The sequence below is a fragment of the Pristiophorus japonicus genome, chromosome 18, assembly GCF_044704955.1.
Source record: "Pristiophorus japonicus isolate sPriJap1 chromosome 18, sPriJap1.hap1, whole genome shotgun sequence".
In the NCBI taxonomy this organism is placed as follows: Eukaryota; Metazoa; Chordata; class Chondrichthyes; family Pristiophoridae; genus Pristiophorus; species Pristiophorus japonicus.
The window spans coordinates 65,077,185-65,653,900 of NC_091994.1; positions in this window are offsets into that span (position 1 = coordinate 65,077,185).

Below are 576,716 nucleotides of genomic sequence, written 5' to 3' on the forward strand. Positions count from 1 at the left end.
AATGTGTGCTTCTGTGAATCTATTACAGGCGGCACTTAGGCGACAAGCACCTCTGCCGCTGAGAATGAGATTTCACGCCCGCTGCTGCCCAGATTGGTGGCGTACGTCGTTGGTTTGCCGTCCGCTGACCTTCAAGGAATCTCGGCGATGAAAGCCCTGCCCAAAGTACCGGCCGGTACCTCGGTGGCCATCGGCGGCACTTTGGGCGCCACTTGGGCGTGTGGGGGCCTTCATCAAATTCGGCCCCTCTGTGTCTGGCTCCTTCCAAGCTGCTGCTGGTGATATGAGCAACGTCTCAGTTTGCATAAGGGGGGTCAATGAGCCTCACTATTGAAAGAGAGATAACTTCATTTCATTGCCTCTTGCCAGAGAGCATCAGGCGGAGCGAGCACGATGGTCTGCTAGCACTGCAGGCTTTCCCATGGTGTAGGGTGCCTGCACATTGCTTTGTGTGCACCTCATGTACTGCCGTGTACCTGAAATGAAAGGGATTCCACTCCCTCAATGTGCAGCTGGTGTGTGACCACAGGCAGTGCACCGTACAGGTCAACAACCGGTATCCTGGCAGCACTCGTGGTGCATTCATTCTACTGCAGTCCTCTGTGCCAGCTGTATTTCAACCATCACGGCAAACCAAAGTGTGGCTACTGGGCGACAAGGGCTGATGACATTTCTCATACTCCGGTACACAGCCCACCTATGCATGCACAGCAGCAGGCATACAATGAGAGTGATGCTGGCAATAGAAATCTGACAGAGCAAAACATTGGCGCCCTGGACCTGCAGGACTCGGCTGAGCAAGACCTGCAGGTCTCAAGATTTGTCGTGGGATGCGGCACGCTGCACAACCTTGCCATCATGAGGGAACAGCACTTGCCACCAACTATCAGGTGAGGAGCTGAGGAGCAGGAGCACGAGCAGAAGGAGCCGGAGGAGGAGGAGGAGTAGGCTGCAACCTCGACAGCTCCTTTCTGCCCAGGCTCTATGTGCACAAATAATGAATCAGCGATACCAATAACCTCAACCCCAATTGCCCGCTCATCAACAGTCACACACTCTGTACCTTCCCTCTGTCACTGACGATCACATCGCCCTCTTTCCCACATTGCAAAAGTAAAAGCCAACACAAAATAGTGCAGTTAAAAATGAACAAATCACACTCATGTATTCCCTTAGTGCCTCTACCGTTTGCCTTTGCTTGTCCTCATGCTCCTACAAGCTGCTTCCCCAGTGGCTGCAGCACGACTGGTGGGTGGCTGCCGACGTTCAGTGGAGAGGGCTGCAGTTGACCTCTCAGACTCGACTGCCCAGCTGACAGGCAACAGCAAGGGCACTGGTGGAGTGGCAGGGGTGGGAGTGGCAGGGGTGGGAGCTTCAGGGGTGGGAGCACGAATGCTGTGGTCCGGAGAAAGGGCAGTATGTTTGTGCCCCATGGAGCCACTGCCCCTCTCCCGGGTGACCTCTGCAATTCTCGTACTCTGATCCAGAGCAGATTGCTAGAGTGCTGTGATGCCCTGGAAGCCCCTTTGAACAGTGGTTTCCAGAGCCACCATGGCACCAGTCTGAGCTTCACGACAGCAACTGAGATTGCATGACAGCCGTCTGAGCTTTCACTGCAGCACTGCGACATTGGATAGCTGCTGCTTGTGCTGCAATGGAAGCTGAGACATTGGCCATCAGACACTGCATCATGGTGGGTTCCACAGGTGTGCTGATGGAGGTGACCGCCCCTTCCTTGTTGGAGAGGATGGGCTCCAAGCTCTTCGCAAAGCATGCGTCAAGTTGGCTCCTTGACATTGAATGCAGCCAGCATTTGGCTGTGTACACCGATCAGCGTTCTTCTGTAGCCTGGCCTATCAAAGTCCTCATCTGAATCCTCTGCTGCAGAACCCGTGTGTGATCCCGCTCTCCGGTGAACTGGCACCTGCTCTACCCTTACCCCCTGCCCCGGCTGCAGCACACTTATGCCTGGTGTCTCACCACATGCAGATCCCGCCTGTGTGCTATCCTCTAAATTACAGTGTCAGTATCTGAGCTGGTGGCTGTGAGTGTGAAATCGAGTGATGGTGTGTCTTCACCTTCTCCGTCTTCTTGCTCTTCCATCACTGCCTGGGCAGGTTGCAGTTTTTGGGTATTTGAAAGGCAATAGGAACAAGGGTTGGGTTGTGTTGCGGGGAGAGGAGAAACTAAGAAGTGTGTGCTTACACCATCTGCATCTTCTCAGTCAGAAGAAATTGTGTGATGAGGGAGAAGTGGAATGAGAATTAGGATTAGGTATGAGGATACCCAGATCTTCATCGGTGGCCATGGCCTTAGTAATGGCTCTTCCCATAATGGCCAGCACCATCTCCTCCATGAGGGTTAGAACATGTGCCTCTCTCCCTCTCATTAGTTCCTGCTGCCTCTGGCAGTGTGCGACCTTGTCCTGTAAGGCAGAGGAAAGTGTGTCAGTGAGTGTGCTGCAATATCTTTGGGTGATGTGACTGTCATGGTTGAATAGCTGCCAGTCTGTGCAAGCTGTGAGATGTGGGTGTGGGGCTTGCAGCAGTGCTAAGTGTGTGAGGGTGAGGTGAAGCTATGAATGTTAGGATTGAGTCCTAATTGTTATGTATGTAAACATTGTAACTGTGTAAGACTTGCCACCAGAGGGCGTAACTGTTGAAGGCCCAAGGGTCACCTGCACACCTCGTGCAAAGAAGTATAACAGGTTGTCTGCCATGCGGCTTAGGCACTCTGGAGTTGTATTAAAGAGACTAAGGTCACATCAGTTTTAGTTCACAGTACTCAGTCTTGTGGAGTTCTTCCATACTTAACAATTGGCGACGAGTAACAGATTATGAACTTTCACGCGGTCATGGCTGCCGTTAGTATTTTAGAGAGATTTGTAGAGGGTGATAATTGGGAAGCCGTTGTTGAGCATCTCGACCAGTACTTCGTGGCCAACGAGCTGGATGAGAACGATAAAGTGATCAAGCGCAGGGCAATTCTCCTCACCGTGTGTGAGTCCACAATATATGGCCTCATCAAGAATCTGCTAGCACCGGAGAAACCAGTGGAGAAGACATATACAGAGTTGTATATGCTGGTTGTGGAACACCTTAGGCCGTAGGAGAGCATCTTAATGGTCAGATATCGCTTCTACACGCACCACCGCTCCGAGGGCCAGGACGTGGCGAGTTATGTTGCCAACCTGAGACGCCTTGCAGGAACTTGCAAATTTGCTGGATTTTTGGGGGAAATGCTGCGGGACCTTTTTGTGCTTGGCATCAGCAACGAGGTCATTCTTCGCAAACTGCTGTCCGCCGAATCCCTAGACCTAAGCAAGGCCACCATGATAGCCCAGGCATTCATATCCACGAGCGATAACACCAGACAGATATCTTTCCAGCATCGAAGCTCACTGGCAAGTACTGTGCATAAAGTAACGTCGCTAGCAGGCAGAACTGTGTATGGCAGGGCCTCAAAACATTTGCAGCTGCAAGACCTAGGACGACTCAGAGTCCGCCATTGGGCGTGAATGCAAATCCATTAGCACCCTGTTAGCGCTGCGGGGGTAATCATCGAGCCCATCAATGTTGATTCAAGCACGACGTGTGCAAAGGCTGCGAAACAATGGGGCACCTCCAGCGAATGTGCAAGAGTGCTGCGACTCACCATGTAGCAGTCGGCAGAGGATGATCGATCCGCCGAGGATCACGCAGAACAAACAAGAGAGACAACTCAACCCGAGGAAGAAGTGTATGGGGTACACACCTTCACCACCAGAGCCCTCCTATTATGCTGAAAGTCAAATTGAACGGTATTCCGGTATCAATGGAGTTGGACACGGGGGCGAGTCAATCAATTATGAGCCAGAAGGCTTTTGAGAAACTGGGGCAACAAGGCACAAAGACCCAAACAGAACCCGATTCAGGCAAAGCTGTGCACCAACACCAAAGAGCCCATACCAGTCATTGGCAGTGCAACAGTTACGGTATCGTACGATGAAGCTGTGCATGATTTATCACTGTGGATTGTACCAGGCGATGGCCCAATGCTATTCGGCAGAAGCTGGCTGGGGAAGATTCGATGGAACTGGGACAACATCAAAGCACTATCTTCAGTGGATGATGCCTTGTGCCCCCAAGTGCTGAGCAAGTTTCCATCGCTATTTGAACCAGGCATCGGCAACTTCACAGGCACCAAGGTGCAGATCCACCTAGTCCCCGATGCAAGGCCCGTTTATCACACGGCTCGAGCGGTTCCATATATAATGAGGGAAAAAGTCGCGATCGAACTTCAATGTGAAGGAATCATATCGCCAGTCGAGTTCAACGAGTGAGCCAGTCCAATTGTTCTGGTGTTGAAAAGCGATGGCACGGTCATAATCTGTGAGACTACAAGGTAACGATCAACAGAGTCTCGTTACAGGACCAGTACCCGATACCCAAGGCGATTGACCTGTTCGCAATGTTTGGAGGGAGGAAGTCGTTCACCAAGTTGGACCTAACCCCTGCCTACATGACACAGGAGCTGGCTGAATCTTCGAAAAGACTGACGTGCATCAACACACACAAAGGACTGCTCATATACCACAGGTGCCCTTTTGGGATTCACTCAGCTGCTGCCATCTTCCAGAGGAACATGGAGAGTCTGCTGAAATCGGTTCCGCGCATTGTTGTGTTTCAAGACGACATCCTGATCATCGGTCGTAACACCACCGAACACCTGCACAACCTAGAAGAGGTTCTACAAGTGATTGGACTCAGGCTGAAATGCTCCAAGTGTGTTTTCCTGGCGCCAGAAGTCGAATTTTTGGGGAGAAAGATTGCGGCAGACGGCATCAGACCCATGGACTCAAATACAGAGGCCATCAAGAATGCACCCAGACCACAGAATGTGACGGAGCTGCGTTCGTTCCTGGGAATCCTCAATTATTTTGGTAACTTTCTACCTGGGTTAAGCACTTTGCTGGAACCGTTGCACTTGTTGCTACGTAAGCGTGATGACTGGGTTTGGGGTAAATCTCAAGAGACAGCCTTTGAGAAGGCCAGAAACCAATTTGTTCGAAGAAGTTACTTGTACTGTACGACCCATGTAAATGATTAGTGCTAGCTTGTGATTCATCTTCATACGGGGTTGGCTGTGTGAACATAAGAACATAAGAATTAGGAACAGGAGCAGGCCATCTAGCCCCTCGAGCCTGATCTGCCATTCAACAAGATCATGGCTGATCTGGCCGTGGACTCAGCTCCACTTACCCGCCCGCTCCCCATAACCCTTAATTCCCTTATTGGTTAAAAATCTATCTATCTGTGATTTGAATACATTCAATGAGCTAGCCTCAACTGCTTCCTTGGGCAGAGAATTCCACAGATTCACAACCCTCTGGGAGAAGAAGTTCCTTCTCAACTCGGTTTTAAATTGGCTCCCCCATATTTTGAGGCTGTGCCCCCTAGTTCTAGTCTCCCCGACCATTGGAAACAACCTCTCTGCCTCGATCTTGTCTATCCCTTTCATTATTTTAAATGTTCCTGTAAGATCACCCCTCATCCTTCTGAACTCCAACGAATAAAGACCCAGTCTACTCAATCTATCATCATAAGGTAACCCCCTCATCTCCGGATTCAACCTAATGAATCGTCTCTGTATCCCCTCCAAAGCTAGTATATCCTTACTTAAGTAAGGTGACCAAAACTGCACGCAGTACTCCAGGTGCGGCCACACTATAAAGTTGCAGCAGGACCTCCCTGCTTTTGTACTCCATCTCTCTTGCAATGAAGGCCAACATTCCATTTGCCTTCCTGATTACCTGCTGCACCTGCACACTAACTTTTTGGGATTCATGCACAAGGACCCCCAGGACCCTCTGCACCACAGCATGTTGTAATTTCCCCCATTCAAATAATATTCCATTTTACTGGTTTTTTTTCCCCAAGGTGGATGACCTCACATTTTCCGACATTGTATTCCATCTGCCAAACCTTAGCCCATTCGCTTAACCTATCTAAATCTCTTCGCAGCCTCTCTATGTCCTCTACATAACCCGCTTTCCCACTAATCTTTGTGTCATCTGCAAATTTTGTTACACTACACTCTGTCCCCTCTTCCAGGTCACCTATGTATATTGTAAACAGTTGTGGTCCCAGCATCGATCCCTGTGGCATACCACTAACCACCGATTTCCAACCCGAAAAGAACCCATTTATCCCGACTCTCTGCTTTCTGTTAGCCAGCCAATTCTCGATCCATGCTAATACATTTCCTTTGACTCCGCGTACCTTTATCTTCTGCAGTAACCTTTTGTGTGGCACCTTATCGAATGCCTTTTGGAAATCTAAATACACCACATCCATCGGTACACCTCTATCCACCATGCTCGTTATATCCTCAAAGAATTCCAGTAAATTTGTTAAACATGATTTCCCCTTCATGAATCCATGTTGTGTCTGCTTGAATGCACTATTCCTATCTAGATATCCCGCTATTTCTTCCTTAATGATAGCTTCAAGCATTTTCCCCACTACAGATGTTAAACTAACTGGCCTATAGTCTGCCCCCTTTTTTAAACAGAGGCATCACATTAGCTGCTTTCCAATCTGCTGGTACCTCCCCAGAGTCCAGAGAATTTTGGTAGATTATAACGAATGCATCTGCTATAACTTCCGCCATCTCTTTTAATACCCTGGGATGCATTTCATCCGGACCAGGGGACTTGTCTACCTTGAGTCCCATTAGCCTATCCAGCACTACCCCCCTAGTGATAGTGATTATCTCAAGGTCCTCCCTTCCCACATTCCCGTGACCAGCAATTTTTGGCATGGTTGTTGTATCTTCCACTGTGAAGACCGAAGCAAAATAATTGTTTAAGGTCTCAGCCATTTCCACATTTCCCATTATTAAATCCCCCTTCTCATCTTCTAAGGGACCAACATTTACTTTAGTCACTCTTTTCCGTTTTATATATCGGTAAAAGCTTTTACTATCTGTTTTTATGTTTTGCGCAAGTTTACTTTCGTAATCTATCTTTCCTTTCTTTATTGCTTTCTTAGTTATTTTTTGCTGTCGTTTAAAATTTTCCCAATCTTCTAGTTTCCCACTAACCTTGGCCACCTTATACGCATTGGTTTTTAATTTGATACTCTCCTTTATTTCCTTGGTTATCCACGGCTGGTTATCCCTTCTCTTATCGCTCTTCTTTTTCACTGGAATATATTTTTGTTGAGCACTATGAAAGAGCTCCTTAAAAGTCCTCCACTGTTCCTCAATTGTGCCACCGTTTAGTCTGTGTTTCCAGTCTACTTCAGCCAACTCTGCCCTCATCCCACTGTAGTCCCCTTTGTTTAAGCATAGTACACTCGTTTGAGACACTACTTCCTCACCCTCAATCTGTATTACAAATTCAACCATACTGTGATCACTCATTCCGAAAGGATCTTTTACTAGGAGATCGTTTATTATTCCTGTCTTATTACAGAGGACCAGATCTAAGATAGCTTGCTCCCTTGTAGGTTCTGTCACATACTGTTCTAAGAAACAATCCCGTATGCATTCTATGAATTCCTCCTCCAGGCTACCCCGTGCGATTTGATTTGACCAATCGATATGTAGGTTAAAATCCTCCATGATTACTGCCGTTCCTTTTTCACATGCTTCTATTATTCCCTTGATTATTGCCCGCCCCACCATGAAGTTATTATTTGGGGGCCTATAAACTACGCCCAGTAGTGACTTTTTCCCCTTACTATCTCTAATCTCCACCCACAATGATTCAATATTTTGTTCATTAGAGCCAATATCGTCTCTCACAACTGCCCTGATATCATCCTTGTGTTACAGCAAACCAATGTATCTGGCAAACTTCAACCGGTTGCATATGCGTCTAGAAGTCTGTCTAAGGCTTGAAGAACCTCCAGTATGGTCACGAAAGAGGCATTAGCATGTGTATATGGGCTTAAGAAAATGCACCAATACCTATTTGGACTTCGGTTTGAGCTTGAAACCGACCACAAACCGCTCATTTCGCTGCTTTCAGAAAGCAAAGGTATAAACACGAATGCTTTGGCCCGCATCCAAAGATGGGCAGTAACATTGTCTGCCTATGACTATGTTATTCGCCACAGACCAGGCACGGTGAATTGTGCTGATGCCCTCAGTCGGCTACCATTGTCCACTACCGAGGTAGAAATGGCGCAGCCCGCAGACTTGCCTCTGGTCATAGATACTTTTGAGAGCGAGGGGTCACCCGTCACTGCTCGCCAGATCAGGACCTGGACCAGCCAGGATCCTGTGCTATCACTTGTAAAAAGTTGCATCCTCAATGGGAGCTGGTCGGCCGTTCCTGGGGAAATGCAAGATGAAATTAATCCGTTTCACCGACGCAAAGATGAAATGTCCATCCAGTCGGATTGTCTCTTATGAGGTAATCGCATGGTTTTGCCAAAAATAGGCAGGGAAACGTTTATACGTGACCTACACAATACCCACCTAGGCATAGTCATGATGAAAGCTATAGCCAGGTCGCATGTTTGGTGGCTCGGCATTGACTCGGACTTAGAGTCATGCGTACACCAGTGCAACACTTGCTCGCAACTGAGCAATGCACCAAGGGAGGCTCCATTGAGTCTGTGGTCATGGCCCGCCAAACCGTGGTCCAGGATCCACGTAGATTTTGCTGGCCCCTTTCTCAGAAAGATGTTTTTAGTTGTAGTGGACGCTTACTCTAAATGGATTGAATGCGTAATCATGTCGTCCAGCAAATCCACTGCCACCATTGAAAGCCTCCGGGCTATGTTCGCCACACATGGCTTGCCCGATGTCCTTGTCAGTGACAATGGGCCGTGTTTCACCAGCTTGGAATTCAATGAGTTTATGACCCGCAATGGCATCAAGCATGTTAGGTCTGCCCCGTTTAAGCATGCATCCAACGGTCAAGCAGAACGGGCAGTCCAAACTATCAAGCAGAGCTTGAAACGCGTGATGGAAGGCTCCTTGCAGAACCGCTTATCTCGGGTTCTGCTCAGCTACCGGACGTGACCCCACTTGCTCACTGGGGATCTGCCTGCAGAATTGTTAATGAAAAGAGCACTCAAAACTAGGCTCTCTCTAATCCACCCGGATCTAAATGATCATGTGGATACCCGGCGTCTCCGGCATGACATGTACCATGATCGTGCGGCAGTATCGCGTGACATTGATGTTAACGACCCTGTGTTTATCCTTAATTACGGTCATGGTCCTAAATGGGTCATTGGCACTGTCTTGGCCAAGGAGAGGAATAGAGTGTTTATAGTCAAACTATCGAATGGACAAACGTGCAGAAAACATTTGGATCAGACCAAACTGCGGTTCACCGATAACCAGGAACAACCTGAAGAGGACTTCACCATCGTCGATCCACCAACACACACCCAACCAGCAATCGACCTCGCTGTCAATCAAGAGGATGAACCCACCATTCCCAACAGTCCTGTCAGACCAGCCGCGCCACAGTGCAGCAATGGTCCGACCAACTCACCCATGCCAGAGTTTGATCTCAGACGATCAATCAGGGAGCGTAGGGCCCCGGATCATCTCAACTTGTAAATAATTTGTATCAAAGATTTTGGAGGAGAGTGATGTTATGTATGTAAACATTGTAACTGTGTAGGACTCGCCACCAGATGGCGCAACTGTTGGAGGCCCAAGGGTCACCTGCACACCTCATGTAAGGGAGTATAAAATGTTGTCTGCCATGCTGTTTAGGCACTCTGGAGTTGTATTAAACAGACTAAGGTCACATTAGTTTTAGCTCACAGTACTCAGTCTTGTGGAGTTCTTCCATACTTAACACTAATTGATACAGATTGTTGGTAAGTGAGTGATGGGAATGTGGTGATTTGAGCAGTACTGAGGCTGTGGTCTAGTTGGTAGGTAGGATATGGTATCTGAAGATGCATTCACTGACCCTGGCCTTGTGTGAGAACATTAAACTTCTTCCTACACGGCATCCATGTTTTTGGAGCTGTACTCCTGGCATTGACTCACTGCGATTTGTTCTCACTGCCTTCTGAGCAAATGTCTGGAGGGACTCAGGCCTCCTGTGTTTACAGGGCATCTCTCATTCCGTTCCACCTCTTTAAACAGCCCTCCAGTGCAGCGACTGAACCTGGGTGTACACTCTCTCCCATGGTCAGCCATTCTTCACGCTTTCCCAGGTCAGACTCACTTGTAGAACAACTCCCAGCACCTGTTCCAGCCACAATGTACCTCCCATTTAAGCAGTGCAGGCTAGCTTAAGCCACTCACGATATTGGGCCCACTGCTGATGCCTGCAGCCAATAAATAGTATGGGGAGCTCTGGCTGCACGCAGAAATCATGATAATGGAAAGACAGCACAAAGATGGCGTGCTGCCTACATTACACTGAGCGGGCATGGGCTTTGAACTAAATAGTGAGGGGGAGGGGTCAGGTGAGCAGAGATTTAAAAAGTCAAAGAATAAGGAGAAGGCAATAGAACAGGGTAGCATTGGGGGGAATTAAAACCAGAGCTGTTTTGGTCACCTTACTTAAGGAAGGATATACTAGCTTTGGAAGGGGTACAGAGACGATTCACTAGGCTGATTCCGGAGATGAGGGGGTTACCTTATGATGATAGATTGAGTAGACTGGGTCTTTACTCTTTGGAGTTCAGAAGGATGAGGGGTGATCTTATAGAAACATTTAAAATAATGAAGGGGATAGACAGGATAGAGGCAGAGAGGTTGTTTGCACTGGTCGGGGAGACTAGAACTAGGGGGCACAGCCTCAAAATACGGGGGAGCCCATTTAAAACCAAGTTGAGAAGGAATTTATTCTCCCAGAGGGTTGTGAATCTGTGGAATTCTCTGCCCAAGGAAGCAGTTGAGGCTAGCTCATTGAATATATTCAAATCACAGATAGATAGATTTTTAATCAATAAGGGAATTAAGGGTTATGGGGAGCGGGCGGGTAAGTGGAGCTGAGTCCACGGCCAGATCAGCCGTGATCTTGTTGGGTGGCGGAGCAGGCTCGAGGGGCGAAATGGCCTACTCCTGTTCCTAATTCTTATGTTCTTATGTTCTTATTAATGTTGGGGAAGTCCAGAACCAGGGGTCACAGTCTAAGGATAAGGGGTAAACCACTTAGGACCGAGATGAGGAGAAACTTCTTCACCCAGAGTGATTAATCTGTGGAATTCTCTACCACAGAAAGTTGTTGAGGCCAATTCACTAAATATATTCAAAAAGGAGTTAGATGTAGTCCTTACTACTAGGGGGATCAAGGGGTATGGCGAGAAAGCAGGAATGGGGTACTGAAGTTGCATGTTCAGCCATGAACTCATTGAATGGCGGTGCAGGCTCGCAGGGCCGAATGGCCTACTCCTGCACCTATTTTCTATGTTTCTATGTTTCTATGAGCGTGACAGGAAGGGGCAGAATGTATAAAAATAAGAATGCGTCAGAAAGTGGGGTCAAAGCAGCGTAAAATGGTAAAAAGCCAAAATTAAAAGCTTTTTATCTGAATGCACATAGCATTCATAACAAAATCGATGAGTTGACGGCTCAAATAGATACAAATGGATATGATCTTATAGCCATTACAGAGACGTAGTTGCAAGGTGACCAAGGATGGGAACTGAATATTCAGGGGTATTTGACAATTCGGAAGGATAGACAGAAAGGAAAAGGAGGTGGGGTAGCTCTCTTAATAAAGAATGAGATCAGGGCAGGAGTCGGAAATGATACTGGCTCAGAAGGTCAAGATGTAAAATCAATTTGGGTGGAGATGAGAAATAATAAGGGAAATAAGTCAGTGGTGGGAGTAGTCTATAGCCCCCCCCCCCCCCCCCCCCCCCCAACAGTAGCTACACTGTAGGGCAGAGTATAAATCAAGAAATAATGGAGGCTTGCAAGAAAGGTACGGCAATAATCATGGGCCATTTTAATCTTCATATTGTATGGACAAATCAAATTGGCCAAGGTAGCACTGAGGAAGAGTTCAAAGAAGAGTGTATCCGGGATAGCTTCCATGAACAGTACATTGTGGAATCAACCAGGGAGCAGGCTATCTTAGATCTGGTACTATGTAATGAGACAGGGATCGGTGCTGGGCCCTCAACTATTTACAATCTATATTAATGACTTGGATGAAGGGACCAAGTATAATGTAGCAAGTTTGCTGATGATACAAAAATGGGTGGGAAAGCAAATTGTGAGGAGGACACAAGAAATCTGCAAAGGGATTGTTGCATATGCATGCCTGCTCACTGTGTGATGTTTGTAACACTGTTGTGCAACACTGAATGTACCGTTACACTGTACACATCTTACCTGTACACCAGAGGGTGCTGCTGTTGGAGACCTAAGGGTTACCTGCACACTGCAGGTAACCCAGTATTTAAAGGAGCTCACAGCTTGGTGTCCTCACTCGAGGAGCTGCAAATAAAGGACTACAGGTCTACACAGTTTAAGTATCATACCCTGTCTCGTGTAGTCATTACTAAAGGTGCCTACATACACTACAGGGATATAGACAGGCTAAGTGAGTGGGCAAAAATTTAGCAGATGGAGTACAATGTAGGAAAATGTGAGGTTATCCACTTTGGTAGGAAAAATAGAAAAGCAAATTATAATTTAAATGGAGAGAGATTACAACATGCAGTACAGCAGGACCTGGGGGTCTTTGTGCATGAAACACAAAAAGTTAGCATGCAGGTATAGCAAATAATCAGGAAAGCAAATGGAATGTTGGCTTTATTGTAAGGGGGATGGAGTATAAAAGCAGAGAAGTCCTGCTACAACTGTACAGGGTATTGGTGAGACCACACCTGGAGTACTGCGTACAGTTTTGGTCTCCTTATTTAAGAAAGGATATACTTGCCTTGGAGGCAGTTCAGAGAAGGTTCACTCGGTTGATTCCTGTGATGAAGATAGGTTGAGCAAGTTGGGCCTATTCTCATTGGAGTTGAGAAGAATGAGATTTGATCTGATCGAAACATATAAGATACTGAGGGGGCTCGACAAGGTGGATGCAGAGAGGATGGAGCAAAAATTCAGGTGCCCAAGAAAGCTGGTGTACCTATGAGTTTTTCATTGTACTTACCGCTGGGATCCTTGATGCGGTCGGAAAAGGCATTTTCAGGACTTTGACATTTTTTCTAAGTCCCAGAGGAAATGAGTCATAATGGGGGCGGGCCACAGATTGAAAGCAGACTGAGTGGCTGAATATAGGTCGGACAGAGACTTTGCCGCTGTCAATCAACATGGTGATGTCACAGTGCGTGTGCGTCACCATGCTCTCTCTCCTCCGTTAAAGGGGAGAGGTTCTGTCATTTTTAATCTTCAGCCACTGGGTCACCAAGGAGGGTTTAGGCCGGGCCAGTGGCCTGGCACCCAACAGGGAGTGTCAGGATGCCTGTTGGCGGCCCGGCCGAACATGGGGGTAGTATTTTGCCGGCCGATCGTGAAGTCGGCCGGCAAAGATTTTTGCATGGCAGCCGTGGCAGTGGGCCCTCCCCTTTAAGGGCAGCCGCGCTTCCGGGCCGCACTCATTCTTCAGAGCGTGCACCGACAGAAAAATTAAAGGAGGTAAGTATTTTTCTTTATTAAAACTGGCGGTGCACTAACCGATGACTCGCTTTCGGCGGTTATCAGAATCGGGCGGGATGGGGTCCAGGCGGAAAAATCCCCGACCTGAATTTAGGTTGGGTCGGCCAGTTGACCCCAAGGTGGCGGCCATTCGATTTTGACGACTGGCCGTCGCAAACGGGCATTAACGAGACCCTGAATTTCGGCCCCGATGTTTCCACTCGTGGGGGAATCTAGAACCAGGGGGCATAGTTTCAGAATAAGGGGTCGCCCATTTAAAATTGAGATGAGGAGGAATTTCTTCTCTCAGAGGGTCATAAATCTGTGAAATTTTCTGCCCCAGAGAGCTGTGGGGGCTGGGTCATTGAATATATTTAAGGCGGAGATGGGCAGATTTTTGAGCGAAAAGGGACTGAAGGGTGATGGGGAGCGGGCAGGGAAGTGGAGCTGAGCCCAAGATCAGATCAGCCATGATCTTATTAAATGGTGGAGCAGGCTCGAGGGGCCAAATTGCTGACTCCTGCTCCTATTTTTTACGTTCTTATGTTCTTAATCACGCATTGAAATCCCCACGTCCATTTTTGGAGGCTAACCAATTTAACCCCCCTCAGATTTATAATTAGCTACCTCCAGCTCCTAGAAGGACAAGAGCAACATATGTTTGGGAACACCATGACCTCTAAGTTCCCCTCCAAGTCACATACTATCTTGATTTGGAGATTACAGCATAGATTCATTTAAGGGGAAGATAGATAATTACATGAGGGAGAAAGCAAAAGAAGGTTATGCTGATAGGGTTATATGAAGTAAGGTGGGAGGAGTCTCATGAGTATAAACACTGACATAGACCAGTTCCTGCTCCAAAAATTTTATGTAGTGTAATCTTGTCATTTATTTCAGCATCGCTGGGTCTATATCCTGGAATTCCCTGCCCAACAGCATTGTAGGAGCACCTTCACCACAAGCGGTTCAAGAAGAAGACTCATCACCATGGCAACTAGCGATGGGCAATAAATGTGGCTCTTCCAGTGATGCCCACATCCCAAGATCAATTGTTCAAAGTCTGCCTGGCAGCAGTGAGAGGAGAATTCGAGCCCTTCCTTTGATGAGGAAGTTGTGGAGATGTTTGTGGAAGTGGAGGGGGATCAGTTAGTCCCGTTACCATGGATGGAAGGTCTACAAATTGTGGTCCAAAGAACTTGGCAGAGTGTGGGGGCAACACCCTCCCTTATTTGTGCTCTGTTCCATCTGGTACTCGCACAATCTCTTACCCCTTGTCTATCCCTCCCTTCGCTCTCTTCATCTTCACATGCACGCTGTTGTAAGATGGCTGCTGCAATTGTTAAATTGTAAGATGGCTGCTGTAAACAAAAGTGCTTAGAAAAGCAAAAGATAAGAGGCTTGCAAAAACAAAGTCGTAAACCCTAAATGAGATAATGCAAGGTTATAACATCCCTGCGGCGTGCTCAATCAGTTCCGCTGGACTGGCCACATCGTCCGCATGCCTGACACAAGACTCCCAAAACAAGCAAGCCCCAGGTGGGCAGAGAAAACGCTTCAAGGATACCCTTAAAGCCTCCTTGAAGAAATGTAACATCCTCACCAACACCTGGAAGTCCCTTGCCCAAAGACCGCCCAAAGTGGAGGAAGAGCATCCGGGAGGGCGCTGAGCACCTTGAGTCTTGTCGCCGAGTGCAAGCAGAAAACAAGTGCAGACAGCGGAAGAGCGTGCAGCAAACCAGTCCCACCCACCCTTTCCTTCAACCACTGTCTGTCCCACCTGTGACAGAGACTGTAATTCCCGAATTGGACTGTACAGCCACCTGAGAACTCACTTTTAGAGTGGAAGCAAGTCTTCCTCGATTCCGAGGAACTGCCTATGATGATGATGATGATGACAACATCCCTGACAACTGCTGTGTGGGGCAGGCTGATTAATGCCTTGAGAGCTCTGTAAAACAAACAAGCAGAATTCAGCCGAGGGGCCACTGGTCAAGCGAGATTAGATCATTTAGTTGCAGCCACGGTAATTCAGGACATAAAAATGAGGGTAGGAAGAGATCATTTTTACTGCAGTCAGGAACGCATCCTTAGTTTGGTCACTAAGTTTGAGGCACTCAGAACAAGGTAAGTCTGACCAGCATCTGGGTCTAGGTCGCATAAAAAGGGAGCCTTTGAGGAGTTTACTTTGTATAATGTTGTGCTGAGTATAATCATTGCCTCGGTGTGAGATTTAACTTTGGTCTTCATGGTCAATGCGACATTGTGTGTCTGTAACTCCTGGAGTCACGAGCACTGTAACACAGGGAAAAGGCACATTCCTATTTACCCACGCTGTGAAGCGGGGTCAAAATCCTGGAACGCCCTTCCCAGCAACCCTGGGAGCACCTTGACCACACGGACTGCAGCGCTTCAAGAAGAGGACCCACCAGCATCTTCTCAAGGGTAACTCGGGATGGGCAATAAATGCCGGCCTTGCCAACAAGACACACATCCTAAGAATAAATGAATAATAGTCACACTGTACACAGAGCTGATAGTACCAGAGATGTTCGGAGTGAGATGAACGATCTCAGAATGGGACTGACTGGAAACCCATCTAAACAAACAATTCTCGGCAATCAAGTTGTTCACTAATAAGCGGTGGGCCCTGTCTCAGAGAATAATTTCCTGTGGGAACACAGAATCTGTTTCAGAGACTGATATTGATAAAAACACTGCAACTTTGTGCAAAAGAATCATTCCCTGCGTGCCAAAATAACAATTTTCGAAATCCCATAACATGTTGTGGGAAATGAACCGAAACTGTTTAGCAAAGCTAATTACTTCATCGGCGGGGGTTCTCCGTGAGGAGATGGGGGAAACCACCAGAGAAATAGTGTAAACACTCACTGAATGTTTAGTGAGGAGGCACAGTTAGTGGCTGCACGGTGTGGTCAGGATGGGCACGGTGTGAAGGATGCGAGTGAGCACATAGTATGGTCAGGATGGGCACGGTGTGAAGGGTGCGAGTGGGCACACAGTGTGGTCAGGATGGGCACAGTGTGGAGGGACAGATAGTGAGTGGGCACACAGTGTGGTCAGGATCTACATGGGCATGGTGCGATCCAAACTGTACCTGAGGCCTGTTCTCTACAGACAATGTAACAAAGCCTTGTGCTGGAGTTTATTGAAATGGCATTGGGTGAACTGGGGCTGAAATTGCCCTCAGCGGGAAAGTGGGGAGAGCACTTCGATTGATCTGCAAATTTACCGCCCAGCAGGAGTCAGAGGGAAGGACCAGAAAATTTGGCATCTTATCTCTGACCCCGCCTCCCTGCGCCTTGTGGCACTGTTCGAGGCAATGTCGGGAGCAGGTTCGGGTTGGGAGCGGGGCGGTGTCCATCACCGCTGCACTGACCATATCCCCACTGTACTGACCATATCACCGCTGCACTGACCATATCACCGCTGCACTGACCATATTACCACTGTACTGACCATATCACCTCTGCATTGACCATATCCCCACTGTACTGACCATATCACCGCTGCACTGACCATATCACCTCTGCACTGACCATATCCCCACTGTACTGACCATATCACCGCTGCACTGACCATATCACCTCTGTACTGACCATATCCCCACTGTACTGACCATATCACCGCTGCACTGACCATATCCCCACTGTACTGACCATATCACCGCTGCACTGACCATATCACCTCTGTACTGACCATATCCCCACTGTACTGACCATATCACCGCTGCACTGACCATATCACCTCTGCACTGACCATATCCCCACTGTACTGACCATATCACCGCTGCACTGACCATATCACCACTACTGACCATATCACCGGTGCACTGACCATAGCCCCACTGTACTGACCATATCACCACTGCACTGACCATTTCACTGCTGCACTGACCATAGCCCCACGGTACAGACCATATCACCGCTGTACTGACCATATCCCCGCTGCACTGACCATATCACCGCTGCACTGACCATATCACCGCGGCACTGACCATATCCCCGCTGCACTGACCATATCACCACTGCACTGACCATATCCCCGTTGCACTGACCATATCACCGCTGCACTGGCCATATCACCACTACTGACCATATCACCGGTGCACTGACCATATCCCCAGTGTACTGACCATATCACCACTGCGCTGACCATATCACTGCTGCACTGACCATAGCCCCACGGTACAGACCATATCACCTCTGTACTGACCATATCCCTACTGTACTGACCATATCCCCACTGTACTGACCATATCCCCACTGTACTGACCATATCACCGCTGCACTGACCATATCACCTCTGCACTGACCATATCACCACGGCACTGACCATATCACCGCTGCACTGACCATATCACCGCGGCACTGACCATATCCCCACTGATGTGAAATCTATATGGGTAGAGCTGCAGAACACCAAAGGGCAAAAAACGTTAGTGGGAGTTGTGTACAGACCTCCAAACAGTAGTAGTGATGTTGGGGAGGGCATCAAACAGTAAATTAGGGGTACATGCAATAAAGGTGCAGCAGTTATAATGGGTGACTTTAATATGCACATAGATTGGGCTAACCAAACTGGAAGCAATACGGTGGAGGAGGATTTCCTGGAGTGCATAAGGGATGGTTTTCTCGACCAATATGTCGAGGAACCAACTAGGGGGGAGGCCATCTTAGACTGGGTGTTGTGTAATGAGAGAGGATTAATTAGCAATCTCGTTGTGCGAGGCCCCTTGGGGAAGAGTGATCATAATATGGTGGAATTCTGCATTAGGATGGAGAATTAAACAGTTAATTCAGAGACCATGGTCCAGAACTTAAAGAAGGGTAACTTTGAAGGTATGCGGCGTGAATTGGCTAGGATAGATTGGCGAATGATACTTAAGGGGTTGACTGTGGATGGGCAATGGGAGACATTTAGAGACCGCATGGATGAACTACAACAATTGTACATTCCTGTCTGGCGTAAAAATAAAAAAGGGAAGGTGGCTCAACCGTGGCTATCAAGGGAAATCAGGGATGGTATTAAAGCCAAGGAAGTGGCATACAAATTGGCCAGAAATAGCAGCGAACCCGGGGACTGGGAGAAATTTAGAACTCAGCAGAGGAGGACAAAGGGTTTGATTAGGGCAGGGAAAATGGAGTACGAGAAGAAGCTTGCAGGGAACATTAAGACGGATTGCAAAAGTTTCTATAGATATGTAAAAAGAAAAAGGTTAGTAAAGACAAACGTAGGTCCCCTGCAGTCAGAATCAGGGGAAGTCATAACGGGGAACAAAGAAATGGCAGACAAATTGAACAAGTACTTTGGTTCGGTATTCACTGAGGAGGACACAAACAACCTTCCGGATATAAAAGGGGTCGGAGGGTCTAGTAAGGAGGAGGAACTGAGGGAAATCCTTATTAGTCGGGAAATTGTGTTGGGGAAATTGATGGGATTGAATGCCGATAAATCCCCAGGGCCTGATGGACTGCATCCCAGAGTACTTAAGGAGGTGGCCTTGGAAATAGCGGATGCATTGACAGTCATTTTCCAACATACCATTGACTCTGGATCAGTTCCTATGGAGTAGAGGGTAGCCAATGTAACCCCACTTTTTAAAAAAGGAGGGAGAGAGAAAACAGGGAATTATAGACCGGTCAGCCTGACCTCAGTAGTGGGTAAAATGATGGAATCAATTATTAAGGATGTCATAGCAGCGCATTTGGAAAGAGGTTACATGATAGGTCCAAGTCAGCATGGATTTGTGAAAGGGAAATCATGCTTGACAAATCTTCTGGAATTTTTTGAGGATGTTTCCAGTCGAGTGGACAAGGGGGAACCAGTTGATGTGGTATATTTGGACTTTCAGAAGGCTTTCGACAAGGTCCCACACAAGAGATTAATGTGCAAAGTTAAAGCACATAGGAATGGGGGTAGTGTGCTGACATGGATTGAGAACTGGTTGTCAGACAGAAAGCAAAGAGTAGAAGTAAATGGGTACTTTTCAGAATGGCAGGCAGTGACTAGTGGGGTACCGCAAGGTTCTGTGCTGGGGCCCCAGCTGTTTACATTGTACATTAATGATTTAGACGAGGGGATTGAATGTAGTATTTCCAAATTTGTGGATGACACTAAGTCGGGTGGCAGTGTGAGCTGCGAGGAGGATGCTATGAGGCTGCAGAGTGACTTGGATAGGTTAGGTGAGTGGGCAAATGCATGGCAGATGAAGTATAATGTGGATAAATGTGAGGTTATCCACTTTGGTGGTAAAAACAGAGAGACAGACTATTATCTGAATGGTGACAGATTAGGAAAAGGGGAGGTGCAACGAGACCTGGGTGTCATGGTACATCAGTCATTGAAGGTTGGCATGCAGGTACAGTAGGCGGTTAAAAAAGCAAATGGCATGTTGGCCTTCATAGCGAGGGGATTTGAGTACAGGGGCAGTGAGGTGTTACTACAGTTGTACAGGGCCTTGGTGAGGCCACACCTGTAGTATTGTGTACAGTTTTGGTCTCCTAACTTGAGGAAGGACATTCTTGCTATTGAGGGAGTGCAGCGAAGGTTCACCAGACTGATTCCCGGGATGGCGGGACTGACCTATCAAGAAAGACTGGATCAACTGGGCTTGTATTCACTGGAGTTCAGAAGAATGAGAGGGGACCTCATAGAAACGTTTAACGTTCTGATAGGTTCAGACAGGTTAGATGCAGGAAGAATGTTCCCAATATTGGGGAAGTCCAAAACCAGAGGTCACAGTCTAATGATAAGGGGTAAGCCATTTAGAGCCGAGATGAGGAGAAACTTCTTCACCCAGAGAATGATGAACCTGTGGAATTCTCTACCACAGAAAGTTGTTGAGGCCAATTCACTAAATATATTCAAAAAGGAGTTAGATGAAGTCCTTACTACTAGGGGGATCAAGGGGTATGGCGAGAAAGCAGGAATAGGGTACTGAAGTTGCATGTTCAGCCATGAACACATTGAATGGTGGTGCAGGCTAGAAGGGCCGAATGGCCTACTCCTGCACCTATTTTCTATGTATCTATGTTTCTATGTACTGACCATATCACCTCTGCACTGACCATATCACCACTGCACTGACCATATCCCCACTGCACTGACCTTATCCCCGCTGCACTGACCATATCACCTCTGCACTGACCATATCACTGCTGCACTGACCATATCACCGCTACACTGACCATATCACTGCTGCACTGACTATATCACCGCTACACTGACCATATCACTGCTGTGCTGACCATATCACCGTGGCACTGACCATATAACTGCTGTGCTGACCATATCACCACTGCACTGACCATATCACCACTGCGCTGACCATATCACCTCTGCACTGACCATATCACCGCTGCACTGACCATATTACCGCTGCGCTGACCATATCACCTCTGTGCTGACCATATAACCGCTGCACCGACTATATCATCGCTGCACTGACCATATCACCTCTGCACTGACCATATCACCTCTGCGCTGACCATATAACCGCTGCACCGACTATATCATCGCTGCACTGACCATATCACCTCTGCACTGACCATATCACCGCTGTGCTGACCATATCACTTCTGCGCTGACCACATCACCGCTGTACTGACCATATCACCTCTGCGCTGACCATATCACCGCTGCACTGACTATATCACCGCTGCACTGACCATATCACCTCTGCGCTGACCATATCACCTCTGTACTGACTATATCACCGCTGCACTGACCATATCACCTCTGCACTGACCACATCACCGGTGTGCTGACCACATCACCGCTGCACTGACCATATCAGTGCGGCGGTGATGACATCAGCGCGATGTGGACGTGATGCGCCACGCTCACGCATCACAATGTCCCTCCCCCTCTCTTAAAGGGGAGGGATGCTGCGAGGCCAGCATGGAGCCCTCCCCTTTAAGGGCGGCCGCACCGCCCAGCCTCTGGCGCGAAGCTGTCGGGAGCACCTACCGGCAGCGGCTCCGCTCCTGTGTGCCAATTTCCCCCGCAGGGCAGAAAAGGGATCGGCGTGCCGAGCGGGGTGGGAACACCAGGCGTGGTGGAACCCATTCCCGCTGCCCCCGGCCCGGGGCAATTGTGGAGGGGTTGGTCCTGCCACCTGCCCCCAGGCAGAAAGGCCTTACTGCCCCGTTACCGCCTCTTTTCTTTTCTCCCTTTTATTCCTGAGGGCAGACTTTGTTCTACCAGGGCATCACCTCATCACCGTGACTGATGAATTCGGAGAGCACTTATTACACCGATTAACATTATTTTATTCCACCAATGGACTTATAAAGCAGAGGATAGCAGTAGAAGGTTGTCACAAGCTGTTCGGACCAATCATTATTTGGTTTAATTACAATCAGCATTGCAGAGGGTTGTAGACTTTCTTTTCCAGCTTAGAACATAGAAACTGGCTGTAGATAAAAGCTACAAGTGGATTATAAACCTACCTGGGCGAGAATATCGATGGTAGTATGCCCTTTTTCAGGCGTAAAGCAGTGCCAAAGTATCCAATATGGCAGACAGGGTGGCGCTGATTATGAGATGGATGTGTGGCACCCATAGGCATCCAGGGCGCATGCCTGAACTATTTAAATCAATTCATAAAATATTCAAATTAGGGACCTAAGCTTGTGATAGGACCCTTTTGTGATATTAGACTACCCCAGCGCCTGACTCACCAGGGGATAAATTCACACAGCAACTCGTGGCGCTAACAAGCAGCAAGGACCTCTCAGCAGCTATGTAAAGGGCTTGTCCATTCCGTACAAGTTAGTTGCTGCTTTGTTATTTGAGGCTGCTGTAAAAACTCTGAGTGTTTTTCAGTCTGTTTTCGGGTTGTGAATACGCAATTCTGAGTGATGAGGGGGAGATTTTGCTGGTGCTGCACTGGTTCTGGCTGCTGTCATGCGTGCTCAGGTAGGACAAGGGGGAGCACACTGAGCAGGAGGCGGTGTCCACAGCGGGTCTTGAAGGAGCACTTCACCAACATGAACCTCTTGGAGCACTGATGTCTCAGGCACCTTCGCTTCACCAAGTTGGCTGTCACCGAGATATGTCACCTGTTGCATCCACAACTCGAGCCTCACACCAAGGCTTGGACAGCACTGCCTGCAGCTGACAAGGTCACCGTGGCCTTCAACTTCGACACAATGCTCTCCTTCCAGGCTGCAGCACAGCTCACAGTTTTCAGTTCACTGTTGTATCAGGGAGGTCACCAAGGCTCTCTACACCAGGAGGAACTCCTACATCTCCTTCCCCATGGACAGAGCGAAGCAGGACGAGAGAACACTAGGCTTCACCTGCAGTGCAGGCTTCCCCAGAGCGCAAGGTGTCATTGAGTACACACCCATTGTCTTGCGTGATCCCTATCACCAGCCTGGCACCTTGAGCAATCGTAAGGGATTCCGATCCCTCAATGTCCAGCTGGTTTGCGACCACAGGCATTGTATCATGTGGGGTGATGTGCAGTATAGAAACATAGAAAATAGGTGCAGGAGTAGGCCATTCGGCCCTTCGAGCCTGCACCGCCATTCAATGAGTTCATGGCTGAACATGCAACTTCAGTACCCTATTCCTGCTTTCTCGCCATACCCCTTGATCCCCCTAATAGTAAGGACTACATCTAACTCCTTTTTGAACATACTTAGTAAATTGGCCTCAACAGCTTTCTGTGGTAGAGAATTCCACAGGTTCACCACTCTCTGGGTGAAGAAGTTTCTCCTCATCTCGGTCCTAAATGGCTTACCCCTTATCCTTAGACTGTGACCTCTGGTTCTGGACTTCCCCAACATTGGGAACATTCTTCCTGCATGTAACCTGTCTAAACCCGTCAGAATTTTAAACCTTTCTATGAGATTCCCTCTCATTCTTCTGAACTCCAGTGAATACAATCCCAGTTGATCCAGTCTTTCTTGATATGTCAGTCCTGCCATCCCGGGAATCAGTTTGGTGAACCTTCGCTGCACTCCCTCAATAGCAAGAATGTCCTTCCTCAAGTTAGGAGACCAAAACTGTACACAATACTCCAGGTGTGGCCCTGTACAACTGTAGTAACACCTCACTGCCCCTGTACTCAAATCCCCTCGCTATGAAGGACAACATGCCATTTGCTTTCTTAACCGCCTGCTGTACCTGCATGCCAACCTTCAATGACTGATGTACCATGACACCCAGGTCTCGTTGCACCTCCCCTTTTCCTAATCTGTCACCATTCAGATAATAGTCTGTCTCTCTGTTTTTACCACCAAAGTGGATAACCTCAGATTTATCCACATTATATTTCATCTGTCATGCATTTGCCCACTCAGCTAACCTATCCAAGTCACTCTGAAGCCTCATAGCATCCTTCTCGCAGCTCACACTGCCACCCAACTTAGTGTCATCCGCAAATTTGGAGATACTACATTTAATCCCCTCGTCTAAATCATTAATGTGCAATGTAAACAGCTGGGGCCCCAGCACAGAACCTTGCGGTACCCCACTAGTCACTGCCTGCCATTCTGAAAACTACCCATTTACTCCTACTCTTTGTTTCCTGTCTGACAACCAGTTCTCAATCCATGTCAGCACACTACCCCCATTCCTATGTGCTTTAACTTTGCACATTAATCTCTTGTGTGGGACCTTGTCGAAAGCCTTCTGAAAGTCCAAATACACCACATCAACTGGTTCTCCCTTGTCCACTCTACTGGAAACATCTTCAAAAAATTCCAGAAGATTTGTCAAGCATGATTTCCCTTTCACAAATCCATGCTGACTTGGACCTATCATGTCACCTCTTTCCAAATGCGCTGCTATGACATCCTTAATAATTGATTCCATCATTTTACCCACTACCGATGTCAGGCTGACCGGTCTATAATTCCCTGTTTTCTCTCTCCCTCCTTTTTTAAAAAGTGGGGTTACATTGGCTACCCTCCACTCCATAGGAACTGATCCAGAGTCTATGGAATGTTGGAAAATGACTGTCAATGCATCCGCTATTTCCAAGGCCACCTCCTTAAGTACTCTGGGATGCAGACCATCAGGCCCTGGGAATTTATCGGCCTTCAATCCCATCAATTTCCCCAACATAATTTCCCGACTAATCAGGATTTCCGTCAGTTCCTTCTTCTTACTAGACCCTCTGACCCCTTTTATATCCAGAAGGTTATTTGTGTCCTCTTTAGTGAATACCGAACCAAAGTACTTGTTCAATTGGTCTGCCATTTCTTTGTTCCCTGTTATGACTTCCCCTGATTCTGACTGCAGGGGACCTACGTTTGTCTTTACTAACCTTTTTCTCTTTACATATCTATAGAAGCTTTTGCAGTCCATTTTAATGTTCCCTGCAAGCTTCCTCTCGTACTCTATTTTCCCTGCCCTAATCAAACCCTTTGTCCTCCTCTGCTGAGTTCTAAATTTCTCCCAGTCCCCGGGTTCGCAGCAGGTGTGACTCTTTCATCCTGTGCCAGTCCTCTGTGCCGCCTTTATTCGAACTAAACTTATTAATCTACAGGCTGGCCACTGGGCGAGGGCTATGCCCTCCAGACATGGCTTGGGTCTGCTGTTCGGGACCTAGGCACAGCTGCAGACTTGGCCTACAATGAAAGCCATGCTGCCAAAAGGAACGTTGTGGCGCTAACCATCGGCACGCTCAAGCAACGCGTCAGCAGCCCGGACCGTTCCAGAGGAACTTTGCAGGACGACCCCTGATCGGGTATCCATTGTCGTCGTCTGCTGCATGCTCCCCAACCTCACCATCATGACGGACCGCACCCTGCCATCACCTGGGCAACAAGTGCAGGAGGAGGAGCTGTATCAATCGTCAGAGCCCCGAGCCGCTGGAGGTCAAAGAGCAGCTCATCCAGGAGCACATCACCCAAACCATCCCTCCCATCCCCAACGCACCAACAGTCCCACAATCCTATCACTGCCATCCTTGCTACCACCATCCGATTACCTTCCTTCAGTCCAACCTCATGGTCTTGCCTCCCTTCACTACAAATATAAACAACAACACCAAATCCAGAACAAAACACAAATTCATCAAACAACTCAATTCCATCTCTATCTAATAGATAACGGAGATAATCATGAAACACTCTAGTACAAGCCTGCCTTGTGTGCTCAGCTCCCTATCCGAGTCGTGCTGTGAAATGTTTCCACAGCGGTTACAGCTTCGGAGGTGGAAAGAAATAAAGACTTGCATTTCTATAGTGCCTTTCACGGCCTCAGGGTGTCCCAAAGCACTTTACAGCCAATGAAATACCTTTTTGAAGTGTAGTCACTGTTGTAATGTAGGAAATGTATAGCCAATTTACACACAGCAAGCTCCTACGAACAGCAATGTGATAATGACCAGTTTCAGTGATGTCGATTAAGGGATAAATATTGGCCAAGGACACCAGGGACAATAGGACATGGGGACATAGTTTCAGAATTATGGGTTGCCCATTTAAAATGGAAATGAGAAGGAATTTTATCCCAGAGGGTTGTGAATCTTTGGAATTCTCTGCCCCAGGGAGCTATGGAGACTGGGTCATGGAATATATTTAAGGTGGAGATAGACAGATTTTTGAATGATAAGGGAGTGAAGGGTTATGGGGAACGGGCAGGGAAGTGGAATTGAGGCCAAGATCAGATCAGTCATGATGTTATTGAATGGTGGAGCAGGCTCGAGGGGCCAAATGGCCGACTCCTGCTCCTATTTCTTATGGTGTTATGTCATGGAAGCTGTCAGAGCTAGCTCAGAGAGGCTCCATCATGGCTGGTACCACCATCGAGCGGATGGAGCTGATTACTTGGCCCAAGTTGGACACAATGGTTTCCATGCTCTGCGAGAAGCCTTGAGACAGTTTGGAGGGTGATTTCACCATTATCCCCGAGGTTTTGTGCAAGCTCTCAGGCAGACTGCCCAATGCAGCAAGTATTTCCTGGCAGATGTCCATCAGTCTTCTTCGGTAGGCTAGACGCCCACCCCCCCCCCTCCTTTGGGGGGCAAAGTCAGCATCTCAGTCCTCTGCAGCAGAACTAGCATGTGATCTCGCCCTCTGGCGAGTTGGCACCTGTGGTATCCTATCCTTCTGCCCTAGCTTCTTGACCCGGTGACTCACCGCATGTACACACCTCCTCTAACCCAGCCTCTGAAGCCCACGTGGTGCCATTCTCTGAGCTGGTAGTTGCGAGGGTGAGATCGAGTGATGGAGTATCATCCTCTTCCTGAGGCAGCAGAGCTTTCTCCACATCTTCAGCACTTGAAATGAAAGAGATAGCTTTTACTGTGTAGCATAGTGTTCCTCTCATTCTGCCCTCCTGAATATCCCTGATTATAATCGCTCAACCATCGGTGGCTGTGCCTTCTGTTGCCGAGGCCCTAAGCTCTGGAACTCCCTGCCTACACCTCTCCGCCTCTCTACCTCTCTTTCCTCCTTTACCATGCATCTTAAAACCTACCTCTTTGGCCAAGCTTTTGGTCATCTGCCTTAATTTCTTCTAATGCGGCTCGGTGTCAAATTGATCTGTTTTGTCTTAAAACACTCCTGTGAAGCGCCTTGGGATGTTTTACTACGTCAAAGGCGCTATATAAACACAAGTTGTTGTTGTTGTTGTTGTAGGAGAGCAAAGACAGATGAATGGTTGCTGAAAGCATGTGTAGGTTGTGATGCGGAGTGTGCAGGGTGAAATGGAAGTAAGAAAGGGGGAAAGTGGGTAAGTTAGGATGAGACCCTGCACAATGTTGAACGCGTTGCCCAGGCCCACGTGATCAGGCGGGTGCAGGGCTCACCCCACCCCCCCCATACCGCACCCCCTTCTCACCCCATCCCCTGCACCCCACTCCCTGCTCATCCCCCCTGCACCCACCCTCTGCTCACCCCCTCCACCCCACCCCCTTCTCACCCCACCCCCTTCTCACCCCCGCTGCACCCCACCCCCTGCTCACCCCCCCTGCACCCCACCCCCTGCTCACCCCCCCTTCTCACCCCACCCCCTATGCATCCCCCCTGCACCACACTCCATGCACCCACCCTCTGCTCACCCCCTGCACCCCCCCCTGCACCCCACCCCCTGCACCCACCTCTAAATCCCATCCCCTGCTCACCCCACCTCCTGCACCCCACCCCCTGCTCACCCCCTGCACTCAACCCCCTTCTCACCCCACCCCCTGTGCGCCCCACCCCCTGCACCCCACCCCTGCTCACCACCTGCATTCCACCCCCTGCTCATCCCCCTTCTCACCCCACCCCCTGTGCACCCCACCACCTGCACCCCACGCCCTGCTCACCCCACCCCCTGCACCCCACTCCAGGTCACCAATTTCAGCCCACATTCTACAATTTCAAAGAGTCTTTCGGAATTAACCAAAAAGTAACAAAAAGATCTCTGAGTGTGTGTTTGTGAGTGTGTGTATGTGTGTGTGTGTGTGTGTGTGTGTGAGAGAGTGTGTCTGTGTTTGTAATCACAAAGATAGGGTGTATTGTAGACAGTGTAGATGGAAGCATAACATTATACAGGGATATTGCCAGATTAAATGAATGGGCAAAACTGAGGCAAATGGATTTCAATGTCGGCAAATGTGAAGTCATCCACTTTGGACAGGGTACTTTCTAAATGGTGAAAAGCTAAAAACAGTGGGGTGTCCAGGTACATAGATCATTAAAATGTTATGAATAGATGCAGAAAATAATTAAAAAGGCTAATGGAATGCTGGCCTTTATATCCAGAGGACTACAGTACAAGGAGGTAGAAGTTATGCTGCAGCTGTACAGAGCCCTGGTTGGACCCCACCTTAGGGAGGATATATTGGCCTTGGAGGGAGTGCAGGGAACTTTTACCAGAATGATACCCGGACTTCAAGGGTTAAATTACGAGGAGAGATTAAACAAATTAGGGTTGTATTTCCTAGAATTTAGAAGGTTAAGGGGTGATCTGTTCAAAGTTTCAGGATATTAAGGGGAACAGACAGGGTAGATAGAGAAGAACTATTTCACGTGGTTGTGAGTCTAGGACTAGGGGGGCAGAGTCTAAAAACTAGAGCCAGCCCTTTCAGGAATTAAATTAGGAAACACAAAGGGTGGGAAAAGTTTGGAACTCTCTTCACAAACAGCAACTGATGCTAGGTCAACTGTTAATTGTAAATTGGAGATTGATAGCCTTTTGTTAACGAAAGGTATTAAGGGATATGGGGCAAAGGCAGGTATCAATAGAGTTAGGTCGCAGATCAGCCGTGATCTAATTGACTGGCGGAACAGGCTCGAGGGGCTGAATGGCCTACTCCTGTTCCTTTGTGTGTTTCTGTGTGTGTGAGTCTGTGTGTGCTATTTGTGTGTGTGTGACTGTGAGTATGTGTGTGAGTGTGAGTGTGTGTGTGCGTGTGTGTGTGTCTGTGCATGTGCGTGAGTGCATGTGTGTGAGTGTGTGTGAGTGTGTGTGAGTGTTAGTGTGTGTGCGTGTGTGTATGTGTGTGCATGTGTGTGTCTGCGAGTGTATGAGTGAGTGAGTGTGTGTGTGTGTGTATGTGTGTGTGTGTGTGTGAGTTAGTGTGTGTGAGTGTTAGTGTGTGTGTGTGAGTGTGTGCGTGTGTGTGAGTTAGTGTGTGTGAGTGTCTATGTGTGTGTGTGTTAGTGTGTGTGTGTGTGTGTTAGTGTGTGTGTGTGTGTGTGTGTGTGTGTGTGTGAGTGTGTATATGTGTGTGTTTAAATTCTGACAGCCAAATATCTGTTTCTTTTGAACACTTCAAAGGTGTTTGTGGTAAAGAATTTTTTGAGCCGAGTTCAAATGTCAGCCTTTTTATCTTCGTTATCACACGTGATGTGAATTCCAATCACTCCTCCCTGCATCTGACTTGTTTGAACTGATGTTAAATATTATAGCACATGTCAACAGCGACAGAAGATCGTCATTGCATAGTGCTTCCCTGTCACGTTTAAACCTCTGTCATTTTGAGCAATTAACTACAAACTGTGAAAGTAAATATGGATTCCGAGCAAACAAGTTGGAGCTGTTGGAAGGGTCGGTCGTGAATCAACCTGGGCCGTGCCAGCATTCACTGTCTGAGCTCACACACAAAAGAGAATCATTTTGACTTTGGCCGGTAGTGTAAAATGGGCAGTATCGCTCAGACACCCCTTAAACACCTCTCTTGATTCTTATTTCCATTGAGAATGGGAGAAGTGTTTAACGAGTGACTGTTACACCAAAATGACCCCAAAGGACTTGAACAGGAGTGGGTTGGTGCATTCACCACTCACCTGGATGGGCACAGCCACAAGAACACTCAAGAAACCTCCCAGGGCAGACCAGTTGACATGATCGGCGCCCCTGCCACTGGATTCAACAGCCAGACCCTTCATCATTGGCACACTATGGTTGCAGCGAGTCTAATCTATTGCAGGCACTGCAGCACCTCACCAAGGTTACTTGGTCAAGAGCCAGAAGAGTCCAGTAAGGTACATTTAAACATTTTCTGTTAGTTTTTTCCTAGGCCAGGTGCTCCTCCCCACCCCACAAGGAAACCTAGGTCTAGGACCTCCCCGCAATATGCCACCATCAGCCCCCCCCACCCCACCCTGATCCACTTACCTGGCTCCTGGGGACTCACTTAACTGCTCTATATCCCTTTGCAGCCTCTTTGCATCATCCTCACAGCTTACCTGCCCACCTAGCTTTGTAGCATCAGCAAACTTGCATACATTACTCTCTGTCCCCTCATCTCAGTCATAGCTGAGGCCCCAGCACTGATCCTTGTGACATCTCATTAGTTACAGCATGCCAATCCAAAAATGACCCATTTATTTCTTCTTCCAGTTTGCTGTCCGTTAACCAATCCTTAATCCATGCTATTATATTACCCCCAATCCCATGAGCCTTAATTTTGTAGAATAGCCTCTTGTGTGGTAGCTTATTGAATGCTTTTTGAAAATCCAAATATACTGCATCTACTGGTTCCCCCTTATCTACCCTGCTAGTTACACCCTCGCAAAACTCTAATAGATGTGTCAAACATGATTTCCCTTTCATAAAACCATATTGACTCGGCACAATTATATTAGCCCGGAAATCCCGGCCTCCCTGGGTGAGTACGGAGTGTGCACGGACCCGGGAAGACATCGCAAAAGCCGATTATCAGCGCGCAATACGCATGCGGCGAAAACTGGCTTTTCCAATCGGTCAAGTTCCAGCTCGACACATCCTCTGTATCTCCACAGCCACGACATTCGCATGGGCAAGATTGCGGGATTTACCCATATCTTGCCCAGGAAATGTCCTGAAAATTCTTGCGCCTGATAAAAGCAGATGCATAGCCTACGTTTACAGGTGTAAGAGTTTAAAAACATACATCAACATAATAAATATTTTAAAAACATATGTTATTGTTAAAAACCCTGCCCACTATGGTAAGTTTATTTTAAAGCATAATTTAAAAAACTTTTTTAAAAATCCGAAAAATACATATTTTTTAAAAGACATTAATAACTTTAATTTAAATTAATCTTAATGTGTAGTGTATTTTTTCTCATTTTTAAGTTAGTGTTTTGTGTATTTGGGGGTGTTTCTCAATCATTATAATGGGAACTCCTACTTACGGAGTTCCCATTATTATGAATGAGAAAATACTGTACCTGGATTGGCTGCCCAGTGCCATGTGACTCCAGATCCAGCATACGAATGTCCCGACGTGCACATGCTGTGATACACAGGGAGAGGAAGCCTCAGGACCGGGATCACTGGTGGGCACAGTAGGAACAGGTTGTTGCATATCTTTTTAACCTTTTTCTGTCGTTCGCTTGCGGGAAGGCCTCGACTGGGATTTCTAGGCCATTATGATTTTCTAAATGCCCTGTTACCAAGTCCCTAATAAAAGATTCTAGCATTTTCCCCATTACTGATGTCAGATTAATTGGTCTGTAGTTTCCTGTTTTCTCTCTCCCTCCTTCCAATCCATGGGGGCTATCCTAGAATCTAGGGAATTTTGGAAGATCACAATCAATGCAGCCACTGAAGCCACCACTTTTAAAACTCTAAGATGTAAGCTATCAGGTCCAGGGGATTTTTTAAATTTTAATCCCATTAATTTCTCCAGTACTTTTTCTTTACTAATATTAATTACTTTAAGTTCCTCACATATTTCTGGTAAGTTTTTTGTGTCTTCTACTGTGAAGACAGATGCAAAATATTTATTTAACGTCTCTGTAATTCCTTATTCCCCATTATATTTTCTCCTGTCTCAGCCTCTAAGGGACCCACATTTACTTTTGCTAATCCTTTCCTTTTTACATACTTGTAGAAGCTTTTACAAGCTGTTTTGATGTTTCTTGCTAGTTTACTCTCATATTCTATTTCCCCCCAATCCTTAGGTTTACTACTCTTTTTGTCTACATTGTAAGCCTTTACTTTTAATCTAATACTATCCTTAACTTCTCCAGATCATCATAGATCATAGGCGGTCCCTCGAACGAGGATGACTTGCTTCCACATGAGTTCACAGATGTTTCAATGAAGGACCTGATATTCCAGTCCTGAACTCCAATTGAAGAAGATGCCTGTGCGTGGATTTTTTTAACGTGTGGTGACCATTGCACATCAGCCACCACACGGGCTTGACAGAGCTCGGTCTTTATCCAGTGGCAAGGATTAACCAAGACGACTAGAGACCTGCTCTGCACACATATCACAGTGTGGGCAGGCCCGTGCTTCCCCTGGGCCCTCGGCTCTTCTGGGCCCCGTACCCTCATTCGCCGCACCTCCGCCACGATCTCTCGCCGCTCCTCCGCACCAAACATTCGTCGAACCTCCGTCACGATCCCTCATCAAATCTCAGCCATGATCCCTCATCACTCCTCCGCCCCGATCACTCGTCACAAGTCTGCCATGACCTGGCTGCTCCTCTGCTGTACCAGGGCCCTAACGATGCTCCTGCCCATGCTCCAAACGGCGACCTGGGTGCTGATGACGTCACCCAATCACCCACCTCGAAGCCGCCGCACACCTGTGGCACCTCGCTCTGGAAGCTGCAATGGCCGCTCCAGCTCTTATACTCCCAACGTACGGTGGTGTTCTCTCGCAGGTCAGGGTGGCCCACGTTGGATCAAATCAGTACCAGTAGACAAATGGCTAAAGAGTCAGAACTGGTCTCAGGTACATTCCATTGAGGTGCTTAAGAACAGATATGGGCCATAAAGCGGAGGTGGGGGATCCTGGAAAGTGACAACCTGTCCACCCTCGCTGCTGATGGACGATAGACACAAGACCCAAGAGGGACAAGAACTTCTCCAGATAGCCATGGATTGACTATTTTTTGCATGGAGTTTTTATTCCTCAAGGGATTGTATGCTCATTCAGAGTCCCTGAGATGGTGAGGGTGGGTCTCGTTGATGCGTTGCAGCCCACCATAGTGTTAGGTTAGGAATTCCAGGACATTGACTCATTGACAATGAAAGCACAGTGATATCTGTACAAGTCAGGATGTTTTGTCAATTGGAGGGTAACTTGGAGATGCTAATGTTATCGTGACATTTGAAATCCATAGGCTGTGTAGTAGGTTTAATTGCCATCATTGCAATCTGGGATCTGGGCTCCAGAGCTTCTCTATCTGCCGGCTCTGTTTGGATACTCACTATTTAGCTGGTTGTCTGATCAAGGCCACAAGGATGGCTGGTGTGAGAACTGAAGTTTCTCATTAGTGCAGCCGATAGTCTCTTCTGAGGTTGGGACTGAGGTTGGGATTAAGGTGCACAGTTCGGCCAGGGTTGGTGCTGATTTCCACATTGGACATAACCAGATGCACGACGGTGCCACTGATTGTGAATGTAGAAAGACATTCCCTCGAACTGATAACCACCCACACCGCGGCAAACTCCCAATTCCCGCCACTCATTACCGCCGGATGCCATTTAAAAAAAAAAAATCCGTGAAAATGGATCGAGTGTCCACCGTGAACATAGCGGCGGGAATGGCGCCAAAAAGGCGTAAGGTGCGCCGGGTTTGCGGCGGGCCTGAATTTCGGCCCCGCTGTGTATTTCCAAGAACAGAGAGCTTCTTGGCATTCCCATAGGAGTAGGATGCCACCCTGTTCCTTCCACCTCCAGCATTTCCGCGAGATATCCATCTTCAGTGGGCTGACTGCAATCGCTAACTGCAACTTCCTGTTGTGACAGATGACACATAACGTTGGTTTACTGAGCCCTTTGTCAATACTGTCACAGATGTTGTAACATCGAGATTCTGGTGAATGTTTGCATTCTGATATTCTTTCATTCACATAATTTAGGTATAAAAAGCAAGCAGATTTTCATTGTTATTGCAATTGATTTACCAAGTGAATGTTTTGCAGTAAATGGTTCACTGTGGCATAATTAAGGCAATAAAAATAAAAAATAAAAATACTGGCATTTATATGACACCTTCCAAGGCCCTTTATAGACCATCAAATATTTTTTACGTGTAGTCACTGTTATAAGGTAGGAAACGCGGCAGCCAATTTGCGCACAGCAAGGTCCCATAAACACCAAGTGAGTGAAGATACAGTAAGGTAGCTGCCAGGATCATTATTAAGCATCCATCAGATAGTTGGCTCTGGAGAGCTATTATAGGACCGAGTCTCGAAGGTTATCATTATCTGCCGCATACTGCCACCCAGAGAGGTCTACCCCTGGAGCATGTGAAGGAAGCAGTGATCAGCCTCGAGGGAAGAACTCGGCAGGTCTCTGGCAATGAGACAGGAACCGCTGCTGGAACATCTTTGTAGGACGACTCCCATGCCATAAAAAAAGCAAAAAGCGAACAAGAAAACTGCAAATGCTGAAAATCTTGGAAATTCAGGCCCGTCACAAGCTCAGCGCACGGACCGTCTTTTTGGCGCCATTCCTGCCGTTATGTTTGCAGCGGGCACTCGATCCATTATCACGGATTTTTTGGAAAAAATGGCGTCCGGCGGTAATGATTGGCGGGAATCGGGAGTTTGCTCCCAAAGCAAGCGCTATACTCGGAACTCCTACACAGCAAGCGAGCCCCAGGTGGGCAGAGGAAATGTTTCAAGGACACCCTCAAAGTCTCTTTGATAAAGTATAACATCCCCACCGACACCTGGGAGTTCCTGGCCAAAGACCGCTCTAAGTGGAGGAACAGCATCCGGGAGGGCGCTGAGCACCTCGAGTCGTGTCGCCGAGAGCGTGCAGAAAACAAGCGCAGGCAGCGGAAGGAGCGTGCGGCAAACCAGTTCCACCCACCCCTTCCTCAACCACTGTCTGTCCCACTGTGACAGAGACTGTAGTTCCTGTATTGGACTGTTCAGTCACCCGAAACCTCACTTTTAGAGTGGATGCAAGTCTTCCTCGATTCCGAGGGACTGCCTATGATGATGATGATGGGTGGGTTGATTGAAGCGGTATTACCATGCGGAAATTCACCCTTCTGGTCATGTGCAGCTACCAAGCCAGCTGCTCCCTGGCCTTCTTAAAGGGTTAGGGTTTGCAACTCAGCCCTGAGGAGCGACAGAGTTGTGTTCAAGGATGGCTGGTGCTGCTGGACCAAGAAGAGCAACGCGATTTTCCGACACCGAGCTGGAGACCCCGATGCAGGCTGTGGAGGGCAGGAGGGGAGTCCTGTACCCAGACGCAGGGAGACCCACTCGCGAGGTCTTTACAAATGCCTGGAGGGAGATTGCAGTGGAGGTCTCTGGGACCTCCATTCATAACTGCTGCGCCATTCAGTGCAGAAAACGGCTGAACGACATCATCCGTCTGATGAAAGTGAGTACCTGTTCTATTGTGTTCCTAACACAGATGAGGCTGCACACAGGGAGGTTAAAGTAACAGTGACCTCAGTCTTTAATAAGACACTCCAGAGTGAGGAACAGGCCTTAGGGGCCGGCTTATAGACAGGGCTCCCAAGGGATGCTGGGATCCCTTGGGACATCAGGGGATGAGCTCCCTGGTGGCGGAACATGGGAGTGCATGCTTTACAGATACACAACATCACTCCCCCCCAAAGTCAAAGTGAAAACTATTTACAAGGTGAGGCGGTCGGGAGCCTTTCCTTCCCTGGTGGACCGCCTCAGTACAAATGTCTGTTCTGGTGTGTTGGCTGTGCCCTCGCTGGGCTGGCGTGTTGTTGGCCCTTCAGGGCTGCTAGGTGAGCTGGGCTGTTGGGCGTGATGGGTTCGATTTCCTGGTCCAGCGTGGTGTCGTTGATCCTTTGGGTGTGTGTTGTGGGCTCGAAAAAGGTCATGTCTGCTGTGGGTTGTTCAGGGCAGTCTGTGAACGGCAGCCTCGTTTGGTCCAGGTGCTTTCTGCAAATTTGTCCATTGTCTAGTTTGACTACAAACACCCTACTCCCTTCTTTAGCTATCACCGTGCCCACGATCCACTTGGGACCATGTCCATAGGTTAGCACATACACAGGGTCATTCAGATCAACTTCCCGTGACACAGTGGCGCGACCATCGTTTACATTTTGTTGCTGCCGCCTGCTCTCTACCTGATCATGCAGGTTGGTGTGAACCAGCGAGAGTCTGGTTTTAAGTGTCCTTTTCATGAGTAGCTCAGCCGGGGGCACTCCTGTGAGCGAGTGGGGTCTCATGCGGTAGCTGAGCAGTACTCGGGACAGGCGGGTTTGGAGTGAGCCTTCGTTTAAGGCTCTGTTTGATGGTTTGTACTGCCCGCTCTGCCTGCCCATTAGAGGTTGGTTTAAATGGGGCCGAGGTGACATGTTTGATCCCATTGCAGGTCATGCATTCTTTACATTCGGCACTGGTGAAACATGGCCCGTTGTCACTGACCAGTATGTCAGGCAGGCCGTGAGTGGCAAACATGGCCCTCAGGCTTTCAATGGTGGCGGTGGCGGTGCTTCCCAACATTATTTCACATTCAATCCATTTTGAAAAAGCATCCACCACCACCAGGAACATTTTACTGAGAAACGGGCCCGCATAGTCGACATGGATCCTCGACCATGGTCTGGAGGGCTAGGACCACAAACTTAGCGGTGCCTCTCTGGGCGCATTGCTCAACTGAGCACACACGCTGCATTGCCGTACACAGGACTCTAAGTCAGAGTCAATACCGGGCCACCACACGTGGGATCTGGCTATCGCTTTCATCATTACTATACCCGGTTGTGTGCTGTGGAGATCCGAGATGAACGTCTCCCTGCCATTTTTTGGTAGCACTAAGCGGTTACCCCACAACAGGCAGTCTGCCTGAATGGACAGCTTGTCTTTTCGCCGCTGGAATGGCTTGATTGGCTCTTGCATTTCAACGGGGATGCTGGCCCAGCTCCCATGCAGTACACAGTTTTTTACTAGGGACAGCAGAGGATCTTGGCTGGTCCAAGTCCTAATCTGGCGGGCCATGACAGGTGATTTATAATTTTCAAACGCTTCCATGACCATCAACAAGTCTGCGGGCTGCGCCACCATCAACAAGTTTGCGGGCTGCGCCATTTCTACCCCCGTGGTGGGCAATGGTAGCCAATTGAGAGCATCCGCACAGTTCTCGGTGTCTGGCCTGTGGCGGATGATATAGTTATATACTGATAGCACGAGTGCCCACCTTTGTATGCGGGCTGAGGCATTAGTATTTATCCCCTTGTTTTCAGCGAACAGGGATGTGAGGAGCTAGTGATCGGTTTCCAGCTCAAATTTGAGGCCAAACAGATACTGATGCATTTTCTTTACCCCAAACACAAACGCTAATGCCTCTTTCTCAATCATGCTGTCGGCCCTCTCGACCTTAGACAAGCTCCTGGAAGCATAGGCGACAGGTTGCAACTTCCCCGCAATGTTAGCTTGTTGTAATGCATACCCGACTCCGTACGACGACACGTCACATGCTAGCACAAGTCTTTTACACGGGTTATACAATACAAGCAACTTGTTGAAGCATAAAATGTTTCTGGCTTTCTCAAAAGCAATTGCTTGTTTTTCTTCCCCATACCCAGTTCTCACCTTTGCACAATAACACATGTAGGGGCTCTAAAAGGATGCTTAACCCCGGTAGGAAGTTACCAAAATAGTTGAGGAGTCCCAGGAACGATCGCAGCTCCGTGACATTCTGTGGCCTGGGCGCATTCCTGATAGCCTCTATCTTGGCGTCTGTGGGCCAAATGCCGTCCGCCATGATCTTTCTCCCCAAAAACGCCACTTCTGTTGCCATGAAGATGCATTTCAACCTCTTCAGCCGCAGCCCTACGTGATCCAGTCGCTGGAGGACCTCCTCCAGGTTTTGTAGGTGCTCGGCATTGTCCCGACCCATGACCAATATGTCGTCCTGAAAAACCACCGTGCATGGTACCGACTTGAGTAGGCTCTCCATGTTTCTCTGGAAGATCGCTGCAGCCGACCGAATTCCAAACGGGCATCTGTTATAGATGAACAGTCCCTTGTGCGTGTTGATGCAGGTGAGGCTCTTCGAAGACTCCTCCAGCTCCTGCATCATATAGGCCGAAGTCAGGTCGAGCTTGGTGAACGTCTTGCCTCCTGCCAGCGTCGCAAATAGGTCGTCTGCCTTTGGTAGTGGGTATTGGTCCTGTAGGGAGAAGCGATTTATAGTTACTTTATAATCGTTGCAAATCCTGACCGTGCCATCACTTTTGAGTACTGGAACAATCGGGCTGGCCCACTCGCTGAATTCCACTGGGGAGATGATGCCCTCGCGTTGCAGCCTTTCCAGCTCGATTTCCACTCTCTCCCTCATCATGTGAGGTATCGCTCGCGTCTTGTGCTAAATAGATTGTGCCTCTGGGACCAAGTGGATCCGTACCTTCGCCCCGGAAAAGTTTCCAATGTCTGGCTCAAAAAGGGAAGGAAATTTATTAAGAACCTGGGTACATGAGACTTCATCGACATGTGATAGCGCTCGGATGTCATCCCAGTTCCAGCAGATTTTTCCCAGCCAGCTCCTTCCAAGCAGTGTGGGGCCATCGCCCAGGACAATCCAGAGTGGCAGTTCGTGCACCGTGCCCTCGTAGGTGACCTTGACCATGGCGCTGCCCAGGACAGTGATAAGCTCTTTGGTGTACATTCTCAGTTTCGTGTGGATGGGGCTCAGGGCTGGTCTGAATGCCTTGTTGCACCACAGTATGTCAAACATCTTTTTACTCATGATGGATTGGCTCGCGCCAGTGTCCAGTTCCATGGCTACGGGTAAGCCATTCAATTTTACATTTAGCAGTATAGGTGGACATTTTGTCGAAAATGTGTGCACCCCGTGTACTTCAGCTTGTGCCTCCTCTCTCTGAGGCTCGAAATTGCTTTGATCCACCATGGGCCGATCTTCCTCTGCCACGTGGTGGTTAGCAGGTTTTGCAGAGCTTGCAGCTCGTTTGCAAGCCCGTTGGAGGTCCCCCATTGTTCCACAGCTCTTGCAAACATATCCTTTGAAGCAGCCTGAATAGGCTGAATGGAAGCCTCCACAACACCAACAAGGTGTGAATTGCTTTGCACCTGGGTCACCTGAGGCCTGCTGGCGGTTGCAGACTTGTGGTTTCTGCCCTGTACATTTCTACTCGCAAACACAGTTCCAGTTAATTTCTGAAAATTGCTAGCACTTGTGTGCTGAGAGATTTGTTTGGTGTTATCACTGGTGGACATAAACGCCTGTGCTATCGCAATGGCCTTACTGAGGGTCGGTGTCTCTACAGTCAAAAGTTTTCGTAGGATGGTCTCGTGTCCAATGGCCAGTACAAAAAAGTCTCTGAGCATTTGCTCCAGGTAGCCATCAAACACACATTGGCCTTAGCTCGGCGATGTAGCTCGCCACTTCCTGACCTTCAGATCGCTCGCACGTGTAGAACCGATACCTCGCCATCAGCACGCTCTCCCTCGGGTTAAGATGCTCCCGAACCATTGTACACAGCTCCTCATACGACTTATCTGTGGGTTTCACCGGAGCCAGAAGATTCTTCATGAGGCTATAGGTCAGTGCCCCGCAGAATGTGAGGAGGACCGCTCTCCTTTTTGCAGCGCTTCCTTCTCCGTCCAGCTTATTGGCTACAAAGTACTGGTCTAGACATAGGCTTCCCAGTCCTCACCCGCCGAGAACTTCTCCAGGATGCCCACAGTTTGCTGCATCTTTGCGTTGGATTCGTATTCTCGTCGCCAGTTATTGTGTTCCTAACACAGATGAGGCTGCACACAGGGAGGTTAAAGTAACAGTGACCTCAGTCTTTAATAAGACACTCCAGAGTGAGGAACATACCTTAGGATCCGGCTTATAGACAGTGCCCCCAAGGGATTCTGGGATCCCTTGGGGCTTCAGGCGAGAACTCCCTGGTGGCGGAACATGGGAGTGCATGCTTTACAGATACACAACATGTTCCACCAACTGCTCACCTTGCATCTGCGAGCCTCTCCTTCATCCGTCTCTTATTTCCCACCTTCACTGTATAGTCACTGAAGCAGCATTTCATTGTTAAGGCCTCTGTATATATATATCTGTGTGTGGGTTTGTGCAATGGGGGCTCCCTCTCATCTCACACTGACAGCTGCATTTCAGGGACACACTTGCACACTAATTTCTGATGCGTCTTCACAGTGGTACTCACCGACCATTCTATGTTTTGCAGGCCAAACTTGCACACAAGAGGATGGAGCAAAGGCGGACTGCTGCTGGCGAGGCTGAGCTCCAAATCCTCACACCCTCGGAGGCGAGGATTGAGGCATTTGTCGGGAGACATGGTGCCTTCCCTGTGGCCTCCGGTACTGGCGATGCCGGTGTGGGTAAGTGAAGGCCTGCCTTTAGTGCTATCTCTCCCTGAATGCTCCAGTGCCCACTGTGCCTTTCCCTCAAAGTCTGCTCGTTGCAGCCTCCAAACGTCAATCTCCCACCTCCCTCTCCCACCTCCATCTCCCATTAAGACTTGCAGATGAGAGGCCGAGTGGCAGCACAGGAGGCAGAGAGGCACCACCTGTCAGACCAGTACCAGGCCTCGATGACACCCTGGAGGACAACAGTACCTAATGCCTAATGACAGCATCGAGGACACTGAGGGCTCCAGCCTTGCTGACATCCTGGAGCGCACTCCATCTTTTGGGGACCTCAGTGATGAGGAAGAGGAAGAGGACACTGCTGGCAGCACTGCGTCACTACTTCCACCCACACGCGACAGCTCAGATACTGGGAGTGCGCAGTGTGATATAGATGGGGCAGTACAGGGGTCTGCACTGGGTGTTGCACCGGGGCCTAGTGGGCTACAGTATGGTGACAGGGATAGGCAACCTCAGGGGCATTCTCTCCGGCGGGGGGAGTCTGCACCAGAGTCCTGCCGAGGAGGACTCAGATGATGCCATCGATGTCGCGGCTTATGAAAGAAGGGTGGAGACCATGCATTCCCATATGTTGGGGGCACTGGCAAGAGGCAAGGGTGCCAGAGAGGCTGACGGAAGTGATCAGGAGTGTGGAGGGGTCACCTCCCGCATTGTCGACAGCTCTGTGCACACCATGGGGCCCATCATTGCCAGTGTGCAGGCGATGGTGGATCCCCAGAGAGACCGTGCGGATCCAGCTGTGATGCTGCAACCTGCAGGTGATGTGGCAGCTGCCATTGCAGCACAGGGAACGAGCATATCGGTGCTGGATTGGAGAGGATGGCCGCAGCCCTGGAAGCTCAGAATGCTCTTCTGCACTCTGCTTACTGCTGCCACGGAGCGTCAAACTGCTGCCATGTCTGCTGGCTTTGAGACTGGCTGCTCTCATGTAGTCTCAGCTTGATGCCCCCTGACACCTCAGTGTTGCGTTCACGGCTGGGTCCACCACGGGCCAAGGGGGACCTTCCGCTGTGGCCCCACAGCACCGACCTGACCTCCCTCAGATTGGTGGTGGTGGTATAGTGCCGCCCCCGGGGAGTGACTCAGGCTCCTCGGGCCAGGATACGGATGAGGCGCTCCCTCAGGATCGCAGCATTCCCGGCCCCAGACCTATCACTCTGCCAGTGCCTCCACGCATGGCCTCCCCCGAGCCAAGCCGGACTGAACCCTCGCAGGAGGGTGCTGACCAGTCTGTACCCGGCCCTTCCAGGCCCAGAGCTGCTCGAGGGCATCCTAGAATATAATCTGCACCTTCCACACAGGGAACACAGCAGCCTTCCCAGACCCATGGGGCAGTCACAGGGGAGACACTGAGGCGGAATAGCAGGATAGGCACATGTAAGAGGGGTTATATGGAAATGCACAAGGGTGAGAAATGATGTATATCTGTTACTTTTCTGCACTGTTTTTTTGTTGTGTTAGTTGTTTGGAGTGATTTTCATGATGTATTAAATCTTTATTTTTTACAGCTATATCTGGGCAGGTGTATCATTTGAGAGTGGGCAATTCTGTGTGAAGGCACTCATTGGGATGGTCATGGAAAGTAGGAGCTGAAGGGCCACGTGGGGATGAGATTATGTGAGTTGAGCAACAATCAGACGTCTCTGCACCTCCCTTGCAGGGATGGGATGGCAACGACGCCTCCTGGCTGGGTGGCGACAGGGATCCTGGTCCTCCTCCTGTGCCTCCTCCTCCTCCTCTGCCTCCTCCTCCTCCTGTGCCTCCTTTGCCTCCTCATCATCAGGTGGTACTGCTGGCTCGACCTCCAGTGGCTGGCCCCTCATGAGGGCCAGGTTGTGAAGCATGCAGCAGACCACGACGATTATGGAGACCTGTTGAGGTGAGTATTGCAATACACCACCAGACCGATCCAGGCAATGGAACCTTTGTTTGAGGATCCCGATGCAGTGCTCGATGATGCACCTGGTGCCTGAATGAGCGTCGTTGTAGACATGCTCGGCCGCTGTCCTGGGGTTCCGCAGTAGAGTCAGCAGCCAAGTGGATAGGGGATATCCCTTGTCGCCAAGCAGCCACCCACAATCCTGGTTTGGCCCAGTGGGGAGGGCGGGCACACTGCTCTGGTGCAGGAGGAAGGAATCGTAGCTGCTGCCTGGGTACCGGGCATTAACTGCCAGGATCCTCCGCTGGTGGTCACACACCAGCTGCACATTGAGGGAGTGGTATCCCTTTCTGTTGATGAAGAGTTCGGGATGGTGTTGTGGCGCCCTCAGGCAGTCGATGGCCCCCTGCACCCTGGGGAACCCTGCAATCTGGACAAATCCAGCCCGCTGCTCCAGCTGCTTCTCCCTGGTCATGGGGAAGGAGATATGACTCTTCTCCTATACAGAGCATCGGTGACCTGACAGATGGAGCAACGGGCGGAGAATTGGGAGATGTTGGCGATGTCTGCATTCGCAGACTGGAAAGACCCCGTAGCATAAAGGTTCAGAGCTATGGTGACCTTGGTCTCAACGGTCAGAGCAGTCCTGAGCCTTGTGTGAGGCTGGAGATCTTGGCACAGGACATTGCACAGCTCCCTCAGAACGTCTTTTCTAAATCTGAGCCTTCGCAAACATTGCTCATTACTGAGCTCCAGGAAGGAGAACTGATGTTGGTAGACCCTTTGACGGTTGGGTCTCCTTCCCCCAGGTCTGTGCTGGGCCCCTCTGTTGCCAGCTGGCTGATCGCCTTCTCCCTGTTCCTGCTGATGGCTGGGAGCCTCTGCAGGATGCTGCTGGCAAGGCTTCTGGTCAGCATACCTGACCTGCCTCCGCACGCCATCTCCCTCCAGGCCACCCTCTCTACGTGAGGTCTGTGGCCATTTGCAGGCCCTTCTCCATGTTGCCCGGCCATGGCTGCTGCCTCCCTTGCCCGCTGCCTCTGTAACCGTTGATGACGGCGTCACCTTCTCCTGCGTGCCGCCCTGCGTCTCACAAGGTGGGCAAGGCGTTTCCCTGCCACACTTTGCCCATACTGTCTGAAGGCCGGACCCTCACAAGCAGGCCTCTGTGGAGCAGAAAATGAGGCCCACAGGCCATGACTAATCAGTGAGAGTGAAAAAACTCTCAAGAAGTTCTCAAAAGTCCGCTGCAGGTTTAGCAAATCCTGAGAGAAATCTGAGAAAGTTTGCACAAAGTACCCGATCACACCAAACCCCCGTTCTCCTTCTCTGGCGCTCTCGAGCAGCCCGGCAAAGTGCACCCACCCAAAAAGCTGGCGGGGGCACTGTCAGGAAAAAAGGCAAGTTTTTTACACTGAAAATAGGCGGCCTGGCTGCACGGCAGCGGTGCGCACTCTATTAACGTCATCACGGCCACAGGAACCATAACCCAGCGGAAGTCTGGGGTTTGGGGCGGAAGTGGACACCGCCCCAAAAACTCCCGCGCTGAATATGGGTCATGGAGGACAATCAGCTGGAACATGGCAGTCAATCGATTCCGCCACGTGGCCACCGCAAAACAGCATTAACGGGCCTTATCCAGACCCTGAATATCGGCCCCAGCAGGTCAGTCAGTATTGATGGAGAGAACAGAAAAGTTGTGTTATTTGTAATGTATGGGCTGGATTTAGGGGCGGCAATGGCGGCGGGGCGGTAAAGTTTGCCACGGTTGCGCCCGGGAACAGTTTGCGCCTCAGTCAGCAAAATTGGGCAGCTGGGCCCTGAGTGTGGGGCGGAGCGCTAAGGGAGACGTTACACGCCTCTCTTACTATCTGTTTTTATATTTTGTATATTAAGAGCTTCTACAGGTACATAAAAAGGAAAAGAGTGGCTAAATAATTGTTGGTCCCCTAGAGGATGAGACTGGGGAATTAATAATGGAAATAAGGGAAAAAGCAGAGACGTTGAACAAATATTTTGTATTGGTCTTCGTGGTAGAAGACACTCAAAATATCCCAATAGTGGATAATCAGGGGCTATAGGGAGGGAGGAACAATCACTATCACTAAAGAATAATACTCGGTAAAATAATGGGACTAAAGGTGGACAAGTCCCCTGGACCTGGTACCTTACATCCGAGGGTCTTAAAAGACATGGCTGCAGAGATAGTGGATGCATTGGTTGTAATCTACCAAATTCCCTGGATTCTGGGGCGGTACCAGCAGATTGCAAAACTGCAAATGTAATACCCCTATTTAAAAAAAGGAGGCAGACAAAAAGCAGGAAACTATGTTATTGGGAAAATGCTGGAGTCCATTATTAAGGAAGCTATAGTGGGACACTTGGAAAAGCATAATTCTATCAAGCAGAGCCAGCATGGTTTTATGAAAGGGAAATCATGTTTGACAAATTTGCTGGAGTTCTTTGAGCATGTAACGAGCAGGGTGGATAAGGGGGAACCAGTGGATGTGGTGTATTTGGATTTCCAGAAGATATTTGATAAGGTGCCACATTAAAGGTTACTGCACAAGATAAAAGTTCATGGGTTGGGGTTAATATATTAGCACAGATAGAGGATTGGCTAACTAACAGAAAACAGAGAGTCAGGATAAATGAGTCATTTTCCGGTTGGCAAACAGTGATTAGTGGGGTGCCGCAGGGATCGGTGCTGGGGCCACAACTATTTACAATTTATATTAATGACTTCGATGAAGGGACCGAGTGTGATGTAGCCAAGTTTGCTGATGATACAAAGATGGGTGGGAAAGAAAATTGTGAGGAGAACACAAAAAATCTGCAAAGGGGGCATAGACTGGCTAAGTGAGTGGGCAAACATTTGGCAGATGGAGTATAATGTGGGAAAATGTGAGGTTATCCACTTTTGCAGAAAAAATAGAAAAGCAAATTATAATTTAAATGGTAAAAAATTGCAAAGTGCTGCAGTATAGAGGGACCTGGGGGTCCTTGTGCATGAAACACAAAAAGTGAGTATGCAGGTACAGCAAGTAATCAGAAAGGCCAATGGAATGTTGACCTTGATTGCAAGGGGGATAGAGTATAAAAGCAGAGAAATCCTGCTACAACTGAACAGGGTATTGGTGAGGCCACACCTGGAGTACTGCGTACAGTTTTGGCCTCCTTATTTAAGGAGGGATATACTTGCATTGGAGGCTGTTCAGAGAAGGTTCACTAGGTTGATTCCGGAAATGAGGGGGTTGACTTATGACGATAGGTTGAGTAGGTTGGGCCTACACACATTGGAGTTCAGAAGAATGAGAGGTGTTCATATCGAAACATATAAGATAATGAGGGGGCTCGACAAGGTGGATGCAGAGAGAATATTTCCACTCATCGGGGAAATTAAAACTAGGGTACATAGTCTCAGAATAAGGGGCTGCCCATTTAAAACTGAGATGAGGAGAAATTTCTTCTCTCAGAGTGTTGTAAAATCTGTGGAATTCTCTGCCCCAGAGAGCTGTGGAGGCTGGGTCATTGAATATATTTAAGGCGGAGATAGACAGATTTTTGAGTGATAAGGGAATAACGGGTTATGGGGAGTGGACGGGGAAGTGGAGCTGAGTCCATGATCAGATCAGCCATAATCTTATTGAATGGCGGAGCAGGCTCGAGGGGCCTTATGGCCTACTGTTGCTCCTATTTCGTATATTCGCAGGCTGCTAGGCCAGCTGAGCAGGTGAATATCCCGAGCTAAACAGCTGGCCCCCGAGCGTTCTAATAGAGGCCTAGGGAGAAAAATAAACCCCCCAAAAAAACCACCAAAAACATTCCCAATCAATAACTCACTCCACCACAACATAAATCGCAAAAAAATAAAATAAAAGCAACCACACTTACCTGAGGTGGGCATTACTTCCCTCACTGCAGCCGCTACAGGTCGGAGCGCCCGCTTTCACAGGCGGTCCCACCAGGGGGCGCTGCGGGGCAATACGGGTCGGGCGGGGGCCAAAAATCGATCCAGTGTCACAACCAGGAGCGTTGCACACCTGATCGCCTCTCCCGAGCGGTATTGCTCCGCGCCCCGCCGAAACCGGCGCCGAAAACCCCGCCGGGGCGCTGGAAGCTGGCCGCCCGCCCAGAGAGCTCACCGCCGCCATTGCTGCCCCTCCGGGGGGAAAGCAAAGGTAGCACCAAGCCCTTTATCTTTCATCAGAACTCACTCAAACACTAAGCTTTCAAAGCTGGCACCGTCAGCCGAATGCCTGGTCATTCTAATTGACAGTCCTGTCCATGTTCAGGGCCAATACCTCCAACTTCACGTTCAATAACATCACGCAGAACAGGCCTGAGGGGCTGATTGGCCTGCTCCATTGTCCCTGCCGTAGGTCAACTACAATATGATCTTCATCTATTGTTTTGCTGTGCCCTTCTCCTGCAGCACCAGCACACAGCTCTCTGGATGCAGTTGAAATAAAGTGCACGCAAATTTAATATCCTAATCAAGATGCGAGTGTGATCATACTTCCTGGGTCTAGCACTCGGGCTGTAAGATTTGTGTCTGCTGTGAGCCCCATGTAGGATTAGCCAACCCTGCCAGTGTCCTGGGGTCAGTCTGAATTAGACATGAAAGAACAAAAAATACATTTATGTAGCACCTGACATGACCTTGAGCATATCATCCAGGCTGACACTCCAGTGCAGTGCTGAGGGAGTGCTGCACTGTCGGAGATGCCATCTTTCGGATGAGACGTTAAACCGAGGTCCCGTTTGCCTTCTCAGCTGGATGTAAAAGATCCCATGGCATTATTCAAAGCAGAGCAGGGAAGTTATCCCCGGTGTCCTGGACAATATTTATCCCTCACACAACATCACAAAACAATGGCCCTGAAATTGCGTGCCTAAAGCCGGAACTTGTGGAGCCTGTACGGACGGATAATGGTGCGCAGCGCGCGTAGGGGCCCCACACAGTCCGGGTTTAGGCACACCCTACGCATTCTCTTGACATTGCCGCATCCAGAAGAAAAGGGCCTCCGCGGGTGGAGAATCGGGCTATTTGCCCAAATTCTGCCCAGCGTCCATGAAATTCTTAGGTAAGGCCTGCTTTTATCAGCGTTAGACTTTTAAAGGGCAGAAAAATAAATTTTATTCAATAATTTAAACATTTAAAAACCTGTGAAATAAGAGCAGTTTATTTTTAGATCCTTTAAAATATGTAAATTTATTTTTCATAAAATAAAATTTTTGTTTTAAATAATTAACTACATTCCATTTTGATAAAATTTAAGTATGTGGTGTTTTTAAACAAATTTATTTTAAGGATTTTTGTATTTTCTGGAGTATTCCAATGCATACTTATGATGATTCTGACATACAGAACTCACCACAAGTATGAATGGGAATCCCCCTACTTTGATTGGGCCAGGGATGCGTGCAAAATGCCGACATGCCTGGACTACGTGGCCTCTCTGCAGGCCTTCGCTTAGAGAACAGGACCACAAGTCTCCATACCTCCCGGACCACCAGGTAAGCTTGGAGATACTTTTCAGGTCGGAGGCTTCCGTCCGTAATTTCTGGGCCATGATCTGGTCAATACCTCATTGCTGTGTGTGGGAGCTTGCTGTGCCCAAATTGGCTGCTGTGTTTCCTGTATTACAACAGTGACTACGCTTCAAAAGTATTTAATTGGCTGTGAAGCACTTTGGGACGTCCTGAGGTTGTAAAATGCAAGTTCTTTCTTTATTAGGATGTCCCTATTTACTTCACAGCGAATGAAGTAGTTTTGGAATGTGGTCACTATGGTAATGTAGGAAACATCATGGGCCACCCCGACTGATGAGATGACACCACCGCAGGTCAGGAGGATAAAAGAGCTGGAGCGCAGGCCCTACAACATCGTGGGCATACCACTACAACTTTCAGCACGAGCCGTTCCAAGTATGCAACAACTTCGAGGTGGACAACTGGGTGACGTCATCAAGGCCCATGTGGAGCGTGGGCAGGAACATCGGCAGAGCCCAGGCAGAGCGGAGGTGAGAGAAGGTCGGGGCTGATGAGCCGTGAGAGATCGTGGCGGTGAGAGATCATGGCGGAGATGCGGCAAATGAGGGTGCGGGGCCCAGAAGAGGCGAGGGCCCAGGGGCAGCACGGGCCAGCCCACACTGTGATATGTGTGCGCACTAGACCTGTGCAACAGAGCAGGTCTCCAGTTGTCTTGGTTAACCCTTGCCACTGGACCAAGACCTAGCTCTTGTCAAGCCCGTGTGGTGGCTGGTGTGCAACGGTCACCCCACGTTAAAAAAATCCACGCACAGGCATCTTCCTGGAGTTCAGGACTGGATTATCGTGTCCTCCATTGAAACATCAGTGAACTCATCCCTTTTGGTGTGGAAGCAAGTCATCCTCGTTCGAGGGACCGCCTATGATGACGATGATGATGTAGAAAACGTTATGCAGAGTGAATTCCCACACTGAATTGGGCCTCCCAGCCAGGAAGTCACCAAATGGGGAGGAGGCTGGCATATTGGCAAGTTTGCAGCTTTTAAAGGGCTGAAAACAGAATTTAAAGGGATGCGGCCACAGGTGGGGCTCAAAAATACTTTTCTGTCTGCTGAAAGGCCTTGTGAGCCAGCAGGTGCTTGTGTGTGAGGTGGGAGAGAGAAGGGTTTCACAGGTTGGCGCCCCAGGGCATAGCAGTGACGCACGCGGGCACCAGTTGGCAGCTGTTGCTGTCTATGCCTCGGACCTGGGCACAGATGCGGACGAAGAGAGCAGACTGATGGAAGTTGCCAAATCCCAGAAAACGGCACCGCATATCAAGTGGCCTATTAAATATCGTTTAGTGGTTGTGGATTTCTGCTAAGCTGAAGTTTGTTGACAACCTGTGACACTGCAGCAATAAAACAGATCATCCTGTAAGTTAGCGATAGACTATGAATGTACCCTTAAGGGAATATGCCCAGTAACTCGCTGTGCTTCTGACCTGCACCTTAACTTCTCGGGGAAATTCCATTTAATGCTTTCATTGTGAAGCCGAGCCAGCCTTCAGTATGACTCTATACATAATTTTGCACCGTTTAAAGTCTATTTGAGTTATTAGACAACTGTTAAGAGGGCAGGAGGGCAGCAGTTGAGCTGTACGTTTAGGAAGTGAGATTTCATTGTTGAGATTGCTCACACTCGAGGGATGTTTTAAATTCTGCCCGCCGGGCGGGAATGGAGCCGACAGGCAGTTAAAATGGCTGTAAAGGACTTGCTACTCTGTTCCGGCCGGGTTCCCCGCGGAGGAAAGACCAGCTCAACACCTTGCAGCCACAGATGTGAGATAAGTTAACTTTTTAAAAAATTGTTCCTGGGATGTGGGCGTCGCTGACAAGGCCGGCATTTATTGCCCATCCCTAGTTGCCCTCGAGAAGGTGGTGGTGAGCCGTCTTCTTGAACCGCTGCAGTCCATGTGGCGAAGGTATTCCCACAGTGCTGTTAGGGAGGATTGTGACCCAGCAACGATGGAGGAACGGTGATATATTTCCAAGTCAGGATGTTGTGTGACTTGGAGGGGAACGTGGAAGTGATGGTGTTCCCGTGCGCCTGCTGCCCTTGTCCTTCTAGGGGGTAGAGGTCGTGGGTTTGGGAGGTGCTGCCGAAGAAGCCTTGGCGAGTTGCTGCAGTGCATCTTGTAGATGGTACACACTGCAGCCACGGTGCGCCGGTGGTGGAGGGAGTGAATGTTGAAGGTGGTGGATGGCGTGCCAATCAAGCGGGCTGCTTTGTCCTGGATGGTGTCGAGCTTCTTGAGTGTTGTTGGAGCTGCATTCATCAAGGCAAGTGGAGAGTATTCCATCACACTCCTGACTTGTGCCGTGTAGATGGTGGAAAGACTTTGGGGAGTTAGAAGGTGAGACACTCGCTGCAGAATACCCAGCCTCTGACCTGCTCTTGTGGTCACAGTATTTATGTGGCTGGTCCAGTTAAGTTTCTGGTCAATGGTGACCCTCCCAGGATGTTGATGGTGGGGGATTTGGCGATGGCCGTTGAATGTCAAGGTGCAGTGGTTAGAATCATAGTATCATAGAAATTTACAGCACGGAAGGAGGTCATTTTGGTTGATTGTGTCCGCGCCGGCCGACTAAGAGCTATCCAGCCCAATCCCACTTTCCAGCTCTTGGTCCGAAGCCCTGTAGGTACGGCACATTAAGTGCACATCCAAGTATTTTTTAAATGTGGTGAGGATTTCTGCCTCTACCACCCTTTCAGGCAGCGAGTTCCAGACCCCCACCACCCTCTGGGTAAAGAAATTTCCCCTAATATCTCTTCTACACCTCCCTCCAATTACTTTAAATCAATGCCCCCTGGTTGTTGACCCCTCTGCCAAGGGAAGCAGGTCCTTCCTATCCACTCTATCCAGGCCCCTCATAATTTTATACACCTCAATCAGGTCTCCCCTAAGCTTCCTCTGTTCCAAAGAAAACAGACCCAGCATCTCCAATCTTTCCTCATAGCCAAAATTCTCCAGTCCAGGCAACATTCTTGTAAATATCCTCTGCACCCTTTCCAGTGCAATCACATCTTTCCTGTAATGTGGTGACCAGAACTGCACACAGTACTCCAGCTGCGACCTAACCAGTGTTTTATACAGTTCAAGCATAACTTCCTTGCTCTTGTATTCCATGCCTTGACTAATAAAGGCAAGTATTCCATATGCTTTCTTAATCACCTTATCTACCTAGCCTGCTACCTTCAGGGATCTGTGGACCTGCACTCCAAGGTCCCTTTGTTCCTCTGCACTTCTCAGTGTCCTACCATTTAATGTGTATTCCCTTGCCTTGTTAGACCTCCCCAAATGCATTAACTCACACTTATCCAATTCGACTCTTGCTTATTGGAGATAGTCATTGCCTGGCTCTTATGAGGTGCGAATGTTACTTGTCACTTATCAGACCAAGCCTGAATGTCGCCCAGGCCTTGCTGCATGCGGGCACGGACTGCTTCATTACCTGAGGAGTTGTGAATGGAACTGAACATTGTGCAGCCATCAGCGAACATCGCCACTTCTGACCTGGGCTGGATGGAGCGAGTGACGCTGCATCCTCACGATGAATGTCTTCCTCAAAGTATCTTCTGTAGGAGTCTCTTGCTGCCGAGGAGGGCCTCGAGTAAAGGGACAAGGGACAGGAGTGAGGATGGACCTGAGAAGCTGGATAGTAGCAGGTGACAGGCTTCGAATGCAGTTTGAAGCTGTGAAGCTTGCTGAATATTTGCAGAGGTGGATGAAGGGGGCCGAGTGATAAGCCAGACTGCTGAGGCCCCCCACCAACCTCGACTTCCCCGATGCTCATGGCTCTGCCCAGGGCCTCTGGTCTCCAGGGTTTCTTGCTCTGCTATAATGTTGGGTCCTCTTCCCGCAGACTTGGTCCTCTCCCTCGCACTATGAGCTTCTTATTCTGCAGAAAGTAAATGTGAGATAGTGATTGGCCCTTGAAAAGGAAAGTGGAGATAGAAACATAGAAACATAGAAAATAGGTGCAGGAGTAGGCCATTCGGCCCTTCTAGCCTGCACCGCCATTCAATGAGTTCATGCTGAACATGCAACTTCAGTACCCCATTCCTGCTTTCTCACCATACCCCTTGATCCCCCTAGTAGTAAGGACTTCATCTAACTCCTTTTTGAATATATTTAGTGAATTGGCCTCAACAACTTTCTGTGGTAGAGAATTCCACAGGTTCACCACTCTCTGGGTGAAGAAATTCCTCATCTCGGTCCTAAATGGCTTACCCCTTATCCTTAGACTGTGTCCCCTGGTTCTGGACTTCCCCAACATTGGGAACATTCTTCCTGCATCTAACCTGTCGAACCCCGTCAGAATTTTAAATGTTTCTATGAGGTCCCCTCTCATTCTTCTGAACTCCAGTGAATACAAGCCCAGTTGATCCAGTCTTTCTTGATAGGTCAGTCCCGCCATCCCGGGAATCAGTCTGGTGAACCTTTGCTGCACTCCCTCAATAGCAAGAATGTCCTTTCTCAGGTTAGGAGAACAAAACTGTACACAATACTCCAGGTGTGGCCTCACCAAGGCCCTGTACAACTGTAGCAACACCTCCCTGCCCCTGTACACAAATCCCCTCGCTATGAAGGCCAACATGCCATTTGCTTTTTTAACCGCCTGCTGTACCTGCATGCCAACCTTCAATGACTGATGTACCATGACACCCAGGTCTCTTTGCACCTCCCCTTTTCCTAATCTGTCACCATTCAGATAATAATCTGTCTCTCTGTTTTTACCACCAAAGTGGATAACCTCACATTTATCCACATTATACTTCATCTGCCATGCATTTGCCCACTCACCTAACCTATCCAAGTCGCTCTGCAGCCTCATAGCATCCTCCTTGCAGCTCACACTGCCACCCAACTTAGTGTTATCCGCAAATTTGGAGATACTACATTTAATCCCCTCGTCTAAATCATTAATGTACAGTGTAAACAGCTGGGGCCCCAGCACAGAACCTTGCGGTACCCCACTAGTCACTGCCTGCCATTCTGAAAAGTATCCATTTACTCCTACTCTTTGCTTCCTGTCTGACAACCAGTTCTCAATCCATGTTAGCACACTACCCCCAATCCCATGTGCTTTAACTTTGCACATTAATCTCTTGTGTGGGACCTTGTCGAAAGCCTTCTGAAAGTCCAAATATACTACATCAACTGGGTTCTCCCTTGTCCACTCGACTGGAAACATCCTCAAAAAATCCCAGAAGATTTGTCAAGCATGATTTCCCTTTCACAAATCCATGCTGACTTGGACCTATCATATCACCTCTTTCCAAATGCACTGCTATGATATCCTTAATAATTGATTCCATCATTTTACCCTCTACCGATGTCAGGCTGACCGGTCTATAATTCCCTGTTATCTCTCTCCCTCCTTTTTTAAAAAGTGGGGTTATATTGGCTACCCTCCACTCCATAGGAACTGATCCAGAGTCAATGGAATGTTGGAAAATGACTGTCAATGCATCCACTATTTCCAAGGCCACCTCCTTAAGTACTCTGGGATGCAGTCCATCAGGCCCTGGGGATTTATCGGCCTTCAATCCCATCAATTTCCCCAACACAATTTCCCGACTAATAAGAATTTCCCTCAGTTCCTCCTCCTTACTAGACACTCTGACCCCTTTTATATCCAGAAGGTTGTTTGTGTCCTCTTGTGTGTGGCTTGCGCATGTGTTGTGAGGTGGAGAAGGAAGATGATGGAATGAGGATGGAGAGGTGATGAATGTCAAGGCCAAGTGTGTGCAAGGTGGTGAGGAAGGAGTGTGGGAGGAATTGCAAGTGCGAAGATGTGAGACGAGGATGCTGTTAGTGCAAGGTGTGACGAGAGGAAAGGAAGAGGTGGATGTGTTTGGTTTGAGCGAGAAGGCCGTGATTGTCTGCTGAAGGGTGTGATAGAGGGAGGGAATTGTGGAGAGTGATGAGGGAGGGTTGAACAGAGTGTTATCAGGTGTTGCGGAGAGAGGTGTAGAGATGAAGATTCCCTGGATGCTGTTGTGAGGTCACTGACCCTCTGCCCCCGCCTCAGTCCAGGCCTGCTGGATGGTTGTACTGAGGATGCTCCAGACAGTTTGAGGAACAGAACCTTGCTCCTTGTTCTGACCTCCTCAAGTGACCTCCAAGGAGGCATCAGAGAACTTGGGGGCAGCTCTTCGAGTCATCTCTGGTGCCCAAATTGTGCCCAGCACTATTTCTTAATTCATTCTCAGGATGTGGGCGTCGCTGGCAAGACCAGCATTTATTGCCCATCCCTGACTGCCCTTGAGAAGGTGATGGCCTCTTGGTCCCACAGAACAATCCCCAGCTCACTGCCAACACATTCGAGCCGACTCCCACACCCCCAGCCCAGGGTATTGCCTCCCTCCTCAACCTAACCAGCCAGCGCCGTGAGACAGCCGGACGGTTTACCGCCCTCCCCGACCAGCAAGTGCCGCACGCCATCCGTTTGATGCCTGCAGTTCGTCGGCGACATTTAATGAGGCACAAAGTCAAATTCGGCTTAGGCCTCAGGCCCCCAGTGGACCCGTAATGCTGCCAACTTTGCACCTCCTGAAGATTAACCAGGGATAGAAGACTGTAGACTGAGTTGGGGAAGTTAGATGCTGGGACTATTTCCACTGGAGCAGAGAAGATCAAGAAGAGGTTTAAAGGCTGATTCTGTGGCTGGGCAATGCTCTAAAATTAACTTTTCATTTCTCAAGAAAACCGGTACTTAAACTGAAAAGAGGAAACGAAATTGGTGAAGGCCCCTGCCCGCCCAAGTGCCGCCCAAAGGACCGCTGATGGCCGCCGAGGTACCAGACGGTACTTTGGGCGGGGTTTTTGTCAAAAAGGTCCTTGAAAGGGCGGCAGGTGGCAAAAGAGGGACTTATGCCGCCAATCTGGGCGGCAGTGGGTGGGAGCTCCCAGTCTCGGCGGCAGAGGCGCTTGCCGCCCAAGTGCCGCTGAGGATGGAGTCGGGCCCACGGAGGGTCGAAGACCTGAAAAGGAAAATCTTAAAAAAACCATCGGAACACCTTCAGGGGACCCCATCCAGGTAAGTCGCTGTAAGGAAAAAAATTTAAAAACTGTTCACTAACCTCTTTTTCAGCTCTTCATACTCACCGTCGGGGTCAGACCAGCCTCCAGCCAGCGGTCCTTCCCCGTTCTGCCGCCGAGTCCCGCCCACATCAATATGGCATCTCGGCAGACGGGAGGTCAGTTGCGCCACTCGGCCATCCGCTGACATAAGCGGGAGGTTCCCGGCAGCTCCCCGCCCCCCACCCCCCCCCGCCCGGCTCTGCACCAAATGGAAAGTGGCACTGGGAGCAACTTCAAGAGGAATGTCGGCGGCAGTGGGCGGCAAGGCCATCAATTTCGGGCCTAGATAGACTAATGAAGGCCTGTAGATGGAGGAGTGAACGCATCACACTTGCAGGGTGCTTGGTTTTCAACACAACAAAGCTGGAATGTGTTTCGCCCGAGGCTAGTCGGCATATGGTATCTTTCAGTGCTGCCGTTATGCTAAATGGTTAATAGACTGGTTCTTCAGTCTAATCCTTAAGTCATTCAGCCTCCTCTCAATTATACAGGACCTTACACACATCTGCCAGCCCCTGCTTTAATAGCCATGTTGGTTGCAAGTCTGATGTAACAACACTTTGTCGACTGAGCAATGAACTTAAACCACGAGTGGTTCAAAAACACTGAGTCCATCAACCATTCAATTCCTTCATATTACACCCCAAGACATATTTTAACATATTTTAAAGACTATTTGCATATTTCGAAGAAGAAAACAAACCTGCTGCCACTTTGAACATGTTCTTTTTTTTTAAACAGATGTCGTTAAATCAAAGTAAAAATGCAGAAGGTAAAATAAAATCTCACGTTATTCAGGCTGTGCCCCGTTTTGAAATGTTATTGCTGCTAACTAGAATATCCTTTTCTTTGAAATGCAGAATCCATTGAACATCTTTGAGGATGTGTGAATCTCTCGCATAAATTATGCATGAAATCCAGTCCCATTGTCAATTGCGTTTTAAGATCTTCCCACAATTCCACTTTGGGGTCACATCCCATGTCACCAGATTCAGTCTTTAGGTTGCACACTCCAAGCAATGCATACAATATGTGCCTTCTGCTTTAATGTATTTTTAGGGATCAATTTCTCACATTATAAGTCTATTTCCAGCTAAAATGTAGAAAAATAATAGAATCACTAAGATTGACAGCGCTATTTGAAAGCTTGTAGAAAGAGAATTGCATAATTTTCCCAATCTGCCCCCAAAATTGCATTTTTAAACAAGTCATTGCATTCAGAGGAACTGCTGATGTCTGGATCGAGAATTCATGGAATATTATTATTTGTCTTTTAGGAAACAAAATCAAATTAATGGTTTTATTAAATGGGAAGAGACATTGCTTCAAACAGCAAACATAGGAACAAAAGGAGGTCTTTCAGTCCCTCGAGCCTGTTCCACCAGTCAATGAGATCATGGCTGATCTCTAGCTCAAGCCCATTTACCCACCTTCGTTCCACGTCCCTCGATATCCTTACCCAACTAAAATCTATCGATCTCAGTCTTGAAAACTGCAAATATCACCCAGAATCCACAGCCTTTGGGGATGAGAATTCCAGATTCCCACTGCTCTGTGTGAAGAATTACTTCCTGATTTCCCTCCAAAATGTCCTCGGTCTAATATTCAGCTTCTGTTCTCTTGTTCTTGATTCCACCACCAGAGGAAAGAACTTCTCTACAGCTACCCTAGTGATCCTTTTAACATTTAAACTGGCCTGCTCTCAATTTCCATGGCTGAGTTTATAATTACTGTGTTGACTTCAAACAGCTTCCTTCATCAGTCAATCTCTCGCACTTGTGAACTAGGTCACGTCATGATCTGTATATATGTTATGCCACACACTGAGAAATGTTGGTGCAAGGGGATGGCAACCAGTTTAACAACATTGAGCCGTCCCAAGCGAGACAGTGACCAGGCACAGAGTTAGACCTCAGCAGAGAATTCCCTCAGAGCAGCCCCAGATTCTCCACACTAACTTTGCCGGATGCGCTGCTGAAACAGGGTTTCCGCCACAGTTCCGATAAAGGCACGGCAGTGTTGCGGGAGAAGCTCCCAGGAATTTCCCTGCCCTTGTTTAACGTATCCAAAAATGGGGGGAGGGGATGGTTTCCTCTGTTTACTATGGGGGGTATGTGCTCATGCCTGAATGGGCTGAGCCCATATTGCAAGCTCATCTCATTCGCATATCTTGACCGGAGGTGTGCACAGACGCGTAGGGGCAGGATTTCCAGTCCCAGCAGCACTTAAAGGGCCGCTGCCAGCCCTGGATGCTGCACTTCAGATTGAACTGACGTGCAATTCAGTGATCAGGTGCTGGCATTCCCACTGTATGAGGTTCTGCAGATAAGGGTGGACTTATAGGATAAGAGGACAACCCAGCAATAAAGAATACCACTCACGATGGGAGTGTGAAGAGGGAGGGGAAACACTGCAGGGGCACCTGAATGGATAGTATCGACTCTATGAGTTGCTACCTAATAATCACCTCGGTTTATGCACCGTCAGGATCAAATAATCATTAAAAATGATCTCCTCCTGATCACAGTGACAACCCTACCTATACTGCTCTGGTGCAACTCTCTCTCTCGGAGTCCCTTCAATCCAGTTTCCATACCTCTCACAGCACTGGATCGGCCACAAGTTAAGTCATGAACAACCCCCTCCTCCCAGTCTTTCTCTTACCCCAGCCCCAATCCTCTGTCTCTCTCCAGTTATCCCCACTGCCCTCACCAAGCTCATTTTGTACCTGAGACATGGTCCTTTTCTCTCAATCCCATTCCCACTAACCTCCTGATAACCAAACTTCCCTTCAGGGCCCCCATGCTAGCTGACATTGTCAAGTTCCCTCTCATCTGGTGATACCCCCCTTCCTTCCAAACCCACTGCCATTGCACTCCTCCCTAAAAAAAACCCTTGACCTATCTGTCCATGCTAGGTTTGTCCCCATTACGGTTCTTTTCCATGTTTGCGGCTCTCAACTCTGTACCCATTTCACCTGTAACTTTCGATTGGAAACCCTTCAAACCAGTTTCTATCTTTGCCACTGCATTGAAACGGCCCTAACCAAAGTCAATGAATGACATTGTCTGTAAAAGTGATGCACCAACTCTCTTCATAGTGCTTGACCGTCCTGCAGCCTTTGACACAGTTCACCATACCAGCCTTCTCCATTGTCCATTTCAGTCAGTTTGCCCTCGCTTGGCTTGATTCTTATCCTACAACATCAGGCATTGAGTCACGATCCATATGTAGGCCAAAAACATCCACTCCAACTCTCCACCAGCTCTTGATTGGGAAGAATGAAGCCATTATCTTCAGCTCCCACCTCAGATTCCGTCCCCTCACCACTAACTTTATCAACCTTCCTGGCCACCATCTCAAGCTGAATTAGACGGCAGTTTTAGAGTGCTGGTTGACCCCGAGCTGAGTTCCATCACCATATCCTCTTACCCTGCCTTACAGATAAATGATATTTATATATGCGAGTTAGCACATTGTATGTACAGACAGGTTAATGTTGCTCATTGTTGGGCCTTTTGTGGAGGTAAGAGAAATATCCACGACTGAGAAATTCGACTTGCGCTCACAACGGGTGCAAAGTTGCCGGAATGCTGGCCTGCGACCCGAGCCAAATTTGTCTTTCATAGAATCATAGACTGTTACAGCACAGGAGGAGGCCATTCGGCCCATTTGGTACAGCTAGCCAATTAATCCCATTCCCGCTCTTTCCCTATAGCCCTGTAATGTTTTTCCATTCAAGTATTTATCCAATTCTCACGAAAGTTGGTGTTGAATCTGCTCCCACCGCCCTTTCAGGCAGCGCATTGCCGATCACAACTCTCTGTGTAAAACAATGTTTGCCTCTGGTTTTTGTCCAATCACCTTAAATTCGTATCCTCTGGTTACCGACCCTTGTGCTATTGGAAACAGTTCCTTCTTATCTACTCTAACAAAACCATTCATGAATTTGACCACATCTATCAAACCATCTTAGCCTCTATTCTAAGGAAAACAATCCCAGCTTTTCCATTCTCATATAACTGGAGTTTTTCATCCCGAGTACCGTTCCAGTAAATGGTGTGTGACCCTCAGCCACACCTGCCCCAAGGCCTTGAGAACCTTCCTAAAGTGTGGTGCTCAGAATTGAACACAATACTCCAGCTGAAGCCTAGCCAGTGGTTTCTAAAGGTTGTGCATAACTTCCTTGCTTTTGTACTCTATGCTTACATTACTAAAGATTTGCGTCTCATTTAAATGCCACCGACAAGCTACGGGTACCAAACAAATGCCCCGCTGCAACTCACCGATTGGAGGGCGGGCGGGAAATCATCTGAATCTCACATAGAGCCAGCTGGCAGGTCAGGTGGTCGGGTCTGTAGGGGCGGGGGAGAGCGGATCCCGGGGGTGTGGGCGGGGGAGAGTGTATCCCAGGGGAGGGGGCGGGGGAGAGCGGATCCATGAGGTGGGGGAGCGCGGATCCCTGGGGTGGGGGTGGGGGAGAGCAGATCTCGGGGGTGGGGGCGGGGGAGGGCGGATCCCAGGGGTGGGGGTGGGGGAGAGCAGATCTCGGAGGTGGGGGCGAGGGAGGGCGGATCCCAGGGGTGGGGGTGGGGGAGAGCAGATCTCGGGGGGGTGGGGGAGAGCGGATCCCGGGGGTGGCGGGGGTTGGAGAGAGACGATCGCGGGGGAAGGGGGAAAGCGGATCCCGGGGGAGCGGGGCGAGTGGATCCTGGGGGAGCGGGGAGAGTGAATCCCGGTGGAGGGGGCACCGGGGTGAGGGAGAGCCGATTCTGGGGATGGCAGAGAGCGGATCCCGGGGGTGGGGGGGGGGGGGGGCGGATCTCGGGAGTGGGGGGAGGGTGGGGGAGATCTGATCCCAGGAGCGGATCCCGGGGGAGGGGAGAGAACGGATCCCGGGGGCAGGGGGAGGGAGAGGGAGGACTCGAACATATTGGCAGCGGGTCGGAGCTTTTATGTTGGTGCAAGGTGCACTCGTTGTATCAGGTTTCAAACTGTTGGATGCACCGACTGTCCAGTGTCTAATCACATGCTCAAACAGTTCAGGGCGATGAATAATGAGAGCATTTTATAACTGACAGAAATGTTTCAGCAGGACCGCAAATGGTTGATTGCTTTGGCTTAAGAAATACTGATAAAGTGGCAGGGTGTAAATTTCTGGATCTAAATGGTTGGGTCAGAATTTGGGACTTAGAGGGGGTGAAAAAGGGCTCGGAATACCCTTAGGGTTCCAAAATGCCGTCCGCGGCGCGCACACACACCTCTGACACATAGCGCGCTGGACGCCATCTTGGTAAAGGGGTTAGCACGTGTGCACGTAATGGTCATCCAAGTTATGCAGAACAGACGGATTGTGGCGTCAATCCGTGTGCAATGCTGATTGGATGGCAGCGCTGCCATTTTGGGGCTCCACACTCCAGCCGACACCCTCTCTTAACCTCGCACAGCGGAAAATGTGTTAAGCAGCATGATGGACCCCTCACCCCCCCACCCACCAATGCTATTTAAAGGGATCATCAACTCCTTACAGGTTAGTTGCTGATTTAATACCTCTGGCTGTTGCTGCAATTCCACACGTTTTGGGGGCTTTCTATAGTTGGTTAAAGTTTCCAAAGTCTACAAGTATGGCAGGTGTTGACAAATTGCTCACGTAAGGCTCCTGCACAGACCAGTTGCTCCCAGACAGGAGTACACTATTAGGCCTTCCTCTTTGAAGACAGCATGACATGTCAAATGAGCAGAGGCCACACAGAGCAGCACAAGCTGCTGGAAGAGGGAGGAGGAGGAGGGGGGAGAAGGGGTCTCAGCAGGAGGCCATATCCGCCCAGGGTGTTCAGGGAGCAATTCTCCTACCTGATCTTCAGGGATGACCAATGTTTGAGGCGTCCGCTCCTCATTGAGGAGCTCATCACTGAAATCTACCAAATGCTCCAATCTCAGAGCAGGGCACAGACTGCATTGCCTGTGGCTGTCAAGGTGACTGTGAACTTATATGTGTCTGGCTCCTTCGAGGCTGCTGCTGGAGATATCAACTAACGGGAGAAGGAGACTCCATGAACATCTCCATCCTCAATGCTGGCGGAGCCCAGCACGCAAGTACAAAAGTCAAGATGTTTGCAACCACCTTCAGCCAGAAATGCCGAGTGGATGATCCATATTGGCCTCCTCCCGAGGTCCCCATCATCACAGAAGCCAGGGTTTTTATCTGTTTTTTCCCTCTCCCAGGAGATCGCATGGCTCCGATTGGGGTGGAGTGCAGAATGTTTCAGTATAAGGGGTGTCGCAGTTGTGTGAGGCGGACTGGTTGGGCTGGGTGCTCTTTGCCGTTCCATCATTGTTCATAGGTTTATATGTAACTTTCAGGGCTGCTGACCAAGGGCCGTGAGGATCTTTGTCGGCCGACGCGGACACGATGGGCCGAAATGGCCTCCTTCTGCGCTGTAAATTTCTATGTTTCTATGTTTAAGCCAGTCTTCAGCCAATTCGATTCACTCCACATGATATCAAGAAATGACTGAGTGCATTGCATACAGCAAAGGCTATGGGCCCCGACAACATCCTGGCTGTTGTGCTGAAGACTTGTGCCCCAGAACTAGCCGTGCCTCTAGCCAAGCTGTTCTAGTACAGCTACAACACTGACATCTTACCCGACAAAGTGGAAAACTGCACAGGTATGTTCTGTTCACAAAAAGCAGGACAAATCCAATCTGGCCAATTACTGCCCCATCAGTCTACTCTCAATAATCAGCAAAGTGATGGAAGGTGTCGTCGACAGTGCTATCAAGTGGCACTGCCTCACCAATAACCTGCTCAACTATGCCCAGTTTAGGTTCCGCCAGGACCACTCGGCTCCAGACCCCATTACAGCCTTGGTCCAAACATGGACAAAGAGCTGAATTCCTGAGGTGAGATGAGAGTGACTGCCCTTAACATCAAGGCAGCATTTGACCGAGTGTGGTACCAAGGAGCCCGAAGTAAAACTGAAGTCAATGGGAGTCAGGAGGAAATCTCTCCACTGGCTGGAGTCATACCGAGCACAAAGGAAGATGGTTGTGGTTGTTGGAGGTCAATCATCTCACCCCCAGGACATCGCTGCAGGAGTTCCTCAGGGCAGTGTCTTAGACCCAACCATCTTCAGCTGCTTCAGCAATGACCTTCCCTCCATAAGGTCAGAAATGCACAATTTGCAGCTTCTCAGATAATCCTGGACAACATTCAGGCTTGAACTGAAAAGTGGCAAGTAACATTCGCGCCACACAAGTGCCAGGCAATGACTATCTCCAGCAAGATAGCGTATAACCACCGGCCCTTGACAATCAACAGCATTACCTTCGCCGAATCCCCCACCATCAACATCCTGGGGATCACCATTGATCAGAAACTTAACTGGACCAGCCACATAAATACTGTGGATACAAGAGCGGGTCAGAGGCTGGGTATTCTGCGGCGAGTGTCTCACCTCCTGACTCCCCAAAGCCTTTCCACCATCTACAAGGCACAAGTCAGGAGTGTGATGGAATACTGTCCACTTGCCTGGATGAGTGCAGTTCCAACAACACTCAAGAAGCTCGACACCATCCAGGAGAAAGCAGCCACTTGATTGGCACCCCATCCACCACCTTCAACATTCACTCCCTCCACCACCGGCACACCGTGGCTGCAGTGTGCACCATCTACAAGATGCACTGCAGCAACTCGCCAAGGCTTCTTTGGCAGCACCTCTCAAACCTGGAAGGACAAGGGGAGCAGGCGTATGGGAACAGCATCACCTGCAAGTTCCCCTCCAAGTCACACACCATCCTGACTTGGAAATATATCGCCGTTCCTTCATCGTCGCTGTGTAACAATCCTGGAACTCCCTCCCTAACAGCGCTGTGGGAGCACCTTCACCACATGGACTGCAGTGGTTCAAGAAGGCGGTTCACCACCACCTTTTCAAGTGCAACTAGTGATGGGCAATAAATGCTGGCCTTGCCAACATAGAAACATAGAAAATAGGTGCAGGAGCAGGCCATTCGGCTCTTCGAGCCTGCAGCATCATTCAATATGATCATGGCTGATCATGCAACTTCAGTCCTGCCTTCTCTCCATACCCCCTGATCCCTTTAGCTGTAAGGGCCACATCTAACTCCCTTTTGAATATATTCAATGAACTGGACTCAACAACTTTCTGTGGTAGAGAATTCCATAGGTTCACAATTCTCTGGGTGAAAAAGTTTCTCATCTCGGTCCTTTTTGGCTTATCCCTTATCCTTCGACTGTGACCCCTGGTTCTGGACTTCCCCAACATCGGGAACATTCTTCCTGCATCTAACCTGTCCAATCCCGTCAGAATTTCATATATTCCTATGAGATCCCCTCTTAGCCTTCTAAATTCCAGTGAATATAAGCCGAGTCGATCTAGTCTTTCTTCATATGTCAGTCCTGCCATCCCGGGAATCAGTCTGGTGAACCTTCGCTGCACTCCCTCAATAGCAAGAATGTCCTTCCTCAGATTAGGAGACCCACATGCCCACATCCCAGGAATGAATAGTAATTAGCAATGTGTCACGGTTTGCAGCACGCAGTGTCATAAGGATGGTCACTGAGGCTCTCTATTCAAAGAGAGAGAACTTCATTTCATTCCACCTTGACAGAGAGAAGCAGGCGGAGCGAGTGCGAGGGTTTGCTAAGATTTGAAGTTTCCCATGGTGCCATTGACTGTGCACACAGTGCTTTGCGTGCGCCTCATGTCAACTCTGCCTGAAGCCAAGGGACTCCACTCCATCAACGTGCAGCTGATATGTGACCACAGGCAGCACATTCTGTGGGTCACTACCCAGTATCCTGGCAGCAGTCACAATGTGTTCATTCTGTGGCAGTACTCTGTGCCAACTGTATTTCAAGCACCACGGCAAACCAAAGGGTGGCTACTGGGCGACAAGAGCTATCCGCTGTCGACGTGGCTCATGACTGCGGGTCATGACCCACGCACTCATGCGCAGCAGGCGTCGAATGAGAGCCATGCTGCCACACAAAATCTGATAGAGTAGGCCATTCGGCACCCCTTGAAACCACCTATCAGGCGAGAAGCTGAGGAGCAGGAGGAGGAGGAGGAGGAGGAGGAAGAGGAAGTGAGTATTGCAACCTAAACAGCCACTTTCTGCCCGGGCTGTACATGAACAACTAATTCAAGTGCGATCCCAGTAACCTCAACCCCAATTCCCTGTTGACCAACAATCCCGCATTCCTTACCTTCCCTCTGTCACTGACCAGCATATCGTTCTCTTTCCCACAATGCAAAAATAAAAGCCAACACAAAATACACATTCCAATCCAAATATATAAATTAAATCATGCCATATTGTATACAAACTTAAACTAATCCCCCTTTTGCATTCCCTTACTGCCTGTCTTCTGTGTGCCTTTGCTTGTTCTTGTGCTCCTGTGAAGCGTTATCCCAGTGGCTGCAGCATGGCTGCTGGGAGGCTGCTGACTTTCAGTGCAGAATACTACAGATGGCCTTGCAGGATGACCTCGAAAAGCTCTAGGTCTAGAAGGCCCGGCTACAGACTACACCTTCATGGCCTGGGTGGCAGCAGTCTGGGCTGGCTGGCCGACAGGCAATAGGAAGGGCACAGCGGAGTGGCAGGGGTGCGAGGACAAATGCTGTTATCCTGAGAGAGGACAACAGGGTTGTGCTCTCGGGAGATACTGCCCCTCCCCCGGGCAATGTTTCTGTATTCCTAGTAACCTGTTGGAGGACAGATTGCTGGACTGCTGTGGCACCCTAGAATCCCCTTAGAACACTAGTAACCAGAGCCATAGCAATCTGAGGGATGGGATCCGGGCTGAAAGGATTCCATACCTGCCCACGCCTTTCCCTGTGGTCGCACACCAGGTGTTCATCGTGCTGACAGATTCGGGGGACGTCGAACCGGCTGAAAGGACTCCGAGGCCGGTGTTCAACTTGCCGAAGGAACTCCTGGCCGGCACTGAACCGGCCGTTCAACCCAACGTCTTATACTCCCAACCAACTTTTAATTCATTTTTAAACTTTTAATCAACTTTTAAACTTATTATAAACAATTTGGGAGAACTTTTAAAACTTACATTTTAGTCTCTTAATCGAAATACTTTTAAATATCTATTATTAATCTACATCTTTGACTTTTTAACAACTTTTAGAAACTTTTTAAATTGGGGAAACTTTTATAATCTATTTTTGATTTACATCTTAGATTTTTAACAACTCTTATAAACTTCTTAAAACATTTTAACAACTCTTAGAAACTTTTGAAATAAATTGGGAACCTTTATCAACTTTTAATCTTTTAAAATAACTTTGGAAGTCACCTTCCTAATGCCTGCCCCCTAACCAAGCCTCGGGCCACCTACCATCAATGGCGCTACTCAGTGCCGATCTTGCGGCCAACACTTCGCTGTAGGCAATTAGGCTTATCGAGCTGTGCCTGGTCTCCAGTTGTCTGAACCCCCTTACCACTGGACCAAGACCTTGCTCAGCTAAGCCCGTGTGATTGCCGGTGTGCAGCGGCCACCCCACGTTAATAGAACTCAAGCACAGGCATCTTTCACTCCGTCAGTATGAAATTCGGGACCTGGAAAGTCAGGATCCTCATGGACAATCCCAACAGCAACAGGCCGGAACGCCACACCACCATAGTTGCCCGGGAACTCAGACGTTTTGATATTGACATCACCGCCCTAAGCGAGACCCAGCGGGCAGGGGAAGGCCAGTTGAAGGGACATGGTGGAGGTTACACCTTCTTCTGGAAAGGGAAACCAGAGGCAGAACGGCGCATTCATGTAGTCGGCTTTGCCGTCAGGAATGAGCTGGTCGACCGCCTCAAAGACTCCCCCTGTGGGGTCAACGAACGCCTCATGACTCTCCGTATCACCCTATCTCGGAACTAATGTGCCACAGTCATCAGTGCATACGCCCTCACATTCGATGCAATGGATGAGGCTAAAGAGGGTTTTTATTCTGACCTCGAGACATCCTTGTCCCGTGTCCCCACAGGCGACAAATTGATCCTCCTGGGTGATTTTAATGCCAGGGTTGGCAAAGACACAGCCCTCTAGGGAGGCGTGATTGGCCGAGGGGGGTAGGGAAAGCCAATTCCAGCGGTACCCTACTGACAAAATGTCTAGAACATGAACTCCTCATTATCAACACCCTGTTCCGCCAGAGGGACATTGTGGCAACACTCGCGCTCCAAACATTAGCACCTGCTCGACTATGTCATCGTCCGAGCCAGGGATCGCAAGGATGTGCGCATCACCCGCGCCATGACAGGAACTGCCAACTGCTGGACGAACCACCGCCTAATCCGATCCGTCATCAACATTAACATAGCCCCAAAGCAGAGGGGACAGCAGAAGCAGTGCGGCAAAAAAGTTAATGCCGGGGTACTTAGAGACCCAGCTAAGAGAGCCCTGTACAGCCAGCGCCTCACAGCCAATCTGGCGTGCCTTGATGACCCTGAGATGCTGAATGCCCATAGTGCTTGGTCTGCCCTCCAGGCCTCTATAACCAGTGTCTGTGAAGAGACACTTGGTCACTCAACCAGAAAACATCAGGACTGGTTTGATGAAAATGATCAGGAGATAGAAGAACTAATAGATCGCAAGCGCAAAGCATTTCTAAGCCTCAAACAACAACCCAACTCAGGAACTGCAAAACAACATTACAGACAGCTCAAGGCTCAGGTCCAACAAAAAACTCGGGACCTAAAGAACAGTTGGTGGATGGAGATAGCACAGGAGATACAACAACTGGCCAACAGCAATGATATGCGAGGATTCTTCACTGCAGTCAAGGTCACCTACGGTCCAAACTCCCAAGGCTCCACCCCACTCCTGGCCAAGAACAGGGAAACACTCAACAAGGACACCGAGGCTGTCAGGGCCCGATGGAAGGAGCACTTTGAAGATCTCCACATTCGAGACTCTGCCTTTGACTCGGGTGTTCTCGATTCCATCCCGCAGCATGCGACCCGCCACCACTTCAGTGAAACTCCAACGTTGCACAAAGTTGACAAAACCATAAAACAGCTTAAGAATAACAAGGCTATGGGTGCGGATGGAATCCTTGCTGAGGCGCTAAAGTATGGCGGAGAAGCACTGTTGGCGTGGATACATGACCTCATCTGGAGGGAGGAGACATGCCGGGAAATCTCAGAGATGCCGTGATTGTGACCATTTTTTAAAAAGGGTTCAAGTCCGACTGTGGCAACTACAGGGGAATCTCCCTGCTTTCAGCCACTGGGAAAGTTGTCGCTCGAATTCTCCCTGTGGCCGAGCAGCTCCTCTCAGAATCCCAATGTGGATTTCGTCCCCCACAGGGCACAACAGACATGATCTTTGCAGCCCACCAGTTGCAGGAAAAATGCAGGGAGGCGGCGTATACATGGCCTTTTTCGATTTTACAAAGGCCTTTGACACTGTCAACCGTGAGGGTCTATGGAGTGTCTTCCTCCGTTTCGGATGCCCCCAAAAGTTTGTCAACATCCCTCGCCTGCTTCACGATGACATGCAGGCCGTGATCCTTACCAACGGATCCATTACAGACCCAATCCACGTCCGGACCGGGGTCAAACAGGGCTGCGTCATTGCTCCAACCCTCTTCTCAATCTTCCTCGCCGCCATGCTCCACCTCACAATCAACAAGCTCCTCACTGGAGTGGAACTAAATTACAGAACCAGTGGGAAGCTGTTGAACCTACGCCGCCTCCAGGCCAGGTCCAAGGTCACCCCAACCTCTGTCATTGAGCTGCAGTATGCGGACGATGCCTGCGTCTGTGCACATTCAGAGGCTGAACTCCAGGATATAGTCAATGTATTCACTGAGGCATATGAAAGCATGGGCCCTACGCTTAACATCCGTAAGACAAAGGTCCTCCACCAGCCTGTCATCGCCGCACAGCACTGCCCTCCAATCATCAAGATCCACGGCGCGGCCCTGGACAACGTGGATCATTTCCCATATCTCAGGAGCCTCTTATCAACAAAGGCCTCCAGTGTGCCAGTGCAGCCTACGGCCGCCTGCGGAAAAGAGTGTTTGAAGACCACTAAACTCATGGTCTACAGGGCTGTAGTAATACCCGCCCTCCTGTGTGGGTCTGAGGCATGGACGATGTACAGAAGGCACCTCAAGTCACTGGAGATATATCACCAACAAAGTCTCCGCAAGATCCTGCAAATCCCCTGGGAGGACAGGCGCACCAACATCAGTGTCCTCAACCAGGCTAACATCCCCAGTATTGAAGCACTGACCACACTTGATCAGCTTCGCTGGGCAGGCCACATAGTTCGCATGCCAGATACAAAACTCCCTAAGCAAATGCTTTTTGCGGAGCTCCTTCATGGTAAATGAGGCAAAGGAGGACAGCGGAAACGTTATAAGGACACCCTCAAAGCCTCCCTGGTAAAGTGCAACGTCACCACTGACACCTGGGAGACCCTGGCTGCAGACCACCTGAGGTGGAGAAAGTGTATCCGGGAGGGCGTTGAGCTCTATGAGGCTCGACGCAAGGAGCAGGAAGAGGCCAAGTGCAGGCAGCGGAAGGAGCGCGCGGCAAACCAGCCCCACCGACCTCTTTCCCCGACGAATGTCTGTCCCACCTGTAACAGGGTCTGTGGCTCTCATATCAGACTGTTCAGCTATCAAAGAACTCACTTTGGTAGTGGAAACAAGTCCTCCTCGATTCCGAGGGACTGCGTATGAGGTCTTCAGTCTGAGCTTCCACTGCAGCACTCCGACATTGGGTAGCTACTGCTTGTGCTGCAATGGAAGCTGAGTAATCGGCCATCAGACGCTGCATCGTGGTTGGTTCCACAAGTGTGTTGATATAAGTGGCCACCCATTCCATGCTGAAAAGGATGGGCTGCAAGCTCTGCGTAAAGCCCTGTGTCAAGTTGGTGACTGACTCCTCCATGCTCCTTGACATTGAAGGCAGGCTTTCTGGCAGGCTTCCCAATGCACCAAGCATTTGGGTGTGTACACCCATCAGCCTTTATCTGTAGTCTGGCCCATTAAAGTCATCATCTGAGTCCTCTGCAACTGAACGTGTGTGTGACCTTGCCCTCCGGGGAGCTGACACCTGCGCTATCCTTACCCCCCTGCCCCGGTTGCAGCTCACGTGCCCGGTGTCTCACCGCGTGCAGATCCCGCCTCTAAGATCAGCGCAGTGTCAGTATCTGAGCTGGTGGCTGCGAGTGTGAAACCAAGTGACTGTTGTAATGCAGCAAACGCAGCAGCCAATTTTCGCACAGCAAGCTCCCACAAACAGCAATGTGATAACGAGCGGGTGTGTCTTCATCATCAATTGACCTTGCTCCACTCCCTGGGCAGGTTACAGTTCTTGGGTATCTGAAAGGAACAAAGAACAAGGGTCGGGTTGTGGTGAGGCGCGAGTGAAAAAAAGTGCATGCTTACACCATCAGCAGCTTGTAAGACAGAAGCGATTGTGGGATATGGGGAAGTGGGATGTGAGAAGGAGGATTAGGTATTCAGATACAGTCATCTTCAGCAGCTTCAGCCCGACCAGATGCCACGGCCTCAGCAATGGCCCTTTCCATAATGGTCAGCACCGCCCCCCCTCATGGGGATTGGAACCTGCAGACGCGCCTCTCCCCCTCCACTTAGTTCCTGCTGTCTTCAGTGGTGCACCACCTTCTTTCCTGTGATAGTTGGAACTGGTGCTCTCCACTCTCCTGTTGGAGTAGGAGGGAGGGCTTTAGTTTCCTGAACAATTGGGACCGCTTCTGGGGAAGGTGGGACCTGTACAAGTCGGACATGTTACACCTCAACAGAGATGGGACCAATGTTCTCGTGGGTGGTTTTTGATAGTACGGTTGGGAGGGCTTTAAACTAGCTTGGCAAGGGGATGGGAACCCAGGAGAGGGCTCTGAGCTAGTTAGAGTGGGTGAGAGCTCAGATGAACAGAACCCCAAGAAAGAATGCAAAAGGCAGGAGGCAACAGAGCAGAGTAGCACTGGGGTAAGTGTAAACCACAAGGTGATAGGAAGGGACAATATGTATGAATATAAAGGGGCTGCAGGAGGGGTCAAAACTAAAAATCATGGTTTAAAAACTAGTATTAAAACACTCTACCTAAACGCACGCAGCATTCGAAATAAAGTAAATGAGTTGACGGCACAAATCATTAAAAATGGGTATGATTTAGTGGCCATTACAGAAACGTGGTTGCACGGTGGCCAAGATGGGAATTAAACATACAGGGGTATCTGACAATTCGGAAAGATAGGCAAGAAGGGAAAGGAGGTGGGATAGCTCTGTTAATAAAGGATGATATCAGGGCAGTTGTGAGAGACGATATTGGCTCTAATGAACAAAATGTTGAATCATTGTGGGTGGAGATTAGAGTTAGTAAGGGGAAAAAGTCACTGGTGGGCGTAGTTTATAGGCCCCCAAAAAATAACTTCACGGTGGAGCGGGCAATAATCAAGGGAATAATGGAGGCATGTGAAAAAGGAACGGCAGTAATCATGGGGGATTTTAACCTACATATCGATTAGTCAAATCAAATCGCATGGGGTAGCCTTGAGGAGGGATTCATAGAATGCAGACAGGATTGTTTCTGAGAACAGTACGTTACAGAACCTACAAGGGAGCAAGCTATCTTAGATCTGGTCCTGTGTAATGAGACAGGAATAATAAACGATCTCCTAGTAAAAGATCCTCTCGGAATGAGTTGAATTTGTAATACAGATTAAGGGTGAGGAAGTAGTGTCTCAAACGAGCGTACTATGCTTAAACAAAGGGGACTACAGTGGGATGAGGGCAGAGTTGGCTAAAGTAGACTGGGAACACAGACTAAACGGTGGCACAATTGAGGAACAGTGGAGGACTTTTAAGGAGCTCTTTCATAGTGCTCAACAAAAATATATTCCAGTGAAAAAGAAGGGCAGTAAGAGAAGGGATAACCAAGGAAATAAAGGAGAGTATCAAATTAAAAACCAATGCATATAAGGTGGCCAAGGTTAGTGGGAAACTAGAAGATTGGGAAAATTTTAAACGACAGCAAAGAATGACTAAGAAAGCAATAAAGAAGGGGAAGATAGATTACGAAAGTAAACTTGCGCAAAACATAAAAACAGATAGTAAAAGCTTTTACCGATATATAAAACGGAAAAGAGTGACTAAAGTAAATGTTGGTCCCTTCGAAGATGAGAAAGGGGATTTAATAATGGGAAATGTGGAAATGGCTGAGACCTTAAACAATTATTTTGCTTCGGTCTTCACAGTGGAAGACACAAAAACCATGCCAAAAATTGCTGGTCACGGGAATGTGGGAAGGGAGGACTTTGAGACAATCACTATCACTAGGGGATAGTGCTGGACAGGCTAATGGGACTCAAGGTAGACAAGTCCCCTGGTCCTGATGAAATGCATCCCAGGGTATTAAAAGAGATGGCGGAAGTTATAGCAGATGCATTCATTATAATCTACCAAAATTCTCTGGATTCTGGGGAGGTACCATCGGATTGGAAAGCAGCTAATGTAACGCCTCTGTTTAAAAAAAAGGGGGCAGACAAAAGGCAGGTAACTATAGGCCGGTTAGTTTAACATCTGTAGTAGGGAAAATGCTTGAAGCTATCATTAAGGAAGAAATAGCGAGACATCTAGATAGGAATAGTGCAATCAAGCAGACGCAACATGGATTCATGAAGGGGAAATCAGGTGTAACTAATTTACTGGAATTCTTTGAGGATATAACGCGCATGGTGGATAGTGGTGTACCGATGGATGTGGTGTATTTAGATTTCCAAAAGGCATTCGATAAGGTGCCACACAAAAGCTTACTGCAAAAGATAAATGTACGCAGAGTCAGAGGTAATGTATTAGCATGGATCGAGAATTGGCTGGCTAACAGAAAGCAGAGAGTTGGGATAAATGGGTTCTTTTCGGGTTGGAAATCGGTGGTTAGTGGTGTGCCACAGGGATCAGTGCTGGGACCACAACTGTTTACAATATACATAGATGACCTGGAAGAGGGGACAGAGTGTAGTGTAACAAAATTTGCAGATGACACAAAGATTCGTGGGAAAGCGGGTTGTGTAGAGGACACAGAGAGACTGCAAAGAGATTTAGATAGGTTAAGAGAATGGGCTAAGGTTTGGCAGATGGAATACAATGTCTGAAAATGGGAGGTCATCCACCTTGGAAAAAAAAACAGTAAAAGGGAATATTATTTGAATGGGGAGAAATTACAACATGCTGCGGTGAAGAGGGACCTGGGGGTCCTTGTGCATGAATCCCAAAAAGTTAGTTTGCAGGTGCAGCAGGTAATCAGGAAGGCAACTGGAATGTTGGCCTTCATTGCGAGAGGGATGGAGTACAAAAGCAGGGAGGTCCTGCTGCAACTGTATAGGGTATTGGTGAGGCCGCACCTGGAGTACTACGTGCAGTTTTGGTCACCTTACTTAAGGAAGGATATACTAGCTTTGGAAGGGGTACAGAGACGATTCACTCGGTTGATTCCGGAGATGAGGGGGTTACCTTATGATGATAGATTGAGTAGACTGGGTCTTTACTCGTTGGAGTTCAGAAGGATGAGGGGTGATCTTATAGAAATATTTAAAATAATGAAGGGTTAGACAGGATAGAGGCAGAGAGGTTGTTTCCACTGGTCGGGGAGACTAGAACTAGGGGGCACAGCCTCAAAATACGGGGGAGCCAATTTAAAACCGAGTTGAGAAGGAATTTCTCAATATTTTGAACCTGTGGCATTTTCTGCCCAAGGAAGCAGTTGAGGCTAGCTCATTGAATATATTCAAATCACAGATAGATAGATTTTTAACCAATAAGGGAATTAAGGGTTATGGGGAGCGGGCGGGTAAGTGGAGCTGAGTCCATGGCCAGATCAGCCGTGATCTTGTTGGGTGGCGGAGCAGGCTCGAGGGGCTAGATGGCCTACTCCTGTTCCTAATTCTTACGTTCTTATGTTCTTATGTTCTTATTAATGTTGGGGAAGTCCAGAACCAGTGGTCACAGTCTAAGGATAAGGGGTAAGCCATTTAGGACCGAGATGAGGAGAAACTTCTTCACCCAGAGAGTGGTGAACCTGTGGAATTCTCTGCCACAGAAAGTTGTTGAGGCCAATTCACTAAGTATATTCAAAAAGGAGTTAGATGTAGTCCTTACTACTAAGGGGATCAAGGGGTATGGCGAGAAAGCAGGACTGGGGTACTGAGGTTGCATGTTCAGTCATGAACTCATTGAATGGCATTGCAGGCTCGAAGTGCCGAATGGCCTACTCCTGCACCTATTTTCTATGTTTCTATGTTTCTCCTGCAAATGAGGAATTGTGTCAGTGAGTGTCATGCAATATGTATGAGTGATGTGCCTGCCATGGTTGAATATCTGGCAGTATGTGTAAGCTGTGATATGTGAGTGTGAGGCTTGCAAGATTGCTATGTGTGAGGTGAAGCAGATGAATGCTAGGTTTGAGTCCTGATCAATATAGATTGTTGCTAGGCGAGTGATGGGATGTGGTGAATTGAGCAGTGGCTGAGGCTACTGGTGTAGTTGGTTCGATATGGCATTTGAAGATGCATTCACCGACCTTCACCACATATGTGAGGTCATTATACTTCTTACAGCACTGCATGCTGGTCCTAAACTCTTGGCTTTGAGCTCCACGGTGATCTGTTCCTACTGCCTTCTCACCGTGGGTCGGGGGGGCCTCCTGCCCCTCTGTGGATACAGGACATCGCTCCTGCTTTCTACCTCTCCCACCTAAACCTCGAGTGCTGGAAAACCTTGGCACAAGCTCTCTCCCATGGTCAGCCATTGTTGATTTTTGCACAGCACTATTGAAAAAAAAAGACTTGGATTTCTATAGCGCCTTTCATGATCACCGGACGTCTCAAAACGCTTTACAGCCAATTAAGTACTTTTTGAAGTGTAGTCACTGTTGTAATGTAGGAACTGCAGCAGCCAATTTGCGCACAGCAAGCTCCCACATACAGCCATGTGATAATGACCAGATAATCAGTTTTTTTTGTTATGTTGATTGAGGGATGAATATTGGCTGGTACACCAGGGATAACTCCCCTGGTCTTCTTCAAAATAAAGGATCTATTACATCCTCTTTGGAGAGCACACAGTTTAATGTCTCATTCGAAAGACGGATTGATCTCTGAAAGATGAAAAGACGGATTTGCGTTGATCTCAGCATCTCCAGCAGCCATAATGCACCTTCCCTTTAAGAGGTGCAGGCAAGCTTTAAATAGTGCTAGCAAATAATGATATTGGACCTGCTGCTGATGCATGTAGCCAATGAACAGCGTGGTTAGCACAGGCTGCAAGCAGAAATCATTACAATGAGCAGGCAGCATGAAGTTGGCAAGCTGCATGCATTACAATGAACAGGCGTGGGGTAAAATGCATCGCAATCCCCGTGCCTGTTTTCGGGGCCTACCCAATTTAGAGCGAATATGCCAGCTTTACGTTATCTTTGAGTTCACCTTAAACTCTGCTGAAAGTGTGGGTTTAAGATAAGTCTGCCTTAGCTAAGGTGCAGCCATAAAAATGGTTTAGACAAGGATGCTATTTTAAGCACTAAATCCCAACATTCCTGCCCCACAAGATACCCTATTCTTATATACACTTTATTCATAGGATTAACAATTAGTTTAATCTCATATGATTATGGTTATTTGCTTTCTATTCACTTGTAAATAACTTAGACTTGTACTGCAGCTAGAAATAATAACATGGGCAAAGTTGCTTGCTCCCAGTGTCAGCTGTGGCTCAGTGGGCAGCACTCTCACCTCTGAGTCAGAAAATTGTGGGTTCAAGTCCCACTCCAGGGATTTGAGCACAAAAATCAAGGCTGACACTCCAGTGCAGTACTGAAGGATTGCTGCACTGTCAGAGGTGCCGTCTTTCAGATGGGATGTTAAACCGAGACCCTGTCTCCCCTCTCTGGTGGATGTAAAATATCCCATGGCACTATTACGAAGAAGAGCAGGGGAGTTATCCCCAGTGTCCTGGCCAATATTTATCCCTCAATCAACATAACAAAACAGATTATCTGGTCATTATCACATTGCTGTTTGTGGGAGCTTGCTGTACGCAAATTGGCTGCTGCGTTTCCCACATTACACTATGCTTCACAAAGTACTTCATTGGCTGTAAAGTGCTTTGGGACATCCGGTGGTTGTGAAAGGCGCTATATAAATGCATGTCTTTCTTTCTTTCTCGAATTCTTCAAGGTATGAATGGCAAGAAAAGGCTTTGTCAGCAAGGAGAGGTGTTTTGTTGGCAAGGAAGGATGAGTAATGGGTTAATGGTCTTCCAGATTAGAGGACAGCCTATATCACAAGCAACACAATGATCAACAGGTTAGTTAGGAAAACTGAAAAACAACTCTTACCACTCCACAGTGAACCATCAAGGTTACAAGGATGGGTGTGAGTGACTAGAGCCCTATAAAGATCTTAGGCCTAGAAATTGGCCTAATTAGCGTTTCCCATTATCACCTCCAGGGGGCGATAATGGGACACTAACCAGGCGCGGTGATAACATCGACTCCCGCCATATGCGACGGCGGTTTTGCAGAGGCAGTATAGCATTGTGCCCCGATCTCCTTCACCGGAGATTGTGACGTCATTGCTGTGGGCGTCGCCCTGGACCTGAACTTGCATTCCGCCCCCTGCAGCATCGTCGGGCGACAACACCGACAGCTGCAGGAGTCGGTGAGCGGGCGGCCGGGCGCTTCGAGGGTGATACTTGAAGGCGAGGTGGCCGAGGTAAGTAAAAAAAAACCTTCTCTCTTGCAGCTTTTTCCGCGGGTTCCTGCCCGTGAACGATTAGCCCGGCGCTCTGCTTGTGTCATGGGCTGATTGGGTGGGATCGCGGCTGTGTTTATTTACAGAGCCTGCAGCGATGGCCCTGTCCTGTAAGGGAGAGAAGGAGCCTGTCAACGGGGCAGTGCTGCCCGGCCCAGTGTACAGCATCGTTCCACTCACCGCTCGCCTGCTGCCCACTGTGCTCCGGGGAGGAAGTGGAGCGTCTGATTTAACACTCCACCTCCTTCCTCGAGCGCAACCACGAAATGTTTTTAAAGTTTGGAAACATTAGCGCCTGGCACTCATTTTTCAACCTTTTAAAAGATAGCGTCCCACTCAGAGTGAAAGTGGGTAATATCATTTAATTCTCTGTAAGTCTATTGCTTAGCCAAAGGGTTATTTTAGCCAAAGAGTGAAAACAGGCGCTAAATGGGTGCTGTGCTAATAAGACACGCTTGTTTGAAAGTCTGGTGTTAGTATGCAATTTTGGTCCTAATTGCTGATTACCATAATTTGAATTTGCCTGGAGGCGCTAAATCAGCCACCTGCAGGTTTAGCACTCAGGTGCTGACTAGACGCAATTTTGGTGGAGTGGTATCTGTGGGCTCCTCGCACCCACTTCCACTGAGGGTGTGGACTGCTCTGTGCGACACACAGCGGCACAATGCAGGATGGCTCAGGGACCGAGGGAGAGCGCGCACGGGTTCTCGGACACGGCTCTGGAGGTCCTGGTGCAGGAGGTCCAGAGGAGGAGGAGGGATATCCTGTACCCGCAGCGGGGGGGGAAGGAATCCACATCGCCCTCCTGTCCCTCCTTCCTGCAGCAGCTGGTGCTGCTCTGCCTGGCCTCATGTTACCCTCCCATTCTCCATCCAGACCAAGGAGGCCCCCTAGCAAGATGCTCATGACCCAGCTCCCTTTCTCCTGGTGACTCCTACAAGGTGTCCAACAAGGTGGAGTAGCACAGCACTCACTCTTTCTAGGTGAAGTCCTCAGAGAATTTGCGGAATAAATGTTGCTCGAGTGTTGGTGAAGTCTTGACCCAGTGTCCCAGAAACTCCCTTGATGTGTTTTAGAGGGTCCTCTTCACAGCTCCAGCAACAATGACCATGAAATGGTGAGTATCCTTTTAAGTGGGGAGTATCTGTTTAATTGGTGACTATCCCTTTAAGTAGCGCTTGAAATTGACATCAACAACGTGTTTACTCCAAAACAGCTGTTTCTTTTAGGAGAGGATATTAGAACAAACACTAGCCACCAAAATGCCGTGCAGGCTCCTCAATGAGCGCGAGCAGGTACTTTCACCGACAATCAGCCCATTAATGAGCCTACGCACGGCTTTTCTAGTACTGGCTTCAACTCCTTTACTAAGATGGTGTTTTGCGCTAAACGTGGGCTAAACCAGTGCTTTAGTTCAAGTCATTATCCTGGCCACTCAGAGGATGTAGAGCAAACGCAAAATCATCTTCATCATCATAGGCAGTCCCTCGAATGAAGATGACTTGCTTCCACAAGAGCTCACACATGTTTCACAGAAGGACCTGATACTCCAGTCCTGAACTCCAATTGAGGGGCTGGAAGATGCCTGTGCATGGATTTTTTTAACGTGGGGTGACCGTTTCACATCAGCCACCACACCGGCGAATGTTTGTGACGGAGGAGCGGCGAGAGATCGTGGCGGAGGTGCAGCGAATGAAGGTATGGGACCCAGAAGAGCCGAGGGCCCAGGGGCAGCACGGGCCAGCCCACACTGTGATCTGTGTGCACACTAGGTCCGTGCAGCAGAGCAGGTCTCCAGTCATCCTGGTTAACCCTTACCACTGGATAAAGACCGAGCTCAAAGCAAAATACTGCGGATGCTGGAATCTGAAATAAAAACTAAAAATGCTGGAAATTTCAGCAGGTCAAGAAGCGTCTGTGGCGAGAGAAACAGATACTGCCTGACCTGCTGAGATTTCCAGCATTTTCGGTTTTTATACTGGAGGATCTATAGCACCTGAAACCGCTGCTGAAAATTGCCCGAGTATGTCAAGACTTGGTTGAACTCAATAAAGATTACTTGCGAACCAAGAAATTGGTGTCGACTTTAAGAACCTTACAGCCCTAGGATCCACCGAGCTACAATGTGCCACTATGAAACAGAAGGATCTGAGAGCAGTACCTGAGGGAAGCTGGTAATGGGATCGTAAAGGTGCTTTGCTGTGTTTCATTATTCTGTTAGATAGAAATTCATAACTTTAATTTGAATCAGTCTTTTGTCAAACAATTTTTTTGCTCTTTATTTTGGAGGTACCAAACTTCATTTGGATGCCAAGCTCATGTGGCAGAACCACAGGAGATCCAGACTGCCCCACAGATACTGGGTGCAAAGCCCCAGAAGATCATTCCTCAACATATACGTAGAGTTCTGGCTCAGCAGGCCTCGGTGTTCTGTGGGTGGGTGCAGAAATTCCTGGAACTGTAACTGGTTCCAAGATGCGATGAATTGTAGATAACCCCCACTGATAGTAACAAGTGAGGTTGGATTCTGCCACCATCACGACCATCTCTGCAGAGTCTTCGCATTGCCTTCATCTGGTTCTGAGTCTCTGCCAACGCTTGTTTCTTTCTGGCAGGACCCTGAGATCATCATCTCAATCTTCAACAACCGGGGTCCAATATGTCCTCAGCCTCAGCTCAGGTACTTCATGATCCAACGCTTCAACCTCTGGCTTCCTTGCCTATGTCAATTCCTCCTCCTGACTATGTGTATCAGCAAGGGTTAGCCTATCCTGGCCGGTGAGTGCAAGTGATCAGATTTATGATGGAGTAAGCCTGTGGGTCACTGTCTGTTGGCGCTGTCAGGTGTTGACGGTTCTGGCATTGGCTCCTTCTCTCTTGGCATCTTTCTTGTTTCTTGATGTCCACTTTTTCCTCCTCATTAGGCTCATGTAAGGGTCTCCTCCCAGTACGAGCCTCCAAAAGTAGACACCTTTTGTGATCTTTGACAATTAGCACTTAGTCAGCACAAAGTATCTGTGGGTGAATGGGCGCCCCATGGCTCCATCTCCGACCGCATTCGTTGAGTGCGTTTGCTTTGTTTTCAATTGTTCTCTAAAGTCCCTCCATTTTGTGCAATCTTATCCTGTAACCAACATATCAAAAACAGATGATCTGGTCATTATCACATTGCTGTTTGTGGGAGCTTGCTGTGCACAAATTGGCTGCCGCGTTTCCCACATTGCAACAGTGACTACACTTCAAAACTACTGTAAAGCACTTTGACATGTCCGGTGGTCTTGAAAGATGCTGTAGAAATGTAAGTCTTTCTTTCTTGTAAGATAAAAAGTTGTTCCTTCTTGCCAGTCACAAATTTTGAAAACTGTTTGCGAATTCTCGTCACTTCTCCTGTGGACTTCCCACTGAAGGGATGAGATTTCAATGGCCATACATGCATTGCAGGGTGCTATATCCATCGAATTGAAGTTTTCCATTTGCAGGTCTCACTACAGATCAGTCAGCACACAGAGTGTGACTCTTACATTTGTCAATGCACTTATATGGGAAAAATAGGTCTACTGTCTCTAGTGTACAATAATTCGCGGCATACGTACTTTTGCTGGCCTTGTGAGGTCATTAAACCTTGTGTTGCATTGGAGAGGGATCCTGGGGGTTATGGAGTTTTCACTCACTACCTGTGTCACTTCCTTCCACATGGTCCTGGTTGCTGTATTACCACTTCTGGTGCTACGTGCTCCCATTATTCCATTCCCCTCCACCCTGTGCCTGATTTCAGTCAGAGCTATCCTAACACCACTCTCAGAGACCACTCTTTCAGCTGGTTATATTTTTATCCATAGTTTGAAATTGGATCATGCTGGTACTGCTTTAAGAGCAGTGCAGCCTTAAGTGCAGCCTATCCGTGTTTAGCAAGCCTTCTCTCTTCCCTTTCTCCCCGAAGATTTTCCGGGCCTCCCAATTGCTGGCGGGACATGTGCTTTTGTCCTGCCCGGCAATATTTAAATTTGTTGGGCCCAGAATTTTGGATGGGGCTGGTTGGGTAAATTGGGGTCCTGTGACACTGCACTATTTATTCCCTATATGGGTGTTTAACAGTTGTTCGCCTTTCAGTCACGTACTTAGCAAGAAATATTATCATGGCAACCACATAAAATGTGCAATGAAAGCAGTCCCAGCAGTCCTGTGTAAGGGGAAAGAAAAGATATTTCCTATACTTCGGGAAGATGTACATCACAGCATGACCCATCAGTTATATCCGCCCACAGCAATCTGCTATGTTTGGGGGGGACTGTAACCTTCATTTCCATTGATTTCACAGGCATGTAAATTGGTTGAGTTCTACAATGAGCTGGTGATCAGATTACTGCTAGCGAAGGGAAAATCACCCATATTATTCCTATTTTTTGATTTATTCCCATTCTTAAACAAAAAACTATTATTTATATTTCCGTAAAGAGCTATCTGCTGCATAACCTTTATCCGGAACCCTCGGGACCTGGCCTGTGCTGGATAAGGGAGTTTTCCGGACGAGAGGTGGTCACGTTACATTGGATGGTACAGGTACTAAGCAAGGGGATATCGGGGCTGGCTTGCTTGGGGCTGGGAGTATGACAGAGAGATCATGCGGGGAGTGGGGGGGGGGGGAAGATGGATCATGGGGTCAGGCCAGCGATTGTGGGAGTCGGCAGCGAGGACGGACTTCAATTTGTTCATTTTGGAGTTCTGCGCATGCGCCTCCTGGTGGCTGGGAATGGTTCTGGACGAAGGGTGGTTCTGGATAAGGGAGTTCTGGATAAGGGAGGTTCAATCTGTAGTATAAAATAATCTTGTAGTAATTTTTGTACATTTCAATGAAGACTTTTATTTACCTGAAGTGGTGAAAGAAAGACTTTCATTTATATAGCACCTTTCATGACCTCAGGATGTCCCAAAGTGCTCTACAGCCAATGAAGTACTTTTTGAAGTGTAGTCACTGTTGTAATGTGGGAAACACAGCAGCCAATTTGTACACAGCAAGTTCCTACAAACAGAAAATGACCAAATAATCTGTTTTAGTGATGTTGATGGAGGGATAAATATTGGCCTCAGGACACCGGGGATAACTCCGCTGGTCTTCTTCGAAATAGTGCCATGGGATCTTTTACATCCACCTGAGAGGGCAGACAAGACCTCGGTTTAACGTCTCATCTGAAAAACGGCACCCCTGACAGTGCAGCGCTCCCTCAGCACTGCACTGGAGTGTCAGCCTGGATTTTTATGCTCATGTCTCTGGAGTGGGTCTTGAACCCACAACCTTCTGACTCAGAGGCAAGAGTGCTGCCCACTGAGCCACAGCTGACACCACCTGAAATAAAAGCCTAAGGTTGCGAATGAAATACTCCAGCACTCAATGTTCGTCTGAATATCTGATTCATGACTTTAACAATTTGATACATGCTCAACTGAGCCGCTCTTAATCCGGAAAGCATAGACATATTTGGTACATGAAAGACCTTTGTGTCGTTATGAATCAAACGAAGATAATGAACAATAAGACCACAATCAGGCATACAGAATGACAGGATTAATTGAAACACACAGAAATTTGACCAAGTAAGATAATATTTGCCCGACCAGTTTATCTCAGTAACTGCACCCGCTGTACTAATTTGATACTTTCTATGCTAAGGGTGGGTAGTTGGTCGAGATTGATAATGATGTATTTTACCTTGTACGTTGGAGAGTCATAGTCATCATCATAGGTACTCCCTCGAACGAGGATGACTTGCTTCCACATGAGTCCACAGATGTTTCAATGAAGGACCCGATGTTCCAGTCCTGAACTCCAGTTGAGGGGGTGGAAGATGCCTGTGCGTGGATTTTTTTAATGTGTGGTGACTGTTGCACACCAGCCACCACACGGGTTTGACAGAGCTAGGCCTTTATCCAGTGGCAAGGGTTAACCAGTACGACTGGAGACAAGCTCTGCTGCACGGACCTCATCATCATCGGAATCGAGGAAGACTTGCTTCCACTCTTAGCATGAGTTCTTAGGTGGTTGTACAGTCCAATACGAGAACCACAGTCCCTGTCACAGTTCGGACAGATAGTCGTTGAGGGAAAGGGTGGGCAGGGAGCCTGGTTTGCCGCATGCTCCTTCCGCTGCCTGCGCTTGATTTCTGCATGCTCTTGGCGACGATGCTCAAGGAGCTAAGCACACTCCCGAATGCACTTCCTCGACTGAGGGTGGTCTATGGCCAGAGACTCCCAGGTGTCAGTGGAGATGTCGCACTTTATCAGGGAGGTTTTGAGGGTATCCTTGTAATGTTTCCTCTGCCCGCCTTTGGCTCGTTTGCTGTGGACGAGTTCCGAGTAGAGCGCTTGCTTTGGGAGTCTCGTGTCTGGCATGCGAACTATGTGGCCTGCCCAGCGGAGCTGATCAAGTGCGGTCAATGCTGGAGATGTTGGCCTGGATGAATACGCTAATGTTGGTGCGTTTGTCCTCCCAGGGGATTTGCAGGATCTTGCGGCGACATCGCTGGGATATTTTTCCAGCAACTTGAGGTGTCTACTGTACATGGTCCACGTCTCTGAACCATACAGGAGGGCGGGTATCACTACAGCCCTGTAGACCATGAGCTTGGTGACAGTTTTGAGGAACTGATCTTCAAACACTCTTTTCCTCAGGCGGCCGAAGGCTGCACTGGCGCACTGGAGGCGGTATTGGATCTCATCATCAATGCCTGCTCTTGTTGATAGGAGGCTCCCGAGATAGGGGAAGTGGTCCACGTTGTCCAGGGCCACGCGTGGATCTTGATGTTTGGGGGGCAGTGCTGTGTGACGAGGACAGGCTGGTGGAGGCTCTTTGTCTTACTAATGTTTAATGTAAGGCCCATGCTTTCATATGCCTCGGTAAATACATCGACTATGTCCTGGAGTTCAGCCTGTGTGTGTGCACAGACACAGGCATCGTCCACGTACTGTAGCTCGATGACAGAGGTTGGAGTGATCTTGGACTTGGCCTGGAGACGGCGAAGGTTGAACAGGTTCCCACTGGTTCTGTAGTTTAGCTCCACTCCAGCGGGGAGCTTATCAACTGTGAGGTGGATCATGGCAGCGAGGAAGATTGAGAAGAGGGTTGGGGCGATGATGCACCAGACATGAATTGGGTCTGTGATAGATCTGTTGGTAAGGATCACGGCCTGCATGTCGTCGTGAAGCAGGCGGAGGATGGTGACGTACTTTTGGGGGCATCCGAAACGGAGGAGGACGCTCTATAGACCCTCGCGGTTGACAGTGTCAAAGGCCTTTGTAAGGTCGAAGAAGGCCATGTATAAGGGCTGGTGCTGTTCCCTGCATTTTTCCTGCAGCTGTCGCGCTGCAAAGATCATGTCCGTTGTGCCCTGGAGGGAACGAAATCCGCACTGCAACTCCGGGAGAAGCTCCTCGGCCACGGGGAGAAGACGGTTGATAGCGGGGAGATACCTCTGTAGTTGCCGCAGTCGGACTTGTCCCCGTTTTAAAAGATGGTCACGATCACTGCATCTCTAAGATCTCCCGGCATGCTCTCCTCCCACGAGATGAGAGAGATGAGGTCGAATGCGCACACATATCGCAATGTGGCTGGCCCGTGCTGCCCCTGGGCCCTCGACTCTCCTGGGCCCCGTACCCTCATCTGCCACACCTCCACCATGATCTCTCACCACTCCTCCTCCGGCACAAAACACTTGCCGCACTTTCGCCACGATCACCCACCGCACCTCCGCACCAAACATTCGTCGAACCTCCGCCACGATCACCCACCGAATCTCAACCATGATCCCGCATCACTCCTCCTCCCCGATCACTCGTTGCAAGTCCGCCACGACCTTCCCGCTCCTCTGCTGTACCAGGGGCCCGCCGATGTTCCTGCCCACGCTCCAAACGGCGACCTGGGTCCTGATAACGTCACCCAGTCGCCCACCTCGAAGCCGTCGCACGTTTGGAGCAGCTCGCGCTGGAAGCTGCAATGGCACGCTCCAGCTCTCAAGTCAGAAAAGACAGCAGGGGGTGAAGCTGGTTTGACAGCAAACATAGGTTTACAAACACTTTGCACAGTCATTTACAAAATGCTCTTTTCCCCTTTTCAGTTGGATTTACTGCACTTTCATCTGCACCGTTAGTTAGGCAGCCTGTTACCTTCTTTGAGAAATGAGACCAGGAGGAGTGCAGCACATATATCCAGATTGGCCAGTTGCCAATCAATGAAAGAAAGGACAAACTTGCATATAGCACCTTTCACAGTCCCAGGACGTCCCAAAGCGTTTCACAGCCAATGAAGTACTTTTGAAGTGGAGTCACTGTTGTAATCATAGAATCATAGAAATTTACGGCATGGAAGGAGGCCATTCGACCCCTGGTGTCCGTGCCGGGCGACAAAGATCTATCCAGCCTAATCCCACTTTCCAGCTCTGGGTGCGTAGCCTTGCAGTTGACAACATGACAGGTGCATATCCAAGTACTTTTTAAATGCTATCAGGGTTTTTGCCTCTACCAACCTTTCGGGCTGTGAGTTCCAGATCCTCACCACCCTCTGGGTAAAAGAATTTCACCTCAACTCCCCTCTAATCCTTCTACCGATGATTTTAAATCTATGCCCCCTGGTTATTGATCTCTCTGCAAAGTCCATGAACATGTTGTCACCTCCCAAATCCATGCCTATCTTACCCACAATTCCATGTTTGAATCCCTTTAACCTGGTTTCTGTGCCTGCCACAGTACCGAAACAGCTCTCATCAAAGTTAGAAATAACATCCTTTGTGACTGTGACAAAGGCAAATTATCCCTCCTCATCCTTCTCGACTTGTCTGCAAGCTTTGACACGGTTGACCACTCCATCCTCCACCATCGTCCAGCTGGGTGGGACTGCACTCGCCTGGTTCCATTCTTATCTATCTAATCGTAGTCCGAGAATCACCTGCAATGGTTTCTCTTCCCGCCCTCCATCGTTACCTCTGGCATCCCCCAAGGATCTATCCTTGGCCCCCTCCTATTTCTCATGTACAAGTTGCCCCTTGGCGACATCATCCGGAAACACAGCGTCAGTTTCCACATGTACACTGACGACACCCAGCTCTACCTCATTTCTCTTGATCCCTCCAAATTGTCAGACTGCTTGTCCAATATCCAGATCTGGATGAACAGAAATTTTCTCCAATTAAATATTGGCATGACCGAAGCCATTGTTTGTGGTCCCCACCACAAACTCCATTCCCTACCCATTGACTCCATCCCTCTGCCTAACTTCTGTTTGCGGCTGAACCACACTGTTTGCAACCTTGGTGTCATATTTGACCCTGAAATGAGATTCTGACCACATATCCGCAGCATAACTAAAACTACTTTGTTTCCACCTCCGTAACATTGCCCATCTCCGCCCCGGTCTCAGCTCATCTGCTGCTGAAACCCACATCCGTGCCTTTGTTACCTCTAGACTTGACTATTCCAACGCACTCCTGGCTGGCCTCCCACATTCTACCCTAGATAAACTAGAGGTCATCCAAAACTCGACTGCCCGTGTCCTAACTCGCACCAAGTCCCGCTCACACATTACCCCTGTGCTGGGATGTTTTAATGCGTTAAAGGTGCCATATAACTACAAGTTGTTGTTGTTGTTGGAAAAATCCTCCGATCCACTCTCTCTATACCCCTCTTAATTTTATACACCTCTATTAAATTTCCCCTCAGACTCCTCTGTTCCAAAGGAAACAACCCCAGCCTATCCAATTTCTTCTCATACTTAAAATTCTCCAGTCCAGACAACATGCTCATAAATCTCTGTACCATCTTGAGTCCAATCACATCTTTCCTGTAATGCGGTGACGAGAACTTTAAACCATTCTCCAGCTGAGGCCTAACTACTGTTTCATACAGTTCAAGCATAACCTCCCTGCTCTTATAGTCTCATCATCATAGGCAGTCCCTCGGAATTGAGGAAGACTTGCTTCCACTCTAAAAGTGATTTCTCAGGTGACTGAACAGTCCAATACGGGAATTACAGTTTCTGTCACAGGTGGGACAGACAGTGGTTGAAAGAAAGGGTGGGTGGGGAGCCTGGTTTGACGCAAGCTCCTTCCGCTGCCTGCGCTTGATTTCCGCATGCTCTCGGCGATGAGACTCAAGGTGCTCAGCGCCCTTCCAGATGCACTTCCTCCACTTAGGGGGGTCTTTGGCCAGTGATTCCCAAATGTCAATGGGGATGTTGTACTTTATCAGGGAGACTTCGAGGGTGTCCTTGAAATGTTTCCTCTGCCCACCTGGGGCTCGTTTGCTGTGTCGGAATTCCTAGTAGAGCGCTTGCTTTGGGATCGCTTTCCTCCTCAATTGTCTTCTCCCTGTGGCTGAGGCGCTCCTCTCAGAGTCACAGTGCAAATTCCGTCCACTTACGGGGTGCAACAGACATGATCATCATGGCGCGACAACTGCAAGAAATGCAGGGAACAGCACCAACCCTTGTACATGGCCTTCTTTGACCTCACAAAGGCCTTTGACACTTAACTGCGAGGGACTATGGAGTGTCCTTCTCCAGTTCGGCTTCCCCCAAAAGTTTGTCGCCATCTTCCGCCTGCTCCACGACGCCATGCAAGCCATGATCCTGACCAACGGATCCACCACAGACCCAATCCATGTCCGGACCGGGGTCAAGCAGGGTGGCATCATTGCGCCAACCCTCTTCTTGATCTTCTATATTCTATGCCTCGGCCAATAAAGGCAAGCATTCCATATGCCTTCTTAACCTCCTTATCTACTGGCCTGCTAACTTCAGGGATCCCTCTGTTCCTCTACACCTCAGTATCCTACCATTTATTGTTTATTCCCTTGCCTTGTTAGCCCTCCCCAAATGCATTACCTCACACTTCTCCAGATTGAATTCCATTTGCCGCTGTTCTGCCCACATGGCCAGTCCAGTGATATCTTCCTGCAGTCCGCAGCTTTCTTTTTCATTATCAACCATGCAGCCAATATTAGTGTCATCTACAAACTTCTTAATCATGCCCCCTACATTGAAGTCAAAATCATTGATATATACCACAGAAAGCAAGGGACCCAGCACTGAGCCCTGAGGAACCCCATGGGATACAGCCTTCCAGTCACAAAAACACCCATCAACTATTAGCTTTGCTTCCTGCCTCTGAGCCAATTTTGGATCCAACTTGCCACTTTGCCCTGGATCCCATGGGCTTTTACTTTCATGACCAGTCTGCCATACACTACATCACATGCACTGCGCTCATCGACCCTCCTTGTTACTTCCTCAAATAATTCAATCAAGTTAGTCAGACACGACCTTCCCTTAATAATTCCATGCTGACTGTCCTTGATTAATCCGTGCCTTTCTAAATGACGATTTATACTGTCCCTTAGAATTTTTACCAAGAATTTGCCCACAACCGAGGTTAGAGTGAGTGGGCTGTAATTACTTGGCCAATCCCGTTCTCCCTTTTTAAACAACGGTACAACATTAACAGTCCTCCAGTCCTCCAGTCCTCTGGCACCACACCTGTAGCCAGAGCGGATTGGAAAATGATGGTCAGAGCCTCTGCCAATTACTCCCTTGCTTCTCTTGACAGCCTGGGATACATTTCATCTGGGCCTGGCAATTTATCTACTTTCAAAGCTGCTTAACCCCTTAATAACCCCCGAATGGCCTACTCCTGCACCTATTTTCTATGTTTCTATGTTTACTTCTTCTCTCACTGTGTTTATCCCATCTAATATTTCACACTCATCCTCCTTAACTACAAAGTCTGCATCATCCCATTCTTTTGGACTCAATACCCACCCCTCCACCACCGGCACACCGTGGCTGCAGTACATTCCATCTGCAGGATGCACAGTAGCGACTCACCAAGTTTGCTGCAACAGCTTCTCTCAGCTTTACAACCTCTACCACTGAGAAGAACAAGAAAGAAAGAAACACTCTGGATTTATATAGCACATATCACGACAGCCAATGAAGTACTTTGGAGTGTGGTCACTGTTGTAATGTGGGAAACGTGGCAGCCAATTTGCACACAGTAAGCTCCCACAAACAGCAATGAGATAATGACCAGATAATGTTTTTTTTTTGGTTATGTTGATGAAGGTAGATAGAGACTGAGGGACGATAGATACACCATCATCTGTGTTCTCACTCAGGCCAACATCCCCAGCATCGAAACACTGACCACACTCGACCAGCTCCGTTAGGCGGGCCACATTGTCCTCATGCCTGACACAAGACTCCCAAAGCAAGTGCTCTACTCAGAACTCCTACACGGCAAGTGAGCCCCAGGTGGGCAGAGGAAATGTTTCAAGGACACCCTCAAAGCCTCCTTGATAAAGTACAACATCCTCACCAACAACCTGGGAGTCCCTGGCCCAAAACCACCCAAACTGGAAGAAGAGCATCCGGGAGGGAGTTGAGCACCTCGAGTCTCATCGCCGAGAGCATACAGAAAACAAGTGCAGACAGCGGAAGGAGCGTGCGGCAAACCAGTCCCATCCACCCTTTCCCTCAACGATTGTCTGCCCCACCTGTGACAGAGATAGATTCCCATATTGGACTGTACAGTCACTTGAGAACTCACTTTTCAAGTGGAAGCAAGTTCTCCTCAATCTCGAGGGACTGCCTATGATGATGATAGAGAGAAACTATTGCCTCTGGTGGGGGGAGACCAGAACAAGTGGCCATCACTATAAGATAGGCATTAATAAATCCAGCAGGGAATTCAGGAGAAATGTCTTTACCCAGAGAGCGGTGAGAATGTGGAACTCGCTGCCACAGGGAGTGGTTGGAGCAAATAGTATAGATACATTTAAGGGGAAGCTGGATAAACACATGAGGGAGAAGGGAATAGAAGGATATGGTGAGAGGGTGAGATGAAGAGCGTGGGAGGAGGCTCGTGTGGAGCATAAACACCGGCACGGACGCGTTGGGTCGAATGACCTGTTTGTACAAGAACAACAATACTGTGGGAACACCATCACCTCCAAGGTCCTGCCCAAAGTCACACACCAGTGTGACTTAGACGTACATCACCGACGTTTCTTCTTTACCGATTGGTCAGTAATCTGGAGTTTGCGACCTAACACCGTTGTGGGAGCACCATCACCACAAGGTCTGCAGGGGGTCAAGGAGAAGGCCCACCATTGCTTTCCCAGGGCCACTAGGGATGGGCAAACATCCCAGGAACAAGTATAGGTTGAATCTCCCTTATCTGGCACCCTCGGGACCTGGCCTGTGCCGAATAAGGGATTTTGCCGGTTAAAGGGAGGTCAGTCCGAGGGCGGGAGGAGGGAGGAGGAGGGAGCAGGAGGTCAGTGCCCCGGGGGGCCGAATGTCGGCAGCCCCAGTGGGCCGGGTGTCGGCAGTCCCCAAAGTCAGGGTGCAGGCTGCCCACGTTCTGCGCATGGCTCCCGGCCGCCGGAAGAGGGGTGGTGCCGGATAAGGGAGTCCCGGGTAAGGGAAGTCCAACCAGTAATGGAAAAATGAGCTGAGATCTGAGTCTGGCAAACACAAGGAATCAAAATCAAACAAGTCAGACCCGTCTTTCTCCTGCTGGCTGACAGATAAATTAGCATTAAGATGCCGTTTGAGCAGCTCCACTTTTGAAAGCAGTTGAAACCATGTTGTAGTGATGTGTTTCACATGAGGAGGCTGTTCTGTACACTTTATTAATCAAGGCAGACATCAACAGAACATGGCCAGTCAGACACGACTGAACATCAGAGAACACATATGTGTTTGAAGAGCTTTTCGTACATTTTGTTACACCTTAAAGAGCTGTACAAATGTAATCTGTTACGCATGAATAATTATAGGAACGCATGCAGAAGACCAAAGATTAGTCCTTTCAGAACTAAACTAATGACTTTGCTTCACCTTTAAACACCACCTAGTTTTTCATTTCTCTCAAACCTTGCTCCAGAAACACACAAGTGCGGGATTTTTCCCCATTCCCACCCCTCCCCCACTTTCAGACACGCATAGGGCAGCCCATGTCCCAGATATTGTTATATTCTCTGAGAATTGCCATACCAACATTTATCACCCAGATTAGGTACTTTGTACTATTTATATTTATTATGATATTATTTCATTCTCAGGGGTTTAAAAATAACTGGAGTCTCTTCCAATACATAAGAACACAAGAAATAGGAGCAGGAGTAGGTCACTTGGCCCCTCGAGCCTGCTCCGCCATTCAGCAAGATCATGGCTGATCTGATCTTGGCCTCAACTCTACTTCCCTGCCCGCTCCCCATAACCCTTCACTCCCTTGTCGCTCAAAAATCTGTCTATCTCCACCTTAAATATATTCAATAACCCAGCCTCCACAGCTCTCTGGGGCAGAGAATTCCAAAGATTCACGACCCTCTGAGAGAAGAAATTCCTCCTCATCTCAGTTTTAAATGGGCGACCCCTTATTCTGAAACTATGCCCCTTAGTGATACGTCCTTACTATACAGTATAAATGCACACGAGGCCCATGCTTGAGAGAAGGTCAGTCTGTGACCTGTCCTTTATTCCATAGCACTCAAGTTATATCTGAAGGTCCAGGTTAGGAGTGTCTCCCACAAGTTCACCACCTAGTGGTCATTGTTCTCACAGTGTACAACTTTGGTCAGATTATACATAGGTTACAATGCTGGTTGAATACATGACACTTAGTTTTAGATTCCCCTATGAGGAGAAACATCCTCTCTGCATCTACCCTGTTGAGCCCCCTCAGAATCTTATATGTTTCAATAATATCACCTCATTCTTCTAAACTCCAATGAGTATAGGCCCCACCTGCTTAACCTTTCTCCATAAATATTATGTATGCAATAAAGGTTCAAACTGAGTACTGTTTAACTGAGCAAGGTACAACCTTGCTTCTGCTTTATTTTGGTCCAAAGTGTCTGACTCACAAAATGGCTGGCCTTTTATACTAGAGTAGCACCATGTGTGTGCTGCTCAGTGGCCTCCAGCATCGACACCATCTGGTGGCTACACACAGCATGTATATACATGACAATACCCTCCTCTGAGACTTATTACAGTCTTTCACAGGTTGAGACGGTCCGGTGCTTTACGTTCCCAGGTTGACCGTCTCAGTTCGATTCCGGCCTTGGGTGAATGTGTGGAGGCTGTTGTGGCTGGTGGCTGGATGGCTGACTTGTTGGGAGTGGCAGTGGCTATGCCAGGAATTGTAAGTCCATTTTTATTGAACAAGTTCGTGATGAAAATACCGGGTTCACTGATGACCCTTGAGTCCACTGAAGGCTGCTGGTAGGTTGGTTGGTTGTCGACGGTTTCTTCTTCCGACTGCTCTGGCTCATCTGTGTGCCTCAGCTTTGTTTGATCCATGTGTTTCCTGTAAGTTTGCCGATTCTTGAGCTTAACAACAAATACTCTGTTGCCCTCCTTGGACATGACTGTACCAGCGATCCATTTGGGACCCTGACCATAATTCAACACATATACAGGATCATTAACAGAAATTTCGCGTGACATAGTTGCGCGATCGTGGTACCCTTGTTGACTCAGTCTTCTGTATTCAACATGATTACTTAAATCTGGGTGTACAACAGATAACTTGGTCTTAAGACCTCTTTTCATCATGAGTTCAGCACGCGAGACTCCTGTGAGTGTGTGGGGTCTTGTCCTGTAACTCTGCAGTATGCAAGTCAAGTGGTCTGCAGTGACCCTTGGGTTACTCTCCTCATGTTTTGCTTGATAATTTGTTCTGCTTGCCCGTTGGATGCAGACTTGAATGGTGCTGACATTACATGTTTTGTGCCGTTTATAAAACTTAACTCCTGAAACCCCTGACTGGTGAAGCACGACCCATTGTCACTCACCACTATGTCAGGCAGACCATGGATCACGAAAATGACATTGAGATTCTCTATGGTTGCCGTGGACGTACTGGATAACATGATTATGCATTCTATCCACTTCGAATAAGCATCCATCACCATTAAAAACATCTTTCCCAGGAAGGGACCTGCAAAATCTACATGGATCCTGGACCAAGGTTTGGATGGCCATGATCTCAGACTCAGCGGTGATTTCGCTGGTGCTTTGCTGAGCTGCATGCAGGTGTTGCACTGATGCACGCATGCTTCCAGCTCAGAATCAATTCTTGGCCATCATACGTGGGACCTGGTGATGGCTATCATCATCACTATACCAGGATGTGTGCTGTGTAACTCACGCACAAACTTCTCTCTCCCTTTCTTAGGCATTACAACTCGATTGCCGCACAAAAAGAAATCTGCTTGAATAGACAGTTCGTCCTTGCAACGAATGTACGGTTTGGCCTCCTAGCATATTTGCTTAGGAATGGCAGACGAATCCCCTTTGAGGTTGCTACTGTTTACTATTATGTTCAGAATAACTCCACAAGACTGTGTTGCAAGCTCAAACCATTGTGACCTTGGTCTCTTTAATGTAACTCCAAAGTGAGTAAGCAGCATGGTGGATTGCCTTTTATAGCTGCTTGCCCAGGGTGCACAGGTGATCCTTAGGTCTCCCACAGGTGTACCCCCTGGTGGCAAGTCTTATACATTGGTGAGGTTTGCATATATAACATCGGCCACTGATAATATCGGGTCCTGGTTGGTCCAGGACTTAACTTGTTGAACCATGACAGGGGTACCTTCACTCTCAAAAGCATCATGATTAACATTAAATCTGCCGGTTGTGGCGTTTCCACCTCCGGTGTGGGCAACGGCAACCGGCTCAAAGCATCGGCACAATTCTCTGTGCCAGGTCTGTGGCGAATGACATAATCATAGGTAGATAATGCCAGAGCCCACCTTTGGATGTGGGATGAAGCGTTGGTATTGATACCTTTGCTCTTGGAAAACAACTAAATGAGCGGCTTGTGATAGGTCTCTAATTCAAACCTCAGACTGAAAGGTATTGATACATCTTTTTAACACTGTACACACACTCTAAAGCTTCTTTTTCTACCATACTGTAGGCTCTTTCTGCTTTAGACAAACCTTTGGATGCATACGCGACAGATTGAAGTTTCCCCGACTCATTGGCTTGTTGTAACACGCAACCAATTCCATATGACGATGCATCACAGGCCAAAACTAAATGTTTACATGGGCATAATGTACCAGCAGCTTGTTCGAACAAAGCAGATTAGTGGCTTTCTCGAAGGCTCTGTCTTGCAATGCGCCCCACACCCAGTTGTTGCCTTTTCTCAATAGCATGTGCAGTGGTTCAAGTAAGGTGTTCAATTTAGGTAGGAAGTTACCAAAGAAGTTGAGTAGACCCAGGAACGAACGGAGCTCCATCACGTTCTGTGGCTTGGGTGCATTCTTGATGGCTTTGGTTTTCATGTCAGTAGGTCTGATGCCATCGGCGGCGATTTTCCTCCCGAGGAATTCGACCTCCGGTGCCATGAAGATGCATTTCGGGCGCTTAAGTCTGAGTCCCACTCTGATAAACGCAGTAGAACCTCTTCCAGGTTGTTCAGATGTTCCTTGGAGTCATGACCGGTGATCAGGATGTCATCTTGGAACACGACGGTTCTGGGAACGGACTTCAGTAGACTTTCCATATTCCTCTGGAATATTGCTGCAGCCGAGTGAATTCCAAACAGGCACCTGTGGTAAATAAACAGTCCTTTGTGCGTGTTAATGCATGTAAGTCCCTTCGACGTCTCAACCAACTCCTGCGTCATATAGGCCGATGTCAAGTCCAGTTTTGTAAACAACTTCCCTCTGGCTAGCATCGCAAACAAGTCATCAGACTTCGGTAACGGGTACTGATCTTGTTTCGAAACCCAGTTGTTGATCATAGCCTTGTAGTCTCCACAGATTCTGACTGTGCCATCACTTTTCAGCACAGGAACAATGGGGCTGGCCCATTCATTAAATTCGACTGGTGATATGATCCCTTCACGCTGGAGTCTGTCCAGTTCAATTTTGACCTTCTCCCTCATCATATACAGCACTGCCTGAGCTTTATGATGGACGGGTCTTGCATCGGAGTCCACGTGGTTCTGCACTTTGGCTCCCGGGAAGTTGCCGGTACCCGGTTCGAACAGCGAGAGGAACTTGCTCAATACTTGGGCACATGCATCTTCCTCCATCGACAATGCCTTGATGTTGTTCCAGTCGCGTCTGATTTTCTCCAACCAGCTCCTGCCGAGCAGCATTGGACTATTGCCTGGAACAATCCAAAGCGGTAACTCGTGAATCGCACCGTTATACGACACATTAATTTGTGCACTGCCAATCACCATTATCAGTTCTTTGGTGTACGTGCGCAGCTTGGCGTTAACAGGGCTCAGCCTGGGCTTCACAGTTTTAGTATCCCACAGCTTATTAAATGCCCTCTCGTTCATTATTGATTGACTCGCCCCTGTGTCCAGTTCCATCGATACCGGTATCCCGTTAAACTTCACATTAATCAAAATTGGTTTACTCTCGGTTATGAAAGAGTACAGTCCATACACTTCCTCCTCTGGATTCTCAGATTGTGTATCTGGATCCGCGCTAGTCTGACTCTCATCCTCCACGTAGTGTATCGCAGCTCGCTTGCTCATCTGCGGACACTTGCACTGGAAATGCCCCAATCTCAGACAGCCTTTGCAAATATATTGCTTAAATCGACACTACTGGTGCCGATGATTTCCCCCACAACGCCAACAGGGAGAAGTCGGATACATTCCTGCTGGCGGACTTTGGACAGCCACAGGTTTCACGAACGCAGCCGGATAGGCCCTGCCATGTGCCGCTCTGCCGAACCAATCGCATTTAGAGTACTTGCCGAGGTTCGGTTCTTCACCGCAATTTGCTTTAGACTCCTGTCGGTCGTCATACATGATTGAGCGATCTGGATGGCCCTTTTTAAATCCAACTACTCCACCACCAGAAGTTTGCGTAGGATCACCTCATGTTTGATCCCGATAAAAAGTCCCGCAGCATGTCTGCCAACACCGTCCTGAATTTGGATGGCCCCGCTAGACGTCTCAGGTCAGCAACGAATTCCGCCACGCTCTGGCCCTCCGATCGAACATGTGTATAAAACCTGTATCTCGAGATGATGATGCCATCGTCTGGCTTGAGGTGCTCCCGTACCAATGTACACAACTCCTCGTACGTTTTCTTTTGGATCACTAGGCATGAGTAGATTCTTTATCAGATCTTTGAACCGCACACAGTGAGGAACACGGCCCGGCGCCGATCTGCATCGTCCATCCCCTCCATTTTGTTGGTCACGAAGTACTGGTTCAAACGGCTCACAAAGTCTGCCCAATCTTCTCCCTCCACAAATCGCAAACAAAGGTTCTTGTATTCTCATCGCCAACTGTTATGTAAGCAATAAAGGTTCAAGCTGAGTACTGTTTAACTGAGCAAGGTACGACCTTGCTTCTGCTTTATTCTGGCCCAAAGTGTCTGACTCACAAAATGGCTGGCCTTTTGTACCAGAGCAGCACCATGTGAGTGCTGCTCAGTGGCCTCCAGCAATGACACCATCTGGTGGCTACAAATAGCATGTACATACATGACAATAAGACAACCAAGTCATCTCAGGAATCAACCTCGTGAACCTTCTCTGAACTGCCTCCAATGCAAGTATATCCCTCCTTAAATACGGAGTCCAAAACTGTGCGCAGTACTGCAGGCGTGGTCTCACCAACACCCTGTACAGTTGTAGCAGGACTTCCCAATATCAGCGCACAGGGAGTTTATGAAGCTATATGAAAAGTGAATCCAGAATGGAAGCTACAGCCGATTATTTCAGCACGGGCTTCAGTTTGTCGGTGTGGATGTAAAAGTTTTATGCCTTTGGCACCTGGAACTAATCCCCCAGCTCGGATTGTCCACTTGCTGCAGATCTTGCCTGGTTTTCAGCCAATCGGATGGCAGCTCATCAGTCAGGTACTGAAGGTGAACATTTATCCAGTATCAGTTCAGGCATCACACAGGCACATTTCTGTGTTGCATTTAACAAGAGAGAAAGACACTTGTTTCTTGATTGCTTCTTCTGGCATTCAGCTGTCACTGGGGGATTTAGAAATTGCCAATCTAGAGAAACAATTACCAACTAATTGATCTTACATTGTATCGGTACATCAATCAGCATTAAAGGGGCACACCACGTTTGATGTTGCTACACTTTAGCTGCAGAGTGATGTGTGTTGCAGGGTTTACACTAATTGCAACCTCTACTTCACTTTGAACAACAGCACAGGAGAGCTGCTAGTTTTCAGTTGGAATTATAGAAACATAGAAAGAAACATAGAAATTTACAGCGCAGAAGGAGGCCATTTCGGCCCATCGTGTCCGCGCCGGCCGACAAAGAGCTACACAGCCCTTGGTCAGCAGCCCTGAAGGTTACATATAAACCTATGAACAATGAACAATGGCGGAAAGGCAAAGCGTACCCGGCCCAACCAGTCCGCCCCACACACCTGCGACACCCCTTACACTGAAACATTCTACACCCCACCCCAACCGGAGCCATGCGATCTCCTGGGAGAGGCAAAAACCAGATAAAAACCCAGGCCAAATTAGGGAGAAAAATCTGGGAAAATTCCTCTCCGACCCATCCAGGCGATTGAACCTAGTCCAGGAGAGCACCCTGGTGGTATTCGATTCCCTGCAGCACTTACCATAATATCTGCGCCAGCCAACAAAAGGTCATCCAGTCTAATCCCAATTACTAACTCTAGGTCCGTAACCCTGCAGGTTACTGCACTTTAAGTGCCCATCCAACCATCTCTTAAAAGGTGAAGGTTTCTGCATCAACCACTCTGCCAGTCAGCGAGTTCCAGATCCCCACAACCCTCTGTGTAAAGAAGCCCCTCCTCAAATCCCCTCCTCAAATCCCCTCTAAACCTCCCACCAACCACCTTAAAACTATGCTCCCTTGTAATAGCCCCCTCCACCAATGGAAATTGGCAATTGCAAAGCTTTCTGGTTGCCCACACTTTTACCGAAGCCAATCAGAACAAAAAGTAATGGCCCTGGTATCCCGCTCCTCTGCTTCCTGCAGGTGCTTGACAGAAAATGGTCAAAAAGCTGCGTACCGATCTGTTCCTGCTCCTGAGGCTTCCTCTCCCTGCGCGTCGCAGCGCGTACACGTCGGGACAGAAGTGGGCTGGAGCTGCAGTCACATGGCTCTGGGCAGCCAATCCAGGTAAAGTATTTGCTCATTCATAATAATGGGAACTCTGTAAGTATTATGATTGAGAAACACCCCCCCAAACACAAATAAAAAATAGAAAAAATACATCACATATTTAACATTAATTTAAAGTTAATAATGGTCTTAGAAAAAGCATATGTTTTTCCGATTTAAAACTTTTTTTTGTTATTATGGTTTAAAATACATTTACCTTAGGGGGCAGGGTTTTTAACATTAAAATGTGTTTTTTTAATTTTATTTTTATATGATTTTGTATGTTTTAAAACTCTTACGCTGGTGAAAGTAGGCAATGTGCCTGCTTTTGCCAGGTATAAGAATTTTCAGGACATTTGCTGGGCAAGATATGGGTAAATCCCGCAATCCTGCCCATGCGAATGAACTGGCTGTGGGGATACGTTGGATCTATCAAGTTGGAGCTTGACAGATCGGAAAAAAATCAGTTTTCGGCGCATGCGCATTGTGCGCTGAAAACCGGCTTTTGCGATGCCTTTACATACACACTCCGTACGCACTCCGTACGCATCCTGTACACACTCCGTACAACACTCCGTACGCACTCCGTACGGACACGGGGAGGCCGGGATTTCTGCCCCCACATTTGTTTGCACACTACATAGGAAAATTAATCACCCAGCATGGGTTTGAGGCCTACGGGCCAAAATTCAGCCTCCCGAAAGGCCTCTTACTGTCGGAAAGCAGTGGCCACACGGCGGAGTTGAATGGCCGCCGCTGGCGAAATTCTCCTCGGTAGATTTTCTGGCGGTCCCCACTTCCGCCCCACTGCTGCCGATCCCCCCCTAAGTGCATCATCAAAGCGATCTCCCGCACCTCCATTTAAATTCAGCGGCAAAAATCTTCGAGCTGCCGTGCGGTGCCCCCGACAGCGTTTACTATCGGTGCGCTGCATTTTCAGTGTGTGCGGCATGGCGGTGCGGTGGTTAATCAAGGGGAGGACGCACTCCTGCGGCCGGCATGTTTTTGTTGTCGGCCGACTGCCAGGTCGGCCCAACAATTGTGCCCCCGTGTTCGGCTGGGCCGCCAACAGACAACGTAGCGCCTATACTTGGGGTGCCAGGCCGTTGGCCCGGCCGAAACCCTCTCTGGTGGCCCAGTGGACCGAAGTTTTAACATGGCGAAGGCCCTCCCCTTTAAGTGAGGGAGCGAGCGCGGTGACGCACACACGCAGTGATGTCATCAGCGCCAGGCTGCTGACTGACAGCGGCAGAGACTTCGTCTCGCCTCCACTTCCGCCCCTCGAGTGCTCACTACCGCACTACCCCTACATTATGACCGACTTCCGGCCCGTTACAAAATAAATTGCCAAAGAGCGGAATTTCACACAGGAGGCCACCTCATCCACAGCGACGGAAAACACACTGCAACAGCGGCAGGTGCGACCCGATTCGGGCGGGCCTGAATTTCTACCCCCTCATCTTTGCGACCCTTTCCTTGCAGTGCATCTTTGGCAGGACAGGCTCTCACCCACCAGAGCTGCTTGTTACCAACAGGCTCGGTTACACAGCGGAGATGGGGCCCCCAATCTCCCGCGGGAAGTCACGCTGGCATCAGGGCGGAAACTTGCTGCGACAGGCCTCGAAGGGCCTGCAGGGAAAGCAGAGGTGGCCAGACAACAGCCGGTATGGGGAAAAAAAATTCTGCTTCCAGATTTTTCAGTTCCATCATGGGGCCGCTGCTTTGTGAATTCCCTGAGTGTGCCTGCACAGGTCCTCGTCAACTAATACTCCCAGGGCCTTCCAACAACAGCTGAAGGCTGGGTCCCAGTATCTAACAGGCAGCCAATGAGGGGAGCTGGCAGAGGTCGTGGTCCCCGCCTTTGCATGTGCTTACCATGGATCTGCCCATAAACAGTGCAGGGGTAGCGGGGTGGAGGGAAGTGTTCCAAGACAGGACTGGGCCCTGGAAAGCAAGGGAAGCTCATCCCAGAGTTACTTTCCATTCCATCCAGCCCAGACCATTCGAAAATGATTAGTGGAGTGGGGTGGGTGAGCGTGTGTGCACGGGGGGAGGTGGGGGTCAGAGAGAAGGAGTTGGAAAGCCATACTCTGTAACTAGTGTTACATAAAAAATAGGAGTAGGAGTAGGCCATACGGCCCCTCGAGCCTGCTCCCCCATTTAATACGATCATGGCTGATCCGATCATGGACTCGGGTCCACTTCCCTGCCAGCTCCCCATAACCCCTTATTCCCTTATCGGTTAAGAAGCTGTCTATCTCTGCCTTAAATCTACTCAATGTCCCAGCTTCCATAGCTCTCTGAGGCAGCGAATTCCACAGATTTACAACCCTCTGAGAGAAGAAATTCCTCCTCAGCTCAGTTTTAAGTTACACTGACCTGGAAGTGCTTGACACTGACCTTGTACATCCTTCCCTCTGTGGTGACATTGCCCACAAACCATCAGCACAACGATATAACTTGGATCCACCCTTTGAGGATATTAAATGACTGTCGCAGTGTGAGCTGATGTTGATCCCCATGTAGATGGGCTTGTCAACAGGATGGGCCTTTGTCAAAACCCCATGGAAGAGCTGGTACTGTAGAGTATGACAAGCTGTGCCGATGATGGAGGAGGCGATATGGATCGGCCTGATCATCAGCTATACAAATGGTGTTGATATCTTGTATAAACAGTATGCCTCTCCGATAGTCAACTCTCCTCAGGTAAGGTCACAGCAGTCAAATATTCCATCATGCATTTAAAACCCTTACATTGACCATATACAGTACTGGGCCACATAAAGTGCGTTGGATCTGTGGCCATTCTCTTAAAGCAGTGACAGTTCAACCAATGTCCGTTGTAGTACATCGCAGGCTGTGAATGAAATGGGAATTTGGATCATTTTGTATTTGCGTTAACTGACAGCGTACCTCCCAGTCCACGACAGGTTATTTCAGTGGCACTGCGTTCCTGAAACCCTTCACCTCTCACAATATTGTAGAATATCTCTCAGATCCTAATTTCTCTTCCCTTACTGACAGCTTGTCTGACAGTTTTACCTGTCCTTGGGTTACGGGTCTCTCCGCTACACCACCGATACCCCATCAGAACAACCCGTGAATCCAAACAAGTACCCAGAGCTGGCAAGAGCTGCCAAAGGCAAGGTTTACAGCCTGAACCTGTCCGATGGCACCATTTGGCCCAAGTATTCCACTTTGGCAAGTATTGTCGAGCATGATTGCCAATTAAATTTACAATTAGAAGTCTTGTTTCATGCTTGCTATTACACAGGAGCAGGAGGAGATCATTCAGCCCATTGAATTTGCTCCACCAGTCAATTAGATCATGGCTGATCTGTATCTCAACCCCATTTACCTGCCTTTCCTCCATATCCATTGATACCCTTACCCAACAAAAATCTACCGATCTCAATCTTGAAACTTTCAATTGACACACCATCCACAGCCTTTTGGGGGAGAGTGTTCCACATTTCTACTGCTCTTTGTGTGAAGAGTCACTTCCTGATATCACTCCTGAACACCATAGCTCGAATTGTAAGATGTGCCCCTTTATTCTGGACATCCGCACCAGAGGAAAAGGTTTCTAGCTTTTCTATTGAATCCTCTTTTCATTTTAGGCACTTTGATCAGAGAACCCCTCAAGCTCCTAAACTCAGGGGCATACAAGCCCCGTTTATACAACCTACCCTCATGGTTTAACCCTTTAAGTCCTGGTATTATTATGGTGATTCTGCGCTGCTCCCGTTTGAAGGTCAATATATCCTTCCTGAGGCGCTGTGCCCAGAACGGAGTGCCCCAATGTGCTATTACAGCCTCGGTCCTAACCCCAGCAACACTCTCGTACTGTCCGGGCCTCCAGCTGCCAAACAGTGCCGATGCTCTGTACTCCGAACTACTGCCGAAATTCATTTAAAATGATACAGTGGATGGAAGGACCTCCCTTCCATACAGTTTGAGGTGGGTGCACAGGAAGGAGAGAGCGAGGGGCAGGACCATCAGCAGCCAGAAGAAGGAAAGTGCAACTAACAGCCCAGCGCTTTCAAAAGATTGAGGTTCACCAAGTGGCACTCACACCGGTCCGTTCCCTCCCTGCACACTCACAAAGTCTCCCACTGGGCCTTTAATTAACAGGATGATTGCTCTCTAGCGGAGCAGCTTGGTACCATCCTTCTTCTCCCATTGGATCAGATTGGGCACCTCTGATGCCCCCTTAGCGGTGTGGCGGGCGGCCACAATCTTACTAATGACCCCGGCCCCAGGATTTGAAACGGGGTCAGTGTCCTTCTGCGTCTCATTTTGTTTGATGATGCTCCTGTGAAGTGTTTTGGGATGTTTTACGACATTAAAGGGGCTATGTAAATGCAAGTTGTTGTTTGGTTTATATATTTTCCCCAATTATTTGAACTGAAATATATGGGCCTGGAGTTTAGAAATATAGAAACATAGAAAATTAGGTGCAGGAGTAGGCCATTCGGCCCTTTAAACCTGCACCACCATTCAATAAGATCATGGCTGATCATGCAACTTCAGTACCCCATTCCTGCTTTCTCTCCATACCCGCTGATCCCTTTAGCCGTAAGGGCCACATCTAACTCCCTTTTGATTATATCTAACGAACTGGACTCAACAACTTTCTCTGGTAGAGAATTCCACAGGTTAACAACTCTCTGGGTGAAAAAGTTTCTCTTCATCTCGGTTCTAGATGGCTTACCCCTTATCCTTAGACTGTGACCCCTGTGACCCCTGGTTCTGGACTTCCCCAACATCGGGAACGTTCTTCCTGCATCTAACCTGTCCAATCCCGTCAGAATTTTACATGTTTCTATGAGATCCCCTCTCATTCTTCTAAATTCCAGTGAATATAAGCCTAGTCGATCCAGTCTTTCTTCATATGTCAGTCCTGCCATCCTGGGAATCAGTTTGTGAGCCTTCGCTGCACTCGCTCCTAGCAAGAATGTCCTTCCTCAGATTAGGGGACCAAAACTGCACACAATATTCAAGGTGTTGTCTCACCAAGGCCCTGTACAACTGCAGTAAGACCTCCCTGCTCCTATACTCAAATCCCCTCGCTATGAAGGCCAACATGCCATTTGCTTTCTTTACTGCCTGCTGTACCAGCATGCCTACTTTCAATGAATGATTTACCATGACATACAGGTCTCGTTGCACTTCCCCTTTTCCTAATCTGTCACCATTCAGATAATAATCGGCCTTCCTGTTTTTGCCACCAAAGTGGATAACCTCACATTTATCCACATTATACTGCATCTGCCATGCATTTGCCCACTCACCTAACCTGTCCAAGTCACCCTGCAGCCTCTTAGCTTCCTCCTCACAGCTCACACTGCCACCCAGTTTAGTGTCATCTGCAAACTTGGAGATATTACATTCAATTCCTTCGTCTAAATCATTAATATATATTGTAAATAACTGGGGTCCCAGCACTGAACCTTGCGGTACCCCACTCGTCACTGCCTGCCATTCTGAAAAAGACCCATTGATTCTCACTCTTTGCTTCCTGTCCGCCAACCAGTTCTCTATCCACGTCAATACATTACCCCCAATACCATGTGCCTTAATTTTGCACACTAATCTCTTGTGTGGGATCTTGTCAAAAGCCTTTTGAAAGTCCAAATACACCACATCCACTGGTTCTCCCTTATCCACTCTACTAGTTATATCCTCAAAAAGTTCTCGAAGATTTGTCAAGTATGATTTCCCTTTCATAAATCCATGTTGACTTGGACCGATCCTGTCACTGCTTTCCAAATGCGCTGCTATTACATCTTTAATAATTGATTCCAGCATTTTCCCCACTACTGATGTCAGGCTATCCGATCTAAAATTCACTGTTTTCTCCTCTCCCTCCTTTTTTAAAAAGTGGGGTTACATTAGCAACCCTCCAATCCATAGGGACTGATCCAGAGTGCATGGAATTTTGGAAAATGACCGCCAATGCATCCACTATTTATTGGGCCACTTCCTTAAGTACCCTGGGATGCAGACTATCAGGCCCTGGAGATTTATCAGCCTTCAATCCCATCAATTTCCCTAACACCATTTCCTGACTAATAAGGATTTCCCTCAGTTAGGTTGTGCTGTTTTTTCAGCACAATTTGCCCGAAATCGGTCAAACCGTTGGCAAAGGTCAAGGAATTCCAAGCACAAGTTATGATCAGTGCAAATCGAGTTTCCACCATCTTTTGCGCCGGCTTAAGAAACATCGCACTGGAAGCAGGCCCCTCCCGCAAACCCGGCCACGCCCCCAGATCACATTAATCACCGCAGCGCGTTCCAGCTAATTGCGTCCGGTTGCGGGCCTTTGAGGAGGCTCTTTAAATGTCACTTTGTTTCAGGTGCAGGGGCACTAATACACATGTTTTAAAAGCATTTACAGATTTAAAACTATTTAATTTACTAAGAAACTGACTACTGCACACCAATGAAACTAAGAAATGGTTCCATGTAGTACACTGTATTTTAAAGTGGTTTTCGGTTATTTAAAATCGCGTCACTCACAGGTGGTGGTCTGGATACTGATTAAAAATGCTTATTTTTTTGTGATAAGCCCATTTTCAGCCGTATTAATCAAACTGCACCTGGTTACCACTCCGAAATATATCAAGGAATATTTTATAATGTAAGAAAAAAATAAATAATGGCATTCTAAAACGCTGCCCCAATGCGCTGGTCCGTGGAAGATTTTACGTTCGCCGATATAACAAATGAGTTTGATCAGAAACTTGAGCAAATAATTCAATTCAGAAAACTAGTGCAAGCTTGAGTGCAACTTGTGATTGCCGACTGTGCCGAAAATGTAAACGCCACACCGACTGGAAATAATCAAATTCATTAGTTCTGGACTGCGATTGTGAACCAGCTCATCCTGATGCAGGAGCGGCAAGGTCGGGGCAAAGGAGCTGTGAGAGATTGTGGAGGGATGTGATCGGGGCCCAGGGGAGGTGTGAGTTCGGGCCCAGAGGCAGCACAGGCCAGCCCACACTGCGATATGTGTGTGCACTAGGTCCGTGCAGAAGAGCTCGTCTCCAGTCGTCTTGGGGAATCCTTGCCCCTGGACCAAGACCTCGCTCTGTCAGGCCCGTGTGGTGGCTGGTGTGCAATGGCCACCCCATGTTAAAAAAATCCACGCACACACATCTTCCTCCCTCGAGGATGTAGTTTGGGTGCTTCATGCGAAACACCTGTGAACTCATCCCTTTTTTTGGCGTGGACTGCCTATGATGATTATGATTTTACAGAAACACAAGGCGATATTTTCTGAGAACTCTGTCCCCATTCAAATGCTTCACACGCTGACATGAAATTCCTCTCTTCCAAATAAGCAAGTTTATACCTGTCAAAAACAGGTGCATGCGGTACAGAATTTCTCGCTTGCATTATAGAATTTCACGGTGATGATAATACTTGTATTTATATATGCCTTTAAAATAATGAAACATCCCAAGGAACGTTATCAAACAAAATTTGACAGTGAGCCAAATAAGATATTAGGATAGGTGACCAAAAATTTGGTCAAAAGGTGCATCTTATGAAGGAGAGAGTGGTAAAGAGGCAGAGAGGTTTAAGGAGGAACACTTTTCTGAAATCTACAGAATAATAATCAGATGTTAAATATAATAAAGTATAAATAGTAGCTCCTGATTTATAATGCTCGTGATATACTATGACCTTTGGGTGTTAAGAAATTTCCATTGTTCGCTCACGAATAGAACAGTCTTTTATAAAATATCCCACACATGTAATTAAGGGAATCAGTGGGTTTATAAATATTCCCTTCTTTTGTAAATTGGAATGGTTTTTACTATGCTGTATTAACGTCAAATAGTGCAGGGTGGATCCGGAATAGTTAACTAATTGAAATATGGATCATTATATTAGTTAAATGATCTGTGAAAAGGTTAACAGGCATTAATTAATTAATGATATGGACCATTAGGAGAGCACGAGAATGATTGAGAACATGTAGGGTTCTTTACCTGACTGTGAGATTGCCTGTTTTCTGTAATTCTTGAACAGCTGTGGCACTGCAGCCAAACCAAAAATAATTCCCATTCCCGCCACCATGCAGCTGAGCACCTACCTCAAGGGTCAGAGGTCAGAGGGTCAAGGTCATCGAGTCCCCACAGCCAGTGTCAGGCCCACGTTCCGTAATGAGCATCACTTATCAAAATATAAGAGACAACAGACAAAGACCATATGAAATTCAGCCAGAGTTTCAAACAGAAAGCCCCCGAAATTCTACCGCCAGCAATCACAGAAGTCATGTTGGGATTGTACCCACTGTTAAAGGAAGAATTTGCATTTAAATAGCACCTTTCATGACCTCAGGATGTCGCAAAGCACTTTACTGCCAATTAGGCACTTTTGAGCTGTAGTCACTGTTGTAATGTCGGAAACGCAGCAGCAATCTGCGCACAGCAAGCTCCCACAAACAGCCATGAGATAATAACCAGAGAACTTGTTTTTAGTGAGACAAGAGCAAAATACTGCGGATACTGGAAATTTGAAATAAAAACAGAAACTGCTGTAAACACTCAGCAGGTCAGACAGCATCAGTGGAGAGAGAAACAGAGTTAACTGTGGTGTCCCTGCACCTTACTACAAATTCACACGAGGCATGTACTGCAAACACAGTCACTACATGACCTTAATCTTTATTCCCAGGACCAAGGAGTGCTGACCCTGGGTGGGACCTCCCCTTTTATACCTGGAAACCCAGGTGAGGACTGTCTCCCACAAGTTCACCCCCTGTGGTCAGGGTGTGCATTTCTAGGGTATAAGTACAGTGCACAGGAGTTGCATGAAGGTTACAGTTACATGAAGATTACCATTGCATGATGGTTACATACATGACATCACCTTCCCCCTTATGTATTTTGTGTCTTTCAGGTGGTCGACGCTCTCTCGTGGAGCGCCGCAGTTGTGGCTCTGGTGGCTGGACCTTGGCATGCGTCTCTGTCACCTGAGGTGATCCCGGCCTGTCCGGGCTGGCCGCAGGGACTGTGCATTCTGTGGACTGTCCTTGTTGCTTGTCCATTGGCAGTGGTATGAGTGACATCTCATGCTCTTCTTCAGGTTCCTCCGTGACTATGCTGAACCTTTTCTTTACTTGGTCCAAGTGTTTGCGGCATATCTGCCCATTGTTCAGTCTGACCACTATGGCCCTATTCCCTTCTTTGCCGATTACTGTGCCCCCATTTGGGTCCCAAAACATGGTTAAGAACAAATACCAGATCATCCATTTCTATAAACCTCCCCCTTGAGTTTTGATCATGGAACTTGGTTTGGGACTGGCGCTTGCCCTCAACAATGTCTGCCAGGGCTGGGCAAATGAGGGACAGCCGCGTTTTAAGCGTGCGTTTCATGAGGAGTTCCGCTGGCGGGACTCCCGTGAGTGAGTGCGGGCGGGACCTGTAGGCCAGCAGGAGGCGCGATAGGCGGTACTGAAGGGAGGGTCCTTGGATGCGTAGCATGCCCTGTTTTATGACTTGGACTGCACGTTCCACCTGGCCATTGAAAGCCAGCTTGAACGGCACTGTCCGGACGTGTTTGATACCATTACCCGACATAAACTCCTGGAATTCATGGCTGGTGAAACACGGGCCATTGTCACTGACCAGGATGTCCGGCAAGCCGTGGGTCGCAAAAACCGTACGCAGACTCTCCACGGTGATGGATGTCATGCACGAGTTTAATACGATGCACTCGATCCATTTCGAGTATGCATCGACAACGATCAGGAACATTTTCCCCATGAATGGGCCCGCATAGTCTACGTGAATACGTGACCATGGCCTGATGGGCCAGGACCACAGGCTGAGTGGGACCTCCCTGGGGGCATTGCCCAGCTGGGCACAAGTCGTGCACCTGCGAACCCAGTGTTCCAGGTCTGAGTCAATCCCCAGCCACCATACATGTGACCGGGCAATGGCCTTCATTAACACGATGCCAGGGTGCTCGCTGTGGAGTTCCCTGATGAACGCTTCCCTTCATTTCTGGGGCATGACTACCCGGCTGCCCCATAGCTCATCCATCCGTCTCTGAAACGGTCTGACCTCCTCGGGGCACGCCCCGTGTGCGGGCGCCTAATCCCCAGTCAGAACACATTTCTTTATCATGGAAGGAGGGGGTCTCTGTTGGTCCAGAATTTGATCTGGCGGGCTGTGATGGGGGAGCCTGCGGTGTCAAAAACCTCAATGGCCATGACCATCTCAGCGCTTTGCTCCGACGCCTCCTCGGTGGTGGCCAGTGGGAGCCTGCTGAGCGGGTTAGTGCAATTTTCGGTGCCTGGCCGCTGCCGTATGGTGTAGTCAAACACAGCCAACGTGAGAGCCCATCGCTGTATGCGAGCTGACGCATTGGCATTGACAGCCTAGCTGTCGGACAACAGGGATGTTAACAGCTTGTGGTCCGTCTCCAGCTCGAACCGTCTACCGAAAAGGTACTGGTGCATCTTTTTCACACCGTAAACACAAGCGAGTGCTTCCTTTTTGACCATGCCGTATCCACACTCTGCCTGGGAGAGTGACCTGGAGGCATAAGCCATTGGTTGGAGTCGGCCATCATCATTACCCTGCTGCAACACACACCCAACCCCGTAGGATGACGCATCGCATGTTAAAACCAGGTTTTTACAGGGGTCATACAAAGTCAACAGTTTATTAGAACACAGCAGGTTCCTCGCCTTATTGAAAGCCTGTTCTTGACAGTCACCCCAAAACCATTCACAACCTTTACACAGGAGTATGTGTAACGGCTCCAACAATGTGCTTAAGTTCAGCAGAAAGTTCCCGAAATAGTTCAAAAGTCCCAGGAATGATCGCAACTCCGACGTGTTGCCGGGCCTGGGCGCCCGGCGAATCGCCTCAGTTTTTGATTCAGTGGGCCGGATCCCGTCTGTGGCAACCCTCCTGCCCAAAACCTCGACCTCTGGGGCCAAATACACACACTTGGCCTTTTTCAGCCGCAAGCCTACCCGGTCCAGTCGACGTAGCACCTCCTCCAGGTTGTGGAGGTGTTCCTCGATGTCTCGACCCGTTATAAGGATGTTGTCTTGGAATATGACAGTTCCAGGGATGGATTTGAGCAAGCTTTCCATGTTTCTCTGAAAGATAGCTGCCGCCAAACGAATACCAAACGGACACCTGTTGCAGTTAACGGATACGATGTGGTTGGCATCACGGAGACATGGCTCCAGGGTGACCAAGGCTGGGAACTCAACATCCAAGGGTATTCAACATTTAGGAAGGATAGACAGAAAGGAAAAGGAGACGGGGTGGCGTTGCAGGTTAAAGAGTAAATAAATGCAATTGTAAGGAAAGACATTAGCTTGGATGATGTGGAATCGGTATGGGTGGAACTACGGAATACCAAAGGGCAGAAAACGCTAGTGGGAGTTGTGTACAGACCTCCAAACAGTAGTAGTGATGTTGGGGAGGGCATCAAACAGGAAATTAGGGGTGCATGCAATAAAGGTGCAGCAGTTATCATGGGTGACTTTAATATGCATATAGATTGGGCTAACCAAACTGGAAACAATACGGTGGAGGAGGATTTCCTGGAGTGCAGAAGGGATGGTTTTCTAGACCAATATGTCGAGGAACCAACTAGGGGGGAGGCCATCTTAGACTAGGTGTTGTGTAATGAGAGAGGATTAATTAGCAATCTCGTTGTGCGAGGCTCCTTGAGGAAGAGTGACCATAATATGGTGGAATTCTACATTAGGATGGAGAATGAAACAGTTAATTCAGAGACCATAGTCCAGAACTTAAAGAAGGGTAACTTTGAAGGTATGAGGCGTGAATTGTCTAGGATAGATTGGCGAATGATACTTAAGGGGTTGACAGTGGATAGGCAATGGCAGACATTTCGAGACCGCATGGATGAACTACAAGAATTGTACATTCCTGTCTGGCGTAAAAATAAAAAAGGGAAGGTGGCTCAACCGTGGCTATCAAGGGAAATCAGGGATAGTATTAAAGCCAAGGAAGTGGCATACAAATTGGCCAGAAATAGCAGCGAACCTGGTGACTGGGAGAAATTTAGAACTCAGCAGAGGAAGACAAAGGGTTTGATTAGGGCAGGGAAAATAGAGTACGAGAGGAAGCTTGCAGGGAACATTAAAATGGACTGCAAAAGCTTCTATAGATATGTAAAGAGAAAAAGGTTAGTAAAGACAAACGTAGGTCCCCTGCAGTCAGAATCAGGGGAAGTCATAACTGGGAACAAAGAAATGGCTGACCAATTGAACAAGTACTTTGGTTCGGTATTCACTAAGGAGAACACAAACAACCTTCCGGATATAAAAGGGGTCAAAGGGACTAGTAAGAAGGAGGAACTGAGGGAAATCCTTATTAGTCAGGAAATTGTGTTGGGAAAATTGATGGATTGAAGGCTGATATATCCCCAGGCCCTGATGGTCTGCATCCCAGAGTACTTAAGGTGGTGGCCTTGGAAATAGCAGATGCATTGACAGTCATTTTCCAACATTCCATAGACTCTGGATCAGTTCCTGTGGAGTGGAGGGTAGCCAATGTAACCCCACTTTTTAAAAAAGGAGGGAGAGAGAAAACAGGGAATGTCAGCCTGACATCGGTAGTGGGTAAAATGATGGAATCAATTATTAAGGATGTCATAGCAGCGCATTTGGAAAGAGGTGACATGATAGGTCCAAGTCAGCATGGATTTGTGAAAGGGAAATCATGCTTGACAAATCTTCTGGAATTTTTTGAGGATGTTTCCAGTAGAGTGGACAAGCGGGAACCAGTTGATGTGGTGTATTTGGACTTTCAGAAGGCTTTCGACAAGGTCCCACACAAGAGATTAATGTGCAAAGTTAAAGCACATAGGATTGGGGGTAGTGTGCTGACGTGGATTGAGAACTGGTTCACAGACAGGAAGCAAAGAGTAGGAGTAAATGGGTACTTTTCAGAATGGCAGGCAGTGACTAGTGGGGTACCGCAAGGTTCTGTGCTGGGGCCCCAGCTGTTTACATTGTACATTAATGATTTAGACGAGGGGATTAAATGTAGTATCTCCACATTTGCAGATGACACTAAGTTGGGTGGCAGTGTGAGCTGTGAGGAGGACGCTATGAGGCTGCAGAGTGACTTGGATAGGTTAGGTGAGTGGGCAAATGCATGGCAAATCAAATATAATGTGGATAAAAATGAGGTTATCCACTTTGGTGGTAAAAACAGAGAGACAGACTATTATCTGAATGGTGACAGATTAGGAAAAGGGGAGGTGCAACGAGACCTGGGTGTCATGGTACATCAGTCATTGAAGGTTGGCATGCAGGTACAGCAGACGCTTAAGAAAGCAAATGGCATGTTGACCTTCATAGCGAGGGGATTTGAGTACAGGGGCAGGGAGGTGTTACTACAGTTGTACCTTGGTGAGGCCACACCTGTAGTATTGTGTACAGTTTTGGTCTCCTAACTTGAGAAAGGACAGTCTTGCTATTGAGGAAGTGCAGCGAAGGTTCACCAGACTGATTCCCGGGATGGCGGGACTGACATATCAAGAAAAACTGGATCAACTGGGCTTATAGTCGCTGGAGTTCAGAAGAATGAGAGGGGATCTCATAGAAACGTTTACAATTCCGACGGGTTTACAGGTTAGATGCAGGAAGAATGTTCCCAATGTTGGGGAAGTCCACAACCAGGGGTCACAGTCTTAGGATAAGGGGTAAGCCATTTAGGACCGAGATGAGGAGAAACTTCTTCACCCAGAGAGTGGTGAACCCGTGGAATTCTCTACCACAGAAAGTTGTTGAGGCCAATTCACTAAATATATTCAAAAAGGAGCTAGATGTCGTCCTTACTACTAGGGGGATCAAGGGGTATGGCGAGAAAGCAGGAATGGGGTACTGAAGTTACATATTCAGCCATGAACTCATTGAATGGTGGTGCAGGCTCGAAGGGCCGAATGGCCTACTCCTGCACCTATTTTCTATGTTTCTATGTTTCTATGAGCTGTGGACATCAGCCACATGAACCCGCTGAACTTCAGCATCCATAGCTTTTCCCCAGGCATCATCCTGCATTGCAGACCCCTCGTCTGGTTCCTCTGTCTCACAGATTAGCCTCGATAAAGCCTTTTTGCACATCCTGGCCAAGTATCCACTGACGTTACAAATCCTACAGGTATATTGCTGAAAGCAGCAGCTTTGTGCAGTATTTCTACCCCTGCACCTCCAGCATGAGCTGAGATTGTTGTTAACAAAAGGACTGTTACCAGGCATTACTCTCTGATTACCCATTTGGTTGTTTCTTAGAACTCTGATGGTGGGTGTTAATGGTCCCATCGCGGGACGCATTGTTCCTTGTGATGGCCTGAATTGCCGATCCCCTTTCCTTTGTCCCTGTTGCAGGCGCACCCTAGAGTCTGTTGCTGCCTGGGCAGTTTCTAAATCCCCTTGCCTGCCTGCGGGGTCCCGAGCCATGTTCACCATATTAACTCCCTGGTTCATCGCCACGTTAGGACCAGGTCTGCGTGCGTAAATTAGCTTGGTCTCCTCTTCCCCTGCCATGAAGGTCTGAGCTATCAACGCTGCCCCTTATAAAGTCAGGTCCTTGGTTTCTATGAGCTTCCTGAAAATCCCGGCATGATTAATGCCCTCGATGAAGAAATCCCTTTACATCTCCCCCCACAGGCGTCTGTGAACTTATAGAGACTGGCCAAGCGCCGCAGGCCCTCAACGAAGTCCGAGATGTTTTGTCCCTCCCGACGCCGGTGTGTGTAGATCCGGTGCCGGACCATGTGTACGCTACTCGCCAGCTTGAGATGCTCACTGATCAGCTGGCTGAGCTCTTCAAAGGACTTGTCCGCTGGCTTTTGTGGTGCGAGCAGGTCTTTCATCAGCGCGTACGTCTGTGGTCCGCAGCTGGTCAGTAGATGCACCCTCCGCTTGTCAGCCGCTGCCGCTCCCAGCCAGTCCTTCGAGACAAAGCTCTGCTGGAGTCTCTCCACGAAGTTGCCCCAGTCCTCACCCACACAGTAACATTCCTCTGTGCTACCGGTGGCCATCCTCGTGGTTCAGTGATTCCCGTTTCTCGTCGCCAAATGTTGTGTCCCTGCACCTTACTACAAATTCACACGAGGCATGTACTGCAGACACAGTCACTACGTGACCTTAACCTTTATTCTCAGGACCAAGGAGTGCTGACCCTGGGTGGGACCTCCCCTTTTATACCTGGAAACCCAGGTGAGGAGTGTCTCCCACAAGTTCACCCCCTGTGGTCATGGTGTGCATTTCTAGGGTATAAGTACAGTGTACAGGAGTTGCATGAAGGTTACAGTTACATGAAGATTACCGTTGCATGATGGTTACATACATGACATTAACGTTTCAGGTCGATTACCTTTTTGGCAGAACTGCCAGAAGCCATTGATAGAAATGTTCTGGCCATGCTCAGATAGGTGAGAGCGAAACCAAGAGAGGGCAGCATTTGACCGAGTGTGGCATCAAGGAGCTCTCGTAAAACTGAAGTCAATGGGATTCATGGGGAAAACTCTCCACTGGCTGGAGTCATACTGAGCACAAAAGAAGATGGTTGTGGTGGTTGGAGGTCAATCATCACAGCCCCAGGACATCGCTGCAGGAGTTCCTCAGGGCAGTTCCTCGGCCCAACCATCTACTGCTGCTTTATAAATAAGCTTTCTTCCATCATAAGATCAAAAGTGGGGATATTCGCTGATGATTGCACAGTGTTCAGTTCCATACGCAACTCCTCAGCTAATGAAGCAACCTATACCCACATGCAGCAAGACCTGGACAACATTCAGGCTTGGACTGATAAGTGGCAAGTTATATTCGCGCCACACAAGTGCCAGGCAATGACTATCTCTAACAAGCGAGAGTCTAACCACCAGCCCTTGACATTCAACAGCATTACCAATGCTGAATCCCCACCATCAACATCCTGGGGGTCACCATTGACCCGAAACTTAAATACTGTGGTAACAAGAGCGGGTCAGAAGCTGGGTAATCTGTGGTGAGTGTCTCACCTCCTGACTCTCTTTCCACCTTCTACAAGGCACAAAGTCAGCAGTGTGATAGAATACTCTCCACTTGCCTGGATGAGTGCAGCTCCAACAACACTCGAGAAGCTCGACACCATCCAGGACAAAGCAACCCTTTTGATTGGCACCCCATCCACCACCTTCAACATTCATTCCCTCCACCACCAGATTTTTTTGAGAAGTGTGCTGACAGTGGTTTTGAAAGGGAGGGGGATATTGAGTGAGGAAATGATCCATTTTAAATAAATATACATAAATGACGGCACAATGCTATACAGTTAGGAGGAAGTGGCCCTGGGCGTCCTCAACAATTACTCTCTGCGGACCCCACAAAGTCTCATGGCATCAGGTCAAACATGGACAAGGAAACTTCCTGCTGATTACCACCTACCGCCCTCCCTCAGCTGATGAATCAGTACTCCTCCATGTTGAACACCACTTGGAAGAAGCACTGAGATTAGCAAGGGCACAGAAGGTACTTTGGGTGGGGTACTTCAATGTCCATCAGCAAGAGTGGCTCGGTAGCACCAACACTGACCGAGCTGGCCGAGTCCTGAAGGACATAGCTGCCAGACTGGGCCTGCGACAGGTCGTGGGAGAACCAACACTAGGGAAAAACCCACTTGACCTCGTCCTCACCATTGTACATGTCACAGATACATCTGTCCATGACAGTATTGGTAGGAGTGATTACTGCACTGTCCTGTGGGATATCTGGGATAGAATCATCTGCCTGCGGTACCAGTAACCACAACACCAATTCCCCTTTCAATATTTGTCTCACACCTTACCTTTCTTCTGTTATTCACCATCGCAGCGTCCTCTTGGCCACGATGCTGAAATAAAAGTCACCACAAAGCAAGCTTAGCAATCCAACTTTATGGGCCCAAGTTTCCACACGATTTCTGCAGTTCTAGTCAGTTAGAACAGTTTCACTTTGGAACAGTATTCCAAACTAACTTAGAAGGGAGCAAGTGAAGATTTTTGTAGAACTGAAAAAACCTTGTCTACACATTAAAAAATCAGGCGCAGGTTACAAATTAGGTGTCCAGAAAACGAGGTGGGGGGGGGAAGGGAAGTCATTAAATTCGACAATAAATCCTTATTTATACTTATACAAATATTATACAAATAAATCCAACCTGAATAAACATTTATAAGCAAAGAAAAGATTAAATAAACCATCTTCCTACCTGTGTGAAAGTGCTTCAGTCAGCTCAGCGGTGTGGCGTCGTTCCCGCGAACGGGAGGGAGGGAGGGGCAGTAAGCAGGCAGCAAGCAGTCTTCCACTTGAGGTGGAAGCCTTACAGGCAGCTCAGCGGTGTGGCGTCGTTCCTGCAAACGGGAGGGAGGGAGGAGGCAGCCGTTCCCGCGGCGGCGGGGGGGGAGGCCGTCGGGAAACGGCTGCCTCAACTTCTGAGGCTTCCTGCAGCCTCCTCACTGCTGCAAGAAGCCTCAGTGCTGATGTGCTGATGGCAATCTGCTTTTATTAAAAAATGTTCAAAAATTAAACAGCTACAAAGAACTACAAAAATGGCCGAGTGCCAATGTTTCCTTCACACTGCGCGTGTGCGAACGCTCCAACGCGCGTTTTTTTTCCGGCGCCGTTTTTGCCGCGAAAAACGGGCGCCCAGCTCGGAGGGGCACCCGTTTTGTAGCGTGTGGAAATTTGGGGCCTCTATGTCTATCCATCAAATATGACATCAACAAGACAACTCATTACCCTTATGGATTCCCTTAGTTACTGCCTTTGCCTATCCTATTCCTGTCACGCCGTGCTACCCCTGGCCGGTGGAAGGCTGCTGATTTTCAACTGGGGGTCACTGGCTTTACTGGTCGTCCTTGAGGAGCGTGAATCTTCTTCGTAATCTTCTTCTTCTTTCTCTTCCTCTCCCTCTCCCTCTCCCTTTCCCTCTTCCTCACCCTCTCCCTCTTCCTCACCCTCTCCTACTTCCTCTTTCTCTTCCTCTCCCTCTTGCTCTTTCTCTTCCTCCTCCTCTTCTTTCTTCTCCCTCCTCCTCCTCCTCTTCTTCTCCTTCTTCTTCTTTTCTGGGTCAAAATTCTGGAGCACGCTCTGTAACAGCTCTGTGGGAGCACCTTCACCACACGGACTGCAGCGGTTCAAGAGAGCGGCTCACCACCAGCTTCTCGAGGGCAATTAGGGACAAGCAATAAGTCCACATCCCATGAACGATAACAGAAAAAAACAACAAATGAGTGTTGCTCAAGGAGTTTTGTTGCTAGGGACTGCTATGATGTCATAGACGAGTGACAGTTTGATGATACCAGATGTAGCTTAGCAACAGTGAACCCATCCCTCTCCCTCTTACATTGTTTACGTTGCCATGCTCGTCAGCCATCGACTTATTTTCATTCTCAAGCATTTGACCAACAACAACAATTCCACATTCTGAAGTCCTCAGTTGGTCCTGACTTATATAAGTGGATGGAACCATTCAGAGTAATGGGTTCAGCCTGATTTTTTTTGCGGGGGGTGGGGGGGGGGGTTGGGGGGGAGATTTATATTTCAAAACAAGGCAAGATTTGGTTACTGAGGATCCTGTCCAAATAGTGAGATCGCATTGTGTAGTTTACCACTGAAAAAAGAGCAAGAGTGAAGAATATTGGGAGGTGGTAATGAGGTGATTGTAAGATCTGTGAGATCTGACATAAGAGACTTGTCCATGACCACAACAAACCATGCTGGGTACAGGTATGCTGTTTGTAAGCACAATAGATTTAATTAAGTGCTTTACTTCCAGTACAAAGAAATAATCCTTAACAAGGCGATAGTCGACAGTCTGTTCCTTGAAACCTCAGTGGAAGCCCAGTGAGTGACTGTGGTGCAGTCTCTTGCTGTGCTCTGTTGACTGTCATTCTCTCCCAATCTTCCTCTGTGTCTGTGCTGCCTTCAGGGTTCAATAGCTTCTTCTCTTATACCTTTTTACCCCCCCACACACATACGTAACAGCTTGCAGTTGCCTGGGCTTGACATGTCATTACAATTGTTAATAATTCAAGCCTTCTCCACCTTCAACACCTGATCTGGTATCCTTCTTTTTGCAGAAGGAGTATTCTCCTCTAAGAACTTTTACACAAACAACCTTGCATTAGTCAACTTGGTCTGCAGAACTTTTATTTTTTCTTGTGGCTAATTAATGTTCTGTCCTTCACCATCCTGGCTCTAACATAACAGAGCTACTTCAGCAGTTATAGCGGTTAACATAATATTGGCTCCATTTACCATCATGCTTTGCTTCTCAGCTTTTACTATGGTTAGCTAAGCTTACGCACATTTTAGTTACTTTTATCGTATAAAAGCATTGTTACATGATAAAACATGATCACAACATGCAGATAAGTACATCTTACAATCCCCACTTTGAGGCAGAGGAATTCTTTCCGACTCATTTTATCATGATATTGGCTAGCCCTCTTAATCTGGATTAACAGTATCATACCCAGATCAATTCACTATCTCCGATAACCATACGCTTTATGACACTAACTTCGTCCTATCTTCAGTGTGTTCAATTAATTAGCTGTTTTTTTAGTGCTGGTTAGTCATAGACATTGGCTTATGTATCAAAGTCTTGCTACATGGGGTATATATAACAAATACACTATCATTACAAGTTGGAGAGCTACTAGAGCATGTGAAATAATAAGAACCTAAGGGTGTGTTGATATATTGTGCCACATAATTGTGCAGCTAATACTTAAGTATCTCATTTACTATCGGTTTCACTTTAACATAGGTTTTGAGACAGATTTTGTTAGACCCGTAAAGCATGGTACAGGAGGCAGCACTAAAACCACCTTACACTGGATTTGTACTGGTTTTTCCCACGCTCTGTTACCCAAAACCAGTTAAAGTTACAATTCAGTCTCACAATCACTGGTACGTCGACTAAGAACATACATTTTAAGTGACAATGATACAGAAAAAGAAAACAGACATTATGAAGTTTAACATCTAATCAACAAGTAATGGGGCTCAAAATTGGCCCACCCGTTTTTTTGGCGCACTCACTAGAGATGCGCTGACTTTGTGGGCTGAAAACGGCGCCGAAAAGATGTCTCCGAATTCTGGCCGCTCTGTGGCCTCTACCATGGCTTGGCGCGGCATGGTCTGTTGATTACGGGCGGAGCTAGGACACTACGTGAAAAACAGTGCCGGCAGTTCAACGCATGCGCACTGGAGATTTCGCGCATACGCAGTAGTTCCTCTGCAGCGTGGGACCCGATGCGTCCTGCCCCTATCCCAGGCTGAGTGGCCTCTCGACGCGCGCCAGGCTGGAACTTCATTCGCTGGAATAGTCAGAGAGAGAGAGAGAGAGTCAGTCAGAGAGAGAGTTAGAGAGAGAGAGAGTGAGAGAGTTAGAGAGAGAGGCAGAGAGAGAGTTAGAGAGAGAGCGAGTCAGAGAGAGTCAGTCAGAGAGTCAAAGAGAGAGAGAGAGACAGTCAGAGAGTCAGAGATAGAGAGTCAGTCAGAGTCAGAGAGGGAGAGAGTCAGAGAGAGAGAGAGAGGCAGTCAGAGAGTCAGAGAGAGAGAGACAGAGAGTCAGAGAGAGAGAGAGAGAGGCAGTCAGAGAGTCAGAGAGAGAGAGAGATAGAGAGTCAGAGACAGAGAGAGAGAGAGAGAGAGTCAGAGAGAGAGAGTCAGAGAGAGAGAGAGAGAGAGGCAGTCAGAGAGTCAGAGAGAGAGAGAGATAGAGCATCAGAGACAGAGAGAGAGAGAGAGAGAGAGTCAGAGAGAGAGAGTCAGAGAGAGAGAGAGGCAGTCAGAGAGTCAGAGAGAGAGAGAGATAGAGAGTCAGAGACAGAGAGAGAGAGAGAGAGTCAGAGAGAGAGTCAGAGAGAGAGAGAGAGGCAGTCAGAGAGTCAGAGAGAGAGAGAGATAGAGAGTCAGAGACAGACAGAGAGAGAGAGAGTCAGTCAGTCAGAGAGAGAGAGAGACAGAGAGAGAGTCAGTGAAATACCCAGTGGAAGTAGAGGTTCCATTTCTCCTTTGGCAGGTTGGCAGTTTATCTTAGAAGTCATTTTCTGCTTGTATGTTGGCGGCCTGTGCTCTCCCCATCGTCCCGCACCTCTCCCCGGCCGAGTGGCCTCCTGCACCGGCCGGCCCACTGATGGGCCGAGTTTTGATAGGGAGGTAGGACTTAGTTTTATTTTTTATTTCTTCTTGAATGTTTTTATGCTTCTTGAATGTTGTTGTGTTTTGTTTAGTGCTTTGCAAGGTCCTCTCCACTTCCCTTCCCGCCCTAATCTCTGGCTGAATGGTCTCAGATGTACCTACCTGCGTTGATTTCTTAACTCTCTGCAAGGATTTTCTGTGCGGCCACAAGCGGCCACATAAGCTGGCCTAAGTTCGTTTGGAGCAACTATTAGCTGTCCAAAGTGGCCTAAACAGCCAGAATGGGCGTAGGTGGCTGGTAACGCCCCCTTTTGAAAAAAAAACTAAACTAAATAAAATCCTAACTAACTTACTTACACTTGCGCAAATTGAATGTGCAAAAGGGGGATTTTTTAAGATACTCCAGAAAAATCAAGTTGCTCCAAAAGAAACAGAGCAACTCCTGGGCAATTTTGAGCCCCTGGACTTAAAAGATTCTTCAGATCTCTTTTTGGTATCCATCCATAGCCTTCAATTGATTTTTACTTAAATTTTAATCATTTATTTTTTACTTAAACACATTTTTAATCCCTCTAACAGGTACCAGTGTGTTTAACACTCTTCTGATTGTTTCATTAATTAGATAGTTTGGATTTTAAAAGCCTATAAATTATAGAAGAATGCTGAACAATGTGAGGAGTACAGTCATTTTGGGCAAAAGGACCTAGATCAACCGGGAAATAGATGAAAAGAAAGTGAGGAGGAGGAGGAATTGGAAGCGGAAGAGGGGAAGGAGGAAGAGGAGAAGGGGGAGTTGAGGAAGAGGAGAAGGAGGTGGGGAGGAGGGGGACGTGGGGAGGAGGAGGAGGCAAAGAGTAGGAGGACGAGGAGAAGGAGGTGGGGAGCAGGAGGAGAGGAGGAGGAGGAGAGGGGGAGGAAGACCAAGAGGTGGGGCAGAAAAGGAAATGGAGGAAGAGGAAAGGAAGTTGGGGAGGAGGAGGAGGTGTGGAAGGGCTTCGATATACTCGTGGGGGATCCAAAAATAATGGTCATAAATATAAGATAGTCACTAATAAATCCAATTGGGAATTAAGGAGAAACGTCTTCACTCAGAATGGTTAGAATGTGAAACGTGCTGCCACAAGAAGTGGTTTAGGCAAATAATATAGATGCATTTGAGGGAAAGCTAAATATGCAGATGAGGGGGAAAGGAATAGAGAATTATGGTGATAGGGTGAGATGAAGTAAGGTGGGAAGAGGTTCATGGACTGGTTGGGCCGAATGGCCTGTTTCTGTGCTGTAAAATTCAATGTCATTTACTGTAAACCTGAACCTGACAGCAGCTGGCCAATCATTTGATGAGTCTACGATGCCATCAGTTCCCAAATATTGAGGCATTTATATTGTGTTGTACAGCTGACAGGGGAATCACACATTTCCCACCAGCTGCATTACTGCAATATTACTTGGCCTTCAGTCATTCTCTGATCCATTCACTCAAGAAATCAAATTCAGTAAAAGTCACTGAAGTCACTTGGCAGCGTTGAGCTATGTTACTTGCAACCCTCTTTCGGGAATTTGCAGCTCATGCAGAACAATAAAAGCATACGGTGTGAAAGCCCCAGGTCATAGGACAATTACAATTGCTAAATTTCATTACTGGGAAGGTGAGTAAACTGGATTCCAACTGAAATATGTAATGGTTGCAGAATCTGATGAAAGGATGGAGTTTAATAGCTTTTATTGGACCATTTGTTGGTTAATTGAGAATTACCTTTTTTTTCTGTTTATTCATTGCACTTATGAAAACACAGATTCAGTCACCACTTTCTGGGAGGTCGGTCTGTCGCTAATACATAACTGAGCAACCAATCAGGACACACCTGCAATGATGCGCATAAACCACCTGCTAATTCTGCGAATAGATATGGAAGTGGAATGAGGAATCCTCAGTACCTCTGTCCAGCTGTGGGGTGCATCAGTCCAGCTGTGGAGTGGAAGACCGGCCGCAATGCAAAGGGCCACTGCAAAGACAAAGGAGCCACATGTTTAACCATGTGCATAAATATTCATGTGGGGTGCCACTGTTTTGGGGGAAATCCAGAACACGCTGAAACTAGTGTGCCAGAGAAGGGGGTAAAGTGGGGCTGCTCCTCACTGATGATTAGCCACAAGAGTGGAGGAGGCAGCATGGCAGTGAGTAACCACAAGCCTTAATGCCAATGCCTCTATTCAGTAGCTGTGGCTGTGATGCCAAAAGAAGTTTAATGATCTCACAAGGATCACCAAGGTAAGAGACTCTATTATCACTTTCTAATAATGGTTGGTGTTAAGCTGCATTACATGTAGTTACTTCCCACCCACAGTCTGACAGTAATTGGAGTGCTTGCCCTGGACCGTGTTGGTACAGTGATTACTCTTTATGACAGCTCTTTGTCCTTCCCATGCATTTACCTGCACATCTCCTTACTTGCTATCCTCCTTGATAAATCCTTCCAGCTGCTGCCCTGCATGCTGCATATTTATATCCTCACTTTGCAATGGCACTGTACAGTGGTGTTTGTATGTGCTACTAGCAATTGTAAGCTCTCAACTTTTCCCCTATATTTCCAGAATTTTGCACTTAACAAGAGCGATTGAAGCTGCACAGGAGGGAGATGCCCCCAAACTCCATCCTTTGAGGGTGATGCTACATGAATCAGGGACCGAGCTCTAGCTCAGAGCTTGCATTGAACATTCCCTGCCCATTTTTCCTCATCCTATTGTCTCATACACTGCAAGCCAAGGGGAATGAAGCTGGGCAGGTTAAAGGGGTATGAGTAGGAGAGCACTTGGGTGCCGGTGACCATAACTCAGCCAGATTCAAGTTGGTTATGGATAAGGACAAGGATAGGCCTGGAATATAAGTCCTGAATTGGGGAAAAGCTAATTTTGCTAAGTTAAGGAGTGATTTGGCCACAATGGATTGGAAACAGCTACTTGTGGGTAAATCAGTGTCGGAACAGCATTCAAGGAGGAGATCGGGAAGGCTCAGGCCAAACATGTGCCCTTAAAGAAAAAGGATGCAAATAATAATTCTAGAGCCCCTGGATGTCTAGGGACTTACATGGGAGGATAAAGAAAAAAGGGAAGCTTATGTCATATACTGACTTTAGAATCTTTAGAGGAATAGAGAAAGTTAAGAAGCAAAATTAAAAAGGATATTAGAAATGCTAAGAGAGAGCATGAAAAATTCTTGGCTAGTAAAATTAAGGAAAACCCAAAGATGTTCTATAAATACATTAAGAGCAAGAGAGTAACTAAAGAAAGGATAGAGCCTAATAGAGACCATGAGGGTAATCTTTGTGTGGAGGCGGAAGATGTTGGTATGGTTCTTAACGAATACTTTGCATCTGTTTTCACAAAGGAAAGGGGTAATGCAGATACTGCTATCGAGGAGGAGTGTGATATTCTGGAAGAAATAAATATAGTGAGAGAGGAAGTATTAAGGGGTTTAGCAGCTTTGAAAGTAGATAAGTCCCCAGGCCCGGATGAAATGCATCCCAGGCTGTTGAGCGAAGTAAAAGAGAAAATAGCAGAGGCTGTGACCTTCATTTTCTAGTCCTCTTTGGATCTGGGCATGCTGCCGGAGGATTGGAGTACTGCTAATGTGGTACCCTTGTTTAAGAAGGGAGGAAGGGATAGGCCGAGTAATTACAGGCTTGTCAGCCAAACCTCAGTGATGGGAAAATTATTGGAAAAAATCCTGAAAGACAGGATAAATCTACATTTGGAAAGGCAAGGATTAATTCCGGACAGTCAGCACAGATTTGTTTAGGGAAGATCGTATTTGACTAACCTGATTGAATTTTTTGAGGAGGTAACCAGGAGGGTCGATGAGGGTAGTGCGTACGATGTAGTGTATATGGACTTCAGCAAAGCTTTTGATAAGGTCCCACATGACAAACTGGTCATGAAGGTTAAAGCCAGGGCAAAGTGGCAAGTTGGATCCAAAATTGGCTTGGAAGTAGGAAGCAAAGGGTAATGGTTGATGGATGTTTTTGTGACTGGAAGGATGTTTCCAGTGGGGTTCTGCAGGGCTCAGTACTGGGTCCCTTGCTTTTTGTGGTATATATCAACGATTTAGATTTGGATATCGGGAGTATGATTAAGAAGTTCGCAGACGACACTAAAATTGGCTGTGTGGTTGATAATGAAGAGGAAAGTCATGGGCTGCAGGAGGATATCAATCTACTGGTCAGGTGGATAGAGAATGGCAAATGGAATTTAATTCCGAGAAGTGTGAGGTAATGCAATTTCGGAGGTCTAATAAGGAAAGGGTATACACATTAAGTGGTAGGCCACTTAACAAAGGGACCTTGGAGTGCTTGTCCACAGAACTCTTTTTTGGGAGAAAATTAAAACAGGAAATCATTAAATCGTGTCCCCCCAATCTGGGGGGCACACCAACATTTCCAAGGCCTTTTTTTTGTGTTTTTTTTTAAAGTTTTTTTTTTGGGCACTAAAATCATATATTTTTCCTCCAAGTGCCCCCTATAAAAGGGAAGGGGGACACTAAAAACACCGGCAATTAAAACAAATTAAACTTTAAAACATAAAATCAAATTAAAATTTGGTTGCCGGGCGTGATGATGCACTCCAGTCCCTCCGGTGCCCACCTCTCGCGGAAGGCCGCGAGCGTACCGGTGGACACCGCGTGCTCCATCTCCAAGGACACCCTGGCGCGGATGTATGCGCGGAAGAGAGGCAGGCAGTCAGGTTGAATGACCCCCTCGACCGCCCGCTGCCTGGACCGGCTGATGGCACCCTTGGCCGTGCCCAGGAGCAGTCCTACGAGGAGGCCCTCGGACCTACCCGCTCCCCTCCGCACAGGGTGCCCAAAGATCAGGAGTGTGGGACTGAAGTGCAGCCAGAATTTCAGGAGCAGCCCCTTTAAATAATAAAACAGGGGCTGCAACCTCGTGCATTCCATAAAAACATGGAACATGGACTCTTCCAGACCGCAGAAATTGCAGGCGGCCTGGGAGCCCGTGAACCGGCTTAAAAATTTATTGCATGGCACTGCTCCGTGCACCACCCTCCAGGCCAAGTCCCCGATAAATACTGGGAGGACTCCCGCGTAGAGTGCCCTCCATCGGGGACCCCTGCCTCCTCCGGACGGCAAGATGGTACGCCATGGCGTGTCCGGATGGCAGGCGAGGATGGCAAAGTTGAGAGTGTGCCGGAGCAGCCTATACAGGAAACCCTTCCGCGCGGAACTGAAAGGCACGGAGGGGATTTCCTCGAGGCGGCTCAAGTTGTGAGGCGCCGGCTCCCGAGGGAGGTTCCGGGGTTTGGCGCCGATGAGGAATTCCTTCCGGACGGGGGTCAGTTCGGACGGGATCTCCCCACGTGCTTGAGCCTCCTCGATGCACCTAACAGAGTCAGGGCCCAGAGCTGTTTTTAGCGACTCGATGGCATCAGCCGCGCGGCGGACGTTGGCGGAATTTAGGCGCCGCACCAGCGTGTCTGGCGCCATCCAGCCCGCTCCTCCGCCATAGAGCAGGTCCCTGACCCTGGTCACCTCACCAGCCACAGCCCTCTCGTCCGACCGCCACCTAAAACCTCGGTCGTGGAGGTACGGATTCCCGAGCAGCGGCTCCTGCAGGACAGCCGCCACTCTAGACGGTGGAGAGCTGCGCTTGGTGGAGACTTTGTTCCAGATCCTGGTGAGTTCCTTGTAAAAGACAGGCAGCTCCTGGAGGGCGGTCCTGACGCCCCCCAAGCTCACAAACAGGAGCTGCGTGTCGTAGTTGAGGCCGTGCTGCTGGCGGAAGAAATACGTCGCCAGAGCACGCCACCTAGGAGGGGGCTCGACGTAAAGGTCTGAAGACGGAAAGTCGCGAGCTGGATGCTGACGCTCACAAACAACTGACCGCCCTCCCCAAGCGGGTGACTCAAGACCGCGGCAGAGACCCAGTGCTTCCTGTTGTTCCAGAAGAAGTCCACCAGCTTCTTCTGTATTTGGCGACAAACGCAGGGGGAGGGATCAAAGTGATCAGCCGGTACCACAACATTGCGGCCACCAGCTGGTTTATGACTAGCGCTCGACCCCTGTAGGACAGCACTCGGAGCAGTCCTGTCCAGCGCCCTAGGCGAGCGGTGACCTTGGTCTCCAGCTCTTGCCAGTTCGCCGGTCAGGCTTCCTTGTCGGGGCTAAGGTAGACTCCCAGATAGAGGAGATGGGTCGTGCTCCAGGCAAAAGGCCTGAGCTCCTCCGGCAGGGAGTCCACCCACCACTGACCCACCAGGAGTCCGGAACATTTCTCCCAGTTGATCCTGGCAGAGGATGCGGCCAAGTAAATCTCCTGGCACTCACGCATCCTCCGCAGGTCAGCGGGATCCTCTACCGCGAGGAGCACGTCATCGGCGTAAGCCGAGAGGACGACCTCCACGCCCGGCCCTTGCAGAGCCAGTCCCGTCAATCTCGTCCGCAGGAGGCGCAGGAAAGGCTCCACGCAAACAGCATATAACTGGCCGGACATGGGGCATCCCTGGCGCACCCCTCTCCCAAAGCGAAGGGGCGCCGTCAAGGACCCATTATCAGACGCTCCGCGGCGGCGTACAAAAGTCGGATCCGGGCGACAAAATGCGTCCCGAACCCGAAAGCGCGCAGAGTCCCGAACAGGTAGTCATGATCCACCCTGTCGAATGCCTTCTCTTGGTCGAGAGATAGGAAGGCGACCGACAGACCAGCCTCCTGGGAATGATGGATGAGGTCCCGGACCAGATGGATATTATCGTGGATTGTCCGGCCCGGGACCGTGTAGGACTGGTCGGGGTGGATCATGTGGTCCAGCACGGCGCCAAGGCGAGCAGACATCGCCCTGGTGAAGATTTTGTAGTCCATGCTGAGGAGGGAGACCGGGCGCCAGTTCTTAAGGAGGCGGAGATCGCCCTTCTTAGGCAGCAGGACGATGACTGCCCTGCGCCAAGAGAGGGGCATCTCCCCGGTCGCCAGACTTTCCCCCAGGACCCGCGCGTAGTCGCCCCCCAGGATGTCCCAGAACGCCCTGTGGAACTCCACGGTCAACCCGTCCAGCCCAGGGGCTTTTCCCCTCGAGAGCCGGGCAAGGGCGCCGGTCAGCTCCGCCAGGCTTAGCGGAGCTTCCAGATTTTCGGCGCCCTCCGGGCTGACCTTCGGCAGGTCCTCCCACAAAACTCTACGCGCTTCCTCACTGGATGGCTCCGGAGAGAACAGAGCCCCGTAATATTCACGGGTCCTGTTGTTGACGCCCTCCGGATCCGAGACGAGAGAGCCGTCGTCGGCCAGCAGCGTCAAGAGCTGCTTACGGACACTCTGTCTTTTTTCCAGCGAGTAGAAGAAGGGGGAGACGCGGTCCAGATCCCGCAGGAACCGGATTCGCGACCTCACGAACGCGCCTCGGGACCCGACGAGCTGCAGGTCCTTCAGCGTGGCTTTCTTCACTTCGTACACCATCCGCAGGGCCGGGTCCTCGACGACTTGACCGAGACGGGACTCCAGTTCGAGCACCTCTTTTTCTAGGCGCCCGACCCTGGCCGCCCGCCTCTTGGTCGACCCCCTCGCGTACTCTTGACAGAAGATGCAGACGTGAGCCTTGCCCACGTCCCACCACAGCGTCAAGGAGGGGAAGCCCCCCTGCTTTCTTCTCCAATCGGACCAGAATCGACGGAACGAGTCCTGGAACCACACGTCCTCCAGCAGCCGGTTGTTAAAGTGCCAGTACGCGGACCCCGTCCTCGCGCGGAGTGAAGCGAGCTCCGTCCACACCAGGTGGTGGTCCGAACATGGCACCGGCCGCATGGAGGCCGCTGGGACGCAGGAAACGTACGCCCGAGACACGTAAAGGCGGTCGACTCTAGACCATCCTACTCCAGGCCTCACCCAAGTAAAGGCGCTGGAGTCGGGATGGAGATTTCGCCAGACGTCCACCAAGTCGAAGGACTCGACCAGGTCCCTCAACTTCTCCATCGCCGTCATGCTCTGCGGGGCACCGGAGCGGTCCCTCGCCTCGAGGGTGCAGTTAAAATCCCCCCCGAGGACAATGCAGTCGCCGACGTCGACGGAGCCAAGAAGAGCGGACACCTCTTCGAAGAAACGCGTTTGCTGCGGTCCGGGCTGAGGGGCGTACACGTTCACGAGATGGAGCGGCACGTCCCCCAGGTGAACCGTGACGTGCAGCAAGCGGCCTGGCATGGGCTCCTCGACCCCCAAGATCTCCGGCTGAAAATGCGGGGCCAACAAGATGGCCACCCCACTAGAAGTGGCGGTGAGGTGGCTCATGCGGACCTCTCCTTGCCATTCCAGGAGCCACGTGGCTTCGTCTCCCGGAACGATGTGGGTTTCTTGCAGGAAGCACACCGCATATTTCCCCTCCCGTCGAGCGAAAAATTGTTAAATCTACGGCGTGCCTCTCTGCCGCCGTTGATGTTGAGGCTGGCTATGGTTATCTTCATGGCAAAAGCATAGTGCAACCTCTACCTAACCTATTGTGGCGGGGGGAGTGGAGTCGTTTGTTGACCTCCACTCCTTCAGCAGCCCAGCGAGGAACCTTTTGAGCCGATGCAGCTCAAGGCCTTGCGCCTTTGATAAGGGCTCGCCCGCGGCCATGGTTTTAGCGGCGGCGCGGACGGACGCGATGAGCAGCCCCGGCTCGGACCATCTTTCCAGGGCCAGATGGGTTCGGTTGCGGCGACCCTGGCTCTGGACCAAAAAGTCCCGGAGTTCCTCTGCGGGAATGAGGGGGACTCAGCGGCGGGCACGAGGAGATCCACCGCCTCACTGGCGATGGACTCGAGATCTTCACCCGCGTCCTCCACCGAGTCCCCGTCCCCCTCCGGGAGGTCGCCGCTAGCAGCCGGCCCGTCGACCGCACGAGGTACGGCAAACGGCCCGGCCGCTCCATCCGGCCCTGGCTCTGCCCCGATCCCACCCCCAGGATCGTCGGCAGAGGAGTCCCCACTGGGCTCTTTTAAATGTGGTGCTGGGACAGGAAGCGACACCGGAAGGGGTTCCTCCTCCGCCCCAGGAGCCGGGGAAGGCGGAGAGACCTGGTCAAAGAAATGTACCAGGTCCTCCAAGTACCCCAGCTCCAAAGTAGGGGGCGAGGATTGTTGTTCTTCCCCCTCCCCGCCGCCAACCCCCGGCCCAGCGTGTGGATGTTCTGTGAAATTATTGTCATTTTCAGTTTCTACCGAGTCGAGCAAATCCCGGGGGAAGTTGGATATTGGCTGGGCGGGCTCAGGTTCGGCCTTTTCGGCCCCGCCCGCCTCAGTCCCCGGGACGCTCGACCCGGCGGCTACGCATTCCTCCGCTGGCCCCACGCCCCCCACGACAGGCAGATCTTACACGCCATCCCCGGGAGGCAGAGGCTGGGCAGCCTCGACTGTCTCACCCTCCCCAGGGACAGACTCCTCTCGCCTACAGCGCAGCTTGGGGGCGCTGGTGGGGGACGCGGGACACGCGGCGGGCACCGACTCCTCCACGTAGGGATGTTGTTCCCCCTCCGCCTCATTGGAGCGGCGCCTCCTTTTGTTCCTGGGGGGGCGCAGAGGCAGGGAGACCTCCGTGTCTGCCGAGGCTTCCCGCTCCACTCCCCACTTTTTCTTATCTTGCCCGCGCCCGAGCCCCTCTGTGATATTTGTCAAGGGCTCGGGCACGGGCTCAGGGCACCTCGCGCTCGCGGGTGACATTGTTGGGCTGAGCGCGGTGATCAGACTGTCTGGCGCACTGAGGGGACCCGCCTCAAGATGTTTTGCCTTCCTCCGCGCCTTCTTTCCGGTCGGACGTTCTCCCTCCCCCCCCGCCGGAGGCCGTGAAAACAAAGGCCTCCGACGATGCCCGCGCACCCACAGCTCCCGGCACGCGGACGCAAATAGGGGGAGGGGTGGCGGCGGCACCAGCCTTGGCCGCCTTCGGTGGTTTGGCAGCCTTGGAGGCGGGGCAGTTCTTGCGAACGTGCCCCACCTCCCTGCAGGCATGGCACCGCACGCCGTCCGACATCCAGAAGACGCGGTAGGCAGTCCCCTCGTGCACCACATTAAAATTGCCCTCTGTCGTCTCTTCCCGCGCCAGCCGGACAAAGAGCTGGCGGCGGAAGGAGAACACATGGCGCAGGCTGTTCTCCCTGAGGCCGAGCGGTATGGGGTTGATCCCCGACCTTACCTCCCCCAGTTGGTGTAGGTGAGGGAGGAGGAGCTCAGCGGGAACAAAGGGCGGGATGTTTGAAATGATGACCCTCTGCGCGGTGGCCTCGAGAGGGTCCACCGGCAGGAACGTCCCGCCCACCATGAGCCCCTTTTCAAGGGCCAGGGACACCGCCCGCTCCGACCCCAGGAAGAACACGGCCTTCCCAGACATCTTGGAGGCTGCGACAATGGCCGAGGGGCCGACTACCCCAGCCATCGCCCGCACGCACTCCTCGATGCTCATTGTGGGGTGAGTGTAGCTCTTGACCCCGTGTTTTTTGGTTATAAGTATAAATGGTGGCAGGGCAGCAGGAGGCGCAGGAGGCACCGTGGATGCGGACGCTGCCTGTGCATATGTCCTTGCTGGCCCTGCCACCGGCGTGGATGGGGCCGCCATCACAGGGTCCCTTTAAGGGCTACACCCACCCCAAAGTCACAGGCCTTAATGGTCTTTAATTGGCCTCGTTGGTGTTTTGAGCAGAGGGAGCTCTTAATGGGGCACACCTCTCCCCTTGTTAACGAATGGGGAGGGGCCTTGCTCCCTCTGCTTAGTTGTCTTAATTGTTTTACAATTAGGAGGAAAGGGCTCTCAGAGAGAGAGGGGAGAGACAGAGAGAGAGAGAAAGAGAGAGGGATGTGGGAAAGAGGGAAGCTGCGAGGGCAGGTCTCCCCTCACAGCGATGGGTGGGTGTTTCTTGGGGTGCACTCCCCAGATGGCAAAAAAAACAGTCTTTGTAGAATGGTCTTTGGGTGGGGGGAGAAGATGTCTTCACCTGGGACAGCTGGAGCCACCCAGGCACACACTCCCAACGAAGACAGATTGGATAGGCTAGGTTTGTTCTCATTGGAACAGAGGAGGTTGAGAGGAGACCTCATTGAGGTGTACAAAATATTGAGGGTCCTGGACATAGTGAATAGTAAGGGCCTATTTCCATTGGTGGAGGTGTCTATTATGAGGGAGCATAGTTTTAAGGTGGTTGGTGGAAGGTTTAGGGGAGATTTGAGGGGTGGCTTCTTTACGCAGAGGGTTGTGGACATCTGGAACTCATTGCCTGGAAGAGTGGTGGATGCAGAAATCTTCACTTTTAAGAGATGGTTGGATGGGCACTTAAAGTGCCGTAACCTGCAGGGTTATGAACCTCGAGCTTGTAATTGGGATTAGACTGGATAACCTTTTGTTGGCCGGCGTAGATATAATGGTAAGTACTGCAGGGAATCAAATACAGCCAGGGTGATCTCCTGGACTAGTTTCGAATGCTTAGATGGGTCGGAGAGAAATTTTCACAGATTTTTTTTTCCCTAAATTGGCCTGGGTTTTTATGTGGTTTTTGCCTCTCCCAGGAGATCACATGGGGTGGAGTGTAGATTGTTTCAGTATAAGGGGTGTTGCTGTTGAGTGAAGCTCTTTGCCTTTCCGCCATTATTCATCGTTCGTAGGCTTATATGTGACCTTTAGGGCTGCTCTTTGTTGGCTGGCATGGACATGATGGGCCGAAATGGCCTCCATTCTGCGCTGTAAATTTCTATGTTTCTGTTTCTACGTTTCATACATCGAACAATTCCTAGTCCATCTCTCAGAGGAATGCCATCTTTGAAGAGTTGTCATCAAGATGTTGTGCAAGACATGCTCCTTTCCTTCTCTAGGGAGGCAGACATGAGAAAGAGATTAGCATTGGTTTTTTTCTCTGTATTGTGTCTGTAATTCAGGCACAACACTGAAACAAGGCAGAAGAAAACCTATCCTATATCTATCAAAATTGTTGAAATGCTAATTCTGTATGTCCCCACTTCCTTGAAACCAATAGTGAAGGATAAAGCTGAAAGAGACCCAGGAGTCTTAATATCTCCTCAATATAGATGTCTCCAACCAATCAACAACCTCAATACAATGTCGAATGGCAGCCAAAACAGTAGAATAGAATAATTGTACAATATAGCAGAGAAAGGAGGTCATTCAACCCATTGTTCCTGTGCCGGTTGTTTGAAAGAGCTATCCAATTAATCCCACTCTCCTGCTCTTTCTCCATAACCCTACAATGTTCCCCCCTTCAAGTATTTATGCAATTCCATTTTGAAAGTAACTATAGAATCGACTTCCTCCGCCCTTTCAGGCAGTGCTTCCCAGGTCTTCATAACTCACTGTGTAAAAACATTCTTCTCATTTCACCTTTCACTTCCACCAATTATTTAAAATCTGTGTCCTCTGGTTACTGACCCTTCTGCCACTGGAAACAGTTTCTCCTTAACTACTCTATTAAAACACTGCATGATTTTGAATATCTCTATTAAATCTCCCCTTAACCCTCTCTGCTCTAAGAGAACAATCCTAGCTTCTCCACATAACTGAATTCCCTCATCCCTGCTACCATTCTCTGCACCTTCTCTAAGACCTTGATAACCTTCCTAAAGTGTGGTGCCCAGATTACTCCAGCTGAGGTCTAACCAGGGATTTATAAAGCTTTAGTACAACTTCCTTGCTTTTGTACTCTATGCCTCTACTTATAAAGCCAAGGATCCTGCCACCTTCAAAGATTTCTGTACGTAAACTCTCAGGCCTCTCTTTTCCAGCATCCCCTTTAAAACTGTAGGAGCAGATTGTGATCAAACTGTACAAGGCTCTGGTCAGACAGCAGCCTGTGTCCAGTTCTGGCCACCGAGAAACAAGGGAGACCATCAAATACTGTCGGCGGAGCAGGGGAGGGCCACAAGGCTAATCCCTAGTGTCAGGGTCTGAGTTGTGAGGAAAGATTGGAGAAATTTAGGATTTCCAGCCTGGAAAGGAGGCATCTGAGAAGTGACCTTATAGAAGGATATAAAACAGTTAAGGAAATGGCAAAATAATAACCCAGAATATTACTTTAAATTAAAGGGTAGGAATAGAACAAGTGAATACAAGTTCCAACCAGAGAAAGATCCTTTTAGGATCGACTAACGGAAATTATCTTTCACTCAAAGAATGATCAACTTGTGGAATAAACTCCCAGATGGATCAGTGGAGGCAAAACCCCTCAAATTATTAAAGAAAAAATTGGATGCTGCAATGGGGGAGATTATCATCTCTCGGAACAGATCAATCAAGATGGTGAATGACCTTTCACATCCATAATTATCCTGTAATCTTGTGAACACTGTGATGTTAATGATAATGCCTACTCACTTTGTTCAGAGGTACTACTGTAACCTTCCCAAACCAGTATGACAAGAATTGCTGTTACACTTACTTGGTCCAGAGGTGGCGCTGTAAACTCTCTCAGCCCGTTGCAAGCAACACGACTAAAGGCCGCACCCACCCCGATTCAGATCCTGATCAAGGGCGGACGTAAGGCAGAAGCCGGCTCCACCAGGATTCCACTCCGTTTGTTACTCCAGCCATTTCTGGTAAGGAAGGGGAGCAATGAGCACATGTGTGATCCCTATAGCAAGGGGGTATATCTGAGAGAATTTTACTCTGTACCATTGCCAGCAAATCCATCCCCCTCCCCATCCATTACCTCAAGCTGAACCAGACTGTTCGCAATCCCGGCATCATATCCTGAGATACACTTCTGAGCCTATATACTCTCCATCACAAATATTAATTACTTCCAGCCCTGTCAGTCCCTTCATGACATTGCCTTCCTTATCTCTGTTATCTCCTCCAGCCACCTCCTCCAAATTCTCCCCGTTCCAATGACTCTGCCCTTTTATGCATCCTCTCTCCCTCCGCCCCACCATTGGCGGCCGTGCCTTCGACTATCTTGAACCCACACTTTGGTATTCCCTCCCTAAACCCCTCTGCCTCTCCACCTCCCTCTCCTCTTTTAAGACTCTTCCTAAAACCCATCTCTTCAACCAAGCTTTTGGCCAACCGATTGTCACGTCCAATGTTGTTTGATTACACCACTGTGAAGCACCTCGCGGTATTTGCCTATATTAAAGGCGCTATATAATTGCAAGTTATCGTGATAGTCAGTTGCTGACTTATTCAGTCTTTAATAAACAGAAATTTCCACCAGTAAACAAAAAATAACTCATAAAACATTCAAAAGCTCGTAGGTTATATAGTTTTCAAGATCACATAAAAAACCGTCAAGCTCCCAAAATGGTTCAGAAGATAAATAATTTTCTCTGAATATGCAACCATGATGAAAAGTGGAGGAGGTTGTCATGATAAACATGGACAGCAGCTGGAAAAGCAGGAATCCAATAATTCAACTTTCTCTCCAAACTGAGTTTAAATCAATCACTCGGGAAAATGAACAGAAATTCTCTTCAAAATTTCCGCGGAAGAAAGAATAACTTTCCCAAAAACTGCTTGCTTTCTGTCAACAAAGAAGCCATAGATGTTCGTCATCTGTGAGTCATTGATGATACAGCAGGAGCACTTGTTAATATTTTACAAGTGAAACTTGCCTGAAATAAAGCTTTGACAATTCAATTTCCAGTTTATTTCAAAGGCTTTCGGAAATCTGACAGGGCGAGAGGCGAAATCCTTCATACGCTATTGATGCACGCCGGGAAATTGTGAAAATGACATGCTGAGATTGGCCAGATGTGATTGTTAATCTTCCAGCTGTTCTGGGAAGCATTACAGAGAAAGCCTGGGCTGTGCAGATTGGCTGGGGCCTTGGGGTAAAATCTTTAATGGAGGAATTGAAAAACACAAAAGACAATTCAATGGGTAAATTTATTCACGTTCTTGGGAATGTATTATTTTGTCTAAAACTTTATTTTGCACGTTAGAAATTTGAGTTACTGAGAAGAAATGGCAGTCGGAAACTTTCTTCGAGAGCATTTTGAGTGATGTTATTGGTTTATCAAAGAAGAATGTTGACATACAACTTTCTTCATATACATATATCGAGATTACCTGTTGACATCGGGCTTTTCCATCCTAAATATTGACAGAACTAAATGTTAATCTGGATAGGAAGTGTATGCCATGCTCAGAGTTGTTCATGGCTTGGAAATCCTGGCCTCCCCAGATCCGTACGGAGTGTGTACGGACCCAGGAAGGCATCGCAAAAGCCGGTTTTCAGCGCAAATACACATGCGCTGGAAACCATATTTTCTGATCTGTTAAGTTTCTGGCCTGGCAGATCCTCCACATCTCGGGAGCGATGACATTTGCAAGGGCAAGATTGCGGGATTTACCCATATCTTGCCCAGCAAATGTCCTCAAAACTCTTGCGCCTGATAAAAGCAGGTGTATAGCCGACTGTTACAGGTGTAAGAATTTAAAACACACAAAAACATTGTTAAATAAAATTTAAAAACACATGTTATTGTTAAAAACCCTCCCCACTACGGAAAGTTTATTTTAAACCATAATTTAAAAAACTTTTTTAAAAATCGGAAAAATATATATTTTTTAAATACATAAATAACTTTAATTTAAATTAATAAAAATATGTTGTGCATGTTTTCTATTTTTATTATTGGTTATTAGTGTTGGGGGGGGAGTTTCTCATTCATAATAATGGGAAGTCCAACTTACAGAGTTCCCGTTATTATGAATGAAAATATATTGCACCTGATTGGCTGCCCAGAGCCATGTGATTCCAGCTCCAGGCCTGCGCATGTCCTGACATGCACACGCTGCGACGTGCAGTCAGTGGAGGCTTCAGGAGCGGAAACTCGCGTGGGCGCAGCAGCTTCAGGTAGGTGCGCATCTTTTTTCTAAAATCTATTCAAACACCCGCAGGAAGGAGAAACCGGGATTTCTGGGCCATTGTATTTTTACCCCATGGTATTGCACATGAGAAGTCAAGTCTTATCAAGAGAGAGGCACAAAACAGACTATTGTTCCTGCCATGACAGCTGGGCTGTTTTATGGCTCAGACCTGATCTGTATTGATCCAGCGAGTTTCATGAGCCAAACTGGGACTCTGATACAGCTCACTGGTGTGGGAGGGCGGTAAATCAGCTAGAGCCGCACATCAATCTCGGGGGGTATGCAGGAACTGGCAGTGGGCTGAAGTATTTTTGGATAGCATTCATGCTCTTCCTGGTGCCTCCATGTCCGAAGGTGAAACAGGCTTCTGGGTGTTTTATGAGCAGGCTAGGAACATTGCAACATAGAAACAGGAGTAGGTCATTCAAACCCTTCAGCCTGCTGCAACAATGACTACACTCCAAAAAGTATATAATTGGCTGCAAAGCACTTTGAGATGTCCGGTGGTCATGAAAGGCGCTATATAAATCCATGTCTGTCTTTCTTTCTTTGTTTCTTCCTTTCTTTTCTGCCATGGAATTAAACCATGGCTGATCTGTATCTTAACCCCATTTACCTGCCTTGGCTCCAAAGCCTTGAATACTCTTGCCAAACAAAAATCTATTGATCAACAGCTTTTTGCGGGAGAGAGTTCCAGATCTCCACTACCCGTTGGGGACTGCTGGTTGGTTGGTACGCTCAATACCAGCAGATATGCGCAGAGCATGTGTCACGCACACCTCACCCACTTGTACCTCAACATTGCAATTGGTAGTTTCACAGGACTTCAACTTATGTATTAAAAGCAAACTCCCTTCTGAAACAGGCGAGTGCTCTGGCCGCCCACCAAAAGATCGCTATCAAGATGGCGGCAGTCGGTGAAGCAGTGTGAATGGGGGGTGGGGGGTAACTGAGGTGATACCAGTTTGACACCACTACCACCCCTTTTCATGCCGGCCAAAGCTAAAGTGGGCCCAGTACTCTTTTTAAAAATATTATCTTGTTTTTTGCCAGCACGCACTAAAATATAAACAGGAGCTGCTAATAGAATAACGTGCGGATTGAAAGCTAGCAGAATAAATGGGAGAACTTAAATTAAAACAAAATGTGACATTTATTTGATGTTATGCAATTGCATCAGGAGAACTCAAGCCACAGAAAATAACATTAGCATCACTCATTCAACAAGAACAGGTTATTGATGGATATTACAACCAAGCTATCCACTGAATTAGTTTTATTGGGCCCAAGTTTCCACACGATAAAAAACGGGCGCCCCTCTGAGCTGGGCGCCCGTTTTTCGCGCCTAAAATGGCGCCGGAAAAAAAACTCGTGATTCTGGAGCGCCCTGCAGCTCCATGTCTGTTTGGCGCGGCGCCCGGGTGGGGGGGGGGGGCGGAGCCTACACTCGCGCCGATTTTGTAAGTGGGAGGGGGCGGGTACTATTTAAATTAGTTTTTTTCCTGCCAGCAACGCTGCGCGTGTGCGTTGGAGCGTTCGCGCACGCGCAGTGTGAAGGAAACATTGGCACTCGGCCATTTTTGTAGTTCTTTGTAGCTGTTTAGTTTTTGAACATTTTTTAATAAAAGCACATTGCCATCAGCACATCAGCAGTGAGAAGGCTGCAGGAAGCCTCAGAAAGTTGAGGCAGCCGTTTCCCGACGACCTCCCCCTTTTGCCGTTGGGAAATGGCTCCTCAATTTCTGTGGCTTCCTGCAGTCTTCTGTCTCCTTCCCTCCCTCCCTCCCGCCATCTGGAACGGCTTCCTCCCCCCCACTGCGTTCGGTCGGTCAGTCGGTCAGGCCCGCACTCCCCCCCTCCCCTCCGCTCGCCCGCCCGGAACGGCTCCCCCCCCCCACCCTGCGTTCGGTCCCTCCCTGCCGTCTGCAACAGCTTCCTCCCCTGCGTTCGGTCGGTTGGTTCCCTCCCTCCCGCCGTCTGGAATGGCTCCCTTCCCCCCCCCACCTCGTTCTGGATGCCTAATTTGTAACCTGCGCCTGATTTTTTAATGTCTAGACAAGGTTTTTTCAGTTCTACAAAAATCTTCACTTGCTCCATTCTAAGTTAGTTTTGAATACGTTTTCACTGTGGAAACTTTCAAATCAGGCGTCAGTGGCCGGAAACGCCCCCTTTTGAAGAAAAAATTCTGTTCCAAAGTGGAACTGTTCTACCTGACTAGAACTGCAGAAAAAAAAATGTGGAGAATTGCGATTTCTAAGATCGTCCGTTCTCCACCAGTTGCTCCTAAAAATCAGGCGCAAATCATGTGGAAACTTGGGCCCTTAGTCCTTCTCTTTCGGATTTCTTTCTGATATGCTGGTCTCCCATTCTGATTCTGCTTTGAACACTGCCAGAATAAACACCTCGTTGAAGAGTGCTCAATATGTTACCTTGTTACCTTGTTACCAAATATAGTCAAGTCAACAAGGTTCAGCCAGTAGATCTGAGTTGCAGAATATTCTCAAAGTGAATATCTGTGTGATCAACTGCTGAAATTGGCTGGAAACTAAAAAGAGCAGGAGTGTGCAATGACCTCTGCACTGTTGGAGATGCCGTCTGTTAGATGAGACGTTAAACCAAGACACCATCTGTAATGCATTTGCTTCATGGGTTCATTGCTAAAGAATTCCTAGCAACGCATTGCTATTAAGAACTAGTGGTTTATTAACAAAGGTTTAGCAATCACACTACACATTACCAGTTTATCCACTAGGCTCATGACTGCATACCTCATCACGGATGACCAAGACCCAACTAACTGGGGTTTTATTGAGTCTTGTGAACATCATGTTGGGGTAAAAAGATTTCTCTTCTTCAAGGTGGATTCCCTGAAATAAAGAATCGACACCAACCCTTATAACGACCATGGAATCAATCAGACAAAACCTTGGATTCACTTTACGATCTTTATTCAAGCATATGCAGGGGAAGCATCACAGTCTTAGTCGCCTAAGACAGGACCTTCCCCGTGTGATGGTTTCACACACAGTTATACAGTTTCCAAGGCATGAGGTCCTTGTGTACAATCATCTACGACTAATCAGCAGAGCTACATTGATTCGTTAATCCTTATCAGATTGGCTGCTGAGTGGTTTCGCAGCATCTCCATCTCCCGATACATTTGGGGCCGACCTCAGTCTATTGGAATGTGTTGTTCCACAGTCTTAACCTTGCTCGGGCTTTTACAGCTTGGTGTGCAGTTTTTAAAGATAAGCACACAAGGACAAGCTGTGCCCTTTAACCTGATTTCATGCCATGCCCTTATTTCGGTTTTAAGTATACCTTTTACCTCCTTACAATGTGACTGACTAAGCCACTCACAATGCAACAGCTCTACAACACTTTTGTTGCAAACCAATAAATAAACAGTTAAATCAAGTGCCCCCCTGATTAAAGGGGGAGGACACTCCAAACATTTTTTAAGTGCCCTTTTTTTGTTTTTTTTGGGGGGGCGGGGTTTTGTGTTTTTTTGTGGGGTTTTTTTGGGCACCGAGAGGCAAATTATACAAGTGCCCCATGACTGGGGGGACACTGAAACCCGGCAATAAAACAAATTAAAATTTAAAACATGTAAAACCAAATTAAAATTTGGTTGCCGGGAGTGATGATGCACTCCAGTCCCTCCGGCGCCCACCTCTCGCGGAAGACCGTGAGCGTACCGGTGGATACCGTGTGCTCCATCTCCAGGGACACCCTGCCTCGGATGTAAGCGCAGAAGAGAAGCAGGCAGTCGGGCTGACGACCCTCTCAACCGCCCGCTGCCTGGACCGGCTGAAGGCACCTTTGGCCATGCCCTGGATTAGTCCTACGAGGAGGTCCTCAGACCTACCCGCTCCCCTCCGCACAGGGTGCCCAAAGATCAGGAGTGTGGGACTGAAGTGCAACCAGAAATAATGGAACAGGGACTGCAACCTCACACATTCTATAAAAACGTGGAACACGGACTCTTCCAGACCGCAGAAATTGCAGACGGCCTGGGAGCCTGAGGACCGACTTAAAAATTTGTTGCACGGGACTGCTCCGTGCACCACCCTCCAGGCCAAGTCCTCAATAACTAGTGGGAGGACTCCCGCGTAGAGTGCACTCCATCGGGGACCCCCGCCTCCTCCGGACGGCAAGATGGTGCGCCATGGCATGTCCGGATGGCAGACGAGGATGGCAAGATTGAGAGTGTGCAGGAGCAGCCCGTACAGGAAACCCCTCCGCGCAGAACTGAAAGGCACGGAGGGGATTTCCCCTAGGTGGCCCAAGTTGTGAGGCGCCGGCTCCTGAGGGAGGTTTCTGGGCTTGGCGCCGATGAGGAATTCCGTCTGGATGGGGGTCAGTTCAGACAGGATCTCCCCACGTGCTAAAGCCTCCTCAACACACCTAATGGAGTCAGGGCCCAGCGCTGTTTTTAGCGACTCGATGGCATCGGCCATGCGGCGGACGTCGGCCCAGTTTAGGTGCCATGCCGCAACAGCTCTAGAAACCTGTGAGCATACTCACAGGTGCATACACTACACCATCTTCTTTTAGCTGGATAGAAAAGATGCCATGGTACTATTTTGAACAAAAGCAGGGGAGTTCTCCCTGGTGTCCTGGCCAATATTTATCCCTCAACCTGCACCATTAAAACAGTTTATCTGGTCATTCTTCTCATTGCTTTTGTGGGACGTTGCTGGTGGCAAATTTGCTGCCACATTGTCTACATTACAACAGTGGCTATTCTTCAAAAGTACTTCATTGGCTTTAAATTTCTTTGGGATGTCGGAAGGTCATGAAGGGTGCTGAATAAATGTAAGTTCTTTCTTTTACAGTGACAACAGTCTGACGGCTGGGAGGAATCAGAAGGGAGTGCACATTGGTGAGATCTTGTGGCATTTATGGCTCTCCAATGTATGACTGACTGATTATTACATCAAAGCCAGCATGTTTAGAATGAAGAGTTAAAATCTTCACACTGCATAGAGCAAAGATCAAATATCTGCGCGGCCCACTTTGTAAGTTGTGGGTGTCCTAGGCTTGGCTCGTCTGGTGTAGCACATGCCACTGCATCTCACAGAGCTCAGGAAAGGTGAGTGCACATTGCAACTGAAGTGAGTCCCTGTCGGGATGGAGGTGGCTGGCTGCTGATGCGTAAATGTGTGCGCCACGCTATATTCAGTGTTCTGATTAGGGCACAGCAGAGTAAGGGCACAGTTAGATTAACTCTTGCCCCCGCTCGGTTTGGCTGACAATGGCCAAACACATGGGGGGTGGGGGAAAGGTGTTGGGGAAGACGATTTCAACCCTACCCGCCCACACCAGCTGGGCAGGTGGGCAGTTCAAAACCAGCAGGTTACTTCCCCGCTCAGACCCCAACCATTTCCAATTTTAACCTGTAGGGTTCGTCAGGCTTATGCAGTGGCCATCTAAAGCACTTCATCCAGCAAAGTCGACAAAATAGATATCTTCCAGCCCTTTCCACAGTGGACTGGAAGCGGCTACTTGTGGGTAAATCAGTGTCGGAACAGTGGGAGGCATTCAAGGAGGAGATCTGGAAGGCTCAGGCCAAACATGTGCCCTTAAAGAAAAAGGGTGGGAATAATAATTCTAGAGCCCCCTAGATGTCAAGGGACTTACAGGGGAGGATAAAGACAAAAAGGGACACTTATGTCATATCTCAATGGCTAAATACGATAGAATCTTTGGAGGAATATAGAAAGTAAAGAGGCAAAATTAAAAAGGATATTAGGAATGCTAAAAGAGAGCACGACAAATTCTTGGTCAGTAAAATTAAGGAAAACCCTACGATGTTCTATAAATATATTAAGAGTAATAGGGTAACTAAAGAAAGGGTAGGACCTATTAGAGACCATGAGGGTAATTATTGTGTGGAGGAGGAAGATGTTGGTAAGGTTCTTAACAAATACTTTGCATCTGTTTTCACAAAGGAAAGAGGTAATGCAGATACTGCTATTGGTATTCTGGATGACATAAATATAGTGAGAGAGGAAGTATTAAGGGGTTTAGCAGCTTTGAAAGTAGATAAGTTCCCAGGTCCGGATAAAATGCATTCCAGGCTGTTGAGCGAAGTAAAAGAGGAAATAGCAGAGGCCTTGACCATCATTTTACAGTCCTCTTTGGATTTGGACATGGTGCCGGAGTACTGGAGGACTGCTAATGTAGTACGATTGTTTAAAAAGGGAGAAAGGGATAGGCCGAGTAATTACAGGCCAGTCAGCCTAACCTCAGTGGTGGGAAAATTATTGGAAAATTTCCTGAAAGACAGGATAAATCTACATTTGAAAAGGCAAGGATTAATTAGGGACAGTCAGCATGAATTTGTTAAGGGAAGATCATGTTTGACTAACCTGATTGAATTTTTCGAGGAGGTAACCAGAAGGGTCGATGAGGGGAGTGCGTACGATGTAGTATATATGGACTTTAGCAAAGCTTTTGATAAGGTCCCACATGATAGACTGGTCATGAAGGTTAAAGCCCATGGGATCCAGGGCAAAGTGGCAAGTTGGATCCAAAATTGGCTTGGAGATAAGAAGCAAAGGGTAATGATTAATGGATGTTTTTGTGACTGGAAGGATGTTTCCAGTGGGGTTCCGCAGGGCTCAGTACTGGGTCCCTTGCTTTTTGTGGTATATATCAATGATTTAGATTTGAATATAGGGACTATGATTAAGAAGTTTGCAGACGACACTAAAATTGGCTGTGTGGTTGATAATGAAGAGGAAAGTCATGGCCTGCAGGAGGATATCAATCTACTGGTCAGGTGGGCAGAGCAGTGGCAAATGGAATTTAATTCAGAGAAGTGTGAGGTTATGCACTTTTTTGAGGGCTAATAAGGAAAGGGTATTCACATTAAACGGTAGGCCACTTAATAATGTAGTTGAACAAAGGGATCTTGGAGCGCTTGTCCACAGATCCCTGAAAGTTGCAGGCCAGTTGGATGAGGTGGTTAATGAGGCATATAGAATACTTGCCTTTATTGGCCGAGGCATAGAATATAAGAGCAAGGAGGTTATGCTTAAATTGTATAATATTTTGGTTAGGCCACAGCTGGAATACTGCGTGCAGTTCTGGTCGCCGTATTGTAGGAAGGATGTGATTGCACTAGAGTTGGTGCAAAGGAGATTTACTAGGATGCTACCTGGAATGGAGAATCTTAGTTATGAGGACAGATTGGATAGGCTGGATTTGCTCTTATTGGAACAGAGGAGATTGAGAGGAGACCTCTTTGAGGTGTACAAAATATTGAGGGACCTGGACATAGTGGATAGTAAGGGTCTATTTCCTTTGGTGGAGGGGTCTATTATGAGGAGGCATAGTTTTAAAGTGGTTGGTGGAAGGTTTAGAGGGAATTTGAGGGGTGGCTTCTTTACGCAGAGGGTTGTGGGGATCTGGAACTCGCTTCCTGGAAGAGTGGTGGATGCAGAAACACTCACCACTTTTAAGAGATGGTTAGATGGGCATTTAAAGTGCCGTAACCTGCAGGGTTACGTACCTTGAGCAGATAATTGGGATTAGACTAAATGACCTTTTGTTGGACGGAGCAGATATAATGGTAAGTACTGCAGGGAATAAAATACGGCCAGGGTGATCTCCTTGACTAGTGTCGATCGCCTGGATGGGATGGAGAGGAAATTTCCCAGATTTTTTCTCCCTAAATTGGCCTGGGTTTTTATCTGGTTTTTGCCTCTCCCAGGAGATCACATGGCTCCGGTTGGGGTGGAGTATAGCATGTTTCAGTATAAGGGGTGTCATAGTTGTGTGGGGCGAGACTGGTTGGGCTTTCCTTTCCGCCATTGTTCATTGTTCATAGGTTTATATGTAACCTTCAGGGCTCGGCTGGCGTGGACACGATGGGCTGAAATGGTCTCCTTTTGCACTGTAAATTTCTATGTTTCTCTGTTTTACTTCATTACAGTGCAGCCCTGCTCTGCCTCCAACTGCGACAGTCGGCATTAGCTTTCACCTTGTTGTACTGTTTCATTTTGCTGTTAGCCTGCACACACAGTGACACCCTGTAACAGCGCCTGTCCACTACCTGTGAAGACACGAGAGACTGAGTTATCGTCAACTTATTATACTGCCCTGCATCTTATTCTAAGGGAATGAGTCATCTGTGAATGGGCAGCATAATAGCATCTTGGTGTGTCTGTACGTTATCATTATATTTTTTAATCCGTCCCACCTGCAGTTGACGACATGTCAGAAGAAATATGTATCGCGATGAATCGCTTCAGGTGTGAGGAGAGAGGGGAAACCGGCCTGGGAGGTGTTTTGGTCATCTGACAGATCCCAGGGTAGGTTGTACTAAGCATCATGGGTAACAGCTTTAGCCATCCCACCCAAAGCATAATGTCAATCCAACAAAATATAGAGTTTTCTAGAGAACTGCCAACATTTGGAATAAGTTGTTATTTTCAGAGCTGGATTCTCTTGCATGATTCATGATAGCTGCTGGTAGTGTCACTTGATGACAGTCATTTGTGGAGAACCAGAAACTCTGAGTTGGATTGATCTTCGAGGGAAGGGAGAGAGAGCTTCAAATGTTTGGCACAAGCCCTCATCTTGCAGGAAGGAACTGAATGATTTCAGTTTCTTCTCCCATCAAAGGCCTGCAACGTATGAAGGATACCGTTCCTGAGACATCCCATTCATCGCTGAGGGTAAATGATCAATGGATTTTCTATTGCCTTAGCTCCATTAAGGTAAAGATTTCATATGCATGGTGGTTAATTATAAGTGATTCCCATTAGGAGGTTGGCGAATCAAACTTTGGGTAAATATCGAAATTCTGTGTCACTCAGAAGCCTGTCCTGTGACAGACGGATAATACCAGCAGCAGACATACCTGAATCTATCTCGCCCCTACTCTCTCTCCCTTCCCCAGAAGATTTATCACAGACTCTTCTGTTGATGCTGCGGAAATATCAAAGTGGCTTTCAGGTGATCTACAATCAAGTGAGGCAAGTGATTAAAAGAAACTGGGATTTGGAAAAACAAGTGAAGAGTCTGGAACAGAGGCCAAGTCAGTGACACTCAAGAGATGCTGATGACCCACACAGAGCTTGTGATGAACTGTTGATCAATTATCAGAAACATCACATCTAATTCGACACTCTACAACATCAGGTCTGTAGATAATTCTAAGGACCTCTTGTATTGGTGGGAGCTGTTAAATCCTCACCAGTACATTCAGCAGATGAACTAAAGAGACCACTTTCTCCACCGACTGCACTGCACCATGACACGATCTTCCCAGATTGGACATGAGAATGAATGCTCTCTCTCTTCTGCTTAATTGGGTTCATATTCTGCACCGGTAGGCTCTTGGGTGCTGGGGAGTCAACGTGATTCTTACTTTGCTTCTCGTACTGATGCGCAACCTGGCAGATATTTGTGGAATCGTAGGGAAAGCCCCCTGATGGGTCTTGCCATTGGCTGGCACAGCCTCCTGTGATACCTTCAGGGAAGCACACAAGACACAAGATGGCTGCAGGTTCTGGCATCTTCTGACCTGCTGGTCAGGTGACCTGCTCTTTACTAAACAGCACTAGCTGTAGTAAGACAGGCATCCACTGTGTGGAGCTACAAACATTGCACTTCTCTCTCCTTAATGAAGAAGTTATTATAACAAACCATCATCATACATAACTTGAACGGTTATACATAACAAAGGATATGGACTTATTTTACCATATTTACAAATCAAACTTAACCACTTGGTTTCTGTTTCAAAGAGGATACCTTTGCTCTTGAACAGAACCTTCCAAACATGGTGTTGAATTTAAACTCATTCAAGGCTGATCCTGAGGGAAGTTTTCCTCCGAGGGATGCCCTTGATTTCCATTTGAACTCTCTCTAATTTCAGACTGTTTATTTTCCTGACTTGGACTCAGACTTATATTCTGACTTTTACTCTACCTCTACCATGATTCTCTTTCTGTCTTAATTGTGTCATTTCTACGGACTGTGCCAAGTTTGGTTTTAATAATGAGAATCTGGTTCGTGGCTGTCATTTGAGAAACAACTCTGCTGGTGTTCTGCCAGTAGTTGCGTGAGGAGTATTACAATACGTTATTAGAAAATTAGCCAAATTGTGGTGCAATGACAACTGTCATTTCTTTGGATTTGGATCCAACATTTGTTTGATGAGGGCACGTTTTACAATTTGTACAGTGCGCTGTGCTGCATCATTCGAAGCAGGATGGTAGGGTGGAACCTTGGTATGTTTCACACCATTTTTGCTCATGAGCTGTGCAAATTCTTCTGAATGAAATTGTGGTCCATTATCCAAAACAGTTTCTTCTGGGAGGCCAAATGAAGACAATAATCTTCTCAAAATGTCTAATGTTTGACTTGTTGTTATTTTCCTCATTGGAAACACCTCGACCCACTTCGAATGGCTATCAATCACAATGAACAATTGTTGTCCTTCTAACTCAGCAAAATCAATATGTAGCCTTTGCCACACCCTGGGAGGCCATTTCCATGGCTGTAATGGCACTGATGGTGGTTGCTTGTTTACCGATTGACATGCCGTACACTGACTTATGATGTACTCTGTATTTTTACCAAGACCTGGCCACCATAAGTGACTGCGTGCAAAACTCTTGGTCAAGCACATTCCCACGTGCTGGTCATGGAGGTCTCCTAATAATTTGGACCGAAATTTATTTGGTATAACCACTCTTGCACCCCACATGATACAATCTTTATCGACTGATCATTCATTCCTACGAATGAAGAATGGATGAATATCTTTGTCTGTTACCTGGTTTGGCCATCCGTTTACAATATAATCATACATCTTTGACATAACTGGGTCACGTTTGGTTGCTCTACCAATCTCTTCAGCTCTGACTGGCTGTTCATCCATGTATGAAAAATAGAACACCTCTTCCCGATCAGGTGTAACTTGTGATGGTGAAGGCAATCTCGACATAGCATCAGCATTACTGTGATCAGCTGATCGTCTGTATTCAATATCATATGTATATGCTGACATAATCAAAGCCCATCTCTGCATTCGGGCTGCAGCTAATGTTGGAACTGGGGATTTTGGATGGAGGATTGCTGTCAGGGGCTTATGGTCCGTAACAAGAGTAAACTTATGAACCCAAAATGGTATTCTTCTTGACCCCAAAAATTAATGCCAAAGCTTCCCTTTCGATTTGTGCATAATTACGCTCATTGGTACCGAGAGTGCGTGAAGCAAAAGCAATTGGTCTCTCCTCCCCACTATGTAATACATCAGAGATTACTGCCCCAACTCCAAATGGAGAGGCATCACATGCTAGCTTGATCTCCTGAGATACGTCATAGTGAACTAACATGATGCTCTCTACCAAGTTGCTTTTACACTCCTTGAATGCTGTATTGCAATCTTTTGACCACTTCCAATGGACCTGTTTTTTCAATAGTTCATTCAGTGGATGTAATACTGTAGCCAAATTTGGTAGGAACCTCCCATAATAGTTCAAAAGACCCAAAAATGATTGAAGTTCAGTGATATTCTTGGAAGTGGGTGCATTTCTGATTGCATCCAGTTTTTCCTTGGTTGGATGTAAACCATCTTTGTCTACTCCGAACCCTAAGTACCCCACTGAGTTTTGAATTAACTCCCATAGGGAGTTTTGAGTCTGGCAGTTTAACCAAGTGTGCTCGTAATTTACCTCAGATTTGTAGCTGTTTCCAAAAACAGAGAAGCTCTCAAAGTCTCTCTGTTGGTTGCCTGAATCCTTCACCAACAAAAATTTCAGCTTTGTATTATCGAATTACATCCCATTTCCATCGCCAAATGTGTTATCTTCAGGGAAGCACACAACACATAACCTATAAGATGGCTGCGGGTTCTGGCATCTTCTGACCTGCTGGTCAGGTGATCTGCTCTTTATTGAACAGCATTAGCTGCAGTAACACAGGCATCCACAGTGTGGAGCTACAGACATTACACCTCCCTAGATGGTATATTGTCACTTACGGCTGATCTGCATACCAATGGGTTTCTCAACCTCTGGCCTCTCCGTATTGACCTCGGAGATGGTTTTAGTTTTGTAGATGGATGCAAAGCTGGACAACCCTCTGTGGAAAGGAGAAAGAAGAAGATGCTGTATACTGCCAGAGAGTAATCGTGCACTGAAAATGGAAGCAAACTACTGCAGATACCATACAGGCAAGGAATAATATATATAGCTGTAGGTGAAGCTTGCCAATGGAATATTAAACAAAATGATATTGAGTAATATTGGCATAGTATGGCTTATGGCCAGTGACTTTACAATGGGGAACAAAGAAATGGCAGACCAATTGAACAAGTACATTGGTTCTGTCTTCACTAAGAAAGGGACAAATAACCTTCCGGAAATACCAGGGGACGGAGGATCTAGCGAGAAGGAGGAACTGAGGGAAACCCTTATTAGTCAGGAAATTACATTAGGGAAATTGATGGGATTGAAGGCTGATAAATCCCCAGGGCCTGATAGTCTGCATTCCAGAGTACTTAAGGAAGTGGCCCTAGAAATAGTGGATGCATTGGTGGTCATTTTCCAACATTCAATAGACTCTGGATCAGTTCCAATGGATTGGAGGGTAGCTAATGTAACCCCACTTTTTAAAAAAGGAGGGAGAGAGAAAACAGGGAATTATCGACCAGTTAGCCTGACATCGGTAGTGGGGAAAATGTTGGAATCAGTTAGTAAAAATGTAATAGAAGCACATTAGGAAAGCAGTGACAGGATCGGTCCAATTCAGCATGGATTTGTGAAAGGGAAATCATGCTTGACAAATCTTCAAGAATTTCTTGAGGGTGTAACTAATAGAGTGGACAAGGGAGAACCAGTGGATGTGGTGTATTTGGACTTTCAAAAGGCTTTTGACAAGGTCCCACACAAGAGATTAGTGTGCAAAATTAAAGCACATGGTGTTGGGGATAATGTATTCACGTGGATAGGGAACTGGTTGGCAGACAGGAAGCAAAGAGTAGCAATAAATGTGTCCTTTTCAGAATGGCAGGCAGTGACTAATGGGGTACCGCAAGGTTCAGTGCTGGGACCCCAGCTATTTACAATATACATTAATGATTTAGACGAAGGAATTGAATGTAATATCTCCAAGTTTGCAGATGACACTAAGCTGAGTCGCAGTGTGAGCTGTGAGGAGGATGCTAAGAGGCTACTGGGTGACTTGGACAGGTTAGGTGAGTGGGCAAATGCATGGCAGATGCAGTAGAATGTAGATAAATGTAAGGTTATCCACTTTGGTGGCAAAAACAGGAAGGCAGAATATTATCTGAATGGTGACAGATTAGGAAAAGGGGAGGTGCAACGAGACCTGAGTTTCATGGTACATCAGTCATTTAAAGTCTACATGCAAGTACAGTAGGCAGTGAAGAAGACAAATGGCATGTTGGCCTTCATAGCTAGGGGATTTGAGTATAAGAGCAGGGAGGTCAGTTGTACAGGGCCTTGGTGAGGCCACACCTGGAATATTGTGTTCAGTTTTGTTCTCCTAATCTGAGGAAGGACGTTCTTGCTATTGAGGGAGTGCAGCGAAGGTTCACCAGACTGATATGGCAGGATTGGCATATGAAGAAAGACTGGATTGACTAGGCTTATATTCATTGCAATTCAGAAGAATGAGAGGGAATCTCATAGAAACATATAAAATTCTGACGGGGTTGGACAGGTTAGATGCAGGAAGAATGTTCCCGATGTTGGGGAAGTCCAGAACCAGAGTCATAGTCTAAGGATAAGGGATAAGCCGTTTAGGACCGAGATGAGGAGAAACTTCTTCACTCAGTGAATTTTGAACCTATGGAATTCTCTACCACAGAAAGTTGTTGAGGCCAGTTCGTTAGATATAATCAAAAGGGAGTTAGATGTGGCCCTTACGGCTAAAGGGATCAAGGGGTATGGAGAGAAAGCAGGAATGGGACACTGAAGTTGCATGATCAGACATGATCTTATTGAATGGTGGTGCAGGCTCCAAGGGCCGAATGGCCTACTCCTGCACCTGTTTTCTATGTTTTCTATGTTTCTATTACTGACTGCTTTCATTGCTCTGGGACTAATTGAAAAGACCTTAGCTCCTCTGTCCTCTGGCAACGAGACTATATTGTTGATTGGACTGAGATTCCTCAGCGTTCTTCCCACATATGAGCAGTCCAGTTCTTCATTTCCATCATCACAGCCAAGTGGAGTTTGACAAAGCTTTAAAATATATTGACATTTTTTTTTCAATCACCTTTCCTGACAAAGGTAGATTTGCTTGGGCTCCTTTACACTTTGTCATGTATGTAACCTTAATGTAACTGTAACCTTCATATAACAACACTGCATACTATATACACCTAAGAAATGCACACCTTGACCACAGGGGGTGAACTTGTGGGAAACACTCTGAGCCTGGTCTTTCAGGTATAAAAGGGGAAGCTCCACCCATCTTCATCACTTCTTGGTCCTGTGAATAAAAGTTAGGTCACAGAGTTATGTTGTCTGCAGAATGTGCCTCATGTTAATTTATAGTAGTGTATAAGGACAAACATTTGGCAACGAGAAACGGGAATCAACGACTCACGAGAATGGCCACCGGTAGCACAGAGGAATGGTACTGTGTTGGTGAGGACTGCCCGATTTCATTGAGAGGCTCCAGCAGAGCTTTGTCACGAAGGACTGACTGGGAGATGCAGCGGCTGACAAGCGAAGGGCGCATCTACTGACCAGCTGTGGACCGAAGACGTATGCACTGATGAAAGACCTGCTCACACCCGAGAAGCCGGCAGACAAAACCTTTGAGGAGCTCAGCAAACTGATCGGTGAGCACCTCAAACCGGCGTGCATTACCGACACCGATTCTATACACACCGACGTCGGGGAGGACAGAGCACACTGGACTTTGTTGCGGACCTTCGCTACTTGGCCAGCCTCTGTAAGTTCACAGATGCCTGTAGGGGGGAGATGTTATGGGATTTCTTCATTGAGGGCATTTGGCATGCCGGGAATTTCAGAAAGCTAATTGAGACCAAGGACTTGACCTTGGAAGCGGCGCCATTGATGGCTTAGACCTTCATGGCAGGGGAGGAGGGAACCAAGATAATATACGCGCACAACTCTGCTACCAATGTGGCGATGGAGCAGGGAGTTAACATAGTAAACGCCACTCAGAACCCCGCAGGCAGGCAAGGGCAATTCGACATCAACCAGGCAGTAACAGACTATAGGGTGGGTCATCAACAGAGACAATGGCAGGTTGAACAGACAATTACACTATCACAAGGGACAATACGTCCTGGGATGGGGCCATTGACACCCAGTAACAGAGTGCTCAAGAGTAATCAAAGAGACAATCAGAGAGGAATGCCTGGTCACAGCCCTTTTGTTCACAACAATCTCAGCTCATGCTGGAGGTGTGGGGGCAGACATGCTGCAAAAACCTGCAGGTTCCAACAATTCATCTGCAGAAATTGCAACTTCAGTGGACATTTAGCCAGAATGTGCAGGAGGCCCGCAGCGAGGATAATTTACGAGGCAGATGAACCACAAGAGGGGTCTGCAAGGCAGGGTGATGTTAGGGACACAGCAATGGATGCTGAAGTTCAGGTTCAGGTGGCAAACATCCAAAGCTCATATACAAAAACGACACCTATGACAATGAAAGTCCTATTAAATGGTATCCCGGTACCCATGGAGCTGGACTCAGGGGCCAGCCAGTCACTTATGAGTGTCCAACAATTCGAGAAACTATGACCACTCAGAGCTAGCAGACCCAAACTAGAACGCATTGACACGCAATTACGGACGTACACCAAAGACATCATCCCAGTGCTAGGCAGTGCAATGTTGGTGGTCACACATAATCAATCAGAGAACCGGCTGCCACTCTAGATTGTCCCAGGAAATGGTCCCGCGCTTTTGCGGAGGAGCTGGCTAGCCGAGTTGAACTGGAAATGGGGGTATGTGATGCCATTTCATCTGTGGAGCGAAGTTCATGTTCACAGGTCCTACAGAAATTTGAGTCACTATTTCAACCTGGTGTCAGGACTTTCAAAGGTACCAAAGTTGTGATACGTATCACCCCAGACGCCAAACCAGTGCACCATAAAGCCAGAGCTGTGCCGTATGTGATGCGGGAGAAAATTGAGAGTGAGTTGGACAGGTTGCTAAGAGAGGGCATAATTTCGCCCATTGAATTCAGCGACTGGGCAAGCCCCATCGTCCCTGTCCTAAAAACGGATGGCTCGGTCAGGATCTGTGGCGACTACAAGGCCACTATTAACCGAGTATCACGACAAGACCAATACCCGCTTCTGAGAGCGGAGGATTTTTTTGCCACGCTGGCAGGTGGCAAGCTGTTCACCAAGTTGGACCTCACTTCAGCCTACATGACCCAGGAACTGGCCGAAGAATCCAAGCTACTGATCACCATCACCACGCACAAGGGGCTGTTTGTCTACAACAGGTGTCCATTTGGCATTCGTTCAGCAGCCGCTATCTTTCAGAGGAACATGGAAAGCCTGCTCAAATCCATCCCTGGAACAATCATATTTCAGGACGACATCCTTATCATGGGTCGGAACACCGAGGAACACCTCCACAGCCTGGAGGAGGTGCTACGCCGACTGGACCGGGTAGGCCTGCGACTAAAGAAGTCCAAGTGTGTGTTTTTGACCCCAGAAGTCGAGTTGTTAGGCAGGAGGGTTGCCAAAGATGGGATCCGGCCCACCGAATCCAAAACGGAGGGGATTCGTCGTGCGCCCCGGCCCGGCAACACATCGGAGTTGCGTTCATTCCTGGGACTCTTGAACTATTTCGGGAACTTTCTGCCGAACTTAAGCACATTATTGGAGCCGCTACACGTGCTCCTGCATAAGGGTTGTGATTGGTTTTGGGGGGACTGTCAGGAACGGGCGTTGGTTCAATGGTTCAATGGTGTAATGGTGAGCAGCCTGGACTTCGAATTCAGCGATCCGAGTTCAAATCTTACGTGATCGAAGGCCGATAAATCCCCAGGGCCTGATGGACTGCATCCCAGAGTACTGAAGGAGGTGGCCTTGGAAATAGCGGATGCATTGACAGTCATTTTCCAACATTCCATAGACTCTGGATCAGTTCCTATGGAGTGGAGGGTAGGCAATGTAACCCCACTTTTTAAAAAAGGAGGGAGAGAGAAAACAGGGAATTATAGATCGGTCAGCCTGACCTCAGTAGTGGGTAAAATGATGGAATCAATTATTAAGGATGTCATAGCAGCACATTTGGAAAGAGGTGACATGATAGGTCCAAGTCAGCATGGATTTGTGAAAGGGAAATCATGCTTGACAAATCTTCTGGAATTTTTTGAGGATGTTTTCAGTAGAGTGGACAAGGGAGAACTAGTTGATGTGGTATATTTGGACTTTCAGAAGGCTTTCGACAAGGTCCCACACAAGAGATTAATGTGCAAAGTTAAAGCACATGGGATTGGGAGTAGTGTGCTGACATGTCAGACAGGAAGCAAAGAGTAGGAGTAAATGGGTACTTTTCAGAATGGCAGGCAGTGACTAGTGGAGTACCGCAAGGTTCTGTGCTGGGGCCCCAGCTGTTTACACTGTACATTAATGATTTAGACGAGGGGATTAAATGTAGTATCTCCAAATTTGCGGATGACACTAAGTTGGGTGGCAGTGTGAGCTGCGAGGAGGATGCTATGAGGCTGCAGAGTGACTTGGACAGGTTAGGTGAGTGGGCAACTGCATGGCAGATGAAGTATAATGTGGATAAATGTGAGGTTATCCACTTTGGTGGTAAAAACAGAGAGACAGACTATTATCTGAATGGTGACATATTAGGAAAAGGGGAGGTGCAACGAGACCTGGGTGTCATGGTACATCAGTCATTGAAGGTTGGCATGCAGGTACAGCATGCGGTTAAGAAAGCAAATGGCATGTTGGCCTTCATAGCGAGGGGATTTGAGTACAGGGGCAGGGAGGTGTTGCTACAGTTGTACAGGGCCTTGGTGAGGCCACACCTGGAGTATTGTGTACAGTTTTGGTCTCCTAACTTGAGGAAGGACATTCTTGCTATTGAGGGAGTTCAGTGAAGGTTCACCAGACTGATTCCCGGGATGGCGGGACTGACCTATCAAGAAAGACTGGATCAACTGGGCTTGTATTCACTGGAGTTCAGAAGAATGAGAGGGGACCTCATAGAAACGTTTAAAATTCTGATGGGTTCAGACAGGTTACATGCAAGAAGAATGTTCCCAATGTTGGGGAAGTCCAGAACCAGGGGTCACAGTCTAAAGATAAGGGGTAAGCCATTTAGGACTGAGATGAGGAGAAACTTCTTCACCCAGAGAGTGGTGAACCTGTGGAATTCTCCACCACAAAAAGTTGTTGAGGCCAATTCACGAAATATATTCAAAAAGGAGTTAGATGAAGTCCTTACTACTAGGGGGATCAAGGGGTTTGGCGAGAAAGCAGGAATGGGGTACTGAAGTTGCATGTTCAGCCATGAACTCATTGAATGGCGGTGCAGGCTAGAAGGGCCGAATGGCCTACTCCTGCACCTATTTTCTATGTTTCTATGTCTATGTTTCTATCTTTCAATCGGGCGCAGAACCTACTTTGTTCTAATAAGCTATTGAGCCTGTACAACCCCTGTAAGTAATTGGTTTTGACATGTGATGCATCATCCTATGGGGTTGGGTGCGCGTTGCAGCAGAGTAATGATGAGGGCCAACTCCAAACTGTGGCTTATGCCTCCAGGTCGCTCTCCCAAGCAGAAAGGGGATATGGGTTGGTTGAAAAGAAAGCACTCGCATGTGTCTACGGGATGAAAAAGTTGCACCAGTACCTTTTTCGGCAGAAGGTTCGAGTTAAAAATGGACCACAAGCCGTTAACATCCCTGTTGTCTGACAGCAAAGCTGTCAATGCCAACGCGTCAGCTCACATACAGCGATGGGCTCTCATGCTGGCTGCATTTGACTACACCATCTGGCACCGGCCCGGCACCAAAAACTGCGCTGACGCGCTCAGCAGGCTTCCACTGGCCACCACCGAGGGGGCAGCTGAGCAAAGCGCTGAGATGGTCATGGCCGTTGATGCCTTTGACAGCGCAGCCCACCAGATCAAAACCTGAACCAACAGAGATCCCCTCCTATCCCTGATAAAGAAATGTGTCCTGACTGGGGATTGGGCACCCGCACACGAAGTATGTCCCGAGGAGGTCAGACCATTTCACAAATGGATGGATAAGCTCTCCATCCAAGCCGACTGCCTACTATGGGGCAGCCGGGTAGTCATTCCCCAGAAGGGAAGGGAAGCAGTCATTAGGGAACTCCACAGCGAGCACCCAGGCATCGTGCTAATGAAGGCCATTGCCTGGTCACATGTATGGTGGCTGGGAATTGACTCAGACCTGAAACACTGTGTTCGCAGGTGCACAACGGATGCCCAACTGGGCAATGCCCCCATGGAGGCCCCACTCAGCCCGTGGCCCTGGTCCACCAGGCCATGGTCACATATTCACGTAGACTACGTGGGCACATCCATGGGAAAAATGTTCCTCATTGTTGTTGATGTGTACTCGAAATGGATCGGGTGCATCATATTGAATTCGTGCATGACATCCACCACTGTGGAGAGTCTGCGTGCGGTCTTTGCGACCCACGGCTTGCCGGACATCCTGGTTAGTGACAACGGCCCGTGCTTCACTAGCTATGAATTCCGGGAGTTCATGTCGGGCAACGGCATCAAACATGTCAGGACAGCACCGTTCAAGCCGGCTTCCAATGGCCAGGCGGATGTGCGGTCCAAATCATAAAACAAGGCATGCTCCGGATTCAAGGACCCTCCCTTAATGCTGCCTATCGCGCCTTCTGCTGGCCTATAGGTCCCGACCACATTCGCTCATGGGAGTCACACCTGTGGTACTACTCATGAAACGTACACTAAAAACTTGGTTGTCCCTCATTCATCCAGTCCTGTCAGACATTGTTGAGGGCAAGTGCCAGTCCCAAAATGAGTGCCATGACCGTAACTCAAAGGGGAGATGGGTAGAAATCGATGACCCTGTATTTGTTCTTAATCACGCTTTGGGGCCCAAGTGGCTCGAGGGTTCTGTAATTGGCAAAGAGGGAATAGGGTCATCATGGTCAGACTTAACAATGGACAGATATGCCGCAAGCATCTGGACCAAGTAAAAAAAAAGGTTCAGCATGGACACTGAGGAAGATCATGAGATGCTGCCCACACCACCACCAGTGAATGAGCAACAAGAGCATTCAGCAGCATGCACAGTCCCTGCGGCCATCCCGGACAGGCCGGAATCACCACAGGCGACAGAAACGCATGCCAAGGCTCAACAACCAGAGCCCCAACTGCGGCGCTTCATGAGAGACCGTCGACCGCCTGAAAGACTCAATCTTTGACCCCACAAGATGTGGGAGGGGGGGGGAATGTGATGTCATGTATGTAACCTTCATGTAACAACACTGCATACTATATACACCTAAGAAATGCACACCTTGACCACAGGGGGTGAACTTGTGGAAGACACTCCTAGCCTGGTCTTTCAGGTATAAAAGGGGAAGCTCCACCCACCTTCATCACTTCTTTTTCCTGTGAATAAAGGTTAGGTCACAGAGTGACTTTGTCTGCAGAATGTGCCTCGTGTGAATTTATAGTAGTGTGTAAGGACACGACACTTTTCACATGCAATTAAAAGAAATGTAGTCACGTGAATAGAGAAACGATGAATTGATGTGGCGTGTGCTGGGACCTGTTTGTGTTTCATTTATATAAATGACAAGGATATAGGTAGAATAGAAATGATAATCAAACTGTGTTGATGATACCAAATGAATAAGCAAACTGTGAGGACGAAAACGGGAAGTTATGGGTGGACATAGGTTGGTTGGCAGAGTGGGCAGATAGGTGGCAGATCCAGGGAAATATGCAATTGTACTTTTGGGGAAAAAGGACAATAGATCTGAAAGGAAGTGCACCATAAATGGTGTGATTCTTAACAGAATGATGAAACAGAGAGAATTTGGGGTACAGGTACGAGAACCTTAAAGGTGGGAGTGCCAGGTGGAAAGGACATGGGGCTAGATTTTACACTTTTGTGCAGATCACCCAAAAATGGACGTTATTTCCAGCGTGGGTGGTAAAAATGGGTTTTCAGATCGCCGGCTTGTCGCCCATTCTCAAAGCCCCTAGTCTCCATTTTTGAAATTGGGCATTACACACTGCTGTAAAGTGTCGCTGTCCTTAGCAATGGCATGGCAGCACTCATTTCCCGTGATTCAGGAGATCAGGGGACATCATTACATGTGCAGAAGAGGAGACAAAAAGAAAGGGAGCAGAAAGGGACTGAAAGCGTGTGTGGGTGTGGTGTGTGCTTGTCTGGCATTTGTGGGAGGCACGAGGGAGATTCACCAGCAGCAAAAAGCCGACTAAGCACCAAGAACATAGTTAGCACCGAGTTTTTGTCCAACAAATAAGATATAACATGGAAGGCATGGAGGAGGCCGTGGAGCTGGTAGCCAGGAACACTGGTGGCAGAAGGCTCCCAGTGTCCCGGAGTGCGGCACTGCACCCCCATTGCCAACGACACATGAGAGCCAGGAGCAACATCTTGCTTCTGGCTCGGAGCACGTTCCCACCTCGGGACTGTCCTCTCCCGTATCCGTCCAAGCTACGCTTCAGCCATCACCCCACAATGAAGTAGCGCCTGAGGACCTCCTCGGCCAAACGGCTTGGAGTCAGGAGGGGGAGGGGAAGGGGTAGAGGTGGGGATGAGAAGTGGGGGCGGGGGAGGTGGCAGGTTTGATTTGTACAGAAATACTGATGATTTCAGACAAATGTTTGGTTTCAATGTTTTTTATTTAACATAACCTTGTTGCGCATTGGCTCAGATAGCTGCACCGTTACACACTGGTGATTCCTTAACATCAAAGGGTATAATTACACTTAACCTCAATCAACTTAAACTTTAACTGTCACCAAGGTGATGCTCACCATTGATGTATCACCTGCACACCCAGCAGTGTGTCAGCCTTGTAAATAACACCAACATTCTTTCAGGCAAAGCGCTCATTTATGAGCTCCTGACATAAGAGTCTTGCAGCTATCATGCCACCATGGGCCCTTTCATGTGTTTTACAGGGAGGGGCGGGGGCATGGCTTCATTGTCAGTCTGACTGTCTGGCCCAATGTCAGTGTCTGCCTCCTCATCTTCCTCTTCCTCTCTCTGGTGAGGTGGACTGTCAGACTCATCAGGCAATTCTCATCCCCTCCTGATAGTCAAGTTGTGCAGCATGGAGCACACCACCACAAATTGAGCTACCTGCTCAGGATGGTATTGGAGCTCGCCTCCTGAGTGGTCGAGGCATCTGAAGTGCTGCTTAAGCACTCCAATGGTTTTCTGCACGATATTGCGAGTGGCTCCGTGGCTCTCGTTGTATCGCCTCTCGGCTTCGGTGTGGGTGTCACGCAGGGGGGTCATCAGCCAGGTGGCGAGGCCATATCCCTTGTCACCAAGCATCCAGCACTGACATTGTGGCTGATTGTTAAACAAGTCAGATACAGTGCTCCCATGCAAGATGTGAGCATCATGGATGCTGCCCGGAAATTTAGCATTCACTGCCATAATAATTTGCTGGTGGTCGACAACGAGTTGGACATTCAGGGGGTGGAATCCCTTACAGTTTCTGAAAACCTCTGCATCCTGAAAAGGTGCCCGCGTGCAGATGTGGGTACAGTCTATTGCTCCCTGCACCTTGGGGAAGTTAGCAATTCTGGAGAATCCTCAACCCCTCTCACTCTGTGCCTCCCTGATAAAGTCCATCCTGCGTGCATACAGGACTTCAGTTACCTGTCTAGTGCAGCAATGTGTGGTATGCTGAGATAGACTGCAAATGTTGCCAGCTGTGGCCTGTAAAGAACCCAAAGAACGACAGTGCCGCGGTAACTTTGAACTCGACGGACAGTGCAGTACTGATGGTGCTGGCAGGCTGCAGATCTCCCCTTATGCTGGCATACCTCAGCGATAACCTCTTTGTGGAAGCGCAGTCTCTGAAGGCAGGTGGTGTTGGGCAAGTTGAGGTAAGACCGCTTTTCCCTGTACTTGCGGGGGTTATAATGTCTGGTCCTCCTCATCAGTCTGGCACATCTTACATTGGGCACATAATGCTGTGGAGTGTACTTTCTGCCATCTCGAGTCTGCAGCATGTAATTGGTCATCAAGAGGGGGTGAGAAAGGACAGGCCCCATTCCAATAGCTATCTGTTTTCCACCGATTGGTCACAAAGAATGAATGTCCCAACGAAGACACTATTAAATTCCAATCGTCCACAGTATGATAACGATGTTTGTTCAGATGTTCACATCACCGCCTAATACCTCCAGAGTACATTCGAACTCCCCCGAGGTTGAAGCAGAGCAGCCTTTTAAATGAGGCGACATGTGATTTAGAACATGGCGTCCATACCGCTGTGAGTAGTTCCGCTTAGTTTTCCCTGGTGCTTTTTTGGGCGAGTGATATTTTGTGGGCGAGATGTGTGCGAGGTGTTGAAAGTAATGCTGGGCGATCTCCTGGGCGTTAGTTTCAGCAAATGTGATCTCTACGACAAAATAAAGTGGGCGGTCGGTATTATTGAATCTTGGCGTTAATTATGTGCGGAAAGTAACGTTGGGCGATATTATGGGCGTTGGTTTTGCCCATTCTGCTGATTCCGCCCCAAAAAAGTGGGCAGGCGGTATTATTTTTTCCCACCGTTACGCACATGGGGAAAGTAACGCTCGGCGATAAGTATCCGAAAAATGGGCATCAGTTTCCATTTTGTGGCTCAATGTGATATATTTGGGCGTTATACGTCATTTCAGTGGTAAAATGGACGTCAAGTGGACATTACGCATGGAAAAAAAGTGTAAAATCTAGCCCATAGAAAGGTCATGGGATTGGGCTTTGAATATGAAAGCAGTCATGTTGAATTTGTACAGGACATTGGCGAGGCCCCAGCTGGAGTATTGGCTGCAATTCCGGGAACAGCCTTATATGAAACAGATCATAGCCATGAAAAGGGTATAGTGAGGATTTGCTAAAATTATACCAGGAAAGAGAGGTTATAATTATAAAGAAATGCTAAAAAAATCAGGACTTTTTCACCACAACAGGGCTGGGTAATTTTTGGAAATGGTGGGGTAATTTTGACCTAACCCGGACAGTGTAAGAACATAAGAACATAAGAATTAGGAACAGGAGTAGGCCATCTAGCCCCTCAAGCCTGCTCCGCCATTCAACAAGATCATGGCTGATCTGGCCGTGGACTCAGATCAGCCATTCATTTTATACATCAAACACATGTTCTTTCGAAGTAGTAAGTAATATCAGGCAGGGTGTAAATCAAGCTGCCGACCTGATCACATTCCATTTGATGTCACATTAATATTCCCTCTATGACTGGTTCTGAGAGAGTAAATAATGAAAGATGTAAAATCAGTAACCAAGAGGCATCGACTCAGGATAACCAGCAAAGGAACAAAAGGGGAAGTTAGCAGAAATGTTTTCATACAAGAGGTTATTAGATCATGGAATTCAGGACCACAGGGGTCATTTAAAAGCGAATCTGAAGAGAAAATTATAAAAGAACATGAGAAAGGGCAGAGAACTGCACTAGAGTAGAGAGTTCCAGTCATAGACCATCACTGGTACATGGGCGATGGGCTGATAGGCTACATCTGTGCTGTCATTTCTACAATTTTTATGAATTGTTTTAAAATGATAGAACAGTACAGTACAGCAGGAGGCCATTCGGCCCATCGAGTCTTTCGAAGAAGCTAGTCAGCCCCCTCCCCCGCTCTTTCCCCACATCTTTGCAATTTTTTTCTCCTTTTAGTATTTATCCAACTCCCTTTTGAAGGCCACTATTGAATCTGTATCCACCACCCGATCAGGCAGTGCTTTCCAAATCCTAACCACTCGTTGCATAAAAACGATTTCCTCATGTCGCCTCGGGTTCTTTAGTAAAATAATTCCGATTTAGGGGAACCTGGCCATCTCTGTCTCCTTCGAAACTCAATGTTCCACGTTGGCGCCGGGAGAAGGTGTGGACATTTATTAACGTACCTCATTGAGGTGTTTGAGTTCAATAATTGAAAGCAATTTGTGATTGTGCTTTGCATTTCAGAAAGTACATCAAAAGAGCAGTCACTGGGGATTTCGTGCATAAATAAAACTGAACAAGGTCGGCTGGAGCTCATTTCTGAAAAAGTAAAATATTTCAAGTGAGAAATAAAAGAGGCGTAAGTGAAAATTAGCAATCAAACCAAACAGCAATAAGGGGCTCAATTTTCCCCAGTGATTTGCGCCGTTTTGGAGGAAGTCAATAAGACATAAATATGCATAATAAAGATTACATTTTTTTACCTTATAACACAGTAAATGGAAGTTTGATGGAATTCTGTAAGTTTTCATATTTTTTCAACTGACACGCCATCACTGAACATCTGCAAACAGGGCTGGAGGGTTGGAGCGTCGGCCGGCAGGATCGGCCCCACCCCCAAACACAGGGGCTCAGAGCTCAGCTACAAAAGAAGCCCGGGGGAGAGATGGGGGGACTGTGGAAGGCGATCGGAAGGCTGCACTATCCATCAAATGTAGTCCGGGGGATTGGGGGGACGGTTCCCGATCACTGCACCTGCTCAGACCTGGGTGTGGTCCATACAGACATGTGGGGAGAGAGAACAAAGCACCTTGTCCTGCTTGCCTGCCGTTTTGAGCTCCTTGCAAAGGTAAAATTTAAGCATGGGGGCAATACTGATGTTGTCATACTTTGTGCAAGCCTTTTGCATGATGGTGCTGCGGAGGAGACGATTCGATGTCATCGCATGAGGAACCTCAGAGCAGGAGGCCTTACCCACATTGGGTATATCGAGACTGGTGTTCGTATCTGCACCTGAGTGATGCAGACTGTGTCAGAAGGCTGCATTTCTGCAAAGAAGTTGTCCGTGAGATCTGTGAGTTAGTAAAAGCAGACCTACAACCTAGAAGCATCAGGAGGACTGCTTTGTCAGTTGAAGTGAAGGTTACAGCTGCACTTTCCTTCTATGCATCCGGATCGTTTCAAGCTACAACTGGGGATATGTGCGCCATTTCTCAACATGCAACACATGTCTGTATTCAGCAGGTGACAGCTGCATTATTTGCCAGGAGGAATGACCACATAAAGTTCTCCATGACCGCCCAGGCAATGCGTGACAGGGCTGTGGGCTTCTCCAGGATTGCTGGCTTTCCAAAGATTCAGGGCTGCATTGATTATACCCACATCACCTTGCAAGCACCTTTGGAGGATGCTGAGATGTACAGGAACAGAAAAGGCTTCCACTCCATTAATGTGCAGCTCATGTGTGACGACATGCATCGCATCATGTCAGTTGATGCGAGATACCCTGGCAGCACCCATGATGCACTCATCTTATGCATTATATCTGCCATGTTTCAGCAGCAGCCAGAAGGACAGAGCTGGCTACTGGGAGACAAAGGGTACGGCCTCGCCACCTGGCTCATGAAGCCTCGACACGTAACCCGGATGGAAGCTAACCAGGAATACAACATGTCGCACATTGCGACACACAGCATCATAGAGAGGACCATTGGTATCTTGAAACAGCATTTCCAACACCTGGACCATTCTGGAGGCTACTTGCAATATTCCCCTGAGATTGTCGGTCAGTTCAACGTTGTGTGCTGCATGCTGCATAACTTATCCATCATGAGGCAGCAGCGGCTGATAGTAGAAGACCCACCTGTGGTGAAAGTGATTCATGATAATGATGAGGAAGATGCAGATGACGAGGAGGAGGAGGAGGAGGATGAGGATGAGGAAGCCATGCAACTACCTGAACCCGGAGCACGACAGTGAAGGAGGGCGGTCCATCGTGCCCCTTGAACGATTGCACGAGCCTTGCATCAGCAGCCCATCCGTGAACACTTTACTGCTGCCTGAGGACTCAGTGACAACTATTCCACATGGACCATGTTGACTGTTTGGACCTGTTCCGTAATGTTGTGTTGTGTTCATAATGGAAATGATTCTTGTTTATTTCAAAAGTTGTGTTAATAATGGAACAAATATGGAAATGATTCAGTTATAATTTAAAATATATTTAATTCAAAAGTTTAACAAATATTTGTTTGTACTTAACTTTAATAAACATATTCTTGTATCAAACTTTAAAGTTTTCACTTTAGATCACTTACAAACTCTAAGATCACTTAAAAACTTTAAGATCACTTAAAAACTTTTAAACTTGTAAATTTACATAACTTACAAAAGACTTTTAATTTGAGAACAGTTACAACAGTAACAACAATAATAATAACAACAACAGCAGAAAGAAAGACTCCACCCATCTCTCCTCCACCTTATTCTAAGAGAACGCCCGTTGCGCTTGGTCTTGTTGACTCCACCCCTGCCCGCAGGCGGTGGCGCAGCGTTTCTCGGGTTGGTACCAAGCTTATTCTTTCAAACATCTCGGGTAATGCACACTTCTTGATGGCTGGGGGGGCGCAGGCGGTAATGTGGAAGGGGCCGATGCTGGTTTGGGGATTGGAGTGGGAGTGGCAGTTGATTCTGTCAATGGGCGCGGGGTCTGGGCGTGTTCCCTTATTGCAGCAGCTAACTCCAAAATTCTCTCCCTCATGTGCCCTGACAGTGTCTCAACCACCTCCAACATTCCCTCCCTCATGTTCGCCGACAGTGTCTCAGCTGACTGAGATATTCCCTCCCTCATGTTCCCGGATAGCATTCCCATTTCTCGTGAGAGTGTTGTTATTTCTCCTGACAGTCCCGATACCTCATCACCCACCCCACTGATGGTGTCCAGGAGTGATCGTGTAAGGTCAATGCTCTCCGCACTCATTGCCATCATCTGAACCACATCTGTTAGATCCTACACCTCAGGAGAGCGTGGTTGAGCTCTCCTTCCCCTCCTCACCCTGGGTGTGGCTCACTGCATTCCACTGGGACCCACAGCCTGGGATGGTGGGACCCTGGGTGTGCCTCGCTGCATCCCACTGGGACCTGTAACCTCGGACGGTGGGGTCCTGGGTGTGCCTCGCTGCACCCACCACTGGGATCCGCAACCTCGGATGTGGGGCCCTGGGTGTGCCTCACATAAGTCATGGCTGGCGTGGTTCCAGGAGATTCTGGGCCGTTAGGTTTCAGTGCCCTCGACATGGGGTTGATCCTGCTCCCTGTCAAGTTCTCCATCTCAGCAGGCGGTGCTCGTCACTGGATCACTCCGCTGTGTCTCACGGCAGCTGGTTCAAGATTGGCATCAGAAGGAGGCCTGGCATCAGGTGTCCTTTCAACCAAGACGTGCATATCCTGAACTGTGACAAATCACAGGCAGGAACAGACCATCTGGCCCATCAGACCTGGCCCACATAGTCGTGATGTCTGAAGCATCGTCGTTAGATATTTCCCTCCCCACCAGCAGCCATTTCATCTCCTGGGAGAGGCAGAAAAACAGGGAAAAACCCAAGGCCAATTAGAGGGAAAACAACTCAAAGGTGGGTGGGGGAAAGCAAAAGGGTAAAATTGAGGATTGTTAACCCACCCTGAACAATAAATAGAAGTTGAATGAAGAATAAATGTCCCTTTTATTACTAACAGAAGCTAAATTTACAAATGACTGTCTTTATAAAAAGAAAAAGAAAGACTTAGATTTATATAGCTCCTTTCATGACCACCGAACGTTTCAAAGCGCTTTACAACCAATGAAGTACTTTTCAAGTGTAGTCACTGTTGTAATGTGGGAAATATGGCAGCCAATTTGCACACAGCAAGCTCCCACAAACAGCAATGTGATAATGACCGAGCTGATCTGTTTTTTTGTTACGTTGACTGAGGGATAAATATAGGCCCCAGGACATAACTCCCCTGCTCTTCATCAAAATAGTGCCATGGGATCTTTTACACCCATATGATAGAGCAGACAGGGCCTCAGTTTAACATCTCATCTGAAAGACAGCACCTCTGACAGTGCAGTACTCACTCACTGGGGTGTCAGCCTAGATTTATGTATTCAAGTTGCTGGAGTGGGACTTGAACCCACAACCTTCTGACTCAAAGGCAATAGTGCTGCCCACTGAGCCACAGAGATAACCCACAGAATCACAATTTTGTAAGTGTTCTTTGTATTTAATTTTAGAATACACTTCCTGGAGTTACTGTCAATCATCAGGGTGCAACTGCAGAATGTTGTCCAAACATAAAACAACTGAAATATTTTTTGTTGCCGGATTCATTTCACAATGGGACCGATACAGGATTCAGAATTGGCAGCTTGATGCTCAGCATCAAGACATTTTATTTTTCAAAGGTGAACATGTCAAGTATTGGCAGGCAATGTAGAAAGGGATAGAATCTAGCGGAGTTCTGCAATTCCACCACTTTGATCTACTCGACGACATACACCGGCAACAGCTGAGTCTCGATAAAATGCTTCATTAATAAGATACGGCAGAATCAATATTACGCCTCACTCATACTTTCTTTGGCCTATATATATCCTCGCCGTCTCGTGGATGAGTGATTACTTCCGGACATTTCAATCAAGAGCCTTATCAGAGAGATCGCATAGCTCTGCCTGTCAATCCAGAGACCAGCTGACAATGCTTCCTCCCTAAGTGACAGCTGAAGTTTGCTGGGGCCCATTGAACGGATGCATTGTGCATATTATGGAGCAGATTCCGGGTATAAAACACTCGCTTGGGCTGTCTGTACAAATAAATGGATGTGGAGTTGTTCCTGGTTTATTACTTGGCCCATGTTAATCTGGTATTATTCAGCACATTATTAGCAAGGCTGAAACAGATCTTATGTACAACAAAAGCACTATCATAATTGTCATGTATCTTACATTATTATATATAACTGTATCCTAACATGCTATACATGACTGTAATAAGATATGACCTGTAACCATCAGCATACCTTACCACCAGGGGTGCACTTGCAAGAGACAGGTATATAAGGACAGGTCTCAGGCAAGTGCAGCATTCCAGAGCTGTGAAATAAAGGTGCAGGTCCAGAGTGACCTTGACTTCACTACATGCCTCGTGTGAATCTGTACTGAGGGGCAGGACTTTACAGTGGCGACGAGTTACGGGATTACAGAATCCACAGAATGGCGAACAACGGATCAGATAAAAAGTACAATAATGGAGACAATTGGGAGGACTTTATAGAAAGGCTCCAGCAAAGCTTTGTAACCAAAGACTGGTTAGGAGATGACAAAGCAGACAAGAGAAGAGCATCTCTTGACCAGCTGTGGCTCGAAAACATACGCTTTAATGAAGGATCTGCTGGCACCCGAGAAACCAGCAAGCAAGTCGTTTGAAGAATTGAGCACACTGGTAAGAGACCACCTGAAGCCAGCGAGCAGCCTTCACATGGCCAGGCACAGGTTCTACAACTACAGATGCTGTGTGGGCCAGAGCATACCTGACTTCGTGGCGGAACTTCGGAGGTTGGCTAGTTTATGTGAGTTCTCCGATAAACTGAGGAGAGAAATGCTGAGAGACTTTTTCATTGAAGGAATAGGCCACGCAGGCATATTCTGAAAGCTCATAGAGACCAAGAACCTGACCTTAGAGGCAGCAGACTGGTTGCACGGACATTCTTGGTAGGGGAAGAAGAAACGATGTTGATTTACAATGCAGGTACGACAACTAACGAAATATCGGAACAAGAAGTTCACAGCACTAAACAAGCTGCTACCCCCACACACAGACAAAATCGGGAGAACAGGCTCTCGGCAGCAGGCAGTGGCGCCAGAAGCCATCAAGCGCCACATGAACGGCCGTTCACACCTCATCAACCCACAATGCGAGCAATCAACTACAAACTGAGAGAAGCTCAAGAGAGATCAGCCAGACGCAGCTCATTCTCTGGGAACAATAGAAGCAGTCTGTGCTGGAGGTATGGGGGTGGGCACTCGTCAAGGGGATGTCGATTTCAGCAGGCTGTTTGCAGGAACTGTGAATATACAGGGCATTTGGCCCACATGTGCAAAAAAACGGCAGCTCGGCTGGTATACGAATCGGATGGGACAAAAAGTGGACCAGAAGATGGTGGGGACAGTAGCCGGGACATCGATGTACAGCGGGTCAACACGATCAATGGCCGCTGCTCCTACAACAGGATGCCTCCTATAATGATGAGGGTCCTACTCAACGGGATACCTGTCAACATGTAGCTGGATACGGGAGCGAGTCAATCTCTCATGGGCGCTTAACAATTTGAACAACTGTGGCTGCATAAAAGAGACAGACCAAAACTCACAAGGGTCGACACCAAACTAAGGACCTATACCAAAGAAATCGTACCAGTCCTCGGCAGCGCCATGCTCTCTGTCACACACAAAGGGACAGTGAACCTAATTCCCCTGTGAATTGTCCCCGGAGACCCCCCAGCACTACTGGGGAGAAGCTGGCTGGCAAAACTAAACTGGAAATGGGATGATGTCCATGCCATGTTATTAGAGGAACGGACCTCCCTGCTCAACAGTTATAAAGCGATTTGAACATCTCTTTCAGCCAGGTGTGGGTACATTCAAAGGGGCCAAAGTCAAAATCTACATCACACAGAATGCTAGACCGGTCCATCACAAGGCCAGAGCTGTACCCTATGTGATGAGGGAAAAGATTGAACACGAACTAGACAGGCTTCTGCGGGAAGGCATTATATCACCTGTGGAATTTAGCGACTGGGCAAGTCCCATCGTCCCAGTCATGAAGCCTGATGGATCCGTACGAATCTGTGGGGACTACAAATCTACCATAAACAGAGTCTCCCTACAGGACCAATACCCGCTGCCCAGAGCGGAGGACTTATTTGCCACATTTGTCTGGAGGTAAACTTTTCTCTAAATTAGACCTCACATCTGCGTATATAACGCAAGAATTGACTGAGGAATCCAAGCTACTCACCACCATCAACACACATCGAGGCCTTTTCATGTACAATCGATGCCCATTCGGCATCAGGTTGGCAGCTGCCATATTCCAGCGCAACATGGAGAGTCTGCTCAAGTCCATCCCGGGGACGGTTGTATTTCAAGACGACATACTTATCACGGGCAGGGACACCGACTCCCATCTCCGTAATTTGGAGGAAGTACTAAAGCGGTTGGATCGGGTAGGCCTACGAGTCAAGAAATCCAAGTGCCTGTTTCTCGCACCCGAGGTTGAATTTTTGGGCAGAAGGATTGCCTCTGATAGAATCCGCCCAACAGAGTCCAAAACAGAAGCAATTCGCCTGGCACCCAGGCCCCGGAATGTCTCAGAACTGCGCACCTTTCTCGGGCTACTCAATTACTTTGAGAACTTTATGCAGAACTTAAGCACGCTGCTGGAGCCTCTCCACGTGCTACTCAGGAAGGGGTGCGATTGGTTTTGGGGGGGGCGCCCAGGAATGCGCCTTCAATAAGGCACGCAACCTTCTGTGTTCCAACAGTGTTTTGACTTTCTTTGATCCAGGTAAAAAGCTAGTTCTCACATGCGATGCGTCAGCGTATGGGGTCGGGTGCATTTTGCAACATGTCAATAGTGTGGGCAAATTTCAACCCATAGTTTATGCCTCCAGGTCACTTTCGCGGGCAGAGCGCGGGTACGGAATGGTAGAGAAGGAGGCGCTCGCGTGCGTGTACGGTGTCAAAAAGATGCACCAATACCTTTTCGGGGCCAAGTTCGCATTAGAAACCGACCACAAGCCCCTCACATCCCTCCTATCTGAGAGCAAGGCAATAAACGGCGATGCCTCGGCGCGAATTCAATGGTGGGTACTCATGCTGGCGTCCTACGACTATACCATAAGGCACAGACCAGGCACAGACAACTGTGCCGACGCGCTCAGCATGCTACCCCTGGCGACCACGGAAGGGTCTGATGAACAGGACTGTGAGATAGTCATGGCAATCAATGCCTTTGAGTCCACAGGTTCGCCCATGACTGCTCACCAAATCAGAGCCTGGACGGCCAGCGACCCCACGTTATCCTTAGTAAAAAGATGTCTCCTATCCGGTGACTGGGCAGAGGTTCGCGATGCCTGCCCCGAGAAATTAAAACCCTTTCACAGGCGCATGCATGAGCTATCACTACAAGCAGACTGCCTGATGTGGGGCAGCCGAGTAGTCATGCCTCTGCGAGGCAGAGAGGCATTTGTCCGGGAGCTCCACCGCGAGCATCCAGGGATCGTTCTCATGAAGGCCAGAGCCAGATCCCACGTCTGGTGGCCTGGTATTGACGCAGACTTGGAGCTCTGCATCCGAAGGTGCACCATTTGTGCCCAACTCAGCAATGCCCCCAGGGAGGCTTCCCTGAGCCCCTGGCCCTGGCCTACCAAACCGTGGTCGCGGGTGCACGTAGACTATGCGGGCCCATTCATGGGCAAAATATTCCTCTTAGTTGTAGATGCATTTTCAAACTGGATCGAATGCACCATTTTAAACTCAAGCACAACCTCCACCACTGTGGAGAGCCTCACAATCATGTTTGCAACGCACGGAATCCCTGACATATTGGTCAGTGACAATGGTCCGTGCTTCACCAGCGCAGAATTCCAAGATTTTATAATTGACCACGGCATAAATCATGTCAAGACGGCACCGTTCAAGCCGGCCTCCAACGGCCAGGCGGAGACAGCAGTGCAAATCATTAAACAAGGCATGCTGTTGACATACAGATCTCATCCGCACTCATTGACTGGGATCCCCCCCCCCCCCCCCCCGCGCAACTGTTGATGAAAAGGACTTTAAAAACAAGGCTCTCATTAATCCTCCCAGACATGCACGAAATCATTGAGGCAAAGTGCCATAAGCTGACTGAGTATCATGACAGAAATTCAAGGGGGAGATGGAATGAGATAGGGGACAAAATGTTTGTACTAAACTATGGCAGGGTTCCCAAATGGCTTGCAGGGACAGTAACGGGCAAGGAAGGAAACAGGCTACTGGTAGTACAAATGGACAATGGCAAAACCTGACGGAGGCATGTAGACCAAGTCAAAAGCAGGTTTAACAACAACACTGCAGTACCCGAGGCAGACTACAATGTGGAACTCACACCACATCTGGTGGACAGACAGAGGGAACAACCTGAGGAAAGGGCAATCCCAACAGACAGCCCAGGCGAGTCAACAACAATCATACCAATCGAAACAGACAGCCCAGGCGAGATACCAGCAACCACACCCAAAGAAAAACAGACACCAAGGCAAACAACTGAAGCACAACTCAGACGCTCCACGCAAGAGCGTAGGCCACCTGAGAGGCAGAACCTATAAAGACAATAAGACCTTGGGGGAGGGTGATGTCATGTATCTTACATTATTATATATAACTGTATCCTAACATGCTATGCATGACTGTAATAAGATATGACCTGTAACCACCAGCATACCTTACCACCAGGGGTGCACTTGCAAGAGACAGGTATATAAGGACAGGTCTCAGGCAAGTGCAGCATTCCAGAGCTGTGAAATAAAGGTGCAGGTCCAGAGTGACCTTGACTTCACTACATGCCTTGTGTGAATCTGTACTGAGGGGCCAGGACTTTACAATAATCTGGTGCAACACCATGGGAGATCCAGTAATTATCAAAATACTCACGTAAGAATTAAATATAAATTACAGGGGTGGATTTTCCGGTCCTTCTGCGCTCCGTTTCTCATCCTGGAGCGGCGGCAGTAGCGGCAGTGTTGTGTTCCGGGCGGGCGGCCAGCCTCCAGCGCCCCGCGGGGGGTTTTCGGGTCGGGTTTTGTGGTGGCGCGGAGCAGCACCGCCCGGAAGAGCTGCCCCTAGTGTGTAATGTCCCTGGTCGCGACATCGGCGCGCTTTTTGACTCCCACCCAACCCCGTCCACCCCGCAGCGCCCCCCGCAGGGAACACCTGGGAAATCAGGCGGTCCAACTAAACCGACTGCAGAGAGGTGAGTAATGCTGTCCTGAGGTCAGTGTGATTGTTTATTCTTGTAATGTTTTCTGCGATTTATGTTGTGCTGGCGTGGGCAATGTTTTGGGTTTTTTGTGTTTTTTTTCCAGGTTTCCCCCCCCCCACCGCCCCCAGGTGTCTCTCGGAGCACTCCTGGCCATGGACTTTAGCTCGGGAGTTTCCCACACTAGCGCCCAAGAGAGGTGTACAATGCCTCCTTTAGCACTGCGCCCCCTGACTCAGGGCCCAGCTGCCCAATGTTACTGACTGAGGCACAAACTGGTCCCGGGCGCCAACTTTACTGCCCCGCTCCCATTACTGCCCCGAAATCATCAAAGCCGAAAATCCAGCCCCTTATGTCCTGAGCTGAAAGTAGTCAATAATTTCCGCACTTGACATGAGAGTGAGAATTATCGGGAGTTACCGAGAGTGGAAAGGAATCCACTTCTAATTCATAGCCAACGCTTCTCTGCCAGTGGAGGTGAGTCAGGATGGCACAGATTGATTCATCTTCTGACATTCCTTCCCTCCCTATAGGGAAACACCAGACCAAGGACTTGTGGCTTCACTGTATTCGGGGACTTGTTACATGGTGAGTCACAGGCCCGAGGTGGCCTTCCTAGTGTCCCCATGGCGCTCAGTGCCAGTATGTCAGTGCATCAATGTGCTAAGCTATACAGTTGGCCAGAAGTACGTAGCTTGTAGAAAATCCATTTAACATCTTTTTAAAAGAAAAAGGAAAGAACTTGCATTTATATAGCACCTTTCACTAGTTCAGGATGTCCCAAAGCGCTTTACAGCCAATTAAGTACTCTTTGGTGTGCAGTCACTTGTAATGTGGGAAACACGGCAGCAAAATTGCGCACAGCAAGCTCCCACAAACAGCAATGTTTTAATGAACAGATAATGGCTAGACTTTCTACTTTGTTTGCATCGATACCGTCCACTTAACGTCCATTTTAACGCTGAGATGACGTATAACGCCCAGATATCACCCATTTAGCAACAACATGGAAACTAACGCCCGTGTATCGGCCACTTATCGTCCAGCATTACTTTCGGCATGTAGTTAACGCTGAGAAATAATAATACCGCCTGCCCACTTTTTTTTGTCGTAAAGATCAAAATGGGCCAAACTAACGCCCATAATATCGTCGAGTGTTACTTTCGGCACCTCGCCCACATATCGCCGAAAATATCGCTCATCGAAAAACATGCTGAGAAAAAGTTGCTCTCACCTGAACTAAACCCAGCGGTATGGACACCTTGTTGTAAATCGGAGGTCGGTTCATGTTAAAGGCTGTTTCAACTTCTGGGGAGTTTTGATGTACTCTGGAGGTCTTTTAAGGTGATTTGAACATCTGAACAAACATCATATCATACTGTGGACGATTTGAATTTATTTTAGGTGTTTTAGTAGGTAAATCTATTGTTTGTGAACAATAGGTATAATACTGATTGTGATTGCAAGGGGGCCTGTAATTTCTCAGCCTGTCTTGATGACTACGCACATGCTGCAGACTAGAGATGGCAGAAGGTATATTCATCAGCATTATGTGCTTAATCAAAGAGGTGGCAGACTGCTGAGAAGGACGAGAACTTACACCCCACACACTTACAGGGAGAAGCGGTCTTACCTCAACTGTCCGATAACACGTGCCTTAGGAGACTGCGCTTCCAGAAAGAGGTTACCAGTGAGAGATGCCAGCTCATCAAGGGAGATGTGCAGCCTGCCAGCACCATCAGGACCACACTGTCCGTTGAGGTCAAGGTCATCGCGGCACTTGCCTTCTACGCATCGGGTTCCTTTCAGGCCTCAGTTGGCGACATTTGCGCTATATCACACATTGCTGTATTTGACAGGTCACTGAAGCCCTGTACGTACGCAGGAGGGACTGATCAGCTTCCCTGTGACCAGGGAGGCACAGACTGATAGGATTCTAGGATTCTCCAGAATTGCAAACTTCCCCAAGGTGCAGGGAGCAATAGACTGTACGCATATCTGAATGCGGGCACCTTTTCAGGGTGCAGAGGTTTTTCGGAACCGAAAGGGATTCCACTCCCTGAATGTGCAGCTTGTTGTCGAACACCAGCAAATTATACTGGCAGTGAATGCAAAATTTCCAGGCAGCATCCATGATGCTCACATCCTGCATGAGAGCGCTGTATTTGACATGTTTACCAGGCAGCCACAAGGTCAATGCTGGATGCTTGGTGACAAAGGATATAGCCTCACCACCTGGCTGATGACTGCCCTGCATAACACCCAGACAGAAGCCGAGAGGCGCTACAACGAGAGCCACAGAGCCACACACAGTATCGTCGAGAACACCATTGGAGTGTTTAAGCAGTGCTTAAGATGCCTGGACCACTCAGGTGGTCAGTTACAATACCACCCTGAGCGGGTAGCTCAATTCATGCTGGTGTGCTGCATGCTGCACAACTTGGCTATCAGGAGGGGACAAGAATTGCCAGAAGGGACTGCAAGTCTACTTCAGGATAGAGAGGAAGAGGAGGACGAAGAGATGGACGCTGACCTTGGGCCAGAAAATCAGGCTGATGATGAAACCATGCCCGCACCCCCCTGTAGACCCCAGGAAAGGGCCAGTGGTGGCTTCATAGTTGCAAGATTCTAACATCAGCAGCTCATAAATGAGCGCTTTGCTTGAAATAACGTTGGTCGTATTTACAAAGCTGCAAGACTGCTGTGTCTGCAGCTCATACAATAATGGTATGCATTAGCTTGGTAACAGTTAAGGTTTCAGTTGATTCAAGTGACGTTGAATTATCCCCTTTCATGTTAAGGAATCACCAGTGTGTAACGTTGCAGCTATCTGAGGCAATCCGCAACAAGGTTATATGAAATAAAAAACATTTAATGAGAACATTTGTATAAAATCATAATTATAATTGTAGCGAACACCCCAACTCCACCTCACCCCCACCCCACCCCCATCACACCCCACAACAAATTTATAACATTTATATAATTAATTAAATGTTTAGCATTTCCAACAACACTTCATAAACATAGAACACAAATGCAAAAAAACAAGATACCCCCCTCCCCCAAACCTCCCAACAAAATAGCAACCACATTAAAAAAACTGTGACCAAGACAACTCCTGCATCCATGCACCTCATTTTTCTTTCCCCACCGCCCCCGCTTCTCCTCACTTCTACCCCTTCCCCTCCTGATTCGAAGCCGCCTGGCCAAGCTCCTCAGGTGCTGCTTCATTGGGGGGGATGATGGCAGAATCACTGGTTGGACGGATATGGGAGAGGACGGTCCTGAGGTGGAAATGTCCTCTGAGCCAGATGCAAGACCTTCCTCCTGGCTCTCATGTGTCATGAGCAATGCGTGTGCAGCACCTTTGGGTGCAATGCCGCACTCTGGGACCACTGGGAGCCGTCTGCCACCAGTGTTCCAGGCTATCACCTCCAGGGCCTCCGCCATCCGTGGCACGTACTTGCTCATGGTGGCGGACATACTGGCCAACTGTTGGGATATGTCCCCCATTGTCTGTAGAATCTGCTGACCTATGTCAACACTCCTCCTGGACAAGTGTACCATGTCCCCGCTCAGATCCGCCGCTCATGGAGCAGACCTACTGTGTCGAACCAACCTCCACGTGGTCGGCGCCATCATGGAGACATCTCGGGTGCCCTGTGGCAAGGTGCTTTGGCTCGGTACCTCCACGGTTGAGGTGGGAATAGAAACATAGAAACATAGAAAATAGGTGCAGGAGTAGGCCATTCGGCCCTTCGAGCCTGCACCGCCATTCAATAAGATCATGGCTGATAATTTTTGCAACTTCAGTACCCCATTCCTGCTTTCTCGCCATACCCCTTGATCCTCCGAGTGGTAAGGAATACATCTAACTCCTTTTTGAATATATTTAGTGAATTGGCCTCAACAACTTTCTGTGGTAGAGAATTCCACAGGTTCACCACTCTCTGGGTGAAGAAGTTTCTCCTCATCTCGGTCCTAAATGGCTTACCCCTTATCCTTAGACTGTGACCCCTGGTTCTGGACTTCCCTAACATTGGGAACATTCTTCCTGCATCTAACCTGTCTGAACCGATCAGAATTGTAAACGTTTCTATGTGATCCCCTCTCATTCTTCTGAACTCCAGTGAATACAAGCCCAGTTGATCCATTCTTTCTTGATATGTCAGTCCCACCATCCCGGGAATCAGTCTGCTGAACCTTCGCTGCACTCCCTCAATAGCAAGAATGTCCTTCCTCAAGTTAGGAGACCAAAACTGTACACAATACTCTAGGTGTGGCCACACCAAGGCCCTGTACAACTGTAGTAACACCTCCCTGCCCCTGTACTCAAATCCCCTCATTATGAATGCCAACATGCCATTTGCTTTCTGAACTGCCTGCTGTACCTGCATGCCAACCTTCAATGACTGATGTATCATGACACCCAGGTCTCGTTGCACCTCCCCTTTTCCTAATCTGTCACCATTCAGATAATAGTCTGTCTCTCTGTTTTTACCACAAAAGTGGATAACCTCACATTTATCCACATTATAATTAATCTGCCATGCATTTGCCCACTCACCTAACCTATCCAAATCACTGCAGCCTCATAGCATCCTCCTCGCAGCTCACACTGCCACCCAACTTAGTGTCATCCGCAAATGTGGAGATATTACATTTAATCCCCTCGTCTAAATCATTAATGTACAGTGTAAACAGCTGGGGCCCCAGCACAGAACCTTGCGGTACCCCACTAGTCACTGCCTGCCATTTTGAAAAGTACCCATTTACTCTTACTCTTTGCTTCCTGTCTGACAACCAGTTCTCAATTCACGTCAGCACACGACCCCCAATCCCATGTGCTTTAACTTTGCACATTAATCTCTTGTGTGGGACCTTATCGAAAGCCTTCTGAAAGTCCAAATACACCACATCAACTGGTTCTTCCTTGTCCACGCTACTCGAAACATCCTCAAAAAATTCCAGAAGATTTGTCAAGCATGATTTCTCTTTCACAAATCCATGCTGACTTGGACCTATCATGTCACCTCTTTCCAAATGTGCTGCTATGACATCCTTAATAATTGATTCCATCATTTTACCCACTACCGATGTCAGGCTGACCGGTCTATAATTCCCTGTTTTCTCTCTTCCTCCTTTTTTAAAAAGCGGGGTTACATTGGCTACCCTCCACTCCATAGGAACTGATCCAGAGTCTATGGAATGTTGGAAAATGACAGTCAATGCATCCGCTATTTCCAAGGCCACCTCCTTAAGTACTCTGGGATGCAGTACATCAGCCTCTAGGGATTTATCGGCCTTCAATCCCATCAATTTCCCCAACACAATTTCCTGACTAATAAGGATTTCCCTCAGTTCCTCCTCCTTACTAGACCCTCTGACCCCTTTTATATCCGGAAGGTTGTTTGTGTCCTCCTTAGTGAATACCGAGGTACCAAAGTACTTGTTCAATTGGTCTGCCATTTCTTTGTTCCCCGTTATGACTTCCCCTGATTCTGACTGCAGGGGACCTACGTTTGTCTTTACTAACCTTTTTCTCTTTACATATCTATAGAAGCTTTTGCAGTCCGTCTTAATGTTCCCTGCAAGCTTCCTCTCGTATTCAATTTTCCCTGCCCTAATCAAACCATTTGTCCTCCTCTGCTAACTTCTAAATTTCTCCCAGTCCCCGGGTTCGCTGCTATTTCTGGCCAATTTGTATGCCACTTCCTTGGCTTTAATACTATCTCTGATTTCCCTTGATAGCCACGGTTGAGCCACCTTCCCTTTTTTATTTTTACGCCAGACAGGGATGTACAATTCTTGTAGTTCACCATGCAGTCTCTAAATGTCTGCCATCGCCCATCCACTGTCAACCCCTTAAGTGTCATTCGCCAATCTATCCTAGCCAATTCACGCCTCATACCTTCAAAGTTACCCTTCTTTAAGTTCTGGACCATGGCCTCTGAATTAACTGTTTCATTCTCCATCCTAATGTAGAATTCTACCATATTATGGTCACTCTTCCCCAAGGGGCCTCGCACAACGAGATTGCTAATTAATCCTCTCTCATTACACAACACCCAGTCTAAGATGGCCTCCCCCCTAGTTGGTTCCTCGACATATTGGTCTAGAAAACCATCCCTTATGCACTCCAGGAAATCCTCCTCCACCGTATTGCTTCCAGCTTGGTTAGCCCAATCTATATGCATATTAAAGTCATCCATGATAACTGCTGCACCTTTATTATATGCACCCCTAATTTCCTGTTTGATGCCCTCCCCAACATCACTACTACTGTTTGGAGGTCTGTACACAACTCCCACTAACGTTTTTTGCCCTTTGGTGTTCTGCAGCTCTACCCATATAGATTCCACATCATCCAAGCTAATGTCCTTCCTAACTATTGCATTAATCTCCTCTTTAACCAGCAATGCTACCCCACCTCCTTTTCCTTTTATTCTATCCTTCCTGAATGTTGAATACCCTTGGATGTTGAGTTCCCAGCCCTGATCATCCTGAGCTACGTCTCTGTAATCCCAATCACAACATATCTGTTAACATCTATTTGCATAGTTAATTCATCCACCTTATTACATATACTCCTTGAATTAAGACACAAAGCCTTCAGGCTTGTTTTTTTAACTCCCTTTGTCCTTTTAGAATTATGATGTAGTGTGGCCCTTTTTGTTCCTTGCCTTTGTTTACTCGGCCTTCCACTATTGCTTTTTACCTTTCTACCATCTGTTTCTGACTCCATATTACTTCACCCTGTCTCACTGCATAGGTTCCCATCCCCCTGCCATATTAGTTTAAATACTCCCGAACTGCATTAGCAAATGTTATTCCCAGGACATCAGTTCCAGCCCTGCCCAAGTGCAGACCATCCCTTTTGTACAGGTCCCACTTCCCCCAGAACTGGTTCCAATGTCTCAGGAATTTGAATCCCTCCCTCTTGCACCACTGTTCAAGCCACGTACTTATTCTAACTATCCTGCTCCCTCTACTCTGATTAGCACGTGGCATGGTAGCAATCCAGAGATTACTACCTTTGAGGTCCTACTATTTAAATTTAACTCCTAGCACCCTAAATTCAGCTTGTCGGACCTCTTCCCGCTTCTTACCTATATCGTTGGTACCTACATGTACCACGACAACTGTCTGTTCACCCTCCCTCTCCAGAATGCTCTGCAGCCGCTCTGAGACATCCTTGACCCTTGCACCAGGGAGGCTACATACCATCCTGGAGTCTCGGTTGTGGTTGCAGAAACTCCTATCTTTTTCACTTACAATAGAGTCCCCTATCACTATAGCCCTCCTACTCTTTTCCCACCCTTCTGTGCAGCAGAGCCACCCATGGTGCCATGAAACTGGCTGCTGGTGCCTTCCCCTGGTAAGTCATCTCCCCCAACAGTATGTGGTGTGACCAACTCACTAAATGTGCTATCCACAACATTCTCAGCATCGTGCATGCTCCAGAGTGAGTCCATCCGCAGCTCCAGTGCCGTCATGTGGTCTGTCAGGAGCTGCAGCTGGACACACTTCCCGCACACATAGTAGTCAGGGATACTGGAAGTGTCCCTGATTTCCCACATAGCACAGGAGGAGCATGACATGGGTCCGCGCTCTCCTGCCATGACTTAACCTACAGGAGCACTAGATGTCATGGGTGTTGACTGCATTATGGAGCTTGGCGTTGCAGGCTTGTTGAAGTCGGCACTGTCATCCATGGAGAAGGCACTCTGCAGGTCCACAGACGAGAATCACGGCTCCTCAGCACCAGATGCACTATCGTCCGGCGAGTCTGGCCCCTCACCCCCACCTTCTGGGCTCGGTGGTGTTGCATAGAGCCACGCTGCTGGCTGAGCTATAAAACATAAATGAGGTTATTGGAGAAGAAGGGGGTGCTAGGGTCACAAGGTGAGTCCCAACGCTATACACAGAATATGCACGACAAAAGCACCACCGCTATCAAAATCATGACAGACATCACATTTCATGACCATCACCAAATTCTGCATTGCAATGATTCTCACGAGGCCATCATTATTTAGAGAACACTTTTATCTATTATATATTATTGTTCGGATATGAGTGGGTGTGGCATCTATTGACTTTACATCATGCAATAGTGTATACTTTACTCACGTGGCATCACATCAGGTTCTGCAGCTGCTTGTGTGGCCGACCGGGGGCTGGCTCCCCACTAGGGCCAGCACCCACTCCTCGATGTCGGTGAGGTCGATGATGACCTCTGAGCTCGCCTGTGCTCGGCCCTATACTTCGAAAGCTTCTTCTGTAAAAGGTAACAACAGCACGACATGGCGTGCGATCATTGCATGAGATCATTGCTAGGTACTGTCACAGAGACTGTTACAACACATAACTGACAGATGTAATCATGATTATTATGATAATTATCATTCTTTACCTAAAGACGTACACCGTAAACGCAGGCTTTGAGTAAAGCATTCCCGGTATAAATGCAAGACATCACATCTGATTTTAATCAATCATTACACTTACAATTCAAATTATATAAATATATAAGAACATGTAAATAAATGTAATACTTACTCTGGCAGATCCGACAAGGTCGTTCCAGCGCTTGCGGCACTGGTTGTCCTCACACACGTCGTTGGTCACCGACCAGACCACCTCGGCTATGTCGGCCCATTTCTTCTGGTAAACATTTGGGGTGGGCTTCCCACATACACCCCGGGTCAATTGACCCCAGCGTGTCTCCACCTCCTGCAGGAGGGAGCCTTTTGCCTCGTCGGAGAATCTTCTCGCTCATTCCTCTCCCACTTCACTGCTTTCACCAGCGTCCTCAGTCTCCACGGCGTGCTGTGACACCTCCTCCATCCCTTCCATTTTAAATATTTTTTTTCACCAAAACCTCGGTGGAAACAACGTTCTTTGTGCTCACAAGTCTTTTTGCTGCTGGTAAATCTCCCTCCTACCTCGCACAACAGCCAAACAAGCACACAACACACCCACACATGCTTTCAGTTCGTCTCTGCTCCCTCTCTCTCTGTCTCCTCTTTTACGCATGTATTGATGACCACTGACCTCCTGAAACGCGGAAAACGGCCGATGTCATAGCATTGCTATGGACGCTGACACTTTACGGCAGTAGGTCAAAAAATGTAACGCTAACGCCCATTTCAGATTGCTTGTGGTAACACCCATTTTATAAAATGGAAAGTTGGGGTTTTGAAAATGGGCAATAATCTGGTGATCTCAAAACCCATATTTACCGCCAACACTGGAAATAACGTCCATTTTTGGGCGGTTTGCACAAAAGTGGAAAGTCTAGCCCAATCTGTTTTTGGTGATGTTGATTGAGGGTTAAAAATTGGTCAGGACACCGAGGAAAACTCTCCTGTTCTTCTTCGAATAATGCCATGGGATCTTTTATATCCAGTTGAGAGAGCAGACGGGAACTCGATTTGACTTTAAAAGACGGCACCTCCAACGGTGCTGCACTCCCTCAGTAATGCACTGAAGGATCAGCCTAGATTTTCTGTCCAAATCTCTGAGTGGGACTTGAACCCACGACGTTCTGACTCAGGCGCGAAAGTGCTGCCAGAGTATAGGTCCCATGAGACATTCAGCATATTGGGCCGGAACCTTTACCTTGGGGCGGGTGCATATGGGTTGTCATCCTGAACTTTTCAACAGCGCGTTCTGCACTGTGCGCTTAACTCAATTACATCAATTGAAACAGTTATGCGGGTTTCCTGGCCAATTAAATGGAGCGGGTCTGATGACGTCACCGATGACTTGTTTTCAGCTCGGATATTTAAAGGAGCCTTGTACACAACCCCGTTGAAGGTTGTTGGAGGAAGTATAAAGGTGGTTGGGAGAGGTGGCTATTGGTGTATAGCAAAGAGATTTTTTGAGTGTAAGCAAGGATGGATGGAGTCACAGCGATGGAAGACTGCACCCAGGTTCTCAGATGCCTCCCTGGAAGTCCTGGTCCCGGGAGTCCGAGCACGCAGGGAGGATCTGTTCCCTGGCAACGGCAGGAAAAGAGCAGCCAGAGAAACCAAGAGGGCTCAGCTGGAGATTACCCAAGAAGTGAGCAGTAGGCGAAGAGGTTGCGGGCGGTGTTGAGTTTAACAGCCATTGGTAAGGTGTGCCCACCAGGACCTTTGGGCAGCAGGTCTTCTTCCAGCAAGCTACAAATGTCTGCCATGGCCTAGGGTGATAGCCTGAGCCTCCTGAGGCACTGCTGCTCAGTCATGTCCAGGGAACTCACCCTCCGCCTGAATACCCTGTGTTGGGGCTATCGCCTCCGACGCGGTGCACACCTGTGCTGATGCCCTCTGTCCTGTGGTACATCAGGTTGGTGGTGTTGTGACTGCTGCCACCGGCGAGGCTGGTGCTGTTGGTGCTGGGGTGCACCTTGGTCCAAATCTGAGGTCCAAGGTAAGGCAGTACAAATGGCACCCATGCCGATTTGATAGATGGCAGGTAATGTGGTGATCAGAGGCACAATCCTCCAATGTAGTGAGAGTGACTTGCAATGTGGTGAGAGAGGCTTCCGAGGTTGCGGAAATCAGCTGCAAACTCCTGAAAGCAAAATCTCAGACCAAAATGGTGTCAGCAAGAGCCTTTGCCGTAGACAAGGAAGCAGGTGTAAGGTGCGAGCAGTTACGTGCTTTTTCCAGCTGGCACTTAATGAAGTAGCACAAGGTCCTCTGAGCTCCTGTCTCCCTTTCCCAGGCGAGGCTGCCCAGGTCCGTGAATCCTCTGCGTAACCAGTTAAAGTTGAAACCTCACCTTAAAAAGGACTGCAAGTGAACACCTCAATGAGGTGGCTGACCTCTCCGGAGCGGGGTCGTGGCCCGCTCCAAAACACGCCCCAGTTAAACGAGGAAACGGAGGGATGACGGCGGGTTCCCGAAGCGCAGTAATTTCCCCAAATGTAACCGTCGACCCACCCCCAAACCCACACGTTCTCCAGTGTGAAGATTCCGACCTCGGCCTCAATCATCCTGAAATTCCCTCCCAATCTCCCACCGTAACTTGAGCAGAAAGCCTGGGGAAATGACTGGTAAGGGGCTATTTTGAGCTGCTCACACCATTTCTCCAGAGGGCCACTGGTTTCCTGCCTAAGAATCCTCACTGAACTTCCAGGCAAATATTCCCAAGTTCGTATATGGCAAGCAGTTTCTAGCATCTGTCGATTATGGAGCCATTCATTGTAAAAAAGGTTCTTTATTTATACTTTTCATGGAAAAATGGATGGAATTGTAGAAGTTAATTCATCAGTAAAAATTCTGGAACCTATGTGACAAAAACGTGACTTATCCAGTCACTATGGGCCAGACTTTCCATTAAGGCCCTCTACCCCGATTGCCCGCTGAGAAGGACCGCTAACACCTGGCGGAAAAAGCAGGCGAGAATTTCCATTTTGAGGGTAAAGGTAAGTAGAAGTAATTGTCCGGTGAAAAAAATCGGCGAAGCGCACTCATTCTCGGTGGTCTCTCGGTGGGTAAGTGGAAAGTTAGCCAAATGGGTAGTCATTACCGGAATGGACGGTAAGTACAAAAATTTAGGCCGAGGCTGCGGTTGGGCCTACGGAGGGGGGAACCTAAAGAAAAATTTATCATTATAAAAAAAACCCCACATATAAAGCATTTCCGACAGTTTTAAGCCTAATCGCCATGGTAACATTTTAAATAAATAATGAAAGAACCTTTAACTACCTTTCTTTTCAGGGTCCCCTCTTACCGCCCTCTTTAAGCAGCATTTACAGGGCGGGTCTGGACTGTTATGTATGTAAACATTGTAACTGTGTAAGACTTGCCACCAGAGGGCGCAACTGTTGGAGGCCCAAGGGTCACCTGCACACCTCATGTAAGGGAGTATAAAAGGTTGTCTGCCATGCTGCTTAGGCACTCTGGAGTTATATTAAAGAGACTAAGGTCACATCAGTTTTAGCTCACAGTACTCAGTTTTATGGAGTTCTTCCATACTGAACAATTGGCGACGAGTAACAGATTACAAACTTTCCCGCGGTCATGGCTGCCGTTTGTATTTTAGAGAATTTTCAGAGGGTGATGATTGGGAAGCCTTTGTTGAGCGTCTCGACCAGTACTTCGTGGCCAATGAGCTGGATGAGGACGATAAAGCGATCAAGCGCAGGGCGATTCTCCTCACCGTTTGTGGGTCCACAATATAAAGCCTCATCAAGAATCTGCTACCACCGGAGAAGACATAAGGAGCCCAATTTACAGGCCGTGCCTAAAACGGCGTAGCCCAGACCTGGACGCCCGATTTTCGCATCACAATGTGTGCCTAAAAAAGTCTTACCTATTCTCCGGCTCCCTGCAAGTCCTCTGGAGCCGGGCACGGCGCAGCATGAGCTGAGGGGGGCCGGAGCCAGGTCCCTGCGCTGAAAACAGTGCCGGGACCTCTGCACATGCGCGCTACAGTGGGCGCGCATGTGCAGTAGCTCCAGGCGCCCAAAACTGTGGGAGGGGCCGGTAGCACGCAGCCCCTAGCCCTGGCCGAATAGTCTCACTGGGGCTGCGTGGATAAGGCTTACCTCCCACCCGACCGGACCCGACCCGGCTTGACTCCCACTCCCCGGACAGGACCCGACCCGACCCCTGCTCTCCCCCGGCTCCACCCCACCCCTCTGGCCCCGGCGACCCGACCTCCGCTCCCCTCCCCGCCGCCCCCGGCGACTCGTCCTCCGCTCCCCCCCCCGCCCCCGACGACCCGACCTCCGCTCCCCCCCAACCTCTGCTACTCCCGACCTCCGCGATTCCCCCCCCCGACCTCCGCGACTCCCCTCCCCCCCGACCTCCGCGACTCCCGACCTCCGCGATTCCCCCCCCCGACCTCCGCGACTCCCCTCCCCCCCGACCTCCGCGACTCCCCCCCCGACCTCCGCGACTCCCCCCCCGACCTCCGCGACTCTCTGCCCCATCCCCCAACCTCCGCGATTCCCCCCCCCGACGTCCGCGACTCTCCCCCCCCCCGATCTCTGCGACTACACACCCCCCGACCTCCGCGCCCCCCGGCGACCCGACCTCCGCTCCCCCCCGGCCCGGCCCGACCCGACCTCCGCGACTCCCCCCCACCCCCGACCTCCGCGACTCTCTCCCCCCCACCCCTGGACCCGGGACCCGAGACCCAACGCCACCTACCTGTAAATCCAGCCCGAAGTCTTGGGCCCGGCCATTCAGCCTCCTTCTCTCCCTCCCTCCCCTCTCCCTCCCTCCCTCCCCTCTCCTTTCCTTCCTCCCTCCCCTCTCCTCTCCTCTCCTCCCCTCTCCTCCCTCTCCTCCCTCCCCTCTCCCCCCTCCACCCCCCTCCACCCCCCTCTACCTCCCTCCTCCTTCCTCCCCCTCTCCCCCCCCATCCCCCTTCTCCCCCTCCCCCACCCCCCGTCTCCTCGCTGTCACGAACATAGACACAGACAGACAGAGAGATAGAGACACTGACAGAGACACACTGGGGGGGGCCGTCCCAGCACGCTGTTGGAGGACTCCCGGTGCTGCAGTCGGTAAGTAGATTTTTTAATTTTTTTAATTTTTAATTAATTTTTTTTGATTGATTTATTGGTTGATTTATTGATGTATTTATCATTTATTATTGATGATGGCTCTTTATTTGTAAAACTGAAGTGTTTAATGTTTGTAAACTTCCCTTTAACCCCCCCCCCCCACACCCCCCGCATTCCCTACGCCAGATTTGTAACCTACGCCTGATTTTCTAAATGTAGACAAGGTTTTTCTGAGTGTACAAAAATCTACACTTACTCCATTCTAAGTTAGTTTGGAGTAAGTTTTCACTGTCTAAACTTTCAAAATAGGCGTAAGTGGCCGGACACGCCCCCTTTTGAAAAAGAAAATCTGTTCCAAACTGAAACTGTTCTAACTGACTAGAACTGGAGCAAACTAAATGCCGAGAATTGCAATTTCTAAGATACTCCATTCTAAACCAGTTGCTCTAAAAAAACAGGAGCAACTCAGGCCGGAACTTGGCCCCATACAGAGTTGTGTACACTGGTTCGGAACCACCTCAAACCGAAGGAGAGCGTATTAATGGCCAGGTATTGCTTCTACATGCATCACCGCTCCGAGGGCCAGGACGTGGCGAGTTATGTTGCCGACCTGAGGTGCCTTGCGGGAACTTGCAAATTTGCTGGATTTTTGGGGGAAATGCTGAGTGGCTTTTTTTGTGCTTGGCATCGGCCACAAGGTCATTCTTCGCAAGTTGCTGTCTGCCGAATCCCGAGACCTGAGCAAGACCATCACGATAGCCCAGGCTTTCATGTCCACGAACGATAATACCAGACAGATATCTTCTCAGCATCGAAGCTCACCGGCAAGTACTGTGTATAAAATAATGTCGCTAGCAGACAGAACTGCATATGGTAGGGCCTACATGTCTGCATCTGCAAGACCTAGGATGACTAAGAGTCCACCATCGGGCGTGAATGCAAATCCATTAGCACCATGTTGGCGCTGCAGAGGTAATCATCGAGCCCATCAATGTCGATTCAAACACTACGTGTGCAAAGGCTGCCAAACAATGGGGCACCTCCAGCGAATGTGCAAGAGTGCTGCGACTCACCACGTGGCAGAGTCGGCAGAGGATGATCGATCCGGCGTGCATCACGCAGAACAAACAAGAGAGACAACTCAACCCGAGGAAGAAGTGTATGGGGTATACACCTTCACCACCAGAGCCCTCCTATTATGCTGAAAGTCAAATTGAACGGTATTCCGGTATCAATGGAGTTGGACACGGGGGCGAGTCAATCAATTATGAGCCAGAAGATTTTTGAGAAACTGTGGGGCAACAAGGCACAAAGGCCCAAACAGAGCCCGATTCAGACAAAGCTGCACACCAACACCAAAAAGCTCATACCAGTCATTAGCAGTGCGGCAGTCAAGGTATCGTACGATGGAGCTGTGCATGATTTATCACTGTGGATTGTACCAGGCGATGGCCCAACGCTATTTGGCAGAAGCTGGTTGGGAAAAATTCGATGGAACTGGGATGACATCAAAGCACTACCTTCAGTGGATGATGCCTCATGCGCCCAAGTGCTGAGCAAGTTTCCATTGCTATTTGAACCAGGCATGGGCAACTTCACAGGTGCCAAGATGCAGATCCATCTAGTCCCCGATGCAAGGCTCGTTCATCACAAGGCTCAAATGGTTCCATATATGATGAGGGAGAAAGGCGAGATCGAACTGGACAAACTTCAACAAGAGGGAATCATATCACCAGTCAAGTTCAACAAGTGGGCCAGTCCAATTGTTCTGGTGTTGAAAAGCGATGGCACGGTCAGAATCTGCGGAGACTACAAGGTAACGATTAACCAAGTCTCACTACAGGACCAGTACCTGCTGCCCAAGGCGGATGACCTGTTCGCAATGTTAGCAGGGGGGTGGGGGGGGGGGGGGGAGTCGTTCAACAAGTTGGACCTAACCTCCACCTACATGACACAGGAGCTGGCTGAATCTTCAAAAAGATTGACGTGCATCAACATGCACAAAGGACTGTTTATATACCACAGGTGCCCTTTTGGGATTCGTTCGGCTGCTGCCATCCTCCAGAGGAACCTGGAGAGTTTGCTGAAATCGGTTCTGCGCACCATTGTTTTTCAAGACGACATCCTGATCACCGGTCATGACACCACCGAACATCTACACAACCTGGAAGAGATTCTAAGTCGACTAGACAGAGTGGGACTCAGGCTGAAATGCTCCAAGTGTGTTTACCTGGCTCCAGATGTCGAATCTTTGAGGAGAAAGATTGCGGCAGACGGCATCAGACCCATGACTCAAAGACAGAGGCCATCAAGAATGCACCCAGACCACAGAATGTGAAGGAACTGCGTTCGTTCCTGGGACTCCTCATCTATTTTGGTAACTTTCTACCCGGGTTAAGCACTTTGCTGGAACCGTTGCACATGTTTCTACGTAAGGGTGACGACTAGGTTTGAGGTAAATCTCAAGAGACAGCCTTTGAGAAGGCCAGAAACCTACTTTGTTCTAATAAGGTACTTGTACTGTATGACCCATGTAAACGTTTAGTGCTAGCTTGTGATACATCTTCATACGGGGTCGGCTGTGTGTTACAGCAAACCAATGTGTCGGGCAAACTTCAACCGGTTGCATACGCGTGTAGAAGTCTGTCTAAGGCTGAAAGACCCTATAGTATGATCGAGAAAGAGGCTTTAGCATATGCATATGGGGTTAAGAAAATGCACCAATATCTCTTTGGACTTCGGTTTGAGCTTGAAACCGACCACAAACCACTCATTTCGCTGTTTTCAGAAAGCAAAGGAATAAACACGAATGCTTCATCCCGCATCCAAAGATGGGCACTAACATTGTCCACCTATGACTATGTTATCCGCCACAGACCAGGCACGGAGAACTGTACTGATGGCCTCAGCCGGCTACCATTGCCCACTACCGGGGTGGAAATGGAGCAGCCCGCAGACTTGCCTCTGGTCATAGATACTTTTGAGAGCGAGGGGTCACCCGTCACTGCTCGCCAGAGCAGGATCTGGACCAGCCAGGATCCTATGCTATCACTTGTAAAAAGTTGTGTCCTCAATGGGAGCTGGTCGGCCGTTCCCAGGGAAATGCAAGATGAAATTAATCCGTTTCACCGACGCAAAGATGAAATGTCCATCCAGTCGGCTTTTCTCTTATGGGGTAATCACATGGTTTTGCCAAAAAAAGGCAGGGAAATGTTTATACACGACCTACACAATACCCACCCAGGCATAGTCATGATGAAGGCTATAGCCAGGTCGCATGTTTGATGACCCAGCATTGACTCGGATTTAGAGTCATGCGTACACCAGTGCAACACGTGCTCACAATTGAGCAATACACCAAGGGAGGCTCCATTGAGTCTGTGATCTTGGCCCGCCAAACCCGTGGTCCAGGATCCACGTAGATTTTGCTGGCCCCTTTCTCAGAAAGATGTTTTTAGTTGTAATGGATGCTTACTCCAAATGGATTGAATGTGTAATCATGTCATCCAGCACATCTACTGCCACCATTGAAAGCCTCCGGGCTATGTTCGCCACCCATGGCTTGCCCAACGTCCTTTTCCGTGAAAGTGGTCCATGTTTCACCAGCTCGGAATTCAATGAGTTTATGACCTGCAATGGCATCAAGCATGTCAGATCTGCCCTGTTTAAGCCTGCAAGCGGTCAAGCGGAATGGGTAGTCCAAACTATCAAGCAGAGCTTTGACGGAAGGTTCCTGGCAGACTCACTTATCTCGGGTTCTGCTCAGCTACCGGACGCAATCCCACTTGCTCACTGGGGTTCCCCCTGCAGAATTGTTAATGAAGGGAGCACTCAAAACCAGGCTCTCCCTAGTCCACCCGGATCTAAATGATCATGAGCAAACCCAGCATCACCGGCAAAACATGTACCATGATCGCGCGGCTGTATCGCGTGACATTGATGTTAATGACCCTGTGTTTATCCTTAATTACGGTCATGGTCCTAAATGGATCGCTGGCACTGTCTCGGCCAAGGAGGGCAATAGATTGTTTATAGTCAAACTAGTGAATGGACAAACGTGCAGAAAGCATTTGGATCAGACCAAACTGCGCTTCACCGACAACCAGGAACAACCTGAAGAGGACATCACCATCATCGATCCACCAACACACACCCAACCAGCAATCGATCTCACTGTCAATCAAGAGGATGAACCCACCATTCCCAATAGTCCTGTCAGACCAGCCGCGCCACAGTGCAGCAATGGTCCAACCAACTCAGCCATGCCAGAGTTTGAACTCAGACGATCAACCAGGGAGCGTAGGGCCCCGGATCGTCTCAACTTGTAAATAATTTGTATCAAAGACTTTTATGGGGGCAGGAGTGGAGGAGTGGAGGAGTGGCGGCGGGGGGGGGGGAGTGATATTATGTATGTAAACATTGTAACTGTGTAAGACTTGCCACCAGAGGACACAACTGTTGGAGGCCCAAGGGTCATCTGCACACCTCGTGCAAGGGAGTATAAAAGGTTGTCTGCCATGCTGCTTAGGCACTCTGGAGTTGTATTAAAGAGACTAAGGTCATATCAGTTTTAGCTCACAGTACTCAGTCTTGTGGAGTTCTTGCACACTTAACAGCTCAATTTCCCAGTATCTCTACTCAATTCGTCGCTCCCCCACCAGAGTGACATTTCCTCCTGCGCTCCCACATCAACACCACTCGTTGCGATCAATCCTGGTGGGGTCATTTTCACCTTCACCTCCTGGGTGATAATCTGTTGGAGTGCGCTCGTTCGCTCGTTATAGAACCCGCCTGATTGTCATCCCCTTGATTTCACTGGAGGTAAAAATCACAGGGCTGTATAATGGCCCATTGATCGGCTCCAACAGTTGGAGAGCCAAGCGATGAGCTGCCCTGTGCCTGGTCTGAGAATGGGAATGAGGTGCAGCTTCTGTCGTTGGCCAGTCCACAGAGCTGCTATAGAAATCCCCGAGATTGATGAAAAGTGCCACTTTGGGCAAATGTAACGATTTGATGGTTTAACACTTCTGAGGGAAAGGTGAAGTGTTACTTTTAAACTCTGAACCAAGCTGCTCTGATTCTGACAAAACAATCCCAGGACATCACATGGCTCCGGTTGAGATGGAGTGTAGAATGTTTCAGTATAAGGGGTGTCGCAGTTGTGTGAGGTGGACTGGTTGGGCTGGGTGCTCTTTACCTTTCCACCATTGCTCATTGTTCATAGGTTTATGTGTAACCTTCAGGGCTGCTGACCGAGGGCCGTGTGGTTCTTTGTCGGTCGGCGCGGACACGATGGGCCGAAATGGCCTCCTTCTGCGCTGTAAACTTCTATGTTTCCATGTGTTCCCTTTGGAGGATGGAGTATGGTTGAGGCCCTTTGAGGAATGAGGTTTGTGTGGAATCATCAGAGAAATAGCTCAGGTTGAGTAAAGGAGGTTCTATCCAAACTGCAACATACCTCCAATATATCATACAGTCTACATTGATCCTGCATCGTCTCCTTCACCCATTGCTGCTGACTTCCATCAGCCCCCAATCCCCCAATGCCATACATTTAAAATTCTCATCCGAGTGTTCATCGCCTCGCCCCTTCCTATCTCTGTAACCTCCTCCACCCCCCCCATCTCCCTCAAAAAACTCTCTGTTCCTCAGACTCTGGCCCTTTATGCATCCCCCTTCCTTTGCCCCAACATTGGCAGCCGTGCCTTCAGCCGCCTGGGTCCCATGGTCAAATTGTCCAGACTGATTAGGCTGTTGCTTCTTCAAAACAAAGTGCAGAGCGGAAATTTAAATAAACATGCACGTAAACCACACAAAGCTCTGTCATACCTTTACATACAGAATAACTACTTCCACTTTACTGAAGCAAGTCAGGAAACTCTGCTGAACCTGCTATCCTATTAGGGATGTAGGGATTGGAGCGTGGGCAGGTACTGCAGGAGCGGCGAGTGATCGTGGAGTGACATGATCGGGGCCCAGGAGAGGCGAGGGCCCAGGAGCAGCACGGGCCAGCTCACACTGTGATATGTGTGCGCACTAGGTCTGTGCAGCAGAACTGGTCTCCGGTCGTCTTGGTTAATCCTTGCCACTGGACCAAGACCTAGCTCTGTCAAGCCTGTGTGGTGGCTGGTGTGCAACCCCACGTTAAAAAAATCCATGCACAGGCATCTTCCACCCTTCAACATGTAGTTCAGGCCCTGCGTTGGAGCACCTGTGAACTCATCCTTTTTTGGTGGAAGCAAGTCATCCTCGATACGAGGGACTGCCGAAGAAGAAGTTAAGGATGTGACCTGCATCGAATTCAGAACCTGAACTGAGCCATTATTCGGCTAATCTGGGAGTTGCTTGAAGTTGCTACAATTTGACCATTTCAGAACCCAGCCAAAACTTATATTTGTTGCAAAGTTTATCCCTGACCCCAAAAGAGAAATCAAACAAAACTCCAGAATACCAATCTCAGGCTACATTGTTCGTTCTCGGCTAATTGTCTTGCTTGGCATAATCAGACAGGCCACGCTAGAAACCCAGCTTCAAAAAAGCTGACAACTGGAAACAGCTCTTTAGCTTATGTCTACTGCAATTCTGTTCTTCAAGTCAAAAACATGTAAGCTGGAACAGTTGCAGACAATTCAATTTTATAGATAAAGCAGTTATAAAGACTTCAAGACATCTCACGGTGTGTGGTTCTGTCATTGTGAATTCTGCCCCAGATACATTGGTCTCTGTTACAACCTCAAAATCCATCGTCATCATCGGCAGTCCCTCGGAATCGAGGAAGACTTGCTTCCACTCTAAAAATGAGTGGCTGAACAGTTAAGTATGGGAACCACAGTCCCTGTCAGAGGTGGGACAGACAATCGCTGAGGGAAAGGGTGGGTGGGACTGGTTTGCCGCACGCTCCTTCCGCTGCCTGTGCTTGATTTCTGCATGCTCTCGGCGATGAGACTCGAGGTGCTTAGCGCCCTCCCGGATACACTTCCTCCACTTAGGGCGGTCTTTGGCCAGGGACTCCCAGGTGTCAGTGGGGACGTTGCAATTTATCGGGGAAGCTTTGAGAGTGTCCTTGAAATGCTTCCTCTGCCCACCTTTGGCTCGTTTGCTGTGAAGGAGTTCCGAGTAGAGCGCTTGCTTTGGGAGTCTCGTGTCTGGCATGCGAACAATGTGGCCTGCCCAGTGGAGCTGATCAAGTATGGTCAGTGCTTCAATGCTGGGGATGTTGGTCGAGGACACTAATATTGCTGCGTCTGTCCTCCCAGGGGACTTGTAGAATCTTGCGGAGACATCGTTGGTGGTATTTCTCCAGCGACTTGAGGTGTCTACTGTATATGGTCCCTGTGTCTGAGCCATATAGAAGAGCGGATATTACCACAGCCCTGTAGACCATGAGCTTGGTGGCAGATTAGAGGGCCTGGTCTTCAAGCACTCTTTTCTTCAGGTGTTTTGGCTAGCCGCCAATTTAGAGCAGTGACCAATTATCTGTTGAGGTTTGAGGTAAGCGGCCCCGCCTGAAACAGATGGGGAGCGCCGTTATAGAAACATAGAAATTTATAGCGCAGAAGGAGGCCATTTTGGCCCATCGTGTCCTCGCCGGCCAACAAAGAGCCGCACGGCCCTCAGTCGGCAGCCCTGAAGGTTACATATAAACCTATGAGCAATGGTGGAAAGGCAAACAGCATCCAGCCCAACCAGTCCTCCCCACACAACTGCGACACCTCTTACACTGAAACCTTCTACACTCCACCCCAACTGGAGCCATGTGATCTCCTGGGCCAGAGGAGGGGCGGGGAGGGGATCTGGGGATGTCCGGCATGTCATTTCCTAACATGGGACATATCATGTCCACCCACAAACCAGGACCTAACTTGATGCTGCTGCTTAAAGGGGCAATGGCAGTACTGGAGGGAGCAAGCAGCCTGCGCGAGAAGCCTGGTAACCAGATCAAAGGAGTGACAACCCTCAGGGTGCTGAACCTGTATGTCTTGTAATGGAGATACGGAGCAGGGATGGGCTGTTTGGGTTCAAAGAACAGAAGAACTGCCAAGAATCGGGTAAGCACTGTGGCAGTGAGTGTGAGCTCATTCGACCACAGATCTCCGTTAAAGTGCAGGAAGAAGTTTAATGACCTCACTAGGGAATCCAAGGTAAGCGTTCTCCTGCCTGAACCCATCCTTGCCATCCCTTTATATGCGTGGTGGTCTTCCTTCATTGATGACCCTCACAGTACCAGAGGAGTTGGGGTGAAGATGACCATTGGACGCAGAGGCTCAGCAGTGGTCAGCACCTGTGGCCGACTGCAGACTCAGGTCCCTGAGGTCTTGCTCCAAAGAGACGGGTGCTGGATCTGCAGCTCACTCATGTGGAGGCACTGAGGACTACCTCAATGGACCTGAGACAGATGGCATGGTGACGGCGGAGTCCAATGTCATCCTGAGTGCCAGAACAGGAGAAGGGTTTGTCACAATGAAGTGCTACCTGGAGCGGGTGGTGACCCCCCCCTAACATCGGCATCCATCTCCCTGACAACGAGGCGTCCAGACCAGACGGTACATCCAGCGGAGGCTTTGACCTCCGGCTTTCAGGATTTGTGGGATTGTTTGGAGAGGACGATGGAAACCAACTTCCAAAAGCTTCGGAGTGCCACCTCCGAGGGTGTGCGGGATCTCACTGATACCTTCAGGTCCGTCCTCCTGCTAATCAGCGGGCACTCAGATCCAGGATCCTGCACATGTGCTGTGACTAGAATCAGTGTCATAGTGCACACCCGGCCTCACTGGCCCTCAGTTAGCACCTTGCTGCTGCACCAGGATAGGTTTAAGAGCAGCATGGATCAAAACCAGTGGTGGGCACGGTGATGATAAGAAGCCTTTACTGTTAATATATTCATGCACAGGAAACCCCCTTGCTGGCATGAAGAATTTTTTATTCTTTCCACTTGATGTGAGCGTCGCTGGCAAGGCCAGCATTTATTGCCCATCCCTAATTGCTCTTGAGAAGGTGTTGGTGAGCCGTCTTCTTGAACCGTTGCAGTCCGTGTGGTGAAGGTGCTCCCACAGTGCTGCTAAGGAGGTAGTTCCAGGATTTTGACCCAGCGACGATGAATGAACGGCGATATATTTCCAAGTCAGGATGGTGTGTGACTTGAAGAGGAACTTGGAGGTGCTGGTGTTCCCATGCACCTACTGCCCTTGTCCTTCGAGGTGGTAGGGTTTGGGAGGTGCTGTCGAAGAAGCCTTGGCGAGTTGCTGCAGTGCATCTTGTAGATGGTACACACTGCAGCCACGGTGCACCGGTGGTGGAGGGAGTGAATGTTAAAGGTGGTGGATGGGGGGCCAATCAAGTGGGCTGCTTTGTCCTGGATGGTGTCAAGCTTCTTGAGTGTTGTTTGAGTTGCACTCATCCAGGCAAGTGGAGAGTATTCCATCGCACTCCTGACTTGTGTCTTATAGATGGTGGAAAGGCTTTGGGGAGTCAGGAGGTGAGACACTCACCGCAGAATACCCAGTCTCTGACCCGCTCTTGTATCCACAGTATTTGTGTGGCTGGTCCAGTTAAGTTTTCGGGCAATGGTGATCCCCAGGATGTTGATGGTGGGGGATTCGGCAATAGTAATGCCGTTGAATGTCAAGGGGAGGTGGTTAGACTCTTTCTTGTTGGAAATAGTCATTGCATTGCCTGGTGTTCTTGTTCTGTTTGAGAGGATATTTGGAGGTCAGTTTGCAATGGGAGATAGAGTTCCTTCAATGCCTCATTACTGAACCACTGCCTCCTTAAGCAGACCTCACCCGCCACATCGTTCAGGCCGGAGCGCGATCTGCAAACTCTGGAGGGAGGGCCTGTCCAGTTGGTCTTCTCCTTTCCTGTAGCGTTATCCTGTGCGCTTCTGTCATTTCCTCTTCCTGTCCTGCCTCCATTGCTGGCCGTGGTGAGCCCCAGGGTCGATGCTCCGTGACAGAAGGATGGGGAGCAAAAGATTTCCCTTCTGAAACTGCTGAGGGACAGCCAACAGAATCCATTGTCAGCAAGGGGAACATATCTCCCGATCCACTTCAGCTCATGCTGATGTTTCAGATAAGACTTTGGGCTGTCGAAGCCTGTGAACTCAGCCACCTCCCGGTTTGACAAGCCATGCAGGATACATTTCTCTGCACTGCAGACTTAACGTAAATCAGGTGCAATTCCGATGGAACTGGTGGAACTTGTGGGGATCGCAGATTTCTCCCTCATCACCCTCTCACTTGCACAGATGATCCACTTTGGGGACAGAGGCATCTTCAGGCAGCAGCAAATTCTATTTTACAACAAGGGTAACTCTAATGTACCTGACATACGCTCCAAATTCCAGCCTCCAGTGGGAGAACTAGGCCTTTCCAATCTGTCCCCATAGCCAGGGAAGCCACAATGCATGTGAAGCCCATGCTCAGCGATGGTGACTCAAGGAGAGCGGCAAGTTTAAATCTGTGCAAACTTTACATGGCAATGACTGACCCGGTGGAAACTGGCTCCAGAATGCTGTCTGTCCGTGTAACTCTGGGACACCTGACAGGCCTGTGTGTTACTTCCTCAGTCCCAGCACCTCACAAATCACCAAATTTCTAGAAGATTTGGTCATGCTCTCCGCACATACCCTGATAAACGTCAATCCTGCTCCTCACCAGATACTTACCCCATTCTCCTTTAAAATGAAACTACCTTAAAGCCTATTCCAAGCGTCAAGGCGAGGAAAATAATCTATCACAAGTCTTGCTTGAAGTTTATCAATTTTATACAGAGTTCTGAATTCTCAGGTGCTGTTCAATAAATTCACTTGCGTCCAGTTGGAGGAACAGACATGAATAGGACATGCTGCAAACCTGTATTGTGGATGGGAGACTAGGAATAAACATTATTTCACCATGCCACAAAGTAATAAAACCTAGCCCCGGGTCTTACACTGATTAGAGTTTGTTCTCATGGTGTCGAGACCCCTGTGACTGAGAGCATGTGGCATGTGGGAGAAAGGCTACCAAGGAAGCAGAGAGCTATGCTGGGCACTGCCCACTGACTGTCACCATGGCCCGGACATGGGACTCGCAGATCGAGGGGACGCAACTAGAGAGAGAAACAGGAAGGCAGAGGTTAGAAACATAGAAACATGGAGATTTACAGCGCAGAAGGAGGCCATTTCAGCCCATCGTGTCCGCGCCGGCCAACAAAGAGCCGCACGGCCCTTGGTCAGCAGCCCTGAAGGTCACATATAAACCAATGAACGATGGCGGAAAGGCAAAGAGCACCCAGCCCAACCAGTCCTCCTCACACAACTGCGACACCCCTTATACTGAAACATTCTACACTCCACCCCAACCGGAGCCATGTGATCTCCTGGGAGAGGCAAAAACCAGATAAAAACCCAGGCCAATTCTGTTCCAAATTCCTGAGTGCAGTGTAATCTTGTTCTATTTGATATTTTCTGTGGGCATTTTGCCACGGTTCAGTCACAGACTGACCACACTGAACCTCTGCTAACTGGTATTCTGGATATTTTATCCAACTGACTTTTGGATAGTATTTGTACAACTCACCAAGCCTAACCATTAACCACAACTATTGGCAGAACTGGGTGTTGAGCCTGTGTGTATTTGGGGTGTGTATATGTTTGTGGATGTTTGTGTATGTGTTTGGAGGTGCGTGTATGTGCATTTAGGGGTGCACGTGTAAGGAAATGGTCAATCGTTATATTGCAGTATTATTAATCTTTAGCTTTTGCCTGTTAGGTGAGGAAGTATACTTCTCCGTTAGAAGAATGAAAGTGTAATCATTAGACAGCTTTGCTTTATTTTATATACACAGATGTTTAATTTAGACACAATGACCACTGAACTGTGGATTTAAGGCTGATCTTAAAGCAATGGCCCTTCTGGACAATGGGCTGGATTTTCGGCTCTTTTGTGCCTCGGTTAGCCTCCCCGACGGGGCGTTAAATACTGTTTTTGGGCATTATGCTGGGCGTCCAGGACTTACTGCCCGGGCGGAAGATTCGGCTATTGGTTTGTGCCAGAGCAAAAACTTACTGCCCAGACGTCTGCTTTTAGCATGATGATGACATTAATCGTCGTACAACGCGGTACGAGTGCCTGGGATGGAACATTCGGCCTTAACGCCACATTTAACGCCCGCCCCAGGAAATGCCTAAAAACCAGGTGGTCCCAGGGTGCAGCAGGCAGTATTGGCAGGGTTTTTAAATGGAGGGATGAGGATCCTACATCGCAGGTCACATTGACTACAACGGTTGCACACATAACGCTGTGCGAAGCTCCGACTTGCAAACTTCACTTTTATCTGCCATTACAGTGCCCTTACAACTCCAGTGAGAGAATTTAATGGGGGCATTACTAGTTCGCCAGCGTATCATCCTCCATGCTATTGCCAGGCAGTGTCAAGCTAGAGGAAGGACTCTTGGCCATGTCGGCCCATGGATGATGAAAGGCCGAAGACGTCTGCAGGCACCAACGCTCAGACCTCCAGCTCTCTGAGGAGCAGTGTGTGAGAAGGTTGTGCTTCCGAAAGGAAGTGTTGACAGAGATATGCCGTCTCCTACAGTCAGACTGATGTCTGGCCCGCTCTGGAGGCAGCCATCAATACTCCCCTCAACAGGTCTCTGAATTCATTGTGGTGTGCTGCATGTTGCACAACTTGGCCATCATAAAGGGCCAGGCATAGCCAGTGGGGATTGCAGGCCCACCTCAGGAGGAGGAGGACGATGAAGAGGAGCCTGGCGAGGCCCCCATTGGATAGCCCCCCCCCCCCCCCATCCACGGGGGAGGCAGTGTGGTGATGCATGTAGCATTTGTAACAAAATAGATGAGTTGATGGCACAAATTGATACAAATGGGTATGATCTGATAGCCATTACAGAGATGTGGTTGCAAGGTGACCAGGACTGGGAATTAAATATTCAGGGGTATTTGACAATCTGGAAGGACAGACAGAAAGGAAAAGGAGGTGGGATATCTCTACTGATAAAGGATGGCATCACTGCAATAATGAGAAAAGATATTGGCTCAAATGATCAGGATGTTGAAACAGTTTGCGTGGAGATAAGGAATAATAAGGGGAAAAAGTCACTGGTGGGCATAGTTTATAGGCCCCCTAGCAATAGCAACTCTGTTGGTCGGAGCATAAACCAGGAAATAGTGGGGGCTTATAAAAAGGGAACAGCAATAATCATGGGTGATTTTAACCTCCATATTGATTGGACAAATCAAATTGGTCAGGGTAGCCTTGAGGAGGAATTCATAGAGTGCATAAGGGATGGATTCCTTGAGCAGTATGTAACGGAACCAACTAGGGGGAAGGCTATCTTAGATCTGGTCCTGTGTAATGAGACAGGGTTAATAAACAATCTTCTAGTAAAGGATCCCCTTGGAATGAGCGATCATAGCATGATTGAATTTCAAATTCAGATGCAGGGTGAGAAAGTTGGATCTCTAACCAGTGTACAAAGCTTAAATAAAGGACACTGCAAAGGTATGAGGGCGGAGTTGGCTAAAGTGGACTGGGAAAATAGATTAAAGTGTAGGACAGTTGATGAACAGTGGTGTACATTTAAGGAGATATTTCTCAAGAAAAATATATTCCAGTGAGGAGGAAAGGGTGTAAGAGAAAAGACAGCCATCCATGGCTAACTAAAGAAATAAATGACGGTATCCAATTAAAAACAAGGGCATACAATATGGCCAAAACTAGTGGGAGAACAGAAGATTGGGAAGCTTTTAAAAGCCAACAAAGAAAGACTAAAAAATGATTAAGAAAGGGAAGATAGACTATGAAAGTAAACTAGCACATAATATAAAAACAGCAAGAGTTTCTATAGGTATATAAAAAGGAAAAGGGTGGCTAAAGTAAATGTTGGTCCCTTAGAGGATGAAACCAGGAAATTAGTAATGGGGAACATGGAGATGGCAGCAACTCTAAACAAATATTTTGTATCAGTCTTTACAGTAGAGGACACTAACAATATTCCAACAGTGGATAGTCAAGGGGCTATGGGGCGGAGGAACTTAACACGATCACAATCACCAAGAAGGTGGTACTCAGTAAGATAATGGAACTAAAGGCGGATAAAACCCCTGGACCTGATGGCTTGCATCCTAGGGTCTGAAGAGAAGTAGAGGCAGGGATTGTGGATGCATTGGTTGTAATTTACCAAAATTCCCTGGATTCTGGGGAGGTCCCAGCAGATTGGAAAACTGCAAATGTAACGCCCTTATTTAAAAAAGGAGGCAGACAAAAAGCAGGAAACTATAGACCAGTTAGCCTAACATCTGTGGTTGGGAAAATGTTGGAGTCCATTATTAAAGAAGCAGTAGCAGGACATTTGAAAAAGCAGAATTTGATCAGGCAGAGTCAACATGGATTTATGAAGGGGATGTTTGACAAATTTGCTGGAATGTTTTGAGGATTAACGAACAGGGTAGATAAAAGGGAACCAGTGGACATGGTGCATTTGGACTTCCAGAAGGTGCCACATAAAAGATTACTGCACAAGATAAAAGTTCACGGGGTTAGGGGAAATATATTAGCATGGATAGAGGATTGGCTAACTAACAGAAAACAGAGTCAGGATAAATGATTAATTCTCTGGTTAGCAACCAGTAACTAGTGGGGTGCCGCAGGGATCAGTGATGGGACCCCAACTGTTAACATATATTAACGACTTGGAAGAAAGGACTGAGTGTAATGTAGCCAAGTTTGCTGACGATACAAAGATGGGAGGAAAAGCAATGTGTGAGGAGGACACAAACAATCTGCAAAAGGACATAGACAGTCTAAGTGAGTGGGCAAAAATTTGGCAGATAATTTTGGAAAGTGTGAGGTCATGCACTTTGGCAGAAAAAAATCAAAGAGCAAGTTATTATTTAAATGGAGAAAGATTGCAAAGTGCTACAGTACAGCGGGACCTGGGGGTACTTGTGGATTAAACACAAAAGGTTAGTATGCAGGTACAGCAAGTGATCAGGAAGGTCAATGGAATCTTGACCTTTATTGCAAAGGGAATGGAGAATAAAAGCAGGGACGTCTTGCTACAGTTGAACATGGTATTGATGAGGCCACACCTGGAATACTGCGTGCAGTTTTGGTTTCCATATTTATGAAAGGATTTGATTTGGAGGCAGTTCAGAGAAGGTTCACTTGGTTGATTCCGGAGATGAGGGCGTTGACTTATGAGGAAAGGTTGAGTTGGTTGGGCCTCTACTTATTGGAATTCAGAAGAATGAGAGATGATCTTATTGAAACGTGTAAGATTATAAGGGGGCTTGACAAGGTGGATGCAGAGAGGGTGTTTCCACTGATGGGGGAGACTAGAACTAGAGGGCATAATCTTCGAATAAGGGGCCGCCCATTTAAAACTGAGATGAGGAGAAATTTCTTCTCTCAGAGGGTTGTAAATCTGTGGAATTCGCTGCCTCAGAGAGTTGTGGAAGGTAGGGCATTGAATAAATTTAAGACAGAAATAGACAGTTTCTTAAACGATAAGGGGATAAGGGGTTATGGGGAACTGGCGGGGAAGTGAACTTGAGTCCATGATCGGATCAGCCATGATCTTATTGAATGGTGGAGCAGGCTCGAGGAGCCGTATGGCCTACTCCTGCTCCTATTTCTTATGTTCTTATGCTGCCGGACCAAGAGTCGCACGTTGCCAGCTCATAATGGACCGGCTCCTAAATGGAGAAACTGAGGGATGGAGCTAATACTGGATGCACAAGACACCAATGGCAAATGATGAGTCATAAATTTTACTGCAACAAAGTCACAAAAACTCCCCCCATCAAAGTTAAACCATACAATATACAACGTTATGTTGCAGGGCACTAAACAACAATGAAACTTTTTTACCATCAGAAGTCTCGGCTTGGGCGCATAAAGTCCGTTGTGCAACGCCTGACTTAACGCCAATGCTTCTCCAACTTACATTTTCGTCGAAACTTGCAGTCGAGAGAGATTCAATTAGTTGATAACAAGCTTTGCAGAAGGGACATCTTCCAAGATTGGTGGGGGTGAAACCTCCCTGCGCCCCAACTGGTGGCGATAACCTGCTGGGGCCGGGACTTCCTGCTCCCAGCGCAGTAGTCCCGTCCCGGCCGCTGAATTGGGCTTACCGCCCCTCACAGGAAGTGGAGCGCAATCTCGCGCGCTGCATTTCCGTTAGAGGCGGGAGCAGCGGCGTTAACGGGTCAAGTTGTTCCACGCTGCCTGGATGCTCCAGCTTCAACGCCCCTCCCCTTCACTTCACTTAAAGGAACGAGCCGCTGCGCATTCTGCACGGCCTCTGACGGCCTCTACTGGATCACCCAGGCAGCGTGGTATCGGGCCAACAGCCCGGAACCCAAACTGGAGAGCAGAGCTGCACGATAGCGGCCCGGACCGCGCTCGTGATCAAGTGTTGGAGCCGACCCGAGAGTCGGCAAAACGAGGGACATGGCGATGTGGGGTGTTGGCGACCTGCCCTTTAACTTCAGCCTTGCGAGCAGCTGTCGGCCAGTTTCACCACTCATGAAGCCGCCATTAGCACCTGCACGCACCTGCCTCGCGGGCCGTGGGGCAATTGTCCCCACGGGGCAGTAAGGAGTCGCCTCGCACGGTGATTACATCATCGCTGGTTGCGTGGTGGCCTGGGCGGCTACCCGCAGGGCGGGGCACTGCCTTGGCAGTGTCTCCGGAAACTCACAGGCAATTTCCCGGGATCCAGTAGCGCCCAAGCTCCCACCCCCGTCCTGCCCTTGGGTGAAAAGTGTCTTGTGCCTCGTTAGCGCTCCCTGGTGGCACTAACGAGCCTCTGAAAAAGGGACAATTTCCCCTGGGAGTTGGACTGATCTATGGGAAAAGTCCTTATTCTAGCTGAAGTTATTGCACACACACAGGGCAGGCAGAAAACCTCCCTTTCATCATTCAAAGCTCGGGAGTGTGAATCAAGCAAAGCCTGGATCTGTGTACTGCGAGGACGGGTCAATCACATCGATGTAATGATTAGTCTGGAACGTAACTATGAAAGGTGTAGATTGTCCTGTAAAAGGGTGCAAAAAAGTATAAGAAGTGAGTATTGGAACAGATACTTTGATCCAATGTTGATCGAATTCCAACCAAGGACCATGAGTCGGAACTGTAACCTGTTTTGAATTCGGTGGCTGAAACCTGCAAGGTTTTGTTGTCAGTGCTGCTGTTAAGTGCATTTTCATTATCATTATAATAATTATGGTATGCTTATTAAATCTGTGACATCTGAAATTTAATGATGGGAACCCTATTATTTTGAGGTGTAAATTATAAGTATGAACACCCATCCTCTCACACGTGTGTGTGTATATGTGTGTTTATTTGAGGGTGCATGTGTGTGTGGTGCACGTTTATGTGTGCATTTTGCATTGAGTGTGTATGTATGGGTGTGCATGTATATGTTCGGGGTGCACGCGTGTGTGTGTTTGGGTCTGTGTGTATATGTGTGGGTGTGCGTGTGTTTGGGTCTATGTGTATATGTGTGGGTGTGTATGTGTTTGGGTTTGTATATTTGAGTGTATTTGTGGGGTATTTTGGGGTGTTTGTGTGGTTGTGTGTATATTTGTGTGTGTGTTTGTGTGTATATTTGGGCAAACATTTGTGTGCATGTTTGGGCATGTGTTTGTGTGTGTTCGTGTGTATATTTGGGTGTGTGTGTGTGTGTTTGTGTGTGTGTTTGTGTGTGTGTGTGTTTGTGTGTGTGTTTGTGTGTGTTTGCGTGTGTGTGTGCATGTGTGTGTGTGTGTGTGTGTGTGAGTGTGTGTGTGTGTTTGTACATGTGTGTGTGTGTGCATGTGTGTGTTTGAGGGTGCATGTGTTTGAGAGTGCATGTGTTTCAGGGTGCATGTGTTTGAGGGTGTGTGTGTGTGTGTGTTTGAGGGTGCATGTGTTTGAGGGTGCGTGTGTTTGAGGGTGTGTGTGTGTGTGTGTTTGAGGGTGTTTGGCTAAGTGTATGTCATTTGACCCTGGAAGTCAGTGCACTCATTTATCCCCAGTTCTCTCCCCTTCGCTGCTGTAAGTGGGGAAGTACACCAGGATGTGGTTCTACCAATATGTCCCTGATGTGCCTGGAGTGTGAGTGTGAGCGGGTTATTTGGGGCCTGAGTTCTATACACAGGACCTTGCAGCGAGGATCAGCGAGCAGTGGGAGCCAGGACTGATTCTTGCTGTCTGTAACCCAGGGACACTGAAACCATTTGGAGTGGTTTTAATATTCGCATGACTCGCATTGGCTAACCCAGGTCAGGATCAAACATGGGACTTTTCCCAGTGTATGGCCTAATACAATGACTGAAGCAGGAAATGCAAGCATTCCAGACTCGTTCATGCAGCCACCTCAGAGGAGATTTTCATCCAATCCGCCAGACTCAGATCACTGAGCTTTAAGGACAGTGCACGAACCCAACTGCACCATCGACTCCCAGTGTCAGTACATAGAATCTACACAACAGCAACGTTCCACCCAACTGCTCGATGCTGGTGTTTATGCTCCACATGAGCCTCCTTTCACTCGAATTACCACTTCCCACCTCACATTAAATGTGACAGTGCTCTCTGCTCCAATCACTCCATGTGGCAGCGACTCCACATTCTCACCACTCCCCGACTGAAGAACTTGCTCCTAAGTTCTTTATTTGATCGGTTAGTGACTAGTTTATCTTTATTCCCCTTGTTTTGGACTCACACACAAATGGAAATAGTTGCTCCACATCCACCCAATCGAACCCCTTCAGAATTGTAAACGCCTCCAGCCGGATTCCTCTCAGTCTTCTCTTTAAAAAAGAGCCTCAGCCTGTTCAATCTATCAATTCGGGTAACGTCCTTGTAAATATTTTCTAAACTTTCACCCGTGCTTCACTTTCCTTTTTTTAATATGAAGAGCAGAACTGCACACAGCGGCTGGGTGGTGACCCCGCTCCTGGCTCCAACCCACACTGTGTGAAGAATCTTCCCTAGATTGGGTTTGTTAAGCCCATGCTGCAAGGTTTCCGGCCAATTGAAGGAAGCAGGTCTGATGACGTCATTTGATGACACGTCATCAGCGGGTTTCCTTAAAGGGACCATGTCTACATTGATTTTGACAGTTGTGCTGTTAGTGTTCTACAGCATTGAGGTGCTGCAAACACTGACAATCAGCACAGAGGGGCACGGTTGCACCCAGACTCTCCCATCACTCCCTCCAGATGCTTATGGAGGGAGTCACAGCATGTAGGAAGGTTCTCTTCTCTTCCAATGGGAGAGAAGAGACCTCCCCAAGAGACCAATGCAGCCTGGTTGCACATTGCACAGGAGGGCACAAGCAGGGATGTGGTCAGGAGGACCAGGTTGCAGTGGCGCAAACCTTTCAGAAACCAGATCCAGAAATGTTACTGCAAAGCTTCACTCAACCTCATCCTGCTGTGCCACTCATCACATCCCCATCACTCTGCTTTCCATACCCTACTCCTCCACCCATCCCTCTCTATCTACATTATCACTTCCCCATCTCACTAGCTACCCCTTACACTCACCCTCATCCTTGTCCAATCATACCAACTAACAACACACAAGGGTAGGCACTTGGGTCTTTTAACCAATATTCGTGTAGAGTTTCTGCTAATGTGTTGTCAAATATTGAAATCTTTATTTTGAACACTTTGTATTCTTAGACAGATTTGTGTGAACCTTTGGAAGTGGCTTAGTGAGTTGCAGTGAATGGTGAGACATAACGGTACCCCACACAATGGTGATGAGTGTGAAAGGAATGGTTTGGGCATTGTAGGGATGCTTTATGGTGCTGGTGTGGGGTGGTGCCAACCTTGCACATCATGTGGCAGCCAGGGTGAAGTAAATCCGGCCATGGTGAGACCATCCCTGGCCTCCCTGGAGGCAATGTGGTCGGGTACTGATGCCCTGTGTCCTGTGCAGCATCAGGTGAGTGCAGAGAAGGTTGGTGTTGTTGTTGGTGCTGCTGGTGCGCCTAGTGATGCTGGTGTTGGGGCTGATCGTGGTGGGATTCTGAGGACCAAGGTGAGATCTTTTCAAGGGCACCTTGATGGAATAGATCACAGCTGAAGTTGAGAAGTCAGAAGCGATCTGTCAATGGTGAGAAAGATTGCTTGAAGGAGGTGACAGTGGATAGAGAGTTCACTGCAAACACTTCCAAACTGTATATAGCTTAAAAATGTCTTCCAAATCCTGAAGGCTTCAGCTTCTGAGATTGGAAAGTGAACAGCTGTGAAATGGTAGCTTTTATACCACTTCTGCAGCTGTCAACTAGTCAAAGCAATGGAGAGTCACTGAGAACCCGACACACTTACCTGATGTGAAGCCCGAGCGACGGGAAGCTGCTGAAAAACTTGGTAAAATGGCAAGTACCTGGTAAAAGTCTTTTTAAATACCTTTAAAGTACCTCTAAACGATGTTAATTGGATGGCCCGCCGCTTGGTGTCGGGTCTGTGAACCGCAGCCAGGCCCGGCACTTTGGAAACTTAGCAGGAGGCAGGTTCAGAGCGGGATCCTGCTCCGCTGTCAATCTCGGCCATTTTGACAGTGGGTCTGCCTCCAAACCCGCACTCGTAGGGCTGGGGAGATTCCGACCAACACTCCTAGTGTGATCTAACCAAGCTCCCATATAAACCTAATATGATCTCCCGGCTTTTGCATTCAATTTGTCCCCCAAAAATGTTACAGAGTAAGATGAAACAGGAAATATGTCGAATGTCAGCTTGATAATCCAAGGGAGTATCAGTCTGAATTTATAAAGCATTGAGGAGAAGTGTAAAAGGAAAAAAGAGCGGCAAAGAGATAATATGAGAATAGATTGGCGGTTAATATAAAAAAGAGTAACCAAAGGTCTTCTAAAGGCGTATTATTAGTAAAAGAGTTATCAGAGAAGTGGTGGGGCCGATTAGGGACCAAAAAGGAGGTTGTTGGGATACTGGATGAGATAGAAATAGATAAAATGTAGGTATTAGAAAGTACTTAAAGTGGCTAAGGCACCTGGTCCGGATGGGATGCATCCTCGGATGCTGAGGGAAGTAAGGGTAGAAATTGGGTAGAGGTGCTGGCCATAATCTTCCATCCTCCTTAGATACAGGGCTGGTGCCAGAGGAATGGGCGATTGCAAATGTTACACCCCTGGTCAAACAATGTGAAAAGTCTGGTTCTTCACAACATCTGCCACTGAGGCACAAGTTGCTCACACAGGAAAAACTCCCCTGATAATGTGTTATAAAAACAGGAAATGCTGGAAGTACCCAGCAGCATCTGTAGAGAAAGGAACAGAGTCAACGGGCGTTCGCGTCAAAGCAAGAAATAAAGATGCGCACCTACCACGGTGCCCTCCCGCGATTGTTTTTTTTAAACAGTTCAGTTCTGCAGCATTGGAAATCACTGCAACAGCTTTCACGGTAAGCTCTTTCAAAGACTTTTTAATCTTTAAGAACATTTTAAAAGACTGTCCAATTGATTTGAAACATTTTAATAGTTTTAAAGACTTTAAAGGAGAATTAAAGCAATTTAAAGACTTGGAAAAACCTTTAAATAATTTGTAATAATTATCATTAAACAGATGACTCAAATGGAAGTATCTAACATTGTGTTCATGAAAAGGGCTCAGAACTTCTCTGACGGTGATCTGACAAAACTCCTCAACGAGGTTGAGGCGAAACACCTCCGGCTCAGTGGGACCGTGAAGTGGAAACCACCGCGGGAAGGACAAATGGCAGCACGGACAGAAGTCGCGATGGTTGTTAGCGCCAACTCCCCCGTTCCACTGACAGTGGAACAATGCAGCAAAACATGCGATCTGCTGAGCTTTCTATATTATAAGAAGTTTCAAATGTTTTTAACCTATTTAGAAGTCCATTTTTAACTGACTGGTTAGCCGAGCTCGTTGGCCCTGAAATGCCGGCCTCCCTGAGTCTGTACGGAGTGCCTACAGACCTGGGAAGACATCGGAAAAGCCGTTTCTCAGCGCACAATGCGCATGTGCTGAAAACCGGCTTTTCCAATGTGTCAAGCTGGAACTAATGCATCTCAGGAGCGAGGACATTTGCACGGGCAGGATTGCGGGATTTACCCATATCTTGCCCAGCAAAGGTCCTCAAAACTCTTGCGCCTGATAAAAGCTTTGCCAGGCGTAAGTGTTTTAAAATACACAAAAACATTGTAAAATAAAATTGTAATAACACTTTTTATTGTTAAAAACCCTCCCCACTATGGTAAGTTTATTTTAAACCATAATTAAAAAATCCTTTAAAAAAAATTGGAAAAATAGATATTTTTTAAATGTATAAATAACTTTAATTTAAATTAATAAAAATATGTTGTGCATTTTTTCTATCTTTTATTATTGGTTGTGCGTGTTTTGGGGGCTGTTTCTTATTCATAATAATAGGAACTCCAAGTTACAGAGTTCCCATTATTATGAATGAGAATATACTGCACCCTGATTGGCTGCCCAGAGCCATGTGGCTGCAGCTCCAGGCCTGCGCACGTCCCGACGTGCACACGCTGCAACGCGTAGTCAGGAGAAGCCTCAGGACCGGGAACTCGCGTGGGAGCAGCAGCTACAGATTGGTGCGCATCTTTTTTCCAGAATCCAGTCGAACGTCCGCGGGAAGGAGAAACCGGGATTTCTGGACCATTGTGAAGTTTTATGGCTGTGATTCAAGGAAAGGGCTTGTTTACATTTATCTTTGAACTGTTTCTAAGTTGTAAAAAGTTAACATTTGTATGTCTCCAACAGAGACAGGTGCTTGTCTGTGCTAAAAAAACCAAATTTAAATTTTCCTTTCTGTTTTCAATTTAGAGTAACGTGATAGATAATGCGAGGGAGCGTACAATGACAGGAGGGGCACTGCCACTCTAAGGCAGGTATCGGACCTGGAGGAACGGGTGGCAGAATTGTTTGGCCTCAGATGTGGCAGTTCTGCGTCTGTTGCCCAATGCCGAAAAGTGAGTGGCTCTGTCCAGCTGCTTGTTTAAAACTGTTCGCTGTGCGCATCTGCGACGTGGCGGATCGCGTCTCACTTTTTAAATGGTTATTGTTCACTTCCACAGGTGGGCAGCTGCCCTCGGGCACAGGCAGCGAACAGTTCAAAGAGACTGATGCTGCAGGGGACATTGGGCAAGGGGCAGCAAGTGTGGCACCGCAGGAGGCAAAGGGTGGAGTTCGAGCTAGCGGAGGGGGTGGGTAGCGACCCTGTGTCTCCACACACCACCTCTGCATCCCCTGGTCCCTCTGTCTGTGTGAGAGGCACAGACTGTGGTTCCAGAGCCACACAACAATCTGATACCGCACAGCAGGGGGTGGGGGGAGGAGAAAACATACAAATTCAAATAGAAAATGAGGAGGTAAGAAGTGCAAATTTGAGGGAAGAGATGCATGGCTATCATACTAATTTAATAGACTCTATTCCCTCTATCATTCGGGCGGTTGATGGTGTTGGGAGGCAGGTTAAAGAGGCTCTCGTTCCACTGTCGCAGATTCACGAAACTCAAAGTGAACTATTGAATGAGATTCACAAAAATCACGACAAGGGCACTCAACTGTTGCCGTCGATTGCTACTGCGCTTATTGACATTATTAACATTCTAATTGAAGTATTAGATTTGAAGACCACAAGGTCTGAACCCATTATCGCTAATGTGAATATCACCTTCCTTGATCCCCACGAGGAGACAGTACAGGGCCATGGGAGAGGAGCCAGACTAGTGGTGTTACAGGAGAATGTTATCCTTCAGCAACAGGAAGAACAACCCAGTAATGAGCCGACTGCTGAAGGACAACAGTCAGGTATTTCAACTGGCGGGAGAGTGTCCCATTATGGGAAAAGGCAACGGGAAGCAGGAAGTGCAGCAGACAGTAGGGGCCACACTGTGCTCAGCCACCTCTTTCAACCCTCAGGCACAGATGTTCTTTAATGTTGTATTTACAATGTTGGTGTGTTAGTATTTCACTATTTACAATAGTGGACCACCCCAACCTGTGAGAGGACACCACCACAGGTCGGGGCGATAAAAAGAGCTGGAGCGGCCACTGCAGCTTCCAGCGCGAGCCGACACAAATGTGCGACGGCTTTGAGGTGGGCGACTGGGTGATGTCATCAGGACCCAGGTCGCCTTTTGAAGCGTGGGCAGGAGCATCGACGGGGCCCAGGTACAGTGAGGAGCGGGAAGGTCGTGGCAAATTTGCGACGAGTGATCGGGGCAGAGGAGCGATGGGGGATCGTGGCTGAGATTTGGTGGGTGATCGTGCTGGAGGTTCGGTGAATGTTTGTGGCGGAGCTGCGGCGAGAGTTTGTGGCGGAGGTGCAGCAAATGTTTGTGGCGGAGGAGCGGCGAGAGTTCGTGGCAAAGGTGCGGTGAGAGTCTGTGGCGGAGGAGCGGTGAGAGAACATGGCGGAGGTGCAGCGAATGAGGGTACAGGACCAGGAGAGCCGAGGGCCCTGGGGCAGCACGGGTCAGCCCACACTGCGATCTGTGTGTGCACTAGGTCCGTGCAGCAGAGCAGGTCTCCAGTCATCCTGGTTAACCCTTGCCAGTGGATAAAGGCCTAGCTCTGTCAAGCCCGTGTGGTGGCTGATGTGCAGTGGTCACCCCACGTTAAAAAAATCCACACACAGGCATCTTCCACCCTTCAATTGGAGTTCAGGACTGGAACATCGGGTCCTTCATTGAAACATCTGTGAACTCTCGTGGAAGGAAGTCATCCTCGTTTGAGGGACCACCTATGATTTACAATATTGGTGTGTTAGTATTTCACAATTTTATTTAATATTTATAGTGTGTAGTCACTTGAAATTTTGATTCAACATTTTTATTAACAAGCAAATGTTACACCTATTTGAAAAGTAGCAAATAACTAGTTTACATCTTATTATTGAGTCTTTATTACAGTAAGAAACCAAAGAAATCACATTAAACTGTTTACATGTTTTTATCAAAGACTTTCGAAAATGTTTGCAAAGTAGCAAAACGTTACCTAACAAAGACGAAAAACTTTGTTGCAATAAAAGTTTAATTTTTCACTTTAAATTCTTTTTGATCTTTTCTGTGCCTTGCTGGGGCAGGGGGCAGGGGGGGAGGGAGGAGGCAACAGTATCATCACCCCGTGAACGTGTTGGCGACTAGCTGTTCTCTGACAGCTCTGCTTTCGGCACCAGCTTGCTCCTCACCTTCACGGCTCGCCACAGGGACATTTTCAAGATCTTCCATTTCAGCAGGGAGTTCATCTAAAGGGTTAAGAGTTAGTCCTTCTTTCAGGGCAAAGTTGTGCAAAGCGCAACAGGCCACCACAAACCTTGCCACTTTTGCAGGACTGTACTGCAATGTCCCCCTGACCTGTCCAGGCACCAGAAGCGTGATTTTAAAACCCCGACTGTCCTCGCGACCACTTGCCGTGTGCCCACCTGTGCTGGTTGTATCTCTCCTGTGCCTCATTATTGATCCTGCGGTATGGTGTCATCAGCCACGTTGTTAGCGGGTAGCCCTTGTCGCCCAATATCCATGCGGATCCTGGAGGCAATTGGTTGAGACAGTCATATAAGTTGGACAAAGGAGTCATGACTACTTCCACAGTGACCTGCATTCACGCTTAGGATACTGAGTTGTGCATCACAAGCGATCATTACATTTAATGAATGATACCCCTTCCTGTTGATGAATCTCACAGCATTACCAATTGGTGCCTTCAATGCAGTGTGGGTCCCATCGACGGCCCCAATCACTTTTGGGAAGCCAGCAATTCTATAAACAGCAAGGGCACTCACCCTTTGCTGCGGAGCGGACAAGTCAAAATGTACAAACTCATTGCCCCTATGGAATATGGCGTCCGTTACTTGGTGAATGCAGGACCTCGCAGCACTCTGGATAATGTTTGAAATGACCCTGTGCAAAGAAGTTCAGTATGGTGGTTACCTTCATGGACATGGAAAAAGCAGTGCGGGTCGTGGAGAGTGTTTGAAGGTCGCCCCTTAGCATGTCACACATTCGTCCGATTGCCTCTTTGCTGAAGCGTAGCCTCCTCACACATAACTCCTCCGATATCATTTCAAAAGATATTCAAAAGGAGTTAGATGTAGTCCTTACTACTAGGGGGATCAAGGGGTATGGCGAGAAAGCGGGAAGGGGGTACTGAGGTTGCATGTTCAGCCATGAACTCATTGAATGGCGGTGCAGGCTAGAAGGGCCGAATGGCCTACTCCTGCACTTATTTTCTACGTTTCTATGTTTCTATGTTTCCTGTACACTCTCTCTGGTGGGTCGTAAATTCCTTCTGATGAGGCGGCGTTCAGGGTTCACCAATCTTCTCAGTTGTTCCCTGTGGCGTATGTTTCTCTGCGCCAGAATATTACAGATATTTATGATAACATGCAGGCATGTTTCTCCCTCACAGGCTTCCTTGTAGATAGATGCTGTACACGTAGGAGGAACGAAGGAAAGATTTGTAGAGCTCATTTTTAAATCGGTACAAATTCACATTGGGCGGTGCAGCGAAACCATCGGTATCTGATCGCCACTCGTCATACCCCCTGATAAATATCACGCCCTAAATTAACTTTTAAGATTCTTTATAACATTCATATATTATGGGCTAATTATTTTCAACAGCAGTAACTAGGAGAAAAATCATTTTAAAATAGTCATTTTCAGGTTGAAAACAAATTAAAATTCTCTCACTCTTGCATACTATAGAGATTGAAACCAGGGAGTCCTCTAATGAAACCAGCTTGAAATTATCACAGTTACTGTTCTTATTAAAAAGTCCTTAATTTTAACAGAGAACTTTCTCATGTTAATTCATCACTGTTAACCAAATAATTTTTCCATTTCCAGGACAAAGTTTTAACCCTTATTCAACCCATATTTTATTTCTCTCAGAGTTACCAACAGCTGAATTAGTTTTCTGAAGCGGCAGTTGGTGAGAGGGGAGCGACCTATAAAAGGCCCAGCGGGAGATCGAGAGCCAGCGGCAGTTGGTGAGACGCGGGAGCAGCCTATAAAAGGCCCAGCGGGAGATCGAGAGCCAGCGGCAGTTGGTGAGACGCGGGAGCAGCCTATAAAAGGCCCAGCGGGAGATCGAGAGCCAGCGGCAGTTGGTGAGACGCGGGAGCAGCCTATAAAAGGCCCAGCGGGAGATCGAGAGCCAGCGGCAGTTGGTGAGAGGGGAGCGGCCTATAAAAGGCCCAGCGGGAGATCGAGAGCCAGCGGCAGTTGGTGAGACGTGGGAGCAGCCTATAAAAGGCCCAGCGGGAGATCGAGAGCCAGCAGCAGTGGGTGAGAGGGGAGCGACCTATAAAAGGCCCAGCGGGAGATCGAGAGCCAGCGGCAGTTGGTGAGACGTGGGAGCAGCCTATTAAAAGGCAGCTACAGCAGGAGAGAAAACAAAATAGAAGTAGAAAGTAATCAAAAAGTGACGTCACAGCCAATGGGGTAAGTGATTGGCTGGTGATTGGTGAGTAGCTTTTCTTTTATTTTTTATATCAGTAAGTGAACTGTAACATTGTTATTACCAATTTAAGGGTATCTAAGGTTAAGACATGGCAGGAGAGCTCGGCCATGTGATATGCTCCTCCTGTACCATGTGGGAACTCGGGGACACTTCCGGTGTCCCTGGGCGCCACGTGTGTGGGAAGTGTATCCGCCTCGAGCTCTTGACGGTCCGCGTTGCGGAATTGGAGCTGAGGGTGGATTCACTCTGGAGCATCCACGATGCTGAGAATGACATGAGTATCACATGTAGTGAGTTGGTCTTACCGCAGGAGAAGGGTCCACAGCCAGATAGGGAATGGAAGACCAGCAGGAAGAGCAGTGCAAGAAAGATAGTGCAGGGGTCCCCTGTGGTCATCCCCCTGCAAAACAGATACACCGCTTTGGGTACTGTTGGGGAGGATGACTCATCAGGGGAGGGCAGCAGCAGCCAAGTTCATGGCACCATGGCTGGCTCTGCTGCACAGGAGGGCAGGAAAAAGATTGGGAGCGCGATAGTGATAGGGGATTCGATGGTGAGGGGAATAGATAGGTGTTTCTGCGGACGCAACCGAGACTCCAGGATGGTATGTTGCCTCCCTGGTGCAAGGGTCAAGGATGTCTCGGAGCGGGTGCAGGACATTCTGAAATGGGAGGGAGAACAGCCAGTTGTCGTGGTGCACATTGGTACCAACGACATAGGTAAAAAAAAGGGATGAGGTCCTACGAAAAGAATTTAAGGAGCTAGGAGCTAAATTAAAAAGTAGGACCTCAAAAGTTGTAATCTCGGGATTGCTACCAGTGCCACGTGCTAGTCAGAGTAGGAATCGCAGGATAGCGCAGATGAATACATGGCTTGAACAGTGGTGCAGCAGGGAGGGATTCAAATTCTTGGGGCATTGGAACCGGTTCTGGGGGAGGTGGGACCAGTACAAACCGGACGGTCTGCACCTGGGCAGGACCGGAACCAATGTCCTAGGGGGAGTGTTTGCTAGTGCTGTTGGGGAGGAGTTAAACTAATATTGCAGGGGGATGGGAACCTATGCAGGGAGACAGAGGGAGACAAAAATGAGGCAAAAGCAAAAGACAGAAAGGAGATGAGGAAAAGTGGAGGGCAGAGAAACCCAAGGCAAAGAACAAAAAGGACCTCTGTACAGCAAAATTCTAAAAGGACAAAGGGTGTTAAAAAAGCAAGCCTGAAGGCTTTGTGTCTTAATGCAAGGAGTATCCGCAATAAGGTGGATGAATTAACTGTGCAAATAGATGTTAACAAATATGATGTGATTGGGATTACGGGGACGTGGCTCCAGGATGATCAGGGCTGGGAACTCAACATCCAGGGGTATTCAACATTCAGGAAGGATAGAATAAAAGGAAAAGGACGTGGGGTAGCATTGCTGGTTAAAGAGGAGATTAATGCAATAGTTAGGAAAGACATTAGCTTGGATGATGTGGAATCTATATGGATAGAGCTGCAGAACACTAAAGGGCAAAAATCGTTAGTGGGAGTTGTGTACAGACCTCCAAACAGTAGTAGTGATGTTGGGGAGGGCATCAAACAGGAAATTAGGAGTGCATGCAATAAAGGTGCAGCAGTTAAAATGGGTGACTTTAATATACACATAGATTGGGCCAGCCAAACTGGAAGCAATACGATGGAGGAGGATTTCCTGGAGTGCATAAGGGATGGTTTTCTAGACCAATATGTCGAGGAACCAACTAGGGGGGAGGCCATCTTAGACTGGGTGTTGTGTAATGAGAGAGGATTAATTAGCAATCTCATTGTGCGAGGCCCCTTGGGGAAGAGTGACCATAATATGGTGGAATTCTGCATTAGGATGGAGAATGAAACAGTTAATTCAGAGACCATGGTCCAGAACTTAAAGAAGGGTAACTTTGAAGGTATGAGGCATGAATTGGCTAAGATAGATTGGCTAATGACACTTAAGGGGTTGACTGTGGATGGGCAATGGCAGACATTTAGAGACCGCATGGATGAATTACAACAATTGTACATTCCTGTCTGGCGTAAAAATAAAAAAGGGAAGGTGGCTCAACCGTGGCTATCTAGGGAAAGCAGGGATAGTATTAAAGCCAAGGAAATGGCATACAAATTGGCCAGAAATAGCAGCGAACCTGGGGACTGGGAGAAATTTAGAACTCAGCAGAGGAGGACAAAGGGTTTGATTAGGGCAGGGAAAATGGAGTACGAGAAGAAGCTTGCAGGGAACATTAAGGCGGATTGCAAAAGTTTCTATAGGTATGTAAAGAGAAAAAGGTTAGTAAAGACAAACGTAGGTCCCCTGCAGTCAGAATCAGGGGAAGTCATAACGGGGAACAAAGAAATGGCAGACCAATTGAACAAGTACTTTGGTTCAGTATTCACTAAGGAGGACACAAACAACCTTCCAGATATAAAAGTGGTCAGAGGGTCTAGTAAGGAGGAGGAACTGAGGAAAATCTTTATTAGTCGGGAAATTGTGTTGGGGAAATTGATGGGATTGAAGGCCGATAAATCCCCAGGGCCTGATGGACTGCATCCCAGAGTACTGAAGGAGGTGGCCTTGGAAATAGCGGATGCATTGACAGTCATTTTCCAACATTCCATTGACTCTGGATCAGTTCCTATCGAGTGGAGGGTAGCCAATGTAACCCCACTTTTTAAAAAAGGAGGGAGAGAGAAAGCAGGGAATTATAGACCAGTCAGCCTGACCTCAGTAGTGGGTAAAATGATGGAATCAATTATTAAGGATGTCATAGCAGCGCATTTGGAAAATGGTGACATGATAGGTCCAAGTCAGCATGGATTTGTGAAAGGGAGATCATGCTTGACAAATTTTCTGGAATTTTTTGAGGATGTTTCCAATAAAGTGGACAAAGGAGTACCAGTTGATGTGGTATATTTGGACTTTCAGAAGGCTTTCGACAAGGTCCCACACAGGAGATTAATGTGCAAAGTTAAAGCACATGGGATTGGGGGTAGTGTGCTGACGTGGATTGAGAACTGGTTGTCAGACAGGAAGCAAAGAGTAGGAGTAAATGGGTACTTTTCGGAATGGCAGGCAGTGACTAGTGGGGTACCGCAGGGTTCTGTGCTGGGGACCCAATTGTTTACATTGTACATTAATGATTTAGACGAGGGGATTAAATGTAGTATCTCCAAATTTGCGGATGACACTAAGTTGGGTGGCAGTGTGAGCTGCGAGGAGGATGCTATGAGGCTGCAGAGTGACTTGGATAGGTTAGGTGAGTGGGCAAATGCGTGGCAGATGAAGTATAATGTGGATAAATGTGAGGTTATCCACTTTGGTGGTAAAAACAGAGAGACAGACTATTATCTGAATGGTGACATATTAGGAAAAGGGAAGGTGCAACGAGACCTGGGTGTCATGGTACATCAGTCATTGAAGGTTGGCATGCAGGTACAGCAGGCGGTTAAGAAAGCAAATGGCATGTTGGTCTTCATAGCGAGGGGATTTGAATACAGGGGCAGGGAGGTGTTGCTACAGTTGTACAGGGCCTTGGTGAGGCCACACCTGGAGTATTGTGTACAGTTTTGGTCTCCTAACTTGAGGAAGGACATTCTTGCTATTGAGGGAGTGCAGCGAAGATTCACCAGACTGATTCCCGGGATGGTGGGACTGACCTATCAAGAAAGACTGGATCAACTGGGCTTGTATTCACTGGAGTTCAGAAGAATGAGAGGGGACCTCATAGAAACGTTTAAAATCCTGACGGGTTTGGACAGGTTGGATGCAGGAAGAATGTTCCCAATGTTGGGGAAGTCCAGAACCAGAGGTCACAGTCTAAGGATAAGGGGTAAGCCATTTAGGACCGAGATGAGGAGAAACTTCTTCACCCAGAGAGTGGTGAACCTGTGGAATTCTCTACCACAGAAAGTAGTTAAGGCCAATTCACTAAATATATTCAAAAGGGAGTTAGATGAAGTCCTTACTACTCGGGGGATCAAGGGGTATGGCGTGAAAGTAGGAAGGGGGTACTGAAGTTTCATGTTCAGCCATGAACTCATTGAATGGCGGTGCAGGCTAGAAGGGCTGAATGGCCTGCTCCTGCACCTATTTTCTATGTTTCTATGTTTCTATGTTTCATACAAATTCAAGCGACAGCCCCTTCCTCCATCTAATTAAAGAACCTTCATTTAATTTTACAGTTGTGTGGAGATGAAATTGTTTTGCAAACATGATGGAAATTAGACATGCCTTTTGCTAAAAGGCTTAAATCAGGCTTTTAAAATTAAAAGAAAAAGGCTCCTGTTGAAAATGTCCCTTACTGCAGCTCTACACACAGAATGCAGGCTGTCAGCTGCTTTCATCTGTTGTACAACGTCGTGCCTAGATTCTGGGCAGTACCTGTGTAAACAGATGAATCTCGCGCAAGAACTCATAGTTCTCCAGCGCATTCGGAGGTTTTGTCAAGGACTTCACTGACAGATTGGAAAAGCCGATTTTCGGCGCCTGGGCATTGTGCCTTCCCGGGTCCGTACACACTCCGTACACACTCCGTACTGACCCGGGGAGGCCGGGATTTCAGGGCCAATATTTTAGGTTGATGACCTGCTGAATATTTCCAGCATTTTCAGTTTCTATTTCAGATTTCCAGCAAGAACTGTATTTTTCTTTTGTACAGTAATGTGATATACTGTAAGCACTGATCCAGAACCTGCCCCATTGCAAACTGATGGGCTATAATTTATGATTTACACTGACTAATTGAGCAAGGCCGAGGAAGTTCAAAGTTCATACAAACAACATGCTTCCCTGAACAAATAAAGCCGAAACTGTTCTTCTATGCTTTATTTTATTTACACATTATGCCATATGCAGCCACAGCCCGCACCTGTAAATTTGGTTAATGACAGAATGACTATCCTTGAAATATCAGCGCGTGCTGTGTCGCCTTGTTTCCGAAATGCCCTGGGATTGTGAGCAGTGGAGCGATTGGCTCCCGCTGGGTTGTTGTGGCATGTTTGGATGGGACTCTGCTTGTCTGCAGAAAGCCAAACAGCAGGGAGATGCTTTTCACAGTTCACTTGTGACAAGATGTAGACCTGCAGCAGTGAGTCATGACTTTCAGAGCCTCAGCGACGTGACTCGTGGCCAATCGCTCAACTCTCACGAGCAGAAGTACAACAGGCCCACTGCTCAGTTTGCTGAGCACTGCACTTAAGCGCAAATGTCTACAGTGGAGACAACTCACAAAAGCTCGCTTTGTAAAAGCACTTGCTGTAAAACCAGGAACACACAACACTCTATGGCGCTGTGAACAATATGAACAGCTACGTACACATACCAAACTGTTAAAGGAAAAGCTTCCGAGAGCAGGGGAAATAATTGGAGATGATTTGTGCGTGTGAGAAAACAAACAGGTCAATAAATGGGAAGTCAAGGGTACTGTTCTCAATTTGTATAGTTGTGAGGAGAAGCACGAAAGATTAAAAATAATAACGCAATGCACACTGCTAACCTGGTCATCTTCCTTCCTGAAATGCTTTCAATCCCTCAACAACAACACAAACAACAACTCATATTTATATAGTACCTTTAACGTAGAGAAAAATGTCCCAAGGGGCTTCACAGGGGCAAAAGGAAACCAATAGACACGGAGGCAAGGGACGGGATATTGGGAGCAGTGAGCAGAAGCTTGGTCAAAGAGATTTTAAGGAGGATCTTACAGGAGAAGGAAGTAGAGAGGTGTAAGGGTTATGGAGGGAATTCCAGAGCGTGGGGCCTATACATCTGAAGGCATGGTCGCTAATGGTGAGGGAAAGGGAGTGAGAGATGCACAATAGTCCAGAGTCAGAAGATCTGAGAGAGTTCAGTGGAGGGGGATTTGTGGGGCTGCACGAGGTTACAGAGATACGGAGAACGGAGGCCATGAAGGGATTTAAACACAAGGATGAGAATTTTAAATTGGAGGCGTTTGGGGACCAGGGCTCAATGTAGGTCAGTGAGGACAGACGTTGTGGATGAGTGGGACAGTTTGCGATAGGATACAATCGCAGAGCTTTGGATCTGCTGAAGTTTCTGGAGAATGGGCGATGGGAGGCTGGCCGGGAGAGCATTGGAATGTTCGAGTCTAGCAGTGACTCTTGTATGAACGGGCGTTTCAGCAGCAGATGGACTGAGGTCGGGGCAGAGGTGGGCGATGTTATTGAGGTGGGACTGGCTGGTCTTGAAGAGTCTATGGGGTTGGAAAAACAGCTCAGAGTCAAATAGGACACCAAGGTGTTATAAGAGGTTCAGGTCATTTTCCCATCCACCATATGCACCTTTTACTCTGGTCCCACCTGGAAGTCTCAGGGTTGCTCTGGTACCCTTGCAGACCCTCTGGTCAGCAGGGGCCTAGGGGGAGGCCACATTGCCAACATTCAAAGCGGAGAATGAGGTGGGATACCAGAATTGCAAGTATCAGAAACACCTGTGCCTACTGTGGCTGGAAGCTAAACTCTACCACCACAGGTTAGCAAGACCATAAAAAAGGCAAACCAAGAACTAGGGTTTATTTCTAGAGCTATAGCATTGAAAAGTAGGGAAGTTATGCCACACCTGTATCAAACCTTGGTTAGACCACACTTAGAGTACTGTGTACAGTTCTGGTCGCCATATTATAAAAATGATAGAGGCACTGGAGAGGGTGCAGAGAAGATTTACAAGGATGATACCAGGAATGCGGGGGCTATATATATGTGGTTGAGTCTCTTGAAAAAAGCCTGAGGGGTGACCTAATAGAGGTCCTTAAAATTATGAGAGGTTTTGATAGAGTGGATAGAATGTTTCCATTTGTGGGGAAGAACATAACTAAAGGCCATCAATATAAGATAGTCAGCAAGAAATCCAATCGGGAATTCAGAAGAAACTTTTTTACTCAGAGAGTGGTGAGAATGTGGAACTCGCTGCCACAGGGAGTGGTTGAGGTGAATAATATCGATGCATTTAAGGGAAGATTGTGGGAGAAGGGAATAGAGGGTTCTGATAGAGTTAAATGAGGAAAGATGGGAGGAGGCTCGAGTGGAGCATAAATGCCAGCATGGACTGGTTGGGCCGAATGGCCTGTTGCTGTGCCGTATATCCGGTGTAATTCTATGTAAAATCCAGGGGCAACATAAAAGGGGCAAAGACCTGGATTTCCAGTGCATGAATCAAGAGTTTTTATTTGATAAATGAATCCCCAAAAATGCATTCTGACCAAAGAAAGTCTCTGATTCTCCAGCTAAATCCACACGCGGGGAGCTTACACCCAGTGCACTCATTGTCTTTCCTTTGTGACGTTTATATACTGCCAAAGGACAGCATAAAGAAAAAAACATTCCCACAAGAAAATAATTAAATGACACAAATATTCCAAGGACAAGCTTGCTCCCTATAAACCGAGCCACAAAGACTTTCTTCTCTTTGAGAAGATTTTTATTTTGCTCAAGAAGGGTTTTATTTGGTCTCCCTCAATCTGCCAGAGGCAGGATGATTCCCTCCCCAGAAATGGAAGTTGTCCACATCGTGCACACCTGTTGGTGTAAGAGCCCCTCACTCACAATTGGTGACCACGACAGCTCAGTGTGGTAGCAGACAAAATTATAGTTTGCACCAATGGTTAACAAATGTATAACCACCATCAAAAAGCAGGATTTAAGCCAAAGGGATAGTGTAGTGCTTATGTCCAGAGTGCATTGTTCAAATCCCAGCACTGATAATTTGAATTAATTTTTGACAAACCTGGAAATAAAAAACAGGAGAATCTATTTCCAGTGGCAGGAGGGTCGTTAACCAGAGGACACAGATTTAAGATAATTGGGAAGATGAGGAGAAATGATTTACCCAGTGGGTTGTTATGACCTGGAACACGCTGCCTGAAAGGGCGGTGGAAGCAGATTCAATAGTAACTTTCAAATGGGAATTGGATAAGGGAAAATGTGCAGGGCTATGAAGAAAGAGCAGGGGAGTGGGATAATTGGATAGCTCTTTCAAAGATCTGCACAGGAATGATGGGCTGAACGGCCTCCTTTTGTGCTGTGATATTCCAGGTATCGTTTGGAGCTGTCTGGGACGGAGGGCCCGGCAGAGCATGGGAAACCCGGAAGTTCGGGTCTCCCCGGACGTGTGGCTGTGTTACCGACAGGGTCACCACCATCTGGTTGACCGGCTAGCTTCCAGTCGGGTGGGGAATGCTGCAGAAGAGACTGCGCTCCCAGGTAGGTGCGAGACTCGATGCCGGGAGTGGGGGGGAGGGGGGGGATTCATGACTCTGGGGCGGGTCCAACCCTTGACCTGGAGGGGGGGGGGAGGGATTCATGATCCCGAGATGGTTCCAACCCTTGACCTGGGGAGGGGGTGGGGGGAGGGGCAGCGATCCCGGGGACAGGGTTGTATGGGAGAGAGTCTGATAATGGGGGAGCCTGGTGGGCCGGGGGGAAGTACTCCTACTCCCCCCCAGCCCACAAGGAGTGCTCCCCGAGGCAGTCCTCGCCGTGCAGCATTTGCTGGGATTGCCGAGGCCCGGCTAAACCTGCGCAGTTAAATCCGAGGTTTCCAGTCTCATTATCACATTTAAAGTGCCCACCTCCCCATCCCGCCCCATTAAAACAGGAAGTAGGCGAGTTGGGGTCGGGATTTAAGTTTTTAACACTTTAACCTCCCACCCAACACAAACCCGCCTGGTTTCTGGGGTTAAAATTCCCACCTGTCACATTTTACTGATTGATCTTCAGGCTTGAAGGATCTAAGATCAATATTTTTTAAGTTTTTACAAAATACCAAGATAACAAGACTGAAGATAAAAAGTATATTCAGCCACCACCTCAATGTGATTTCTTTTTAAATTGTTTACCGTGCAATTGTAACCTCGCTTTTGTTTTCTGCGATCTACAGATGAGCACATTACTCCACTGAATTGCTTGTATTTGGGAACAGGAATCGGCCATTCAGGCCCTCGAATCATCCACCATTCAATTTGTTCACGGTCGATCTGTACCTCAACTCCACTTACCCATCTTGGAACCATTTCCCTTGATACCCTTACCTCATAAAAATCTTTTAGCCCTGGTAGCCCCTCCAAGGCCGATATATCCTTTCACAGGTGTGGTGTCCAAAACTGAATGCAGTGCTCCAGACAGGGTTTGACCAAGGCTCTGTCCAACCCCTTGAGTGAAGACCAACATTCTGTGAGCCTTTTGGATCACTGTTTGTGTCTGTGCACTAGCCTTTATTGATTTGTGGCTTGTCCCTTGCTCTCAGCAAAGCACAAGAACGGGGAAAAAGAAGAAGACCCGAAGATGCAAATCAGAGGTTGTTACTGAAGTTTGATGGACTTATCCGAAAATGATTTATTAATATTTACAGAATGGCCTAGAAATTGGCCCACTTACCGGCAAGAATTTTCGCCGCGCTTTGGTCTAAAAATGGCGATCGCCACTCTAGCGCCTTTCTCCGTCACGGGACTCAGCGGCCACCATTTTGATGCGGGCCATGGTGCTGCCGATCGCAGCGCTGGCCCTGGCAATGTAAATTAAGAAAGGGTGACGTCAGTCGGCATGCAACGCTGATGTGGTCCCACATTCTTCTTTCTGGAGGGCCTCCTGGCCCCTGGTAGAGGGCCAGTCTTGCAGTGCTGACCCTCTGCACAAAGCTGGAGTGCTGCGTGCGAGACCCTGACTTGATGAGCCATTTGTGTTGGTGCTATTTTGACATAATCCCTATTTTTAGGTGCCAAAGGGAATTCCGCTTCACGAGCTGAAGACGCGCATTAGGGGAAATCTTCCCAATGTCAATTTTTTTTCAGTGGCAGTTGAGCTCTAAGGACTAAAACTACCTATTTTGAAATTTTTTTTAACCTTTTCAGAGGCTTTTTAAGAAAATGACAATGCATTACCCTTTTAAGAAACCCACAATGCTTTGCAAGATCGCGGCCTTGCTTTCCGAGGCTGTAGAAGCAGTGACACCGCTTGGGCCCCGCCACATTATTGCCTGCTGTCGGGACCAACGTCTCTGGGACAGCGTTACACGGTGAGGTTAGCGCTGGGCTAACGATAATTAGTCCCCAGCGACAATTCTTCCAATCTCCCAGCCCCACCATTTCCGGCGGCCGCTAACCCCAGGCTGCCGTGGCACCGCCAGCTTTTGTGGTGGCCACAAATTTCTCAGCCATAATCTTTTATCAACTGAAGCTTGAAGGAGGCCACTCCAAGTCATCAGCTGCAAGTTCGTTCGTGGGAAGCCCAGAGCTTCTGGTTGTAATGTCTCCGTGACTGATGCCGATTGAGGCAAAGCAAACTGGTCCTCGGGTAAAGGGACCATTTCAACATTTTATCTTAACCTCGCGCTATGAACCAAGCTTGAACAACACAAGGTCAACATCCCATTTAGAGGATCGGAATTCCAGGAAATCTCAACTACAGTACAGGCAACTCTTGATTATCCGTACACGGATCTAACGGAGAACCCACTGCAACGGCACTTTTAAAAACTGTGATTCTGTCCCGTGTACAGCTGCACATGACCATTAAACCCACACCACACACAGTCCGACGCTGACCACTTTCTGCACCTGTCCGCCACTGAGGGTGCCGCCCGGTCTCGGGGGTAAGTAAAGCTGAGTCTCATTCGACCTCCAGCGGATGAAGCCTTTAGATGAGTCATTTCACCTTTCAGCCACGCCGTTGGGCCTGCTCGTGGCACCAGTGGGGAATGAGCTCGGGTTTCATAGAAACATAGAAAATAGGTGCAGGAGTAGGCCATTCGGCCCTTTGAGCCTGTACCGCCATTCAATGAGTTCATGGCTTAACATGCAACTTCAGTACCCCATTCCTGCTTTCTCGCCATACCCCTTGATCCCCCTAGTAGTAAGGACTACATCTAACTCCTTTTTGAATATATTTAGTGAATTGGCCTCAACAACTTTCTGTGGTAGAGAATTCCACAGGTTCACCACTCTCTGGGTGAAGAAGTTTCTCCTCATCTCGGTCCTAAATGGCTTACCCCTTATCCTTAGACTGTGACCCCTGGTTCTGGACTTCACCAACATTGGGAACATTCTTCCTGAATCTAACCTATCTAAACCCATCAGAATTTTAAACGTTTCCTTGAGATCCCCTCTCATTCTTCTGAACTCCAGTGAATACAAGCCCAGTTGATCCAGTCTTTCTTGATATGTCAGTCCCGCCATCCCGGGAATCAGTCTGGTGAACCTTCGCTGCACTCCCTCAACAGCAAGAATGTCCTTCCTCAAGTTAGGAGACCAAGACACAATACTCCAGGTGTGGCCTCACCAAGGTCCTGCACAACTGTAGTAACACCTCCCTGCCCCTGTACTCAAATCCCCTCACTATGAAGGCCAACATGCCATTTGCTTTCTTAACCACCTGCTGTATCTGCATGCCAACCTTCAATAACTGATGTACCATGACACCCAGGTCTCGTTGCACCTCCCCTTTTCCTAATCTGTCACCATTCAGATAATAGTCTGTCTCTCTGTTTTTACCACCAAAGTGGATAACCTCACATTTATCCACATTATACTTCATCTGCCATGCATTTGGTCACTCACCTAACCTATCCAAGTCACTCTGCAGCCTCATAGCATCCTCCTCGCAGCTCACACTGCCACCCAACTTAGTGTCATCCGCAAATTTGGAGATACTACATTTAAACCCCTCGTCTAAATCATTAATGTGCAATGTAAACAGCTGGGGCCCCAGCACAGAACCTTGCGGTACCCCACTGCCTGCCATTCTGAAAAGTACCCAGTTACTTCTACTCTTTGCTTACTGTCTGACAACCAGTTCTCAATCCACGTCAGCACACTACCCCCAATCCCATGTGCTTTAACTTTGCACATTAATCTCTTGTGTGGGACCTTGTCGAAAGCCTTCTGAAAGTCCAAATACACCACATCAACTGGTTCTCCCTTGTCCACTCTACTGGAAACATCCTCAAAAAATTCCAGAAGATTTGTCAAGCATGATTTCCTTTTCACAAATCCATGCTGACTTGGACCTATCATGTCACCTTTTTCCAAATGCGCTGATATGACATCCTTAATAATTGATTCTATCATTTTACCCACTACCGATGTCAGGCTGACCGGTCTATAATTCCCTGTTTTCTCTCTCCCTCCTTTTTTAAAAAGTGCGGTTACATTGGCTACCCTCCACTCCATAGGAACTGATCCAGAGTCAATGGAATGTTGGAAAATGACTGTCAATGCATCCACTATTTCCAAGGCCACCTCCTTAAGTACTCTGGGATGCAGTCCATCAGGCCCTGGGGATTTATTGGCCTTCAATCCCATCAATTTCCCCAACACAATTTCCCGACTAATAAGGATTTCCCTCAGTTCCTCCTTCTTACTAGACCCTCTGACCCCTTTTATATCCGGAAGGTTGTTTGTGTCCTCCTTAGTGAATACCGAACCAAAGTACTTGTTCAATTGGTCTGCCATTTCTTTGTTCCCCATTATGACTTCCCCTGATTCTGACTGCAGGGGACCTACGTTTATCTTTACTAACCTTTTTCTCTTTACATACCTGTAGAAACTTTTGCAGTCCGTCTTAATGTCCCCTGCAAGCTTCCTCTCGTACTCTATTTTCCCTGTCCTAATCAAACCCTTTGTCCTCCTCTGCTGAGTTCTAAATGTCTCCCAGTCCCCGGGTTCACTGCTATTTCTGGCCAATTTGTATGCCACTTCCTTGGCTTTAATACTATCCCTGATTTTCCTTGATAGCCACGGTTGAGCCACCTTCCCTTTTTTATTTTTACGCCAGACAGGGATGTACAATTGTTGTAGTTCATCCATGCGGTCTCTAAATGTCTGCCATTGCCCATCCACAGTCAACCCCTTAAGTATCATTCGCCAATCTATCCTAGCCAATTCATGCCTCATACCTTCAAAGTTACCCTTCTTTAAGTTCTGGACCATGGTCTCTGAATTAACTGTTTCATTCTCTATCCTAATGTAGAATTCCACCATATTATGGTCACTCTTATCCAAGGGGCCTCGCACAACGAGATTGCTGATTAATCCTCTCTCATTACACAACACCCAGTCTAAGATGGCTGCCCCCCTAGTTGGTTACTCGACATATTGGTCTAGAAAACCATCCCTTCTGCACTCCAGGAAATCCCCCTCCACAGTATTGCTTCCAGTTTGGTTAGCCCAATCTATATGCATATTAAAGTCACCCATTATAACTGCTGCACCTTTATTGCATGTACCCCTAATTTCCTGTTTGATGCTCTCCCCAACATCACTACTACTGTTTGGAGGTCTGTACACAACTCCCACTAACGTTTTTTGTCCTTTGGCGTTCTGCAGCTCTACCCATTAAGGGCCCAAGTTTCCACATGATTTGCGCCTGATTTTTAGGAGCAACTGGTAGAGAACAGACTATCTTCGAAATCGCAATTCTCCACATTTTTTTTTCTGCAGTTCTAGTCAGTTAGAACAGTTTCACTTTGGAACAGAATTTTTTCTTCAAAAGGGGGCATGTCCGGCCACTGACGCCTGATTTCAAAGTTTCCACAGTGAAAACGTACTCCAAACTAACTTAGAATGGAGCAAGTGAAGATTTTTGTAGAACTGAAAAAACCTTGTCTACACATTAAAAAATCAGGCGCAGGTTACAAATTAGGCGCCCAGAATGAGGTGGGGGGGGGGGCGAGGGGGGGAAGGGAAGTCATTAAATTCTATCATCAATCCTTATTTATACTTCTACAAATATTATACAAATAAATCCAACCTAAATAAAAATTTATAAGCAAAGAAAAGATTAAATAAACCATCTTCCTACCTGTGTGAAATTGCTTCAGCCACGGAGAATTCTGCAGGAAGCCTCACAAGTTGAGGCAGCCGTTCGTTCCCACGGGGGGGGGGGGGGGGGGGGGGGGAGGAGGGAAACGGCTGCCTCACCTTTCTGAGGCTTCCTGCAGCCTCCTCACTGCTGCAAGAAGCCTCAGTGCTGATGTGCTGATGGCAATGTGCTTTTATTAAAAAATATTCAAAAATTAAACAGCTACAAAGAACTACAAAAATGGCCGAGTGCCAATGTTTCCTTCACACTGCGCGTGCGCGAACGCTCCAACGCGCACGCGCAGGGTTGTCGGCAGGAAAAAAACTAATTTAATGGTACCCGCCCCCTCCCACTTACAAAATCGGCGCGAGTGGTAGGCTCTGCCCCCCTGGGCGCCGCGCCAAGCAGACATGGAGCTGCAGGGCGCTCCAGAATCGCGCATTTTTTTTTCCGGCGCTGTTTTCGGCGCGATAAATGGCCGCCCAGCTCGGAGGGGCACCCGTTTTTTATCGTCTGGAAACTTGGGCCCATAGATTCCATATCATCCAAGCTAATGTCGTTCCTAACTATTGCATTAATCTCCTCTTTAACCAGCAATGCTACCCCACCTCCTTTTCCTTTTAATCTATCCTTTCTAGGCAGGATCTGGGGACCCTGCATGCTGGCACCGTCCGGTTTGTCTGTGCTCTTTCTCCGCCGACCGATGACTGCCGAAGGATTAGGGATTAGGCTCATCAAGTTGGTTTCTAACTAGTTTCAACGTTGATTTGAGGGAGGGGTCGTTGACTGCAGCAAGTTAATCTAGCATTAAAGTATAAATTTGGGACCCAAAAATTCTCGGCAAGTACGTGCACTCGCCCTAGCGGCAAAATCGTTTACCCGGAATAGCCCGATCCCAGAGGGCCCTGGATAATCGGGAGTTGCCTGTATTTATGGGAAAGTGCCTTTGCAAAGTGAACATTGAAAGAAGAGAAGAAAGAACTTTCATTTATTTAGCACCTTTTCATGCTGTCAGGACGTCTCAAAGCATTTTACGGCTCATTGAGTGCTTCTGGAGTGTAGTCGCTGTTTTAATGTAGGAAACATGGCAGCCGTGTGCACAGCAAGCTCCCACAAACAGCAATGTGATAATGACCAGTTAATCTGCTTTAGTGATGTTGGTTGAGGGATAAATATTGGCCCCAGGGACACTGGGGAGAACTCTTCTGCTCTTCTTTCAATGATGCCATAGGACCTTTAACCTGAGAAGGCAGACGGGGCCTTGGTTTAACGTCTCATCTGAAAGGCAGTGCCTCCGAAGTGTGGCGCTCCCTCAGCACTGCATTGGATTGGCAGCAGAATTTAAAGTTGGGTTGCAATGTATCCATATATCACTATATCCTTGTCCATCCATGACTAACATGCCTCTTTAAGACATGGATTGTTATTGTGGGCAATGCTCTGTGAAGGTGTGAAAATGTCTGCAATGTCAAAATTCTTGGAGCAAGCTTCACTTTTACAGACATAACTATGCTGTTACCATTGGCAGTATAAATCGATGATCAAAGTTTGCTGGCGTGATGAGGAATGAGAGGAAGTGTATAAATATACATTTGTAAAGCACTTGAAAAGCAATTATCAGCAGCTCTGAGTCTAAACTGACGTGCAGCTCATGTATTTTAATGTGCAGTGCTGCGCTTGTAAACTCTGCCACAGCGGGAGGCTGGTTTCCAGTCACGGAAGCACCAAGCCAACATAAACTTGTCACACAGCGACAGCGAGAGATTTAACCTTTGCACGAGATGGAAGCTTGGGCAGCGAGGAACCAAAGTGCAAGTGTTTATTCATGTCCATTTTGTAGAATTTACCAATATTTCGCAAAGATTCCTGGTACCTTTCCCCTGCAGAGGAGAAGAACCCCTTACTGGACTTTTAAAATGCATTCATGGAGACCCCCCCACCCCCACCCAGTGTTTGGACTTATAGGAAAGGGAATTTAATTTGGAACTATCGACCAGAAAGTTTGAAATCCGAAAGTGCACATGGAAGAAACTACGAACTTTAATCAAATTTGGGATTTTTAAAAGGTGGATGTTGGGTCGGCAAGAAAAGGGGTGGGGTCCATCTCTAAAGGGCCAGTTTGGACATTGGAGCTCATCAAATTGTCTGGGAACTGTTTACTCTCGAAAGCTTGCCCCTAGAAAACATTAGCATTCAAACAATGAAAGAAACAGTATCACCCCACCCAGAGGATCCAAATGCCACATACATATTCCAACACCTTTTCAACAGGCATAGAAATATCTGGCTCAGGCCAGACTAGCACAATGGACGAGAGCTGATCAACTTCGAAAAGCCTATTAACGCCAGATTAAAACCACTTAATCAAGTTTCATTTAGCTGGGCTGGACAATCGAAACAAAGAGCTGGGCAAGATTTGGAGGGGGAGGAGATAAGAAAGCCTTTTTGGGATATATCTATCCCCCAGTTTTACAAGAAAAAACTAACAGAACACAGACTGGAACTCGCACAGACTCGAACAAGGACACAGACTGGAACACAGACACAGACACAAGCAGCCTGCTTCCTCAACAGTGAAGAAATGGAGTAGTGAAGAAAACTGCAAGAAATCATCACCAAGCACGAGGCCCATGAAATGGAAGGTTGTCAGCAACCAAATTGACAACCACTCTACAATCTACTTCTGAACGACCCAACGGTGAGAAATTACCAAAAAGGACTAACCAAAACTATTCCTAACCAAAGAAAGTGGGTACTTACCCTATACATCCAAAACACAACTTACCGCATCAATGGACGCACCCCAACTGAAGACTACGCAGTCCGAAGTCCTCTCCTCCGTCCGGGGTACGGCTCGCCTAGAAGGCCAAGTGCAGCAAACCCCGAAACCGCAATTCATCGACAACTGTCTAAAGGGATTGGTGAGCATAGCCCCTGAATCCCCAGAGCTTTCACTTAGTTAGGGGAATTGGGAGGGGGGAGGCTGGGATAACTTGTGTAAATGTATCTGCATTCTCCTCTTTACCCCATTTAGAGTCTAAGCTGTATTTTTTTCCCCACAGGCTATATTTTGACATTTTATTCAATGTGTTGTACCCCTCAGTGTGTATTGGTATTAATATTCTGTGTGTGTTATTAAAGGTGTGCCTGTTACTTCTTTTTAAACACAATAAAGCCATACCTACTTCCTACCTTGAAACTGATTGTCTGTCCAAGTCTGTCACAGTCCCTTCATAATTCCAGTGTCTAGAACCAAGGGTGTGGGAGCGATTCAAAACCGCTCATATAAGGTCAGAAGGGGAAGGTGACCCCCTGCAAACCACCCCTTACACATGGCGACCCAGATGGGACACTGGTGCAAGGGACGTGATAAGAGAGAGACTGGTTTCAGGAAACAAAGCAAAATGGAAGAGGGGATTTCCTCGTATGTGTTTAAGAGGGTAAATGTGGCTAAGGAGTGGGTACTCGATCTATTGTATGCTGAGCGTCCAGAAGATGCTGCAGCTCAATGGACTGAGAGCAAGGACCATAAAAAGTTGATAGAGAAGGCCATTTGGCTAATTTGCCTTCAGCGACAGATCCGGCTTCTAGATGAGGAGAATGAAAAATTAAAGGGAGTATTGAGGCAGGCAGAAGAGAGGTCCAACGCAAGGGCCACAGTCCTGGAAAGGCTGTGGACAGAGGTTGGACAGTTAAAGGAAAGTAGAGAGCTCACTAAAGAAAGGCACAAAAGCCAACTGGACCTTTTACAGTGTCAGATTATTGAAGCCAAGAATAGCGAACTGGCATTGCAGGGAGAGAATTCCTGCCTTGCCAAGCAAGTTAAAGAGTACGGGGAGAGGGTGAGAGACATTCAGGTAGCCTATAAGGTAGCCAGTACCAGGGAATTTGAGGCAGGAGACCACGGCCCCTGCCAGCAGCAGATCCAAAGCTTGAACCTTGCTCTATCCCGGGCTAAAGGCATGGTGTGCCTGATAAACCCGTGTTTAGCCCAGGAACACCTGGTAGAGCAAGGAGAAACCCCTCAGTCACTGCCTGCAGCTCCCGGGAATGGTCCGGGGCAGCAGGGGTGCCAGCCAGAGTGCGGGGCAGGCAAGGATTGTGAAATACTAACACCGGCGGCCCCGAGTTTTAACTCGGCTTGGCAGCAGGAGGAAGCAGGCGAGCCAATACAAGGAGGGCCGGAACCAGAGCCAATGCACCCGGTCCGGCAGCAGAAATTTGGCCCGCCTGATGCCAATGGGGCAGCAGGACCCCTAGAAAGCAACTTCGTAGTCCCCCACAACACCCAAAAACTGAGGGCTATGATAGGCCACCTAAGTAAGCTCACCCAACAGGGGGATCCCTCAGTACACTTCCTGGAAGTGGAACACACAGGGGATATTAACGGGTGCGATGATTCGGAGCAGGCTAAGCTATTACTCTTCTCGCTAGACACTTAGCTGTGCCATTCCCTCTCTGCAGACAGCAGAAAGGGTCGAAACACGTACGCTATGGTTAAGGAGGGGGTTCTAGAGGCCATGGGTATGAACGACGGGAGTCCTTTCTCTCGAGTGGAGAAAACAGTGCAGCTCTATGGGGAGACTCCACAGGCTTTCGCCGACAGGTTGTGGCCAGTCTACGAAGGTGCCTTGACCGGGCCTACCTGAACCCTAACAAGCTGGCTCACTGGCTCCGCAGCCTAGTGGCAAACAGCTTACCTGGAGTAAAGGCAAAAGCCAAGGTCTGGTTCGATCCAAGAGATCCCAGAACCACCGAGGAGACAGTGTCAGGCTGTTGACCCTGGTTTACCGGAACGGTAGAGGGACAGAGGAGCCCTCTTCTAAAGGGTGGGTCCATGAGATTAAACCCAGCCAAGGCAAGAGAGAGTGGCATCAGGAAGGTGGGAACCCTCGCCACAAAGGGGGCAAGTGTTTTGGGTGTGGGAAAAGTGGGCACTGGAGGAAGGACTGTAGGAACCCGAAGAAAGAGACTAAAGGAAAGACCACTCCAGCCCCAGCCCATAAGGCCAGGGCAGGAACACCCGACTCATATGAGACACTCGTAGCCACCTTACAGACACTCATAAATGGACAGGGAGCAGTAGCCATCGCAACCGGTCCAATAGCCGGTACGGTAAAACCCTCTGCTCCAACCCACCCAGATGCATGACTAGAGCCAGCGCAGCCTGTGTACCTGTGTTCCCTAGAGTACGATGCCTGGAAGAGACCGTGCGTTACGATGGAGGTGGAGAAAGTGAAAGGGACCTACCTGCTAGATACTGGTGCTTCCAGCACCCTTGTATATGCAGATAACCCAGCTCCCTCACCTTTATCGAACGGGGTCCTGTACAGTCTCATGGGGTTCACAGGCAATGAGCAAGCTTGTTCATTTTCCATCCCGCTCACCATTCAGTTAGGGACACTCAAAACCAAATGGAAGTGTGTCCTGATGAAATGGGAGCAGAAGGGGAAAGGGATCCTGGGGGCTGATTTAATCATTAGCCACCAGATCCTAGTGGATCTCAGGAACCACTGTCTATGGGGAGCCATAGGGACAGACAGGGAAGGTGTGGTGGCGATGATCCCATAAAAAGGGACCAAGGGAACGTTGTGTACCATGAAGCCAAAGGAGGGTTACGACTTGGAATTACTAGTCAGTAACACCCCAGTGGAGTACCAGGCATATGTACGGGCACACCTTGCAGCATTCACCACCCACAAACATGACTGTGGCAGGATAACGGGGGTGGAAGTTAGTTTAAAAGGGGACCCCATGACCCGACCAAAAGCAATATAACTTCCCCAGGGAGGCAGAGGCAGACCTGACAACGGCGCTGGGATCACTGGTAGAGCAAGGGGTGTTAAGACCGATAGCTACCCATGTGAACTCTCCACTGTGGCCGGTTAAGAAACCGGACAACTCATGGAGGGCCACCGTGGACTATCGAGTACTAAATAAGAATATCCCTGCCTGTGCACCCACTGTAGCAGCCGTAGCGGACCTCATCGGGAGTATTCCAGCATCCGCGACCACTTTCACATTGCTGGACATTTCAAATGGGTTCTGGTCCATTCCTTTAAAATGGGAGGACCAGTACAAGTTCGCCTTTACCTTTAAGGGCCAACAATACACGTGGAACTGTCTTCCCCAGGGCTTCCACAACAGCCCCAGCATTTTTCACCAATGCATGGCGAACTGTTTAAAGGGCTTTAGCAGACCCCAGCAGTTGGTACAGTATGTGGATGACCTGCTCCTGTTCACCGATCAGGGGGAAGAACATGGCCCACTGCTGGCTGAGCTGCTGAAGCTGCTAAAAGAAGAAGGGTTTAAAGTAAACCCCAAGAAGGCACAGAAAGAAGTCAAATTCCTGGGGCTGACTGTGCGTGCTGGGGAAAGGGCCATAGACAAGGCTAGAAGGGAGGCAGTACAGGAGTTACCAGCCCCCAACACAGTGACAGGGTTAAGATCCTTTCGAGGACTCACCGGGTACTGCAGAGATTTTATTGAGGATTATGCAGCCACCGCAGCCCCTCTGCTCAGGCTCCTACACAAGGGTGTAGAGTGGGACTAGGATGAGGGTTGCGAGGCAGCATTTAATCAGCTCAAGAAGGACTTGCAGACTGCGCCAGCCTTAGGAGCGATAGATGCAGGAAAGGAATTTTTCCTGGAGGTGGCAGCCAGCTGAGACCGGTGGTTTACTCCTCCAGGATCCTCACAGATGTGGCGAAGGGGTACTCCAACTGTAAGAGACACCTCCTAGCCACACATTGGGCAGTGAAAAGATCCTTGATCTTCACGGGAGGGTCTCCTCGAACACTCCTAACCCACCACACACCGACTCAGATGCTCCTAGATGGGAGGATTAAAGACGGAACGGTGAGCAGTGCCCGCATTGCTCGCTGGACCCTGCTCCTCTCTCAGATGGACCTCCGAGTAGAAGGCCCCCGCGAGCCAAGGCTCGCAGTCAACCTAATCTACCCAGGGAAAGCCCACATGGAAGGGGTATGGGAGGTGAACATTGGCCTTCGGGCGGGGTTACACCCTACAGGCCGGGACAGCTATGTGGACGGGTCCAGCACGGTATCTGCTGGCGAATGACTCACTGGGTGCAGAGTCTATGACCCAAGGGCAGGTATTGCCCTGGCAATCAAGCTCCCCAGCACCATGAGCGCCCAGCATGCTGAACTGTCCGCCGTAACGTACGTGGTGACCCACCCCAAGGAATTCCCTACCCCGTACACGATTTGCTCGGACAATATGTTCACCTGCAATTCGTGTACGGAGTACCTGGCTAACTGGTCCCGTCGCGGATACACGTCCGCTGACGGGAGACCCCTGGCAATCAAGCCCCTGCTGGAGAAAAACATGACAGTGGTGGGGGAAGAGGGAAAGGTCTACATACATAAGGTGAAGGCCCATTCAAAAACCGAACCCCGTGCAGAGGGAAACCAACAGGCTGACAAACTGGCCAAAGAAGGTGCCTGCACGGGAAAGTTCTGGGACCCCTATGACACCGGCCACATAGCAGCGGTCAAGAATAAGAACAGGGCAGCAGAGAGTACAGGGACAGCTTTGGCCCCGGACTTAAAAACACTTCAGGTACAGGACCCGGTCGTGAAAGCTGTTCTGAACGCGCTAGCTAGAGGAGAGAGAGTAGAAGGTCCGTACGGCACAGCAGCCATTACCATTAAGGAAGGCATGCTGTTTAAAGAGGGACAATGGGTCGTGCCACAGCAGCACCAGATGGAATTCCTAAAACTGGCCCATGAGGGTCCAGGAGCGGGACACCCCGGGCCTGAGACCACCGGGCAACGGGTGGAACAGGCAGGATGGTGGTTGGGACTCAGGGAGGACGTCCGCGAGTTCTGTGCGAACTGCCTGGTGTGTGCTGCGAACAACCCTGACCCCCAGAAAAGGAAGGTGACACGTCAGGAGGGTAGAGGGACCATGGCAGTCAATCCAAATTGACTTCATCGGGCCCCTACCCACCACCCAGGGAGGCTACAAATACTGCCTAGTCCTGGTGGACGTGTTCTCAAAATGGGTTGAAGCCTTCCCCTGCCAAACAGCCACCGCACTAGGGACAGCTAAGATTCTAGTGAGGGAAGTGTTCTCCCGGTGGGGACTCCCATAGTATGTGGAGTCGGACCAGGGGAGCCATTTCACCGGGCAGGTAATGCAGGCAACCCTTAAGGTGCTCGGCATTGAGGGGAAATGGCACGTTGCCCACAACCCACAGTCATCGGGCATTGTGGAGCGTTTAAACCGCACCATTAAAGAAAGGCTGCGGAAGGAAACGGGACACTCACCCCAAAAGTGGGTGGAGGTCTTACGTTGGTCCTAATGGGGATCCGAGCCAGCCAGTCAAAGAGCACGGAGTATTCCCCATACGAGCTCATGACTGGCCGGATCATGCGGACCCACACCCATGTCCTAGCCCCGGTGCTCACAGAAGGTCAGCTCAGAGAGGTAAACCGGGACCGGTTTGTCAGGAACCTGTTTGAACACCTCAGACAGATTCACTGGCAGGCTGCTAGTAACATGGGCAGACAGCATCAGGGGAACCGATTGCTGCTAGAACCCAGCAAACACCACGAATGGGAGATAGGGGACCAGGTCATGGTGAGGAACTGTGCTCGGGTAGGGGTTTTTGAAGCATTATATATGGGGCCATACAGCATTGTCGACAAGGCAAGCCCGATGGTCTATGCCATAAAGCTGCCCCGCCGTACTAAGTGGTTCCACATCAACCAGTGCAAGCTGTACAACCCAGGTTCAGCCAAGCACAGAGGGCAGCCGGGAGGGGTGAACCATCCTCAGGACGGGGGCCTCCGTTGGCCACCCCCGACAGTGGAGGGCCCACAGGGAATGTGGCAGGCTCAGAAACCGTGCCGATAGGGGCGGTGAATTGCAGTACTGGAGGGGCTACCCACCCATCGTTTGGGATTCGGACGCACCCCCAGCAACCCAAGCCCTGAGAAGGACCCTCCGTACACCACGGCCAAAGATACCATGGTCACCGGCATCTGAGCCTCAGCGATTCTACCCTAGGAGAAGGGCAGCCCTATAGGGAAGGCCAAAGGTCAGAAGTACAGAGGCTGCTCAGAGTAGGGACCCCCAGCCAGCCGCCTCCAGCGATGAGGGTCTCACAGGAGCAGTAGCAACGAGCTGTCCCAGAGACAAGGGTCTCCAGCTCACTGGCTGCGGGGAAACCCTAGCATCCAGGCGGCTATCAGACCGCACAAGGCATGGGCCTGACAGGGATTAACCAGGCCACCCGGGGACGGCTGGCGGTTGTACATAGCTCTAATTTTTAGTTTAAGTGGGTCAACCCTCCCTACAGTTACTCGAGCCCCTGCTTCTCTGCCTTCCCATGCAATGAAGTCTTCACTCTGTGTGCACTAACATGAGGTTGTTCCCCAGTGTCTAAGGATTGAGTTGTCAGTGAAGGCTGCAGATATCAGGGGCTCTTGAGCCTTGAGAGGAGGCGACCGTTTAGACATAGTTAAGATATTATATGTTACCAAATAGGTACATTCAGAGAGTGACCTCAAAGTAGCTATGACAGTCGGACAAGGCAACACAGGCTCAAACTAAGGAAGAGTCAATTTAGGAATGATATCCTGAAGAGTTCCTTTACGCAACAAGTCACGAAAACTTGGAATAAATTTCCGGGTAGGGCAATGGGGGCAAGAATCCACGGCTGGCTTTGGCTTTAGAGCGAGTGCAATTGTTGGTACAACCACTGTGTCCCAAACGGTTAAAGATCACGGTACCTTGTGGGCACGAAGAAAATCTGAGGGCTCTTGACTTGCTACCAATTTACATTATCCACCATTAAGGGAAGGTAACGGAAATCTATTGCAGCGATATCACTTCCTGTATTTTGGTGTATATTTGCATTTGGACAGTCAGTTCTGAGTGTTGTGTTTGGTTAGGTGCGAAATAATAATAAATCATGTAATTACTCCCTTATCCCCATCAACAACTGACTCCTGGAATGCTGCAATCCTGATCTGGTGATTAATTCAGCTTCAAGAGAGCTTTTAGTTTGACGGATAACTTTATTATTAAGAAATAAACATGTCTGGAGGAGCCCACCCGTTTAATTCATTGACTCCCCACAAATATCCTATTCCCTCACGATCTGTGAATGGCTTGAAATTTAATTCAAAGAAAGGTTTCGTTCACTTTACAACTTGATTATCATTTTCAAATTAAAATCAACCCTTTAAATTCTCCTGACGTTCACCCAGTAAACTGTGAGTGGGGGAGTAGAGAGAAAGACAGGTAGGTGCCCATGAATCAATCTCGGGCAGCATATTACAGTACAAAAGGTTGCAGGTACCGAGGCTGTGGACTATGAGAGTGGAAAAGTTCAGCTCTACTCTTTCACCAGCCAGGCTGAATCTCCTTCAGAGGCCAATGTAGCATGTTCTTCCAACTGCTATCCTTCAAAGTGCGTGATTTGAACTCATAGAATGAATCATAGAACGGTTACAGCACGGAAGGAGGCCATTCAACCCGTCGAGTCCATGCCGGCTCGCTGCAAGAGCACCTTAGCCAGTCCCGTCCTTTCCCGGAGCCCGGCAAATTTTTTTCCTTCAGGTACTTGTCCAACTCCCTTTTGAAAGCCGCGATTAAGTCTGCCTCAACCATCCTCTCAGGCAGCGCATTCCAGATCCTAACCACTCGCTGTGTAAAAAAGTTTTTCCTCATGTCTCCTATGGTTCTTTTGCCAATCACCTTAAATCTGTGCACTCTGATTCTCCACCCTTCCACCAATGGGAACAGTTTCTCTCGATCTACTCTGTCCAGACCCCTCATAATTTTAAACACTTCGATCAAATCTCCTCTCAACCTTCTCTGCTCTAAGTAGAACAACCCCAGCTTCTCCAGTCTCTCCATGTAACTGAAGTCCCTCATCTCTGGAACTATCATTGTAACCCATGTGTAAGCTGACCTAAGTTGTAGACCTTGAGAACATTGACCACAGGGGGCGAACTTGTGGGAGACACTCCGAACCTGGACTTTCCGGTATAAAAGGGGAAGCTCCACCCATCTTCAGCCTCTTGAGATCTTGGTAATAAAGGTAACTGGTCACAGAGTGACCTTCTCTCAAGTATGGGCCTCATGTGCATTTATACTGTATTGTAAGGACATATTATTGGCGACGAGAAACGAGGATTAAAACCACGCGAGCATGGCCGCTAGCAGCACAGAGAGAGGTACTGTGTTGGTGATGATTGGGACAACTTTATTGAGAGACTACAGCAAAGTTTTGTCACTAAGGAATGGTTGGGACAGGATTCGGCCGACAAACGCAGGGCTCATCTCCTGACGGTTTGTGGATCCACAACATTCTCCCTGATGAAGGACCTTCTAGCGCCAGAGAAGCCGGCGGACAAGATGTTCGAAGAGCTCAGTAAGTTGATTGGGAACACCTTAAACCGGCAAGCAGCATGCACATGGCGAGACACCGGTTTTACATGCACCAGCGGCGAGAAGGGCAAAGTGTTCCAGACTTCGTGGCAGATCTCCGGCGACTGGCGAGCCTATGTAAGTTCCCAGATGCATGCAGAGCGGAGATGCTGCGAGACTTTTTTATTGAGGGCATCGGGCATGCTGGGGTTTTCAGGAAACTGATTGAAACCAAAGACTTGACCTTGGAAGCGGCAGCTCTGATAGCCTAGACAATTATCTCAGGGGAGGAAGAGACCAGAATGATTTATGGCAAAAATCTTGGCTCAAATGCGGCAAACGACCAGGGAGTCAACCTTGTTAACACGGCACACAGTTCACTAGGCAGACAAGGGCAATCGGACATGCCCCAGCATGCAGTCGAACCCAAAGGGTGAATTCAACAGAGACAATGGCTAGCTGAACGGCGATTCATGCCATCGCAATGGACAATGCGGCCAATAATGGGGCCATCAACACCTGTTAATGGTGTGCTTAAGGACAGTTACAGAGACAGTCAGAGACGATCGACTGGTAATGGACCTTTTGTTTCCAACAATGGGGCCTTCAGCTCATGCTGGAGGTGTGGAGGCAAACACCCAGCCAGAGCTTCCAGGTATTAGCAATATACCTGCAGAAACTGCAACGTCAGCGGTCACTTGGCACGTATATGCAGGAAGCCTGCAGCCAGGTTGATGTACGAGGAGGACGGGCCCGATGTAAGCCCTACGAGACCAAATGAATACTGGGGGAAATTGCTGGAAGCTGAAGTTCAGCGAGTTCATGTGGAGCACATATACAGTTCATATACCAGGACGCCACCGATAATGATGAAAGTGCTCCTCAATGGCATCCCAGTATTAATGGAGCTAGACATGGGGGCCAGCCAGTTCCTGATGAGTATCAAACAGTTCGAAAGGTTGTGGGTGTCCAAGGCCAGGAGGCCAAAATTATTGACGCACTGCTACGGTCATACACAAAGGAGATCATTCCGGTGCTAGGCAGCGCCACGGTAGTCGTGACCCAGAAAGATTCAGAGAACAGGTTGCCACTCTGGATTGTCCCGGGGGATGGTCCCGCACTACTGGGGAGGAGTTGGCTTGCTGTCATGAACTGGAAATAGGGCGCTGTCAATGCAATTTCTTCTGTGAAGCGAGTATCATGCTCACAGGTCCTGGACAAATTTGACTCATTATTTCAACCCGGCATTGGCACTTTCATGGGCCAAGGTAGTGATTCACATAAACCCAGACGCCAGACCAGTACACCACAAGGCCAGAGTGGTGCCGTACGTGATGCGGAAAAAGATAGAATGCGAATTGGACCGCCTGCTGAGCGAAGGCATCATCCCACCAGTCGAATTCAGTGACTGGGCGAGCCCGATCATGCCAGTGCTCAAGGCGGATGGGTCGGTCAGGATATGTGGCGATTACAAGGCCGACATCAATCGGGTGTCACTCCAAGACCAGTACCCACTACCGAGAGTGGAGGACGTCTTTGCGACGCTATCCGGTGGCAAACCTGTTTCAAAAATGGACCTGACCTCAACTTACATGACCCAGGAGCTGGCGAGTGAGTCGAAGAAGCTGACCACCATCACGACACACAAGGTGTTGTTGAGTACAACAGATGTCCGTTTGGGATTCGCTCAGCCGCCGCGATCTTCCAACGAAATATGGAAAGCCTCCTCAAGTCGATTCGAAGGACAGTGGTTTTTCAAGACGACATCCTCATCACGGGTCACGATACTGAAGAACACCTCCACAATCTGGAGGAGGTGATATGCAGACTGGACCGGGTAGGGCTGCAACTCAAAAAGGCAAAGTGTGTCTTCCTAGCTCCAGAGGTAGAATTGCTGGGGAGGAGGGTAGCAGCAGACGGGATCAGACCTACTGCATCCAAAACAATCCAGAGAGCACCCAGACCCCGTAACACGATGGAGCTGCGTTCGTTCCTGGGACTCCTGAACTATTTTGGCAACTTTCTTCCCAAATTCAACACGCTGTTAGAGCTGCTACATGTGCTCCTACGCAAAGGTCGCGATTGGGTCTGGGGGGACAGCCAGAAAAGTGCTTTTGATAGAGCACGCAATTTGTTATGCTACAACAAACTGTTAACATTATATAACCCGTGTAAGAAATAGTTTTAAGGTGCGATGCATTGTCCTCTGGGGTCGGGTGTGTGTTGCAGCATGTGAATGCCAATGGTCAGTTACAGCTGGTAGCTTATGCCTCCAGAAGTCTGTCCCAGGCAGAAAGGGGCTACGGGATGGCAGAAATGGAAGTGCTAGCATGTGTATATGCTGTAAAGAAAATGCACCAGTACCTGTTTTGCAGGAAATTTGAGCTGGAGACAGATCACAAACCCCTAACGTCCCTTTTGGCCAACAACAAGGCCATAAATGCGAACGCATCGGCCCGCATACAGAGGTGGGCACTTACGTTAGCCGCCTATGACTACACAATTCGACACAGACAAGGCACTGAAAACTGCGCCGATGCACACAGCAGGCTCCCACTAGCCACCACTGAGGGGGCAACTGAGCATGATGCTGAGATGGTCATGGCTGTTGAAGCTTTTGAAAGCGAAGGCTCACCTGTGACAGCCCGTCAGATTAAAGTCTGGACAAATAAAGTCCCGTTACTGTCTTTAGTTAAGAAATGTGTCCTGAATGGGGACTGGGCAGCCACGTATGGGGCATGCCCTGAGGAATTCAAACCGTTTCATAGGCGCAAGGATGAACTCTCAATTCAGGCCGATTGCCTACTGTGGGGAAACCGAGTAGTCATGCCCCAGAAGGGCAGAGAGGTGTTTATCAGAGAACTTCACAATGAGCACCCGGGCATTGTCATGAGGAAGGCAATTGCCAGGTCACACGTTTGGTGGCCAGGGATAGATGCAGACCTGGAACTTTGTGTTCGCAGATGCAACATGTGTACTCAGCTGGGTAACGCACCCAGGGAAGGCCCCCTTAGCCCCTGGTCCTGGCCCGCCAAGCCATGGTCACGCATCCATGTGGACTACGCAGGTCCTTTTACGCCTACTCCAAATGGATTGAGTGTGCCATTTTAAATTCAAGCACATCCTCTGCCACGGTAGAAAGTCTACGGGCAATGTTCGCCGCCCATGATCTACTGGACGTCTTGGTCAGCGACAATGGCCCGTGCTTCACAAGCTCTGAATTCCGGGACTTCATGGCATGCAATGGAATTAACCATGTCAGAATGGCACCGTTCAAGCCGACCTCAAACGGCCAGGCGGAACGAGCAGTGTCGATAATCAAACAGGGATGCTCAGAATCCAAGGGAGTTCCCTACAAAGCCGCTTATCACGCCTCCTGTTGGCCAATAGATCCCGACCACACTCGATCACAGGGGTTCCACCCGCAGAGCTGCTAATGAAAAGGACACTCAAAACCAGGTTATCCTTTATACACCCTACTATGAAAGAAATTGTTGAGAGCAGGCATCAGTCACAATGTGACTACCATGACAGGAATACGAGGGCGTGATGTATTGATGTCAATGACCCTGTTTTTGTCCTTAATTACGCTGCAGGGCCCAAATGGCTTGCAGGCACTGTGATTGCCAAAGAGAGGAATAGGGTTTTGGTAGTTAAACTTACCAATGGACAAATCTGCCACAAACACGTGGATCAAACAAAAAGGAGGTTCAGCAACCCCATAGAAGAAGCAGAGGAAGAACACGATGTAGAGTTTACTCCACCACAGGTGACCAAACATCGGAACCAAGTGGAGGAGAGCCCAGTCACTGTGGGCAGCCCGGACAGGCCTGAGGCACCGCAAACAGCAGGCACTCAGGCCAGCGCCCAACAACCGGAGCCCCAACTCAGGCGCTCTACAAGGGAGCGTAAAGCACCAGTAAGATTTAACCTGTGATCCCAATAAGACTTTGGGGCGGAGGTGATGTCCTGTATTCAACTATCATTGTAACCCATGCGTAAGCTGACCTAAGTTGTACACCTTGAGAACATTGACCACAGGGGGCGAACTTGTGGGAGACACTCCTAACCTGGACTTTCCGGTATAAAAGGGGAAGCTCCACCCACCTTCAGCCTCTTGAGATCTTGGTAATAAAGGTAACTGGTCACAGAGTGACCTTCTCCCAAGTATGGGCCTCGTGTGCATTTATACTGTATAGTAAGGACATATTAGAACCATTCTTGTAAACTGTTTCGGCACGCTCTCTAAGGCCTTCACTTCCTTCCTAAAGTGCAGTGCCCAGAATTGGACACAATTGCGTGCAGAACAAATGCAGCGGTTTGGGGTGTGCACTTATATTAGAATATGCCGCGAAACACATTCTCCCAACAACAGTTATTAATCTGCTTCTAGAGAGCACTCTCTGGGCTGCTACCTTTGTAGTTTAATAAGGAAAGAAAGTCTCCCTCCTATTTTTGCAACACTAATTTCTAAAATCTGCTTCCTTTAAAAAAAATCTCAGTCAGTCTCTTGACAGTGTTCAGTTTAAATGCTATCAAATCTTTTTACAAAATCACAGCACCTAATTCATTTGTAGAACATTCTTGCTCTGCTAAAGTAGATGCTAAGTCCATGCGTGACGTCTATTGATGTTAATCTTAATGTCAATGCATTCTGAAGTAATTTAATGAAACAAAGTAGCCTTCTATATTCACATTTTTTTTACCAAACACAGTTCTTTGCCAACCTCTTGTTACATCTTATGTTAAATGTAGGTCGCTTATTGAAGTGATTGGAATTCCAGCAACAGGGTAACATTTTAAAATCGTTTCATTTATTATTTTTGAAGGTGACTGGTGTTTCTATCCCGCGTATTTCCCTGGTTCTCCCAGCATTCGCCAGCGGAGCCCAGGCACCCTGAAATCTGCCACTGGGCAGTGCCCAGAGTGATCCAGTGGCACTGCCTCGCCAATCCCCTTATTGTTAATGATGCAGCACCTGATCACCAAACAGTGCTTTCCACACTGTCTCAATCAGGAACTCAGGACCACGGGCAAAGGCCCTGCCCTATTCTACCAGCCCGTGGCAAATCTGTGCCACTATATCAACAGAGCTAAGCTTTTGTCCAAAGAACAGATAGCCATAACCCTCTCCATTGTCCTTCACATCCCTCGGCTCCTGAAGACTTTGGGGTATAAATGCAACATTGGTACCCTGGTTTTACAGCCATAATCATCATCATCAAAGGCAGTCCCTCGGAATCGAGGAAGACTTGCTTCCACTCTAAAAGTGAGTTCTCAGGTGACTGTACAGTCCAACGTGGGAATTACAGTCTCTGTCACAGGTGGGGGGCAGACAGTGGTTGAGGGAAGGGGTGGGTGGGACTGGTTTGCCGCACGCTCCTTCTGCTGCCTGCGCTTGATTTCTGCATGCTCTCGGCGACGAGACTCGAGGTGCTCAACGCCCTCCCGGATGCACTTCCTCCACTTAGGGCGATCTTGGGCCAGGGACTCCCAGGTGTCGGTGGGGATGTTGCACTTTATCAGGGAGACTTTGAGGGTGTCCTTGAAACGTTTCCTCTGCCCACCTGGGGCTCGCTTGCCGTGTAAAAGTTCCGAGTAGAGCGCTTGCTTTGGGATTCTCATGTCGGGCATGGAGACGATGTGACCCGCCCGACAGAGCTGGTCGAGTGTGGTCAGTGCTAACCGCGAGGGACTATGGAGCATCCTTCTTCGTTTCGGCTACCCCCAAATGTTTGTCGCCATCTGCCGCCTGCTGCACGCTGACATGCAAGCTGTGATCCACCAACCGATCCACCACCACCATAAACAGGCACAACTACAGGTTCAGCCGATTGCGCCTGTGTTGGAGCAATCCCCTAAATTCGTCAGGGATTTTTTTGAAGGCGGCTTTGGCGCTCAGCTTAAATGCAGATTTATTTAAGGGCCCATTTGCTAAATTTGCTTAAGCTGCTAGGAGCTTGCGCTGTGCAAAGTCCGACTAGTGTTTCAGGCTCTACAATGACCTAACCAGCGGCCCGTACAGGAACTGTACAAGAGTCATTGCATGTAAAGTCAGAGTGGGATCTTGCTGATTTTACAATCCCTAACTCAAGGGCACTGAGCGCAATACTTGTGCTTCTGCCTGGGACCTTTATGATTTGTACAGTGTATTGATGCAATGGATGCACTCACTGGACCATCAGGGAGGCTGAATAGAATGAATTAATGAAACCATTCACTTCAACAGAGAAAGGATCAGTGCAATTTAGTCCAATTAGAGGCCCACGGCTTTATATTTTCAGTGTCATAGTGTCATCTGTGGTTCAGTGGGTAGCACTCTTGCCTCTGAATCAGAAGGTTGTGGGTTCAAGGCCCACTCCAGGTACTTGAGCATATAAATCTAAGCTGCCACTCCAGTGCAGAGCTGAGGGAGCAGATGAGATGTTAAACCGAAGCTCTGTCTCTCAAGTGAACATAAAAGATCCCATGGCACTATTTCGAAGAAGAGCAGGGGAGTTATCCCTGGTGTCCTGGCCAATATTTATCCCTTAATCAACATAATAAAAACACAGATTATCTGGTCATTATCACATTCCTGTTTGTGGGAGCTTGCTTGTGTGCAAATTGGCTACTGCGTTTCCCACATATAACTGTGACAATACTCCAAAAATTCTCCATTGGATGTAAAACTCTTTGAGACGTCCAGTGGTCGTGAAAGGTGCTACATAAATCCAAGTCTTTCTTTTTTTATATACCCAAATAAAATATATTTTTGAGAACTCATAATTTATTATGAAGCAGAAGACAGTTAAAATATCATTTTTTTAGCTTATGGAACTTAGAGAACAGTACGACTGTACCATATTCTGGCTCTGGTTCCAAGGACGCAGATAACCGTAATCTTCCTGAGGCCTGTGGTTCTGACAGTCGGTGTAAACGTTAATTATGTGCGTCACAAACAGCCCCTTTGAAAGCAATCTGTCATCCCCATGTCTCTCCCTCCCCCATGTACACACACCATCAAACTGGAGGGGCAAATTGTGAAACATTCCTTTATATATATATATGAATCTGAAATAACGTGGTGGAGTTGGCACACTGTTATCGGTTAGAATGAGTTGGCCGATTACACCTCATTAGACAGTCTGGGGACACTCAGCCTGGAAGAGTCAGATCCACATGTCGCTAATTCCCCATTCCAACAGTTTCCGCTGGCTCACCAGACAGAGCAAAGTCCCGTCTGTCTGGGTTGACATGCCAATGTTTTGATTGGTATGGGTTGGTGAGAGAAGCTCGAGGACGGGCCATGTTGAATGGTTGTGGCAGAAACGCAGGGAACACACAGGTGATCTTCTGTGTTTAGCCTTGCTGCCACTCTTCTGTGTGAATGAGATCAGCTTCTCTTCAGAACTCCAGAACACTTCGGAGTTTGTGTCATTTGGATTTGCTACCCGCCAAGTGTTATTCAATACCCCTGTCAATGGCTGGCCTGGAAGGTTTTTCCTTAAACCCCCTTTGCAATATTTTGATTGTGAAAATCCAGATCTTATTCCCAATCATTTCTGCAGGAGTCTGTTGATTCTCTAGGAGCAACCAGCCGTCTGCAGTAAGTGTGCAGTTTTGCAGGACAAAACCCCAGAATTACATCAGGCTACAATTCGCGGTTTCTCGCGGTGAGAGCCGTGAGCGGGATTATTTTCCTCTGCCTTCAATTTCAATTAATTTTGTACCACAAATTGCTGGGAGTGTGAGCTGATAATGGCAAGGGGGCATCTGGGACCTTGGCCAACAAAGGACCGACAATCCACCTCCTTAACCAATGAGATTTCAGGATCCGAATGATTAGCGAAGTTCTGAAGTTGCAGCTTATACATTATTTCAGCAAAGTTTATCACTGAATTGCATGCAGGAAAATGTATAGTTCTCTAAGTTTTTTTGTCTATGGAACATGACACATAAAGATATATATAAGACAGCCTCCTGCCCAGGGTCCAGATTATTATTGATTTTTAAAATTCATGTTACTTGTTCAACCAGCATGGTGATTGTTGGTAACCAGCACATTCGTAGACCCACATGCTACTGTTGAGCCAAGGCTGACAGAGGGATGGACTCTGACAATGACTGCCTATATCTCCAGGTGCTGGATTAACCAGGAGTCATACCATGGGAGATCCATTTGTATTTCAAATACATTGGCCTTTGTACTGAAATATCTTTGAATCCACCCCGCTTAAGACCCTTGATATCATTGTATAAAATTTTGCTGTACACAATTTGGCTCATGCATATTTTAAAATGTTTTTCTTCATGATTAATAAATGCTGCCTGTCACTGTCATTCCACCTAAATACTTCTTCCGATAGGCAAAACCAAACTGTATCAAAGATACTTGTACAACCATACCGTGGATGTGTGAATTTAACAAGATAAGTGCAGGCTATACAGCATGTTCCGGTATTTGCAGAATCAGTAATAAAGAAATCACACATGCACTTACGTGCTGGAAAACAGCCTGTGGAGATTGAAGGTAATGCCTTCTGATCCAATCAAGCATGTAATACTCTGGGGCATTCTTGGCAGTTTCACTCACATAATTCATGTCTAGACAGGTTCTCAGTTTTACCAAATGTTGCAAAGAGTAGGCCTGTAGCAAGCAGCAAAGTCTTTGGCTAGAAATTCGTTCTAGCCCAGGAATGGGCAGAGTCAATACAAAAGTTGCAGAATTAGCGCCAGGAGCTAATGCTTTAGACTGCACGCAAAATTCGAGCTCACTGCTCAAAGAAATGATTGGGTCTAAATTCAAGTCTTAAAACCGAAGCTCATTGGTGTTACACCCAAAGGGTGGACCAATATCGGGTGCAGTCTAATCGCAACGCATCAATGCCACAAGCTTTTTTCATTTCTTAAAGAGGAGGTTCATTGATGTTGCAAAACCTCAGTCTCAGCATCGCTGGCTGTGCAGCTGCCTTAGCAAGCAACAGCGGGTCACGGCAACGGAGCCGAAGAACTGACCCAGGCGTGTTGATGGCAGGTCCAAGCCCCAGGGAGAGAGCCCGCAGATTCTGTGACCAAGTATCGGAGGCGTTGGTTTTCATTGTGGGGAGACGAAGGGCGGTGATCAATGCGGCAAGTGGCAGGAGACCCTCGCCACAAGTCTTCCACACCATGTGGAGAGAGATAGTGCAGCACATTTCGGGCAGTGTGTCGTAGGCAGTGTGTCTCGGGCAGCGTGTCTCGGGCAGTGTGTCTCGGGCCCACGGGCAGTGTGTCTCGGGCAGTGTGTCTCGGGCAGTGAGTCTAGCGTAGTGTGTCTCGGGCAGTGTGTCTCGGGCCCACGGGCAGTGTGTCTCGGGCAGTGTGTCTCGGGCCCACGGGCAGTGTGTCTCGGGCAGTGTGTCTCGGGCAGTGAGTCTAGCGTAGTGTGTCTCGGGCAGTGTGTCTCGGGCCCACGGGCAGTGTGTCTCGGGCAGTGTGTCTCGGGCAGTGAGTCTAGTGTAGTGTGTCTCGGGCAGTGTGTCTCAGGCAGTGTGTCTCGGGCAGTGAGTCTAGTGTAGTGTGTCTTGGGCAGTGTGTCTCGGGCAGTGAGTCTAGTGTAGTGTGTCCTGGGCAGTGTGTCTCGGGCAGTGTGTCTCGGGCAGTCAGTCTAGCGTAGTGTGTCTCGGGCAGTGTGTCTCGGGCAGTGTGTCTCGGGCAGTGTGTCTCGGGCAGTGAGTCTAGCGTAGTGTGTCTCGGGCAGTGTGTCTCGGGCCCACGGGCAGTGTGTCTCGGGCCCACGGGCAGTGTGTCTCGGGCAGTGTGTCTCGGGCAGTGAGTCTAGCGTAGTGTGTCTCGGGCAGTGTGTCTCAGGCCCACGGGCAGTGTGTCTCGGGCAGTGTGTCTCGGGCAGTGAGTCTAGCGTAGTGTGTCTCGGGCAGTGTGTCTCGGGCCCACGGGCAGTGTGTCTCGGGCAGTGTGTCTCGGGCCCATGGGCAGTGTGTCTCGGGCAGTGTGTCTCGGGCAGTGTGTCTCGGGCCCACGGGCAGTGTGTCTCGGGCAGTGTGTCTCGGGCAGTGTGTCTCGGGCCCACGGGCAGTGTGTCTCGGGTAGTGTGTCTCGGGCAGTGTGTCTCGGGCCCACGGGCAGTGTGTCTCGGGCAGTGTGTCTCGGGCAGTGTGTCTCGGGCAGTGAGTCTAGCGTAGTGTGTCTCGGGCAGTGTGTCTCGGGCAGCAAGTCTCGGGCAGCACACAAGCCGACACCCAACCACTGTCTGCGCTGGAGAATCGACTGCGTGAGATTATTGGGCACCAGGTGGTGGGTGCCGTGGCCACCGGTGACGTTGATCCCCTTGGGATGTTCATCCCTACTCCGACTTCTACTTCTCACATCCCACTTCCTCCTACAAGCGTTTTGTACTTTCCAGCTAATCATGCTTCTGTACTTCACCCTTCCTGCCCCTCTCCTCACCCTAACCCGACATTTGTGCCTTTATGCTTTCAGATAATCGGCAGTCTGTCCCCGAGGGCACGGAGAGAGTGAGGCGGGGGGAGAGGAGGCAAGAAAGACTTGCATTTATATAGAGCCTTTCACAACCATTGGACATCTTAAATTGCTTTACGGCTAACGAAGTGCTTTTGGAGTGTAGTCACTGTTGTAATGTGGGAAATGCGGCAATCAATTTGTGAACAGCAAGCTCCTACACATAGTACTGTGATAATGACTAGACAATCTGTTTTTTTGTGATGTTGATTGAGGGATAAATATTGGCCTCAGGACACCGGGGATAACTCCCCAGCTCTTCTTCGGAATAGTGCCATGGGATCTTTTACATCCACCCAAGAGAGCAGACTTGGTTTAACTTCTCATCCGAAAGATGGCACCTCTGACAGTGCTGCGCTCCTTCAGTACTGCGCTGGAGTGTCAGCCTGGATTTTGTGCTCAAGTTTCTGGAGGGGGACTTGAACCCACAACCTTCTGACTCAGAGGCGAGAGTGCTACCCACTGAGCCACAGGAAGAAGAATACACCGCGTCATTGAATCTCTCACACGCAGACAGAGATACTGACACTACACGCTCTTTCGAGGCTGGCATAGTAGCACACAGAGTGGATGGGTGCAATAGCGAGGGTGCCCGAGAGCTTCTTGGCAATGGTAACGAGCATAGAGGAGTCCGCCTCCAATGTTGCACAGAGCTCTGCACACACCATGGAACCCATCATTGCCAGTCTGCAAAGGCTGGTGGACTCCCAGAGAGACTGTGGTGATCCAGACCTGATGCCACGTGTGATGGACGATCTGGCAGCTTCCATTGCAGCAGATCGCTAGGGTTGCTGAGGTGCTGCCCCAGGGGAAGTGGCAGTGGGTCAGTGGAGCAGGAACCTCTGTCCTCTCTCAGGATGACAAATTTCCTGCTCCACCACTGCCACTCCACCATTGCACCTGTCGCTGTCTGTCACCCAGCCAGCCCAGACTGCCGCCGCCCAGCCGGAGGTGGTGCAGCCTACAGCCGGGCCTTCTGGCTATAGGCTGCACCAAGCTGGTCGAGGGCGTCCTGCAAGGCCATCTGTAGTCTCTGGCCCTGACAGTCAGCAGCCTTCCACCAGCCCTGCTGCAGCCATTGGGTCAACACTGTGTAGGAGCACGAGAGTAGGCAAAGGCCCAGTAAAGACAGACACTAATAGATTGCACAAGGGTGAATAGTTAATCTTTTTTTATAAATATGTGTCCACTAATTTCCCTATAAATTTACAGATAGAGCGTCTAAAATCTAGAAACCTTGGGACCGAGGCCGTTTCAGATTTCGGGTATTTCCAGATTTCGGAACGTGTTTCTGACGTCCCTAATCCGGAAATGCCTGGGCCGAGGTAAGGGTGCTGCAGCGGCGGAAGCTTGGTGGAGGGTTGGCGGAGGTGCGGGGGGCGGAGGGTGAAAGGGCGCAGAGGGTCAGTGAAGGGTTCGAGGGTTCGGTATGGCGGATGGGGGGGAGATGACGGGTCTGGGGTGTAAGTGGCGGCAGCCAGGAAAAACCTGGGTTGCAAAAGGTAAGTTAAAGTTTTTATTTTTAATTCTTTTTCAGCAATTCAGTAGGTAAGGATTATGTAAATGTTTTGTGAATGTTTATTTTTTGTACTTTGGAATTTTTGTTGATGTTCCCCCCCCCCCCCCCCCACAACCCAATTTACAGCGGTAATCAGTTTTTAAAAATGTCCGGATTTCGGAACATTTTCCGGATTCCGGACGACCCCTCCACGGATCAGCGCAGTGTCCGGATTTCGGAACATTCCGAATTTTGGAACTATGGATTTCGGATGCTCAACCATCACTTACCATTCTTTTGTGGTGTCTCTCATTTCAGCTTTGCACTGTGATATGGCCTGCGAGAGGGATGGAGTGATGGGGATGTGGTGAGCAAAGAGGATCTGGGGTTTAAGTGATCCTGCTGTGAGGCTGGAGGTCAGTTTGGAGGAGGCGGCAGAGTTCTGTGACCACCTCCTTGGTGATACTTAATTAAAGGTAGGAGAAGTGCTCTCAGAATACCCTCGGAGGGTAAGGCCTCCTGGTGAGAGCCCTGATGGCCCTCCTCCTCCCTCTGCACACATGTTCCTATATTTCTCGCTGCCTCCACTCCCTCCGCCGTAGATCCTGGAGTGTGAGGCCGACTGCCAGTACAGCCCCCAGTAATGTAACCACGTGTCGCAGCTTGATTCTTTGAACAATAAATGTAGCTACTTTTTAGTTGCCAGAAGACTCCTGATACAAAAGAACGTTGAAATTACTGAATGAAACTTTTGCAATGGGTGAAACTGACAAGAAACCACTGAAACTGCACTAACCTGACAGCTACGAATGATCCCTTTAAATAATGTCTCTGGAGCCAGCTTCCTGGTGCAGCATTCCAGCTCTCCCTGTCGGTGTTTACTCCTGGCGGTGAGGTAAGTGGCGAGAGTGAATTTTTCAGATCGGGTGGTCAGTGAGTGTTGCACATTCACTGACGTCATGATCCACTTGGCGTTGACGTTCCCGACGATAACTCTTACCGGCAGTGCTCCGGGGAGGGGGGCAGATTTGGCGTGTGATACAGGTGCTAATGGGAGGGGCTAAGCAGAAGAATTTCCCCACAGAATTTTTAAAGATTCTCTGAGATTTTAAAAAGTTTATTTTAATAAATCAGTCTGGGTCTTTACAAGTTGAACCGGACAAGAAAAATCAAGAAATACAATGACATCAGAGAGATGTTCATTGACAGTTGCACTAATTTCATTCAGAATATATTTATTAGTGCATGCTTGATATAAACACAGTATTCCAGTACATTGAACCACTCCTCTGGGAACATAAATCTGTCTGTTGGATGAGATTTTAAAAAGAGGCCCGCCTGTTGTAAACCAAGTGTAAAATATTCTCTGTTCATCCTTCTTTAACACATCCCGTGTTAAATCAAATCCCAGTTAGAGAGAGTGAAATTATTTCTGCTTAGAAATGCAGTGATATTGGCCGTCAATTTCTGCAGGGATTTTCCAGTGAAAGCAAGCAGGAAACACGCCCAGAAGTCCCCCCTTTGCGCTTTGTGGTAGAGAGGGTCCAAATGGAATATTCTTACCGAGGCTGTGATTTTTCTATAATCCTCAACAGTGTCAGCTGTGGCTCAGTAGGTAGCACTCTCGCCTCTGAGTCAGGGACTTGAACACAACAAAATTCTAGGCTGACACTCCCAGTTGGAGGTGCTGTCTTTTGGATGAGACGTTAAACCAAGGCCTCGTCTGCTCTCTCAAGTGGGTGGAAAAGATCCCATGGCACTATTTTGAAGAAGAGCAGGGGAGTTATTCCTGGTGTCCTGACCAATATTGATCCCTCACTCAACATAAACAAAAAAACAGATTATCTGGTCACTATCACATCGCTGTGTGTGGGAGCTTGCTGTGCACAAATTGTCTGCAATGTTTCCTACATAACAACACTAACTACACTCCAAAAGTACTTCATTGGCTGTAAAGTGCTTTGAGATGTCCAGTGGTCGTGAAAGGTGCTATATAAATGCAAGTCTTTCTTTTGACAAATCAAATCTGTTAATTTATTTTCAATATCTAGGGCTAGACTTTCAGCACATCATCATCTATTTAGCACCTATATAAGAGCAGAGATGCAGGCTATCGCCCATATTTGCTGAAAAGTGGAATCTAGCGCACGGTAATAGCTTATTTATTACCTGCTCAACTTTCGGCACATGAATGAGCTGCTTCGCCAGCCTACTTAAAAAAAAATATGACGTCATCCTCGTGCAAGGCCGAGAATAGTGCTCATAATGGAAACTTGCGCCCGATTATGGCCCAGATTATTGCTGAGCGCTACCTTCGGCATTTCACTCACAATTCGTCCAAATGATCGCTGGCCCAAAAATAGGTTGAAGAAAATAACTCTTCAGCAGCGTGAGGAGGTGCGTCGCTGAGGCGTGAGTTCCGGGGTCGGTGAGAGGCGTATAAAGGCGTGCCGGTGCAGCTACAGGGAGAAGGCAAAAAAGAAGTAGAAAGAAACAGAAAGGTGATATCACAGCCAAGGAGGTAAGTGATTGGCTGGTGATTGGTGAGTAGTTTTTCTTTTTTCTCTTCTATATCAGTGAGTAAACTTTAGCATTGTTGTTGCCAATTTAAGTGTGTCCAGGGGTTAAGTCATGGCAGGAGAGCTCGGTCACGTGATATGCTCCTCCTGTACCATGTGGGAACTCAGGGACACTTCCGGTGTCCCTGACGACTACGTGTGCGGGAAGTGTATCCACCTCCAGCTCCTGACAGACTGCGTTGCGGAATTGGAGCTGAGGGTGGATTCACTCTGGAGCATCCACGATGCTGAGAATGACGTGAGTAGCACGTGTAGCGAGTTGGTCTTACCGCAGGTGAAGGGTCCAAGCCAGCTAGGGAATGGAAGACCAGCAGGAAGAGCAGTGCAAGGAAGGTAGTGCAGGGGTCCCCTGCGGTCATCCCCCTGCAAAACAGATACACCATTTTGAGTACTGTTGAGGGGGATGACTCATCAGGGGAGGGCAGCAGTAGCGAAGTTCATGGCACTGTGGCTGGCTCTGCTGCACAGGAGGGCAGGAAAAAGAGTGGGAGAGCAATAGTGATAGGGGATTCAATTGTAAGGGGAATAGATAGGCGTTTCTGCGGCCGCAACCGAGACTCCAGGATGGTATGTTGCCTCCCTGGTGCAAGGGTCAAGGATGTCTTGGAGCGGGTGCAGGACATTCTGAAAAGGGAGGGTGAACAGCCAGTTGTCATGGTGCACATTGGTACCAAAGATATAGGTAAAAAAAGGGATGAGGTCCTACGAGACGAATTTAAGGAGCTAGGAGCTAAATTAAAACGTAGGACCTCAAAAGTAGTAATCTCAGGATTGCTACAAGTGCCATGTGCTAGTCAGAGTAGGAATCGCAGGATAGCTCAGATGAATACGTGGCTTGAGCAGTGGTGCAGCAGGGAGGGATTCAAATTCCTGGGGCATTGGAACCGGTTCTGGGGGAGGTGGGACTAGTACAAACCCGACGGTCTGCACCTAGGCAGGACCGGAACCAATGTCCTAGGGGGAGTGTTTGCTAATGCTGTTGGGGAGGAGTTAAACTAATATGGCAGGGGGATGGGAACCAATGCAGGGAGACAGAGGGAAACAAAAAGGAGACAAAAGCAAAAGACAGAAAGGAGATGAGTAAAAGTGGAGGGCAGAGAAACCCAAGGCAAAAAACAAAAAGGGCCACTGAATATAAAGGGGCTGCAGGAGGGGTCAAAACTAAAAATCATGGTTTAAAAACTAGGATTAAAACACTCTACCTAAACGCAGGCAGCATGCGAAATAAAGTAAATGAGTTGATGGCACAAATCATTACAAATGGGTATGATTTGGTGGCCATTACAGAAACGTGGTTTAAGGGTGGCCAGGACTGGGAATTAAACATACAGGGGTATCTGACGATTCGGAAAGATAGACAAGAAGGGAAAGGAGGTGGGGTAGCTCTGTTAATAAAGAATGATATCAGGGCAGTTGTGAGAGACGATATTGGCTCTAATGAACAAAATGTTGAATCATTGTGGGTGGAGATTAGAGATAGTAAGGGGAAAAAGTCACTGGTGGGCGTAGTTTATAGGCCCCCAAATAATAACTTCACGGTGGGGCAGGCAATAATCAAGGAAATAACGGAGGCATGTGAAAAAGGAACGGCAGTAATCATGGGGGATTTTAACCTACATATCGATTGGTCAAATCAAATCGCACGGGGTAGCCTGGAGGAGGAATTCATAGAATGCATACGGGATTGTTTCTTAGAACAGTATGTTACAGAACCTACAAGGGAGCAAGCTATCTTAGATCTGGCCCTGTGTTAAGAGACAGGAATAATAAACGATCTCCTAGTAAAAGATCCTCTCGGAATGAGTGATCACAGTATGGTTGAATTTGTAATACAGATTGAGGGTGAGGAAGTAGTGTCTCAAACGAGCGTACTATGCTGAAACAAAGGGGACTACAGTGGGATGAGGGCAGAGTTGGCTAAAGTAGACTGGAAACACAGACTAAACGGTGGCACAATTGAGGAACAGTGGAGGACTTTTAAGGAGCTCTTTCATAGTGCTCAACAAAAATATATTCCAGTAAAAAAGAAGGGATAACCAGCCGTGGATAACCAAGGAAATAAAGGAGAGTATCAAATTAAAAACCAATGCGTATAAGGTGGCCAAGGTTAGTGGGAAAATAGAAGATTGGGAAAATTTTAAACGACAGCAAAGAATGACGAAGAAAGCAATAAAGAAAGGAAAGATAGATTACGAAGGTAAACTTGTGCAAAACATAAAAACGGATAGTAAAAGCTTTTACAGATATATAAAACGGAAAAGAGTGACTAAAGTAAATGTTGGTCCCTAAGAAGATGAGAAGGGGGATTTAATAATGGGAAATGTGGAAATGGCTGAGACCTTAAACAATTATTTTGCTTCAGTCTTCACAGTGGAAGACACAAAAACCATGCCAAAAATTGCTGGTCACAAGAATGTGCGAATGGAGGACCTTGAGACAATCACTATCACTAGGGGGGTAGTGCTGGACAGGCTAATGGGACGCAAGGTAGACAAGTCCCCTGGTCCTGATGAAATGCATCCCAGGGTATTAAAAGAGATGGCGGAAGTTATAGCAGATGCTTTCGTTATAATCTACCAAAATTCTCTGGACTCTGGGGAGGTACCAGCGGATTGGAAAGCAGCTAATGTAACGCCTCTGTTTAAAAAAGGGGGCAGACAAAAGACAGGTAACTATAGGCCGGTTAGTTTAACATCTGTAGTGGGGAAAATGCTTGAAACTATCATTAAGGAAGAAATAGCGGGACATCTAGATAGGAATAGTGCAATCAAGCAGACGCAGCATGGATTCATGAAGGGGAAATCATGTTTAACTAATTTACTGGAATTCTTTGAGGATATAACGAGCATGGTGGATAGAGGTGTACCGATGGATGTGATGTATTTAGATTTTCAAAAGGCATTCGATAAGGTGCCACACAAAAGGTTACTGCAGAAGATAAAGGTACGTGGAGTCAGAGGAAATGTATTAGCATGGATAGAGAATTGGCTGGCTAACAGAAAGCAGAGAGTCGGGATAAATGGGTCTTTTTCAGGTTGGAAATCGGTGGTTAGTGGTGTGCCACAAGGATCGGTGCTGGGACCACAACTGTTTACAATATACATCGATGACCTGGAAGAGGGGACAGAGTGTAGTGTGACAAAATTTGCAGATGACACAAAGATTAGTGGGAAAGCGGGTTGTGTAGAGGACACAGAGAGGCTGCAAAGAGATTTCGATAGGTTAAACGAATGGGCTAAGATTTGGCAGATGGAATACAATGTCGGAAAGTGTGAGGTCATCCACCTTGGGAAAAAAAACAGTAAAAGGGAATATTATTTGAATGGGGAGAATTACAACATGTTGTGGTGCAGAGGGACCTGGGGGTCCTTGTGCATGAATCCCAAAAAGTTAGTTTGCAGGTGCAGCAGGTAATCAGGAAGGTGAATGGAATGTTGGCCTTCATTGCGAGAGGGATGGGATACAAAAGCAGGGAGGTCCTTCTGCAACTGTATCGGGTATTGGTGAGGCTGCACCTGGAGTACTGCGTGCAGTTTTGGTCACCTTACTTCAGGAAGGATAGACTAGCTTTGGAGGGGGTACAGAGACGATTCACTGGGATGATTCAGGAGATGAGGGGTTTACCTTATGATGATAGATTGAGTAGACTGGGTCTTTACTCGTTGGAGTTCAGAAGGATGAGGGGTGATCTTATAGAAACATTTAAAATAATGAAAGGGATAGACAAGATAGAGGCAGAGAGGTTGTTTCCACTGGTCGGGGAGACTAGAACTAGGGGGCACAGCCTCAAAATATGGGGGAGCCAATTTAAAACCGAGTTGAGAAGTAATTTCTTCTCCCAGAGGGTTGTGAATCTGTGGAATTCTCTGCCCAAGGAAGCAGTTGAGGCTAGGTCATTGAATGTTTTCAAGTCACAGATAGATTTTTAACCAATAAGGGAATTAAGGGTTATGGGGAGCGGACAGATAAGTGGAGCTGAGTCCACGACCAGATCAGCCATGAGCTTGTTGAATGGCGGAGCAGGCTCGAGGGGCTAGATGGCCTACTCCTGTTCCTAATTCTTATGTTCTTATGTAACTCAGCACTACCGGAAGGATCTGTAGTAAAAGGCTGTCAGGAGAATCAATTTGTGAGTGATTTTAAGGACCTTTTTGACTCTTGCCAATCATCTAATCACATTTGTATTTATTGAGGACCAATTAAGGGCATATGTAGCGATTTTTAGTGATGGGGCCTGTAATTGCTCAACCAGTATTGATCACTAATCACATGCTACAGAATAGAGATGGTAGAATAAAATGAGAAAAGTTACATATAAGTACATTGCTGTAATGTCAAGGTTAATAAATCATGGACTTTTTCCCCCTCTGGTCCACAGTACAAGTAGAAGCAGGACGAGGGTATGTCATCTCATGAGGAAGGAAATGGAATTCATCTCAGTTGGCTGATAGATTTTATTTTATAAAGCAACAGGGAATAAAATAAAAGAAAAGTTCTATAATGTTATTGATGGGGACCAGGTCACCTGTTCTCTCTGTCAACCCCCGTGGGAAAAGTTCTTTGCCTGAAAAAAATGCACATGCGCAGAATGGCCGTTGCTATGGACGCCAGCCTTGCATGACTGAATACATCGCTAAGGCCCATTTCACATCGCTAAGGCTATCGCCCAAATTAAAAAGGCGAAACTAGCGGTTTTTAAAATGGGCGATATTTCAGTGATCCTGAAAAATAAAAAAAGCACTAAGGCCGGAAATATCGCCCATTTTTGGGTGATACGAGCACAGTGTAATGTCTAGCCCTATGTTTTGCAATTACCTTCATAGGCAACATTAGTCCCTAATATGTCCTTACTATACAGTACAAATGCACACGAGGCCCATACTAGAGAGAAGGTCACTCTGTGACCAGCAACCTTTATTAGCCAGCACTGAAGTGGAGAAGATGGATGGAGCTTCCCCATTTATACCTGAAAGTCCAGGTTAGGAGTATCTCCCACAAGTTCACCACCTAGTGGTCAGTGTTGTCAAGGTGTACAACTTAGGTCAGTTTATACATGGATTACAATGAAGTTGAATGCATGACAGTCCCGATCTGTTACTGCAAGAATTAATTGGAATTACGTGACCTTGTTGACTGAATTGTATCACTACACACGTTCTTGTGATACGGTAAAATTCTACTTTTGAAATGTTCACTTGTGCAGAATACCAGTCAGAAGGAATTTTATGCAATGAAAAAGCATTTATCTACTTTCAAAGGGTACTGTGCTCAAAGGGAGCGCTGTGCATTCTGTCAATGATTGATGCCACAGTTTCCTCATTCATCTTTTATAATACAATCACTTGTTTTGTCTTTACTAAACATTACTAATCTTTGGACCCAAATTAGCACTGCTAACAATTGATCCCACATAACACACTGATCTCCGTGCTAATAATTGACCCCACATTAATCATTGAGCTATTGCTTGTAATTGATTCTTAATTTGGGTCCTTAAACACATTTTGTGGTTGAATCTATTCGCTATAAGTGGAGGAATTTCTGCAGTTGACTGTAATTTATTAAGCAGTGACAGTTCAGGCAATTCACTATGTGTGACAGTGGATTTTTAAGAGCCAAAGCAAACTGCATTAAGTGTATTGACAGTTCGACGCCTCGTTGAGAAATCGCATTGCCGGCTGTCCTATTGAATGTGACACATCCGTGTCTGCTCACCTTTGACGAATAGGCTATTAACACATTCCTGCCCTTTATATGTGACTGAAGTTTATTAATGACTGACAGAATTGACAGCAATGGCCAAACTTTGCCGTATCTGACAAACGGTTTAGCTTATTCTTGGCTCAGGGTATTTGAGTTGGCTGGGGAAAAGGGAGTTAATGCCCAATCACTCGATTCCTGCTCCTGATTATATATGGGGTTACCAAGGGAGTGCAGTAATTAAGGGAATTAGGAATTCTCCAGTGGTCTGCCTCTCCATCATCATCATCGGCAGTCCTTCGATATTGAGGCAGACTTGCTTCCACTCTAAAAGTGAGTTCTCAGGTGGCTGTACAGTCTCTGTCACAGGTAGGACAGACCGTTGTTGGAGGAAAGGGTGGGTGAGACTGGTTTGCCGCACACTCCTTCCGCTGTCTGCGCATGGTTTCTGCACACTCTTGACGATGAGACTCGAGGTGCTCAGCGCCCACCCCGGATGCTCATCATCCACTTAGGGTGATCTTGGGCTAGGGATTGATTCCCAGTTGCCGGTGGGGATGTTGCACTTAATCAAGGAGGCTTTGAGGGTGTCCTTGAAACGTTTCCTCTGCCCACCTGGGGCTCACTTGCCGTGTAGGAGTTCCGTGTAGAGCACTTGCTTTGGGAGTCTCGTGTCGGGCATGTGGACGATGTAGCCCATCCAATGGAATTGGTTGAGTGTGGTCAGTGCTTCGATGCTGGGGATGTTGGCCTGATCGAGAACACTGACATTGGTGCATCTATCCTCCCAGTGGATTTGTAGGATCTTGTGGAGGCAGCTCACATGCTTTGAGGTGTCTACTGTATATGGTCCACGTCTCTGAGCCATATAGGAGGGCGGGTATGACTACTGCCCTGTAGACCATAAGCTTGGTGCCAGATTTGAGGTTCTGGTCTTCAAACACTCTCTTCCTCAGGCGATGACTGATGACTGTCATCGAACTACAGTACGTGGAAGATGCTTGCATCTGCACACATTCAAAGGCTGAACTCCAAGCCATTGTCAACATCTTCACCGAGGCATACAAAAGCATGGGCCTTACACTAAACATCAGTAAGGCAAAGGTCCTCCACCAACCTGACCCCGCCACACAGCACTGCTCTCCGATCGTCAAGATCCACTGCACGGCCTTGGACAACGTGGACCATTTTCCATACCTCGGAACCCTACTATCAGCAAGGGCAGACATCGATGTTGAGGTCCAACAATGCCTCCAGTGGCCAATATTTATCCATCAATCAACATAACAAAAATAGATTATCTGGTCATTATCACATTGCTGTTTGTGGGAGCTTGCTGTTGCAAATTGGATGCTGCATTTCCTACATTACAACAGTGACTACACTTCAAAAAGTACTTCATTGGCTGTAAAGCGCTTTGGGATGTTCGGTGGTCATGAAAAGCGCTATAGAAATGCCAGTCTATCTTCTTAATGAAGGGCAATGTCTGGCCAGCTGTCTGCCTCGGTGCATTGTGAAACCGTCTGACTCCTCAGCAACAATTGCTCCAGTTTACAAGCTATGAGGTTGTTAAATTCCTTTATTGCCAATGTTCTCCCCTCGCCTCATCAAGAATGATTTAGCTGTAACTCAATATTCTGCAAAATAATGGAATCAGTTATCGGGAGTAAACTTACGGATTATCTTCATAATAATAACCCATCATCAGGCTGTCCACATTGATTCCTGTCTGACCAAGGCCTTGGCCAATGACTAATGGAATTTTGCACTTCATCTCAAGGGGGCTGGATTACAATTGGCTGTAAAACACAGAAACATAGAAATTTACAGCGCAGAAAGAGGCCATTTCGGCCCATCGTGTCCACGCCAGCCGACAAAGAGCCGCACAGCCCTTGGTCAGCAGCCCTATTGGTTACATATAAACCAATGAACAATGGCGGAAAGGTAAAGAACACCCAGCCCAACCAGTCCACCCCACACAACTGCATTTTGAGATATCCGGTGGTCGTGAAAAGCACTATATATTCTTTCTTCATGAAAGGCAGTGTCTGACCACCCGGTACCTCAGCTGATGCTTCAGTTGTGCAGAGCTTTGGCCCGACCCCATCGAGAGCACTGTGTTCAGTTTTGGGCACCGCCCCTCAGGAGGGAAATATTGGCTTTGGAGCGGGAGCAGCGCAGATTCCCTAGAGAGTTAAATTTTGAGGACAGGTTGCATAAAAGTTGCTTGTGTTCCCTCGATAATAAAAGATTGAAGAGTGATCTGACTGAGGAGCTTAAAATGTTAAAGGGCTTCGATAGGGTAGATACAGAACAACTATTTCCTCTGGTAGGAGAATCAAGAACAAAGGAGCATAATCTTAAAATTCGAGGTAGGGCATTTAGGAGAGAAATCAGGAACCACTTCTTTTCCCAAAGGGTAGAGCAAATCTGGAACTCTCTCCCTCAAAAGTGTGTGGCCTTTGGGACAATGGAAGCTTTCAGGACTGAGATTGATAAAGTTAAGTTTGGTAAGGGTATCACGGGATGGGGAGCTAAGGCGGGTAAATGGAGTTGAGGTATAGATCAGCCATGATCTAATTGACTGGCACCGCAGGCTCGAGGGGCTGAATGGCCAACTCCTGTGCCTATATTCCTTGACAGTGTTGAGTGTGATATATTCACAGAGCACAGCACACACAGCTTCCTAACATGGTAGGCAGCTCTCTCAGATGTCTCCGGAAACTGCCTCGTTCTGTTTAATGATTAACTCTGCAATTGCAGTACACAATACGTCCACATCCACAGTGTGGAGCTACAAACATTACAAGCTTACAGACATTACACTTCTCCCTCCTTAATGAAGAAGCCATCATAACAAACTTCATAAATAACTTTCACGTTTATACCAAACACAGGATATCAACTTATTTTTTTTCCTTATTTACAAATTTAACTTTACCACTTGTTTTCTGTTTCGAAGAGGATACCTTCCAAACATGGTGTCGATTTCACACTCATTCAAGACTCATCCTGAGGAACAATTTCCTTGATTTTCATTTGGACTCACTCTAACTTCAGGCTCTTTGTTTCCCTGACTCGGACTCAGACTTTCATTCTGATTCTCTCCTGGATTTGTTTCCAGTACATTGGATTTAGGATTTGCTACTGGTGTATCAAAACTATCTGATGAGTCAGAAATAATTGAATCATTCCCACCTTCAACTCCTTCCATGTCTGTAGGTAAAATATGATCAATATGAACAAACCTGACCAGTCCATTATCAAACATCTTTATCAAATATGTGCGAGGACCACATATCTTCACTACTCTTCCTGGTAACCACTTTACCCATTTATGGTGATGGTTCTTCACTCTCACCTTCTGGTTTAATTTCACACTTCTCTCTTTTACTCTACCTTTATCATGATTCTCTTTCTGTCTTAATTGTGTCTCTTCTACGGACTGTGACAAATTTGGCTTTAACAACGAGAATTTGGTTCATGGCTGTCGTTTGAGAAACAACTCTGCTGGTGTCCTACCAGTAGTTGTATGAGGAGTATTCCGATGTGTAATCAAAAAATTAGCCAATTTGTGATCCAATGACAACTGTCGTTTCTTTGGATTTGGATCTAACATTTGTTTTATGAGGGCACGTTTTACAATTTGTACAGTGTGCTCTGCTGCACCATTCGAAGCAGGATGGTATGGTGGAACCTTGGTATGTTTCACACCATTTTTGCTCGTGAATTGTGCAAACTCTTCTGACCAAAATTGTGGTCCATTATCCGAAACAATCTCTTCAGGGAGGCCAAATGAAGAAAATAATTTTCGTAAAATGTCCAATGTTTTACTTGTTGTTATTTTCCACATTGGAAACACCTCAACCCACTTCGAATGGCTATCAATCACAATGAACAATTGTTGTCCTTCTAACTCAGCAAAATCAATATGTAGCCTTTGCCACACCCTGGGAGGCCATTTCCATGGCTGTAATGGTACTGGTGGTGGTTGCTTGCTTACCGATTGACATGTCGTACACTGACTCACGATGTACTCTGTATCTTTATCAAGACCTGGCCACCAAAAATAACTGCGTGCCAAACTCTTGGTCAAGCACATTGCCAGGTGCTGGTCATGGAGGTCTCCTAATAATTTGGACCTGAATTTATTTGGTATAACCACTCTTGTACCCCATATGATACAATCTTTATCGACTGATAATTCATTCCTACGAATGAAGAATGGATGAATATCTTTGTCTGTTACCTGGTTTGGCCATCCATTTGCAATATAATCATACACCTTTGACATCACTGGGTCTAGTTTGGTTGCTCTACCAATCTCTTCAGCTGTGACTGGCAGTTTATCAATGTATGAAAAATAAAACACTCGGGTGTAACTTGTGATGGGGAAGGCAATCTAGACATTGCATCAACATTACTGTGATCAGCTGATCATCTGTATTCAATATCATATGTATATGCTGACAAAATCAAAGCCCATCTCTGCATTCAGGCTGCAGCTAATGTTGGAACTGGGGACTTTGGATGGAGGATTGCTGTCAGGGGCTTATGGTCCGTAACGATGGTGAACGTACGACCATACCAGTATTTGTGAAACTTCTTGACCCCAAAAATTAATGCCAAAGTTTCCCTTTCGATTTGCGCATAATTACTCTCACTGGCACTGAGAGTGCGTGAAGAAAAAGCAATTGGTCTCTCCTCCTCACTACTTAATACATGAGAGATTACTGCCCCAACTCCATACAGAGAGGCATCACATGCTAGCTTATTCTCCTTAGATATGTCATAGTGAACGAACATGGTGCTCTCTACCAATTTGCTTTTACACTCCTTGAATGCTGTATCGCATTCTTTTGACCAGCTCCAATGGACCTGTTTTTTCAAAAGTTCATTCAGTGGATGTAATACTGTAGCCAAATTTGGTAGGAACTTCCCATAAATGTTCAAAAGACCCAAGAATGAACCAAGTTCAGTGACATTCCTGGGAGTGGGTGCATTTCTAATTGCATCCAATTTTTCCATGGTTGGATGTAAACCATCTTTGTCTACTCTGTACCCTAAGTACTCCACTGAGTTTTTAAATAACTCACACTTATGAGCAGACATTCGTACTCTGTGCTTCTCTAGCCGTTTGTGAACTTCATTCAATATGTTATTATGAATTTGTCTATTTGGTGCTGAAATTAGTATGTCATTCAAATAACATACTACCCCTTCAATACCTTGCAAAATCTGGTTCATCACCCCTTGGAATATGGCAGGGGCGGAAGACACTCCAAACGGTAGCCTATTAAATTGATATAGCCTAGATGAGTATTTATAGTCAAACATGACTTGGATTCCTCATCTAGTTCAAGCTGTAAGTAGGCATTCGTAAGATCCAGTTTTGAGAAGATCTGACCACCTGTCAGTGTTGTGAACAAATCTTCTATATTCGGCAATGTATTGGGGACATTTTCCTCTAGAACCTGGTTTACGGTTACTTTATAATCACCACACAATCTTACCTTACCATCGGACTTAGGTACAACAACAATGGGTGTAGCCCAATTACATCGATCTACCTTACAAATAATGTTCTCAGTCTCTAGTCTTTTGAGTTCTTGCTCAACTTTCTCCTTGAGTGCATATGGTACGGAACATGGCTTGTAGTAAACTGATCTAGCATCCTTCTGTATCCTGACACTCACCTTGAAGCCTTAGATCGGACTGCCCGTTTCACAGAACACCTTCAGATACTGCTTGATGACCTCATCTGTTGATGAAAATCTCACTTCCACACAGAAAACCTTACTCCAATCCAACTTCAGTGAGCTTAACCAATTTCTTCCTAGTAAGGCCGGCTTGTCTCCTTTCACTACTCTTAGAGGCAAGTTATTAAATTGATCTTTATATTTCACCAGTACAGTGATACGACCTATCACAGGAATTTTCTCTCCCGAGGAGCCTCGCAGCTCTATCTTGGATTTCTCCAGTTGAAAATCACGCAATTTGTTGCGGTACAGTGACTCCGGTACTACACTCACGGATGCAATTTCCATTGGTATCTTGAATCCCGCAACATCTATGTGGATTTTGATGCTTTTCGAATCGCTGTCCGTTAACCTCGTGCTCCTGATGACGTGTAACTCTAACATCTCCTCGTCCTGTTGTTGTTCTTCCATGCTATGTAGTCTCTTTGGATTTCTACTCATAGCTTTGAACGCTGGACTCATAGCTTTGAAAACTGGTTTACCCTTCAGTCGGCATGTCTTCGCAAGATGCCCAGTCTTTCTGCAGAAGAAACACTCTGCCTTCACGTATGGACAACTTTGAGCAATGTGTGGTCCCAGGCACCTATAGCACGACTTCGACGCTTTGGTAGAATTTCCAGTTTCTGAGACTTTCGGCCATGCCCGTCTTTTACTTTGAACCTGCAGGTGATTTACCTCGGTTGACTGACGACCATAATCATTATTTCATTCTCGGGAATATTGTTCGGCCATGCCCATCGACCTCATTGTCTGCCGACTCCCAAAACGATAGCTTTCAGCAATTTCTAACGGTTTGAGGTCGCTCCAGCTTCATTAAAATCTCTTTAAGCGTTATGTCCTTTGGCTCGTCAGGTACAAGCAGATTTGCAAGGGTTTCGTATAATGCCGGACCTGCCACCGATAAGAAGATCGCTTTCTTACGTTCCAACACAGCTTGGTTCTGGGCTGCATTGTCTGGAACTTTGATTATGTTATTTGCAGTGAAATACATTTCAGCCGATCCACATACACTTTAAAACGTTCCCGGTCATGTCTATATTCCTCCAAATGTCCCAATACACCTGCGGGTGCTGCCATTTTAATCTCTAGTTGTTCACATCGTGTGCTGTATTTTACCTCGGATTTTGTAGCTTTTTCCAAAGACAGAAACTTCCAAAGTCTCCCTGTCGGCTGGCTGAATCCTTCACCAATAAAATTTAAGCTTTAACTCATCCGAAAAATCCCATTTTCCATCGCCAACTGTGATATATTCACAGAGCACAGCACACTCGGCTTCCTAACATGGCAGGCAGCTCTCTCGGAAGTCTCCGGAAACTGCCTCGTTCTGTTTAATGATTAACTCTGCAGTTGCAGTACACAATACGTCCACATCCACAGTGTGGAGCTACAAACATTACAAGCTTACAGACATTACATTGAGGAAGTGACAACTCAAAAAGATTTTGTAACAAAATCTCCAAAAAGCATTTGACAAAATCCCACATTAAGAAGCTGTCTCGCTCCTCGCCTGCCCCATCTGTTAAAGTATCAGGGCACGTTCTGTTCTGTGGTGCAGGTGGATTTATGAGTCTTGTTATACTACTCCAGCTCTACATTTATTTTTCTGCAACGAGGTACGAAAGATCAATGGTAAAGTAAAAATGGAAAAGATCGGAGTCTCTCGTCTGACATTTGAGGAACCTGTTGTCTACAGTATTGCAATATTTGGGATTAGGTTCAAACCCCAACACACAAAGCAGAGAGTCAGTCAAGTAGCTGTATGATGGTCGAACTTAACCTGAGTGAAAAGGCAAAGGGCAGAAATGGTTCAATTATGCCAAAAATACTGCAAGGTACTATTTACCCGAACAATCATTTTTAAAAATCCATTCTTTGAGATATGGGCATCGCTGGCAGTGCCAGCATTTATTGCCCATCCCTAATTGCCCTGAGAAGGTGGTGGTGGCACTTCCAATTGAACATGTAGCAGCTTGATACAACCTGTGTAGCTTGCTAGACTACTTCAGAGTCAACCACAATGGCTGGGGACTGAAGCCATATTGGCTGGATCAGTTAAAGATGACAGGTTTCACTCCTGAAAGGACATTGAACTTGCAGTGATCCTGGTCTGTACCACCCTCTCTTCATTCCAGACCCATTTGTATTTATTTGTGGCATATTGCAAAAGAATTGGAATTTTATGGCATATTGCTTCTCAGGGTGGTTTTGAAGCCCTAGGGGATGAGGAATCTATTGTTGAGGGGCAGTGATCTCGAGCAACTGAAGAGTTGTCACCTTGATAGGAGAGGCCAGATGGACTGTTGAGAGCTAGGAACTGGGTAAGTCCAGAACAAGAGGGAATACAAATGAGAAACAGTCACTAAAATATCAAAAGAAATAATTTAGGAAGGATTTCTTTACATAGAAAGTGGTGAGAATGTGGGTCTACTGCCAAATGGAGTGGTTGAAGCAGAGAGCATTGGTCTATTGAAGGGGAGGCTTGATGGTTACATGAGGGAGAATGTAATCGAGGGAGATAGTGGCAGGAGGAAGAGGTCATTCGAGTGGGAGGAGGTTCGTGTGGGGTATAAATACTTTCAAGGACCAGTTGGGCGGGCCACCTCGTCCGCATGCCCGACACGAGGCTCCCAAAGCAAGCGCTCTACTCGGAGCTTTGACACTGCAAGTGAGCCCCAGGTGGGCAGAGGAAACATTTCAAGGACACTTTCAAAGTCTCGTTGATAAAGTGCAACATCCCCACCGACACCTGGGAGTCCCTGGCCCAAGACCGCCCAAAATGGAGGAAGAGCATCCGGGAGGGCGCTGAGCACCTCGAGTCTCATCGCCGAGAGCATGCAGAAAACAAGCGCAGGCAGCGGAAGGAACGTGCAGCAAACCCGTCCCACCCACCCTTTCCTGTCTGTCCCACCTGTGACAGAGACTGTAATTCCTATATAGTCACCTGAGAATTCACTTTTAGAGTGGAAGCAAGTCATCCTCGACTCAAAGGGACAGCCTATGATGACGAAGATGATGGATCAGTTGGGCCAAATGGCCTGTTTCTGTGCTGAAGGTTCTATGCATGGGGTCGGGTTTTAGAGGTGCAACAGTACTGTAAACTCTGGGATTGTTGAGAAGAGGTCACAGCCCGTGCTAAAACAATTGGGTGCAGGGGATAGCCAGTGGTTGCCTTGGGAAGAGGTTGCACCCCAGCAAACAGGAGAACATATGAGCCGCTCCATGATGTGTGAGCAAGATTACCCAGCAGTTGGGCCATGCAGACCAGGAAAATCACAGATTGATCCCCACCTTGGGACCGTGGCAAACTATCTCTCCTCGTCCTTCTCGATCTGTCTGCAGCCTTTGACACGGTTAACCTCATCATCCTCCTCCAACGCCTCTCCACCATCGTCCAGCTGGGTGGGACTGCACTCGCCTGGTTCCATTCTTATCCATCTAATCGTAGCCAGAGAATCACCTGCAACGGCTTCTCTTCCCACCCCCGCATCGTTACCTCTGGTGTCCCCCAAGGATCTATCCTTGGCCCCCTCCTATTTCTTATCTACATGTTGCCCCTTGGCGACATCATCCGGAAACACAGCGTCAGTTTCCACATGTACGCTGGTGACACCCAGCTCTACCTCACCACTACTTCTCTCGATCACTCCATGGTCTCTAAATTGTCAGACTGCCCGTGTCCTAACTCGCACCAAGTCCCGCTCACCAATCACCCCCTGTGCTCGCTGACCTACATTGGCTCCCAGTTAAGCAACACCTCGATTTGAAAATTATCATTCTTGTTTACAAATCCCTCCATGGCCTCATCCCCTCCCTATCTCTGTAACCTCCTCCAGCCCCACAATCCCCTGAGATATCTGCTTTCCTCCAATTCTGCCCTCCTGAGCATGCCCAATTTTAGTCATTCTACCATTGGCAGCCATGCCTTCAGCTGCCTGGGCCCCAAGCTCTCGAATTTCCTCCCTTAACCTCTCCTCCTCTCTTTCTTCCTTTAAGACGCTCCTTAAAACCTATCGCTTTGTCTGCTCTAATATCTCCTTATGTGGTTTGGTATTACATTTTGTGAAGTGCCTTGGGACGTTTTCTATGTTAAAGGTCCTTGCTATAAAAATACAAGTTGTTGTTGTTGGAACCAGGGGCGGGGAGATTGACTGGGCTTTCCTGCTCCTGTTTGCTGCTTAGTGATTGGCAGAAGAAGAAGAGAAATTATCTCTTTTAAAAAGAGCAACTTTTTGACAACTCCTAATGTCCTTTACATTCAAAATAACTTTTACCCCAGATAGACATTCCGGCCTGGATTTTCAGTTCCGTTAATTTCGGGGTAGTAAAGTTAGCGCCGGGAAATGGTTTGCGTCTTCAGCCACAAAATTCACATTCTGGGCCCTGAGTGTGGGGCAGAGCGGAGCGCTAAGGGAGGCATCACACACCTCTCTCAGGGCACTAGGCCGGCTGAGCACCTGAAACTCCCGAGCTAAAGAGCCAGCCTCGGAGGCCGTGAGAGAGGCTTGCTTGGAGAAACAGAAATCAGCACAAGACACACAAGAAACATTCCCAATACCTTCCCCCCCCACCCCTACATAAATCACAAAAATAAAAATAATCAAAACAATCTCACTAACGTCATTCATTCCTTACTGCCGCCGGGACAGCTATGCCTGCCTGGTTTTCCAGGCAGTCCCACTAGGGCGCTTGAGGGGCGGCCTCAATTCAAAAGCGGAGCGCAGTTGGAGCCGGCGGCGTTCCACACCGGCTCAACGCTCCCGGGCGGTGCTACTCAGCCTCCCCGCAAAACTGGCATTTACCGGCAGCGCGCTGTAAAGCTGGCTGCCCGCCCGCCCACCCGGAAACCATTCCCGCCGCCATTACCGCCCCTCCGGGGCACTGATAGGGGCGACAGAAGACCGATAATCCAGCCCTCACAGCCTATTGCCACATCTGCGTAAAGGTTCGCTGCCAAGCAGGAAGTCTTTTAATAAACTGCATTCTTTCAATTAGTGAAAACTTTTAGAATTGTAAAACTGTGGATGTCAATGATGTGATGTGGAAATAAATATTGAGTGAATACTTCCTAATGCCTTACATTATTATCCCTGGTTGGATGGGATTATTGCTGGGGTATTTGGTTTGTTGGAACTCATAACTGAGCAGCAAACTCTGAGCTATGAGGGAGGTGCTAAAACTGTCAGTGCAAAGAGTTTCGGAACAGTTGCTGCAGCAGCAAGGTGTTATTCCCACCCTTATTCGGTTCTGCCACACTACAGTTTGCCTTTGAAAAGACATGTAGTTTCTCGAGGGGATTCACGGAGAGTCAGTGAGGTTCTCTCTGCAGCCGCTAGTAATGTAGGAAAGGGGAGATGCAGATTCCGGAGTGATTAATGCTCCACCTAATGGTAGAAGTGTGCACTGCAGGCGTGACAGTGTGACAGATAACGTTGTAATTGGCAAGCCTAATCGAGACAGGACCAAGAGTGGTGATGCCCAAATAAAGCGCAGATGTAATATATTGGGGTAGAGTTTTTGCTTTGGGTGCAAGCAGTGATCCAGATGCAAGTTGCGCCCAACATTGCGTCAGTTGTGAGAAGTGTTTTTTCCCCAGGTTTTCACTCAATTTCATTTTCTTATAACCCAATATAAAATCTGCCATGAAAAGGTGCAATCAAGCACTGTTTTAAAACATAATTTAAAAAATGTTTTGCTTTAAAAAATATTTCTTGATATTTTAAGAGTGTTAACTTGGTACAATTTTATTAATACAGCTGAAAGTGGGCTTTTCACCAAAATGAGCCTTTTAATCAATGTGTCGTCAACCACCTGTGAGTAAGCTGATTTTAAATAACTGAAAATTACTTTAAAATCTTTCCAGAATGATTTACCAGTTATATTAGTGTACTGAGTGGGTCTGAGTGACAGAGAGAGAGAAAGACTGTGACAGAGAGAGAGACAGAGACTGAGTAACAGAGCGAGAGAGAGAGAGACGGAGTGACAGAGCGAGAGGGAGAGAGACAGAGTGACAGAGAGAGAGAGAGAGAGAGAGAGGGAGTGACAGAGAGAGAGAGGAACTGAGTTAAGAGAGAGAGAGTGACTGAGTGACAGAGAGAGAGAGTGACAGAGAGAGGGACTGAGTGACAGAGAGAGAGAGGGACTGAGTGACAGAGAGAGACTGAGACTGAGTGACAGAGAGAGAAAGAGACTGAGTGAGAGAGAGAGAGAGAGAGAGAGTGGGACTGAGTGACAGAGAGAGAGAGAGAGTGGGACTGAGTGACAGAGAGAGAGAGAGAGCGAGAGAGAGTGGGACAATCACACTGATGGGACCATGGACAGAATGACATTGACAAAGCATTTCATTAACAATGTGCCAAATCTAATGAATTAGAATCACGTGGGATTATAATTAATATTACAGTGGCAATATTTAATTAGAGATAGAATTATTAATATCATATATTAATAGTGCACAATTAATCTAAAATTCTATATCCCAGAGATGTATTTGGAACTGGAGAGATGGATTTTACACAGAACCTGCGTAACAGTAGAAATAATGAATTAGAATTTAGGTTTGTTTGCAGGGAATCTATGCATGGCCCCTTCAGTCACCTGGTAGACACTGACTCAGTTACAGCTCAGTCATGAGCAGGAACAAGGTACAGCACTGGTTAAGGGCCATTTAACTCAGTCCACTTTGATGACACAACAGCAGTGCCACTCACAATTTAGGAACGTTGGAACTGGAATTGGAATTCAGTCCCTTGAGCCTGTTCTGGCATTGGATTAGATCATGGCTGATCTGTTCCTGAACTCCATTTACTTGCCATGGCTCCATATCCCTCGACACCCTTTCCGAGCAAAAATCTTTTGATCTCAGTTTTGAAATTTTCAATTGGTCATTAGCATCCGCAGCCTTTGGGGGAGAGAGTTCCAGATTGACACATTCCTTTTTGTGAAGAAGTGCTTCCTGATTTCACTCTTAAATGGCCTAGCTCTAATTCCCCCACCAAAAGACATAAGAACTCACTGCCCACTGCTGCCCACTGCCGCCGACATTGCTCTCGTCGAATCGCCCAGTGCCACTTTCGACGTGGCTTGGAGCGGGCTGGAGGGGAGAGCCGTCGGGAAGCGTCCGCTGACGTCAGCGGACGGCCGAGTCGCGCAACTGACCTCCCGCCCGCCGAGTTGCGATATTGATGCAGGCGGGAGTCGGCGGGAGTCAGCGGTAGAACAGGGAAGGACCGCTGGCCAGAGGCTGGTCTGTCCCCGACGGTAGGTAGGAAGATGGGGAAGAAAAGGTTAGTGAACTTTTTGTAATTTTTTTCTTTACAGGACTTACCTGGATGGGGTCCCCTGAAGGGCTTCAGATTTTTTTTTAAGCTTTTGCTTTTTAGCTCTTTGACCCTCCGTGGGCCTGACTCCACCCTCGGCGGCAAGCGCCTTTGCCGCCGAGAATGAGACCTCCCGCCCGCTGCTGCCTAGATTGGCGCCGCTCATTAGCCGCCCGACGACCTTCGAGGGACCTCGGCGATGAAAATACCGCCGAAAGTACCGTCCGGTACCTCGGCGACCATCGGCGGTCCTTTGGGCAGCACTTGGGCGGGCAGGAGCCTTCACCAATTCTGGGCCCATATAGAATCCAGTACAATCCATTGGATTCCCACTGTAACTCCAGCAGGAATCCACTGCTACCCATCGGAAGATTTCCTAGGCTGGGAGTTCCCACAGCCACAGTTTAGCTGGGACTCAGTGTATTGCTGGAAGCTCGATGGGCCAGGTGAGTGACCTGATCTCCCTGAAGGTCAAGGGGCTGAGGAAGGGAGTGGGCCTGGGCCACCCCCAATGGCAAGTGGGCGGGAAGGCATCAGGATGTGCTTGGAGTGACTTCCCACTGACCCGAAGAAATCCGGCAGGGCTCGTGCTCAAGGGCACAGGGTCAGGGGTCATAGTCCCAGCTTAATGGCTGGGATTGTGGCCCGAGGATGTTTGGGGCCATTATATATTATAAAGAATTTTAGAGTACAAACAATAGCATTGATGCGACCTCCCAAAGTGGTTCATGGCCTATCAATTATTGTTCGCAATATGCGGCTCAGTTTTGGTCAGGAGTTGCTCCATTTTTTTTGGAGTAACTTGGTTTTTCTGGCATAACTTAAAAATCCCCATTTTCCTCAATCAATTTGCACCAATGTTAGTTATGATTTTTCTAGTTTAGTTTTTTTTCTCAAAAGGGGGCGTTACCAGTCACCTATGCCAGCCCTGCCCATTTAGACAACTTTGGCCAGCTAATAGTTACTCCAAATCTACTTAGGCCAGCATATGTTGCCACTTCAGAAAACCCTTGCATGGCCACTCGGCCTGGGATAGGGGCGGGAAGTGGAGAGGACCTGCCTGCACGTTAACCACCAAGCCTCACAAACCACCAAACCTTGCAAACAAAAAGTTCTAAGAATTCAAGAAGAAATAAAAAATTGAAGTCAGTCCTACCTTCATCTTCAAACTGGGCCCAGGAAGGCAGTGGGCCAGCTGGTGCGGAAGGTCACTCAGCCTGGGCTAGGGGAGGGCAGGAGAACTGACAGAAATCATCGGCAGGCACGAGCACTATCAGTTCTCCTGCCCGCCCGCCCCTAGCATGGCCAAGTGGCCTCCTGGTGCGATCGATCTCTTAGAAATCGCACCAGGAGGTCACTCGGCTTGGGCTAGGGGTGGGAGCGATTCAACTGGCCAACATTGGGGCCCACAGAATGGCTGCAGCAAGCAAATCACCGGAGAGGCTGCAGCAAGCAAACGGAGAGGCTGGGGACACGAGGAGCTACTGTGCATGCGTGGACATCGCCAGCGGAATCCACTGCGCATGTGCAGATGTCCCAGCACTGTTTTTGGTGCAGAACGCTGGCTCCACCCCCGACTTGACTAGCCATGCTGCGCGATTACAGGGAAGAGGCCGGACAGCAGCCAAAGTGGCAAGAACATTTTTCGCCGTACTTCGGAATGGAGAAAAGCGGTGCAACTCTGGTAAGTGCACCGAAAAATGGGCTGGGCCAAAATTGAGGCCCTCGTCACTGTTGGTTTTGTTTGGCAAATCACTTGTCAGTGAACTGAAGGTGAAAATTCCATCTCATAATCTGCCGTTATCTTCGATAATTACTGTTATCGGGTAGGCACAGAGAAACTATTTCCTCTGCTGGGAAAATCAAGAATGAGGGGACATAAAAAGGAGGCAGACAAAAAGCAGGAAACTATAGACCAGTTAGCCTAACATCTGTGGTTGGGAAAATGTTGGAGTCCATTATTAAAGAAGCAGTAGCAGGACATTTGGAAAAGCAAAATTCGGTCAGGCAGAGTCAGCATGGATTTATGAAGGGGAAGTCATGTTTGACAAATTTGCTGGAGTTCTTTGAGGATGTAACGAACAGGGTGAATAAAGGGGAACCAGTGGATGTGGTGTATTTGGACTTCTGGAAGGCATTTGACAAGGTGCCACATAAAAGGTTACTGCATAAGGTAAAAGTTTACGGGGTTGGGGGTAATATATTAGCATGGATAGAGGATTGGCTAACTAACAGAAAACTGAGAGTCAGGATAAATAGTTCATTTGCTGGTTGGCAACCAGTAACTAGTGGGGTGCCGCAGGGATCAGTGCTGGGATTCCAACTATTTACAATCTATATTAATGGAAGAAGGGACTGAGTGTAACGTAGCCAAGTTTGCTGGCAATACAAAGACGGGAGGAAAAGCAATGTGTGAGGAGGACACAAAAAATCTGCAAAAGTACATAGACAGGCTGAGTGAGTGGGCACAAATTTGGCAGATGGAGTATAATGTCGGAAAGTGTGAGATCATGCACTTTGGCAGAAAAAATCAAAGAGCAAATTATTATTTAAATGGAGAAAGATTGCAAAGTGCCGCAGTACAGCGGGACCTGGGGGTACTTGTGCATGAAACATAAAAGGATAGTATGCAGGTACAGCAAGTGATCAGGAAGGCCAATGGTATCTTGGCCTTTATTGCAAAGGGGATGGAGTATAAAGGGAAGTCTTGCTACAGCTATACAAGGTATTGGTGAGGCCACACCTGGAATACTGCGTGCAGTTTTGGTTTTCATATTTACAAAAGGATATACTTGCTTTCGAGGCAGTTCCGAGAAGGTTCACGAGGTTGATTCTGGGGATAAGAGGGTTGACTTATGAGGAAAGGTTGAGTAGGTTGGGCCTCTACTCATTGGAATTCAGAAGATTGAGAGGTGATCTTATTGAAACGTATAAGGTTATGAGGGGGCTTGACAAGGTGGATGCAGAGAGGATGTTTTCACTGATGGGGGAGACTAGAACTAGAGGGTACGATCTTAGAATTTAAAACTGAGATGAGGAGAAATTTCTTCTCTCAGAGGGTTGTAAATCTGTGGAATTCGCTGCCTCAGAGAGCTGTGGAAGCTGGGACATTGAATAAATTTAAGACAGAAATAGACAGTTTCTTAAATAACAAGGGGATAACGGGTTATGGGGAACGGGCAGGGAAGTGGAACTGAGTCCATGATCGTATCAGCTATGATCGTATTAAATGGCGGAGCAGGCTCGAGGGGCCGTATGGCCTACTCCTGCTCCTATTTCTTATGTTCTTATGTTCTTATAATCTTAAAGTTAGAGCTAGGCCATTTAGGAGGGAAATCAGGAAGCATTTTTTCACGCAAAAGGGCAGTGGGAATCTTGGAACTCTCTCCCCCAAAAGGCTGTGGATGCTGGGAGCACTTGGAGCGTTCCAGACTGGGATCGATAGAGTTTTGTCAGGTAAGAGTGTTAAAGGATATGAATCGATGGCATGTAAATGGAGTTCAGATGCTGATTAGTCATGATCTATTAAATAGTGGAACAGGTTTGAGGGGCTAAATGGGTTCCTCCTGTCCCCATATTCCTGTGCTATCTGTATGAGAAACATGCCGAATGTACCAATACGGGATATTGGGGAATCACTGACACTACCCTTCCCAGAGCTCTTCTCTTCTGTCTTTTCACAAAATGCATGATTCAGTCAATTGACGCCCCTCTGCGAGATAATGCTGAGACTTTCAGAGGCCAGCAAGTCTGCACAAATATCTAAAATTCAACAAGATTCAATTTTCTCAATTTTTACTCTCAAAAATTGTAAAAATTTAAAAAAATCATGATTAATATCCTTATACTTCTGTCCTGATTTTTATAGTTACATATTGGGAGAGTAGCTTGGGCAATCATTGCAGCCCAGATACAGCGAGAGACTTAGAATCCACACAGAAATGATACTATAGGTTTAATTCTCCTCCTTCCATATTATGACATCGTTCCTCTCCAACAACACTATCCCGGCAATCACCAACAACAACTTATATTTATATAGCGCTTTTAACACAGTAAAACATCCCAAGATACTTCACAGGAGTGTTATAAAGCAAAATTTGACACCGAGTCTCATGAGAAGAAATTAGGGCAGATGACCAAAAGCTGGGTCAAAGAGGTAGGTTTTAAGGAAAACAAAAGCAAAATACTGCGGAAACTGGAAATCTGAAATGTGGAGAGAGAAACAGTTAATGTTTCAGGTCGATGACTTTTCGTCAGTACTGGAAAAGGTTAGAGATGTACCTGCTTAAAATCTTTTAAATCGCTAACTTTTTCCAGTTCTGACAAAAGGTCATCGACCTGAAACGTGAACTCTGTTTCTCTCTCCATAGATGTTGCCTGACCTGCTGAGTATTTCCAGCATTTTCTGCTTCTATTTTAGGTTTTAAGGGGCGTCTTAAAGGAGGAAAGAGAGGCAGAGAGGTCGAGAGGTTTAGGAAAGGAATTCCAAAGCTTAAGGTCTCGGCAACAGAAGGCACAGCTGTTATGTTTTTGGTTTGACCTTACAAACACACTAAGATGGCTGATAACTTCAGGAACCTGTCAGGTGACCAGATCTGTTCATTGTTGTAAACAGCAATGGCTGCAGTGCCACAGTAGTCCACTGGGTGGAGCTCTATATTACACTTCTCCCTCCTTAATGAAGACGTAATTATAACAAACAATCATCATTAATAACTTGCATGGTTATACATAACAAAAGATATGGACTTATTTTGCCGTATTTACAAATCAAGCTTAACCACTTGTTTTCTGTTTCGAAGAGGATACCTTCGCTCTCGACCAGAACCTTCCAAACATGGTGTCGAACTTTTACTCATTCTAGGCTGATCCTGAGGAAAGTTTTCCTCCAAGGGCTGTCCCTAATTTCCATTTGAACTCTCGATAACTTCAGACTGTTTGTCTGCCTGCCTCGGACTCGGACTTAAATTCCGAATTTTTCTTGGTCTTGTTTCCAGTACATTTGATGGAGGATATGCTACTGGTATTCTACATGTATCAAAACTATCTGATGAGTCAGAAATAATCGAATCATTCCAATTTTCAACTCCTTCCATGTCTGTAGGTGAAAAATGATCAATGTGAACAAACCTAACCTGTCCATGATCAAACATCTTGAGCAAATATGTGCGAGGACCACATATCTTCACCATTCTCCCTGGTAACCACTTTAACCATTTATGGTGATGGTTCTTCACTCTCACCTTCTGATTTAATTTCACACTTCTCTCTTTTACTCTACCTCTATCATGATTCTCTTTCTGTCTTAATTGTTTCTCTTTTACGGACTGTGCCAAGTTTGGTTTTAACAACGAGAATCTGGTTCATGGCTGTTGTTTGAGAAACAACTCTGCTGGTGTTCTACCAGTAGTTGTATGAGGAGTATTATGATACGTAATTAGAAAATTAGCCAATTTGTGGTCCAATGACAACTGTCGTTTCTTTGGATTGGGATCCAACATCTGTTTGATGAGGGCACATTTTACAATTTGTACAGTGCGCTCTGCTGAAGTACAATGGTACGGTGGAACCTTGGTATGTTTCACATAATTTTTGTTCGTAAACTGTGCAAATTCTTCTGAACAAAATTGTGGTCCATTATCAGAAACAATTTCTTCTGAAAGGCCAAATGAAGAAAATAATGTTTGCAAAATGTCTAATATTTTACTTGTTGTTATTTTCCACATTGGGAACACCTCGACCCACTTCGAATAGCTATCAATCACAATGAACTATTGTTGTCCTTCTAGCTCAGCAAAATCAATATGTAGCCTTTGCCACAACCTGGGAGGCCATTTCCATAGCTGTTATGGTACTGATGGTGGTTTCTTGCTTACCGATTGACATGTCGTACACTGACTGACGGTGTACCCTATATCTTTATCTAGACCTGACCACCATAAGTAACGGTGTGCAAAACTCTTGGTCAAGCACATTCCCAGGTGCTGGTCAGGAAGATCTCCTAATAATTTGGACCTGAATTTATTTGGGTATAACCACTCTTGCACCCCATGGCGTAGAGGTTTGGAGAGGGAGTTCTAGAGCTTCGGGCCCAGGCAGCTGAAGGCATGTCCACAGATGGTTGAGCAGTTATAATGAGGGTTGTTCAAAAGGCCAGAATAGTTGGAGTCGCTGCTCCACCTGGCTCAGAATTGAGAAAATAGTTCAGCGATGCTCCATACCAATTCCCTCCGACCCGTGTCAAATGTTTCCCTCCACGGGACCTCCGACTTTGACTCTGGTCTCCCTACTACTGTGAGGAGGCAGTGACGAGTGCCTTGATGGGCCCTTTGTAAGATGCCAAGAGAGGCACAAAGGGAAGTTGTGGCCTTATCTAGGAGGGAATCAAGCCTGGGACGGCAGCAGGAGAGTCAGAAGGTCAAAGAGCAATTAGGGATTTGGGAGGGCAAAATATCCGAGAGAGGAGAGATGAAAGGAGGTGTGACGATGGAAGAGAACGGTCAGGGAGGGATAGAGAGAAAAGAAAAGGGGGGAGAAAAATGCAAGTCGAATTGAGCGGCTCGGGTCCGGAGCAGCAGCCAAAGTGCACACATGATGGACACACGGAAAAGATCAGGTTACATAGGTCTGATTATGTAGTAATTAATGGGATACATATTTCCTGATAGTAGCAGGGAATAGGTTGGAGACAGTCATAGGGTCAAATTCAGAGGTCCCATGGAGGGAAAAATTGGCACGGAGCATCGATGATCTGTTTTCCAAATTCTGAGATAGGTGCAGCAGGTGAGTGAAGTCCAGAACCTATTTGAAGGGTAGAGAATTGGTGGATGGAGGTTATTGGCCTAGGAACGAGAATCAGTTGCGCTGCAGAAAGACGATGGTGAAATTAATGCAATTTGCAGGTCACCGTAGATCAGAAGCAGCGGAGAAAATGTCAAACCACAAGCCAGCGACCAGCAAAGCTGAAAAACCAGTAGAACCAGTTCAGCAGAGATACGGATGTAGATTAAAAGTTATTTTAAAAATCCTTTAGCAGCAGAATCAGAGACACATCAGATGTAATCGAATGTAGTTCAGTGCAGAAGCGTATGGTGTAATCCAGTGGTCATCTTTCGTTTCCTAACTTGTGCCATTACCACCTCAATTTGGCCCATCATCCCTTTTGTCTCTCTAATCTCTCCTGCCTTCCACCCTATCACAGACCTTCCCTTTTGTTCTTTCCTCCCCTCCCCCTTTCACAGCTCCTGCACTTCCTTAAGAATCTGTTACATCTCAAACTTTTTCTAGTTCTGACCAAGGGTCATCGACCCGAAACATTAACTCTGTTTCTCTCTCCACAGATGCTGCCTGACCTGCTGAGATTTCCAGCATTCTCTGCTTTTATTTATGGTGTAATCCAGTGCAGGCCAAAACAGAAACATAGTCTGGATGTCCAGAGAAGTCCAGGAGCTCGGAAACCAATTTGAGAAAAGAATTCAGCGGCTGAAAACTTGCAGCGATTGAGTCACAGAGCAGACTCACAGCTGCTGAGTAAAACAGTGTTGTCCAGGAGAGCAGCATAGTCCTGATGGCAGAGAACTCCATGGGACCGGGAAGTCAAATTTCAGCAGCATTCCAGCAGTTGAAAAGCACACAGTGAGCTCAATCAAGACTAATTTTAAACAAGAAAATATAAATGGGCAGAGAATGATGTTTGAACTAATCCGTGTCCTGGATGGGGACCCTTCTGTCCTTTAAGAAATGTTTGGAATATTATAATTTTATTATATAATCATATTCATGAGATGGTATTTAAGAAATCATGTGTTTTGAAAAGGTATCTCAAAGTCCAAAGGATTAGTACAAATAAAACATTTGCAATCGAAATAGCACCAACCCCTGTCAGGATGTGTGCTGCATAAGTAAGGTTTCTCTGTAACCAGTCTGATGAACATAGTCTGAATATATCTCCCATGTACCAGTTTACGGCAAAATTCTTTATGTCACTAATTACTTGTAATTCTGCACTGTACGGGTTGAAGGAGCCAGGAGCCTAATTCCTTTCGATGCCCAGCTGGTTTAGGTTTCATTAGAACATGTCAATTTAAGACAACTGAGTGTCGCTTGCAATCCAGCCCAGAGGTGTGTAATTTTATTTCCAGTGAAAATCATCCTTGTATGTAATCTGCTATTGTAAATGTTGGTGTTGAATGAACACCCTTTGGATATCGGCTCGGCTAGCTTGATCCAATTCCAATCCCCGAGCCTGGCCCAACCCGATCTCATAAAAGTGCTTCTCCCTCCTCCAGCTCAGGGCCAATTGATGCTTTTCACGAGTATGTTTTCTTTCAGTGGAGAACCGTGATCTAAATGTCCTCAAGCACATGGAGTCACATCCAGCAACCTCCCATAAATAGAAAGCAACAAAGAAAGACTTGCATTTATATAGCACCTTTCACAATTTCAGCATGCCTTAAAGCCAATGAAGCACAATTTGAAGTGTAGACACTATTGTAATGTAGGAAATTCAGCAGCCAATTTATGCACAGCAAGGTTCCACAAACAGCAATGGGACAAATGATGAGATAATCTGTTTTAGTAATATTGGTTCAGGGATGAATGTCATCTCTCCTGCTCATCTTCGAACAGTGCCATGGGATCAGATTTAACATCTCCTCTGAATTAGCATCATTAAAATTAACTCAGCTGGAAGAGGACAATGGTTCTTCCCTATTAGGGCAACATCTCTACTTTGTTCAATGATGAGCTTGAATTCACCAACCTAGTCACATAAGCCGTGACTACATCCTTTCAGCCTAATTGGATCTGTTCTAACAATCCTCTATCACATTTATCTGACCTTAAACAATTAAAATGTCTTTCTTTAAACAGTTGTTTCGAAGATCTTCTCATTCCTGTAGGCACAATGTATTATTCTTTTATATCCACCATTGAAAATATTCTGATCTACACTCTCCAGGAAATGTGTATGCAAAATTTCTCTTTGAGATAATTGGGACCTGGTCATAAAATCATTGTAGATGGCTAGCCTGAAAATCTCTGCATGTTATATGGGTTGTATATTGAATGAGTTTGGCCATCTCCTTGTGGGTACAGATACAAAACTACCTACGTTTCCATACTGGACACAAAAGTGATATTGTAGGAGTGTAAAGCATCTGCCAGGTCGGATAATAGCTTTCTGCGTGGTGCTGACGTGAGCTCAGGCTCCACCCCTTCCGTTAAAGGGGAGGTCACGCTGCGAGCTCTGCCGTGGGGCGAGGGGCCACCACTTCACCACCGGGGACGCAGGGTGCCGTGGCCGCAGCCCGGCACAGAAGCGGAGTGCACCATCGCGGCACAGACCCCGCGAAATAAAGAACGGAAGGCCGCTAAGTCGGCCGGGAGGAAAAAAGTGGCGCCATGCACCTTCCCTTTAATTTTGGCCCCACGAGCGGAGTACGGCGCGGTTCACGGTCCACGAGGCTGGTGCTGACATCGCCCCGCAGCGGGCCTCATGGGTCACTGCCTAATTGCTGTCGCGGGGCGAAAACGGGTCGGCGTGCACGGCGATGGAGTCATCACCGCCGACGTAGTGACCCTGTGCGATACCGGTGGGAGCGAGGCGCTGCTGGGTTCGCGCCTCTGATAACTCCCGCGCAATTTCACAGGAGCCGGTAGTGCCCCCCCCCCCCGCCCCGCCCCGCCACCCCCCCCACCCCCGCGTGAAAACCCATTTGTGCCCCATTAGCGCCCCCCAGAGGTGCAGGAGCCCAATATCACCCCCACAGTCTTTGTCATTATTTAAGACAAAGTTGGAGGCTGTAGTGAGAGAGTTAGGCTACTCACAGACTCACACTGCATGGTTTCAATGTCCTTTTTGCTGTTCCCAACTTCTCTTATAACCCTTGGCGTCCCGTCCCAGCACCTCTCTACTGTATGTATTGTACCAAAGGCACCCCTGAATTTCAAATACTAGTTTTGGTGAATGAAAAGGTTAACAAGTGTTACTTTGCATTGAATCAATAAATTATAAAAAAGGTTTGCAGCAGTGGGTCACGCTGCAAGTTCCTGGAAGCAGCACACCTGAAACACACCTGTGGATTCACTTCCCTTTGGGGTACTTCAGTTGGATATCTTCCCAAACAGTCATGCACCAGAACTGGGTCATATCACTCGATAGCACACCATGCATTGTCCACTGCTACTGTCGTCACTGCGTAGTATTGCTTTCTCATTATTAACATTGAAATGATTTACCATATTCTATAGAAAATCTGACTTTGGCATTTTATTTTATTTTTTCTTGAGAAGTGGGTGACACTTGTAATGTTGCATCGAGCATCCACTGCTCGTATTAAGTGTTCATTCTTGGGCTGTCACTCACAAGGCTAGCATTTGTTGGCCGTCCATTGTAGCCCGTGAGAAGGCAGTGATGAGGCTCCTTCGTGAACCATTGCCGTCCGTGTGGTGGAGGTCCTTAGCGAGGGAGTTCCAGGATATTGACTCAGTGACGATGAAGGAACGGCCAATATATGTCCAAGTCGGGATGGTGTGTGAGTTGGCGGGGAACTTGAAGTTGATGATGCTTCTCTGCAGCTACAGCCTTTGTCTTTCTAGGTTGTGGAGGTCGTGGGTTTGGGAGGTGCTGTCAAAGAAGCCTTGGCGAGTTGCTGCAGTGTAGGATTTTCTTGCTATTGAGGGAGTGCAGCGAAGGTTCACCAGACTAATTCCTGGGATGGCTGGACTGACATATGTGGAGAGATTGGATTGACTGAGCCTTTATACACTGGAGTTTAGAAGGATGAGAGGGGATCTCATAGAAACATCTAAAATTCTGACAGGACTGGACAGGTTGGATGCAGGAAGAATGTTCCCGATGTTGGGGAAGTCCAGAACCAGGGGACACAGTCTAAAGATAAGGGGTAAGCCATTTGGGACCAAGATGAGGAGAAACTTCTTCACTCAGAGAGTTGTTAACCTGTGGAATTCTCTACCGCAGAGGGTTGTTGATGCTAGTTCATTGGATATATTCAAGAGGGAGTTAGATATGGCCCTTACGGCTAAAGGGATCAAGGGGTATGGAGAGAAAGCAGGAAAGGGATACTGAGGTGAATGAACAGCCATGATCTTATTGAATGGTGGTGCATGCTCGAAGGGATGAATGGCCTACTCCTGTACCTATTTTCTATGTTTCTATCCTGTGGATGGTACACACTGCAGCCACGGTGCGTTGGTAGTGGAGGGAGTGAATGTTTAAGGTGGTGGATGGGCCGCCAATCAAGTGAACTACTTTGCCCTGGATGGTATTGATAGGCTGTCTTCTGAAAGCAATTGAAGTGGTAAGGTGGCACATTCCCTTCCCTGAAGGACATGAGTGAACTAGTTGGGTTTTTACAAGAATCCGGCAGTTTTCAAGGTCATTATTCCGGTCCCAGCCCATAAATGACCAGATTTATCGGGTTCACTTTCAGAGCTTGCCGTGGCGAGAGTGGAACTCAGGACCTCCAGTTATTCGTTTCTAGTTTAGGACCATAAACATTATCATAATACCATACCCAAGTGAACATTGGCTTGTACAGGAATTTCTCAGCCTTTTATCTAGGCATTAGTACACAGGAGTATTTATCTTGAGTTTCTGCACTCTTGCTCTTTGATGCAACTTAATCCTTTGAGTGGAGTAGCTTGTAATAGAAAGCAATAACATTGATAATAAATCAACATGTTTTTGCCTATAACATACATTGGCTGTATCTGAGGAAGTGCAGCTGTCAATCAGGATCACGACACGAGGTGCAAAGCTCTATTTTAATTTTACTGGTCAGAATTCTGCTCCGATTCCAATTTAATGTTCTACTTTTAAGAGATATCCCTTGAAAAGCTCATTTCACCTCATGAAATGCATGAAGCCTTGCAAAAGACAGCTGACTTTATCCAAATATGTGAGCATTTCTTATCAGATTTCAAAGGCATGTCAATTTAATTTTATGTTCCATTCATTTTTCATGTTTTAATTTTTTTTAATAAAATTTCACGGTGCCAGTTTTTATGTGATGTTCAGGCAATGTCTTGTCAGAACTTTCAAAGAGAAGATAATTTTTTTGCACAATGGAGGAAAAACTGTCACATGACACATGAAAAGATAATAAACTTGTGGGAATATGGTGATGGACCTACACAAAGCATAAGATTAATGCCTCTATTGGGAGAACTTGTTTCTCACACAGTAGCTGCTTGGTTATAATCTCTCTATTTGGGAACCAAATATGAAGTCTGCTATTCTGAGGGGTGAGGGAGCAGTGCTTGATGGATGGGCATATGGATGTTGCCGGGACTGGAGAATTTTGGCTATGACGAAAGATTGGATAGGCTGGGTTTGTTTTATTTGGAACAGAGGAGGCTGAGGGGAGACCTGATTGAGGTGTATACAATTATGAGGGGCCTGGATAGAGTGGATAGGACGGACTTATTTCTCTTAGCAGAGGGGTCAGCAACCAAGGGACACAGATTTAAAGTAATTGGTATGAGGTTTAGAGAGGATTTGAGGGGAAATGTCTTCACCCAGAGGGTGGTGGGGGTCTGGAACTCACTACCTGAAAGGGTGGTAGTGGCAGAAACTCTCACCACATTTAAAAAATACTTGGATGTGCACTTAAAGTGCTGTAACCTACAGGGCTACTGGCCAAGAGCTGGAAAGTGGGATTAGGCTGGATAGCTCTTGGTCGGCCGGCACGGACACGATGGGCCGAAAAGGCCTCCTTCCGTGCTGTAACTTTCTATGATTCTATAATATATTGTAATTTCTCCCTAACAGCACTGCAAGAGCACCTTCATCACACGGACTGCAGCGGTTCAAGAAGAAGGTTCTTCTCAAGGGCATCTAGGGATGGGCAATAAATGCTGGCCAACCCAAGAATGAAAACAAAAGGCAACGCATGGTATATTCGATGCCACAATACACAGCTAGTTGTGCTGAGCCCATTCAAAGTTCTATTCTCACGAAAACTAATTTGAGATTATTGAAAACCCCAAATGAGTAAGCCCCTCTCCTCCACAGCATAAATTAAGTTAAGAATGAAACATATGCCATTCCAAAATAGGTTATGCACCTCTTTAGATGGTGTCTTTTTATCCTGGGTATATTGTTAACACGATTGGCTAGGTTTTCTAATCAGCTGTGTCAGTTGTCTTATTCCATGCCATAGGAACAGGAGGAGGATATTCAGCCCCTTCAGGCCTGCTCCATCAGTCAATTAAATCATGATTAATCTGTATCTCAACTCCATTGACCTGTCTTTGCTCCATATCCCTTGATACCCTTACCCAACCCAAATCTATTGCTCTCCATCTTGAAAGCTCCCGTTGTCATCCAACGTCCAAGCCTTTGGAGGACAGAGTTCCAGATTCCCACCGCCCTTTGTGTGGAAAAGGGATTATGCTCCTGAATAGCCTAGCTGTAATTTTAAGATGATGTCACCTTGTTCTTCAAATAGTTTTTCTGTATCTACCCTATCAAATCCTTTTAACATTTTAAACACCTCAATCAGATCACCCTTCAATCTTCTATACTCAAGGGAATAGAAGCCAAGTTTATGCAACCTGTCCTCATAATGTTACGCCCTGAGCTCCGGTACCCTAGGCCAGGAGTTACCCTCCATCGCGGGTCTGGTGTGGCCGGGGTCGGTGGTGGATTCCAACCTCGCTGCTGGCTCCAGCCCGCTGTGTAGAAATGATCTCACACCCACGTGTTTCCCGGCCAATTGAAGGAAGCGGATCTGATGATGTTATTTGATGACGCGTTATCAGCCGGTTTCCTTAAAGATACCATGTCCAAATTTAGTTTGACAGTTGTGCTGTTCGCATTGAGGTGCTGCAAACACTGACAATCAGCACAGAGGGGCACAGTTGCACCCAGGCTCTCCCATCACTCCCTCCAGATGCTTATGGAGGGAGTCACAGCACACAGGGAGGTTTTCTTCCCTTCCAGTGGGCAGAAGAGACCTCCCCAGGACACCAACGCAGCCTGGTTGCACATTGCACAGGAGGACACAAGCAGGGATGTAGTCAGGAGGACCTGGCTGCAGTGCTGCAAACCTTTCAATGATCTCAGGCGATCACAAAACGTTACTGCAAAGCCTCAACCAACCTCATCCTGCTGTGCCACTCATCACATCCCCATCACTCTGCTTTCCCTCCCCTACTGCACATCCTTACTCACACCAACTTACCTTGCACCTTCACCCATCCCTCTCTCTCTATCTACATTATCACTTCCCCATCTCACTAGCCATCACCTCCCCCCCCCCCCCACACTCACACTCAGCCTAGTCCAGTTATACCAACTGACAGCACACAAGGGTAGGCACTTGGGTGTTTTAGCCAATATTCATTTAAAGTTTCTGTTAATGTGTTATCAAACATTGAAATCTTTATTTTTAACACTGTGTTCACAGACAGATTTGTGTGCACCTTTGGAAGTGGCTTAGTGAGTTGCAGTGAATGGTGAGACATAGCGGTACCACCCGCAATGATGATGAGTGTGAAAAGAATGGCTTGGGCATTGTAGGGATGCTTTATGGTGTTGGTGCGAGATGGTGCCAACCTGGTGCATCATGTGGCAGCCAGGGTGTACAGCGTCAAGTGAAGTAAACCTGGCCATGGTGATGTAATCCCTGGTGTCCCGGGCAGCAATGTGGTTGGGTGCTGATGCCCTGTGTCTTATGCAGCATCAGTTGATTGCAAAGAAGGTTGGTGTTGTTGTTGGTGCTGCTGGTGTGCCTGGTGATGCTAGTGATAGTGGTGGGATTATGAGGACCAAGGTGAGATAATTTCAAGGGCACTGATGCTAATATAATAGATGGCAGATGAAGTCGAGATGACAGAAGCGATCTGTCAAAGGTGAGAGAGGTTGTTCCAATGAGGTGGCACTGGATGGAGAGATTGCTCCAAATATTCGCAACCTGCATAAAGGTCAATCTGCCTTCCAAATGCAGTAAGCAACAGCGTTTGATCTTGGAAAGTGCACAGTTATGAGATGGGAGCTTATATAGCACAATTGCAGCTGTAAAGTAAAGAAATGAATTCATAGTCACACAACTCCCGCGTCCTTACCTGACTTGGCAGCATAACCCCATGGACAAGCTGGTAAAATGGTAAGTTCAGTTCAAGATTCTTTTTAATTGGCTCTTAACAAGGTCACAATGACTTGAATTGCCTTCCCTGCCACTGCGTGTCGGGTCTGTTCAGCGTTGACAGACCCAACATCTGGGAAAGTAGTGTGGCAGTGGGTTAACAGTGGTGTCCTGACCCGCTGTCTATCATTTTAAATTTAACAGCTGACCCGCCACCCATCCCGTCCGCTGATCACTGACAAAATTCCGGCCATAGTTTGATGAAGGCCCCAAAATAACCACCTGATGCAGTTTCCCAACTTTTGTGTCCAGATTTATTTTTCTGCCGTTTAAAAGCCCATTAAAATGAATCAATGGAAATTCGTGCTGAAGGCAAGACTTCTCTTTGGGAGCAACGACCCTTGTATGATTTATTTTGTTTCAGGGATCAGAGTGTGTTTTGCGTCCTGTTTTTTCATTAGATGTTTTTTCAATATTTTTGGAAGCTTTATTAATATGTATTTTTTGAATCATTTTTGGTGGAAACTTAAAAACACTTGCACCTTATTGCTCACCAGATGTGTGGATTGCACACTGTGAGTAAAGCACTGACAGGAAATTCAGCAGAACAGGTTGGAAAGGAATGCTTTGACAATCTATAATCAGGGAGCCAAAAGCATCTCGATGCCAGTCCCTTGGTGGACCCAAGGTAATGATGACAGCTGGTTTGGATATGCTCAAAAGGAGAACTGAAGTGGAAAGGATATATGTCGAGGAGATCAGAGGGCATCTGAGCCACAGTGGTCACAGCTCAGTGGGTCGCACTCTCGCCTCAGAGTCAGAAGGTTGTGGGTTCAAAATCCCACTCCAGGGACTTGAGCACAAAAAATCTAGGATGATATGCCTGTGCAGTGCTGAGGGAATGCTGCACTGTTGGAGGTGCCGTCTTTCAGGTGAGGTGTTAAACCGAGGCCCTGTCTGCTCTCTCGGATTCCATCCCATGGCATTGTTTGGAAAAAGTAGAGAAGTCCTGCTACAACTGTACAGAGTATTGGTGAGGCCACACCTGGAGTACTGCATACAGTTTTGGTCCCTGTATTTAAGGAAGGATATACTTGCATTGGAGGCTGTTCACTAACTTGATTCCTGAGATGAGGGAGTTGACTTATGAAGATAGGTTGAGTAGGTTGAGCCTATTCTCATTGGACATCAAAAGAATGAGAGGTGATCTTATCGAAACATATAAGATAATGACGGGGCTCGACAAGGTGGATGCAGAGACGATATTTCCACTCATAGGGGAAACTAAAACTAGGGGGCATAGTCTTAGAATAAGGGGCCACCCATTTAAAACTGAGATGAGGAGAAATTTTTTCTCTCAAAGGGTTGTAAATCTGTGGAATTCTCTGGCCCAGAGAGCTGTGGAGGCTGGGTTATTGAATATATTTAAGGCAGAGATAGACAGATTTTTGTGCGATAAGGGAGTAAAGGGTCATGGAGAGCGGGCAGGGAAGTGGAACTGAGTCCATGATCAGATCAGCCATGATCTTATTGAATGGTGGAGCAAGCTCGAGGGGCTGTATAACCTACTTCTGCTCCTATTTCTTATGTTCTCACGTAAGAGCAGGGGAATTATCCCCGGTGTCCTGGCCACTGATTCTCCCTCAAACAACTTCACAAAAACAGATTATTTAATCATTAGCACATTGCTGTTTGTGGGAGCTTGCTGTGTGCTAATTGGTTGACACAGTTCCTACATTACAACAGTGACTGCACTTCAAAAGTTCTTCATTGGCTGTAAGGCACTTTGGGACATCCTGAGGTCGTGAAAGGTGCTATATAAATGCAAGTCTTTCTTTCATTATGCCAACAACCGTATTTGCAGCATACCCAGCTGCCAGTTGACTGCCTCCCTGCCAGCGCAGACTCGGGATCAATTGCTGGAACTTTCCATCTACTGCAAGGGCACCAGCAGCCAACCTGCAACATGGGCACAGCTCTGCCAGTGGCCGTCGAGATATCCAGAGCCCTGAAATTTTCTGCCTTCCTGTCCACCTCAGGATGGCACTGTTTTTCAGCTAATATGCTGTCCTCCCATGTCATCATCATCATCATCATAGGCAGTCCCTCAGAATCGAGGAAGACTTGCTTCCACTCTAAAAATGAGTCCTTAGGTGGCTGAACAGTCCAATACGAGAGCCACAGTCCCTGTCACAGGTGGGACAGATAGCCGTTGAGGGAAGGGGTGGGTGGGACTGGTTTGCTGCACGCTCTTTCCTCTGCCTGCACTTGATTTCTGCATGCTCTTGGCGATGAGACACGAGGAGCTCAGCGCCCTCCCGGATGCAATTCCTCTACTTAGGGCGGTCTTTGGCCAGGATCTCCCAGGTGTCAGTGGGGATGTTGCACTTTATCAAGGAGGCTTTGAGGGTGTCCTTGTAATGTTTCCACTGCCCACCTGGGGCTCGCTTGCCGTGCAGGAGTTCCGAGTAGAGCACTTGCTTTGGGAGTCTCGTGTCAGGCATGCGGACAATGTGGCCCGCCCAGCGGAGCTGATCAAGTGTGGTCAGTGCTTCAATGCTGGGGATGTTGGCCTGGTCAAGGACACTAATGTTGGTGCGTCTGTCCTCCCAGGGGAGTTTCAGGATCTTGGGGAAACACTGTTGGTGATATATCTCCAGCAACTTGAGGTGTCTACTGTATATGGTCCATGTCTCTGAGCCATACAGGAGAGCGGGTATTACTACAGCTCTGTAGACCATGAGCTTGGTGTCTTCCCATGTATCCTCCCGTGTATCAAACAGGTGACTGCTGTCAATATGGTAAATGTTTCAGGAAGTACAAGGGGTCATTGGTTGTGGCTGTTCTGTCGGTTTGTTCCGCCTCCTCCTCATTGTGTACTCGGTCTCACTAGATTCTGCTGCCCCAAACCTGAGCTGGTATTTGGTCAGCTCACCGTGAGGGGTGCACGCCGCTGATTCTTGTTCTGGGCAGTGCTGGCAGACTGCTTCTCCAGGCTGAGAATGATATAAAGTGAGATTGATAGCTTTTTGGATACGAAGGGAACCAACGGGTAAGGAGTTCATAATAATGGCCTATTATTTGTAGGTTTCCACCAAAAATTATTCAAAAAATACATATTTATAAAACTTTCAAAAAAAAACATTTCATGAAAAGACAGTACAAAAAAAATCCTATCTCGGCCTTACACCTGATGCCCCTCTCCTTCCCCCTCTCCCTCTCCCTCCACCTCAGCTGAAAACTCCTCCTGGCAGTCAACACTTCCTCACCAGTGTTCAATATTCTGGGCCTGGCATTAAAACCAACATAACAGGAATATCGGAACAGGAGGAGGCCATTCAGCCCCTTGAGCCTGTTCTGCCATGCAGTTAGATTGTGGCTGATCTGTACCTCAACTCTGTTTATCCAGCTTGGTTCTAAAAATTTACCCCAAACCAGGAGGAACTGGAGGGGTTAAACAGTCCTGCTAATTTGGGGGCTGTATTAGCAGCCAAATGTTTGACAGGCATTGACATAAATAACAAATTTAATATACTTTAGTGCAGCTTTCTTGTGTTAAATATATAAGTGATTCTCAAGACTGTATGCAAATGAGGAGAGACATTGTGATGCGCTGTCATTCTAGAGCAAATTCAATGATTTGATAGTTTCAGATATCACCAGGACAATTGAACGCAAGATTCACGGGAAAGCAATGTGGGTCCTCAGGCTTGCTTCATCTATTGACCATGTAAAATCTACCCGATCGTGGTCATTATCTACCCAGTTAATGTCCTGAGGGAGACCTCTGCTGAAGTACTATCCCATGGAGTCCATTTTAATCTAATCTGCCCGCCGGAAAATCGATGGGATCTGGTGGGATGCCGTTTTTACACCTTGCCCTCGATTTCAGAAGGGAGCTATCGTGTGACTCGGGTGGAGCGATCCATGGTGGACGGGGGGTGCGCCAGTGGCCTGTTGGATTGGGGCCTGGAGTTCGAGGCTCACAGCAGGAGGGGGTGGGATGGTAGAGGCCGGAACCTGGGGGGAAGAAAATCAGAGGTCAGGAGCCGGTGTAGATGGAGATTGGAGGTTGGGGGCTGGGGAGGAAGATCGGGGGCTCGGGATCTGGGGGGGGGGGGAGGTCAGAGGTCGAGGGCAGGGGGAAGGTTGTGGGCTGAGAGGAAAGAGATCAAAGGTTAGAGGCCAGGGTCTGGGGTGAAGATCAAAGGTCTGGGGTGGGGATCTCGGGATCTGTGTGGTGACCGGGAGCGGCAGTGATCAGATTGGTGCTTTGCAGGAAATCCCTGGAGCTGGTTTCCCTGAGTGTGCAGGCATGGGCTGCCTCGGGGCAAACCAATCTTGTAACAGGGTGTGGAAGCAGGTGTCAGGCCCCTTACTTGCATATGCAGAGAGCCTAATGCCTGCTTCAGGTATGGGTGATGGAGGCCTCTTTGTCCTAACCCTATATGGCAGGCGGAGCACATCCGGTGCGTGCACTTCCTGCCCGCCATTTTGGGGCCTTAGGAGGCCACGTAGTGCCTGAAAAATGTGTGTTACATGACCCAATTTCTAGGCCTTGGGATTTAAGATACATGTATTTTAAAACATAGACCAACAAAAGAAAGGACAAGCTTGGGCTACACTGTCATGGTGTAACATTCGTGTAACATGACCCCCCTGTCCCCTCACCAACCAATCTCCTTGGAGAGGCAAAACAACAGCTAGCACTCTTTGGCCTATTGGGAAGTTCCAGGAGAACATGTGACTGGGAGACACATCTCCCAATTCCCATCTATCAAAACTGGGCACAGTATTCTCAAGGCCTTGTACAAGAGCAGTATAGTCATTTTTTATTTTATATTTCATTATCCTGGCAATACTTCTATTTAAAATATGCACCTTGAAAATATGTATATTTAAAATGTGCACATTTAACATTTCACACACCAACACAGATATTGACCATTTACAGTGTAAAGACCGGGGGGTTCGAAATTCCGCTTTTAACGCCTCCTGTTACCGCCGGTGATGGGCAGCTAACGGGCGGCAAAATCCGACCGTCGGCGATAAGCGGCGTCCACACCTCCGGAGAAATTCAGTCGGGTCTTTGGTGGAGGCGCCAAGAGGTAACGCTGCGCCCTCTAACCCCACCCACGTGGTGATGTCATCCAGTGGGCAACGCCCCCTTGGCACCGCTCCTGCAATATTTGGTCTCCACAGCGGACTCATCGGCAGGCGTTCGTACAGCCGGCAAAACGTGGTGCGTACATAACAGATCTCGGACACAATCGGCCAGAGAGCAAGGTGTGTTTTTTTCTTTATTTATTTCTGCATCTTTTCATTAGCTGTAACGGTGGAGAAGTGTGTGTGTGAGTCGGAGAAGTTTGAGGGTTTTTTCTTCCCATTGCGAAATTGAGTCGGCCTCCTGTGCTCTCTCGATGGTGTTGGGGATGAGAGTGCAACGCCACTTTTTAGTGCTGCTCTCTCATCTCTGGGCGTAAAATTCAGCATTTTGAGCCCGCACCTAATGGCTGGCGGTAAAATCAGCATTCAGACGATGACACTGCCTCAAACAAGGCGGCACCGAATTTCGACCCCTGGGAATTGGTTACCTGGAAGCAATTAACTTCTCTGAACTCCAATCTGACAAGTTATTTAGACGAGATACATCTAAATGTTGAATCTGTATTTTCTGATATTCTCCCTCTACATATCTCACTTATGCTAAGAAAGCAGGAAAGCCCCAGGGATCTGCTCAACAGCCATGGGCGGAGTGTCACGATTAGCAAACAGTGCGGAGATCACGGAGGTTATTCATGTTAACCAGTTCCCTTAGTCATTGTGCTGTGCATAGTCAATGAATGAATCAGCATTGAGAAAGAGGTTTGCTTCATGCACACCTGCTGGTCTATAGATTGTATGTCTATCTCGCCTGCTATCTGCTCCCATGAGCGGTAATTGCTACTGAGGTCAGCTGTACACACAGCCATTTCACACTCATTCCGTGCTGCCCGGTCCATGTTGCTTTGTTAATGGATTCCATTCACTTCTCTTTCAGATGGTCTCTTATCTACTTCCCTTAGCATCACAATGTCATGTTTCCCAACCTTCTGTCACTCATTCTACAAGTGTAGCCAAGAGAAGGTGTATCATTCCCCATGTATTATCTGGCTGAGTGACTTTCATGCAGTTTTGCCAATTTACCTCCAGTAGCCTTTGGCCGCGTTCCATTCCAAAGCTTTTCATCATTGTCTCATCAGGAGTCCCACAAAGTGACGGTGACAGAAGAGGTGCCTTTTGTCGAATCAAACACTCTGGGGCCTGAATTGGATGTTGCTCTGTAACGGACACAAACTGGATTGGTGCGCCAGAAGCGAGATTCCCGCCGAGCGTCCGAAGATTGTCACGGAGCTGCGTCGGATTAAATCCGGCAGCTGTGGGTGCCAATTGGGCATCCCGACTGACCCTTCGAATATCAGCCGGCTCGGACATTGCGTAGGTAAGGCCGGAAGGTGGGGTGAGGGCTGGTGGCAGCCCACAGATTTTAACCTGACCTGGTGGAAACTGAGCAGTGAAATCGCCTGACGAAGGGTCATCGACCCAAAACTTTATTATCATCATAGGTAGTCCCTCGTATCGAGGATGACTTGCTTCCACGCCAAAAAGGGATGAGTTCACAGGTGTTTCAATGAAGGACCTGATGTTACAGATCCCGAACTACTTGTTGAAGGGTGGAAGATGCCTGTGCGTGGATTTTTTTAACGTGTGGTGGCCGTTGCACACCAGCCACCACACGGGCTTGACAGAGCTAGCTCTTGGTCCAGTGACAAGGATTAACCAAGATGACTGGAGACAAGCTCTGCTGCACGGGCCTAGTGCACACACGTATCGCAGTGTGGGCTGGCCCGTGCTGCCCCTGGGCCCTCCCCTCTTCTGGGCCCCGAACTCGCGCCTCTCCTGAGCCCCGATCACATCACTCTACAGTCTCTCGCCGCTCCTTCGCCCCGACCTTGCCACTCCTGCTGTACCTGCCCACGCTCCTATCACCGACCTGGATCTTGGTGATGTCCAATCCAGTTGTCCTCCTCGCAGCCGTCGCCCTCCTGCAGCAACACGCTTTGCTCCCTGCAGTGGCACGCCGCCATACATTGCTCTCCCTAAAGGCCCCGGCCTGCTGAAACGTTATCTCTGTTTCCTTCTCCACAGCTGCTGCCTGACCCGCTGGTATTTCCAACATTTTCTGTTTTTGTTCCAGGTTCCAGCATCCGGGGTATTTTGCTTTTGTGTTGCAGTAAAATCGCCCGGTTACTTACCCGCCAGAAAGTTGCCGAGATTCCATAGACTGTGATTTTAACCTGAGCAGGCTGCAAGGATGCCCACCCAAAGCTGCCGGGGTCCTTCTTTATATATGCATGTTGGGTCCTGCTGACATCATCGCGACCCGACTGCAATCTTCTCTCAAGCCTGAGCAGCAAGCCTTGCCCCATCGGACTAGACTAAGATGGAAGAGCTTGAGCCCGAGAAGAGATCTTTGTTTCTCTTTCCACCAAGAGGAGCCGGAGTTAAAATCAGGGCCAAGCTTGTATCAGTTGGTAGCACCCTTACCTCTGAGCCAGCAGGTCAAAGGTTCACACCTCATTCCAACATTTGAGCACATACACTCAATTGACACTTCAGCGCAGAGCTGCATGGTTGGATCAGGTGTTAACCCGAGGCCCTGTGTGCCCTCCCAGAGTAACGTAAAAGATTAAGTGCAATATGGCTCCAGTTGGGGTGGGGTGTAGATGTTTTTAGTATAAGGGTGTGGGGCGGACTGGTTGGGCTGGGTGCTCTTTGCCTTTCCGGTTTTGTTCATGGGTTTGTATGTAACCTTTAGGCCAGCTGACGAAGGGCCATGCGGCTCTTTGTCGGCCGGCGCGGACACGATGGGCCGAAATGAACTCCTTCTGCGCTGTAAATTTCTATGTTTCTAAGATTCTATCCCCACTGACACCTGGGAATCCCTGGCCAAAGACCGCCCTAAGTAGAGGAAGAGCATCTGGGAGGGCGCTGAGCACCTCGAGTCTCATCGCCGAGAGCATGCAGAAAACAAGCGCAGGCAGCGGAAGGAGCGTGCGGCAAACCAGTCCCACTCTCCCCTTCCCGCAACAACTGTCTGCCCCACCTGTGACAGAGACTGTAATTCCCGTATTGGACTGTTCAGCCACCTGAGAACTCACTTTTAGAGTGGAAGCAAGTCTTCCGAGGGACTGCCTATGATGATGACATAAAAGATTGCATGCCGCTACTTGAAGAAGAGCAACGGATATCTTTTGATGACCTGGCCAACATTTATCCCTCAACCAAGTGGTCATTTATCTCATTGCTGTTTATGGGAACTTCTTGTGTACAACTTGGCTGCCATATTTGCCTGTGGAACAGGTGCTCTATAAAGACATGGGCTGTGAAATATGGCTCCGTGCACATGGTTTTTCAATGCTGCAGGTGCCATTTTGGGTCAAAGATGGCCTCGATGCCACATGCGCGCACACATCTGGAGCGGGTCGTGCCGGATGCCATTTTGATGTGGACGTTAGCGCGGTCACGAGGACTGTGCTCTGGAATTATGCAGAGTGGGCACGAAATAACGTCAGTCAGCGTGGAACACTGATTTGTCACCAGCGCTGCAATTTTCAAACTCAGTACTCCAGCTACTACCTTCTGTTAAAGACCGACAGCTGTACATGTGTTCAGCAGGAAGGACCCCCACCAACAGGACTTCGTTTGCTTTTTGGTTAGTTGCTGATTGACTCCCACTGGAGCCGGTGAGGTTGTGGAAGTGTTTGGTGGTGTTTGGTGGTGTTATCTTATTTGAAGTTGCTGAGGTGTCCAGGGAGGGGTGTGGCTCCTGCTCAAACCAGTTGCTCCCAGTCAGGGGTGCAGTAGTCTGTATCTCCCTTTGGCCTGCAACACCGGGATAGTGAGCAGAGGCGACGCAGAGCAGGACAAGCTGCTGCAAGAGGGAGGAGGAGGTGGGGGAGTGGGGCTCTCAGCAGGAGACCATTTCCACCCAGGGTCTTCAGGGAGCAATCCTCCGATCTCATCCTCAGCGAAGAACAGTGTATGCGACATCTCCGATTCACTAAGAAAGTGCTCACTGGAATCTGCCACCTGCAGCCACAACCGCAACCTCAAAGCAGGGCACGGACGGCATTGCCAGCGGCAGTGAAGGTGGCCGTGGTCAGAAGCTGTGGTCAGGACTGTTATGCGTCGGGCTCCTTCCTAGCTGGAGCAGGTGATATTTCCATGATCTCCCAATGTGTCGTGCACTGTTACATGAGGGGGTTCACTGAGGCTCTGTATATAACGTGAGGTGAACACATGTCTTTCTCTCAAGCAGGCGGAGCGAGCATGTGACTTCCGCATGGTGCAGGGCGCCATTTATTGCACACACGCTGCTTTGTATGCGCCGCATGTGAATTCAAAGACGTACCGCAACCGAAAGGGATTCCACTCCCTCAACGTCCAGCCGGTGTGTGACCACACTCAGTGCATTGTGCAGGTCAATGCTCGGATCCTGGCAACAGTCATGATGCCATCATTTTGCGGCAGTTCGCTGTACCATCACATTTTAGACAGCACAGCACACCAGGGAACTACTGGGTGACAAGGGCCATTTACTAACCACCTGGCTCCTGACTCTGGTTTGCAGCTCCCACTCCCATGGGCAGCATACATCGCCGGCATGTGAATTCGAAGATGTGCCGCAACCGAAAGGTCCTACAAATCCCCTGGGAGGACAGACGCACCAACATTAGCATCCTCGACCAGGCCAACATCCCCAGCATCGAAGCACTGACCACACTTGATCAACTCCGTTGGGCAGACCACATAGTTCGCATGCCAGACACAAGACTCCCAAAGCAAGCGCTCTACACGGAACTCCTTCACTTCAAATGAGCCAGAGGTGGAAACGTTACAAGGACACCCTCAAAGCCTCCTTGATTAAGTGCAACATCCCCACCGACACCTGGGAGTCCCTGGCCAAAGACCACCCTAAGTGGAGGAAGAGCATCCGGGAGGGCACTGAGTACCTCGAGTCTTGTCGTCGAGAACATGCAGAAATCAAGCTCAGGCAGAGGAAAGAGCGTGCGGCAAACCTGTCCCAGCCACCCCTTCCCTCAACGACTGTCTGTCCCACCTGTGACAAGGACTGTGGCTCTTCTATTGGACTGTTCAGTCACCTAAGGACTAATTTTTAAGTGGAAGCAAGTCTTCCTCGATTCCGAGGGACTGCCTATGATGATGCTGGTGATGATGGACCGGTTGGGATGAATGGCCTGTTTTTGTGCCAGATATCCTATGTAACAAAAGCCATGCTGTCCCACGGAGTGTGATCGAACAGATCGCTGGGGTGCTTAAGCAACACTTGCTGCCTGGGATGCTCGCTCTAGAGGAACCCTGCAGCACTCGGCAGAGTGTGTCACAAGATTCGTCGTGGTCCCCTGCATGCTCCACAACCTCGCCATCGTGAGGGCACAGCCCTTGTCAGCTGGCATACAGCAAAGAGCTGAGGAGGAGGAGAACGAGGAGGAGGAAGTGCTGCAGGAGAAAGTGGAGAAGGAGGAGGAGGAAGAGGAGCAGGAAGAGGTAGGGAGGAGGCATCCAACACAGCCCATGTCTGGGCAGGCTGTCCATGATTGAATCATCCAACTGTGGTACCAGTGAACACAAATCTGATTCCCCAATCACCAGTAGTCCCATAGCTTACCTTCCGTCTGTTACTGACCATCACACCATCTTCTTGGCTACACTAAAAGGCACCACAGTTTACACATTCCAAACCAAATTTATAAATCAAACCATCCAGTATTACATTCCAAAGTCAACTAATCACCCTGGTGCATTCCCTCAGTGCCTACCTTCAGTGTGTCTTTCCCTGTCCCAGTGCTCCTACGCAGTGCTACCCCAGAGGCTGCAGCAAGGCAGGTGGGAGGCTGCTGACTTCCAGTGGGGGAGACTGCAGGTGGCCATGCAGGACAACCTGGAGCAGCTCTGGGTCTAGAAGGCCCGGTTTTGTGCTGCACCATCTCGGCCTGGGTGGCAGCAGTCCGGGCTGGCTGACAGACAACAGCAAGAGCACGGTGGAGTGGCAGTGGTGGGGGGACGAATGCTGTCATCCCGAGAGAGGACAGCAGGTTCATGCTCTCGGAACTGCCCCTTCCCCCGGGATGGCGCCTCAGCATTCCTAGTAACCTGTTGGAGCACAGATTGCTGGGCTGTTGTGACACCCTGCAACACTGGTAACCTCAGCCACGATGGCAGCAGTCGGAGCTTGCGACGCAGCACCCAGACGTTGGGTGGTTTCTGCTTGTGCTGCAATGCAAGCTGGGACATTGGCCATCAGACGCTGCATCCTGGTTGGGTTCACAAGGGCTCTAATGGAGATGCCCACCACTTCCATGCTGGAAAGGATGGCCTCCAAGTTCTGCCAAAAGCCCTGTGCAAGTTTAGTGCCGGATTCCTCCCTGCTCCTTGACATTGTACGCAGGCTTTCTGGCAGGCTTGCCAACGCCCCAAGCATTTCATTATGCAAACCCATCAGCCATCTTCTGTAGGCTGCCCCATTGAAGTCCTCATCTGAATCATGTGCTGCAGAACTCGTGTAGGAACTTGCCCTCCAGGCAGTTGCCACCTACGCAATCCTTTCCCTTGCCCTTGCTGCAGGCCTCTCATGCCCGGTGTCTCACCATGTGCAGATCCCACATCTAACCTGCCCTCTAAAGTACACGGGGTGCCAGTGTCTGAGCCGGTGGCTGGGAGTGTGAAATCCAGTGATAATGTTGTGTCTTCAGCAGCACTGCCTTCCTCCTCTTGCAGTTTCTGCTCCTCCAGCACTGCCTGGCCAGGTTGCAGTTCTTGGCTATCTGAAAGGAGAAACTGACAAGGGGCTAGCGACACTGCTGGCATTGACCGTGATGGCTACCTGCCCCCATTGCCTTCTCAGAGTTTGTCTGGAAGGTCGCCCGGCCCCCTGTGGGAACAGCACCTCTCTCCTGCTGTCCACTTCCTGCACAAAGGCCTCAGAAAACCCTAGAGCACACTCTTCGCCCCATTGCTCAGTGCTGTTCCTCTTCAGAATGTCTTCCCCAGCCACTTTCAGCACCTGCTGCAGCCACAATGCACCTCCCATTTAAGAGGTGCATACTGCCCTTAAGTGGTGGAGGCTAGCTTTAAGTGGTGGAGGCCTCACACCGACTTGGGCCCCATGCCGAGGTGTGCAGCCACACAGTAGCGCATCAGCACTGGGCAACTCGCTGCTATTACTTAAATTAGCAAGCAGCAAGTTTGTGTGCTGCCTGCATCGGGAAGAACGGGCACGGGGCTATCATCGTGATCCTTGCACCCATTTTTGGGCCATGCCGTATTTCTAGGACAAGCTCTTTCACCCACCAAATAAATGGCGTAGGGTAAGGAGTTGAAAGCATGTGAAATCTGGCTGAGTCTTTTCGATGTTGTCACACAACTTCTTTGCAAGGGCTGCTACACCTCTACTCTACAGAGCATAAGAACATAAGAACATAAGAATTAGGAACAGGAGTAGGCCATCTAGCCCCTCGAGCCTGCTCCGCCATTCAATAAGATCATGGCTGATCTGGCCATGGACTCAGCTCCACTTACCTGCCCGCTCCCCATAACCCTTAATTCCCTTATTGGTTAAAAATCTATCTATCTGTGACTTGAATACATTCAATGAGCTAGCCTCAACTGCTTCCTTAGGCAGAGAATTCCACAGATTCACAACCCTCTGGGAGAAGAAATTCCTTCTCAACTCGGTTTTAAATTGGCTCTCCCGTATTTTGAGGCTGTGCCCCCTAGTTCTAGTCTCCCCGACCAGTGGAAACAACCTCTCCGCCTCTATCTTGTCTATCCCTTTCATTATTTTTAATGTTTCTATAAGATCACCCCTCATCCTTCTGAACTCCAACGAGTAAAGACCTAGTCTACTCAATTTATCATCATAAGGTAACCCCCTCATCTCCGGAATCAGCCTAGTGAATCGTCTCTGTACCCCCTCCAAAGCCAGTATATCCTTCCTTAAGTAAGGTGACCAAAACTGCACGCAGTACTCCAGGTGCGGCCTTACCAATACCCTATACAGTTGCAGCAGGACCTCCCTGCTTTTGTACTCCATCCCTCTCGCAATGAAGGCCAACATTCCATTCACCTTCCTGATTACCTGCTGCACCTGCAAACTAACTTATTGGGATTCATGCACAAGGACCCCCAGGTCCCTCTGCACCTCAGCATGTTGTAATTTCTCCCCATTCAAATAATATTCCCTTTTCCTGTTTTTTTTCCCAAGGTGGATGACCTCACACTTTCCGACATTGTATTCCATCTGCCAAACCTTAGCAGGTCTCCAGCCGTCCTGGTTAACCCTTGCCACTGGATAAAGGCCTTGCTCTGTCAAGCTCGTGTGGTGGCTGGTGTGCAACAGTCACCACACGTTAAAAAAAAACAAGCACAGGCATCTTCCACCCCCTCAATTGGAGTTCAGGACTGGAACATCGGGTCCTTCATTGAAACATCTGTGAACTCATGTGGAAGCAAGTCATCCTCGATCGAGGGACCGCCTATGATGCCTGTACTGTATATTGTGTATAGAGGTGGTCACAATTAAATGTCAAGGCACATAGTGACAGATGTAGGCCATTCAGCCCCTCAATCCTATTCTGCCATTCAATCAGATAATGGCTGATCTGTACCTCAACACCACATACCTGCCTTTGATCCATGTCTCTTAATACCCTTCAAAAATCTATCGATTCCAGTCTTGAAATTTTTAATTGGCCCCCAGCATTCATACCTTTTTGGGGGAGAGAGTTGCAGATTCCCACTGCCCTTTGTGTGAAGAAATGTTTCCTGACATCACCCCCTGAACGGCCTGGCTCTAATTTTAAGATTATGTCCCCTGGTTCTGGACCCCCACCAGAGGAAATAGTTTCCCTCTATTGACCCGAGAAAATCACGTAGGTTGATGAAAAGGTGTATTATGCATCATCTGAAATGTTGGAGAATTTCTCCAGGAAATGTGACATGTTGTGGGCATGTTGGAATTACTCGAGTCTTTGCTGCTGCCTCAGATCAATAATGGTGATAATTGTCATGTTAAAGTTGTAGATTATATGTTATACTGAAGCTTGACAAGGAAGTGACAGGCTGAAAACATGTTCGCTGGTTGCTGTCAGATACAGCACAATCTTGCACAGTCAATATTTTTGACGTTAATCTCATCAGATAATGAATTGATATTTCCTGAGGTTTTTCATCTTTCTGGCAATCTTAAAATCATTGTTTGCAAATATTCATATTCTTGTCATTCCAATCAATATTGTTTATCTCCCAGCTACTTAATGAAAATACAAATGAGTTTCAAAAAGCAAGTCGATTTCTCAGAACAGTACGATTGTGGGAAAGCATGGTACATTGGTGACGGCACCAAGACTGAGCTAAAGCAATTATTCCTATCTTTTAATCTTTTGGCTAGAGAGTCAATTCAAATTTCATACTTGTCTCTCTGAGCCAGAGCCGAGAAGTTATTGTTGGTTATATTGGTGGACGAAGGCTTAATCCACAACTAAAATCATAGAGTGATACAACACAATCCATCATCTGTGCCCGCTCTTTGAAAGAGCTCTCCAAGTAGCCCCACTCCCCTGCTGTTTCCCCCATCACCCTGTATGTTTTCCCATTTCAAGTATTTATCCAATTCTCTTTTGAAAGTTACAACTGAATCTGGTTCCACCGCCCTTTCTTACATCCATTTTATGGAGGTGCAAATCCATTTAAAATAAGCAGGTTATTGCCTGTATTTTCAAAAATTCTTCTTGTATTTGGGATGTGGGCAGGGCCAGTATTTATTGCCCATCCTTAGTCACCCTGAGATGGTGATGGTGGGCCTTCGTCTTGAATCATCTTCATGCTAAAGGTGCTCCCACTATAGTGTTCAGTAGGGAATGCCAGGATTGCGACTCAGTGTCGATGAAGGAACGGCGATATATGTACAAGTCAGGATGGTGTGCGACTTGGAGGGGAACGTGGAGGTGATGATGTTCCGACAACAATGTTACTCTTATTCTTCCCGTGGTGGAGGTTATGGGCGAGGGAGGCGCTGTCGCAGTGACCTTGGTGAGTTGCTGCAGTGCATCCTGGGGATTGTGCATCCTGCAGCTTTAGTGCACACCGCTAGATATTGAGTGTAGTGGCAGCAGGATTAACAAAGTGAAGTGCGAACTGCTTTGGCCTGAATGGTACTGAACTTCTTGAGTGCTGTTGCAGCCAATGAGGTGAGAGGTGAGTATTCCATCACACTCCTGACTTGAGCCTAGCACACTGTGCTTTGAGAGGTTAGATGGTGAGCCATTGTAAGAGTGGCAGCCCTCTCACATACTTCTTTGGCTGTGAATTGGTTTGGGATGTTCTGAGGATGTGAAAGGTGCTATATAAATACAAATTCCTTCTTTTTTTCTTTCTCTTCCAATATGTCCTCTTATGCCAGCCAGTTTGGCTGTGGCCTGCTGTGGGTCTCTGCCTCTAGTGGGAAGCCTGACTTGACTGTTTGCCTGGCTGTTGGTGGGCATCAACCTTCCACAGATGAGCAGTAACCCAAGACACCAGAGGAACTTAGAAATAGCTCAGTTTAAAACAAGAGGTCAGGAAGGCCACTCTGTCCATCTGAGCTCATGTCCATTGAAGGAGTAGCATATAGTCCACTATTGTCACATCGCACCATCCAACTGGCTGAGGTTCCTTGCTCCACTGTCCAGCCTCTTGTTCTGAAGCAGCCATGCTCCTGTTGTGTGGCAGGTCTTTGCATCACCGTCACCTTCTGCTCTACAATCGCGTTGCAGGTCTCACCTGTTACAGTCACTTTCAGCCACAGTCCACAATGATGCAATTGGACTTATCCAAAAGTTGTGATCCTCGCACTCTGTCTACTCTGTGGAAGTTTTGCTTCACTCAGCTAATGTCCCAAGGTCTCAGGTGCACATGGGTCTCAATCCTCACCCTCAGCAACTCAGTGATGACTTTTGCATCCTGTGAACTACTCTGGACAATCTATGGTAGCTTATTCCAGGTAGTGAATAGACCCCAACAATGCGCAAACTAACTGCTTTCTCTGAGACATGCAGTTTTATGTGGTTATTGGTAGTCCATCCTTAATCCTGCTGGTACAATAACCACTCTGATTTCCTGGCTCAGGAAGAGTGAAACATTGTCATAAATCTATTCAGTCTGTGACGATACAAGATGTGCCTTTGGAAATCGAGCTGAGTGCAATTAAATGGGAATCAGCTGTACCTATATAGACAAAAATTGTTGAAGCTGGTGGAGCATCTTAGAGCTCCAAAGACGTCCTTATTTAAGGAGGGATATATTTGCATTGGAGGCAGTTCAGAAAAGGTTCACAAGGTTGATTCCTCAGATGAAGGGGTTGTCTTATGAAGAAAGGTTGAGCAGGTTGGGTCTATACTGATTGGAGTTTAGAAAAATGAAAGGTGATCTTATTGAAACGTATAAGATTATGAGGGAGTGTGCCAGGGTAGATGCAGAGAGGATGTTTCCCCTCGTGGGGGAATCTAGAACTGGGGGCATAGTTTCAAAATAAGGGGTCGCCCATTTAAAATGGAAATGAGGAGGAATTTCTTCTCTCAGAGGGTCGTGAATCTTTGGAATTCTCTGCCCCAGAGAGCTGTGGAGGCTGGGTCATTGAATATATTTAAGGTGGAGATAGACAGATTTTTGAATGATAAGGGAATCAAGGGTTATGGGGAGCGGGCAGGGAAGTGGAGTTGAAGCCAAGATCAGATCAACCATGGTAGAGCAGGCTCGAGGGGCCAAATGGCCGACTCCTGCTCCTATTTCTTATGTTTTTATGATTCAATCTTTGTTTTGTTCTGAAGGTTCATTTGACAGGTTATTACTAGCGGCTTCACATTGCTAATTATTCTCCTCAAACAAATGCTTCCTAGGGTATACTAATCTTCTGACTTGTTAAGTGATTGACACGTGACTACATTATGGGAAGCGGACTTTACTGACACGTCACATGGGAGCTGTTGCATGCAGAATCCTCTGAAACTCTCTTTCAGAAATGGTTGTGAAAGAAACTGAACCATTCCTGGATCAGATGTGGGAATTCACCCAGAGACTTTGGTGAGAATCAAGTTTAAGGTGCATGAAATATTGTTCAAAGTTTACAGCAATTACAGTGTTGCTTTCCCTGTGTGGAAAGAATAATAAAACCTATTTGTTTTTTGCCTTACTCTTGGATCTCACAGTGACTTCATGACAGGAACAACGTTTGGCCCAGGCCAATTAAAGGCAGCAAAATATAACCAAAGACCCAGTGAAGTGTGTAATTATAAATGAAGATCAATGGAAAGGTGACGATTGCATTGGAAAGAAACGTTTCAGTGATCACACTCCATCAGTGCAACATTAAAATGAGACTTCCAAAACAAAGGCTGAATACAGCTTTACATAGCTCTCAAAATAATCTATCTGGCATGACAGAAAAGTGAACTGATTTCTCGGTGGAATTCCTTTACGAAACATGAAAGGCCCCAAGGGGCGAGAGATGAGCAGCACAATCAGCCTGAGTGACGAGACCTGCCACTGTAACACTCCCCGACTGCCCGCCCCTTACTGCAGACTCGCAGCGTGTGACAACTAATCCGTGTTACACGCTGTGAGAGCCAGCGTGAGGCCATGCCAACACACAGCCACATACTCACTTAGAAATGTCAAACCCTTTTGGGGTCAAGCACTGTCTTTAAAAATACAAAGTTTTAGCAGGGGCAGGAGCGTTAATCAAAAAGGGGTGAGCAATGACGTGTGTGCAACGTGCTAAAAATAGAAGTCTTTCAACCGAGGGCCCCACAGCACAATGTTCTGCCCACTGAATGTGAATGTTGTCCCACGATGACTCATTGTTTAACCAGCGAGATTTTAATACATTTGTTCTTGGGAGGCGGGTGACAATGACAAGCCCATTCCTATTGGCCCTGAGGGCATTAAGTCAGCCACATAGCGCAGGATGGAAGTCACACGGAGGCCAGACCAGGTTCCCTTCACTGTACAGTATCAGACAATCAGTTGGGTTTTTAAAACAATCCAGCAGTTTTCATGGGCATTTTCTGATTCCAGCCCACAAATAGGTAAATTTTATTTCAGATTGTCCCATGATGGGATTTGAACTCACACAATCTCTGAATTACTAGTCCAGTGCCATAGGAGGTAGGCTGCCACACCCACGGTAGTAATCTGGGCTAGTGCTAGTCAATATAGGGGCCATCTTTGGCTGCATTTTCGGTCTCAGTTTTATCTCTGTATTTTTCTGTCTTCTTGCTCTGTTCCACCCTCACGTTACGACAGGTGGTGTCCAATGTTCTATTGCACCCTCTGGTACAACATATTTAAGGACATAAGAAACATAAGAATTAGGAGTAGGAGTAGGTTATACAGCCCCTCGAGCCTGCTCAGCCATTCAATAAAATCATGGCTGATCATCGACCTCAACTCCACTTTCCCGCCCGATCCCCATATCCCCTGATTCCTCTTAGTCCAAAAATCTATTTGAACCTTTACTCCTTATTTTAATTCTATTAAAAATGACTAGGAGTCACTGAATTTAACACCAGAATTGTATTCTGCATTACTTTCATTGAAATAATTCTTTATTATGCAAATGATTTGGTCAGAAGGGTCCTATTTCAGCTTTTAGTGTTAAGAGCATTAATTATGCTACTTTGGAGGGATATTTCCATGGGCAAATCTTTTGTGTTTTCCATTGGAAAAAAATGTCTTTACTACTAACACCAGAAATCTGCCCAGTCCTGATTTGCCTTTGATAATTCTCAAGTGAGTAGACAGGTATATAAGTGGGCTAGTTAGCGCCCACCAATGGCACGTCAAAGAGGACGGTTTTAGAGTTGCGAGCTCTCAGTCACACTCAAGGGAAGCTTGGTTTGTGGACAAGCCTTTATCTGAGTTTGTGCACTTGGTCCTGGAGAGGAGATAAGTTATTTTCAGAACACTAGTGCAAAAAGAAAAGAAAGACTTGCATTTCTATAGCGCCTTTCACGACCTTAGGACGCCCCAAAGTGCTTTACAACCAATGAAGTACTCTTGAAATGAAGCCACTGTCACAATTTAGGAAATGTGGCACCCAATCTGTGCACAGCAATGTGATAATGACCAGATAATCTCTTTCAATGATGTTGATTGAGGAATAAATATTGGCCAGGACACCGGGGAGAACTCCCTGCTGTTCTTCAAAATAGTGCCATGTGATCTTTTATATCCACCTGAGAGAGCCGATGGGGCCTCCGTTTAACATCTCGTCCAAAAGCTGTTACCTCCGACAGTGCAACACTCCTTTAGTGCTGCACTAAGGTGTCAGCCTAGAGCTTGTGCTCATGTTTATGGAGTTCAGTGTACAGAAAGGACAGAAGGACAACCATGGGTTCTGAAGTCACATACCCCAAGTTGCTTGTGATGTAAACATCTGTAAATATGACAACATGAGCGAAATATGATATAACATTTGAAATGAATATATGAATGGAAATAATCCAGGGACGTCGGAACAGGAGTAGGCCATTCAGCCCCTCGAGTCTCAATGGCTGATTTGACCTTATTTCCATGTTCCCACCATTGCATCATATCTCTTAACACTCTCATCGAACAAAAAAAACTATCATTCTCAGTCTTGAAACCTTCACTCACCCAGCATGCACAGCCTGTGGGGGGAGAGTTTCAAATTCCTACGACCCATTGTGTGCAAAGGTCCTTCCTGATTTTCCGGGATGTCCTAGCTCTAATTTTAAGATTATGCTCCCTTTGTTCTTGGTTTCCCCACTAAAGGATATAGTTTCTCCAGATCTACGCTATGAAATCGTTGTAACACTTTCAACACCTGGGGCGAGAAATTGAATAGATTAGCGCCACCTGTTGGCGCTGGCGAGGGGCGCGAAAGGGTTATCGCACGGGCACAGTGATATTAGCGCCCCTCGCCAACCTGATTCGGGTTTTAGCGGCGACACTAATACTGAGCGCCAGGGAATGTTGCGCTGGTGTGCAACACCCCAGAGCCGCTACAGAAGCCAACTGGGAGGAAAAATTGGTTATCGACCATTTTGAGGCGCTAACATCGCCTGAGCGCTAATTCTAACATGGGCAATATTTAGTGCCGGCAACACCAATATTGATTTTGTAGCGCCCCGAGAGTGGAGTGTAGCGCGAAGGGAAGCGTTTTCCACTTATTTTAGGGCGCTAAACCTGCGCTAATCCGCCAGAAAAAGGGATGAGTGTATTGGGTAAGTTTTAGTGAGTTTAGAGATTTTATTTCACTTTATTTGCATTGATTCTATGTTAATTATTTGAATTGCAATGTTTTTCAAGTTTTCATTTTTTACAGCTAACCTTCTCATTGAGCGCTAGGATGCTGGTACGTTAGCGGCAGAACTTCAGTAGCGTTCCCAGCTTAGTGCCCTGAGAGAAGTGTCGAACGCTTCCCTTCGCGCTCCACTCCACTCTCAGAACGCTAAACATCAATATTGCTGTCGCTGGCACTAAATATCGCCCGGTGCTAAAATTAGCAAGCAGGTGATATTAGCGGCTCTCAATGGTCGATAATCAATTTTTGCCCCATAGATCATATCACCCCTCAACCAAGGAAATTCAAGCCAAGTTCATGCAACCTGGCCTCATAATTTAACCCTCTAAGTCCCAGTATCATTCTGGGGAATCTGTGCTGCTCCCCCTGCATGGCCAATATATCCTTCCTGGGGGTGCGGGGGCGGGGGGGGGGCCGCGCAGAACTGAACCCAGTTACTCCAGATGGGTTTGACCCAAGGCGCTGCAGAAATGAAACACAACTTCCTCCCCTTTGTAATCACACCCTTGTGAGATAAAGGGCAACATTCCATCAGCCTTTTTGCTCCTATTTAGCTTTAATTGATTTGTGTTCTTGGATTCCCAAATCTCTTTGTTCCTGTACTGTTCCTAGTTTTTCACTATTTAGAAAATATTATGAGTTATCTTTCTTGGGGTCCAAAGTGGATGACCTCACACTTGCCCACGTTATACTCCATATCTAGTTTTGTCCACTCATTTAAACTGTCGATGCCCCTTTGCAACTTTCTGCTCCCATCTGCACGACTTACTGTGCCTCCTAATTTGGCAAGGACAAGAGCCAGCGCGTGTGCTTGTTCTGTAGGCGAGTGAGAAGCTGCACACTGAGCTTCTGCAAAGACACATGGCAGGAGATAGGAGCTCAGGAGCAGTGCTTGGTGGAAAGGAGACGGGAGAAGCCAGGGGCAGCACTTTGAGCAGAGAGAATATCCCGGGTCACATCTACTGGGAGACAGAGGGTGAGGCTGGGAGCTAACTTTGTGGAGGGCGGCGGGGGTGGGGGTGGTGGGTGGGTGGGGGGGGCAAAGCCGGGAGTGTGGCTTTTGGTGACTTTTGGAAGTTTGACGAGATGTTCTAAGTTGGAGACAGGGGCAACTCTCCCACTTTAAACCTACATGCAGCATGTTGATGGGGTGATGGCAGCAACAAAATTAATAAGGTGCTTTCTTTCCATGGCTAATAAATAAAATACATGTGTTGGTTCTGTTACTGTGCCTCGTGTTAAATCCAAATCCAGTGGAGATACAGATGTTTGATGAGGGACTGAAAACCAGAGGGCTGGCCAGTAAAGGGGATATCTCCTCCCCCATTCCCCGAGTGCATGTTAGATACACCCCATATGAAGGGATAATATAACTGGGTAGAGTGCTCGTTTTTAAATGAAATCCCAGCAGTTAATGTCATTTCTACCTCGGCCCAGCATTCTCACTTGATTTGAAATTGTACAACAAAATAATCGAAATAGTTACTGGCCTCAAGGGAAATGATATTGTCACTATACTGGAATTTACTCCAGTCGCAAAACATAAATGGAAAACTCACTAACAGAATAAAAGATATGTCTGTATTAGTTGAAGTGACAATTGCAGAAATCAGGTGACTATTATAAAGTACTCAGTCTCATGGTTTATGATTTTAAACAAGTTTGTAAGTCCTCTCCATATCTCTATCTATCTATCTCTGTCTGTCTGTCTGTCTGTCGATCTATCTATATATCTCTCTCTCTCTCTATCTATCTATCTCTCTCTAGCTATCTATCTATTTATCTATCTATCTCTATCTATCTTTTTATCTATCTCTCGCGCTCTCACTCTATCTATCTATCTTGCCTGGCAGAAACCAGTGGGCATCACCTCATTAGTATGGAGCACATGGGTGCAAGCACCATTTGGGCATATCTCATAACATAAGAACATAAGAACATAAGAATTAGGAACAGGAGTAGACCATCTAGTCCCTCGAACCTGCTCCGCCATTCAACAAGATCATGGCTGATCTGGCCGTGGACTCAGCTCCACTTACCCACCCGCTCCCCATAACCCTTAATTCCCTTATTGGTTAAAAATCTATCTATCTGTGACTTGAATACATTCAATGAGCTAGCCTCAACTGCTTCCTTGGGCAGAGAATTCCACAGATTCACAACCCTCTGGGAGAAGAAATTCTCAACTTGGTTTTAAATTGGCTCCCCCGTATTTTGAGGCTGTGCCCCCTAGTTCTAGTCTCCCCTACCAGTGGAAACAACCTCTCTGCCTCTATCTTGTTTATCCCTTTCATTATTTTAAATGTTTCTATAAGATCACCCCTCATCCTTCTGAACTCCAACGAGTAAAGACACAGTCTACTCAATCTATCATCATAAGGTTTACCCCCTCATCTCTGGAATCAGCCAAGTGAATCGTCTCTGTACCCCCTCCAAAGCCAGTATATCCTTCCTTAAGTAAGGCGACCAAAACTGCACGCAGTACTCCAGGTGCGGCCTCACCAATACCCTGTACAGTTGCAGAAGGACATCCCTGCTTTTGTACTCCATCCCTCTCGCAATGAAGGCCAACATTCCATTCGCCTTCCTGATTACCTGCTGCACCTGCAAACTAACTTTTTGGGATTCATGCATAAGGACCCCCAGGTCCCTCTGCACTGCAGCATGTTGTAATTTCTCCCCATTCAAATAGTATTCCCTTTTTTTGTTTTTTTCCCCAAGATGGATGACCTCACACTTTTCTCCAGTGCCCTGCCAAGCCATGGCTACCAGAAACTCCCACATTTAGCTGGGGATTATCCAGGCTTCCCCCCACCCAGGCTCTGCCAATGTTCCCATCAGCTCCTTGAACAAGTGGCTGCATCTTTTTTTTAGAGCGAAGATTCTTCAGCGGGCCCCGACCGCTTGCCTGACCCGCACCTCATTCACTGTTCCGGTCACCACACGAACATCGGCTCCTCAGTAAGCCTGAAGAAAGGGATGTTCTGCCTGAGGGAGTCGATGCCCCTGGCTCCATCCTGCTCATCACCGGCCTTTAAAGCAAATGGAGCTTCCACACTATGGATTTATATAGCGCCTTTCACCACCACCGGACATCTCAAAGCGCTTTACAGCCAATGAAGTACTTTTGGAGTGTAGTCACTGTTGTAATGTGGGAAACGCAGCAGCAACAGAAAGCTCCCACAAACAGCAATATGATAATGATGAGATAATCTGTTTTTGTTATGTTGATTGAGGGATAAATATTGGCCAGGACACCGGAGATAACTTCCCTGCTCCTCATCGAAATAGTGCCATGGAATCTTTTACGCTACCTGAGAGAGCAGACTGGGCTTCGGTTTAACGTCTCATCCAAAAGATGAAATAATACCATAGTATTATTTAAATGGTGTAAAGCTAGGAACAGTGGAGGTCCACAGAGATTGAAGGGTCCATGTACACAGATCACTAAAATGTAGGTACAAAAAAGAATCAAAAAAGCTAATGGAATGTTAGCCTTTATATCTAGAGGGCTAGAATATAAAGCTGCAGCTACACAAAGCCCTGGTTGGACCACACCTGGAGCACTGTGTACAGCTCTGGTCACCACACCTGAGCAAGGGTATATTGGCCTTGGAGGGAGTGCAGTGCAGATTCACCAGAATGGTCCCAGGGCTCTAAGGGTTAAATTATGGGGAGAGATTACATAAACGAGGCTTGTATTCCCTAGAATATACAAGATTAAGGGGTGATTTGATTGAGGTTTACAGGATTTAGAAAGGAATTGGTAGGGTAGATATTGAGAAACTTGGGGGGGCCTAGGACATGGGCCCTTCAAATCAGAGCCACGCCATTCAGGAGAGGAGTTAGGAAACACTTCTTCACGCAAAGGGTGGTAGGAGTGTGGAACTCTCTCCCACTGAAAGCAATCAATCCTAGCTCAATTAATCATTTTAAATCTGAGAGTGAGAGATGTTTTCTAGCTCAGAGTATTAAGCGATAGTGAGTCAAGGCGGTTAAATGGAGCTAGGATAGAGATCAACGTGATCTCATTGAATGGCGGACAAGCTCGAGTGGCTGAATGGGCTACTCCTGTTCCTATGTTCCTCACAAGATAATCAGGAAACTTTCAGAATGGCAGAGAACCGGCACATATAGGCCTCTGCCATTTTCCTGGGCGTTCCATTGGTCCCTCGCTGGAGGGACAATGGGAGACTGGGCGAATCCGCAATAGATTTCTGGGCCCTGAAGTTTATTTTGAGATACTTTTAAGGAAGAGCGGAGCCTAGCAAACAGTAAGGGGAGTTCCATTGCAGCGTCTGAACCCCAACCAAATAGGTCAGCCGCTGTATGTGACACCTCTCCAGCCTTTCACTGGTTGACATCGGGTCTGAGCTGGGGCTAAGTATCGGGGGAATTCTGCAGATAGTCTCTCTCTAGCAAAAACTTCACAAGTGTAATTCCTGAGTTTGTCATGTAGCCGTTAAATATAAAGAGGCCTGATTTAATTTTAGAAGAATTCTTGGAGCAGAGCTAAATACACATGAACTGCGAGAATTGCTCGTGTTCTAGTTAATCTTAGTAACAAATGGAATTCTTCCCCAGAATGGGTTAATTGGCCTCATTAACAGGCAGTCATTGAATTATTAGCCAAACATTTGATTGCATGACCAGACTGGTCCATAGTTATTTGCATTTTCTGGGGTCATGGAAAGCCAAAAGAGCATTGTGTAAATCAATTCCATTTACACAGAACCACAGCAGCACAAAACAGTCTTTTCACACACTGGGGGGTGAAAATTGTCTTGAGCGATTGTGCAAAATGGACGATAGTGAATTGGCAGCCTGGGCAGGCAAGTGTAAATCAATTCGTTAAACCCCATTTTATGCTACAGCCCATGACAAATCTCACCCCCACTGTGTCTCTGCCAGATCTATGCTAGAGAAATCCAAAACTAATCCCACTTCCCCGCTCTCTTCCCATAGCCCTGTATCAATCCCAAACTAATCCTACTGCCCCGCTCTCTCCCCATAGCCCTGTATCAATCCCAAACTAATCCTACTGCCCCGCTCTCACCCCATAGCCCTGTATCAATCCCAAACTAATCCCACTGCCCCGCTCTCTCCCCATTGTCCTGTATCAATCCCAAGCTAATCCCACTGCCCCGCTCGCTCCCCATAGCCCTGTATCAATCCCAAACTAATCCCACTGCCCCATACTCTCCCCATAGTCCTTTACTCAACTCTGCTTCAAATATTTACCCAATTTTCCTTTTTAAAGATGCAATGGTCTCTGCCTCAACCACTCCCTGTGGCAATGCATCCCATATTTTGACAACCCATCACAGGAAGGGAGTTTTCCTCACGCTCTTGGTTTATGCCAATTGGTAAAGCACCTTGTAATATTTCTTTGTGTAAAATTAGTGATATAACGCAAGCTGCTGTTTGTGTTCACAAATGAATTTTAACTGTTGGGCCTGTGCAGATCCCTGCTTCTTGTATCTACTCAATTGCCACTGTCAGAACCAGTTGTCCCCTTCCCAGGCTGGGCGCCGGACAGCACAACATGCCCAAAGGCCACACTTGAGTGTGGCTGCATTTGGTGGGCCCAGTGTTTGAATGCCCTGGTCGAACCCTTGGCACTGACCCTTCCCTGGCAGGCCCAAGTGGCTGATACTGGGCGGAGAGGGTCGGTCGGCATGAAGCGATCGCAATGGCTGACATTTTCAAAAGCCAAAGACAAAAGGCCTCCAGACGATCCCCGAAAAGCAGAAGACGGACTAACCTGCAGAACCACTCCCTTTCACATCACTCGATTGGAGACAGGGATAGGCACAAGGCCTCAAGGCCTGCTTTTTCCAGGCACCCTTCCAAGTGGGCACCTGGCCGGTGAGTGAACAGGACAACGAGGCAAGAGGAGCACCAGCTAGACCTCACGCCTCATTGGAATGTCTGCTGTAGTCCGCTACTACTGCAGGAGCAGGCCGCTCACTCACCCTCAGGGAAGCTCTACGATTCCTGGAGCAACATCGTGAGGGCACAGACCCAACGTTAGCAGTCTCTCCTTTCATATTCTGTGCTTTGTGTCTGAGGAGGAAGTGTTCCTGGGCACTAATCACTGGAAAATCTGCCTCAGTATCTCTCCCGTTTGGTTTGAAAGCTAATTTATCAAGCTCCCCGGGTAAAAGCAATTCAATTATTCTCACACTGCCCTTAAGATGCCAGAAATTTAAATGGTTTGTGAATGGTGCGTTCTGGAATTGTAACAGAATTTTAATTTAAATCTTGCATGCTCGCTGAACAAACACAGCTAATCTAAAAACTATTACAGATCTGGTTTACACTTGTGGAAACCGTGACCGTGAGAGCATCGCCACAGCTTTATTTTGGAATCTGCGATTACCTGCAGGAGTTCCGTCCCCTTTTCTCTGGGCAGCTGGACCGAGACCAAGCCTGGGGCGGCTTGTACTCTCACTTGTTGCAAGAGTTGAATTGTTTTATTGGTCCTCCCACCTCCCAGTGCCCCTGGTACTGAGTAACACAAAGTGATTGAATTTTGGCTGCGTGCTATTCTTAGCACACCACTGGTGTACAGCTCCTGTGCGCAGTATTTTAACAAATCATTAGGCTGTTCACAGCTTTATTACAATGGAGCACAATGGACATTTACAGGAGTACATTAACTGAAGCTGAGCCCAAGACTAAACTTCTGTCGCGAGTGTAATCGGTCAACTCTGTTAAAGAAAATGCTTTCTCAAAAATGGTCAAAAAACAATTTGATTTATATAGCGCCTTTAACGTAGTAAAACATCCCAAGGCACTTCACAGGAGTGTTTTAAAACAAAACAAATATATTTAACACTGAGCCACATAAGTAGAATTTACAGCAGAAAAGAGGTAGATTTTAAGGAGCATCTTCAAGGGGGAAAGAGAGGTAGAGAAGCGGAGAGGTTTAGGCAGGGAGTTCCAGAGTTTGGGGCCCAGGCAACAGAAGGTACGGCCACCAATGGTTGAGCGATTATAATCAGGGATGTTCACGAGGGCAGAATTTGAGGAGTGCAGCCATCTTGGGGGGTTGTGGGGCTGTAGAAGATTACAGAGATAGGGAGGGGTGAGGCCATGGAGGGATTTGCAAACAAGGATGTGACTTTTGAAATCGAGGAGTTGTTTAACTGGGAGCCAATGTAGGTCAGCGAGCACAGGGGTGATGAGTGAGTGGGACTTGGTGCAACTTAGGACAGGGGCTGCTGAGTTTTGGATCACCTCTAGTTTATGAAAGGTAGAACGTGGGAGGCCAGCCAGGAGTGCGTTGGAATAGTCAAGTCTGGAGGTAACAAAGGCACGGATGAGGGTTTCAGCAGCGGATGAGCTGAGGCAAGGGGCGGAGACAGGCGATGTTATGGAGGTGGAAATAGGTGGCAGGCCCATCAATAGCTGCAAACTGTTTTGGAGTGTCCTGAGGATGTGAAAGGTGCAATGTAAATGCAAATATGAACCTTCTGCCCAGTCTGCATGGCTCAGCTGCTCACTGAGTCTGCTGCTGAAGCATTGAGGAGTCACAAGGACCCATGGATATCGTACAAAAGTCCCCGACTGCAAGCACAGCCATTCACAAGTCTTCAGAATTTAACTTAAGAAGTTAAGCGACGATCTTGTTTAACTACTTGAGACCTGAATGAAATAAAATCCCCATTGAACTGGGTAAAGTATCATTAACACATAGGCTTAATTAAATCATTTATTCAAATGATGCCTGATTTAATTTAAATGTATGTGCCCCTTTGCTTTAAAATGATCAATAGTGAACATAACAACATAACAAATAGGGGCAGGAGTCGCCCATAAGGCCCATTGAGCCTGCTCCGCCATTCAATGGGTGAACTTCAACCTCAACTCCACTTCCTCGTCGTATCCCCATATCCCTTGATTCACTGAAAGCCCAAAAATCTATCGGTTTCAGCCTGGAATATAATCATTGAGCACCCACAGCCCTCTGGGGTCGGGAAATCCAAAGATTCGCCACCCTCTGAGTGAAGACATTCCTCCCATTCTCAGTCCTAAGTGGCCGACCCCTTATCCTGAGACTGTGCCCCTTTATTCTGAGACAATGTCCCTTTATCCTGAGACAATGCCCCTTTATCCTGAGACTATGCCCTTTATCCTGAGACAATACCCCTTTATCCTGAGACTATGCCCCTTTATCCTGAGACAATGCCCCTTTATCCTGAGACTGTGTCCCTTTATACTGAGACAATGCCCCTTTATCCTGAGACTATGCCCCTTTATCCTGAGACAATGCCCCTTTATCCTGAGACTATGCCCCTTTATCCTGAGACAATACCCCTTTATCCTGCGACAATGCCCCTGTATCCTGAGACTATGCCCCTTTATCCTGAGACAATGCCCCTTTATCCTGAGACAAAGCCCCTTTATCCTGAGACAATGCCCCTTTATCCTGAGACAATACCCCTTTATCCTGAGACAATGCCCCTTCATCCTGAGACTATGCCCCTTTATCCTGAGACTGTGCCCCTTTATCCTGAGACTATGCCCCTTTATCCTGAGACAATGCCCCTTTATCCTGAGACTGTGCCCCTTTATCCTGAGACAAAGCCCCTTTATCCTGAGACTATGCCCCTTTATCCTGAGACTGTGCCCCTTTATCCTGAGACAATGCCCCTTCATCCTGAGACTGTGCCCCTTTATCCTGAGACTATGCCCCTTTATCCTGAGACTGTGCCCCTTTATCCTGAGACTGTGCCCCTTCATCCTGAGACAATGCCCCTTCATCCTGAGACAATGGCCCTTTATCCTGAGACAATGCCCCTTTATCCTGAGACAATGCCCCTTTATCCTGAGACAAAGCCCCTTTATCCTGAGACAATGCTCCTTTATCCTGAGACTGTGCCCCTTCATCCTGAGACAATGCCCCTTCATCCTGAGACAATGCCCCTTTATCCTGAGACTATGCCCCTTTATCCTGAGACAATGCCCCTTTATCCTGAGACAATGCCCCTTTATCCTGAGACAACGCCCCTTTATCCTGAGAAAATGCCCCTTTATCCTGAGACTATGCCCCTTTAGCCTGAGACTGTGCCCCTTTATCCTGAGACTGTGCCCCTCTATCCTGAGACAATACCCCTTTATCCTGAGACAGTGCCCCTTTATCCTGAGACAATGCCGCTTTATCCTGAGACAATGCCCCTTTATCCTGAGACAACGCCCCTTTTTCCTGAGAAAATGCCCCTTTATCCTGAGACTATGCCCCTTTATCCTGAGACTGTGCCCCTTTATCCTGAGACTGTGCCCCTTTATCCTGAGACAACGCCCCTTTATCCTGAGACAATACCCCTTTATCCTGAGACAATGCCCCTTTATCCTGAGACTGTGCCTCCTGGTTCTAGATTCTCCAGCACATAGATTTTGACAGGTATGATTAAAGTTTGTTTCATTAATAAAATAATTGCACCTGATAACATTTTTCAATTCAAAATCTCTATTTTAATTCCAATTCCAATTGAATTTACTGTTATACATGTTACTATGTTTACATAGGGTGTAAAATTGAGACTATTCCTCCTGTCCTCTCAAACGCGCCTATATCAATCTCTGTAATGAAGGGATAAGGATCATGAAGGGTTCTGGTCATGTTATCTGTGTACAGAATTGATCGCATGACAGCTGGGTTTTATTATCTTTATGATATAGGTATCAGAATTGAGCTTTAAAGAGCAGGTTACTACTTTAGAAACTTTTAAATTTCCGATGGAACATTTGTTGATATTTAGCACAGCTCAGTGGGTGGATGTGGTATGGTACTGAGCCTCATCGCTCAGAAAGATCCCAGCTTTGATTCCTGATCTGTGCAAATTGATCTCTACAGCAATAAATAACAACAACAACTTATATTTATATAGCACCTTTAACGTAGTGAAACGTCCCCAGGCACTGCACAGGTGTATTATGAGATTTTTAAACATTGACACCAAGCCGCATAAGTAGAAATTAGCGCAGGTGATCTAAGAGGTAGGTTTTAAGGAGCTTCTTGAAAGAAGAAAGAGAGGTAGAGGGGCAGAGAGGTTTAGGGAGGGAGTTCCAAAGCTTGTGACCTAGGCAACAGAAGGCACGGCCACCGATGGTTGAGAGATTATAATCAGGGATGCTCAGGAGGGCATAATTAGAGGAGCGCAAGCATCTCGGCAGAATGTTAATCAGTTGAAACAAGTCAGAAGGTGGCATGTTAAAACCCTTCACACTGCACCTTGAATATTGTGTGCAGTATCGATGATCAAGGCACATTCAAGTCTCAGAAATGGACCAGGCACATTGCTGCCGTCAAAGGATTGAGCTGTAAGGAGCGACTGGAGAAACCGAGGCTATGACACCTTGAAAGGAGGTGACTGCGAGGGCCTGAAGGAGTGTACAAGGTTGTCAATCGGGAGACCGCTTCAAGGTATGTCAGACTAATACAGTAAGAGGGCATGAAGTCAGACTGGTGATAGGACAGTTTAGGACAAATGGCAGGAAGAACGTCTTCACGCAAACACTTGAAATGCTCTCCTGGGCCGGGTAATAGATGCACAAACTTTAGATTTATTCAAGATACATATATGGTTTTGGGAAAATGCAATCCTTTTAAGATTCAGGATGGATGAGGTGCAATGGACTGAATGGCCTCACTGTGCCTAATTTGTGAACAGGAATATAAGAACATAAGAACATAAGGAATAGGAGCAGGAGTAAGCCATTTGATCCCTCGAGCCTGCTCCGCCATTCAATATCATGGCTGATCTGATCATGGACTCAGCTCCACTTCCCTGCCCGCTCCCCATAACCCTTCACTCCCTTATCGCTCAAAAATCTGTCTATCTCTGCCTTAAATATATTCAATGACCCAGCCTCCACAGCTCTCTGGGGCAGAGAATTCCATAGATTTACAACCCTCTGAGAGAAGAAATTCCTCCTCATCTCAGTTTTAAATGGGTGGCCCCTTATTCTGAGACTATGTCTCCTAGTTTTAGTTTCCCCTATGAGTGGAAATAGCCTCTCTGCATCCACCTTGTCGAGCCCCCTCATTATCTTATATGTTTCAATACGATCACCTCTCATTCTTCTGAACTCCAATGAGTATAGGCCCAACCTATTCAACCTATCTTCATAAGTCAACCCCCTTATCTCCGGAATCAACCTAGTGAACCTTCTCTGAACTGCCTCCAATGCAGGTATATCCTTCCTTAAGAGTGTGGGAGTACCATAATTGGCCTCAGTACCCCCGGGCCATGAAGTTGAAAAATCAAGCAACGTTCCTGCTCAGTGACCGTTGCTGGCTCAATTTTAACTCCAGGTGGATTCCCTGCTCAGGCCTGAGTTAAAATTACAATCGGCTCGCAAAGCTGTCATCGGGTCATAACATGCCTGTGTAAAGTAGGACCCTGTTGGCTTCAGGTATGTGTCCTTGCTGCCTGCTCAGGAGAGCAGAGATTGTGAACATGATGGCTTTTGGACAGGTAAGACAGGTACAGAGAGAGGCCCCCTCCCTATCTTTGTAATCTCCTTCAGCCCCACAAACTCCCGACATGTCTGCGCTCCTCAAATTCTGCCCTCTTGAGCATCCCTGATTATAATTGCTCAATCAGCGATGGCCGTGCCTTCAGCTGCCTGGGCCCCAAGCTCTGGAACTCCCTGCCTAAACCGCTCCGCCTCTCTAACTCTCTTTCCTCCTTTAAGATGCTCCTTAAAACCTACCTCTTTGACCAAGCTTTTGGTCATCTGCCTTAATTTCTTCTTAATGTGGCTCAGTGTCAAATTTATCTGTGTTGTCTTATAACACTCCTGTGAAGTGCCTTGGGACGTTTTACTACATTAAAGGCGCTATATAAATACAAGTTGTTGTTGTAAGAGCCAGGGTGATTTTAACTGCACATCCGCTAGGTTTCTGCTGAGCGAGTTGGGTTAAAATCGCCCTCATATAGACTTCAGTCAAGACTAGGATTGAGTTCAGTAATGTTGCCTCCCTCGGCCAAATAGCACACCAATACTAGCTGTTTTGGCTGACATATGAGGGACTGGAACAAAATACTGGAGAGCTGCTGACATCCATGAACTGGACCACAGCAGGAGACGAGTGCGAAGGAAAGAGATGATCATTTGAAAAGAAGCATTTGGGGTGGATAATATTATGAGCAATCATTCATTTTTAAGGCAGGGGTGGCTGATAAGTGCAATTAATAATTCATATAATAACTGCTGTGCTTGGAAATTAATATAGGATCTGGTTGTTACGACTGAAATATATTCTACTGACAAAAAACTGATGCAACACAGGTTCTTCCTGAGCACAGACTACAAATCCCCACCATTAAACCTGAAGATTTATTGTGCTGGTAAAATGGGGCATTCTCAAAGAAGCTCATATTTTCCAATATTCTGCTTCTATCCCTTAATATTTATGAATAACCCAGTGGAGTTATATATCCTTCATAAAGAAATCAATTAAGTCGCAATAAAAATACAAATGACTTTTTCTTCGATTCCTCTTGTTATAAAATCGTATGTTTTATTCCCAGTCGCCCCTTGAGAAGGTGGTGGTGAGCCGCCTTCTTGAACCGCTGCAGTCCGTGTGGTGAAGGTGCTCCCACAGTGCTGTTAGGGAGCGAGTTCCAGGATTTCAACCCAGCGACGATTAATTTTTTTAAAATCACGTTCGTTAGCAAAACAAGTTGCAAATTTTCTTCTTGATCCAACATTTTCTGGTGACTGCACAGCTGTGTATACATTTCTACTGATTTTATTTTAAACTTGATTTTACTGAGCAGTTATTATTACTGGCCAATCGCCTGTGGCATTGCACACAGGGATTGAAGGTTGTGTATAGTCTTGAGAGAAAAGGAGGTTACAGGGTAGGCGATAATTAGATCAGGGAATGCAGACATAATTCCGTCCCCCTTTTAAGGCGGCTCAAGGCTGAGGTCCAATGAAAAACCTGGGACCTAAAGAACAGGTGGCGGATGGAAAAAGCAGAGGAGATGCAACAACTGGCCGACAGCCATGATGTGCGAGAATTCTTCATCGCAGTCAAGGCCAGCTACGGTCCAAACTCCCAAGGCCCCACCCCACTGCTGGCTAAGAAGGGGGAAACACTCATCAAGGACACCGAGGCAGTCAGGGCCCGCTGGAAGGATCTCCTCAACCAAGACCTTTGACTCGCATGTTCTCGACTCCATCTTGCAGCATGCGACCTGCCACCACCTCAGTGAGACGCCAACATTGCACGAGGTAGGAAAAGCCATAAGACATAAGTCAAGAACAACAAGGCTACGGGAGCGGATGAAATCCCTGCTGAGGCGCTAAAGTATGGTGGAGAGGCGCTGTTGGCGCAGATACACGACCTCATCTCTCTCATCTGGAGGGAGGAGAGCATTCCGGGGATCTCAGAGATGCAATGATCGTGACCATCTTTAAAAAAGGGGACAAGTCCGACTGCGGCAACTACAGAGGAATTTCCCTGCTATCAGTCACTGGGAAAGTCGTCGCTCGAGTCCTCCTCAACCGTCTTCTCCCTGTGGCCGAGGAGCTCCTCCCGGAGTCACAGTGCGGATGTTGTCCCCTACGGGGCACAACGGACATGATCTTTGCAGTGCGTCAGCTGCAGGAAAAATGCACAGAGCAGCGTCAGCCCTTATACATGACCTTTTTCAAACTTACAAAGGCCTTTGACACTGTCAACTGCGAGGGTCTGGAGCATCCTCCTCCGTTTCGGATGCCCCCAAAAGTTTGTCAACATCCTTCGCCTGCTCCACGATGACATGCAGGCCGTGATCCTTACCAACAGATCCATTACAGACCCAATTCATGTCCGGACCGGGGTCAAACAGGGCTGTGTCATCGCCCCAACCCTCTTCTCAATCTTCCTCGCTGCCATGCTCCACCTCACTGTCAACAAATTGGAATGGAACTAAACTACATAACCAGTGGGAAGCTGTTTAACCTACGCCGCCTCCAGGACAGGTCCAAGATCACACCAACCTCTGTCGTTGAGCTACAGTATGCGGACGACGCCTGCATTTGCGCAGATTCTGAGGCTGAACTCCAGGATATAGTCGACGTATTTACTGAGGCATACGAAAGCATGGGCCTTACGCTAAACATCCGTAAGACAAAGGTCCTCCACCAGCCTGTCCTCGCTGCACAGCACTGCCCCCTAGTCATCAGGATCCACAGCATGGCCCTCGATAACGTGGACCATTTCCCATACCTCGGGAGCCTCTTATCAACAAAAGCAGACATTGATGAGGAGATTCAACACTGCCTCCAGTGCGCCAGTGCAGCCTTCGGCCGCCTGGGGAAAAGAGTGTTCGAAGACCAGGTCCTCAAAACTACTATCAAACTCATGTCTACAGGGCTGTATTAATAACCACCCTCCTATATGGCTCAGAGGCATAGACCATGTACAGTAGATACCTCAAGATGCTGGAGATATATCACCAACGATGTCTCTGCAACTTCCTACAAATCCCCTGGGAGGACAGGCGCACCAACATCAGCGTCCTCGTCCAGGCTAACATCCGCAGCATTGAAGCACTGACCACACTCGATCAGTTCTGCTGGGAAGGCCACATAATCCGCATGCCAGACACGAGACTCCCAAAGCAAGTGCTTTATGCCGAGCTCCTTCACGGCAAATGAGCCAAAGGTGGGCAGCGGAAACGTTACAAGGACACTCTCAAAGCCTCCCTGATAAAGTGCGACATCCCCACTGACACCTGGGAGTCCCTGGTCAATGACCACCCTAAGTGGAGGAAGTGCATCTGGGAGGACACTGAGAACTTCGAGTCTCAACGCCGAGAGCGTGCAGAAATCAAGCGCATGCAGCGGAAGGAGCATGTGGCAAACCAGTCCCACCCACTCCTTCCCTCAACGACTATCTGTCCTACCTGTGACAGAGTCTCGGCTCTCGTATTGGACTGTTCAGCCACCAAAGAACTCACTTCAGGAGTGGAAGCAAGTCTTCCTCGATTCTGAGGGACTGCCTATGATGATGAATTAGTCCAAGGAATGCAGACATAATTCCGTCCCATTTTAATGTCTTGCTTTTTATACTCCCGTTATAAATTCCTGTGCCGATGTTTATAACTGAAACTGCCAAGGTATGATTGCCGTGCTGTAAGTACAGCCTCCTCCCAGTGGAGATGATACAGTGTCACCCCTGGCAGGAGGGTGTAATTATAGCGTGACAGGTTTACATAGCCAATCTCCATTATAAGTGTGGACATAGGGATTTATAATGGGAAACATTGACGGGTATGATGTGCGCGCAAGCATCCCCAGAGGTCCCGCAAGTGCCGGTTCTTGGCATGTGATGCACATGTGCCACAATTCAGCACTTGCGAACTTTCAAAATGTCTTTTGACAGATCCAACGCATCCCTGGAAGAAGGTCCTTTGTGGGTAGAGATTTGGGCTATTTGCCTAACTCTTGCCCAGCGAATGTTCTTCAAACTCTTACGCATGGTAAAAGCAGGTGTAAGGCCTGTGTAAGAGTTTTAAAAGATAGAAAAATATAATTCTATCATTTATTTTTAGATTAAAAACCCTGTCCATTATTTTTACCCCTATTACCCACGTTAAAAATAATTTCAAAAAAATAATTTTTTGTCGAAAACATTTAATTCAATTTCAATTAATTTTAAATATGTGAAGTGTTTTTCTTATTTATTTTAAATGTTTGTGTTTTTGGGTGTATCCCCATTCACAGAAACAGTGATATCCGTTCAAACGGAACTGACTATTACTGTGAATGGGGATGCGCCATTTTCCTTGGTCGGTCCGGCCCACGCGATCCCAGGCTGCACACACGATCCTGGAATACATGGACCCCGCGGGACGCTGGGCTGCGATTGCAGGCCTCGGAGCGCAAGTCTACGTTCCTCCGGGACCACCAGGTTCTTTGGTAAAGAAAATCTCGATCGGTGGCGTCCGCTCGCAGGAAGCCTCCGACTGCAGTTTCTGGGCCAATATATGGATAGTTTTCACCAGAAGTGATTCAACATAACCCTTGGTGTACTTTGTAAATGTTCTGGAATACTTTGAATCACTATGGAGTAGATTCCCTTGTTATTTCAGAATTGAGGAATTCTCACAAGGATGGTTTACCCTGTTTCCCATTTCTAACGACATCTGCTTGTTGACGAGTATTTTGTAGTGAACTTTTCTACGTTGATTTATTTAAGAAATAAAAATTGAAATGAAAATCTTAAAGAATAATTAAATTTACTCACCTGAACTTTCTGATTATTGATAAGTTTAGGAATTACTTCTGCACTTGTCCTCACCCCATAGATCAGGGCAGTTGATGAATTATCAGAGACTGTTTCACCCCAACGTGCATGGACGTTGGATTGTGTCTGTGTTTCACTGGCGTTTTAGTTTTGACAATAAAGGCACACAAACTGAGAGTGTTGTTTGATCTGAGTGATGGTGTGTGTGAATAAATAAAAACCTGCACTAGTTACTGTGAGTTGATGTACAGTTGCCCACGGCGATATCTCAAGTATCCCAGGACCCTGGTGAATTGGCCACAGTGGCGAGCTGGGCCAGCGATGTGTGATATGGATTAAATTAGAGGCAGGGACTGGCTAGGAATGGGTGAAATGGAGCAAGCAGTGAGCAGTCCCGAGGTTCGAAGACAGGGCCCTCTGCTGTTGGGTTGAGCAGGATAATCTGTTTGATCCACAGGGTGTAAATCTAACAACCTTTACCCTCAGCACAGGCTTCGAAATGTAACTCGACAAGTAACCGTAGTGGCTGCAGCTGTAAAAAATGGCAGGTTGTTTGAGAAGATTCATTATTTAAATGTTGCAATACAGAGGATTTATTTATTGGCACTTTCGGTTTGCTGCAATAACAAAACCCAACAACAATGAGATTAAAGTGATAAATGTGGCGTTTCACAACATGATGCCGTTTTCCTTCGAGAAGCTTTTACGATGAACTGTTTAGCAATAAAATCACCATAAATAAGTCAGTTGCTTTTTGCAGTGACTGCTTTTGCAGTTTGATGGAGGTTTTGATTGCATTACACACTTGCATCCAACTTCTGTGGCCAATAAGTGATGATAAACTGTTGATGTGCGTGAGTATTTCTTGTAGGCTGCAAATGGTAATAAAAAGCAACATTCTCAGTGAAACAAATGGATAGGGATCCGTCTTCAAGCATTGCGATGTTGAAAAAGTGGCAATAAATTGGTGCAGGTAATGGAAGAGATGAATCAATGGAATCCACCAAAGTAATTAACCACTTATTTGTCAAATATCTTAATAGGGAAAAAGCCTGCTGTAAATACCAGATACAGACAACAGTACAGTTGACTTGCAAAGTGAAATAAAAGGGGGAACAAGAAAACAATGAAAAATTCTTGGACGCAGAAGAAGGCACTTCATTACTCGCAGATTCCCCATGGCAGGAGGACATGTGGTTTTATCCCATGTAACAACACTTTGCATTTATATAGCGTATTTAACGTAGCACGACGTCCCAAGGCGCTTCACAGGAGCATTATCAATAAAAACATATTTGACACAAGCCACAGAAGGACAGATGACCAAAAGCTTGGTTAAAGACATAAGGAGCATCTTAAAGGAGGGAGGAAGGTAGAGAGGTGGGGATATTTGGGCAGAGAGTTCCAGAAGTTAGGGCCCAGGCAGCTGAAGGCACGGCCATCAATGATGGAGTGATTAAAATCAGGGATGGGCGAGCGGCCAGAATTGGAAAGGTGCAGATGTCTCGGAGGGTTGCAGGGCTGAAGGAGGTTACAGAGATAGGGAGAGGCGAGGCCATGGAGAGATTTCAAAACAAGGACGAGGATTTTAAAACTGAGGCATTGTTTGACCAGGAGCCAGTGAAGGTCACTGAGCACAGGAGTGATGGGTGTGCGAGACATGGACCACGTTGAGGTACGGGCAGCACAGTTATGGATAAAGGCAAGTTTATGGAAGGTGGAAGATGGGAGGCTAGCCAAGAGAGTGCTGGAATAGTCAAGTCTAGAGATAACAAAGGCATGGATGAGGGTTTCAGCAGCGGATGAGCTGAGGCAGGGGCGGAGTCGAGCGATGTTACGGAAATGGAAATAACACAGTCAGAAAGAAAGAAAACTTGTATTCATAAATCACTGTCCTTGAACTCAGGACATTCCACAGCTCTTTAAAGCCAATTAAATACTTTTGAAGTGTAGTCACTGTTGTAATGTAGGAAACTCGGCAGCCAATTTGTGCACAGCAATCTCTCACAAGCAACACTGAAATACATGACCAAATAATCTGTTTTAAATGATGTTGGTTGACGAATAAATATTGACCAGAACACCAGGGAGAATTCCCCTGTCTTTCTTCGAAATAGTGTCATGGGATATTTTACATATCGGGGCCGCTGATTTTCAATGATTGAATAGTTAATTTGTGCAACAAACCATCATGAGAATGTTAATGAAAACCATTCTGTGCATCTTTGTGCTGTTTGATAAGGAGGAGAGGATTGTGTCATGTAACAGAGGACGATATATTGCAATGTATTGATGTAATGAAGAGAAATTATTTGAAATGCAAAGAAATTAATTTAATTGAAAAATATGATGAAAATATCCTGTGGAAGGTTTTTATATTTGTATATAATGGAAGTTAAAATGAATTATTGCAAAATATATGAAACATAGTAAAAAGTACTTATATATGTCTAATGTATATATAAAGGTTAATTCTGTGATCCTGGCTTCCAGGTGGAAACCTTAGGTAGGTGCCAGTCTATATCACTGTCATTCCAATTCTCCGACCCCTGCTCCCAGCAAGTCTGGTTTCCAGCTAGAAGTGAAGGTTTTGGAATTAATTGGTATTGCGTGTATTTGTTATATGATGCATGTATGTAATATAATTTGTATGCATCTATAATCTTACATCTGCGTGTGCTTCTTTTGGTAACTTGATCCTATTATCAACTCCTATGTCTATATTTTTAATGGAAAGTGCCTGTGCAAACTTGTCACGCTGTAATTGCACCATATGACCAGTGGTGATGCTGTTCTCCCAGCTCTTCAGCCGTTACAACAGCGGCACTCTAAAGCTGTGACCAACGCTAATTCTCTTCCATACCATTTGTCAAAATATTATATAAAATTAAATAAGAACAGTAAATAATATGTTCTTATGGGATATGGAAAAAGGAAGGAGGGAGAGAGAGAAAGGCAGGAGAGAAAGAGGGAGGCAAGAGACTAGCAACCTCAGCAGGTGAATTCAAATCTCACCATGGTAACACTTACAGGGCTTGACAGGGTAGATGCAGGAAGGATGTTTCCCCTGGCTGGGGAGTCTAGAACCAGGGGTCACAGTCTCCGGATAAGGGGTCAGCCATTTAGGACTGAGATGAGGAGAAATTTCTTCACTCAGAGGCTGGTGAATCTTTGGAATTCTCTACCCCAGAGGGCTGTGGAGGCTCAGTCTTTGAGTAAATTCAAGGCTGAGATCGATAGATTTTTAGATATTAAGGGAATCAAGGGATATGGGGATAGTGCAGGGAAGTGGAGTTGAGGTAGAAGATCAGCCATAGCCATGATCTTATTGAATGGCAGAGCAGGCTCGAGGGGCCGAATGCCCTACTCCTGCTCCTAATTCTTATGTTCTTATGTTGACAGAATGGATGACTTTAAAATGGGTATTGAATTATGTCTGCATGCCCTGGTCCAATTATTCCCATGCTCTCCAACCACCTTTCAGCTGAGACTACACTTGGACTTCAATCCTCACAGTGATTGATGAGTATAATATAATTTGTGTAGAATGTACTGGAATACACTTCCGAGGGTGTCAGACTGAGGCTCGCTGGAAATCAGCCTTGAGCATGAGTCCTGAGGAAAATCTGCCTACTCTGAGCTGGCCTGCAGGAAGCTCATGAGAGGGGGGAGGGGCAAACCGCAAGGGACAAACCGCGAGGTCAAACTGGGAGGGGCAAACCGGGAGGGACAAACTGGGAGGGAAAAACCGGGAGGGGCAAACCAGAAGGGGCAAACCGGAGAGGGGCAAACCCTGAGACCAAACCTGAGAGGGGCAAACTGGGAGGGACAAACCTGAGAGGGGTAAACTGGGAGGGACAAACCTGAGAGGGGCAAACTGGGAGGGACAAACTGGAGAGGGGCAAACTGGGAGAGACAAACCGGGAAGGGAAAACCGGGAAGGACAAACCGGAGAGGACAAACTGGAGAGGGCAAACCGGGAGGGGTGAACTCGTTAGTCCGCAGCACTGTTGGAGAGCGAGGAGGAGCTTTTCGCTAATCCTGTGTATCGATGCATGGACATGTTCTGGTAAATAACTATCATGTAATTAGAGCAACTTGCATTTATATCACACTTTTAACGTGGTAAAATGTCCCAAGACGCTCCACAGGAGCATTATCAAACACAATTTGACACTGTGCCATATAAGGAGATATTAGGACAGGTGATCAAAAGCTTAGTCAAAAGAGGCAGCTTTTAAAGGAGCGTAGAGGAAGGGAGGCAGCGGGGTGAAGAAGCTGAAGACACGGCCGCCAATGATGGAGCAATAAAATCAGAGATGCGCAAGCGGCCATAATTAAAGGAGTGCCGAGATCTCGGAGGGTTCTAAGGCTGGAAGAGGTTACAGAGATAGAGAGGGGTGAGGCCACAGAGGGATTTGAAAACAAGGATTTTAAAATTGAGGTGTTGCCGGACCAGGAATCAATCTCGGTTACCGAGCACAGGGGTGCTGGGCGAGTGGGAATGGGTGTGTGTTAGGATGTGGGCAGTGAGCACAGGGGTGCTGGGTGAGCAGGACTGGGTGTGCGTTAGGATGTGGGTAGTGAGCAGAGTGGGTGCTGGACGAACGGGGCTGGGTGAGAGTTAGGATGTGGGCAGTGAGCACAGGGGTACTGGGTGAGCGGGACTGGGTGCGAGTTAGAAGGTGGGCAGCAAAGATTTGGATGAGCTGAAATTTATGGAGGGTGCAAGGTGGGAGTTTGGCCAAGAGAGCATAGAGTTTGCATAAACGAGACGAGTTTATACAATCTTCACAATGCAGAGGAATTCACAGGAATTCCTCTTATAAATTATGAATGGAGGAGCTGTAAAGGCAGCAGTTAGTATCATTGGGACTAATTTTGTAGAACTTGCTCGGTTTTCATTGCATTTAAATGAGCAAGATTCAAATTGGACAGTACAATGGGTGGGCCCCTCACTCCCCCAGTTTGCTACCCGGGAGATGAAGGTAAAGATGACCCCCCTGTGCCCCAGCATTGTGTGAGCATAGAATGTACACAGTGCAGTATAATTACTGCTTAGTGTAAGAACCATTCTTGCATCAACATCTGTCGTTGGGAAGCTGCTGGAGTCCATTATTAAGGAAGCAGTAGCAGGACATTTGGAAAAGCATGATTCAATCAAGCAGATTCAGCATGGTTTTATGAAAGGGAAATCACGTTTGACAAATTTGCTGGAGTTCTTTGAGGATGTAACGAGCAGGGGGAACCAGTGGATTTCCAGAAGGCATTCGATAAGGTGCCACATAAGAAGTTACTGCACAAGATAAGAGCTCACGGGGTATGGGGTAATATATTAGCATGGATAGAGGATTGGCTAACTAACAGAAAGCAGAGAGTTGGGATAAATGGGTAATTTTCCGGTTGGCAAACAGTGACTAGTGGGGTGCCGCAGGGATCAGTACTAGCTCCTCAATCATTTACAATCTATATTAATGACTTGGATGAAGGGACTGAGTGTAATACAGCCAAGTTTACTGATGATACAAAGACGAGTGGGAAAGCAAATTGTGAAGAGTACACAAAAAATCTGTAAAGGGCTAAATGAGTCGGCAAAAATTTGGCAGATGGAGTATAATGTGGCAAAATGTGTGGCTGTCCATTTTGGCACAAATAATAGAAAAGCAAATTATAATTTCAATGGAGAAAAATTGCAAAGTGCTGCAGTACAGAGAGACCTGGGAGTCCTTGTACAGGAAACACAAAAAGTTAGTGTCACCATCATCATCATCATAGGCAGTCCCTCGAAATCGAGGAAGACTTGCTTCCACTCCTGAAGTGAGTTCTTTGGTGGCTAAACAGTTCAATATGAGAGCCACAGACTCTGTCACAGGTGGGACAGATAGTCGTTGAGGGAAGGCATGTGTGGGACTGGTTTGCCGCACGCTTTTTCAGCTGCCTGCGCTTGATCTCGGCGTTGAGACTCGAGGTGCTCAGTGCACTTCCTCCACTTAGGGTGGTCTTGGGCCAGGGACTCCCAGGTGTCAGTGGCGATGTCGCACTTTATCAGTGGGGCTGGCGCACTTTAAAAAGTGAGTATGCATGTACAGCAAATAATCAGGAAGACAAATGGAATATTGGTCTTTATTGCAAGGGAGATGGAGTATAAAAGCAGAGAAGTCCTGCTACAAGTGTACTGGTGAGGCCACACCTGGAGTACTGTGTACAGTTTTGATCTCTGTATTTAAGGAAGGATATACTTGCATTGGAGGCTGTTCAGAGAAGGTTCACTAGGTTGATTCCAGAGATGAGGGGGTTGACTTATGAGGATAAGTAGAGTAGGTTGGGCCTATACACATTGGAGTTCAGAAGAATGAGAGGTGATCTTATTGAAACTTATAAGATAATGATGGGGCTAGACAAGGTGGATGCAGAGAGGATATTTCCACTCATAGGGAAAACTAAAACTAGGGGATACAGTCTTAGAATAAGGGGCCGCCCATTTAAAACTGAGATAAGGAGACATTTCTTCTCTCAGAGGGTTGTAAATCTGAGAAATTCTCTGCCCCAGAGGCTGGGTCATTGAATATATTTAAGGTGGTGATAGACGGATTTTTGAGTGATAAGGGAGTAAAGGGTTATGGGGAGCGGGCAGGGAAGTGGAGCTAAGTCCATGATCAGATCAGCCATGATCTTATTGAATGGCGGAGCAGGCTCGAGGGGCCGTATGGCATACTCCTGATCCTATTTCTTATGTTCTTATGTTCTTAAGAACATAAGTCAATGTGTAGGCTTTGATAGATTCACATATGCTGTTTTAACAATAACTCTGTGTTATTACTTGCTTTGTTAAGACGCAACCGTATCCATAAATAGGCTAATGTGCAGCTGCTGCGTTAGTTTGATTTAAGCATTGATAATATGCTAGCACTTGTGTAAGAATAATGGTAGAGATGGTTGGGATATATCTGTACTCGCTTCAGAGTAGGCGATTGTAAAACCGCAGGAATCAAGCAGTACTGGAGGAAGTATGAACTTTGAGTCTCTTGCAAAAGCAGAAAACAGGAACCACCTGTATGAGGGGTACGTTTTGGGACATCACGAGGCCATGAACAAACAAAATGTGACCATAATCCAATCATTTTGACCTAAACAATCCATGACCTAATATGGTGAGGCATTAGCACCCCGAGGGGGATAACAGAGAAAGGCTACAGAACATCGGTGGCACACCTAGAGGAAGAAGATTGACTAAGATCAATGGAACACAGCGAGAACAGATGATCATGCCCCAGAGAGCTAGGAAGCAGGAACGGTCGGACGCAAGTCTCGCTGTATACCTATTGCCTTTGTTGAGTATTATCTTTGTGATACTCAATAAATTCTCTGGCTTGATTAAAGAACATGAATCCGTACCTTACAGGTCAAAATTGGTCAAGAATCCTTTAAGAGGTGCAGACTATCTTTAAGAGGTGCAGAATACCTTTAAGTAGTGCAGGCTAGCTTTAATCAGTGCTAGTCTCGCATGAACCCCAGCTGAGCGATCAGTGGCGTATTCAGCGCTCAGCTGAACACCACAAACATGGAAATGAGCAGACAGGACAATATTCGTCTGTTGCCTGCAGGCCTCCGAATGGGTGCAGGTTGTTAGCGCATCGTGATTCCCATCTTCGTTTCCAGGGGCTAACGAATTTCCAACCCACATTGTTGTTCCTTCATGGTCACTGGGTCAATATCCTGGAATCTCCGACCTAACATCATCAGAATACATTTACACACTTTCTGTTAGACTGCTTTCTTATTCTTTTTCGTACCATTACAGTAAACATCAGATTACATACAGCCACATTGTCTGCATGCCCGATATAAGACTCCCAAAGCAAGCGCTCTACTTGGAACTCCTACACGGCAAGCGAGCCCCAGGTGGGCAGAGGAAACTTTACAAGGACACCCTCAAAGCCTCCTTGACAAAGTGCAACATCCCCACCGACACCTGGGAATCCCTGGCTAAAGACCGCCCTAAGTGGAGGTAGTGCGTCCGGAGTGCGGAAAGAGCATGTGGCAAACCAGTCCCACCCTGCCTTTCCTTCAACGACTGTCTGTTCCACCTGTGTCAGAGACTATAATTCCCGTATTGGACTGTACAGTCACCTGAGAACTCACTTTTCGAGTGGAAGCAAGATTTCGAGGGACTTCCTATGATGATGATGATTCCCATTATTTTGCCGAATACTACTTCATTAGTGATAGTGATTGTATTAAGTTCCTCCCTCCCTATAGCCCCTTGATTATCCATTATTGGGATGTTTTTAGTGTCTTCTACCATGAAGACCAATACAAAATATTTGTTCTTATTCTTTTTTGTCTCAATACATTAAACATCAGGTTACACACACAATGCAGAATTGGAATTGTGTTGAAACTCCACACTATCCACAACCAGTATGGGCTCACGGGTCCTTTCATACTTCACAAAGCCAGTATGAGAGCTCATTGCAGTATGCGAGCGAGCTGCTGAAACACTAAATTCGCATGTGAGCTCTTCAGGCATCATACTCACATGATCACAGTATGAGCTGCTGAACAGCCATTCAATTACATTTATTACACCATATTTCACCTTTGATCACTATATTCCACGCATACCACCAATAAATTATAGAATCATAGAACGTTAAAGATACATACAAATAACAACAGAACAACAGCATAAAATAAACAACCGGGCACTCAACTGTTCTCATTATTATATTGCCATCATAAATACTTCCCATCCTAAACACAAGTGACCAAGCTGACACGTGTTATGCTCCTCCTGTACTATGTGGGAACTCAGGGACGCTTCCGGTGTCCCTGACGACTACGTGTGCGGGAAGGGCATCCGCCTGCAGATCCTGACAGCATTGCGGCACTGGAGCTGCGGGTGGATGAACTCTGGAGCATCCACGATGCTGAGAATGACGTGAATAGCACATTTAGCGAGTTGGTCACACCGCAGGTAAAGGGTACACAACCAGATAGGGAACGGGTGACCAACAGGAAGAGCAGTGCAAGGAAGGTAGTGCAGGGGTCCCCTGCGGTCATCCCCCTACAAAACAGATAAACCGCTTTGGGTACTGTTGAGGGGGATGACTCATCAGGGGAAGGCAGCAGCAGCCAATTTCATGGCACCGTGGGTGGCTCTGCTGCACAGGAGGGCAGGAAAAAGAGTGGGAGAGCAATAGTGATAGGAGATTCAATTGTAAGGGGAATAGATGGGCGTTTCTGCAGCCGCAACCAAGTCTCCAGGATGGTAAGTTGCCTCCCTGGTGCAAGGGTCAAGGATGTCTCGGAGTGGGTGCAGGACATTCTGAAAAGGGAGGGTGCATATAGGTACCAACAATATAAGTAAAAAACGGGATGAGGTCCTACGAGACGAAATTAGGGAGCTAGGAGCTAAATTAAAAAGAAGGACCTCAAAAGTAGTAATCTCAGGATTGCTGCTAGTGCAACGTGCTAATCAGAGTAGGAATCGCAGGATAGCTCAGATGAATACGTGGCTTGAAGAGTGGTGCAGAAGGGAGGGATTCAAATTCCTGGGGCATTGGAAACGATTCTGGGGGAGGTGGGACCAGTACAAACAGGACGGTCTGCACCTGGGCAGGACCGGAGCCAATGTCCTTGGGGGAGTGTTTGCTAGTGCTGTTGGGGAGGAGTTAAACTATTATGACAGGGGGATGGGAACCTATGCAGGGAGACAGAGGGAAATAAAAGGGAAACAGAGGCAAAAGATAGAAAGGAGAGTAGTAAAAGTGGAGGGCAGAGAAACCCAAGGCAAAAAACAAAAAGGGCCACATTACAGAAAAATTCTAAAGGGGCAAAGTGTGTTAAAAAGGCAAGCCTGAAGGCTCTGTACCTCAGTGCGTGGAGTATTCGGAATAAGGTGGACGAATTAACTGCGCAGATAGCAGTTAATGGATATGATGTAATTGGCATCACAGAGACATGGCTCCAGAGTGAACAAGGCTGGGAACTCAACATCCAGGGGTATTCAACATTTAGGAAATATAGACAGAAAGGAAAAGGAAGCGGGGTGGCATTGCTGGTTAAAGAGGAAATTAATGCAATAGTAAGGAAGGACATTGGCTTGGATGATGTGGAATCGGTATGGGTGAAGCTATGGAATACCAAAGGGCAGAAAATGCTGGTGGGAGTTGTGTACAGACCACCAAACAGTAGTAGTGAGGTTGGGGACAGCATCAAACAAGAAATAAGGGATGTGTGCAATAAAGGTACAGCAATTATCATGGGCAACTTTAATTTAAATATAGATTGGGCTAACCAAACCGGTAGCAATGCGGTGGAGGAGGATTTCCTGGAGTATAGTAGGGATGGTTTTCTTGACCAATATGTCGAGGAACCAACTAGAGAGCTGGCCATCCTAGACTGGGTGATGTGTAATGAGAAGGGACTAATTAGCAATCTTGTTGTGCGAGGCCCCTTGGGGAAGAGTGACCATAATATGGTAGAATTCTTTATTAAGATGGAGAGTGACACAATTAATTCAGAAACTCGGGTCCTGAACTTAAGGAAAGCTAACTTTGTCGGCATGAGGCTTGAATTGGCTAGAATAGACTGGCAAATGATACTTAAAGGGTTGACAGTGGATAGGCAATGGCAAACATTTATAGATCACTTGGATGAACTTCAACAGTTGTACATCCCTGTCTGGAGTAAAAATAAAACAGGGAAGGTGGCTCAACTGTGGCTAACAAGGGAAATTATGACAGTGTTAGATTCAAGGAAGAGGCATATAAATTGGCCAGAAAAAGCAGCAAACCTGAGGACTGGGAGAAATTTAGAATTCAGCAGAGGAGGACAAAGGGTTTAATTAGGAGGGGGAAAATAGGGTACGAGAGGAAGCTTGCCGTGAACATAAAAACTGACTGCAAAGAGAAAAAGATTAGTGAAGACAAACATTAGTTCCTTGCAGTTGGACTCAGGTGAATTTATCATGGGGAACAAAGAAATGGCAGACCAATTGAACAAATACTTTGGTTCTGTCTTCACGAAGGAAGACACAAATAACCTTCCGGAAGTATTAGGGGACCGAGGGTCCAGTGAGAAGGAGGAGCTGAAGGATATCCTTATTAGGCGGGAAATTGTGTTGGAGAAATTGATGGGATTGAAGGCTGATAACTCCCCGGGGCCTGATTGTCTGATCCCAGAATACTTAAGGAAGTGGCCCTGGAAATAGTGGATGCATTGGTGATCATTTTCCAACAGTCTATCGACTCTGGACTGGAGGGTAGCTAATGTAACACCACTTTTTAAAAAAGGAGGGAGAGAGAAGGCGGGTAATTATAGACCAGTTAGCCTGACATCAGTAGTGGGGAAAATGTTGGAATCATTTATTAAGGATGAAATAGCAGCGCATTTGGAAAGCAGTGACAGGATCGGTCCAAGTCAGTGTGGATTTATGAAAGGGAAATCATGCTTGACAAATCTTCTGGAATTTTTTGAAGATGTAACTAGTAGAGTGGACAAGGGAGAACCAGTGGATGTGGTATATTTGGACTTTCAAAAGGCCTTTGACAAGGTACCACATAAGAGATTGGTGTGCAAAATCAAAGCACATGGTATTGGGGGTAATGTACTGGCGTGGATAGAGAATTGGTTGGCAGACAGGAAGCAGAGAGTTGGGATAAATGGGTCCTTTTCGGAATGGGAGGCAGTGACTAATGGAGTGCCACAGGGCTCAGTGCTGGGACCCCAGCTCTTTTCAATATACATTAATGATTTGGATGAAGGAATTGAGTGTAATATCTCCAAGTTTGCAGATGACACTAAACTGGGTGTCGGTGTGAGCTGTGAGGAGGATACTAAGAGGCTGCATTTGGACAGGTTAGGTGAGTGGGCAAATGCATGGCAGATGCAGTATATTGTGGATAAATGTGAGGTTATTCACTTTGGTGGCAAAAACACAAAGGCAGAATATTATCTGAATGATGGCAGATTAGGAAAAGGGGAGGTGCAATGGGACCTGAGTGTCATGGTTCATCAGTTATTGAAAGTTGGCATGCAGGTATAGCAGGCGGTGAAGAAGGCAAATGGCATGTTGGCCTTCATAGCTAGGAGATTTGAGTATTGGAGTAGGGAGGTCTTACTGCAATTGTACAGGGCCTTGGTGAGGCCTCACCTGGAATATTGTGTTCAGTTTTGGTCTCCTAATCTGAGGAAGGATGTTCTTGCTATTGAGGGAGTGCAGCAAAGGTTCACCAGACTGATTCCAGGGATGGCTGGACTGACATATGAGGAGAGACTGGATCAACTGAGACTTTATACACTGGAGTTTAGAAGGATGAGAGGGGATCTCATAGAAACGTATAAGATTCTGATGGGATGGGACAGGTTAGATGCGGGAAGAATGTTCCCGATGTTGGGGAAGTGCAGAACCGGGGACACAGTCTTAGGATATGGGGTAGGCCATTTAGGACTGAGATGAGGAGAAACTTCTTCACTCAGAGAGTTGTCAATCTGCGGAATTCCCTGCCGCAGAGAGTTGTTGATGCCAGTTCATTGGATATATTCAAGAGGGAGTTAGATATAGCCCTTATGGCTAAAGGGATCAAGGGGTATGGAGAGAAAGCAGGAAAGGGGTACTGAGGTGAATGATCAGCCATGATCTTATTGAATGGTGGTGCAGGCTCAAACGGCCGAATGGCCTACTCCTGCACCTATTTTCTATGTTTCTATGTTTCTATTACAGACCATTACAGATATGGCTGGATAACTCTTACACATTCTACTATTTTACTTTATGTGAAGATAACCTTGCTTTAAAATCCCTGTACACAATTCACAGCACATGCTCAGCAGCAAGGTGATTTAACTAAAAGAAGTAGCTGCAGAGGCAGTCGATCTGAGAAGATGTTTTACCTGGCTGGAGAATCTAGAGCACGGGGTCACAGTTATATATGCAGATTATAGATATACTCTCTGTGTAGTCACTGTATAGTTGCATAAGGTGGAGCCTTGTTTATCTGATGTACTATCAATAAGGTTTACACTGTGCATATACTACGCTGGCACCACTAGAGGGTGCAACTGGTGGAGACCGGGGTTTCCTGCTCTGGTGGCAGGGGTTGTATAAAAGGGTAGCCACCATGCGGCTGCCTCACTCTGAAGATATGAATAAAGGACCAAAGTCACTACAGTTTGAGTACAACACATTGCCTCCTGGAGTCATTTATAAGTACATGACAGACATAATAACTGGCGATGAGAATACAGACTTTCACGCGATTCTGGCTACCTATGGCACACTAAAAGGCTTCACAGAGGGTGATGATTGGGATGACTTCACGGAAAGGCTCGAGCTATATTTCGTGGCAAACGACCTGTCAGGGAAGACGGATGCATCGCCGGAAAAGCGCAAGGCTATACTGCTGATCAGTTGTGGGCCCGAGGTCTACCGCCTCGTCAGGGACTTGCTGGCACCCATGAAGGCCAAGGATAAGACATACGATGAGCTGACTGAACAAATTCGTGACCAACTAAAACCAAAAGAGAGCATCTTCACTGCCAGGCACAGATTTTACACTCACCGCAGACCTGAGGACCAGGAGATTGCAAAATATACTGCCGACCTCAGGAGACTTGCGACACCGTATGATTTTGGCACGCACCTCAACAAAGCATTGCGAGACATCAGTCAGTGATGAGCCAGGATGTCTTTGAGAGGCTATGGAATGAAAAACGACCCGAGCTGGTTCCAGTACAGGAAAAGTTGCGCACCTACACCAAGGAGCTGATCCCAGTCCTTAGTAGTATGGATGTAAGTGTAATCCATAATGGCGTGGTGCACAAGTTACCTCTGTGGATTGTTGTAGGTGATGGTCCAACTCTACTCGGAAGAAGGTGGATGGGGAAGATCCAGTGGAAATGGGAAGACCTCTTCACTCCAGCAATCAATGTCCCCCGTGCTCAGAGGCAGAGCAAAACCTCACCTTCGCTTGGGCCAGGCACCAGAGAACAGACCAGTATAGCACCTGAGACACAGACCATCCATCATGACTGCATGGCAATGATCTGACCGGAACAACCTAAAAGTACCTTCCCGGCTCCAGTGGCAGGACTCCTGGGGAGGAAGATCGAATTCACAGGCACTCATCCAGCTTTTGTGGCAGAATCGCGGGAGAGAAGGATCAAGGCAATCGACCTCGAGGACAGAGGCAAGATGGCGTCCCTGCTGCAGCGAGGTGCAGCGTGGCTGAAAAAAAAGATGGCCGCAGTCACACCACGAAGTGCAACGCTGAGGGACCAGGATTTGATTGGGGTAAAGCCAGCAGGGTTCTCTTAAATTAAACCAACCAACTGAACTTAAAGAGACATTGTATGCATGGCAATCAATGTAACAAACCAATTAAGATTGGGAACAAAATGTTGTTGCGAGGTGTCGGGAATAGAGTGTCCCCAAAAGTAGCAAACGAGCGAATTCTGGAGGGTAAAGGCACTGATCCTGATGCCCTGCCCCAGGTGTCCCCACAAGTTATAGGCCAGCGACCTCAGGAAGGTGAAGGCACTGATCCTGATACCCTGCCCCAGGTCTATCCCACGCTGCAGGCACCCGATGGCACTATTCCCCACGGACCTGGAAATGAAAACGGCGCCAATACGCGCAGTCGGCCGCCATTGCCCACCATCCGGGTGGAGACGGCGCAGCCCCCAGACCCAGTCGCTACCTTGGCCATGTCCGGGAGCGAAAGGTCAGAACCAATGAGTTCCCCAAATGAGACCTGGAACAGCCAGGCTCCCAACACCATTAGAGAACAGGCAGACGATTCTGCAGCCCTCAAAGGAGGACAGGGAGGCCACACACATCTGTGGCTCTGCCCACCACTAGACAACGGCAAAGCCCCGAGTCCTGGCAAGGTGAGTGAACGTTAGCAGGGGGCGCAGCACCACCATCAGATGACTAGGACCCCATCTGGTTGCTCTGGAACTAGCGTCCTCGCATACCTGTACTGCTACCTCAGTACTGACCATGACTGAACCATGAATGCAATCTACCCAATCCTGGCGCACGACCATAAAACATAACAAATGTAAGTCACTGAACCAAGGTGTCACGATACAAACTGTTTTTTTTCTTCCTTTCTTTGTACTTGCACTGTGTCTGATCCTGTATGTTAATGTAACGGGCCAGCTGCCTGCATGATCTCGCTGTGGGGATGGGAGGGGGTAAATGGATGTATGTAGCCATGGACACACACATGGATCACGCCCAGAACCCACTGGAACCTCCACTGTATCATCGAACCATCCAAACTGGTAACCACTACCCAACATTGTGGCAAAAGGACTTGGGGGTTAACAGGGAGAGAGCCAAGCCAAAGCACAGCCAAGGTGCAAGGGCTAGTGGCAGTTAAGTCTGGGGAGAGCTAAGCCAGAGCACATAGTGCAAAGGTAATGGGCACAAAGGACTTGGAGGAGAGTGATGTTATATATGCAGACTACAGATATACTCTCTGTGTAGTCACTGTATAGTTGCATAAGATGGAGACTTGTTTACCTGATGTACGATCAATAAGGTTTACACTGTGTATATACTATCCCGGCACCACTAGAGGGTGCAACTAGTGGAGACTGGGGTTTCCTGCCCTGGTGGCAGGGCTGGAATTACAAATAAAGGACCAAGGTCACTACAGTTTGAGTACAACACATTGCCTCGTGGAGTCATTCGTAAGTACATGACAGACATAATAGTCACAGTCTCAAAATAAGGGATCAGTCATTTAGGACTGAGCTGAGGAGAAATTTCATTACTCGAAGAGTTGTGAAACTTTGGAATTCTCTACCCCAGAAGGCAGTGGATGCTCAGTCATTGAGTATATTCAAGTCAACGATAAGATCATTTTTGGGGAATGAAGGGTATCAAAGGGTACGGGGATTGTGCGGGAAGGTGGAGTTAAAGTAGAAGATCAGCCATAATCTTATTGAATGGCAGAGCAAGCTCGAAGGGCCAAATTGCCTACTCCAGCTCTTATTTCTTATGTTCTTAATTTCTTATAATAACTTATCACTCATTGTTTTCTGGTCTCACACACTGCAGAAAAAAAGAAAACAATGATATTTATATAGGACCACCGGACGTTCTAAAGCGCTTTACAGCCAATGAAGTACTTTTTTACATGCAGTCACTGTTGTAATGTAGAAAGAATAGTGAGGAACACAGCTAGTGTGAACCCTTGTGTCCACAGTTCCTACATTGTTTCTCCAAGGTTTGCTTGGTGTTTAAAACAGTAGGCTGATTTAATCCCATCGGTTCTCTATCACGACAAGTTCCATTAAAATAAAGACTGTATTGTTTGAATGATCTTACTCGAGGGGGAATACATTTTTCACCCTGGAGGTTTAGTGAATGGATACTTTAAATCCTTTCTTGCACAGATGTTTATCAATGGATTAGACTGCTATTTGCATTTCACTGTGGCGTTTGTTGAAATACGACTTTACCACATTGGAAGGATTCTAATCCCTCAATTCGAAGTGTCTTTCTCAGTGTGACATTGGGCTATATTACTCATTATATCATACTGGACACTGGATGTAATAATATGGTGATAATGATTACTGCAGCATTGTGCTGAAATAGAGAATGGAATATTGATTGAAGCGAGAGCTTCTCGGTGCATTAATCAGACTGCTGCCTACTAATCCAGTCTCAACATGCCAGCAACTTGCTTACCACCAATATTAGGGTTAAGCTTCCTTTGTACGCCATTTTAGTCGTTAGAGTTAGAGTCGTGTCGAATTCTTTGTGCCGTATTTTTCAAAATGTCCTTATGCCGTAAATAATAAAATGCAGGTTTGATGCGAATGAATTAACCAAAAATGGCACACAGAGGAATTCAAGCCCAAGACGGTTCGGGAATCGAGGGTTGCATATTAACAGTCTCCCTGACAGGACCATCGATTGGGCCCTAAATTCAGACTGCAACTTCACTGCTTAATTACGATAAGCACATTCAGGGGGAGGGGACTTGGGGCGAAATGCATTTTCAGTTGAACAAAGTGGTAATAAATTACTGCAAAATAAAAGGCAATTATTGGTGTTGTGAGCAGTTCCTTGCTCTCAGTCCACCTGTACAATTTCTGTTCCTGTTCCCTTATGTCTCATCTTACCTTAGAGTCGTTGGTACCTTTCCCTAAGTCATTCTTATGCCTCACCTCCGCACAGTTTGCACCGCCGTACGTTCTGCTTCCTGAACCTTCTCTGACAGACATTGTTAAGTCCTGACTCTAATATACTGACTTACACAAGACACTGCTGAAGTCAAGGTCACTCAGGACCTGCACCTTTAATTCCAGCTCTCCAGTGCTGCACTTGCCTGAGACCTCCCTTTATATACCTCAGTGGGACAGGTATGGAGTGTCTCCTGCAAGTGCACCCCTGGTGGTAAGGTATGCTTATTGTTACAGGTCATATCCAGTTACAGTCATGTATAGCATGGTAAGATACAGTTACATACAGTAATGTGAGATACATGACATTACCCTCCCCCAAGGTCTTATTGCCTTTATAGATTCAGTCTCTCAGGTGGTCTGCGCTCTTGCATGGAGCGTCTTAGTTGTGGTTCAGTTGTTTGCCTTGGTGCCTGTTTTTCGTTTGGTGTGGTTGCTGGTATCTCGCCTGGGCTATCTGTTGAGACTGCCCTTTCCTCAGGTTGTTTCACCTGTCTGTCCACCAGGTGTGGTGTGAGTTCCACATTGTAGTCTGCCTCTGCTTCTTAGTGTTATCAGTGAATCTACTTTTTACTTGGTCTACATGCCTCCGGCAGGTTTGGCCATTGTCCATTTGTACAACCAGTAGCCTGTTTCCCTCTTTGTCTGTTACTGTCCCTGCAAGCCATTTGGGACCCTAGCCATAGTTTAGCACAAACACTTTGTCCCCTATCTCATTCCACCTCCCCTGCGAATTTCGGTCATGGTACTCAGTTAGCTTTTGAAGCTTAGCCTCAACAATTTCATGCATGTCTGGGAGGATTAACGAGAGCCTTGTCTTTAAGGTTCGTTTCATCAATAGTTGCGCGGGGGGAACCCCAGTCAACAAATGCGGACGAGATCTGTATGCCAGCAGCAGTCGCGACAGGCGGCTCTGCAGCGTGGGACCTTGGATTCTGAGCATGCCTTGTTTAATGATCTGCACTGCTCGCTCTGCCTGGCCATTGGAGGCCGGCTTGAAAGGTGCCGTCTTAATGTGATTTATACCGTGGTCAACTATAAAATCGTGAAATTCTGCCCTAGTGAAGCACGGGCTATTATCACTGACCAATATGTCAGGAATGCCGTGCGTTGCAAACATGGTTCTAAGGCTCTCCACAGTGGTGGAGGTGGTGCTCGAGTTTAAAATGGTGCACTCGATCCATTTTGAAAATGCATCAACGACTACGAGGAACATTTTGCTCATGAATGGGCTCGCATAGTCTACATGCACCCGCGACTACGGTTTGGTGGGCCAGGGCCAGGGGCTTAGGGGGGCCTCCCTGGGGACATTACTGAGTTGGGCACAAATGGTGCACCGACGGACGCAGAGCTCCAAGTCCGCATCAATGCCAGGCCACCAGATGTGGGATCTGGCTATGGCCTTCATAAGGACGATCCCCGGGTGCTCGCGATGGAGCTCCTGGACAAACGCCTCCCTGCCTCGTAAGGGCATAACTACTCGGCTGCCCACATCAGGCAGTCTGCCTCTAGTGAGAGTTCATGCATGCGCCTATGGAAGGGTTTGACCTCCTCGGGGCAGGCATCGTGAGCCTCTGCCCAGTCACCGGTTAAAACACATCTTTTAACTAGAGATAACATGAGGTCGCTGGTCGTCCAGGCTCTGATTTGGCGAGCCGTCATGGGCGAACCTGTGGATTCAAAGGCATTGATTGCCATGACCATCTCACAGTCCTGTTCGTTGGACCCTTCTGTGGTCGCCAGGGGTAGCCTGCTAAGCGCATCGGCACAGTTGCCTGTGCCTGGTCTGTATCTTATCGTGTAGTCGTAAGCCGCCAGCATGAGTGCCCACCGCTGAATGCGCGCCGAGGCATTGGCGTTGATTGCCTTGCACTTGGATAGTAGGGACATGAGGGGTTTGTGGTCGGTTTCTAACACAAACTTGGCCCCGAAAAGGTATAGGTGCATCTTTTTGACACCGCACACGCACGCGAGCGTCTCCTTCTCAACCATACCGTACCCGCGCTCCGCCCGCGAAAGTGACCTGGAGGCATAAGCAACGGGCTGCAATTTACCCGCATCATTGACGTGCTGTAAAACGCACCCGACCCCGTACGCTGACGCATCACACGGAAGGACTAACTTTTTACCTGGGTCAAAAAAGGCTAAAACACTGTTGAAACATAGAAGGTTGCGTGCCTTATTGAAGGCGCGTTCTTGGGCGTCCCCCCAAAACCAATCGCACCCCTTTCTGAGTAGCACATGGAGAGGCTCCAGCAGCATGCTCAAGTTCTGCATAAAGTTCCCAAAGTAATTGAGTAGCTCGAGAAAGGCGCGCAGTTCCAAGACATTCCGGGTCCTGGGTGCCAGGCGAATCGCTTCGTTTTTGGATTCGGTTGGGCGGATTCCATCAGCAGCAATCCTTCTGCCCAAAAATTCAACCTCAGGCATGAGAAACAGACACTTGGATTTCTTAACTCTTAGGCCTACCTGATCCAATCAACTTAGTATTTCCTCAAGATTGCGGAGATGAGAGTTGGTGTCCCTGCCTGTGATGAGTATGTCATCTTGAAACACAACCATCCCCGGATGGACTTGAGCAGACTTTCCATGTTGCGCTGGAATATAGCAGCTGCCGACCTGATGCCGAATGGGCATCGATTGTACACAAAAAGGACTCGATGTGTATTGATGGTGGTGAGTAGCTTAGACTCTTCGGTCAGTTCTTGCGTCATATACGCAGATGTGAGGTCAAGTTTCGAGAAAAGTTTTCATCCAGCCAACGTGGCAAATAGGTCCTCCGCTCTGGGCAGCGGGTATTGGTCCTATAGGGAGACTCTGTTTATGGTAGACTTGTAATCCCCACAGATTCGCACGGATCCATCAGGCTTCACGACGGGGATGATGGGGTTTGCCCAGTCACTGAATTCCACGGGAGAAATTATGCCTTCCCGCAGAAGCCGGTCCAGTTAATTTTCAATCTTTTCCCTCATCACATAAGGCACAGCTCTAGCCTTGTGATGGACCGGTCTGGCATTCTGTGTGATGTAGATTCTGACTTTAGCCCCTTTGAAGGTGCCCACATCTGGCTGAAAGGGATGTTCAAAATGGCTTAGAACTGTTGAGCAGGAGGTCCGTTCATCTGACGACATGGCGTGAACATCATCCCATCCTCGTCGCCACTGTTAAGTCCTGACTGTAATGTACTGACTTACACAGGACACATGCTGAAGTCAAGGTCACTCAGGACCTGCACCTTTAATTCCAGCTCTCCAATGCTGCACTTGCCTGAGACCTCCCTTTATATACCTCAGTGGGACAGGTTATGGAGTGTCTCCTGTAAGTGCACCCCTGGTGGTAAGGTATGCTTATTGTTACAGGTCATATCCAGTTACAGTCATGTATAGCATGGTAAGATACAGTTATATACAGTAATGTGAGATACATGACAGACATCATCATCATAGGCAGTCCCACGGAATCAAGGAAGACTTGCTTCCACTCCTGAAGTGAGTTCTTTGGTGGCTGAACAGTCCAATCCAATACGAGAGCCACAGACTCTGTCACAGGTGGGACAGACAGTCGTTGAGGTTTAGGGAGAGTGTGACTGGTTTGCTGCACACTCTTTCCACTGCCTGCTCTTGGTTTCTGCATGCTCTCGGCGTTGAGACTCGAGGTGCTCAGCGCCCTCCCGGATGCACTTCCTCCACTTAGGGTGGTCTTGGGCCAGGTGTATGTGCAGCTCAAGACCCTGGTCTCATTCCTGGTTTGTTTTGCACCAAGCACACATCAGATGGCTTTGGGTTGGTCTCAAACGGCTTTAAACAGGTCATAAAGTGGATGAATTATGTGGAAGTGTGAAAGAAAAGTAAAATCTTGCATTTATAGAGCACCTTTCACATCCTCAGGACGTCCCAAAGCACTTTACGGCCAATCAAGTCATTTAGAAGTGCAGCTACTGATGTAATATAGGGAAACAAGGCAGCCAATCAGCATACAGCAAGCTCCAACAAATTGCAATGGGATAAGTGACCAGATAATCTGTATTTGGTGATGTTGGTTGAAAGAGAAATATTGGCCAGGGCACCAGGAGAACTCCCAAGCTCTCCTTCAAAAAGTGCCATGGGATCTTTTACATCCACCTGAGAGGGACTTAGGCTAATATCTTATCCAAAAAGCAGCACCTCAGTACTGCTCCTGAAGTGCTAACCTCAAGTGCTGAAATCGGTCTCGAGCCCACAATCTTCTGCCTTGTCTACTAGCTGAGCCAGGCTGACTTCTTTTGACCATTCTTCTGCGGTGAAGAACCAAAGTAAGCAGCTATTGGTTTTAATTGTGCTGACCAGGGTATCCTGGGCTATAAGTGCAGACTGATTACACTCTGTCCCTGTGGGATAAACCGGCCAGCACCTCGTCACCAATCTATCAGCCGGCAACATCAAATAATTGGGATTAGTGTGCACTCCGGCAGATGTGTAAGCGAATTCTGCACTTACAACTTTTATATGTGTATCTGGAAATGTAACATTTAACTCGGTTTTAGGGCCAGTTTTCCAATCTCTAAGGACATCTGTGTGTTTTTAAATATATCCTGTATTTTACTTTATGAACGTTTTACTGTGTTAGACAAGATTTTTTCAGGTAGTATTTAATTAGTATTGGATTGTGCCAGACAGCACAATGTACACATCAAGTTTCACACAAACGGAGCGTGGGTTAAGGAAAGGACAGGGTGAAGCAGTGATTAACTAATGCCTTTCTAGGAGCATTTTACTCAAAACAGAGCACCCAGTTCAATCCATTGTAAATGTCCAATTATTTCACTATTATCTGCCACTGGGCCGTGCTTTGGATCACAGATATACTGTGCCATAAGGTGGTGAGGCACACGTTTAGGCAGCTGGTTAGCTAAATGCTGACTTGCTTTTATCGGCTGGTTTATTACTGAGAGAAGCAGATTATATGCCCCGCCTGATTTTCCCTTCCGTTAATCTTCCGAAGGTAACTCTATTAATAGTTACTATCACTCGTGGACCATATACAGTAGACATCTCTGGAGAAATACCACCAACGATGTCTCCGCAAGATCCTACAAATCCCCTGTGAGGACAGATGCACCAGCGTCCTCGATCAGGCCAACATCCCCAGCATCGAAGCACTGACCACACTCGACCAGCTCCGTTGGGCAGGCCACATTGTTCGCGTGCCTGACCCAAGACTCCCAAAGCAAGCAATCTGCTTGGAACTTCTACACGCCAAGCGAGCCCCAGGTGGACAGAGGAAACAGTTCAAGGATCCCCTCAAAGCCTCCTGATAAAATGCAACATCCCCACCGACACCTGGGAGTCCCTGGCCAAAGACCGCCCTCAGTGGAGGAAGTGCACCCGGGAGTGTGCGGAGCACCTTGAATCTCGTCGCCGAGAGCACGCAGAAACCAAGCGCAGGCAGTGGAAGGAGCGTGTGGCAAACCAGTCTCCCTACCCACCTGTGACAGAGACTGTGGTTCCCGTATTGGACTGTTCAGTCACCTGAGAACTCACTTTTAGAGTGGAAGCAAGTCTTCCTTGATTTCGAGGGACTGCCTATGATGATGATGACTCATCACTTGGCATCTTCCCTACTTTACTAAGTGTCAGTTTGGCTCAATTCAATCAGCAGGCTGTGGGTTGAAGGCCCACTCCGGAGCTTGAGAACATAACCCAGCCTGAGGTTCTGCTGCAGTGCTGAGGGAGAACTACATGTTGGACAAGATGTTAAAGCAAGGTCCTGACTATCTGTTTGGGTGGATATGAAAGGCCCCCTGGCACTATTGGAAGCCTCCCAGCCAACATTCATCCCCCCAGCAAAAACATATTAATTGGTCATTCATTTCCTTGCTGTTGTGAGATCTTGCTGTGCACTTATTGGCTGCCACAACTGTGATTGCCCTTAAAAAGTACTATTGTTTGGCCGTGTAGCTCTCCGGGACGTCCTGAAAGGTGCGATATAAATGCAAGAATTTTCCAGAATTGGTAACAGTTTCGACACTGCCTACCGAGACTATGGCCTTGTAGGTTTGGTTATTGGGATCTGTGGGGCTTTGGAAAAGGCTGCAGTTAGTGTGCAGTCCATTCTGACTTGTCCCCTTTCTACCAGCTTGGGCCACCCCTGGGTTTGGGTGGTCATGTGTGGATGGTTTAGGCTCCAGGCAGGGCCCATACCTAACCTCTTCCCATTGGAACACCTCCCACAGATATTTTATTCACGTGTTTACTGTGCAAAAAGCTTATCACCAGAATTTTTATTGGAGAGGTGGGGTGTCTGTCCCATTTGTAATGAATATTCATTCATTTACATTTATCTTTGGCACAATTTGAAAGCCTAAAACCTGCGCTCTTACTGAGCTTCAAGGAAAGCAAAAAATATTTTTCAGAAATTAACCCAAAATATCCTCTTGCACAGAAAAGACTAAAAATTATAGTTTGAAGGGTGAAATAAAATGCAGATACCACGCACTCCTCAATAGCACGGGAACAAATCCTCCCTTACACGACCTTGTACCATTTCATCACACAGCTCTACTTTGGGGGAAATGTTTTGAAGGTGAGTGGAATTAATGCAATTTAAGACGCTTACGTTTTTGGTAACATTTTGAGGAGATGAAGTTGATGAAAGGGGCGGAAGGGCAGTGTCGGGGTTAAAGGTTTAACGCAAAGCCTCGCATCATAGCTGGATAAAACAAACCTCGACGCAACTGCTTGGGCCTGGAGTGACTCGCACTGCTCGGGGAGAAAGCAGCCCTCATTAAGAGTCCCATCACATGAATAAGCGACTTCTTTGAAGTAAAAGCAGCAGCACTTGAGCGAAAGCTGTGGAGAAATCAAATGCTGAGCATCTATGATTCTATGACACTATCCCCAGAAGCTGCAGGTCCCCCCAGGAGGGTAGCTTAAATGGACAGATCTGTGACTGCAACTGACGGCTTTGTCTGCTGTGTACTAATTAACTTATCAGACATTTAGGTATGGGCTTCTCTGTGCTGTCATGTGCCTGTGCATCACTCTCCTACCTTACTGTACTCCAACCATTTTCTAAACTGTTCCAGCAGAGTCATTTCAGAACGGATTCTGGCTGCCCCCACAGTGCAGGGGGAGGCTGAGCTCACAGCCTGGTGTGGACCAAGCTCTCTGTGCTCAGCGAGCGAGCGTCGGCACACTGCCAGAGTTGATCTGAATCTGCCTGGGCTAAGAGGGAGAGAAATCCAGTCCTGATTGTCGACATCTGACCTTTGCTAGAAAGACAGTGGGGCCAAAATTCAGCTCCCCAAAAAGGTCACTGACTGCCAGAAAGCGGCGGCCAGGCGGCAGAGTTTAGGGGCCGCCGACTTCCGGTCCAAAGGCCGCCACGATTGAAATTCAGCTCGGTGGGTTTTTCTGGTGGTCCCCACTTCCACCCCACTGCTGCCGACCATCCTAAGTGCGTCATCAAAGGGCACACCGCCAATTTCCCGCACCTCCATCGCACCGCCCGCGAAATTTAGGTCCAAAAATCTATAAGCCACCGCGCGGTGCCCCCGACAGCTTTTTCTGTTGGTGCACCCTCCTTTCACTCTGTGAGTCACGGCAGGGCGGCGGCCCTTCTAGGGGAGGGCGCACTGCTGCAGCCGGCATGTTTTTTTTGTCGGCCGACTGCCAGGTGGGGGACAATTATGCCCCCCGGGTTCGGCCGGGCCGCCAACAGGTAGCCTGGCACTCCCTCTTGGGTGCCAGGCCAGTGGCCCAGCCGAAACCGTCCCTGGTGGCCCAGTGGATTGAAGTTTCTATGGGCTCAAGTTTCAGCCTGAGTTGCTCCTATTTTTTTGGATCAACTAGTTTAGAACGGAGCATCTTAGAAATTGCAATTCTCGGCATTTAGTTTGCTCCAGTTCTAGTGAGCTAGAATAGTTTCATTTTAGAACAGATTTTTTTTTTCAAAAGGGGGAGGAGGTTAGAGGAGGGGGGAGGGAGGGGAAGAGAGAGGGGGAGAAGAGGGGGAGGGAGGGGGGAGAGGGGGTGGGAGAGGAGGGGGGAACGAGGGGGTGAGGGAGTGGGGAGGGAGAGGGGAAGGAGGGAGAGAAGAGGGGGGAGAGGAGAGGGGGGAGGGGGGAGAGGAGAAGAGGAGAGGAGGTGGGGGAGAGGGGGGAGAGGAGAGGGGGGAGAGGAGAGGGGGGGAGAGGAGGAGGGGGAGAGGAGAGGGGGAGAGTAGAGGGGGGGGAGAGGAGAGGGGGGAGAGAGGAAGGGGGGGGCTGAACGGGCCCCGCCGCCGACGACGCGGATGCCTGGCCGCTGCCGAAGACTAGGGGTGGGGCCCGCCCCCAGCAGGATGCCGGGTGGGCGGGCCCCGCCAACGACGTGGAGGGAGAGGGAGGAGAGGAGGGGGTAGGAGGGGAAACGGCTGAACTGGAGGGAGGGAGGGAGGCCCGAGTCCATTTGGCCAGGGCTAGGGCCGGCGTGCTTCGGGCCCCTCGGGGGCGAGGAGCTACTGCACATGCGCGCACACTCTAGCGTGCATGTGCAGAGGTCCCGGCACTGTTTTCAGTGCAGGGACCTGGCTCCGCCCCTGACCCCTTGTGTTGTGCCACGCCGAGCACGAAGACGTCCTGAGGAGCTCGCAAAATCACAAGATAAGCTTCCGGTGCCCTTTTTATTCCAGATTATGGAGGTGCGCCGTTCTTACAGAGGGCGGAAACTTGGGCCCAATATGGCGAAGGCCCTCCCCTTTAAGTGAAGGAGCGAGCGTGCTGCCGCACACGCACAGTGATGTCATCAGCGCAAGGCTGCTGAATGACAGTGGCGCAGACCCCCCCCCACCTTCACTTCCGCCCCATTATGACCGACTTCTGGTCCGTCGAAAAAAAACGACAAAGAGCTGAATGTAACTAAAGAGTCGACCTCATCCCACCCGGTGCAAAAAACACTTCTGGAGCGGAAGGTGTGACCCGTTTCGGGTGAAGGTAAATTTTGGTCCCTGTGTGTTTTGACATACATGTGTTGCATGTATGTGTGCGTGTCTGTTGCATGTATGTGTGCATGTGTGTGAATGGAATTCAATCCGGAGAAGTGTGAGGTAATGCATCTGGGGAAGGCTAACAAGGCAAGGGAATACACAATAAATGGTCTTCTTCTTCTCCTTATCCGGTCCCCCGGAGTCGAGGACGATTTGCTTCCACACTAAAATGAATTCTAAGGTGATGATGAGGCCAATGCGGGACCTACAGTCTCTGTCACAGGTGGGGCAGACGGTGGTTGGAGGGACGGGTGGGTGAGGGTGTGGGCCTGGGTTGCCGTGCGCTCCTTCCGCTGTTTGTACTTGTCTTCCATGTGCTTGTGGCAAAGAGACTCAAAGTGTTCGGCACCTTCTCGGATGCTGCTCCTCCACTCTGAGCGGCTACATTAAATGGTAGGATACCGAGAAGTGTAGAGGAACAGAGGGACCTGGGAGCACATGTTCACAGATCCCTGAAGGTAGCAGGCCAGGTAGATAATGTGTTTTAGAAGGCATTTGGGATATTTGCCTTTATTAGTCGAGGCATGGAATGCAAGAGCAAGGAGGTTATGCTTGAACTGTATTAAAACACTGGTTAGGCCGCAGCTGGAGTACTGTGTGCAGTTCTGGTCACCATATTACAGGAAAGATGTGATTGCACTGGGAAGGGTGCAAAGGAGATTTGCCAGGACTGGAGAATTTTAGCTATGAGGAAACATTGGATAGTATGGGGTTGTTTTCTTTGGAACAGAGGAGGCTGAGGAGAGACCTTATTGAGGCATATAAAATTATGAGGGGCCTAGATAGAGTGGATAGAAAGTACCTGTTTCCCTTAGCAGAGGAGCCAACAATCAGGGGGCATAGATTTAAAGTAATTGGGAGAAGGTTTAGAGGGGATTTGAGGAGAATTCACCCAGAGGGGATTTCACCCAGAGGGAACTCACTGCCTGAAAGGGTGGTCGAGGCAGAAACCCTCACCCCACATTTAAAAAGTGCTTGGATGTGCACTTGAAGTGCCGTAACCTACAGGGCTACAAACCAAGAGCTGGAAAGTGGGATTAGGCCAATAGCTCTTTATTGACCGGGGCAGACACCTTGGGCCGAAATAGCCTCCTGCTGTGCTGTAAATTTCTATGATTCTATGAATGTGTGTGTATGAGTGTTTCATCTTTGTGAGTGTGTGTGTAAATGTGTGTGAGCCTCTGAGTGTGACTCTGTTTGTTGTTGTGTGTGACTGTGTGTTTATGTGTCTATGTGTGTGTGTGTGTGTGAGTGACTGTGTGTGTGTGAGTGTGTCTGTGTGTATGAGTGTGTGTGTGTGACTGTGTGCATTCAGTGAGGCCAAGTTTGTATTTAACAGTTAAGCCACCCCAACACTCCCTGTTCAAGCTCACCTGAGGAAGGAAAATGAAGTATGCATTTTGTGTGTATGTATATTGTATATATACGTGTTTGCTGTGCCAACGTCTCCCTCTGGGAGTGATGCCACATTCGGGCAGTTTCAGGCCGTGTAACTGCAGTGGGAATGTTGAGACATTTCACTGCAAGACAATTTAATACTAACAAGGACTAATTGTATGATTTTATCTCTATTAGATTCTCATTTCACGGGCAATAAGATGACCTCAGCAGCTGCTGTTTGCTACTGGGCGAAGAGGAAGTGTGTTGCCGTGTGGTTAACCCTTGTCGATCTCTGCCGCTGTGAAGTGTTGCGATGACTGAGTGAAGGATCCTGACGTGGGTGGAGGTGGTCTTGGGGTTGGGAGTGGTGTTGCTCTTTGCTGCAGTCCGGCGGCAGTGATAGCAGAGCCAGGTGTGGAACTGGGCCGAGGCTGTTGTAACCAGCCCAAGGAAGCAGAGCGTGAAATGGATACGATGGGTGACTCAGCCCCCACGCTGTGCACGGAGTGAGGGACCGGATTCCCATGGGGATCCAGCAGTGGCTCCGGCTCCGGCTCCTGCCACAGTTGCTCACTCCACAGTCCAGGCTTGCTTGAAGCAGTTGACCGATGCTAAGTTTGCCAGAGCGAACACTTTCATCATATTCCCCCTGGAAATCCTGGAGCAGCAGGATAGGGCTCTGCGGTGCACACAGGCCTTGAATGGAGGAGGTTTCCGGGGCAAGGTCCCGCAGGGGTTCCCTCAGCCGCACCTGTGACAAGGCCAGTGTCCCTCCCGAGCTTTCCACCGAACTTGCAGCATACAACCGGCACAAAACCCCACGGGAATTCAGCTAACAGCACGTTGTAAAGGGGAGGACACAGCAAATGGAGCTGGGAGAACAGAAGGAGGGAAGCTCACAGGAGTGCTCACCGCCGTGACAGGGTGTAGGTGGAGAAATTCCCGCTGTTCGCGCCTCCCATTAGCGCCCCAGAGGCAAACGACTTCTCGCCCGTAGCGACCTGTTTTCGCCCCGGAGCGAAAGTTCGGTCGCGCTCCGTGAGTCCGCCGCGGGCGATGCCACCAACAGCCTGGCGGATCGCGGACCGGGCCTCAGTCTGCTCACGAGGCAAAAATTAACAGGGCGGTGCAGCGCGCACTTTTTAACAATTTTTTTAAAAAATTCGTTGCCAATCTTTCCAATTCTTTGTCAGATCATCTTGTCAGATTACAAACGCCAGAGGTCACCTTGCACACATCAAGGATCACTCTGCGCCAATGCTCTTAGCCAAAAGGCCTAGAGCCACTGCACCATTCCTGGAAGTACTGCAATACCAGGTTTGTGCCATGGAGGTGGGTGTGTGCCCCCCACCCACCTCTGTGGAGGTGGATGGGTCAAGCCACCCCACCCACCTCCTATTTCCACTTTTTAACAAATGGCCGACTTACAGGTGGCGACCGTGCCTTTTCCAATCCGCGGGTTCCGTGCCGCGATGCTGCTGCCACGGCCCCCCACTCCCCAGTGGTGTAGTGCTGGCCCCTCCTCCCTCCCGCACGGTCAGCAGTACACCCTCCCCTCTAATGGAAGGGGAGGGGTCTGGGCTCCCGCCAGCATCCGTGTAGCACTGGGAAATTCCCACGATTAGCGCCCCGGTCCTGCCCCCGAGAGGAAGTGGAGCACGCGACATTGCCTCCACTTCCTCTCGGGGGTGGTAAGCCCAATTTCGCTGCTGGGCGCAGGAAATCTCGCCTCGGCCCCTACACGTTCAGGACAACCTACCTGCAGTTCTCAGCACAATGGAGAGATGGCACCAAGGATATACAAGCTGATGAGGCAGCTTGTAGCTTGAGACCCGGGGCAGCAGCTCATTGATGAGCGCTTCATCTGAAGACTCCCTGCTCCCCTTCAATAACTGTCATGGCCAACATCTCTCCCACTCCACCCACCCCTGTATAAAGCACATCTGGCCAAAGCTGAACATTGATACTGATGTCAACTAACATTGCAGGTCATCAGCTGCTACAGGAATACCCTCTGCACAAAAAGATTTCAAAAAGATGTATCATTTTATTGGCTTACACACTAGTTATTACCGTGGTGTTAGCCCCAGTGCGTCTCTTCCCGACTCCAGTGTCCTTCGAGGTGCTCCCTCAATGCCTTCAACATCGGAGGTGGAAGTTTGCCATGGCTCAGTCAAAGCCTTGAGATGCTTGTGGTCAGCAATTCAAGGAGCTTGGATCTGACCTGGTGACAGACTGTTTATATCATTGCTTCAAAATCTCTCCCTGGCCTCATCCTTAGTGAATGCCTCCTGCCTTGTGATCCCTGGTCTACTGTCTGCTTCTCGAAGATTAGACTTATCCTCACCTCTGACTCCCTGTTCCACCAACACCAGTACTCGTTCAGCCCCTGGGAGGACTGACGCATCAACATTAGCATCCTTGACCAGGCCAGCAACCCCAGCATTGAAGCACTGACCACACTTGATCAGCTCCACTGCGTAGGCCACATTGTTCGCATGCCAGACATGAGACTCCCAAAGCAAGCGCTCTAATTGGAATCTTCCTCGCTGCCATGCTCCACCTCACAGTCAACAAGCTCCCCACTGGAGTGGATCTAAACTACAGAACCAGTGTGAAGCTGTTTAACCTTCGCCGCCTCCAGGCCCAAGATCACCCCAACCTCTGTCGTTGAGCTACAGTATGCGGACGACGCCTGCGTCTGCGTACATTCTGAGGTTGAACTCCAGGATATAGTCGACTAATTTACTGAGGCATACGAAAGCATGGGCCTTACGCTAAACATCCGTAAGACAAAGGTCCTCCACCAGCCTGTCCTCGCCACACAGCACTGCTGTCGTAAAACCCGCCCTCCGGTATGGCTCAGAGACATAGACCATGTTCAGTAGACAACTCAAGACGCTGGAAATATATCACCAACGATGTCTCCGCAAGATCCTACAAATCTCCTGGGAGGACAGGCGCAGCAACATCAGCATCCTCGCCAGGCTAACATCCCCAGCATTGAAGCACTGACCACACTCGATCAGCTCCGCTGGGCATGCCACATGGTTCGCATACCAGACACGAGACTCCCAAAGCAAGTGTTTTATGCGGTGCTCCTTCACAGCAAACGAGCAAAGGTGGGCAGCGGAAACGTTACAAGGACACCCTCAAAGCCTCCCTGATAAAGTGCGACATCCCCACCGACACCTGGGAGTCCCTAGCCAAAGACCGCCCTAAGTGGAGAAAGTGCATCCGGGAGGGCGCTGAGCACCTCGAGTCTCAACGCCGAGAGCATGCAGAAATCAAGCGCAGGCAACGGAAAGAGTGTGTGGCAAACCAGTCCCACCCACACCTTCCCTCAACGACTATCTGTCCCACCTGTGACAGAGTCTGTGGCTCTCATATTGGATTGTTCAGCCACCAAAGAACTCACTTCAGGAATGGAAGCAAGTCTTCCTCGATTCCGAGGGACTGTCTATGTTGATGATGATAATTACTCAGAACTCCTACACGGCCATCGAGCCCCAGGTGGGCAGAGAAAATGTTTCAAGGACACCCTCAAAGCCTCCCTGATAAAATGCAACATCCCCACCGACACCTGGGAGCCCCTGGCCAAAGACCAGCCTAAGTGGAGGAAGTGCATTCGGGAGGGCGCTGAGCACCTCGAGTTTCATCGCCGAGAGCATGCAGAAACCAAGCGCAGGCAGCGGAAGGAGCGTGTGGCAAACCAGTCCCACCCACCCCTTCCCTCAATGACTATCTGTCCCACCTGTGACAGAGACTGTGGTTCTCATATTGGACTGTTCAGCCACCTAAGGATTTATTATTAGAGTGGAAGCAAGTCTTTCTCGAGTCTGAGGGACTGCCTATGATGATGATGATAATGTTGGCTCGTTCAGCCACTGTGCTCCAACCCTCTCCACTCAATTCCTGAACCTTGCCACTGACGTCCCTACTTTCAGGTACCTCCGCAGACCATCAGACCCTTCCTCTTTGTCTGTGCCTTTATTTTTCCACCCTATCCATTCCTCTCACCCATTCCCATGCTTGGCAGCCGCCACACCACTTTCCTCCTCGGTGTAAAGCTCTGAGATAGCTTCCAGCATGTAGGGAGTGGGATTACGGAGACGTGGCTCCAGGATGATCAGGGCTGGGAACTCAACATTCAGGGGTATTCAACATTCAGGAAGGATAGAATAAAAGGAAAAGGAGGTGGGGTAGCATTGCTGGTTAAAGAGGAGATTAATGCAATAGTTAGGAAAGACATTAGCTTGGATGATGTGGAATCTATATGGGTAGAGCTGCAGAACACCAAAGGGCAAAAAACGTTAGTAGGAGTTGTGTACAGACCTCCAAACAGTAATAGGGATGTTGGGGAGGGCATCAAACAGGAAATTAGGGGTGCATGCAATAAAGGTGTAGCAGTTATAATGGGTGACTTTAATATGCACATAGATTGGGCTAGCCAAACTGGAAGCAATACGGTGGAGGAGGATTTCCTGGAGTGCATAAGGGATGGTTTTCTAGACCAATATGTTGAGGAACCAACTAGGGGGGAGGCCATCTTAGACTGGGTGTTGTGTAATGAGAGAGGATTAATTAGCAATCTCATTGTGCGAGGCCCCTTGGGGAAGAGTGACCATAATATGGTGGAATTCTGCATTAGGATGGAGAATGAAACAGTAATTTCAGAGACCATGGTCCAGAACTTAAAGAAGGGTAACTTTGAAGGTATGAGGCGTGAATTGGCTAGGATAGATTGGCGAATGATACTTAGGGGGTTGACTGTGGATGGGCAATGGCAGACATTTAGAGACCGCATGGATGAAGTACAACAATTGTACATTCCTGTCTGGCGTAAAAATAAAAAGGGGAAGGTGGCTCAACCGTGGCTATCTAGGGAAATCAGGGATAGTATTAAAGCCAAGGAAGTGGCATACAAATTGGCCAGAAATAGCAGCGAACCTGGGGACTGGGAGAAATTTAGAACTCAGCAGAGGAGGACAAAGGGTTTGATTAGGACAGGGAAAATGGAGTACGAGAAGAAGCTTGCAGGGAACATTAAGGCGGATTGCAAAAGTTTCTATAGGTATGTAAAGAGAAAAAGGTTGGTGAAGACAAACGTAGGTCCCCTGCAGTCAGAATCAGGGGAAGTCATAACGGGGAACAAAGAAATGGCGGATCAATTGAACAAGTACTTTGGTTCGGTATTCACTAAGGAGGATACAAACAACCTTCCGGATATAAAAGGGGTCAGAGGGTCTAGTAAGGAAGAGGAACTGAGGGAAATCTTTATTAGTCGGGAAATTGTGTTGGGGAAATTGATGGGATTGAAGGCAGATAAATCCCCAGGGCCTGATGGCCTGCATCCTAGAGTACTTAAGGAGGTGGCCTTGGAAATAGCGGATGCATTGACAGTCATTTTCCAACATTCCATTGACTCTGGATCAGTTCCTATGGAGTGGAGGGTAGCCAATGTAACCCCACTTTTTAAAAAAGGAGGGAGAGAGAAAACAGGGAATTATAGACCGGTCAGCCTGACCTCAGTAGTGGGTAAAATGATGGAATCAATTATTAAGGATGTCATAGCAGTGCATCTGGAAAATGGTGACATGATAGGTCCAAGTCAGCATGGATTTGTGAAAGGGAAATCATGCTTGACAAATCTTCTGGAATTTTTTGAGGATGTTTCCAGTAAAGTGGACAAAGGAGAACCAGTTGATGTGGTATATTTGGACTTTCAGAAGGCTTTCGACAAGGTCCCACACAAGAGATTAATGTGCAAAGTTAAAGCACATGGGATTGGGGGTAGTGTGCTGACGTGGATTGAGAACTGGTTGTCAGACAGGAAGCAAAGAGTAGGAGTAAACGGGTACTTTTCAGAATGGCAGGCAGTGACTAGTGGAGTGCCGCAAGGTTCTGTGCTGGGGCCCCAGCTGTTTACATTGTACATTAATGATTTAGACGAGGGGATTAAATGCAGTATCTCCAAATTTGCGGATGATACTAAGTTGGGTGGCAGTGTGAGCTGCGAGGAGGATGCTATTAGGCTGCAGAGTGACTTGGATAGGTTAGGTGAGTGGGCAAATGCATGGCAGATGAAGTATAATGTGGATAAATGTGAGGTTATCCACTTTGGTGGTAAAAACAGAGAGACAGACTATTATCTGAATGGTGACAGATTAGGAAAAGGGAAGGTGCAACGAGACCTGGGTGTCATGGTACATCAGTCATTGAAGGTTGGCATGCAGGTACAGCAGGCGGTTAAGAAAGCAAATGGCATGTTGGCCTTCATAGCGAGGGGATTTGAATACAGGGGCAGGGAGGTGTTGCTACAGTTGTACAGGGCCTTGGTGAGGCCACACCTGGAGTATTGTGTACAGTTTTGGTCTCCTAACTTGAGGAAGGACATTCTTGCTATTGAGGGAGTGCAGCGAAGGTTCACCAGACTGATTCCCGGGATGGCGGGACTGACCTATCAAGAAAGATTGGATCAATTGGGCTTGTATTCACTGGAGTTCAGAAGAATGAGAGGGGACCTCATAGAAACGTTTAAAATTCTGACGGGTTTAGACAGGTTAGATGCAGAAAGAATGTTCCCAATGTTGGGGAAGTCCAGAACCAGGGGTCACAGTCTGAGGATAAGGGGTAAGCCATTTAGGACCGAGATGAGGAGAAACTTCTTCACCCAGAGAGTGGTGAACCTGTGGAATTCTCTACCACAGAAAGTAGTTGAGGCCAATTCACTAAATATATTCAAAAGGGAGTTAGATGAAGTCCTTACTACTCGGGGGATCAAGGGTTATGGCGAGAAAGCAGGAAGGGGGTACTGATGTTTCATGTTCAGCCATGAACTCATTGAATGGCGGTGCAGGCTAGAAGGGCTGAATGGCCTGCTCCTGCACCTATTTTCTATGTTTCTATGTTTCTATGTTTCTATGATACAAATGTAAGCTGTTGTCCAACTCATTTTGAACCAAGGCCAATAGCACCAGAACTGCAGAACCTCCAGACTTCTTCAACACTCAAGGACCAGGGTTCACGTCCGTACAATGATGTCAATCAAGACTTGAACCTCCTGCTTCTCACCACATGGATTTCACCGTTGGGCAGAAACATTTTTGTTCTTAAAAATCGTTATCACAATCATGACTTGGACTACACAAGTTAACAAAAATTATCTACTTGCTGCATTTCCATATTATTAACTCTAGGATTAGTTTTTGAAGTATCTCTTTTCAATCTTAGTGTTAGGTATACAAGAACTCCACGAGGCTGAGTACTGTGAGCTAAACTTAGTGACCTTAGTCTTTATTACAGCTCCAGAGTGCCTAAACAACATGGCAGCCAACCTTTTATACTGGCCCTGCACGGGTGTGCAGGTGACCATTAGGACTCCCAACAGTCATGCCCTCTGTTGGCAAGTATTACATAGTTATATACATAACATCACTCCCCCCCCGCCCCCCCCCCCCCCACCCCTCCAAAGTCTTTGGTACAAGTTATTTACAAGTTGAGGTGATCCTGAGCCCTTCGCTCCCTGGTTGATCGTCTAAGTTCAAACCCTGGCGTGTGTGAGTTGGTCGGACCATTGCTGCACTGCACCACGGCTGGTCTGACCGGACTGTCAGGAACAGTGGGTTCATCCTCGTGATTGACAGCGAGGCCGATTGCTGGTTGGGTGTGTGTTGGTGGATCGTCGATGGTGATGTCCTCTTCAAGTCGTTCCTGGTTGTCAGTAAACCGCAATTTGGTCTGATCTAAATGCTTTCTGCACGTTTGGCCAGTTAACAGTTTGATTATAAACACCCTATTCCCTTCCTTGGCCAAAACAATGCCAGCAACCCACTTGGGATTATGACCGTAATTCAGGACAAACACAGGGTCGTTTACATCAATGTCACGTGAAACAGCCGCGCGATCGTGGTATATGTTCTGCCGATGTCGCCGGGTTTCCATGTGATCATTAAGATCCGGGTGGACTAGGGAGAGCCTGGTTTTGAGGGCTCTCTCCATTAACAATTCTGCCGGGGAACCCCGGTGAGCGAGTGGGGTCGCGTCCGGTAACTGAGCAGAATGTGAGACAAGCGGTTCTGCAGGGAGCTGTCCATCACCCGTTTCATATTCTGCATGATTGTTTGGACTGCCTGCTCCGCTTGACTGTTGGGTGCAGGCTTAAATGGAGCAGACCTGACATGCTTGATGCCATTACGGGTCAAATCTTCTAGAGTTTTTTGAGGATGTAACTAGTAGAGTGGATAAAGGAGAACCAGTGGATGTGGTGTACTTGGACTTACAAAAGGCTTTTCACAAGGTCCCACACAAGAGATTAGTGTACAAAATTAAGGCACATGGTATTTGGGGTAATGTATTGACGTAGATAGAGAACTGGTTGGCAGACAGGAAGTACTGGGACCCCAGCTATTTACAATATACATTAATGATTTAGATGAAGGAATTGAATGTAATATCTCCAAGTTTGCAGATGACACTAAGCTGGGTGGCAGTGTGAGCTGTGAGGACGATGCGAGGAGGCTGCAGGGTGACTTGGACAGGTTAGGTGAATGGGCAAATTCATGGCAGATGCAGTATAATGTGGATAAATGTAAGGTTATCCACTTTGATTGCAAAAACAGAAAGGCAGATTATTATCTGAGTGGTGACAGATGAGTAAAAGGGGAGGTGCAACGAGACCTGTGTGTCATGGTACATCAGACATTGAAGGTTGGCATGCAGGTACAGCAGGTGGTGAAGAAGGCAAATGGCATGCTGGCCTTCATAGCGAGGGGGTTTGAGTATAGGAGCAGGGAGATATTACTGCAGTTGTACAGGGCCTGATGCCACCTGCTGCAGTTTTGGTCTCCTAATCTGAGGAAGGACATTCTTGCTATTGAGGGAGTGCAGCGAAGGTTCACCAGACTGACTCCCGGGATGGCTGGACTGACATATGAAGAAAGACTGGATCGACCAGGTTTATATTCACTGGAATTTAGAAGAATGAGAGGGGATCTCATAGAAACATATAAAATTCTGATGGGATTGGACAGATTAGATGCAGGAAGAATGTTCCCAATGTTGGGGAAGTCCAGAACCAGGGGTCACAGTCTAAGGATAAGGGGTAAGCCATTTAGGACCGAGATGAGGAGAAACTTCTTCACTCAGAGAATTGTGAACCTGTGGAATTCTCTACCACAGAAAGTTGTTGAGGCCAGTTGATTAGATATATTCAAAAGGGAGTTAGATGTGGCCCTTACAGCTAAAGGGATCAAGAGGTATGGAGAGAAAGCAGGAATGGGGTACTGAAGTTGCATGATCAGCCATGATCATATTGAATGGTGGTGCAGGTTTGAAGGGCCTATTCCTGCACCTACATTCTATGTTTCTATGTTTCTATGAATTTGTTGAATTCCGAGCTGGTGAAACACGGTCCATTGTCGCTGACAAGGACGTCGGGCAAGCTACGGGTCACGAACATGGCCCGGAGGCTATCAATAGTGGCTGTGGACATGCTGGATGACATGATTACATATTCAATCCATTTGGAGTAAGTGTCCACTACTACTAAAAGCATCTTTCCAGAAAGGGGCCGGCAAAATCTACATCGATCCTGGACCACGGTTTGGAGGGTCATGACCACAGACTCCGTGGAGCCTCCCTTGGTGCATTGCTCAGTTGCGAGCAAGTGTTGCACTGGTGTACGCATGATTCCAAGGCCGAGTCAATGCCGGGCCACCAAACATGCGACCTGGCATTTGCCTTCATCATGACAATGCCTGGGTGGGTACTGTGTAGGTTGCGTATAAATGATTCCCTGCCTTTTTTTGGCAAAACCACGCGATTACCCCATAAGAGACAATCCGACTGGATGGACATTTCATCTTTGCGTCGGTGAAACGGTTTATTTTCATCTTGCATTTCCCTGGGAACTGCCAACCAGTTCCCATTTAGGACACAACTCTTTACTAATGATAGCACAGGATCCTGGCTGGTCCAGGTCCTGATCTGGCAAGCCTCGACAGGTGACCCCTCACTCTCAAAAGCATCCATGATTAGTAGCAGGTCTGCGGGCTGTGCCATTTCAACCCCAGTGGTGGGTGATGGTAGCCGGCTGAGAGCATCGGCACAGTTTTCAGTGCCTGGTCTGTGGCGGATAACATAGTCATATGCGGATAATGTTAGTGCCCATCTTTGGATACGGGACGAAGAATTGGTGTTTATACCTTTGCTCTCTGAAAACAGCAAAATGAGCGGCTTGTGGTCAGTTTCAAGCTCAAACCGATGTCTAAATAGATATTGGTGCATTTTCTTAACCCCATATACATATGCTAACGCCTCTTTCTTGACCATACTATAGGCTCTCTCAGCCTTTGACAGACTTCTAGACGCGTATGCAACCAGTTGGAGGTTGCCCAATACATTGGCTTGCTGTAACACGCAGCCGACCCCGTACGATGAGGCGTCACAAGCTAGCACTAAACGTTTACATAGGTCATAATATACAAGGAACTTATTTGAACATAGCAGGTTCCTGGCCTTCTCAAAGGCAGTGTCTTGGGATTTGCCCCAAACCCAGTCATCACCCTTATGTAGCAACATGTGCAAAGGCTCTAACAATGCGCTCAAGCCGGGTAGAAAGTTACTGAAATAGTTGAGGAGTCCCAGGAACGAATGCAGCTCCATCACATTCTGCGGTCTGGGTGCATTCTTGATGGCCTCTGTCCTTGAGTCTGTGGGCCTGATGCCATCTGCTGCAATCTTTCTCTCCAAAAATTCGACTTCTGGCGCCAGGAGCGTTTCAGCCTGAGTCCCACTCTGTCTCGGCGATATAGAACCTCTTCCAGGCTGTGTAGGTGTTCGATGAGGTCACGACCAGTGATCAGGATGTCATCTTGAAACCCAACAGTGCGCGGAACAGATTTCAGCAAACTCTCCATGTTTCTCTGGAAAATGGCTGCAGCCGAGCGAATCCCGAAAGATCACCTGTGGTATATAAACAGCCCTTTGTGTGTGTTGATGCACGTCGGTCTTTTCGAAGATTCAGCCAGCTCCTATGTCTTGTAGGCGGAGGTTAGGTCCAACTTGGTGAACGATTTCCCCCCCGGTAACTTGCGAACAGGTCATCCACCTTGGGCAGCAGGTACTGGTCCTGTAGTGAGACTCGGTTAATCGTTACCTTGTAGTCTCCGCAGATTCTGACTGTGCCATCGTTTTTCAACACCGGAACAATTGGACTGGCCCACTTGTTGAACTCGACTGGCGATATGATTCCTTCACGTTAGAGTCTGTCCAGTTCAATCTCGACTTGCTCCCTCATCATGTACGGAACCGCCTGAACCTTGTGATGGACAGGCCATGCATCGGGGCTTAGATGGATCTGTACCTTAGCACCTGTAAAGTTGCCGATGCCTGGTTCGAACAGCAAGGGAAACTTACTCAGCACTTGAGCACACGAGGCGTCATCCACTGAAGATAGTGCTTTGATGTTGTTCCAATTCAATCTAATCTTTTCTAGACAGCTTCTGCCGAACAGCGTTGGGTCATTGCCTGGAACAATCCATGATGATGGGTCATGCACAGCTCCATCGTACGATAACTTCACTGCTGCACTTCCAATGACTGGTATGAGCTCTTTGGTGTAGGTACACTGTAAAGTCCTTACTCTACAGTATGAAACCCACACGATGCACCTTCTGGGGACATGGACACTCTGTGACCCGAACTCTTTATTCACAGGACTCCGAAGACAGTGACCCTGCATGGGACCTCCCTTTTTATACCTGTGTGATCAGGTAAGGAGTGTCTCCCGCAAGTTCACCCCTTGTGGTCAAGGTGTGCATCTAGGTTGAGTGTATACAGTAATACAGTGGTATTCCATTGTGGTTACATACATGACATCACCTCCCCCCACAAAGTCTTATTGGAACCATAGGTTTAGTCTTTCAGGTGGTCTACGCTCCCTCGTGGAGCGCCGCAGTTGGGGCTCTGGTTGTTGGACACTGACGTGAGTGTCTGTCACCTGTGGTGATTCTGGCCTGTCCGGGCTGACCACGTGGACTGTGCATTCTTCTGATTGCTCTTCTTGCTCGTTCATTGGCAGTGTGGTGAGCTCCATCTTATGGTCTTCTTCAGGTACCTTCGTGTCGATGCTGAACCTTTTTTTTACTTGGTCCAGATGCTTGCGGCATATCTGACCATTGTTGAGTTTTACCACGATGACCCTATTCCCCTCTTTGTCAATTACAGTGCCCTCAAGCTATTTGGGCGCCATGGCATGATTGAGGTCGAATACAGGATCATTTATTTCTATACATCTCCCCCTCGCATTACGGTCATGGTACTCGTTTTGTGACTTGAGCTTGCCCTCAACTATGTCGGTCAGGACTGGGTGAATGAGGGACAACCAAGTTTTGAGTGTCCGTTTCATTAGTAGCTCTGCGGGCGGGACCCTCGTGAGCGAGTGCCGTCGGGATCTATAGGCCAGCAGGAGGTGCGATAGGCAGCATTGTAGGGAGGGTCCTTGAATCCTGAGCATACCTTGCTTAATGATTTGGACCGCACGTTCTACCTGGCCATTGGAGGCCGGCTTGAACGGCGCAGTCCTGATGTGGTTGATGCCATTGCCCGACATAAACTCTCAGAATTCTTAGCTTGTGAAACATGGGCCATTATCACTAACCAGGATGTCTGGCAAGCCATGGGTTGCAAAGATTGCATGTAGGCTTTTCACAGTGGTGGATGACGTGCATGAATTCAGAATGATGCACTCGATCCATTTCGAGTACGCATCTACTACAATAAGGAACATCATACCCATGAACGGGCCCATGTAGTCAACATGAATGCGTGACCATGGCCTGGTGGGCCAGGGCCACGGGCTGAGCGGGGCCTCCCTGGGGGCATTACCCAGCTGGGCACACGTCGTGCACCTGCGAACACAGTGTTCCAGGTCTGAATCAATTCCAGGCCACCAAACATGTGACCGGGCAATGGCCTTCATCAGCACAATTCCTGGGTGCTCACTGTGGAGTTCCCTGTGAAGGCCTCGCTGCCCTTCTGGGGCATAACTACCCGGCTGCCCCATAGTAGGCAGTCGGCTTGGATGGAGAGCTCATCTATCCGTCTGTGGAACAGTCTGACCTCCTCCGGGCATGCTCCATGTGCGGGCACCCAATCCCCAGTCAGGACACATTTCTTAATCAGGGATAGGAGGGGATTTCTGTTTGTCCAGATTTTGATCTGGCGGGCTGTGATGGGGGAGCCTGTGCTGTCAAAGGCATTGAAAGCCATGACCATCTCGGCGCTTTGCTCTGCTGCCCCCTCAGTGGTGGCCAGTGGAAGCCTGCTGAGCGCGTCAGCGCAATTTTCAGTGCCGGGCCGGTGCCGGATGGAGTAGTCATAAGCAGCCAGCGTGAGAGCCCATCGCTGTATGCGAGCTGATGCGTTGGCGTTGACAGCCTTGCTGTCTGACAACAGGGATGTTAACTGCTTGTGGTCCGTCTCTAATTCAAACTTCCCACCAAAGAGGTACTGATACATTATTTTTACACCATAGACACATGCAAGCGCTCCCTTCTCGACCATCCCATATCCCCATTCTGCTTAAGAGAGCGACCTGGAGGCATAAGCCACAGGTTGTAGTTGACCCTCAGCATTGCCTTGCTGCAACACGCACCCAACCCCATAGGACGATGCATCACATGTCAGAACTAAATTTTTACAGGGGTCGTACAAGGTCAATAACTTGTTTGAACAAAGTAGGTTTTGCGCCTGATCAAAAGCCCGTTCCTGACAGACCCCCAAAACCAATCGCAACCCTTACGCAGGAGCACGTGTAGCGGCTCCAATAACGTGCTCAAGTTCGGCAGAAAGTTCCCGAAACAGTTCAACAGTCCCAGGAATGAACGCAACTCCGATGTGTTGCAGGGCCTGGGTGCTCGTTGAATTGCCTCTGTTTTGGATTCGGTGGGCCGAATCCCATCTGCAGCAACCCTCCTGCCCAGAAACTCAACCTCAAGAGCTAAGAACAAACATTTAGACTTTTTGAGTCGCAGGCCTACCCGGCCCAGTCGGCGTAGCACCTCCTCCAGGTTGTGGAGATGTTCCTCGGTGTCTCGACCCTTGATGAGGATGTCGTCCTGGAATACGATCGTCCCAGGAATGGAGTTAAGCAGACTTTCCCTGTTTCGTTGAAAAATCGCAGCCGTTGATCGAATGCCAAACGGGCACCGGTTATAAACGAACAGTCCCTTGTGCGTGATGATGATGGTCAGTAGTTTAAATTCGTTGGCCAGTTCCTGGTTCATATAGGCTGAAGTGAGCTCCAACTTGGTGAACAGTTTGTCGCCTGCCAGCATTGCAAAAAGATCCTCCGCTCTCGGGAGCAGGTTTTGGTCTTGTAGGGACACCCGATTGATGGTGGCCTTGTAGTCGCTACAGATCCTGACAGAGTCATCCGCTTTTAGTATGAGAACAATGGGGCTCGCCCAGTCGCTGATTTTGACAGGCGAGATGATGCCCTCTTTCAATAGCCGGTCCATTTCGCTCTCGATCTTTTCCCGCATCACATACAGCACCGCTCTGGCTTTGTGGTGCACTGGTCTGGCATTCGGGGTGATGTGCCTTTGAAAGTCCCGACGCCAGGTTGGAATAGTGAATCAAATTGTTGTAGGACTTGTGAGCACGAACTTCGCTCCACAGATGACATTGCGTGAACATTCCCCCACTTCCAGTTCATCTCGGCTAACCAACTCCTCCCCAACAGTGCAGGACCATTACCCGGGACAATCCAAAGCGGTAGCCGATTCACTAACCCATTGTGTGTGACAGCCAACATTGCACTGCCTAGCACCGGAATGATTTCTTTCATGTAAGTCTGTAATTGTGTGTCAAAGCATGCTAATTTGGTTCTACTGGCTTTAAGTGGCCATAGCTTCTCAAATTGCTGAACACCCATGAGTGACTGTGTCCAGCTCCATGCGTACAGGGATACCGTTTAATAAAACCCTCATCATCATTGGTGACGTTTTGGTGTATGAACTGTGAATATTCACCACATGGACCTGCTGCACCTCGGCGTCCATCGATTTGCCCCAAAGGTCATCCTGTCTCAAAGAACCCTCTTCTGGTCCATCCGCCTCATATATTAGTCTGGTTGCAGCCTTCCTGCACATTCGAGCTAAGTGGCCACTGAGATTGCAGTTCCTGCAGACAAACTGTTGAAATCTGCAAGATCTAGCTGAGTGTTTTCCCCCACACCTCCAGCATGAGTTAAAGTTTCCATTGTTGGGAACAACAGGGCTGTGGCCAGGCATTCCGCGCTGACTGTCCCTTTGACTGCTCTTAAGTACCCTATTAGTGGGTGTCAATGGCCCCATTCCGGGTTGCATTGTCCACTGTGATGGCGTGAATGTCCGTTCAGCCTGCCATTGTCTCTGTTGAAGTCCTGCTCTGAGGTCTATTGCTTCAGACTGCCCCTGCCTGCCTGCGGGGCTCTGAGTCGCATTAATGATGTTGACTCCCTGATCCATTGCTGCGTTAGAGGCAGAATTGCGCGCATATATTAATTTCATCTCTTCCTCCCTATCTATTAAAGTTTGAGCTATCAACGCCGCCGCTTCCAACGTCAAATTCTTGGTTCAATTAATTTGCGGAAAATTCCCGCATGACCGATGCCCTCGATAAAGAAGTCCCTTAGCATCTCCCCCCTGCAGGCATCTGTGAACTTACAGAGGCTGGCCAAACGCCGGAGGTCCGCTATGAAGTCTGGTCTGGTATGACGTCGGTGTGTAGAATCTGTGTCGGGCCATATGTATGCTAATCGTCAGTTTGAGGTGCTCCCTGATCAATCTTCAAAGGTTTTGTCCACCGGCTTTTCAGGTGCTAGTAAGTCCTTCATGAGCGCGTAAGTCTTTGGTCTGCAGCTGGTCAAGAGATGAGCCCTTCGATTGTCGGCCGCTGCATCCCCAGCCAATCTTTCGTAACGAAGCTTTGCTGAAGCCTCTCGACAAAATCATCCCAGTCTTCCCCAACACAGTACCGTTCCTCTGTGCTACCGAAGGCCATTCTCGTGGATCATGAATTCCTGTTTCTCGTCGCCAATGTAAAGTCCTTACTCTACAGTATGAAACCCATACGAGGCACCTTCTGGGGACAAGGTCACTCTGTGACCTGAACTCTTTATTCACAGGACTCCGAAGACAGTGACCCTGCGTGGGACCTCCCTTTTTATACCCGAGTGATCAGGTAAGGAGTGTCTCCCGCAAGTTCACCCCTTGTGGTCAAGGTGTGCATCTAGGTTGAGTGTATACAGTAATACAGTGGTGTTGCATTGTGGTTACATACATGACATACACAGCTTTGCATTAATCATGCTCAATTTGGGCCTTTGTGCTTTATTGCCCCACAGTTTCTCGAAAGCCTTCTGGCTCATTATTGACTGACTCACACCCGTGTCTAACTCCATGGATACTGGAACGCCATTTAATTTGAATTTCAGCATTATAGGAGGGCTCTTAGTGGTGAAGGTATGTACCCCGTACACATCTTCCTCGGGTTGAGTTGCCTGTGCTGCGTGATCCACGCCGGGTCGATCATCCTCTGCCACCTGGTATGTTGCAGCATGTTTGCACATTTGCTGGAGGTGCCCCATCGTTGCACAGCCTTTGCACACGTAGTGCTTGAATCGACATTGATGGGCCTGATGATTGCCCCGCAGCACCAACATGGTGCTAATGGATTCACATTCACCACCGATGGCGGACTCTGAGTCATCACAAGTCTTGCAGCCGCAGACATATAGGCTCTGCCATATGCATTGGGCCTGCTTGCGATGTCATTTTATGCACAGTACTTGCCGGTGAGCTTCGATGTTGAGAAGATATCTGTTTGGTGTTATCGTCTGTGGCCATGCATGCCAGGGCGATCGCAATAGTCCTGCTCAGGTCTAGGGTTTTGGCAGCCAGCAGCTTTCGAAGAATGACCTCGTGGCTGATGCCCAGCACGAAAAAGTCCCGCAGCATTTCCCCCAACGCAGCTCCAAAATCGCAAGGTCCCACGAGGCGTCTCAGGTCGGCGACATAATTCACCACGTCCTGGCCCCCGGAGCGATGGTGCGTGTAAAAACGATATCTGGCCATAAGGATACTCTCCTTCAGCTTGAGGTGGTCCCGAACCAGTGTGCACAACTCTGTATATTCCTTCTCCGTTGGTTTTGATGAGGCCGTATATTTTAGGCCCAAAGACGGTGAGGAGGACCGCCCTGCGCTTGGCCGCGTTCGTGTCTCCTTCCAGCTCGTTGGCCACGAAGTACTGGTCGAGATGCTCGACGAAGGCTTCCCAATCATCTCCCTCTACGAATCTCTCTAATATTCCAATGGCAGCCATGGTTGCGTGAAGATTCGTATTCTGTTACTCGTCGCCAATTGTTAGGTGTGCAAGAACTCCACAAGGCTGAGTACTGTGAGCTAAACTTAGTGTGACCTTAATCTTCTTTGTTACAACTCCAGAGGGCCTAAACAACATGGCAGCCAGCCTTTTATATTGGCCCTGCTCGTGTGTGCAGGTGACCATTAGGACTCCAACAGTCGCGCCCTTTGGTGGCAATATTACATAGCTACATACATAACACTTAGCATTTATTTTTAATTGACTAATAAATAGAATTATACAATAGTACAGCACAGAAGGAAGCCATTCGGCACATCAAGTTTGCACCGGCTCTCTCGAAGAGCAATCCGGTCAGTACCCCTCACCCGCTCTTCTCCCTATCTCTGCATTTTTTTCTCCTTCAAATATTTATCCAATTCCCTTTTGAAGGCTACTATTAAACCTGTATCCACCATCCTATCAGACATTACATTCCCAATTCTAATCACTCATTGCATATTTTTCTTTCCCTCATGTCGCCTCTGGTTCTTTGGCCAATCACCTTAAACCTGTGCCCTCTGGTTCTCGACCCTTCCGCCATTGGAAACTGTTTCTCTTTATTTACTCTATCTAAACCCTTCGAGATTTTAAACACCTCTATCAAATCTCTTCAGCATCTCTGCTCTAAATATTCTGAACTTGCCTGATTTATATTCTCAAATTTCTCTTGTGAGCTCTCTGTTGTTTCTATAATCAGTACGGTATCATTGTTCGATCGTTCATTAATTTTCCATAGATGGTGAACTCAGCAGCGAAGTCATCGAGACAGTTTCTGATAATGATGCATCGCCAAAGATTAAAAGTGTATTTTTGTTGCAAAAAACATTCATAAACTTGAAAGAGTTTTGCATCAATAAAACCTTGTTGGATTGCAATTTGCAGCAGGTGTGATGCAACACGTTACAATATCAGTAAAAGCAGATGGACAGGTCCCACCCCATTCCTGGCATGCATGGCTTGCATAGAAAGGTTCACTGGACTGAGTGGTACAGAGCCATACAGAGCAGGAAGGTCCTGGGTTCAGTCCTGATCTGCGCTGATGCAACTGGGGCACGATTGGAAACTCCTGGTTTGGGCCCCAGTGCCTGGGCTCGGGAGAGGGGAATAATCAACAGCGATTCCTGCTCCTGTCGGCAACCTTGGACCCCAGCTGGAAATATTCGTCCAGAATTTGCGGTGGGTGATTACATTAAACAAACAACATTTGCCATTATTACCCCTTTGAAATTCACCGCAACTTCTGGATGCTGCACATGCGCATTTAAACGCGGAACTCCTGAAGTTGCGGTCCGTCATTCACTGGCTGTGCTGTATTTCAACTTTAGCTTTCATAGAAACATAGAAAATAGGTGCAGGAGTAGGCCATTCGGCTCTTCGAGCCTGCACCACAATTCAATATGATCATGGCTGATCATTCATATCAGTACCCCTTTCCCGCTTTCTCTCCATACCCCTTGATCCCTTTAGCCGTAAGGGCCATATCTAACTCCCTCTTGAATATATCCAATGACTCTCTGTGGCAGGGAATTCCACAGGTTAACAACTCTCTGAGTGAAGAAGTTTCTCCTCATCTCAATCCTAAATGGCCTACCCCTTATCCTAAGACTGTGTCCCCTGGTTCTAGACTTCCCCAACAGCGGGAACATTCTTCCCGCATCCAACCTGTCCCGTCCCGTCAGAATCTTATACATTTCTATGAGATCCCCTCTCATCCTTCTAAACTCCAGTGTATAAAGGCCCAGTTAATCCAGTCTCTCCTCATATGTCAGTCCAGCCATCCCTGGAATCAGTCTGGTGAACCTTTGCTGCACTCCCTCAATAGCAAGAAAGTCTTTCCTCAGATTAGGAGACCAAAACTGAAAACAATATTCCAAGTAAGACCTACCTGCTCCTATACTCAAATCCCCTAGCTATGAAGGCCAACATGCCATTTGCCTTCATCACCGCCTGCTGTACCTGCATGCCAACTTTCAATGGCTGATGAACCATGACACCCAGGTCTCGCTGCACCTCCCCTTTTCCTAATCTGCCACCATTCAGATAATATTCTGCCTTCGTGTTTTTGCCACCAAAGTGGACAACCTCACATTTATCCACATTATACTGCATCTGCCATGCATTTGCTCACTCACCTAACTTGTCCAAATCACCCTGCAGCCTCTTAGCATCCTCCTCACAGCTCACACCGCCACCCAGTTTAGTGTCATCTGCAAACTTGGAGATATTACACTTGGAGATATTCCTGCATCCAAATCATTAATGTATATTGTAAAGAGCTGGGGTCTCAGCACTGAGCCCTGCAGCACTCCACTAGTCACTGCCTCCGATTCCGAAAAGGACCCGTTTATCCCGACTCTCTGCTTCCTGTCTGCCAACCAATTCTCTATCCACGCCAGTATATTACCCCCAATACCATGTGCTTTGATTTTGCACACCAATCTCTTATGTGGGACCTTGTCAAAGGCCTTTTGAAAGTCCAAGTACACCACATCCACTGGTTCTCCCTTGTCCACTCTACTAGTTACATCCTCAAAAAATTCCAGAAGTTTTGTCAAGCATAATTTCCCTTTCACAAATCCATGCTGACTTGGACCGATCCTGTCACTGCTTTCCAAATGCGCTGCTATTTCATCCTTAATAATTGATTTCAACATTTTCCCCACTACTGATGTCAGGCTAACCGATCTATAATTACCCGTTTTCTCTCTCCCTCCTTTTTTAAAGAGTGGTGTTACATTAGCTATCCTCCAGTCCATAGGAACTGATCCAGAGTCGATAGACTGTTGGAAAATGATCACCAATGCCACTATTTCGAGGGCCACCTCCTTAAGTACTCTGGGATGCAGACAATCAGGTCCCAGGGATTTGTCAGCCTTCAATCCCATCAATTTCCCCAACACAATTTCATACCTAATAAGGATATTCTTCAGTTCCTCCTTGTCACTAGACCCTCGGTCTCCTAGTTCGTGAAGATAGAACCAAAGTATTTGTTCAATTGGTCTGTCATTTCTTTGTTCCCCATTATTAATTCACCTGAGTCCGACTGCAAGGGACCTACGTTTATCTTCACTAATCTTTTTCTCTTCACATATCAATAGAAGCTTTTGCAGTCAGCTTTTATGTTCCCGACAAGCTTCCTCTCGTACTCTATTTTCCCCCTCCTAATTAAACCCTTTGTCCTCCTCTGCTGAATTCTAAATTTCTTCCAGTCCTCAGGTTTGCTGCTTTTTCTGCCCAATTTATATGCCTCTTCCTTGGATCTAACACTATCCTTAATTTCCCTTGTTAGCCATGGTTGAGCCACCTTCCCTGTTTTCATTTTATTCCAGACAGGGATGTAGAATTGTTGAAGTTCATCCATGTGATCTTTAAATGTTTGCATTGCCTATCCACCGTCAACCTTTTAAGTATCATTTGACAGTCTATTCTAGCCAATTCATGCCTCATGCCGTCGAAGTTAGCTTTCCTTAAGTTTAGGACCCTAGTTTCTGAATTAACTGTGTCACTCTCCATCTTAATAAAGAATTCTACCATATTATGGTCACTCTTCCCCAAGGGGCCTCGCACAACGAGATTGCTAATTAGTCCCTTCTCATTACACATCACCCAGTCTAGGATGGCCAGCTCTCTAGTTGGTTCCTCGACATATTGGTCAAGGAAACCATCCCTAATACACTCCAGGAAATCCTCCTCTACCGCATTGCTACCAATTTGGTTAGCCCAATCTATATATAGATTAAAGTCGCCCATGATAACTGCTGTACCTTTATTGCACACATCCCTTATTTCTTGTTTGATGCTGTTCCCAACCTCACTAGTACTGTTTGGTGGCCTGTATACAACTCCCACCAGCGTTTTCTGCTCTTTGGTATTCCGCAGCTCCACCCATACTGATTCCACATCATCCAAGCTAATGTCCTTCCTTACTATTGCATTAACTTCCTCTTTAACCAGCAATGCCATCCCGCCTCCTTTTCCTTTCTGTCTATCCTTCCTAAATGTTGAATACCCCTGGATGTTGAGTTCCCAGCCTTGGTCACCCTGGAGCCATGTCTCTGTGATGCCAGTTACATCATATCCATTAACTACTATCTGCGCAGTTAATTCGTCCACCATATTCCGTATATTCCTCGCATTGAGGCACAGAGTCTTCAGGCTTGTCTTTTTAACAAACCTTGCCCTTTTCGAATTTTGCTGTAATGCGGCCCTTTTGTTTTTTGCCTTGGGATTCCCTGCCCTCTACTTTTACTATTCTCCTTTCTATCTTTTGCTTCTGTCTCCCTTTTATTTCCCTCTGCCTCCTTGCATAGGTTCCCATCCCCCCCAACAGCACGAGCAAACAATCCCCCTCGGACATTGGTTCCGGTCCTGCCCAGGTGCAGACCGTCCGGTTTGTACTGGTCCCACCTCCCCTAGAACCGGTTCCAATGCCCCAGGAATTTGAATCCCTCCCTTCTGCACCACTCCTCAAGCCACGTATTCATCTGAGCTATCCTGTGATTCCTACTCTGACTAGCATGTGGCACTGGTCGCAATCCTGAGATTACTACATTTGAGGTCCTTCTTTTTAATTTAGCTCCTAGCTCCCTAAATCGTCTCGTAGGACCTCATCCTGGTTTTTACCGATATCGTTGGTACCTATGTGCACCATGACAACTGGCTGTTCACCCTCCCTTTTTAGAATGTCCTGCACCCGCTCCGAGACATCCTTGACCCTTGCACCAGGCAGGCAACAAACCATCCTGGAGTCTCGATTGCTGCCGCAGAAACGCCTATCTATTCCCCTTACAATTGAATCCCCTATCACTATCGCTCTCCCACTCTTTTTCCTGCCCTCCTGTGCAGCAGAGCCACCCATGGTGCCATGAACTTGGCTGCTGCTGCCCTCCCCTGATGAGTCATCCCCCTCAACAGTACCCAAAGCCGTGTATCTGTTTTGCAGGGGGATGACCGCAGGGGACCCCTGCACTATCTTCCTTGCACTGCTCTTCCTGTTGGTCACCCATTTACTATCTGGCTGTGTACCCTTCACCTGCGGTGAGACTACCTCGCTAAATGTGCTATTCACGTCATTCTCAGCATCGTGCATGCTCTGGAGTGAATCCACCCGCAGCTCCGGTGCCGCAATGCGGTCTGTCAGGATCTGCAGGCGGATACAATTCCCGCGCACGTAGTTGTCAGGGACACCGGAAGCGTCCCTGAGTTCCCACATAGTACAGGAGTAGCATAACACGTGTCCGAGCTATCCTGCCATGACTTAACCCTTAGATAAACTTAATTTGGCAACAACAATGCTAAATGTTACTTACTGATAAAGAAAAGAGAATGAAAAACTACTTACCAATCACCAAACAATCACTTACCCCCTTGGCTGTGACATCACCTTTCGTTTTCTTTCTACTTCTTTTTTGCCTTCTCTCCCTGCTGCAACTGCACCGGCTGTCCTTTATAGGCCTCACCAACGCTCCCCGGACTAACACCTCAGTGACCACGAACTCCCGCTGCCTCTCGCAGCCTTTATAGGCCTCACCAATGCTCCCCGGACTCACGCCTCAGTGACCACGAACTCCCGCTGCCTCTCGCAGCCTTTATAGGCCTCACCAATGCTCCCCGGACTCACGCCTCAGTGACCACGAACTCCCGCTGCCTCTCGCAGCCTTTATAGGCCTCACCAATGCTCCCCGGACTCACGCCTCAGTGACCACGAACTCCCGCTGCCTCTCGCAGCCTTTATAGGCCTCGGATGCTCCCCAGACTCACGTCTCAGCGACCACGAGGGCTCCATATGAAGGCTCCAATCTTTGTTTGTCTCTCTCTCTAACTTTTAAAGAAAGTCAGAATCAAAGGAGCTTATTCATTTCCTGGTTCTCGGTCTGTGAGAAATCTGCATTGTGATTGGCTGATTATACAACAGCTCGTGCGATGGGATTCATTTTCATTTTAAACTTTTAATCAACTTGGGAAAACTTTTTAAACTTCGGGAGAAACTTTTAAACAACTTGGAGAAACTTTTAAAACCTCTGGAGAAACTTGTAAATAACTTGGGAAAACTTTTTTAAAACTCCGGGAGAAACTTTTAAAACTTCTGAAGAAACTTTGAAACAATGTGGAGGAACTTTCAAGAATTATTTTCTTTAAAAAATGTTTTATTAAAGATTTGAATACTGTACCTCAATCTAACTAGAAAATAGTTTGGTGTGTTTTATTCGCATCATTTTCAGTCATTTGAAACCAGGTCACTCATGACGACGCCAGCGAGCAGATGTGCCTCCAACCAGGTGACCGGGACATCACCCTGCCCCCTCCTGCGGCGGGCTTACATCCCTCCAACGGCGGGCCTCCTCGTCGAAGGCTGGACCTCTCCTTCCCCACTGGTGACCTGGCCTCTTCTACTGGTGAGCATCACGGCTATGACACTTCCACCCTCCCACTCCTTGCTGACCTCCCACTCGGAACTCCAGAGGACAACTGACATTCCTAATGCCTGCCCCCAACCTAGCCAAGGGCACTACTCGGCATCGAACTTGCTGCCAATATCTCGCCATAGGCAATTAGGCTTATACAGCAGTGCCTGGTCTCCAGTCGTCTTGGACTCCCTTGCTACTGGACCAAGACCTTGCTCAGCTAAGCCCGTGTGGTTGCCGGTGTGCAACAGCCACCCACGGTAAAAAAACTCACGCACAGGCATCTTCCATTCCGTTAACATGAAGTTCGGGACCTGGAATGTCAGGACCCTCATGGAAAACTCCAACAGCAACAGGCCGGAACGCCGCATCACCATAGTTGCCCGGGAACTTAGACACTTTGACATTGACATCGCCGCCCTAAGCGAGACCCGGCGGGCAGGGGAAGGCCAGCTCAAGGAGCAAGGTGGAGGTTACACCTTTTTCTGGAAAGGAAAACCAGAGGAAGAATGCCGCCTTCACAGAGTCGGCTTCGTCATCAAAAATGAGCTGGTCGACCGCCTCAAAGACCCCCCCCTGCGGGGTCAACGAACGCCTCATGACTTTTCGACTCACCCTATCCCGGAACCAGTGCGCCACAGTCATCAGTGCGTATGCCCCAACACTCGATGCAATGGATGAGACCAAAGAGGGTTTTTATTCCAACCTCGAAACAACCCTGTCCCGCATCCCGGCAGGTGACAAACTGATCCTCCTCGGTGACTTCAATGCCAGGGTCGGCAAAGACACAGCCCTCTGGGGAGGCGTGATTGGCAGAGAATGGGTAGGGAAAGCCAACTCCAGCGGTATCCTACTCCTGACAAAATGTCTAGAGCATGAACTTCTCATCACCAACACCCTGTTCCACCAGAGGGACAAATACAAGGCATCGTGGCAACACCCTCGCTCCAAACACTGGCACCTGCTCGACTATGTCATCGTCCGAGCCAGGGATTGCAAGTATATGCGCATCACCCGTGCCATGACAGGAGCTGACAACTGCTGGATGAACCACCGCCTAATCCGATCCATCATCAACATTAACATCGCCCCAAAGCGGAGGGGACAGCAGAAGCAGTGCGGCAAAAAAGTCAATGCCGGGGCACTTAAAGACCCAGCTAAGAGAGCCCTATAGAACTAGCGCCTCACAGCTAACCTGGCGTGCCTTGATGACCCCGAGATGCTGAATGCCCACAGTGCTTGGTCTGCCCTCCAGGCCTCCATAACCAGTGCCTGTGAAGAGACACTTGGTCACTCAACCAGGAAACACCAGGATTGGCTTGATGAGAATGATCAGGAGATCTAAGAACTAATAGATCGCAAGCGCAGAGCATTTCTGAGCCTCAAGCAACAACCCACCTCGGGAGCAGCAAAGCAGCATTACAGACGGCTCAAGGCTGAGGTATAACAAAAAACCCGGGACCTAAAGAACAGGTGGTGGATGGAGAAAGCACAGGAGATACAACAGCTGGCCGACAGCCATGATGTGCGAGGATTCTTCATCGCAGTCAAAGCCACCTATGGTCCAAACTCCCAAGGCCCCACCCTAAGGCTGACCAAGAACTGGGAAACACTCATCAATACACCGAGGCAGTCAGGGCCCGCTGGAAGGAGCACTTCGAAGATATCCTCAATCGAGACTCTGCCTTTGACTCGAGTGTCCTCGACTCAATCCCACAACATGCGTCCCGCCACCACATCAGTGAAACCCCAACGTTGCATGAGGTAGGAAAAGCCATAAGACAGCTGAAGAACAACAAGGCTACGGGAGCGGATGGAATCCCTGCTGAGGCGCTAAAGTATGGCAGAGAGGCGCTGTTGGCGCAGATACATGACCGCATCTCTCTCATCTGGAGGGAGAAGAGCATGCCGGGAGTTCTCAGAGATGCAGTGATCGTGACCATCTTTAAAAAAGGGGACAAGTCCAACTGCGGCAATTATAGGGGAATCTCCCTGCTTTCAGCCACTGGGAAAGCTGTCACTAGAGTCCTCCTCAAATGTCTTCTCCTTGTGGCTGAGGAGCTCCTCCCGGAGTCATAGTGCGGATTTCGTCCCCTACGGGGCACAACGGACATGATCTTTGCAGCGCGACAGCTACAGGAAAACTGCAGGCAGCAGCGCCAGCCATTATAAGAACATAAGAGCATAAGAAATAGGAGCAGGAGTAGGCCATGCGGCCCCTCGAGCCTGCTCCGCCATTCAATATGATCATGGCTGATCTGATCAGGGACTCAGCTCCACTTCCCCGCCCGCTCCCCATAACCCCTTATCCCCTTATCGTTTAAAAAACTGTCTATTTCTGTCTTAAATTTATTCAATGTCCCAGCTTGCACAGCTCTCTGAGGCAGTGAATTCCACAGATTTACAACCCTCTGAGAGAAGAAATTTCTCCTCATTTCTGTTTCAAATGGGCGGCCACTTATTCTAAGATCATGCCCTCTAGTTCTAGTCTCCCCCATCAGTGGAAGCATCCTCTGCATCCACCTTGTCAAGCCCCCTCATAATATTATACGTTTCGATAAGATCACCTGTCATTCTTCTGAATTCCAATGAGTAGAGGCTCAACCTACTTAACCTTTCCTCATAAGTCAACCCTCTCATCCCCAGAATCAACCTAGTGAACCTTCTCTGGACTACCTCCAAAGCAAGGATATCCTTTCGTAAATATGGAAACCAAAACTGCACACAGTGTTCCAGGTGTGTCCTCACCAATACCTTATATAGCTGTAGCAAGACTTCCCTGCTTTTATACTCCATCCCTTTTGCAATAAAGGCCAAGATTCCATTGGCCTTCCTGATCACTTGCTGTACCTGCATACAATCCTTTTGTGTTTCATGCACAAGTACCCCCAGGTCCCGCTGTACTTTGCAATCTTTCTCCATTTAAATAATAACATGCTCTTTTAATTTTTTTCTGCCAAAGTGCATAACCTCACACTTTCCAACAGTACACTTCATCTGCCAAATTTTTGCCCACTCATTTAGCCTGTCTATGTCCTTTTGCAGATTTTTCGTGTCCTCCTCACACAATGCTTTTCCTCCCATCTTTGTATCGACAGCAAATTTGGCTACGTTACACTCAGTCCCTTCTTCTAAGTTGTTAATATAGATTGTAAATAGTTGGGGTCCAGCACTGATCCCTGCGGCACCCCACTAGTTACTGTTTGTCAACCAGAGAATGAACCATTTATCACAACACTCTGTTCTCTGTTAGTTAGCCAATCCTCTATCCATGCTAATATATTACCACCAACCCTGTGAACTTTTATCTTGTGCAGTAACCTTTTATGTGGCACCTTGTCAAATGCCTTCTGGAAGTCTAAATACACCACATCCACTAGTTCCCCTTTATTCACCCTGTTCGTTACATCCTCAAAGAACTCCAGCAAATTTGTCAAACATGACTTCTCCTTCATAAATCCATGCTGACTCTGCCTGACTGAATTTTGCTTTTCCAAATGTCCTGCTACTGCTTCTTTAATAATGGACTCCAACATGGCCTTTTTCGACCTCACAAAAACCTTTAATACTGTCAACCATGAGGGTCTATGGAGCGTCCTCCTCTGTTTCGGATGCCCCCAAAAGTTTTTCAACATCCTTCGCCTGCTCCACGACGACATGCAGGCCGTGATCCTTACTAACGGATCCAGTACAGACCCAATCCACATCCGGTCCGGTGTCAAACATGACTGCAGCATCGCACCAACCCTCTTCTCAATCTTCCTTGCTGCCATGCTCCACCTCACAGTCAACAAGCTCCCCGCTGGAGTGGAACTAAACTACAGAATCAGCCAGGCCAGGTCCAAGATCACCCCAACCTCTGTCGTTGAGCTGCTGTATGCGGACGACGCCTGCGTCTGCGCACATTCTGAGGCTGAACTCCAGGATATCGTCGACGTATTTACTGAGGCATACGAAAGCATGGGCCTTATGCTAAACATCCATAAGACAAAGATCCTCCATCAGCCCTAAGTGGAGAAAGTGCATCCAGGAGGGCACTGAGCATCTCGAGTCTCGTCGCCGAGAGCATGCAGAAATCAAGCGCAGTCAGCGGAAGGAACGTGCGGCAAACCAGTCACACCCACCCCTTCCCTCAATGACAGTCCCACCTATGACAGGGACTGTGGTTCTCGTATTGGACTGTTCAGCCACCAAAGAACACACTTCAGGAGTGGAAGCAAGTCTTCCTCGATTCCGAGGGACTGCCTATGATAATGACACAGCAGCTTGTGCGATGGGATTCCTACTGATTTCACTGATTTCAATTGCAAGTCGGAAAAGCCGATCTTCTCACCACACAAATCGCAAGATCTTTGCGGGTACCTTTCTCCGGGGCCAGCAGCGAGTGCCTTCACAGAATCGTAGAAATTTACAGCACGGAAGGAGGCCATTTCGGCCCATCGTGTCCGTGCTGGCCAAGGAAGAGCCATCCAGCCTAATCCCACTTTCCAACTCTTGGCCCATAGCCCTGTAGGTTACAGCACTTCAAGTGCACATCCAAGTACTTTTTAAATGTGGTGAGGGTTTCTTCCTCTACCACCCTTTCAGGCAGTGAGTTCCAGACCCCCACCACACTCTGGTAAAGAACTTTCCTCTCAAATACCTCCCCCCCTCCTTACTTTAAATCTATTCCCCCTGGTTGTTGTCCCCTCTGCTTAGGGAAATAGGTCCTTCCTATCCACTTTATCCAGGCCCCTCATAACTTTATACACCTCAATCAGGTCTCCCCTCAGCCTCCTCTGTTCCAAAGAAAACAACCCCAGCCTCACCAATCTTTCCTCATAGCTAAAATTCTCCAGTCCAGGCAACATCCTCGTAAATCTCCTCTGTACCATCTCTCGTGTAATCACATCTTTCCTGTAATGTGGTGACCAGAACTGCACGCAGTGATCATCATAGGCCATGGACTTGCTTCCACTCTAAAAGTGAGTTCTCAGGTGGCTGAACAGTCCAATACGGGAATTACAGTCTCTGTCACAGGTGGGACAGACAGTGGTTGAAGGAAAGGGAGGGTGGGGAGTCTGGTTTGCCGCACGCACCTTCCGCTGCCTGCGTTTGGTTTCTGCATGCTCTCGGCGACGAGACTTGAGGTGCTCCCGGATGCACTTTCTCCATTAGGACGGTCTTTGGCCAGGGACTCCCAGGTGTCGGTGGGGATGTTGCCTTTTATCAGGGAGGCTTTGAGGGTGTCCTTGTAATATTTTCACTGCCCACTTTTGGCTCATTTGCCGTGAAGGAGTTCCGAGTAGAGCGCTTGCTTTGGGAATCTTGTGTCAGGCATAAGAGCATAAGAACATAAGAAATAGGAACAGGAGTAGGCCATACGGCCCCTCGAGCCTGCTCCGCCATTTAATACGATCATGACTGATTCGATCATGGACTCAGCTCCACTTCCCCGCCCGTTCCCCATAACCCCTTATTCCCTTATCATTTAAGAAACTGTCTATTTCTGATTTAAATTTATTCAATGACCCAGCTTCCACAGCTCTCTGAGGCAGCGAATTCCACAGATTTACAACCCTCTGAGAGAAGAAATTTCTCCTCATCTCTGTTTCAAATGGGCGGCCCCTTATTCTAAGACCATACCTAGTCTAGTCCTAGTCTAGTTCTAGTCTCCCCTATCAGTGGAAACATCCTCTCTGCATCCATCTTGTCAAGCCCCCTCATAATCTTATACGTTTCGATAAGATCACCTCTCATTCTTCTGAATTCCGATGAGTAGAGGCCCAACCTACTCAACCTTTCCTCATAAGTCAACCCCCTCATCCCCGGAATCAACCTAGTGAACCTTCTCTGAACTGCCTCCAAACCAAGTATATCCTTTCATGCGAACAATGTGCACGCAGTACTCAAGCTGTGGCCTAACTAGTGTTTTATACAGTTCAAGCATAACCTTCACCACTTTGGCTTCGCTGCTGACTGCAAATTATGGGCCTTTGGATGATGGAGAATTAGACTTAATCATCCAGCCAACTGGCTGCCATGGTCTCAACTCACACAGGAGGTTTGTCACGTGTAATATAGACTGACTGACTAGACTATGTCTGGGTCCCTCTCACTTATGGCCCATCGAAACCTGAATAAATCCAAACTATTACAGGAAATGAAATTCGGAATACATAACATCAAATCGCATTTGAAAACTACAGAGGCGTGCGCAGATCAAATATCTTCGCTGTCATTATCAAGTACGGGGATTTATAAAATTAGACTAAAGAGGATTTTGTTATAAAGTCATTAATGGGAAAAACATGAGGCGTTCACAGCAGTCTGGAGAAACTGGATCTTCTTAGAAATGGCAATCTTGTAAATTGAGTATCGCTGGCTGAATTTGCAGGTAGTAATTGAATCAAAGTGTTTGATTCCCTTGTGGCTGATCCAGCTTTAATTGCAAGCCCAGCTGTTTCCTGGTGTTTTATCAGGTGTTTTGCTTCCTCTTCAGAACGACCCTGTTAATTGATTACTATGTAACCAAAGGAGTTAGCAGTTAATTAAAGAATTTCCATTTGTTCATGTAAATTATAACAATGTGTTCGCAAAGGCTCTGATTTACATTTTCATTGTTCCGCAAGTCATTTCAAGAACAAATGTGCTCCTTAGCACATGCAAGTAATTACCCACGGAGTACTTCACTCTGTCAGAGGACCAGAGGGAAAATGCTTCTACATCAAATCACAACTACATACACCTATAGCCTGGCAGCAAACCCTTTAAGTAATAGATGTTTTATGTGTGAAGCCCCTTGGTCCTTTCCTTTGAAGGTTGTCATCACTATTTTATGTGAAACAGGTCGGAGAAAGATCTTTGTTTTTAAGATGTAGGCGAAGGTGACATTGTCCAATGCCTGTCTCGTGATCGCTTAAGGGGTCCGATAATCAGCCCGTCGGCTGGGTGGGAACAGACTGCTCACCTCCTGTCTTACCCACGTCTATAATTCGTCTTGTAAGGGGTGGATCAAGGAGGCTTTGAGAGTGTCCTTGAAACGTTTCCTCTGCCGTGTAGGAGTTCCGAGTAGAGCGCTTGCTTTGGGAGTCTTGTGTCGGGCATGCGGAAAATGTGGCCCGCCCAACGGAGCTGGTCGAGTGTGGTCAGTGCTTCGATGCTGGGAATGTTGGCCTGATCGAGAACACTGACATTGGTGCGTCTGTCCTCCCAGGGGATTTGCTGCATCTTGCGGAGACATCGTTGATGGTATTTCTTGATAAAGTGCAACATCCCCACCAACACCTGGGAGTCCCTGGCCTAAGACCACCCTAAGTGGAGGAAGAGCATTCCGGGAGGGCGTTGAGCACCTTGAGTCTCATCGCCGAGAGCATGCAGAAATCATGCGCAGGCAGCGGAAGGAGAGTGTGGCAAACCAGACTCCCCACCCACACTTTCCTTCAACTACTGTCTGCCCCACCTGTGACAGAGACTGTAATTTCCGTATTGGACTGTTCAGTCACCTGAGAACTTACTTTTAGAGTGGAAGTCTTCCTCGATTTTGAGGGACTGCCTATGATGAGGATGACGATGAAGGGGTGGATGGTAATTCTGTCCCTTGCAAAGCAACTGTAAACTTCCAGAATCGACAGACACTCAATGTAACCAGGTCTCCCCTGTTTTCCTTTGGTGGGGGTCCCGATCCCACCCAGTTCAAGGTCAGCTTCTTTCAGTGGGGGTCTTGAAGTGGGCGACCCAGGTGACACAGGCAGGACCCTCACTGACCCATGCAACGCGCGAGGGTGGGGGTGGGGATCCTGTGACATCAGCAGGATCCTGATGCAGCTTTGAAGGAGCAATGGGTGAAATGTGGGTGGTGCACCCTCCGCCCATGGGCACTGGGTATTGTGCGGCCTAACCAGCTGCTTCTCAAAGGAACTGCTGCAGGCCGCTCACTCAATGTGGTTAGAAATTGTCGCCACCTGGAGTACTGTGTTGAACTCTGGGCAGCAAACCTCCACAAGATATTGGCTGTTACACCGAAGACAGTTGGAAATTGTTCCAGTTGGTGGGTTGATATTCAATGGTAGTCGAAAGTAGATTTGTTCTTTAATTGAATGTAGGGATTAATGTCAGCAAAATATTTTGCTCTTAATTATGACAAGAAATTTACAGCAGCCTGTCACTGATACAAAAAAAAATTAGTTCAGAAGTTTCAATATATCACTCAAACAACTACTACCAACACAGTCAGCATTGATTAGTTTCCACATGTCTCCTGTACATTTTGGCTCTGAGGGTAGATATTGAATCTCACTTTGCCCATTCCACTCCACCTGCCTTCAATACTCAGCCTACAAGGTATCAGCCTTGTCTCAGTGAGCAACACCCTCGCCACTGAGCCAGAAGGTTGTTGGTTAAAGCCCCACTCTAGAGACTAAAGCACAAAATCTAGGCCGACACTTCAGTGCAGTACTGAGGGAGTGCTGCACTGTCGGAGGAACTGTCTTCCGCAAAAGATCCATTTGCACAGTTTGAAGAAGAGCAGGGGAATTCTCCCTTGCCAATATTTATCTCTCAATCAACATCAAGGAAGAAAACACAGAAGAACTGGTCATTTATTTCATTGGTGTTTGTGGGAGCTTGCTGTGCTCAAATTGGCTGCCACGTTTCCCACATTGCAACAGTGACTACACTTCAATAAGTATTTCATTGGCTGTAAAGCGCTTTGGGACATCTCGAGGTGCAAATGCAAGGCTTTCTTTTTCTTTAATGCCTTTTGCTTTAGTACTTAGTGCAGAGAGGAGGAAATGAGCTGGCTTTTAAGGAGCATCTTAAAGGAGGAAAGAGAGGTAGAGAGGCGGAGAGGTTTAGGGAGGGAGTTGCAGAGCTTAGGGCCCAGGCAGCTGAAGGCACAGCCACCAATGGTGGAGCGATTATAATCAGGGATTTTCAGGAGGGCAGAATTACGGAGCGCCAATATCTCGGAGGATTGTGGGGATGGAGGAGATTACAGAGATAGGGCCCGGGGCGAGGCCATGGAGGGGATTTGCAAACAAGGATGGCCCATCGTACCTCTGCCAGCTCTTTGAAAGAACTATCTAATTGGTCCCATTTCGCCACTCTTTCCCCATAGCTCTGCAAATTTTCCCTTTTAAGGTGCATATCCAATTCCCTTTTAAAAGTAACTCTTGAATCTGCTTCCACCAGCCTTTCAGGCAATGCATTGCTCACGATGCCTAAAAGAAATCCCTCTCACTTCCGCCCTGGATTTTTTGTCAATTTCCTTAAATCGATGTCCTGTGGTTACCGACCCTCCTGCCAATGGACACAGTTTCTCTTTATTTACGCGATCAAAACCTTTTATGATTTAAAACACCTATGTTAAATCTCTTCTTAACCTTCTCTGCTGTAAGGAGAATGCCCACCAGCTTCTCCAGCCTCACCACGTAACTGAAGTGCCTCTTCCCCAGTATCATTCTGGTCAATCTCTTCTGCGCCTTCTCCAAGGCCTTGACATCCATCCTAAAGTGTGGTGCCCAAAATTATGCACCATACGCCAACCAGTGATTTTAAAAGGTTTAGTATAACTTCCTTGCTTTTGTGCTCCATACTTCTATCTATAAGAGCCAATATTTTTTACTTAACAGCCTATTCAGTTTGTCCTGCCACCTTCAAAAATATATACCACCAGGTCTCTCTGTTCCTGAACCTCTTTTAAAATGATTTTGTTTACATTACCTCTCCTCATTCTTCTTGCTAAAATGCACCGCATCTGTCATTTGTCTGCCGATTTGACCCTGAAATGAACTTTCGACCACATATCCGCAGCATAACTAAACCCGCCTATTTCCACCTCTGGAACATCGCCTGTCTCCGCCCCTGCCTCAGCTCATCCGCTGCTGAAACCCTCACCCATGCGTTTGTTACCTCCAGACTTGACTATTCCAACGCAATCCTGGCTGGCCTCCCACATTCTACCCTACGTAAACTAGGGGTGATCCAAAACTCGTCTGCCTGTGTCCTAACTCGCACCAAGTCCTGCTCACCCATCACCCCCCTGTGTTCGCTGAACTACATTGGCTCCCGGTTAAGCAACGCCTCAATTTCAGAATTTTCAAATCCCGCCATGGCCTTGCCCCTCCCTATCTCTGTAATCTCCTCCAACCCCACAACCCCCTGAGATGTCTGCACTCCTCTAATTCTGCCCTCCTGAGCATCCCTGAGTATAAATCTCAAACATTGGTGGCCCTGCCTTCTGTTGCCTGGGTCCCAAGCTCTGGAACTCCCTGCCTAAACCTCTCCACCTCTCTACCTCTCTTTCCTCCTTCAAGATGCTCCTTAAAACATACCTCTTTGACCAAGCTTTTGGTTGCCTGCGCTAATTTCTACTTATGCGGCTCGGTGTCAAATTTTTATCGCACAATACTCCTGTGAAGAACCTTGGGATGTTTCACTATGTTAAAGGCGCTATATAAATACAAGTTGTTGTTGTTGTTGTCTATGTCCTTCTATCTTCCTCACTGTTCACTACATTTCCAAATTTTGTGTCGTCTGAAAATCTGGAAATTATACTCTGTATACCCAAGTCCAGGTCATTAATATATATCAAAAAGAGCTGTGAATCTAATAGCAACCCCTGGGGAACACCACTGAATACCTCCCACCAGTCTGAAAAACAACCATTCACCATTACGCATTGTTTTCTATCCCTTGGCCAACTTTGTATCCATGCTGTTACTGCCACTTTAATCCCGTGTGCTTCAATTTTCCGAACAAGTCTATTATGTGGCACTTAATTAAATGCCTTTTGAAAGCCTATATACATAATATCAACCACACTACCCTTCATCAACTCTCTCCATTACATCATCAAAGAACTCAATCAAGTTTATCAGACATGATTTGCCTTTAACAAATCTTGGCTTTCATTCATTAACACTTGTTTTTCCAATTTTGTCCTGGATTAATGTCACTAGAATATTCCCCACCACTGATGCTAGGCTGACTGGACTGCAGTTGCTGGGTTATCCCTCTCCCCTTTTTGAACAGAGGTGTAAAATTTGCAATCCTCTGGCACCATTGCCATAGTTAAGGAGGATAGCTTGTGATCAGAGCCTCCATTATTTCCACCTTCAGCGACCTAGGATGCAACCCACCTGGACAGTGAGCCATTTCTACTTTGAGCGCCGCAAACCTTTTAAGTACCTTCTCTTTATTATTATCCTTTCCAATTTCTCTACCCTCTCTGCTTTTACTCTGGACCTGTTTTCTTGTGAAGACCAATGCAACGTGCTCGTTTAGGACCTCAGCAATGCCACCAAAAGAAGATCTCCTTTTTGGTCACTAATCGGCCCCACCTTTCCTTTGACTACCCTTTTCGTTTTATGTTTACAAAAGACTTTGGTGTTCCATTTCATGTTACCCGCAAATCTTTTCTCGTGCATTCTCTTTGCCCCTCATATCTTTTCGCAGCTCTCTGCACTTCCAATATTCTGTGAGTGGCTAGTCCCTTCATTTCAGTCTTGCTAATGTTGCATCAGCTAAAAAGCTCAATAATTGCTTTTAAGATAGATTGTATTTTCAAATTTAAAAACATTGAGTGCCAATAATTGTGACAACATGACACAAAATTAGGAAAGATGACGCTGTCTTGGTGAAGATCTGACCTTTATATTCAACTGGAAATACAACTCAAATTACTGACATCATGAAAATGCAAACCCTCTTTTCATTTATAAAATTAGTGCACAAGAAAAAAAATTGGAATACAATATTTCAGTTTGATTTGAAAGTGTCATGTGTGTGATACAATGAACTGGGTGATGATGGTAAATATGTAAAGTACTCATTCATGAAACAAAATGGATATTATAATTGCTCCATTTATTATCTAACCATTGAAGAATTACTAATCTCGCTGACAGCAGCTACAGGGTCACAATAAGAATCGCTTGTGCTGTAAGTGCTCATAGAATTTGAAAGAGAATTTGCTGACTCTGAACGTGAGATGCTACCCTATCTGTAACGTTGTGTTCTGGAGCTTGCTGCAGTGGAAGTTTTTTTTTAATGTGGTTTCTTTATCAGAACGAGGAGCTTAAACCAGGTGTGTAATCAGTGCCCACCCGAATAACACCCAAACCCTCCCAATTTACACCCTAACCCTCCCAATTTACACCCAAACCCAGCTAATTTACACCCAAATCTTCCCAATTTACACCCAAATCCTCCCAATTTACACCCTAACCCAGCCAACTAACACGCAGGCACCCTAAACTGCGAGCTCATGTGAAAGCCACGAATGCAGCAAAGTTGAGTGAACATACACTACCAGGGAGATGGGAATAACAGTAAGAGACACAATGCACAAGCTGATCTGGAGTGAACCTCGACATGTTCCGTCCCGTGTATCTGTCTCTAAAATGTTTCAACGCTGGATCCGTTGGATGATTGGGAAGGAGCAATATTTAAAAGTAACGGTGACTTGAATTATTTGTTCAGATAATAGAAATGATTTGTTGTGAAGTCAGGCCTTTGGTCATTGCCCATAAGTTAGGGCCCATGCAAATTGCCGATCCTAGCTACATCATTGCCGTAAACATTGTGTGTATGTGAGAGCTGCTAGTGTATCTGATAGTGTTAGAGTGAGAGGTCAGTGCAAGCAGTGCGTTACTTTTGTTTTATTCATATTGGGATGTGGGCATCACTGGCAAGGCCAGCATTTATTGTCCATCTCTAACTTCCCTGAGAAGTCTTCTTTGTCTTTGCTTTCTACATCAGCCCTCAGTTAGACACTGTTAGTAGGTGTAAGCATCGGCGTAAACATCCACACAGACTTCAGGATTTTGGACTTTAAGTTTTGAACATTGCTTTTCCCTATTTCATTTACTGCAGAATAGCTGACAGCATGACTGGGACAGGCCTAGGCATGTTCCACAGGAATACTCATCAGGTGGGTGGGGATAGTCTGGAATGGGTCAATGGCTGAAAGCAGGAACCTCATCACAGGTAGATTGCTGATGGAGGACCCTTTTGTCATGTAATGGGAACCCATCAGTGAGAGATCAGGTAAACTGCTCGGTGCTCAAGCCATCAGAATGACTGAGAGCCACGGAGCGCGGGAACCCCAGGACAAAGGAAGCTATCTGGCCACCCAGACTCGTTGGAGCCTTTATCCCCAGGAAGAGCCCAGTAACAAAGGCACAGGCCACAGATGTGATTCATGCTCTTTAGTTGGACTGCCTCAGGCAAAGGACTGGTTTTTGGCGCGAGGATTCAGAAGCATTTTTCAGGTATAAGAGACGGCAGTTTGCTGCCATCTCTCTCCTCTTCTACGTTCAACTCATTCAAGGACCGAGCACTCCGTCTGGGATGGAGAGAAGAAACCACCATCGACAAGCAAAAAGAGCCTCACTATTTCGACTGGGAAGCTGATCTTGAGACTGGGACTTGAATACCGTAGATTGGTACGGAACCAGAAGATACGCCTCATTGGGAGAAGCAGCGAGTGAGCCAAAGGGGTAACTGGTGAGCATTACCCCAGCCCACACATCCTTTAGACCACCACATAGTGTGAAGGGGTGTCGTGTGTCCCAACCAAGCCTTAGGGGTTTAGCGGTGAGGTTCTGCACGGATCATAGGCATACGCACAGTCTGTTGGATAGATTCGTTTGTGCCCTATTGAGCCAAGCAGGAGTGATTTTAGTCATGGGTACTTCACAATAGGGGCCTGTTTAGACGGGCCAGTGTTGTGTGTTGTACTGTGTTTGTTTTACGTCACCAGGGTGTAGGTGTGTGCTTTAACTTGAATAAAAGCATTGTGATGGTTGAGACCGAAAGATCTGTCTATAACTGAGTATTCTGTTCACTACGATAATTCTGGGTCTCGAACTGTTGTAACGGGGGTGATTCGAAACCACCAAGGGCAAAACCATTTACTCAGGTGAGTACTAAAATCACAGAATCTTACAGCACAGAAGGAGGCCACTCGATATTTATTCTGATCCCAGAGGTTCTGTTTGTGGTGACTAACCTCTGCCCCTACAGCATTTTTAAATTTCTGACGACTCTAAAATTTTTCTTTTATCCAAATCATTGAATACCTACAATTCCAGCCAAACCTGAGCTGGGAGAGATCATTGATAAACGCTCATCATCTCTGACCTCAAACCTTGGTGTCATGACTAAAACTGCACTTTGACCGCCAGGCAGGGTTTTCAAAACCGCATTCATTTCCACATAGTCACTCTGTCATATTGGGAAAGTCAAAAGTCTTGAAAAACTATTAAATCGGAAGTTAGATTTGTTTTTTTTTAAATTTATTACACAGAGTATTTCTATTAAACTGTCAGATCTTTCAGATGAAAGATCCCAGGATAGTTGCCTTTTTGACTTCAAATATCATCTTTCATGTTTTTGAAGGACCACAATGTCAAAATTTTTACTTTCTTTGTCATCTGAAACATTGATCCCAAATAAACTGAGGGAGGGGGAAGGTGATGGGCATTGGGATACAAGATATATTCCCATTGATGTAAGTCATGAGTGAGCAACCAGATTGTGCGTGAGTCTTACAGTTGTTCTAAGGGTGGAAGTAAATAGCAAAGCTTGCAGCTTCCCACCATGCAACACTGGAAGTAAAGCCGTTTTGTACATAACTTGCATTACAAAAAACACTCGACCTATCAATAATCCTGCGTTTCGCAATAGTCATTAATTGCTTCCCTTCAGCTCCTGTAAAAGGGGTTACAACACTCCCTGAATCTTACAGTTTACTTCCATTTGATTCCCTGTAATCTCCAGTCCATCCCCATACAGCACAGAAGGAGGCCATTTGGCCCATCGTGATTGTGCTGCCTCTTTGGAAGCGAGCATAAGAAATAGGAGCAGGAGTAGGTCATACGGCCCCTCAAGCCTGCTCCACCATTCAATAAGATCATGACTGACCTGATCATGGACTCAGCTCCACTTCCCTTCCCACTCCCCATAACCCCTTATCCCCTTATCATTTAAGAAACTGTCTATTTCTGTCTGAAATGTATTCAATATCCCAGCTTCCACAGCTCTCTGAGGCAGCGAATTCCACAGATTTACATCCCTCTGAGAGAAGAAATGTCTCCTCATCTCAGTTTTAAATGGACGTCCTCTTATCCTAAGATCATGCCCTCTAGTTCTAGTTTCCCCTATCAGTGGAAACATCCTCTCTGCAGCCACCTTGTCAAGCCCCCTCATAATCTTATACGTTTCGATAAGATCACCTCTCATTAATCTGAATTCCAATGAGTAGTGGCCCAACCTACTCAACCTTTTCTTATGTCAACCCCCTCATCCCTAGAATCAACCAAGTGAACCTTCTCTGAACTGCCTCCAAAGCAAGTATATCCTTTCTTAAATATGGAAACCAAAACTGCACACAGTATTCCAGGTGTGGCCTCACCAATATCTTATATAGCTGTAGCAAAACTTCCCTGCTTTTATACTTCATCCCCTTTGCAATAAAGGCCAAAATACCATTGGCCTTCCTGATCACTTGCTGTACCTGCATACTATCCTTTTGTTTCATGCACAAGTACCCCCAGGTCCTGCTGTACTGCAGCACTTTGCAATCTTTCTCCATTTAAATAATAACTTGCTCTTTGATTTTCTTTCTGCCAAAGTGCATGACCTCACATTTTCCAACATTATACTCCATCTGCCAAATTTTTGCCCACTGACTTAGCCTGTCTGTGTCCTTTTGCAGATTTTGTGTGTCCTCCTCGCACATTGCTTTTCCTCCCATCTTTATATCGCCAGCAAATTTGGCTACGTTACACTCAGTCCCTTCTTCCAAGTCGTTAATATAGATTGTAAATAGTTAGACAGAGCTATCCAATTAGTCTACCCTTCCTGCTCTATAATCCATAGTCCTTAAAATTCTTCATTTTCAAGTATATTTCCAATTCCCTTTTGAAAGTTACTATTGAATCTTCTTCCAGGCAGTGCATTCTAGATTATAACAGTTCACTGCGTAAACACATGCCTCCTCATCTGTCCCCTGGTTCTTTTGCTAATTATCTTAAATGTGTGTCCTCTGGGGATTGACCCGACTGCCAGTGGAAACAGTTTTTCTCGATCTACTCTATCCAAATCCTTCAGAATTTTGAACACTTCTATTCAACCTCCCCTTAGCCTTCATTGCTCGAGGGAGAATAATCCCAGGATCTCTAATCTCTCCTCAGCCACGGTACCATTCTGGTAATTCTCCTCTGCACGTTGTCCAATGCCTTGGCATCCTTCAGTCATTCATCCTAAAGTGAATTGGATACAGTACTCCAGCTGAGGTCTAATCAGTGATTTATAAAGGTTTAACATAACTCCTCATAAAACCAAGGATCCCGTATGCTTTTTTTTAACAGCCTTCTTAACTTGTGCTGCCATCTTCAAAATGTGTGTTCATACACCCCCAGGTCTCTCTGTTCCTGCACCCATTTTACAATTGTATCATTTAGTTTATATTGCCTCTCCTCATGCTTCCTTCCAAACTGTATTAGTTCACACGTCTCTGCTTTACGTTTCACCTGCCATGTGCCTGTCCGTTTCACCAGTTTGCTTATCTCCTCCTGAAGTTTGCAATTGTCCTCGTCCCTGTTTACTACATTTCCAACTTTTGTGTTTTTCCATTATTGGTTTAACACAACAGTAAAAGATCGCCACCAGGGACATTAAACCTATTTAACCATTTACCGCGGATCCATACAATTAACTGGAATAAGACTGTATATTCTGAATAAGTCAACTTCACCTTGCACAGCTGCAGTGATCCTACAATTGGTCTCCATTACTCAAGCTCCTGTTCTTAATCACCGTTAAGCAAGCCCTGTTGGAAAGTGCAGGTATGTGGAAATCAGGTGATAACTTGTCTACCCGTACGTGGAATAGAATCATAGCCGCAGACCATTCGGCCCATCAAGTAAGAATTGGTGTTTTTCTCCACATGAGCCAAGTAGTCTAATCCTATTCTCCTGCTTGCTGCCCACCCCTTTAATATTAATATTGTTTAATCAACTGTTTATTTCCCTGTTAAAAATGTTGTGGTCTCTACTGCAACATGGGTTTATGGCAGGGCGGAGAATTCCTTTCATTCCATTTGTGCGTTTCATAAAATTATGCCTTTTTACTTTTTGCCCGACCAGTGGAAAGGTCCTGATTTTAACTCCAGGTGGATTCCACGCTCAGGCCTGAGTTAAAATTACAGTCAGGTCTCAATGATATAATCAGGCCACACCATACCCGTGTAAAGAAGGACTCTGTTGGCTCCAGGTGCGTGTCTGAGCTGCCTGTTCAGGAGAGCAGGTTAAAATTACAGATGTTGGGATCATGTTGGCTTTCGGATAGGTAAGTGCCAGGGCGAGTTTAACTGCCCACCTGCCAGGTTTCTACTGAGTGAGTCGGGTTAAAATTGCTCTATCTCAATTCACTTCATCATAGTCTTCTTGAAGAACTCGATCAGGCCACTTTATCAGCTCTATATAAACATCATCATCATCATCATCTGTAAGACAAAGGTCCTCTACCAACCTGCCCCCCAACACAGCACTGCGCCCCCCCCCCCCGCCTCGATTATCAAAATTCATGACGAGGCCTTGGACAATATAGACCATTTTCCAAACCTCAGGAGCCTACTGTCAGCAAGTCCAACACTCCCTCCAGTGTGCCTGCACAGCCTTCGATCGTCTGAGGAAGACAGTGTTTGAGGACCTCAAACCGGCACCAAGCATATGGTCTACAGGGCAGTAGTGATACCCGCCCTCCTATATGGCTCAGAGATGTGGACTATATACAGCAGACACCTCAAAACGCTGGAGAAGTACCACCAGCACTGCCTCCACAACATCCTGCAAATCCATTGGCAGGAAAGACGCACCAACGTCGATATTCTCGCTCAGGCCAACATCCCCAGCATCGAAGCATTGACCACACTCGACCAGCTCCATTGGGCGGGCCATATCCTCCACATGCCCGACATGAATCTCCCAAAGCAAGTGCTCTACTCGGACCTTCAACACGGCAAGCGAGCCCCAGGTGGGCAGAGGAAACGTTTCAAGGACACACTCAAAGCCTCCTTGATAAAGTGCAACATCCCCACTGACATCTGGGAATCCCTGGCCCAAGTTCATCCAAAATGGAGGAAGAGCATCCAGGAGGGTGCTGAGCACCTCGAGTCTCGTCGCCGAGAGCATGCAGAAACCAAGTGCAGACAGCGGAAGGAGCATGCAGTAAACCAGGTTCCCCACCCACCCTTTCCTTCAACCACTGTCTACCCCACCTGTGACAGAGACTGTAGGTCCCACATTGGACTCCATTTAGAGTGGAAGCAAGTCATCCTCGACTCCGAGGAACGGCCTATGATAAATAATACACCAACTGCAGCCTAACTAAGGTCTTGTATATGTTCAACATTACTTCCCTACCTTGGTATCCTATGCCTCAACATCAAGGATTCTGTTTGCCTTTGGGTATCAGCCTGGGCTCAGTACAGGCACTTTTACCTCTGAGTCAGAAGGTCGTTGGTTCAAATCCCACTCCAGATCTTAAGCATATAATCCAACAACAACAACAACAACAAAGGTCCTCCACCAACTTGAACTCGCCACACAGCACTGCCCCCCGGTCATCAAAATCCGCAGCGCGGCTATGGACAACGTGGACCATTTCCCATACCTTGAGAGCCTACTGTCAGCAAGGGCAGACATCGACGATGAGGTCCAACACTGCCTCAAGTGCGCCAGCGCAGCCTTCAGTCGCCTGAGGAAGAGAGTGTTTGAAGACCAGGACCTCAAATCTGGCACCAAGCTTATGGTTTACAGGGCTGTAGTGATACCCGCCCTCCTGTATGGCTCAGATACATGGACCATATACAGTAGACACCTCAAATCACTGGAGAAATACCACCAACGATGTCTCTGCAAGATCCTGCAAATCCACTGGGAGGATAGACACACAATGCTAGCGTCCTCGACCAGGCCAACATCCCCAGCATTGAAGCACTGACCACACTCGATCAGCTCCGTTGGGTGGGCCACATTGTCTGCATGCCCGACATAAGACTCCTAAAGCAAGCGCTCTACTTGGAACTCCTACACGGCAAGCGAGCCAGGTGGGCAGAGGAAATGTTTCAAGGACACCATCAAAGCCTCCTTGATAAAATGCAACATCCCCACCGACACCTGGTAATCCGTGACGAAAGACCGCCCTAAGTGGAGGAAGAGCATCTGGGAGGGCGCTGAGCACCTCAAGTCTCATTGCCGAGAGCATGCAGAAATCAAGTGCAGGCAGCGGAAGGAGCGTGCGGCAAACCAGACTCCCCACCCACCCTTTCCTTCAACGACTGTCTGTCCCACCTGTGACAGAGACTGTAATTCTCATATTGAACTGTACAGTCACCTGAGAACTCGCTTTTAGAGTAGAAGAAAGTCTTCCTCGATTCCGAGGGACTGCCTTTGATGATGAGATTGAGGCAGACATTTGGGGCTGACTCTTAACTCCCAAAAATGGGTGGGTTGGGGTTGTGTCAGAGGTTAACTTTCCAAAAATCTGAAGTAGGAACCCGGTCACCTTGAACCCGCCCTCTTCTAGTTTTAACAGAGGCGGGACGAGGGACGGGCGACCAATCCGCTTGCGTTAGGTGGGTTGGTCATTTAAATATCATAATGAGGCAGCCCTTCTACTTTTAACTCATTTGGGCCAGGTTTCCCAGGCCTTGGGAAACGCGGCAGGTAAAAGGAGGCGAGATGGACTGAATCCATGAGGTAATTGCCATTACAGTATTGCTGTGGGCCAGGAGGAGCAGGAGTGTTTCCTCTCAGCCCAACAAGCCACCTTGTACAACCCCTGCCATCTGCCTGCTCCCCCGATCACCGTTGGACTCCCCCCTCCACCTCCATCGCACCCCACAACCAACATCCTCCATGATCTCGAGCATCCTCCCATAAGAGTGCCATACCTACCTGTTCTACCTTGTGCAGCAGACTTCCCATCAATCAGGCGGCCTTTGGGTGGGAAACTGGCAGAAAAATATGTCGAGGAGCGCCGCAGTTAAAAACCGCAGGACATTCGGGACACCCGTTCTGGGTTTCCTAACTTCAAAACAGCCTCCCCGCCCTCACTGCGCGGAACGCGTCTGTGGGCTGAAATCCAGGCCTTAGAGTCGGTCTCACAGTAAGAGTTCTATAAATGAATCGTGAGAAATGAATTGACACCCAGACACGCATACGCATATGTGCACCCCCTATATATGAATCAATGGGGGCAGAACTTGCTCCTCAGTCACAGCACAAGGTAGGTAAAGACCAATTTCACCCCAGTGACTGAAGTAAACAGTTGATTTGTATCAAAACGTATAAGATTATGAGGGAGCTTGACAAGATGGATGTAGAGAGGATGTTTCCACTGAGGAGGAGACTAGAACTAGAGGGCATGATCGTAGAATAAGGGGCCACCCATTTAAAACTGAGATGAGGAGAAATTTCTTCTCTCAGAGGGTTGTAAATCTGTGGAATTCGCTGCCTCAGAGAGCTGTGGAAGCTGGGACATTGAATACATTTAAGATAGAGATTGACAGTTTCTTAAACGAAAAGGGAATAAGGGGTTATGAGGAGCGGGCAGGGAAGTGGAGCAGACTCCATGATCGGATCAGCCATGATCGTATTGAATGGCGGAGCAGGCTCAAGGGGCAGGGTGGCCTACTCCTGTTCCTATTTCTTATCTTCTTATGTTCTTATGCAGTGGATAATATAATCTGTGTATAAAACTGCCTGACAATTATTCAGTTAAATGGTCTCTTTCTCAGTGACTGTGGTAAAGAACCTCCCATCATTGTGACGACTGCCTCCAACATAGTTGAGTGCACAAGGGAAGTGTATGTTTTCCACGCTCACCACAGTTTATGTCAGGGGTCTCCAGGTCTGTGAATCACTCACAGTCCTTTTGAACTCCTATCACATCTTCCGTGGTGATCTGCCAGTTTGAGAAGTAGAGGTTTTACCCTTAATCCTTGCAAAGACCCTATTACATGTGTCTTGGGGGATTGCCTGTCCATTTGGTGAGACCCATATTGTGAGCTCGCACCAGGAAATTACACTTTGAAGCAGAGGGAAAGTGTCACTGTTTCTGAACCAAAGGCACACCGATCTCTCCGAGCAACTTGAGGCGCATCAGGGCATTTGTGTGAAAGCTCTTCGGTTCCCCCCAGTTTGTTTGTGGTCACAGGACGACGTGAGAGATGTAGTAAGGCACCAATGGACCCCCTGTACATCTCAAGCAAATATGTCAATTGATTTAGGATTACAAGGCAAGAGAGGATTTAAAACTTGTCTGGCTACATGACTTCAGCCACAAGGCAGCATGGAACCGATGTTTCAATGGGACTGACTGGACACTTTGGGAACTGAAATAACATTTTCTTCCATTCCAAAATGCAGCCTTCCATCACTGAGCAGAGTAATAGAATGTAAGAGAAGGGGCAGTACTGAGGGAGCGCTGCACTGTCGGAGGGGCAGTACTGAGGGAGCGCTGCACTGTTGGAGGGGCAGTACTGAGGGAGCGTTGCACTGTCGGAGGGGCAGTACTGAGGGAGCGCCGCACTGTCGGAAGGGCAGTACTGAGGGAGCGCTGCACTGTTGGAGGAGCAGTACTGTGGGATTCAGCACTGTTGGAGGGGCAGTGCTGAGGGAGTGCTGCACTGTCAGAGGGACAATACTGAGGGAGTGCTGCACGATTGGAGGGGCAGTACTCAGGGAGTGCTGCACTGGCAGAGGGGCAATACTGAGGGAGTGCCGCACTGTCAGAGGGGTAGTACTGAGGGAGTGCTGCACTGTCGGAGGGGCAGTACTGAGGGAGCACTGCACTGTTGGAGGGGCAGTACTGAGGGAGCACTGCACTGTGGGAGGGGCAGTACTGAGGGAGCACTGCACTATTGGAGGGGCAGTACTGAGGGAGCCCTGCACTGTGGGAGGGGCAGTGCTGAGGGAGCGCCGCACTGTCGGAGTGGCAGTGCTGAGGGAGCACCGCACTGTCGGAGGGACAGTACTGAGGGACTGCTGCACTGTCGGAGGGACAGTACTGAGGGAGCTGCACTGTGGGAGGGGCAGTGCTGAGGGAGCTTTGCACTGTCGGAGGGGCAGTGCTGAGGGAACGCTGCACTGTCGGAAGGGCAGTACTGAGGGAGTGCTGCACTGTCAGAGGGGTAGTACTGAGGGAGTGCTGCACTGCCGGAGATGCCGTCTTTCGGATGAGATGTTAAACTGAGGTCCTGTCTGCTCTCTCAGGTGGATGTAAAAGATCCCATAGCACTATTTTGAAGAAGAGCAGGGGAGTTATCCCCGGTGTCCTGGGGACAATATTTATCCTTCAATCAACATAACAAAAAACATATTATCAGGTCATTATCACATTGCTGTTTTTGATAGTTTGCTGCAGCACATCCTCTATTAAAACAGTGACGACACTTCAAAAAGTACTTCATTGGCTGTAAAGGGCTTTGGGATGTCCGGCGGTCATGAAAGGCGCTATAGAAATGGAAATCTTTCTTCCTACTTCCCTGATATTTTTCAGGCTGTGGTGCCTTGGACAGGAGTTGGCTTTTCATTATTTCTTACACTAAGATCAGGAGCGCTGTGTCACATGTCGACCGATGGACCAGCACAAATAAACAGAGATAGAGCAGGAGGAATAGGGTGGAAACTGTTGTAAGATGAGGCCAAAAGGCTGGTGCCTGACAATATTAACATGTCTTGTCAAGGATGTTGTGCTTTCAGACATGGAATCAAACCCAGCTGGCAAAGACATGGGTCATGATTTGCCCAAATGGGCACAAGGTGGGCGGGCCTCTCGCTGAAGCAATTGGGCAGGTGCAGGGGTTCCCAATGGCTTCAGCGAGAGGCCCATCCAATTGTCATTCCTGTACCATGGAGGAGCAGCTCTGGGAGCTCCAAGCACCTCACCGATTGGACGGAGGTCCCTGGGCGAAGCTGAGCTGGTACAGGCGGGCAAAGTTGGGCTGGGGAGGGGCAGAAGCAGGAGGCGATCCTTGAGGAAACCATGGAGGGTCGGGCATTACAGGGGCTCAACTTTCCTGCTCCTGCTGAGCCCACCAAAATCAATTGTTGCTTGGGTGTTTTTGAGCAGCCTGCAGTGGCCCGATACAGAACCCGTGGTTAGGCTGCTCAACAGTTGGTGTCGCTGGGTAGATCATGCTTGGTGCATGCTCCTCCACCAAAAAAACAGGTATGGTAGTGTTATATATGTAAACTTGTATTTAGTCTGTACAGCCATCAGAGGGCTCATTCCCCGGAGTCCCAAGGGATCCCATAATCCCTTGGGAGCACAGGTATTTAAGGAGGCTTCACAGGTTGGAGAGGCACTCTGGAGACCTGCAATAAAAGACTAAGGTCACACTTTACTTTGAGCTCACAGTGTTCAGTCTGATTGTTTCTCCATACACAACAGGTAGCATAGTGGTTATGTTACTGGGCCAGTAATTCAGAGGCCTGGACTAATGATCCGGCGACGTAAGTTCAAATCCCACCACGGCAGCTAGGGGAGTTTCAGTTCAGTTAATTAAATCAATCTGGAATTAAAAAAGCTAGTATCATTAATGATGGCCATGAAACTATCGAATTGTCGAAAAAACCCAACTGGTTCACTAATGTCCCTTCCCCTTTAGGGAAGGAAATCTTCTGGTTTGGCCTATATGTGACTCCAGACCCACATTAATGTGGTTGAATCTTAACTGCCCTCTGAAATGGCTCAGCGAGACACTCAGTCGTAACAAACCACTGCGACAAAGTCAGCACTGTGGGAGCACCTTCACCACACGGACTGAAGCGGTTCAAGAAGGCGGTTCACCACCACCTTCTCAAGGGCAATTAGGGATGGGCAATAAATGCCAGCCTTGCCAGTGATGCCCACAACCTGTGAACGAATAAATTAAAGAAATCAAAAAATACACACTTTAATTACAAACTACATAGGCCCCTGATTATCATAGGCTGTTTGGCTCTGACCTAATTGGGTGGCCAAGAGGCTTGCAATTTATTTTCCAGCTTAAATGAGACAGCCACCAGTTGAAAGGTGTTTCACCCCCTCACATCATCTCTTTAATATTGTTATGGACTATTCATGAAATAAATCCTGGTGTCGTTTCAGTTGAATGGTCGAGCAGTAGACCACTTTGCCCTAAATCTGGCACAGTTTGAGGGATTTCTCAATGTGTAATGGGGCCATGCGAGTGTCTGACTGGCACATCAGGGAATCATCTTCGTACGTTGAGTTGCAGATACATTGTGAAGGACAATGGAAGGGGAAGTCTGCAGCGGAGTGTTCAGGAATGTAACTCATTTAGACACTGCTAATGTCAGCGAGAGAAAAAGGGAAGGAATGTTTACTTCTTCCCAATGCGTTCGTCTGTCAGCTCGATGAGTGCACTGTGGGGAGAGGAAGCTTGTGGTGGGTTTGCAGACACTCTGTAGTTCTGTGTTGAAGAATTAGCTCGAGCTAATAAATCGCAAGCGCAAGGCATTTCCGAACTTAAAGCAACAACCCAACTCGGGAACAGCAAGGCAGCGGGTATGATGAAATTGGTATCACGGAGACATGGCTCCAGGGTGACCAAGGCTGGGAACTCAACATCCAGGGGTATTCAACATTTAGGAAGGATAGACAGAAAGGAAAAGGAGGCGGGGTGGCGTTGCTGGTTAAAGAGGAAATTAATGCAATAGTAAGAAAGGACATTAGCCTGGATGATGTGGAATCGGTATGGGTGGAGCTGCGGAATACCAAGGAGCAGAAACTAAACTGGTAGCAATGCGGTGGAGGAGGATTTCCTGGAGTGTATTAGGGATGGCTTTCTAGACCAATATGTCGAGGAACCAACCAGGGAGCTGGCCATTTTAGACTGGCTAATGTGGAATGAGAAAGGACTAATTAGCAATCTTGTTGTGCGAGATCCCTTGGGGAAGAGTGACCATAACATGGTAGAATTCTTTATTAGGATGGAGAGTGACACAGTTGATTCAGAGACTAGGGTCCTGAACTTAAGGAAAGGTAACTTTGATGGTTTGAGGCGTGAATTGGCTAGAGTAGACTTGCAAATAATACTTAAACGGTTAGAAACATAGAAACATAGAAAATAGGTGCAGGAGTAGGCCATTCGGCCCTTTGAGCCTGCACCGCCATTCAATGAGTTCATGGCTGAACATGCAACTTCAGTACCCCCTTCCTGCTTTCTCGCCATAACCCTTGATCCCCCTAGTAGTAAGGACTACAGCTAACTCCTTTTTGAATATATTAAGTGAATTGGCCTCAACAACTTTCTGTGGTAGAGAATTCCACAGGTTCACCACTCTCTGGGTGAAGAAGTTTCTCCTCATCTCGGTCCTAAATGTCTTACCCCTTATCCTTAGACTGTGACCCCTGGTTCTGGACTTCCTCAACATTGGGAACATTCTTCTTGCATTGAACCTGTTTAAACCCGTCAGAATTTTAAACGTTGCTATGAGATCCCCTCTCATTCTTCTGAACTCCAGTGAATACAAGCCCAGTTGATCCAGTCTTTCTTGATATGTCAGTCCCACCATCCCGGGAATCAGTCTGGTGAACCTTCGCTGCACTTCCTCAACAGCAAGAATGTCCTTCCTCAAGTTAGGAGACCAAAACTGTACACAATCCAGGTGTGGCCTCACCAAGGCCCTGTACAACTGTAGTAACACCTCCCTGCCCCTGTACTCAAATCCCCTCGCTATGAAGGCTAACATGCCATTTGCTTTCTTAACCGCCTGCTGTACCTACATGCCAACCTTCAATGACTGATGTATCATGACACCCAGGTCTCGTTGCACCTCCCCTTTTCCTAATCTGTCACCATTCAGATAATAGTCTGTCTCTCTGTTTTTATCACCAAAGTGGATAACCTCACATTTATCCACATTATACTTCATCTGCCATGCATTTGCCTACTCATCTAACCTATCCAAGTCAATCTGCAGCCTAATTGCATCCTCCTCGCAGCTCACACTGCCTCCCAACTTAGTGTCATCCGCAAATTTGGAGATACTACATTTAATCCCCTCGTCTAAATCATTAATGTACAATGTAAACAGCTGGGGCCCCAACACAGAACCTTGCGTTACCCCACGAGTCACTGCCTGCCATTCTGAAAAGTACCCATTTACTCCTACTCTTTGCTTCCTGTCTGCTAACCAGTTCTCAATCCATGTCAGCACACTACCCCCAATCCTATGTGCTTTAACTTTGCACATCAATCTCTTGTTTGGGACCTTGTCGAAAGCCTACTGAAAGTCTAAATACACCACATCAACTGGTTCTCCCTTGTCCACTCCACTGGAAATATTCTCAAAAAATTCCAGAAGATTTGTCAAGCATGATTTCCCTTTCACAAATCCATGCTGACTTGGACCTATCATGTCACCTCTTTCCAAATGCGCTGCTATGACATCCTTAATAATTGATTCCATAATTTTACCCACTACCGATGTCAGGCTGTTTTCTCTCTCCCTCCTTTTTTAAAAAGTGGGGTTACATTGGCTACCCTCCACTCCATAGGAACTGATCCAGAGTCTATGGAATGTTGGAAAATGACTGTCAATGCATCCGCTATTTCCAAGGCCACCTCCTTAGGTACTCTCGGATGCAGTCCATCAGGCCCTGGGGATTTATCGGCCTGGATAAGACTGGATCAACTGGGCTTGTATTCACTGGAGTTCAGAAGAATGAAAACGTTTAAAATTCTGACGGGTTTAGACAGGTTAGATGCAGGAAGAATGTTCCCAATGTTGGGGAAGTCCAGAATCAGGGGTCACAGTCTGAGGATAAGGGGTAAGCCATTTAGGACCGAGATGAGGAGAAACTTCTTCACCCAGAGAGTGGTGAACCTGTGGAATTCTCTACCACAGAAAGTAGTTGAGGCCAATTCACTAAATATATTCAAAAGGGAGTTAGATGAAGTCCTTACTACTCGGGGAATCAAGGGTTATGGCGAGAAAGCAGGAAGAGGGTACTGAAGTTTCATGTTCAGCCATGAACTCATTGAATGGCGGTGCAGGCTAGAAGGGATGAATGGCCTGCTCCTGCACCTATTTTCTATGTTTCTATGTTTCTATGTTTCAATCCCATCAATTTCCCCATCACAATTTCCCGACTAATAAGGATTTCCCTCAGTTCTTCCTTCTTACTCGACCCTCTGACCCCTTTTATATCCGGAAGGTTGTTTGTGTCCTCCTCAGTGAATACCGAACCAAAGTACTTGTTCAATTGGTCTGCCATTTCTTTGTTCCCCGTTATGACTTCCCCTGATTCTGACTGCAGGGAACCTATGTTTGTCTTTACTAACCTTTTTCTCTTTACATATCTGTAGAAGCTTTTGCAGTCCGTCTTAATGTTCCCTGCAAGCTCCCTCTCGTACTCTATTTTCCCTGTCCTAATCAAACCCTTTGTCCTCCTCTGCTGAGTTCTAAATTTCTCCCAGTCCTCGGGTTCGTTGCTATTTCTGGCCAATTTGTATGCCACTTCCTTGGCTTTAATACTATCCCTGATTTCCCTTGATAGCCACGGTTGAGCCACCTTCCCTTTTTTATTTTTGCGCCAGGCAGAGATGTACAATTGTTGTCGTTCATCCATGCGGTCTCTAAATGTCTGCCATTGCCCATCCACAGTCAACCCCTATAAGTATCATTCGCCAATATATCCTAGCCAATTCATGCCTCATACCTTCAAAGTTACCCTTCTTTAAGTTCTGGACCATGGTCTCTGAATTAACTGTTTCATTCTCCATCCTAATGTAGAATTCCACCATATTATGGTCACTCTTCCCCAAGGGGCCTCGCACAACGAGATTGCTAATTATTCCTCTCTCATTACACAACACCCAGTCTAAGATGGCCTCCTCCCTAGTTGGTTCCTCGACATATTGGTCAAGAGAACCATCCCTTAGGCACCCCAGGAAATCCTCCTCCACCGTATTGCTTCCAGTTTGGTGAGCCCAATCTATGTGCATATTAAAGTCACCCATGATAACTGCTGCACCTTTATTGCATGCACCCCTAATTTCCTGTTTGATGCCCTCCCCAACATCACTACTACTGTTTGGAGGTCTGTACACAACTCCCACTAATGTTTTTTGCCCTTTGGTGTTCTGCAGCTCTACCCATATAGGGCCCAAGTTTCGAGCCGCGCCTAGAACGGCGCAGTCCCAGCCTGGACGCCCATTTTTCGCACCACAAAGTGCGCATAAAAAAAACTTCCAGATTCTCCAGCTCCCTGCAGGTCCTCTGGCCCTTGGCGCAGCGCAGCAGGAGCTGTAGGGAGCGGAGCTAGGTCCCTGCGCTGAAAACAGTGCCGGGACCTCTGCACATGCGCACTACAGTGGGCGTGCATGTGCAGTAGCTCCAGGTGCCTAAAACTGTGTGGGAGGGGCCGAAGCACGCAGCCCCTAGCCCTGGCCGAATGGCCTCACTGGGGCTGCGTAAATAAGGCTCCTCCCACGGCCAGCTCCTGCTTCCTTCCAACCCGACTCGACTCCCGCTTCCCGCCCTCGGAACCGGACCCGACACCGACCCGACTCCCCCCCTCCCCCCCCCGCCTCCGGACCGGACCGGACACTGACCCCAACACCGACCCGACTCCCGCTCCCTCCCCCCCCCCCGACTGGACCCGACATGACCTCCCTCCCCCCGACCTGACCTCCCTCTCCCTCCCTCCCCCCGACCCGACCCGAACCGAACTGACCGACCTCCCACCACCGCCCCCCCCTGACCCGTGCTCTCCCGACCCGACCCAACGCCACCTACCTGTAAATCTGGTGCTGGGGACGGGCCCTGCCCGAAGTCTTGGGCCCTGCCCGAAGTCTCTGGCCCAGCCGGGCCCGGCCCGTTCAGCCTCCCTCCCCCTTCTCCTTCCCACCCCCCTTCTCCTTCCCCCCCCCATTTCCTTCTTCCCCCCCCATCTCCTTCTTCCCGCCCCATCTCCTCCCCCCCATCTCCTTCCCCCATCTCCTTTCCCCCCTCCCCCATCTCCTTTCCCCCCTCCCCATCTCCTTTCCCCTCTCCCCATCTCCTTTCCCCCTCCCCCATCTCCTTTCCCCCCTCCTCATCTCCTTTCCCCCTCCCCCATCTCCTTTCCCCCCTCCCCCATCTCCTTTCCCCCCTCCCCCATCTCCTTTCCCCCCTCCCCATCTCCTTTCCCCCCTCCCCCCATCTCCTTTCCCCCCCATCTCCTTTCCCCCATCTCCTTTCCCCCATCTCCTTTCCCCCTTCTCCTTTTTCCTCCTCCTCCCTCCCCCTTCTCCCCCATCCCCCTTCTCCCCCATCCCTCCCCCTTCTCCCCATCCCTCCCCCTTCTCCCCCATCCCTCCACCTTCTCCCCCATCCCTCCCCCTTCTCCCCATCCCTCCCCCTTCCCTCTCTCTGCTCCCCCCTCTCTCCCTCTATCCCCCTCCTCCCCCTCCCCTCGCTGCCAGAAACACAGACACTTGACAGACAGAGAGTGAGAGACACACACAGACAGACAGTCAGAGAGATAGTGACACTGACAGAGACGCACTGGGTGGGGGGCACCCCAGCACGCTGTTGGAGGGCTTCCGGTGCTGCAGTCGGTAAGTAGAAAATGTTTTATTGGTTGATTTAAAAAAAAAATTATTTCTTATTAATTTAAAAAAAAATTAGTTCTTATTAATTTTTTTTGATTGATTTATTGGTTGATTTATTGATGTTTTTATCATTTATTATTGATGATGGCTCTTTATTTGTAAAACTGAAGTGTTTAATGTTTGTAAACTTCCCTTTAAACCCCCCCCCCTCCATTCCCTACGCCTGATTTGTAGCCTGATTTGTAACCTACGCCTGACTTTCTAAAGTGTAGACAAGGTTTTTTCGAGCGTACAAAAATCTTCACTTACTCCATTCTAAGTTAATTTGGAGTAAGTTTTCACTGACGAAACTTTGACAACAGGTGTAAGTGGCTGGACACGCCCCCTTTTGAAAAAAAAATTCTGTTCCAAAGTGAAACTGTTCTAACTGACTAGAACTGGAGCAAACTAAATGGCGAGAATTCCGATTTCTAAGATACTCCGTTCTACACCAGTTGCTCCTAAAAATCAGGAGCAAATCATGTCGAAACTTGGGGCCATAGATTCCACATCATCCAAGCTAATGTCCTTCCTAACTATTGCATTAATCTCCTCTTTAACCAGCAATGCTGCTCCACCTCCTTTTCCTTTTATTCTATCCTTCCTGAATGTTGAATACCCTTGGATGTTGAGTTCCCAGCCCTGATCATCCTGGAGCCACGTCTCTGTAATCCCAATCACATCATATCTGTTAACATCTATTTGCACAGTTAATTCATCTACCTTATTAAGGATATTCCTTGCATTAAGACACAAAGCCTTCAGGCTTGTTTTTTTAACACCCTTTGTCCTTTTAGAATTATGATGTAGTGTGGCCTTTTTTGTTTCTTGCCTTTGTTTACTCGGCCTTCCACTATTGCTTTTTACTTTTCTATGGTGGATAGGCAATGGCAAACATTTAAAGATCACATGGATGAACTTCAGCAATTGTACATCCCTGACTGGAGTAAAAATAAAATGGGGAAGGTGGCTCAACTGTGGCTAACAAGGGAAATTAATGATAGTGTTAAATCCAAGGAAGAGGCATATAAATTGGCCAGAAAAAGCAGCAAACGTGAGGACTGGGAGAAATTTAGAATTAAGCAGAGGAGGACAAAGGGTTTAATTAAGAGAGGGAAAATAGAGTACGAGAAGAAGCTTGCCGGGAATATAAAAACTGACTGCAAAAGCTTCTGTAGCTATGTGAAGAGAAAAAGATTAGTGTCGACAAACATAGGGCCCTTGCAGTCGGATTCAGGTGAAATTATGATGGGGAACAAATTGAACAAATACTTTGGTTCTGTCTTCACGAAGGAAGACACAAATAACCTTCTGGAAGTACTAGGGGACTGAGGGTCTAGTGAGAAGGAGGAACTAAAGGATATCCTTATTCGGCGGGAAATTGTGTTAGGGAAATTGACGGGATTGAAGGCCGATAAATCCCCAAGGCCTGATAGTATGCATCCCAGAGTACTTAAGGAAGTGGCCCTAGAAATAGTGGATGCATTGGTGATCATTTTCCAACAGTCTATCGACTCTGGATCAGTTCCTATGGACTAGAGGGGAGCTAATGTAACACCACTTTTTAAAAAGTGAGGGAGAGAGAAAGCGGGTAATTATAGACTGGTTAGCCTGACATCAGTAGTAGGGAAAATGTTGGAATCAATTATTAAGAATGAAATAGCAGCGCATTTGGAAAGCAGTGACAGGATCGGTCCAAGTCAGCATGGATTTATGAAGGGGAAATCATGCTTGACAAATCTTCTGGATTTTTTGAGAATGTAACTAGTAGAATGGACAAGGGAGAACCAGTGGATGTGGTGTATTTGGACTTTCAAAAGGCTTTTGACAAGGTCCCACACAGGAGATTGGTGTGCAAAATCAAAGCACATGTTATTGGGGATAATATACTGACGTGGATAGAGAACTGGTTGGCAGACAGGAAGCAGAGAGTTGGGATAAATGGGTCCTTTTCAGAATGGCAGGCAGTGACTAGTGGAGTGCTGCAGGGCTCAGTGCTGGGACCCCAGCTCTTTACAATATATATCAATGATTTGGATGAAGGAATTGAATGTAATATCTCCAAGTTTGCAGATGACACTAAACTGAGTGGCGGTGTGAGCTGTGAGAGGGACACTAAGAGGCTGCAGGGTGACTTAGACAGGTTAGGTGAGTGGACAAATGCATGGCAGATGCAGTATAATGTGGATAAATGTGAGGTTATCCACTTTGGGGGCAAAAACGGCAAGTCGGAATATTATCTGAATGGTGGCAGATTAGGAAAAGGGGAGGTGCAACGAGACCTGGGAGTCATGGTTCATCAGTCATTGAAAGTTGGCATACAGGTGCAGCAGGTGGTAAAGAAAGCAAATGGCATGTTGACCTTCATAGCTAGGGGATTTGAGTATAGGAGCAGGGAGGTCTTATTGCAGTTGTACAGGGCCTTGGTGAGGCCTCACCTGGAATATTATGTTCAATTTTTGTCTCCTAATCTGAGGAAGGGCGTTCTTGTTATTCAGGGAGTGTAGCGAAGGTTCACCAGACTGATTCCCGGGATGGCCAGACTGACATATGAGGAGAGACTGGATCAACTGGGCCTTTATACATTCGAGTTTAGAAGGATGAGAGGGGATCTCATAAAAACATACAAGATTCTGACGGGGCGGGACAGGCTAGATGCGGGTAGATTGTTCCCGATGTTGGGGAATTCCAGAACCAGGGGACACAGTTTTAGGATAAGGGGTAGGCCATTTAGAACTGAGTTGGGAGAAACATCTTCACTCAGAGAGTTCTTAACCTGTGGAATTCCCTGCCGCAGAGAGTTGTTGATGTCAGTTCATTGGATATATTCAGGAGGGAGTTAAATATGGCCCTTATGGCTAAGGGGATCAAGGGTATGGAGAGAAAGCAGGAAAGGGGTACTGAAGGAATGATCAGCGATGATCTTATCGAATGGTAGCGCAGGCTCGAAGGGACGAATAGCCTATTCCTGCACCTATTTTCTATGTATCTATGTTTCTATTACAGGTGGCTAAAGGCCAATATTCAACAAAAAACCCGCGACCTAAAGATTAGATGGTGGGTGGAGAAAGCACAGGAAATTCAGCATCTGGCCGACAGCCATGATGTGCGAGGATTCTTCACCACAGTTAAGTCCACCTACGGCCCAAGCACCCAAGGCTCCACCCCACTGCTGGCCAAGAACGGGGAAAAACTCATCAAGGACACCGAGGCAGTCAGGGCCCGCTGGAAGGAGCACTTTGAAGATTTCCTTGACCGAGACTCTGCCTTTGACTCGAGTGTCCTAGACTCCATCCCGCAGCATGCTGCCTGTCACCATCTCAGCAAAACCCCAGCCCTGCACAAGGTAGAAAAGACCATCCGTCAGCTCAAGAACAAGACATCAGGAGCAGATGGAATCCCCGCTGAGGCGCTAAAGTATGGCGGAGAGACACGATTGGCACGAATGCATGACCTCATCTTTGTCATCTGGATGGACAAAAGCATGCCGGGAGATCTCAGAGATGCAGTAATCATGACCATCTTTAAAAAAGGGGACAAGTCCGACTGCGGCAATTACAGAGGAATCTCCTTGTTATCCACCACTGGGAAGGTCATTGCTAGAATCCTCCTCAACCGTCTTCTCCCTATGGCTGAGGAGCTCCTCATGGAGTCACAGTGTGGATTTCATCCACTGCGGAGCACAACGCACGTGATCTTTACGGCATGACAACTACAAGAGAAATGCAGGGAACAACACCAACTCTTGTACATGGCCTTCTTTGACCTTACAAAGGTCATTGAAGCTGTTATCCGCGAGGGTCTATGAAGCGGCTTCCTCCGTTTCGGATGCCCCCAAAAGTTTGTTGCCATCCTCTGCTTGCTCCATAATGACATGCAAGCCGTGATCCTGACCAATGGATCCAACACAGACCCAATCCACATCCAGATCAGGGTCAAGCAGGGCTGCGTCATAGCCCCAACCCTCTTCTCAATCTTCCTCACTGCAATGCTCCACCTCACACTCAACAAGCTCCCCACTGGAGTGGAACTAAACTATAGAACCAATGGGAACCTGTTCAAACTGCATCATCTCCAGGCCAGGTCCAAGACCGTCCCAACCTCTGTCATCGAGTTACAGTACGCCGACGATGCTTGCGTCTGCGCACATTTAGAGACTGAACTCCAACATCTTCACTGAGGCGTACGAAAGCGTGGGCCTTACGCTAAACATCCGTAAGACAAAGGTCCTCCACCAGCCTGACCCCGCCACACAGCACTGCCCCCCCCAGTCATCAAGATCCACGGCGTGGCCCTGGACAACATGGACCATTTCCCATACCTCGGGAGCCTATTATCAGCAAAGGCAGACATCGATGATGAGGTTCAACAACGTCTCCAGTGTGCCAGTGCAGCCTTTGGTGCCTGAGGAAGAGAGTGCTCGAAGATCAGGCCCTCAAATCTGGCACCAAGCTCATGGTCTACAGGGATACCCGCCTTCCTGTATGCTCAGAGACGTGGACCATATACAGTAGACACCTCAAATCGCTGGACGGGCGATATTGTTCGCATGCCTGACACAAGGCTCCCAAAGCAAGCGCTCTACTTGGAACTGCTACATGGCAGGCGAGCCCCAGGTGGGCAGAAGAAATGTTTGAAGGACACCCTCAAAGCATCCTTGATAAAATGCAACATCCCCACTGACACCTGGGAGTCCCTGGCCAGAGATCGTCCTAAGTGGAGGAAGAGCATCCAGGAGAGCGCTGAGCACCTCGAGTCTCATCGACGAGATCCAACAGAAAGCAAGAACAGGCAGCGGAAGGAGCGTGCGACAAACAAGACTCCCCACCCACCCTTTCCTTCAACCACTGTCTGTCCCACCTGTGACAGAGACTGTAATTCCCATATTGGACTGTTCAATCAATTGATAACTCACTTTTAGAGTGGAAGCAAGTCTTCCTCGATTTCGAGGGACTGCCTATGATGATGATACCAGTCTGCCCTAAATCTGGCACAGTTTACAGTGGCCTTCAGCTGAGGGACTTCTCAATGTGTAATGGGGCCATGTGAGTGTCTGACTGGCACATCAGGGAATCAGCTTTGTACGTTGTTACATATACATTGTGAAGGACAATGGAAGGGGAAGTCTGCAGCGGAGTGTTCAGGAATGTAACTCATTTAGACGCCGCTAATGTTGTCAGCGAGAGGAAAAGGGAAGGAAAGATCAGTTCTTCCCAATGCGTTCATCTGTCAGCTCGATGAGTGCGCTGTGGGCAGAGGAGGTTTGTGATGGGTTTGCAGACACTCTCTAGTTCTGTGTTGAAGTTTGCTGAGAAAAAAGTCATTCTGGCCTAAATGATATTGAGCTAATGATGCACGCTGTGGCACATGAATTAGAGAAAACAGATTTGCTTTTTACTAGAAACATAGAAACATAGAAATTTACAGCGCAGGAGGAGGCCATTTTGGTCCATCGTGGCAACGCAGGCCAACAAAGGGCCCTCGGTCAGCAGCCCTAAAGGTTACATTTAAACCTATGAACAATGATGGAAAGGCATAGAGCACCCAGCCCAACCAGTCCGCCTCACACAACTGCGTCATCCCTTTTACTGAAAACATCTACACTCTACCCCAACCAGAGCCATGTGATCTTCTGGGAGAGGCAAAAACCAGATAAACACCCAATCCAATTTAGGGAGAACAAATCTGGGAAAATTCCTCTCCGACCCATCCAGGTGATCGACACTAGTCCAGGAGATCACCCTGGCTATATTCTATTCCCTACAGTACTTACCATTATATCTGCGCTGTCCAACAAAAGGTCATCCAGTCTAATCCCAATTACCAGCTCTAGTATTGCGCTTTAAGTGTCGATCCAACCATCTCTTAAAAGTGGTGAGGGTTTCTGCATCCACCACTCTTCCAGGCAGTGAGTTCCAGATCCCCACAACCCTCTGCATAAAGAAGCTCCCCCCACCTCAAATCCCCTCGAAACCTTCCACCAACAACCTTAAAACGATGCCCCCTCGTAATAGACACCTCCACCAATAGAAATAGGCCCTTACTATCCACTATATCCAGACCCCTCAATATTTTGTACACCTCGATGAGGTCTCCTCACAACCTCCTCTATTCCAATGAGAACAAACCCAGCCTATCCAATCTGTCCTCATAACGAAGATTCGCCATTCCAGCAGCATCCAAGTAAATCTCCTCTGCACCCTCTCTAGTGCAATCACGGCCTTCCTATAATACGGTGACCAGAACTGCACGCAGTACTCCAGCTGTGGCCGAACCAATGTATTATACAATTTAAGCATAACCTCCCTGCTCTTATATTCTATGCTTCGGCCAATAAAGGCAAGCATTCCGTATGCCTTCTTAACCACTTTATCCACCTGGCCTGCTACTTTCAGGGATTTATAGACAAACACTCCAAGGTCCCTTTGTTCATCTACACTATTAAGTGGCCTACCACTTAATGTGTATACCTTTCCTTATTAGCCCTCCCAAAGTGCATCACCTCATACTTCTCTGAATTAAATGCCATTTGCCACTGCTCTGTAGATTGATATCCTCCTGCAGCCCATGCCTTTCCTCTTCATTATCAACCACACAGCCAATGTTAGTGTTGTCTGCAAACTTCTTAATCACACTCCCTATATTCAAATCTAAATCATTGATATATACCACAAAAAGCAAGGGACCCAGTACTGAGCCCTGCAGAACCCCACTGGAAACATCCTTCCAGTCACAAAAATATCCATCAATCATTGCCCTTTGCTTCCTACCTCCAAGCCAATTTTGGATCCAACTTGCCACTTTGCCCTGTATCTCATGGGCTTTAACCTTCATGACCAGTCTATCATGTGGGACCTTATCAAAAGCCTTGCTAAAGTCCATATATACTACATTGGTATGCACTACCCTCATCGACCCTCTTAGTTACCTCCTCAAAAAATTCAATCAGGTTAGTCAAACACAATCTTCTCTTAACAAATCTGTGCTGACTGTCCCTAATTAATCCTTGCCTTTCCAAATGCAGATTTATCCTGTCTTTCGGGATTTTTTCCAATAATTTTCCCAACACTGAGATTCAGCTGACAGGCCTATAATTACTTGGCCTATTCCTTTTTCCCTTCTTAAACAATCATACTACATTAGCAGTCCTCCAATCCTCCAGCACCATGCCCGGATCCAAAGAGGACTGGAAAATGATGGTCAAGGCCTTTGCTATTTCCTCCTTTACTTCGCTCAACAGCCTGGGATGCATTTCATCCGGACCTGGGGACCTATCTACTTTCAAAACTGCTAAACCCCTTAATACTTCCTCTCTCACTATATTTATTTCATCCAGAATATCACACTCCTCCTCGATAGCAGTTTCTGCATTGCCCCTTTCCTTTGTGAAAACAGATGCAAAGTGTTCGTTAAGAACCCTACCAACATCTTCCACACAAAGATTATCCTCATGGTCTCTAATAGGCCCTACCCTTTCTTTAGTTACCCTCTTACTCTTAATATATTTATAGAACATCTTAGGGTTTTCCTTAATTTTACTGGCCAAGAATTTCTCGTGCTCTCTCTTAACATTCCTAATATCCTTTTTAATTTTGCCTCTTAACTTTCTATGTTCCTCTAAAGATTCTAAAGTATTTAGCCGTTGGTATACGGCATAAGTGTCCCTTTTTTTCTTAATCCTCCCCTGTAAGTCCCTTGACATCCAAGGGGCTCTAGAATTATTATTCCCACTCTTTTTCTTTAAGGGCACATGTTTGGCCTGAGCCCTCCGGATCTCCTCCTTGAATGCCTCCCAATATTTCGACACTGATTTACCCATAAGTAGCTGTTACCAGTCCACTATGGCCAAATCACTTCTCAACTTAACAAAATTAGCTTTTCCCATTTTGGAACTTTTATTCCAGGTTTATCCTTGTCCTTATCCATAACCAACTTGAATCTGACTGAATTATGGTCACTGGCACCCAAGTGCTCCCCCACTATTACCCCTTCAACCTGCCCAGCTTCATTCCCTAAAACCAAACCCAAGACCACCCCCTCTCGTGTTGGGCTTGCTACACACTGACTAAAAAAGTTCTCAAATGCATTTTAAGAATTCCACACCCTCTATACCCTTCACACTAAATTTGTTCCTATCAATATTTGGATAGTTAAAATCCCCTATTATTACTACCCTATGGTTTTTGGACTTCACAGCAATTTGCCTACATATTTGCTCCTCTATCTCCCTCCCACTGTTTGGGGGTCTATAATACACGCCCAGCAGTGTGATCGCTCCTTTTTTATTTTTCAATTCTACCCATATGGCCTAATTTGATGATCCCTCTAACATATCATCCCTCCTCACCGCCGTAATAGTTTCTTTAGTACCACTATGCCCCCCGCCCTCTTTTTAGACCCTCTCTATCTTGTCTAAAAATCCTGTAGCCAGGCATATTAATCTGCCAAACCTGCCCCTCTTTCAGCCATGTCTCTTTAATGGCTATAATGTCATATTCCCAAGTGTCTAGCTGTGCTCTTAGCTCTACAGCCTTACTCGCTATACTCCTTGCATTAAAATATATACCATTCAGCACAGGAAGACCGCCTTGCTTACTACATACTAAGCTCTGTGTCCTCTGTCTTACAGATTCACTTTCTAGATTCTTGCTATCCAATTTCTGCTTTACTTCCTTTCCTTTTGAATTTGTTCTCATGTTCCCATCCCCCTGCCAAGCTAGTTTAAACTCTCCCCAACAGCACCAGCAAAACTCCCCGTGAGGATATTGGTCCTGGCGCTGTTGAGGTGCAACCTGTCCAGTTTGTACAGGTCCCATCTCCCCCAAAAGCAGTCCCAATGCATCAAGAATTTTAAGCCCTCCCTCCTGCACCAACTTTCCAGCCACATGTTCATCCTCTGTATCCTAGTGTTGTACTCATTAACACATGGCACCGGTAGTAACCCGGAGATTACTACCTTTGATGTCCTATCCTTTAATTTTCTTCCTAGCTCCCTGAATTCTTCCTGTAGGACATCATCCCTTATTTTACCTATGTCGTTGGTCCCGATATGGACCACGACCTCTTGCTGTTTACCCTCTCCTCCTAGGATGCCCTGCGTCCGTTCTGTGACATCCTTGACCTTGGCACCAGGGAAGCACAAAACCATTCGGGAGTCACGCCTACGGCCGCAGAAACTCCTGTCTATTCCCCTAACTATAGAATCCCCTATCACTAGAGCACTTTTGTTCTTTGTCCCTCCCCTCTGTGCAGCTGAGCCACCCATGATGCCTTGGAATTGGCTCTGCCTGCACTCCCCAGAGGCACCATCGTCCTTACCGATACTCAGAAGTGAATATTGGTTTGAAAGCGATATTTTAGAAGTTAAAGTTCAATGGCTACCATACGGCACTGGGTTTCAACATCTGTTATTGAATGGACTGTATGTGAGAAATTAAACCACACAATGCTGGGCTATTTCTTCCGAGGATCCTCCCCAAAATAATGCATTATATTTTCACACGGTAGCTAACAGGTTTCTATTTCCTGTTTAGACAGTGGGGGTGGGGGGGGGGGGGGGTGGCGCAGGGGGAGTGGGAGGCTGAGGGTGTAATGTTGTCGGATGGTAGAAAATTGGAGTTGTTCAGCAGGGGAGCTCCCTAGGGCGCTATCACCCCAGTGGTCATCTTGTATTACCCTGTCCCACGTCCCCGCGGATGACAAACTGATCCTCCTCGGTGACTTCAACGCCAGGGTCGGCAAGGATACAGCCCTCTGGGGCGGCATGATTGGCAGAGAGGGGGTAGGGAAAGTCAACTCCAGCGGTACCCTACTCCTGACTAAATGTACAGAACATGAACTTCTCATCGCTAACACCTTGTTCCGCCAGAGGGACAAATACAAGGCATCGTGGCAACACCCTCGCACCAAACATTGGCACCTGCTTGACTATGTCATCATCCGAGCCAGGGATCATAAGGATGTGCACATCACCCATGCCATGACAGGAGCTGATGACTGCTGGACGGACCACTGCCTAATCTGATCCATCATTGACATCAACATAGCCCCAAAGCGGAGGGGGCAGCAGAAGTAGTGCCGCAAAAAAGTCAATGCCGGGGCACTTAATGACCCAGCTAAGAGAGCCCTATACAGTCAGCGCATCACAGCTAACCTGGCGTGCCTTGCTGACCCCGAGACGCAGAATGCCCACAGCACTTGGCCTGCCCTCCAGGCCTCCATAACCAGTGCCTGCAAAGAGACACTTGTTCACTCAACCAGGAAACACCAGGATTGGTTTGATGAGAATGATCAAGAGATCCAAGAGCTAATAGGTCACAAGCACAGAGCATTTCTGAGCCTCAAACAACAACCCAACTCGGGAGCAGCAAAGCAGCATTACAGACGGTTGAAGGCTGAGATCCAACAAAAAACTCGGGACCTAAAGAACATGTGGTGGATGGAGAAAGCACAGGAGATACAGCAGCTGGCCGACAGCTATGATGTGCGAGGATTCTTCATCGCAGTCAAAGCCACCTACAGCCCAACACCCAAGGCCCCACCCGACTGCTGGCCAAGTACAGGGAAACACTCATCAAGGACACCGAGGCAGTCAGGGCCCGCTGGAAGGAGCACTTCGAAGATATCCTCAATCGAGACTCTGCCTTTGACTCGAGTGTTCTCGACTCCATCCCGCAGCATGCGACTCGCCACCACCTCAGTGAGACCCCAACACTGCATGAGGTATTTCCTGTTTCCATTCCATGGGGATCTGGTTGCGAATCAGCTTCAGAGGCAAAGGATCTGCTTAACCACGGAGCTGGATCCAAAGATCCAATTCTGGTCAGAATGAGGCCCTACATCATCATCATAGGCAGTCCCTCGGAATCGAGGAAAACTTGCTTTCACTCTAAAAGTGAGTTCTCAGGTGATTGTACAGTCCAATATGAGAACCACAATCTTTTATATATGCAATAAAGGTACAAACTGAATACTGTTTAACTGAACAAGGTACAACCTTGGCTCTGCTTTATTCTGGCCCAAAGTGCCTGACTCACAAAATGGCTGGCCTTTTATACGAGAGCAGCACCATGTGCGTGCTGCTCAGTGGCCTCCAACAATGACACCATCTGGTGGCTACAAACAGCATATACATACATGACACAGTCTCTGTCACAGGAAGGACAGACAGTGGTTGAAGGAAAGGGAAGGTGGGACTGGTTTGCCTCACGCTCCTTCCACTGCCTGCGTTGTTTTCTGCATGCTCTCGACGACGAGACTCGAGGTGCTCAGCGCCCTCCCAGATGCTTTTCCTCTACTTTAGGCGATCTTTAACCAGGGACTCCCAGGTGTTGGTGGGGATGTCGCACTTTATCAGGGAGGCTTGGAGGGTGTCCTTGAAACGTTTCCTCTGCCCACCTGGGGCTCGCTTGCCATGTAGGAGCTCCGACTAGAGCGCTTGCTTTGGGAGTCTTGTGTCGGGCATGCGGACAATGTGGCCCACCCAACGGAGCTGGTCAAGTGTGGCTTCGATGCTGGGGATGTTGACCTGATCAAGAACACTGACGTCGGTGCATCTGTCCTCCCAGGGGATTTGCAGGATCTTGCGGCCCTACAAGAGCAGCAGGGGAACACAGAAATCAGAGGTGTGTGTCACCGCGCACCGTACAGTACATCATCTCTTCTACAACACAAAGGGATAAATTCAGACATTTGTGCTATTACCAAGGGAGTAAATCCATCAAATTGTAACAGACACATGCCTCTCTCAGTGATGGGTTGCTCTCTGTGTGACCTGCTCCTCTTATATTAGATTGTGGTGGAAAATTGACTGACAGGATCAGATATCAGACGTTACAAGAAGCCAATGTGCTTCCAGGAATTATCCGCCGATAACAACAATAATATATATTTTGTTGCAATGTTTTCCGCTGTAGTTCCAGCCATCTGCCCTGTTTATTCACCATCTGCTGTGATGCCGAAAAGATGTGCGGTAAGAGAGAAAATAAAATGTCGCACAATGACAGCGAGAGACGTACACTTCTGTACAAGCGACAGATGAGCCTGAATTTACCTGAAGTTTGTAAATGAATTTGAAGTGGGTGACTTCAGGTTTGGAGAATTTGGTGCTGTCACTTTTAATAACCAGTATATCAAAAATCTATGATAAATGTAATCCCGAAGATTATTTTCATGGAAGTTTTTTCACCTTTCTATTGTCTGAGGATGGAAATTCGGTCGTGCTTCTGTTGCAGCGTTAATTCGGGCAAGCGGTAAATTTTAAGGCGGCAAATGGATTGCGTCTGCTGCAGCAAAATTCATCAGCTGGGCCCGGAGTTTGGAGCGGAGCGCTAAGGGAGGCGTTGCACACCTCACCAGCGCAAAAATACAGTAGCTCCCCGTGAGGCTGTCACGGGTGAAGCCACAACTGCTTCACGGGGCACGTACCGGGCTTTAGGCCGCTCGCGGGGCGAAAATTAAAGGGGAGGTGCGGCACTGAAAATATAAAAATGGCCGACTTGTCGGTGGCTGCCTTCCTCGGTGCAGGTCGTGGGGCCTGTCCTGCGATGTGAAGCCTGGCACTCTCCATGTGTGCTGGACTCCTGCCACGGCACCCCGCTCCCTGGTGCTCCAGAAGTGGCTCCTTTTCCCCACTGCAAAGACGCAGCTTGACCCTCCCCTTTAATGAAAATTTCACGTTTGCGAACGCCCGGGTTCTGCGCGAGATTTTGCGCCCCACTTCCTTTCGGGGGGCGGCAAACTCAATTTAGCCGGCGGGGCACGACTTCTCTCTCGCCTCGCCACTGATACCTCCCCCAACCGGGGCACTGCACAATGTTGCACCGTATGCTTCTTTTTCTGAAGTCCAGGATCCCGTAAGCTTTTTTAACCACTTTCTCAATCTGCCCTGCCACCTGCAATGAGTTGTGCGCATACACCACCCTGCCCCGCCCACCCCCGCCGGTCTCTCTTCATGCATCCCCTTTAGAATTGTACCTTTCAGTTTATATTCCCTCCCTCCATTGGGCATCAGAGGAGGACAGCAGCTGAAGAGGTTGAAACAAAGTTACCTGGAATGATATAAAACAACAACCATTCATACCTGTATTAGACAGCGCCAGGGAAAACCTGCATACTGCCCCACAGATCCAAGTAAAATGGGCATTAGAACCTTCCAATGCCATCCTGCTACAAGGCACAACCAGTCCCACGCTCCTGAGGGATCCCTTCTGTCCTGACCAATCCTGCTCAAGGTCATCGTGGAACGTTCTGCAAAAAGCTTTGGCTACTGGGCCCTAAACGAGTTCAGGGAAATCCCTGGAGGAAAGACAAGAAACATCAGGCGAGGTTCTCCAGGAGTGTAATATCTCCAAATTTGCAGATGACACTAAACTGGGTGGCGGTGTGAGCTGTGAGGGGGACGCTAAGAGGCTACAGGGTGAATTGGACAGGTTAGGTGAGTAGATGCAGTACAAATGTGAGGTTATCCATTTTGGGGGGCAGAAACACGAAGGCAGAATATTATCTGAATGGCGGCAGATTAGGAAAAGAGGAGGTGCAACGAGACCTGGGTGTCATGGTTCATCAGTCATTGAAGGTTGCCATGCAGGTACAGCAGGCGGTGAAGAAGGCAAATGGTATGTTGGCCTTCATAGCTAGGGGATTTGAGTATCGGAGCATGGAGGTCTTACTGCAGTTGTACAGGGCCTTGGTGAGGCCTCACCTGGAATATTGTGTTCAGTTTTGGTCTCCTAATCTGAGGAAGGATGTTTTTGCTATTAAGGGAGTGCAGCGAAGGTTCACCAGACTAATTCAGGGATGGCTGGACTGTCATATGAGGAGAGACTGGATCAACTGGTCCTTTATTCACTGGAGTTTAGAAGGATGAGAGGGGATCTCATAGAAACGTATAAGATTCTGACGGGACTGGACAGGTTAGATGTGGGAAGAATGTTCCCGATGTTGGGGAAGTCCAGAACCAGGGGACATAGTCTAAGGATAAGGGGCAGGCCATTTAGGACTAAGATGAGGAGAAACTTCTTCTCTCAGAGAGTTGTTAACCTGTGGAATTCCCTGCCGCAGAGAGTTGTTGATGCCAGTTCACTGGATGTATTCAAGAGGGCTAAGGGGATCAAGGGGTAGGGAGAGAAAGCAGGAAAGGGGTACTGAGGGAATGATCAGCCATGATCTTATTGAATGGCGATGCAGGCTCGAAGGGCCGAATGGCCGACTCCTGCATCTATTTTCTATGTTTCTATGTTTCTATGTTTCTATGTTTAATTGTTGCGTATGCAATACCTCAATAGGCTTAGTACCGTGAACTCAGTCAGGTGCGACCTGACTACTTTATTAGCTCTCAAAGTGAGGATTAAACATGGAGGCTTTCTTTATATACATTCATGACTTGAGGCTGGGTAGCCGATCAAATTGGAGTGGCAGTGTCCATGTCGGGGATTGAAGGTCCAGATTCATTGACAACAGCAGGGTCTTCTGATGGCTGACTATGAATCAGTTGGTCATTGACGATGTCTTCTTCAAGCTGCTCCGGTTCGTCTGTGTGCCGCAATTTTGTCAGATCAATGTGCCTCCTGCATGTTTGCCCATTAGTGAGCCTGACAATAAGCGCCCTGTTACCGAACTTGGCTGTAACAGTGCCAGTGACCCACTTGGGGCCTTGACCATAATTTAGCACATACACAGGATCATTAATAGAGATGTCGCGTGACACGGCAGTGCGATCATGATACCACTGCTGATGTTGGCGTCTGTTTTCGATGTGATTGTTAAGATCAGGGTGGACAAGTGAGAGCCTGGTCTTGAGACCTCCCTTCATCAACAGTTCAGCAGGAGGGACCCCGGTAAGCGTGTGGGGTCTCATCCTGTAACTAAGCAGTATGTGTGACAAGCGAGTCTGCAAAGAACCATGAGTTACGCATTTCAGGCTCTGCTTGATGGTTTGGAGGGCCCGCTCTGCTTGACCATTGGACATGGGTTTGAATGGTGCTGACCTTACATGCTTGATACCATTGAGTCTCATAAACTCTTGAAACTCCAAACTCGTGAAGCATGATCCGTTGTCGCTCACAATGATGTCGGGCAGACCATGAGTGGTGAACATGGAACGAAGGCTCTCAATGATAGCTGTGGATGCGCTGGATGACATGATTACACATTCTATCCATTTGGAATACGCATCCACCACCACCAAAAACATTTTGCCCAGGAAAGGACCCATATAATTGATGTGGATCCTCGACCATGGTTTGGATGGCCATGACCACAGACTTAGCGGAGATGCCACTGGTGCATTGCTTAACTGCATGCAAGTGTTGCACTGAAGCACACATGACTCCAAATCAGAGTCAATGCCAGGCCACCAAACATGAGACCTGGCAATGGCCTCCATCATCACAATACCGGGATGGGTACTGAGTAAATCCTGTACAAATCCCTCCCTGCCTTGCTTGGGCAAAGCAATACAATTACCCCATAGCAAACAGTCAGATTGAATGGATAGTTTGTCTTTGCGACGGTTGTAAGGTTTGGTCTCATCACACACTTCCATGGGAATGGCTGACCAATCACCGCTAAGGACACAATGTTTTACAACTGATAAGATCAGATCCTGGCTGGTCCAGATCCTAACTTGTTGAGCAGTGACAGGCGACCCTTCACTCTCAAAGGTATCCATGACCAACAGTAGGTCTGCGGGCTGTGACGTTTCCACCTCCGGCGTGGGCAGCGGTAAATGGCTCAATGCATTGGCACAATTCTTGGTGCCAGGTCTATGGAGAATGACATAATCATAAGGCAGATAATGTCAGCACCCACCTCTGGATGCAGGACGACGTGTTGGTATTGATACCTCTATGCTCTAAAAACAAAGATATGAGCGGCTTGTGATCGGTTTCAAGCTTGAAACAAAACCCAAACTGATACTGGTGCATCTTTTTAACCCCATATATGCAGACTAAAGCTTCTTTCTCTACCATGCCATAGGCTCTTTCCACTTTAGACATGCTTCTTGACGCATACGCAACGGGTTGTAGTTTGCCCGACTCATTGGATTGTTGGAGCACGCAACCAACCCCATGTGATGAAGCATCACAGGCCAATACTAAACGCTTGCACGGGTCAGAATCACAAGGTAAGTTTCCGGCGCCCTCTTTATTCCAGAAAGTCGGCGCACCTTATGGAGGTGTGCCGTTTTTACAGAGGGCAGAAACTTGGGGCCCATTGGGACTAGCCCATTCGTTAAATTCGACCTGTGAGATGACCCCTTCACGTTAGAGTCTGTCCAGTTAGATTTCGACCTTCTCCCTTATCATGTACAGGACCGCCGGGCTTTGTGATGGATGGGTCTTGCATCCGAATCCAGGTGGATCTGCACCTTGGCCCCCATGAAGTTGCTGATGCTCGGTTCAAACAACGAGGGAAATTTGTTCAGCACTTGAGCACACGAAGCGTCATCCACCGATGACAAAGCTTTACTATCATTCCAGTTCCACTTTATTTTTTCGAGCCAACACCTACCGAACAGCGTTGGACCATTGCCTGCAATGATCCACAACGATAGATCATGAACCGCCCCATCGTACAACACCTTGATTGCTGCACTGCCAATCACTGGTATGAGCTCTTTGGTGTAGGTACGCAATTTTGCATTTACTGGACTCAGCTTGGGTTTCACGGCCTTGGTGTCCCACAGCTTTTCGAAAATCCTCTGGCACATAATTGACTGACTCGCACCCGTGTCTAATTCTATAGATACCGGCACGCCGTTCAATTTTACTTCAATCATTATCGGTTGGCTCTTTGTCAGGAACGAATGTACACTATATACTTCCTCCTCGGGTATCACGTGTTGCATTGCTGGATCCGCTCCGGATCGGTCATCATCATCCGCGTGGTGTGTCGCAGCACGCTTGCTGAGCTGCGCACACATCCGCTGAAGGTGCCCTATTTTCACACAGCCTCTACAAATATGCTGTCTGAAACGGCACTGATGAGGCCGATGATTGCCCCCACAATGCCAACAGGGTGAAATCGGATTCGTGCCCATTGGCGGATTTCGAGCAGCCACCGGTTTTGCAAACACAGTCGGGTACGCCCTGACAGGTGCAGCTCTGCCAACCGATGACACAATCTGGTGCACATTACTTGCCGTGGAGTTTCGACTCTTCCGATGTCGCACTTTATCAAGGAGGCTTTGAGGGTGTCCTTGTAACGTTTCCTCTGCCAGCCTTTGGCTCGTTTGCCGTGGACGAGTTCCGAGTAGAGCGCTTGCCTTGGGAGTCTCGTGTCTGGCATGCGAACTATGTGGCCTGCCCAGCGGAGCTGATCAAGTGTGGTCAGTGCTTCAATGCTGGGGATGTTGGCCTGGACGAGGACGCTAATGTTTGTGCGGCTGTCCTCCCAGGGGATTTGCAGGATTTTGAGGAGACATCGCTGGTGGTATTTCTCCAGCGACTTGAGGGATCTACTGTACATGGTCCACGTCTCTGAACCATACAGGAGGGTGGGTATTACTACAGCCCTGTAGACCATGAGCTTGGTGACAATTTTGAGGGACTGGACTTAGAAACATAGAAACATAGAAATAGGTGCAGGAGTAGGCCATTCGGCCCTTCGAGCCTGCATCAGCATTCAATAAGATCATGGCTGATCATTCCCTCAGTAGCCCTTTCCTGCTTTCTCTCCATACCCTTGATCCCCTTAGCCGTAAGGGCCATACCTAACTCCCTCTTGAATACATCCAATGAACTGGCATCAACAACTCTCTGCGGCAGGGAATTTCACAGGTTAACAACTCTCTGAGTGAAGAAGTTTCTCCTCATCTCAGTCCTAAATGGCCTACACCTTATCCTAAGACTGTGTCCCCTGGTTCTGGACTTCCCCAACATCGGGAAGATTCTACCCGCATCTAGCCTGTCCCGTCCCATCAGAATCTTGTATGTTTCTATGAGATCCCCTCTCATCCTTCTAAACTCCAGTGTATAAAGGCCCAGTTGATCCAGTCTCTCCTCATATGTCAGTCCAGCCATCCCGAGAATCAGTCTGGTGAACCTTCGCTGCAATTCCTCAATAGCAAGAACATCCTTCCTCAGATTAAGAGACCAAAACTGAACACACTATTCCAGGTGAGGCCTCACCAAGGTCCTATCTATACACCTGCAGTAAGACCTCCCTGCTCCTATACTCAAATCCCCTAGCTATGAAGGCCAACATACCATTTGCCTTCTTCACCACCTGCTGTACTTGCTTGTCAGCTTTCAATGACTGATGAACCATGACACCCAGGTCTCCTTGCACCTCCCAATTTCCTAATCTGCCGCCATTCAGATAATATTCTGCCTTTGTGGTTTTGCGCCCAAAGTGGATAACCTCACATTTATCCACATTATACTGCATCTGCCATGCATTTGCCCACTCACCTAACCTGTCCAAGTCACCCTGCAGTCTCTTAGCGTCCTCCCCCCAGCTCACACTGCCGCCCAGTTTCGTCTCATCTGAAAACTTGGAGATATTACACTCTATTCCTTCATCGAAATCATTAATGTATATTGTAAAGAGCTGGGGTCCCAGCACTGAGCCCCGCGCAATTCCACTAGTCACTGCCTGCCATTCTGAAAAGGACCCGTTTATCCCGACTCTCTGCTTCCTGTCTGCCAACCAGTTCTCTATCCACGTTAGCATATTACCCCCAATACCATGTGCTTTGATTTTGCACACCAATCTCTTGTGTGGGACCTTGTCAAAAGCCTTTTGAAAGTCCAAATACACCACATCCACTGGCTCTCCCTTGTCCACTCTACTAGTTACATCCTCAAAAAATTCCAGAAGATTTGTCAAGCATGATTTCCCTTTCATAAATCCATGCTTGGACCGATCCTGTCACTGTTTTCCAAATGCGCTGCTATTTCATCCTTAATAATTGATTCCAACATTTTCCCTACTACTGATGTCAGGCTAACCGGTCTATAATTACCCATTTTCTCTTTCCCTCCCTTTTTGAAAAGTGGTGTTACATTAGCTCCCCTACAGTCTATAGGAACTGATTCAGAGTCGATAGACTGTTAGAAAAATCACTACTAATGCATCCGCTATTTCTAGGGCCACTTCCTTAAGTACTCTGGGATGCAGACTATCAGGCCCTGGGGAGTTATTGGCCTTCAATCCCGTCAATTTCCCTAACACAATTACCTGCCTAATAAGGATATCCTTCAGTTCCTCCTTCTCACTAGACCCTCGGTCCCCTAGTACTTCCGGAAGGTTATTTGTGTTTTCCTTCGTGAAGACAGAACCAAAATATTTGTTCAATTGGTCTGCCATTTCTTTGTTCCCCATTATAATTTCATCTGAATCAGACTGCAAGGGACCTACGTTTGTCTTTACTAATGTTTTTCTCTTCACATACCTATAGAAGCTTTTGCAGTTATGTTTTATGTTTCCGACAAGCTTCCTCTCGTACTCTATTTTCCACCTCTTAACTAAACCCTTTGTCCTCCTCTGCTGAATTCTAAATTTCTCCCAGTCCTCACGTTTGCTGCTTTTTCTGGCCAAGTTATATGCCTCTTCCTTGGATTTAACACTATCCTTAATTTCCCTTGTTAGCCACGGTTGAGCCACCTTCCCCGTTTTATTTTTACTCCAGACAGGGGTGTACAATTGTTGAAGTTCATCCGTGTGATCTTTAAATGTTTGCCATTGCTTATCCACCGTTAACCCTTTAAGTATAATTTGCCAGTCTATTCTAGCCAATTCACATCTCATACCATCAAAGTTACCTTTCCTTAAGTTCAGGACCCTAGTTTCTGAATTAACTGTGTCACTCTCCATCTTAATAAAGAATTCTACCATATTATGGTCACTCTTCCCCAAGGGGCCTCGCACAACAAGATTGCTAATTAGTCCTTTCTCCTTACATCTCACCCAGTCTAGGATGGCCAACTCTCCAGTTGGTGCCTCGACATATTGGTCTAGAAAACCATCCCTAATTCACTCTAGGAAATCCTCCTCCACCGCATTGCTGCCAGTTTTTTCCTCAGGCGGCCGAAGGCTGCACTGGCGCACTGGAGGCGGTGTTGCATCTCGTCGTCAATGCCTGCTCTTGTTGATAGGAGGCTCCCGAGATAAGGGAAGTGGTCCACGTTGTCCAGGGCACACTGTAGATCTTGGTGTCTGGGGGGCAGTGCTGTGCGGTGAGGACAGGCATGTGGAGGACCTTTGTCTTACTTATGTTTAGCGTAAGGCCCACGTTTTCATATGCCTCGGTAAATACGTCGACTGTGTCCTGGAGTTCAGCCTCTGTGTGTGCACAGACGCAGACGTCGTCCGCGTACTGTAGCTCGACGACAGAGGTTGGAGTGGTCTTGGACTTGCCCTGGAGATGGCGAAGGTTGAACAGCTTCCCACTCGTTCTGTACTTTAGTTCCACTCCAGCGGGAGGCTTATCAACTGTGAGGTGGAGCATGGCAGCGAGGAAGATTGAGAAGAGGGTTGGGGAAATGATGCAGCCCTGCTTCACCCCAGTCCGGAGGTGAATTGGGTCTGTGATGGATCCGTTGGTAAGGATCACAGCTTGCATGTCGTCGTGGAGCAGGCAGAGGATGGTGACGTACTTTTGGGGGCATCTGAAACTCCATAGACCCTCGTGGTTGACAGTGTCGAAGAAGGCCATGTATAAGGGCTGGCGCTCTTCCCTGTATTTTTCCTGCAGCTGTCGCGCTGCAAAAATCATGTCTGTTGTGCCCCGGAGGGGACGAAATCCGTACTGCGACTCAGGGAGGAGCTCCTCGGCCACGGGGAGAAAACGGTTGAGGAGGACTCTAGCGATGACTTTCCCAGTAGTTGATAGCAGAGAGATTATCTCTGTAGTCACCGCAGTCGGACTTGTTCCCTTTTTTAAAGATGGTCACGATCACTGCATCTCTAAGATTTCCCGGCATGCTGTCCTTCCTCCAGATGAGAGAGATGAGGTCATGTATTCGTGCCAGTAGTGCCTCTCCGCCATACTTAAGTGCTTTAGTAGGGATTCCATCCGCTCCTGTAGCCTTGTTATTTTTAAGCTGTCTTATGGCTTTTTCTACCTCGTGCAGTGTTGGGGTCTCACTGAGGTGTTGGCGTGTAGCATGCTGCGGAATGGAGTCGAGAGCACTCGAGTCAAAGGCAGAGTCTCGATTGAGGAGATCTTCGAAGTGTTCCTTCCAGCGGGCGCTGACTACCTCGGTGTCCTTGATGAGTGTTTCCCCATTCTTGGCCAGGAGTGGGGTGGGGCCTTGGGAGTTTTGGTCCATATGTGGCCTTGACTGTGGTGAAGAATCCTCGCTCATCATGGCTGTCGGCCAGTTGCTGTATCTCCTGTGCTTTCTCAGGCAGAGAGAAATTTGTACATCATATACATAGCACTCATCCCGGTATTGTCATGATGAAAGCCATTGCCAGGTCTCATGTATGGTGGCCTGGAATTGACTTTGATCTGGAATCATGTGTGCATCAGTGAACACTTGCATGCAGCTAAGTAAAGTACCAGCGGAATCACTGATGAGTCTGTGGTCATGGCCATCCAAACCATGATCCAGGATCCACATCGACTTTGCAGGTCCCTTTCTGGGAAAGATGTTTTTAGTTGTGCTGGATGCATATTCCAAGTGGATAGAGTGTATCATCAAGTCATCCAGTACATCCACAGCTACCATTGAGAGCCTTCGTATCATGTTTGCCAACCATGGTCTGCCCGACATCGTTATGAGCAACAACGGATCTTGCTTCACTAGTCTGGAGTTTCAAGAGTTCATGAAACTCAATGGTATCAAACATGTGAGGTCAGCACCATTCAAACCCGCATCCAATGGTCAAGCAGAGCGTGCTGTCCAAACCATGAAGCAGAGTATGAAACGTGTAACTCAAGGTTCACTGCAGACTCGCTTGTCATGCATATTGCTTAGTTACAGGACAAGACCCCACACGCTTACCGGGGTCTCCCCTGCTGAAGTATTGATGAAAAGAGGTCTTCAGACCAAGCTCTCGCTTGTCCACCCTGACTTGAATGATCATAGAAACATAGAAACATAGAAAATAGGTGCAGGAGTAGGCCATTCGGCCCTTCGAGCCTGCACCACTATTCATTACGATCATGGCTGATAATGCAACTTCAGTACCCCATTCCAGCTTTCTCTCCATACTCCTTGATCCCTTTAGCCGTAAGGGCCACATCTAACTCCCTTTTGAATATATCTAACGAATATATCTAAAACATGGCTGATAATGCAACTTCAGTACCCCATTCCAGCTTTCTCTCCATACTCCTTGATCCCTTTATAAGTAAGGGCCACATCTAACTCCCTTTTGAATATATCTAACGAATATATCTAACAACTTTCTGTGGTCGAGAATTCCACAGGTTCACAATTCTCTGAGTGAAGAAGTTTTTCCTCATCTCAGTCCTAAATGGCTTACCCTTATCCTTAGACTGTGACCCCTGGTTCTTCCTGCATTTAACCTGTCCAATTCTGTCAGAATTGTATATGTTTCTATGAGGTCCCCTCTCATTCTTCTAAATTCCAGTGAATATAAGCCTAGTCGATCCGGTCTTCCTCCATATGTCAGTCCTGCCATCCCGGGAATCAGTCTGGTGAACCTTCGCTGCACTCCTTCAATAGCAAGAATGTCCTTCCTCAGATTAGGAGACCAAAACTGTACACAATATTCAAAGTGTGGCCTCACCAAGGCCCTGTATAACTGCAGTAAGACCTCCCTGCTCCTATACTCAAAATCCTCTCGCTATGAAGGCCAACATGCCAGTTGCCTTCTTCACCGCCTGCAGTACCTTAATGCCAACTTTCAATGACTGATGTACCATGACATCCACGTCTCGTTGCACCTCCCCTTTTCCTAATCTGTCACCATTTAGATAATATTCTACCTTCCTGTTTTTGCCTCCAAAGTGGATAACCTCACATTTATCCATATTATACTGCATCTGCCATGCATTTGCCAATTCAGCTAACCTGTCCAAGTCACCCTGCAGCCTCTTAGCATCCTCCTCACAGCTCACACTGACACCCAGCTTAGTGGCATCTGCAAACTTGGAGATATTACATTAAATCATCAATGTATATTGTAAATAGCTGGGGTCCCAGCACTGAACCTTGCGGTACCCCACTAATCACTGCCTGCCATTCTGAAAAAGACCCATTTATTCCTACTCTTTGCTTCCTGTCTGCCAACCAGTTCTCTATCCAGATCAATACATTACCCCCAATACCATGTGCTTTAATTTTGCACACTAATCTCTTGTGTGGGACCTTGTCAAAAAACTTTTGAAAGTCCAAATACACCACATCCACTGGTTCTCCCTTGTCCACTCTACTAGTTACATCCTCAAACAATTCCAGAAGATTTGTCAAGCTTGATTTCCCTTTCCTAAATCCATGCTGACTTGGACCGATCCTGTCACTGCTTTCCAAATGCGCTGCTATTGCATCTTTAATAATTGATTCCAACATTTTCCCCACTACCGATATCAGGCTAACCGATCTATAATTCCCTGTTTTCTCTCTCCCTTCTTATTTAAAAAGTGGGGTTACATTAGCTACCTTCCAATCCATAGGAGCTGATCCAGAGTCTATAAACTGTTGGAAAATGATCACCAATGCATCCACTATTTCCAGGGCCACTTCCTTAAGTACTCTGGAATGCAGACTATCAGACCCTGGAGATTTATCGGCCTTCAATCCCATCAATTTCTCTAACACAATTTCCTGACTAATAAGGATTTCCTTCAGTTCCTCCTTCTCGCTAGACCCTCGGTCCCCTAGTATTTCTGGAAAGTTATTTGTGTCTTCCTTAGTGAAGACAGAACCAAAGTATTTGTTCAATTGGTCTGTCATTTCTTTGTTCCCCATTATAAATTCACCTGATTCTGATTGCAAGGGACCTACATTTGTCTTCACTTATCTTTTTCTCTTCACATTATCTATAGAAGCTTTTGCAATCAGTTTTTATGTTCCCTGCAAGCTTACTCTCATAATCTATTTTCCCCCTCCTAATTAAACCCTTTGTCCTCCTCTGCTGAATTCTAAATTTTTCCCAGTCCTCAGGTTTGCTGCTTTTTCTGGCCAATTTATATGCCTCTTCCTTTGATTTAACACTATCCCTAATTTTCCTTGTTAACCATGGTTGAGCCACCTTCCCCGCTTTATTTTTACGTCGGACAGGGATGTACAATTGTTGAAGACAGACATCAAAGTCAGCAGTGGTATCATATCATGCTCCTGGACCAGCGACATTTCTGTTAATGCTCCTGTGTATGTACTAAATTATGGTCAAGCTCCGAATTGGATCGCCGATACTGTTACGGCCAAGGAGGGTAACAGAGTGTTTATTATCAAGCTCAAGAATGGGCAGACATGCAGGAAACATGTTGATCAGATAAAACTGCGGCACACGGATGAACCAGAACAGTCTGAGGAAGACACAATCAGTGACCAACCAACCTACCCTCAGTCATCAGAGGACTCTGCTGTCATCAATGAATCTGGACTTTCAATCCCTGACATGGTCATTGCCACTCCCATCAGATTGGCGACCCAGCCCCCAGTCATAACAGACTCAGAACGCTCGCCCAAGGCTGGAGTTGAACTGAGACAATCAACTTGGGAGCGGAAAGCCCCGGACCGTCTCAATTTGTGAAAAGGCTGTTACTAATATCTTAAAGGGGAATATTGTCATGTATGTATGCTTGGGGTTACTAGCCACCAGGTGGTGCGACTGTCGGAGGTCATTGGGCTGTATGCGCGTTTGTGCGGCCCAGGTATAAAAGCAAGCCATCTTGTAATGTAATCACTTTGGGCCCTAATAAAGCAGAGCCAGGTTTGTACCTGTGTTAATTTACAATATTCAGTCTATCGAGTTATTACACACGTAACACTACAGCGTGGGTTTGCCCTGAGGCAGTCAGCACTGGTTGCACTCAGGAAAACCAGGTCTACATGAGGCCTAACAGAACAGGACAGCCTGTTGGACCCCACCCAACAAGGTAAATTGTTCAAATATATTTTGCTGGATGTGGAACCAGTGGGAGCTCCCCCACTATGTCCCGACCTGATCGATCCATGCCTTGAACTGGTGCCCCCCCCCCCCTCCCCTTTAATCACTTGCCCGAAGCCGGCGGCCCTCCGACATCGCTGGTGAGCAGATTGGAGGTGAGGACACATGGAGGATGGACGTCGAGTTGATCCTGGAGCAGCGGGTGGTTTTAGCAGAGGAGAATGAGATCGGATAACGCTTGATGTGATCCAGCCAGATCTGGTGATGGATGGCCTGCTAGTAATGTCCCAGATACGCTCAAGTCTAGAGCCCCTGGACTTGAGAGAGGGAAGGTGCTGCCCACACCAGGTGCAGCAACTAGGATGGGAGAGAGTATAGGTTTAGCTGGGGACAAGTGCAGCAAGGTTGGAAATGAGGGAAATGGTTAAGCAAATCATCAGCTGCAGAAGTAAGATGCACATGGAGAGCTTCAGGCTAGGCAGCTGAGTCATCACAAATGCAGTTATGCAGTTGTAAGTAAGTGGGGGCAGAGTTTTTTTCCTGTAATAGATGCAGAAGGATGTGGGGTTGGAAGGGGTTAGGGGAATGTTGGGTAGTAAGGCATAAAATGAAGTGGCCTTGTGAGTAATCAAGATCATTGGAGTAGAGAGGTCACGAGATGGCATGGTCAACGGGCTGGCTGTGAATATGAGTAGGAGAGTTTCAATGAAGGGGTAGGTTGGTGGAGGACAGGAGGGAAGTGATTTTAGAGGAGAGAGGGCAAAGGGTGCTGGAATGGAGATTGAAATCACAGAGGGTGAGGGGAGTCCTCAGTGTAGAGCCTGAGGGAAGAAAGGAAGGAGAAAACCAATTCCTCGCTGTTTGTCCTCCACAGAATTAGTAGTTCCAATCCGATCTGTCCCTATCTTTCCTTCAACCACCTATGTAACTTATTCTTAAATGTTGGCATGGGCTATAACTTTCCTCAAACTGCTCCCTCTCCGCCAGCTGGAAGTGCAACAGAATCCCTGTTTACATCCGGAGAAGGAGCAGTTTTGAGGAAATTCCTGGTCATGGTCTTTGCTTCAATCATTAACTCTGGTCGTGAATTCCACAGCCTCACAACCCTCCTGCTCCCTGTCCTAAATCTCCACTATTTCATCTCATATCTACCGCCTCTCAGTCCTTCTTGAAAGGTAACTCCTTTCTAGCATGGAGAAAATATGCAGAAATGGTGAGAAACAAGGTCTTCAAGTCTTCAATAATAAAAAGTGAGTAAATATTGTAGCATTTTATTTACATATTAAAAAGTGTAAAAGGAAGTTAACTTCGCTATCGATTTTGATTATTATAAAACTCTAAAAATGACTTGTCATACAATTTTGTAAGAAGGATACACTGGATACATCCTCCCCAGATTCATTCTCTGATTGAGGCTGGCCAGCGGTCCCACCAGGCTGACTATCGGGGGACTCCTGAGAACTTTACTCGTGATATCCTTGAGCTGCACAGAAAGGATGATGGCTTTTTACTGACCAGTGTAGCTGGTTCTGCTTGGCTAACCTTCGCTGTCCAGCACAGGCATGATGGGCCGATAGGCCTCCTTCTGTGCTGTATGATTCAAATGCCACTACGCGTCGTGTTGAAGAAAGACTGCACAGCATGCAAAACACCTTCAGTGTCTGGAGGAGTTGTTCTCTGGCCTGTGTTAAGTTGTGGAATCGAAGTTTGAGGGGACAGCTCCTGGCTCCGTGTCCCTTAATGTTGGACAATAGGTCTAGTTATCTGTGTTGAGTTTTATTCAAGCACAGAGAGGTGTAATGTATTTGCTTCATGGGTTCTTTGCTTAAGAATTCATAGCAACACATTGCTATTAAGAAATAGTTGGTTTATTAGCAAAGGTTTAACAATCACGCTACACATTACCAGTTCATCCACCAGACTCACAACCACCTGCCTCATTGTGGATGCCCTGAACCGAACTGGCTGGGGTTTTATTGAGTGAACATCACGTGACTGGCAAAGCCACTCACAACTCAACAGCTCTACCAACTTGTGAGCATATTCACCGGTGCATACATTACAGGGAGGGACTAATTCAATCCTTCGTTCCCTTTGCCTGCAGTCCTTTGCTGCACTGGCCATGGGCAATGTTCCCAGGCCCCCCTATTACTGTGGCCACTAACACTGCTTCCATTGTACTCATTATCATAGGCAGTCCCTCGGAATCAAGGAAGACTTGCTTCCACTCTAAAGGTGAGTTCTCAGGTGGCTGTACAGTCCAATATGGGAATTACAGACTCTGTCACAGGTGGAACAGACAGTGGTTGAAGGAAAGGGTGGGTGGGGAGTCTGGTTTGCTGCCTGCTCCTTCCGCTGTCTGCACTTGTTTTCTGCATGCTCTCGGCGATGAGGCTCGAGGTGCTCAGCCCCCTCCCAGATGCTCTTCCTCCACTTAGGACGGTCTTTGACCAGGGATTCCCGGGTGCCGGTGGAGATGTTGCATTTTATCAGGGAGGCTTTGAGAGTGTCCTTGAAACGTTTCCTCTGCCCACCTGGGGCTCGCTTGCCGTGTAGGAATTCCGAGTAGAGCACTTACTTTGGGGAGTCTTGTGTCAGGCATGCGGACAATGTGGCCCGCCCAACGGAGCTGGTTGAGTGTGATCAGTGCTTCAATGCTCGGGATGTTGGCCTGGTCGTGAACACTGATGTTGGTGCGTCTGTCCTCCCAGCGGATTCGTAGGATCTTGCGGAGACATTGTTGGTGGTATTTCTCTCGTGATTTGGGGTGTCTACTGTATATGGTCCACGTCTCTGAGCCATACAGGAGGGCGGGTATCACTACAGCTCTGTAGACCATGAGTTTGGTGCCAGATTTGAGGGCCTGGTCTTCGAACACTCTCTTCCATTGCACTGTCACTCACGTTAATACTGCAGCAAAGTTGAGCTAACCATTTCCAGAATGCTACAACTCTTTTGGTTGGAAACAAAATTAACCAGTTAAATCAAGTGCCCGCTGATCTGAGGGACACTCAAAACACTTATCAAGGCCCTTTTTTGGTTTTTTTAGGCTTTTTTGTGTTTTTTGTGGGGTTTTTTTTGGGCACTAAAACCATGCATTATACAAGTGCCCCCTATAAAAGGGGAGGGGGACACTAAAACCCGGCAATAAAACAAATTAAACTTTAAAACATATAGAATCAAATTAAAATGTGGTTGCCGGGGGTGATGATGCACTCCAGTCCCTCCGGCGCCCACCTCTCGTCCAGAATGCTGCAACTCTTTTGGGGGGGGGGAACAAAATAAACATTAAATCAAGTGTCCCTCCGATCTGGGGGACACTCCAGACAGTTTTAACTGCCCTCTTTTTTTAATATTTTTTGTTTTTTGGGGTTTTTTTTGTGTTTTTTTTGTGACTTTTTGGGGGGGCATTAAAATTATATATTTTACAAGTGCCCCCTATAAAATGGGAGGGGGACACTAAAAATCCAGCAATTAAAACAAATTAAACTTTAAAACATGTAAAATCAAATTAAAATGTGGTTGCCGGGGGTGATAATGCACTCCAGTCCCTCTGGCGCCCACCTCTCGCGGAAGGCCGCGAGCGTACCGGGGACACTGCGTGCTCACAATGCTACATGCTGATATGTGATAACAAGCTGCAGATAATTATCACGTTACTGAAAAAGACGATTGCTGCCAGCACTCATGAAATAAGCCTGACATGCCTGCCCTTTGCCACCTTCATTGAGCCGCAATAATTTCTCCACCAAAATTTGCCCCTAACACTCACGTTGTTAGTTCGTATGTTTCTGGTAAGTGCCCGACCCACTTTGCATTTCACTGAGTTTGATGAGAGCAAGAAAGTCTTTGTGAAAAGGTTAACTTCTCTCAGGAATGCAATTTGTGCAGACTTTATTCAGAAAGTCGCTGATAACTCTGAGAAACATTGCAGGAGAATTTTTTGAAGAATCCTATGGTTATTACCAGACCTGATCAGCAGTGTCAGCCATCGCTCAACTCTGAGTCCGAAGGTTGTGGGTTCAAGTCCCACTCCAGAAACTTGAGCACATAAGTCTAGACTGACACTCCAGTAAAATACTGAGGGACCGTCTTTTGGATGAGGCGTTAAACCGAGGCCTCGTCTGTTCTCTCAGATGGACATAAAAGATCCCACAGCACTATTTCGAAGAAGAGCACTTTGGGATGTCCTGAGGTCATGAAAGGCACTATATAAATGCAACTCTTTTATTTCTGATGGAATTATTACCAGTTGTATCGAACACCAGTGGTGACTATGGGACTCCCAGGGCCTGTAAGTCCTGGTCAATATTTATCCCTCAACCGAAACAGATTATGTGGGGGGAAAAATTGAATATCAACTGGTTTGAGGCGGTAACACCGCCTAGTCGCTAACTTTAGCACCGAACGATGTTTACCGCCTCCAAGCGGGATAATTATTTTTAGCACCCTGAGAGGGGCGTGGAGCGCAAAGTTGAATGGCAGGCCGCTAGTGCAGGGGTACGAATGAAGTTATAGAGCTAGGAAACCGGCATCATAGCGCCGGAAGAGCAAAAATAAATGCAAAGGAAATGATTGGAACATTATTAAACATCGGACAAAGTTAAACAAAGCTAAGTAAAGTGCATGTAAATGCAAAAACTTCACCTTCTAACCACTCATCTGATGATCCGTTTCAGTATCGCCCCGGGAGCTTCTCGGCCGCCTGCTTTCTCTGGCATGGTTAGCGCCTGGCGACCCCATTGAAGTTCCTGACCGCAGCACTACCGGGGCGTGCATTTACATCGCCAAGTGGGTGGCGCTGGAGTGCGCGGCGCTAAGTGGTAGCGCCGCCGGTAATCCTCCAATCAAGTTCTCAGGAGGCGCTGACAGTGCAGCGCTCTGGTGGTATGCGCTTAGCGCCCTGCTCGGGCACTAACTGGTGGTGCTGTTCCATTCAATTTTACGCCCAAGGTCTTTATCTCAGTGCTGTTTGCGGGATCGTGCTGTGTGCAATTGGCTGCTGCATTGCCTGCATTATAGCAGTGACTGCACTCCAGAAGTGCCTCATTGCCTGTAAAGTGCATTAGGATGACCTGGGGTCATGAAAGGCACTATATCAATGCAAGTTCTTTCTTTTTCTTTCCAGTGATGTGTTTGATTGGCTCTGGGTAATTTAACCTCTGGCTCTGAATTGTTTTACAGCTCTCTGGAATTTCTGCTGAGGGCACAATGGCCCTAAAATCCCGATCGAGGTCTTCCCGCGGGCGAACGACAGAAAATGGTCAAAAAGATGCGCACTGACCTGTTCCTGCTGCGCCCACCAGCAATCCTGGTCCTGAGGCCACCTCTCCCTGTGCATCGCAGCGTGTGCACGTCGCGACATCCGTAGTCTGGAGCTGGAGTCACATGGCTCTGGGCAGCCAATCCAGGTACAGTATTTTCTCATTCATAGTAATGGGAACTCCGTAAGTATTATAATTGAGAAACACTGCCCCCCCCAACACCCAAACACAAAATAAAAAATAGAAAAAATACATCACATATTTAAGATTAAATTAAAGTTAATAAATGACTTAGAAAAAAAATAATAATTTCCTGGTTTTTTAAAAAAGTTTTTTATTTATGGTTTAAAATAAACTTACTTTAGTGGGCAGGGTTTTTTTACATTAAAATATGTTCTTTAAATTTTATTTTTAATTGTTTTTGTATGTTTGAAAACTCTTACGCTGGTAAAAGTAGGCTATGCTTTTATCAGGTTCAAGAGTTTTCTGACATTTGCTGGGCAAGATATGGGTAAATATCGCAATCCTGCCCGTGCGAATGTCCTGGCTGCCGAGATGCGGAGGATCTGTCGAGCTCCAGCTTGACAGATTGGAAAAGCTGGTTTTCAGCGTATGCGCATTGTGCGCCGAAACCGGCTTTTGCGATGTCTTCCCGGGTCTGTACACACTCCGTACACACCCTGTACACACTCCATACACACTCCGTACACACCCTGTACATACTCCGTACGCACTCCGTACACACTCCGTACGGCCCCAGGGAGGCTGGGGTTTCAGGGCTATTAACTACACAGAAACACACCGCCAATGTTTTCTGGTGGTGGGTATTTTAATGAAAGTTGATGTGGACTTCACAGTCGGATATTGTTTCCCGTGGGAATCAGTGGGGAAACTTACCTGAGCCAAACATTCCACTCAGGTCCCAGGATTGACCCGAGTCAGTGCTGAAGAAACTGAAGTGAATTGGAGCATTGGTGGGAGGAAACATTAAACACTCCTTTGTTGATTGCGACAGGATGCCCTGGTGGGTGAGGGGGATCTAAGAGAAAGCTAAAGAGCAGATTAACTCCAAAGGGAATAGGACACAGCAGACAAAGAGCTTGCTGACTCGAGAGGGGCGATCTTTCTGCATCTGCCCCCAAGCCCACTGTGCAGCCTGTTGCGGCAGATATCAGAAAAACCATGCAGGTTCCTGAAGAGGCCCGTGCTCTGAATCCCATGACCCAGGAGCAAAAACACTGAGCTCACCCATGCGTCTTTAATTAGTTAGAAACTATAGATTTAGAATGTGTGAAGAGTCAGTGGGATTGAAATTTTCTGGCAGTAGTGCAGGATGCGTGATAACATAGAAAACATAGAAACATAGAAAATAGGTGCAGGAGCAGGCCATTCAGCCCTTCTAGCCTGCACCGCCATTCAATGAGTTCATGGCTGAACATTCAACTTCAGTACCCACTTCCTGCTTTCACGCCATACCCCTTGATCCCCCGAGTAGTAAGGACTTCATCTAACTCCCTTTTGAATATATTTAGTGAATTGGCCTCAACTACTTCCTGTGGTAGAGAATTCCACAGGTTCACCACTCTCTGGGTGAAGAAGTTTCTCCTTATCTCGGTCCTAAATGGCTTACCCCTTATCCTTAGACTGTGACCCCTGGTTCTGGACTTCCCCAACATTGGGAACATTCTTCCTGCATCCAACCTGTCCAAACCCGTCAGAATTTTAAACGTTTCTATGAGGTCCCCTCTCACTCTTCTGAACTCCAGTGAATACAAGCCCAGTTGATCCAGTCTTTCTTGATAGGTCAGTCCCACCATCCCGGGAATCAGTCTGGTGAACCTTCGCTGCACTCCCTCAATAGCAAGAATGTCCTTCCTCAAGTTAGGAGACCAAAACTGTACACAATACTCCAGGTGTGGCCTCACCAAGGCCCTGTACAACTGTAGCAACACCTCCCTGCCCCTGTACTCAAATCCCCTCGCTATGAAGGCCAACATGCCATTTGCTTTCTTAACCGCCTGCTGTACCTGCATGCCAACCTTCAATGACTGATGTACCATGACACCCAGGTCTCGTTGCACCTTCCCTTTTCCTAATCTGTCACCATTCAGATAATAGTCTGTCTCTCTGTTTTTACCACCAAAGTGGATAACCTCACATTTATCCACATTATACTTCATCTGCCACGCATTTGCCCACTCACCTAACCTATCCAAGTCACTCTGTAGCCTCATAGCATCCTCCTCGCAGCTCACACTGCCACCCAACTTAGTGTAATCCGCAAATTTGGAGATACTACATTTAATCCCCTCGTCTAAATCATTAATGTACAATGTAAACAGCTGGGGCCCCAGCACAGAACCCTGCAGTACCCCACTAGTCACTGCCTGCCATTCCGAAAAGTACCCATTTACTCCTACTCTTTGCTTCCTGTCTGACAACCAGTTCTCAATCCATGTCAGCACACTACCCCCAATCCCATGTGCTTTAACTTTGCACATTAATCTCCTTGTCGAAAGCCTTCTGAAAGTCCAAATATACCACATCAACTGGTACTCCTTTGTCCACTTTATGGGAAACATCCTCAAAAAATTCCAGAAGATTTGTCAAGCATGATCTCCCTTTCACAAATCCATGCTGACTTGGACCTATCATGTAACCATTTTCCAAATGCGCTGCTATGACATCCTTAATAATTGATTCCATCATTTTACCCACTACTGAGGTCAGGCTGACCGGTCTATAATTCCCTGCTTTCTCTCTCCCTCCTTTTTTAAAAAGTGGGGTTACATTGGCTACCCTCCACTCGATAGGAACTGATCCAGAGTCAATGGAATGTTGGAAAATGACTGTCAATGCATCCGCTATTTCCAAGGCCACCTCCTTAAGTACTCTGGGATGCAGTCCATCAGGCCCTGGGGATTTATCGGCCTTCAATCCCATCAATTTCCCCAACTCAATTTTCCGACTAATAAAGATTTCCCTCAGTTCCTCCTCCATAATAGACCCTCTGACCACTTTTATATCCGGAAGGTTGTTTGTGTCCTCCTTAGTGAATACTGAACCAAAGTACTTGTTCAATTGGTCTGCCATTTCTTTGTTCCCCGTTATGACTTCCCCTGATTCTGACTGCAGGGGACCTACGTTTGTCTTTACTAACCTTTTTCTCTTTACATACCTATAGAAACTTTTGCAATCCGCCTTAATGTTCCCTGCAAGCTTCTTCTCGTACTCCATTTTTCCTGCCCTAATCAAACCCTTTGTCCTCCTCTGCTGAGTTCTAAATTTCTCCCAGTCCCCAGGTTCGCTGCTATTTCTGGCCAATTTGTATGCCATTTCCTTGGCTTTAATACTATCCCTGATTTCCCTAGATAGCCACGGTTGAGCCACCTTCCCTTTTTTATTTTTACGCCAGACAGGAATGTACAATTGTTGTAATTCATCCATGCGGTCTCTAAATGTCTGCCATTGCCCATCCACAGTCAACCCCTTAAGTATCATTAGCCAATCTATCTTAGCCAATTCATGCCTCATACCTTCAAAGTTACCCTTCTTTAAGTTCTGGACCATGGTCTCTGAATTAACTGTTTCATTCTCCATCCTAATGCAGAATTCCACCATATTATGGTCACTCTTCCCCAAGGGGCCTCGCACAATGAGATTGCTAATTAATCCTCTCTCATTACACAACACCCAGTCTAAGATGGCCTCCCCCCTAGTTGGTTCCTCGACATATTGGTCTAGAAAACCATCCCTTATGCATTCCAGGAAATCCTCCTCCACCGTATTGCTTCCAGTTTGGCTAGCCCAATCTATGTGCATATTAAAATCATCCATTATAACTGCTGCACCTTTATTGCATGCACTCCTAATTTCCTGTTTGATGCCCTCCCCAACATCACTACTACTGTTTGGAGGTCTGTACACAACTCCCACTAACGATTTTTGCCCTTTAGTGTTCTGCAGCTCTCCCCATATAGATTCCACATCATCCAAGCTAATGTCTTTCCTAACTATTGCATTAATCTCCTCTTTAACCAGCAATGCTACCCCACCTCCTTTTCCTTTTATTCTATCCTTCCTGAATGTTGAATACCCCTGGATGTTGAGTTCCCAGCCCTGATCATCCTGGAGCCACGTCTCCGTAATCCCAATCACATCATATTTGTTAACATCTATTTGCACAGTTAATTCATCCACCTTATTGCGGATACTCCTTGCATTAAGACACATAACAGGTCAGCAGCTCAAGGCAGAGTGTAAAACGAGCTGCTGATTGGCTGGCGCCCAATGTATGATATTGTTCGAGTTGAATTTCACCTACTCCTCCCTCCCCCCACCCTGTGCCGTACTTGTTACTGTAATGTAATTGCTTCCTGGGTTCTTTGCTTAAGTATTCATAGCAACACATTGCTCTTAAGAACTAGTTGGTTTATTAGCAAAAGGCTTAACAATCACACTACACATTACCAGTTCATCTACCAGGCTCACAACAGCTACCTCATTGTGGATCCCCCGAACCCAACTGGCTGGGGTTTTATTGAGTCTTAGAAACATCGAAAATAGGCGCAGGAGTAGGCCATTCGGCCCTTCGAGCCTTGTGAACATCACGTGACTGGCTAAACTACTCACACCTCAACAGCTCTACAACTATTTTAGTTGAACCTAAATCAAGCACCCCGTTTTGGCAAGGGCATCAGAACCAAAAAATTTCAAGTGAAACTTTTACAGTAACTTAAGTTAAATAAAAATTTGGTTGCCAGGGTTGATGATGGACTCCAGTCCCTACGGCACCCACCTCTCGCGGAAGACCGCGAGCGTACCGGTGGACACCGCGTGCTCCATCTCCAGGGACACCCTCGCTCAGACGTAACTGCTGAAGAGAGGCAGGCAGTCAGGCTGTCAACAGTTCTACAAACCTGTGTGCATACTCACAGGCAGATACATTACAGTTACGTAAGCTTTAGGGCTCCTTTCATTGCTGAGTAACGCGGCAGCAATATGCAGGTCCTGACAAGTTTCGCTGTCTAGTGTTGTGGAATAGATTAAACAGTTGTATTGCCAGGTGGAGAGGAGGGTGAAAAATGGGGAAAACAGTGAAAAAAGATCTATTTTGAACTGACTATAACTGCGGGTGTTACTGCCACCATTTTGATTGCCCCACCTGCAGCCTGAATCGACTTTGCGTCCGAACTTCTGATGACAATGTACCACCAGCCATAATTTAGGTGACGGAGATTTGCAATTGGAAATAAACACGTGCATCGGCCCATCTTGTTCCCGTTTCAGTATTCCCAAAAGAACATCCTTCTCTATCTACATTCCCCGTGGGCTGGAACAGTGCACCTGGGCCTTGGTGCATCTTTGGAAACCTTAACGTCTGTTGCTATGGAAATTCAGTTCTATTCTTAAACATTTGCAGCGGAGCGCTCGGCCCTCTATGGTACATCACTATCTCGTTTGGAAATATTTGTTTTTACTTACGTTGTGGTCAAGGAAGGTTTATCGTTGGATGTGGAACAGAGCTTGAGGGATTTGCTCATTAATCAGTGGATGTGACTGCTGCATGGATGCTTCAAGGGAATAGATTCCTTCACACCCTCCATTGAAAGACCTTTACAGCTTTCAAAATATGCCCAATTATATATTGCATGATCTCTTCAAAAATCGTTTTCTGTAATTTTTTATGCCAAATAAGGTGCAACTAAAGAATGATGATTAATTCATGATATCCTTGAGGTAAACAATATAAAAAGACTTCATAATCTTCAGCTGGTTTAAACTATTTTTAACCAGTGTGTTCCTGCAGCACCAGTAATGATCTGAAACGGAGCAGTATACTCTCGGGATGTGCTGATAGATAACAACCCATTCACTGTTCAGTGTCACACAGCGGGGCAATATCTCTTGTTCAAACGCAAGATTCTGACCAAAGTCAAGTTTCACATTTTTCCCAGGTACTTACCATGCCCAATTGTCAGTTTGCCAGCCATGGCTCAGTGGGCAGCACCCTCGCCTCTGAGTCGGGAAGTTGTGGGTTCAAGTCCCACTCCAGAGACTTGGGCACATAAATCTAGGCTGACACTCCCAGAGCAGTGCTGCACTGTCAGAGCTGCTGTTTTTCGGATGAGACGTGAAACCGAGGCTCTCAGGTGGACATAAAAGATCCCATGGCACTATTTCGAAGAAGAGCAGGTGAGTTATCCCCGATGTCCTGGCCAATATTTATCCCTCAATCAACATAACAAAAAAAACAGGTTATCTGGGTCATTATCACATTGCTGTTTGTGGGAGCTTGCTGTGCGAAAATTGACTGCCGCATTTCCCACATTACAACAGTGACTACACTCCAAAAGTAATTCATTGGCTGCAAAGCGCTTTGAGACGTCTGGTCGTTGTGAAAGGCGCTATATAAATGCAAGTATTTCTGCTTCAGTTCATTGGTAGTCCATGCTCCATTCTGGGAGGCCCCTGGGCAATCTGGGATGATTGGTACCCCGGCAGCTTGCCTGACTGAAGAGTTGGTTTCGGGCCCAGCTGCCTCTCCAGCAGCGGCTCTCAGGTTGGTCCCGGGAGAAAACCTGCTTCTCATCAAATAATTACATGTAACTCTTTGGCGGCAGCCACTGACGAGGCTGCATGCACATCTAGAAAACCTGAGCGGGGCAGGCCCGCTGCCAATTTCTGGGAGGGGGACTAAAGCAGGCGTTGGGCCTCTGATTGGCAAATGCACGGGGCCTAATGCCTGCTTTAGGTGGCCACTCCAGATGCCTGCAAATGTCGTGATCCAATTTCAGCTTCAACATGTTTCAGGGATCCGAGAGATGCAGGATGTTGGTCTCTGCAAATGGGCCTTGTACCTGTTGTGTATGGAGAAAGAGTCAGACTGAACACTGTGAGCTCAAAGTAATGTATGATCTTAGTCTTTTATTGCAGGTCTCCAGTGTGCCTCTCCAACCTGTGAAGCCTCCTTAAATACCTGCGCTCCCAAAAGATTATGGGATCCCTTGGGACTCCACCATCTGTACAGAGTAAATACAGGTCCACATATATAACAACATTCTTTAAGTTCTGGACCATGGTCTCTGAATTAACATATAACAAACTGGAAGCAATACGGTGGAGGAGGATTTCCTGGAGTGCATAAGGGATGGTTTTCTAGACCAATATGTCGAGGAACCAACTAGAGGGGAGGCCATCTTAGACTGGGTGTTGTGTAATGAGAGAGGATTAATTAGCAATCTCGTTGTGCGAGGCCCCTTGGGGAAGAGTGACCATAATATGGTGGAATTCTGCATTAGGATGGAGAATGAAACAGTTAATTCAGAGACCGTGGTCCAGAACTTAAAGAAGGCTAACTTTGAAGGTATGAGGCGTGAATTGGCTAGGATAGATTGGCGAATGATACTTAAGGGGTTGACTGTGGATGGACAATGGCAGACATTTAGAGACCGCATGGATGAACTACAACAATTGTACATTCCTGTCTGGCGTAAAAATAAAAAAGGGAAGGTGGCTCAACCGTGGCTATCAAGAGAAATCAGGGATAGTATTTAAGCCAAGGAAGTGGCATACAAATTGGCCAGAAATAGCAGCGAACCCGGGGACTGGGAGAAATTTAAAACTCAGCAGAGGAGGACAAAGGGTTTGATTAGGGCAGGGAAAATGGAGTACGAGAAGAAGCTTGCAGGGAACATTAAGACGGATTGCAAAAGTTTCTATAGATATGTAAAGAGAAAAAGGTTAGTAAAGACAAACGTAGGTCCCCTGCAGTCAGAATCAGGGGAAGTCACAACGGGGAACAGAAAAATGGCGGACCAATTGAACAAGTACTTTGGTTCGGTATTCACTAAGGAGGACACAAACAACCTTCCGGATATAAAAGGGGTCAGAGGGTCGAGTAAGGAGGAGGAACTGAGGGAAATCCTTATTAGTTGGGAAATTGTGTTGGGGAAATTGATGGGATTGAAGGCCGATAAATCCCCAGGGCCTGATGGACTGCATCCCAGAGTACTTAAGGAGGTGGCATTGGAAATAGCGGATGCATTGACAGTCATTTTCCAACATTCCATTGACTCTGGATCAGTTCCTATCGAGTGGAGGGTAGCCAATGTAACCCCACTTTTTAAAAAAGGAGGGAGAGAGAAAACAGGGAATTATAGACCAGCCAGCCTGACATCGGTAGTGGGTAAAATGATGGAATCAATTATTAAGGATGTCATAGCAGTGCATTTGGAAAGAGGTGATATGATAGGTCCAAGTCAGCATGGATTTGTGAAAGGGAAATCATGCTTGACAAATCTTCTGGAATTTTTTGAGGATGTTTCCAGTAGAGTGGACAAGGGAGAACCAGTTGATGTGGTGTATTTGGACTTTCAGAAGGCTTTCGACAAGGTCCCACACAAGAGATTAATGTGCAAAGTTAAAGCACATGGGATTGGGGTAGTGTGCTGACACGGATTGAGAACTGGTTGTCAGACAGGAAGCAAAGTGTAGGAGTAAATGGGGACTTTTCAGAATGGCAGGCGGTGACTAGTGGGGTACCACAAGGTTCTGTGCTGGGGCCCCAGCTGTTTACATTGTACATTAATAATTTAGACGAGGGGATTAAATGTAGTATCTCCAAATTTGCGGATGACACTAAGTTGGGTGGCAGTGTGAGCTGCGAGGAGGATGCTATGAGGCTGCAGAGCGACTTGGATAGGTTAGGTGAGTGGGAAAATGCATGGCAGATGAAGTATAATGTGGATAAATGCGAGGTTATCCACTTTGGTGGTAAAAACAGAGAGACAGACTATTATCTGAATGGTGACAGATTAGGAAAAGGGGAGGTGCAACGAGACCTGGGTGTCATGGTACATCAGTCATTGAAGGTTGGCATGCAGGTACAGCAGGCGGTTAAGAAAGAAAATGGCATGTTGGCCTTCTTAGCGAGGGGATTTGAGTACAGGGGCAGGGAGGTGTTGCTACAGTTGTATAGGGCCTTGGTGAGGCCACACCTGGCGTATTGTGTACAATTTTGGTCTCCGAACCTGAGGAAGGACATTCTTGCTATTGAGGGAGTGCAGCGAAGGTTCACCAGACTGATTCCTGGGATGGCGGGACTGACCTATCAAGAAAGATTGGATCAACTGGGCTTGTATTCACTGGAGTTCAGAAGAATGAGAGGGGACCTCATAGAAACGTTTAAAATTCTGATGGGTTTAGACAGGTTAGATGCAGGAAGAATGTTCCCAATGTTGGGGAAGTCCAGAACCAGGGGACACAGTCTAAGGATAAGAGGTAAGCCATTTAGGACCGAGATAAGGAGAAACTTCTTCACCCAGAGAATGGTGAACCTGTGGAATTCTCTACCACAGAAAGTTGTTGAAGCCAATTCACTAAATATATTCAAAAAGGAGTTAGATGAAGTCCTTACTACTAGGGGGATCAAGGGGTATGGTGAGAAAGCAGGAATGAGGTACTGAAGTTGAATGTTCAGCCATGAACTCATTGAATGGCGGTGCAGGCTAGAAGGGCCAAATGGCCTACTCCTGCACCTATTTTCTATGTTTCTATGTTTCTATGTTTCTATTCCCCCCAAAATCAATCGTATAACTATTTACAATGTGAGTCGATCTGGAGCCCTTTTTACCCTGGTTGATTGTCTCGGTGTGAAAGCTGGTGTTGTTGAATCATTTGTTGGGCCCTCGCTGGGCTGCTGTGCAGCTGGCCTTGCTGGGCTGCCTCGTGTGTTGGGCCCTGCTGGGCTGCTGTGGATGATGGGTTCTGCTTCGTGGTCAACCGTGGCGCCGGTTGCCACTGGTGTGTATGTTGGGGGATCAAAAAGGTAGAGTCAAAGGTGGATTGCTCAGGATAGTCCATGAATCTGAGTTTGATTTGGTTCAAGTGTTTCCGGTTAATTAATCCATTTGAAAGTTTGATCCGAAACACCCTGCTCCCCTCTTTGGCCACGACAGTGCCGGGAAACCACTTGGGACCTTGTCCATAATTTAATACAAATATATGATCATTGATTTTAATCTCGCGTGACACATTTGCGCTATCATGGTATGCACTTTGTTGAAGCCGCCTGCTCTCTACTTGTTCATGTAGATCAGGGTGAACTAACAAGAGCCTTGTCTTAAGTGTTCTTTTCATGAGCAGTTCTGCAGGTGGGATCCCAGTGAGTGAGTGGGTACTCGTGCGGTAGCTAAGCAGGACTCGGGATAGGTTAGTTTGCAGTGAGCCTTCAGTTACCCTCTTCAAGCCTTGTTTGATGGTTTGCACTGCTCTCTCTGCATGACCATTGGACGTTGGTTTAAACGGGGCAGTTGTGACATGTTTGATCCTGTTACGGGTCATGAATTCTTTGAACTCAACACTGGTAAAACATGGCCTGTTGTTAGTCACCAGGTCATCAGGTAAACCGTGAGTGGGAAACATGGCCCGCAGGCTTTCAGTAGTGGCAGCGGACGTGCTAGCCGACATTATCTCACATTCAATCCACTTGGAATACGCGTAGACAACCACAAGGCATATTTTACCCAAGAACGAGCCTGCATAATCTATGTGTACCCTGGACCACGGTTTGGAGGGCCAAAACCATAAACTTAGCGGCGCCTCCCTGGGTACATTGCTTAACTGCGAGCACGTATTACATCTGTGAACGCAGGACTCTAAGTCTGCATCAATACCGGGCCACCACACGTGGGATCTAGCTATCGCTTTCATCATTACGATGCCTGGGTGGGTACTGTGCAGGTCATTGATGAAGGTGTCTCTGCCCTTCTTGGGGACCACTACTCAATTGCCCCACAGAAGGCAGTCTGCCTGTATAGACATTTCACCTTTGCGCCACTGGAACGGCTTTATCTCTTCCTACATTTCCACTGGGACACTGGACCAGCTCCCAAGAAGCACACAGCTTTTGACTAGAGATAATAAAGTGTCCTGGCTTGTCCAGGTTTTGATCTGCTGGGCAGTGACGGGTGATTGCTCACTCTCAAATGCTTCCATAACCATGGCTAGATCTGCAGGCTGTGCCATTTCCACCCCCATGGTGGGCAATGGCAGCCTACTGAGAGCATCGACACAGTTTTCTGTGCCTGGCCTGTGGCGGATGGCGTAGTTGTATGCGGACAACGTGAGCGCCCATGAGTTGGTATTTATCCCTTTACTCTCGGAACACAGGGATATAAGTGGCTTATGGTCAGTTTCCAATTCGAATTTTAGCCCAAACAAGTATTGATGCATTTTCTTTACCCCATAGACACACGCTAACGCTTCTTTTTTAATCATGCTGTAGGCTCTCTCAGCCTTAGACAGACTCCTGGATGCATAAGCAACCGGTTGCAGCTTCCCGAAATCATTAGCTTGTTGCAATACACACCCGACGCCATTTGACGACGCATCACATGCTAGTACCAAACGCTTACATGAATCATACAACATAAGCACTTTGATTGAGCATAACAATTTTCTCGCTTTTACAAAGGCATTTTCTTGGCTTTTGCCCCAAACCCATTCGCCCCCTTTTTGTAGTAAGACATGTAGTGGTTCTAGCAGTGTGCTGAGACCCGGTAAGAAGTTACCAAAGTAGTTCAAGAGTCCCAGAAACGACCGCAGCTCCATCACGTTCTGTGGCCTCAGTGCGTTGTCGATTGCCTCCGTCTTCGCGTTGGTGGGCCTGATGCCGTCCGCCGCAATTCTCCTTCCCAAGAACTCCACTTCAGGCACCAGGAAAACGCACTTCGAGTGTTTTAACCTGAGTCCCACACGGTTGAGTCGACTAAGAACCTCCTCCAGGTTTTGCAGGTGCTCGACTGTGTTCTGACCTGTGACCAAGATGTCATCCTGGAAGACCACGGTGTGCGGGATGGACTTCAGTAAACTTTCCATGTTTCTCTGGAATATCACTGCCACTGATCAGATTCCAAACTGGCAGGTGTTATAAACAAAAAGATCTTTGTGCGTGTTGATGCAGGTGAGGGCCTTCGATGATTCCTCCAGTTCCTGCGTCATGTAGGCTGAAGTCAGATCCAGCTTCGTGAATGTCTTTCCTCCCGCCAGCGTTGCAAAGAGGTCGTCGGCCTTTGGTAGTGGGTATTGGCCCTGCAGGGAGAAACGATTGATAGTTACTTTGTAATCGCCACAGATTCTGATGGTGCCGTCTCCCTTGAGGACTGGGAGAATAGGACTGGCTCACTCGCTGAATTCGATCAGTGAAATGATGCCGTCTCTTTGCAGCCGGTCTCGCTCAATCTCTACCCTTTCTCTCATCATGTACGGTACTGCTCTCGCCTTGTGATGGATGGGTCGCGCCCCTGGAATTAGGTGGATCTGCACTTTTGCTCCTTGGAATTTCCCGATGCTTGGTTCGAACAGCAAAGGAAATTTGTTTAAGACCTGGGCACACGAAGTGTGTCAGCGGGCGATAGCGCTCGGACGTCATCCCAGTTCCAGCGTATCTTTCCCAGCCAGCTCTTGCCGAGCAGATTAGGACCATCGCCTGATACCACTCAGAGTGGTAGCTTGTGCACCGCTCCATCGTAGGAGACCTTTACGGTAGCACTGCCGATTTTGTGTAAGTTCTTAATTTCGTGCGAACTGGAGTTAAGACTGGCCTTGAGGCATTGTTGCACCACAACCTTTCGAAGATCTTTTTGCCCATGATGGACTGGCTCACGCCCGTATCCAGCTCCATTGACATTGGGAGTCCATTTAGTTTAACATTCTGTATTATCGGGGGACAATTCGTGGTAAATGTGTGCACCCCATGTACCTCTGCCTCCACGATCCGAGGCTCTGGTTCGTCGTAATCGTCCATGCATCTGTCCTCCTCTGCAACATGGTGGTTTGCAGGTTTAACAGGCTTTGCAGCTCGCCTGCACACTCATTGGAGGTGTCCCATTGCTCCACAGCCCTTACACATGTTCTGTTTGAATCGGCATGAATGGAAATAATGATCACCCCCACAGCGCCAACAAGGTGTTAATGGCCTTGCATTCATCACCCTTGATGGTGGACTCTGAGTCATCTGCGGACGTGCAGCTGCCGGTATGTGTAACCTGTCCTGTCCGTTACGATTCGAAAACAACATCACTTTGTTCACGGTAATTGTAGCAGTACTTGTGTGTTGAGAGATTTGCTTAGTATTGTCACTTGTGACAATGAACACCTGGACTATTGCTATGGCCTTACTCAAGGTTGGTGTCTCTACAGTCAAAAGTTTGTAAAGTATGGTTTCATGGCCAATGCCAAGTACGAAAAAGTCTCTGAGCATGTGCTCCAAATGTCCTTCAAATTCGCAATGTCCTGTAAGGCTTTTTAGCTCGGCAACATAACTCGTCACTTCCTGGCCTTCAGACCTTTTGTAGGTGTAGAACCGGCACCTTGCCATCAGAACGCTTTCCTTTAGGTTCAAATGCTCTCGAACCAGTGTGCACAAATCGTCGTACGATTTCTCCGTGGATTTCGCAGGAGTGAGCAGATTCTTAATGAGGCCATACGTTGGTGCCCCACAGACGGTGAGGAGGATCGGCCTTCGTTTGGCAGCACTCTCTTCCCCATCTAGCTCGTTGGCAACCAAGTATTGGTCGATTCTATTGTGTTCCTAACACAGATGAGGCTGCGCACAGGGAGGTTAAAATAACAGTGACCTCAGTCTCCAGAGTGAGGAACAGGCCTTGGGGCCGGCTTATATACAGTGCTCCCAAGGGATGTTGGGATCCCTTGGGACTTCAGGGGATGAGCTCCCTGGTGACGGAACATGGGAGTGCATGCTTTACACATACACAACATCACTCCCCCACCAAAGTCAAAGTGAAAACTATTTACAAGGTGAGGCGGTCAGGAGACTTTCTTTGCCTGGTGGACCGCCTTGGTACAAATGTCTGTCCTGGTGTGTTGGCTGTGCCCTCGCTGGGCTGGCGTGTTGTTGGCCCTGCAGGGCTGCTAGGTGAGCCTGGCCTTGCTGGGTTGTTGGGCGTGATGGGTTTGATTTCCTGGTCCGGCGTTGATCCTTTGGGTGTGTGTTGTGGTTGTGGGTTTGAAAAAGGTGGTGTCTGCTGTGGGTTGTTCAGGGCAGTCTGTGAACCGCAGCCTCGTTTGGTCCAGATGCTTTCTGCAAATTTGTCCATTGTCTAGTTTGACTACAAACACCAGATTCCCTTCTTTAGCTATCACCATGCCCGCGATCCACTTGGGTCCATGTCCATAGTTTAGCACACACAGATCAATTTCCCGTGACACAGTGGTGCGACCATCGTTTACATTTTGTTGCTGCCGCCTGCTCTCTACCTGATCATGCAGGTTGGGGTGAACCAGCGAGAGTCTGGTTTTAAGTGTCCTTTTCATGAGTAGCTCAGCCTGGGGCACCCCTGTGAGCGAGTGGGGTCTCGTGCGGTAGCTGAGCAGTACTCGGGACAGGGGGGTTTGGAGTGAGCTTTCTGTGACTTGTTTGAGACTCTGTTTGATGGTTTGTACTGCCCGCTCTGCCTGCCCATTGGAGGCTGGTTTAAACGGGGCCGAGGTGACATGTTTGATCCCATTGTGGATCATGAATTCTTTACATTCGGCACTGGTGAAACATGGCCCGTTGTCACTGACCAGTATGTCAGGCAGGCCGTGGGTGGCAAACATGGCCCTCAGGCTTTCAATGGTGACGGTGGCAGTGCTTCCCGACATTATATCACATTCAATCCATTTTGAAAAAGCATCCAACACCACCAGGAACATTTTACCGAGAAACGGGTCCACATAGTCGACATGGACCCTCGACCATGGTCTGTAGGGCCACGTAGTGGTGCCTCTCTGGGCGCGTTGCTCAACTGAGCACATATGCTGCATTGCCGTACACAGGAATCTAAGTCAGAGTCAATACCAGGCCACCACACGTGGGATCTGGCTATCGCTTTCATCATTACTATACCCGGGTGTGTGCTGTGGAGATCCGAGATGAACGTCTCTCTGCCCTTTTTGGGTAGCACTACGTGGTTACCCCACAACAGGCAGTCTGCCTGAATGGACAGCTCGTCCTTTCGCCACTGGAACGGCTTGATTGGCTCTTGCATTTCCACAGGGATGCTGGCCCAGATCCCATGCAGTAAACAGTTTTTTACTAGGGACAGCAGAGGATCTTGGCTGGTCCAAGTCCTAATCTGGCAGGCCGTGACAGGTGATTTATCATTTTCAAACGCTTTCATGACCATCAACAAGTCTGCGGGCTGCGCCACCATCAACAAGTTTGTAGTTATACGCTGATAGCGCGAGTGCCCACCTTTGTATGCGGGCTGAGGCATTAGTATTTATCCCCTTGTTTTCAGCGAACAGGGATGTGAGGGGCTTGTGATCGGTTTCCAGCTCAAATTTGAGGCCAAACAGGTATTGATGCATTTTCTTTACCCCGAACACACACGCTAATGCCTCTTTCTCAATCATGCTGTAGGCCTTCTCGGCCTTAGACAAGCTCCTGGAAGCATAGGTGACAGGTTGCAACTTCCCCGCAACGTTGGCTTCTTGTAATACACACCCGACTCCGTACGACGTCACATGCTAGCACAAGTCTTTTACATGGGTTATACAATACAAGCAGCTTGTTAGAGCATAAAATGTTTCTGGCTTTCTCAAAAGCAATGACTTGGTTTTTTTCTCCATACCCAGTTCTCACCTTTGCGCAATAACACATGTAAGGGCGCTAAAAGGGTGCTTAACCCCGGTAGGAAGTTACCAAAATAGTTGAGGAGTCCCAAGAACAACCGCAGCTCCGTGACGTTCTGTGGCCTGGGCGCGTTCCTGATAGCCTCTGTCTTGGCGTCTGTGGGCCAAATGCCGTCCGCCACGATCTTTCTCCCCAAAAACTCCACTTCTGTTGCCAGGAAGACGCATTTCGACCTCTTCAGCCGCAGCCCTATGTGATCCAGACGCTGGAGGACCTCTTCCAAGTTTTGTAGACGCTCAGCGGTGTTCCCGACCCGTGACCAATATGTCATCCTGAAAAACTCGTGACCTTGACCATGGCGCTGCCCAGGACAGTGATAAGCTCTTTGGTGTACGTTCTCAGTTTCGTTGTGGATGGGGCTCAGGGCTGGTCTGAGTGTCTTGTTGCACCACAGTCTCTCAAATATCTTTTTACTCATGATGGATTGGCTAGCGCCAGTGTCCAATTCCATGGCTATGGGTAAGCCATTCAATTTTACATTTAGCATTATAAGTGGACATTTCATCGAAAATGTGTGCACCCCGTGTACTTCAGCATCTGCCTCCTCTCTCTGAGGCTCAAATTTGCTTTGATCCACCATGGACTGATTTTCCTCTGCCACGTGGTGGTTAGCAGGTTTTGCAGAGCTTGCAGCTCATTTGCAAGCTCGTTGGAAGTGCTCCATTGTACCACATCTCTTGCAAACATACCCTTTGAAGCGGCATGAATAGGCTGAACGGAAGCCTCCACAACGCCAACAGGGTGTGAATTGCCTTGCATTCATCCTTTGCTGGGGACTCTGAGTCATCTGGGTCACCTGAAGCCTGCTGGCAGTTACAGACTCGTGGGTTCTGCCCTGTACATTTCTGCTCGCAAACACAGTTCCAGTTAATTTATGAACATTGCTAGCACTTGTGTGCTGAAAGATTTGTTTGGTGTTATCACTGGTGGACATTAACACCTGTGCTATCACAATGTTTTCGTAGGATGGTTTTGTGGCCAATGCCCAGTATAAAAAAGTCTCTGAGCATTTGCTCCAGGTAGCTATCAAACTCACATTGTCCTGCAAGTCGCCTTAGCTCAGCGATGCAGCTCGCCACTTCCTGACCTTCAAATCGCTGGCACGTGTAGAACCAATACCTCGCCATCAGCACACTCTCCCTCGAGTTAAGATGCTCCCAAACCAGTGTACACAGCTCCTCATATGACTTATCTGTGGGTTTCACCGGAGCCAGAAGATTCTTCATGAGGCTATCGGTCGGTGCCCTGCAGACCGTGAGATGGACCACTCTCCTTTTTGCAGTGCTTCCTTCTCCGTCCAGCTCATTGGCTACAAAATACTGGTCTAGCCATTCGACATAGGCTTCCCAGTCCTCACCCTCCAAGAACTTCTCCAGGATGCCCACAGTTTGCTGCATCTTTGCGTATTCTCGTCGCCAGTTATTGTGTTCCGAACACAGATGAGGCTGCACACAAGGAAGTTAAAGTGACAGTGACCTCAGTCTTTAATAAGACACTCCAGAGTGAGGAACAGGCCTTAGGGGTCGGCTTATATACAGTGCTCCCAAGGGATGCTGGGATCCCTTGGAACATCAGGGGATGAGCTTCCTGGTGGCGGAACATGGGAGTACATGCTTTACAGATGCACAACAGATTCGCTCCACAAAAATTTCCCAATCATCTCCCTCCGAAAATTTCTCCAGATGCCAGTTGTTCTCTGCATCTTTGGGTTCACTATCTGTATCTTGTCACCACTGTGAGCTCAAAGTAAAGTGTGACCTTAGCCTTTTATTGCAGGTCTCCAGAGTGCCTCTCAAACCTGTGACGCCTCCTTAAATACGTGTGCTCCCAAGGGATTATGCGATCCCTTGGGACTCCAGGGGAAGAACCCTCTGGTGGCTGTACAGAGTAAATACAAGTCCACATATATAACAGTACCCACCTAAAATGGATGCATCGAGGCCCAGTGTCGACCCCTTTGCTCACAGGATGCGGCTGAAGCCATTCAATTTCAAGCCCAGGATTCTGTGGATCTCTTTAACATTAGATTTTTTTGGCAGCTGTATTTGTGGGGACAGTATTTTTCTGACCGCCTCATCATTATCATAGGCAGTCCCATCAAAATCGAGGATGACTTGCCTCCATTCTAAAAGTGAGTTCTCAGGTAACTGAACAGTCCAATGCGGGAATTACAGTCCCTGTCACAAGTGGGGCACACAGTGCTTGAAGCAAAGGGTGGGTGGGACTGGTTTGCCGCACGCTCCTTCCGCAGTCTGCGCTTGATTTCTGCATGCTCTCGGCGATGGGACTCGAGGTGCTCAGCGCCCTCCCGGATGCACTTCCTCCACTTAGGGCGGTCTTTGGCCGGGAACTCCCAGTGGGGATGTTGCACTTTATCAGGAAGGCTTTAAGGGTGTCCTTGAAACATTTCTTCTGCCCACCTGGGGCTCGCTTGCCGCGTAGGAGTTCCGAGTAGAGCGCTTGCTTTTGGAGTCTCGTGTCAGGCATGCGAAAAATGTGGCCCACCCAATGGAGCTGGTTGAGTGTGGTCAGTGCTTCGATGCTGGGGATGTTGGCCTGATCAAGAACACTGAAGTTGGTGCGTCTATCCTCCCAGGGGATTTGCAAGATCTTGCGGAGACATCGTTGGTGGTATTTCTCCGGCGATTTGAGGTGTCTACTGTACATGGTCCATGTCTCTGAGCCATACAGGAGGGTGGGTATCACTGCAGCCCTGTAGACCATGACCATGAGCTTGGTGGCAGATTTAAGGGCCTGATCTTCGAACACTCTCTTCCTCAGGTGGCCGAAGGCTGCGCTGGCGCACTGGAGGCAGTGTTGAACTTCGTCTTCGATGTCTGCCCTTGCTGATAATAAACTCCCAAGGTATGGGAAGTGACCGCTTAATGTACCTTTAAGAAATAGAGGGTGTGATTTTGGTGTTGCTGCTATTACACTGGTCTTGCGAATCGACAGCCTGTTGTGGAAATTGGCGACTTTTCTATTCCATTGATTTCAGCATTGCCACATCACCAGCTTACTGCCTGAGCGGCAAGTTGTAAATTAGCCCCACAGTATCAGCCGTAGTCCAGTGGTCGCACTTTAACCTCTGAATCAGAAGGTCATGGGTTGAAGCCTCACGACAGCCACTTCACAGTTACGCTGTTACACCGAAGCTCCCTCTGTCTAGCAAAAGGTAAATGATGCCATGGCACAATTCAACAATGAGCTGGAGAATTCTATTGCCAGCATTTATCCCTCGGTGACCATCTCCAAAGGCAGATTGAGCGCCATGTGTGGGACCTTGCTTAATGCAATTTGACTGACGTATTTGCCTACATTGCAACAATGACTACACTTTAAAAGTACTTAATTGATTGTGAGGTGCTTTGGGACATTGTGAAGATGTGAATGGTGCTTTATAAATGCAAGGTTGTTTTCTTTCCTTGTTTCGCAGAACAAATTAAGAGAAGCTCAGCAAGATGATTATAACACAGAATCTAAAGCTGAGTCATCATTTGAGGCAGTCCCTCAAAATAGAACAAAAGAACATAAGAATTAGGAACAGGAGTAGGCCATCTAGCCCCTCGAGCCTGTTCCGCCATTCAACAAGATCATGGCTGATCTGGCCGTGGACTCAGCTCCACTTACCCGCCCGCTCCCCGTAACCCTTAATTCCCTTATTGGTTAAAAATCTATCTATCTGTGACTTGAATACATTCAATGAGCTAGCCTCAACTGCTTCCTTGGGCAGAGAATTCCACAGATTCACAACCCTCTGGGAGAAGAAATTCCTTCTCAATTCGGTTTTAAATTGGCTCCTCCGTATTTTGAGGCTGTGCCCCCGAGTTCTAGTCTCCCCGACCAGTGGAAACAACCTCTCTGCCTCTATCTTGTCTATCCCTTTCATTATTTTAAATGTTTCTATAAGATCACCCCTCATCCTTCTGAACTCCAATGAGTAAAGACCCAGTCTACTCATTCTATCATCATAAGGTAACCCCCTCATCTCCGGAATCAGCCCAGTGAATCGTCTCTGAACCCCATCCAAAGCTAGTATATCCTTCCTTAAGTAAGGTGACCAAAATTGCACGCAGTACTCCAGGTGCTGCGTGCTTGTGCAGCTACAGGGAGAAGGCAAAAAAGAAGTAGAAAGAAACAGAAAGGTGACGTCACAGCCAAGCGGGTAAGTGATTGGCTGGTGATTGGTGAATAGTTTTTCTTTTTTCTCTTTAACAGTGAGTAAACTTTAGCATTGTTGTTGCCAATTTAAGTGTATCTTAGGGTTAAGTCATGGCAGAAGAGTTTGATCACGTGATATGCTCCTCCTGTACCATGTGGGAACTCAGGGACACTTCCGATGTCCCTGACGACTACGTGTGTGGGAAGTGTATCCGCCTCCAGCTCCTGACGGTCCGCGTTGCGGAATTGGAGCTGAGGGTGGATTTACTCTGGAGCATCCACGATGCTGAGAATGATGTGGGTAACACATGTAGCGAGTTGGTCTTACCGCAGGTGAAGGGTCCACAGCCAGATAAGGAGTGGAAGACCAGCAGGAAGAGCAGTGCAAAGAAGGTAGTGCAGGGGTCTCCTGCGGTCATCCCCCTGCAAAACAGATACACCGCTTTGAGTACTGTTGAGGGGGATGATTCATCAGGGGAGGGCAGCAGCAGCCAAGTTCATGGCACCGTGGCTGGCTCTGCTGCACCGGAGGGCAGGAAAAAGAGTGGGAGAGCAATAGTGATAGGGGATTCAATGGTAAGGGGACTTTACTAACTCTGCCCTCATCCCACTGTAGTCCCCTTTGTTTAAGCATAGTACGCTCGTTTGAGACACTACTTCCTCACTCTCAATCTGTATTACAAATTCAACCATACTGTGATCACTCATTCCGAGAGGATCTTTGACTCGGAGATCATTTATTATTCCTGTCTCATTACACAGGACCAGATCTAAGATAGCTTGCTCCCTTGTAGGTTCTGTAACATACTGTTCTAAGAAACAATCCTGTATGCATTCTATGAATTCCTCCTCAAGGCTACCCCGTGCGATTTGATTTGACCAATCGATATGTAGGTTAACTTGAGGATGATTTGCTTCCACGCCGAAAAGGGATGAGTTCACAGGTGTTTCAATGAAGGACCTAATATTCCAGGTCCCGAACTACATCCTGAAGGGTGGAAGATGCCTGTGCGTGGATTTTTTTAATGTATTTTGGCCGTTGCACACCAACCACCAGATGGGCTTGACAGAGAACATAAGAACATAAGATTTAGGAACAGGAGTAGGCCATCTAGCCCCTCGAGCCTGCTCCGCCATTCAAAAAGATCATGGCTGATCTGGCCGTGGACTCAGCTCCACTTACCCGCCCACTCCCCAAAACCCTTATTTCCCTTATTGGTTAAAAATCTATCTATCCGTGATTTGAATACATTCAATGAGCTTGCCTCAACTGCTTCCTTGGGCAGAGAATTCCACAGATTCACAACCCTCTGGGAGAAGAAATTCCTTCTCAACTCGGTTTTAAATTGGCTCCCCCATATTTTGAGGCTGTGCCCACTAGTTCTAGTCTCCCCAACCAGTGGAAACAACCTCTCTGCCTCTATCTTGTTGATCCCTTTCATTATTTTAAATGTTTCTATAAGATCACCCCTCATCCTTCTGAATTCCAATGAGTAAAGACCCAGTCTACTCAATCTATCATCATAAGGTAACCCTCTCATCTCCGGAATCAGCCTAGTGAATCGTCTCTGAATCCCCTCCAAAGCTAGTATATCCTAGGTCTTGGTCCAGTGGCAAGGGTTAACCAAGACGACTGGAGACCAGCTCTGCTGCACGGGTCCAGTGCACACACATATCGCAGTGTGGGCTGGCCCGTGCTGCCCCTGGGCCCTCGCCTCTTCTGGCCCCCGAACTCACACCTCTCCTGGGCCCCGATCACATCCCTCTACGAACTCTTGCTGCTCCTTCACCCTGACCTTGCCACTCTTGCTGTACCTGCCCGCACTGCAGTCAGCCGTCGCCCTTCTGCAGCAGCACACACTGCTCCCTGCAGTGGCACACTGCTGCATCCTGCTCCCTCTAATGGCCCCGGCCTGCTGAGTAGAGGAAAAATGAAAGGAAGATTTGCATTTATTATCACCTTTTACACCCTCAGGACATTCCAAAGCGCTTTATAACCAATGAAGTACTTTTGAAGTGCTGTCACTGTTGTAATGTAGGAAACGCGGCAGCCAATTTGCGCACAGCAAGCTCCCACAAACAGCAATGTGATAATGACCAGAAGATCTGGTTTAGTGATGTTGGTTGAAGGATAAATGTTGGCCAGGACACCGAGGATAACTCCCCTGCTCTTCTTTGAAATAGTGCCATGGAATCTTTTACATCATCCATCTGAGAGAGCAGACGGGGCCTCGGTTTAACATCTCAACTGAAAGACGGCACCTCCGACAGTGCAGCACTCCCTCAGCACTGCACTAGTGTGTCAGCCTAGATTTTGATGCGCCAGTCTCTGAAGAGGGACTTGAACCCACAACGTCCTGACTAAGAGATGAGAATGAACTATAGCTGGCATCAGGAGATATGGAGAAACCATGGAAATGGAAAGGGTGAATTTATCAATTTCTTTTAAAAAGGCAAACGAATGCAATGGAAATGCCGAGGAGATAAAAGATTGTGTCCGTGCCTCACCTGTACTTTAGCTCAGTGACACCTGCACAACAGCACTGTGGCAGAACACTAGGATTTAAATGGCATGCAATTCCGCTGTTGCACACAGCAGTGCTCGTGGTGTCGGCAATTGTGCCAATCTTAAACTAATAACGCAGCTTTGCCGGAGGCTTGTCGAATCAGTCTCTGAGTTAATTATCTCAGTGAGAAAGTGACGAGGATCAGAACATTTTAAGGAGGTTTAACATCGCCACAGCGAAGTGGTTAATATTCAGACATTTTGCATTGCTGCTAATGATAGGGCAAATGAATGAACAATTATCAACAATTATATTTTAGGAGGAGAGTGGGTTGTAATAAGCAATATATTGCAGCAGGATTGTCCACAGACTGTAATTATAGTTGTTTGTCAGTTTCCAGAGCATTTCATTTTGTCACTTGACCTTCCAAAGCTGCTGTAAAGAAATCAACGGAGGAAAAAGTCGATTCCTCTCCGAAAAATGACTCCATCTCACTAACGTTCCGATCCAACTGTATCTGTGTCTTTTTCATTGAACAGTGCCTTAATATCGCACATTATGGAGATAAGAATCTTCATAGATGTTAAAATATATATCAACTCTGTCTGAAGCTGGTAGAACTATTGTTGTAAGGAATGTCACATAACGAGACTATTTAAAATCGAGAGATAGTTGCTGAGTTAGTTCAGTTAGTTTCTGGTGCACACATCGTACATGCACCAAACAGTGGGGCTAAAATTGTCCCCCTCTTTAAGGTCTATTACCACCTCTAAGAGGGGCGGTAAGGCCTTTCTGATTGAGGGCAAGAGGATGGGCCAACCCATCAGAAATTGGCCCCGGGCCGGGGGCAGCGGAAACGGGTTTCCCCCTCGCCCCGTCGGGCATGTGCCGACCCCTAACCATCCAGAGGTGACCCCTTACCACCCGGGGATGACCCCTTACCTCCCGGGGGTGACCACTTACCACCCGGGGGTGACCCCTTACCACCTGCCACCGACCCCTTACCAGCGGAGGGTGGCCCCTTACCACCCGGCACTGGCCCCTTACCGTCCGGGGATTACCCCTTACCACCCGGCACCGACCCTTACCGCCCAGGGGTGACCCCTTACCGCCCCGCGAGGGAGATTTCCCCATGGGAGCAGAGCCGCCACCACTCGGTGCCCTCGACAGCTTTTTCTGGCGGGATGCTGCCAGTGGCTGGGCGGCGTGTCCGCGCTTAAAGCACCACCGTGGCTGCCATTTTATTTTAGTTTGACAGCCGACACTGAAGTTCTCCTGGTGGTCTGACCAAAATTTATCCCTCAACCAATGCCTAATGACAGCTTACCTGGCAAGTGGTTTGTCTCCATGTGTGAGCTGAGATGTTAAGGATCTGATTCTCAATCAGAGAGCACATCGGGTGGGCAGGGGCTGAAGTTATTGCATCAGCCCATCATTGGCACTGGTCAGAGGCCTGAACCATTATAGTCAGGCCTCCTTCGAATTGGATTGGCGATTTGCTACACTAAAGGGGAGAGCAATCTCGGGGGGTGGGGATGTGGGGGGATGATGGCACTTAGAAGCTGGCAGTGAGTGAGATTATTTTTATGGGGCTGAGGTGAACGTTAATGCTCCTACTGTTCCATGGCCCTGTGGGTTTTGTCCCATTGTTGGAGTGGCCAGAAACAGCCCTTTAAGGATTGCTGGTCAGGCCACTCTCCATCCAGTACCACTGGGTAAAGAAATCCCACTGTACATTGGCATCTCAAAATTGTGTTGGGCATAGGAGCCTGATGTAAATAATTAAATAAGGATCCCGTCCATTTCGAATCCCGCTCAAAAGTCGAGCCCCACGAGTCTCGGGTGGCCAGTGGACAGGAGAATTCAAAAAGAATATTCATCTATCGAGCTCCGCCTTTTACAGCATAAAAGGAATGGTAATGAGACAATAATTGCCTGATGTGCCTCACCCAAATTATTCGACCTGGGTGCTTTGATGAGATCCAGAGCTTCAATGAACACCGCACAGACATGCACCCTTAGTTTGACTGGATGTCTAGTTAAACATTAGTGCTGCCCTGCTCCAGGGGTGCACTTGTAGTTGTACTGCCCCAGAATCGAAATAGTGCACAGAGTACTGAGGCCAATTACAGTGAGTGTCCCAGTTACTGATCCAGCTAAGGTGAGGTAAGTTGGCGTTGATTAGAGATCGAACTGCAGAGAGTCGGGGTAAAGGGTGGCTATTCACAATAGCAAAAGGTGGATAAAAGAAGGATTTATATAGCATCTTTCATGACCTCCGGACGTCTTGAAGCACTTTACAGCCAGTGAAGTACTTTTGGAGTGTAGTCACTGTTGCAATGTGGGAAACACAGCAGCCAACTTGCGCACAAGCAAGTTCCCACAAACAGCAATGTAATAATGACCAGATCATCTATTTTTTTATTATGTTGATTGAGAGATTAATATTGGTCAACTCACCGAGGATAACTCCCCTGCTCTACTTCGAAGTAGTTTCACAGGATCTTTGACATTTAACTGAGAGAGCAGACGGGGCCTCGGTTTAACGTCGCATCCAAAAGACAGCACCTGCGACACTGCAGCACTCCCTCAGCACTGCACTGGAATGTGCTTAAGTTCCTGGAGTGGGACTTGAACCCACAACCTTCTGACTCAGAGGCGAGAGTGCTGCCCACTGAGCCACAGCTGACACTGGATCAGTGTTGGGACCACTATTGTTCACAATTTATATTAACGATTTAGATTTTGGAATCAAAAACACAATTTCTAAATTTGCAGATGACATCACATTGGGAGTGATAGTCAGAACTGAGGAGGACTGCAATAAATTACAGGAGGACATTAATAAACTTACAGAATGGGCATATAATTGGCAAATGAAGCTCAACACAGATAAATGTGAGGTGTTATGTTTGGTAAGAAGAATAGGAAGGTCACTTATTACTTGGAGGTTGCGAGTCTGGGTGGGGCAGAGGAACAAAGGGATCTCGGATACAAATACACAAATCACTAAATGTTGCGACACAGGTTAACAAGGCCATAAAAAGCAAACCAAGCACTAAGGTTTATTTCTAGAGGTATAGAATTGAAAAGTAGGGAAGTTATGCTAAACCTGTATTGAACCTTAGTTAGACCACACTTAGAGTACTGTGTACAGTTCCAGTCACCATATTATAAAAAGGATATGGAGACACTGGAGAGGGTGCAGAGAAGATTTACAAGGATGTTACCAGAAATGTGAGGGTATACATATCAGGAAAGGATGAACAGGCTGGGTCTGTTTTCACTTGAAAAAAGGCAGAGGGGTGACCTAATAGAGGTCTTTAAAATGATGAAAGGTTTTGATAGAGTGGATACAGAGAGAGTGTTTCCACTTGTGGGGAAGGGCATAACTAGAGGCCATCAATATAAGATAGTTACCAAGAAATCCAATCGGGAATTCAGGAGAAACTTCTTTACCCAGAGAGTGGTGAGAATGTGGAACTCGCTACCACAGGGAGTGGTTGAAGCGAATAGTATCGATGCATTTAAGGGGAGGCTAGACAAGCATATGAGGGAGAAGGGAATAGAGGGTTATGCTGATAGATTTAGCTGAGCAAAGATGTGAGGAGGCTCGAGTGGAGCATAAACGCCGGCATGGACTGGTTGGGCCAAATTGCCTGTTTCTGTGCCGTATATCCCGTATATGTAATCCTATAACCTCGATGATTTAGCGCTACATCAATGGTACCTTTACTCACTGGACCATTGGGACAGACTTGAGTTTAGTTTTAGGATTTGGAGCATCTTTATGATTTAAATGCGGGAAAAAAAGATGAAGACAGTGTATATCTAATTAAGGAAAGAAACCTGAATGGTTTCTGCCGACTCCTTGGGTTGATTATTGCTGTATAATCACGCACACCAAAAATGATATATTAAATATTGAGGAATTTGGTGGGGTATTTTCATATTGTATGTAACTACTGTAGAAATGTAGCTCTCATAGGGTTAATTCACACTATAATTATTTCATTAGGAAATGTATCTAGGGGTCTTTCCAATTAATTCATATATTTCAAATTCGTTTCATGAGCTGGTATTTGTAAAATATGCATGACTCTGTTTTAACAAGACCCTGGATAGTTTAATGATCTTCCCACTTTCATGGATTTTCTAGATATTTTTTTCCAGAAGGCAAAATGACAACTTAACAGAAAGTAAGAGATTAAAACCAGCAAATTTAAATTATACATGAAGGCTGTCATGATTCCAACATCGATGTGAGAATACATCTTCATTAGAAGCTTTGCTGGCAGAATACTGGAGTTCAGTCACGCTCCTGTGCATTTTACCCTGTTCTTGGGATAGCAGCACTTACAAAGTGATATAACTGGAAGTTGACACTTGATAGGATTATTTGTTTTGTTTAGTTTTCTGCCCTCCTCTCATTAAACAACTGGTGTGGGAGAATGGTCCTGTAATTGGTACTAATCTGCCAGTATTGACCCTCAGCTGTGACTAGGACTAGGTGTCAACAGAATTACTCACCCACCTCTCTTCCGCGGCTACATCCGAGCCAGGGTGTCCCTGGAGATGGAGCATGCGGTGTCCACCGGTACGTTCGCGGCCTTCCGCGAGAGCTGGGCGCCGGAGGGAGTGGAGTGCATCATCACCCCCGGCAACCAAATTTTAATTTGAACCTTTAGTGGCTAAAGTTTAATTTGTTGAAGTTTGTCGGTTTTAGTGACCCCCCCCCCACTTTTAGCCAGGGGGCACTTGTATAATTTGTGTTTTGGTGCCCTCAAAAAACCCCCCCAAAAAAACAGAATTACTTAACAATAACTTATCATAGAATCATAAAATCATAGAACAGTTACAGCACAGAAAGAGGCCATTCGGCTCGACGAGCCCATGCCGGCTCTCTACAAGAGCACCTCAGCCAGTCCCACTCACCCGCTCTTTCCCCGGAGACTGGCAAATTTTTTTTCTTCAGGTACTTATCCAACTCCCTTTTGAAAGCCACGATTGAGTCTGCCTCCACCACCCTGTCAGGCAGCGCATTCCAGATCCTAACCACTCGTTGCGTAAAAAAAGCTTTTTCTTATGTCGCCTTTGGTTCTTTTGCCAATCACCTTAAACATGTGTCCTCTGGTTCTCGACCCTTCCGCCGATGGGAACAGTTTCTCTCTATCTACTCTGTCTAGACCCCTCATGATTTTGAACACCTCCATCAAATCTCCTCTCATTCTTCTCTGCTCTGAGGAGAACAACCCCAGCTTCTCCATCTATCCATGTAACTTGCATTTATATGGCACCTTTACCATGGTAACCCCCTCCCCCCCAACGTGTTTCACAGGAGCATTATTAAATAAAATTTGACACCATAAGGCAATATTGGGACATGCACCCAAATGCTTACTGAAAGATGCAGGTTTTAAGGAGCCTCTTAAAGGAGGAGAGAGAGGTAGAAAGGCAGATAAGTTGAGGGAGGGAGTTCCAGAGCTTAGGGCTTAGGCAGCTGAAGCGATTAAATTCGGGCAAGTGCACGAGGCACTGCTCATCAGAATGAATTTTACACAGGGTTTCTTCGACAGATGATAGATTAACAGATTTAAGGGTCCTAACCTTTGCTTTAGGCGGCATCTGGGATGCCTCAAAGATGGTCCCTTCAGATTCAGCAGTGGACCAATGCCTGCACAGATTGGGCACAAGCCATCTCACTGCTAAATTGGTCTGCTCTGCGGCCATTATAAATAAAAAATATAAAAGAAATGAAGTGAAAGTCATGGGCCTCGCCATATCTTGGGGACATTTCAATGTTCTTGACAACGAGTTACAATTAGAGTAATATTTATTATTCTATTTATCCCTCAATCAACGTCACTAAAAAAAAACAGATTATCTGGCCATTATCACATTGCTGTTTGTGGGAGCTTGCTGTGTGCAAAATGGCTGCCGTGTTTCCCAAATTAAAACAGTGACTACACTCCAAAAAGCACTTCATTGGCTGTAAAGTGCTTTGGGGCATCTGGTGGTGGTGAAAGGTGCTATAGAAATGCAAGTCTTTCTTCAGTGTTAGGAATGAGAAGGGAAATCAGGTAGAATGTTTCCACTCAAAGGATAACAGAGTTGTAGAGTAGATTATCAAGGACAGCCAATGGGTCAAACCACGTAACTGAGTTCAAGGGACAATGTGATACATTTGTGGCGACACAACTGAATGAGGGATAAAATGGGATTGAATGCTGAAGAAGAAACAGGCTTTGTGTGTCAGAGGACACGGTAATGTATTGGTTATGTTACTGGACTAATAATCCAGAGAATGTGAGATCATATCTTTCCAGGGCAGTTTGAGAATTTGAATTCAGTTTAAAGTAAATCGGGAAATAACAATCTGGTATCATCAAAAGTGACCATGAAGCTGGTGGATTGTCATAAAAACCCAACTGGTTCACTGATGTCCTTCGGGGAAGGAAATCTGCCATCCTTACCCGGTCTGGGCCTACATGTAACTCCAGTCCCACACCAACATGGTTCACTCTGAAATGCCCTCAGAAATTGCCGAGAAAGCCACTCATTTGTATCAAAGTGCTACAAAGAATAATGGTATTCAGCGGTTCAAGAAAACCCACCACCTCTTTCTCAGGAATGGGCAGCCTAGAGATTGGCAATAAATGCCGGCCTTGCCAGCGATGCCCACATGCCGCGAATGAATAAAAACAGAGTCGTGTTGCCTTTGGCCGATAGTGTAAAACGGGCAATATCAGATCAGCTGCCCATCATACAGAGCGGTCAATGGAAATTACAATGGGAGAGATGTATAACGGGCAGCTGATATGATAGCGCTCATTTTACACTCTCTCGTCCAAAGTCACAATTATCCCCACTGCTCCTGCTGGAGATGGAAGGTGAATCTTTCTAATGCAAATAAGCTGTTCATATTATTTTGGCTCTTCCAAGTTATCACAATTGAGAATTTGACAAGTTATCAGTCGTTTTACTACGGACAGGCCCAACTTGATGAGTTTCTGTAGTAATTCTGGAGATGTGTATAGAATCCTTTCCTGGACCCCAAGGGGTAGTGCGGAGTCTTTAGATAGGGTGACCATATTGTCCAAACCCAATCCGGGGACACACAGATTGGCAGCACAGCAAAGTAGCCAGGATGCATTTCAAGAAAACCGGCACAACGACTTTGTTGCTTCTGTGAGTGGAATACGCACAGCGACAGTGCCATTTTCACTTTACAACACATCTCCAATCTTGCGTGTGTTCTGGCAATAGTGCTGTGCCACCCATACTCATCCCCAAATACCCTAGCTTTTGATTTCTCAATTGTAAATCTGTTCCAAACAGATTTTTCATATAATGTGTGAAACACCCCCTGTCTCAGAAGGTTTCAGAAACCTCTTCCTGGTGGGAGAATTTAGAGCTCGCCTTATTCATTAAGAAAAGCATGAGGCACCATACATCTCTTTTTAGGCGGTCCCTCGTATCGAGGATGACTTGCTTCCACACAAAAAAGGATGAGTTCACAGGTGTTTCAATAAAGGACCGAATATTCCAGATCCTGAACTACTTGTTGAAGGGTGGAAGATGCCTGTGCGTGGATTTTTTTAACGTGGGGTGGCCATTGCACACCAGCCACTACACGGGCTTGACAGAGCTAGGTCTTGGTCCAGTGGCAAGGATTAACCAGGACAACTGAAGACCTGCTCTGTTGCACGGACCTAGTGCACACACATATCTCAGTGTGGGCTGGCCCGTGCTGCCCCTGGGCCCTCGCCTCTTCTGGGCCCCGTACGCAGGTAAATCCACTCACCCAACAGCTCCCACGCTCTCGGCTTCTCCTGCACAATTTAAAGGTTCCTCCATCCAGTCACTTATTGGCCGAAACACGTGATCATGTGACTCAATCCCCCAGAGTGCAGTGCGGCCTGAGCTATCAATGGGGCCTTTTCTCCGCCGTGCTGCATTGTGGGAAGGCAAGGCCGCCATCGTCGCCTCGGTTCCACCGGCTCCTGGAATCCGTTCCTGGGCCCAAACCAGGCGGGAACGGGATGAGAATTTCCCCCCCACTGCCCCGGGATTTCTGTACATTCACGTTTAAAAAAAACAAAGATTCTGTATGGGGACGAGTTTTCTGAACCGGGAACTCTTCTGGGGACATTGTTTGCTCGGGGACCTCATCCACAGACTGTGCCCGGAAAATGGGGACATATGGTTGGCCCTTTAGAACCTCCATCTGATAGAACATTTTTTTCATTTTCCCCTTGCAGTTGCAGCGCTGCAGTTTCCATGAGTTCAGTGCAAAGTGCACGGACTACAGTTACTATTTTATCGTCTATAATGATTGCTAGTGGCCCTGCAGGCCATTCAGGAACTGAGATTAAAAAATCAATTGTCGGCCTTTCTTCCCATTTTTATGACTTCTGCACAATTCATCCGGGGCTAGTTTCAATAATGTAGTCTTTATGCTAATTGGGCGATGCAGCAATTCTCATGGAAAATGACTAATAAAACTATTAAAACGTACACTTTAAGTACAAAGGTTTGCTTTAATTATGTTTCCAGCGGTGCTTCCAAACATTGCACAATGTTAATGATGAAATATAAAGCCTGGTAAGTATTAGATGAGAATGTAACTACTATCTCATTGTGACATACATTTAAGAACAAAAGTCTGCACTGGTAAGATGGCCAGTAGTATTGCTGATTGGCTATCAGGGGATTTCACTCGCCCTCTTTGATAAATGATGAAATCATCGTTCCTTTACCTGGGGGATACAGAGAATAATAGATTTCAAACTGGGATGAACGATTGTGGTTTTTCTTTTTTCTCTATTATCTTTTTTTCTCTCTTGATGTTGGCAAGATTCCGCGGCTTATCTGAAGTCTGCCTTTAAAGATTTGAGGGAAGGAAACAGTGTTAAAGGTGCAAGTGCATAAGAGAAACAGGACTCCAGGGACTGGTCATACCTGGTCCACAATTCTCACATTTCTTCTCTCAAACGGGTGATCGAAGAAACGGAGAGAAACGGAATCAAAGGCAGTGTGTCTTACCGAGGTAAGTTGTTCACCAACAGTTCGTTACGATGATCTGAGGAAGTGACGAGAGTGGATTGTATTTAAGGGAAATCAGAGCGGAATTTTAACTGGGCGTGAGCTAAAAGTTCATCTTAAACGTGTGTTATCAGGAACTTCTGGCATGCAAGGCAAACATTCCAGACAGAAGCAAAGTGGCAGCTCAGAGAATCAAAGATCACAACAGGCACGCACAATCGCAGCATTTACAATTTTTCTTTTAATAATTCATTTTCCCTTCCTCCTTTGTAGTCTTCGCCAAACAGACACCATTCTCTGACTGTCACGGCAGCCTGGAATCTTCTGCCAGCCCTCTGCTTATCCCAATACATTCCTGAAATAAAATCATCCTTATGGTCCATCAAGGAGTGTCAGATTAATTCAGTGACAGCATCCTTGCCACTGTGTCAGAAGGTTATAGGTTCTGAGGCAAACGACTGTCCAACACAGATTATACTTCCTAGCTCTATTGGAAAGCAGGTCCAGCATGCCCTGTAGCAGGTTCCACATGCACACTGACCATACCCAGCTCTGCCTCACCCCCACCTCTCCCGACCCCTCCACTATCACTGATTTGTCACGCTGCTTGTCCGACATCTGCTATTGGATGAGCAGATATTTTCTCCCACTAGATATTGGGAAAACCAATTGCCTTTGATCGCCGCCACAACCTATGTTCCCCAGCCACCGACTCCATCCCTGTCCCTGGCAACTGTCTGAGGCTAAACCAGACCATTCGCAACCCTGGTGTCGTATTTGACCCCGAGATGAGCTTCTGACCCCATATCCGCTCCATCAAGTAGACCGCTTATTTCGTAACATCGCCCAACTCTGCCCCTGCCTCAGTTCATCTGTTACTGAAACCCTTATCCATGCTTTTATAACCTTCAGACTCCCCTAGCCAACCTCACACTTTGCACCCGACATAAACTTGATCTCGTCCAGAACACTGCTGCCCGTTTTCTAACTCACACCAAGTTCAGTTCACCCATCGCCCCTGTGCTCACTGACCTAAACTCTGGAATTCCCTCCCTAAACCTCTCCGACTTTCGAAGTCTCTGTCTCCTCCTTTAAGATGCTCCTTAAAACCTACCTTTTTGTTCAAGGTTTTAGTAAGCAGTGCACCACCCGCCATATTGGAATAGGCATCAAATGATGCATCCAGGGTCCGTGCCTCAAGCAGGCATTAGGCCCTTTCCACATGCAAATAAAGGGGCCCAGCACCTGCTTGATGTTCCCTTTACCAAATTGGTTTGAACGGAACATAGTTGGCACTGAGCTGGTTGTGGTCAGGAGAATCAAGTCTACAGGTGGCCTACCCAGCGGTCTTTAAAGGGAGCGCTACAGGCCAGCATCAACAAGGTAAGTCTAAAACATACTCACCGGAAGGGTCAGCCAGAAGGTGCAGGAGTGCTCCAGCCAAACCCACATTAAAACCACAGCTCGCTCCCTCGACCCACCCAATCCCTTCGATCACTCCCTAAACCCACCTAATTCCTCCTGATCACCCCCTTGACCCACCCAAACCCTCCCGATCACCCCCTCAACACACCTAATCCCTCCCAATCACTCCCTCGACTCACCTAATCCCTCCCGATCACTCCCTCGACCCACCCAAACCCTCCCGATCAGCCCCTCGACCCACCCAAACCCTCCCGATCACCCCCTTGACCCACCCAAACCCTCCCGATCACTCCCTCGACCCACCTAATCCCTCCCGATCACTCCCTCGACCCACCCAAACCCTCCCGATCACCCCCTCGACCCACCCAAACCCTCCCAATCACTCCCTCAACACACCTAATCCCTCCCGATCACTCCCTCGACCCACCTAATCCCTCCCGATCACTCCCTCGACCCACCCAAACCCTCCCGATCACCCCCTCGACCCACCCAAACCTCCCGATCACTCCTTCGACCCATCTAATCCCTCCCGATCCACCCCCTCGACCCACCTAATCCCTCCCAATTACCCCCTCGACCCACCCAAACCCTCTCGATCACCCCCTCGACCCACCCAAACCCTCCCGATCACTCCCTCGACCCACCCAATCCCTCCGATTGCTCCCTCCCCATCATTCCCTCACTCCCCCTCCAGCTCCCTCCCGCTTGCTCTTTCAACCTCTCCTGATCCCAGCTTTCCTCGCTCCCCCTCCCTCGTTCCCCCTCCCACTCGCTCCCTTGACCCTCCCAATCCCTTTCTCTCCCCCTCCCTCCCTTAACCCTCCCAATCCCTCCCACTCCCTCTCCCGATCCTTCCCTTGACCCTCCCCATCCCTCCCTCGAACCCTCTCTCCCTCAACCATCTCGATTCCTCCCGATCTTTTCCTCTCCCCCTCCCTTCCATGACCCTCCTGATCCCTTCCTCTCGCCCTCCCTTCCTCTCCCCATCCCTCCCACTCCCCCTCCCAATCCCTCGCTTGATACTCCCGATCCCTCCCTCTTCCCCTCCCGATCCTTCCCTCGACCCTCCCGATTGCTCCCTTGACCCTCCCCATCCCTCCCTCGAACCCTCCCTCCCTCTCCCTCCCCTGACCCTCCTCATCCCTCCCTTAACTCTCCCCATCGCTCCCTTGACCCTCCCCCTCCCTCCTTTGACCCTCCCAATCGCTCCCTCGACCCTCCCGATTGGTCCCCCCGTTCGCAGGACTGATCTGTGGGCCACAGCCAGTGACGGAGCTAGTTTAGCACCCAACGGGTATGTGCAGCTCGCCAGCCCGGTGTAAATGAGGCCTGAGGCCCAATATCAGTTGAGCCTGAGACCTGCGAGGGAGGGAGTTCAGCTCTTTCCCAGGCTGACGGGAAAATCCCACAAAAGGCAGGGAATTGCCGCAATTGGTTGCTTGCCATTTTCTGGTTGGTTGTGCTGTAGTGTTGGTGGGAGTCCGGCAGTACCTCGAGGAAATTTGGGATCTCTCTCCTGAATAAATTTATTGTTCTTTCCTCAAGTGCAGTGAGTAATATGTTCCATGTTGTGACACTGTCCCTCTTTACCATAACAATACTGTGGACTAAGACAGTGTGATTTGGCTCACAGTTTCCTTTGTCGACTATATTGTCCTTCCCCTCATCACAACAATCATTTAGTATGCATCACGCTGTGACTATAACTGATATTATCTGACTTGTTGGCATTTCTGGTTCAGTAAGGCACTTACGAACATAAGAATTAGGAACAGGAGTCGGCCATTTGGCCCCTCGAGCCTGCACCACCATTCAATAAGATCATGGCTGATCTTCGACCTCAACTCCACTTTCCCGCCTGATCCCCATATCCCTAGAGTCCAAAAATCTAGCGATCTCTGTCTTAAATATATTCAACGACTGAGCCTCCACAGCCCCCTGGGGTAGAGAATTCCAAAGATTCACAACCCTGTCACAAAAATATCTCCTCATTCATCTCAGACCTAAATGGCCGACCCCTTATTCTGAGACTGTGACCCCTGGTTCTAGACTCCACAGCCAGGGGAAACATTCTCTCTGCATCTACCCTGTCAAGCCCCTTAAGAATTTTATATGTTTTTGTTGTGTATCTCTAAAGCATGCACTCCCATGTTCCGCCACCAGGGAGCTCATCCCCTGAAGGCCCAAGGGATCCCTGCATCCCTTGGGAGCACTGTATATGAGCCGGCCCCTAAGGCCTGTTCCTCACTGTGGAGTGTCTTATTAAAGACTGAGGTCACTGTTACATAACCTCCCTGTGTGCAGCCTCATCTGTGTTAAGAACACAATAACTGGCGACGAGAATACGAATCCAACGCAAAGATGCAGCAAACTGTGGGCATCGTGGAGAAGTTCTCAGCGGGTGAGGATTGAGAAGCCTATGTCGAACGGCTAGACCAGTACTTTGTAGCCAACGAGCTGGACGGAGAAGGAAGCGCTGCAAAAAAGGAGAGCGGTCCGCTTCACAGTCTGCGGGGCACCGACCTACAGCCTCATGAAGAATCTTCTGGCTCCAGTGAAAACCACAGATAAGTCGTATGAAGAGCTGTGTACACTGGTTCGGGAGCATCTTAACCCGAGGGAGAGCGTGCTGATGGCGAGGTATCGGTTCTACAAGTGCCAGCGATCTGAAGGTCAGGAAGTGGCGAGCTACGTCGCCAAGCTAAGGCGACTTGCAGGACAATATGAGTTTGAAGGCTACCTGGAGCAAATGCTCAGAGACTTTTTTATACTGGGCATTGGCCATGAGACCATCCTAAGAAAACTTTTGACTGTAGAGACACCGACCCTCAGTAAGGCCATTGCGATAGCACAGGCGTTTATGTCCACCAGTGATACACCAACACCAAACAAATCTCTCAGCACACAAGTGCTAGCAATGTTCATAAATTAACTGGAACTGTGTTTGTGAGCAGAAATGTACAGGGCAGGACCCACGAGTCTGCAAATGGCAGCAGGCCTCAGGTGACCCAGATGACTCAGAGTCCCCAACAAAGAATGAATGCAAGGCAATTCACACCTTGTTGGCGTTGTGGAGGCTTCCATTCAGCCTATTCATGTCGCTTCAAAGGGTATGTTTGCAAGAGTTGTGGAACAATGGGGCACCTCCAATGAGCTTGCAAAAGTTTTCTTAGGATGGTCTCATGGCCAATGCCCAGTATAAAAAAGTCTCTGAGCATTTGCTCCAGGTAGCCTTCAAACTCATATTGTCCTGCAAGTCGCCTTAGCTTGGCGACGTAGCTCTGCAAAACCTGCTAACCACCACATGGCAGAAGATAAGAACATAAGAATTAGGAACAGGAGTAGGCCATCTAGCCCCTTGAGCCTGCTCCGCCATTCAATAAGATCATGGCTGATCTGGTCGTGGACTCAGCTCCACTTACCCGCCCTCTCCCCGTAACCCTTAATTCCCTTATTGCTTAAAAATCTATCTATCTTTGACTTGAAAACATTCAATGAGCTAGCCTCAACTGCTTCCTTGGGCAGAGAATTCCACAGATTCACAACCCTCTGGGAGAAGAAATTCTTTCTCAACTCGGTTTTAAATTGGCTCCTCCGTATTTTGAGGCTGTGCCCCCTAGTTCTAGTCTCACCCACCAATGGAAACAACCTCTCTGCCTCTATCTTGTCTATCCCTTTCATGATTTTAAATGTTTCTATAAGATCACCCCTCATCCTTCTGAACTCCAAGGAGTAAAGACCCAGTCTAATTAATCTATCATCATAAGGTAACCCCCTCATTTCTCGAATCAGCCGAGTGAATCGTCTCTGTACCCCTTCCAAAGCTAGTATATCCTTCCTTAAGTAAGGTGACCAAAACTGCACGCAGTACTCCAGGTGCGGCCTTACCAATACCTTATACAGTTGCAGCAACACCTCCCTGCTTTTGTACTCCATCCCTTTCGCAATGAAGGCCAACATTCCATTTGCCTTCCTGATTACCTGCTGCACCTCCAAACTAACCTTTTGGGATTCATGCACAAGGACCCCCACGTCCCTCTGCACCACAGCATGTTGTAATTTCTCCCCATTCAAATAATATTCCCTCTTACTGTTTTTTTTCCCAAGGTGGATGACCTCACACTTTCCGACATTGTATTCCATCTGCCAAACCTTAGCCCATTCGCTTAACCTATCCAAATCCCCTTGCAGCCTCTCTGAGTCCTCTACACAACCCGCTTTCCCACTAATCTTAGTGTCATCTGCAAATTTTGTTGCACTACACTCTGTCCCCTCCTCTAGGTCATCTATGTATATTGTAAACAGTTGTGGTCCCAGCACTGATCCCTGTGGCACACCACTAACCACTAATTTCCAACCGGTAAAGGACCCATTTATCCCGACTCTCTGCTTTCTGTTCGCCAGCCAATTCTCTATCCATGCTAATACATTTCCTCTGACTCCGCGTACCTTTATCTTCTGCAGTAACCTTTTGTGTGGCACCTTATCGAATGCCTTTTGGAAATCTAAATACACCACATCTATCGGTACACCTCTATCCACCATGCTCGTTATATCCTCAAAGAATTCCAGTAAGTTAGATTGATCCATGGCCGACCAAAGCAATTTCATGCCTCAGAGAGAGGAGGCAGATGCTGAAGTACACGGGGTGCACACATTTTCGACGAAATGCTACACATGAAATTGAATGGCTTACCTGTAGCCATGGAACTGGACACTGGAGCTAGCCAATCCATCATGAGTAAAAAGATGTTTGAGAGACTGTGGTGCAACAAAGCATTCAGGCCAGCCCTGAGCCCCATCCACACGAAACTGAGAACGTACACCAAAGAGCTTATCACTGTCCTGGGCAGCGTCATGTTCAAGGTCACCTATGAGGGCACGGTGCATGAACGGCCACTCTGGATTGTCCCGGGCGATGGCCCCACACTGCTTGGAAGGAGCTGGCTGGGCGAAATCCGCTGGAACTGGGATGACATCTGAGCGTGATCACATGTTGATGAGGCCTCATGTACCTAGGTTCTTAACAAATTTCCTTCACTTTTTGAGCCAGGTATTGGAAACGTTTCCGGGGCGAAGGTGCGGATCCACTTGGTCCCAGAGGCACGACCCATTCACCACAAGGCGCGAGCAGTACCTCACATGATGAGGGAGAGAGTGGAAATCGAGCTGGACAGGCTGCAATGCAAGGGCACCATCTCCCCAGTGGAATTCAGCGAGTGGGCCAGCCCGATTGTTACAGTACTCAAAAGTGATGGCATGGTCAGGATTTGCGGCGATTATAAAGTAACTATTAATCATTTCTCGCTACAGGATCAATACCCGCTACCTAAAGCAGACGACCTATTTGCGACGCTGGCAGGAGTCAGAGACGTTCACCAAGCTTGACCTGACTTCGGCCTACATGACGCAGGAGCTGGAGGAATCTTCGAAGGGCCTCACCTGCATCAACACGCACAAGGGACTGTTCATTTACAACAAATACCCGTTTGGAATTCGGTCGGCTGCAGCGATCTTCCAGAGAAACATAGAGAGCCTACTCAAGTCAGCGCCACACACGGTGGTCTTTCAGGACAACATATTGGTCACGGGTCTGGACACCGCTGAGCATCTACAAGACCTGGAGGAGGTCCTCCAGCGATTGGATCGCGTAGGTCTGCGGCTGAAGAGGTCGAAATGCGTCTTCATGGCAACAGAAGTGGAGTTTTGGGGGAGAAAGATCGCGGCGGATGGCATTTGGCCCACAGACGCCAAGACAGAGGCGATCAGGAATGTGCCCAGGCCACAGAACATCATGGAGCTGCGGTTGTTCCTGGGACTCCTCAACTATTTTGGTAACTTCCTACCAGAGTTAAGCACCCTTTTAGAGCCCCTACATGTGTTATTGCGCAAAGGTGAGAACTGGGTATGGGGAAAAAAACCAAGTAATTGCTTTTGAGAAAGCCAGAAACATTTTATGCTCTAACAAGCTGCTTGTATTGTATAACCCATGTAAAAGACTTGTGCTAGCATGCGACGTGTCGTCGTACGGAGTCGGGTGTGTATTACAACAAGCTAACGTTGCGGGGAAGTTGCAACCTGTCGCCTATGCATTCAGGAGCTTGTCTAAGGCCGAGAGGGCCTACAGCATGATTGAGAAAGAGGCATTAGCGTGTGCGTTCGGGGTAAAGAAAATGCATCAGTATCTGTTTGGCCTCAAATTTGAGCTGGAAACCGATCACAAGCCCCTCACATCCCTGTTCACTGAAAACAAGGGGAGAAATACTAATGCCACAGCCTGCATACAAAGGTGGGCACTTGCGCTATCAGCATATAACTATACCATCCGCCACAGGCCAGGCACAAAGAAATGTGCGGATGCTCTCAGTCGGCGACCATTGCCCACCACGGGGGTGGAAATGGCGCAGCCTGCAAACTTGTTGATGGTGGTGCAGCCCGCAGACTTGTTGATGGTCATGGAAGCGTTTGAAAATGATAAATCATCTGTCACTGCCCGCCAGATTAGGACTTGGACCAGCCAAGATCCTCTGCTGTCCCTAGTAAAACACTGTGTACTGCATGGGAGCTGGGCCAGCATCCCCGTTGAAATGCAAGAGCCAATCAAGCCATTCCAGCGGCAAAAGGACGAGCTGTCCATTCAAGCAGACTGCCTGTTGTGGGGTAACCGCATAGTGCTACCCAAAAAGGGCAGGGAGATGTTCATCTCGGATCTCCACAGCACACACCCGGGTATAGTAATGATGAAAGCAATAGCCAGATCCCACGTGTGGTGGTATCGACTCTGATTTAGAGTTCTGTGTATGGCAATGCAGCGTATGTGCGAGGTTGAGCAATGCACCCAGAGAGGCACCACTAAGTTTGTGATCCTGGCCCTCCAGACCATGGTCGAGGATCTATGTCGACTATGCGGGCCCGTTTCTCGGTAAAATGTTCCTAGTGGTGATGGATTGAACGTGAAATAATGTCGGGAAGCACTGTCACTGCCACCATTGAAAGCCTGAGAGCCATGTTTGCCACCCACGGCCTGCCTGACGTACTGGTCAGTGACAACGGGCCATGTTTCACCAGTGCCGAATTTAAAGAATTCATGTCACTCTTGGCCCCGTTTAAACTAACCTCCAATGGGCAGACAGAGCGGGCAGTACAAACCATCAAACCGAGCCTTAAACGAGTCACAGAAGGCTCACTCCAAACCCGCCTGTCCTGAGTACTGCTCAGCTACTGCACGAGACCCCACTCGCTCAGAGGGGTGCCCCCGGTTGAGCTACTCATGAAAAGGACACTTAAAACCAGACTCTCGCTGGTTCACCCTAACCTGCATGATCAGTTAGAGAGCAGGCGGCAGCAACAAAATGATGGTCGCGCCACTGTGTCACGGGAAATTGATCTGAATGACCCTGTGTATGTGCTAAACAATGGACATGGTCCCAAGTGAATCGCGGGCACGGTGATAGCTAAAGAAGGGAATAGGGTGTTTGTAGTCAAATTAGACAATGGACAAATTTGCAGAAAGCACCTGGACCAAACGAGGCTGCGGTTCACAGACTGCCCTGAACAACCCACAGCAGACACCACCTTTTTCGAGCCCAAAACACACACCCAAAGGATCAACGACACCACGCCGGACCAGGAAATTGAACCCATCACGCCCAACAGCCCAGCAAGGCCAGGCTCACCCAGCAGCCCTGCAGGGCCAACAACACGCCAGCCCAGCGAGGGCACAGCCAACATACCAGAACAGACATTTGTACTGAAGCGGTCCACCAGGGAAAGAAAGGCTCCCGACCGCCTCACCTTGTAAATAGTTTTCACTTTGACTTTGAGGCGGGAGTGATGTTGTGTATCTGTAAAGCATCCACTCCCATGTTCTGCCAGCAGGGAGCTCATCCCCTGAAGTCCCAAGGGATCCCAGCATCCCTTGGGAGCACTGTATATAAGCTGGCTCCTAAGGCCTGTTCCTCACTCTGGAGTGTCTTATTAAAGACTGAGGTCACTGTTACTTTAACCTCCCTGTGTGCAGCCTCATCTGTGTTACAAACACAATAGTTTTAATGAGATCACCTCTCATTCTTCTAAACTCTAGAGAATATAGGCCTAGTCTACTCAATCTCTCCTCATAGGACAATCTCCCCAGCCCAGGAATCAGTCTGGTGAACCTTTGTTGCACTCCCTCTATGGCAAGTATATCCTTCCTTAAGTAAGGAGACCAAAACTGTACACAATACTCCAGGTGTGGTCCCACCAGGGCCATATATAATTGCAGTAAGACTTCTTTAATCTTATACTCAAATGTGTTTGTCGTAAAGGCCAACATCCCATTTGTTTTCTTAATTGCTTGCTGTAGCTTCATGTTATTTTTCTCTATTGTTCCAACAACTTCCTGTCCATACAGAGCCTGAGCTGATGTTGGGTCCAATCCTTGGCCTGTTGGAGCAATCCTGCTGTAAATCCAGTGAGAGCGTGGTGAAAGGGCTGTGAGCTAGGCCCCAACCTGGTACACCAGATCCCAGCCACACACTGGGGTTTCCTGCGGCCTTTTGACCAAAGGCTCAGCGCCCCAAGCAAGGCCACTGATGCAGGGGCCGGGGCAGGTAAGGTACTCCCTACGCTAGGAGTTTGCATATTCCCAGCCTCTCAAAGGGCCTAGCGCATCTTTGGAGGGCAATACATGGAGAAGAGGTGACCAGCCCCCTCCACGGTTGTGAGGCCTCTGTTGGTCTGGCCTCTTCCGAAAGGGAACTAGGGGCATATGTCAGTTCCCTCTGGGGTGGAACCCTGCACCCAGCCCCACCCCCTCTTTGCCTCGCCTTGACCCGAGCATCAAGGCCTCATTTTACCATCTCTTCCGACAGGTGGCAGCCAGAAGACGCCCCCTCGTGGCCCGGATTGGCCAGTGTTTAAATTAGGCGACTGGCCATTCTCGGGGTCAAAGGTAAACTATTCCCGGCGTGACTGCCAGGATGTGTTTTCAGAATCATTATTCTTTTTAAATTGCACAGTTTCCTGGCCATCCTCCCAGGTCCTTCCACTTGTCGACCTACAACTCACAAGGTGTGTGACCTTTAAGCTTCGGCGCTCGGCTCCAGATCGATAAAGAATGTTGAGCTCAAGAGAGATCTCAAATGGGTTATACAGAAAAACAAGACAAAAGGGTACAAGGCATTGGAAAGATACAATTCCATGTTTTTCTGCAGTTGCAAGTGGCTGCTGGTGGTTCAGTGTCAGTACACTGCCGTGCTGCAGCGATCACACCTACAGGCAGGGCCTGGTCACTACGTCAGGCTACATTCCTCATTGAGTCATCTTCACAAAAGGTGACTCCAAACTGAACTGCCAGACATTTCAACGTGTTCGCTGGGTAAGATGAAGTAAAAGAAATTGTTATTGCCAGTGTGTTACGACTGACTGCTAATTTTTCATTGCCGGTAACGTGATCAAATTCTCAAAAAGTCCCACTTCTCATTCGGACCATTACTGAGTCATCCCTTACGATGGGAAACAGATATTTAACGTGCTTTTTACGAAGAAGGAAAATATGGTCCAACATTTTGAAATACAACCACACAAAAACATCATCTGTTGCTCCATCAGCTCCCATCTACATGTTGCCCCTTGGTAACGTCATCCGGAAACACAGCATCAGTTTCCACATGTCATGTACGCTGATGACACCCAGCTCTACCTCACCACCACTTCTCTCGACCCCTCCACGGTACCTAAATTGTCAGACTGGATGAGCAGAAATTTTCTCCAATTGAACATTGGGAAGACCAAAGTCGTTGTTCTCGGTCCCCGCCACAAACTCCGTTCCCTAGCCACTGACTCCATCCCTCTCCCCGACTCCTGTCTGAGGCTGAACAAGACTCGGTGTCATATTTGACCTTGAAATGAGTTTTCGGCCACATATCCGCAGCATAACTAAGACCGCCTATTTCCACCTCCGTAACAAAACCCATCTCCACCCTTGCCTCAGCTCATCTGCTGCTGAAGCCATCATCCATGCCTTTGTTACCTCTAGACTTACAACATACGCCTGGCAGGCTTACCACATTCTATCCTACGTAAACTTGAGGTGATCCAAAACTCAGCTGTCCCGTGTCCTAACTCGCACCAAGACCCGCTCACCCATCACCCCTGTGCTCGTTGATCTACATTGGCTCCCGGTTAAGCAATGCCTCAATTTCAAAATTCTCATCCTTGTTTTCAAATCCCTCCATGGCCCTCGCCCCTCCCTATCTCTGTAATCTCCTTCAGCCCCACAAACCGCCCGCCCCCACGAGATGTCTGCGCTCCTCTAATTCTACACTCTTGAGCATCCCTGATTATAATCGCTCAACCATTGGTAGCCGTGCCTTCAGCTGCCTGGGCCCCAAGCTCTGGAATTCCGTCCCTAAACCTCTCCGCCTCTCCACCTCTCTTTCCTCCTTCAAGACGCTCCTTAAAACCTACCTCTTTGACCAAGCTTTAGGTCACCTGCGCTAATTTCTCCTTATGCGGCTTGGTGTCAAATTTTTATCTCATAACACTTCTGTGAATTCGCTATATAAATACAAGTTGTTGATATTTTCTGAGCGTTTTTCAAATTAAAAATGTAACTTGTGCAATCTATTCCCAAATTTCAATTCCCTTGGGCTAATATTCGGATACTCTGAAAACTTATTTGGCCTTAAGGGACATCAATCTCGGCCATTATTAGTTTTAAAGGGTAAACTGTACAAGACTGGGGAGATACACTGGATTTTTTTTTATACCAACAATTTGCGATGGACAGCAAGTGTAACAGCGAACCACAGAGCACAGAGAGCACAGAGAGCCTTGGAGAATATACTGGAGCACCAGGGGCAAGGCACAGGGAACTCACGGTCATGCTGCAGTAATTTGACTCAGCAAGTGATGCTTAACTCAGCAGTTCTATTTCTGCAAAGAGGCAGACCTGCAGATTATGGTCATGTGTGGGCGTTAACTCCACATTCAAGAGAGGTGGTGTGTGTGGAGATGCGTTTAGTATTCTGCGCACATTGTTTAGGGATGTTAAGGTTCAGGCAGGGGCACGAGAGAGAGAGAGACATCAGAATGGCTTATTCAGAGCAACAAGGAGAGGGTTAAAGAGGAAAACTGCAGGTTTTGCTTCTCCTGCAGATCGCAATTTCACAAGTGTCAGAAGACAGTTACAATTACAAAAAATATCTGTTAATAGTTTTAAAAAATTTGTTTCTGACGCGCTTATCCCCTCTTTTACACGATTCATGCTCGAGTGGAATCATCAAAATCTCTCCTGGACATTGCTCTCATGTTGCTGTTTGTCAAGTACTGTTTTATTTCACACAATCAGCCTGCAAACACTTTTAGTATGTGCTCAACATCCCTGGCAATCTGAGACTCACATTTCCCACTCTACTGAACTACAAGTACATAAGAACATAAGAACATAAGAATTAGGAACAGGAGTAGGCCATCTAGCCCCTCGAGCCTGCTCCGCCATTCAATAAGATCATGGCTGATCTGGTCGTGGACTCAGCTCCACTTACCCGCCCTCTCCCCGTAACCCTTAATTCCCTTATTGCTTAAAAATCTATCTATCTTTGACTTGAAAACTTTCAATGAGCTTCCTTGGGCAGAGAATTCCACAGATTCACAACCCTCTGGGAGAAGAAATTCTTTCTCAACTCGGTTTTAAATTGGCTCCTCCGTATTTTGAGGCTGTGCCCCCTAGTTCGAGTCTCCCCGACCAGTGGAAACAACCTCTCTGCCTCTATCTTGTCTATCCCTTTCATGATTTTAAATGTTTCTATAAGATCACCCCTCATCCTTCTGAACTCCAAGGAGTAAAGACCCAGTCTACTCATTCTATCATCATAAGGTAACCCCCTCATTTCTGGAATCAGCCCAGTGAATCGTCTCTGAACCCTCTCCAAAGCCAGTATATCCCTCCTTAAGTAAGGTGACCAAAACTGCATGCAGTACTCCAAGTGCGGCCTTACCAATACCTTATACAGTTGCAGCAAGACCTCCCTGCTTTTGTACTCCATCCCTCTCGCAATGAAGGCCAACATTCCATTTGCCTTCCTGATTATCTGCTGCACCTGCAAACTAACCTTTTGGGATTCATGCACAAGGACCCCCAGGTCCCTCTGCACCGCAGCATGTTGTAATTTCTCCCCATTCAAATAATATTCCCTTTTGCTGTTTTTTTTCCCAAGGTGGATGACCACACACTTTCCGACATTGTATTCCATCTGCCAAACCTTAGCCCATTCGCTTAACCTATCCAAATCTCCTTGTAGCCTCTCTGAGTCCTCTACACAACCCGCTTTCCCACTAATCTTAGTGTCATCTGCAAATTTTGTTGCACTACACTCTGTCCCCTCCTCTAGGTCATCTATGTATATTGTAAACAGTTGTGGTCCCAGCACTGATCCCTGTGGCACACCACTAACCACTGATTTCCAACCGGAAAAGGACCCATTTATCCCGACTCTCTGCTTTCTGTTCGCCAGCCAATTTTCTATCCATGCTAATACATTTCCTCTGACTCCGCGTACCTTTATCTTCTGCAGTAACCTTTTGTGTGGCACCTTATCGAATGCCTTTTGGAAATCTAAATACACCACATCCATCGGTACACCTCTATCCACCATGCTCGTTATATCCTCAAAGAATTCCAGTAAATTAGTTAAACATGATTTTCCTTTCATGAATCCATGCTGCGTCTGCTTGATTGCACTATTCCTATCTAGATGTCCCGCTATTTCTTCCTTAATGATAGTTTCAAGCATTTTCCCCACTACAGATGTTAAACTAACCGGCCTATAGTTACCTGCCTTTTGCCTGCCCCCTTTTTTAAACAGAGGCGTTACATTAGCTGCTTTCCAATCCGCTGGTACCTCCCCAGAGTCCAGAGAATTTTGGTAGATTATAACGAATGCATCTGCTATAACTTCCGCCATCTCTTTTAATACCCTGGGATGCATTTCATCAGGACCAGGGGACTTGTCTACCTTGAGTCCCAGTAGCCTGTCCAGCACTACCCCCCTAGTGATAGTGATTGTCTCAAGGTCCTCCCTTCCCACATTCCTGTGGCCTGCAAATTTTGACATGGTTTTTGTGTCTTCCACTATGAAGACGGAAGCAAAATAATTGTTTAAGGTCTCAGCCATTTCCACATTTCCCATTATTAAATCCCCCTTTTCATCTTCTAAGGGACCAACATTTACTTTAGTCATTCTTTTCCGTTTTATATATCTGTAAAAGCTTTTACTATCTGTTTTTATGTTTTGCACAAGTTTACTTTCGTAATCTATCTTCCCTTTCTTTATTGCTTTTTTAGTCATTCTTTGCTGTTGCTTAAAATTTTCCCAGTCCTCTAGTTTCCCACTAACCTTGGCCACCTTATACGCATTGGTCTTTGATTTGATACTTTCCTTTATTTCCTTGGTTATCCACGGCTGGTTATCCCTTCTCTTGCCGCCCTTCTTTTTTACTGGAATATATTTTTGTTGCGCACTATGAAAGAGCTCCTTAAAAGTCCTCCACTGTTCCTCAATTGTGCCACCGTTTAGTCCTTGTTTCCAGTCTACTTTAGCCAACTCTGCCCTCATCCCACTGTAGTCCCCTTTGTTTAAGCATAGTACGCTCGTTTCTGACACAACTTCCTCATCCTCAATCTGTATTACAAATTCAACCATATTGTGATCACTCATTCCGAGAGGATCTTTTACGAGGAGATCGTTTATTTTTCCTGTCTCATTACACAGGACCAGATCTAAGATAGCTTGCTCCCTTGTAGGTTCTGTTACACACTGTTCTAAGAAACAATCCCGTATGCATTCTATGAATTCCTCCTCCAGGCTACCCCATGCGATTTGATTTGACCAATCGATATGTAGTACTCCAGTGAGCACGCCAGAATGTACACAGGATACTTTCTACATCTCCCTGTCAGTTTGAAAATATCACATTGAAGTTTCACTTTGCACGGAATAAAACCACTAATTGCATTTATTTACAATGTGATGATTTACATGAAGGTAGGTATGGGCATGTTATGCAGCACATGCAATTAGAAAGCTTGTTTCAGTGGCCTAGAAATTGGCCTCGTTAGCGTCTCCTGTTATCACCTCCAGGGGGTGATAACGTGGTGCTAAGCGGGCACGGCGATAACATCGACTCCCACCATATTTGACGAGGGTTTTACGGAGGCAGTACGGTGTCCTGATCTCCTTCACCTGGGGATTGTGACATCATTGGCGCGCGCATTGCCCCGGTAACGCCCTGGACCCGGACTTGCATTATGCCCCCTGCAGCATCGCCGGGCGCCAATACCGACAGCTGCAGGAGGCAGTGAGCGGGCGGCCGGCCGCTTCGGGGGTGATACTTGAAGGTGATGTGGCTGAGCTAAGTAAAAAAAATACCTTCTCTCTTGTAGCTTTTTCTGCAGGTTCCTGCCCGTGATCGATCAGCCCGGCGCTCTGCTTGTGTCCCGGGCTGATCGGGTGGGATCGCGGCTGCCGTAGTGCTCCATGTACGTTGTGTTTATTTACAGAGCCTGCAGCGATGGCCCTGTCCTGTAAGGGAGAGAAGGAGCCTTTCCACGGGGCAGTGCTGCCCGGCCCAGTGTACAGCATCGTTCCACTCACCGCTCGCCTGCTGCCCACTGTGCTCCGGGGAGGAAGTGGAGCGTCTGATTTAACGCTCCACCTCCTTCCTGGAACGCAAACGATGAATGTTTTTAAATTTTAGAAACGTTAGCGCCTGCCGCTAATTTTTCAACCTTTTAAAAGTTAGCGCCTGAAATGGGGTGCTCCCGAATTTCTCCCCCATGCACACTGCTGGTTGCCCAGCATTGAGTCATATTCTTGGAATGTCACAATCGCTTATAGTACCTGTGATATATAAATCAGACATTATTGAGTTTGAGGGATTAAGAATAAAGGATATTTATCAACACTGCCCAGAACTCTTGACCACTGAGAGTTTCTTTGAATCCCTTGCTGTAAAAGCAATTTCTTTGAAGATTGTTCTTTGCAGTTAATTTTAATGAGCTTATTAGTTAATGAGTTTGACAGATGGGCACATCAAACACAAGAGGTCATAAAGCAAATGGCTTTGGGAGGGCCGATCCATACATTGCGCCTTTCATAAAATATTCCTGCGTGATGACATAAATTAACATTTTAATCGCAGTGCCCGCAACTGAAACTAATTCTCGATTGACTTCTTATGGACTATAAAATGAGAGAAATCTGCATTGCCATTTTTAAGATTTGACAGTTTGAAATCGTGACACGTTGTGCCCAGTTGTGCAGTCCCGCCTTGAAAAAGCCAGGAGGGGATGGGACAGTAAGCTTAGATGCCCAAGGTTACAAGTGCTGAATCTGGCCGTGTTTCTGGATTTTGTTTAAATACTGACGCAGAAATCCTGGCCTCCCCAGGTCCCTACGGGGGTTCTACGGACCCGGAAAAGCTTTGCAAAAACTGGTTTTCTACACACGATGGGCTTTTCCGATCTGTCAAGCTGTAGATACGGAGTTCCCATTGCTATTAATGGGAAAGCTGTGGAATACTGTACCTGATTGGCTGAGCAGTCACACGTGACTGCACCATCTGCGTGGGAACCTGGAGGACGGGAGCGCGCTCCGCAGCGCGGGAAGAGAAGGCCTCCCCACCGGAATCCCACACTCCTCTGGGACCACCAGGTACTTTCGTAGAAATGTTTCAGGTCGGAGGCAATTGCCCGTGGGAAGCCTCCGACCACAATTTCAGCCCCACTGTGTTTAGCTGTAGATGCAAGTTATGCCTGGGACTGACAGTGCCCCATTGGAGAGTAGGAAATCTGCTCCTTAACAGCCTGCGGCAATTTAAAGGCCATTTTATATTTTCTTTTCTAAGGAGCAATAAGAACTTACAGGAGCTTCCATGGCAGCTGTGGCTCTCACGCCTCTGAGTCAGAAGGTTGTGGGTTCAAGTCCCATCCCAGGAACTTGAGCACATAAATCTAGACTAACACTCCAGTGCAGTGCTGAGGGAGTGCTGCACTGTCGGAGGTGCCATCTTTCAGATGAGATGTTAAACCGAGGCCCCGTCTGCTCTCTCAAGTGAACATAAAAGATCCAATGACTCTATTTCAAAGGCGAGCAGGGGAGTTATCCCCAGTGTCCTAGCCAATATTTATCCCTCAATCAACATCAGAAAAACAGATTATCTGGTCATTATCACATTGCTGTTTGTGGGAGCTTGCTGTGCACATATTGGCTGCCGCGTTTCCCGCATTACAACAGTGACCACACTCCAAAAGTACTTCATTAGCTGTGAAGTGCTTTGAGACGTCCGGTGGTCATGAAAGGTGCTATATAAATCCAAGTCTTCCTTTTTGTGTCTTCCAGCTGCCCCTTGTTTTTCTGACGGAGCTGTGGAGATATTGGCTGGGGAGGAATCTACTCTTGCTTGGGGCATGGTTGCTGTTTTCAGCAGGGAGTTTGAGGTTTTGCAGCAGCAAGCCAGTCCCATAAATGCCTGAAACAACGGTGCAGATTTTGACTTTGAGCTATACGGGAGATAATGTAAAGGTAGCCTGTTTCACACCTCTCCCAATTTTGGTTTCCAATGAAGTGAATGGAGAGAGATGTCAAACGGGCTGCCGATTCACTATCACCCGCTCCACACTATCACACAAAGTCACCCTCTCCCCTATTGTTCCAAGGTCCCAGCTACAGTGCTGCCCGACAGTCAGTGGAAAGGTTTGCCGAGTGCATCAAGTTAGAAAATCTCATTGTTTCAGGGCTGTTACACATCGGCTCGCCTCCCCCGGGCGGTAATGCCCCACGCCCCGCCAAAACCGGCCCCGAAAACTAGGGCGGGGTCCTGGAAGCTGGTCGCCCGCCCGGAGAGCTCACCGCCGCCATTGCCGCCCTACCGGGGGAAAATAGAGTCAGACAGCACCGGAAAGTCCAGCCCAATAAGTCTGCAACTGCTTGGACTACAGGGAGAAAAGACTGGGCCATACCAGGATGATGACCAGGATAGGAGAGAGAGTAAAGCGTTGGCTCGGGACAAGGGCATCAAAGGTGGACTTGTGAGAGGCCGTGTTGAATCTCATCTTCAATGTCTGCTCTTGTTGAAAAGAGGCTCTCGAGGTAGTGGTCCATGTTGTTCAGGGCGGCGCCGTGGATCTTGATGACTGGGGCAGTGCTGTGCGGCGGGGACAGGTTGATGGAGGACCTTTGTCTTATGAATGTTTAGTGTAAGACCCATGCTTTCATACGCCTCAGTGTATATGTTGACTATGACTTGGAGTTCAGCCTCTGTATGTGCGCAGACGCAGGCGTCGTCCATGTACTGTAGCTTGGCGATAGAGATTGGGGTGGTCTTGGACCTAGCCTGCAGACGACGAAGGTTGAACAGGTTTAGTTCCACTCCAGCGGGGAGCTTGTTGACTGTGAGGTGGAGCATGGCAGTGAGGAAGATTGAGAAGAGGGTTGGAGCGATGACGCAGCCCTGTTTGACCCCGGTGGTGTTACCGTCACCTCCTCCTCCTCACTTGTCCCTCTGTCAGCCATACCTTCTCCCAATTTAGTCCACATCACCTTGGAAGCCTCCCATGATTGCTCATTGCGCTGCAGGAAAGACTTTGTTGCACCTCCCTTATGTCTTTCCTCACACAATATATTGGTGCGACCACTTTCTATCCAATGTAACTGTAATCACACAGATCCGGGACATAGGCTGATGCACGGCTAAGCTGAGGGCCCTTTAGTCAATGTCAGCTGTTCAACTCTGCTACTTTTCTTACTTGAGAACAATGCCAATAACAAGATGACGTGACGCAGGAGGAGGCCTCACCTGAGGTGCAGGGTAGGAGGTGAGGGGAATGGAGGCCTGTTTCCAGCTGAGAGTTTACGGACAACTTTTCTTGCTCATTTTCTCTTTATCCAATCCATCATTCACTGCCTCACTCGCTTGTTTGACACGGGGCAGAAAGGATTCAGAGACGTTGCCATCAAAGCTGAACAGTGAGCCAGCTGCCGCTTCTCTTACTTAAAGTCTTGCACGTCGCTTGGAATTGGAGTCTGGTAAAATAGTTGAGCAAAACTTGCCTCAAGATTCACCATTATTCGCTGTAACCCTGCCAAGCATCAGCCCAGTAATATCCACCCTCTAGGATTTAAATTGGGCGAATGTATGGATGACAGCGGGACAAGTGAGGAGAAGGAGCTGACGACTGCACTTACAGACTCGCCTCTGCCTAGCCTTTGACCCCACGATATTTCTGCAGCCATCAATTTCTTAAGCCACCTTCACAAGTCCACCTTTGATGCCCTTGTCCCTAGCCAATCCTTTACTCTCTTTCCTATCTTGGTCATCCTCCTGGTATGGCCCAGTCTTTACTTCCTCTAGCCCAAGCAGTGCAGACTTAATGGGCTGGACTTTCCGGTGCTGTCTAGAGGGGCGGCAATGGCGGTGGTGAGCTCTTCCGGGCAGGCGGCCAGCCTCCAGTGCCCTGCCAGGGTTTTCGGGCCGGTTTCAGCGGGGCGCAGAGCATTAGCGCCCGGAAGAGTTGTGCCGGTGTGCAACGCCCCTGGTCGCGATACCGGCTCGAATTTTGGCTCTCGTATGCCCCACAGCGTGCCCTGCTGGGACCACCTGTGAAAGCAGGTGGTCCGACCTATACCGGCTGCAGTGAGATCAGTAATGTCCACCTCAGGTAAGTGTGGTTGTTTTTTTTTTGCAATTTATGTTGTGGTGGCGTGGGCTGTGTATTGGGAATGCTTTTGGTGGCTTTGTTTCAGGTTTTAATTTTCTCCCCAGGCCTCTCTCAAGAGTGGTCCCAGGCCAGCTGTTTAGCTTGGGATTTTCCCTGGCTCAGCCGGCCTAGTGCCTTGAGAGAGGTGTACAATGCCTCCCTTACCGCTCCGCCCCACACTCAGGACCCAGCTGCCTAATTTTGCTGACTGAGGCGCAAACTGTTCCCGCCGCAAACTTTACCGCCCCGTCGCCATTACCGCCCCGAAATCAGCAAGGATGAAAATCCAACCCGAAATCATAACTGAAGCAGAACTGGTTTTGCCATCCAGCACCAGATCTAGCTGGACCACAGCAAGTGCTATCGGGCCTCACTCTCCCCTGACAAAACCATCCACTACTCAAGGATAATTCTGGAGAGCAAAGATAATCTTCGGCTTCTCTTCTTCATTGAGAACCCTCTTCTCTTCCCCCTGCCCACTCACCCTCCAGCTCCAACAACATCTGCAGTATTTTGCTTTTGAATTCTTTGTTTTGGCTTTGGTACAATATAAATAACAAAGAGCCACTGCTGCTCGTCTGGTCTGTTTTCTCTGAGGTAACATTTAATCAGCTTAATTCAGCAGTGGATATTAATTAAAATGTAGACATTGCTTGATGAAAAAATAAATGAAAATGTGTTCTCCAACATGTCTTGTAATCACTTGGAAGAAATAAAAATCTCCGGACAATGAGCCACGAGTAAACATTACTGAGATATGGTGGGAATTGTGCACAATGCATCGGCTTAGATGGCCAGGGACAGTGTTATAGCTGTGGGTGAAATGATCAACTTCAAGCCCAGGCTTCTGACAGAAAATGAGGCCTTATATTGAAAGTTTAAATTACAATATTTAAAGACACAAAAATCAGCATGTGTGAAAATTTATTCATGTTAATACAAAACATCTGATTTTTATTTGGTTTAAAGAATGATTTTGGACATTACACATTTCAATTACTGAGGAAAAAATGGAGGATAAGTGGAATTTTTTGAGCAACTTAAATGGGTAACTTGTCATTAAGTTAACATGAGAAAAAAATCCCAATGAATGCATTTGCGTATCATTTAATTATCGAGAAGAAATGTACCTGAGGTGCAATAAATATATATATCAACCAATCAGCTGCAAGGAAGTCAGATAAATTATAAATTGTTCAGCATTATTTTATAAATTCATGAATCTGGCAGGAACAACGTGCCAAACGTTAAGTAGATATAAAAATATGTGGTAAGAAAGCTGCAGCGGGAGAGAAAGCAAAATAGAAGTAGAAAGGAATCAAAAGGTGACGTCACAGCCAATGGGGTAAGTGATTGGTTGGTGATTGGTGAGTAGCTTTTCTTTTTCTTTTTTATATCAGTAAGTGAACTGTAACATTGTTATTACCAATTTAAGGGTATCTAAGGGTTAAGGCATGGCAGGAGAGATCGGTCACGTGATATGCTCCTCCTGTACCATGTGGGAACTTGGTTCGATTCAGAAGATTGCAGGTTCCTAACCGGAGGAAGGACATTCTTGCTATTGAGGGAGTGCAGCGAAGGTTCACCAGACTGATTCCCGGGATTGCGGGACTGACCTATCAAGAAAGACTGGATCAACTGGGCTTGTATTCACTGGAGTTCAGAAGAATGAGAGGGGACCTCATAGAAACATTTAAAATTCTGACGGGGTTAGACAGGTTCGATGCAGGAAGAATGTTCCCAATGTTGGGGAAGTCCAGAACCAGGGGACACAGTCTAAGGATAAGGGGGAAGCCATTTAGGACCGAGATGAGGAGGAACTTCTTCACCCAGAGAGTGGTGAACCTGTGGAATTCTCTACCACAGAAAGTTGTTGAGGCCAATTCACTAAATATATTCAAAAAGGAGTGAGATGAAGTCCTTACTGCTAGGGGGATCAAGGGGTATGGTGAGAAAGCAGGAATGGGGTACTGAAGTTGCATGTTCAGCCATGAATTCATTGAATGGCGGTGCAGGCTAGAAGGGCCGAATGGCCTATTCCTGCACCTATTTTCTATGTTTCTATGTTTCTATGACACTTCCGGTGTCCCTGACGACTACGTGTGTGAGAAGTGTATCCGCCTCCAGCTCCTGACGGTCCGCGTTACGGAATTGGAGCTGAGGGTGGATTCACTCTGGAGCATCCACGATGCTGAGAATGACGTGAGTATCACGTGTAGTGAGTTGGTCTTACCGCAGGAGAAGGGTCCACAGCCAGATAGGGAATGGAAGACCAGCAGGAAGAGCAGTGCAAGGAAGGTAGTGCAGGTGTCCCCTGTGGTCATCCTCCTGCAAAACAGATACACCGTTTTGAGTACTGTTGGGGGGGATGACTCATCAGGGGAGGGCAGCAGCAGCCAAGTTCATGGCACCGTGGCTGGCGCTGCTGCACAGGAGGGCAAGAAAAAGAGTGGGAGTGCGATAGTGAGAGGGGATTCAATTGTGATGGGAATAGATAGGCATTTCTGCGGCCGCAACCGAGACTCCAGGATGGTATGTTGCCTCCCTGGTGCAAGGGTCAAGGATGTCTCGGAGCGGGTGCAGGACATTCTGAAATGGGAGGGAGAACAGCCAGTTGTTGTGGTGCACATTGGTACCAACGACATAGGTAAAAAAAGGGATGAGGTCCTACGAAACGAATTTAAGGAGCTAGGAGCTAAATTAAAAAGTAGGACCTCAAAAGTAGTAATCTCGGGATTGCTACCAGTGCCACGTGCTAGTCAGAGTAGGAATCGCAGGATAGTGCAGATGAATACGTGGCTTGAGCAGTGGTGCAGCAGGGAGGGATTCAAATTCCTGGGGCATTGGAACCGGTTCTGGGGGAGGTGGGACCAGTACGAACCGAACGGTCTGCACCTGGGCAGGACCGGAACCAATGTCCTAGGGGGAGTGTTTGCTAGTGCTGTTGGGGAGGAGCTAAACTAATATGGCAGGGGGATGGGAACCAATGCAGGGAGACAGAGGGAGACAAAAGGGAGGTAGAGGCAGGAGACGGAGGGGAGATGGGGGAGAATGGGGGGGCGGAGAGGCCCGGGGCAGGGAACAGGATGGGCCACTGTGCGGCAGAATTCTAAAAGTACAAAGGGTGTTAAAAAAACAAGCCTGTAGGCTTTGTGTCTTAATGCAAGGAGTATCCGCAATAAGGTGGATGAATTAACTGTGCAAATAGATGTTAACAAATATGATGTGATTGGGATTACGGAGACGTGGCTCCAGGATGATCAGGGCTGGGAACTCAACATCCAGGGGTATTCAACATTCAGGAAGGATAGAATAAAAGGAAAAGGAGGTGGGGTAGCATTGCTGGTTAAAGAGGAGATTAATGCAATAGTTAGGAAAGACATTAGCTTGGAATCTATATGGGTAGAGCTGCAGAACACCAAAGGGCAAAAAACGTTAGTGGGAGTTGTGTGCAGACCTCCAAACAGTAGTAGTGATGTTGGGGAGGGCATCAAACAGGAAATTAGGGGTGCATGCAATAAAGGTGCAGCAGTTATAATGGGTGACTTTAATATGCACATAGATTGGGCTAGCCAAACTGGAAGCAATACGGTGGAGGAGGATTTCCTGGAGTGCATAAGGGATGGTTTTCTCGACCAATATGTCGAGGAACCAACTAGGGGGGAGGCCATCTTAGACTGGGTGTTGTGTAATGAGAGAGAACTAATTAGCAATCTCATTGTGCGAGGCCCCTTGGGGATGAGTGACCATAATATGGTGGAATTCTGCATTTGGATGGAGAATGATACAGTTAATTCAGAGACCATGGTCCAGAACTTAAAGAAGGGTAACTTTGAAGGTATGAGGCATGAATTGGCTAGGATAGATTGGCGAATGATACTTAAGGGGTTGACTGTGGATGGGCAATGGCAGACATTTAGAGACCGCATGGATGAATTACAACAATTGTACATTCCTGTCTGGCGTAAAAATAAAAAAGGGAAGGTGGCTCAACCGTTGCTATCTAGGGAAATCAGGGATAGTATTAAAGCCAAGGAAGTGGCATACAAATTGGCCAGGAATAGCAGCGAACCTGGGGACTGGGAGAAATTTAGAACTCAGCAGAGGAGGACAAAGGGTTTGATTCGGGCTGGGAAAATGGAGTACGAGAAGAAGCTTGCAGGGAACATTAAGGCGGATTGCAAAAGTTTCTATAGGTATGTAAAGAGAAAAAGGTTAGTAAAGACAAACGTAGGTCCCCTGCAGTCAGAATCAGGGGAAGTCATAATGGGGAGCAAAGAAATGGCAGACCAATTGAACAAGTACTTTGGTTCAGTATTCACTAAGGAGGACACAAACAACCTTCCGGATATAAAAGGGGTCAGAGGGTCTAGTAGGGAGGAGGAACTAAGGGAAATCTTTATTAGTCGGGAAATTGTGTTGGGGAAATTGATGGATTGAAGGGTGATAAATCCCCAGGACCTGATGGACTGCATCCCAGAATACTTAAGGAGGTGGCCTTGGAAATAGCGGATGCATTGACAGTCATTTTCCAACATTCCATTGACTCTGGATCAGTTTCTATGGAGTGGAGGGTAGCCAATGTAGCGCCACTTTTTAAAAAAGGAGGGAGAGAGAAAACAGGGAATTATAGACCAGTCAGCCTGACCTCAGTAGTGGGTAAAATGATGGAATCAATTATTAAGGATGTCATAGCAGTGCATTTGGAAAGAGGTGATATGATAGGTCCAAGTCAGCATGGATTTGTGAAAGGGAAATCATGCTTGACAAATCTTCTGGGATTTTTTGAGGATGTTTCCAGTAAAGTGGACAAAGGAGAACCAGTTGATGTGGTATATTTGGACTTTCAGAAGGCTTTCGACAAGGTCCCACACAACAGATTAATGTGCAAAGTTAAAGCACATGGGATTGGGGGTAGTGTGCTGACGTGGATTGAGAACTGGTTGTCAGACAGGAAGCAAAGAGTAGGAGTAAATGGGTACTTTTCAGAATGGCAGGCAGTGATTAGTGGGGTGCCGCAAGGTTCTGTGCTGGGGCCCCAGCTGTTTACATTGTACATTAATGATTTAGACGAGGGGATTAAATGTAGTATCTCCAAATTTGCGGATGACACTAAGTTGGGTGGCAGTGTGAGCTGCGAGGAGGATGCTATGAGGCTGCAGAGTGACTTGGATAGGTTAGGTGAGTGGGCAAATGCATGGTAGATGAAGTATAATGTGGATAAATGTGAGGTTATCCACTTTGGTGGTAAAAACAGAGAGACAGACTATTATCTGAATGGTGACAGATTAGGAAAAGGGGAGGTGCAACGAGACCTGGGTGTCATGGGACATCAGTCATTGAAGGTTGGCATGCAGGTACAGCAGGCGGTTAAGAAAGCAAATGGCATGTTGGCCTTCATAGCGAGGGGATTTGAGTACAGGGGCAGGGAGGTGTTACTACAGTTGTACAGGGCCTTGGTGAGGCCACACCTGGAGTATTGTGTACAATTTTGGTCTCCTAACTTGAGGAAGGACATTCTTGCTATTGAGGGAGTGCAGCGAAGATTCACCAGACTGATTCCCGGGATGGTGGGACTGACCTATCAAGAAAGACTGGATCAACTGGGTGTATTCACTGGAGTTCAGAAGAATGAGAGGGGACCTCATAGAAACGTTTAAAATTCTGACGGGTTTAGACAGGTTAGATGCAGGAAGAATGTTCCCAATGTTGGGGAAGTCCAGAACCAGGGGTCACAGTCTAAGGATAAGGGGTAAGCCATTTAGGACCGAGATGAGGAGAGACTTCTTCACCCAGAGAGTGGTGAACCTGTGGAATTCTCTGCCACAGAAAGTGGTTGGGGCCAATTCACTAAATATATTCAAAAGGGAGTTAGATGAAGTCCTTACTACTCGGGGGATCAAGGGGTATGGCGAGAAAGCAGGAATGGGGTACTGAAGTTTCATGTTCAGCCATGAACTCATTGAATGGCGGTGCAGGCTAGAAGGGCTGAATGGCCTGCTCCTGCACCTATTTTCTATGTTTCTATGTTTCTATGTTTCTATAACAAAAAAAACATGAGAAAGAAACTCCAGCAAAAAGTGTTACTGAAGCAAATGGTACAGTTACAGAAAGCTTGTGCTGTTCACAAAACGTTCTGTCCAGTACGGTGCTCGACTCCCGATTACATACATGGGCCTTGAACATAAGAACATAAGAAATAGGAGCAGGATTAGGCCATACGGCCTCTCAAGCCTGCTCCACCATTTAATATAATCATGGCCGATCCGATCATGGACTCAGGTCCATTTCCCCGCCCGCTCTCCATAACCGCTTATTCCCTTGTCGTTTAAGAAACTGTCTATTTCTGTCTTAAATTTATTCAATGTCCCAGCTTCCACAGCTCCCTGAGGCAGCGAATTCCACAGATCCACAATGCTCTGAGAGAAGAAATTTCTCCTCATCTCAGTTTTAAACCTTATTCTAAGATTATACCCTCTAATTCTGGACTCCCCTATCAGCGGAAACATCCCCTCTGCATCCACCTTGTCAAGCCCCCTCGTAATCTTATTTGTTTCAATAAGATCACCTCTCATTCTTCTGGATTCCAATGAGTAAAGGCCCAACCTAGTCAACCTTTCCTCATAAGTCTACCCCCTCATCTCTGGAATCAACCTTGTGAACCTACTCTGAACTGCCTTCAAAGCAAGTATATCCTTTCGTAAATATGGAAACCAAAACTACACGCAGTATTCCAGGTGTGGCCTCGCCAATACCCTGTATAACTGTAACAAGACTTCCCTGCTTTTATATTCCATCCCCTTTGCAATAAAGGCCAAGATTCAATTGGCCTCCCTGATCACTTGCTGTACCTGCATACTAACCTTTTGTGTTTCATGTACAAGTACCCCCAGGTCCTGCTGTACTGCAGCACTTTGCAATCTTTCTCCATTTAAATAATAACTTGCTCTTTGATTTTTTTCTGCCAAAGTGCATGACCTCACACTTTCCAAGATTATACTCCATCTACCAAATTTTTGCCCACTCACTTAGCCTGTCTATGTCCTTTTACAAATTTGGTGTGTCCTCCTCACACATAGCTTTTCCTCCCAATTTTGTATCGTCGGCAAACTTGGCTACGTTACACTCAGTCCCTTCCTCCAAATCGTTAATATAGATTGTAACTAATTGGGGTCCCAGCACTAATCCCTGCGGCACCCCACTGGTTACTGGTTGCCAACCCAAGAATGAACCATTTATCCCTACTCTCTGTTTTCTGTTCGTTAGCCAATCCTCTATCCATCTACTGAATGACAGGTGTAGTTGATAATTTTAACTTGGCAACTTTCACTAAAACTAGGGAACATTGTTGTCGAAGCTAAATACTCCATCTGACAATGGCCCAGTAGAAGAAGCCAGGGCTGATCTAATCTGTGATGCATCCTAGCTGAAAGGGGAATACGGTACGTTGGTGCGATGTGTCATTGGGGTACCGACACGAGCAATCAATAACTGTAGGCTCAGTGGCAGCAATCTCGTGGTAGGTGGTTGTGGGTCCAGGTCCTACTCCAGGGACTTGAGCAGAATCCAGGCTGACACTTCAGGGCAGTGTTCAGAGTGGTGTCGTCTTTTGGATGAAATGTTAAACCAAGTCTGCCCTCTCAGGTGGATGTAGATGATCCAAAGGCACTATTTGGAGGTTTGCCCGGTGTCCTAGCATCACTAAAACAGATTATCTGCTTGTTTATCTCATTGCTTTTTTGTAGGAGCTTGCTGTGAGCAAATTAGCTGCCATGTTGCCTACATTACGCCTCAAAAAAAGTACCTAATTGACTGCAAAGTGGTTTGGGACATCCTGAAGTTGTACAATGTGTAATATAAATGCATATCTTTCTTATTAATGAGACCACTAAAATTGTTTCTATTTCTTGATGACAGAAATTGGCTTTCCAGATTTGTGGTTTAAGATGTCCCTGGTTGAAAATTCTGGTTTCCAGTTTATGAGTAGATCCATATCCTATGGTCTTTCAGGGCACATTCCCATGCCTTCAATCACCCTAAGCTGAAGAACTCGTTCGAAATGCTTCCCAAACTTACCTTTTTACTGTGGCCTCACAGAAGAATTTAGAAAATTCCATTTCACAGCAGCTAAGTAGAAATGACAGGACATTGTACAGGAATACGATTGATACCCGTTTTACTGCAGCGAGGTTGAAAGCATTATAATGCACATTATAGAAGGTCCACCAAGTGTTCAGAAGCCAAAATGGAGAATTATTCCACTCATCTGACCATTTTAAACTCATTTCATGAAAAATGGAGCTGCACATTTATTAGCTGTTTAGCAATTCAATGCTTTTAATATCATATTGCAACATTTTTCTGAAATAAGTAATATTGTCCAAAAGACTGTTTGAACTATTTCTCTATTCCCTCCACCCTGCAAATCTTTTCACATTTATTTCTAATGATTTGACGGATATGTTTAAGCGAGCAGGCATTATGATAAGACCTGTAATAAAACTGGATGTCATTATGCAAAGTTTCTGCAAATTACATCCACCAGTATTCATCTTCCCACAAATCTCATCTGAATAATTCATGATCTTCTGTAAGAAAACAGTGCCTGATCTAGATTTCCGTTCCAATATCATTGTTCAAAGATCCACCATATAATATACAATGTAGAAAGGCGACAGGAATGTAATGCCCTTCTCATTGGGAGCAATGGAAGCTCACTGCAACTACATTTTGATTTTAATTTCTTTTTCACAATCAGAAACTTCCCAACTTTGAGGAAGAGAGAACTGAAACCTTTCTTATGCATTTCATTATTTACTGGTGACCCGAAGACAGCTTCATTCAACACTCAGCCCATTCCTTTCACAGCGAGCCAGTCAGATGTCATTAAAGACTCTGGAGGATTGGGTTTCTGCCTGGTGCTAAGTTTAAGGCCGCGATGGAAACCAAATATCTAAACGGAACTGTAAACTTTGAGCAAAATCGACACTGGTTTGCAATTTGCCTCCGAGGTTTAAGATGGCAGGGAATAATCTGCAATGGTAGCCAACAATTTGGGGATAGATTCATTGGCCACGATTTTAATCCACCTCACCCACCCACCGATATTGGTTCAGTTGGGTGGAGTTAAGATCAGCCTGAGGCCACATCATGGTCGCCCGCCGACATCATAACTTTTCCAACTTTGAAGTCGGCTGCGGCTCCTGCAGAAAGAAAGACTTGCATTTATATAGCGCCTTTCATGACCACCGGATGTCTCAAAGCGTTTTATAGCCAATGAAGTACTTTTGGAGTGTAGTCACTGTTGTAATGTGGGAAATGTGGCAGCCAATTTGCACACAACAAGTTCCCACAAACAGCAATGTGATAATGATCCAGATAATCTGCTTTTTTGTTCTGTTGATTGAGGGATAGCTATTGTCCCCAGGACATAAAGGATAACTCCCCTGCTCTTCTTCGAAATAGTGCCGTGGGATCTTTTATGTCCACTTGAGAGAGTAGACGAGGCCTCGGTTTAATGTCTCATCTGAAAGACAGCACCTCTGACAGTGCAGCACTCCCTCAGTACTGCAATGGGAGTGTCAGCCTAGATTTATGTGCTCATGTTCCTGGAGTGAGTTTTAACCCACAACCTCTGACTCAGAGGTGAGTGTGCTGCCCACTGAGCCACAACTGACACCGATGGGCCTAGAATTGGCCCAATGATGTCATCAGTCCCGCGCTGTGATTTTAACATAGCATCAGGTGAAGGCCCGCCTGGTGTCAAACCCGACAACTGAACCACGAGGTGCTGACTGGCCAGAAACGGGCACGATAGGTTTTATAAATGGACTTTGGTGCGAAATCCTCCAAGAGGAGCAACAGTGCTCCCTCCCCCACAGGCTCCACAAGGAGTCCTTGGACCTCTTGGCGCTGGCATCAGGTGACCAAGCCCATGCCCAGCACTGAGCTTATGTTGAGGACCATGCCCATGCGTCCCTGACATCCCGAGACTCCTGACCCGAGATCCCGCTCTCGCCAGCCAGCCCTGACATTAGTCCTGTCGGTTTTGGGCAGGAGATGGTGCTGGAATATTGAAATGATGCCCATGAGTTAAAATAGTCCACACATCACATTGAGTTCCACTTGGAAGTTTACCTCCTGTCCACATCCCCCGCCCCCCCCCCCCGTCCCAAACGAACCCCCCCAGTAACATTCGAGGCCATTAAATGTTGCTCACTGTTCAAGTTTCAAATACGCATTTACACATCTCACTCAGACCAGCCCTTAAAACAGATCACAGTGTGATATCTTGAGACACGGTAAATACACACAGCTTGCACAACCTGGCTGCCGGATAAGAACTGGGCAAGCACACGACTTTATTGTTATTACATCAGTAGTCCACTAGGTGGGTTCTACAACATTTCTCCCTCTTTATTGAAGAAGTTAATCATAACAAAATAATCATTGTACATGGCTTGCATGGTATACACTACTCTTGGTATACAATTCTCAAATGGAACCTATTTTATGTTTCCAAATTCTACTGTGGAATTCTGTAGCACAAACAAAAGAAATTAACTTATTTTTCATATTGAGAGATTAAACTGTTCTGTTTCGAAGGGGATACCTTCTTTCTTGAAGAGAACTTTCCGACCTTGATGTAGACTCATTCTGGGTTGGACCTCACGAGAGTGTTTCCTTGATCAACATTTGGACTGTCTACACTTTCAGACTGTTTACCTGCCTGAAATATAAAACATAGAAACATAGAAAGTAGGTGCAGGAGTAGGCCATTCGGCCCTTCGAACCTGCACCACCATTCAATAAGATCATGGCTGATCATTCACCTCGGTATCCCTTTCCTGCTTTCTCTCCATACCCCTTGATCCCTTTAGCCGTAAGGGCCATATCTAACTCCCTCTTGAATATATCCAATGAACTGGCATCAACAACTCGCTGCAGTAGCGAATTCCACAGGTTAACAACTCTCTGAGTGAAGATGTTTCTCCTCATCTCAGTCCTAAATGGCTTACCCCTTATCCTTATATTGTGTCCCCTGGTTTTGGACTTCCCCAACATCGGGGACATTCTTCCTGCATCTAACCTGTCCAGTCCTGTCAGAATTTTATATGTTTCTATGAGACCTCCTCTCATCCTTCTAAACGCCAGTGAAAAAAGGCCCAGTTGATCCAGCCTCTCCTCATATGTCAGTCCTGCCATCCCAGGAATCAGTCTGGTGAACCTTCGCTGCATTCCCTCAATAGCAAGAACGTCCTTCCTCAGATTAGGAAACCAAAACTGAACACATTATTCCAGGTGGGGCCTCACCAAGGCCTTGTACAACTGCAGTAAGACTTCCCTGCTCCTATACTCAAATCCCCTGGCTATGAAGGCCAACATACCATTTGCCTTCTTCACTGCCTGCTGTACCTGCATGCCAACTTTCAATGACTGTTGTACCATGACACCCAGGTCTTGTTGCACCTCCTCTTTTCCTAATCTTCCGCCATTCAGATAATATTCTGCCTTCGTGTTTTTGCCACCAAAGTGGATAACCTCACATTTATCTACATTGTACTGCATCTGCCATGCATTTGCCCACTCACCTAACCTGTCCAATTCACCCTGCTGCCTCTTAGCGTCCTCCTCACAGCTCACACCGCCACCCAGTTTAGTGTCATCTGCAAACTTGGAGATATTACACTCCACTCCATTCCTTCGTCCAAATCATTAATGTATATTTTAAATAGCTGGGGTCCCAGCACTGAGCCCTGCAGCACTCCACTAGTCACTGCCTGCCATTCTGAAAAGGACCTGTTTATCCCGACTCTCTGCTTCCTGTCTGCCAACCAGTTCTCTATCCACATCAGTACATTACCCCCAATACCATGTGCTTTAATTTTACACACCAATCTCTTGTGTGGGATCTTGTCAAAAGCCTTTTGAAAGTCCAAGTACACCACATCCACTGGTTCTCCCTTGTCCACTCAACTAGTTACATCCACAAAAAATTCCAGAAGATTTGTCAAGCATGATTTCCCTTTCATAAATCCATGTTGACTTGGAGCGATCCTATCACTGCTTTCCAAATGCGCTGTTATTTCCTCTTAAATAATTGATTCTAACATTTCCCCACTACTGATGTCAGGCTAACTGGTCTATAATTACCCGTTTTCTCTCTCCCTCCTTTTTTAAAAAGTGGTATTACATTAGCTACTCTCCAGTTCATTGGAACTGATCCAGAATCAATAGACTATTGGAAAATGATCACCAATGCATCCACTATTTCTAGGGCCAGTTCCTTAAGTACTCTGGAATGCAGACTATCAGGCCCCAGGGATTTATTGGCCTTCAATCCCATCAATTTCCCTAACACAATTTCCCAGATATCCTTCAGTTCCTCGGTCCCCTAGTACTTCCTTCGTGAAGACAGAACCAAAGTATTTGTTCAACTGGTCTGCCATATCTTTGTTCCCTATTATAAATTCACCTGAATATGACTACAAGGGACCTACGTTTATTTCACTAATCTTTTTCTCTTCACATATCTATAGAAGCTTTTGCAGTCAGTTTTTATGTTCCTCTCGTACTCTATTTTCCCCCTCCTAATTAAACCCTTTGTCCTCCTCTGCTGAATTCTAAATTTCTCACAGTCCTCAGGTTTGCTGCTTTTTCTGGCCAATTTATATGCATCTTCCTTGGATTTAACACTATCCTTCATTTCTCTTGTAAGCCACGGTTGAGCCACCTTCCCCGTTTTATTTTTTACTCCAGACAGGAATGTACTCAGACTTAAATTCTGACTTTCTCTTGAACTTATTTCTGGTACATCTGCTGTAGGATTTGCTACTGGCACTCTACTTGTAACAGGACTATCTGACTTATCAGTGTAAATTGAATCATCCCAATTTTCAACCTTTCACATTTGTAGTTAAGATATGATCTATGTGAACAAACCTAACCTGCCCATGATCAAACATCTTGACCAAATATGTGCAAGAGCCACATATCTGTACACTCTTCTTAGTAACCACTTCAACCATTTATGGTGATAGTTCTTCACACTAACCTTCTGGCTCAATTGCACACTTTTCTCTCTTACTCTACCTTTATCATGTTTCTCTTTCTGCCTTAATTGTTTCTCTTCTACTGACTGTGCCAAGTTTGGCTTTAACAATGAGAAACTAATTTGTGGCTGTTGTTTGAGAAACAACTCTGCTGGTTTTCTATCAGTATTGTTATGAGGAGTATTCCGATAAGTAATCAGAAAATTTGCCAATTTGTGGTGCAATGACAACTGCCAATTATTTGGATTTGGATCCAACATTTGTTTGATGAGGGCACGTTTTACAATTTGTACAGTGCACTCTGCTGCACCATTTGAAGCAGGGTGGTATGTTGGAACTTTGGTGTCTTTCACACCGTTTCTGCTCGTGAACTGTGCAAATTCTTCTGAACAAAATTGCGGCCCATTATCAGAAACATTTTCTTCTGGGAGGCTTTATGAAGAAAACAATCTTCGCAAATTGTCTAGTTATTGTTGTTATTTTTGGTACCGGAAACACCTCTACCCATTTCGAATGATTATCTATCATTATGAACAATTGCTCTCCTTTTAGCTTAGCAAAATCTACATGTACCCTTTGCCACACCCTGGGAGGCCATTTCCATGGCTGTAATAGTGGTTTCTTGCTTACCGATTGACATGTTGCACTCTGACTGATGATGTACTCTATGGGGCCGAAATTCAGCGTCCCAATAAGGCCCATTACTGCCCGTTTGCGACGGTCATGCGGCGGAAACCAATGGCCGCTGCTTTGCCGTCAAATATCCGCCACAACCGAAATTTAGTGCGGGAATTTTTGGGGCAGTGTCCACTTCTGCCCCGATCGGCCGACTTCTGTGGCAGCGTGGAGCGTGTGGTAGCGATGACGCAATCAAAGTGTGCACCGTTACCGCTCCGCCCTGGATCCTATTTTCAGCATAAGTAAGGCTGGCTGGTTTGTGACATTGGCCCCGCCATGTTTTTGGGTCGATGCGCTGCTGGAGACCGCCAGTTGGTGTGTTGCGGTCGGGTTTTTGGTGATCAGAATTTCTCGCGGATGTTTGTGCAAATATGGAAAAATGGCAGCAGACTTGTGAGAACTTTTGCAGCATGAGCAAACCTTTGTCCCTCTCACTCATTAGTCATGGCCAGTGGGCGTCATTCTCTGCTCCACAGAGGCCACCAAGTGAGGGTCAAGCCTGCAGCCACAACGGGCTCAGTGTTGGCCGGGGAACGGCTGCTGCACATGCTCAGAGGCAGAGAAGCATGCAGGATGTGGTGTCGCCATCACCAACGGGTCCTGAGGCATCAGGCATGGCTACCCAACATGCAGAAGGGTTTGCAGATGGCCGCAGACCTCAACGCGAGAGGTTGACCAGGAGGGCGATGGCGTGAGGAGGAGGATGAGGTACGCTGACCCACCGCACTAGATAGTGTGCGAGGAGCATTGCCAGCAGCAGCCTGCAGAGGCTCAGGAACATCAACAGGAAGAGGGAGAAGGCAATCAGTCAGCTGGCATGGGAGGAGCCCAGCACGTAGGCACTACCGTCCAAGGGTGTACCGGTGTCAGTTCTCCTTCCTATAACTCAGCAACAAGCAATGTGTGCAAAGGCTGCGATTTATGAAGGACATCCTGACCGAGCTGTGCAATGTCCTGCGGCCAGATCTGGAGCCTCACACAAGGCTGAGGACAGCTCTGAGCGTTGAGACAAAACTGACCATAGCTCTGAACTTTTAATCTATCGGCTCGTTGCAGTCTGCAAGTGCAGACATCTCTAATATCTCCCAATTCTAAGTCCATTGCTCCATCCTTCAGGTCACCAATGCGCTATACAAGAGACAATTCCAATATGTCTCCTTCCCGATGACCAGGGAGAAGCAGGTGGAATGACAGGCTGGATTTGACTGATTGCTGGGTTCCCCAGGCTGCAGGGGGCCATCGACTGCATACACGTCAGACTGAGGGCACCACAACACCATCCCGAAATATTCATCAACAGGAAGGGGTACGACTCCCTGAACGTGCAACTGTGTGTGACCACCAGCGTAGGATCCTGGGACTGAGCATCTTGCAAGGGCATGCCGACTGAAGAGTAAACCAGTTTTTAAAGCTATGAGTCGAAATCCAAAGAGACTTCATAGCATGGAAGAACAACAACAGGACGAGGAGATGTTAGAGTTACACGTCATCAGGAGCACAAGGTTAACGGGCAGCGATTCGGAAAGCATCAAAATCCACATAGATGTTGCGGATTTCAAGATGCCAATGGAAATTGACACGGGTGCCTCCGTGAGTGTAGTACTGGAGTCACTGTACCGCGACAAATTGCGTGATTTCCAACTGGAGAAAGCCAAGAGAGAGCTGCGAGGCTACTCGGGAGAGAAAATTCCTGTAGCAGGTCGTATCACCGTACCGGTGAAATATAAAGATCAATTTCAGAACTTGCCTCTAATGGTAGCGAAAGGAGACAAGACTGCCTTACTAGGAAGAAATTGGTTGAGCTCACTGAAGCTGGATTGGAATAAGATTTACTGTGTGGAAGCGAGATTTTCATCAACAGATGAGGTTATCAAGCAGTATCCGAAGGTGTTCTGTGAAACAGGCAGTCCAATCCAAGGCTTCAAGGCGAGTGTCAGGGTACAGAAGAACGCTAGATCGGTTTACTACAAGCCACGTTCTATACCATATGCACTCAAGGAGAAAGTTGAGCAAGAACTCAAAAGACTAGAGACTGAGAACATTATTTGTAAGATAGATCGATGTAATTGGGCTAAACCCACTGTTGTTGTACATAAGTCTGATGGTAAAGTAAGATTGTGTGATGATTATAAGGTAACTGTAAACCAGGTTCTAGAGGGTAATGTCCCCAATACATTGCCGAATATAGAAGATTTGTTCACAACACTGACAGGTGGTCAGATCTTCTCAAAACTGGATCTTACGAATGCCTACTTACAGCTTGAACTAGTCCAAGTCATGTTTGACTATAAATACTCATCTAGGCCTATATCAATTTAATAGGCTACCGTTTGGAGTGTCTTCCACCCCTGCCATATTCCAAGGGGTGATGAACCAGATTTTTCAAGGTATTGAAGGGGTAGTATGTTATTTGGATGACATACTAATTTCAGCACCAAATAGGCAAATTCATAATAAAATATTGAATGAAGTCCTCAAACGGCTGGAGAAGCACAGAGTTCGAGTGTCTGCTCATAAGTGTGAGTTATTTAAAAACTGAGTGGAGTACTTAGGGTACAGAGTAGACAAAGATGGTTTACATCCAACCATGGAAAAATTGGATGCAATTAGAAATGCACCCACTCCCAGGAATGTCACTGAACTTCGTTCATTCTTGGGTCTTTTGAACTATTATGGGAAGTTCCTACCACATTTGGCTACAGTATTACATCCACTGAATGAACTTTTGAAAAAACATGTCCAATGGAAGTGGTCAAAAGAATGCGAAACAGCATTCAAGGAGTGTAAAAAAAAATTGGTAGAGAGCACCATGTTAGTTCACTACGACATATCTAAGGAGATTAAGCTAGCATGTGATGCCTCTCCGTATGGAGTTGGGGCAGTAATTTCTCATGTATTAAGTAGTGGGGAGGAGAGACCAATTGCTTTTGCTTCACGCATTCTCAGTGCCAGTGAGAAAAATTATGCGCAAATTGAAAGGGAAGCTTTGGCATTAATTTTTGGGGTCAAGAAGTTTCACAAATATTTGTATGGTCATAAATTTACCATTGTTATGGACCATAAGCCCCTGACAGCAATCCTCCATCCAAAGTCCCCAGTTCCAACATTAGCTGCAGCCCAAATGCAGAGATGGGCTTTGATTTTGTCAGCATATACATATGATATTGAATACAGATGATCAGCTGATCACAGTAATGCTGATGCTATGTCTAGATTGCCTTTCCCAACACAGGTTACACCCAATAGGGAGGAAGTGTTTTACTTTTCATACATTGATGAACTGCCCGTCATAGCTGAAGAGATTGGTAGAGCAACCAAATGTGACCCAGTGATGTCAAAGATTTATGAGTATATTGCAAATGGATGGCCAAACCAGGTAACAGACAAAGATACACATGCATTCTTCATTTGTTGGAATGAATTATCAGTCGATAAAGATTGTATCATGTGGGGTGCAAGAGCGGTTATACCAAATAAATTCAGGTCCAAATTATTAGGAGACCTCCATGACCAGCACCTGGGAATGTGCTTGACCAAGAGTTTTGCACGCAGTTATTTATGGTGGCCAGGTCTTGATAAAGATATAGAGTACATCGTGAATCAGTGTACGACATGTCAATCAGTAAGCAAGCAACCACCACCAGTACCATTACAGCCATGGAAATGGCCTCCCAGGGTGTGGCAAAGGCTACATATTGATTTTGCTGAGTTAGATGTTCTTTGTAATTGATAGCCATTCAAAGTGGGTTGAGGTGTTTCCAATGTGGAAAATAACAACAAGTAAAACATTGGACATTTTACGAAAATTATTTTCTGCATTTGGCCTCCCTGAAGAAATTGTTTTGGACCACAATTTTGTTCAGAAGAATTTACACAATTCACAAGCAAAAATGGTGTGAAACACACAAAAGTTCCACCATACCACTCTGCTTTGAATGGTGCAGCAGAGCGCACTTTACAAATTGTCAAACGGGCCCTCATAAAACAAATGTTAGATCCAAATTCAAGGAAATGACAGTTGTCATTGGATCACAAATTGGCTAATTTTTTGATTACATATTGAAATACTCCTCATACAACTACTGGTAGGACACCAGCAGAGTTGTTTCTCAAACGACAGCCGCGAACCAGATTCTCATTGTTAAAGCCAAATTTGGCACAGTCTGTAGAAGAGACACAATTAAGACAAAAAGAGAATCACGATAAAGGGAGAGTAAAAGAGAAAAGAGTGAAATTAAACCAGAAGGTGAGAGTGAAGAACCATCACCATAAATGGTTAAAGTGGTTACCCGGAAGAGTGGTGAAGATATGTGATCCTCGCACATATTTGATAAAGATGTTTGATAATGGACAGGTTAGGTTTGTCCATATTGATCATATTTTACCTACAGACATGGAAGGAGTTGAAGGTGGGAATGATTCAATTATTTCTGACTCATCAGATAGTTTTGATACACCAGTAGCAAATCCTAAATCCAATGTACTGGAAACAAATCCAGGAGAGAATCAGAATGAAAGTCTGAGTCTGAGTCAGGAAAACAAAGAGCCTGAAGTTAGAGTGAGTCCAAATGAAAATCAAGGAAATTCCATGGAGGAAAATGTTTCTCAGGATGAGCCTCGAATGAGTGTGAAATCAACACCATGTTTGGCAGGTTCTGTTCGAGAGCGAAGGTACCCTCTTCAAAACAGAAAACAAGTGGTAAAGTTACATTTGTAAATATGTATAAAAATGAAAGTTATTTATGATGTTTGTTGTGATGGCTTTTTCATTAAGGAGGGAGAAGTGTAATGTTTGTAAGCTTGTAATGCTTGTAGCTCCACACTGTGGATGTGGACGTATTGTGTACTGCAACTGTATAGTTAATCATTAAACAACAGGCAGCTTTCCGGAGAGTTCCGAGAGAGCAGCCTGCATGTTAGGAAGCTGTGTGTGCTGTGCTCTGTGAAGATATCACAGCAATGTATTGGGTAGTTTACACTCTAGAACCTGGATTACAGTTACCTTATAATCACCACATCAACCTTACCTTACCATCTGGCTTAGGTACAACCACAATGGGTGTAGCCCAATTACTTAGATCAACCTTAGAGATAATGTTCTCAGTTTCTAGTCTTTTGAGTTCTTGCTTAACTTTCTCCTTGAGTACGTATGGTATGGGATATGGCTTGCAGTAAACTGGTCTTGCGTTCTTCTGTACCCTGACACTTGCCTTGAAGTCTTGGATCGGACTGCCTGTTTCATGGAACACCTTCGGATACTGCTTGATGACATCATAATTCGATGCAAATTTTGCTTCCACCCGAAAAATCTCATTCCAATCCAACTTCAGTGATCACAACCAATTTCTACCTGTCGAGGCAGGCTTGTCTCCTGCCACCATAATGACAGACAAACTCTGATACTAATCCTTATATTTCACTGGTATGGTGACACTTCCTACTATAGGGATTTGCTATCCTGAGTAGCCTCGCAGTTCTATCCTCAATTTTTCTAGTCGATAATCACACAACTTTTTGCTATATACGATTCCGGTTCTACACTCACGGATGCACCAGTATCAATTTCCATGGGTATCCTGGTTCCTGCGATGTCTACCTGGATAACGATACTTTGTGAATCGCTGTTAGATACCTTTGTGTTCCTGATGATGTGTACTTCCAAAACCACCTCATCCTGTTACTTCTCTTCAATGCTATGTAGTTTCTGTCGATTTCTACTTTTAGCATTACCATTCGGTTTACTCTTCTGTCAGCACACCTTCGCAAGATGCCCAGTTTTCTTGCAGTAGAAACACTCTGCCTCCACATATGGACAGCTTTGAGTGAGGTGTTGTCCCAGGCACCGATAGCCCAACTTCAATGCTCTGTTACCATGGCCTGTTGCTGAGACCTTGGGGCCCAACTGCCTTTTACTTTTAGCCTGCAGGCGATTCACCTCGGTTGTCTGACGACTGGGAATGGCACAAAATTCTCGGGAGTATTGGTCGGCCATATCCATCAGCATAGCTGTCTGACAAGCTAAATCAAAAGTCAAGTTAGGTGTTGTCAACAATTTAGTTCTGATTCCTTCATTTTTCAACCCATAAAAAAAAGCGGTCATGCAAAGCTCGGTTCTGAAAGTTTCCGAAATAACAGTGAACGGATAAAGCCACAGTATACACACTGATACCCTCATCATTTAATTGGTCATGTGTTCTAAACTGATAACATTCAGCAATTTCTAGGGGCTCAGGAATGTATTGCTGTTCTAACTTGGTTAGAATTTCCGTCAGTGACGTGTCCTTCGGCTTGACGGGAACAAGAAAGTTTGTCAGGGTTTCATACACCTCGGGGCCTGCTTCAGTCAAGAAAATAGCTTGTTTCATTTCTAAAAGCACCCGGTTACGGTTTACAACATCAGGGACTTCGATGATACTATTCGCAGAGAAAAACATTTCTAGCCGCTCCACATATGCTCCGAAAATCTCTTGGTCAGGATGGAACTCATCCACGCACCCTATTCCCATCAGAGTAGCCATCTGGACTCTGGCAATGTCAACAGTTCAGCTATGTGTGCTTAAAAAGGATACATTCAAGATTTAATAGAACATAAAAGCGTTAAGATTAAAGTTAAAAAATAAAGAGCAGCAGAATATAGGAAGGGAAAAAATAAGGTAAGTCAAGCAAAAGCAGTTGGCAAAATTTAACTTTGTAATCACATATTCAGTATTTGTTTTAGTAATGCAGTGTTAAATTACATGAATAAATCTTGCACTGATGTTTGATTAGCTGAATATCTCTAATATTCATGTTCTTTTCAATGTCAGTATGTGAATTGAAAATGTACCAAGCTATTCAGCCAAAGGAGCTTGAAGCTTCTCTGAAACTCAGTTCAAAGGTCAAACTGTGCCAGTGGAGCAAAGACAGTACAATATTGTTTATCTCATTCTCAATACTTCACGAAAAGAAATGTGAATATTTTTATGCATGTGTAGCAGGATGGAAGCGTGTGGACCAGACTCTGCATGTTGCAGTATACTCATGCAATATTCTAATGCACGTATTGGACATGGGCAAGTTATGGCCAATGGTAAGTAGGCTTACATGAACCAGCTTATTGCAGCACGATACCTCGCAATGCCATATCTACACTGCAATCGGAAGAGAGATCAATTGCTGGTAAGATAAAAGAAAGACTTGGATTTATATAGCACCTTTCACGACCACCGGACGTCCCAAAGTGCTTTACAGCCAATGAAGTACTGTTGGAGTGTAGTCACTGTTGTAATGCAGGAAATGTGGCAGCCAATTTGCGCACAGCAAGCTCCCGTAAACAGCAATGTGATAATGACCAGATAATCTGTTTTTTTATTATGTTCATTGAGGGATAAATATTGGCCAGGATACTGGGGATAACTCCCCTGCTCTTCTTCGAAATAGTACCATGGGATCTTTTACATCCACCTGAGAGAGCTGACAGGGCCTCGGTTTAACATCTCATCTGAAAGACGGCACCTCCAACAGTGCGGCACTCCCTCGGCACTGGCATGTCAGCCTAGAATTATATGCTCAAGTTCCTGGAGTGGGATTTGAACCCACAACCTTCAGACTTAGAGACCAGTGTGCTACCCACTGAGCCACAGCTGACAATCAAGAGAGTGGCAGATCGCTGAGGGAGCAACTCAATGTTGAGAGTTCTGATTTCTAAGACTGCCCAAATCAGCCTGTTCCTCTCGTACTCCACTATGAGGCAACATGTGTTGCTCAAACATGCGGCAGCCTCCACCCTGGGGGTGGCCCAGTAGCACCATTAATTTCATAAATATCTGTGCCTATTGTTCAAATTATCCCATTCTTGGAATTTGGAAGGGGTTCATGGTGAGGGCGGAGAGGCAAGTGGAACTCCCACCCTGCTGAACCTCCAGGGACAGAGAAGCTTTCCAAGACTTTCTAGGCTCTTGTATGTTATTCCAGCTATACCCAACCTAATGGCACACTATTGAGCAGCCTGACCATCACGGTGTGTGCCTGGATGTTTCCAGCATGCACACTAACAAGTCCATACCTGGTTAAGCAGATGCTCCCTGAGGCTCTGGGATGTTCAATGAATGCACCAGGCCAATGCATGCCTCACTGGTGATGAGGACCACCTCAGTCCCTGTGATGAACTGAATGGAAGGTGATGAATCTTTTCCCATTCAGCAACAGATAGGTTGACATTCATTTCATTCGGTAACTGTTCGAAGATTTCCTGTCCAGGGTGGATTACTCACCCTACAATCCCCTAAAACTTCTCGCATGGATTTTTTGAGGACATAGAGCAGAGTTAGAAGAAGACAATTCCCTTTCTGAAGACAGGAATAGTAATATGCGGTATTTTAATGGAGAGCACTTGCACTGGGACAAAGATGGACTGCTACAGGCACCAGCAAGGAAATCTCCTGCTGATTACCACCTATCGCCCTCCCTCAGCTGATGAATCAGTACTCCTTCTTGTTGAACATCACTTGGAAGAAACACTGAGGGTAGCGAGGGCACAGAATGTACTCTGGGTGGGGGACTTCAATGTCCATCATCAAGAGTGGCTCGGTAGCGCCACGACTGACCGAGCTGGCTGAGTCCTGAAGGACATACCTGCCAGACTGGGCCTGCAGCAGGTGGTGAGGGAACAATGACAAGGGAAAAACTAACTTGACCACGTCCTCATCAATCTACCTGTTGCAGATGCATCAGTCCATAACAGTAATGGTAGGAGTGACCACCCATAGTTCTTGTGGAAATGAAGTCCCGTCTTCACACTGAGGACAGCCACCATCATGATGTATGGTGCTACAAGTTGTATACCTCCCTTATCCAGAACTCCCTTATCCGGAATCACCTCTCGTCCAGAACCATTCCCTGTCACTGGGTGGCGCATGTGCAGAACTCTGACATGAACATATTGAACTAATTGAAGTCCTTCCTCACTGCTGACTCCCGCAATCATTGGCCTGACCCCGAAATCCACCACCCCCACCCTCCGCCACCCCCATGTTCTCTCTGCTGCACTCCCAGCTCCAAGCCAGCCAGCCTAGATATCCCCTTGCTCAGTACCTGTACCATCCAATTTAACGTGACAACCCCTCATCCGGAAAAATCCCTTATCCAGAACAAGCCAGATCCTGTGGGTTCCAGATAAGGGAAGCTCAACCTGTACCTCCGTGCTAACTGGGATAGATTCAGAACAGATCTAGCAGCTCAAAATTGGGCATCCATGAGGTGCTATGGGCCATCAGCATCAGAATTGTATTCCACCACAATCTGTAACCTCATGGGCCGGCATATCCCTCACTCTACCATTACCAACAATCTAGAGGATCAACCCTGGTTCAATGAGGAGTGTAGAGGAGCATGCCAGGAACGGCACCAGGTGTATCTAAAAACGAGGTGCCAACCTGGTGAGGCTGCAACACAGGACTATATGCAGGCTCAATAATGAAAGCAGCATGCTATAGACAAGGCTAAGCTATCCCACAACCAACGCATCAGATCAAAGCTCTGCAGTTCTGCCACATACAGTCGTAGACCATTAAACAACCAATGGGAGGAGGAGGTTCCATAAACATCCCCATTCTCAGTGATGGCAGAGCCCAGCATATGAGTGCAAAAGACAAGGCTGAAGTTTTTGCAACCATCTTCAGCCAACAGTGCCGAGTGGCTGATCTATCTCGGCCTCCCCCTGAGGTCCCCACCATCACAGAGCGAGTCTTTAGCCAATTCGACTCACACCACGAGATATCAAAAAATGGCTGAGCGTGTTGGATACAGCAAGGCTATGGGCCCCGACAACATCCCGGCTGAAGTGCTGAAGAACTAGCTGCGCCTCAAGCCAAGCTGTTCCAGTACAGTTACGACACTGGCATCTATCCAATAAAGTGGAAAATTGCCCAGGTATGACCTGACCACAAAAAGCCAGACAAATCCAATCCGAGCAATTATCGCCCCATCAATCTACTCTCAATCATCAGCAAAGTGATGGAAGCTGTCGTCGACAGTACTTTCAGGCAGCACTTACTCACCAATAACCTGCTCACCGATGCCCAGTTTGGGTTCCGCCAGGACCACTCGGCTCCAGACCTCATTACATCCTTGGTCCAAACATGGACAAAAGAGCTGAATTCCCGAGGTGAGGTGAGAGTGACTGCCGTTGACATCAAGGCAGCATTTGACTGAGAGTGGCATCAAGGAACCCTAGTCAATGGGAATCAGGGAGAAAACTCTCCATTGGCAGGAGTCACACCTAGCACAAAATAAAATTGTTGTGGTTATTGGAGGCCAATCATCACAGCCCCAGGACATCGCTACAGGAGTTCTTCATGGCAGTGTACTAGACCCAACCATCTTCAGCTGCTTCAGCAATGATCGTCACTTTATCATAAGATCAGAAGTGGTGATGTTCGCTGAAGATGCTCGACACCATCCAGGACAAAGCAGCGTGTTTGATTGGCATCCCATCCACCACCTTAGACATTCACTCCCTCCACCACTGGCGCACCGTGACTGCAGTGTGTACCATCTACAAGATGCACTGAGACAACTCAGCAAGGCTTCTTCGGCAGCTCCTCCCAAACCCACGACTTCTACCACCTAGAAGGACAAGGACAACAAGCACATGTGAACACCTGCAAGTTCCCCTTCAAGTTACACACTATCCTAACTTGGAAATATATCGTCCGTTCCTTCATCAGCACTGGGTCAAAGTCCTGGAACTCCCTCCCTATCAGCACTGTGGGAGTATCTTCACCACCCGGACTGCAGCAGTTCAAGAAGGCAGCTCACCATCACCTTCTCAAGGGCAATTAGAGATGGGCAATGAATGCTGGCCTTGCCAGTGACACTCACATCCCTTGAACGAATAAAAAAACAATTTTCTCCAACATTGGCAATGTCACTTCTTCTCTAACATTAGATTATGGAACCACTAAGGTACAGACTTTCCTCTGCACATTGCCACTAATAGCATGTGCGGTACTGTTAAGGGATTTCCTCCCATGGTGTAGATCAGCAAATTTCCTCCCTGAACACTTGCATAGATACCGGAGTGATAAGGTTTGTATTGCTATGTTTAAGGAGCACAGCTGATGGCCAGTGTTGGATGTCCACAAGTGAACGCAGGCCGGTGTCATTGTAAGGTTCTATTTGAGGCAACCGTTACCATCTCTGTATTTAAAGATTTAAAACTGTAATGAACTGTAGGTCCCACAATGGCTAAATTATAAATGCATTTTGTGGGGTATTATTGAAGCATAGAGGGTTCAATTCAAGAGGGAAACTTTTAAAAGACAGCAAAGAACGATTAAAAGAATAATAAAGAGGGGGAAGGTAGATTATGAAAGAAAACTAGCATGAAATAGAAAAACAGATAGTAAGAGTTTTTACAGGTACATAAAAAGGAAAAGATTGGCTAAAGTAAATGTTGGTCCCCTGGAGGATGAGACTGGGGAATTAATAATGGGGAACAGAGAAATGGCAGAGACGTTGAACAAATATTTTGTATCGGTCTTCATGGTAGAAGACACTAAAAACATCCCAATCAAGGGGCTATAGAGTGGGAGGAAATAAATACAATCACTATCACTAAAGAAGTAGTACTCGATAAAATAATGGGATTAAAGGCGGACAAGTCCTCTGGACCTGATGGCTTGCATCCTCGGCTCTTAAAAGAGATAATGGAAGCAAAAGCAAAATACTGTGGATGTTGGAATCTGGAATAAAAAACAGAAAATGCTGGAAATCTCAGCATGTCAGGCAGCATCTGTGGAGAGGAAGTTCTGACGAAGGGTCATCAACCCGAAAAGTTAACTCTGCTTCCTCTCCACAGATGCTGCCTGATCTGCAGAGATAGTGGATGCATTGGTTGTAATCTACCAAAATTCCAAAGATTCTGGGGAGGTCGCAGTGGATAGGAAAACCGCAAATGTAACATCCCTATTTAAAAAAGGAGGCAGTCAGAAAGCCTAATATTTGTCGTTAATAAAATGCTGGAGTCCATTATTAAGGAAGTAATAGAAGGACATTTGGAAAAGCATAATTCAGTCAGGCAGATTCAGCATGGTTTTATGAAAGGGAAATCATGTTTGACAAATTTGCTGGAGTTATTTGAGGATGTAATGAGCAGGGTGGATAAGGCGGAACCAGTGGATGTGATGTATTTGGATTCCAGAAAGCATTCGATAAGGTGCCACATAAAAGGTTACTGCACAAGATAAAGCTCACGGGGTTGGGGGTAATATATTAGCACGGATAGAGGAATGGCTAACTAACAGAAAACAGAGTCGGGATAAATGGGTCATTTTCTGGTTGGCAAACAGTGACTAATAGGGTGCTGCAAGGATTGGTGCTGGGTCCACAACTATTTACAATCTATATTAATGACTTGGATGAAGGGACCGAGTGCAATGTGGTCAAGTTTGCTGATGATACAAAGATGGGTGGGAAAGCAAATTGTGGGGAGGACACAAAAAATCTGCAATGGGATATAGACAGGCTAAGTGAGTGGACAAAAATTTGGCAAATGGAGTATAATGTGGGAAAATGTGAGGTTATCCACTTTGGCAGAAATAATAGTAAAAGAAAATTATAATTTAAATGGAGAAAAATTGCAAACTGCTGCAGTACAGAGAGACCTGGGGGTCCATGTGTATGAAACACAACAAGTTAATATGCAGGTACAGCAAATAATCAGGAAGGCAAATGGAATGTTGGCCTTTATTGCAAGGGGGATAGAGTATAAAAGCAGAGAAATCGTACTACAGGGACACACCTGGAGTACTGCATATAGTTCTGGAGTATTTAAGGAAGGATATACTTTCATTGGAGGCTGTTCAGAGAAGGTTCACTTGGTTGATTCCGGAAATGAGAGGGTTGACTTATGAAGATAGGTTGAGTAGGTTGGGCCTGTACTCCTTGGAGTTCATAAAAATGAGATGATCTTACTTAAACATAAAATAATGAGGGGGCTCGACAAGGTGGATGCAGAGAGGCTATTTCCACTCAAGGGGGAAACTAAAACTAGGGGACATAGTCTTAGAATAAGGGTTTGCCCATTTTAAACATGAGGAGGAATTTCTTCTCTCAGAGGGTTGTAAATCTGTGGAATTCTCTGCCCCAGAGAGCTGTGGCGGCTAAGACATTGAATATATTTAAGGCGGAGATAGACAGATTTTTGAGCAATAAGGGAGTAAAGGGTTATGGGGAGCGGGCAGGGAAGTGGAGCTGAGTCCATGATCAGATCAGCCATGATCTTATTGAATGGTGGAGCAGGCTCGAGGGGCCAGGTGGCCTAATCCTGCTCCTATTTCTTATGTTCTTATGTTAATTAATTCCTGCTGTGTGTTGAGTTAGCTGATCTGTGCAAAGATGATGGTAAAGGTATGCTGTGATTGATGTTAATGTGCCTCAGTTAAAGGCCGTGATTTTGCTGACCTCGGTGGGTCTGTGGTGGGCGACGTCAATAGTGGGTCCTGACCCCGCTGCTGGCTCCATCCCGGCCTCTGAAATGAATTTTCTGAGATTGGGCTTGTTAAGCCCGTCCTGCGTGTTTCCCGGCCAATTAGAGGAAGCGGGTCTGGTGACGTGATTTGGTGACACATCGTCAGCCAGTTTCCGTAAAGGGACCATGGGCAACTTTATTTTGACAGTCGTGCTGTCAGTGTTCTACAGCAGTGAGGTGCTGAAAACACTGACAATCAGCACAGAGGGGCCCGGTTGCACCCAGGCTCTCCCATCACTCCCTCCAGATGATTATGGAGGGAGTCACAGGACACAGGGAGATCCTCTTTCCTTCCAATGGGCGGAAGATACCTTCCCAGGAGACCAACGCAGCCTGGTTGCACATTGAACAGGAGGGCACAAACAGGGATGTGATCAGGAGGACCAGGCTGCAGTAGCACAAACCTTTCAATGACCTCAGTAGATCCCGAAACGTTACTGCAAAGCCACACTCAACCTCATCCTGCTGTGCCACTCATCACATCCCCATCACTCTGCCTTCCCTACCCTACTCCTGCACATCCTTACTCACACCAACTTACCTTGCACCTCCACCCATCCCTCTCGCTCTCTCTACATAAACAAATCCCCATCTCACTAGCTACCCTGCATGCTCACGCTCATCCTAATGCAATCATATCAACAAACAACACACAAAGGCAGGCACTTGAGTGTTTCATGCAATATTCATGTAAAGTTTCTGTTAATGTGTTGTCAAACATTGAAATCTTTATTTTCAACACTTTGTGTTCTTGGACAGATTTGTGTGCACCTTTGGAAGTGCCTTAGTGAGTTACAGTGAACGGTGAGACATAACGGTACCCCCCGCAATGGTCATGAGTGTGAAAGGAATGGTTTAGGCATTGTAGGGATGCTTTATGGTGTTGGTGTGGGATGGTGCCAACCTGGCGCATCATGTGGCAGCCAAGGTGTACAACGTCAAGTGAAGTAAATCTGGCCATGGTGAGGCCATCCCTGGCCTCCCGGGCAGCGAGGTGGTCAGGTGCTGATGCCTCTGTCCTGTGCAGCATCAGTTGATTGCGGAGGGGGTTGTGGTGTTGTTGTTGGTGCTGCTGGAGTGCCTGGTGCTGCTGGTGTTGGGGCTGATCGTGGTGGAATTCTGAGGACCAAGGTGAGAGTCTGTAAAGGGCACCCATGTTGATGGAATAGATTGCAGGTGAAGTCGAGATGACAGAAGCAATCTGTCAATGGTGAGAGAGGTAATGAGGTCAGACTGGATGGAGACTTGTGTAACGACGTGCAGCATGGTGAGTCTGTTGTGGAAATACAGTGAGGAAGAGTTTGTGGCTGATGGAAGATAGCTCTGTAAAGTGGCAGCTTTTAGTGTACACTTGACGCTGTCAACTCAACAACTGATTCAATGGCCACTGACCTCTCACCTCGGCTTGACAGACGTGGTCCATGACCAGCGTGGACCCTTTGGGCAAGCTATCAAATGCAGAAAGTGAGCTGAAATTCATTCTTAAATGGCTGTAAAAAAGCCAATAATTACTAGAATTGGGTCCCCCGCTGTGAACCCACTGCTAGTGTTGGGCCTGCTCAGCACTGACAGATCCGACATCGGGGAAAGGCACGTGGCGGTGGTTTGACAGCGGGGTCCCGACCCGATGGGGGAAGAAACCCAGCCCACCACCAATCGCGCCCGCTGATCCCCCCCCCACAAAATCCAAACCAAAGAGGGAGAAAAATCAGCCAGAGTCAGTGCTCCTGAGGGACCTTTAATGGAAGGTGCAAGCTATAGGATCATCAGCTGAAGACAAGATCAGCAGGGCTGTGATGCTCTCATGTTGAACATTTTGCTAACTTTTACTGACTGGGGTCATGGATGAAGAAAGCCCAGTTAGGTGAAGTGCTCAGACCTGTGGGAAGGTGCCTAGCTTGAGTTACTACCTCCAAGGGAAGAGGAAAAAACTGGGGGTCGGGGGAAACCAACTAATGACCAGAGACTGCATCGATAGTGATCCGATCTGAACTTGGAAAAGAATATTTGCAAACCGAGCAGCCATAACTCAGTAGTAGCCCCCTTGCCTCAGAGTCTGAAGTCCCACTCGACAGATTTGAGCACGTAATCTAGGCTGACAAGTGGACGTAAAAGATCCCATGACACTATTTTGAAGAAGAGCAGGAGTGTTCTTCGTGTCCTCGCCGGCATTTATCCCTCAACCAACATCACTAAAACAGAAAACCTGGTCATTTATCTCATTACAGTTTGTGGGACTTTGCTCTATGCAAATAGACTGCCACGTTTTCCCACATTTCAACAGTGACTACACTTCATTGTCTGTAAAGCAATTTGGGACATTCTGAGGTTGTGAAAGGCGCTATATAAATTAACATTCTTTCTTTAGCGTTCTGACTTGTTGTCTGTTTTCTTTCTTCTTATTTTCATGAGGAATGAATTTATTGAAATAAATAAGATTGAAGAATTCTGGTCTGAATATAAAACAAAATGACTTCCTGTCCCCATTATTATACAAACCGGTTATTTTTGGGGTGTTTATCTTTATGTCTCTCGTCGCTGTGCTTTTTCTTTCAGTTGGGAAGATCAGGCAGCTTATGATGAAAGTTCTTCCGTGGCTGGTGCTACTGTCTCTCTATGTTTGATGTACAGGCGATATGTCTCTGTGAATCATTCCTGTTCTTTTTCCCTTTCCCCCCTGAGAGTTAACATCTTACTGCCGCACAGTGTTCAAAGTAGGATCGGCTCAGAAATGGTAATGTTCCCAAAGAGAACTTAGGGATTCACTCTCCTCACGTATCGATACACAGTCCATGCTGCACTGACACCGAAGCACAAGAACCCCTTATATATGTGTTCGTGATGACACAAAGTAGCTGTGATAATATCAGACATCTTATTAGTAAATATCTTTCAGTAAAGTAATACTAAATTACCTCACAAATGTTTTGCTGGAATGAAGGCTGGAGAGTTAATTCAAGCATGGAATGAGAATCTCCATCCCTTTCCAATGTAGAACCATCTAGATCTTTCAGGAATGTCCATACATTCTGCTCTTCTACTTCATTGAAACTCCATTCCCTTTCAATAATCTTACTTCTAAAATATATTACTTCACATTTTTTGACATTTAACTGCTTCTGCCACCTATCTGCCCATCTAGCTAACCTGTCCATTTTTCCAATAATCTTCCTCAATCTTTACCACAATTTTTCATAACCACCCCCCCACTGTTGTCATTAGTAAATTTTGATAATTTTCTCTAAATTCCTAAGTCCAAATCATTTATGTATATAGTAAATAATAGCAGCCCCAACACTGACCCCTGTGGAAGAACACTCACACAACTTTCCAGTTCAAAAAATCTACTTTTGTCCCCGACATGTTTTGTTCTACTCTCCAACCATCTCTATTCCCTTTAATTCCATGTACATCTCTTATGTGAGACCTTATCAAATGCTTTATGAAAATCTATATAAACCACATCCCCGATAGATCTTTTACCTATTCTCTTTCTTCAAAAGATTCTATCAGGTTGATCAAGCACAACCTGCCTTGTAGCAGTCCATGCTGACCAGCCCTGATTCTCTAATGTTTCTCCAAGTGCTGAGTAATTATAGACACCCATAGCTTGCCAAAAACTGAGGTAGGACTAACTGGCCTACAATTTTATGGCATATCATTGTTTTCCTTTCTAAAGAGGGGAATGATATTTGTCAGCTTCCAAATCTTCTGACACCGTTTCTTTCTGACAGAAATGTGGAATTTATAGTCAGTGCCCCTTCCATCTCTTCCCTAGTTTCCCACAGGGTCTGGATGTAAACCATCATGTCCCAATGATTGATCTACTTTAGGCTCGAATAAATTATTTTGTCCTATCTCTCTTAAAGATAACTGCCACTAACTCTGATGGTTCTGCAATCCCAATATCCAGCTCCATGAAGGCTGAGGGAAAGGCCTTATTTGGTAGCTGCCATTCTCTTCCCCTCCTTTATATTGTTCGCCCCTTCACAGCCTACCCCACATGACCATCTCCTTACTATTAAAGTGCATTCAAAAAGTATTTTAATTCCCCTTTATGTTTTCTCTTGTTCTCCCATGCTGCCTCTTAGCCTTTGTGTTCTCCCCCTTTGTAGCTGTTGTATATTCTCTATATTTGTCTTTGCTTTTAATTTTATTCCAACCTGTAAGTATTAAATACTTTTTTGGTATCAGATTTGATGTAACCTCCCACTTTATGCATGCAATCCCAACCTATGGTACAGTTCCTTCTTTCCTCAGTGGTATATGCTGGATTTGTACACTTTCTATCTGTTGTTTAACTATTTCCTAATGCTAATCGATATGCTTTCCTTTTGTTTAATCTAGACAAAACTCTTCTTCACCTTGAAAGAAGAAACTAACACTTGCATTTCTATAGCGCCTTTCATGACCACTAGACGTCTCAAAGCGTTTTACAGCCAATGAAGTACTTTTGGAGTGCAGTCACTGTTGTAATGTAGGAACCACGGCAGCCAACTTGCGCATAGCAAGCTCCCACAAACAGCATTGTGATAATGACCAGGAAATCTGTTTTTTGCTATGTTGATTGAGGGATAAATATTGGCCAGGACACCGGGGATAACTTCCCTGCTCTTCTTCAAAATATTGTTGTGGGATCACTTACATCCTCCCGAGAGAGCAGACAGGGCCTCTTTTTAATGTCTCATCAAAAGACAGCACCTCTGGCAATGCAGCACTCTCTCAGCATTGTACTGGAGCGTCAGCCTAGATTTGTGTCCTAGAAGTTGCTAGAGTGGGACTTGAACCCACAACCTTCTAACTCAGAGACAAATGTTCTACCCACTGAGCCACAACCAACCTCGCTAAAGTTGCACTTTTTTTCCGGTCTTGTTTCCTTTTCCATTCTTATGTTAAAGCAAATTATATTTTCGCCACTATTATCCAGTTGTCCTCTATATTTAGGTTGCTTACTAGCTCTGCTTTATTACCCAGAAACAAGCCAAGAGGACTTTGTTGGAGTAGCAACATTTTAACAGGTAAACTGGGCTGAACACACTTTCTCACCATAAATATTTTCCATATTCCCATCCATTATTTGGATAATTGAAATTTCCCACATTTATCATTCTGTTCTGAATACACTCCTCTCTTATACCTTTCCACATTTCACAGGTTTTTAATATATTCCCTGTAATACAGCATTAGCATCACCGAGAGGATCATTTCCGTGATTTTAATGCAGTCATGTTTTAATTCAAATGTGAACAGCTGTCAGCAGTGGACAAAAATACAATTGAGACAATTATTCAAAGCCTAATATTACTCAAAACATTCTAAATTAGATTTTAGCAATGAATCACTCAGAATTAAAATATAAACAATTTTGACTGATAATCAAGAGCCTGTAAGATGTATTTATTACTTGTTTTGACAATAGTTTTGTGTTGACTGAGTAATTTCAGCGAAAAGTCAATAGTCATACCCAAATCACTTTCATATTCCAAATGTGCAAACAGGCTCCCATTCGTTAAGATTGTAATTGGTATTGAAAAAGTAAATCCAGAACATTACTTCAAGTTAAACCATAACAGTAGGAGAAGAGAATATAAGATATGAAATAGGAGCAGGAGCAGGCCATTCGGCCCCTCGAGCCTGCTCCGCCATTCAATGAGATCACGGCTGATCTTCTACCTTAACTTCACCTTCCTGCACTATCCCCATATTCATTGATTCCTTTAGTATCTAAAAATCTATTAATCTCTGTCTTAAATATGCTCAAAGACTGAGCCTCCACAGCCCACTGGGCCAAAGAGTTCCAAAGATTCACCACCCTCTAAGTGAAGAAATTTCTCCTTAGCTCAGTCTAAATAGCTGACCCCTTATTCTGAGACAGTGACTCCTGGTTCTTGACTCCCCAGACCGGGGGAAACACCCTCCCTGCTTCGACCCTGTCAACCCCCTTAAAAATGCTATGGCCTAGAAATTTGAACCTTTAGTACTGGCTGTTAAGGCCGGTTTTGAAGAAGAAATGGCGGCCGCCTCACTTCCGGCACAGAGCGCGGCAGTGGCCATATTGGGCAGGTCGGCATCAGTGCCGTTGCCTGCGCTCAGCGCAACTATTTTAATTACCAGGAGCATGACGTCAATCGGCATTCAACGCCGAATTGGCGCATGCTGATCGATTTTGGACGTCAGCGCTCCTCTTACCCGCCCTCTCCAAAGCACGCCTGGCGTGCTGCCATTGACAGCACAGAGAGCCGGGGCAAAGCGGCGGTGAGCTATAATCCGTACAATAAACAGCTGCTGAGAGAACTGCAGAGCTCAGACTATGTAACTGGAGTAAAAACTGCTTCCAATGAGAGGCATCAAATCTCCACTCCCCCGCCCCTCCCACCTTTCGGCCCCACCCCCTCCCCTCCCCTCCCCCCCCCAGCCCCCTCGCCGCCATCCCCCTCCACCCCGCCCTTCCCCCCGCCCCCGCCGCCACCCCCTGGCCCCGCCCCCTCCCCCCCGCTCCGCCGCCATACCCCAGGCCCCGCCCCCCCCCCCCCCGCCAGCTCCCCCCCCAATCAGTCAAACATTACAGGTGGTAAATACTTTAAAAATAAACTACACTGTACTAATCTAAACTAAACTATACTGTAAGAATCTCACGAAAAAAATCACAGCTCCATTTCCTTAAATTTTATGTATTGGGTTTCCAAGTTCAGCAACGGATTGAAATAAAATGCAAAGTTTTGAAGTCTGTTTTTGAAAGGCCAAGAACTAAGGAAGATTTAACACCATATTCTTCAAAAGTCTGTTGTTAAAAATATAACTGAACTCTCTTTTGCATGATTTACACCAGTAAGCTCCTGACCAAGAAGTTTTGCTCCTTTTAAAATTTATTTCAATTGATTTCTCATGTAACGGTTTACCGACATCTGTGCCACCGTCTGTGTGGTGTTCCCAGTCACAATCCCTCCAGATCTGAGCCTGTGCTTTCAGACCCAATCACCAGGGAGTGGATCCCCTCTGTGATCTGCAGCTAGTGCACGGTCACTGCTCACTGCACGATGGTGCCTCCACCTCCCTGCCCCCATGCCCAACCCCTCCCTCTCCCCCTCCCGAACCCCCTCCCCTTCCTATCCCTCACCTCCTCCCCTCCCCATCCTCTCCCCCTCCCCCTCCCCATCCTCTCCCCCTCCCCCTCCCCATCCCCCTCCCCCTCCCGTCTCCTCCTCCTCCCCTCCCCATCCCCTTTCCACTCCCTGTCCTCTCCCCATCCCACTCCCCCCTCCCCCATTCCCTCCTCCTCCGCTCTCCCCCTTCCCCTCTGCTCTCCCCTCCCCGTCCTCCTCGCTTTTTGCCTCCCCATCCCATTCGCCCTCCCCATCCCCCCCATCCTCCTCTCTCCCCCTCCTCCTCCGCATTCCCCTCCAATCCCCCTCCCCACCCTCCTCCTCTTACACCTCCCTATCCCACTCCCTGCTCCCCCATCCCACTCCCCCCTCTTCCTCTGCTCTCTCTCCTTCCCATCCGCTCTCCCCATCCCCCCTCCAGCACCATGATGGAGCACAAACCTCCACACAGCAACCATCTGGGTGAAACATCTGTGAACCTATGGCAGCCAGTGAAGGCGGGAGTACCAGGCAGTCCGGTGGCCATTTGTGGCCCCGCACACATACAAGACCCAGACAAATGTCCGCGAAAGTAAAGGAGAGCCGTAGACAAACAAATGCCTCCTAATGTGGCACAACGGACAATGCTCCACCCTACAAGGGCCATCAGTGGACTCCATACCTCCTGACCCAGCAAAACCCACCAAATTATCTCAAACAGCACGTTCAATGTTAACAGGTGACTGCTGAGAACGTCGCACCGATCCTTTAGACCCGACCTTCGGCCTCCTGCTGATGTTGCTGCCGGAAAGAACACGTTGCACAGGAGATCCTGCGCTGTGCTCATTTAAATCCGCAGGCAGCGCCTAAATACCAGTGTTGCCCGCACTCTGTCTGCGGGCGGCCATTAACCTTGGCACCGCCCGTTTTCGGGCTTAATCGAATTTCTGGGCCTTAGGAACACAAGGTCAATGGGGCAAAGGCAAACTTCAGAGTCACATCAGGGAATTTCTTCATCAGCCAAAGAGAGATAAACAGGTGGAGTGAATCTCTGCACAGGGTAGTGAACTAGCAGATTCCCCGTGGCATTGCTTCTATGCAGTATGGGGTGTGGAACATTGTCTTGATCGTCAGCTGATAGTCTGGCTTGTCCCTTTAATGCACCCGATGCTCTGGCAGCCATTACGCCTACCGAGGCGGGAGCAGTGCGGCTGGGTTAGGTGGTGGGTTGCGACCCTGCTCCCAGCTCCATCCCGCTCTGTGAAAATAATTTTATGTTGATTGGGCTTGTGAAGCCCGCCCTGCAAGGTTTCCGTCCAATTAAAAGGAAGCAGGTCTGATGACGTCATCTGATGAGGTGTGATCAGCAGGTTTCCTTAAAGGGGGCATGTTCACATTGATTTTAACAGTTGTGTTGTCAGTGTTCTACAGCATTGAGGTGCTGCAAACACTGCACAAAGGTGCATGGCTGCACCCAGACTCTCCCATGACTCCTTCCATAAGCCACAGCACACAGGGAGGTGCTCTTTCCTTCCATAGGTGGAAGAGACTTCCCCAGGACAACAACGCAGCCTGGTTGCACATTGCACAGGAGGACACAAGCTGGGATGTCGTCAGGAGGACCAGGCTGCAGTGGCACAAACCTTTCAATGATCTCAGTAGATCACGAAATGTTACTGCAAAGCCTCACTCAACCTCATCCTGCTGTGCCACTCATCACATCCCCATCACGCTCCCTTCCCTACCCTGCTCCTGCACATCCTTGCTCACACCAACTTACCTTGCACCTCTCTCTCTATCTACATTATCACATCCTCATGTCATTAGCCACCTCGATGGGGAGGTGTTCACACAAAGGGTGATGGCCATGCACTCTGACATCATAGATGCAATGGCAAGGGTGCCAAGAGCTTCTCAGCAGAGGCGCAGAGCATGGGAGAGTCTGCCTCCAGCATTGTAGAGAGCTCTGTGCACACCATGGAGCCCATCATTGCCAGTATACTGGGCTCCCAGAGAGACTGTGCGGATCCAGACCTCATGATGCGTGTCATGGGCGATGTGGCAGCTTCCATTGCAGCACAGGTGGAAGCAACGCAATGTCTTAGTGCTGTAATACAGACAATGGTTGGCAGCATCAAAGCTCATACTGCTCTCATGCAGTCTCAGTTGGATGCCAAGCAAGCTTTGACTGCTGCCATTGTTGCTGGGTCCACCACAGTCCACTGGGGATCTCACGGTGTCGCTGCAGGCCAGTAATCTGTGGTCCAGCAGATTGGTGGGGATGTTGAGGTGTTGCCCCAGAGGAGTGGCAGTGGGTCAGTGGAGCAGGAACCTGCTGTCCTCTCTCAGGATGACAGCATTCCTGATCCTACCACTGCCACTCTGCCATCGCACTTGCCGTTGCCTGTCACGCAGCCAGCCCTGAGGTGGTGCAGCCTACAGCCGGGCCTTCCAGGCCCAGAGCTGGTCGAGTGCATCCTGCAAGACCGTCTGTAGTCTCTGGCCCTGACACTCAGCAGCCTTCCACCAGCTCTGCAGCAGCCACAGGGGACATACTGTGGAGGAGTACTGGAATAGTTAAAGCAACTATTGGATTTAATGAAATGCACAAAGGTGATTCCGAAATACATTATGATAGTTAATTGTTATTACATAAATTTTTATTGGAATGTTTCATCTTTGCTGTTGTCTCTCCTTTCAGTTTTGGGGCTTTGATATGGAAGGGCAAATTGATATGGTTATGGGGACGTCCAGAGGGTCCGAGAAGTGGGATGGAATTCACACAAACTGAACTCTGATGAGACGGTCGTGGACCACCCTTACACAATTGCCTCCCCGTCACTGGTGTTTCTGCTCCTGCTCCTCCTCATCCTCCTCCTCGTCCTCCTCCTCATCCTCCTCCTCATCCTTCTCCTCCTCTTGATCCTCTTCCTGATGTGGTGCGGCCAAGCCTGGTGGCAATAGCTGCGTCCTCATGATGGCCAATTTGTGCAGCATGTAGCAGGCAACAACGAATAGGGACACCCGCTCAGACGAATACTGGAGGACTCTTCCTGAGTGGTCAAGGCAGCGGCACCATTGCTTGAGCACTCCAATGGTCTGCTATATGATGTTCCTGGTGGCGGCATGACTCTCATTGTACGAGTGCTGGGCCGGAGTGTTGGGATTGTGGAGGGGAGTCATAAGCCAGGTGGAAAGTGGATAGCTTTCATTTATTTAGCTTTTCTAATATCCCACAGTGCTTCACAGGAGCGTAATTCGATATAAATTTACACCCAGCCAAAGAGGGAGATATTAGGAGATGTGACTTAAACCTTGGTTAAAGATGTAAGTTTGAATGGGAGTTTTAAAGGAGGAGAGAGAGGTAGAGAGGTTTAAGGAGGGAATTTCAGTGCTTAGGGCCCAGATGGCTAAAGGCACGGCCATCCAATGGTGAATGGGGGAAGAAAATCGAGTGAGTTCATACAGAGGTTAAGAGGCTTCAACATTCTGGCTCTAGTACTTTGTGTGATAGAGAATTAACTGATATTTCTGTGATGGACATGAAATACTAGCTGTTTTTATAAAATTACGAGCAAATTTCCAGTGGCATTGCTGAGGTCAGAGGTTGCACTATTTAATACCACAGAAAACACAATGCGTTATTCTTCTGGCAAGTATCCCTATAGCAGCAGGACCAGAACAGATTCTATGGCTTTCTGAAAAACTTCTCAATCACCCAACCCTCAAATATCGCATCAATTGTCCCATAAAGCTGTCCATATTTGGGATGTAATGAGAGAGGGATAGAATGCCAATCCCAGGAGATGACAGTGAATTTGTACACGATTAGTACAGACACACCTACACTGTTTGACCCGAATCCAGTAGCCTCATATTCAAACAAGCCTTGTTCATCATCATCATCATAGGCAGTCCATCGGAATTGAAGAAGACTTGCTTCCACTCTTAAAATGAGTACTTTGGTGGCTGAAAAGTGCAATACGAGAACCACAATCTCTGTCACTGGTGGGTCAGGTAATCGATGAGGGAAGGGGTGGGTGGGACAGGTTTGCTGCACGCTCTTTCTGCTGCCTGCGCTTGGTTTCTGCATGCTCTCAACGATGAGACTCGAGGTGCTCAGCGCCCTCCCGGATGCACTTCCTCCAGGGCAGTCTTTGGCCAGGGACTCCCAGGTGTAGGTGGGGATGTTGCATTTTATTAAGGAGGCTTTCAGGGTGTCCATGAAACGTTTCCTCTGCCCACCTGTGGTTCGATTGCTGTGAAGGAGTTTCGATTAGAACGCTTGCTTTGGGAGTCTCATGTCAGGCATGCAGAAAATGTGGCCTGCCCACTGGAGCTGATCGAGTGTGGTCAGTGCTTCAATGCTGGAGATGTTGGCCTGGTCAAAAACGCTAATGTTGGTGCGTCTGTCCTCCAAGGGGATTTGCAGGATCTTGCGGAGACAATAAGCCTTGTTTATTTTACTAGTGAATAGAAACATAGAAAACATAGAAACATAGAAATTTACAGCACAGAAGGAGGCCATTCCGGCCCATCGTGTCCACGCCGGTCGACAAAGAGCCACACAGCCCTTGGTCAACAGCCTTAAAGGTTACATATAAACTATGAACAATGGCGGAAAGGCAAAGATCACCCAGCCCAACCAATCCGCCTCACACAACTGTGACACCCCTTATACTGAAACATTCTACACTCCACCCCAACCGGAGCCATATGATCTCCTGGGAGAGGCAAAAACCAGATAAAAACCCAGGTCAATTTTGGGAGAAAAAATTTGGGAAAATTCCTCTCCGATCCATCCAGGCGATTGAAACTAGTCCAGGAGATCACCCTGGCCGTATTCGATTCCCTGCAGTACCTACCATTATATCAGCGCCGTCCAACAAAAGGTCATCCAGTCTAATCCCAATTACCAGCTCTAGGTCCGTAACCCTGCAACCCTCTGCGTAAAGAAGCCCCCCCCTCCCCTCAAATCCCCTCTAAACCTTCCACCAACCAACTTAAAACTATGCCCCCTTGTAATAGACCCCTCCACCAATGGAAATACGCCCTTACTATCCACTATGTCCAGGCCCCTCAATATTTTGTACACCTCAATAAGGTCTTCTCTCAACCTCCTCTGTTCCAATGAGATCAAACCCAGCCTATCCAATCTGTCCTCATAATTAAGATTCTCCATTCCAGGCAGCCTCCTAGTAAATCTCCTCTGCGCCCTCTCTAGTGCAATCATGTCCTTCCTATAATATGGCGACCAGAACGGCACGCAGTACTCCAGTTGTGGCCTAACCAACGTATTATACAATTTAAGCATAACCTTCCTGCTCTTATATTCTATGCCTCAGCCAATAAAGGCAAGAATTCCGTATGCCTTCTTAACCACCTTATCCACCTGGCCTGCTACTTTCAGGGATCTGTGGACAAGCAGGCACCGGAGGGACTGGAGTGCATCATCACGCCCGGCAACCAAATTTTAATTTGATTTTATGTTTTAAAGTTTAATTTGTTTTAATTGCCGGTGTTTTTAGTGTCCTCCTCCCCTTTTATAGGGGGCACTTGGAGAAAAAAATAAGATTTTAGTGCCCCAAAAAAAACTTTAAAAACAAAAAAAACAACAAAAAAAACACAAAAAAAAGGGCCTTGTAAATATTTGGTGCGTCCCCCAGATCGGGGGGCCATGATTTACTGTTTTCGTTTCCCCCAAAAGAGTTCTGTGGACAAGCAGGCACCGGAGGGACTGGAGTGCATCATCACGCTCGGCAACCAAATTTTAATTTGATTTTATGTTTTAAAGTTTAATTTGTTTTAATTGCCGGTGTTTTTAGTGTCCCCCTCCCCTTTTGTAGGGGGCACTTGGAGGAAAAAAATATATATATATGATTTTAGTGCCCAAAAAAAAAACTTAAAAAAAAAACACAAAAACAAAACACAAATAAAGGGCCTTGTAAATGTTTGGTGTGCCCCCCAGATCGGGGGGACACGATTTAAGGATTAATGTTTCAGTTTCTCCCAAAGGAGTTCTGTGGACAAGCACTCCAAGGTCCCTTTGTTCATCTACACTCTTAAGTGGCCTACCACTTAATGTTTATACTCTTTCCTTATTAGCCCTCCCAAAGTGCTTCACCTCACACTTCACAGAATTAAATTCCATTTGCCACTGCTCTGCCCACCTGACCAGTCGATTGATAACCTCCTGCAGCCCATGACTTTCCTCTTCATTATCAACCATACAGCCAATTTTAGTGTCGTCTGCAAACTTCTTAATCATACCCCCTACATTCAAATCTAAATCATTGATATATACCACAAAAAGCAAGGGACAAAGTACTGAGCCCTGCGGAACCCCACTGGAAACATCCTTCCAGTCACAAAAACATCCATCAATCATTACCCTTTGCTTCCTACTTCCAAGCCAATTTTGGATCCAACTTGCCACTTTATCCATGTTTGGCCTAAGCCTTCCGGATCTTCTCCTTAAATGCCCCCCACTGTTCCGACACTGATTTACCCACAAGTAGCTGTTTCCAGTCCACTATGGCCAAATCACTCCTTAACATAGCAAAATTAGCTTTTCCCTAATTCGGAACTTTTATTCCAGGCCGATTCTTGTCCTTATCCATAACCAACTTGAATCTGACTGAATTATGGTCACTGGCACCCAAGTGCTCTCCCACTAATACCCCTTCAACCTGCCCAGCTTCATTCCCCAAAACTAAATCCAAGACCGCCCCCTCTCGTGTTGTGCTTGCTACACACTGACTAAAAAAGTTCTCTTGAATGCATTTCAAGAATTCCGCACCCTCTATACCCTTCACACTAAATTTGTCCCAATCAATATTTGGATAGTTAAAATCCCCGACTATTACTACCCTATGGTTTTGGACTTCAAAGCAATTTGTCTACATATTTGCTCCTCTATCTCCCTCCCACTGTTTGGGGGTCTATAATACACACCCAGCAGTGTGATCACCCCTTTTTTATATTTCAATTCGACCCATATGTCCTCATTTGATGATCTCTTTAACATATAATTTCTCCTCATCGCTGTAATAGTTTCTTTAAGCTGTGCCACGACCTCCCCCGTGCCTTTTTCCCCCTCTCGATCTTGTCTAAAAATCCTGTAACCAGGAATATTGATCTGCCAAACCTGCCCCTCTTTCAGCCATGTTTCTGTAATGGCTGTAATATCATACCCCAAGTGTCTACCTGTGCTCTTAGCTCATCCGTCTTATTCGTTATACTCCTTGCATTAAAGTATTATACCATTCAGCACAGGAAGACTTCCTTGCTTTCTACATACTAAGCCTTGTTTCCTCTGTCTTACAGATTCGCTTTCTGGATTCTTGCTAGCCAATTTCTGCTTTACTTCCTTCCCTTTTGAATTAGTTCTCAGGTTCCATTCCCCTGACAAGCTAGTTTAAACTCCCTCCAACAGCACTCGCAAAACTCCCCGCGAGGATATTGGTCCCGGCGCTGTTGAGGTGCAACCTCTCTGGTTTGTGCAGGTCCCATTTCCCCCAGAAGTGGTCCCAATGCCTGTAGAATTTAAAGCCCTCCCTCCTACACCAACTTTCCAGCCATGTGTTCATTCTCTATATCCTTCTATTCTTATACTCATTAGCACGTGGCACCGGTAGTAACCTGGAGATTACTACCTTTGAGATCCTACCCTTTAATTTTCTTCCTAGCTCCCTGAATTCTTCCTGTAGGACCTCATCCCTCATTTTACCTATGTCGTTGGTCCCAATATGGAACACGACCTCTAGCTGTTTACCCCCCCGCCCCCAGGATGCTCTGTGTCCGCTCTGTGACATCCTTGACCCTGACACCAGGGAGGCACCAAACCATTCGGGAGTCATGTCTACGGCCGCAGAAACGCCTGTCTGTTCCCCTAACTATAGAAGCCCCTATCACTAGGGCTCTTTTGTTCTTTGTCCCTCCTCCCTGTGCAGCTGAGCCACCCATGGTGCCTTGGACTTAGCTCTGGTTGCACTCCCCAGAGGCACCATCGTCCTTACCGATACTCAGAAGTGAATATTGGTTTGAAAGCGAGATGGACTCACGGGGGGACTCCTGCGCTACCTGCCTAGCACACTTACTATGTCTGGTGGTCACCCACTTCCCCTCTACTAGCATCCCTTTAAGCTGCAGGGTGACCACCTCCTGAAACGTGCTATCCACATAGCTCTCAGCCTCATGGAAGCAACTTATTGACTCCACCCTGTGCTCCAGCTCCGAAACGCGGAGCTCGAGTTGAAGCTGGAGACACCTCCTGTACACATGGTTGTCTAGGCTGCCCGAAGCATCCAGGACTTCCCACATGCGGCAGGATGCGCACTCCACGGGACTGAGCTGCACTGCCATCCCTCTAGTTAGACTTGACTAGTTTAAAATCTAATCAAAAAGAAATAAAGAAAAGAGAGTTATTTACCAACTCACCTCACCGACCTCTGTGGCCTCCCGACCACTCAGACTCTGAACTCCCAACCTCTGTGGCCTCCGAATTCCCGACTTCTGAACTCGCGACCTCTGTGGCCTCCGAACTCCCGGCCTCCGAACTCCTGACTCGCCGAACTCCCGACTCACTCGCCAAACTCCCGACTCGCTGACCTCTCTCTCATACACCCTCTCTCTCTCTCGCAGTCATCTCAAATGCCTGTGCTATCGGTAAGTTAGAAGATGTGTCATTTTTGTTCTAAAGAGAGAAATGATATGCCATTTAAATCACAACATTATTATTTTGCTACGATGCAGGTGTATGTCTGCTTAAAGTTACACACACTATAATTAAACACCATTACGATGTTAATAACCACTGGCTTGAGTTCATACAAAGGTTAATTGGTTTTCAAGTTGGAGCTCAGAAGTCATTGTTTGTTTGTGGGAAGGTTAGTTAAGAGATGCAGGCATCCTTTATGTTATATTCCTGTTTCTCTGTAAATTAAATAGTGCTTTGTTTCTTCATGTTATTTTTGACATGCAACTCAGAAATTTACATGAGACAGTGTGAAATGTTATGGACAGACACTGGGTATATTTTGGCCTGCAGTTTCCTGTCTGGACGCAACCCAGAAGTTAAATCCGAGAATGTGCCCAATGCTGCTCTCACTTTGCTGAAGTCAAGTTACAACCAAGCATCCTCCCAATCTCATTACAGTGCACTCAAACGCAAAATGGGCAGAGATCAGCATAAACTCAGGCTTAAAGAGAGGCAGAACCCACGCCAGCATCATTTCTTCTTTGAGTCTCAAGATTTAAGTTTCAACATAAGAACATAAGAAATAGGAGCAGGAGCAGGCCATACGGCTCCTCGGGCCTGCCCCGCCATTCAATAAGATTATGGCTGATCTTATCTTGGCCACAACTCCACTTTCCCGCCTGTTCCCCATAACCCTTGAATCCCTTATAGTTCAAGAATCAGTTTATCTCCGCCTTAAATATATTCAATGACCCAGCCTCCACTGCTCTCTGGGGTAGAGAATTCCACAGATTCACGATCCTCTGAGAGAGGAAATTCCTCCTCATCTCTGTATTAAATGGGTGTCCCTTTATTCTGAAACTAAGTCTCCTAGTTCTAGATTTCCCCATGAGGGGAAATATCCTCTCTGCATCTACCCTGTCGAGCCCCCTCACAATCTTATGTTTCAATAAGGTCACCTCATTCTTCTAAACAATGAGTGTAGCCCCAACCTGCTCAACCTTTCCTCAGAAGACAACCCTTTCATCCCAGGAATCAATCTCGTGAACCTTCTCTGAATTGCCTCCAAAGCAAGTATATTCCTCCTTAAATACGGAGTCCAAAATTGCATGCAGTACTCTAGGTGTGGTCTCACCAATACCCTGTACAGTACCCTGGACATCCCTACTTTTATAATTCAACCCCCTTGCAAAAAAGGCCAACATTCCATTTGCGTTCCTAATTACTTGCTGTACCTGCATACTAACTTTTTGTGTTTCATGTACAAGGACCCACAGATCCTTCTGCATTGCAGCATTTTGTAATCTCTCTCCATTTAAGTAATGGCCCAGAAATCCCGGTTTCTCCTTCCCTGGATTCTGGAAAAAAGAAGCGCACCTACCTGAAAGTGCTGCGGCCACGCGAGTTCCCGGTCCGGAGGTCTCTCCCTGTGCGTCGCAGCATGTACACATCGGGACGTGCGCAGGCCTGGAGCTGGAGTCACATGGCTCTGGGCAGCCAATCAGGTGTAGTATATTCTCATTCATAGTAATAGGAGTTTGGTAAGTCCGAAACCCCTATTACTCTGAATGAGAAACACCCCAAACACCCAAACACTACATAAAACATTAAAAATACCTCACATAAATACACTATAGAAATTAAAGTTGATAGAAATGTTTTTGAGAGAAAAAAAATTTGCCAATTTTTAAAAAAGTTTTATTTATGGTTTAATGAATTACCTAAGTGGGCAGGATTTTTAACATAAATATGTATTTTTAAATTTTATTTTAATATGTTTTTGATATGTATTTAAACTTTTACTCTGATAGAAGTAGGCTATGCACCTGCTTTCACCAGCCACAAGAGGTTTAAGGACATTCGCAGGGCAAGTGACGGGCAAATCGCCCAATCTCTGCCGTGGGAATGTCCTCGTTCCCGATATGTGCGAGGTCTGTCAAGCCAGAAACTTGACAGATCGGAAAAGTCGGTTTTCAGCGCATGCGCATTGCGCGTCGAAAACTGGCTTTTCCAATGCCTCGCCGGGTCCATACACACTCCGTACACACTCTGTCCGGACCCGGGGACGCTGCGATGTTTGGACCATTATTTTGCTTCTCTATTCTTCCTACTTAAGTGGATAACCTCACATTTTCCCACGTTGCACTCCATCTGCCAAATTTTTGCCCACTCACGTTGCCTGTCTATGTCCTTTTGCAGACTCTTTGTGTCTTCCTCACAAATCGCTTTCTCACCCATCTTTGTATCATCAGCAAATTTGGCTACATTACACTCGGTCCATTCATCCAAGTCATTTATATAGATTGTAAATAGTTGAAACCCCAGCACTGATCCCTGACGAATCCCACTAGTTATAGTTTGCCAACCTGAAATTGACCCGTTTATCCCGACTCTCTGTTTTCTGTTAGTTAGCCAATCCTCTATCCATGCACATCAGCCTGTTTAAGAATCTGCAATCGGGGAAGCAGTTAAATTTTTAACGTGACTGATGTCATAAAAATGCATTGAAAGAAACCAAAAATACAGAGCAGGCATCAGTGAACATGCAGTTTTTTAAAAGCTCAAAGAATTGCGATTGGAAGACCAGAAAAATGACTTTGTTTCCAACTGTGACTGAAAATCTGATTGCAAAATTGAGAGGCCCCCTGAAGAAGTGTAATTGGAGGATACTTATGTTTGAGAGTCGGGGCCGTGGCCAGTCTGTGGGCGTGGTCAGTCTGTGGGTGTGGCCAGTTCTGTGGGTGGGGTCAGTCTGTGGTTATGGTCAGTCTGTGGGTGGGGTCAGTCTGTGGTTGTGGTCAGTCTGTGGGTGGGGTCAGTTATGTAGGCACGGCTAGCCTGTGGACGTGTCAGTCTATGGGTGTGGTCAGTCTGTGGTTGTGGTCAGTCTGTGGGTGTGGTCAGTTATGTGGGCGTGGCCAGTCTGTGGGTGTGGCCAGTCTGTGGTTGTGGTCAGACTATGGGCGTGGCAAGTTATGTAGGCGTGGCCAGTCTGTGGTTGTGGTCAGTCTTTGGGCGTGGTCAGTTATGTAGGCGTGGCCAGTCTGTGAACGTGTCAGTTTTGTGGGCTGTGGCCAGTCTGTGCGTGCGGCCAGACTATGGGCGTGGCAAGTTATGTAGGCGTGGCCATTCTGTGGGCGTGGTCAGTTCTGTGGGCGGAGATTCGTTCAGATGGAGGATTTGATGGTTGATGTAAATGATGGAGGAGGCTTGGGCATATGGTAGTTAAATGGGTCCATAATTCCGCGATCCTTCAAGCCATGTCATTGGTTTGCAGGTGTACTCTGGGAGCAAATGCGAAGGAAATTCCATGCCTTGGAGTTTTTACCGTGGTATATATCTATATATATCTGGAGAGAGAGAGAGAGAGAGATGGAGGAAGCCATGGGGGACTTTACATCTGATCTTGTTGCGAGTTGTGGGTCCTTGCTGTGTACAAGTTGCCTGCTATGTTTGCCTGCATAACAACAATGACTGTTCTTCAAAAGTACTTCATTGACCCTAAAGCACTTTGGGGAGATGAGAGAGGCTCTAGATCAATGCATATTCCCCCTTTCTTGAAGTTCCTTCTGGGATAATGAACTAGACTGGACTGAATGATCTTCCTCATATTGTGATGGCAAAGGCCAGGGAGAGGTGAGCATTTGCGGCACTGATGAAGCATCTCCAACAACGCTCTGAGATACCGACAGGCCTGCTGTATATCTCCAGCTTTTTCTGATGTTTATTTTAAATCACATCAGTACAAGAGTGGAATTATATATCAATCTGAAAGTACAGTAGTTTGAGAAACTAATTTAAATTAGCGCAGACAGTAAACAGTTTAAATACAAGTGGAGTGAAAATATGCAATCAGTTCGCTCATCTCCTGACGTGACCTTGTCTTCACTTTGCTGCTATTCTATCCTGAGCCCTATTATTTCGAAAGTTATCTGTAAGTTATTGCAGTAATCTATTTACTGAGGGACTCCAGTGGTAAATTAACTGGGTACAGAGAGAGCCAGGGTGGTGAATTTTACTTTGTGAAACTGACCTGAAATTGACAAGGTGATTGTTGAGCAAAGAGTACTGGCGGGTAAGTGGGATAGGAGGAGAACTAAACCTCTTAACGATTCTTTCCTCACAAGCAGGGCACTGACAGGGTCAGGATGTGATCACTGTGTTAGCAGGATACGCGTCATTTATCTTGGCTCTCTCAATCCGACAGCTTGTTTGAGAAAGGTCTCAGGGCTCGGAGCTGTGGACACCCATGGATGTCAATTGGTTTTGTCTGTCTTAAACTCGAAGTTCACAAGAGGACTGCTGCAGTGGAAGGAAATTAACCGTCTCCCTTTATGCATTCATTCAGGAGCGGTGGGAGTTCTGCCTCATCAAGTGTTGATTTGATCCTCAGCTGAATCGTTTCATTTATTTATGGGTGACTAGAGCTGCATGTGTAAGATGTTATCATTGTTTGGATAGCTATAGGTAAGTAGTGAAGGCTGGGTTTTAACAGTTGGGACCTCAGTGCAGTACTGAGGGAGTGCTGCACTGTTGAAGGTGAAGATTTTTGGATGAGACGTTAAACCGAGGCCCTGTCTGGCCCTCAGGTGGCCCTCTCAAGATTCCATGGCACTATTCAAAGAGCAGGGAAGCTTTCCAGGAGTCCTCGCCATTTTTTTATCCCTCAACCAGCATCACTAAGATAAATTATCTGGTCATTATCACATTGCTGTTTGTGGGAGCTTGCTGCGTTTCCTACATTAAAAAAAGAAAGACTTGCATTTATATAGCACCCTTCATGACCACTAGATGTCCCGAAGTGCTTTGCAGCCAATGAAATACTTTTTGAAGTGAAGTCATTGTTGTAATTTAGCAAACGCAGCAGCCAATTTGTGCACAGCAAGCTCTTGACAGTGTGATAGTGACCAGATAATCTGTTTTTGTTATGTTGATTGAGGGATAAATATTGGACAGGACACCAGGAAGAACTCCCCTGCTCTTCTTCAAAATAGTGCCGTGGGATCTTATACATACACCTGAGAGAGCAGACAGAGCCTCAGTTTAGAATCATAGAAACATAGTAATTTACAGCGCAGAGTGAGGCCGTTTCGGCCCATCGTGTCCACGCCGGCCGACAAAGAGCCACACGGCACTTCGTCAGCAGCCCTAAAGGTTACATACAAATCCATGAACAATGACGGAAAGGCAAAGAGCACCCAGTCCGCCCCACACCACTGCAACACCCCTTAAACTAAAAACATCTACACTCCACCCCAACCGGAGTCATGTGATCTCCTGGGAGAGATAAAAACCCAGGCCAATTTAGGGAGAAAAAATCTGAGAAAATTCCTCTCCGACCCATCCAGGCGATCGAAACTAGTCCAGGAGATCACCCTGGCCGTATTCTATTCCCTGCAGTACTTACCATTATATCTGATCTGTCCAACAAAAGGTCATATATTCTAATCTCAATTACCAGCTCCAGGTCCGTAACCCTGCAGGTTAAGGCACTTCAAGTGCACGTCCAACCACCTCTTAAAAGTGGGTTTCTGCATCCACCACTCTTCCAGGCAGTGAGTTCCAGATCCCCACAACCCTCTGCGGAAAGAAGCCCCCCCCCTCAAATCCCCTCTAAACCTTCCACCAATCCTTTATAACTATGCCCCCTCATAATAGACACCTCCACCAATGGAAATAGACCCTTACTATCCACTATGTCTAGGTCCTTCAATATTTTGTACACCTCAATGCGGTCTCCTCTCAACCTCCTCTGTTCCAATGAGAACAAACCCAGACTATCCAATCTGTCCTCATAACTAAGATTCTCCATTCCAGGCAGCATCCTAGTAAATCTCCTCTGCACCATCTCTAGTACAATCATGTAATACGCCGACTAGAACTGCATGCAGTACTCCAGCTGTGGCCTAACCAAAGTATTAATACATTTTAAGCATAACCTCCTCGCTCTTATACTCTATGTCTTTGCCAATAAAGGCAAGCATTCCATATGCCTTCTTAACCACCTTATCCACCTGGCCTGCTACTTTCAGGGATCTGTGGACAAGCACTCCCAAGATCCCTTTTTTCATCTATTAAGTGGCCTACGCTTTCCTTATTAGCCCAAAGTGCATCACCTCACACTTCTCTGAATTAAATTCCATTTGCCACTGCTCTGCCCACCTGACCAGTAGATTGATACACTCCTGCAGCCCATGACTTTCCTCATTATCAACCACACAGCCAATTTTAGTGTCGTCTGCAAAGTTCTTCATCATACTTCCTATATTCAAATCTAAATCATTGATATATACCACAAAAAGCAAGGGACCCAGTACTGAGCCCTGTGGAACTCCACTGGAAACATCCTTCCAGTCACAAAAACATCCATCAATAATTACCCTTTGCTTCCTACCTCCAAGCCAATTTTGGATCCAACTTGCCACTTTGCCCTGGATCCCATGGGCTTTAACCTTCATGACCAGTCTACCATGTCGGACCTTATCAAAAACCTTGCTAAAGTCCATATATACTACATTGTAGCACTACCCTCATCGACCCTCTTGGTTACCTCCTCAAAAAATTCAATTAGGTTAGTCAAACACGATCTTCCCTAAACAAATCCGTGCTGACTGTCCCTAATTAATCCATGCCTTTCCAAATGTAGATTTAGCTGGTCTTTCAGGATTTTTCCAATAATTTTCCCACCACTGAGGTTAGGCTTACAGGCCTTTAATTACCCAGCAAATCCCTTTCTCCCTTCTTAAACAAGAGTATTACATTAGCAGTCCCCCAATCCTCCGGCACCATGCCCAGATCCAAAGAGGACTGGAAAATGATGGTCTAGGCCTCTGCTATTTCCTCTTTGACTTCACTCAACAGCCTGGGATGCATTTCATCTGGGCCTCGGGACTTATGTACTTTCAAAGCTGCTAAACCTCCTAATGCTTCTTCTCTCACTATATTTATTTCATCCAGATTACCACACTCCTCCTCGACAGCAGTATCTGCATTGCCCCTTTCCTTTATGAAAACAGATGCAAAGTATTAGTTAAGAATCTTACCAACATCTTCTGCCTCCACACAAAGATTACCCTCATGGTCTCTCATACGCCCTACCCTTTCTTTAATTATCCTCTTACTCTTAATATATTTATAGAACATCTTAGGATTTTCCTTAATTTTACTGGCAAGAATTTCTCGTGCTCTCTCTTAGCATTCCTAATATCCTTGTTAATTTTGCCTCTTAACTCTCTATATTCCTCTGAAGATTCTAAAGTATTCAGCCGTTGATATGTGACATAAGCTTTCCTTTTTTTCTTAATCCTCTCCTGTAAGTCCCTAGACATCCAGGGGGCTATAGAATTATTTTTCCCAGCTTTTTTCTTTCAGTGCACATGTTTGGCCTATGCCTTCCGGATCTCCTCCTTGAATGCCTCCCACTGTTCCGACACTGATTTACCCACAAGTAGCTATTTCCAGACCACTATGGCCAAATCACTCCTTAACTTAGCAAAATTAGCTTTTCCCTAATTAGGAACTTTTATTCCAGGCCTATTCTTGTCCTTATCCACAACCAACTTGAATATGACTGAACTTTGGTCACTGGCACCCAAGTGCTCCCCCACTAATACCCCTTCAACCTGCCCAGCTTCATTCCCCAAAACTAAATCCAAAACCGTCCCCTCTCATGTTGGGCTAGCTACATACTGACTAAAAAAGTTCTCTTGAATGCATTTCAAGAATTCCACATTCTCTATACCCTTCACACTAAATTTGTCCCTATCCATATTTGGATAGTTAAAATCCCCTACTATTACTATCCTATGGTTTTTAGACTTCACAGCAATTTGCCTACATATTTGCTCCTCTATCTCCCTCCCACTGTTTGGGGGTCTATAATACACTCCCAGCAGTGTGGTCGCCCCTTTTTTATTTTTGAATTTGACCCATATGGCATCAGTTAATGATCCCTCTAACATATCATCCCTCCTCACCGCTGTAATACTTTCTTTAATTAGTACCAAACCACCACCCCTTTTTACCCCTCTCTCTATCTTGTCTAAAAATCCTGTAGCCAGGAATATTAATCTGCCAAACCTGCCCCTCTTTCAGCCATGTTTCTATAATGGCTATAATGTCATACTCCTGAGTGTCATCCGCCTTATTCGCTAAACTTCTTGCGTAAAGTATACAGCATTCAGCACAGGAAGACCTTGCTTACTACATACTAAGCCCTGTTTCCTCTGTCTTATAGATTCGCTTTCTAGATTCTTGTTATCCAATTTCTGCTTTACTTCCTTCCCTTTTGAATTTGTTCTCAGGTTCCATTCCCCTGCCAAGCTAGTTTAAACTCCCTCCAACAGCACTAGCGAAACTTCCCGTGAGGATATTGGTCCCGGCGCTGATGAGGTGCAACCTGTCTGGTTTGTACTGGTCCCACCTCCCCCAGAAGCGGTCCCTCGAGAATTTAAAGCCCTCCCTCCTACACCAATTTTCCAGCCACATGTTCATCCTCTCTATCCTTCTATTCTTGTATTCATTAGCACGTGGCACCGGTAGTAACCCGGAGATTACTACCTTTGAAGTCCTACCCTTTAATTTTCTTCCTAGTTCCCTAAATTCTTCCTGTAGGACCTCATCCCTCATTTTACCTATGTCATTGGTCCCAATATGGACCACGACCTCTAGCTGTTTTACCCTCCCGCACCAGGATGCCCTGCGTCCGCTCTGTGACATCCTTGACCCTGGCAGCAGAGAGGCACCAAACCATTCGGGAGTCACGTGTACGGCCGCAGAAACGCCTGTCTATTCCCCTAACTATAGAATCCCCTATCACTAGGGCTCTTTTGTTCTTTGTCCCTTCCCCCAGTGCAGTTGAGCCACCCGTGGTGCCTTGGAATTGGCTCTGGCTGCACTCCCCAGAGGCACCATCGTCCTTACTGATACTCAGAATTGAATATCGGTTTGAAAGCGAGATGGACTCACTGGGGAACTCCTGTGCTTCCTGCCTAGTACACTTACTACGTCTGGTGGTCACCCACTTCCCCTCCACCTGTACGCCTTTAAGCTGCGGGGTGACCACCTCCTGAAACGTGCTATCCATGTAGCTCTCAACCTCGCGGATGCACGTTATTGACTCCACCCGCTGCTCCAGCTCTGAAACGCGGAGCTCAAGCAGTTGAAGCTGGAGACATGGTTGTCCAGGCTGCGCAAAGCATCCAGGACTTCCCACATGCCACAGGATATGCACTCCACAGGGCTGAGCTGCGCTGCCATCCCTCTAATTAGACTTATCTAGTTTAAAATCTACTTGAAAAGAAATAGAGAAAAGTGAGCTACTCACCAACACATCTCACCGACCTCTGTGGCCTCCCGACCTCTTGGCGTCCGAACTTCCGATCACCTTAAAAAGAAACAGACAAAATAGAGCTACTTACCAACTCGCCTCAACAAACTTCCGGCCTCCGAACTCTTGGCCTTCGAACTCCAGACTCACCGACCTCAGGGCCTGCCTATTCGCCGACCTCAGGGCTTACCGAATCGCCGACCTCAGGGCCTACCGACTTGCCAACCTCCTGAACTTGGACTCACTGGAACTCATGGACTCTCCCGCTCTCATCACAGACTCTCTCGCTCACTTGGTGGTGGTAGTTGAGGGAAAAATATTGCCCAGGACAACTCCCATGCTCTGGAATCTTTTACATCCATCTGAGAGAGCAGATCGGTTTAATGTCTCATCCGAAAGAATGCACCTCCAACAGTGCAGCACTCTCTCAGCACTGCACTGGAGTGGCAGCCTCAATTTTTGAGCTCAAATTTCTGGAGTGGGACTTGAACCCACAACCTTCTGACTTAGAGGCGCAAGTGCTGCCCACTGAGCCACGGCCAACACTGTTGCAACATTACAATATTACAACAGTGACGACACTTCAAAAGTACTTCATTAATCGTATGGGGCTTTGGGACATCCTGAGGTCATGAAAGGCATTTGTTCTTTCTTTGAATCTTTTTAGCAACTGGATCATTTACACACCTCATGAACAATATGATGCCATATACATCCAAGTCATGTGTCATGGGCCTACTAAATCCGACTGAAACAGACAGCCTGAAGCAGGGCCCGGAATTGATAGCATACTACAGTACCAGCTTTGCCTCAGTGGTAGCACTCTTGCCTCTATGTTAGAAGATTGTGGGTTCAAGCCCAATTCTCAGAGATTAGAGTATAAAATCCAGGCTGACCATTCAGTGCAGTGCTGAGGGAGTGCTGCCCTGTCGGAGGTACGTCTTTCGGATGAGATGGTAAACTGATCTGCTCTCTCAGATGGATGTAAAAGATTCCAGAGCATGGGAGTTGTTCTGGGCAATATTTCTCCCTCAATTAACACCACCAAGAGAGGTCATTTATCTCATTGCTGCTGGTGGGACCTTGCTATATATAAATTGGCTGCCACGTTTCCCTACATTACAACAGTGACTACACTTTCAAAGTATTTTATTGTAAAGCGCGTTGGGACATCCAGAGGATGTGAACGGCACGATAGAAATGTAAGATAGTTTTATTTCTCAAACCTCTGCAGATATCCACGGTCGCAAAGCTGTTGTAGCTCAGGCCTTCACTGCTGCACTTGTGTCTAATCACAAATAGCTCAGCCAGGATCCCTGCAGCTGGGTGTTTGTTAGCAACTAACTAGCTCATTCCACCAGCCAAAAGATCATCATAGGCAGTCCCTCGAAATCGAGGAAGACTTGCTTCCACTCTAAAAGTGAGCTCTCAGGTGACTGAACAGTCCAATACGGGAATTACAGTCTCTGTCACAGGTGGGACAGATAGTCGTTGGAGGAAAGGGAGGATGGGACAGGTTTGCTGCACACTCCTTCCGCTGCCTCCGTTTGATTTCTGCACGCTCTCGGCGATGAGACTCGAGGTGCTTAGCGCCCTCCTGGGTGCACTTCCTCCACTTAGGGCGGTCTTTGGCCAGGGACTCCTAGGTGTCGGTGGGGATGTTGCACTTTATCAGAGAGGCTTTTAGGGTGTCCTTTGAGGGTTTCCTCTGCCCACCTGGGGTTCGCTTGCCATGTAGGAGTTCTGAGTAGAGGGCTTGCTTTGGGAGTCTTGTGTCGGACATGTGGACAATGTGGCCCACCCAACTGTAAGCATCAGCTCCCCAAGGATTGTTGGATATCTGAACATTGCGTTTTAATATTTCTCACTGCAGAAAAAAAGCGGGAAGCCTGTTGTAGGAGGGGCCCATGTATTTTTCCATCCGCATCTGATGGGTGGGGGTGATCTGGGAAGTTACAATGGCCAGGAGAAGGCAACTCATCACAGGTAATGGGCAAAGATGGAGGGTCCATTGTTAAGCAACGTGAACTGGTCAGAGATCCATTACCTGGATATGAGAACCCCGAGAGGCGGGAAACCAGATCAGAAGAAAGTCATTAAGCCCAGACCGGTTGGAAGCAAAAACCCATCCCAGCCATCACTGGAATACACATGGGCCACTCAGTCAGAAGCTTCGAAACAAGGATCAGAAGAAGCAAACAGACTTTGGATATAAAAGGTGGTCGCATGGCCATAGCTCTCTTTTGCTCTCGCTTGCTTCACCTCCACAAGGACCGAGCACTCTGCCTGGGACGGAGAGTAGAAACTGCCAACGAGCAAACAGAGCCTCACTATTCAACTGTGGAGCTAATTTTGAGACTGAGACTTGGATACTATAGACAGTACGGAATCAGAAGAGTCACGTTTTCACCAGGACAAGCAGCGAGTAAGCCAGCGAATCGGTGAGCATCATCCCTGCCCACGCATCTTTAAGATCACAGCCACTGTGTGTGGAGGTGTCGTGTGTTCTCCCAACCAAGGGTTTTAGTGGGGAGGTTTTGTTGCGATGACCATAGGGGTAAGCCCAACCAGTCGGTACAGATTCGGGGGTACACTGGATCCGAGCAGAGGGTTTAGACATGGGTACTTCGCGATTTAGACATGCTAGGTTATTGGATTGTACTATATCATCACTGTGTTTACTTGTAGTTTTGCTGTGTTGAGGTAGCTTTAATAAAGCATTGACGGTTGAGACTGAGGTATTTGTCCATGACTCATTCATCTGTTCAGCACAGTAATCACTCCCAGGTCTAGAACTATTGTAACGTGGGGCTGCATTGAAAACACCTAAGGGAAACCACTTACACAATGGAGCTGGTTAAGTGTGGTCAGTGCTTCGATGCTGGGGATGTTGGCCTGATCGAGAACACTGATGATGGTGCGTCTGTCCTCCCAGCGGATTTACAGGATCTTGCAGAGGCATCGTTGGTGGTATTTCTCCAGCAATTTGAGGTGTCTACTGCATATGGTCCATGTCTCTGAGCCATACAGGAGGGCGGGTATTACTACAGCCCTGTAGACCATGAGCTTGGTGCCAGATTTGAGGGCCTGATCTTTGAACACTCTCTTCCTCAGGCAGCCGAAGGCTGCGCTGGCGCACTGGAGGCTGTGTTGAACCTAGTTGTCGATGTCTGCCCTTGCTAATAATAGGCTCCCGAGTTATGGAAAGAATTCCACGTTGTCCAGGGCTGTGCCATGGATCTTGATAACTGGAGGCCAGTACTGTGTGGCGGGGTCAGGTTGGTGGAGGACCTTTGTCTTACGCATGTTTAGTGTAAGCCCATGCTTTTGTATGCCTCGGTGAAGATGTTGATGAAGACTTGGAGTTCAGCCTTCTGAAAGATACTACCTCTCTGACTCAACAGCTTTCATAATTCTGCTGCCCAATCGGGAGAAGATCGGGAGCAGAAACATAGAAACATAGAAACATAGAAAATAGGTGCAGGAGTAGGCCATTCGGCCCTTCTAGCCTGCACCGCCATTCAATGAGTTCATGGCTGAACATTCAACTTCAGTACCCCATTCCTGCTTTCTCGCCATACCCCTTGATCCCCCTAGCAGTAAGGACCTCATCTAACTCCTTTTTGAATATATTTAGTGAATTGGCCTCAACAACTTTCTGTGGTAGAGAATTCCACAGGTTCACCACTCTCTGGGTGAAAAAGTTCCTCCGCATCTCGGTCCTAAATGGCTTACCCCTTATCCTTAGACTGTGACCCCTGGTTCTGGACTTCCCCAACATTGGGAACATTCTTCCTGCATCTAACCTGTCTAACCCCGTCAGAATTTTATATGTTTCTATGAGGTCCCCTCTCATTCTTCTGAACTCCAGTGAATACAAGCCCAGTTGATCCAGTCTTTCTTGATAGGTCAGTCCCGCCATCCCGGGAATCAGTCTGGTGAACCTTCGCTGCACTCCCTCAATAGCAAGAATGTCCTTCCTCAGGTTAGGAGACCAAAACTGTACACAATACTCCAGGTGTGGCCTCACCAATGCCCTGTACAACTGTAGCAACACCTCCCTGCCCCTCTACTCAAATCCCCTTGCTATGAAGGCCAACATGCCATTTGCTTTCTTAACCGCCTGCTGCACCTGCATGCCAACCTTCAATGACTGATGTACCATGACACCCAGGTCTCTTTGCACCTCCCCTTTTCCTAATCTGTCACCATTCAGATAATAGTCTGTCTCTCTGTTTTTACCACCAAAGTGGATAACCTCACATTTATCCACATTATACTTCATCTGCCATGCATTTGCCCACTCACCTAACCTATCCAAGTCGCTCTGCAGCCTCACAGCATCCTCCTCGCAGCTCACACTGCCACCCAACTTAGTGTCATCCGCAAATTTGGAGATACTACATTTAATCCCCTCATCTAAATCATTAATGTACAGTGTAAACAGCTGGGGCCCCAGCACAGAACCTTGCGGTACCCCACTAGTCACTGCCTGCCATTCTGAAAAGTACCCATTTACTCCTACTCTTTGCTTCCTGTCTGACAACCAGTTCTCAATCCATGTCAGTACACTACCCCCAATCCCATGTGCTCTAACTTTGCACATCAATCTCTTGTGTGGGACCTTGTCGAACGCCTTCTGAAAGTCCAAATATACCACATCAACTGGTTCTCCCTTATCCACTCTACTGGAAACATCCTCAAAAAATTCCAGAAGATTTGTCAAGCATGATTTCCCTTTCACAAATCCATGCTGACTTGGACCTATCATGTCACCTCTTTCCAAATGCACTGCTATGACATCCTTAATAATTGATTCCATCATTTTACCCACTACCGATGTCAGGCTGACCGGTCTATAATTCCCTGTTTTCTCTCTCCCTCCTTTTTTAAAAAGTGGGGTTACATTGGCTACCCTCCACTCCATAGGAACTGATCCAGAGTCAATGGAATGTTGGAAAATGACTGTCAACGCATCCACTATTCCCAAGGCCACCTCCTTAAGTACTCTGGGATGCAGTCCATCAGGCCCTGGGGATTTATCGGCCTTCAATCCCATCAATTTCCCCAACACAATTTCCCGGCTAATAAGGATTTCCCTCAGTTCCTCCTCCTTACTAGACCCCCCGACCCCTTTTATAACCGGAAGGTTGTTCGTGTCCTCCTTCGTGAATACCGAACCAAAGTACTTGTTCAATTGGTCCGCCATTTCTTTGTTCCCCGTTATGACTTCCCCTGATTCTGACTGCAGGGGACCTACATTTGTCTTTACTAACCTTTTTCTCTTTACATATCTATAGAAACTTTTGCAATCCGTCTTAATGTTCCCTGCAAGCTTCTTCTCATACTCCATTTTCCCTGCCCTAATCAAACCCTTTGTCCTCCTCTGCTGAGTTCTAAATTTCTCCCAGTCCCCAGGTTCGCTGCTATTTCTGGCCAATTTGTATGCCACTTCCTTGGCTTTAATACTATCCCTGATTTCCCTTGATAGCCACGGTTGAGCCACCTTCCCTTTTTTATTTCTATGCCAGACAGGAATGTACAATTGTTGTAGTTCATCCATGCGGTCTCTAAATGTCTGCCATTGCCCATCCACAGTCAACCCCTTAAGTATCATTCGCCAATCCATCTCAGCCAATTCACGCCTCATACCTTCAAAGTTAGCCTTCTTTAAGTTCTGGACCATGGTCTCTGAATTAACTGTTTCATTCTCCATCCTAATGCAGAATTCCACCATATTATGGTCACTCTTCCCCAAGGGGCCTCGCACAACGAGATTGCTAATTAATCCTTTCTCATTACATAACACCCAGTCTAAGATGGCCTCCCCCCTAGTTGGTTCCTCGACATATTGGTCTAAAAAACCATCCCTTATGCACTCCAGAAAATCCTCCTCCACCGTATTGCTTCCAGTTTGGTTAGCCCAATCTATGTGCATATTAAAGTCACCCATTATAACTGCTGCACCTTTATTGCACGCACCCCTAATTTCCTGTTTGATGCCCTCCCCAACATCACTACTACTGTTTGGAGGTCTGTACACAACTCCCACTAACGTTTTTTGCCCTTTGGTGTTCTGCAGCTCTACCCATATAGATTCCACATCATCCAAGCTAATGTCCTTCCTAACTATTGCCTTAATCTCCTCCTTAACCAGCAATGCTACCCCACCTCCTTTTCCTTTTATTCTATCCTTCCTGAATGTTGAATACCCCTGGATGTTGAGTTCCCAGCCCTGCTCATCCTGGAGCCACGTCTCCGTAATCCCAATCACATCATATTTGTTAACATCTATTTGCACAGTTAATTCATCCACCTTATTGCGGATACTCCTTGCATTAAGACACAAAGCCTTTAGGCTTGTTTTTTTAACACCCTCTGTCCTTTTAGAATTTTGCTGTACAATGGCCCTTTTTGTTCTTTGCCTTGGGTTTCTCTGCCCTCCACTTTTCCTCATCTCCTTTCTGTCTTTTGTTTTTGCCTCCTTTTTGTTTCCCTCTATCTCCCTGCATTGGTTCCCATCCCCCTGCCATATTAGTTTAACTCCTCCCCAACAGCACTAGCAAACACTCCCCCGAGGACATTGGTTCCGATTCTGCCCAGGTGCAGACCGTCCGGATTGTACTGGTCCTCTTGATCTTACTGATCGTCACTTCCTGTGCTACATGACATCACTTGCGGGTTCAGCGAGCCTGCCATGAAACTGTCTGACTTCTGCCCCTGGGGTTGACCCCCCTCCTCTTCCTCTTTCTAGTCCTGCCGAGATGCTCCCAGGCTAGTTAAATGCAGAGGTGAGGAAGGCCTTTAAATCCATGCGCCGGGGGGGCAGGAGTAATTGTATGGCTGATTGCCAACTTTCCAGTTAGATAAAGATGGTTCAGTATGTTTCAAACCACACGAACAGCACTGTGCGTCTCGCCGAAATATTATATTTTATTAACAACTCCTGTGATATTTATACATCGAAGAAGCAAATATTGCCTTCTGGTTTCTCCGACACAGTAATGGGGGAGTGCTTCACGTCACAGGCAGGGTATCAATTGGCTTCGCATGCAGGTTAATTAATAGAGCGTGAATAATGCGTAAGAATCCTAAATATATCTTCTGCACAACATTTAGTTAATTAAGCATAACGTCTCCATTTATACGGAGTTTAATGCATCATTTGCTGAATATGACACGGTTCCGAGGACATACTTTACACTCAAAGTGAATCCATTGCAATCACTGAGCAGTATTCTGTTACCAGAGTATAAATGCGATAGATTGGAGATGGGGGGGGAAATACATTTTTGGCAGTATTTCCCCATGTGGTGCAGTGTGCAAGAGCCCCCTTCCATGTGCTAATTTATTGGTTAAATATCCTGACTGCAGAGGCTGTTTGTGTTTCTCCCAAGACATGGCGTACTAAGCATGGCTTTTTTTTTAATGAAAACTGAAGTATTTTAGTGAGCTGCTTCTGCTTAAATTGATGACTCGCGTTCTCCGCAGTTCTGACTCTACCTCAGATGTGGTCAAAATAATAGGATAGGGATGTTAAAGCAGTTTGCTGACAGATTACTGCCACCTCTCCTATTCTGAGTATTTATCAGTAGATCCAAGTGGGGAAAGATTTGTCCCCTCAGCGACCACCCGTTATGTCAGCAGATGATGCTAATGGGGCGCGAGAGCAGTATTGCTAGGACGAGGCAAGTCCAGCGCTGGACACCAAATCCCATGCTCCCCGCCCCCCCCCCTCCCCCGCCCCCCTGGAGCACTGCCGGTAAGAGTTATCGTCAGGAACATCAACGCCAGGTGGATCGTGACGTCAGTGAATGTGCAACACCCACTGGCCACCCGATCTGCAAATTGATTCTTGCCACTTACCTCACCGCCGGGAGTAAACACCGACAGGGAGAGCTGGCATGCAGCACCAGGAAGCCGGCTCTAGAGACGTCATTTAAAGGGATCATTCGCAGCTGTTGGGTTAGTGCAGTTTCAGTGGGTTCTTGTCAGTTTCACCCACTGCAACAATTTCATTCAGTAATTTCAAGGTTCTTTTGTATCAGGAGACTTGTAACAACTAAAAAGTAGCTACATTTATTGTTCAAAGATTCGAAACTGCTACACGTGGTTACTTTACTGGGGGCTGTACTGGCAGTCGACCTCACACTCCAGGATCTACGGCGGAGGGAGGGTAAGCAGCGAGAAATATGGGAACGTGTGGGCAGAGGGAGGAGGAGGACCATCAGGGTTCTCACCAGGAGGCCTTACCCTCCGAGGGTATTCCAAGAGCATGGGTGAGAACGGGTGAGACACACTGTCCGAGACACACTACCCGAGACCTGCTGCGCTCCCTCCCCCCACATGGTGCGGGAGACTTGTGGCGAGGGTCTCCTGCCACTTGCCGTGTCGAGCACCGCCCTCCGTCTCTCCACAGCAAACACCACCGCCTCCAATGCTCGATCGCAGAATCTGCGGGCTGTCTCCCTGGGGCGTGCACACCTGCTTCAGTCCTTCAACTCCATCTCCTTGACCTGCTGCTGCTTGCTGAGGCAGCTGCACAGCCAGTGATGCTGAGATTGAGGTGCTGCAGCATCAATGAACCTCCCCTTTAAGTAGTGAAAATTAGCCTGTGGTAATTATGACTTGTGATTAGACTGCCCTCGATAGTGGTCCACCCTTTGGGTGTAACTCCAATGAGCTTGGGCTTTGAGACTTAAATTAGGGGGAACATGGATTATAGCCCCTTTGGAGACACTAGCATCGAGTGGGCAGTAAGTTTAGCGCTGGGTGATATTTAGCGCCGGCGATTGCGATATTCCTTTTAGCGCCCTAAGAGGGGAGCGGAGTGGTAAAAGCAGCGGTACACACTTCTCTTAAGATGATATCAGGGCACTAACCTCAGAGTGCTAGCCAAGTTTGTGTGAATGTTTACAAATCCATAGAAATCATATGGATGTCATGGAATAGCGCCTAGAGAGAAGCTTCAAGGGTCAGAACACCAGCTTTCTGTGGCATGATTAGCGCCAGGCGGTAAGAGACGAACAAACTGAATTTGGCTTCTGGGGCACTAACAAGACGTTGCACACTCATTGACGTCACCATTTCAGTGGCGCTACAGGACCAGGTGCTAAGTGTTAGCGCCATTGCTAAAACCATCGTGAAGTTCGTGGCTGGCGCTAAAATCACCGCACCTGGTCAATAAGGCATTAGCGTGTCGTTAGCGCCCCACCCAGGCACTAACGGGCGACGCTAATCAATTGAATTTCTAGCCCCAAGACTCCAATCAATTCTTTGATCAGTGAGAATGAATGTTGCATGCACCTGGTGCTAATTCTCCAACTATTCTAATTATTCCGCCCATTCCTGGTATATAATGACTTTCTAGCCCAATGTACTTTTGACCTGTTCGGTTTTCCATTCTTTCAGCAGAACATCATCTGCTGATTTTGGCTGATCCAAGTGTAGCCTCCTCTTCAGCTGTATCATGTTCTGCCCCAATCTCTGGCTGGATTTGGGCGACCTTCCTTGCCTGTTGGGGGGACTTCAGCTCTCGATGTGTCCAGCCAGAGATTTGTTCCCATTCTTTTCTGCCGCTGTGGTATGTTTGTAAGTTGTTGCTGCTTTTCCATTGACAAACTGGTATATTGAGCTTTGCATCCTGTTTAGAATCCCCTGTCACCCAAAGTGTTTTACAAACTTCCAAAGAAGGTATTTTAACCCCTCCCGTGGGAATGGTGTGGGCGGGGGTGGTTTTCGATGGCAAGAGGGTGTGCACTGCGTTCTCTGCACCCCCACCATTTTACCGAGCTTGAAACGTGAAGGTCGCCCGTCCCGGAGGAGCAGGGTGGAGGCCTAATATCAAAGATGACATCCTCAGGACACACGCCATTTTAACCGCAGGCCCATCAAAGGGTGGCACAGTCTCTGGACCCCGCTGGCGAGAGCTGCGGACGGCCCAGGTAAGCTGATTAATTTTAATATTTACGGTTATCTGTGGGCCGGGAGTAGCAGCATTACGCCTCCTGGTCCCACAAGGATACCCTGCGACTCCCCTGCCCCACCATTCCCATCCACCGATTGCAGACTTACCCCGAGAGCGCTTGCTTTGAGAGTCTCGTGTCTGGCATACGACCTATGTGGCCTGCCCAGCGGAGCTGATTAAGTGTGGTCAATGCTTCAATGCTGGGGATGTTGGCCGGGATGAGGACGCTAACATTGGTGCGTCTGTCCTCCTAGGGGATTTGTAGGATCTTGTGAAGACATCATTGATGGTATTTCTCCAGCGACTTGAGGTGCCTACTGTACATGGTCCACTTCTCTGAGCCATACAGGAGGGCCTGGTCTTCAAACAGTCTTTTCCTCAGGCGGCCGAAGGCTGCACTGGCGCAGATGTTGGATCTCGTCGTCATGCCTGCTGCCTGCTCTAGTTGATAGGAAGCTCCCGAGATAAGGGAAGTGGTCCACATTGTCCAGGACCGCGCCGTGAATCTTGATGACTGGGGGGCAGTGCTGTGCGGGGAGGACAGGCTGGTGCAGGATCTTTGTCTTACTGATGTTTAACGTAAGGCCTATGCTTTCATACGCCTCAGTAACTACGTCGACTTTGGAGTGTAGTCATTGTTGTAATGTAGGAAACGTGGCAGCCAATTTGCACACAGCAAGCTCCCATAAAGAGCAATGTGATGTTGATTGTGGGATAAATATTGGCCAGGACACCAGGGATAACTCCCCTGCTCTTCATCAAAATAGTACCATGGGATATTTTACGTTAACTGAGAGAGCAGATGTTTAACGTCGCATCTGAAAGTCGGCACCTCCAACAGTGCAGCTCTCCCTCAGCACTGCTCAAGTCTCTGCAATGGGGCTTGAACCCACAACCTTCTGACTCATAGGCGAGGATGCTATCTACTGAGTCACACCTGATCCTAAAATTAAAATTTTAACTTTGCACTTCAGGCGCAATGCAATTTTCAAGCGGGTCTTGATTTAGGCAGCTAATGCTCTACCCCTAATATATATATATATATATATATATATGTAAATGAGGGTCTTACACCAGTTTTAGGACCAAGACGTGGGCGGTACAGGTCGGGAGGTGGACATTCCCAGCAGGATTTAATGGGATCCTCAGCTGTTCTCAGGTGAAACGCTGCAAAGCACGGGGAAACAATTTTGTTTCCGTTTCATTGGGGTGGATATTCCGACATCCCGGGAACGTACAGAGTGTCTACGGACCCGGAAGGCATCGGAAAAGCCGGTTTTCAGTGCACAATGCGCATGCGCTGAAGACCGGCTTTTCCAATCTGGCAAGCTGGAGCTCGACAGATCGTAGCCAGATCGGGAGCGAGGACATTTGCTCGGGCAAAATTGCAGGATTTACCTATATCTTGCCCGGCAAATGTCCTCATAAATCTTGCGCCTGAAAAAGCAGGCGCATAGCCTACTGTTACAGGTGTAAGTGTTTAAAAACACACATAAACACAATAAAATAAAATAAACATAATGTATTGTTAAAAACTCTGCCCACTAAGGTAAGTTTATTTTTAACCCGAATTACACAATTTAAAAAAAAATCAGAAATACATTGTTCTTTTCTAAGGCATTTATTAACTTTTAATTTCAATTAATTTTAATTATGTGGTCTGTTTTTTATTTTCTATTTTTCCCCTTTAATAGCAATGAGAACTGGTAGATACACGAGTCTGAATGTTATTAATGGGAACCTGTGATCTTTCTGCCTGATTGGCTGAGCAGTCACATGTGACTGCATCGACTGCGTGGGAACTCTCCGGACGGGAGCGCGCTTCACAGCGCGGGAGGAGAAGGCCTCCCCACCACAATCCAGGGTGCCTTCTAGAACACCAGGTACTTTCATTAAAAATCTCCAGTCGGAAGGTAATTGCCCGTGGGAAGCGTCCAACCGGAATTTGCGGGCCATTGTGTTTTTAGCTATTTGGACCATCTCAAGATGCATGTCTTGGTCTAAACATGGACTAAAGAGCTGAATTTTAGACGCGAGGTGAGAGTGACTGCCCTTGACATCAAGGCAGCATTTGACCGATTGTGACATCAAGGAGTCCGAGTGAAACTGGTCAATGGGAGTCAGGGGGAAAACTCTCCACTGGCTGGAGTCATATCGAGCACAAAGGAAGATGGTTGTGGTTGTTGGAGGTCAATCATCTCAGCCCCTGGACATCGCTGCAGGAGTTCCTCAGGGCAGTGTCCTAAGCCCAACCATCTTCAGCCACTTCATCAATGACCTTCCCTCCGTCATAAGGTCAGACATGGGGATGTTCGCTGATGATTGCACAGTGTTCAGTTCCATTGACAACTCCTCAGATAATAAAGCAGTTCATGCCCGCTGTAAGATTTCTAAATCTCTGGCATTAAATTGACAGCAAGACTGATTCTTTTAAAACAATTTGGAATAGTTTATTAAACACACACACATGCACATCTATCAGAGCAACAACAGTCGTCAGATCTACAGATCTACTTAGTTACAACAGATACAATGATGTTACAATAATGATTTCGACTTGGTACTCCTTCATGGTAAACGAGCCAAAGGTGGGCAGCGGAAATGTTACAAGGACACCCTCAAAGCCTCCCTGATACAGTGCAACATCCCCACTGACACCTGGGAACCCCTGGCCAAAGATTGCCCTAAGGGAAGGAAGAGCATCTGGGAGGGCGCTGAGCACCTTGAGTCTCATCGCCGAGAGCATGCAGAAATCAAGCGCAGGCAGCGGAAGGAGCATGCGTCAAACCAGTCCCACCCACCCTTTCCTTCAACCACTGTCTGTCCCACCTGTGACAGAGCCTGTGGTTCTCGTATTGGACTGTACAGTCACCTAAGAACTCATGTTAAGAGTGGAAGCAAGTCTTCCTCGATTCCGAGGGACTGCCTATGATGATGATGATAAAAAGGTATAAAAAGGTATACGTCACTTCCCTCTGGCAAAGCACATGGCCCGCTTCTTGGTCTGTAGAGGAAAGTCTTGCTTTTGTCGTGTGCTTAAGAAAATAGAGACCCAGCAATCTTTGGTTTGACGTTTTATATCCCTTAAGGCCATAGTTTCTCAGAAAGCCTCAGAATTGAGTCTTGGTTCCAGGGCCATTCCTCTTCTCCACATACATGTGTCTGTCTGGAGGGCTGGTGCCATTCCTTGATTAGGTTAATGGCTTTCCAATTAACATCTTTTCCAGTTTGGTGAGTTTGAAAGCCTTGCTTCCTTTGTTCCTTGAGTTCATGAGGAGACATGAACTTGGGGAAGTTATCTATTTGGTTTCTTTCAAAACTGCAGCCTTTCCTTAAAATCTACACTTTTAACATTTTTATATACATATATATATATATATATATACAAAATCAATGTTATTACTAAACATTTATATTCTTACACTGCATGTAGCAAGACCTGAACGACACTCAGGCTTGGGCTGATAAGTGGAAAGTAACATTCATGCCACACAAGTGCCAGGCAATGACTATCTCCAACAAGCGAGAGTCTAACCACCGCCCCATGATATTCAACGGCATTACCATCACCGAATCCCTCAACATCAACATCCTGGGGGCACCATTGACCAGATACTTCACTGGACCAGCCACATAAATAATGTGGCCACAAGAGCAGGTCAGAGGCTGGGTATTGTGCGGCGAAGTGTTTCACCTCCTGACTCCCCAAAGCCTTTCCACCATCTACAAGGCACAAGCCAGGAATGTGATGGAATACTCTCCACTTGTGCAGCTCCAACACGAAGCTCGACACCATCCAGGACAAAGCAGCCCACTTGATTGGCTCCCCATCCACCACCTTAAACATTTACTCCCTCCACCACCGGCGCACCGTGGCTGCAGTGTGCTCCATCTACAAGATGCACTGCAGCAACTCACCAAGGCTTCTTCGGCAGCACCTCACAAATCCATGATCTCTACCACCTAGAAGGACAAGGGCAGCAGGCGCATGGGAACACCACCACCTGCAAGTTCCCCTCCAAGTCACACATCATCCTGACTTGGAAATATATCGTCGTTCCTTCATCGTCGCTGGGTCAAAATCCTGGAACTCCCTCCCTAACAGCACTGTGGGAGCACCTTCACCACACGGACTGCAGCGGTTCAAGAAGGTGCGTCATTACCACCATCTCAAGGGCAATTAGGGATGAGCAATAAATGCTGGCCTTGCCAGTGACGCCCACATCCTGGAAATGAATAAAAAGATGTAGTGGCTGTAGAACATACTGAACTCCTAGGCGGCTTCTGACAATGACTTTTTTCTACATGGGGCGTCCGTCTGCCAATTCCACCCTGGGAAGAGGAAGAGGCAGAGCAGCAGGAGGCAGAAGGAGGAAAAGGAGCTCCTGCTGCAAGGTGAGCAAGAAAGAGGTGAGCTCACAGGACTCCTTGGCTTCCCAACAGAGCATACAGCCCAAGGCAACATGCCTGCCTTTCTCAGAGGAGCAATGGATAAGGAGGCAGGGAGATGGTCAACGAGTTGCGTCACCTCCTACAAAAAGACCCGAGACCCTGTGCCACAGCTGGCACTGCCCGGCCTGTTATTGCCAGAGTCATCGCAAACCTCGAGTTCTTTGCCTCTAGCTTCTCTCCGGCTGCCACCGGGGAATCAGTAACATCAGTCAATCTGCCGTCCATGCTTGCTTTAAGCAGGTGACTGAGCCCACGTTTGCTGGAGCAGACAATTTAATCACTTTCACTGTGGACATCCGGAAGCAGCAAAGTAAGGTTTACATTGCATTGCCTGCCTAACATCAGTCTGCGGGTTCTTTCACACAACCCCACTGTCTTCATCAACTGCAAGAGTTTCCCCTCTGTTACTGTGCAGCTGGCCGGAGATCAGCAGCGCCCCCTGCAGATCGGTGCCTGCATTGCCTGGAGTGGCCATGACGATTTTATCTTGCACCAATCCACCATCCCCCCCATTTGTTGTCCCTGCACAGCAAGTGAGAGGCTGACTGCTTGGGGACAAGGGCTGGCCCCTGCACACTTGACTCATGATTCCTCTGAGGAACATACTGTACAATCATCAGCTGAACTGCACTACATCAGATCCATAGGCCGACTAGAGCCCTCACTGAGCAGCCCGCAGGAATCCTCAAGATATGATTCAGTTACGTGGACAGGTCTGGCAGCCTCCAGCAATATCGCCCACAGACAGTGTCCCATATGTTAGTGGTTTGCTGTGTGCTACATAACTTTGCTCTGTAACAGGGACAACACATGGATTCACCGTTGGAGGAGGACCTTCAGCCATGATGAAGGAGAGGACGCCGATGACATAGAGGGTGGAAGGATAACAAAACTCGCTTGCAGCCAGAACTCTTTGGCAGCAGTTCATTGCAAAGCATTTAATCGGAATAGCCTCTGCTCCCTTGCACTAACAGTCATGTCCGACATCTCTCCCAGTCCTTCCACCGTCACATAAACAGCATCCACCCAACATGGCTGTTCATGACAACTAACATTGCAAAGTCACCAGCTGCTGCAGTAACTCTCAATGTGCACATCATTTCAAAATGATTTATACTTTCCATAGTCTCCTGACAATTCCCAACACTAATGCACACCCTGGTGATAGCCTCTAGCGCCTGTCTTAAGTGCTTTCATGTTCCCCTCTGCAATGCTTGTAATGTCAGCTGTGGCTCAGTAGGTAGCATTCTTGCCTCTGAGTTAGAAAGTTGTGGGTTCAGAATCCCACTCCAGGAACTTGAGCACATAAATCTAGGCTGACACTCTAGTGCAGTGCTGAGGGAGTACTGCACTGTTGGAGGTGCTGTTTTTTGGATGAGACATTAAACCGATGTCCCGTCTGCTCTCTCACGTGGATGTAAAAGATCCCACGGCCACTAATTCAAAGAAGTGCAGGTGAGTTATCCCCAGTGTTCTGGCCAATATTTATCCCTCAATCAACATAACAAAAAACACATTGTTTGGTCATTATCACATTGCTGTGTGTGGGAGTTGGCTGTCGCATTTCCTACATTACAACAGTGACTGCACTCCAGAAGTACTTCATTGGCTGAAAAGTGCTTTGAGACGTCTGGTGGTCATGAAAGGCGCAACATCAAGTTCAAATATTTCAGAACGAAACCGCTGCCAATCTTTGGCTCCCCCCTCAGAGCCTGTTTATTTTTTTTCTCCTTGTCTCTAATGGCAGTCAGTCATTATCCCACCATTCACACCCTATCTCAACTAATGTTTTTCTAACTCCTGGCATTAAGCATTCGAATTTGGGCCATCATCCCTTTTGTCTCTCTAATCTCTCCTGCCTTCCACCCTATCACCGACCTTCCCTTTTGTTCTTTCTTCCCCTCCCCCTTTCAGTGCTTGTTTAAGAATCGGTTCTTTCCGAACACTCTCCAGTTCTGACAAAGGGTCATCGACCCGAAGCGTTAACTCTGCTTCCTCTCCACAGAGGCTGCCTGACCCGCTGAGATTTCCAGCATTTTCTGTTTTTATTCCAGATTTCAGCATCCGCAGTATTTTGCTTTTGTCTGTCCACCTTTTCTCTTTCTGTCGTGTTACCAACTTGTAGAGGCACATTCCTCTTCGGTTTTGCATCCGAAGTGATTGGCTGTGAATCTGAAGCACATTTTCCCTCAGTACTGCGCACGGGCCTCCCTGCTCCCGATGGGAGGCACACGATGTATATCCATGCTCAGGATGTACGATCACACATCCTCGCAATGCACAGTGAGCAGTTTGAAGCTGTGGGATGATTAATATAGCAGGCTGGAGGAGAAGAGTGTAACCTTAGCTCACAGAAGTGCGCCATGTCCAAAAATAAAGCTTTTTTAAATAAGTAAAAAATATTTTCTGTGGAAATGTGTGTAAGGAACGACTGGGTTTGAATCAGTCTGTCCCCCAGGATGTGGTGGCTTGTATATCAGTGTAACGTGATTGGACTGGCATTCCTAGTAAATAATATTTAGTAAATAATATGCAGTAGACGACTTTAATATTTAAATCATTTCACCACAGCAAACCAAGATTTCGGATTCAGTAAAGCAGACCATATTAATCAGACGTGATATCATCTACATGAAATGTTGTTTATATTTCAGATCATATCATAACAATAAACAAACAGCACTTGAAACAGAACTCTCACGCTCCAATCCTTTCCCAATCCACAAGAAAAAAACATTTTTGGCATTTAACTAATGTTGCAAGTTCCAAACGACGTTGGCCTAGAAATGCGGTGGCTGCTGAAAACGAGCGCGGGGATCGCGATGCGATAGGAACCCTTGTCCGTCCGGATGACCGCAGACAGCATGTAAACCTCATCCTGCCTGCTACTTTGCCCGATTGTAGCGTGCAGCCCAGCGCTGAACATGCTGCTGAGTGGCTGAACGCTCAGCAGGGGCCCAAGTTCATGCGAGGCTCGCTCCAATTAAAGCTGGCCTGCACTACTTAAAGGCAGTCTGCACCTCTTAAAGGGAAGGTGCTTTCTGCCTGCAACAGGTGCAGCAAGTCATTGTGAAGGCTGCTATCAGAAAACCAAGATAGAGTAATGGTTCAGCAGGCCAGAGAAAGGGCTCTGAGATTCTCCAATGTAGCACTGGAGGGGTTAATCCAGGATGCCAACTCCAGGAGGGAACTCTTCTGCGCAGAGGGAGCCAGGAGACCCTCCAAGCATCAGACAAAAATGCATTGGGAGCAGATAGCCAATGTGATCAATGCCAGCAGTGTCGATATGAGGTCCTGGACTCAGTGCAGGAATGAGTTTAATGACCTCACACGGATGGTCAAGGTCAGTGAATTCATCTCCAAATATCATATCCCACCATCTGCACCACCAGCCTCACACACTGCTCAATGCTCCACACCCCCATCGCTTACCGACCAACAATCTCCACCCAACACGACTCATACCTCCACATTCATAGCTTCACTTCACCCCCATACTTAGTACTGCTGCAAGACTCACACCCACATCTCACAGCTTGAACACACAGTCAGCTATTCAACCATGACAGGCACACCACCTAAACACATTATAACACACTCACTGACAAACTTCCCTTTCTCTTGCAGGAAAAGGTGCCGCAAAACCGCAGCTTAAGCAGCGGGGTCAGGCTCGCCTGCATCAACTCAGCCCCTCGGAGGAGACGGTGCAGACCATTCTTGGCAGGGGCATGGCTGAGCTCATGGCCAGCAGTGGGCTGAAGGAATTCAAGAAGCTGCTATCCTCATATGTTAACCTCCTGGCTGCTGGGGGGCTGGGAAACAATTGCTGCATGCTTACACCATGTGCAGCTTGTAAATCAGAAGAGATTGTGAAATGAAGGGGAAATGGGATGTGAGAAGGAGGCTAACGTATGAGGATAGCAGCTTCTTGAATTCCTTCAGCTCACCATTGGGCACGGGGTCAGCTATGCCCCTGGACCTATGCCCCTGAAGCCTGCTGTCCTCTCTCAGGATGGCAGCATTCGTCCTCTCACCACTGCCGCTCTGCCAGTGCCCTTGCTGTTGCCCATCAGCCAGCCAGCCCAGACTGCTGCCAATGCTGAGTTGGTGCAGTCCAAAGCTGGGATTACTGGGCCTAGAGCTCCTTGAGGTTGTCCTACACGGCCATCTGCAGTCTCCTCCACCGAAAGTCAGCAGCCTTCCACCAGCCAAGCCGCAGGCACTGGTGAAGCACTGCGTAGGAGCACTGGGACAGGCAAAGGCAGGCACTACTGGAATGCACCAGGGTGATCCATTGATTTTTTGATGTAATATTGGATGGATATATGGATAAAGTTTGATGGGAAAGTTTGCTTTGTGGGGGCTTTTATTTCAGCATTGTGGCCAAGATGACGTAGTGATAGTCAGTAACAGAGGGAAGGCAAGGTGTGGGGCTATTGTTGAATGGGGGAAACGGGTAGCGTTCAGTCGTACCACAGGCAGATGATTCGATCCCGGAGATCCCGGCCAGAAGGGCTGTCAGGTTTGTCTTTTCCTTCCGTTTCTGCCTCCTTTTTTTCTTCCTCCTTCTTCTCCTCCTGCTCCTGTGCTGGTGGTCATATCCCTGGTGACCCGTTGTGGAGGATACGACAGACCACCACAAATCGCGAAGCACACTCCAGTGAATATTGTAGGGCTCCTCCAGAGCAGTCCAGACAGCGGAAGCATTGTTTAAGAACGCCAATGGTTTGCTCTATGATGTTTCATGTGGCAGCATGGCTCTCGTTGTATGCAAGCTGCCCACGTGTGGCTGGGTTGTGGAAGGATAGCCCTTGTTGCCCAGTAGCCACCCTCATGGTGGCTCAGAGACTGAAGGAACAGGGGACTGGTGCAGAATAAAAGCACCACGGCTGCTGCCAGGATATGGGGCAATCACCATCAGGATGGACTGAGCGTGGTCGCACACCAAATGCACATTCAGCGAGTGGGAACCTCTGTGGTTGCGATACACCTCAGCATTTATATACGGTGTCTGCAAAGCAACATGCATGGTGCCCTGCACCATAAGGAACCACGCTGATACGTCCTTACTATACAGTATAAATGCACACAAGGCCCATGCTTGAGAGAAGATCAGTCTGTGACCTGTCCTTTATTCCTTAGCACTCAAGTGATGAAGGTGGGTGGAGCTTCCCCTTTTATACCTGAAGGTCCAGGTTAGGAGTGTCTCCCACCTAGTAGTCATTGTTCTTACAGTGTACAACTTAGGTCAGATTATACATGGGTTACAATGCTGGTTGAATACATGACATCACCTCCCCCCCAAAGTCTTATTGGGATCACAGATTGAGTCTCTCTGGTGGTTTACGCTCTCTTGTAGAGCGCCTGAGTTGGGGCTCCGGTTGTTGGGCGCTGGCCTGAGTGTCTGCTGTTTGCGGTGCCTCAGGCCTATCCAGACTGCCCACAGTGATTGGGCTCTCCTCCCTTTGGTTCCGGTGTTCGGTCACCTGTGGTGGAGTGAACTCTACATCGTGTTCTTCCTCTGCTTCTTCTATGGGGTTGCTGAACCTCCTTTTTGTTTGATCCATGTGTTTGCGGCAGATTTGTCCATTGGTAAGTTTAACGACCAGAATCCTATTTCCCTCTTTGGCAATCACAGTGCCTGCGAGCCATTTAGGCCCTGCAGCATAGTTGAGGATAAAAACAGGATTATTTACATCAATACATCACGCCCTCGCATTCCTGTCATGGTAGTCATATTGTGGCTGGCGCCTGCTCTCGACAATTTCTTTCATGGTGGGCTGTACAAGGGATAACCGGGTTTTGAGCGTCCTTTTCATTAGCAGTTCTGCGAGTGGAACCCCTGTGAGCGAGTGTGGTCGGGATCAATAGGCCAACAGGAGGCGTGATAAGCGGCTTTGTAGGGAACCCCCTTGGATTCTGAGCATCCCCTGTTTGATTATCCGCACTGCTCGTTCTGCCTGGCCGTTTGAGGCTGGCTTGAATGGTGCCATTCTGACATGGTTATTTCCATTGCCTGCCATGAAGTCCTGGAATTCAGTGCTTGTGGAGCACGGGCCATTGTCGCTGACCAAGATGTCCGATAGACCGTGGGCGGCGAACATTGCCCATAGGCTTTCTACCGTGGCAGAGGCTGTGCTTGAATTTAAAATGACACACTCGATCCATTTGGAGTAGGCATCTACTACAACCAAAAACATTTTTCCCATGAAAGGACCTGCGTAGTCCAGATGGATGCGTGACCAAGGCTTGGCGGGCCATGGCCAGGGGCTAAGGGGGGCTTCCCTGGGCGCATTGCCCAGCTGGGCACACGTGTTGCACCTGCGAACACAAAGTTCCAGATCTGCGTCTATCCCTGGCCACCAAACGTGTGACCTGGCAATTGCCTTCATCATGACAATGCCTGGGTGCTCATTGTGGAGTTCTCTGATGAACACCTCTCTGCCCATCTGAGGCATGACTACGTGGTTTCCCCACAGTAGGCAATCGGCCTGAATCGAGAGGTCATACCTGTGCCTGTGAAATGGTTTAAATTCCTCAGGGCATGCCCTGTACGTGGCTGCCCAGTCCCCATTCAGGACACATTTCTTGACTAGAGACAACAGCGGGTCTCTATTTGTCCAGACTTTAATCTGACGGGCTGTCACGGGTGAGCCTTCGCTTCCGAAAGCTTCAACAGCCAGGACCATCTCAGCAGCATGCTCGGTAGCCCCCTCAGTGGTGGCTAGTGGGAGCCTGCTGAGTGCATTGGCGCAGTTTCCGGTGCCCGGTCTGTGCCGAATTGTATAGTCGTAGATGGCTAACGTTTGCATTTATGACCTTGTTGTCGGCCAACAGGGACGTTAGGGGTTTGTGATCAGTCTCCAGCTCAAATTTCCTGCCAAAGAGATACTGGTGCATTTTCTTTACAACATATACACATGCGAGCGCCTCCTTTTCTACCATCCCATAACCCCTTTCTGCCTGGGGCAGACTCCTGGAGGCATAAGCTACCGGCTGTAACTGACCCTTGACATTGACATGCTGCAACACACACCCGACACCATAGGACAATGCATCGCACATTAACACAAGTTTCTTACATGGGTCATATAGTGTTAACAGAGTGTTGGAACATAACAAATTGTGTGCTCTATTAAAAGCACTTTCCTGGCTGTCCCCCCAGACTCATTCACGACCTTTGCATAGGAGCACATGTAGCGGCTCTAGCAGCGTGCTCAATTTGGGAAGAAAGTTACCAAAATAGTTCAGGAGCCCCAGGAACGAACGAACGCAGCTCCATCGTGTTACGGGGTCTGGGTGCTGTCTGGATCGCTTCCGTCTTGGACGCAGGAGGGCTGATCCCGTCTGCTGCTACCCTCATCCCCAGGAACTCTAGCTCTGGAGCTAGGAAGACTCACTTCGCCTTTTTTAGTCGCAGCCCTACTCGGTCCAGTCTGCGTATCACCTCCTCCAGGTTGTGGAGGTGTTCTTCAGTATCATGTCGTCCTGAAAAACCACCGTCCCTGGAATCGACTTGAGGAGGCTTTCCATATTTCGTTGGAAGATCGCAGCGGCCGAGCTAATCATGAACGGACATCTGTTGTACTCAAACAACCCCTTGTGTGTCGTGATGGTGGTCAGCTTTTTTGACTCACTCGCCAGCTCCTTGGTCATGTAAGCTGAGGTCAGGTCCAATTTTGAAAAAAGTTTGCCACCGGATAGCAAAGAGGTCCTCCACTCTCGGTAGCGGGTACTGGTCTTGGAGTGACACCCGATTGATGGTGGCCTTGTAATCACCACATCCTGACCGACCCATCCACCTTGAGCACCGGCACGATCGGGCTCGCCCAGTCACTGAATTCGACTGGTGAGATGATGCCTTCCCTCAGCAGGCGGTCCAATTCACCTTCTATCTTTTCCCGCATCACGTACGGCACCGCTCTGGCCTTGTGGTGTACTGGCCTGGTGACGGGATTTATGTGAATCACTACCTTGGCCTCCATGAAAGTGCTGATGCCGGGTTGAAATAATGAGTCAAATTTGTCCAGGATCTGTGAGCATGATACTCGCTCCACAGAGGAAATTGCATTGACATCGCTCCATTTCCAGTTCATGACAGCAAGCCAACTCCTCCCCAGTAGTGCGGGACCGTCCCCTGGGACAATCCAGAGTGGCAACCTGTTCTCCGAATCTTTGTGGGTCACAACTACCGTGGCGCTGCCTAGCACCGGAATGATCTGCTTTGTGTAAGTCCGCAGCTGTGCGTCAATCGGTGATAATTTTGGCCTCCTGGCCTTGGACGCCCAGAACGTTTCTAACTGTTTGATACCCATCAGGGACTGGCTGGCCCCCGTGTCTAGCTCCATTGAAACTGGGATGCCATTGAGGAGCACTTTCATCATTATCGGTGGTGTCCTGGTGTATGAACTATATACGTGCTCCACATGAACTCGCTGAAATTCAGCTTCCAGCGATTTCCCCCAGCGTTCATTTCTGCAATTTCTGCAGGTATTTTGCTCATCTCTGCAAACTCCGGCTGAGTGTGTGCCTCCACGCCTCCAACATGAGCTGTTGTTGGAAACAAAAGGTCCCTTGCCAGTCGATCGTCCCTGACTGCCCCTGTGACTGTCCTTGAATGCGCCATTAACAGATGTTGATGGCCCCATTACTGGCCGCATTGTCCCTTGCAATGGCGTGAATCACCATTCAGCTTGCCATTGTCTCTGTCGAACTCCCCCTCTGGGTTCGACTACATGTTGGGGCATGCCCGATTGCCCTTGTCTGCCTGGAGAACTGTGTGCTGCTTTAACAATGTTGAATCTCTGTCCCAACCATTCCTTAACACAGTACCTCTCATCTGTTCTGCTAGTGGCCATGCTCGCGTGGTTTAAATCCCAATTTCTTGTCGCCATTGATACGTCCTTACTATACAGTATAAATGCACACGAGGCCCATGCTTGAGAGAAGGTCAGTCTGTGACCTGTCCTTTATTCCTTCACACTCAAGTGATGAAGGTGTGTGGAGCTTCCCCTTTTATACCTGAAGGTCCAGGTTAGGAGTGTCTCCCACCTAGTAGTCATTGTTCTCACAGTGTACAACTTAGGTCAGATTATACTTGGGTTACAATGCTGGTTGAATACATGATCATGCTATCGTGGAAAAACCACGTGCACACTCCATCTGCTTCTCTCTGGTCAGGGAGAAAACAATGAAGTCCCCTCTCTTGGCATAAAGATCCTCTCTTATGCAGCAGTGGATGGTGAACTGTGACTTGTCACAGGTGTAGCCTGCCCTGGTGTGAGGCTGTAGGTCTGGTTGCAAGAAGTGGCATCGTTCCGTGAGCACCTCCTTCATAAATTGACGTCACGATCTGCTTACTTTCCACACTTGATGCACATGCTCTTGCCCGCCGCCCTCGCACCTTATCAAGATGGCACCCAGCGCAGCCCACACCAGAAGTGTACGTGTGCTGCTCGCAAGCCATTTTGGTCCCACCTCGCCACCCATAGTGCCCAAATAAGCGGCTGCAATGGAACCAAGCAGTATTCAAAAGGATTAATCTGGGCTGTTTCATTTCAGTGATGTGTGCCAGTGGCAGAACTCATGCCAAACCAGGTTAGTCCTAAATTACAATTAAAATCTGGTTTTCATTTATTATTTTGATTTTAACCAACACCATCCTGTTCTACAAACAGAGTGAGCACCTTTTAAAGGGGCAGTGGATAAATATTTGAAGCAAAGATACAGGGCCATGGAGAGAAAGCGGAGAGTGCGATTATTTGTAAATTGTTCTGAGAAAGAAACAGTACAGCTATGATGGGCTGAACGGCCTCCTTCAGCGCTGTATATGTGAGCAGCTCAGCTATAGGATGTGAGTGTCAACTTCCTGACATGCACCTGTACCTTTTTGTTAGGGGAGTGAAATTGGCCCTGGACACTCACATGAAGCAGGCGAGAGTGAATCGGCAGGTCCGTTTTACACTCCACCCAGTTTTTCTTTTCACTGTGGAGAAGAGGAGTGGGCAATGTGTAAACCAGGGGAAATGTCTTCACCCAGAGGGTGGTGGGGATCTGGAACTCACTGCCTGAAAGGGTGGTACAGGCAGAAACCCTCAACACATTTAAAAAGTACTTGGATGTGAACTTGAAGTGCCATAACCTACAGGGCTACGGACCGAGAGCTGGAAAGTGGGATTAGACTGGATAGCTCTTGGTCGGCCGGCACAGACACAATGGGTTGAAATGGTGTAAATTTCTGTGCTGTAAATTTCTATGATTCAATGATTCATTCACTATCACAAGTACCAAACAAGACAAATTTCACCGCTCCATTTTGTAAATGAAAGGATCAACTACAACAGCCAGGTCTGTGCACAGAGAAACTGCAGATACAGTTCAGTCTGGGGAGTGTAAGGTCCTGAGATTGAGCAGAAGGACTGATGGTGTAGATGATATATTCCACGGGAACGTGCTTTTGATGTTATAACAAGAACACGTCCTTGGGATTTGGGCAGAAAGGTCACTCAAACCATCAGCACCATGTGCACATACCAAGGAGGACAACAGACACTGCCTGGATGTAGAATTAGGGGAATAATGTATGAGTCATAGAATCATAGAATCTTAGAATAATGGAGTCATACAGCACTGGAGGCCATTCGGCCCATATTGCCGGTGCCAGCTGTTTGATAATGCTACCCAATCAGTCCCACTGCCCTGCTCTTTCCTCTAGCGCTGCAACATTTTTTACTTTCAAGTAATTATCCAATTCCCTTTGGAAAGTTACCATTGAATCTGCTTCCACCGCCCTCTCAGGCAGCGCGTTCCAGATCAGAACAATTTGCTGCGTAAAAAGAATTCTCCTCAGAAGACAGATAATTCTATAAATATAACTGGTGAGATCACATCTGGAGAAAGGTGCGCGGGTTTGGTCTCCCTGGTTTAAAAGGGATATTAAGATATTGAAGAGAGCCTGAGAGGTAAGATGGTGACCTAGGCTTCTCTCTCTTAAAAGGAGAAGGCTAAGGGGGTGAACTGAAATAAATATTTTACAGTATGGGGGCTTTGGAGAATCTGGCTTCAGATAAATTCTTCTACCATGCACAAAGTTCAAAAACGGGGATATTGTTCTAAATTAATGACCGCAAAAGAATATGAGAAGTTCAAGCAGAAAGTTTTCAGTAAAAGAATGATAAACACATGAAACAGAACACTAGCTGTCAGGGCTCAAAAAGGGGCTGGAGAGTTTTCTGGCAGCAAATCGAACTCGGGATTATTGTATTTAGACACGCATCATGTTGTGGGCCGTTGGGCGGGTACAATAGACGGAGCAATGGTCCATGTCTGCCTCAGGGTGTTACTGTGGGGGTGAATTTCTTCACCGGCTTCTCCGGCTCCAACACCAGAACTCCAGCGGCAGTTCGCTCAGCATCCGCCAAAGTTATCGCTTCAGACCAAGAGAAGACCAGAGGACGTCCACCTGTGATGGGTTAGTGCTGTTCAACCAGGATTGAACTGGTTAGAAGGCTCCAATAAAAGGCTTGCTATCATCATCATCATCATAAGCAGTCCCTTGCATCGAGGATGACTTGCTTCCACGCCAAAAAAGGATGAGGTCAGAGTTTCAATGAAGGATCTAATATTCCAGGTCCCGAACTACATCTTGAAGGGTGGAAGATGCCTGTGTGTGGATTTTTTTAATGTGGGGTGGTCATTGCACACCAGCCACCACACGGGCTTGACAGAGCTCGGTCTTGTTCCAGTGGCAAGGATTAACCAGGCCGACTGGCTGCACGGACCTAGCGCACACACATATCGCAGCGTGGGCTGGCCCGTGCTGCCCCTAGGCCCTCGCCTCTTCTGGCCCTGAATTCACGCCTCTCCTGGGCCCCGATCACGTCCCTCTACAATCTCTCGCTGCTCCTTCGCCCCGACCTCGCTGCTCCTTCTGTACCTGCCCGTGCTCCAATCACCAACCTGGACCTCGATGACGTCACTCTTCGCTGCTGTCACCCTCCTGCAACAGCTCGCGCTGTATCTTGCCGTGGTACGCCCCAACACTGCCCATGGCCACCGCTCGCCACTCCTTTTATGGCCCCGACCTGCTGCTGATGGTCTCTCGCAGGTTGGGGCCATAAAAGTACAGCAATGATCATGGGTGATTTCAATCCCCATATTGACTGAACAAATCGAATTAGCAAAGGTAGCCTCGAGAAGGAGTTCATAGAGTGTATTCGGGATGGTTTCCCAGAATCAACCAGGGAGCAGACTATTTTAGATCTGGTAATGTGTAATAAGACTGATTAATTAATGATCTCATAGTAGAGGATTCTCTTGGGAAGAGTGATCATAGAATGGTAGAATTTCAAATTCAGTTTGAGGGTGAGAAAATTAGGCTTGCTATAAACCACGCTTGATTGCTGCTTGACGTATTGTGGCCAAGTGCATTACAGTGTAGAGAAAAGTAAAACTTGCATCTCGATAGCGCCTTTCACGACCCCAGCATGTCCCACTGGCACTTTAGAGCCAATGGGTGAAATCACCCATGATTTTCAAGTGCTGTAATGTAGGAAATGCAGCAGCCAATTTGTGCACAGCAAGGTCCCTCAAAAAGCAATGAAATAAATGACCAGATAATTTGTTTTACTGATATTGGTTGAGAGATAAATATTGGCCAGAACACATGGGAGAAACCCCCAGTCTATTTTGAATAGTGCTATAGTATCGTTTAGATCCACCCGAGAGGGCAAACTGGATTTTGCTTTAACGTCTCATCCAAAAGACAATACCTAACAGTGCAGCGCTCAAGTCTCTGGAGCAGGATTTGAAACCTCAACCTTTGGATTCCGAGGCGAGCATACTACCCACTTTTTAAAATGATTTATTCAACATTAAAAACATTTTTGACATTGTGGTCATTCCATTGTCCGCCCTCTGCACAGCCATTCCTCCAGCACATAAACATCACGACTGCACGTTTAATTTGTCTCCTGTAACATATATTTATCTATTGCATTTTCAAAATTGATCAGAACCAAATCTCTCAAATTCTTTCCAGGAATCCCAAAAGGTTTCTTGCAGACACAACAGGTCAGTGCCTTTAAAACACTGCAACAACTGCTGCAATTTCTTATCCCTCCTCAGTCCGTTCACGTTAATGGAGACCAATGTAAACATGGCTCCTAATGAAGGAACTGTGCCTGATAAACACCCATTATTTAATCTCTGGCCCTTCCCTCCTCTCATGCTCCTTCCCAACTTTTTGGGCAGCTACTGCAGCCTCCGGCTCTTTGTCACCTCCTGTTTGAACCTTCCCGGTAGTTTCAGTCTCTTCCTTACATTAAATTTAAGCCGTGGAATGGCCCCTTCTCCCTCCCTCTGCCCCTCACTAACCTTTCCCTTTCCACATGATGCCCCCCTCCCCCCACCACCCCTCAATTCCATGTCTCCATCACCCTCTGACTCCTCACTCTCGAGCTCTTCTGTAATCTCCTGTCCCTGTTCCCCATCAGATACAGAATCTCCCTTAGAGAGTCCTCCTGTTAACACGATTTCTCCAACAGTGCCACTCCCTTCGGCCTCAACTCCACCGCTAACCCTTGCTCCCCGTTTCTTCTCTCTCTGAGGCAATGCCACATCTTCGCCTATTTTGCTCCCTTTAAGGCTCCTGCCTCTTGCATCCTCTCCTGGTCTGCCCTCTCCTGCTCCCCAAGATTTACGACTCCCCGTCTTTCTTTGGAGTACTTACACTTTCCTGCACCCATTCCCGCCTCCGCTCCCACCACGGACACCCGATTCTTTAGGGAGAGCCAAGCTGTATTATGGCTTGACTCTGCCCTTGGCCCCTGTTGCCTTTGTCCTTTTCCAGCGTACTTGGTGTGTTTCCCGCCATCTCCATCCTGTTCGCTGCTCGGCAATTTTCTGTCTCTTCTTGCGCTCTTTCCTCATTCTGTTCGGCGACTGTGTCCTCCGCCTGCTCCGCTCCTCCACTCACACCTCCTGCTCCTTCTCCCATCTCTTCATCACGCAAGGAACTTCCTTCTGTCTCACACTCACAGTGGGTGGGGCCTTTGTGACATACCCCAGCGCTCTGTTTTGCAGTGTGTCCAGACTCGCCGCAGTTTAACAGTACAGGTCTGCACAGCGTCTTACAAGATGGTCGTGTCCAAGAGCAAACCTTCACCTGGTTATCATGCAGTTTCCATGAAGTACTGCACACCTTCCTTTGTCTCAAATTTCAAGCTGTAGGGTAATGTTTTCACCTCCTCTGGGAACTGTACCTTTACATAATGGGTTCCATTGGTTACCCGCAATCCTGGCTAGTATCTCCTTTTTATTGCCGAGCAGATTTTAATGTCCCACAACTGCAGCTTTTTTATTAACACATTGTCCTCAATATAAACCGACAGGTTTAAGAATGAGACCCACCAGAATCCAGCAGAGATACATCGAAGAACTTATCACCAACCTTCAAACTCAGTAAAAGCAGCGGTGTAACTGCACCAATGCAGCCAATGCAGCGGCATTGAGGCCCTTGCCTGAAGGAGGGCCCACCACCTAATAAGAACACAAGAATTAGGAACAGGAGTAGGCCATCTAGCCCCTCGAGCCTGCTCCGCCATTCAATAAGATCATGGCTGATCTGGCCGTGGACTCAGCTCCACTTACCCGCCCGCTCCCCGTAACCCTTAATTCCCTTATTGGTTAAAAATCTATCTATCTGTGACTTGAATACATTCAATGAGCTAGCCTCAACTGCTTCCTTGGGCAGAGAATTCCACAGATTCACAACCCTCTGGGAAAAGAAATTCCTTCTCAATTCGGTTTAAATTGGCTCCCTCGTATTTTGAGGCTGTGCCCCCTAGTTCTAGTCTCCCCGATCAGTGGAAACAACCTCTCTGCCTCTATCTTGTCTATCCCTTTCATTATTTTAAATGTTTCTATAAGATCACCCCTCATCCTTCTGAACTCCAACGAGTAAAGACCCAGTCTACTCAATCTATCATTATAAGGTAACCCCCTCATCTCCGGACTCGTTGGTGGTGTGGCTCAGCTGGAAAATGCTCTCGTCCATCCTCTTGGTGAAAGTTTTGAACCCGTCGACCCTGCTATCCACCTCCTGCAGGTCAAGGGGGCTCTGCCGGGTGCTGAGCGTCAGGAAGAAGTTGCTCCCCACCATGTTGTCCTTCTTGGTTTTCCTCTTGCCCTTTCTGTCATTGGAGGTGAGGAAGTGCTGGAAGGCGTTGCAGCGGGCCAGCACCGGGTGGCTCATCATGTGATTCATCTACTGGGTCAGCCCTGTAGATGAATCACATGAAGTCCTCCTCGAAGCGGCCGGTGGCTTGCTTCTCGGGGATGTGGGGCACCAAGATGACGGGGAACTTCGCCCCCGTGCTCACTCGATAACGGTCCGTCCCGTCGAAATCCGAGAACCCGTCGCCCCTCTCCCGCTCCCGCCGCCCCCGGACAGCGGCCCGTCCGCCACCGTCGAGTTATCGTCCCAGTCGTCGTCGTCACCGCTGTCTGACGCCTGGTGCTGCTGCCCCGCCAGGACCAGCCTCCCCGAGGCCACCACCACCGGCGCCCGTTTGGGTGAGAGGCGGGAGGCAGGCCTGCAGGGGGAAATCGCTGGGATGGGGCGGGGGGCGGCACTGAGGCAGCCACCGGGCTGTCGTAACCGCTGGTCGGCACGTTGCCATAGCGGGAGGCGGTGGGGCTCAGCACCGACACCGGGCGCTGCGTCGCTCCCGCTCCCGGCTCAGCTCCGCTCCCAGACCCCGCGGTAATCCCCCACTCCGTAAACCCTTCCTCACACCAGTCCCGGCTCCCCCTCACACCAGCTCCCCCAGACCCCAAACTCCCTCTTCAGTTCCCTGGACCCCATCACTCGAGGGGTGGCTGCATGGAGTCTTCCCTGGCCAGCCACACTTTCCCTGTCGTTCTGTGATTTTAAAAAATCTATGTTTGCATTGGGGCGCACATCCTCAACTTACGCCACTGAGTAAAAGTCTTTCCACCTCCTCTGGGCCACTGACTGTCACCTTGAACCCAACATTTTCTCCCAGATTAAATTCATCCTGGCACATTCTTCTCTGAGGGGCCTGGCACTGGCTGGTATTTATGGGCCAATAAAGCCCCAAAACTTGAAATAAAGCCCAAAAATCCACCATCAACTTGTTACAAACTTATTCCAAGTCCCTGCAGTAATCAAGCACCCAGCAGCACCTGTTCACTCCTAGCCCCTCCCACGTAGCGAGCCTCAGCACCACTGTGCAGGACCTGGTACTCAGACATTGCTTAAAATAGCAACTCGCCAGCCCTGCCAGTGGAATATCAGTGAGATCCTCACAAAACAAAGCTGATGCAAAGAAGGCACCATATCACACCTTTCACATTGATTCACAAAGTGTCTGTTTTTTTCAATAGCTGTTGCCAGCCAAACTCTCCACTAACATTTGTGTCACTTGGAGACTCTGAACAAAGTCTGTAGTGATTTCCATTTATCATCCTGACATGACCATTGTTATCGCTCAGTGATTTGGCAATTAGGACTGGCTTCGTTTATGGAATCAAGGCTGTTTCAGGGAATGTAAGGTTGTATTACTTTGTCATAGATACATAGCTTTCCACTCCCTCTGCAAACATACAATGTTATCAGACATAATTCATTTAATTATATTTGAATAAAGCCCTTGTCTCTTATGTAATGGGTTCTTTGACTTACATTTGCATATTTGACCCTGAAATGAGCTTTTGACCACATATCCACAGCATAACTAAGACCACCTATTTCCACCTCCGTAACATCGCCCGTCTACGCCCTTGCCTCAGCTCATCCGCTGCTGAAACCCTCATCCATGCCTTTGTTACCTCTGGACTTGATTATTCCAACGCATTCCTGGCTGGCTTCCTACATTCTACCATACGCAAACTGGAGGTCATCCAAAACTCTGCTGCCTGTGTCCCTAACTCGCACCAAGTCCCACTCACCCATCACCCCTGTGCTCACTGATCTACATTGGCTTCAGTTAAGCAACGCCTCAGTTTCAAAAATCTCATTCTTATTTTCAAATCCCTCCATGGCCTCGCCCCTCCCTATCTCTGTAATCTCCTCCAGTCCCACAACCTCCAGAGATGTCTGCGCTCCTCTAATTCTGCCCTCTTGAGCATCCCTGATTGTAATCGCTCAACCATTGGTGGCTGTGCCTTCTGTTGCCTGGGCCCCAAGCTCTGGAACTCCCTGCCTAAATCTCTCTGCCTCTCTACCTCTCTTTCCTCCTTCAAGATACCCCTTAAAACCTACTTCTTTGACCAAGCTTTTCATCACCTGCTCCACTTATGTGTCTCAGTGCCAAATTGTTTTATCTCATAACATTCCTGTGAAGCGCCTTGGAACGTTTCACTGTATTAAAGGCGCTATATAAATATAAGAAGTTGTTGATGTTTACTATTCATAGCAACATTCTATTATTAAGAACTAGTTGGTTTATTAACAAAGGTTTAACAATCACACTGCACATTACCAGTTTATCCACTAGGCTCACAACTGCATACCTCATCGTGGATGACCTAGATCCAACTGGCTGGGGTTTTATTGAGTCTTGCAAACATCATGTGACTGGCTAAGCCACTCACAAAGCAACAGCTGTACAAACCTGTGAGCTCACCGGTGCATACATTATACTGCTTCCCCTTTTTTTTTAGAAGCAAGGTATTTATACAATATTTCAAAAGATTACTTATCCTGATTACAATTTTATGAATTCGATTGTTGAGCCTGAGCACCTTGCTGTAAGCTTTTAGCTGCCCCATGTCCGGCCAGTTATATGCCATCTGCGTGGAGCCTTTCCTGCACCTCCTGCGGACGAGGTTGATGGGACTGGCTCTGCAAGGGCCGGGCATGGAGGTCGTCCTCTCGGCTTACGTCGATGACATGTTCCTCACGGTCGAGGATCCCGTTGACCTGCGGAGGATGCGTGAGTGCCAGGAGATCCTCCGCCAGGATCAACTGGGAGAAATGTTCCAGACTCCTGATGGGTCAGTGGCGGGTGGACTCCCTGCCGGAGGAGCTCAGGCCTTTTGCCTGGAGCACGACCCATCTCCTCTATCTGGGAGTCTACCTTAGCCCCAACGAGAAAGCCTGGCCGGCGAACTGGCAAGAGCTGGAGGCCAAGGTCGCCGCTCGCCTAGGGCGCTGGACAGGACTGCTCCGAGTGCTGTCCTACAGAGGTCGAGCACTAGTCATAAACCAGCTGGTGGCCGCTATACTGTGGTACCAGCTGGTCACTTTGACCCCTCCCCCTGCATTTGTCGCCAAGATACAGAAGAAGCTGGTGGACTTCTTCTGGAACAACAGGAAGCAGTGGGTCTCTGCTGTGGTCTTGAGTCTCCCACTTAGGGAGGGCGGTCAGGCGTTGGTGTGCATCAGTGCCCAGCTAGCGACTTTCCGTCTTCAGACCCTGCAGAGATACCTTTACGTCGAGCCCCCTCCTAGGTGGCGTGCGCTGGAGACGTATTTCTTCCGCCAACAGTACAGCCTCAACTACGACACGCAGCTCCTGTTTGTGAGCCTGGGGGGCGTCAGGACCGCCCTGCAGGGGCTGCCTGTCTTTTACCAGGAACTCATCAGGGTCTGGAACAAAGTCACCACCAAGCGCAGCTCTCCGCCGTCTGGAGTGGCGGCTGTCCTGCAGGAGCCGCTGCTCAGGAATCCGTACCTCCACGACCGAGGTTTTTGGTGGCAGTCGGACAAGAGGGCTGTGGCTGGCGAGGTGACCAGGGTCAGGGACCTGCTCGATGGCGGAGGAGCGGGCTGGATGGCGCCAGACGTGCTGGCAGGGCGCCTAAACTGGGCCGACGACGGCCGCGCGGCCGATGCCATCGAGTCGCTAAAAACAGCTCTGGGCCCTGACTCCGTTAGGTGTGTCGAGGAGGCTCAAGCACGTGAGGAGATCCCGTCCGAACTGACTCCCGTCCGGACGGAATTCCTCATCGGCACCAAGTCTCGAAACCTCCCTCGGGAGCTGGCGCCTCACAACTTGAGCCGCCTCGGGGAAATCTCCTCCGTGCCTTTCAGTTCTACGCGGAGGGTTTCCTGTACGGGCTGCTCCTGCACACTCTCAACCTTGCCATCCTCGCCGGCCGTCCGGACACGCCATGGTGCAACATCTTGCCGTCCGGAGGAGGCGAGGGTCCCCGATGGAGTGCACTTTACGCGGGAGTCCTCCCACTATTTATCGGGGACTTGGCCTGGAGGGTGGTGCACGGAGCAGTCCTGTGCAACAAATTTTTAAGTAGGTTCACGGGCTCCCAGGCCGCCTGCAATTTCTGTGGTCTGGAAGAGTCCGTGTTTCATGATTTTATCGAATGTGCGAGGTTGCAGCCCCTGTTCCATTATTTAAAGGGCCTGCTCCTCAAATTCTGTCTGCACTTCAGTCCCACACTCCTGATCTTTGGGCACCATATGTGAAGGGGAGCGGGTAGGTCCGAAGGCCTCCTCATAAGACGGCTCCTGGGCATGGCCAAGGGGGCCATCAGCCGGTCCAGGCAGCGGGCGGTCGAGGGGGTCGTTCAGCCCGACTGCCTGCCTCTCTTCCGCGCTTACATCCGGGCCAGGGTGTCCCTGGAGATGGAGCACGTGGTGTCCACCGGTACGCTCGCGGCCTTCCGCGAGAGGTGGGCGCCGGAGGGACTGGAGTGCATCATCAGCCCCGGCAACCAAATTTTAATTTGATTTTACATGTTTTAAAGTTTAATTTGTTTTTTATTGCCGGTTTTAGTGACCCCCAGTCATGGGGCACTTGTATAACTTGCCTCTCGGTGCCCTAGAAAAAACAACCAACCCCCCCAAAAACACAAAAAAACCAAAAAAAGGGCACCTAAAAAGTGTTTGGAGTGCCCCCTCCCCCCGCCCCCTTTAATAAGGGGGCACTTGATTTAATTGTTTATTTGTTCTCAACAAAAGGTTGTAAGCTTTTAGCCCTCTCCTGCTCCGACTTCCGACCTCCATTTCTTTGCCATTGGCTGGCTATGGCCACTTTCTATATTCTTATTTGACTCAGGAGTCTGTCTTGGGGAATTTCTGTTTTCAGGGCGTACATCCCAAAATTCTTGACCTCTATCTTCCTGTGTCCCCTTGAGTTTCAGTCCTAGTGTTAGCTTTCTTCCTAAGATCTTGGTATTCCCAGTTATCAATATCCTGTCTAGTTAGTTTGTATTTTCTCATTGATCTCTCAACTGAACCCCAACTCCATCTCCACCACCCCACCCACCCCCCGCCACCCCCCCCACCCGGAAGATACAGAGTCTCTGCGAGATTGTCCCATACCTGCAGAACCGCCTTCATTTGGCTGTATCTGAGTCGGTGGGGATATGGATGTTGTGACCATTGTGTTCGTTGAAGTACTTGGACCTGCCAACTCACTCTGATCATCGTCCAAGTCAGACTCATAATTATCTACTTGTGGTACCGAAGGTGCATCACTTGCTAGAAACATTTGATCCACATGAACCTTCCTGATGTATTCATCAATTTTGACCAAGGATTGCTTGGTGCCACATCATCATCATCATCATACACAGTCCCTCAAGATCGAGGAAGACTTGCTTCCACTCTAAAAATGAGTTCTTAGGTGGCTGAACAGTCTACTACGAGAACAACAGTCTCTGTCACAGGTGGGACAGATAGTCATTGAAGGAAAGGGTGGGTGGGGAGTCTGGTTTGCCGCACGCTCCTTCCGCTGCCTGCGCTTGATTTCTGCATGGTCTCGACGACGAGACTCGAGTTGCTCAGCGCCCTCCCAGATGCACTTTCTCCACTTAGGGTGGTCTTTGGCCAGGGACTCCCAGTGTCGGTGAAGATGTTGCACTTTATCAGGGAGGCTTTGAGGGTGTCCTTGAAACATTTCCTCTGCCCACCTTTGGTTCGCTTGCCATGTAGGAGTTCCGAGTAGAGTGCTTGCTTTGGGAATCTTGTGTCAGGCATGCAAACAGTGTCAGGCATCCCAACGGAGCTGGTCGAGTGTGGTCAGTGCTTTGATGCTGGGGATGTTGGCCTGGTTGAGGAAGCTAATGTTGCTGCGTCTGTCCTCTCAGGGGATTTGCAGGATCTTGCGGAGACATCATTGTTGGTATTTCTCCAGCGATTTGAGGTGTCTACTGTAAATGGTCCATGTCCCTGAGCCATACAGGAGGGCGGGTATCACTACAGCCCTGTAGAATATGAGCTTGGTGGCAGATGTGAGGGCCTGGTCTTCGAACACTCTTTTCCTCAGGCGGACGAAGTCTGCGCTGGTGCACTGGAGGCGGTGTTGAATCTCGTCGGCGATGTCTGCCCTTGCTGATAATAGGCTCCCTGTGGCTGAGCGGCTCCTTCTGGAGTCACAGTGTGGATTTCATCTGCTACGTCATACAGTGCGACAGCTGCATGAAAAATGCAGGGAACAGCACCAACCCTTGTACATGGTGCCACATAATAATTGTACCAATGTCCCATTTGCGTGGACTTACCCTTTTCGATGGACTGAGAACTCTGACCTGATCACCCTTCTGAAAGCACCTCTCTTTAAAACCTACTTCTTTGACCAAGCTTTTCATCACCTGTGCTAATTTCTACTTATGTGTCTCGGTGCCAGAATGTCTTATCTCATAAAACTCCTGTGAAGCGCTTTGGGATGTTTCACTGTATTAATGGCGCTATATAAATACAAGTTGTTGTTGCTTAGTATTCATAGCAACACATTGCTATTAAGAACTAGTTGGTTTATTAACAAAGGTTTAACAATCACACTACACATTACCAGTTTATCCACTAGGCTCACAACTGCATACCTCATCGTGGATGACCTAGATCCAACTGGCTGGGGTTTTATTGAGTCTTGTAAACATCATGTGACTTGCTAAGCCACTCACAAAGCAACAGCTCTACAAACTTGTGAGCATACTCACCGTTGCATACATTATACTGCTTCCCCTTTTTTTTTAAAGTAAGGTATTTATACAATATTTCAAAAGATTACTTATCCTGATTACAATTTTACAAATTCGATTGCTGAGCCTGAGCATCTTGTTGTAAGCTTTTAGCTTCCTCCTGCTCCGACCTCCGACCTCCATTTCTTTGCCATTAGCTGGCTATGGCCACTTTCTATATTCTTATTTGACTCAGGAGACTGTCTTGAGGAATTTCTGTTTTCAGGGCGGACATCCCAAAATTCTTGACCTCTATCTTCCTGTGTCCCCTTGAGTTTCAGTCCTAGTGTTAGCTTTCTTCCTAAGATCTTGATATTCCCATTTATCAATATCCTGTCTAGTTGGTTTGTATTTTCTCATTGATCTCTCAAATGAACCCCAACTCCATCTCTACCACCATGCCCCCCCCCCCACCCCCGGAAGATACAGAGTCTCTGCGAGATTGTCCCATACCTGCAGAACCACCTTCATTCGGCTGTATCTGAGTCGGTGGGGATATGGATGTTGTGACCATTGTGTTCGTTGAAGTACTTGGACCTGCCAACTCACTCTGATCATCGTCCAAGTCAGACTCATAATTATCTACTCGTGGTACCGAAGGTGCATCATTTGCTAGAAACATTTGAGCCACATGAACCTTCTTGATGCATTCACCAATTTTGACCAAGTACTGTTTGGTGCCACATCATCATCATCATCATACGCAGTCCCTCGAGATCGAGGAAGACTTGCTTCCACTCTAAAAATGAGTTCTTAGGTGACTGAACAGTCTAATACGAGAATCACAGTCTCTGTCACAGGTGGGACAGATAGTTATTGAAGGAAAGGGTGGGTGGGGAGTCTGGTTTGCCGCACGCTCCTTCCGCTGCCTGCGCTTGATTTCTGCATGCTCTTGGCGACGAGACTCGAGATGCCCAGCGCCCTCCCGGAAGCACTTCCTCCACTTAGGGCAGTCTTTAGCCAGGGACTCCCAGGTGTCGGTGGGGATGTTGCACTTTATCAGGGAGGCTTTGAGGGTGTCCTTGAAACATTTCCTCTGCCCACCTTGGGTTCGCTTGCCTTGTCGGAGTTCCGAGTAGAGCGCTTGCTTTGGGAGTCTTGTGTCAGGCATGCGAACAGTGTGGCCTGCCCAGCGGAGCTGGTCGAGTGTGGTCAGTGCTTCGATGCTGGAGATGTTGGCCTGGTTGAGGACGCTACCGTTGGTGCTTCTGTCCTTCCAGAGGATTTGCAGGATCTTGCGGAGACATTGTTGTTGGTATTTCTCCAGTTATTTGAGGTGTCCACTGTACATGGTCCATGTCTCTGAGCCATACCGGAGCGCGGGTATCACTACAGCCCTGTAGACCATGAGCTCGGTGGCAAATGTGAGGGCCTGACCTTCGAACACTCAGGCGGCCGAAGTCTGCGCTGGCGAACTGGAGGCGGTGTTGAATCTCGTCGGCGATGTCTGCCCTTGCTGATAATAGGCTCCCTGTGGCTGTGGGGCTCCTCCTGGAGTCACAGTGTGGATTTCGTCTGCTATGGGGTACAGTGCGACAGCTGCAAGAAAAATGCAGGTAACAGCACCAACCCTTGTACATGGTACCACATACCCGAATAATTGTACCAATGTCCCATTTGCGTGGACTTGCCCTTTTCGATGGACTGAGACCTCTGACCTGATCACCCTTCTGAAAGCACCTCCCTTTAATACCGGCATGATAATGACATTTCTGCACTGATTGTGCTCACTGTACCTTATCAGACAAGTTTGGTTGCAATAAATTGAGACGCATCCTCAGCCTATGCTTCATCAATAATTCAGCAGGTGTGTACCCTGTTGTAGTTCTGTATTTGAAAAGAAAATGTGCTCACCTGTGCTTTATGCTCACCAATGATCCAGCCGAGAAAACTTGTTTCCGCAAAGCCTCCGTGACAATCCTGACCGACCTTTCAGTTGCAACGTTCGAAGCAGGATGATATGGTGCTACCAACGTGTGTTTGATACCATTGTGTCTGTCAAAATTCACAAATTGCGTGGATCTTTCTGTGTGCACTCTGCAATGACAGAGGCAGTGACTAGAAAGTCCTCATCAGTGACATCTACAGTGAAGATTGACTGTTCGTGGCCAATTTCAGAATCTTCATGGGGCAACCTTGAAAGGGCATCTGCCACTGCATTCTGTTTTGACATATGATACTTGATATTATAATTGTACTGAGACAATAAAATAGCCCATCTTTGCATGGAATTGCTAACTTTGGGCCTAGGGTAGCTAGTAACGCTTTGTGATTGGTTACTAGTGTGAATTGGTGTCCAAAAAGAAACTGGTGAAACTTCATAATAGCAAATATAATCACCAAAGTCTCTTTCTCGATCTGGGCATAATGTTGTTCACTTTTGTTGAGCGTACGAGATGCAAAGGCAACCGTTCTTTCCTGCCCATCATTCATAACATGGCCGATCACTGCTCCCACACCATGCCCAGAAGCTGATCACTGCTCCCACACCATGAAGCTGATCACTGCTCCCACACCATGCCCAGATGCTGATCACTGCTCCCACATCATACCCAGAGGCATCACATGCTAGTCTTAGTTCATGAGTCAGATTATAAAGGACGAGAAGTGCACTACTGCTCAAGCGTCGCTTGCATGTGTTGTATGCATTCTGTTACTCTTTGTCCCAAATCCAACGCATCCCTTTCTTTAATAAATAATGGTGTGTGCGAGCACCGTTGCTAGTCCAGGAAGGAAACGCTTTTTGACTCCAAAGCCATCATGATGGCTTGCACTTTCTCCTTAACTGGTTGGACACAATTTTCATCTACCCACAATCCTAGATAAACTACTTCACGCTGTATAAATGCAGTTACTCCTCATTAGCTTCAGATTATGGGCATTGAACCATTCTGAATACTTTGTCTAAGATTTCCAGGTTTTCCTTCTATGTGCCGGTGGCTATCAACACATCACCTTGATTGCAACATCTGATCCACGGTAGCCTGAAATAACTTTGGGGAGGACTTGATACAATAGAGCAACTTAGTGTATGCATATAAACCTTTGGGTATGTTGACTGTCAGATACTGCTGATTGTCCTCGTCAATGTGGAGTTGAGCGTAGGCGTGGGAGAGAGCCAGTTTTGTGAAGAATTTGGCTCCCACCAGTTCTGCATACAGGTCCTGTGATGTCGATAAAGGGTACTGTTCATCATCAACTGCTTGATTCAGGGTAATTTTATAATTCCCACAGAGCTGTTTACTGTTTTGTCTGCCTTTGGAACTATAATTAATGGGAGGGGGCGGTGCCCAGTCACTCCTATCAGTCTTCACTAAAACTCCATTTTTCTCCAACTTATCAAGCTCTTGCTCAACCTGTGATTTTAACCCATATGGTCCTGTCCTTGGTCTACAAAAAATAGGTTTGACACCCGACCTAATCTGAATATGTGCATTGTATCCCTTGATCCCCTCATCCATGTTAGCATATTTCTCTAGCCAAGACTTAACCATTACTATAATGACAGATGATGTACCAATCCAAATGAAATACTCCTAGCCAATCTTTGCCCATAAATGTCAGCCGATTGATGTATTTCACTAACATAATAAGTAATCTTGCTTGTTGCCCCTGGTATTACACTATACACTCCAGTTGTCCAAGCTTCTGCAGTTTTTCCCCTGAATAGGTATGCCCTTAAAATTCTTGTAATAGACATCCTGACTCATTATTAAGCAATCAGCTATTCTATCTATTGTCATATTACTCCATTGAATATTAATCAGTGCTAACATTCTGAAATCCTGGCATAAGAAATGTACTGCCTTGCCCTTCACTACATATACACCAAAGCCTACACTGTTCTGATCGGTTTCCACCAGGTGAAGCCCTTGATTATCGCTGAGCCTGTCCTTGGATTTACAAGCGGCTGCAATGTGTCCCTTTACTTGGCACCGCGAGCATCTTGCCCACTTGAACCGACACTGTTGTGCGGTATGGTTGCCGTTGCACCTATGACATCTATTCTTCCTGGTTTCATAACTCTCCCACAGACTAGGGCTCACAACCTTCTGCGATTCTACAGCCCTGAGGCTGTGAACTGGCTACTACTGCCAGTAATGGGTGAAATTCCTTAATATTTTCTTTCTGCCATTTCCACGGAGGTGGCTATTTTGCAAGCTCTCTCAAAAGAGATATAATCCATTCCTAAAAATTTTGACTGGATGCATTTATCTGTTAATCCACACACTAATTTATCTCAAAGAGCACTGTTTAGGAATTCTCCAAAATTACAGTGCAGTGACTACTTTATTCTGGCAACAATTTATTCACTGATGGTTTCATCGGGCCTTTGGTTTTTAATTGTAAACTTATAGCTCTTCGCTTTTTCTAAAGGCTGTGGATCAAAATGATTCTCCAATAACTGTAGTATGTCTGAGAATGAAGCATCCTTAACCTTTATCGGGGTTAAAAAATTCACTAAGATACTATAATTCTCTGCTCCAATCGTGACTGACAGAACAGCTTTCATCTTCTCCTGAACTGCTTGATTCTTTCATTGCAAATCTGCCACACCTGCTGAGACTTTCCTGACATCGTTAGCTCTAAAAAACATTTGCAATCTTTCTCTGTAGGATCTAAATGATTCCTTATTCTTATGAAAAGCTCCCAAATTAGTGACATAACTTGTTGTCACATCCATGTTTGGAACTCCTACACGGCAAGCAAGCCCCAGGTGGGCAGAGGAAACGTTTCAAGGACACTCTCAAAGCCTCCTTGATAAAGTGCAACATCCTCACTGACACCTGGGAGTCCCTGGCCAAAGACCGCCCTAAGTGGAGGAAATGCATCCGGGAGGGTGTTGAGCACCTCGAGTCTCATCACCGAGAGCATGCAGAGGTCAAGCGTAGATAGCGGAAGGAGCGTGCGGCAAACCAGGCTTC